Source organism: Camelina sativa, chromosome 9 (genome assembly GCF_030686135.1).
Source record: "Camelina sativa cultivar CO46 ecotype springtype chromosome 9, ASM3068613v1".
Lineage (NCBI taxonomy): Eukaryota > Viridiplantae > Streptophyta > Magnoliopsida > Brassicales > Brassicaceae > Camelina > Camelina sativa.
Genome location: NC_141888.1, coordinates 35,644,246 through 36,165,000, shown reverse-complemented (window position 1 = coordinate 36,165,000; position 520,755 = coordinate 35,644,246). Strand labels below are relative to the sequence as shown.

At 36.6% G+C, this 520,755-nt stretch overlaps 128 protein-coding genes, 7 long non-coding RNA genes, 8 other non-coding genes and 7 pseudogenes across 210 annotated transcripts; 73 read left to right on the top strand and 77 right to left on the bottom strand.

Annotated features, from left to right (window-relative positions):
- The first annotated feature begins 2,281 nt into the window (after positions 1-2,281).
- On the top strand, positions 2,282-4,139 carry LOC104713192 (BEL1-like homeodomain protein 11). The gene is made up of 4 exons (XM_010430262.3): positions 2,282-2,733; positions 3,094-3,479; positions 3,567-3,627; positions 3,725-4,139. The coding sequence occupies exons 1-4, from the start codon at positions 2,443-2,445 to the stop codon at positions 3,851-3,853; spliced, it is 867 nt and encodes a 288-aa protein (XP_010428564.1). The 5' UTR covers positions 2,282-2,442; the 3' UTR covers positions 3,854-4,139.
- On the bottom strand, positions 3,971-10,377 carry LOC104713193 (26S proteasome regulatory subunit S10B homolog B-like). Its single transcript, XM_087465911.1, has 9 exons — positions 10,257-10,377; positions 10,130-10,164; positions 9,465-9,725; positions 9,297-9,383; positions 9,124-9,210; positions 8,902-9,030; positions 8,608-8,799; positions 8,414-8,512; positions 3,971-4,045 (listed from the first exon to the last, which is right to left on the bottom strand). The coding sequence occupies exons 1-9, from the start codon at positions 10,375-10,377 to the stop codon at positions 3,971-3,973; spliced, it is 1,086 nt and encodes a 361-aa protein (XP_087322037.1).
- A 497-nt stretch (positions 10,378-10,874) lies between these two features.
- LOC104713191 (uncharacterized) lies at positions 10,875-13,081 on the bottom strand. Its single transcript, XM_010430261.3, has 5 exons — positions 12,608-13,081; positions 12,374-12,516; positions 11,987-12,258; positions 11,739-11,893; positions 10,875-11,639 (listed from the first exon to the last, which is right to left on the bottom strand). Exons 1-5 carry the CDS (start codon positions 12,858-12,860, stop codon positions 11,056-11,058), a joined length of 1,407 nt encoding a protein of 468 aa, XP_010428563.2. The 5' UTR covers positions 12,861-13,081; the 3' UTR covers positions 10,875-11,055.
- Positions 13,082-16,414: 3,333 nt separating this feature from the next.
- LOC104713190 (BEL1-like homeodomain protein 3) lies at positions 16,415-19,578 on the top strand. Its single transcript, XM_010430260.2, has 5 exons — positions 16,415-16,821; positions 17,340-18,175; positions 18,261-18,637; positions 18,720-18,780; positions 18,866-19,578. Exons 2-5 carry the CDS (start codon positions 17,396-17,398, stop codon positions 19,259-19,261), a joined length of 1,614 nt encoding a protein of 537 aa, XP_010428562.1. The 5' UTR covers positions 16,415-16,821; positions 17,340-17,395; the 3' UTR covers positions 19,262-19,578.
- Positions 19,579-19,737: 159 nt separating this feature from the next.
- LOC104713189 (uncharacterized) lies at positions 19,738-22,459 on the bottom strand. Of its 2 annotated transcripts, none has more exons than XM_010430257.3 (5): positions 22,174-22,459; positions 21,443-21,859; positions 21,215-21,246; positions 20,047-21,018; positions 19,738-19,959 (listed from the first exon to the last, which is right to left on the bottom strand). In XM_010430257.3, the coding sequence occupies exons 2-5, from the start codon at positions 21,798-21,800 to the stop codon at positions 19,933-19,935; spliced, it is 1,389 nt and encodes a 462-aa protein (XP_010428559.1). In that variant the 5' UTR covers positions 21,801-21,859; positions 22,174-22,459; the 3' UTR covers positions 19,738-19,932. The 2 variants fall into 2 exon arrangements, with proteins under 2 accessions (XP_010428559.1, XP_010428560.1); XM_010430258.3 differs by having other exon boundaries at positions 22,170-22,454.
- Positions 22,460-24,623: 2,164 nt separating this feature from the next.
- Positions 24,624-26,087, bottom strand: LOC104713188 (uncharacterized). Its single transcript, XR_755585.3, has 2 exons — positions 25,201-26,087; positions 24,624-25,042 (listed from the first exon to the last, which is right to left on the bottom strand). It is a non-coding gene; the product is annotated as an uncharacterized LOC104713188 (long non-coding RNA).
- A 1,863-nt stretch (positions 26,088-27,950) lies between these two features.
- On the bottom strand, positions 27,951-29,445 carry LOC104713187 (bZIP transcription factor 44). Its single transcript, XM_010430256.3, has one exon. It carries the CDS (start codon positions 28,741-28,743, stop codon positions 28,195-28,197), a length of 549 nt encoding a protein of 182 aa, XP_010428558.1. The 5' UTR covers positions 28,744-29,445; the 3' UTR covers positions 27,951-28,194.
- A 14,754-nt stretch (positions 29,446-44,199) lies between these two features.
- Positions 44,200-47,060, top strand: LOC104713186 (bifunctional nuclease 1). 2 transcript variants are annotated; one of them, XM_087463768.1, is made up of 11 exons: positions 44,200-44,543; positions 44,816-45,124; positions 45,217-45,387; positions 45,503-45,552; positions 45,644-45,700; positions 45,794-45,859; positions 45,972-46,046; positions 46,131-46,249; positions 46,349-46,440; positions 46,589-46,655; positions 46,730-47,060. In XM_087463768.1, exons 2-10 carry the CDS (start codon positions 44,824-44,826, stop codon positions 46,648-46,650), a joined length of 993 nt encoding a protein of 330 aa, XP_087319894.1. In that variant the 5' UTR covers positions 44,200-44,543; positions 44,816-44,823; the 3' UTR covers positions 46,651-46,655; positions 46,730-47,060. The 2 variants fall into 2 exon arrangements, with proteins under 2 accessions (XP_087319894.1, XP_019085013.2); XM_019229468.2 differs by having other exon boundaries at positions 44,241-44,543; positions 44,820-45,124.
- A 2,825-nt stretch (positions 47,061-49,885) lies between these two features.
- LOC104713185 (phosphatidylinositol/phosphatidylcholine transfer protein SFH5) lies at positions 49,886-53,335 on the top strand. The gene is made up of 13 exons (XM_010430252.2): positions 49,886-50,110; positions 50,298-50,610; positions 50,698-50,797; positions 50,880-51,146; positions 51,239-51,316; positions 51,420-51,521; positions 51,617-51,666; positions 51,751-51,850; positions 51,953-52,045; positions 52,130-52,243; positions 52,326-52,440; positions 52,516-52,889; positions 52,981-53,335. The coding sequence occupies exons 1-13, from the start codon at positions 50,077-50,079 to the stop codon at positions 53,077-53,079; spliced, it is 1,839 nt and encodes a 612-aa protein (XP_010428554.1). The 5' UTR covers positions 49,886-50,076; the 3' UTR covers positions 53,080-53,335.
- A 138-nt stretch (positions 53,336-53,473) lies between these two features.
- Positions 53,474-55,005, bottom strand: LOC104713184 (uncharacterized). Its single transcript, XM_010430250.3, has one exon. The coding sequence runs from the start codon at positions 54,545-54,547 to the stop codon at positions 53,702-53,704; it is 846 nt and encodes a 281-aa protein (XP_010428552.1). The 5' UTR covers positions 54,548-55,005; the 3' UTR covers positions 53,474-53,701.
- Positions 55,006-56,883: 1,878 nt separating this feature from the next.
- On the bottom strand, positions 56,884-57,695 carry LOC104713183 (large ribosomal subunit protein bL31c). Its single transcript, XM_010430249.3, has 2 exons — positions 57,544-57,695; positions 56,884-57,446 (listed from the first exon to the last, which is right to left on the bottom strand). The coding sequence occupies exons 1-2, from the start codon at positions 57,610-57,612 to the stop codon at positions 57,054-57,056; spliced, it is 462 nt and encodes a 153-aa protein (XP_010428551.1). The 5' UTR covers positions 57,613-57,695; the 3' UTR covers positions 56,884-57,053.
- Positions 57,696-57,767: 72 nt separating this feature from the next.
- Positions 57,768-60,710, top strand: LOC104713181 (zinc finger CCCH domain-containing protein 16). The gene is made up of 12 exons (XM_010430247.3): positions 57,768-57,958; positions 58,238-58,421; positions 58,541-58,644; positions 58,741-58,836; positions 58,937-59,030; positions 59,142-59,359; positions 59,467-59,559; positions 59,672-59,764; positions 59,871-59,956; positions 60,036-60,252; positions 60,359-60,431; positions 60,526-60,710. Exons 1-12 carry the CDS (start codon positions 57,921-57,923, stop codon positions 60,559-60,561), a joined length of 1,332 nt encoding a protein of 443 aa, XP_010428549.1. The 5' UTR covers positions 57,768-57,920; the 3' UTR covers positions 60,562-60,710.
- Positions 60,711-60,738: 28 nt separating this feature from the next.
- Positions 60,739-61,162, bottom strand: LOC104751406 (uncharacterized). The gene has a single exon (XM_010473339.3). It carries the CDS (start codon positions 61,160-61,162, stop codon positions 60,914-60,916), a length of 249 nt encoding a protein of 82 aa, XP_010471641.2. The 3' UTR covers positions 60,739-60,913.
- Positions 60,893-63,519, top strand: LOC104713180 (ornithine transcarbamylase, chloroplastic). Its single transcript, XM_087463767.1, has 5 exons — positions 60,893-61,577; positions 61,886-62,220; positions 62,448-62,579; positions 62,831-63,106; positions 63,203-63,519. The coding sequence occupies exons 1-5, from the start codon at positions 61,376-61,378 to the stop codon at positions 63,383-63,385; spliced, it is 1,128 nt and encodes a 375-aa protein (XP_087319893.1). The 5' UTR covers positions 60,893-61,375; the 3' UTR covers positions 63,386-63,519.
- Positions 63,520-63,794: 275 nt separating this feature from the next.
- LOC104713179 (auxilin-like protein 1) lies at positions 63,795-69,416 on the bottom strand. 2 transcript variants are annotated; one of them, XM_010430244.3, is made up of 8 exons: positions 68,762-69,416; positions 65,103-68,601; positions 64,963-65,014; positions 64,811-64,878; positions 64,663-64,728; positions 64,474-64,563; positions 64,207-64,383; positions 63,795-64,103 (listed from the first exon to the last, which is right to left on the bottom strand). In XM_010430244.3, the coding sequence occupies exons 1-8, from the start codon at positions 69,136-69,138 to the stop codon at positions 64,068-64,070; spliced, it is 4,365 nt and encodes a 1,454-aa protein (XP_010428546.2). In that variant the 5' UTR covers positions 69,139-69,416; the 3' UTR covers positions 63,795-64,067. The 2 variants fall into 2 exon arrangements, with proteins under 2 accessions (XP_010428546.2, XP_010428547.2); XM_010430245.3 differs by having other exon boundaries at positions 64,963-65,011.
- Positions 69,417-72,469: 3,053 nt separating this feature from the next.
- Positions 72,470-74,293, bottom strand: LOC104713178 (isoflavone reductase homolog P3). Its single transcript, XM_010430243.2, has 5 exons — positions 73,918-74,293; positions 73,701-73,835; positions 73,276-73,561; positions 72,977-73,180; positions 72,470-72,854 (listed from the first exon to the last, which is right to left on the bottom strand). The coding sequence occupies exons 1-5, from the start codon at positions 74,101-74,103 to the stop codon at positions 72,697-72,699; spliced, it is 969 nt and encodes a 322-aa protein (XP_010428545.1). The 5' UTR covers positions 74,104-74,293; the 3' UTR covers positions 72,470-72,696.
- A 902-nt stretch (positions 74,294-75,195) lies between these two features.
- Positions 75,196-76,768, bottom strand: LOC104713177 (isoflavone reductase homolog P3-like). Its single transcript, XM_010430242.3, has 5 exons — positions 76,510-76,768; positions 76,295-76,429; positions 75,891-76,176; positions 75,596-75,797; positions 75,196-75,480 (listed from the first exon to the last, which is right to left on the bottom strand). Exons 1-5 carry the CDS (start codon positions 76,693-76,695, stop codon positions 75,321-75,323), a joined length of 969 nt encoding a protein of 322 aa, XP_010428544.1. The 5' UTR covers positions 76,696-76,768; the 3' UTR covers positions 75,196-75,320.
- Positions 76,769-77,176: 408 nt separating this feature from the next.
- On the bottom strand, positions 77,177-78,995 carry LOC104713175 (isoflavone reductase homolog P3-like). The gene is made up of 5 exons (XM_010430238.3): positions 78,717-78,995; positions 78,492-78,626; positions 78,124-78,409; positions 77,840-78,043; positions 77,177-77,743 (listed from the first exon to the last, which is right to left on the bottom strand). The coding sequence occupies exons 1-5, from the start codon at positions 78,900-78,902 to the stop codon at positions 77,586-77,588; spliced, it is 969 nt and encodes a 322-aa protein (XP_010428540.1). The 5' UTR covers positions 78,903-78,995; the 3' UTR covers positions 77,177-77,585.
- Positions 78,996-79,039: 44 nt separating this feature from the next.
- Positions 79,040-80,804, bottom strand: LOC104713176 (isoflavone reductase homolog P3). The gene is made up of 6 exons (XM_010430241.3): positions 80,550-80,804; positions 80,324-80,458; positions 79,838-80,081; positions 79,555-79,758; positions 79,291-79,458; positions 79,040-79,073 (listed from the first exon to the last, which is right to left on the bottom strand). The coding sequence occupies exons 1-5, from the start codon at positions 80,724-80,726 to the stop codon at positions 79,292-79,294; spliced, it is 927 nt and encodes a 308-aa protein (XP_010428543.2). The 5' UTR covers positions 80,727-80,804; the 3' UTR covers positions 79,040-79,073; position 79,291.
- A 3,840-nt stretch (positions 80,805-84,644) lies between these two features.
- On the bottom strand, positions 84,645-86,515 carry LOC104713174 (isoflavone reductase homolog P3). Its single transcript, XM_010430237.3, has 5 exons — positions 86,073-86,515; positions 85,861-85,995; positions 85,462-85,705; positions 85,163-85,366; positions 84,645-85,061 (listed from the first exon to the last, which is right to left on the bottom strand). The coding sequence occupies exons 1-5, from the start codon at positions 86,256-86,258 to the stop codon at positions 84,895-84,897; spliced, it is 936 nt and encodes a 311-aa protein (XP_010428539.1). The 5' UTR covers positions 86,259-86,515; the 3' UTR covers positions 84,645-84,894.
- A 538-nt stretch (positions 86,516-87,053) lies between these two features.
- On the top strand, positions 87,054-89,444 carry LOC104713173 (glutathione S-transferase DHAR2). Its single transcript, XM_010430236.3, has 3 exons — positions 87,054-88,400; positions 88,539-88,629; positions 88,802-89,444. The coding sequence occupies exons 1-3, from the start codon at positions 88,343-88,345 to the stop codon at positions 89,292-89,294; spliced, it is 642 nt and encodes a 213-aa protein (XP_010428538.1). The 5' UTR covers positions 87,054-88,342; the 3' UTR covers positions 89,295-89,444.
- LOC147939207 (uncharacterized) lies at positions 89,421-89,866 on the bottom strand. Its single transcript, XR_015565049.1, has 2 exons — positions 89,731-89,866; positions 89,421-89,638 (listed from the first exon to the last, which is right to left on the bottom strand). It is a non-coding gene; the product is annotated as an uncharacterized LOC147939207 (long non-coding RNA).
- A 239-nt stretch (positions 89,867-90,105) lies between these two features.
- On the bottom strand, positions 90,106-91,986 carry LOC104713172 (uncharacterized). Its single transcript, XM_010430235.3, has one exon. The coding sequence runs from the start codon at positions 91,884-91,886 to the stop codon at positions 90,306-90,308; it is 1,581 nt and encodes a 526-aa protein (XP_010428537.1). The 5' UTR covers positions 91,887-91,986; the 3' UTR covers positions 90,106-90,305.
- A 2,110-nt stretch (positions 91,987-94,096) lies between these two features.
- Positions 94,097-95,568, top strand: LOC104713171 (protein RADIALIS-like 6). Its single transcript, XM_010430234.3, has 2 exons — positions 94,097-94,515; positions 95,318-95,568. Exons 1-2 carry the CDS (start codon positions 94,238-94,240, stop codon positions 95,340-95,342), a joined length of 303 nt encoding a protein of 100 aa, XP_010428536.1. The 5' UTR covers positions 94,097-94,237; the 3' UTR covers positions 95,343-95,568.
- A 3,446-nt stretch (positions 95,569-99,014) lies between these two features.
- Positions 99,015-100,764, bottom strand: LOC104713170 (zinc-finger homeodomain protein 5). Of its 2 annotated transcripts, none has more exons than XM_010430233.3 (3): positions 100,326-100,764; positions 100,214-100,246; positions 99,015-100,131 (listed from the first exon to the last, which is right to left on the bottom strand). In XM_010430233.3, the coding sequence occupies exon 3, from the start codon at positions 100,117-100,119 to the stop codon at positions 99,187-99,189; it is 933 nt and encodes a 310-aa protein (XP_010428535.2). In that variant the 5' UTR covers positions 100,120-100,131; positions 100,214-100,246; positions 100,326-100,764; the 3' UTR covers positions 99,015-99,186. The 2 variants fall into 2 exon arrangements, with proteins under 2 accessions (XP_010428535.2, XP_010428533.2); XM_010430231.3 differs by having other exon boundaries at positions 99,015-100,128; positions 100,326-100,733.
- A 4,341-nt stretch (positions 100,765-105,105) lies between these two features.
- On the bottom strand, positions 105,106-108,434 carry LOC104713169 (alkylbase DNA glycosidase-like protein mag2). Of its 3 annotated transcripts, none has more exons than XR_015567279.1 (3): positions 106,888-108,434; positions 105,878-106,055; positions 105,106-105,665 (listed from the first exon to the last, which is right to left on the bottom strand). XR_015567279.1 is itself a non-coding variant. In XM_087467711.1 (2 exons), the coding sequence occupies exons 1-2, from the start codon at positions 108,033-108,035 to the stop codon at positions 106,037-106,039; spliced, it is 1,167 nt and encodes a 388-aa protein (XP_087323837.1). In that variant the 5' UTR covers positions 108,036-108,434; the 3' UTR covers positions 105,700-106,036. The 3 variants fall into 3 exon arrangements, 1 of the variants encoding a protein (XP_087323837.1); XR_015567280.1 differs by having other exon boundaries at positions 105,106-105,660; XM_087467711.1 differs by lacking the exon at positions 105,106-105,665 and having other exon boundaries at positions 105,700-106,055.
- Positions 108,435-108,902: 468 nt separating this feature from the next.
- Positions 108,903-110,271, bottom strand: LOC109126253 (uncharacterized). Its single transcript, XR_002033274.2, has 6 exons — positions 110,132-110,271; positions 109,613-109,683; positions 109,445-109,505; positions 109,296-109,355; positions 109,127-109,189; positions 108,903-109,032 (listed from the first exon to the last, which is right to left on the bottom strand). It is a non-coding gene; the product is annotated as an uncharacterized LOC109126253 (long non-coding RNA).
- Positions 110,272-111,248: 977 nt separating this feature from the next.
- On the top strand, positions 111,249-115,529 carry LOC104713168 (sugar transporter ERD6-like 6). Its single transcript, XM_010430228.3, has 17 exons — positions 111,249-112,378; positions 112,632-112,694; positions 112,785-112,874; positions 112,978-113,037; positions 113,147-113,212; positions 113,293-113,358; positions 113,434-113,509; positions 113,599-113,663; positions 113,757-113,849; positions 113,932-114,012; positions 114,111-114,195; positions 114,278-114,387; positions 114,488-114,547; positions 114,643-114,708; positions 114,796-114,855; positions 114,962-115,076; positions 115,162-115,529. The coding sequence occupies exons 1-17, from the start codon at positions 112,184-112,186 to the stop codon at positions 115,272-115,274; spliced, it is 1,464 nt and encodes a 487-aa protein (XP_010428530.2). The 5' UTR covers positions 111,249-112,183; the 3' UTR covers positions 115,275-115,529.
- Positions 115,530-115,901: 372 nt separating this feature from the next.
- Positions 115,902-122,300, bottom strand: LOC104713165 (uncharacterized). 3 transcript variants are annotated; one of them, XM_010430227.3, is made up of 17 exons: positions 120,889-121,311; positions 120,420-120,500; positions 119,710-120,029; positions 119,544-119,621; positions 119,252-119,472; positions 118,933-119,025; positions 118,724-118,807; positions 118,287-118,403; positions 118,013-118,118; positions 117,814-117,930; positions 117,596-117,653; positions 117,318-117,394; positions 116,814-116,884; positions 116,617-116,680; positions 116,471-116,530; positions 116,303-116,365; positions 115,902-116,207 (listed from the first exon to the last, which is right to left on the bottom strand). In XM_010430227.3, exons 3-17 carry the CDS (start codon positions 119,998-120,000, stop codon positions 116,085-116,087), a joined length of 1,623 nt encoding a protein of 540 aa, XP_010428529.2. In that variant the 5' UTR covers positions 120,001-120,029; positions 120,420-120,500; positions 120,889-121,311; the 3' UTR covers positions 115,902-116,084. The 3 variants fall into 3 exon arrangements, with proteins under 3 accessions (XP_010428529.2, XP_010428528.2, XP_019085010.2); XM_010430226.3 differs by lacking the exon at positions 120,420-120,500 and having other exon boundaries at positions 120,889-122,300; XM_019229465.2 differs by lacking the exon at positions 120,889-121,311 and having other exon boundaries at positions 120,420-120,779.
- On the top strand, positions 121,440-124,478 carry LOC104713164 (S-adenosyl-L-methionine-dependent tRNA 4-demethylwyosine synthase). Its single transcript, XM_010430225.3, has 8 exons — positions 121,440-122,404; positions 122,492-122,607; positions 122,698-122,873; positions 123,070-123,260; positions 123,361-123,447; positions 123,541-123,698; positions 123,786-123,996; positions 124,076-124,478. The coding sequence occupies exons 1-8, from the start codon at positions 121,556-121,558 to the stop codon at positions 124,235-124,237; spliced, it is 1,950 nt and encodes a 649-aa protein (XP_010428527.2). The 5' UTR covers positions 121,440-121,555; the 3' UTR covers positions 124,238-124,478.
- Positions 124,479-124,986: 508 nt separating this feature from the next.
- LOC104713163 (uncharacterized) lies at positions 124,987-125,795 on the bottom strand. The gene has a single exon (XM_010430224.2). The coding sequence runs from the start codon at positions 125,494-125,496 to the stop codon at positions 125,095-125,097; it is 402 nt and encodes a 133-aa protein (XP_010428526.1). The 5' UTR covers positions 125,497-125,795; the 3' UTR covers positions 124,987-125,094.
- Positions 125,796-126,402: 607 nt separating this feature from the next.
- Positions 126,403-129,538, top strand: LOC104713162 (uncharacterized protein At1g01500). Of its 2 annotated transcripts, none has more exons than XM_010430222.2 (3): positions 126,403-126,904; positions 127,299-128,104; positions 129,015-129,538. In XM_010430222.2, exons 2-3 carry the CDS (start codon positions 127,373-127,375, stop codon positions 129,243-129,245), a joined length of 963 nt encoding a protein of 320 aa, XP_010428524.1. In that variant the 5' UTR covers positions 126,403-126,904; positions 127,299-127,372; the 3' UTR covers positions 129,246-129,538. The 2 variants fall into 2 exon arrangements, with proteins under 2 accessions (XP_010428524.1, XP_010428525.1); XM_010430223.3 differs by having other exon boundaries at positions 126,634-127,135.
- Positions 129,453-131,694, bottom strand: LOC104713161 (uncharacterized). The gene is made up of 6 exons (XM_010430221.3): positions 131,452-131,694; positions 130,883-130,995; positions 130,613-130,789; positions 130,434-130,532; positions 130,092-130,337; positions 129,453-129,982 (listed from the first exon to the last, which is right to left on the bottom strand). The coding sequence occupies exons 2-6, from the start codon at positions 130,949-130,951 to the stop codon at positions 129,680-129,682; spliced, it is 894 nt and encodes a 297-aa protein (XP_010428523.1). The 5' UTR covers positions 130,952-130,995; positions 131,452-131,694; the 3' UTR covers positions 129,453-129,679.
- Positions 131,695-131,903: 209 nt separating this feature from the next.
- Positions 131,904-133,198, bottom strand: LOC104713160 (uncharacterized). 2 transcript variants are annotated; one of them, XR_015565048.1, is made up of 3 exons: positions 133,121-133,181; positions 132,367-132,541; positions 131,904-132,285 (listed from the first exon to the last, which is right to left on the bottom strand). It is a non-coding gene; the product is annotated as an uncharacterized LOC104713160 (long non-coding RNA). The 2 variants fall into 2 exon arrangements; XR_015565047.1 differs by lacking the exon at positions 132,367-132,541 and having other exon boundaries at positions 133,121-133,198.
- Positions 132,744-132,830, bottom strand: LOC147939206 (small nucleolar RNA R16). The gene has a single exon (XR_015567706.1). It is a non-coding gene; the product is annotated as a small nucleolar RNA R16 (small nucleolar RNA).
- Positions 133,199-133,677: 479 nt separating the features above from the next.
- On the bottom strand, positions 133,678-135,815 carry LOC104713159 (uncharacterized). The gene is made up of 3 exons (XM_010430219.2): positions 135,300-135,815; positions 134,492-134,848; positions 133,678-134,338 (listed from the first exon to the last, which is right to left on the bottom strand). The coding sequence occupies exons 1-3, from the start codon at positions 135,642-135,644 to the stop codon at positions 133,850-133,852; spliced, it is 1,191 nt and encodes a 396-aa protein (XP_010428521.1). The 5' UTR covers positions 135,645-135,815; the 3' UTR covers positions 133,678-133,849.
- A 1,950-nt stretch (positions 135,816-137,765) lies between these two features.
- Positions 137,766-142,341, top strand: LOC104713155 (uncharacterized). 2 transcript variants are annotated; one of them, XM_010430215.3, is made up of 11 exons: positions 137,766-138,703; positions 138,790-138,844; positions 138,970-139,069; positions 139,165-139,378; positions 139,702-139,835; positions 140,193-140,787; positions 140,935-141,037; positions 141,148-141,200; positions 141,326-141,478; positions 141,576-141,839; positions 141,939-142,341. In XM_010430215.3, the coding sequence occupies exons 1-11, from the start codon at positions 137,957-137,959 to the stop codon at positions 141,948-141,950; spliced, it is 2,430 nt and encodes an 809-aa protein (XP_010428517.1). In that variant the 5' UTR covers positions 137,766-137,956; the 3' UTR covers positions 141,951-142,341. The 2 variants fall into 2 exon arrangements, with proteins under 2 accessions (XP_010428517.1, XP_087320770.1); XM_087464644.1 differs by lacking the exon at positions 141,939-142,341 and having other exon boundaries at positions 137,867-138,703; positions 141,576-141,860.
- Positions 142,342-142,660: 319 nt separating this feature from the next.
- On the top strand, positions 142,661-144,769 carry LOC104713156 (putative membrane protein At1g75140). The gene has a single exon (XM_087464646.1). The coding sequence runs from the start codon at positions 142,661-142,663 to the stop codon at positions 144,554-144,556; it is 1,896 nt and encodes a 631-aa protein (XP_087320772.1). The 3' UTR covers positions 144,557-144,769.
- A 41-nt stretch (positions 144,770-144,810) lies between these two features.
- Positions 144,811-146,855, top strand: LOC104713158 (cytochrome P450 734A1). The gene is made up of 4 exons (XM_087464647.1): positions 144,811-145,356; positions 145,490-145,734; positions 145,828-146,194; positions 146,284-146,855. Exons 1-4 carry the CDS (start codon positions 144,811-144,813, stop codon positions 146,701-146,703), a joined length of 1,578 nt encoding a protein of 525 aa, XP_087320773.1. The 3' UTR covers positions 146,704-146,855.
- A 10-nt stretch (positions 146,856-146,865) lies between these two features.
- LOC109126251 (uncharacterized) lies at positions 146,866-147,549 on the top strand. Its single transcript, XM_019229463.2, has 2 exons — positions 146,866-147,230; positions 147,335-147,549. The coding sequence occupies exons 1-2, from the start codon at positions 146,956-146,958 to the stop codon at positions 147,375-147,377; spliced, it is 318 nt and encodes a 105-aa protein (XP_019085008.1). The 5' UTR covers positions 146,866-146,955; the 3' UTR covers positions 147,378-147,549.
- On the top strand, positions 147,522-149,583 carry LOC104713153 (arabinosyltransferase RRA1). Its single transcript, XM_019229462.2, has 2 exons — positions 147,522-147,888; positions 148,339-149,583. Exons 1-2 carry the CDS (start codon positions 147,754-147,756, stop codon positions 149,416-149,418), a joined length of 1,215 nt encoding a protein of 404 aa, XP_019085007.1. The 5' UTR covers positions 147,522-147,753; the 3' UTR covers positions 149,419-149,583.
- An 89-nt stretch (positions 149,584-149,672) lies between these two features.
- Positions 149,673-152,737, top strand: LOC104713154 (J domain-containing protein required for chloroplast accumulation response 1). 2 transcript variants are annotated; one of them, XM_010430213.3, is made up of 9 exons: positions 149,673-150,362; positions 150,449-151,068; positions 151,159-151,553; positions 151,633-151,750; positions 151,834-151,883; positions 151,980-152,045; positions 152,134-152,211; positions 152,312-152,488; positions 152,602-152,737. In XM_010430213.3, the coding sequence occupies exons 1-9, from the start codon at positions 149,881-149,883 to the stop codon at positions 152,638-152,640; spliced, it is 2,025 nt and encodes a 674-aa protein (XP_010428515.1). In that variant the 5' UTR covers positions 149,673-149,880; the 3' UTR covers positions 152,641-152,737. The 2 variants fall into 2 exon arrangements, with proteins under 2 accessions (XP_010428515.1, XP_087320771.1); XM_087464645.1 differs by lacking the exon at positions 149,673-150,362 and having other exon boundaries at positions 150,678-150,816; positions 150,912-151,068.
- Positions 152,738-152,941: 204 nt separating this feature from the next.
- Positions 152,942-153,598, bottom strand: LOC147939205 (uncharacterized). Its single transcript, XM_087465909.1, has one exon. It carries the CDS (start codon positions 153,596-153,598, stop codon positions 152,942-152,944), a length of 657 nt encoding a protein of 218 aa, XP_087322035.1.
- A 1,910-nt stretch (positions 153,599-155,508) lies between these two features.
- Positions 155,509-157,649, top strand: LOC104713152 (uncharacterized). The gene is given in 5 exon segments (XM_010430211.3): positions 155,509-156,023; positions 156,662-156,803; positions 156,884-157,025; positions 157,116-157,379; positions 157,381-157,649. Coding segments are annotated over 5 exon segments (993 nt in total). The 5' UTR covers positions 155,509-155,635; the 3' UTR covers positions 157,438-157,649.
- Positions 157,616-159,582, bottom strand: LOC104713151 (protein BRASSINAZOLE-RESISTANT 1). Its single transcript, XM_010430210.3, has 2 exons — positions 159,034-159,582; positions 157,616-158,738 (listed from the first exon to the last, which is right to left on the bottom strand). Exons 1-2 carry the CDS (start codon positions 159,298-159,300, stop codon positions 157,986-157,988), a joined length of 1,020 nt encoding a protein of 339 aa, XP_010428512.1. The 5' UTR covers positions 159,301-159,582; the 3' UTR covers positions 157,616-157,985.
- Positions 159,583-161,480: 1,898 nt separating this feature from the next.
- On the bottom strand, positions 161,481-161,552 carry TRNAD-GUC (transfer RNA aspartic acid (anticodon GUC)). The gene has a single exon. It is a non-coding gene; the product is annotated as a tRNA-Asp (tRNA).
- Positions 161,553-163,006: 1,454 nt separating this feature from the next.
- Positions 163,007-165,509, top strand: LOC104713150 (uncharacterized). The gene is made up of 6 exons (XM_010430208.3): positions 163,007-163,562; positions 164,334-164,466; positions 164,668-164,807; positions 164,893-164,955; positions 165,051-165,119; positions 165,200-165,509. Exons 1-6 carry the CDS (start codon positions 163,326-163,328, stop codon positions 165,302-165,304), a joined length of 747 nt encoding a protein of 248 aa, XP_010428510.3. The 5' UTR covers positions 163,007-163,325; the 3' UTR covers positions 165,305-165,509.
- Positions 165,510-165,617: 108 nt separating this feature from the next.
- Positions 165,618-166,781, bottom strand: LOC104713144 (pathogenesis-related protein 5). The gene is made up of 2 exons (XM_010430204.2): positions 166,610-166,781; positions 165,618-166,482 (listed from the first exon to the last, which is right to left on the bottom strand). The coding sequence occupies exons 1-2, from the start codon at positions 166,659-166,661 to the stop codon at positions 165,794-165,796; spliced, it is 741 nt and encodes a 246-aa protein (XP_010428506.1). The 5' UTR covers positions 166,662-166,781; the 3' UTR covers positions 165,618-165,793.
- Positions 166,782-168,138: 1,357 nt separating this feature from the next.
- LOC104713145 (protein LURP-one-related 15-like) lies at positions 168,139-169,441 on the top strand. 2 transcript variants are annotated; one of them, XM_010430205.3, is made up of 3 exons: positions 168,139-168,668; positions 168,773-169,000; positions 169,220-169,441. In XM_010430205.3, the coding sequence occupies exons 1-3, from the start codon at positions 168,390-168,392 to the stop codon at positions 169,343-169,345; spliced, it is 633 nt and encodes a 210-aa protein (XP_010428507.1). In that variant the 5' UTR covers positions 168,139-168,389; the 3' UTR covers positions 169,346-169,441. The 2 variants fall into 2 exon arrangements, with proteins under 2 accessions (XP_010428507.1, XP_087319892.1); XM_087463766.1 differs by having other exon boundaries at positions 168,297-168,668; positions 168,773-169,084.
- Positions 169,442-171,230: 1,789 nt separating this feature from the next.
- On the bottom strand, positions 171,231-172,403 carry LOC147939204 (pathogenesis-related protein 5-like). Its single transcript, XM_087463765.1, has 2 exons — positions 172,303-172,403; positions 171,231-172,100 (listed from the first exon to the last, which is right to left on the bottom strand). The coding sequence occupies exons 1-2, from the start codon at positions 172,349-172,351 to the stop codon at positions 171,427-171,429; spliced, it is 723 nt and encodes a 240-aa protein (XP_087319891.1). The 5' UTR covers positions 172,352-172,403; the 3' UTR covers positions 171,231-171,426.
- A 5,574-nt stretch (positions 172,404-177,977) lies between these two features.
- On the bottom strand, positions 177,978-179,676 carry LOC104713146 (uncharacterized). Of its 7 annotated transcripts, none has more exons than XR_002033273.2 (4): positions 179,011-179,574; positions 178,860-178,927; positions 178,424-178,757; positions 177,978-178,318 (listed from the first exon to the last, which is right to left on the bottom strand). It is a non-coding gene; the product is annotated as an uncharacterized LOC104713146 (long non-coding RNA). The 7 variants fall into 7 exon arrangements; XR_015565044.1 differs by having other exon boundaries at positions 177,978-178,518; positions 178,653-178,757; positions 179,011-179,568; XR_015565045.1 differs by having other exon boundaries at positions 177,978-178,493; positions 178,653-178,757; positions 179,011-179,568.
- Positions 179,677-180,608: 932 nt separating this feature from the next.
- On the top strand, positions 180,609-182,412 carry LOC104713148 (protein LURP-one-related 15). Its single transcript, XM_010430206.3, has 3 exons — positions 180,609-181,075; positions 181,159-181,389; positions 182,058-182,412. The coding sequence occupies exons 1-3, from the start codon at positions 180,743-180,745 to the stop codon at positions 182,187-182,189; spliced, it is 696 nt and encodes a 231-aa protein (XP_010428508.1). The 5' UTR covers positions 180,609-180,742; the 3' UTR covers positions 182,190-182,412.
- Positions 182,413-183,316: 904 nt separating this feature from the next.
- LOC104713149 (pathogenesis-related protein 5) lies at positions 183,317-184,539 on the bottom strand. The gene is made up of 2 exons (XM_010430207.3): positions 184,420-184,539; positions 183,317-184,186 (listed from the first exon to the last, which is right to left on the bottom strand). Exons 1-2 carry the CDS (start codon positions 184,466-184,468, stop codon positions 183,513-183,515), a joined length of 723 nt encoding a protein of 240 aa, XP_010428509.2. The 5' UTR covers positions 184,469-184,539; the 3' UTR covers positions 183,317-183,512.
- Positions 184,540-188,619: 4,080 nt separating this feature from the next.
- Positions 188,620-190,959, bottom strand: LOC104713143 (pathogenesis-related protein 5). Of its 2 annotated transcripts, XM_087463764.1 has the most exons (3): positions 190,095-190,959; positions 189,678-189,871; positions 188,620-189,439 (listed from the first exon to the last, which is right to left on the bottom strand). In XM_087463764.1, exons 2-3 carry the CDS (start codon positions 189,724-189,726, stop codon positions 188,748-188,750), a joined length of 741 nt encoding a protein of 246 aa, XP_087319890.1. In that variant the 5' UTR covers positions 189,727-189,871; positions 190,095-190,959; the 3' UTR covers positions 188,620-188,747. The 2 variants fall into 2 exon arrangements, with proteins under 2 accessions (XP_087319890.1, XP_010428504.1); XM_010430202.2 differs by lacking the exon at positions 190,095-190,959 and having other exon boundaries at positions 189,678-189,911.
- On the bottom strand, positions 190,343-193,406 carry LOC104713142 (putative 1-acyl-sn-glycerol-3-phosphate acyltransferase 4). Of its 4 annotated transcripts, none has more exons than XM_010430201.3 (5): positions 193,032-193,406; positions 192,853-192,884; positions 191,656-192,259; positions 191,278-191,408; positions 190,343-191,009 (listed from the first exon to the last, which is right to left on the bottom strand). In XM_010430201.3, the coding sequence occupies exons 3-5, from the start codon at positions 192,222-192,224 to the stop codon at positions 190,570-190,572; spliced, it is 1,140 nt and encodes a 379-aa protein (XP_010428503.2). In that variant the 5' UTR covers positions 192,225-192,259; positions 192,853-192,884; positions 193,032-193,406; the 3' UTR covers positions 190,343-190,569. The 4 variants fall into 4 exon arrangements, with proteins under 4 accessions (XP_010428503.2, XP_087319889.1, XP_010428502.2 ...); XM_087463763.1 differs by having other exon boundaries at positions 192,853-192,953; positions 193,032-193,105; XM_010430200.3 differs by lacking the exon at positions 192,853-192,884.
- A 683-nt stretch (positions 193,407-194,089) lies between these two features.
- LOC104713140 (protein ACCUMULATION AND REPLICATION OF CHLOROPLASTS 3, chloroplastic) lies at positions 194,090-199,120 on the top strand. The gene is given in 16 exon segments (XM_087463762.1): positions 194,090-194,559; positions 194,733-194,791; positions 195,007-195,071; positions 195,323-195,457; positions 195,849-195,897; positions 196,007-196,119; positions 196,205-196,276; positions 196,420-196,530; positions 196,716-196,894; positions 197,000-197,313; positions 197,441-197,533; positions 197,536-197,774; positions 198,037-198,141; positions 198,248-198,385; positions 198,632-198,798; positions 198,913-199,120. Coding segments are annotated over 16 exon segments (2,220 nt in total). The 5' UTR covers positions 194,090-194,242; the 3' UTR covers positions 198,977-199,120.
- An 82-nt stretch (positions 199,121-199,202) lies between these two features.
- On the bottom strand, positions 199,203-200,581 carry LOC104713141 (fatty acid elongase 3-like). Its single transcript, XM_010430197.3, has 2 exons — positions 199,846-200,581; positions 199,203-199,738 (listed from the first exon to the last, which is right to left on the bottom strand). Exons 1-2 carry the CDS (start codon positions 200,386-200,388, stop codon positions 199,418-199,420), a joined length of 864 nt encoding a protein of 287 aa, XP_010428499.2. The 5' UTR covers positions 200,389-200,581; the 3' UTR covers positions 199,203-199,417.
- A 2,881-nt stretch (positions 200,582-203,462) lies between these two features.
- On the top strand, positions 203,463-204,408 carry LOC147939203 (uncharacterized). Its single transcript, XM_087467690.1, has 2 exons — positions 203,463-203,589; positions 203,747-204,408. The coding sequence occupies exon 2, from the start codon at positions 203,769-203,771 to the stop codon at positions 204,183-204,185; it is 417 nt and encodes a 138-aa protein (XP_087323816.1). The 5' UTR covers positions 203,463-203,589; positions 203,747-203,768; the 3' UTR covers positions 204,186-204,408.
- Positions 204,409-204,784: 376 nt separating this feature from the next.
- Positions 204,785-206,274, top strand: LOC104713137 (small ribosomal subunit protein uS9c). The gene is made up of 2 exons (XM_010430194.3): positions 204,785-205,252; positions 205,715-206,274. Exons 1-2 carry the CDS (start codon positions 204,911-204,913, stop codon positions 206,000-206,002), a joined length of 630 nt encoding a protein of 209 aa, XP_010428496.1. The 5' UTR covers positions 204,785-204,910; the 3' UTR covers positions 206,003-206,274.
- Positions 206,275-207,766: 1,492 nt separating this feature from the next.
- LOC104713136 (3-oxoacyl-[acyl-carrier-protein] synthase II, chloroplastic-like) lies at positions 207,767-213,489 on the top strand. Of its 2 annotated transcripts, XM_010430193.3 has the most exons (14): positions 207,767-209,922; positions 210,281-210,483; positions 210,597-210,800; positions 210,941-211,051; positions 211,138-211,233; positions 211,328-211,373; positions 211,462-211,541; positions 211,792-211,860; positions 212,002-212,086; positions 212,191-212,345; positions 212,427-212,507; positions 212,641-212,700; positions 212,804-212,973; positions 213,202-213,489. In XM_010430193.3, the coding sequence occupies exons 1-13, from the start codon at positions 209,568-209,570 to the stop codon at positions 212,918-212,920; spliced, it is 1,662 nt and encodes a 553-aa protein (XP_010428495.1). In that variant the 5' UTR covers positions 207,767-209,567; the 3' UTR covers positions 212,921-212,973; positions 213,202-213,489.
- A 181-nt stretch (positions 213,490-213,670) lies between these two features.
- On the bottom strand, positions 213,671-214,761 carry LOC104713135 (two-component response regulator ARR1). The gene is given in 4 exon segments (XM_010430192.3): positions 213,671-213,999; positions 214,094-214,217; positions 214,220-214,251; positions 214,540-214,761. Coding segments are annotated over 4 exon segments (546 nt in total). The 5' UTR covers positions 214,730-214,761; the 3' UTR covers positions 213,671-213,799.
- Positions 214,762-217,813: 3,052 nt separating this feature from the next.
- Positions 217,814-219,817, top strand: LOC104713134 (protein TIFY 10B). 2 transcript variants are annotated; one of them, XM_087463761.1, is made up of 6 exons: positions 217,910-218,316; positions 218,550-218,739; positions 218,835-219,118; positions 219,208-219,265; positions 219,356-219,485; positions 219,606-219,817. In XM_087463761.1, the coding sequence occupies exons 1-5, from the start codon at positions 218,172-218,174 to the stop codon at positions 219,438-219,440; spliced, it is 762 nt and encodes a 253-aa protein (XP_087319887.1). In that variant the 5' UTR covers positions 217,910-218,171; the 3' UTR covers positions 219,441-219,485; positions 219,606-219,817. The 2 variants fall into 2 exon arrangements, with proteins under 2 accessions (XP_010428492.1, XP_087319887.1); XM_010430190.3 differs by having other exon boundaries at positions 217,814-218,316; positions 219,356-219,817.
- A 1,335-nt stretch (positions 219,818-221,152) lies between these two features.
- On the bottom strand, positions 221,153-222,520 carry LOC104713133 (FCS-Like Zinc finger 13). The gene is made up of 2 exons (XM_010430189.3): positions 221,712-222,520; positions 221,153-221,544 (listed from the first exon to the last, which is right to left on the bottom strand). The coding sequence occupies exons 1-2, from the start codon at positions 222,224-222,226 to the stop codon at positions 221,397-221,399; spliced, it is 663 nt and encodes a 220-aa protein (XP_010428491.1). The 5' UTR covers positions 222,227-222,520; the 3' UTR covers positions 221,153-221,396.
- Positions 222,521-223,436: 916 nt separating this feature from the next.
- Positions 223,437-224,447, bottom strand: LOC104713132 (ethylene-responsive transcription factor ERF018 pseudogene; annotated as a pseudogene). The gene has a single exon (XR_015565042.1). The product of XR_015565042.1 is annotated as an ethylene-responsive transcription factor ERF018 pseudogene (transcript).
- LOC147939202 (uncharacterized) lies at positions 224,420-224,698 on the top strand (annotated as a pseudogene).
- A 2,028-nt stretch (positions 224,699-226,726) lies between these two features.
- On the top strand, positions 226,727-230,577 carry LOC104713131 (aminoaldehyde dehydrogenase ALDH10A8, chloroplastic). Its single transcript, XM_010430186.3, has 15 exons — positions 226,727-227,085; positions 227,283-227,425; positions 227,520-227,600; positions 227,691-227,839; positions 227,963-228,055; positions 228,143-228,266; positions 228,406-228,471; positions 228,572-228,638; positions 228,818-228,894; positions 229,105-229,218; positions 229,551-229,628; positions 229,707-229,858; positions 229,980-230,040; positions 230,133-230,239; positions 230,348-230,577. Exons 1-15 carry the CDS (start codon positions 226,974-226,976, stop codon positions 230,430-230,432), a joined length of 1,509 nt encoding a protein of 502 aa, XP_010428488.1. The 5' UTR covers positions 226,727-226,973; the 3' UTR covers positions 230,433-230,577.
- Positions 230,578-230,596: 19 nt separating this feature from the next.
- LOC104751360 (uncharacterized) lies at positions 230,597-234,154 on the top strand. The gene is made up of 15 exons (XM_087463759.1): positions 230,597-231,267; positions 231,493-231,590; positions 231,693-231,793; positions 231,882-231,960; positions 232,047-232,107; positions 232,197-232,243; positions 232,324-232,416; positions 232,497-232,587; positions 232,703-232,751; positions 232,838-232,951; positions 233,071-233,218; positions 233,315-233,407; positions 233,489-233,557; positions 233,676-233,718; positions 233,818-234,154. Exons 1-15 carry the CDS (start codon positions 231,207-231,209, stop codon positions 233,916-233,918), a joined length of 1,248 nt encoding a protein of 415 aa, XP_087319885.1. The 5' UTR covers positions 230,597-231,206; the 3' UTR covers positions 233,919-234,154.
- Positions 234,001-235,762, bottom strand: LOC104751361 (pentatricopeptide repeat-containing protein At1g74900, mitochondrial). Its single transcript, XM_087463758.1, has one exon. The coding sequence runs from the start codon at positions 235,760-235,762 to the stop codon at positions 234,317-234,319; it is 1,446 nt and encodes a 481-aa protein (XP_087319884.1). The 3' UTR covers positions 234,001-234,316.
- A 1,515-nt stretch (positions 235,763-237,277) lies between these two features.
- Positions 237,278-239,068, top strand: LOC104713127 (two-component response regulator ARR15-like). Of its 2 annotated transcripts, XM_010430183.3 has the most exons (6): positions 237,278-237,567; positions 237,693-237,830; positions 237,926-237,996; positions 238,243-238,320; positions 238,424-238,494; positions 238,597-239,068. In XM_010430183.3, exons 2-6 carry the CDS (start codon positions 237,707-237,709, stop codon positions 238,856-238,858), a joined length of 606 nt encoding a protein of 201 aa, XP_010428485.1. In that variant the 5' UTR covers positions 237,278-237,567; positions 237,693-237,706; the 3' UTR covers positions 238,859-239,068. The 2 variants fall into 2 exon arrangements, with proteins under 2 accessions (XP_010428485.1, XP_010428484.1); XM_010430182.3 differs by having other exon boundaries at positions 237,425-237,830.
- Positions 239,069-239,185: 117 nt separating this feature from the next.
- Positions 239,186-240,535, top strand: LOC104713126 (NAD(P)H-quinone oxidoreductase subunit O, chloroplastic). The gene is made up of 6 exons (XM_010430181.3): positions 239,186-239,614; positions 239,700-239,755; positions 239,847-239,912; positions 239,988-240,029; positions 240,111-240,170; positions 240,267-240,535. The coding sequence occupies exons 1-6, from the start codon at positions 239,389-239,391 to the stop codon at positions 240,294-240,296; spliced, it is 480 nt and encodes a 159-aa protein (XP_010428483.1). The 5' UTR covers positions 239,186-239,388; the 3' UTR covers positions 240,297-240,535.
- Positions 240,536-240,793: 258 nt separating this feature from the next.
- Positions 240,794-242,392, bottom strand: LOC104713125 (uncharacterized). The gene is made up of 3 exons (XM_010430180.3): positions 242,142-242,392; positions 241,897-241,963; positions 240,794-241,816 (listed from the first exon to the last, which is right to left on the bottom strand). The coding sequence occupies exons 1-3, from the start codon at positions 242,223-242,225 to the stop codon at positions 241,035-241,037; spliced, it is 933 nt and encodes a 310-aa protein (XP_010428482.1). The 5' UTR covers positions 242,226-242,392; the 3' UTR covers positions 240,794-241,034.
- Positions 242,393-243,958: 1,566 nt separating this feature from the next.
- On the bottom strand, positions 243,959-246,887 carry LOC104713124 (uncharacterized). Of its 3 annotated transcripts, none has more exons than XM_010430177.3 (4): positions 246,557-246,887; positions 246,149-246,325; positions 244,501-245,504; positions 243,959-244,244 (listed from the first exon to the last, which is right to left on the bottom strand). In XM_010430177.3, exons 1-3 carry the CDS (start codon positions 246,569-246,571, stop codon positions 244,518-244,520), a joined length of 1,179 nt encoding a protein of 392 aa, XP_010428479.1. In that variant the 5' UTR covers positions 246,572-246,887; the 3' UTR covers positions 243,959-244,244; positions 244,501-244,517. The 3 variants fall into 3 exon arrangements, with proteins under 3 accessions (XP_010428479.1, XP_010428480.1, XP_010428481.1); XM_010430178.2 differs by having other exon boundaries at positions 243,959-244,400; positions 246,557-246,723; XM_010430179.3 differs by lacking the exon at positions 243,959-244,244 and having other exon boundaries at positions 244,280-245,504; positions 245,966-246,325; positions 246,557-246,731.
- A 4,047-nt stretch (positions 246,888-250,934) lies between these two features.
- LOC104713123 (pentatricopeptide repeat-containing protein At1g74850, chloroplastic) lies at positions 250,935-254,761 on the top strand. The gene is made up of 4 exons (XM_010430175.3): positions 250,935-253,100; positions 253,396-253,710; positions 253,802-253,909; positions 254,008-254,761. Exons 1-4 carry the CDS (start codon positions 251,263-251,265, stop codon positions 254,339-254,341), a joined length of 2,595 nt encoding a protein of 864 aa, XP_010428477.1. The 5' UTR covers positions 250,935-251,262; the 3' UTR covers positions 254,342-254,761.
- A 561-nt stretch (positions 254,762-255,322) lies between these two features.
- LOC104715847 (replication protein A 70 kDa DNA-binding subunit E-like) lies at positions 255,323-259,516 on the top strand. 7 transcript variants are annotated; one of them, XM_087467086.1, is made up of 14 exons: positions 255,647-255,825; positions 256,459-256,504; positions 256,664-256,718; positions 257,028-257,140; positions 257,279-257,552; positions 257,630-257,735; positions 257,808-257,932; positions 258,035-258,116; positions 258,191-258,308; positions 258,387-258,547; positions 258,632-258,746; positions 258,818-258,988; positions 259,062-259,177; positions 259,263-259,516. In XM_087467086.1, exons 5-14 carry the CDS (start codon positions 257,357-257,359, stop codon positions 259,348-259,350), a joined length of 1,278 nt encoding a protein of 425 aa, XP_087323212.1. In that variant the 5' UTR covers positions 255,647-255,825; positions 256,459-256,504; positions 256,664-256,718; positions 257,028-257,140; positions 257,279-257,356; the 3' UTR covers positions 259,351-259,516. The 7 variants fall into 7 exon arrangements, with proteins under 7 accessions (XP_019085736.2, XP_087323214.1, XP_019085737.2 ...); XM_087467090.1 differs by having other exon boundaries at positions 257,012-257,140; XM_087467088.1 differs by lacking the exon at positions 256,664-256,718 and having other exon boundaries at positions 255,643-255,825.
- Positions 259,517-262,223: 2,707 nt separating this feature from the next.
- On the top strand, positions 262,224-268,128 carry LOC104715846 (uncharacterized). The gene is made up of 4 exons (XM_010433219.2): positions 262,224-262,335; positions 262,420-262,473; positions 262,812-264,380; positions 265,589-268,128. The coding sequence occupies exons 1-4, from the start codon at positions 262,224-262,226 to the stop codon at positions 268,126-268,128; spliced, it is 4,275 nt and encodes a 1,424-aa protein (XP_010431521.2).
- A 2,078-nt stretch (positions 268,129-270,206) lies between these two features.
- On the top strand, positions 270,207-271,799 carry LOC104713122 (transcription factor MYB1R1). Its single transcript, XM_010430174.3, has 3 exons — positions 270,207-270,674; positions 270,822-271,030; positions 271,183-271,799. The coding sequence occupies exons 1-3, from the start codon at positions 270,392-270,394 to the stop codon at positions 271,486-271,488; spliced, it is 798 nt and encodes a 265-aa protein (XP_010428476.1). The 5' UTR covers positions 270,207-270,391; the 3' UTR covers positions 271,489-271,799.
- Positions 271,800-273,008: 1,209 nt separating this feature from the next.
- LOC104713121 (putative myosin-binding protein 6) lies at positions 273,009-275,241 on the top strand. 2 transcript variants are annotated; one of them, XM_087463757.1, is made up of 3 exons: positions 273,009-273,153; positions 273,446-274,822; positions 274,926-275,241. In XM_087463757.1, the coding sequence occupies exons 2-3, from the start codon at positions 273,451-273,453 to the stop codon at positions 275,129-275,131; spliced, it is 1,578 nt and encodes a 525-aa protein (XP_087319883.1). In that variant the 5' UTR covers positions 273,009-273,153; positions 273,446-273,450; the 3' UTR covers positions 275,132-275,241. The 2 variants fall into 2 exon arrangements, with proteins under 2 accessions (XP_087319883.1, XP_010428475.1); XM_010430173.2 differs by lacking the exon at positions 273,009-273,153 and having other exon boundaries at positions 273,171-274,822.
- Positions 275,242-276,111: 870 nt separating this feature from the next.
- On the bottom strand, positions 276,112-280,289 carry LOC104713120 (putative boron transporter 5). Of its 2 annotated transcripts, none has more exons than XM_010430172.3 (14): positions 280,186-280,289; positions 279,466-279,621; positions 279,285-279,367; positions 278,952-279,144; positions 278,722-278,860; positions 278,462-278,627; positions 278,209-278,375; positions 277,957-278,130; positions 277,771-277,866; positions 277,575-277,691; positions 277,151-277,488; positions 276,779-277,058; positions 276,531-276,650; positions 276,112-276,432 (listed from the first exon to the last, which is right to left on the bottom strand). In XM_010430172.3, exons 2-14 carry the CDS (start codon positions 279,582-279,584, stop codon positions 276,373-276,375), a joined length of 2,052 nt encoding a protein of 683 aa, XP_010428474.1. In that variant the 5' UTR covers positions 279,585-279,621; positions 280,186-280,289; the 3' UTR covers positions 276,112-276,372. The 2 variants fall into 2 exon arrangements, with proteins under 2 accessions (XP_010428474.1, XP_019085885.1); XM_019230340.2 differs by having other exon boundaries at positions 280,155-280,230.
- A 4,582-nt stretch (positions 280,290-284,871) lies between these two features.
- Positions 284,872-288,504, top strand: LOC104713119 (hydroxyproline O-galactosyltransferase GALT5). Of its 2 annotated transcripts, none has more exons than XR_015565041.1 (7): positions 284,872-286,305; positions 286,432-286,664; positions 286,797-287,087; positions 287,240-287,391; positions 287,470-287,643; positions 287,806-287,913; positions 288,003-288,504. XR_015565041.1 is itself a non-coding variant. In XM_010430171.2 (7 exons), exons 1-7 carry the CDS (start codon positions 285,438-285,440, stop codon positions 288,213-288,215), a joined length of 2,016 nt encoding a protein of 671 aa, XP_010428473.1. In that variant the 5' UTR covers positions 284,872-285,437; the 3' UTR covers positions 288,216-288,504. The 2 variants fall into 2 exon arrangements, 1 of the variants encoding a protein (XP_010428473.1); XM_010430171.2 differs by having other exon boundaries at positions 287,240-287,368.
- A 252-nt stretch (positions 288,505-288,756) lies between these two features.
- On the bottom strand, positions 288,757-292,327 carry LOC104713118 (HIPL1 protein). 2 transcript variants are annotated; one of them, XR_015565040.1, is made up of 7 exons: positions 291,620-292,263; positions 291,344-291,501; positions 290,374-291,153; positions 290,072-290,289; positions 289,781-289,959; positions 289,438-289,679; positions 288,757-289,323 (listed from the first exon to the last, which is right to left on the bottom strand). XR_015565040.1 is itself a non-coding variant. In XM_010430170.3 (7 exons), exons 1-7 carry the CDS (start codon positions 291,705-291,707, stop codon positions 288,903-288,905), a joined length of 2,082 nt encoding a protein of 693 aa, XP_010428472.2. In that variant the 5' UTR covers positions 291,708-292,327; the 3' UTR covers positions 288,757-288,902. The 2 variants fall into 2 exon arrangements, 1 of the variants encoding a protein (XP_010428472.2); XM_010430170.3 differs by having other exon boundaries at positions 290,076-290,289; positions 291,620-292,327.
- Positions 292,328-292,491: 164 nt separating this feature from the next.
- On the bottom strand, positions 292,492-295,253 carry LOC104713117 (protein NUCLEAR FUSION DEFECTIVE 4). The gene is made up of 2 exons (XM_010430169.3): positions 294,645-295,253; positions 292,492-293,888 (listed from the first exon to the last, which is right to left on the bottom strand). Exons 1-2 carry the CDS (start codon positions 295,119-295,121, stop codon positions 292,764-292,766), a joined length of 1,602 nt encoding a protein of 533 aa, XP_010428471.1. The 5' UTR covers positions 295,122-295,253; the 3' UTR covers positions 292,492-292,763.
- An 885-nt stretch (positions 295,254-296,138) lies between these two features.
- LOC104713115 (zinc finger protein BRUTUS-like At1g74770) lies at positions 296,139-301,685 on the top strand. Its single transcript, XM_010430165.2, has 12 exons — positions 296,139-296,589; positions 296,778-296,996; positions 297,153-297,347; positions 297,453-297,811; positions 297,923-298,151; positions 298,238-299,964; positions 300,174-300,395; positions 300,476-300,610; positions 300,737-300,971; positions 301,071-301,130; positions 301,212-301,283; positions 301,410-301,685. Exons 1-12 carry the CDS (start codon positions 296,314-296,316, stop codon positions 301,509-301,511), a joined length of 3,831 nt encoding a protein of 1,276 aa, XP_010428467.1. The 5' UTR covers positions 296,139-296,313; the 3' UTR covers positions 301,512-301,685.
- Positions 301,644-305,592, bottom strand: LOC104713116 (Pentatricopeptide repeat (PPR) superfamily protein). 7 transcript variants are annotated; one of them, XM_087463754.1, is made up of 4 exons: positions 305,320-305,592; positions 302,621-304,457; positions 302,435-302,519; positions 301,644-302,334 (listed from the first exon to the last, which is right to left on the bottom strand). In XM_087463754.1, exons 2-3 carry the CDS (start codon positions 304,452-304,454, stop codon positions 302,470-302,472), a joined length of 1,884 nt encoding a protein of 627 aa, XP_087319880.1. In that variant the 5' UTR covers positions 304,455-304,457; positions 305,320-305,592; the 3' UTR covers positions 301,644-302,334; positions 302,435-302,469. The 7 variants fall into 7 exon arrangements, with proteins under 7 accessions (XP_087319880.1, XP_087319881.1, XP_087319878.1 ...); XM_087463755.1 differs by having other exon boundaries at positions 304,571-305,439; XM_087463752.1 differs by having other exon boundaries at positions 302,435-304,457.
- A 6,091-nt stretch (positions 305,593-311,683) lies between these two features.
- On the top strand, positions 311,684-314,651 carry LOC104713114 (calcium-dependent protein kinase 30-like). Of its 3 annotated transcripts, XM_010430163.3 has the most exons (7): positions 311,684-312,821; positions 312,949-313,092; positions 313,180-313,332; positions 313,435-313,550; positions 313,647-313,814; positions 313,891-314,121; positions 314,208-314,651. In XM_010430163.3, the coding sequence occupies exons 1-7, from the start codon at positions 312,176-312,178 to the stop codon at positions 314,379-314,381; spliced, it is 1,632 nt and encodes a 543-aa protein (XP_010428465.1). In that variant the 5' UTR covers positions 311,684-312,175; the 3' UTR covers positions 314,382-314,651. The 3 variants fall into 3 exon arrangements, with proteins under 3 accessions (XP_010428465.1, XP_087319875.1, XP_087319874.1); XM_087463749.1 differs by having other exon boundaries at positions 311,868-312,821; positions 313,435-313,814; XM_087463748.1 differs by having other exon boundaries at positions 312,019-312,821; positions 313,180-313,550.
- LOC104713112 (uncharacterized) lies at positions 314,642-315,687 on the bottom strand. Its single transcript, XM_010430162.3, has 2 exons — positions 315,544-315,687; positions 314,642-315,204 (listed from the first exon to the last, which is right to left on the bottom strand). Exons 1-2 carry the CDS (start codon positions 315,685-315,687, stop codon positions 314,761-314,763), a joined length of 588 nt encoding a protein of 195 aa, XP_010428464.1. The 3' UTR covers positions 314,642-314,760.
- A 132-nt stretch (positions 315,688-315,819) lies between these two features.
- LOC104713113 (uncharacterized) lies at positions 315,820-317,605 on the top strand. Its single transcript, XM_087463750.1, has 5 exons — positions 315,820-316,159; positions 316,289-316,565; positions 316,666-317,015; positions 317,129-317,236; positions 317,347-317,605. The coding sequence occupies exons 3-5, from the start codon at positions 316,689-316,691 to the stop codon at positions 317,452-317,454; spliced, it is 543 nt and encodes a 180-aa protein (XP_087319876.1). The 5' UTR covers positions 315,820-316,159; positions 316,289-316,565; positions 316,666-316,688; the 3' UTR covers positions 317,455-317,605.
- Positions 317,606-320,039: 2,434 nt separating this feature from the next.
- On the bottom strand, positions 320,040-323,689 carry LOC104713111 (protein QUIRKY). Its single transcript, XM_087463746.1, has one exon. The coding sequence runs from the start codon at positions 323,517-323,519 to the stop codon at positions 320,289-320,291; it is 3,231 nt and encodes a 1,076-aa protein (XP_087319872.1). The 5' UTR covers positions 323,520-323,689; the 3' UTR covers positions 320,040-320,288.
- Positions 323,690-325,803: 2,114 nt separating this feature from the next.
- Positions 325,804-330,225, bottom strand: LOC104713110 (isochorismate synthase 1, chloroplastic). Its single transcript, XM_010430160.2, has 13 exons — positions 329,884-330,225; positions 329,597-329,785; positions 328,091-328,477; positions 327,747-328,010; positions 327,588-327,662; positions 327,423-327,491; positions 327,193-327,311; positions 327,035-327,092; positions 326,826-326,936; positions 326,628-326,712; positions 326,424-326,521; positions 326,210-326,302; positions 325,804-326,112 (listed from the first exon to the last, which is right to left on the bottom strand). Exons 1-13 carry the CDS (start codon positions 330,136-330,138, stop codon positions 326,059-326,061), a joined length of 1,857 nt encoding a protein of 618 aa, XP_010428462.2. The 5' UTR covers positions 330,139-330,225; the 3' UTR covers positions 325,804-326,058.
- A 3,496-nt stretch (positions 330,226-333,721) lies between these two features.
- On the bottom strand, positions 333,722-335,569 carry LOC104713109 (tRNase Z TRZ1-like). 2 transcript variants are annotated; one of them, XR_015565007.1, is made up of 8 exons: positions 335,253-335,569; positions 334,926-335,088; positions 334,771-334,841; positions 334,584-334,679; positions 334,337-334,484; positions 334,173-334,241; positions 334,012-334,086; positions 333,722-333,911 (listed from the first exon to the last, which is right to left on the bottom strand). XR_015565007.1 is itself a non-coding variant. In XM_010430159.3 (8 exons), exons 1-8 carry the CDS (start codon positions 335,430-335,432, stop codon positions 333,837-333,839), a joined length of 843 nt encoding a protein of 280 aa, XP_010428461.2. In that variant the 5' UTR covers positions 335,433-335,569; the 3' UTR covers positions 333,722-333,836. The 2 variants fall into 2 exon arrangements, 1 of the variants encoding a protein (XP_010428461.2); XM_010430159.3 differs by having other exon boundaries at positions 334,371-334,484.
- Positions 335,570-335,770: 201 nt separating this feature from the next.
- On the top strand, positions 335,771-339,629 carry LOC104713108 (protein IQ-DOMAIN 31). The gene is made up of 7 exons (XM_010430158.3): positions 335,771-336,329; positions 336,878-336,979; positions 337,083-337,382; positions 337,483-337,686; positions 337,850-337,924; positions 338,065-339,133; positions 339,289-339,629. The coding sequence occupies exons 2-7, from the start codon at positions 336,899-336,901 to the stop codon at positions 339,318-339,320; spliced, it is 1,761 nt and encodes a 586-aa protein (XP_010428460.2). The 5' UTR covers positions 335,771-336,329; positions 336,878-336,898; the 3' UTR covers positions 339,321-339,629.
- A 30-nt stretch (positions 339,630-339,659) lies between these two features.
- Positions 339,660-341,546, bottom strand: LOC104713107 (putative arabinosyltransferase ARAD1). The gene is made up of 2 exons (XM_010430156.3): positions 340,406-341,546; positions 339,660-340,318 (listed from the first exon to the last, which is right to left on the bottom strand). The coding sequence occupies exons 1-2, from the start codon at positions 341,276-341,278 to the stop codon at positions 339,788-339,790; spliced, it is 1,404 nt and encodes a 467-aa protein (XP_010428458.2). The 5' UTR covers positions 341,279-341,546; the 3' UTR covers positions 339,660-339,787.
- A 5,738-nt stretch (positions 341,547-347,284) lies between these two features.
- Positions 347,285-347,893, top strand: LOC109126491 (uncharacterized). Its single transcript, XM_087465908.1, is given in 3 exon segments — positions 347,285-347,346; positions 347,471-347,579; positions 347,581-347,893. Coding segments are annotated over 3 exon segments (408 nt in total). The 3' UTR covers positions 347,818-347,893.
- LOC104713106 (gibberellin-regulated protein 6-like) lies at positions 347,855-348,695 on the bottom strand. Its single transcript, XM_010430155.3, has 3 exons — positions 348,489-348,695; positions 348,351-348,378; positions 347,855-348,247 (listed from the first exon to the last, which is right to left on the bottom strand). The coding sequence occupies exons 1-3, from the start codon at positions 348,582-348,584 to the stop codon at positions 348,066-348,068; spliced, it is 306 nt and encodes a 101-aa protein (XP_010428457.1). The 5' UTR covers positions 348,585-348,695; the 3' UTR covers positions 347,855-348,065.
- Positions 348,696-353,425: 4,730 nt separating this feature from the next.
- Positions 353,426-354,166, top strand: MIF1 (mini zinc finger 1). The gene has a single exon (XM_087463745.1). It carries the CDS (start codon positions 353,608-353,610, stop codon positions 353,911-353,913), a length of 306 nt encoding a protein of 101 aa, XP_087319871.1. The 5' UTR covers positions 353,426-353,607; the 3' UTR covers positions 353,914-354,166.
- A 4,189-nt stretch (positions 354,167-358,355) lies between these two features.
- On the bottom strand, positions 358,356-360,251 carry LOC104751331 (myb-related protein 306). Its single transcript, XM_010473253.2, is given in 4 exon segments — positions 358,356-358,609; positions 358,611-359,328; positions 359,510-359,639; positions 359,754-360,251. Coding segments are annotated over 4 exon segments (1,020 nt in total). The 5' UTR covers positions 359,887-360,251; the 3' UTR covers positions 358,356-358,570.
- Positions 360,252-366,132: 5,881 nt separating this feature from the next.
- LOC147939200 (uncharacterized) lies at positions 366,133-367,325 on the bottom strand. Its single transcript, XM_087463744.1, has 3 exons — positions 367,292-367,325; positions 366,842-367,004; positions 366,133-366,756 (listed from the first exon to the last, which is right to left on the bottom strand). Exons 1-3 carry the CDS (start codon positions 367,323-367,325, stop codon positions 366,291-366,293), a joined length of 663 nt encoding a protein of 220 aa, XP_087319870.1. The 3' UTR covers positions 366,133-366,290.
- A 17-nt stretch (positions 367,326-367,342) lies between these two features.
- On the bottom strand, positions 367,343-369,566 carry LOC104713102 (Tetratricopeptide repeat (TPR)-like superfamily protein). Its single transcript, XM_010430150.3, has 2 exons — positions 367,488-369,566; positions 367,343-367,372 (listed from the first exon to the last, which is right to left on the bottom strand). The coding sequence occupies exon 1, from the start codon at positions 369,545-369,547 to the stop codon at positions 367,613-367,615; it is 1,935 nt and encodes a 644-aa protein (XP_010428452.2). The 5' UTR covers positions 369,548-369,566; the 3' UTR covers positions 367,343-367,372; positions 367,488-367,612.
- A 465-nt stretch (positions 369,567-370,031) lies between these two features.
- On the top strand, positions 370,032-371,094 carry LOC104713101 (uncharacterized). Its single transcript, XR_015565780.1, has 4 exons — positions 370,032-370,149; positions 370,244-370,284; positions 370,352-370,444; positions 370,761-371,094. It is a non-coding gene; the product is annotated as an uncharacterized LOC104713101 (long non-coding RNA).
- A 311-nt stretch (positions 371,095-371,405) lies between these two features.
- Positions 371,406-372,134, bottom strand: LOC147939199 (uncharacterized). Its single transcript, XM_087465907.1, has 2 exons — positions 371,541-372,134; positions 371,406-371,414 (listed from the first exon to the last, which is right to left on the bottom strand). The coding sequence occupies exons 1-2, from the start codon at positions 372,132-372,134 to the stop codon at positions 371,406-371,408; spliced, it is 603 nt and encodes a 200-aa protein (XP_087322033.1).
- Positions 372,135-372,465: 331 nt separating this feature from the next.
- On the bottom strand, positions 372,466-373,260 carry LOC104715842 (uncharacterized). Its single transcript, XM_010433214.2, has one exon. It carries the CDS (start codon positions 373,258-373,260, stop codon positions 372,466-372,468), a length of 795 nt encoding a protein of 264 aa, XP_010431516.2.
- Positions 373,261-374,700: 1,440 nt separating this feature from the next.
- On the bottom strand, positions 374,701-374,781 carry TRNAL-CAG (transfer RNA leucine (anticodon CAG)). The gene has a single exon. It is a non-coding gene; the product is annotated as a tRNA-Leu (tRNA).
- A 64-nt stretch (positions 374,782-374,845) lies between these two features.
- Positions 374,846-377,815, top strand: OTP87 (pentatricopeptide (PPR) repeat-containing protein). The gene has a single exon (XM_087463742.1). It carries the CDS (start codon positions 374,908-374,910, stop codon positions 377,593-377,595), a length of 2,688 nt encoding a protein of 895 aa, XP_087319868.1. The 5' UTR covers positions 374,846-374,907; the 3' UTR covers positions 377,596-377,815.
- Positions 377,816-377,925: 110 nt separating this feature from the next.
- Positions 377,926-379,064, top strand: GSTU10 (glutathione S-transferase TAU 10). Its single transcript, XM_087463743.1, has 2 exons — positions 377,926-378,426; positions 378,508-379,064. Exons 1-2 carry the CDS (start codon positions 378,103-378,105, stop codon positions 378,880-378,882), a joined length of 699 nt encoding a protein of 232 aa, XP_087319869.1. The 5' UTR covers positions 377,926-378,102; the 3' UTR covers positions 378,883-379,064.
- Positions 379,049-382,292, bottom strand: LOC104713098 (uncharacterized). Its single transcript, XM_010430145.3, has one exon. It carries the CDS (start codon positions 382,012-382,014, stop codon positions 379,723-379,725), a length of 2,292 nt encoding a protein of 763 aa, XP_010428447.2. The 5' UTR covers positions 382,015-382,292; the 3' UTR covers positions 379,049-379,722.
- Positions 382,293-382,331: 39 nt separating this feature from the next.
- On the top strand, positions 382,332-382,412 carry TRNAL-AAG (transfer RNA leucine (anticodon AAG)). The gene has a single exon. It is a non-coding gene; the product is annotated as a tRNA-Leu (tRNA).
- Positions 382,413-382,693: 281 nt separating this feature from the next.
- On the top strand, positions 382,694-385,143 carry NRP1 (NAP1-related protein 1). Its single transcript, XM_010430144.3, has 10 exons — positions 382,694-382,988; positions 383,453-383,575; positions 383,660-383,710; positions 383,812-383,883; positions 383,987-384,100; positions 384,204-384,268; positions 384,414-384,477; positions 384,562-384,618; positions 384,698-384,745; positions 384,885-385,143. Exons 1-10 carry the CDS (start codon positions 382,860-382,862, stop codon positions 384,936-384,938), a joined length of 777 nt encoding a protein of 258 aa, XP_010428446.2. The 5' UTR covers positions 382,694-382,859; the 3' UTR covers positions 384,939-385,143.
- LOC104713094 (cytochrome P450 98A9 pseudogene) lies at positions 385,042-386,732 on the bottom strand (annotated as a pseudogene). The gene has a single exon (XR_015565039.1). The product of XR_015565039.1 is annotated as a cytochrome P450 98A9 pseudogene (transcript).
- Positions 386,733-387,683: 951 nt separating this feature from the next.
- LOC104713096 (cytochrome P450 98A8) lies at positions 387,684-389,459 on the bottom strand. The gene has a single exon (XM_019229460.2). It carries the CDS (start codon positions 389,304-389,306, stop codon positions 387,813-387,815), a length of 1,494 nt encoding a protein of 497 aa, XP_019085005.2. The 5' UTR covers positions 389,307-389,459; the 3' UTR covers positions 387,684-387,812.
- Positions 389,460-389,614: 155 nt separating this feature from the next.
- Positions 389,615-392,098, top strand: LOC104713092 (uncharacterized). Of its 4 annotated transcripts, none has more exons than XM_087463741.1 (10): positions 389,615-389,888; positions 390,369-390,535; positions 390,676-390,744; positions 390,841-390,881; positions 390,970-391,058; positions 391,151-391,264; positions 391,429-391,506; positions 391,573-391,638; positions 391,729-391,803; positions 391,870-392,098. In XM_087463741.1, exons 5-10 carry the CDS (start codon positions 390,993-390,995, stop codon positions 391,978-391,980), a joined length of 510 nt encoding a protein of 169 aa, XP_087319867.1. In that variant the 5' UTR covers positions 389,615-389,888; positions 390,369-390,535; positions 390,676-390,744; positions 390,841-390,881; positions 390,970-390,992; the 3' UTR covers positions 391,981-392,098. The 4 variants fall into 4 exon arrangements, with proteins under 4 accessions (XP_087319867.1, XP_087319866.1, XP_010428441.2 ...); XM_087463740.1 differs by having other exon boundaries at positions 391,726-391,803; XM_010430139.3 differs by having other exon boundaries at positions 389,620-389,888; positions 390,676-390,740.
- A 101-nt stretch (positions 392,099-392,199) lies between these two features.
- Positions 392,200-393,963, top strand: LOC104713091 (HVA22-like protein a). The gene is made up of 5 exons (XM_010430137.3): positions 392,200-392,794; positions 393,054-393,080; positions 393,191-393,313; positions 393,405-393,648; positions 393,734-393,963. Exons 1-5 carry the CDS (start codon positions 392,733-392,735, stop codon positions 393,806-393,808), a joined length of 531 nt encoding a protein of 176 aa, XP_010428439.1. The 5' UTR covers positions 392,200-392,732; the 3' UTR covers positions 393,809-393,963.
- Positions 393,964-394,216: 253 nt separating this feature from the next.
- LOC104713090 (F-box/kelch-repeat protein At1g74510) lies at positions 394,217-396,870 on the bottom strand. Its single transcript, XM_010430136.3, has 3 exons — positions 396,617-396,870; positions 396,377-396,459; positions 394,217-395,899 (listed from the first exon to the last, which is right to left on the bottom strand). Exons 1-3 carry the CDS (start codon positions 396,646-396,648, stop codon positions 394,551-394,553), a joined length of 1,464 nt encoding a protein of 487 aa, XP_010428438.2. The 5' UTR covers positions 396,649-396,870; the 3' UTR covers positions 394,217-394,550.
- An 8,166-nt stretch (positions 396,871-405,036) lies between these two features.
- Positions 405,037-405,739, top strand: LOC104713089 (transcription factor PRE3). The gene is made up of 3 exons (XM_010430135.3): positions 405,037-405,102; positions 405,194-405,339; positions 405,430-405,739. Exons 2-3 carry the CDS (start codon positions 405,208-405,210, stop codon positions 405,577-405,579), a joined length of 282 nt encoding a protein of 93 aa, XP_010428437.1. The 5' UTR covers positions 405,037-405,102; positions 405,194-405,207; the 3' UTR covers positions 405,580-405,739.
- A 1,617-nt stretch (positions 405,740-407,356) lies between these two features.
- On the top strand, positions 407,357-409,508 carry LOC147939198 (putative serine/threonine-protein kinase PBL3). Its single transcript, XM_087463738.1, has 5 exons — positions 407,357-407,761; positions 408,051-408,373; positions 408,468-408,603; positions 408,688-408,948; positions 409,058-409,508. Exons 1-5 carry the CDS (start codon positions 407,680-407,682, stop codon positions 409,432-409,434), a joined length of 1,179 nt encoding a protein of 392 aa, XP_087319864.1. The 5' UTR covers positions 407,357-407,679; the 3' UTR covers positions 409,435-409,508.
- A 529-nt stretch (positions 409,509-410,037) lies between these two features.
- LOC104702174 (protein RKD2-like) lies at positions 410,038-411,206 on the top strand. The gene is made up of 4 exons (XM_087465906.1): positions 410,038-410,108; positions 410,207-410,334; positions 410,419-410,792; positions 410,877-411,206. The coding sequence occupies exons 1-4, from the start codon at positions 410,038-410,040 to the stop codon at positions 411,204-411,206; spliced, it is 903 nt and encodes a 300-aa protein (XP_087322032.1).
- Positions 411,207-411,256: 50 nt separating this feature from the next.
- On the bottom strand, positions 411,257-413,363 carry LOC104702172 (geranylgeranyl diphosphate reductase, chloroplastic). Its single transcript, XM_010418001.3, has 3 exons — positions 412,275-413,363; positions 411,786-412,182; positions 411,257-411,693 (listed from the first exon to the last, which is right to left on the bottom strand). The coding sequence occupies exons 1-3, from the start codon at positions 412,977-412,979 to the stop codon at positions 411,389-411,391; spliced, it is 1,407 nt and encodes a 468-aa protein (XP_010416303.1). The 5' UTR covers positions 412,980-413,363; the 3' UTR covers positions 411,257-411,388.
- A 953-nt stretch (positions 413,364-414,316) lies between these two features.
- Positions 414,317-416,218, top strand: LOC104713085 (GDSL esterase/lipase At1g74460). The gene is made up of 5 exons (XM_010430130.2): positions 414,317-414,679; positions 414,777-414,907; positions 414,990-415,229; positions 415,338-415,587; positions 415,778-416,218. The coding sequence occupies exons 1-5, from the start codon at positions 414,454-414,456 to the stop codon at positions 416,029-416,031; spliced, it is 1,101 nt and encodes a 366-aa protein (XP_010428432.2). The 5' UTR covers positions 414,317-414,453; the 3' UTR covers positions 416,032-416,218.
- Positions 416,219-416,537: 319 nt separating this feature from the next.
- LOC109126240 (uncharacterized) lies at positions 416,538-417,261 on the bottom strand. The gene is made up of 3 exons (XM_019229458.2): positions 417,022-417,261; positions 416,883-416,944; positions 416,538-416,764 (listed from the first exon to the last, which is right to left on the bottom strand). Exons 1-3 carry the CDS (start codon positions 417,113-417,115, stop codon positions 416,636-416,638), a joined length of 285 nt encoding a protein of 94 aa, XP_019085003.1. The 5' UTR covers positions 417,116-417,261; the 3' UTR covers positions 416,538-416,635.
- Positions 417,262-417,376: 115 nt separating this feature from the next.
- On the bottom strand, positions 417,377-420,214 carry LOC104713083 (agamous-like MADS-box protein AGL65). Of its 6 annotated transcripts, none has more exons than XR_015565038.1 (12): positions 419,808-420,021; positions 419,373-419,558; positions 419,201-419,260; positions 419,096-419,114; positions 418,939-419,006; positions 418,813-418,834; positions 418,668-418,729; positions 418,470-418,566; positions 418,335-418,385; positions 418,131-418,178; positions 417,680-418,052; positions 417,377-417,606 (listed from the first exon to the last, which is right to left on the bottom strand). XR_015565038.1 is itself a non-coding variant. In XM_010430128.3 (12 exons), the coding sequence occupies exons 2-12, from the start codon at positions 419,555-419,557 to the stop codon at positions 417,595-417,597; spliced, it is 1,077 nt and encodes a 358-aa protein (XP_010428430.1). In that variant the 5' UTR covers position 419,558; positions 419,808-420,214; the 3' UTR covers positions 417,377-417,594. The 6 variants fall into 6 exon arrangements, 5 of the variants coding, with proteins under 5 accessions (XP_010428430.1, XP_010428431.1, XP_087319861.1 ...); XM_010430128.3 differs by having other exon boundaries at positions 418,131-418,258; positions 419,808-420,214; XM_010430129.3 differs by having other exon boundaries at positions 418,131-418,258; positions 418,819-418,834.
- Positions 420,215-420,224: 10 nt separating this feature from the next.
- LOC147939197 (small nucleolar RNA Z267) lies at positions 420,225-420,299 on the top strand. Its single transcript, XR_015567708.1, has one exon. It is a non-coding gene; the product is annotated as a small nucleolar RNA Z267 (small nucleolar RNA).
- Positions 420,300-420,417: 118 nt separating this feature from the next.
- Positions 420,418-420,512, top strand: LOC147939196 (small nucleolar RNA R44/J54/Z268 family). Its single transcript, XR_015567724.1, has one exon. It is a non-coding gene; the product is annotated as a small nucleolar RNA R44/J54/Z268 family (small nucleolar RNA).
- An 85-nt stretch (positions 420,513-420,597) lies between these two features.
- Positions 420,598-420,696, top strand: LOC147939195 (small nucleolar RNA snoR17). Its single transcript, XR_015567727.1, has one exon. It is a non-coding gene; the product is annotated as a small nucleolar RNA snoR17 (small nucleolar RNA).
- A 574-nt stretch (positions 420,697-421,270) lies between these two features.
- Positions 421,271-423,046, bottom strand: LOC104713082 (protein ROH1D). The gene has a single exon (XR_015565037.1). It is a non-coding gene; the product is annotated as a protein ROH1D (transcript).
- Positions 423,047-424,869: 1,823 nt separating this feature from the next.
- LOC104713081 (2-hydroxy-palmitic acid dioxygenase MPO1-like) lies at positions 424,870-426,343 on the top strand. The gene is made up of 4 exons (XM_010430126.3): positions 424,870-425,339; positions 425,721-425,783; positions 425,900-425,971; positions 426,072-426,343. The coding sequence occupies exons 1-4, from the start codon at positions 424,974-424,976 to the stop codon at positions 426,186-426,188; spliced, it is 618 nt and encodes a 205-aa protein (XP_010428428.1). The 5' UTR covers positions 424,870-424,973; the 3' UTR covers positions 426,189-426,343.
- Positions 426,344-428,583: 2,240 nt separating this feature from the next.
- Positions 428,584-430,948, bottom strand: LOC104713080 (transcription factor MYB34-like). Its single transcript, XM_010430125.2, has 3 exons — positions 430,518-430,948; positions 429,506-429,635; positions 428,584-429,379 (listed from the first exon to the last, which is right to left on the bottom strand). The coding sequence occupies exons 1-3, from the start codon at positions 430,648-430,650 to the stop codon at positions 428,806-428,808; spliced, it is 837 nt and encodes a 278-aa protein (XP_010428427.2). The 5' UTR covers positions 430,651-430,948; the 3' UTR covers positions 428,584-428,805.
- A 4,662-nt stretch (positions 430,949-435,610) lies between these two features.
- On the top strand, positions 435,611-437,994 carry LOC104713078 (fucosyltransferase 3-like). Its single transcript, XM_010430122.3, has 2 exons — positions 435,611-436,163; positions 436,529-437,994. Exons 1-2 carry the CDS (start codon positions 435,914-435,916, stop codon positions 437,824-437,826), a joined length of 1,548 nt encoding a protein of 515 aa, XP_010428424.1. The 5' UTR covers positions 435,611-435,913; the 3' UTR covers positions 437,827-437,994.
- Positions 436,599-440,390, bottom strand: LOC104713079 (NEP1-interacting protein-like 2). 3 transcript variants are annotated; one of them, XR_015565035.1, is made up of 6 exons: positions 440,053-440,390; positions 439,291-439,469; positions 438,853-438,936; positions 438,363-438,521; positions 438,091-438,277; positions 436,599-437,813 (listed from the first exon to the last, which is right to left on the bottom strand). XR_015565035.1 is itself a non-coding variant. In XM_010430124.2 (5 exons), exons 1-5 carry the CDS (start codon positions 440,171-440,173, stop codon positions 438,149-438,151), a joined length of 672 nt encoding a protein of 223 aa, XP_010428426.2. In that variant the 5' UTR covers positions 440,174-440,390; the 3' UTR covers positions 437,917-438,148. The 3 variants fall into 3 exon arrangements, 1 of the variants encoding a protein (XP_010428426.2); XR_015565036.1 differs by having other exon boundaries at positions 436,599-437,802; XM_010430124.2 differs by lacking the exon at positions 436,599-437,813 and having other exon boundaries at positions 437,917-438,277.
- A 49-nt stretch (positions 440,391-440,439) lies between these two features.
- LOC104715839 (putative pentatricopeptide repeat-containing protein At1g74400 pseudogene) lies at positions 440,440-441,878 on the bottom strand (annotated as a pseudogene).
- A 73-nt stretch (positions 441,879-441,951) lies between these two features.
- Positions 441,952-444,330, top strand: LOC104713077 (protein NEN3-like). Its single transcript, XM_010430121.3, has 6 exons — positions 441,952-442,254; positions 442,349-442,506; positions 442,629-442,675; positions 442,764-442,827; positions 443,038-443,747; positions 443,842-444,330. Exons 1-6 carry the CDS (start codon positions 441,966-441,968, stop codon positions 444,080-444,082), a joined length of 1,509 nt encoding a protein of 502 aa, XP_010428423.1. The 5' UTR covers positions 441,952-441,965; the 3' UTR covers positions 444,083-444,330.
- Positions 444,331-444,400: 70 nt separating this feature from the next.
- On the bottom strand, positions 444,401-446,409 carry LOC104713076 (putative xyloglucan 6-xylosyltransferase 5). The gene has a single exon (XM_010430119.3). The coding sequence runs from the start codon at positions 446,026-446,028 to the stop codon at positions 444,649-444,651; it is 1,380 nt and encodes a 459-aa protein (XP_010428421.2). The 5' UTR covers positions 446,029-446,409; the 3' UTR covers positions 444,401-444,648.
- Positions 446,410-446,532: 123 nt separating this feature from the next.
- Positions 446,533-447,805, top strand: LOC104713074 (uncharacterized). Its single transcript, XM_010430116.3, has 2 exons — positions 446,533-446,753; positions 446,865-447,805. Exon 2 carries the CDS (start codon positions 446,902-446,904, stop codon positions 447,691-447,693), a length of 792 nt encoding a protein of 263 aa, XP_010428418.1. The 5' UTR covers positions 446,533-446,753; positions 446,865-446,901; the 3' UTR covers positions 447,694-447,805.
- LOC104713075 (putative LRR receptor-like serine/threonine-protein kinase At1g74360) lies at positions 447,782-451,721 on the bottom strand. The gene is made up of 2 exons (XM_087463734.1): positions 451,348-451,721; positions 447,782-451,213 (listed from the first exon to the last, which is right to left on the bottom strand). Exons 1-2 carry the CDS (start codon positions 451,433-451,435, stop codon positions 447,984-447,986), a joined length of 3,318 nt encoding a protein of 1,105 aa, XP_087319860.1. The 5' UTR covers positions 451,436-451,721; the 3' UTR covers positions 447,782-447,983.
- A 2,439-nt stretch (positions 451,722-454,160) lies between these two features.
- Positions 454,161-457,793, top strand: LOC104713072 (dolichol-phosphate mannose synthase subunit 2). Of its 2 annotated transcripts, none has more exons than XM_019229455.2 (3): positions 454,161-454,297; positions 457,219-457,324; positions 457,460-457,793. In XM_019229455.2, the coding sequence occupies exons 2-3, from the start codon at positions 457,235-457,237 to the stop codon at positions 457,610-457,612; spliced, it is 243 nt and encodes an 80-aa protein (XP_019085000.1). In that variant the 5' UTR covers positions 454,161-454,297; positions 457,219-457,234; the 3' UTR covers positions 457,613-457,793. The 2 variants fall into 2 exon arrangements, with proteins under 2 accessions (XP_019085000.1, XP_010428416.2); XM_010430114.3 differs by lacking the exon at positions 454,161-454,297 and adding an exon at positions 456,953-457,096.
- Positions 454,308-456,861, top strand: LOC109124887 (nuclear intron maturase 4, mitochondrial pseudogene; annotated as a pseudogene). Its single transcript, XR_015565034.1, has one exon. The product of XR_015565034.1 is annotated as a nuclear intron maturase 4, mitochondrial pseudogene (transcript).
- A 410-nt stretch (positions 457,794-458,203) lies between the features above and the next one.
- Positions 458,204-462,885, top strand: LOC104713071 (protein IMPAIRED IN BABA-INDUCED STERILITY 1). Of its 2 annotated transcripts, XM_010430112.2 has the most exons (9): positions 458,204-459,355; positions 459,447-459,731; positions 459,839-460,162; positions 460,295-460,522; positions 460,652-460,749; positions 460,939-461,029; positions 461,127-461,669; positions 462,254-462,377; positions 462,577-462,885. In XM_010430112.2, exons 1-9 carry the CDS (start codon positions 458,984-458,986, stop codon positions 462,594-462,596), a joined length of 2,085 nt encoding a protein of 694 aa, XP_010428414.1. In that variant the 5' UTR covers positions 458,204-458,983; the 3' UTR covers positions 462,597-462,885. The 2 variants fall into 2 exon arrangements, with proteins under 2 accessions (XP_010428414.1, XP_087319857.1); XM_087463731.1 differs by lacking the exons at positions 462,254-462,377; positions 462,577-462,885 and having other exon boundaries at positions 458,210-459,355; positions 461,127-461,787.
- A 176-nt stretch (positions 462,886-463,061) lies between these two features.
- Positions 463,062-465,537, bottom strand: LOC104713069 (putative choline kinase 2). Of its 2 annotated transcripts, XM_010430111.3 has the most exons (8): positions 465,339-465,537; positions 464,616-465,007; positions 464,339-464,460; positions 464,046-464,241; positions 463,819-463,936; positions 463,680-463,727; positions 463,495-463,595; positions 463,062-463,405 (listed from the first exon to the last, which is right to left on the bottom strand). In XM_010430111.3, the coding sequence occupies exons 2-8, from the start codon at positions 464,973-464,975 to the stop codon at positions 463,298-463,300; spliced, it is 1,053 nt and encodes a 350-aa protein (XP_010428413.1). In that variant the 5' UTR covers positions 464,976-465,007; positions 465,339-465,537; the 3' UTR covers positions 463,062-463,297. The 2 variants fall into 2 exon arrangements, with proteins under 2 accessions (XP_010428413.1, XP_087319859.1); XM_087463733.1 differs by lacking the exon at positions 465,339-465,537 and having other exon boundaries at positions 464,616-464,972.
- A 313-nt stretch (positions 465,538-465,850) lies between these two features.
- Positions 465,851-469,640, top strand: LOC104713068 (chaperone protein ClpB1). The gene is made up of 6 exons (XM_010430110.3): positions 465,851-466,185; positions 466,287-467,460; positions 467,557-467,738; positions 467,862-468,487; positions 468,571-469,048; positions 469,153-469,640. Exons 2-6 carry the CDS (start codon positions 466,311-466,313, stop codon positions 469,450-469,452), a joined length of 2,736 nt encoding a protein of 911 aa, XP_010428412.2. The 5' UTR covers positions 465,851-466,185; positions 466,287-466,310; the 3' UTR covers positions 469,453-469,640.
- On the bottom strand, positions 469,570-471,109 carry LOC147939194 (uncharacterized). The gene is made up of 2 exons (XM_087463732.1): positions 470,538-471,109; positions 469,570-470,459 (listed from the first exon to the last, which is right to left on the bottom strand). The coding sequence occupies exons 1-2, from the start codon at positions 470,856-470,858 to the stop codon at positions 469,677-469,679; spliced, it is 1,104 nt and encodes a 367-aa protein (XP_087319858.1). The 5' UTR covers positions 470,859-471,109; the 3' UTR covers positions 469,570-469,676.
- On the bottom strand, positions 471,084-472,670 carry LOC104713066 (uncharacterized). The gene is made up of 2 exons (XM_010430108.3): positions 472,286-472,670; positions 471,084-472,137 (listed from the first exon to the last, which is right to left on the bottom strand). Exons 1-2 carry the CDS (start codon positions 472,604-472,606, stop codon positions 471,352-471,354), a joined length of 1,107 nt encoding a protein of 368 aa, XP_010428410.3. The 5' UTR covers positions 472,607-472,670; the 3' UTR covers positions 471,084-471,351.
- Positions 472,671-472,816: 146 nt separating this feature from the next.
- On the top strand, positions 472,817-474,209 carry LOC104702153 (large ribosomal subunit protein eL33y). The gene is made up of 4 exons (XM_010417976.3): positions 472,817-472,949; positions 473,206-473,241; positions 473,655-473,883; positions 473,994-474,209. The coding sequence occupies exons 1-4, from the start codon at positions 472,918-472,920 to the stop codon at positions 474,033-474,035; spliced, it is 339 nt and encodes a 112-aa protein (XP_010416278.2). The 5' UTR covers positions 472,817-472,917; the 3' UTR covers positions 474,036-474,209.
- Positions 474,210-474,625: 416 nt separating this feature from the next.
- Positions 474,626-479,767, top strand: LOC104713064 (putative phosphoribosylformylglycinamidine synthase, chloroplastic/mitochondrial). Its single transcript, XM_087463730.1, has 5 exons — positions 474,626-474,840; positions 475,120-475,540; positions 475,632-476,200; positions 476,304-478,680; positions 478,779-479,767. The coding sequence occupies exons 1-5, from the start codon at positions 474,799-474,801 to the stop codon at positions 479,591-479,593; spliced, it is 4,224 nt and encodes a 1,407-aa protein (XP_087319856.1). The 5' UTR covers positions 474,626-474,798; the 3' UTR covers positions 479,594-479,767.
- A 171-nt stretch (positions 479,768-479,938) lies between these two features.
- LOC104713061 (DNAJ protein JJJ1 homolog) lies at positions 479,939-482,465 on the bottom strand. Its single transcript, XM_010430104.3, has 3 exons — positions 480,480-482,465; positions 480,332-480,393; positions 479,939-480,231 (listed from the first exon to the last, which is right to left on the bottom strand). The coding sequence occupies exons 1-3, from the start codon at positions 482,271-482,273 to the stop codon at positions 480,174-480,176; spliced, it is 1,914 nt and encodes a 637-aa protein (XP_010428406.2). The 5' UTR covers positions 482,274-482,465; the 3' UTR covers positions 479,939-480,173.
- Positions 482,368-485,340, bottom strand: LOC104713063 (uncharacterized). The gene is made up of 9 exons (XM_010430105.3): positions 484,876-485,340; positions 484,510-484,625; positions 484,370-484,427; positions 483,984-484,133; positions 483,373-483,583; positions 483,217-483,262; positions 483,028-483,139; positions 482,873-482,945; positions 482,368-482,768 (listed from the first exon to the last, which is right to left on the bottom strand). The coding sequence occupies exons 1-9, from the start codon at positions 484,967-484,969 to the stop codon at positions 482,522-482,524; spliced, it is 1,107 nt and encodes a 368-aa protein (XP_010428407.2). The 5' UTR covers positions 484,970-485,340; the 3' UTR covers positions 482,368-482,521.
- A 23-nt stretch (positions 485,341-485,363) lies between these two features.
- Positions 485,364-487,890, bottom strand: LOC104713060 (glycine-rich RNA-binding protein 5, mitochondrial). The gene is made up of 5 exons (XM_010430103.3): positions 487,728-487,890; positions 487,007-487,142; positions 486,835-486,903; positions 486,606-486,709; positions 485,364-486,156 (listed from the first exon to the last, which is right to left on the bottom strand). The coding sequence occupies exons 2-5, from the start codon at positions 487,122-487,124 to the stop codon at positions 485,611-485,613; spliced, it is 837 nt and encodes a 278-aa protein (XP_010428405.1). The 5' UTR covers positions 487,125-487,142; positions 487,728-487,890; the 3' UTR covers positions 485,364-485,610.
- A 239-nt stretch (positions 487,891-488,129) lies between these two features.
- LOC104713058 (uncharacterized) lies at positions 488,130-489,645 on the top strand. Of its 2 annotated transcripts, XM_087463729.1 has the most exons (3): positions 488,130-488,189; positions 488,299-489,132; positions 489,226-489,645. In XM_087463729.1, the coding sequence occupies exons 2-3, from the start codon at positions 488,369-488,371 to the stop codon at positions 489,458-489,460; spliced, it is 999 nt and encodes a 332-aa protein (XP_087319855.1). In that variant the 5' UTR covers positions 488,130-488,189; positions 488,299-488,368; the 3' UTR covers positions 489,461-489,645. The 2 variants fall into 2 exon arrangements, with proteins under 2 accessions (XP_087319855.1, XP_019085311.2); XM_019229766.2 differs by lacking the exon at positions 488,130-488,189 and having other exon boundaries at positions 488,195-489,132.
- Positions 489,618-492,634, bottom strand: LOC104713059 (glycerophosphodiester phosphodiesterase GDPD5). 2 transcript variants are annotated; one of them, XM_087463728.1, is made up of 9 exons: positions 492,094-492,230; positions 491,937-492,040; positions 491,368-491,546; positions 491,078-491,261; positions 490,887-490,961; positions 490,671-490,780; positions 490,332-490,550; positions 490,083-490,238; positions 489,618-489,996 (listed from the first exon to the last, which is right to left on the bottom strand). In XM_087463728.1, the coding sequence occupies exons 2-9, from the start codon at positions 491,950-491,952 to the stop codon at positions 489,757-489,759; spliced, it is 1,179 nt and encodes a 392-aa protein (XP_087319854.1). In that variant the 5' UTR covers positions 491,953-492,040; positions 492,094-492,230; the 3' UTR covers positions 489,618-489,756. The 2 variants fall into 2 exon arrangements, with proteins under 2 accessions (XP_087319854.1, XP_010428404.2); XM_010430102.3 differs by having other exon boundaries at positions 491,937-492,634.
- A 994-nt stretch (positions 492,635-493,628) lies between these two features.
- LOC147939193 (uncharacterized) lies at positions 493,629-495,066 on the top strand. Its single transcript, XR_015565809.1, has 3 exons — positions 493,629-493,704; positions 493,783-493,968; positions 494,439-495,066. It is a non-coding gene; the product is annotated as an uncharacterized LOC147939193 (long non-coding RNA).
- Positions 495,067-498,585: 3,519 nt separating this feature from the next.
- Positions 498,586-502,758, top strand: LOC104702131 (receptor-like protein 15). The gene is made up of 5 exons (XM_087464018.1): positions 498,586-499,119; positions 499,507-499,662; positions 499,838-499,912; positions 500,320-500,397; positions 500,494-502,758. Exons 1-5 carry the CDS (start codon positions 498,735-498,737, stop codon positions 502,602-502,604), a joined length of 2,805 nt encoding a protein of 934 aa, XP_087320144.1. The 5' UTR covers positions 498,586-498,734; the 3' UTR covers positions 502,605-502,758.
- A 5,539-nt stretch (positions 502,759-508,297) lies between these two features.
- LOC104713057 (receptor-like protein 14 pseudogene) lies at positions 508,298-510,655 on the top strand (annotated as a pseudogene). The gene is made up of 2 exons (XR_015565326.1): positions 508,298-508,366; positions 508,466-510,655. The product of XR_015565326.1 is annotated as a receptor-like protein 14 pseudogene (transcript).
- An 897-nt stretch (positions 510,656-511,552) lies between these two features.
- Positions 511,553-515,448, top strand: LOC104713053 (receptor-like protein 15). The gene is made up of 5 exons (XM_019229452.2): positions 511,553-512,151; positions 512,417-512,572; positions 512,702-512,776; positions 512,899-512,973; positions 513,061-515,448. Exons 1-5 carry the CDS (start codon positions 511,779-511,781, stop codon positions 515,229-515,231), a joined length of 2,850 nt encoding a protein of 949 aa, XP_019084997.2. The 5' UTR covers positions 511,553-511,778; the 3' UTR covers positions 515,232-515,448.
- Positions 515,449-516,512: 1,064 nt separating this feature from the next.
- Positions 516,513-520,169, top strand: LOC104713055 (receptor-like protein 15; annotated as a pseudogene). The gene is made up of 6 exons (XR_015565959.1): positions 516,513-516,595; positions 516,735-517,053; positions 517,220-517,369; positions 517,487-517,561; positions 517,654-517,728; positions 517,821-520,169. The product of XR_015565959.1 is annotated as a receptor-like protein 15 (transcript).
- The last annotated feature ends 586 nt before the right edge of the window (positions 520,170-520,755 follow it).

Here is a 520,755-nt window from a genome sequence, read left to right as displayed (position 1 = left end):
CAAAATTGTCCAATTCTCCAAATATTTTGTGTTGCACTGTCCTATCTGTGATTATAAGTCTTGGATTCATATTTTTAATCATTAATAGTAATGTAATTAGTCTTTAGGGTTTAGGGTTTAGGATTTAGGGTATAGGGTTTGAAGTTGTAATTTGCGAGAGAATTGCTATGATTTTCTTAATTTGCGATGGATTTGCGACTAATATGCTATTTATCTAGCAAATCAGTCGCAAATTTGTCGCAACCTTGTATATTTAATTTATAAAAACCATCAAAATAATTTTAAAAGTTAACAAAATTAACTTTCAAGTATATTATAAGGTCTAATGTCTCATCATACTCTTTTCTATCATCTTTTTAATCATCAAAAAGTAATGTCTAATTATATTAAGTTTTGTAATATTAAAAAAAAATTTCCTCATTTTGCAATGGATTTGCTATGGCAATCGCAGTTCACTCGCAGATCGGTAGCAAATTTGCTATGGATTTTATTTTCGCAAATGCATCGCAAAATTGCGAGTGATTTGCGAGGAAGGTGACCTTCCCCGCGAGTTTGTCGTAAATACCTCGCAAATGAGCAGTGGATTTGCGACGACATGCTTCCTCGCAATTTTGCGAGAGATTTGCTATATATTTTTAATTTCTTGTATTTTCGTCGCAAATCCACCGCAAATTTGCGAGGGCTCTCCTCCGTCGCAACACGTCCTCGCAAAAGGCGTGTTTTCTTGTAGTGATGACCTATTTATGCAAACTCTTTTGTTAAGCAAAATAAATTAACGATAACAATTTATAATATAATAAGATAAATTAAATAGAAGCTATGAATGGGTCAAAAGTCGAAGACTCGAAGGCCCATTGGATGTGTTGTAGCAACTAGCAAGTAGATGTGAAACTAAGAAAAGCCAAAGCAATGTCTTCGAGATCTTTGCAGCGTGTTTTCAAGAAAAGCCTAATTAGCAGCTACTATCAACGAAAATACACATACTACTCTTTAAAGTATTACATGCTCCTTTGCCTTTATTGTTCTGAGTTCAGATTCAGACGCAGACAAAATCTCTGAATTTCCAATAAATAATAGCAATCATGAACCAGCTTCTCCCTTTTTTTAACATCGACATTAATACGGTAAAACTCTCATGAAGATTTTGAACTAACAAGTTTGTATATGAAATTTTTTAACATAACTTCAATATTTTGTTGTCAACTTTTAACTCCATTCTTAACATTTGAAGAATTATGGAGTTTGTTTTTACTTTGGTAGAAAAAATAAAAAAAGACTGTGGATATGTGAAATCAGAGTCGTTATGAAGATTAGTTATTCCCTAAGCACTAATGAGAATCATTGGCTCCACAAACAACTTTCAAGTTTATCCATTTTGATTATTATGTATATCATCTGGATTGTAGAAATATAATACCATAACTTAACTAATAACAAAAAGAAAAGCAAATAGATAAGGTGCATGTTGTTAACATTTATATTATACTTCCTTCAAGATTTTGAAAAATAATTCTTATAAAAAAAAGAAGTTAATACTTGTTGTTTGTTTGTGTGTGTCTTTTTCTCTTTTGGGGGTTTGAACTTCCCAACAAAGTTAGAAGCTCAAAAAGGGATTGTGGATGCTGAAACAAGATAAGAAGAAGCATTTATGCAAAAGCCTGTTGTTTGTTTGGTGCTCAGAGGAGAGGGACCATATTATATCCCTTTTCTTCTTCTTTTTTTTGACAAGGATATACAAAACCAAATTCTTTTGGACAGGTGTGTTACCTTAATTGTTTTTATTTTATTTGCCAATATTTTAAATACTAAGTGCTATTAGTAGGTGGAAGTGTAGGTAACTATGCATAGTGCTTTTGCTGCAGGATATGCAGCATCGGTGGCTCTTCTTACTCTATCTAGCTAGGTGCTTCTTGATTTCAAAATCTTCAGTGCTTTTCTTAAACACAATAATTGTTTCTAAACTTGGCTTTGACCATGGATTACCTCTAATAGTGTTTTTTCAACGTCAAAGAGTTTTTATGGGTTGCCACAAAAATATAGTTTACGAGGGGTCTAATCGAATAATGGTCTACCTCAGTAAACTCCACAGATTTCAACGAACAATTTCTTCATATTTCAAATTTGATAATTTATAAAAGCAATAAAGTCCACCGAATATATCATGTTACTCAATTATCAAAAAATGAAAAAATAAAATAATATAATGCTATTCGTTGAATTTTTGGAGGCACTCTCGTTTATACTGGTAACTAGCATTGGCTAGTATTTATGGGTTTCAAAAGCTAGCTTCGCTACAAGTCAACTTCCAATTTTTAATATAAAATACATTATGAAATTATGAATAATATATATATATATATATATTGATTGCTTCTTGGTTACTTATTTATTTATGTATGTCGAGCAAAAAGAGTAACAGAACATCTCCAAGTAGAAAAGAAGATGGAGTTTAGGGTAAGGCATGAGTGTTCATCTCTGCGTGGTACTTTGCTGGATTCAAGATATGCCAAGGCAGTGCAGTGCCTTGTAGAAGAAGTAATCGATATAGGTGGTAGAGATGTTGAGCTTTGCAACGACATCTTAATCCAACAGCTCTTTCCAGGAAGGAAAAGATCCGGTTTTAAATTGTCTTCCGAAATCAAATCCGAACTTTGCAGTTCAGGTTTCATGTCTTTGCCTGAGAATCATGAGATTCATATCAAAATCACGAAGCTTCTCAGTTTATTGCAACAGGTCAGTCACTCTAATCTTCCAAACAACTTTGAAAATAGTCTAAATTGGTTTATATATATTTAATTTAACAAAGCAGTGTATACTATTAAACCATGAACTCCAAAACTTACAGTCTAATAAGTAAATCTAAAGTCTAAAGACTAAACCTTAAACCCAAAAATTCTAAACCCTAAAGCATAAAACCTTAAATTTTGATGACAAAATCTAAACAACATGGTATATTTCTTAGTATTCATAGAGTTTAGGATTTTTTTGTCTTTTTGAATTAAGATGTTTTAAGATTGGTTTCCTAAATGTCCCATAATTATTTCCTCTGTTTTTGTTGTAACATTATTTTGGTTAACTCCGGTTTATGGACAGGTAGAAGAAAGATTTGACATGTACTGCAATCAATTGGAGCAAGTGATATCAGCATTTGAGGAAATAGCAGGAGAAGGATCATCCAAAGTATACACCGGTTTAGCTCTTCAAGCCATGACTCGACATTTCGGCAGTCTAGAAGAAGCAATAATCTCTCAGCTCAACTCTGTTCGTCGGAGATTCATCAACTCTCATCAAGATGTTCCCAAGATCATCAGCTCTGGCTTATCACAGCTCAGCTTGTTCGATGGGAACACTTCATCATCACTTCAGCGTCTTGGTTTGGTTCAAGGACCACAAAGACATGCTTGGAAACCCATCAGAGGCTTGCCAGAGACTTCCGTTGCTATTCTCCGAGCTTGGCTCTTTCAACATTTCTTGCATCCGTAAGTTTTCTTGTTGTTTAAGTAACTAACAGTGGATCGAAGTAAATGTTGGAGAAATAATATTTGATTGTTGTAATGTATAAACAGTTATCCGAATGAAGCAGAGAAGCTGGTGTTGGCGTCTCAAACAGGACTTTCCAAGAACCAAGTATACACTCCTCAGAATCTGCTCTTGCTTTTAAATTTTTTGGTATCATCCTGATTCTGATTGTCATTTTTGTTGTTGTTGATGATGATGATCAAAGGTATCGAACTGGTTTATAAATGCTCGAGTTAGACTCTGGAAACCGATGATAGAAGAGATGTATAGAGAGGAATTTGGGGATTCCTCAGATGAATCCATGCAAAGAGAAGCTAATGATGATTCAAACTGACTGAAACCATAGAAAAACAGAACAAAAGGTTCTCAGTCTAATTTAGATCTATGCTTCTTCTTTTGATGAATTTGTTAGTCATTATTATCTCTTTCCTTCTTTATGTTTCTCTATCTTTTATTCTTCCCCAAAATCAACAATAGTAAGTGCACTGGATTCAAGTTTCTTCGCTTCGCCTAGTTTTGTTACAGCCTTGTTGAGGCTAGAAACAACAATTAGAAGAATAAGTTTGTAAAATGAGATCTGGGCAGACTTTCGGTACAAATCGACTTAGAACTATGAAAAACAACGAACTGGACTTTTGTATTCACTTTTTCTATTGATTCGCTCTGAGCTTGATTACATGTCTTGTGTCCTTCACATTCATCTGCTATTTAAACTAAAATTCCTCGAAACCCTTCCTGAATGTCTCGCTGCAATCTCGGCTCCCCAATCCCGATTTCTTCTCCAGGTTGACTTCATCCTCCTGCTCGGGCTTTCCTCCATGGGCCCTTACTGGGCCTCTTTTCCTGGCCTGCGCGTACGCCCTAATGGGCTTATTTGGTGGGCATTATGATCGTCGAAACCCAACACCAACAATTGCCCCCCAGCCTTTTAACCTATTTTTGGGAGGGTTGAAAGGTGAATATCCAGAGAATCTTTCATGTCGTTTCGGTTTCGCGATCTTCCTCGGGGAAGGGGCAAAACATGCGGAGGCGACTCGTCGAGCTGTTCGTGAGGCCAAGGAGCGGATGTCCCAAGACTACCGGGCGGTGCTGGATTCAGTGAAGAGCAAGTGGGAGAGGAAGAAAGAGCAGACCGCGGTCGAGAGCGATCTCGCAGAGACCGAGTCCAACCTTCTTTTGATCAAGCAGATCGACGAGGGGAGGACATCAATTGCGGAGGAGGTGCAAGTTCTCGAGACGCAGCGGGCGGTCCTTGCGGTTAGGTCCAACTCCTTGGCGGTTTCGGACTTTTCGGTGAGCAAATTGGACCTTCCTCAGATCTCGGAAGACTCGGTCGCGCCCATGGAGGTTGATGTCGGAACCGGGGTCCCGCGTGGTTTGGACGAGCATGGGAGCAACGCGAGTGCCGCGAAGGATCCGGAGGCTGGGACCGGGGAAGAAGACGTTTGAGTTATGGCGTCTTTATTTTATTTATCGTTTTGAACTTGCGTTATTTGCCCGAAAGGGCTTTTAAATCTTTTGTTATGACTTGCCCGTGGGGTTTTAACCCAAGACTTTATTTCTTTTCGTTTTTTGGAATCAGCTGCCTGGGGAGGCATTCAAACCCTTGTTCTTTTCATATTGTCTTTGTTAACTGTTTCGGGTCGAAACGCGTGAGTTCTAATATGTACTCGGGGTATACGGAACTCTCCTAGGCCGGCTTCGGACAGCGGGAAATATTCCCCAGGCACTTAATTTGTGAACTCCGTAGAATTCACTAAAAATATGCTATTTGGGGATGAAGTCCTTTGAGGTTTTCCAAATTGGGTAGTGAAATCTTATTTGCTTTCACGTGAGGTCGTGGGATGCGGACCGTTAGCTAGAGCTGTGTTGACCTTGTTGTTTTTTTTTTGTTTTTGATGAAGTGTTCGAAAAAGCTTGAAACGGTTGCAAGACAGTGCGAAATTCGCATGTGCTGTTTGGTGTCGTAGGTACGTTTATTTGTAGGCAATTTCGTCGCGCCGTTAGAAAGAGTTATTGTTTGTTGATTTGGTATATTTGGTAACGGTGCACCAGGTCATGGTAAAATTCGCGTTTTATTTGGAAAGATTTTGCGGAGCGGATCGAGTTGGGAAGGTGGCTGCGCTCAGGATATTGAGCTACCTACGTACCCCGTAAGGGGATCAAGCCAGGTCGTAGTTCGATTATTATGGATACCTCTTAGAAGTATTTTTTGAGGTTCATGACATTCCAAGGCCGGAGCTCGGCTTTACCGTTGCTCTCGTCTACGAGGCGATATACGCCATTGCGAACGACCTCGGTGATACGGAAAGGTCCTTCCCATTTTGCCGGTGTTCTTTTCTTTTCTGTGATCGAACATTCGACGGAGTACTCGGTCCCCGACGGCGAAACGCCGAGGTCGGATCTTCGAGTTATAGAAGCGAGCGATGGCATTCTGGTAATTTTGAACTCGCACGTAGGCTTGTTCTCTCTTCTCGTCGATGACGTCGAGGTGATCGCGCAGCGCTTCGCTATTTTCCTCCTCATTCTCGGGGGAAACAGCTCGGCGAATACTGCCTATGGTAACTTCTGCCGGTATTACGGCCTCAATTCCGTAGGCTAAGGAGAACGCGGTCTCGCCCGTGCTGCCACGCGGCGTAGTTCGGGTGGCCCACAATACTCCGGGGAGCTGAGCGTCCCAGCCTGACTTCGCCGAGGTGTACTACTAAAACCATTTACGGTGCTTTTGATGACTTATGGATCTCGGCCAGAGCGGCCCGCTCCTCTTCTGCTCGGGCGAAATTAATCGACCTATGGAGTGCGTCGTCGAGCGACGGGGGTTGTCGAACGGTGAGCTCTTCGCGGAATTTCGAGGTGTACCATAAGCCATGCCGAAGGGCTGCCAGGGCAACCTCGTCGCTTAGGTTGGTTATCCTGGCTATGGTTGACTTGAAGCGATTGATGTAATCGCGGAGCGGTTCGTCTTTTTCTTGGACGAGAAGCCAAAGGTCTGATTCGGTCACCTTAGCTTGGAAAAAGACTGAATACTGCTTCAAAAATACCGAGGCGAGCTGATCGAAGCTGTCAATGGAGTTAGATTCCAAAGAGGCGAACCATTCCAACGCCGGTCCCACCAGGTTCTCGGCGAAGTAACGGCAGTAGCCGGCTTCACACTCGTCGTCGGTGAGATAAGCTTTTGTTATGGCTAATCTGAAAGCTCGGAGGTGCGCTCCTGGGTCCGTTATGCCCGCGTATTCGGGAAGGCGGAGCTTGCCCACGTCACAAAGGCGAACCTTCGCGATTCGGTCTGTGAACGGGGTACGCCTTGTTTCGGCGATCACGCGATCGATGTCTGGGGCTGCGCTTGTTGCCAGGTGCACCTTAGAGCGGATTTGGGCCATCTCGGCGCTTGCCTTAATCATGTACTCGGTTAGGAACTGCGCACTGAATGCGCCGCTACTCGGAGGTCCGGGAAGACCGAGATCCTCGGTCGTTATTCCTCGTGACGCCCCATTTCTGAGTTCTCCTGTCGGGACTGGATCCAGTCTCACCGAAGAGCCCTCCAGAGCCCCCGAGGTGCGGAGGACCTGCCCTGCTGACCTGACGTCCCCGGATGGGGGATGCTCGTCACGTCGCGAGCTCGCGTTACCATTTAAGACCGACGAGCTCGGAGCTCCGTTGCTCTCTGACGGCGCGAAAACGGGTAACGTTCTGATCCCGGGCGGGGTAACGTGGACCGCCTCAAAGTCGAGACGAGTCCGGGGAAGCGCTCTTTCCGTGGGATTGGTTAAAGCTGTTCCCGAAGAGTACGCGGAATCCCGATAGGGTCCGAGATTTGCGCGAGAAGCGAGCTCTTGTTCATGCCGCTCGATTCTGTTCATGAGGGCCCTATTTGTCGCATCTTGACTTTGGGTCTTATCGATCAGAACGGTGAGCATTCCGCGAATCTCGGACGGATCGTTGCTGACGGGGGTCCCGGAAGAGACCACCGGCGCATGGTGCTGTCCGGGTCGGTTCGTTCCGTTATTCTCTGAACGAGTCCATACTCGGGACTGATTCCTGTTTCCTGTCAAGATCGCGGGGGCCGTGGGAACAACCCCGACGGTAACCCCTGGGTTTGTACTACCGAGATTCTGAGTTTGGGCGGGTCTGTGATGAGTGAGACCCGAACCTCCCAAAATACTTTGGTTCGGTGCTTGACTGTCGTCAAGTGATGAGCCTGTCCCGGGTCTGACTAGATCTGTAACCTCGTTATCGGACTGGGCTGACGCGGGTGCACCCTGGGAAGGTGCACTGATGGAGGTGGATCCGTGGACTGCCGCTGGTGGAGCAGTCTCTGAGATGATTGTGTTAGCGGTGGATGGATCCATTTCGCTGGAGTTCAAAGCAGTCGATTTTTGAGAATAGAAAGACCTAACTCCCCACAGGCGGCGCCAAATTGTTGAGGCTAGAAACAACAATTAGAAGAATAAGTTTGTAAAATGAGATCTGGGCAGACTTTCGGTACAAATCGACTTAGAACTATGAAAAACAACGAACTGGACTTTTGTATTCACTTTTTCTATTGATTCGCTCTGAGCTTGATTACATGTCTTGTGTCCTTCACATTCATCTGCTATTTAAACTAAAATTCCTCGAAACCCTTCCTGAACGTCTCGCTGCAATCTCGGCTCCCCAATCCCGATTTCTTCTCCAGGTTGACTTCATCCTCCTGCTCGTGCTTTCCTCCATGGGCCCTTACTGGGCCTCTTTTCCTGACCTGCGCGTACGCCCTAATGGGCTTATTTGGTGGGCCTTATGATCGTCGAAACCCAACACCAACAAGCCTGAACAAAAAAGTGTTTTAGTTATGATCATAAAATGGGAAAGATTGCAACACATTATCAAAGATCACAATAAGCAGAAACTTACTTACCTTGATGAAATCATTGGGGAGAACGTAATCACGCTCTGCACGTAGAGCTAACATCCCTGCTTCAGTACATATGTTACGCATATCTGCTCCATTGAATCCCTACAAAAGAAAATTTTCCAAAAAAAAAAAAGTTCTGTTCTGTTTTGCACTTTTGCTTTACACAAACACAAGTCATGAATGTAAGTGAGTCAAACCTCAGATAATTTCACGATCTTATCGTAATCAATCTCTCCATGTTTAGTTATAGCAGAAGCATGAATCATGAGTGTTCTCATTCTAGAATCTCCATTAGGCAAAGGAACCTCTATCTTCTTATCGATTCTACCAGGTCGAAGAAGTGCAGGGTCAAGAACATCAGCTCTGTTTGTTGCCATTATAACTTTCACCTAATTAACAAAAGCCATGATAATTCATACATGATTTTTTTGCTGCGCATGCATTTTAAAACTACAAAGATGCAAGAAAAAAGAAGAGACAGAGACACAAACTTTATCAAGTTCATCAAATCCATCAAGTTGAGAAAGAAGCTCAATGAGAACACTAGTTTTTGCTCCTCCTTCTCTGGAGCCACGACGTCTACCAATAGCATCAATCTCATCCATAAAGATGATACAAGGCTTTAACCAGAAGAAAAGAACACAGCTTATATCATACGTAAGTAATACCAAAAATTTCACAACATGTATTAAGCAAAAAAATGAGAAATTTACTTGATGATTACGAGCATATCTAAACATCTCTCTCACTAACAATGAACTATCTCCCAAATATTTACTTACAAGCGCGCTAGAAACAACCTACAATGAACCCAAACTATCCTAAATTTTGGTATACGTTAAGGAAAAAAAAAACTAGCATTATTTGTATATGAACTCGATCTTACCGTCAGAAAAGTTGAATCCATGTTGCTAGCGACGGCTCTAGCTAACAATTTCTTTCCAGTTCCAGGAGGTCCATAAAGAAGTACTCCCTATTAACATAACTCAACACACTAAGTCTCTTTATAATTTTGCGGAAACTGAAATCAATCAAACAAGAAATCAATCCTAACCTTGGGAAGTTTTACACCAACTCGTTGAAAGAGTTCAGGATTTGTGAGAGGAAGTTCAACGTAATCTCTAAGATCTCTGATTTGTTTGGATAAACCACCAAGATCTGAGTAGCTAACATCTCCACGGTCTCGATGCACCATATTATCAACCAATGGATTAACCATAGGAGGGAGAATTCTCATTATCGTCAATGAATCTTTCTGATGAGTAACTCTAGTTCCAGAAACTAGCTTTGACTGATCCACTTTGTTACAGCAGTTCTGATAGGTTAAGGGTGCATGTGGCGTTCATGAGGAAGAAGGCAAGAACCAAAGGGAGAAGAGCTAGACAGTGGCAGAGTAAGTCTCAGATGGGAAGTGGCTAAGTGTGATAGAACCTCGTGGGGAAACAGAGGGTTCGAGAATAAATCATTAGTGGCTTTGTTGTGTCTCTTACCAAAGCGTTGTCGTTTTAAGAAATAAACTCTATCTTAGGGTATTAAACATTGTATCCCGATGAGGGTAAACTTTATGAAAGAAAATATCAATTATTACATCTTGCCTCTTTTCTCTATTCTCTCTAACCCTAATCCCCTCCTTCCTCTCTTATCTTCTCTTATCTTCTCTATTCTCACCTCTTAATCCATTTCTGGTGACGTCGTTAGGCTCGTACCTAACAAGTTCACAATGTAACGACCTCCACCGTCTCCTTTCACAAGAACTGAAGATTGAATTTGTGAAAGTGAATGACTTGGGGAAGAAGAAAAAACAAAATCAAGAAAAAGTGAGAGAGAGAGAGAGAGAGAGGTTTACATCGTTCTTTGTCTAGAGATTTCACAATTTCTCCACCTCTTTCCGCACGAGTAGTGGTAAGGTATTTGAGATCGTGTTCAGTTTCTTGAAACCTTTTCTTGCGATCTTCCAATGTCATCATCTCTAAATGAAGAAAGCAAAATGTCATCATGCATATTGTAAAACCCTAAAGATTAGACATGTGTATGGCAAAAAATTAGCTGAAAATTTAGGGTTTAGAAAGAATCTGGACGAAGATAGAGTAATATTTGGAGTAACTTGCGAAGTTCGACCTTCGACTTGTACGTCTTAATGGCGTCGCATCTCCTCGCTGACTCTTCTTCTCTGTCTTCCATGGAAGCGAACCTACAAAGCTTTGAAGTACTAAGCAATGTTTGGATACGAACGATTCTGAGATTTTTTATGCTTTTGTTTTCTTTCTCTCTGCTTAAACAATAAAGAATCTGTTCTGTTTATACTTCCCGTTTGATTTTTTTCACAACTGAAACATTCGTAACTTATATCTATTTAATCCCGCTATTTTATATATATTCTAGTTTTGACCCCATACGTTTTGGTTTTTTCAGTTTAATCCCTGGATACTTACACTTTAGTACTTTACTAATTCAGCAGCAAAGCTAATCTCAACCCGTATTCGTGGATATAAGAAAACATTGTAGTTTAATTCAGCAGCAAAGCTAATCTCAACTCGTATACACAAAAGAAAAGAAAAAACAATGCGGTAGTATTGTATATTTCTATGAACAGAATAAATAAGAGAGAGAGAGATCAAGAAACATTGTAGTTTAATGATCTCATCTCATCGTAAAGCATGAGCTTTTGCGTGTTGCAAGACTTCCCTGAGCACTGAAGCTATTCGATGTGACATATGATGTTCCAAAAACATCTCTTTTACTCTCTCATACCCATTTTTCCCCATTGTTAACCTTAACTCAACTTGCATTGCCAATTTCACTATGTTCTTGGCAAGAGGTGTCACGCCTTCTTTACCTGCATTATGTAACAGACCGGTCGTTCCGTTCAGTACAATTTCCATTGTACCTCCGGCTGCAGTACCAAGTACAGGTAGCTTAAAGGCCATGGCTTCGATTGTTATTCTCCCAAAGCATTCTCCTCTGGCTTGAGAATTCTGGACAAGAACGTCTATGGCTGCTATATACGGAGCTACGGTTAGAGTTTTGTTGACAAAGTGGACAAAGCTCTCAAGTTTCTTTTCTTGGACAAAGTGGCGTAGTTCAGTCTCGAACTTTGTCTGCCGGCTCATGTCGCTTCCTACAACTACTGCATGCATTGTTGGTACCTGAAGTTTCTTCTCTTTGATTGTTTCAAGACTTTCGTGGAAGGCTCGGAGAAACAGGTCTTGGCCTTTTCCTCGTGATAGACCTGAAAATAATAACAAACTCAAGTAAACTCTTACTCCTTATTAAATAGATGATACTCCTCAGGAAACTGAGAAAAGAAAGACATAAGAAGATGGCATACTATTAATAATGCCAAAGAGTAAGTCTTCATTCCGAACTCCAAGAGATTCTCGGACGTGCTCACGGAGAACTCTCTTGGCAACACTATCTTCAGCTACTTCCATCAATTCCTTGCTATTTCCTAGGTGCACCACATAAGTTTTGGGCATTTTAATCCTGTATTCCAACATTCATAGAACAGTGTTAAGCTACAAGAAGCAAAAAAAATAAGTGAATCCAACTGAGTTTACTGTATAGGAGGAAACGAACCCTAGGCGAGCCTGAGTTCTGTTTTTCCAGTACTCAGCAGTTGCGTGAGAATCAATCATTGCCCCTGCAACAAAAGGGAGGTGTTTGACCAAATCTGGATTGAAATAGTGTCCTCTCATCTCATGAATCCACCAAAGGATCTTAGGTAGAACTTTTACAACATTCTCCTTGAGAACAGCATCCAGCCATTTCCCAGCCACAGCAGTATTTAGTACAATCAAATCAGCCTTCAGAGCAGTATCTATGGCTTCCTGACCCTTTGCAGAGATCACCTGGAGTCAAGAAAGCTCACGTTAACACCAAAAACCCCCCCAAAGAACTACGAAGAAGCTCAAGACAACATTTTTACAACAAATTAAGCAGTCTAATGGTAGAAACTAAGAGAACCTGAACTCCACGATCCAACATCTTGTGCTCTAGACTGTAGATAACTTCATCTGCCTCAACTGGTTTCTGATTAGTGATCCAAACAACATCAGAACCAACTCCTCTTAACAAAAACGCCAATTCCATTAACAGCAAAGGTCCACCTTTTTGTCACACAAAACCAATCATCCCTTCAGAAAAAAAGTTGAAATTTTTCGAGAACCCAGATCAAAAATAGGAGAATCAAATCAGCACCTGAGAGTGATAACTCATGAGAAACTAACAAAACAAGCTTTGATTTCATGAAACCTAGAGGATTCGATTGAAACTTCGTGGCGCTGTTAACTTCATTCTTCTCCTTCACGAATTGGCCGCTATAGCTACAGGATTCGAAGCTAGATCTCACGAGGATTACACCAACTGTTGATACAGATACAAACAGTAAAACCACCATAGCCCATCTCTTCCTTTGCATTGTGACCCAAACGCTCGTCGACGCTTTCGCCATTGTTTTTTTTTGGTTCTCCGTTTAACTCACATCCCAGGGTTTTTCAACACTCTAGATCTTTGCAAATTTCTCGAAGATCAAAACTTTGAACATCAAAATAGAGACGAGAATGGGCACGAAATTGGATCTCTGAGTAGAAGAAGAACTGTTTCAACTCCGTTGATACTGAGAGAAGAACCTTGAAAGCAATTTTCTCTTTTAAAGGTTTGGCACTCCGTGACGTTTTGATCGAACATCTTGCCGTTTTTTAATAACCCTCTAGTTTACAAAGAGGTTTATTAAACCCGCTAGTTGCTGAAGAGGTTTTCGCTAGACTATGGCTGGCCTTATGGGATTTATTAGAAAAGGTAATTCGCAATTATATCCACTACTAACATTAGAAACTCCACTTTAGTTTGTATCCAAAAGCTAATAGAGGAGCTCATCTCATCCCACAGCCACAGAGCGTCACAACTCACAAGTGAGTACTGGTTATGTCACTTGTTTGTATCCAAAAGCTAATAGAGGAGCTCATCTCATCCCACAGCCACAGAGCGTCACAACTCACAAGTGAGTACTGGTTATGTCACAAGTGAGTACAGGTTATAGCCGTATGTTACGTCTAGTCATCTAACGTGGATGTATCAAGTGTTTGACGGTGAGAAGGTTTCATCCTTTGGGTAGCTAGGATTGGTCTTTTGGATAGTATAGAGTTTAAACTCTTTTTTGTAAATTTCAGGTTTCCTTAACTGAAACAGGGTATTGGTTTGAGATTTATGAAGATTTTTTAAGAGTTTAATAAAATCATTAAAAGTGAACAAATGAATGATTGTTGAAGATTGTTAGAGAGTTTTGTGGATTAGTTTTCTAAAATCTTGTAAAGTCTCCAAACAATCCCTGTATTTTTGTGATACTTTCCATGACTTTATTTTCTAAAGAAAGTTTTTAAAATCATGAACCAATAACATAATAATTGAACTCATTAACAATCCTAGATTCTTTTGTTTTAATTGAATAACACAAAACTTTTAATGACTTTATAAAAGTCTGAATCCAATAACCCAAATTTCTGAAGATTTTAAATGACTTTTTACAAATCACAAACTAATAACACTAAACTTTAACAGAGTTTAACAAAGTCTTGTTCTAATAACAACAGATTCTACATAACATCTAAAATCTTTAAAACTCTATTCAAATCTCAAACCAATACCCCCAACTAACTTAGCAACTGCTGTTTTTTGGGAAATGGTGGATAATGAATGTAATCTTGTATGACCGTTCCAACAAATAAGTAACATATATATAAAATCAGTTGATAAAAAAAAAAGTTTGTATCCATTAATAATGAGGTTTAATAGTGTTATTATTGTCTTGACGTTGTAATCTCATGCACTGCAAGGGAAATTATTGTGTGCTACGTACGTTGTTTTATGTATGTTTTGAAAATGTGTTTTCATCTGTTAACTATGGGATTAATTACTATTCAACGGTGAATATATAACCATATATACTACTAAACTCTTACGTTGATGTCAATTACATGTATTCTTCAAAATAAAATAACTCATAGTATGAACTATGAAGTTTCAAAAAAAAAAAAAAAAAAAAAAACTATGAAGTATTCATAAACCAAATTGCGATTATTTTTATATCATAACTAAACATATTGATTATTATTAGCTGTCATATAATGTAGGTGTACTAAATGTGGGAGAGAGCTTTTGTCCAAACCAAAGCTGTTGATTTCTTACTCGTTATTTTCCTCATTTAGCACTATATCATCATCACTCATCGTCGGTTCATCACCTTCTTACATCATAGTATTATAAAACTCATCATAATTCGCTTTAGAAATCCACATTCATTAAAACCTATTTTAGAAAGTTAAAAAATATTTCAACCTTTCATATATTTGGATTTACTCCCATATATTATTACACTCACCAGTCGTTTGCCAATTGTACATTAAAGAAAGAAAGAAAAATCCACTCATTAAACAAAAAAAAAATGAAGATAATTTGGTGTAACACATTGATTCTCATTGAAAGGTTTGTGTCGGCTGTTCCAATCTATAAACAAAACCAATACTCAACCAGAAATTAACAAAAAACAATAAAAGAATAAAAACAAAAAATTAAAACAAAATAGTAAAGAATAAACATTTATGAATAATGGACACAAATCCGTTAACGAACGTCGTCTACAAAACAAATTGGCGTCCAAGTCTTTTTGTTTTTTTTGGCCACTTTCACCAACCTCGCGTCCGACACAGCTACCTTATTTATTTCAATTCTTCATCATTTTTATTCAAATTCTACTTTTTCTATTATTTATTACACAACCTCCATAGATCCTCTTGGGACAAGGAATCGACCCATCATAAAGCTTCCATTTTATATTGTTTTATAAATTTATAAATAAAAACATCCATTTTTTTGGTTTATGAATAAATACATTGTTCCTCATGTCACATATACATAACCACTTGATGATTCAAGAAGATATATGTTTATTGGGTTAGTCAAATTATTAGATTTTTCGTTACAAGGAAGGAAATTGGGTAGTCAGTAGTCACCAACTGGTTGTTAAGGGTCCTTTAATCCCTCAATTAAGCAATTGAGCATACACAAACACTTCTTCCTCAAAGCAACACTTCTGGCAAATCAATTTCTCTTAGCTCTAGGGGTGGTTTTGCAAATTTTATAACTTCATTTTTAATATATTGTTTTGTTGACATTTCTAGTTATTTTATTTATTTGTGTGAATCATGTAAGAAAATAGAAAATTCTGAATTTATTTAGTTTCCTCTTTTGCACGTCACTTAATAAGAAATGTGTGCCCGATGTATTACGCGAACGATACACGTATGCCTGCCTTATTATAAAATAGTAGGAGAGCAACAAAAAATATGTTTATTTGTTGATTGATTTCAATTACATGTATTTAGAGACTTCATAGATTAGTTTATGAAGTAGTATCATAATCTCTCTCACGTAACACATGTTTCTCGTTGGCTTATAGCCAAGGATCCCTACCGCAATCATGTAAGAAGAAATAAAAACATATGTTTGGTTCATGACTAACCCATTGATTTTAATCGCACAACCACAACTAATTTGAGAGATGCTTTAGTTAAATTAATCTGTCATTAAGCTTTGGTGGAGAAATTTAATAGTAAAACAACTCGAACGGTTGCTTGAATTTGTTTCCAAGCTAGTATTAAACTTCACAACAACAAAAAAAAAAAAACATAGAATACGAAAAACTCAACTCTTGTTTATATTTTTTAAATGATACTATACTCTTTTTTAAAAAAATTTATAAGCACCAAGTCAAGTCAATGACAACACAGTATTCGTTCTGGTTCCAATAATATTCTCTTTTTATTTATTTATCAAATTAACTTGAAATTTAAATGCATATTTTATGAAAAATATTCTCTATTATCTTAATAACCCTATCAGAAAAATATATAAATGAATTTTCTGCTCACGCGTGCTGTTCTCTAAATGGTTGGCACAGAAAAAAAAAACTATTATATAAAATGATAATTTGATATAGAAGCTTCGGTTGGAATAAAAAAAACAAACAAAAATAAATTACTGGTAGAGATTGTCAAATTTTCTCCTCATATGTTTAATTATATATTTGTTAAACATTATTATATATTAATTATAAAATTTTAAAAAATCAGGGTTTGTTGTCGAGGTTCCAATGATAAGATGGTTTGGTTCTGTTCTTTGTGAGTTAAAGCACCAAAAAAAATTTGTTTATAATTTAATATATTGCAATTTATAATAATAAAAATCGTCTCTTGGGATTGGGTGGTGTCTTCTCTCTCTCTCTCTTTTTGTCTTCGACTGTTCGAAGTTCTTCTTCTTCTTCTTTCTTCTTCTCTCTTTTTATCTCTGTGTTCCCTGATTCAGTCACATCCACAATCTCTCTTTTTGTAGAGGCTTTTAAAACTTTATCATCTCAGGTTGTGATTTTTTTTTTCCTTTTTCTTTAAACTTTTTTTTATAATAACTCGATTGTTCTTAGTATTAGTTTCTTGATTATGATTGACTTGTTACTTGTACTGTGTTTCTTTTTTTAAAAAAAGATTTCCTTTTTAGAAATTTTTTATCATCATCATCCATCTTCTCTGTTAATTCTTATAACCAAGAAAAAGAAAAAGAGAACACTTTTTATATATATCTCATGGTTTCATCATCATCATCATGCTCTGTTTTTTTTTTTTTTTATGGTTGCGTCACTGATTGAAGTGGAAAGTTTCATCTGTACAAATAAAAAGATTAAATTTAGGGTTTTGATATCTTCTTTTACCTAGATTTAGGGATTTCTGGGGTTTCATTTGTTTCTTGAATTCATCAGTAATTGCGGCGTAAAAGAATATGATGTTTTAACCATTTCAAAGATTGTTCTTTTATTACTTATCTCTATCCACAATTCAAGTTTTTTAAACTTACACGTCTCTCTCTCTCTTCTCTCTTTCAGACAATCGGATGTAAACAACATTTTCTTCTTTTTTACATTACAAAACACACAAATCAATGGCTGTGTATTATCCAAACAGTGTCGGCATGCAATCTATGTATCATGAATCCATTTACCTCAACGAACAACAACAACAGCAACAACAACAAGCTACTTCTTCCTCTGCTGCATCTTTCTCCGAGATTGTCTCCGGAGATGTTCGACATAACAACGAGATGGTGTTTATCCCACCAACAACAAGCGACGTTGCCGTCAACGGGAACGTTACTGTGTCAAGTAACGATCTGAGTTTTCACGGTGGTGGTCTTTCTTTAAGCCTTGGTAATCAGATCCAGTCAGCTGTCTCTGTCTCTCCCTTTCAATACCATTACCAGAATCTTTCGAACCAACTGAACTACAATAATGCTTCTACTATGTCGCCGGATGAGAATGGGAAGAGCTTGAGTGGTCATCATCATCATCATCATCATCATCAACAACAACAGCATCACTCTGACCAAATGATACCTTCCTCTGGTTACAACAACAACAACAATGGTGTTGGATTCTACAACAATTACCGTTACGAGACATCAGGGTTTGTGAGTAGTGTTCTGAGATCTCGTTACCTTAAACCCACTCAGCAGTTGCTTGATGAAGTTGTTAGTGTCAGGAAAGAATTGAAATTGGGGAATAAGAAGATGAAGAACAACGATAAAGGTCAAGACTTTCAAAATGGGTCGAGTGATAACAACATTACAGAAGATGAGAAACCGCAACAGTCGCAGGAGTTATCTCCTTCAGAACGTCAGGAGTTACAGAACAAGAAGAGCAAGCTCTTAACAATGGTGGATGAGGTAAGAACAAATCATAATTTGAATACTTTTTATAAGTGAGTGAGAGTAGAATGTTTTTATAATTTTTTGATGATTGTTGTTGCAGGTAGATAAAAGGTATAACCAATACCACCATCAAATGGAAGCTTTAGCTTCGTCTTTCGAGATGGTAACAGGTCTTGGAGCAGCTAAGCCTTACACATCCGTCGCTCTGAATAGAATCTCTCGTCATTTCCGTTGCTTGCGGGACGCGATAAAAGAGCAGATTCAGGTAATCAGAGGGAAGCTTGGTGAGAGAGAGACTTCTGATGAACAAGGTGAGAGGATACCACGTCTTAGGTATTTAGATCAACGGTTGAGACAACAAAGAGCTTTACATCAACAGCTTGGAATGGTTAGACCAGCTTGGAGACCTCAAAGAGGCTTACCTGAAAACTCTGTCTCTATACTCCGCGCTTGGCTCTTTGAGCATTTCCTTCACCCGTACGTTGTTTGGTTATCAAAACACTTCTTACTATTTGTGCTTCTCTTAGCTTAAGTAATAACCATTTCAAGGTTTTTGTAGATATCCTAAGGAATCAGAGAAAATCATGCTTTCAAAGCAAACAGGACTATCGAAAAACCAGGTAACAGAGAAGGCGATGAGGTCTCACTTTTTTTTGTTGTTTGCTTTAAATTTGAATGGTCTTCTGATTCTTGACATTTTTCGAGGTTGCAAACTGGTTTATTAACGCGAGAGTTCGACTATGGAAACCGATGATCGAAGAGATGTATAAAGAAGAGTTTGGAGATTCAGAGTTAGAGACTAACTCTAATCAAGACAACAACAAAACGCAAGAAACTTCTCAGCTCAAACACGAAGAGTCTTCTTCACAACAACACAATCAGGGAAACATCAACAACAACAACATCGCATATACATCTCATGGAGAAGAGAATCTCGTGTTTGCAGATCCGAAACCAGACCGTGCTACCACTGGAGAGTACGACAGCTTGATGAACTATCATGGGTTTGGTATTGATGATTACAATCGCTACGTTGGCCTTGGAAACCAGCAAGATGCCAGATTCTCTAATCCCCATCAATTGCACGACTTTGTTGTCTGAAAAGCTTCAGTGCTTTTTCACAACCTTTACAGACTGGCAATGCCGGTTAATTGGGGGAGTATGATTCTTGAAGCGCAAGAAAAGTCGCTCTTCGCATTTTTATAGATAGGGGTTATATAAAATACACCTTATACGTATATCTGTAATATTTGTTGTGGCATATAAAAAAAAAAGATAGATTTTGTGAAAACTGTAGGTGTTAGTTTTCACATTTGTATACGAAACTGAGCCTTGTGTACACTTTGGTAAGCCAATATTGTAATGTTTTGTGTATACTCTTCATGGTGGTAAAAACAATACTTTCAAGTGTGAGCAAATCATAAGATTTGATATAATTCCATTATCGGTTGCAAAGAATTGGAGCAGATTTTGAGTTCCTCTGGAACTTTCGTAAACAACAAAACCTCGTGCTATGTAAAACTGGAGATGCCTGTTTTAAAATTAGGATCTTTGTAAATGGCTGGCAATTTCTCAAATCTCCCTAACATGACATGTTTGTTTCATTACTAAAAATTATCCCCACAGGTTACACTGAAACACACAAAACATCCAAAAAAAAAAACGTTAAAACACAGCTCTAAAGGCTAAAGCTGAAACTGATGCTTAATACTGTTTTTTACAAAGCTTTCCTAAATAACCCACATGCCTCTGATCCAGATCCAGGGGTTTCATCATAGCTGAGATGTCTGGTTAAGTCCCTGAAATATGTCTTATCCGTTATTACAAGGCTATCATTTCATTCACAATTCAGGTTTGAAAAGAATTCAGAGTGTATGGGTCTTTACCTCTATGCTTGGTGAAGAACGGTTATTACGATGTCTAGACCAAAACCCCTTCTTCAATGCAGAGTCTTTGGACGAGGGTTTACTCCACTTGGAGCTGATGGAAGCGAAGTGCCATTTCAAGAATGACTTATTAGACGAGCTCTTGCTACTGCAACTAGGTTCCAGCTTGAGAGCTTTGCCTTCTCGTTTCCCCATTTTCTCGAACACAAACTCATCACATTCACTCTCACCGTAACTATCTACCACACGGTTTTTACATCTTTTGTACTGCTTTGCCTTCGCTTCCGCCTCCGCTTTTAGAGCTTTCCTCGTTATTTTCGCAACCCGTTTCTCCCCAATCGTGCATATGGGACAGGCAGGATCGTACTTCTCTATTTCGGTAGTCATGGTCTCTAAGCACTCTGCATGGTAAACATGGCCGCAAGCAAGAACAGCAGCAATTGGGAGCTCGAAATTGGCAATAGAAGACCTCTCCGTTAGTAACTTTGAGCAAGCACCACAAGTCTGTTGATCAACAACGGAAGGGGAGAAGGAGAATCTGCTGCTACCACCACTTAGTTTCCGTCTGCCAGAGCCTAAGTGTTCGCTATCAAAAGACCATCTCTCCCTTTGAGAATACGCCACGAGCTCAGAAAAAGTGTTCATAGACCAGCCACCTTCAGAGGAAGCGTACTGGGATCCGGTGGCGAAGTCATTGCTACAGGTCGAAAGCACAAACGATGACCTTCCTTCTGAGACTGAGTAATTGTTATTTGGGGATTTCAATCCTAAAATTTGACTATCAGAAACCTGCCTAAACAACTGGTGCCCAGGTGAACGCCTAGCCCGTCTTGATGGTGTGGATTTAGGAGGAAGCAAACGAGAGTGAGCTGATGAAAGATCACCGACTGGATTGGGAAGAGAAGGTGTAGAGAACAAAGGTTTCGGTTGAGCTGACGGGACAACTCCAGGTGAGTCAATTAAATTCTTCACCTGAAACAGTGACGATCCAAAAAGAGGCTAAGAAACCCTGAAGGAAAAAAGATATTACTTCCTAAGTAGAAGAGAAGTCCAAGCACTCTTAACTTCAAATTGTAAGGAAGTAAAAGGTGCTTCAAGAGAAACACACAGGACAGAGAACAAACCAAAACTCGTAAGCTTAAACTAGAGTTCAAATCGATCATCTCACCTCAATGAGATCACTGCTTGCCAATGATGAACCTGCCGCACAGAAAAGAGTTAACATAAGACACAGCAAGAGTACATAAGCAAGCTTAATTCATTGCAGTAACGGCAAGATAAACATCCTACCTAAAAAATTCATCTGGCAACTACATATGCTTTTCAATATAACGAGATAGATTCTAGTCTAGATAAAGCTCCCAATACTAGTTGTTGTCTTATGGAATTAAATTACCTGAAGAAGGTGGAACCATAGAATTAGTACTCAAATCAGGAGTAGCTGATTTCTGAGAAGCAGGAGTGCCTAAATGTCCATCAGGAGGTGTACCTCCCTCCTCAGAAAGAGTACCTCTTTCAGATCCTAAAGACATCTTATCCATACTAATACCTCTACTCCCAACAAAAGAACTGTAATAAGGAGAACCCTCAATCTCATCAGCAACTCGTCTCCTATTGTCACGCCGGAAACTCCACTGTGGCGAACACGCTGAGTTACGATGAACAACAGATGCACTAGTCGCAGGTCCACCACCACCACTACTACTAGGTGGAACCTTTCTGTCTTTCACAGCTACACAACAAACTGAACCCATAATCCTTTTAACTTAAAACACACACAACAAACTTGTACAACAGCCACTTGTCTTCCTCCCTGCAGAAGCACACCAAGAAAACACACAATACAATAAGATCTGAAACTCTTATAACCAAAACAGAAGAAAAATTTGTTTCATGTTATCAAACAAAAGCGATCAATTCTAATGGACTCAGGACATGAAATGAAATGACTGAGTCAAAGAACAAGAAAACACGAATTTTTTAAAACAGAGAGATTGAGTGAACGAACACGAAAATATTAGAAATCAACCTAGAAATGCTAAGTCAATTCGTTGTAAATCACCAAGGGACAACAACGAAGGTTCTGGGCGGAATCAAAAAACACAAGAAAGGGGCATACGTACGTACACAGGAGATTAGATTAGATAGAGATAGAGATCCTCCGACGATGAAAATAAACGGCGGAGATTTAACCGTCGTTGATTTGATCGGCACAACCCCAAATCGATCTGAGAGAAAGAGAGAGAGAGAGAGGGGAAGCAGTTTTTGGTTTTTGTTTATTTGGGGGGTTTGGGGTGCGCGTCTGCGTTTTGCGTCTGGCAAGGAAGGAAGAAACACGCACGGGGAATTGTGCCACGTTCCTCTCTCTACCTTTTTTTTTTTTTTGCTTTTTCTTTATTTTATTTTGTAATTTAAAAAAAAAAAAACTTTTGCTTTTTCTTAAAGATTTTTGTCTATTTGGGAATCAACATATGAATGAATGATTTAAAATTTAAAAACATCATTAAGAAAAATAAATTATAATACTCCATAAAAGTTGGCTAATTCATATCCCTAAAGAGATAGACTTACCATTTAACTACCATTTTAAAAAGTTAATTAATCACCATTTCCAAATTAGTAAATTGATTTATATTTTTGGGTTTATAGTTATGTTGCATGGAAACTCTTTTTGAAGTGTGTTTCCCGTTTCCGAAACGTTTCGGAAACGGAAACTCGTGGAAACTCGGAAACAAGTCACAGAAACACGATTCCTACAAATCTCTGTTTGGAAACACGATGGAAACTCCGTTTCCGTTTTGGAAACATGACGGAAACTCTTTTTTATAATTTCAAAATTTAATAAATAAATAAATTGAAAATATAAGAATTCATGATACATATAATGATAAAAAAATATAATATAATTAGTAGCCTAAAATTTAAAATCCCTAAATATATAATGATGCTAGTCAAAAAATTTGATTTTGAATGTTTATTTTTTTTACAGATTTACTTTTAATTAAACTATTTAATATATGTTTTGAATTTGTGTTGTTTCAAAATTTTTTAATATGGTTTTTATGATTGGGGATTTATTATATCTCTATATATATATATGTATATACGTTTCCTACACGTTTCCATTACTTAATTTTTGAAAAAACCCGTTTTCCGTTTCCGAAATGTTTCGTTTCCGCGTTTCCATGCAACATAAATTTATACTATTGAAGTAAAGAAGATAGGTTTGGTGGCTTTCTGGGCCACGAGGAGGGAGGGAGTGCGCTCTACGTGTTACTGTTTCTCCATTAGCCGCAAAAGCCAAAAACTTTGATGCCCCTATATACTTATATTTATATATAAAGACTACTTTTTTTTTTGTCAATACTCAAATAAAAGTTTTGATGGCAATTATTTTACAACTTTGTTTACTCTCGTCTTACATCAAAGTAACATATTCGTTCACCCACTTCTCATCAGTTAGGCCATAAATTTAGTGACGACAAATTAAATAACATTAATCAATGTTATGTACTTTACAAGTATAAATGCCAAAACTTGTCAGCAGGCTTAGGTTAGAGTTAGACCCCGACTTTATTTTTCAAACTCACGCGCAAGACCGCACACCTCGTGCTTTTTTTACTTTGTTTAATGCTACTTACTACTGTATTAGGTTAATTTGTGAAATTTTTTACTTTTCTTCTGAATTAAAATCATAGTATAATTTTTTGTAAACAAATCCATATTTAAGGTATGAAATCACTAATCATACCTTGGCCCCATGGAAGAAAGAAGAAGTCCCAATCTAGGTGAGGTGACTTTTCTTTTGTTTCAAGAGATTTGATTAGTCATTAGTCATTAGTATTTAAATAATGGGCTTTCTTTGAGGGCCCATTACCAAACAAAAGCCTCGACCTAACCTCTTAATCACTCGACAACCTCTGCAGAGTGGTCAATAGCAGCTACAGTTCCCTCATTTGTTTATTTTTTTTCTTTTTTTGCACAATTTGGCCCATCCAAAAATTTATATATATATTTAGTTTAGATAATTCTTGAATGGAGCAAGTAGCTAAAGAATAGATTCTGGATCGATTATAAAAATAGTGGTTGAGAATCTGGAGATGAAGTAATATACTCCACATATATTATTGCCTTGGAAGTTATAGTGTTATTCTTACGCTAAGTCAGAGTCACGAGTACAACTTTTTTATTCCTTTTGAAACAGAGTATATTTTTTTGCATTACAAGCAAATAAGGACAAGATCACTAATCAATACACGGAAGATAGATTCATTGAACATATATATATATATGAGTTTTAAGATATTGGAAGAAAATGACTTTTGTTCATGAAATAATGTTTAATCATTTCATCCATGACCACCACTACTTACACCTATTTCTTGGTAGGCTTTGCAAAAAAGTTGATATGAAGCATTCTTTTTGGTGCGTGACGATCCCTTGAGAGTGATCTTTTTTTGTTTACTTTTCTCTTCGAATGTCATGATTATGAGTAAAGACTATCTAAGATCCATACCATTTGAGAATAGTCTAGTTAGTTGCATCTCTTTATGTGGGGTGTTAATAAATTTCGAAGATTTTTATGGCGATATTTTGCTTACATTATGTAACATGACTGAAGACTTTTCTCATACATTTGGTCAATGATCAATTGTAGTGCAATCTACACATTGTATGTACATATATAAAGCCAAATTAACCTTTTAGGTAAGGGGAAGAGTAGAAATTTGAAACCAAAATCTCAAAACTAATGTGTTTTGTTATTATCTTCACTGATCCACTAAAGGCTTCAATGTCATATAGTGAGGCGAAAACCGATCGACTAGTCATCAACTTTAGAATCATTTGAAGACGAGGCCTTGACAGATTCGAAGTGTTCATGGTTATGATCATGATCATGGTGTTGGTGGTGGTTTTGATTATCTTCATCTTCTTCACTGTCATTCATCGCCTGGTCGTTGTGCTCATAGAACAAAAATGAAAAAACTTTAGATATCTGCATAGGGAGACAAAATGATCAATTCTTGGCTGGTCAAGATAAAATGATCATATCACCAAGAAGAGTTAACAATAACATTAGAAAAACAGAACAAAATAATCTCCTTTAGAGAGAGAACAATATTTGTAAACCTAAATGATGTTAAGTTTACTTACTACGTGATTTGGTGATGAATGACAAGAGCTAGAGATTATAAACTGCAGTTCACAGCAGACAACTAACACAGATGGTTTATGAATAGAGTAATGGATTTAAAATCAGAGAATTATGAGAAGTCTCCAGGTGTGGGAAAACTCATAAAAGCCTACACATGAAGCAAATGTCTCACAAAAGAACGAGAAACAGAGAACAGAGTGTAGCCTAGATGGCTAGATGATTCAAAGGAAAATCCAATCCTAACTCAATTGTTTCGAGATGAGGTAAGCTGGTCGCGGAAGATGTTTTTAAGTTTTGTAATGTTTCCAACAAAACTTAAAAACGTAAAATAATCAAAGTTAACATAGATTAAAGAAACGAAAAGTTTTAAGTTTACATGAACTCTCTTATGATGAAATCATCTTTCTTTACTGTAAGTATGGAAGATCTCACTATGTTTACCAAAACACATAGATAAGCTACCAGATCGTTTAGTTTTGTGTTGCATAACATGAAAGCAATGACACAAAGAATGGAAAACACCTGGTTAGTAGCAAACCAATACACACTAGCTAAGAGTCTAAGACAACTAGAAACAGAGAACTTCAGGAAGCAAAAAAACGATCAGGCAGACCTTTTTTTTGTAAATTCTTAAGCAAGGAAACCGATATATAGAGACACTGAGAGTCTTCAGTAAAAAAATGAAACGTGTAAACAAATAAAATAATCTTCGACAGGATGCAAAAATCGATCAAGAAAACTAAAACCTAACGAAAAAATCGATCTAAGAAACTATCTAAGATCCATGCCTTAAACTGTTACGGAATCCATAGACTAAAATTAAACCTAACGAAAAAAAGAAAAACAACGAGATTTATTATTTCAAACCTTTGACTTTGAGGAAGATGAAATAATGGTCGCCAGCGAGAAGTAGTCAACAGCGTCTAATTTCGTTGGGCTCTTTTTTGTTTTTTTTCAAGGGTTAGTCGTAATAAACGACGTAGTTTGGCAAGCTACAGTGAAAAAGTTTGAAACGACGTCATTCCGGAAGAAAAACAAAAAAAACTCAGGTCAATTAAAATTTACTGCTAGTTAGACTTCATGATCAATGGAGACTGGAGAGCCCATCCCACACCTGCCAGTCTGCCACACCATAAAAATTGATTCGAAGAGTTTTTGTTTCTCCCGTTGTCTATTGGACTCAACATTGCTCGTAATGCATTGCTTGGATCTTAACTAAACACTTCAATCAATGTGTTTCCATTTCTCCTTTCTCACAGTTCTATATATACAACTTTTCTAATCAAAAGAGTTACAACTCTTTCTAATTATCAACTAGAGTTTATTTTTGGCCTTAAGTGCAATTGAAAATCTTACGGGTGAACAAATTACTCTTGTAACCTGTACGTAAGTGCTTTTGACCGGGAATTACGAACCTGTATATGTGATTCATGATAGATAGTGGTAACGCGAATATATATAATTGTAAATAAATGAAATACAAATTTAGGCCAGAAGATATATAATGAAGAAGCGAATGGTGCAACAATCTAAAGAATCGATTCCTAATCAAGCTTTCGTACGTGTATTATTTATTCGGATCAATTATAAATAAAAAGATGAAATCGATGACAACAAATTGTGGTGGAGACAGAGAAATATACGCCACATAATATTACCCTGAAGTATATAGCATTTATTCGTACGCTAAGTCACATACACGAACAGCTACTTGCCCCATTTGTTTATTCCTTTCACTGAGTCGTAGTTATATTTTATTTGCAATAAGCATATAAGGACAACATCACTAATCAGACAACACCAGTTATATGGATTCATTGAACATACATGAGTTGTTTTCAAGTATTGGAATTTTTTAATTTTCTTTTTCTTGTGTGTGTTTATGGTTTAATCATTTCGTCTGTGACCAACTTACGGCTATTTGCTTGGTAGATTTGTAAAAAGTTAATATTAAATATTGTTTTGGTGCCTGACGATCATTGAGGGTGATTTGTTTTGTCAAATTATCTAATCGAATGTCATCATTGTGACTAAACTCCGTAATTATTGCCACTGTAAACTTCGTTGAAACTCATTCATGGTAGCTAGCCTCCATCTAGGGGTTGATTTAAATCGATCTCGTTTTAAGGTTAGGAGATCATTGTTCGAGTTTTTCTACTGAAATGTTAATAATATATAATTGGAAGTTGTATATGTCTTCAATGACAAAAGTACTCGGTGTGCTTCACAACTCCAAAGATTAGTGTAGACTTTGGTTTGAGATTCCTCGATTGATAAGAAGAACGTATGGTATGAAAGTTACAGTTTGCATATAAATAAGATACAATCCTACATACATATGTACATTTAATTGATAGGAATTTGAGATGAAAGAATTGACATGTAGATATTTAAAGGAATAAAGAAACGAAATTATTGATATAGTGAAATCATGTGCCTCTCGTACGTAAGATTCTTGAAAAAGAGAAAACTCGAGTGACCCATGATAATAACTCATTTTTAGATGTAAGTACCAAAATGCATCATGATTTATCACATCGGACAATATAGTCTCCAACACAATAATCACAACAAACCATTTCTATATAGTATATCTTATAGGACCACCCATCTACAACAAAACCGTCCACGATCTTTCACATTTTTTTTTTTTGTTTTTCAATATTTTCGCTAATAGCCAAAAATCTCATCTTTCTAATAAGAGCAACAAATACTCCCAAATAAGGTATATAGGAAAACCCCCAAGGAAAAGACAAAACTATATTATTAAAAAAAAAATTATACCAAACTCACATCACCATCTTCATGACATCACATATCTTACACTGTCTATAAATTACAATCAGTTAAAACTCTAATTGAGCGTTACTTAATTAAAATCATCTTATAATATAAAAACAGAGCATCAACATAAGAAAGTTACATCTTTACCCCATGATAAGATTCGTCTAATCTCACGATGATAATGATATGAAATTTTTGATTACTACTACTTAGCAACAGTTGAAAACATCACCAGCAGTAGAAGCAGAAGCCATGATTGATTGATTATAAAACCCTAAATTCATATGATTCATCACTCCATCGTAAAATCCACCACCACCGACGTCGTTTAATCCCTGACCGGTCTCCATACCGAACCCTGAAGACGAAGACGATGCTTCGACGAAGTCCACGATCTCGTTAAGGGACTGGAGACGGTGGTTGAGCTCGAGAAGCTGAGCTCTGAGAATGTCGTTCTCCGCTTCGATAGTGACGTAGTGTTGCGTCGTGACGGCGATCCCGGCGACGAGCTGAGCGTTTTCTTTACGTAGATGAGTCACCTGAACAGTGAGATCGTCCAAATACTTCTGCTTCCTCATCCTCGACCTCCTAGCTGACTCTCTGTTCGACTGCTTCCTCTTCCGCTTCCTCTCGTCGATCAGATCTTGTTGTTGCCCGCGGAGATCAGACTCTGAACCGGAGTTTTGTAAACCGGTTATTGATATCGTCGACGAGCTATTTCCACTAGTCGACGACGCCATTTCAGTTTTATTATTCATATCACACGACACAAGAAAATCAATACACACAAAAAAAAAAAAAGACGCAGGACCCGAACGTTATTATGTAAATATATAGATATGAAAGAAGTATATAATATATAGTTTTATGTTATTATTATGGTTATAGAGAATATAGATATATAGATAAGAGGGCTAAAGGAGAGATGATTTATGAGAAAACATAGAACCAGTAGAGGAAGACAACGGAGAAAGATTGAACAAGATGGGTCCTGCGTCTAAGAGACGAGTCTATAGTTAAACCAGATCTAAGGATTTCACTAATCACCGGAGACATGAATGTTTGAACATCAAGATCCACTAGAGTTTTGCCACATCAAAAAAAAATATTATTATCAAAAACAAAACACACAGAAACTGATAATCAAAAATTAAAAAAAAAGAGAGAAGTTAAAAAGGTAGGAAGAAGAAATTGAGGAAGAGAACCAAAACAAAAACGCTAAAGAAGAGAGAAAGAGAGAGAGTAAGTGAGTGATTTGATTCGAGAGCGAAGGGGGAAGAGGTAAATTAAGGATTTGGGAGGGGATTATATAGAGTCTGATAAAAGGGTTAAGAGCATTTAACTAAAAAAAATAAAAAAAATAAATAAATAAAGAGAGAAAGTGAATATTAGAGAAAAAAAAAAGGAAAAGAAAATGGGAAGATGAAGAAGCATGTGAAGTGGGATTTTCCGAAACAGTCAAGTTACAGCTGTTTTGCAATATTTTTGTATTTTTATATTCATGTTTATGGGTTTGATTTTTATATTAATGATTCTGTATTCTATAACAACCAATGGCTATTTTTAGACATCTTGTATAGAAAGAAGGAAAGAATCTTGGGTATTCTATAGGTGAAAATATTTGTAATTTTTAAATTCTTTGAATTTCATTCTCTGATTTAAAGTAGTCTGTTTAATTTTTTTTTAGTCAAATGACGAATTTTTTAAAATTATACTCCTACTATTTTTTTTGGTAAGACAAAGGAAGACAAACCTCCCTAAAAAAGAAAAAAAAGTAAAATTACAAACAAATCCATCGCGAGATCGCCTCTCCACGCGCATCTTCCATCATGATAGAGAGAAGAGCCTCCGGACAGGTATCGAACAACTGTAAGCCTGATGGATGAGTAAAAGCATAGTTAGCTAAGCCGTCGGCAAGACGATTAGCCTCCCTATACACGTAAATAATCCGGACTGACCAGTCCTTTGATAACAAGTCATAGCACATACGTACTAGGAATGGCAAGGAATGAATATCAGGAATCCCCGCCGTTAGAAAACCAACCACCAATTCTGAATCAACTTCCAACTCCAACTTCCACCAAAATTATACTCCTACTATTTGTGTAACTAATGTAAAGTTTTTAGTAGAGAATCCTAGAGATTTAAAAAATAATAATAATAATTGAGACTTTTGATTATTGGTTTTCGTATTCTTTTAATACATGAGAATCACCGCCCAAAAGTACCAGAATTAACCGTTCAGCAACAGACACCTGGAGTATAAAGACAAAATTATGAAATGAGGAGGGTAGAGGTGTTATTTCTTCATTCATCTGTGGGTACTTTCGGTATTTAATGTTCTACCAAAATATTCCCAATCTCAATAATTCATTCAACCAAATTTAGACCGTCAATTAGTATTTTCAAAAAATATAGTATTAATCTTTGAATTAAGTACTTAATGTCATATAGTTTTGCGTATATTTCTTCAAGTTGCATAGAAACTATACAAAAAGAACAATAGAATGATACACTTTCCTACGATAAAAGGTTTCTGAGATTTAAAAACTCATCAAAGAGAACTTTCAATGTAACCTTCAAGCAGTGGTATATACCATCAATTACAGTACGTAAACTAATCATTATTATATACTTGGAAAATATAGTTATTAGGATTTTCGGTTTTGGTGATTTACCAAAATACTCACGTACCTTCGAAATCAGTCAAACATTTCGGCAAACAAAATAAATTCTTTACTTGCAAGTAAAAAATAAAATACTAATATAATAATATAATTCTACATATCGACAAAAAAAAAAAACCAAGTATTATGCCAGTATAATAAATTTTAATTAGTTTTTTATTTTATTTTTTTGGTATAAAATATCAATATTTTGTCAAAAAAATTCATAATAGCACAAATTAAAGTTTAAAACACATTTTTTTAAAAAACACATTCAAACTTTAATAATCTTTTATAAAAAAAGACTGATTAAAAATATCTAAACGGTAAAAACTGCAAAATAGTACTTAGAGAAAATAACACTAGTTTTATTTATTATGATATATAGTATTGTATGTGTATTCCTTTAAAATACCTACAAGTAATAATAATAAAGATTAAACAAGTTTTAAAAGAAAAAAATATTAACTACGTATTCTAAGACTTTTTTCCTCCCAAATATTAACTACGGCAAATCGTTTTTGAGAGGAAGAGAAAAAAAAAATGTTTTTTTCGTTTAGAAAAAAAACCTAAAACATTGTTATATTGAAACAAATTGTTTAGAGAAAAAAAAACAGGGCCAGCTTGTGATGGGCTCAAAATTTTATATGCTCAACACTAAATGAGCTCGAAAATTTTACTAATAAAAATACAGGGCTATGAGTCCGAAATATTAAAACGAACCGGGTAAACCTTGTAATTTTAAGCCTGTTTTAACAACCCTACTCGTGGCATATGAATGAAATCCGATTGACAAAAAAAAAAAATTATAGAATTATTATGTCATTGTGTGTTTATGAATCATTGGAGAAAGAAATAGCGAACTGATCATGCACAATATTGATGATTGGTATTAGTGTTTTGACAAATTATTTTGCTGATCGGATAAAAAAATTAGATTTAAACAATGTGTGTTTTACAATTATGTTAAGTATTTTTTATATTTTCACTAATATAATTTATAAATTTTTATGCAATTAAGATAAAAAAAACACTCACTTAAACTGCAAATTTATAGAAAATATTCTTTAAATATGTACAAGAAGAAAACTAGATATACATAAAGATTACAACTATATATATATATTCCCTCATTTTTATAAAAATATAGTTTAAAGATTATTTTGTATATTTTAAAACAAATTTTATTTTAAATTTTCACTTAGCTTCAAATCTATTGAAAAATCTCAAAAAATAATTTGAATTTATTAAGAATATAAAAAAATTGATATATTTTTCTGAATTGTTGTCAAAAAATATATTGTGAAAACAGAGCGAGTATCACTTTATTAAGTAACCTACAGCTTAATTAATTGAAAAGGTAATTATTTTAGATGGACCGTCAATTGTACGGACATCTCACGTGCGATACAAGAGTGCGTGCTTCTGTACACATGTGGACCCATGTTAAAACCTCTTAGATGGACGTAAGATCGACACGTGTCCTTATGTATTTTTTTTTTAATGTTAAACTTATTAAAATAATTTCTAATAGTGTCAACAATGTTGGTTCGAGCAAGCAAATAAGTGAGGTCTGACGATAATTAGGTATCCTATTGATCAAATTTGTCTCTGCATTCATTGGAATAGGTAACAAAAGTAATTTGTACTAAATGTCTTCTTCACACATTGTTTTGTCCTTTATTTTATTTATATTCTTCTTTTAACATTGTAACTGATGGTTCCAAGAACCATAATTTATTTTACATAATTTTCCTTATAATATTGAAGATAACAAAAATTAAACTATATCAAATTTATCATAAATCCGAAATAAGTTGAAGAAGGGAATAAAAACTGCGACATAGATTGGGGTATGCAAAGGATCCCCCACTATAAATGTCTATAAACCAAAATGGTTACCACTTACCAAAAAAAACAATAGTAATAGATTAATAGTCACCTCAATAATTTCCATTCAACATAGAAGGTGGTTGTTATATTAATTGCTTTTTACCAAGGAATATCACAAAAATAAAAAGTAATTTTAAAACTTTTTTTATTGTGTTACAGAAAAAATAATGTAGATATAGAACTTTATTTTAATGTTTATTAGCTCAGAAAAAAAAATATCAATAAAACTAGTTCATCATATCTAATTACATATATAGATCTTAATAAAATTTCAGGATTGCTTGCTTAACTAAGTTATAAAAAGGGGATCATATTGTCAGAAAATATAGTATGTACTTAGTAGCTATATTTTTGACCTAGTAATTCAATTAAAAAGGTGTAAATTCTATGCACGTTATAAACATCATATTGTTTAAATTAACGATCATCTTCTTTTTTTTTTTAGTTTCGCTTTGAATCTCATATATAAATACCAAAAGTTAACAAAGCTGATCAAAGTTGAGAGATTTAGTACTGCAAAGTTTGGTAAGTGGTGTGTGGTCAGTGGTGTGAAGTCTCTTTTTACCCAACGCAAAAGAGATACACAAGTTGCTTAGTGAAACATATACACAGATTGGGAAAAAAAAGTATTATAAAAGCAAAGCAAAGATACTGCGTTTTGTCAAAAACAGGTTTCTATATCAAAAGTGGAATCAAAGTGTAACAATTATTCTAGGGCTGTTACAAAATAAAACAATCCTTAGAGAGAGATAGATAGATAGAAGGTAAGAAAAAATAGAAAAATAGGTGTCTTGGAAAAGATTCTGAATCTGCCTAACACCCAAAGCACATGCCCTTATCTTTCTTCCTTAGCATTGATCTCTTACACTTTGCTTTATCCCTTTTTCTTTGCGAGCATTGTGGAGTTGTTTTATATTCAGACTACTTTTTATATGTACTACCTTGAAGCGAGGCAAGTAATTTATGATTTGTTTTGGTGAGCTAGCATTGCATATATAACGAACAACGAGTTTTGTTGTTCACCGAAGAGTGAATTGGTTAGATGTGAATATATATATTAGAAACAACATAACCGCTGAATTATTTCGGGATTACCAATAAATTATGAAAATGTGTATATCTCTTTATATTATATGATCTGAATAGATTATGGCCACACAGAACTCATAACTTTTTGGTCATACAAAGGGCAAAAAAAAACTCAGTGAATTGTGTAGTAAGCAGGTACGTTGAAATTAATAACAGAAATTATTTGCTTTTTAATTAATTGTGGAATCACTCGATCGAACTGGAAAACGAAAAGCCAAAAGAAGTTTTGCCAAATTATTTTATAGGTGGGTTCTGGTGACTAGTCAATTTGCATGAATGGACACTTTATCAATGTTATATATTAATATATAAAAAAGAAGTATGGAAACATTCAACAATTTGGTATGCAGGTACCATAGGAAAAATATTCTATTTTCAGTTAAATATGAGCATTTTCCACTTATTGGATTAGGTACTTAATTAGTGAAAGTCAGATTAATAATCAAATTTTATAATAACAGGAAGAAATATAATCCATATTCTACATAAATGTGTAAAATATATAAATAGAGGTGGTTTGTTCGTAACCCTAATTAAGCTCACTTAATGGAAACACACAGACACAGTTGCCTAATATCCGTTAAGCATCTCTTTCAAAGATGAGTGAGACCCTAAGGTTTTTGTTTTTCTAGTTTCCCTCACTCGTAATTCTTATATTTTTGTAAGTAATTAGACCCATATGCAATTGTCTCGACTACATACGGATATAATATATAAAGATATTAGCTGTGTCACTTAAGTTAAGATCTATCATCTTAGGGATTCCAAATTTGTTTAGCTAAGACTAGATTACTCTACTAACATCAAAAGTTTGAAAAGAAAGCCATTTCTCGTTACTAATCAATGAAGGAGAAAAGAGAAACTATAGGAAGACAATGAATCTTTGATGGTTGGCCAAGTAGGGTCGGACGAGATTAAAAGCAAACAATTGGGGTCAATTTCCTTATTTTTTTTAAAGCTAGCCTTTAAAAGCTGTATTATATCTTCTTTTTCTAATACAATGGGCATTTTCTTGAAGGTTTTTTTATTTTGTTATTGTTAAAATGTTCTTGAAGTTCATCTTCTTCTTGTTCGTCTGTTTTGTTTTTCCTTTTCAATTAACAGGTATCTTTCCTAATGTCTTATTTGCGAAATACTCTTTTTACAAAATTTGTAGTCATTCTTAAAGGTTGGTTCTCTCTCTAGGAGCTTCTTTAACAAAATGGAAACATTTATATGTATAACTGACTGGTTTATCTTAAAATACCTATAATTTGTTGGTTGTCCTAGAAACAAAGAAGAACATAACAACTGTTAGTTTTTTTTTTTTTTGTGTTTTTGATATACAAAACACACACATACATTATCAAATTTGAACTTAGATTAGCATACGTCGAAGAAAAATTATTAGGTGACAAGTTCTAGTCATTAAAATAGTTACTTTAGTCTATTTGCCTCACTTAATAACCATATGTTGACAACTATTTATTTTATCTCCATTAATTACAAGTCGCTATTGTTAAAAGTAATTCATCATCACTTTCACATGTGCTACAAAGATTTACTGAAAGTCAAAAAGAGAAGGTAATTAAATAGGACGGTGCTTCTATTGTTGAAATAAGAAGTGGTGGTTGTTATGTTTGTCAACAAAAGTGGGCTAGGACGGTGCTTCTATTGTTGAAATAAGAAGTGGTGGTTGTTATGTTTGTCAACAAAAGTGGGCTGCAAGCTTCCTATAAATAGAGAGAGATCAAGCGAGAGCAAATCATCCCATAGCATCCAATATAATAAAGAGAAGTTGCAATACTAAGCAACATATAAATAAGAGAGTGTGTGAGGTTTGGAAAAATAACGAGTGGTGTGAGATTTGAGTGTTTTTACTATAAGTTATAAACTTTGTATTGTGAGTGATTTACAAATAAATATAAGAGTGTTTTATTTAGTTGGCTTATATATTTGTGGTTAATTTATAAATTGTGTATTTACAAGATACCAATTATACTTTAACCCAATATTAAACCGATTAATTTCTCAACATTTGGTATCAGAGCGAAGTCGATCCGACCAACTCTAATATATATTTGTTTAGTTGTTATTTGGAAGCTTTTGGTAAAATCATGACGGATTTTACTACCTCTATTGAGAAGCTCAATAACAACAATTATGGGTCATGGAGTACTCGCATGAAGTTTTATTTGCTCGGACAAGATTTATGGGATATCGTTAACGGAGCTGAGACGACACCACCAAGAGAAGCAAGAAGCACAAATACAACTTCCGACACCTCAACCTCAACACCGGTACGACAAGATGCTGCACCTCAAAGACCAACGAGTGATCATGACGCCTTAAAGAAGTGGAAGGTCAAGGCTGGTAAAGCCATGTATGCTTTAACCGTGGCTGTAGAAGAAGATTTTCTACAACGGATTAAAGATGCCCGAACACCAAAAGAAGCTTGGGACATATTGACGGCAATCTTTGCGAAGAAGAATGACGCAAAATTACAAAGGCTTGAGAATGAGCTTTTGTCTATCTCCCAGAAGAATATGACCGTGAGTCAATATTTTTCAAAAGTGAAGTCTCTTTGTGATGAGATTTCTAAACTAGATCCTGAAAATTCTATTACTCAGACAAGAATGAAAAGAATTATCATTCATGGTCTGAAGCCAGAATACAAGAGTATTATTACGGCAACTCGGGGCTGGGCTACCGAGCCAACTTTAGCAGATCTAGAGAATTTGCTAATGAATGAGGAGGATCTAGATAAACCCACACTTAGCCGACCAACCAATGGTGAAGAGACAGCTTTATTCACCAATAAGAGAAATGACCAAGGTTATGGTTATGGTCGTGGTCGAGGACGTGGTCGAGGTCGCGGTCGAGGACGCGGACGTGGTACCGGGAGATTCAACGGACAAGAACGAGATGCTCAAGGAAACCATGAGAGAAGTTTCCAATCAGGGGGAGCTCGAGGAGCTCAAAATAATCAAGGTGGTCAGAATCGATGGCAACAAAATAATAATGAAAGTGATGCATGTTACCATTGTGGCAAGAAGGGACATTATGCAAGAAATTGTTGGTCAAAGAAAGTTGAAGGAAATGCTGCCACAAGTTCAAAGAATGAAGGACATGGAGAAGAAGATTGGGAGTTTGAAACTTCTTTCTTTGCGGAGGAAGTGGATCTTGATGATGGAAGAGAGGAAGACTCAATAAAAGAATTTGCACTCACCGCTGTATGCGATCACTCAGTCGACTACAAAAATGATTGGATCGTTGACTCTGGGTGTTCAAATCATATGACAGGAGATGTGTCAAAATTAGTGAACATCACAAAATACAATGGAGATCGTGTTATTATAACAGCTGATAACACACAATTGCCAATAGCCCATGTTGGTGAGACAAATCTACCACAAAAGAATGGACATGAAGAAATTCAACTTCGAAATGTTTACCATGTCCCAGGAATGAAGAAGAACCTGTTATCCGTACCCCAACTCACAAGTGCAGGCAACTACGTACTGTTTGGTCCAGAAGATGTGAAGGTGTATCGAGAATTAAAAATTATTGGCACACCGTTCATAGAAGGACCAAAAATGAGGGCTATTTATGTGATGTCAGCAGAAGAAGCCTATGTTGAAAAAACGAGGAGAAGTGACACTGGCGACTTGTGGCATGCACGACTCGGACATGTCAATTACAGCAAATTAAAGATTATGATGCAGAAGTCGATGTTGAAGGGACTCCCACAACTTGAGATGAACCATGAGATTGTGTGCGCAGGATGCCAATATGGTAAGGCACATCAATTGCCTTACAAGGATTCAAATTTTAAAGCTAAGGAGCCGTTGGAGCTGGTTCATTCAGATTTGCTGGGAAAAATCAAACAACCATCAACACGTGGTTATCAATATTTGATAACCTTTATTGATGATTTTTCAAGATACGTATGGGTTTATTTTCTAAAGCATAAAGATGAGGCTTTAGAAAAATTTAAAGAATTCAAGACCACAGTAGAACGTGAGCTCGGTAAAACGATCAAGTGCCTACGCACTGATAATGGAGGAGAATACACTTCAAACGAGTTTAACAACTACCTTAAGGAGGTTAATATTCGGAGACAACTCACTTGTGCAAAAACTCCACAGCAAAATGGAGTAGCCGAAAGAAAGAATCGCCACCTCGCAGAAATTTGTCGAAGTCTTCTGCACGCTAAGAACGTTGATACAAGATTTTGGGCAGAATGCATGAAGACGGGTGTTTATATCACCAATAGGCTGCCACAACCAAGATTGGAGTTTGTTTCACCATTTCAGAAGTTATATGATGTGAAACCAACGGTCAGTTACTTTCGAGTATTTGGATGTGTGTGCTATGTTTTTATTGCCGATGAAGATCGCAGTAAATTTGACAAGAAGGCCATTCGCTGCATTTTTGTGGGATACGACGAACAAAAGAAAGGCTGGAGATGTTGTGATCCCAATACAAACAAGATATATGTCTCACGAAATGTTGTATTCGATGAGGCATCTTCGTGGTGGGCAAACAAGGTAGCTTTACCAGATACGCATGAGTTGCAAGAAAAATTACAAACGAAGTTACAACTAGAATCGTCTCCTGGCAATGAAGACACAGAAGAACAGTTACCGTCACCTCAATCGAACGTTGGATCCAAGTCAAGAAGCCCTTGGAAAACAGGTGTTCATGAAACACCAAATGAAGTGGAGACCACTCAACAAGAAGAACAACAAGTGGAGCCAGTACAACCTCAACTACGAAGGTCTATAAGAGAAAGACGTAAAAATCCAAAGTACATAAATGCTGCGTATGCTGAAGTTAAAGAGCCAACTACATTCGAAGAAGCGTCAAGGAATCCAGAATGGAGAAAAGCTATGGAAGAAGAAATTTTGGCACTAAAACAAAATCAAACTTGGAATTTAGTGCCTAAACCGGAAGGTGTTAAACCAATATCCTGCAAATGGGTTTACAAGCTGAAAACTCTTCCAGACGGTACAATCGAACGATACAAGGCCCGATTAGTTGTACGTGGATTTTCTCAAGAGTATGGTATAGACTATGATGAGACATTTAGTCCAGTGGCAAAGATAACCACAGTTCGTGTGCTACTAGCACTAGCCGCAAGTAAGTCATGGAATTTATGGCAGATGGATGTGAAGAACGCTTTTCTAAATGGAGAACTTGATCGTGAAATTTATATTGATCAACCCCAAGGATTCGTAAATCACGAAAAACCAGAGTATGTGTGCAAATTAAAGAAGGCTTTGTATGGTTTAAAGCAGGCGCCTAGAGCATGGTACGGGAAGATTGCGGAGTTTTTAGTCCAAAGTGGTTATCATGTTGCCCCATCAGATTCGAGTCTGTTCGTGAAGATTCAAGGAGAAAAATTATCAATTATTCTTGTATATGTCGATGATATAATCATCACCGGAGATGACACGGGCGAGATTCAAAGGACAAGGGAAAACTTGTTTGTTCGATTTCAAATGAAAGAACTTGGTGAATTAAATCACTTCCTAGGATTGGAAGTTGAAAGAACAAAAGACGGCATATTTCTTGGTCAACAGAAATATGCAAGAGATCTCATTCAGAAGTTTGGGTTAGCTGAGTGTAAACCAATCACTACACCAATGGAGCCAAATTTGAAGTTGTGTGCCTATGATGGAAAAGACTTGGATGATACAACAATGTATCGACAAATCGTAGGTAGTCTTATCTATCTTACTCTTTCTAGACCCGACATAACTTTCGCTGTAGGCGTTGTTAGCAGGTTCATGCAGAAACCGAAGAAACCACACCTTGAAGCAGTTAAAAGAATCTTGAGATATATCAAAGGCACGATTGATTGGGGACTCCTTTACAAGAAAGGAGTACAAAGTAAGCTCAATGGTTATTGCGATGCTGACTATGCTGGAGATCATGACACTCGGAGGTCAACTACTGGATATGTATTTAACCTTGGTTCTGGAGCTATATCATGGTGCAGTAAGAGACAACCTACCGTTTCTCTTTCAACCACAGAAGCAGAATATAGAGCAGGAGCAATGGCAACACAAGAATGTGCTTGGTTGACTCAACTCATGAAAGATTTAAACCAACCGATAGAAGATGGAGTTCCATTACACTGTGACAACCTGTCAGCAGTTCGTTTAGCCGAAAATCCTGTTTTTCATGCTCGAACAAAACATGTGGAGGTACATTATCATTTCTTGCGAGAAAAGGTACTTCAAGGAGATATTGTCATGAAACCAATCAAGACACAAGATCAGGTTGCAGACATCTTTACAAAAAGCTTATCTGCATCTAAGGTTATCGGATTTCGAATGTTACTTGGAATGACTACACGCACAAGGAAAGTTGATAATGAGGGGGAGTGTTAAAAGTAATTCATCATCACTTTCACATGTGCTACAAAGATTTACTGAAAGTCAAAAAGAGAAGGTAATTAAATAGGACGGTGCTTCTATTGTTGAAATAAGAAGTGGTGGTTGTTATGTTTGTCAACAAAAGTGGGCTGCAAGCTTCCTATAAATAGAGAGAGATCAAGCGAGAGCAAATCATCCCATAGCATCCAATATAATAAAGAGAAGTTGCAATACTAAGCAACATATAAATAAGAGAGTGTGTGAGGTTTGGAAAAATAACGAGTGGTGTGAGATTTGAGTGTTTTTACTATAAGTTATAAACTTTGTATTGTGAGTGATTTACAAATAAATATAAGAGTGTTTTATTTAGTTGGCTTATATATTTGTGGTTAATTTATAAATTGTGTATTTACAAGATACCAATTATACTTTAACCCAATATTAAACCGATTAATTTCTCAACAGCTATAGTTTTTAATTCTCTAAAAAGAAAACCAGAAGATATTTTCAAACATATAGACACGTTGCACGATATATGCCTCACATATATACAACGACGTTACGAGATTAGTTGATATATTTTACAGTTTGCATATTATATTGGCCATTCATTGTAAAGAAACACATACATACGTAAACATTTTCTTTATACATATCACATCAAAACTGATGTTGCAACTTAGGGGTCGAGATTTCTTGTCTACCTTTGTACGGTCCCGGACTTTTCCTTCGGTACTAAGGCAAAAATGGCACATGCACATTCAAGCATGCATTAGTGAGTTTAACCGGAACGTGTTTACCATTGAGCATTTATACTTACAGCAGTAGTATAATTAGTATATACTGTATTAGTTAAAACCTATACTTACAGAGTATTATCGTATCAATCGAACTTTAGTAACACACGAATTTATGTAACTTAATTAATCAGCTAATTAGCACGACAGTGTTGAGAAAAACTAACTTCTTCAATCAGAGAAGTGATTGTATATATTGTTCCAATTTTACTAGGTATGAATTCGAATTCTAAACGAAGTCACTGCGGCCGATTTGTAATGTCCGTGATACTGATAAAATTCAAGACTTTGCTGACTAAACAAATAATATAAAATTATTCTTATATATGCGTACGCAATTACGTATTATCACACAATGGATTGGTAAATAACTTAAACATACATGCAAATGGAGGGCATATTCTTTTGCTTAAGAAAAATGCTATAGAATATGTGTTAATTTCATCAAGAAAACATAAATATATGTATGTGAATTCTAGAAGGATTCTCTTTAATTAAACCAAGACCAAAGAATACCTAAACGATAAACATAAAAATAATATAAGTATATAAAAAAGAATCTTGGAACAAGTTCCAGACACTAGCATCGACATGCATGATCTATCAAATCTGGGATATCAAAAAACCAGATTCGAAAAACACACGCATATGCACTCATACATACTACATATAGTAATATACCTAATTAGAGAGCAATATATATACAATTATACAATTGTGTAACATATTGGTGTCTCATAAACTTGAGCATGACCTTTCTGAATTCGTCGTCTCAGTTGTTATTACTTAAAAACACAACAACCTAATCGACGCGTATTAAATTTTGATAATTTTTGGAAGGAGATCACTTAATTAATAGCACAAAAATTAGTCAAAATAAAAGACGACGGGTACGTGATTTCAGGTTCATGCACTCCTACAAAGATATACTACTACTACTATTTAATAGTCGCTGAGACTGTTGGTGAAGTGCATGTATATATATTTACCAAATTCGTTGTTTAATTAAGCCTTCAATTAATGATATACTTAATTAGCTAGGTGTGCTAGCTAATGAACCAAGTAAAACCAAGTGTCTATCTATACTTCGGAGAAAAGATCTCTGATCATGTGAAGCGGATGTTTTACAAACTAATCAATAACATATTTGGTACTATGCTCTATGTAAAGTTTTTTTTTTTTTTTTTTTTTTTTAATTTATTTAATAAGTAAAGTGGTAAAAGGAAAGAAGAAAGAAAGAAAGAAAGAAAGAATGAAATAGTGGTAGGGTTAAGTCGGGAGAGAATGCTAAAGTCTTGAGAGTGAGTGAACGCGAGGCTTAGAGCAGCCGACATCGAATCTTTTTAAAAGTCGCAAAAAATATCAGAAACACCTTATCATATAGCTCATACATATATACGTGCATCTGATTATCTTTCTTATTTTTTAAAATATATATGAATCTTATACTACGATATATATATATATATATATATTTCAATTTAGTTTTTTTCTTCAAACGAAAAGAACTTGAAGCTTCCTCTTCAGATACATCTCGAACCATCAATTTTATAATAATAGATTATTATATGTTGGAGGGATCCACATATATAAGACAAATGAAAAATTATACATATATAGTCGGAAGTGTAAACCGTGTAATTAAGTTCGGTTAATACCCAAATATCACTCTTTTTTAAAAAAAACAATAAATCAAAAATATGTTTGTATGCTCGAATATGCTGTTCAGTGATTATATATATTTGACCAGTTCAGACGTTTGTGAATGCTCCATCTTTTGTCTGTTATAGAGGTCAACGCTTTGACTTATTACTGTAGTTGCTTTTTGAAATGTTGGGCTTCCCCTTCAAAGCCCATTGTTTTCTTAATGGTGTCCAATAAAAACGGGTTTGATTTTGATCGGTTGATCCGTTAACTTTTTGTTTTTGTTGTGTGTTTGTGGTGGTGGTTGTTAATTAATTAAATCAAAAAGTTAAAAACACTCGTTAGATGCTAGAAAAAACCATGGGTAATTATTGGGCCCTAATTATAGGCCAAATTTTGTTTAGGACCAAATAAACCCCAGAGAATCTTAGCCTTCTGTTAGTTTGTTTGTTTGTTTTTTCCTCCAGAATCGTAGCACTCTCATGTCAGTCTCAATGATCAAGCAATAATAATGGATATGCATTACAAGTAAAATACAAATGAGAATTCAGAAAAAAAAAAAAAAAAAAAATCCAAACATTGAGGAAGGGGGGGTTGGGGTGAGGATATTTTTGGGGCTGAGAAATTGGATAACGAAGGAACGCTCGTGAAGCCATTTACCTATCAATTTTTTTCGTTGGACCGATAAGGTATTTGGCAATGTCAAAGGGGCCATCACTGACACTGACCTCTTAGCTTACAAATTTGTAGTAGTAGTTTCAACTTGCTTATTTCACTTTCCTTGAATAAGACTTGCCTTTTCCGCTAATTGGCCAAATCAAATTTACTCAGAATTTGTTAATTGGTATTCTTTTTATATGATGTGCCCATTTCTTTTTTTTTGTTTCAACATAAACTATATTATTTTTTTGGTTTAGATATAAATGTAAATACTCTATTTTTAGTTAAGTATATCAGAAATATACTGTATAATTTTAGTTAGGACACTTTTTTTCTAGAAGATTAAAAAAAAAGAAAAGGCTAAAAAAAAGGGAGTCCATGTTTTATAACTACTACTAACCTTATCCAAAACCATCTCTGAGAGATACAAAGGGCGCATGTACACGTGGCATCCATCTAGGCGAATAATATTTCGTCTGCCGTCAAGTGATGACGTGTCGAGCTTTTACGTTGTCTTGTTCTCACGTCATCACGTTTAGCTTATTTGAATTCCCTTTTTTAACCCTTTCCCATTTCGGTTTTCCTAATTACAATATTACAATATTAGAATAGGTCTGGCTCAAGAAAAAAAAACAAAAAAAAAACAGGAATAGGTGAATGAGTTATTCCGTACCAATTTTATATGCTTTATGATTTTTTTATTATTAATCTATTATATAAGTTGTTGGTACATCTTTTGCTCAAATTAGACGTAATTGAAATTGACGGTGTCCTGATTTTAATAACAATGACCAAAGCACAATTATCATGTGTTTGTTGTATTTGGTCAAATAATAATTAAAGAATTTTTACATATCGATGCCTTCCTTAACTAGAAATGTCAAAGCATACATATTGTATCATTATTTTTCCCTTAATTATTTTAAAAACCTATATGAGATTTCCCATTTTTCATTTAGAAAATACTTTTTACAATTAACATTGACTAAACATAAATAAAAATTACCAGATTATATTTTAATCACAATTTAGTTTTATTAATAAATGAAAAAAGTAGGATGTTTTTGTTTTGGTAGACATCGCTAAATTTATTCAAAAAAGTTGGTCCATAAATAAAATACGAAATGGTTAGGCAAAATGAAACATCAAAATTTGGGGGAAAGGGGTAAAATCGACAATTAAAACAAAAACTGAGTCGATAAAGGTAACGGAGATTCTCTCACTCCTTTGATCTCTCAACTCCTCCTCCTCAAGTGAAGAATCATCTCTCTCTCTCTCTCTATCTATCTATCTATCTATCTTCTTCCGATTGATCCTCTCTTCTCTTTGGCTTCTTCGGAACTCTTCGATCCTCTTCTTGAATCGATCTGTTTAGAGTCGTCACTAATCTCTCTCGTGCGAGTGTTTATTACCATTCACGATCATCTGATCTTATCCGTTTCCACTTGTAAGTGATTCAATGATCTTCCTATTTATTTGATCATCGATATGTGTTTTTTTGGGGATATCTATGGTTAAACTCGATAAATAGATGATCTATATGATAAAACGCATTCCATTGTATAGAGATCACTGATTGATTTGACTTTTTTGTTTTTGGTAGTTTGTTTTGGAATCTGTTGTATGGATCAATGAGTTTGTAGAATTTTTCAGATTAGAGATTTGGTAATGTTTTTGATACTCTAGAATCTCGTGTGTTTGATGATTGTGTATTGAAAGGAAGGAAGATGAGGTCGCTTCAAGCACCAGTTGTATGCCCTACGATTCGTCCAAGACAAGTTGGTGGTGCATGTGCTTCACTTGTCAACTACACTGGTTTGAAACCTAGAAGCCAATTCTGGGGTAATCTTCGGAACAAAGGTGTCAAGTCTCATCAGGTTACCACAAAAACAATCACTCTTAGATTCTGCAACAACAGGAGTAGTATTAAGTGTGTTTTCAGCTCTCACTCTGATGGTACTGGAAGCACCGCTGAGAATTTTAATGAACATGATGAAGATTATGTCAAATCTAGTATTGTGGAAGCTGGTAAGCTAGTTAGTGGGATTATTTTCTTTGTCTGGTTTTGATTGAATTTGAGTTCCACCTTATTATTATAACTTTTGGTTTGAATGTTTTAGTTGAAGTAAGGAGTGGAGCAGATGGTTTCATGGTTAAGATGAGGGATGGTAGGCAACTACGATGTGTTCATAACAATCCTCATGGAGGGCATTTACCAGATTATGCTCCACACCCTGCTATTGTTTTGAAAATGGAAGATGGAACTGGTCTTCTCCTTCCCATTATCGTCTGTACGTGTATTAGCTTAGTTTTGATGATCTCAAAGTGTTTTTTTTTTTTTTTTTTTTATATCTCACTCTCAGAATGTTTTCAGTTTCTTATTTCGTTTTGTTTTTATTATTGCAGTGGAGATGCCTAGTGTGTTACTCATGGCAGCAATGACCAATGTCCAAATTGTATGCTTTTATCGTTCCTTGTCTTTTCTTTTTTTTGGATTAGTGAAGAGTGATTGAAGAGAGGTTTTATGGTGTTTACTTGTTGTTGCAGGCAAGACCTACCATGTATCAAGTGGTGAAGGAAATGGTGGACAAGATGGGTTACGAAGTATGTCTTATGGTTTCAGTTTGGCCTCATTTTTGTATTCTCCTCTAGTCCTGAACATATTGTTTCATGAAAAATGTCTCAACTTTTCTACAGGTTAGACTTGTTAGAGTCACCAAAAGAGTTCACGAGGCGTATTTTGCCCAGTTATACCTTTCTAAGGTTTGCAACTGGTTGACTTAATACAACTTTCATTCAGTCTTGGAAACTCAATATCTATTCATTGTCTTGTTTCATCTACTAATTAAGGCTGCTTTTCGGGAAAACATTGCAGGTGGGTAATGCCTCGGATTGTATCAGCTTCGACCTTCGGCCTTCAGATGCAATTAACATAGCTGTTAGATGCAAGGTACGACATAACTATGTTTATTTGTCATCTCAGCTAAATGTAAATACGTATTCATTGATATATATCGTGTTGATCCATCTATAGGTACCTATCCAAGTGAACAAGTACCTTGCATATAGTGATGGAATGAGAGTCATCGAGTCAGGAAAGCTATCAACACCGGCACCTGCTTCAGATGGTTTACTATTTATTGAACAAGACCGGTAAATCTTCATACACCTAAAGATCGGTCTAACATGATCACATCTTTTTGCTGTGAATTTGAGTGCCACAACTTAAAACTCCGTTTCAACTTTGTGCAGACCAAATGGTCAAGCTTGTCTTGATACGAAAGAGTTCAATATTTTGAGCAACATGATGCAAGCTGTTGATGAAGAGCGATATGATGAAGCCGGTATGCTTATTGTCTCTGTCTATATCCAAAATGTTGCAAATATCAGACTGGTATCATCACTTACTGGTCTGATTGGGGGCTCAGCATTGAGATTTAATCAGATCTATGTATAATAGATCACTTACACTGTTGGTTCTATGATTTGCAGCTGAGTGGAGAGACAAGCTTGGCCAGTTTCGGGCCAAACGTAACCTGAAGAAATACACGTGAGAGAGGTAAGGAGAAATGAACTAAAATCCATCTAAATGACAATATCGTTTCTCGATGCTTATGTTTCTCCTTGGGGCAGCTCGATCAAAAAATTATTGGCTGTGTACATAACAAGAAGAAAGTCATTGGTCGGAATCAAAGTGGAGGAAGGAAGAAGCCTGAAGTGTCGTCTCTGTATGATGGGAGATCGAAGAATGCTTCTGCACTTTACCCATTTCCCAAAAAGGAAAAAATGTATAATGTATGTAGTGTGATGTGTACATATCACTTGTTAATCTATGCATATTAAGGTCGCTAATTAATCATAAGTCTACTCTTGTGTTCGGCGTTGTTTGTTTTCGTGCTTCTTTCTTCTTTTTAGTTTTTATTTTTCTTCTCAATATTATAATACAATATATTATTTGTTGTTACTTGCGGTTGTGTCAATCTTATAAGCAAGTTAGTATTATTAGTTTATTTATGTCAATGGATTTTCTTGAAGTGACAGATGGTTAACAAAAGTTTGGAAGAAAAAGACAATTTAGGTGACATTGCCGACATATCTGCAGTGTCTGTTTTGTTTTTAGTCAATGTCTCTAGAACATATCTTGATATATTTTCTTACATCAGAACTCACTCAATGTTTTATTATGATATTTTTCACGTAAATTATCTATATATATTCGTACTAGTTTACAAATAAGTTTTCTTTAATTTTTTTTTATATACAAATAAATTACAAATAGTTTACAAATAAATTATCTATATATATTCGTACTATTTTGCGAAGACATGTGTTTTCCCAAAACCATTATAACAGTATACGTAGTAATAAATTGGTTTTCGTTGAGCTAAATTGTAATTTAACTAGTTTACAATTCTTCATCGATTGAATTTTAGGTGAATCGATAATGACGGGCAATTCACATTATGGTACTATTGAAATAGCTTTTGCTATGCGTTTCTTTTGTTTTAGATTTCTTTTTATTTAAAATTTTAAATAAAAATAGAATATTTGTCAATTGAAAAATGGAAAAAAATTAAATAGAAAAAACGAAAATCCATATCCATACAAATAAAATATCTCGCAACATTCGTTTCATAGGACAAATTAGTGTGACAAGCACTTGTCAAAAGTGGGCTCGCAAAATATAGAAAAAAATATTTATAATAAATTAATAAGCAATGTTTTATTGAAAAAGCCAAAAAACAAAAAAAAAATAAGAAATAAAGGAATTTTTTTTTTAAACTGTGACAGGTTCAAAACAGAAAATCATGTAAAGTGGTTTTCAATAATACTATATAAACAACTCATATATGAACGAACACCCAAAAAAATTATAGCAAGGTCATGTAATATTGGATATCAATTTTTTTTGGAAAAAAGAGTTAGTCAGCTCACAAACTATAACCACACATACCAACTTCAGAAATGTATACACAATTACATAAATTATATGTTTTGCATGACCACATATACCAACTATATGATGACATATGCTCAACATCACAACCATCTTATTCCGGTACACCGTTCATCAGAATCCAGTATTGACCAGCATTGACCGACGTTGATCGGCATTGACCGATATTGACCAATAAAAATATGTAAAATTTTTTTTTAAAATATTTAGAAACCAAAATAAAAAATTTAATTGAATTATTTAGAAATCATGTATGGTGTTTTATAACTAAAAACATATATGAATCCAAAATAAAGATATATTGTATATATATTCCATTCATTTAATCTTATAATAGTTACCTTTTTTTTTTTTTCAAAACTTAACTAAAATTGAAATAAAAATCATTTATAAGATATTAAAACTTAAATTCAAACCAGATAATCTTGTTGTAATAAATCAAATAAGAAAACTACTTATTTTAACATTATTAATTTAAAAACATCAATTTCTTACTTAATTTCTCTAAATATAAAATTAATATTATTTAATATTTTCGGCCACAAAAAATATTTCTACAACAAAATACTTAGAACCAAGCCCAATACATATCAAAATCATTATAGTTATTGAAAAATATTATACACTCATGGTAAAATAAAAATTTTAATATCTAAAAAAATTATTAATGATTTTTTATTTCAGTTTTATTAAGTTTTGCAATAGAAAAATATATTGCATATATGTTAATTCATCCAGTCTTATGATAGTTAGATTTTTTTTATTCTATTGCAATTAAAAATATCAACTTATTATTTGATTTATTTAAATACAATGTTTTTTGTTATTTAATAAAAGCAATATGTTTGATTGTAAACAACAAAAACACACAATATTGATTCTTAATATATAGAAGATAGAAGATCCAAAAAATTAATTTTGGAAAACAATATATTTGACTGTAGAAAAATAGTATATATATATATATGTTTATATATATATGTATTCAAAATAATTATTAATAAATTTTATTTAACTATTAGTTTAGCTTCAAAATTAAAATTATTAATTATAAGAATGAATATATTAAAGATGTAAACAAAATATTTAGTTATATAATATTGAATTTGTCTTAATTAAAAAAAATTATAAACTACTTGATATAGCAATTTATGTTTTTTTTTAATAGTATACACAAAAAAATAGAATATTTTTTGGGTCAATATTGGTCAATGCCGGAGTCAGTTAACCGGTGTACCGAAATTGTATGTTTATGGTGTTAACCACATGACGTCATATAGTTCATGCATATGGTCATGAAATACATATAGTTCGTGTAGTTGAGAGTACAATATTATACTTAGTATGTGAGACTATATGCTCCCTCATACTTCGTGTAGCTTGCCATCTTTTTCCAATTTTCAACTAGTTCACTAAATTTTAAGGACAAAAGAAAAAAATCAACTCGCTAACTTATACAATTTTAGATTTTGAATATGTTTAGGTCATTAGGTGACCTACTATGTATCATAGTTAGTAAGCAATTCTCTCATTATAATACATTTCAGAATAGTTCATTGTTAACGAATTTATATAACTAACAAAAACATTTTATAACGGTAATTGGCGCGCGCGGGAAATCATCTAGTTAATTTGTTTTTCCGAAAAATAAAAATAATTAATCAATATTTAAAATAAAATAGAACAGAGCAAAGCAAATACTATGTTTTTAAAGTCTTTAAAGAAGAAAAATGGAAAATAAAAAAATCACCGACGGTGTTAGCGTCTGCCGTTGGTGTTTTCCGGCCAACAACAGCAATTAATGTACCTCTCATAAGTCTAACGCAAAGTTTAAATAAAAATAAAATAAAAGAAGAATGACTTAAAAATATGAGGTTATAAAACCCCATCATCATCACTTTACTTGTCCCTCTTTACGTCTCTTTCAATTTCTCTCTGAAGAAAGAAGAATCGCTTCTCTCTCTCTCTCTCTCTCTCCCGATTTCGAATCCGCCAGTTCTCGTGGAGATCCCCTGATTCCCTCATGTCAGGCTCTCTTGATCGACTCGCGAGGCCTTGTGAGTTTAATTGATTTATTCACCTACCCCCCTTTCTCCGATCATCGTGGTTAAGATATATAGGTTTCGGATTGAGGATTTTAGGGAATTGAGTTTGAGAAACTGTAATTTGGATTGAGAATTTTGTGGATTTTTGTTGTTTATTTGAGATTTTGTTGTTGTTGTTGTTGTTGTGATTTTTGTTCAGGTTTTGAAGGGTGTTCGAGCAACGATGAGAGAAGAGAACGGAGGTCAGATTTCGAAGTTTCAGAGGATGAGAAGAAAACAAGAATCGGGAATTTCAATTTCAAAAAGAAAGCAGCGAAAGCTTCGAGCAAGCTCAGACACTCGCTTAAGAAGAAAAGTAGCAGTAGGAGGAGAAGCGGCGATCGTAATTTCTCTCTCACCATTGAAGACATTCACGATGTCGAGGAGCTCCGTGCTGTTGACGAGTTCCGTCATTTGCTCGTCTCTGAGAATTTGCTTCCTCCTACTCTTGATGATTATCACATTATGTTGAGGTCTGCTTTTTTATTCCCCTCTCTCACAATTCATGAATTGTTGTTGATGATGATGATGATGATTATGTTCAATTTGTTCACTGTTAGATTCTTGAAAGCTAGGAAGTTTGATATTGGGAAAACTAAGTTAATGTGGAGTAATATGATTCAATGGAGGAAAGATTTTGGCACAGACACAATTTTCGAGGTTATTTATATGGTTTTTTTTAATAATAATCTTAATATGCGTTTGAAATTCATGTGATGAGAGTTTGATTTTGTGTCAATAGGATTTTGAGTTTGAAGAGTTAGATGAAGTTCTGAGATACTACCCTCATGGTTATCATGGTGTTGACAAAGAAGGAAGACCTGTTTACATTGAAAGATTAGGACAAGTTAATCCAACTATGCTCATGCAAGTCACTACAGTTGAAAGATTCATTAGGTATCATGTTCGAGAGTTTGAGAAAACTATCAACATTAAGCTTCCAGCTTGCTGCATTGCTGCTAAGAGACACATTGACTCTAGCACAACAATTCTAGACGTCCAAGGCGTGGTAAGTAAAAGGACCGGATTCTTTTAATTTTCCCTAGTGTATTGTTTGTTTGATGTCCTGCATCTTATTACCTTTAATTATGTGTTTTGCAGGGATTCAAGAACTTTTCTAAACCTGCGAGGGATCTCATAATCCAGCTGCAAAAGATTGACAATGATAACTACCCTGAGGTATGAGCTTGTTGCTATTGATTTTGTAACCAAATGTGTGTTTTCATATTAGTTTAATTAAAGATAATGTGAGGTAACATTTCATATATGTGGCTATATGCAGACACTTCATCGTATGTTCATCATCAATGGTGGTTCTGGTTTTAAGCTAGTTTGGGCCACAGTGAAACAATTTCTTGATCCAAAAACAGTCACGAAGATTCATGTAAATTTACCCTTTTTATGCATATCCATCCACATTTCCACAAGTTATAATTATCTTCAATCGTATTCACTATTGTCGATGTGTTGTTGTAATAGGTTATTGGTAACAAGTACCAAAGCAAATTACTTGAGATGATTGATGCAAGGTAGAGACTTCTCAGTCCTCTTGTTTGGTTGACATGAGTCCAAAATATGATTTAGCTTCCTAACCACATTCGGAACTTTTTCAGCCAGCTGCCAGATTTTCTTGGTGGTACTTGCACCTGTGCCGATCGAGGTGGTTGTATGAGATCTGATAAAGGTCCCTGGAATGACCCAGAGATATTAAAGGTAAAAAATCGATTTGCCACAGCCTATTCTTTACTGTATTTTAGTTAAAGAGATTTACACAAATAGAGAATAATGTTACCTAACTGATCTCCCCACCTGTAGATGGTTCAAAGTGGTGGACCGCTCTGCAGGCATAATTCAGCTCTAAACAGTTTTTCTCGTATGTCTTCGAGCGAGAAGCCATCTTTTTCAGGGGTAAAGGTCTTCTGGACTTAGACGGGAAACTTGTTTTTAATAATATGTATCTGACAGTAACAATAATGTCCCCTTTGTCTTTAGATAAAAATGAGTGACACTTCCACAGCGGAATCAGGGTCTGAAGTGGAAGAGATGGCTTCTCCAAAAGTAAATAGAGGGATTCGTATTCCCAAGCTGACTCCTGTTTGTGAAGATGTAAGAGTTTTTTATTGTATACAAGCGAAAATCACAGTATGCATTTCAGATTACTTTAATTATTACCGGACCTTACTTTCAGATTAGGGCCAATGGTAGATCAAATCCTACTGATTCATCAGAGTATGATTCACCAATGGTGGACAAAGTTGTGGATGTTGCTTGGATGGCCCATGAAAAGCCAAAGGCCTCAGAAGGTAAAAGAGTGAAAGCTAAATACTATGATATGTAAATCAGAAATCAGAACAATGTAATGGAATATGTTGGTGCAGGTTCAGACTATACTCCCAGTTTTGGCAAAACAGGATTGGTTAGTCATATCTGGATGTGGCTAACCGCGTTCCTTGTAAACTTGCTTACGCTTATCGCAGCTGTGGCTCTGCCACAGAGTAAAAGACGCATTCAGTCTGAAACTTCAGTTCATGAAACAATCGCTAGAGAGTCTCTTCCCCCTTCACCGGCTTCTGCAACTACCACAGAGAGAAATGTGTTTTCTTCTGTTGTAAACCGACTAGGAGATCTTGAGAAACAGGTAGAAACACTGCACTCGAAGCGACATGAGATGCCTCCTGAGAAAGAGGAGTTGCTTAACACAGCTGTTTATCGTGTGGATGCACTTGAAGCAGAGCTCATCGCTACAAAAAAGGTAGTTTAAATTTCACTGAATTCCATGTTTCTTTCATTTATTGAGATAGAAGTATTTGTATATTAACTTGTATACTCTCCAAATGATTCAGGCTTTGCATGAGGCTTTAATGAGACAAGATGATCTTTTGGCGTACATAGACCGAGAAGAAGATGAGAAGTATCATAAGAAAAAGAAGGTGTGTTGGTGAAGAGAGCTTTGGGGTTTGGGTTATATACGAAATTACGAGAAGTGGTGATACGACTCTGCATTCTGAGTAGGTTGGTAATTTCGTATACACACCAATCCCTCCCTATATATAGAAGAGAACAATGTTTATATCCGGATTTAGGTCTCCTAAGCAAAGATTTGATTACTTTTGGGGGAAAATCAGAAAACTGTTTTTTTTTTTTTTGTTGATATTCAAAGTACATTTTTATTTATATATCAGTGACTATTTTCTCTCACTTCCGTCTCTGCTTTGCCTCCTATCGTATTTTTTTTTAATCGATATGATCATAATTTTCTCCATTTTTCTTGGTCTTATATGTTTATGAGTCATTATGAAAAATGCTGATGATTACAATGAGATAAAATATAATGTATTTATAAAGCAAAGAAAGATTGTAGTATTTCCGTATTTCAGCTTCATTGTGGTGCCTAGTAAAAGCATGATAAACCATCAAAGATGAAAAATTGAAAATAAAAGCTAGCGAATTCAGAAAAATAAAAAACCACCAGCATCATCTAATTTTAAAATTAACTAGGAAACTCATTTTGAGTTTTTTTTTTTACTTTTTTGACCCTATCTAACTCCAAGTCAGCTTTTTCGACTACCACGACACAGAGCCATAGCCATAGCCATCGCTAGTGGCAGTACTAGCAACGAGGTCATGTGATGACCTCGAACTTGAATATTGAACGACGTCGTTTTCGTGAATAAGGCTTCTCTTCGTCTCCATTATGAAGCTTTCTACCTTCAAACGAAACTCTTCACTGCTCAGCCTCTCCATCTCCACCTCCACCTCTTTCGCCGATTCCGTTCTCCGGTACTCTGTCACCGCCCCTGATTTCTTTTTCTTCGCCTCCGATTTCGTCCTCCTATAAATTCCCGTCGTCGTAACCGCCTTCTCCTCACTAGCCTCATCCACATCAACCTCCGGGAAATACGCCGGAACGATTTGCTTGCTCGATTCATCGTACTCCACCACATTCGCCGGAACGATCTCCTTCTTCGTCGTAACCGCCTCTTCAACCTCCGCCGTCGGAACAATTTGTTTGTTCGAGTCACCATCGACTTCCACCACTTTCTCGTCGGGGGCGGTTACGGTTACGGCGGGGGAAAAAGAGGTGTATTGCTCGTAGAGATCTGGTTCGTTATGACCACTACTACAACTACTCTTCTCGTCGTCGCTCTCGCCGGAGAGAAGGAAGATCAAAACGACGAGTAGGTTAGCGATGACGAAGGCGACTGTACGATCGGTTATCAAAGCCGATCCGAACCGGTAAATCAAACCGCCGACGGTTTGTAACAAAACCGCCACAGTCGAGAACCATAAGTAACAGAGAAAAGCTACGGCGGCTAAACGTAGCATGTCGCGGAAGCTTCTACGGTTGTTGTATCTCCTCATCGCTTCCGCTTTCTCCGCTTCAACGCCATGGTACTCAAACTGCTTCATCTTCTTTTTCTTAACTCACTCTGTTTTTTTTTTTTTTTTTTTTTTGTTCCGTGAAATTGAAACAGAGAGACAGAGTAAATGTTTTTGGTTTTGATCTGATGAATATTAATAGTATAGGTTTGAGAAAGTAAATTACGATTGAGATTTTTTTTTTTTGTAAAATGATTATATTCTGGGAAAATGAAAGGGGAAACTAAACGATTCAGTGATATTTTCCGGGAAAATTGAAACGGGAAAGTGAAGCGGTTGTTTTAGGAAGAGAGGAGATACACTACTGACACACCTCTGATACGATATAATAATAATACCATCGCAGCCGCAGCACTTGTCTTTTTATATGACTCTTTTTGCATTTTTCCCTTAATTTTTATATTGTTTGGGTTTTTTTACCTAATTATGTTTATTGTGGACACTCAACCAATAATGGTAGAGCAAAATACATAGTAATTGTTCTTTTTTGGTTTTTAGTATTAAAATGTACTGGTAGAAAAGAACCTAGAGAATGAATACTTTAATCTTCAACATTGTTTTGTTTTGTCTCCCTGTCAATGACAAGAAAACACTGATTAGTTTGATTACTACTACTAATTTTCCATAAATAATTAATTATAGCTATCGACACTATTTTCACTATATAGAAACTTGCACGAAGATAAAAATGTTAATAGTTCACTTATGCTATCTCGTTCGTATATACTGAATATATTTCAACTTACTATAAAATTAACAATGCCATCTGTAACGAAATATTCGACCGACTGGGCATTTTTGAGAAATTAAATAATAATGGTAATTGATTACATGGACAAAAGAAGGACTTAATCTTTGAAGAATACACGTGAAAGTCACGCGCCGACGCCGTCAAAGTAAAAGAAGAACATTATAACTTACAACACATTTACGAGGTTCATGGATCCCGAACAAAAGAAAAGAATCGGAGACAATGGTCGAGAACCACGTGAGATCATAAGATGAGTCACGTGCGACGGAGAAGAAAACTTCTTACGCATAGCCTATGCAAAATATTTGTATATTAAGTTGATACTACTAGCTTAATTCATAGTAATGATAGTATAAAATATAGGGGGAGCTAGTAGTGTTTATTGCAGACAAAAGCTGATTTGGCATATCGACAGAGCTGATCACTGTCCCCGAACAAACAAACGAATGCATTATTTCGACAAATTAACGCAACCAACGATTTGTATTGTGTTCCAACATTATTAAAAGTTTGTTTCATTTGGATTGTTCCAACATAACCAACAAACTAATTATAGATGCGGTTAGATATATCGTTTCACTAGCCCGAACAGAGTATCTTTCATCATTTTTATGCTAGGAAACAGCAGAACATTAGTTTATCCTCAAATACCTTCTTTTAGTGTGTGTGTGTGTGTGTATCTACCAGTTTTGAGCTTTAAGATAATTTACGTCTCCGGATCACACAACATTGTCAATTTAAAAGGGATCTACAACTTCAACATACGAATTACTAGTTACATAGTGTTTGTATATGAGCATAGTTTAGTTCCTGGTTAGGATTGATCCCACATTGTTTGACGTGAGCCACCTCCAATTTTATTAAGTCATTACAATTTTTGACTCGGTCTCAGTTTGATTTGGTCTCACTTTTCCCCTATAGGCTATAACGATGTAACTTGTAAGTACATCCCTTACCCAAACTGCTTAGAAACACACAATTTCATGGTGAGGTTAATTGGGCCGCTTCTTCCTTTCACACAGTTCTTAATATAACCGATTAAAAGCCCACGTGTTTTTCTTTCAAACTTGAATGAACTTAGTCACACCGATACAGTATTAGCAACACCCCTCAAAAGAGTAGTTGTGCAAATCTTCAAGTGCCAATATATGTCTTTTATATCCCCAAGTAAACCTTATTCCTAACCTACGGTATGGCCATACTCCAAGATTGTGCTCTGCTTACTATTAGTAAGACCACTGCATCACAGTACATGTTCTGCCTGATAACTTCAGCAGACACTTGCATAGACTATGACCCATGTTCAACAAGCCGTAAATCTAATTGAAAAAACGATCTCAAGCAACTAAATCAACACAACACTTACACATAAACACCGATTTGACACACTAGTCATAAAGTTCATGCCATAACTTTCCAACAAACTGTGGCAAAAGCCTCATCCTTTCTTTTATTTGCAAGAACACAAGAATCAAAGGATCATTTGCTATGTTTCTCTAGCCATCTAAAACTAATGTCAAACTCAAGAATCACAAGCTAAAAGCTTTTATCCTTCAGCTGTCCACTACTTGTAAGTTGTAACATTGCTCTGAGATCACTAAATCACACATAGAGATAGCAAAGTTCCAGATTTCATCCTCACTCTCGAATTACACATAAACAAGACATAAATCAAATTGCAATTCAGAAGAGCATTAACATAAACAATTTAACAGCCTAAGCAAGTATCAAATTCAAAGGCATAAGTTTTTTTTAACCAAAGAGAAACAAAAGTAACTTATCTCATCATTTCTTCTTGCCTTTGCCAGGACCTTTACCTTTCTTAGTAGGCATAACAATCTCACCTTTAAGAACAGGAATCTCCATAATCTCAGAAAGCCCAGCGAACCTCTTACGAAACTTCTCAACTTGATCAGCATCAACCATCAAAGCCGAGCGGTTCCCGAGGTAAAAAGGATGGTTACCTGACCAAACATCAACCACATACTCTTTCTTAGTTCCTCCAGTCGTCATCACCAGCTCTCCGTTACAGTAAACTTTGGCGTCTTCGTGGAACTCTGGATGCAAATCTTTCTTACGACATGTTATTTGAACCACCGGCGTATTGCTGCTGCTGCTGCTTCTCGCCGATTGTTTCCCTTTTCCTTTCCCGCCGCCAAACAATGCCGCCATAGCCGGCTAATTTTGAAAAAAAAACCCCAAAATAATAAATTTAGTGATTTTTGAGGGAAAGGAAGAAGAGGAAGAAGGATGAGGATCAATAATGGAGCTTTACCTTTCTCAATTCCATAGAAGGAACACATGGATTGATTTGAAGAAACGAGTTCGGGAGAGAAACCGCCATTTTCGCCTTCAGAGCTTACCTTACTACTCTTTTTCCTGGTGTAGAAGAAACGATTAAGTTAACGATGATGGATAAGAGAAAGATGAAGTTTTGTGGATTTACGTGTATGCCCCTGAATACCTCAATGTTATTAAGGGTAATAACGTAATTTACATAGGCCTTTTTTTTTTTTTTTTTTTCCTGGTGTTACTCTTCGTCGTCGATCTAACGCTTCCTTCTTCTTCTTTTTTTCTTAAAGAAGCAAAATCATATATACACTGCATATGGTAGTCATTCACACAGTTGAAGGTTTATAGAAGGCAGCGAGAATGAGAAAGGAACTCTGCAGAAACTTTCAGCGTGGCAGGTTAATTTCTCTTTTCATCTTCTTCTTCTTCATCTGTTCTAGGTTGTTTTGACTCAGTTTGGTGCTTGTGTGTTGTTGTTTATTTAGAGTTTTCGATTATAGAAAAATTAGGTTACTTGTTGTGTATTCTGGGGTTTTAATTTGTTGTGCGTGACGGAAGTAATGTGTATAATCGATGTTTCTTGACTTTGATCGTTACTAGTGGCGGTTCTTTTAAGTGTTAGTAGATACCTAATTTTTTGGATTCTCATTGTTTTCGTTGGGTGTTGTTTCTTGCAGTTGTAGGTATGGGGAAAATTGTAAATTTCTTCATCCACAACAGGCTAAACCAAATAATCCCTTTGGCTTTGGTTCACAACAACAACCACAACAACAACAGCAGCAGCAACAAAAGAGTTCTAACCCTTTTGGATTTGGTGTACAAAGTGGTGGTGGTGGTTCCAGCAGACCCAATCAGTTCCAGGTTTTTTCCTCTTTTAAGATGCAATTACCGTTCTTATTTATGGATGAGAAACAATGGTGCCTTTTCCTGCTGTTGAATGAATTGGTGGTGATATGATGATGCTTTTTTTGCAAACTCAGCCTTTCGAGAATACATGGTCACGGACGGGTTCTACACCTAATGCTGCTGGTGGTGCTTCTGCGCAGCAGACTGGTGGTAAACAGACGCAGTCTGCAGACCATAAGTGAGTATATGCTTCTTCTATATGTATATCATACAGTTTTGCCGTTTGTTTCTTTGGAAGTTTACTGATTCTGTCTTTGGTTACTATGCAAAAAAGATGCACAGATCCTGCTGCGTGTAAGCGGGTAATGCAAGATGATTTTAAGAATGAGAGACCTATGTGGAAACTCACATGCTATGGCCACTGGAAATAGTATGTGTATTGCTTCACATTTTGTTCAGTATCCTTGATCTTTATCCATTCTTTATAACGTGTCTGATCTTTTCTATCTTCTATTTTTGGTTTCTTCTAGTTTTCCATGTGACGTTACTGGTGATATCAGCTATGAAGAGCTACGTGCAATGGCATACGACGAAGCTAAACGAGGAATACCTCTACAGTCTATTGTGAGATTAACTTTTCTTATGTTTGTTTTACTTTACACTAGTTTCCCTTTCATACTCATGAGACATAAGTTGATTTTCTCTTTCCCTGACTTATAATGGTGCATTATATAGGTTGAGAGGGAGAGAAATTTGCAAAACTCCAAAATAGCTGAGTTTGAAAACTTTCTGCGGAATCCGTACAAAGGCTCTGTTACCGCCAACCAAAGCCCGTTTGCTTCACCCACTCCTAGTATATTCCCACCAACCAATCAGATCAATTCTTCTCCTCCAGCATTCTCTGGCTTTAATCAACAACCTGCATTCCCAAATACCAATGCTGGTGGACTCAGGTATCAACTTTTCTTGGATTTCTCCGTTTTTTCTTTTTTCATATATTCCAATAAGTTTGTGTTGCCTTCATAAATTAACTCTTGTTTTCCCTTGTTCCTTGACATAGTTCATCTGGACCTCTGAATGCCTTTGCAAGCTTCAGTCACCAGTCAAATAATCAACAAACTACATTTCCCAATACCAATGCTGGTGGAGTCAGGTACCAATTTTTGTGGGCTTTCTCCGTATTCCATATTCCTGACAAGTTTGTGTTACCTTTATAAAACTCTTTGTTTCCATATTTCTCTTTGGCCAACTACTCCTCTGCACAGTTCATCTGGACCTCCAAATCTCTTTGCAAGCTTTAATCAACAACCGAACAATCAACAAGCTGCATTCCCAAATACCAATGCTGGTGGAGTCAGGTATCAACTTTTGTGCGCTTTCTCCATTTTCAAATTCCAGTAAAGTGGTGCTTCCATAAACTCTCTGTTTCCATATTTCTCTCTGGCCAATGGTTCCTCTACATAGTTCATCTGGACCTTCGAATGCCTTTGCAAGCTTTAATAAACAACCAAATGCTTTCAGCGTCAATACACCTCAACCTGTTCCTTCAGGTACTACTTCAAGTGTTAAACTTTTCTCAGAGGCCACGACTCCCCATCATTTAAAACCTCTTTTGCAAATGATTTACAGGTCCCTCTGGTTTTCAAACCCAACCATCAGTAGCATTCAAACCAGCGTCATTTGGACCTGGACCCGGACTCGCCACAACTCCACAAAACAATAACATCTTTGGTCGACAAACTCCAACGCCGGCTCCCAACAATTCCCAGAACAATGCATTTAACTTCAATGTCCCTGTTGCATCTTTCACTGCTCCTTCTGTAGACACAACAAATACATCCTCCGGGTAAGTCCCCCATTCTAATTCCATGTTGTTGAACATGTCGACAAATCGATCATCGACAGCATACTATGATGTTTCATACGTTTCTAACTTGAATCATTTGCGGCAGAACTGAGCTGCAAATACAAGGTGATCCTGTTGATAGTAGTATATGGTTAAAGGAGAAATGGAATCCAGGGGAGGTAAATTGCTCAAAACTTTTTTAAGTTGATTACAAAATTTAATTGCCATAACTATATAATCTTTAAGGTTATTTTGTTGCTTTTTTGAATGCAGATTCCAGAACAAGCCCCGCCAGATGCCTTTGTTTAAACAAAATATGAAATGAGACATTGAATCAGTGTTGAAATAGTTAGTTTTACATATAGGCAAGCGTTGTAAACATGGCGCAGAAAACGCCTTGTGATCATTTTACATTTGTGTAAAGATTTTATGAACCAAGTTAGACCAGTTCAACTCCACCAATGTTAGTTTCTCCGCAACATCATAAATTTGAACTTTGTTTCAAAACAATAACTTCAAGGTATCAAACTATAAAAACCATATCTTTCTCACAAGTGACATCTTTTTTTTTTTTTGTTAAAGAAGTGACATCTTTAGCTTACATACCCAAAATTTTGAAAGCTTACTTAAATTTTTCTCATTACAAAAACTAACCAAAACGTCAAGCATCAATCTCCTTGGATTTCCTCTTCTTCTTTCTCTTCCTCTCTCCATCACTCTTCCTCTTCTTCGATTTTATATCCCTGTGGATGCTCTTTAATTCGGTGAAGGCACCGGAGGCTCGTCGTAGATACGCGCTTACGTCTCGAGAGGCGCCATTGTCGGAGGAAACGAATCCAGAGAGAAGCGTAGCTGCCTTAGACAGAGAGATTGGCTCTGAACAGTTAATTCTTCCGGTGACCGTCTTCATCGGAACAACAAGCTCGTAGAACAAACAAACGATGGTCGCGCCTCTAACTCAAATTAGGGCAAGTTACAAAAAAAAAAAAAAAACGTATTAGTAGAACTGAAATGGGCCTACACAAGGCCCAATAACAAAAATGCCACCGGAGGTGTCTAAAGGTCAAAAGATGTATGTAGTGACAGTCACAGAGACAGAAGAAGCTCTCTCGATTAAAAGACGATGGCGGCTATGGCTTCTCACGTTTCGACGGCTCGATCACCTTCTCTTTTCTTCTCCTCCTCCTCTTCATCCTCCTTCGTCCCCGGTACTGCTCTCCGCAGATTCTCCGCCGTTTCATTCGCTTCTCCGGCCCTCCCTCGCCTTCGTGTTTCCTGTCAAGCCTCCTCCGTCACTTCGCCTTCTTCTACTTCCGATGTCAAAGGTTTGGTTTTTAATGGTTCAATCCCCACCATTTCTTCATCATTCCTTATTTTTGGTTTTTGGTCTGAGGAAGATTTGCATGTTGGTATTAGGTTCTGATTTTATCATTCGAAAAATGAGATAATGTGACTCCTTTAATGGTCTCTGTTGATTGATTCACTACGCAAGTTTGATACTTTTTTTGCTGATTTCGTCTATAGATTCATATCCTCACGATTCTGAGATGTATCATAGCATAATGTCTTGATCATCTGGTGAAAATGATTAACTAAAAACCCTATTTTTGCTGCTTGTTTTGTGTGTTTGCAGGAAAGTCTGACCTGAAAGACTTTTTGGCGACTGATGATTTTGACACAGCGACCATAAAATTGATTTTAGACAAGGCTTCAGAGGTTAAGGCCCTTTTGAAATCAGGGGAGAGAAATTATCTACCTTTTAAAGGGAAGTCTATGTCTATGATCTTTGCAAAACCATCCATGAGGACTAGGGTTTCCTTTGAGACTGGTTTTTTCTTGCTTGGTGGCCATGCGGTGTATCTAGGTCCCAATGACATTCAGATGGGTAAGCGGGAGGAAACTCGTGATGTTGCTCGTGTTCTCTCACGCTATAATGACATCATTATGGCTCGTGTGTTTGCTCATCAGGTATGCTGGTGAGTTGTTTGATTGATTGATAAAAAATTTACAAGATGGAACATTAGAAGCATACATATGGCTTGTTCTAATTTCAGAAAGATAAATGCATTTGTATGTTTGTTTTGGTGTCTTGTTAGTGGCATTAGTATCCATTTTTCAACTGATATGCTTGAGTTTGCACTTCTTTCTAATCTCAGAAAGCTGAATGACCAAACTTAAATCCACTTCTATTGCAGGACATTCTTGATCTGGCTAACTATTCGAGTGTACCAGTTGTCAATGGTCTGACAGATCATAACCATCCTTGCCAAATCATGGCTGATGCCCTCACAATGATTGAGCATATTGGTCAAGTGGAAGGGACAAAGGTTAGTTAACTATTTCGCCTGCTGCTGTAGATGCAAGTTACATTTATACATACACCTTACTTATAACATGGGAAACTGAAACAAACCCAAGATTAGTGCATGAAATCTTGACATCCAAGATTATCTATGTCAAAGCACACAACTAGTGTAGACATGTATGATGATCTCATCGCATATTCTATATGTTGCATACATATAAACTCATATATAAAAAACGCGAAATATACTAACAATGATTCAATTAACTCCAGGTTGTGTATGTTGGAGATGGGAACAATATGGTACACTCATGGTTGGAATTGGCATCCGTTATTCCTTTTCATTTTGTCTGCGCTTGCCCAAAAGGGTTTGAACCAGACAAAGAAAGAGTTTTGAAGGCACAACAAGCTGGATTAAGTAAGATAGAGATCACCAATGATCCTAAAGAAGCTGTCATAGGAGCTGATGTTGTGTACTCAGACGTATGGGCCAGTATGGGGCAAAAGGATGAAGCCGAATCTCGCCGTAAAGCATTCCAGGGATTCCAGGTAACATATAAGTCATATCTGGCTTACTTTTGGTAAAATGTTTGGTCGCTTAGTAAAGTAAACTGATTCACGCTTACATGTTATGTTCAATTGCAGGTGGATGAAGCTCTAATGAAGTTAGCTGGACAGAAAGCCTATTTCATGCATTGTTTACCTGCAGAAAGAGGAGTCGAGGTGACCAATGGAGTCGTGGAGGCTCCTTATTCCATTGTCTTCCCACAGGCAGAGAATCGCATGCATGCCCAAAATGCTATAATGCTTCATTTGCTCGGCTTTTAAAACCCCCTGTTATCTTAGTTCTCTCATGCGGCTTGTTGGTGTACCACATTGACTTAATAATGTACTACTTATTAACTTGATGAATAATATTGTGGCTTATTTAGCTGAGAATATGAATAAGCCTATTTTTATCATTGTACGGCAGTTTCTTCAATTTCTTTTTCCTAATGGTGTTGGCTTAGCTCATTAGCTGTCCCAAATCAATCAAATGAATCAAGTCAGTGATTTGATCAATGATGAGAGAGAGAGAGAGAATGTCTTTGGTGAGTAGGTAAGTCCTACATTACATTATTAGTTACGTCATTCTCTTGGGAGGATGTCTATATAACATGAGACAAGGTTGTGTTGAAACTTGAAAGTAGAGAAAGATCTTAATGGTGGAGCTTAGTGGAGTCATTCCGACAATAGATTTTGGAAGAGGCTTCTGATAAGATTTTGAATCGGAAAATCCGTGAAGCGGGTGAGAGATGGTTTTTACATGAATGAGCTTCTTTTATATATAATGACCCATGGATGTAAATATTTATAACTGGTTATTACATCTCTAGATCTGTCTTCATCCCATACCATAGCAGCTTATCCTGTACTTTTTTTAACTTAGGTTCGGGCTGATTGGTTCTGATTTGCAGGGTGACTTCTGATAATAGGGTAAAGGAAGATCCAAAGTTTCACACCATCTTACTTATCGTTCGTCTGCACCAAATTTGTTCCATGCTTCCTGTAGGATCAGAAAGAAGCTGGTTAGAGACTGATTTGCAGATGGAGGTAACTCAATCAAGTGGAGTTGATTTTATATTGATAGGTTAGAGAGAGAGAGAAACCTTGAGAAGGTCAAAAACTTTCTCGCAAATGTACATCTGCTGTGTAGATGCGCCACGTTGTTGAAGCTTGTCAGGATGAACGTAAAGAGTTGCCTTTCGGTAGGCTTTTCTCACGGAAGCACTTAAAACAAGATCAGTGAGAGGAATCGGTTTCCATCCACTCTCTGCTCCAAGTATCTGCAAACCACAGAACAATCGATTAAGACTGATCATCTAATCCGTTAGACAGAGTTAAGAGCTATTGTACAAATGGAGAAAACAAATTACATATTGGAGTGTTGAGAGCAACGCCCGCAAGTTGTTTTCCTTTCCACTCGACCACCGTTTGACATCAGCATCAAGACCTTCCGCAAGTTTCTGCAATTTCAACCCGAGAAGAAGAAGGCTTAATACAACCAGCAAATTCAAAGATGACATTTAAAAAAAAAAAAAAAATCTGATCATATATGTGATTACATTTCTCTCTGCCTGCTCTTTCTGGACTTTAAGATCACGAAGTTTCTTCTCTGCAAGAGCCTCTGCCTGGAATGATGACAGCACAGAAACATGTTCTAAGCAGAGATAAGAGGATTATAAGAGACAGATGAACAGCTGGTGTACATACCGCGCGATCAGATGTTCTCTGGTGTCTCTCAGATCTAGCTTTACTTCTCTGGATTGGCTCACCTTTGGCTTCATCACGCAAATCAAATGAACAAGTCAGTATATTGGTCAAACATCTTGGAAACGACTATATATATATACACAGAGACATACCAGTCTGGTTCGAAGAATTGGAAGGACCTGAACTTTTGTTCTCTGTACCCTGCTAAAGAATTTCACAAATCAAAATATTACATGAGAGCTATGAATGATAAGTTGAAAGAAGAATAAGAAAATAGGTGTCAAAAACTCACAGAAGATGAGGAGCCTCGTCTTTCACCAGAAGAGCCTAATGACTTGCTGCCGCCATAACATTTTGTTTGAGAAGAAGCAGCCTTTCCAGACAATGCTTTTTCCAGTGCACGTTCTCTGGCCTCAGAGAGTGCTCTTTCTACAGCAGCACGCTCAGATCTGAGTTTAGCTTGCATTGTAGCCTTCTCAGCTGATGACAACTTATCATTTGCCTCAACAGAAGCCTTCTCTGATCTCCTTGGAACCTCAGAAGTCCCTTTACGGTGGGCTCCTGCCTTTGCTTTCTCTATTGCAGCTTTTCCTGCTCTTTCCTTAGCATCAGCAAACGCCCTTTCGCGGGCTTCACGAATAGCTCTTTCTACCATAACTCTCTCTTTCTCTCTTTCTCTTTCCTTCTCTCTTTCCTTCTCTTTCTCTCTTGTTTCATCTTTCTTTTTCAGATGTTCCTCAACCAGCTCTGCTTCGTTCTGTGAAGCATCAGAAGCAGCATCTCCCCCTTTTTCTATAGATGATCGACAACTCTCCTCTCCCTCATTTTCTTTCGTATTTCTATCTGTTGATGTGAAAGTATTTTTGTCTCCGTTGGGCAAACAACAGGAAGACTCAGCTGCCTCCACATTGCTTCTATCTGTTTCATTCTCTTGATACTCAAACCGGTGCTCTTGTTCAGTCTTATCTTCATCATTCTCTAGGCCAAAACTTGTTTTCATGTCATCATTTTCTTCTTTGGTTTCCTCCATTTCGTCAGGCTTACATTCTGCCTGACTTACTACTCCATCCTGCATTGATCTGTCATCATCCTCTGCAACACTCCAACCACTTCGTATTGAATCAGAATCTATGTCTTCAACGTGTTCTTCTGTGCTGCTGACAGCACTGGCTTTTTCAGGGAATTGATCACTGAGATCTTGCTCAACGCCAACCTCCTCAATGTATGAATCCCCTTGTCTCATTTCAAAAGATGACCTGCTGGTGTCAGTATCTACACTACCATCGATCTTAGTTTCTTCTGCTAGTTCATGCGTTTCCTCAAATTTCTCCCCAGATATATTTGAGTCTGTTTTACTGCAATCATCATATTCATGCATTTCAGCACGAGAATCTGCATGCTCCTTTATCTCATCAAGTTCAGCAAGTCGTTGAGCCCAGCCAGCTTCTTCAGATAATTCGTGTGCATCTTCCCCTTCTTGGTCGCTAGCCATTCTATTGGCCTCTAGCTCTTCTCCTATCAGTTCACGGACCAAAGACGTTTTACCTTGCAGCTCTACCTTACCATATGTTTCTTGCGTCGACTCTTCATTTTCTCTGGTATGTGCATAGGCTTCATAATCCTTTCTTACTGTCTCCACCTCATCCTGTTCATATCTATCTGTGCCAGTCATCTGGCAGTAAGAAGTCTCTGCAGTTTCGTTTCCGTTCTCATCTCCAGCTTTGTGATGGATATCAAGATGATCCTTTACTGATTCCACTAAGCAGTAAGTTTCATCTTCTCCCTTAATATCTGCTGGCTGAAACATCTGCCTAAACATTTGTTTAAGAACGGTCCAATTTTCTTGTAATCCTGAATCATTAGCTTGTCCAGATGTACTTTCTGTTTCCTCGCTAGCATCATGAATCCATACACCCTCCTCACGGAAGGATATTTCTGTGGTTTCATTCTCCAGACCTCCTAGCCACAAGGGCCTGTTGTTTTCCTTCGGGGCCTTGATCATATTATAGACGTCTTCAGAGGTCTTCCAAACTCCTCTTCGCCTGGGAACCTTGTGCATTGTCTCTTGCACCTCATCTGTGTTTCCTGGCTCAGAAATATGTTCTCTGTTAAAAGACACCATAGTTCCAACACTATCATCGGACTGCGTTTTACTGAAAATATGATCAGGTGTTGGGATCTCTTCCACTTCCTTCACATATGTTTTGGTATCATCAGTACCAACAAAAATCTCAAGTGGCTCAAAGATTCTCTCCTTCTCACCTTCCTGATCTAGAACAGTGTAAGTTGGGTCAGGATTTTCATGCAAATCTTCTACGCCCCACTTAGATCCACCTTCAGACTCACAAGCACTTTTAACTTGCGTTCCAATTTCTACCTCCATAGTCTGAGAAGTCCCTTCTGTGAAAGCACAGATTGTAGATTCAGACTTCTCTTCAATATTAGTTTCGGTCTTACTCTCAGGTTGTTGCGGGGTCTCTTCCACTTCCCTTGAATATGTTTCCATGACTGGAATACCAGCTAGCATCTCTTGTGAGTTATTTTCCTCACCTTGAACCATTTGAGCGAGGGTAGAACTATCCTCCTCAGTAACCTTTTGCTCATCCTTTTGTGAAACCTTGCTCCCCGTGAAGGTGAAGGCCTCTACAACACACTTTATTTTACTGCCAAGCTGTCCAAATGTATAGAAGGGATTCTCAGTCAGTGGTTGCACCTCTTGTTTCGTATCAGTTTCAGGTTTGGCTGGTGCAAAGTTTTCTGGCTCCTGCTGCTTACCGTTCATAACTGATTTGAATATCTCTCCAGGTGATACCCAGTGTTTGCGACCTCTTCTTGCTTGTTCCTCTTCTAGCTTAACCACATTGTGTTCTTCTAACTCTTCCAGCTTATGGTCTGAAGTTGATTTTAAAAGTCCTTCAGGAACTTCCCACAGCTTCCGTGCTCTTTTTGCATGCTGATCCCCCTCATTTGAAAATGATTGTTCAGATGAGTTCCCCGTCTCACCAAGAATCTGAGAATTGTTGTCTCTGCTTTCCTCTGTAATTTCTTCAACTTCTTTGTCCCCTTTAATCTCGATTTTAGGGTCATCACAAGATTTCGGTTTTGCACAACTGCGAAAGCCTGACTTATTCCTTCCCATCATTTGTTTTGCAATATTCATTCTTACTTGTGCCTCTTCTATAGCCTTCTTCAATGCTGCAGAAGACTCAGCGGCAGGCGAATTTGCATCTGTTTCAGCATCAAAGTATGGAGGTGAACTTGGAGGATCATCAGCATCTTCAGTTTGTAACCTTTTCGAAACCCCAGAGTAAGAACCCAAAAATCTTTCAGAAGATCCATTTTCACCATTCAATGAATGCTGCAAGCTTGAAACTGGTTTCACATCCGGATGTTCACCATTAGAATCGGTCTTGCACGTTAACTTATCACGCGTACTACATCCATTCCGAGCAAAGACGTTCTCGAAATCAACCTCAGTTTTAGAACCCCGCTTTCTAGAAACCTTGACTTCCTCACAACTCTCATTACATGTCTTCTTACTCTCAACTAGTGGAATAATAATAGGTGGTTTACTTTCAATCTTCTGCAACGGACTCGTACTCTCAACCTGCAGTTTAGTAAGCACCTGAGCCTCCTGAGTAACATTAGTAGTAGTCCTATCCTCATTGCGCGAGACCGCCTGGTGATTTGGTATATCAGAGTGCTTCATCCTAACCATTTCAGGTGAATTTTTCCCCTCGTTGCAAACAGGAACAACAACATCAGAAGCGTTTCCACTTTTCCTACGATTCCTACACATTGGCCAAAAAAAAAAAAGTTCTCACCAACAGAGATCTAACATCAAAGTGTTCCTCTATTCAATTCAACATGTCTCCAGCAAAAACCTCAAATCACACAATCATATAGCCTTTTAAAAAAATTGAAGAACCCTAAATATATTGAAAATTTTACCTTCTCTTATTGTCAGTAACGGCGGTTTTGTAACCGGAGTTGATGATCACTTCCTTGGGAGTAAGAGAGAAATCGCAACCACCAAAGCCAACACCACCACCAAAGACGGAAGAGTAATCGAGCTTAGAACTGCGAACATCGACCTTAACTTTACCAAGGTTGAGCTCCGGTACATCCAGAAACGGAATCGAAGAGGTAGAAGGACCCGAAGCTCTGAAAATCTCGCCGTAATCAACAAGAGGAGATTTCAAATTAGACGGAGAAGCAAAAACGCCGTCGTATGCAGCATTTGCACTAAAGCTAAGGCTGCTATGGCTACGATTATTAATCTTCCTGGAGAAAGTAGTAGCAGTAGCCGGAGGCTTGTCATACTCCATTTTATTTTGCGAAGAAGAGATGGAGAAAAAGGCTTTGTTAGGGTTTTGTATTGTTCGTCTTCTTCGTTGTTTATGATTTCTTATTCTCTAATCTCTTCCTAATTTGTCCTTCTCTCTGGTTTTTTGCAGACGAAAAAATCTGCAGAGCTTTAAGAGAGAGAAGAGAAGAGTGTGAGAGAGAGAGAGAGAGAGAGAGAGAGAGAGAGAGAGAGAGCTATGAGCTGTTTATTTTTTTATGCCGAGTTATTTGGGTTTTTTTTTTAGAAACAAATTATACTATTAACTAATTCGAAAAAGCGCGTGAGCAATAATAATAATAATAATAACTGTCTGTAATTAAATAATTTAAGAAACTACTAATCGCGAGATTAATTTTGCATTGGTAGTACTACTATAGACTATAGAGTATATAAAAGCAAAATTAACGTTAATGTGTGTTGGTCAAATCTCTTTCATTTTTATGCTCTTTGTCTTTTTTAGATTATTTATTGATGATACTTTAAGCATAGACCCTATAGTTTGTTTTCTAGTTCTTTTTTTTTTTTTTTTTTTTTTTGTCTTGGTGTGATTATTTTATTTAGTGAAGTGTATAAAGGAGTAAGATAAATTGTGTTGTCAAAATCAAAAGTATTTAACACGCCAATCTCCTTCGTCTTATTTAGTTCATGTACCTTAAAAATTGTATAAACGTTTGTTGACAAACAAAAAATGTATAAAATGCCTTTTTGACAAATTAAAAGAAAAAGAAAAATGTCTAATTGCGTTCTTAAACACATGGGACTTGGCCGATTACAAAAATATTCAAATGGCTCGACTTTTTTTTTTTTTTTACTATTTTATTGCTTTATCAAAAAAATTTAAATTATATTTTTCCGAAAGACAGTTATATCCAAGCTGTTATCAACAGTGTATAAAGGACGATGAAATAATGTAAGGGTATCTTCGGAATTTTGATTAGCAATAGTAAAAAGCTATGATTCTCTCTCGACTTGTCTGGGCGACCGTTATGCATTATTATGCCTCTTGTCAAAATTTTCACCATTTTTATTTTTTAAACTTTCAAACCTAAAAATAATGTCGTTTATATATAAATAAACTCAGACAAATGTAAAACCCAAAAAAAAAAAAAAAAAAAAAAAATCTAAGTGTCATAGATGCGAATATGTTAATAATTCAAACTTTGGAAACCGGTTTGAGCCATGAGCTATATCGAATAAAAAACCTTTTTTTTTTTATTTGAAGGATCAATCACTAATTATAAACTACATAATTGTAGTTCGAAGTCGTTTGTGATTACGTATTGATAAACTACTGTTTCGGTTCTTGAAATGAACCTTCACGATTGTAATTAAACCCAACACAGTTTCCGTGAGTTTAGTTTGATGATTCATTCATACGATGTTTTCATCATCAATTTGGTTTTATACATATATAGTAACCATGCAAGAAGAAAATAACAAGAGAATTAAGGGGTGGATAACAAGTGGCGCGCGCGTTACAAAAGTGTATGTTAAGCAGTTGTATATGTCTTTATCTCGAATGATAGATCACATGATTTTTTGATACAAGACATGGATTCTTGTCACAACAATTTCCCACATATCTTTTGTTTATACTCAAATTTTTTTTTATAGCAAAAACGAAAACAAAACCAAACAGTATATTGGTCATATGACTCATAATTCATGATTTTAATTTTAGCTTCTTCCCTTGGTGGTTTTTGGGATGTGGTCCAAAACTTTAGATGAATATATATATTTGAATTATATAGCTTACTGTATTTGAATTGAATGAATACAATAATAACATATGTATTTATATGCACACGTTTGGTAGAAATGTAATGATTCACAGCATTGTAGTTGCTGGCAATCACCAAGAGCCAGAGAAGTCATGCATTTTCCGACAAAATCCATATGTTAGTATATTACTACTATCAAAATAGTATGAACCCCCAAAATATAAAATACTACTAGTAAGGAAACATAAGTCACAGATCGAATAAAAACCAAAAACGCTTTGTCATTTCCAAGATCGTTCCTGATATCACCGCTCTGAGTTTTTTAAACATTAGAAAATCCTATTGAACCTTATATGTTTATTTTCTTGTTCCCTTGATAAAATATAGAGCGCAAAATAAAAGTTAGATTGTATACCTTAAAAAATCATCGACGACCAACAAAGAAATAAACTTTAAAAAAACATCAAAGAGACACTTTGTATATATATTAATGGTCCACAAGTTAGATGAAATAAAGTATTTAGTGATCGAACACTGATAACTGATCACCTAATGATACTATTATAGCTTATAAGTGGTAGTGACAGATATAGTTGTTGGTAATGCCTTTCTCTAAACCATGCATGATTTGTATTATAATTAGGACTCTGAAAATGACATCGTAACATGGAAAAAAAAAAGGTAATAAGATTCATGTGTATGATGTTGACCGTTTTGCTCATATATAAGTACAATTTCTAACACTTAAAATCCTCAAACGCCTAATTTTATGTTCAAAGAAAAGTCATGAAATGTAAGTATATCGGAAAGCCAAAATCAAACTAATACAAGTAAAACACTCACATTGTATCTTTACAATTCAGAGAGCATATTGACAATTCCACACAAGAAAATGTAACAAAAACTCAATAAATATAGTGGTAAGATTCTGCCCCTAAATGGGTTGTCCACATACTCTTTGATGAGTTTCGCTTAAGACAACTAAGAGTTGGCGACACACAAAAAAAATGATGGTAAGCTTTTGGGCAATTGAGATCTAACTATACAAATCTAGGTTCAGTTACTTTTATAGCTTTATAGAAGAAGAAGAAAAAAGTAAATCGATGGCTAGCCATACGATCGAGAATCTAATTATGTCAGTCAATGCACAAAAAAATGGAGCCCACGATACATACACATACTAGTGTCATTATTTTCGTCCCTTTGTAATAAATAAAATGTATTTCATGCTTTTTGATAGACCATGGCATCATGGAAACCTAATCTAACATGGCCTTTACAAGGTTTTATAAGCTTTAAAGTGGTTTCAGTTGCCTTTTTTTTTTTTTTTTGGCCAAAAGTAGTCTATGAGAGAATCTCTTAGCCATATGCTTTGCATATTCACGACCCAACCACATGCTTGCCTACTTCTGTATTCATTTATTTTTACTAGATAAAAATCACACATTGTCTCGGGCCCAGTAAGGACCCAAATTGAAAATCTCTAACTCACAAAGAAGGTTATAGCATAAGTTTAACGTTGTCGTATGATTTTAAACAATTCTGACTCTGAAACTCTTGATTTTTATATCATACTAATGGATGAAAGGATTTGTGGATTTCAAACAAGGTTGATGAATTGTACATTATTCAATTTTGAGTACAACATTTGCTTGGTTTCACAGAACTTTACATTTGGCTTTATTTAATCTCACGCGCACACTCACACACACACATTCTTAAACTATACACTACAAGAATCATTCATTCATTATTATCGTTACAACTATGTTACTTGCGTAATCGTAGCGGTGATTCAGTGCTTTTATGAAATCTTCTCAAGTGAATTGATTGAGATACTCATCGACAGTGGTGTACTTGACATCAGGGTAAAGCTCAGTGGCTTCCACACCGAACAAAGTATCTTTGGTGAAACTGGTCTGATCTCCCTTCACAAACACCGCGTGGTTTATCGACTTAAAAACATCGACGGGAACTGGAGATTACACACACACACACACACACACACACAAAAGAAAAAAAGGAAAAAATATCTTTTCATTCAGAAAATGGAAAAAAGTGATCAATTAAAAAACATAAGGATTTTGATTTCTATACCTTGGATGCTTTTAAGGATTTCTTCTTCGGATATGTGTGTCTTCTCAAGAGACTTGCCAATCTTTTTCTCCCACAAGGTTACCATTTCATTCATTGATAAAGTGTTCCTAGGTGATTTAATGTAAAGGGTCTTGTTCAGAGTCCTTGGATCATCCACTGTCCTGATTGTGTAAGCAGCAGTATCTTCCTCTTTGTTTATCACAACTGCAAAAACAATCTAAAACTTAGTTATATAATAAATCTTTTTTTTTTTTTTGGTTGAAAAATTCTACTTTCTATTACATTAAAAATTTCTCAACCTTTGGCATTTCCATCGCCTAAAATAGTAACTTTGTCTATCGGAGGAACATTTCCGTCGCCAAAAATGATGACTTTGTCTCTAGTAGGAGAAATTAGACCAGGCTCGAACTGAGCTAACGTACGCAAGTATAAACCGGCACAGCAATCGCTAACAACGTAAGTGTATGGTATTCCTTCAGCCTCTATGGCTTTCCTAATCTGTAACTTCCTTGCAAAAAATGATCTTGCCGGCTCAACCGCACTTGTCCTCTCCACGTCTGTCCCGAATTCAGCCGGCAAGAATCTCTGAAAACAACAATTACAAATCTTGTAGAACACTACGAGCAATGTGCTATATGATTTTTCTCATAACTATACATTTTAATTAGATCATATGCTAATAAGATTTCCATTTATAAGTAATGAGTTTGGAACAAATTAATACCTTGACGTTACCGGCTTCTTTAATGGCGGAAATGATCTTGGTTTGATCCAAGACTTGCTTGTGCCCGATGGTTGATATCACCACATCGACCTGTTTGATGGCCTTCACTAAGCTTTCATGATCATTCAACTCTCCCTGACCAAGTTAGATAACTAATTAAGGTTATGGTTATGTATTTGTATGTAACACATGTTAGAGAATGATAGTTCATGCATACGTGTAGTATTGTGACGCCGAGATCTTTGAAGCACTGGACGGTTTTGCCCTTGACAGGATCGGAGAGAGACGCTTCTCGGACAAGAGCGAACGTTGGGTTACCGGCTTTAGCGCTAGCTTCAACGATGAATTCTCCCATGTAACCAGTCCCTCCGATCACCAGAATCTTGCTTTTCTCCGTAGCCATGTTTCAAACGTGGTAGTGACTAATGAGTGCGTCTTATTTGAATAATGATGCTGTGGAATTTGCGTGAAGCACTTTGGCGTTGACACAGGACCATTTATGGACACTATTTAGTGGGTCGACTACGACAATACCCTCACCCAGCACCATTTGTTTTTCGATTACGACTCCCGACTTTACAAAAACAACGAATGTCGTCTTTAAAATCCTAAACCTATATATGTCTAATAAAAAATAATATCTCTTTCTTTGTCCCAACATCTTACGTTAGTCCCATCCATTTCTTCCACATCCTACGACTCCCTTCCTCACAATCTCACCAGAAGAACATAATGGGAAAAAAACATAGCGGGACAAAAGAACATAGTGGGAAAATATATAGTACTTCCGTAGTTTTGCGGTTTTAGACCAAAACTAATAATAATTTTGTAAAAAATTTTGATATTACGGGAAATAATAATGTCACAAATTTTACGGTGTTAGACGGAAAATGTAATCTGCCAACTTTTTTGATTTGTTTACCGAGAAATGTAATTCCACAGTTTTATTATTTTGGAGAAATTCGTAATTTTTTTTTTTGTTTTGAAGGCTAATGTTTTGCAAATTAGGTGAGATTATAAATTTTCAAAAACCGTGAATTATATATTTTTCTTTAACTGGAAAATTATGAACTTATTTTTTGTGAAAACCTCAAAACATATGGAATTACGTTTTTCCGTTGAAACCACCAAATTTTAAAATTATGAGAAAAAAACTCGATTTTTTTTGTGAAATTTCAAAGCAGAGGGACAATGGATGTTAAGGGAATGAGTTGGACCCACGTGAGATGTTGAGGTATATTTTTCTCTAATATTTTGTATCTTATAAGAGATAATAGGCTAAGAGTATTTTAGGTTTTTTAAAAAAGTTTTTTTTTTGTAAAATTTGCATATGAAACGGGTAACGTTTTTGTAGATTTCAAGCAAGCTTAGTTGAAGATGTACCCCTTTTTTTCTGGTCAAAGAAGTTGAAGATATACCTTACGTTCTAATTGACACAAGAGTGCAATATTAGCTTAGTTTCACAAAACTTCACATTTGGCTTAATTCAATCTCACACGCACACACACACACATTCTTAAATTATATAACTACAAGAATCATTCATAATTATTGTTACAACTATATGTTACTTGCGTTGCGTAATCGTAACGGTGAATTCAGTGCTTTAATGAAATCTTCTCAAGTGAATTGATTGAGATACTCATCGACAGTGGTGTACTTCACATCAGGGTAAAGCTCAGAGGCTTCCACACCGAACGAAGGCTCTATAGTGAAACGGGTCTGATCTCCCTTCACAAACATGGAGTGGTTTATCGACTTAAAAACATGGATGGGAACTGGACATTACGCAAAAAGAAGAAATCTTTTTATTTAGGAATGAAAAAAAAAAACGGATGATAAAGAATCTATAAACCTCTCCTTGTGAATCATGCTCGGATTAGAATTTCTAATCTTGGATGCTTTTAAGGATTCGTTCTTCTGATACGTGAGTCTTCTCAAGAGACTTGCCTATCTTTTTCTCCCACAAGGTTACCATTTCATTCATTGATAAAGTGTTCTTTGGAGGCTTAATGTAGAGTGTTTTGTTCAGAGTCCTTGGATCATCCACTGTCCTGATGGTGTAAGCAGCAGTATCTTCCTCTTTGTTGATCACAACTGCAAAATTCGATCCAAAACATGTTATATAAAAATCTTGTTTCTAAATTATATATACAGTACTTTCTGTTACATTATAAAATTCTTCTCAACCTTTGGCATTTCCATCGCCTAAAATGGTGACTTTATCTCTAGGAGGAACATTTTCGTCGCCAAAAATGATGACTTTGTCTCTAGTAGGAGAAATGAGACTAGGCTCGAACTGAGCTAACGTACGCAAGTATAAACCAGCACAGCAATTGCTAACAACGTAAGTGTATGGTATTTCTTCGGCCTCTATAGCTTTTCTGATCTGTACCTTCCCTGCAAAAAATGATTTTGCCGGCTCAACTACACTTGTCCTCTCCACGTCTATCCCAAACTCAGCCGGCAAGAATCTCTGAAAAACAACGATTACAAATCTAGTAATTATAAGAAACTATGTGCAATAAGATTTTTCTCATAACTATACATTTTCATTAGATATATATCAAATGCTAATCGAATCAAATACCGACCTTGACGTTACCGGCTTCTTTAATGGCGGAAATGATTTTGGTTTGATCTAAGACTTGCTTGTGCCCGATGGTTGATATTACCACATCGACCTGTTTGATGGCCTTCACTAAGCTTTCATGATCATTCAAATCCCCCTGACCAAGTTACATAATAAAGGTTTATGGTTATGAATTTTGTAAACATGTTAGAAAGTGATACTTTCATGCATAAGTACGTGTAGTATTGTGACACCGAGATCTTTGAACCACTGGACGGTTTTGCCCTTGACCGGATCAGAGAGAGAGGCTTCTCGGACAAGAGTGAATGTTGGGTTACCGGCTTTAGCGCTAGTTTCAACGATGAATTCTCCCATGTAACCAGTCCCTCCGATCACCAGAATCTTGCTTTTACCCGTAGCCATGTATCAAACGTGGTAATGACTAAATGAATGCGTAGGTATACTACTTGAATAAACGATGCTGTGGAATTTGAGTGAAGGCGTTGACTCACAGGGCCATTATTTTATAGACGGTATTTGGTGGGTTGATTTACGACAATACCCTCACTCAGCACACAATTTGTAATCCCACATGTTGAACGTGTTAATGCTCCTAAAATACAAATTATATACGAATTCTAGAACCGACCATATCCACAATATAGACCAAAGGGGGCGTGTCCCTGGCGACGAACACATCAAAACATTTACGTACATGCAGGTGAGTTTTTGAGATAATAAAATTAGGAAAGTTCTTAATTAAAAGACATCAATTTTTTTGGAAGAATAGTACAAAAAAATTCTTTTGTCTGAATAATATACCATTTCATAAATACTATGGATTAGTATCTTATTTCTAAAGCGTGTGTATGAAATCAGATGTTATGTTTTAAACGAGGTTCTATATCGGAAGAAAAGTTGGCGTTTTTATTGAGAATTGTCAAATCGTCAGGGTGATCTCTCTACGAGCACTCACAAAAGAAGAAGAAACACGGCAGTACGAAGAACTGAAATGACTTCCTTACTCTTCTCTACTTTATCTATATATGTCACAAAAGCTGACCACTTTTCTGGTGTAAACACCATCTTCACCAATTTGGAGCAATCCGTAACGAAATTGACATTAATCTTCTCTTCATCGGTTAGGCATTGCACCACCCACAATCAGTGGGTCCAGCTCGGAATGTAGTGACACAAACACACAAACATACACACAAACACACACACATCGATCATTCACGATTGGGAGAATCATTATTTATTGTTACAATTATGAAACTAGCGTCATCATTGAGGTGAGTATGGTAATATGCTCAGACTAATTCACTGAGATACTCATCGACAGTGGTGTACTTGATATCAGGGTAAAGCTGAGAGGCTTCCACACCGAATGAAGGCTCTATAGTGAAACTGGTCAGATCTCCCTTCACATATATGGAGTGGTTTATCGACTTAAACACATCGATGGGAACTGGAGAATACGCAAAGAGAAGATATCTTTTTATTTAGCAATGAATCTATAAACCTATCTCTCCTTGTGAATGATGCTCGGATTAGAATTTCTAACCTTGGATGCTTTTAAGAATTTGTTCTTCTGAGATGTGAGTCTTCTCGAGAGACTTGCCGATCTTTTTCTCCCACAAGGTTACCATATCATTCGTTGATAAAGTGTTCTTAGGAGGTTTAATGTAGAGTGTTTTGTTCAGAGTCCTTGGATCATCCACTGTCCTGATTGTGTAAGCAGCAATATCTTCCTCTTTGTTGATCACAACTGCAAAAACAATCTAAATTATATAAATATATATATTTTTTTTAAATTCTACTTTTCTATTACACTATATAATTCTCCACCTTTGGCACTTCCATCCCCTAAAATGGTGACTTTGTCTCTAGGAGGAACACTGTCTTCGCCAAAAATGATAACCTTGTCTCTGGTATGAGAAATGAGACTAGACTCGAACTGGACTAATGTGCGCAAGTAAAAACCAGCAGAGCAATTGCTAACAATATAAGTGTATGGTATTCTTTCAGCTTCTATGGCTTTCCTAATCTGTACCTTCCTTGCAAAAAATGACTTTGCCGGCTCAACGGCACTGGTCCTCTCCACGTCTACCCCAAACTCAGCCGGCAAGAATCTCTGGTAAACAACGATTACATATCTAGTAAGAGACTATCGGCAATTAATTAAACGAGGTTTGATGATGAATCAAAATTCCGACCTTAACGTTACCGGCTTCTTTGATTGCGGAAATGATCTTGGTTTGATCCAAGATTTGCTTGCTCCCTACGGCTGATATCACCACATCGACCTGTTTGATGGCCTTCACTAAGCTTTCATGATCATTCAAATCTCCCTGACCAAGTTACATAAATACATAACTAAGGTTATGGTTATGAACTTCATGAATTTGTATACATGTTAGAAAATGATAGTTCATGCATACGTGTAGTATTGTGACGCCGAGATCTTTGAAGCGTTGGACGGTTTTGCCCTTGACGGGATCGGAGAGAGATGCTTCTCGGACAAGAGCGAACGTTGGGTTACCGGCTTTAGCGCTAGCTTCAACGATGAATTCTCCCATGTAACCAGTTCCTCCGATCACCAGAATCTTGCTTTTCTCCGTCGTCATGTTTCAAAGTGGTAATGACTAATGAATGTCTACTATTTGAATAATGATGCTGTGGACTTGGCGTCGACAGGGCAATTATTTATGGACGGTATTTAGTGGGTTGATTACGACATTACCTCCTCACTCAATATCCCATGTGATGTGGTGAACAGTACTTTCGACTCTCATGTTCTGTTCGTAAAATACAAATTACATGAATTCTAGCACAAACGATATTCATTATTATATATATATAGGTGATATATCAAACCAATTAAATGCATACAAAGATATGTGAATTTGTGAAAAATAATATTATTGTGGTACAGCACTGTGACAACACATCACAAGAGTCATTTTTATTGATACAAACATGAAACTAGCGTCATGGTGGTAAGTTATGAAGTACCTCAAACAAAATAACTGAGATACTCATCAACACTTGTGTACTTGACATCAGGGTAAAGCTCAGAAGCTTCAAAACCGAACGAAGGCTCTATAGTGAAATTGGTCTGATCTCCCTTCACAAACACAGCGTGGTTTATAGACATAAGAACATTGATGGGATCCGGAGACTCTGCAAAAAACAGAAATATAACTTTTTATTCAGCTAATCAAAAAGGCATTACTAAAGAATCTAAAAAAAAAAACTCATAATTCTGATTTTCTAAACCTTGGATGCTTTTAAAGATTTGTTCCTCTGACAAGTAAGTCTTCTCAAGAGACTTGCCGATCTTTTTCTCCCACAAGCTGACTAATTCGTTCATGGATAAAGTGTTGTTAGGTGGATTAATGTAGAGGGTTTTATTCAGAGTCCTCGGATCATCCACGGTTTTGATCGTATAAGCAGCAATATCTTCCTCCTTGTTGAACACAGCTGCCAAGTATTCGACCGTGTTACGTACATTCAACTGTATAAAAAGCAGATTAATGTTTTGGATATATATGAAACTAACCTTTGGCATTTCCATCACCAAATATTTTGACTTTGTCTCTAGGAGGAGAAGTGAGACCAAACTCGAACTGAACCAATGTGGGCAAGTAGTAACCGGAAAGGTAATTGGTAACAATGTAAGTGTATGGTATCCCTTCCGCTTCAACTGCTCTCCTGGTCTGTAGTTTCCTTGCAAAAGTCGACTTCGCTGGCTCAACCGCATTAGACCTGTCCACGTCCATCCCAAACTCAGACGGCAAGAATCTCTGCATATAACGTCAAATCCAATATGAGACTATATCTTCAATTGAATGATTGTTTTTTCAAGAAAATGTATTATGCTGGTCTTAATTCGGTGGTGACAGGTCCAACAATACTAACACAAATCACTAGACTAATTGAATTATATTTATATGTCCACATCTATACCAAAAGAAGCTCTGTAAATCAACAAATCCATAGTACAAGAAACTATATATGTACGAATTCGATCTTATGCAGATCTGACCTTGACGTTACCGGCTTCTTTAATGGCGGAAATGATCTTGGTTTGATCCAAGATTTGCATGCTCCCAACGGTTGATATAACCACATCGGCCTGTTTAATGGCCTTCACTAAGCTCTCGTGATCGTTCAACTCCCCCTGATCCCAAGTTTGATATACATAATAACTAGGTTATGGGTTATTGGAATCTTTATGAAAGATATATATTAAAGGAATCAAGCGTACGTACGTGTAGTATTTTGACGCCGAGATCTTTAAATTTCTGGACGATTTTGCCCTTGACGGGATCGGAGAGAGTTGCTTCTCTAACAAGAGCCAACGTGGAGTGCTGTGCTTTCACGCTTGCTTCTACAATGAGTTGTCCGATGTGACCTGTCCCTCCGATCACCAGAATCTTTGACGCCATGTTTTAGTGTTTGAGACCTTTACGATAATGAGTTAATGACTGTGTGTAATGTTTTGAGTGCTAAATTGATTTGAGATGTGAGCCAAGGAACAGCAATTTATGGACTAGGTTCGTCAATTTCCGATAATACCCTTACCTGAGATTTTTATTTTCTTTATTTCTTGTTTTATCGCAAGTTCGCAACCACATTTGAAAATAGATTATGTAGCTCACGCTGTCACGCTTCAAAACCTTTGAGAATATAATATAACTTTTTTTCGTAAAAGATTTGATTTTGATATAAAAACTGATTTGAATTATAGAATATATTCTTAGTGGTTTACACGTGTTGATAATAGGTATGAATTACACAATTAACAAGTATGTATTGTGAAGAGTCACACATTAGGTCATATTTATCGGTAAAACAAAGGGCTGATTTTGGGCTTTTTTATATTAGAAAAAAATGAACAGTGTAAATAAGATCAGGCCTTCTGATCTTAAATAAAATCAGTTCTTCGGGGTGATCTAAGGCCACGTGTTTGAAAGAGATTGGTTGGAAATTTTATTGTCTTCGTATTATTTTCTTTCTCTTCATTCGGGTTTCCGCAAAAAATTTTTTTGTTCTCTCCGAAGAGACAAAACGGCGTTTCGCCGAGAGATTTCTTCCTCTCCGATTCCGGTGTGTTCCGACCAGTTCCGGTGATCTCTTCTTCTCCTCGTCTCCTCGTGTCCACCGATCTCGTCGTCTCCACCGTCTCCTCTGTCTCGCCAAGTCAACCGATCTCTTCGTCTCCTCGTCTTCTCTGTCTCCTCTGTCTCCTCCGGCTTTATAGACAAGGTAAGCTCCGGCAATTTAAACCTAATCTCATTTCTGAATTAGGTTTCGATTTAGGTTTTCAATTTTAGGGTTTCGATTTAGGGTTTTCAATTTTAGGGTTTCGATTTAGGGTTTTCAATTTTAGGGTTTCGATTTAGGGTTTTCAATTTTAGTGTTTCGATTTAGGGTTTTCAATTTTAGGGTTTCGATTTAGGTTTTCAATTTTAGTGTTTCGATTTAGGGTTTTCAATTTTAGGGTTTCGATTTAGGGTTTTCAATTTTAGGGTTTCGATTTTATGCCTTCGATTTTATGCATGTCGTGTGTTGTATTGAAACTGAGAATTAATAGATTTGTATGAGTGAATTATAATCGTTTTTTCCTCTACTTGAATTCAACTTTACACCCATAAACGTTAATCGATTTTGGCTTGTTTTCGGTTTGTTCATGAGGCATATAGGTGAGGCTAAGGAGGGCAAATTTATTCACAACAACAACATTCCTTACTCGCAAGTAAAAGGTAAGTCAAATGGTTTGTGTCTAAAAAATTGTTTTTCGTTTCTTTGTTTGTGAATAAATTGGTTTGATGTTTTAAAAGTAAACTTGTTTCAAAAAATGTTTTGAAAAATTGGTTTGATGTTTAGTTGTGATGGTAACGTTTGAAAAATGGTTTGATTTTTAGTTGTGATGGTAAACTGGTTTAAAAAAATGGTTTGATGTTTGGCCAAAGTCCCTTTTTCGTTCTCCCACACATCTCTAAACTTAAGTTGTGATGGTAACAAAACTGAATTTAGTTGTGTAGTAACTGATTATTAAGACATTTTCAGTGGTTGTAGTTGCCTTGAAAAGATTGTTTGCTTGGTTTTTGTGATGGTGTGATGGTCTATGCCCTTAAACTATAGTTCCGATACAGAAGATGAGGCTGAGACCTGTTACTATGAACCGCAACCATCAACCGAGATTGGACCAAGTCTGTCGAACCGTGATGCTCAACCCAAGGACGAAGTGATCCAGCTCAAGGACCAAGTGATCCAACTCAAGGACCAAGTGATCCAGCTCAGCGACCAAATGATCCAGCTCAAGGTACTTGTGATCCAGGTCAAAGATCAAGTGATCCAGCTGAATGACCGCGTGATCCAGCTGACAGACAAAGTGAACCAGCTCAAGTAGTTGTTGCTTTTGGAATTTTATGAACCCGTGATGTACTTGTTGTTGTTTCTTTTGGAATTTTATGAACCCGTGATGTTGGTTGTTGTTGTTTCTTTTGGACCCGTGATGTACTATGTCTTGAACCCGTGATGTTTGATCACTATATATGTATGAGAAGAGCACAAGGTTTCACAAGATCAAAAACAAACATTACTCTCAACAAAACAAACATTTCTTTCTTTCATCAAACACAAACATTTCCTTCTCTCAACAAACTCAAATATTTCTTTCTTTCCTCAAACACAAAAATTTCCTTCTCTCACCAAACTCAAATATTACTTTCTTTTTTTTAAAAACTATCATTTCCTTCTCACCCAAAACACAATATTTCTTTCTTTTCTTCATTGCCATGGCATCTTCTTCCAACAATTTTTACTACCATTATGACCCAAATAATGATAGTTTAAACCAATACTTTCAAGAGCAATTTAATAAACAATTTGAAGCTGTTGAAGAGGAAATTCCGGTGGAAAGGAAACCACGTGAATATATTGATAGAAAACGAGAAGAAGGGCATGAACGTTTGTGGAACGATTATTTTTCTAATAATCCGACTTACAATGCTCACCACTTCCAGCGACGGTTTCGAATGAACAAGCCGCTGTTCTTGCGTATAGTGAATCGTCTGAGTGAAGAAGTTCCATATTTTAAGCCAAAAAAGGATGCAACCTTCCGCAATGGTCTATCACCCCTACAACAATGTACTGCAGCAATTCGACTTTTAGCGTATGGGACTGCGACGGACTCGGTTGATGAATACATACGTCTTGCTGCTTGTACTGCTCGTAAATGTTTGGAACATTTTGTCGTCGGGATAGTTGACTTGTTTGGCACTGAATACCTACGCCGACCAACACAAGAGGATCTTCAAAGGCTACTATATTATGGAGAACAGAGGGGTTTTCCCGGGATGGTTGGTAGCATTGACTGTATGCACTGGCAGTGGAAAAATTGCCCAACCGCTTGGAAAGGAATGTATTCAAGAGGCACTGATAAGCCAACAATTGTTTTGGAGGCAGTAGCTTCACAAGATCTTTGGATATGGCATGCATTTTTTGGAGCTCAAGGTACTTGTAACGATTTAAATGTCCTTGATCAATCACCAGTATTTAATGACATTATTTACGGTCGAGCTCCCGAAGTTACGTACTATGTCAACGGAAATGAGTATAATTTGGCTTACTATCTGACGGATGGTATTTACCCGGAGTGGGCGACATTTGTTAAATCCATCCCACAACCACAACATCCGAAACATCGTTTATTTGCACAAAAACAAGAAGGTGCACGAAAAGATGTTGAGCGTGCATTTGGAGTCTTGCAATCTAGGTTCGCCATGATTAAAAATCCAACTCTTTTATGGTCAAAAGGTAAAATTGCATATATAATGAGAGCATGTCTCATACTGCATAATATGATTGTCGAAGATGAACGAGATTCATACACACTCTATGACGAACAAGAATTCCAACAAGAAGATGGAACTGGAACTACTCCGGATCTTACCTTTTCAGTAACTATGTCTACAAATCTTGAAGGTTTAGGTGATGACCATACATTAATTCGTGATAAACACGCATATCGCAAATTAAAGGAGGATTTGATTGAGAATATTTGGAATAAATTTGGTCATTTGTATTAATTATATAAAATGTTTGTCTTCTTTAATTAATTAAGTAATATGTTTGTTATTTTTTTAATTTTAATAAAAGTTTTATAAGTTTGCAATTAAAATATTATTTTATAAATTTTCAAAAATGTAATATGTTTAATAAAATTTTTAATAAACAATATATTATTATATAGTTTTGAACATTCTTAAATTATCTATTAAACATTAATCTTTGTATTTATTAAACATTTTTAAATTTCTAATAGAATATTATATTATTAAATCTTAAGATCTTATATCTGTTCTCCCAATAATTAACATCTTAACAAAAGTTCTTAAAACCTGATCTTACAATATTTTTACAATATTTCTCCCCTAAGATCACCCTCACCTGATCCCCCTATAAACATGCCCTTACACACATAGAAGGTAAAGCACTGTGTGACGAGTCACACACATACACACATCACAAGAATCACTTTTATTGATACAAACATGAAACTAGAGCATCGTGGTGGTAATTTAAGTGTTTAATCTTTTATGAACTTCCTCAAACAAAATAACTGAGATACTCATCAATACTTGTGTACTTGACATCAGGGTAAAGCTCAGAGGCTTCCACACCAAACGAAGCCTCTATGGCGAAATTGGTCTGGTCTCCTTTCACAAACACTGCGTGGTTTATCGACAACATAATATTGATGGGAACCGGAGACTCTGCCAAACAAAACAAAAACAAAAAAGTTTTGGTTCAGCTAATTAATAAAAAAAAAGGTATTCATAAATTAAAGAAACTAAAAACCTCATGGTTTCTAAACCTTGGATGCTTTTAAGGATTTGTTCGTCTGGGATGTGAGTCTTCTCAAGGGACTTGCCGATCTTTTTCTCCCACAACGTGACCATTTCGTTCATCGATAGAGTGTTGTTAGGAGGCTTAACGTATAGGATTTTGTTCAGAGTCTTCGGATCATCCACTGCCTTGATCGTGTAAGCAGCAATATCTTCCTCCTTGTTGATCACAGCTGCCAAGTAGTCGAGACCATATATATTAGCTAGATGCATGTATACAATATACTATATATAAAGCGCATTAAAATTTAGATTCTGAAAAAAGGACCTTTGGCATTTCCGTCGCCTAAAATGGTGACTTTGTCTCTAGGAGGAGAAGTGAGACCAGGCTCGAACTGAACCAATGTAGGTAGGAAGTAACCGGCAAAGCAACCGGCCACAGCGTAAGTGTATGGTATTCCTTCAGCTTCAACGGCTCTCCTGATCTGTATTTTCCCTGCAAAAGCTGATTTTGCGGGCTCAACCGCGCTGGTCCTGTCCACATCCACCCCAAACTCAGACGGCAAGAATCTCTGCACATAACGATATATATATGTACAAAATGAGTTTCTCAATGACTACACTTTTCATAAAGCGGGTTTAAATTCTGATAGAGCGACAACACTAACACAAACACAAAGACAAACCAATAGACTAATTAGAGATTATATTTATTATATACACCAACCTTGACGTTACCGGCTTCTTTAATGGCTGAAATGATCTTGGTTTGATCCAAGATTTGCATGCTTCCAACGGTTGATATAACCACATCGGCTTGTTTAATGGCCTTCACTAAACTCTCATGATCATTCAAATCTCCCTGACCACCAAAGTAACTAAGTTATGGTTATAAAGCATAGTAATAATTAAAGAATAAAGTTAGAGTTGAAGAATAACCTGTAGTATTGTGACGCCGAGGTCTTTGAAACTCTGAACGGTTTTGCCCTTGACGGGATCAGAGAGAGTTGCTTCTCGGACAAGAGCAAATGTGGTGTGGCCGGCTTTGACACTCGCTTCTACTAAGAATTTTCCGATGTAACCAGTTCCTCCGATCACCAGAATCTTGCTTTTCTCCGACGCCATTGTTTTAGTTTCAAAAGGAGGATGATGATGAGCGCGTGCGGTTTGAGTGGTAATAGAATGATTTGGAAATGTGAGTGAAGGAAATGGCTTTGGCAGCCAATTTATGGACCAGACCAGTGATTGATTGATTTACGATAATAGCCTTACCGAACCTTACTTCAATTCTAAGATATTTTTTATTTCTTGTTAATGTCTCCACATCAAAAACTCTAATTAAAATCGTATTAGTGACCACTATAATTCCCTCGATGCACCAAAAGAATACCATAAACCATACCGTTTTATAACCATTCAACTAACCCCCAACCCTTAGCCCCAATATGATATTTTAGCTTAAAGAACAAAAAATGATTTATAGTAGTGAGGTATGATATAAATATCTCATTATCATTAATTTGGTCAAAATATATAAATTATAATGATAATGTACAGAACCGGACTAAGCAAACTAAAGCTTAAAACCAAAAAGAGAAACAAATCAGACTGGTTTATACTTTATAGTAAACCAATTTACATATGGAATCTGGACACAATATTAGATCAAATTCACTGATTAATACATTCCAACATCATTTGTGTTGTATGACAAAAAAAAAGAAAAAAAACCAATTGGAGAAGGTTCGAAAAATATTGGAAAACACTGAACGTCACAGCCACTTCATCAGTGACGTCACAAAATTCCCATGAAATATAATTTTGAAAGATACTTTCTTTATTTCATAATTTTGCTTATATTTTTTTTTTTTTTTTTTTAATAAAACTTTATATTAATATTAATGGGCCTTCCCAAAAAATGGGCTTGGCCTTGAAAAATTACATGGTTTCAACAGTTACAAAAAGAGAGAAACGGAGGACGTTGCCGTCGCCGGAAAAAAAAAACGATCGGATCCTGCTGAATGACCTTGAGACAGAAGCTCGAACATGAACGTCGGTGGTTGCAGGATCCACGGCTTTGCGGCGGTCACACCAAATCGGAACCCTTGACAGAAGCAACCAAACTCTGTTTCGGATTCCTCATTGGTGAACCAACTGACCCGCTACAGATCCTCCGACATGCTCAATCAACCGATCTTAGGCTCCGCGAAGTCAGGTCCCATGCCTAGCAACCCGCTCACTCAGATCTAACACGCTTCCTCCAGCTCCGGCGACCACCGCAACCTCAAGGTAGATTTGCTTCAATCCGGTCTGGTGGACACAAAATCATGGCGTTTTACAGAGGATGATGGCTCAATCCATCCTCCATAACCCGGGACCCATGATAGCCCCTAAGGATGCCGAAACATCTAGGTTAACCACCGCAACGATGCAACATTTACCCTCCTGTCTTCCTCCGACTTCCGCCGCAACCACAGCTTCTATTGGAAGGGTGAACCAAGGGAAAGCTCTACCGCGAACAAACGCGGCTTGATCTAGAAGCTTCCCGACCTACCAAACCGAAGCCACAGCTGCATCAGAGGAAGAGAAAACCACGCCTCTGTTGCCGGAGATGCAAACCACCCACCACTGCCTTCCCCTTGTAGATTCAAGGCCTACAATGAAGAACCGCCCAACCTACCTGTCAAAGCCAAATCCGATCTGTAACGTGACGCCTCGGCTGGATGGAGAGAAGTCAGGATCCAGTGAGAGAAACACCAGATCTGACCCCCGGAGCTCACCAAAGAGAGACTACGGCTCTCACTTCTCACCGAAGCCAACGAACCCACCGGCGAATCCTAACACACAGAGTCTTCAGCCCCGATCTGCCGACTCCAGCCACGAATAAGAAGCCGTCCTTAAGCAATTCCTTCGAACCTTCACTAACAGACCCCTCTAACGAAGAGTCCGCTTGACGCGCCGGGACAACACCGGAAACCACCATCAAAAGAGAACCAGACCGGAGACGAAGGACCACCTCACAGAGGATGACGATGACAGAAGAAAAGCCTTCTTCGGTGCCGGAAGGGCAACTGGAGAGGCGGCGGTGCAAAAATTAGGTTTAGGTTTTTTAGAGAGAAGGAAGAGAGAAAGGGGAGGAGAATTTTGCTTATATTTCTCCGACTCGATTTGCGAAAAGTTTTCTGGAAAATAAAAAAAGTTTCGATTCGATGGCTCTCGATATCTGCGTGAAGGTTGCCGTCGGTGCTCCTGATGTTCTCGGAGACTGTATGTTTTCCCTCTCTCTCTATCCGTTGATCGATGATCAAGCTTTGATTTCACAAATTAGGGTTTTTGATTTCACAAAGCTTTGATCTTTGTGATTTTATTCGATGAAAGTTTCGATTTTTTAATTTGTTTCTTCAGGTCCGTTTAGCCAACGTGTTCTACTGACCCTTGAGGAGAAGAAGGCTCCCTACAAGCTCCATCTCATTAACGTCTCCGACAAACCCCAGTGGTATGTTCTATGCAATCTTATTAGCATAATACCCCAAGTCGAAATCAGAATAGGTTGGATCAAAGTTTTGATTTTTTTTAATGGGGGCACTTATTAGATTCTGTTTCCTCTGTAAATTTGTGGGCTTTTTGATAAATCTTAAGACTTTTGTGTGTGTGTGTGTGTGTTATAGGTTCTTAGACATTAGCCCAGAAGGTAAAGTTCCGGTTATGAAGCTTGACGGCAAATGGGTAGCTGATTCTGACGTTATCGTTGGGATTCTCGAGGAGAAATATCCAGAGCCTTCTCTCAAGACTCCTCCTGAATTTGCTTCTGTGGGATCCAAACTCTTTGGTGCTTTTGTGACTTTCTTGTTGAGCAAAGATGCTAATGATGGATCCGAGAAGGCCTTGGTTGATGAGTTAGAAGCCTTGGAGAATCATTTGAAGACACATCCTGGTCCTTTTGTAGCTGGAGAGAAAGTTACTGCGTTGGATTTGAGTTTAGCACCTAAGCTTTACCATCTTGTAATTGTTCTTGGTCATTACAAGAACTGGTCTGTCCCTGAGAGCTTGACTTATGTTCGTAACTACGCCGAGGCTTTGTTTGCTAGAGAGTCATTCGAGAAAACCAGGGCTGATAAAGAGTTTGTGGTTGCGGGTTGGGAATCTAAGGTGAACGGTTGATGTTGGATCCATGCTTCTCGAGTTATTGTTGCTTAGAACCTGTATTCTTCACCGAATAATGAAAATGCACGATTATGCGTGTTATTGTTCTTTAGAGTTTGTTATCTCCTATCAATAATGATGCAGTAGACAACCATTGTCTTTTTGATAGTGTATATCTCTTATTTGATTTGGGATTACAGAGCTATGTTCATTCTCTCGATTACAGTTTATACTTCCTACAAGGTGATAAAGCTGAGAAGCTTCCACTCCAAAGGAAGGCGTTATTGTAAAACAGGTTTGATCTATCTTCACAAAGATGGCATGATTCAAAGGCAATAGTATATCAAGTGGATGTGGAGACTCTGCAACATTGTTAAGTATTAGCCAACACATGACCTTGATTGTCCAGATAAGTAAGGTATTGTATAAAAGAGTGCTAAAGTAGCTCTCTCACCTGGGATTTTCTTGAGAAGTTGTTCCTTTGAAACGTAAGTCTTGTCCAAAGTTTTACCAATCTTGCTCTCCCACAATGCGACAATATCGTTCTGTGAAACAATGTTCTTTGGAGGATTGATGTACAGTATTAAGAGTTCTCATCAGGTCATCGATGGCTCTCATGGTGTATGCAGCAATGTTCAGAATAGTTTGCAATTCATTCAGACAAATCAGAAATTCGATCTAATCTTTCAATTACAGGTTTTGATTAGCTAGTTACCTTTAATGTTGCCATCGCCATAGATGGTGACTTTATTTCTAGGAGGAGAAGTGAGTCTGACTTTCACATTGACATTGTTCAAGAGTAGGTAAGAAATAGCCGTCTAAGCAGTTCTTTGATCACAACAAGTACTTTTACTTTTCCGGTAATGACTTAATTACATTATATTCTAATGTATTTCCAGAGGAAACCGATACAAATATTAAAACAACAACATTCGTATTCATACTCCAATTTGTGTTTTTTTTTCTTTTCAAACCAGTTAACAAGGAGCAAATAAAGCGTTTACACAATAAATTTCATATAAATTATTTTTAAGTGTTCTCTATATCTTTGTCTTTACAGGTAAACCGGCAACCATGTCTCCGGGGCTTCAAAGGATTCTCCGGTTCCGACTGACTTGACTCCGCGAGTAACCCTCTCAAGCACCTTCTTCTAACTCTCGGCTCATGCCTCAACTTCTCCGTTGCCTTTACCGTCTCTGGTTTCTTCTCCGCCACGCTCTCAGGGGGATTTATAATTTCTTTCTTCGTTTTCTCGAATTTTAAACTCATATGAACTCCTGGATCATTCTCACTCACTGAACTCTCGACTATAATCGAATTGTTGATCCCTTGTGTGTTGCCGTTTACGTATGCCCTAACCCTTGTTTCTTCTTCTTCGTCGTCTTCGTAGTCTTTAGGGTTTTTGCCTTTGAAGGGTTTCCTTCCTCCTTCGGTTTCCGTGGCTGTAGTGTTAGGGCTCTCGTCTGGATTACTTCTGTATCCACGGCGGATATGAACCTCACCGTCTTTCTTGTCTTTCTCAGAACCTATTCCCATTGTGGCTCCTCTGTTTTCGCCAGTGAGAGTATAGACATTCACGGATTTCTCATCGCCGTTGCTTTTTCCCCAAGTCAGCTTACTGATTCCATCTTTGATGTCTTCTTTGATCTTTCTCCCCATTGTAGATGATCCCTGCCCATTTGGAACTCTCGGATTCCCAAGATTACTCGTTGATGCGCCTTTGGTTTTCTGATGGTTGTCATCGGTGTGAAACTCTGTTTTGTTTTGCGTTTTTGTCTCTCTCTCAGGTAGATCGCTAGGTCCTCTCGTGGATTCTGATGCTGCTGCAATATGTTGTGTGGTTTTGCTTTGCGTTACATCTTCTCTACCTGCAGCTTGTAAAGCTCTCTTCGTTTCTTCTAACGCAAGTTTCTCGTTTTCTTTTCTCTTTTGTTGTCCTTTATCTGCTTCTGACTTCTCTCCACTGCCGTCATGAAGAACTTTCTTCGTTTCTTGTAACGGAAGTTTCTTGAATTTTTTTCTCTGCTGTTGTCCCTGATCTGCTGGTGACTTCTCTCCACTGCCTTCAGGAAGATCTTTCTTCTTTTCTTGCATCGCTTGTTTCCCTGCTTCTGTCTTCTTTCTCTGTTCCTGAGATGAATCTGTTTCTTTTCGTTCTATATGCTCTTCTGGACGAGCAATAGGAGGTTTCACTGTCACCGGATTTATACTCTCGCTAGCTACTTTTGCAGTCTCTCTCGATGGCTTCTCTTTCATCGTTACCTTTTGCTCATCCTTCCTCGGAGATTCCAGTTTCTTTGACGGCGAACCAGGTTGTTGGTTAGTCTGTTTAGCCAGCCGGGTTGGTGTGGCTGCACCACGAGAAGGAGACTGAGACGTAGGTAAAGAAGCTGTTATGCCCGCAACGTTGCTTCTAACCCTAGAAAGTGACGGAGACGCCTTGGGCTTTGTTTCTGGCTTTGACGGCGGAGCAATGCCTGCAGGACGAAAAGGAGGGCGTGAAGAAGGAGGAGGAGGAGTAGGTGGTGGTGATGGGGAAGAAGTCCCTGAAGAGAGACGAGAAGGAGAGTTGGAGGAGAAGAATGGAATGTAAAAACGGAAAGGAGGCATGATGATTGTAGAGAGATGTCAAAAAAGGCAAATATTAACGGGGTAAATGGTAAAGAGTAAGTATTTGATTCATTCATCTGTGTGTGTGTTTATTTGTATGTATGTGTATGAGTAGTTTTTGTGTCTCTAAAAGGAGAAAAGATAACTTTTCAGGTAGGTAAAGAAAAGTGATCGGTTTCTCCAGTGAAGTTATCTTTGGAATCTCTGTGTTCAATTGATGCTTTTGCACCTCAACAGAGAGCTTTATGAAGAAGCAAAGAACACAGGAAAAACTTAAAATGTGAAATTAGTTGTTTAGAAAAACAAAACAAAAATAGTCTTCTTGAAGCAGTAGTTTAAGTCATTGAACATAGATGGGAGCTTTTGTAGGAGTGTGTACAACAACAAACTCATAGTCGTATCGAATTTATGTTTTATTTTCCTTTGTAAATAAGAATGAGCAAAAAAAACATTATTTCTCTATTATGTTTATCCAATTTATCATCATTTCATTCATGTTTATATAATTAATTCATCATCTTATACGTTCTATTTAGACGCCTAATGTATTATGTACTCTGATAACCCAAGCAAGTGTAATTCTGATATATCAAGAACTTTTGCATTTCGTTTTCATAACATTTTTTAACGATTATGTATACACATATAATTGTTCTTTACTGTGACTCGAATCTACAAATAACCAATACTATCCTTTCAAAGACCTTCGACTCTAATCAACCAAATGAACAATACCAATGAAATTAGACAACTTTTTTCGTCGTTTTCATTAGACATAAAGTATTTACAACAGAAAATAGATTAGATTTGGATATAGGAATTTTATCACAAAAGGAAAAGATAATATCCCTTATGTTCTTATTCTTTGTAATTTTTCTAAGCTCGGTTATGTCCTTATTCTCTCTTTGCATCAAATTTTTGGTGGTTCTTATAAAAATGCTTGTCATTACAAATGGGTCTCTTCCATTACATCACACATAAAAGTCATTAGATTCAAGGTCCCGGAGAATATGTTTATCTATCATTTTGAAATGATAAACGAAAATGATTTTCTTTCACAAATATCCACCAACTTTGGTTAAGGAGATAATGAAGATGACATATCGAATCCTTTTTTTTGTTCCAGTCTCAAGCATTTTTTTTGCATTCGTTTCATTATCACTTAATGCTGGGAATATAACTTGGACTATCATTCAAACATCTTTTTATATGCTTTGGATTTTAAAATATGTATTTTGATATCTATAAGGCTAAAATGTAAGCAATTTATATTAACTAGTTCACTTTTTCTCCCACAAAATTAGCCACAAACCAAATAATGGTTTATCCTTATTAGTTATGATTATTTTTTGGACATACAACTGAACTTTTACAGAATACAATTCTTGGCATACCTTACCATTTTCTTATGGTTCAATATCAAAACCTTTTCAGATGTGCACTTTTCATTCCGATAATATTTAATTATACCAATCACCAAACAAAGTGGCTTCCATTAAGATATCGAAACTGTGAACTATACGTACGTACAAACCAAGTAGCTAGTGGCATTATTGTTGTAATCTTCTATCATATAAGCACATTAGGCCAAGTTCTTCAACTTACCAATTAACTTTAACCCTACGTTGTGAACCGGCCTGTTCTCGATATGATCAATCGGTTCCAACTTTTTGCTTAGACGTGCATTGTCCTAAAATAGCTACTAAATGTTACTAATTTGTAAGTGTTCTGCACCATATATCTACAATGTCATTCATGAACAGAAAAAAAAAACACAAAATATGAAAAACAAATTCAGAAATGTGAAAACAGATATTTAAAATTTATATTTTTTTAATACTAACTCAATTTGCAATGGTATTCCTAACTCAATTAGCTGTTTTGTGCATAATAACAGCCATTTACATGATTTACAAAAGTCAGTCGTAACGCCAAAATAATAATTTCTCATGTGTATTTTTCTGAAAATTACGGTTACGTGTTATCACACTTTTCATGTGGGAACTTTTAATAAAACATACTTTCTGTTTTTTGGGTCAAAAAGATATACTTAACTTTCAGAAAAATACATATGAGAAATTATTCTTTTGGCGTTACGACTGGCTTTTTGTAAATTATGTAAATGGTTGTTATTATGCATAAAACGTTTTTTATACTTACTTAATTAATGAAAAAGGAATATAAAATATAATTTAAAAACAAAAAAAAATCTCCCAACTTGCAGAATCTAGGAACTCTCTTTTTCTCCTCCTTATAAGGAACCCTTCCTTGCTATTCATTTTACATCAACTCTCATCACTCACTCTCTCTTTTATATATTTTTTCCTTTCCATCTCAAGTTGTAAAAATAAATGGCGTCAAACTCTAAAAGTTCAATCTCTTCATCATGGACGTTCGATCAGAACAAGATGTTCGAGAGGGCCTTGGCAATTTACGACAAGGACACACCCGACCGTTGGCACAATGTTGCAAAAGCTGTCGAAGGGAAATCTGTAGAGGAAGTGAAGCGTCACTATGACATTCTTGTTGAGGACCTCATCAACATCGAGACTGGTCGTGTCCCTTTGCCCAAATACAAGAACAAGACCTTCGACTCTAAATCCAGAGTCGTCAACGACTTAAACTCGAGGTATATAACGAAATATTAATATGAGATTCTCATAATTTTGATTTTGAGAAATTCTCTCGAAAACTTCTTCTTTATATTTGGTTTGAATGTGCTCTATCATCTATGTATATATGACTAGTTCGTGCAAAATATATTTCAATTATGAACTTTAGATTATGGATCCTATTGTTTCTTTGTTTTTTTTTTCTTTTTCTAAACGTCTTTTGTGTTTTCTTTTCTCTTGTGTTTACATCTGGATTTTTACTTCACTTTTTTTTTTTAATATGGTTTTGCTCAAACAATTTTTAGGTAATCATAATAAATGGAAAACGTACCTTTTGTGCTTATATTTTATAAAATAACTTTGAGTTTCTTAAGGCAACTTATATCCGATGTTTTTTATTTAATATAAAGGTAAATTAATTTTGTATTTTAAATAAACATATTATATAATATAAGCATAAAACAAATTAACACACTAGAGGGAAATGTTCACATGAAATCTAATCCTTTCTTTTACATCATTATCACATGCACATTGTCTTAATTATTTTTGAAGCACACAACATCATATCATGATAAGATACATGTACATAAATGGATAAATTGCTTATTTCTACTTCTGTCCATGGTCGGTGGTTGACATAGTGTTATTTATATAACAAGTTGTTATAATAGCAAAACTCGAGTTTAGAAACCTTTACTTAACGATATCTTCAAGTTGTTAATTGAATATCTCTATGTGATTGGAATCTAATCAACATGCTTGAATTATTAATTTATTAATTATGCCTTTATTTATGCTGTATTAACTCTTGTACAGGATGATGAAGAATTTGAAGATCTAAGTTTTTCACACCAGCGTGAAGGTCGAAGTTTATGCATCAACTTGTGAAGAAGACCTTGTAAAGATTCAGATGGATATGTGATTCTTTTGTCTTCTGATTAGTTATGTTTGTATTGGTCATTTTCTTTCCTATCTCTCTCTCTCTCTCTCTAATTTCTCTGTTCAGAACAGATCATAGTATTGTCTTAATTTGTGTTCTATTTTAATTGAAGAAATTATTGTCTTAATTTGTGTTCTATTTTAATTGAAGCAATCAAAACTTGGCTTATTATTATGTAAGGGAGGGTTATTGGTTTAGGATTTAGTATTGTCTTATTATTATGTAACTACTACAAATGGTGATATAATCCAACTAGAGAATATAATAAACCTTTTTAGAGCCGACAAGAATATTGTTTTGCCTAATTTAGGAAATGGGGAAGAGTGATTTATACAAAAAGCGTGCCGAAAGAAGAAAACCAATTAGTAGCTGGGAATTTGGCTTAATCAATCAATATACTGTACCTCATTACTAGTAATACTTCCTGACTGGTTCAAACGCAGCGATTGCGGTTGTGGAAAATTACGGAAACGAGCAATTTCAGTTTCAAGCGTTATTAAGCATTTTGAATAACTGGTTTAGCGTTTTAAAATAGGTACGTTTGCGGGAGTTTTACGACTGGTTGACCAACAGTTACAATAGCAGTTAAAACATAATAAATATAATATATAATTATAGAAATGTTTTAAAACACCAAAAACTTTATTAAACTTTATTTATAATTAAAAATCATTAAAAATACTAAAATAATTATTCATAAAGCAAATAAATTTCATATTGAAACATTTACTACTTTATGCATTTGGCTTTTCATCCAAAATTTAATCAAGTAATGTGATAAATGACAAAGCATATACTTTAGATTATAGATCTTCTCTACTAAATCTCACAAACTCAATAATTTCCTCACATTGAATTACAAGCCTAAAATAAATTAATTATGCAAGAGTTGTAAAGAGTCATTGGTGATTTGTTTTAATATTTTCACAAATAATATTATTTTCTCAAACTTCTGATATAATGTCATCTTTATTTAGATTTTTTGAAATTATGTGCAGTGTGCCAATAGTTTTACATCATGTTTTTTTGAGTTTTTGTTAATTGGAATCTTATTTTATTGTAATTGTTTATTTTCTAATCTCTTCAATTGTATTTGTACTTCATTTTTTCTTATTTTTAATGGGTACTATGGCTAGGTTGAAGATATAAGAAAAAAATATTTTAATCTTTTTAATTTGTTTTTTTTGTTTTTTAAAAAAATTTCCAACCGCAATTACGGAAAGTAGCTTTTAGATTCAGCCGTTGGGAACGGTTAGAAACGGTTGGGAGTGGTACAGAGCAGTTTGTGTGATTGACCCTAACCGCTAGCAACCACTAGCAAACACAAACGCAGCATTTGCGGAAATTAGAGGGAGAACCAATCAACACCTTAGTATAATTTTTCAGAATTAATCTATTAACTTAAAATGTAAAAAAAATATATGTATATATATATACAGTGCATATCCCCTCTTCGACTTGACTGATCATTGATAAAGCGATGACTGTTTAATTTAGTTTATCTAATTACTTTGCTGTCTCCTCCAAAAAAATATGTGGCTGCTATATATATCTAGTATAGAAATCATAAGTTTTCATTAAAAAAGGTGAAATGGAGATTTTTAATAATATGAGCTTAAATTAAAATCATAAATGAAAAGAATTTTCTTCTATAATCGTGAAAATTTAGTATTAAAATATCAATAAAAAGTACCTTAAGATATAGGCTCTGATTGGGAGAGACTTTTAAGACTTTTAAAATTAATTTAAAGTCTTAAAAGCCAAAATTTTACCAATCATGCTTTTATTGCTTAATTATTTTTAAAAGTCTTAAAAGTCTAACTGCCACTTTTTTAGTTTGTACGTACAAATTTTTAAAGTCACAAATGTGAGACTTTTTTTGCTGTAAAAAAAAAAAATAATAATAAAACTGTAGTTATTTTTCTCTTTCTTATTATCTATGATGATTAAAACATTCATATTCAATCTATGTATAATTTATCACAAATATATTATAATTTATTAAAAAATAGATTTTTTTATTTCTGTTATTTTGAGATCCATTTTTCAAAATTATTTTTGCATCAAAAACCATTATAACACATAATCAATTATGTCATATCTTTATATTTTTTAATTTGTTGAAAATATTTATCTATTCATTTTTTATGAGTTTTTGTATATTAATTTTAAAATTTTTATTTTCTAAATAAAAATCATTATGTTGCCACATAAATTTATTCTTAGCATATTTTATATTTATGAAAAACAATAGCCATTAAAGTTTTAACAGTTAAAATTGCTACAGCAAAAGTTTCTACAGCAAAATCTTTACAGTCAAAGCATCTACAGCCACAAGTAACAGCCGTTACCAATCAGGGCCATAATTTGTTTTTTTTTTTGACAAAAACAAGAAAATACATGAGCTTAAATAAATCACTCCAACAATACCAATGGGCTACTGGGCTGATGATTATTATTATAGTAAGGTCTTAAAACGTTGAACCAGCCCAACATATAATCAACACGGTGGCCGACTAAACACGAAACGATGTCGTTAGAGTGTCATACGGAAAAAGAAGGATCTTATACTTTTTGGTTATTGTACATTACAAGCATACTTTTAATATGGGAGAAGCTTTTAAGTATAAACTCTTTTGGCCCACTATCTTTTTCTCAAAGGAAGAAACATAAATTCGATGAGAATTAGATTTCATGAAATTAATATTTATCAACAGTTTCCCACACAAAATTGTCGCAAAAGAAACTCGAAGAAATATAATTTATAACCAATTATTACATATGGGTAGCTTAGATACATAGGTCGTGACGACACAGAAAAAAGAAGAAGATACATAGGTCGTGAGTTCTATAATTTTGGCCTCATCTATGAATTTTATAACAATGAGAATCTTCTCTCTTTTTTCTGTTTTTTTTTTTTTAGTTTTCAATTTTCTTTTCACATGTTTTTCTTTTTGGTACAAATTTGGAAGGTGACAGATCTACAGGAGACTCAAATCATATGGTTACAATTTTGGACATATTTCACATCAAACATTCAAAAAAAGTTCAACTTTGATCATAACGCTTGCGTATGCGTATAATTTATCATATATTTATAATATACATTTTTAAATCTTGGATCGTTACAATATAGCAAATTTTTTAATATTGGCATATAGATAAGCTTATCTACTAGATATAGTAGTTGTGCTTTAGCTTAATTACCTTTGTTGTATATCTGTTTCATTTTGTTAGCACTAAATGATGATTATATACAAGTAGAAACACTATACATTTAGAATGTTTGCATTTGACGTTTAGGTCGAAATGTTTATTTTTTTAAGTAAGACTTGTATATTAAAATGTTAGTTGTAATGTTGTATATGGGTATCTAAGTTTAGTACAACACAATTTTTGGTTGTGTTAAGCTTAAATGTAAAAAAAGACAGAAGCATAAACTAATACTAGTTCGTAACAGAAGCTGATTACAAGTACGATATTCGAAAAAGCCAAACAAAAATTGTAATAAAAAAAAAACACACACACACACAAAAAGAGACTAAAAGCAAAATCCAAATTAAAAACATTAACTAAGCAAACAAAAGATCCATTGATTGATCCAAAGATCGTACAACAAACTACAAAAACCTAGAAAAAACATTTAAAAAAAAAACACAACAACAACAACAAGAAAGAGATTAAAGTAAATGTCTTACATAATCACTGAAATTAAGATGATCAAATCATGATCTGTGTGAGTGATTTAGAGAGTAGTAGGAGTTGGTGGTTTCTTGGCATTGTTCTTGTTGTTATGCATCCAAACTTTGAAGACTTGTCTCTTAACTCCGATCTCACCGCAGAATCTTTTAAGCTCTTCTTCGTCTTGCTTGTTCATCCTCCACCCTAGCTTCTCCGCAAACTCCATCATCCTCTCCTTCTGCTCCGTCGTGAACTTTGTCCTGAACCGTTTCTTCGACGACGACATCGAATACGCCATCTGCCCCCCCGCCGCCGCACCTGCTCCCTCTCCGCTAGATTGTCCATACAGATTCAGATCCTCACTCGACGACTCAGCTCCTCCTCCTCCTCCGTAAGCTACGCTCATCGGCGTCACCATTCCTCCTCCTCCGGGAGGACTCATTCCATACTTGTGGTGATGAATCGGCTGATAATTCGGCGGCGGAGGAAGCATGAGTGGGTTAAGCATCATATTCTGCGGCGGAGGTCTTCTCCCTCCTCCTCCTCCGCCGTACTGGTTATGGTGGTGGTGGTGATGACGGTGGTGAGAGACTAAATCTGAGCTTCCGACACCGTCGATCTCCTTCCGGTGGAAATTACGGTGACAATCACAAGCAGCACATCTGAGAGCTTCGATAGTTCCTTCTTCACCGCTTGGCATGAACTCGCCGCATCCGTCGTGTACACTACCGCCGACGTTCGCCGCGTGGTTCTTCAGACACTCGCGGTACCGTACGGTGGATGATTTAACAGCGGCGGAGATGGAAAACGAAGAGGGAGACTTGGACTGGAGGTGATCTAGGGTTTGAGAGTTGCAAGAGACACGAGTGTTGTTGTTGTTGTTGTTACCATTGCAATTATCATCATTAGTACTAATGATGTTACTAATAACACCACCATTGTTATTGCCATTGTCATCTCTTCTTCTCTCTATCATTTCATGGCTTCTCATATCCATACTTTTTTTCTTCTTGGAGTTTAAAAATTAAAAATTAAGAACCAGAAAGGATTCAAATTAAAGAGATCAAAAAGAAAAGTTTTTTTTTTGTTACCAGTGAGCTCAGTGAAGTTTGTTAAATTTATGCCTGAAAAAGAACATATTAATGAAGTTACTAATAAGGAAAGAAATTAGAAAATTAAAGACAGTGAGATTCAGAGACTTACAGAGATGAGATAAGTACACGAGGAAAAAAACCCAACCAAGTTTCTTTTATTTTTGTTTCGCAGGAACCGTAGTAGAGATCGAGGACCTTAAACTCATTTAAAGCTCAGAGCTTTTTTTTTTTTTTTTTTTTTGCTTGTGAAGGGTTTTAATGGTGAGAGAGAGAGAGAGAGATTGGTTTGAGGAATTAAACTGTAAAAGGGAGGTTTATTTTAGGGCTAATTGGGGGGTTTTTTTAAGGGTGAAAGAAAGAAGAAACCATGTTTGATGTCTCAGTGCTCCCAACAAGCCAACCTTTGAGATCCGATTATAAGAGACAATTTGGTTGCTTGTGGTGAGGCCATGAGAAAAGAAAAGAGATAAGAGCTGAGCCCTTTGTGAGAGATGAGACTAATATCATATACCCTACTATATATTAAGTGTACTCTTTCTTTTTTATACGTCTTCCATTAACCTGTATTTTATCTCTATTTTAGCTTCTTCTTTTTCTTGGACATGCTGTTTTTATAATTTTTAATGATGAACAGAAATTTAGTTAATTTTGAGTTACTTCTCTTAATTTTTGTGTATTTACAAAAGGTTTAATTATCCTATAATTTTAGTGTATATCAGAATGTTATTTTGAGTTTTATAGAAAAAGCATCAGTATAATTAGCCTACAGTCGACGCTTATATCAAACTTATATAATCCTCCGTAAAATGGAAAAAAAAAAAAAAACATATAGAAAATAATAAAATGGGGAAAATACTATTTGTGTTGTAATGAATTAGGCTAATTAATTTACTTTATTTTCAACAAGAATAACTGAAATATTCTTAAGATCTGTGGAAACAGATTTACTTTAACTATTGAGTTCAATTTTATAGTTAATGTGTGTCTGTTTGGCCTGAAAGAGTGTGTTTTTTTGTTTTGTTTTTCTATATGAGAGTGTGTTCTGATTAATGTAGTTTTTTTTTTTTTGACTACTGTATATAGATATTAACATTGCATATACATAATACATATTCGTTGAGAATGAAATGAAACTATTTTATATTTTTTTGGAAGGAATTTGATTGTTCTATTCGAAACATATAATGGTTGAATAGTAACTTGAAGCTCAAAATTTCGTAATATGTGTCACTCGGCTCGCATGAAACTGATGCAATTATTGACATTCTATCTCTCGGGTTTTGTATGAGCTCATTTTTGACTGTGTACTGTGTACAGTACGTCATTAACGCGTTACTATCATATCGTATTTGTAAAAACGTACTACCTACTTGAAAATTGGAGGGAACAAAAAAAAAAATTGGGATGCTTTGTAAATGTTAAAAAAAAAAACCCCGAAATGGGATTAGACTGCTGCCTCTGTATATTCCAGCAGCTAATTTCCTTTAAGCATGGAGTAATAAACAATGTTAATAGTCAACCGATAATAATAATTAAATAAACTCTAATTAATTAGTGAAAACGTTGTAATTTGTGCCAACGGATCATACTGTTACTGTATGTAGTAGTACCTTGGTTATCGGATTATTACGTAGTCTTTTTTTTTTCTTTTTCTTTTTTACTCTCTATATACTGTATTGCTACTGTCATTTGTCACTATATATCAAAATTATCACTATTGAAGCGGTTGTTTTGTTGATAATACACTCTCTTATCCGTTTAACAAATTTTTGCCCACACAAAGTAATACATACACATACTGTTTCTAAAGAATATTTTCACATCTATTATGAAACTACAAACTGTGAACCAATAGTAAACTAGTAAATGTAATTATTTACAATCATTGCATCTTGAACTCTACAATTTATTAAAGTTAAGTAGATAAAATAAGAGAAACAAGATAGAAAATCAGTTTTTTTGTGAAACAGTAAAAATGGTAAAACATCAATCTTTCAATAACCAAATATGTATTTGAATGATAAGCTAGCTAAATTTTCTTACTTTATGATGTAATGCTGAATATACTTTAAAAAAAAAAAAAAAAAAAGAGGGGGTGAAATGAAAAGAAAAATTAGGCTTTTTATTGATGAGATGAGAGATATATAAGTGTGTGGGTTGCAGAGAAGGGCAGTGCAGAGAACAACCGACAAGGTCAAGTTGGAAGCCCAGCCACATGCCCTGCCACATTATGGACCCCATTCTCTCTCCCCTCTCTTCATTATTACATCTCTCTCTCTCCTTAATTTTCAAACCCTTAAACCCTAATTTGTCCAAACACCATTTCTTCTTACTCATGTCTTTTCTTCTTTTCTATATTCACTTTATTATTTATTTAGTCATCTTACCTATCTATGCTTCTTCTTTTTTTTTTTTTTTTAACTTTTCCCTTTAAATGTATAAATTTCATGTTTTTTTGTTAATTTTTTTTTTCAAGTTTAATACAACTTGCTACAAGTCTTCAAGATTAATAATACTCAAGAAAACCATCTATATTAACATGTGGACCATGTCACCTAGCATGGAGATGTTTCTCTGTTTGAAGCTTAATCTGAATATAGAGTAATGATATACTATCATCAATGTGCATCCATATTTTTTTTGAAATTTTTACTCATCATGCATTTGTTTCTCTTTTAATAGTCTCCTAATATATACATACATATATTATGAAAGAGAGTAATTTGATGAAATATATATATATATATATAGCTATATATATGCTGACAAATGTTTTGAATTAGTCACAAATTCACAATATACTTGTAGAACTATATTAGTTTTTAGTTGAGAATATATGGTATCCTAAACATTGATTAGGTAGTAATAATAGTCAATGATAAAATTATGGATCTCTTGCTTTTACACTTGTTTAGTCAGGAGTCAAAATATATATTTTACTATTAGTAAATATTTAACAAATGATCCATTCGAGTGGAATAATTTAGACACATATTAATTTCAGAAGATTAAAAAATAATACTAATACTGTACATATAAAAATGGTTGCAAAACCAAAAAAAAAAGTCAAATTAATTAATTTTGATAAAAACAAAAAAGTAATCGTCATAGCCTCTGCAGAATTTCCCATGGACAACCTGTCACACGATAATTACTTCTCTACCATAACATGTTTTGTCCCCTTTAGCATTATGACCTCATTCTCTCTCTCTCTAACCATTTCATTTTTGGCTTTGATTTACTCAATATCGAATCGAATTATATACTATATAATAAAACCCAAACTAATTCTGTACTAATTTCGAATTTTTGTTTGGCACCGTCTAACAAATATATTGTTTACTTAAAAAGCAGTTTTTGATTTCCTGGTTCTACCACTATTTTAGATGAGGTTTCTGCTAAATTGTGAATCATATTCTCAGGCTCTCAGCAAATCCATAAGAAATGGTAATAAATAAATGCAGCTATTTTCCAAATTAAAAAGTGTAATATATTGTTACTTCTCTTCTTTAAAAATAAATAAATTTAAATGTCAACAACGTAACCCTGGATTATCTATTGCAGAGAACGACCTCTACTATAGAATGGTAGTAAACTAGTAATCAGTGTTAAAGTAAAAAACATACGAACAGTATATTCCAAGATTATGAACATTGCTTTACATTTTCACTCAAAGAGTTTACCAATTTTAATGGTCTTGGAAACATCATCTGTTCTCTGACAAGCTTACCCCAAACAAGAATTTGAAGATCTATATTTGATACGATTTAGATCATCATGTCTCAACATTATGTAACATCAAAAATTCAACACTATAGACCTAATTACGCATTGGATTGGAACAGTGTACATATTCGACCTTTTTGACCTAGAAAACAAAATTAAAGTCAAATAAACAAATCATGCTTAATACGATTATCAATCTTATCATCAGATCCCATTAATTAATTAATTATTTCAATATTTATATTAGTTTATTATCGAAGTACGATGACTTTGGTAGTTTACTTTCGGGCTCGTGTCATTAAAAAGTTAAGGTACAACTCTATGTTTGTATACACAAACAATGATGCTATCTCTATCTAATCATAGGATTTGAGTCTATCTAATTATATTTGTATATAAATCATATTATCTCCTAATTGTCACTCATCACAATAGGATCCGCTAACAATGATCTTGTTTTGTCTCTTTGTTGCTTTGGGACGAGTAGACTTAAATCGGTGTATTACGATTTAAGAACACAACCATAAGTAAATTACTAATTACATTTACAGGGGAATTTTGGATATCCCTTTACTAAGAGATGCTTCCAGGTGAAGTTAAATCAAAAATAAAATTATAAATGAAACTTGACGTCAACAATGCATGGTTATATATTAATACACAAATTATGAACTAAACTTAAACCCAAAAAAAAAAAATGAATATGAACTAAAAAAAAAGGATTGTTAGGATATGAAATGTCTATATTCAGACAGAGAATCAAACCAAAAAAGTAAAACAAAGCAGTTTGAACTAGTAAGAACTGTAGAACCCAACATTGTCTGAATTTTCTCTCTCTACTCTCTCTCTCGCTCTCTATACTTTCTGCCACTCTCCACGCTTCCCCGCAGTAACCTTTTCCTTTTTTTTTCACTCTCTCTCTCTCTTCTCTTTTTTTTCGTTTTTTTTTTTAAATTTTCTTTGTATGTTTTCTTACACCTAAGTTTAGCTTCTAACTATAGTGTTGTTGTAGGGACATTTTGGGATTTGGAATTCGTAATCCCACCACCAGCATGGTTTTACTGAAAGTATTCAATTTTCCTGTCTGGTTCATCCAAACCGATCTCTGGTTAACTAAATGCATGTAAAAAGAGAGTTGTTGTTGCATAATGTGGTTATTTAAGTGATTAAAGTTCATGGAATATTCTTATGTAAAACCATTTAGATCGAATATTTATTTTGTATATACAAGAAAAAGTTAGCTGGAAAATGATATGAATGAAAAGGAAAGCAGTGATTTGTCCCTATCAGCTCTCTACTCTTTCTGAAAAACAAAACTTGAGGGTTTTGTGTTGCAACTTGTTTTGTAGCCAAAACCAGTACTTCCTCTTACCTCGCTGTTTCAGAACACTTGCTTTGTTGTTTTCTACAAAACCCTTATGAGTTTTTGTTTGGCTCTCAAGTCTCTCACCCTCCCCATGCTTCACTTTCTTTCTTACTAAAACAGAGCTTTAATTGTGTGGTGTAGAAAGACGGATCTGTGTCTCAGTTACAGTGACACGAGGCAACAAACCAACAGAAGTTTTTCATCAACTCCGTTGTCTTTAAACTCATAATAGAAGATCCCAAAACTGATGTGTATCATCGAAAGGCTTCGTCTTTTTTCTTCCATGTGGTTACTGTGTTTTGACAACTCAACGCAACAAGGACATAACCTCTGTCTTATGACTTTCTTGTGACTATTCTACATCAGCAAAAACCATGTGTTATAGATGAAATAACTCAAAAAATGGATTTTTGATTAGGAGACGTGGCCCTGTTTTAGAAATAGTAATGTGGCTCTGTTTTAAAATACGAATCAGGAGAGGCTCTAGAGGTTTCCTTAGAGAACGGTTCAAGTCTCCAACAAAAGAAAATCGATGAAAAAGTTCATTAGCTAAACTAAATCGTACATACTCTTCACTTGCTAATAAAGATTTCTGTTCCATAGCCTTTTTTATTCTTATTTCCTGGCTGCGGAAGCGGAAGAAAGACTTCTTCACCAGACAATAGCCAAAGACCACCGGCGGAATCCCTATCCCGCCATGAAAGACAATAATTATGGTCCCAAGTCAGCTACGTTTGGCCCCATGCCCTGTTAAAGAAGACAAACATACTGAAATTAGAAGAATATGATGTATAAACATCCTTGTAATTATTGTAACTAGTCCATAATTCGCAACCAAATTCAGCATTACCGAAAACAGTGACTTGGGTGAGAAAAGCTTCACCTATCATGCTATGAGTATTCATGGTTAATCCCATTGTAAGCAATTCATTCGACTAGTGTCATTTGCATTTTGCTTGGGGAAATATTAGAATTCCTAAAGTACCATTCTTCCATCTCAACTAGTTTTAGTAGGTATACAATATACACTGCCATAAATGTGATTAAGTTGAAACCTGCATATATCACTATACGGTGCATAGCCTAAGGCTGAGGACAAGACGAAGATAAGCGAACGAACTTGACATGAGAAATCTATCAATTATAATCAGAAGATTAAATAGGTCTATCCAGCCATGAAAACCAACCCTAAACCAATTCCCTGCATAGATGCCCTATTCTCAAACATTGTAAGCATTACAAAACTACGCATTTTCTTAGGTTTATGCTTGTACTCTCATAAAAGTGTTTTCTTTACAAACTAAAACCAATTTAACCTATCTCAACTATAAGTTTATGTTCCTGGACGTTTGACAGTGAAAGTAGAGCGTTAAAGCACTGAGATTTAACTTTAGGAGACAATAACCAAACACACACGTTAGTACTAACTCACAGCAAGTACAGTAAAAACGCAATCAATCCAATGCTCTCTTTATCTAAAGCACATACACCAAAATTCAAGCAAAGTAAAAAGTAGATGACAAGTATTGCATATTAAACACTGAGATACTACTAAGTTCGATAAAGTAACTGACTATACCCGATACTGAACACACTATTAAGAGGGTCCATAAGCTGAGGCTGTTGTTGCTGCTGCTGTTGTTGTTCTTGAATGTCTTCCAACTGTGGAAACGAAAGAGCAGCTCCGGCAGTCACAGTGGAAGCATTAGGAGGTCTACCTTTAGATTCAACAAGCCGCCACATGTACCATGACGCTACTGATCTATACGGACGCCATTTCTCGCAAAGCTGCTCCATTTGCGATGGACGAGGCAAACACGGCAAGTCGTAAAGCATCTGCACACCTTTCCTTACACCAAGATCATTAACTGGCAACACATCGGGTCTATGAAGAGAGTTTATCATAAACATATGAACCGACCATGACCCAATCCCATTCACCATCGTTAGCATCGTGAACAAAGACTTCTCATCCATGTTAACAATTGCAGAATCCGACAAGATCCCGTTTTGATATTTCCTAGCAAGATCGTGAAGGTAACTCGCTTTACGCCCTGAAACACCGATTTGACGAAGCCGTTGAGGTGTCAAAGGCAACACATTCTCCGGGACGACGCCGTTTTCACCTCCGCACATGTCAACGAAGCGTGTGTAGATTGAGTTCCCTGCCTTAGCTGCAAGCTGCTGATAGAGAATGCTTCTAATCAGAGCCAAGAACGGAGTATGAAAAGACTCGAACGTTGGTGGCGGGTGGATATCAATCAACGACGCGAGCAGAGGATCAACACTTTGGAGATGGTGAAGCGCTGTTTCAAGCTCGCCTTCACATGTCAGAGACCTCGCGTGGATCCTCGGCACGGTTATAGCGCGTGACTGTGATAATTTACTCTTCACGGGTTGTTTTGTAGCCGTCACGAGTGGCGGCGTCATCATCTGAGAAAGGTTATGCTCCGGCTCGATGTTACCGGAAGCGTCGTCGTCGGGTGAAAGCTTCCGGATTTTTCGAGGACGGAGTGGGATTTTGGAAGGTGGTGACGATACATTGCCTAATTCAGTGACCCGTGGTGCTTCAATGGTGGTTGATGAGACGATTGAGCCAGAGACTCCGGTGGATGAAGCGGAGTCGTCATCGTAGGTTTCCGGTGGGATCGGATTAGGGTTTTCGGGATTGGGTTGGTCGTGGAGATGAGTATGTGAAGATGGTTGAGAAGGTGAGTGTTCACCCATGTGGGGGAAATTGAGAATTGGAATTGATAAAAATTAGGGTTTTTTTTTGGGTCGCTGCAGAGACGGAAGAGAATCGACGAAAACCTAATCGGAGATTAATCACGGCTGAGTGAAGGGAAGCGGAATGTTGCGTTCTCGTGGCTTGCTTGAACGTTAAATTCTTATCTAACGCGCCTTTCATGAGAGTGGACATCACGCTCCGACGTCCTTTTATATGGGCTTCAAGTAATAAGCCCATACGTGCTTGCTTGGGTCTTTTAAATTGGGCTCAATAAACTCGACAGTTATTTACAAGAACTAGTCGTTGGATGTAATAATGTTTTCATATACAGTAAATTTGATATCTTTCGTTGGATGTAATAATGTTTTCATATACAGTAAAAGGAGGTTGAACTTTTACAGTAACTTTCGCATATTCCTCATTTCCCGTAAAAGTTCAATCACCTTTTCTAGTTCTGGAACTACAAGCATAGTTCTCCAGCCTGAAGAAATGAAAAAGATCAAGATGCAAGAAACTGGGGCAAACAAAGTGCACTTTTTAACAGTTTCTTCTAATAGCTATTTTCATCAACATGCAACTGCAACTAGCTATGTCAAACTGATATAAAAAAGAGTACTGACTAGTGAGATCATCAATAGGAAGTTTTTCAAACACTAAAATGCCTCTAAGAAATATGACCATTCAATACAAAACTCCAAAAGAGTTTTATCTCCAATAGAAAACATGTCCTTAGATTCACAAGCTTGTACCAAGTGAAATTGATATGAAAATAGGCAAGAGAAACTAAGAATGTTTATAGACACTAAGAATAAGCACCAAACCAGACCATTACTTGAATTTACTCTTCATTGCTATAGACGGCATTGGGATGAATCAGAGAGGAAGAAGGTGAAATTCATGGGACATGAAGTCTTCACTGGGTCTGTAATACTTGTCTGGTGAGTACAAGCGCATGTTTGAGACTTGGCTTGTGTACAGGCATGCAAATCTCTCCACCTGATTCGAAGAGAATGTGGTTTGGAAAATCAATACCTCATAAATGCAAAACACTAACCACCACATAAGAAAGCAATTTATAAACCTTATTTACCTGATGAGCAAATCGAGAACTCTGGTAGCCGGTTTTCATCAGTTGTCCCCAGACCTTGTGAAACTGCAATTTCCAAGACCCATACTAACATGAGAAGTCGTAACAGATTGTGTAACTGAAAACAAGCTGTTACACCAATACACACTCGGATTAATGAGGCTACATTTACCTTTTGGTGAGAGTCTCTTTGAGCTTGTTGATGACTCAGTCATACTTTATCTCTTTTAGACTGTTGAATTCCAAAAAACATGTTTGTGGACTTAGAATCACTCATCCAACTGTTGGAGATCCAGAACTTACAAAAAATCTCTATCTTACCTCCAAGTCCTTGAGCGCTGATAACATTTCCTCCTTATCATTCTCGCTAATATCGTCACACCTGAATGATATAAGTGGTTACGCAGATAAACTTAACAATTACGAATTATAATCTATGTATGTAACACGGCTTTCTTTGGACCAAGACCTAATTTAAAGAGCACTCACTTTAGGGACCAATTCAAGTGATGAATTTTGTCTTCAACCGAATCACGCTCATTTCTCATCAAAATAAGTTCCTGCACACCAAAATATTAAGAATAAGAATTAAAGTGGGCGAGACCAAAGAAAGCATACTGAATTGAAAGCTTAATGTATACTGACAAATATTAGGATCATTAGCAGTTTTTGATCCAATTTCGTCAAGGAAAATCCGAAGACTTTCCCCACATACAGAATTACAAATGTCAATGGAACTTCAAATATGCATGAAGCAGAAAATATTCAGTCTATGACACAACATTGAACGCAAACCAATGATGCTTACATGAACCTGGAATATACCGGCAGAATATGATAGATGATGTTGACCCAAAGGAACACAACATGGAAGACCTTGGTATTTCATATATGAATTGATCATTCAGTTTAACAAAAAGAGACTCCTACAACATTGATTTTTTCAGAAATTGATAGACCTCTTAGAATAATAACAGATATAAAGAGACTAAGAGAGTATTCAATCACCTTTCGCATATTCCTTAGTTCCCATAAAAGTTCAACCTCCTTTTCTAGTTCTGGAACTACAAGCATAGTTCTCCATCCTGAAGAAATGAAAAAGATCAAGATGCAAGAAACTGGCGCGAACAAAGTGCACTTTTTTAACAGTTTCTTCTAATAGCTATTTTCATCAACATGCAACTGCTACTAGCTTACTTACATACTAAGCTCGCCAGTCACAAGTTCTATATAGTAATGACGATGTAAGTATTTTACATGCGAGAAATGAGGAGGAAAGAAAAAAGCTTAATCAATTAGTATATGTAAAGTTGTGGTCAACGAAAAATAAAATTAGTGATGGATCGATCGAGACAGTAAGTAATATCAGATCCACAAAGACGTGTTAGGTGTGATATGAATATGATACGCTCACGTTCCTCTCGTTTTGCGTTTTCATTAATTTTCTTATGTTTGATCAAATGTTTGACAAAATCCATTTTTACAGACAGGGTATTATATTTGTCGAGAGGTAAACTACAAATCATATATAGACTAATAGACAATGTCAATAAATTGATCTTACGTAAACCGTGATTTATATATATATATATATATTGCAAATGGTACAAATATTATTGATGTATAATTGACTAGTGAATACGAAAGTTATGAATATTTACTATTTAGTTGACTTTTCTTCAGTATTCACTATTCACTATTCAATGATAGCATACAAGTCTCACTAATATTATAAATTTGTGATTTTTCAGCACGTTTTTTATAGATGACAACGATAGACACCTCATAAATCAAAATGAGATGAATATCCTATACAACTAACGCATGTATATATATACACCTTCGTAGATTTTTAATTTGATAAGAATAGTTTAGTTTTACATGTCTTTATGATCATGCTCTATAATTCGCAATATGGCCAAACCACCATATTTATAAATTAAAGTCTGACATCTAATCCCCTTAAAATGTCACGATAATGGATTCTTTTTTTATGTGAAAATAGGTTTTGATCTACAAAAGCTGGTTTGTTCAAAAAAAAAAAAAAAAAAAAAAAAAAAAAAAAATCTACAAAAGCTGGTAGCCGATAATCATCAAAGTGACCACAAACAAGTTCTTACTTCTTAAGTACGTAAGGGAAAGAAAAAAAGGATGGATTGAGAAAAATTTGAAGGGCGGAACGTTGAGATGTTTTTTACTCTTTGGACATCATCCAATTATGAGGGTTTTCAAGATTATGGTAAGTAAATCATTAGTCCATCATCCATCAGTTATGTACCATGAAACAATAAGATTATATTATAAGATCACTTTTTCTTCTAGGTCTTGTATACTTAATTAATTTGTTAATGATGTAAGTAAGATGTGGACGCCTTTATCCAAGAGAATAAATAAAGTTTCGTATTCTTAGTATTAAAATATTAAGCCGGCGTGTTTACAGAAATATTTCCACAAAATATTTTCTTATCATATCTAATTATTTGCCAACACATTTTCTTAATTTGCATAATCTTATTCTTATCTATAGTATTTATTTGCCAACACATTTCTCCAATATGCATAAATTTACTTAGATTTTTTTTTGTTGGGAAGAAAGTAAAATTTTTAGAAAATAATCCATTAATCCAAAGTTGGTAAAAAAAAAAAAGTCCACATAAAATCCATTCCAAAGAAATTTCTAAAAATGGTTAATAATGAGATGAGGCCTAAGGCTAACTGTGATCTAAAAAAAAAAACTGTCTGAAGCAGTCTTCTTTCTGGTTCTCTCCTCCAGCAATTAAACACTACATTACAGCCTTTTATAGACTCTTAACAAATTTGGGTTTTCTTAAATCCGTTCTTATCCAAGTCTCGTCATCAATTCCTAGATCCTCCAAATCGACAAAGAAAGTACAAAGACGGCTTTTTTATTTGGCATTCTCTCTGGTTTAGAAAATCTTGCATTGGACCTCTTCAGGGGTGGGGGAGACGAAAAGCTTGAAGCTTTTTTGAGATATAAGAAAGATTTTGATAGATTAGGGGGATTTGGGTGGGAGTTGTAGAACAGAGAATCAAAAAAAGATGAGTTTCAGGGATGATACGGAAGAGGGTAGGAATGATCTGCGGCGGCCGTTCATACACACAGGAAGCTGGTACAGGATGGGTTCGAGACAATCTAGTATGATGGGTTCCTCTCAAGTTATTCGTGACAGCTCTATCTCTGTTCTTGCTTGTGTTTTGATCGTTGCTCTTGGTCCTATTCAATTTGGATTCACTGTAAGCCAAAAGCAATATATATCCCAACCTCCTTTTTTTGTTTTCTTTTTGTAGAAAGGTGTGACTTTTTCATGATCTTGGGTTTTGTTTGATTTGTATGGAAATCTGGAGATTGAAAATATGATATTTGAAGTTCATATTTGGTGAACCGAGATGATTTATGATGTGTTTGGGAGCAAATTAGAGGACTATAATTGGATAATTTTCTGATTTGCTTATTAACTCTCTTCTGTTTTTTTAACCTTTTGATCAGTGTGGTTATTCTTCTCCAACTCAAGCTGCAATCACCAAGGATCTTGGTTTAACGGTGTCTGAGGTAATAGACCATTCTCTTTCTAGAGCTATCTGGTTTTTATCATCGCTTGTTGAGTTGTGTTTGACTTTGATCTCTTGCTCCATGTTTTAGTACTCTGTGTTTGGTTCTTTGTCCAATGTGGGTGCTATGGTTGGTGCAATTGCCAGTGGTCAGATCGCAGAATACATTGGACGAAAAGGGGTATAGTTTGTTTGCTGATTCCTGGATGGTTCTGTTTTCGATCCATTTTAATAAACTCTTCTTTCTTGCTTTTCTTAACCTCTTATTGTGCTTTCTTGGACAGTCTCTGATGATTGCTGCAATTCCCAATATTATTGGATGGCTTTGCATATCATTTGCAAAAGTGAGTTTTTGTTGTCCTTTAGTTTCTGTATGCTGCTTTCTCATTAAGTCAAGTGGCGATTTAAACTTGTTGGTTGCCCTTAACTATCTACATCATTCTGGTTTTGTAGGATACTTCTTTTCTTTACATGGGAAGACTTTTAGAAGGCTTTGGCGTTGGAATCATCTCTTACACTGTAATTCTGAACTCACCTAGTCGTTTGCTTATAGATTAACACGTTCCTGTATATTTACGCAACTCGTTTTGTGCTTTCAGGTACCTGTATATATCGCTGAGATAGCTCCACAGAATATGAGAGGAGGGTTGGGTTCTGTTAACCAGGTTTGACATGTTTAGCTGACTAACTAATCTATGAACCGACTCATTTATGCTAACATTAAATGGATGTTTCTGTAGCTATCTGTGACAATTGGAATAATGTTGGCCTATTTACTTGGCCTCTTTGTTCCATGGAGAATTCTTGCAGTTTTGGGTAATTCTCATTATACGAAGCCTGAGATTTGATTATGATTTATTGGTACTCTTCTAATCAGTTTTGTGCTTGTATTTGTTTCTTTGTAGGGATATTACCGTGCACTGTACTGATACCAGGTCTCTTTTTCATCCCTGAATCCCCTCGCTGGCTGGTAAGACTTACAAATGTTGCCTTATTTATCTATTTTAGTGCATATTTTGGCTTAACCACTTTAATGGGATGCTTTATTTCGTTAAAAATGTAGGCAAAAATGGGTATGACAGATGATTTTGAAACTTCATTACAAGTTCTTCGAGGATTCGAGACTGATATAACCGTTGAGGTTAATGAAATCAAGGTAATATTACCACTGAAAATGTTTTCTCTCAAAGTGTACATGTTCAAACGCTTATTTTTTAATCTCTTCTCCAAATCTGCAGAGATCTGTGGCATCATCTACAAAGCGAAATACAGTTCGGTTTGTGGATCTCAAGCGCAGGAGATATTATTTCCCACTTTTGGTACAAACATTAAATTATCTTTCCCTTGGAATATACTTTGTCTACCATAAGAAACATTATTTTAAAACTCCATTTTTGTGTGTGTGTGTGTTTAACAGGTTGGTATAGGGTTGCTTGTACTACAACAACTCGGTGGAATTAATGGCGTCCTATTCTATTCCAGTACAATATTTGAATCTGCAGGTAGAGCCGTGCTCTAAGAACACCTTATGCTTCTCAAATCATATTATTACTTAGTTTTACATTTTTTGTGTTTTCATTTCAGGAGTTACATCGAGTAATGCAGCAACATTTGGGGTCGGTGCTATCCAGGTAGTGGCGACTGCAATATCAACATGGTTGGTGGACAAAGCAGGTCGTCGGCTTCTGCTTACCGTGAGTATTAATTCATTAGTTTCATATCTCTCTAGAGAACATTTTTAAGCCATATCCAAGATTAAGTGATGAACTAATGCAAATGGAAAATGTTTTCTAGATCTCATCGATTGGGATGACGATTAGCCTTGCAATTGTTGCAGCTGCTTTCTACGCAAAGGTAGCTTTTTAAGTCATTAACTTTCGTAAACATCATTTCATATCCTGCAACAAACCCGAAGTTCGAATTTTGAAGTTTTACATCTCTTGTTTTAGGAATTTGTGTCTCCTGATTCAGACATGTACAGTTGGCTGAGCATCTTGTCAGTAGTTGGAGTGGTGGTAAGTTAGTTTGTTACTTGATATATAGTGAAACGTTTCTGATGCAATAAGCGATTATTTGCACCTTAACTCTGCTGATCATTACAGGCAATGGTTGTTGCTTTCTCATTGGGAATGGGACCAATTCCGTGGCTTATTATGTCTGAGGTACCGAGTTGGTTAGAAAGTTGGACTAAGTGTTGTCAAAACCGAAAAGTGAAAAAGTTACTAAACTCTTACCTGCTGCTGGCTTTGTTTGTTGTTTGATAAACAGATCCTTCCTGTAAACATAAAGGGTTTAGCTGGAAGTATTGCAACTCTAGCGAATTGGTTCTTTTCTTGGTTGATTACCATGACGGCAAACTTGCTCTTAGCCTGGAGCAGTGGAGGTTTCTCCCTCCACCCTTTTCTCTCTCTCATATGATTAGGGACAATAGAGCATTTTTGATATATTTTTCGGTTAATTTTGGACAGGAACTTTCACTCTTTACGGGTTGGTTTGTGCATTCACAGTGGTGTTTGTGACTCTATGGGTTCCGGAGACCAAAGGCAAAACGCTTGAAGAACTTCAAGCCTTGTTCAGATAGGCAAATTCAAACAAGTTATTCTTTGTCTCCCTCTCTCCTTCTCTACTTTGGTCAAGAACAAGAAACAAAGAAAATGTCGAGATTCTCCAGCTGTATTTATCGGGCTGAGGACGTTTCTAAGATTTGTTTGTTTGTTGTGTGTCAATAATCCACATTACCTTCTATCACATGTATATCAACACACCTTCAAGTATTTGTAATTTTGTTGAACTCTCCTCATAGAGTAGAGATTCTGCCATCAGAGAGAATTCTGAATATCAACATTGCCAAAAAAAAAAAGTTCCCAAGGTTTTTCTAATCAGTGGATGATGGATGATCTGGAAATTCTACTTAACAGCAGAGTAAGATGATACATTAAAACTGTACTGTTTACAACTTTTGTACCCAAAAGCATCTGAATTGGTACCACTAACATTACTTCTTCTTTTTTACCTTCACCCCCTAAACATGACTTCTTCCGAAGTTGTAAGATAAAGTTACACTATTCTTAGATTTCAAGGGAAAAAATTGTCAAACTGATAAAAATAGAGTACTGACTAGTGAGTAGTGACTACTTACTGAACGAAACAAATAATTGAATGAAATCAATTACTAAAAATTTAAGACTAGAGCAGTAAAAAAGCGAAATTGCTAGCCAGAGATTTGGTCCATTTATGATCAATAGGAAGTTTGGTAAACACTAAAATGCCACTAAGAAATATCCGACCATTCAATACAAAACTCCAAAAGAGTTTTATCTCCAATAGAAAACATGTCCTTAGATTCACAAACTTGGTTTACTCTCACTGCTATAGAGGGCATTGGGATGAATCACAGAGGAAGAATGTGAAATTCATGGGACATGAAGTCTTCACTGGGTCTGTAATACTTGTCTGGCGAGTACAAGCGCAGGTTTGAGACTTGGCTTGTGTACAGGCATGCGAATCTCTCCACCTGATTCGAAGAGAATGTGGTTTGGAAAATCAATCCCTCACAAATGCAAAACACAAACTGCCACATAAGAAAGCAATTTATAAAACCTTATTTACCTGATGAGCAAATCGAGAACTCTGGTAGCCGGTTTTCATCAGTTGCCCCCAGACCTTGTGAAACTGCAATTTCCAAGACCCATACTAACATGAGAAGTCGTAACAGATTGTGTAACTGAAACAAGCAGTTACACCAATACACAGTCGGATTAATGAGGCTACATTTACCTTTTGGTGAGAGTCTCTTTGAGCTTGTTGATGACTCAGTCGTACTTGATCTCTTTTAGACTGTTGAATTCCAAAAACATGTTTGTGGACTTAGAATCACTCATCCAACTGTTGGAGATCCGGGAATTATACAAATTCTATCTTACCTCCAACTCCTTGAGGGCTGATAACATTTCCTGCTTATCATTCTCATTGATATCGTCGTCACACCTGAATGATAGAATTGATAGAATTGGTTACGCAAAACAAGTTTTGTGTATAAGGACTTTAACAATTAAGAATTATAATCTATGTATGTAACACAGCTTTCTTTGGACCAAAACCTAATTTAAAGAGCACTCACTTTAGGGACCAATTCAAGTAATGAATTTTGTCTTCAACTGAATCACGCTCATTTCTCATCAAAATAAGTTCCTGCACACCAAAATATTAAGATTAAGAATTAAAGTGAGCGATACCAAATAAAACATACTGAATTGAAAGCTTAATGTATACTGACAAATATTAGGATCATTAGCAGTTTTTGATCAAATTTGGTCAAGGAAAATCCGGAGACTTTTCCCACATACAGAATTACAGATGTCAATGGAACTTCAAAAATGCATGAAGCAGATAATATTCAGTCTTATGACACAACATTGAACCCAAACCAATGATGCTTACATGAAACTGGAATATACCAGCGTTGACGCAAAGAAACACAAACATGGAAGACCTTGGTATTTCATATATGAATTGATCATTCAGTTTAACAAAAATAGACTCCTACAACATTGATTTTTTCAGAAATTGATAGACCTCTTAGAATAATAACAGATATAAAGAGACTAAGAGAGTATTCAATCACCTTTCGCATATTCCTCAGTTCCCATAAAAGTTCAACCTCCTTTTCTAGTTCTGGAACTACAAGCATAGTTCTCCAGCCTGAAGAAATGAAAAAGATCAAGATGCAAGAAACTGGCGCAAACAAAGTGCACTTTTTAACAGTTTCTTCTAAAAGCTATTTTCATACTAAGTTCAATTACAACATCATACATAGTTCAGTTAAACCCATGAAAGATTTGTTCAAGTTACTTCACAAAACAAAACATAAGAAATGTCTATAACTGGACAAGAAAACCTTACCAAGTACTTTTTTGCTGCGCAGGATATCACCGTATATATGATCACCAACATAAAGTACCTAACAAATGGAATAGCTGGATAAGTGACAAATGATGCATGACACAGTACATTCAGTCATACATTACTATAGGTTCTAAGATCTGTCCTTTCATAATACACTGATACTTCTAATCAAGAGCAAGCAAAAGTTTCTTTGAGAAGTAGTTAGTGCGCACAACCTGTGAACTTGACTCAATGGAGAGCAAACTGTGAAGATGCCCAACATTTCCACCTTGGAAAACTCGACAACCTTTATCTTTACTCTTCAGTAAAATTTTTGGTGAAGGATCTCCCACCTTTCAACAGATTCAGAAGGATCATTTTAATAAGCTGAGCATGTGAAAGACTGAATGACTATCACAATTCATTAAATCAAACCTGAGCCATAGGTGTTCCATTATCAGTATTAATAAGCATTCCAGAATGAGGTTCCACCTCAAAAAGGTTAGCACGGCTCTCTTCATGGAAGAAACCCGGTTTTGCACTTCACGAAAAGGTATCCAATTGAGAATTCAGATAGCAAACAAATGAAATGAGATAAAAATATCTCCAGTAACAAAATACATCAACCAATTCCTAACCACAACAACGATTATGATCACAAATATTTTGTTTAAAGCATTAGGTTAAGAGACTTGGTAACGAAAAAGACCTGCCAGTGATCACAACATCAAAATACTGGAGCCAATCAAAGTTGCAAGTATGAGGACCATGTACCGTGCGCCCTCCACAGAGAAAATTCATCACAATATTTGTGTAGTCCCACAAACTGCAAGAATGTTATTTGAAATTTTTTCTCTCAGCAATATGAAAGTAAATTGATCATATAGGAACAGGTGGGAACAAATCACCAATGTTAACGTTTATTTCTCAACAACAGGATATTCAATAATGTTTTTTCGTATCTACCTTAGTTCCATATTTCAAGTACAAGAGTGGGGAACAGGTTACAAAATGGTTGAAATTAATTAAGTCATACTTACTTAGAATTCTTAAATCTGAATCTACCTGAACAGCTACAAAAGCAATATCTGCATAAAATAACTGAAGGGGGAAACTTTGAAGTTTGTAGAATATCGTCAGCATTACCTATTGGTCACCAAGAATGTAGAACGTCCAGAATCTCGAATCATTTTCATTAGGGGTACTATCGTGGTATCCTCATTAATGTATCTGAAAAATTAGCACGTTAAGGAAAATATCATGGAAAACGAGAAAATAAATTTCCAACGAAGAGAAATGGCAGTCGTGCTCATCCAACTTACAAAAGACAGTGATGGACATACCATCAGCCTTACCTGTTAGGTTCTTTTGCTACCATCTGCTTTAAAGTTCCATCACGGTGGCATAAATCAACAGCAGCACGAACATCTTTATACATCCGAGCATAACTAAAAGAATATCATTGGAGGAGAAAATAAATCCGCGAAAAATACAAACAAATATAATATCAGGAGATTCTCAACCATAAGCACAAAAGTTAAAGGAGACAATTCATACCAAGTACAAGTTACAGAGTCTCAGTTAACAGAACTATAACCATTAGCAAAACATAAACTGTCCTAAAGGCTATTGAAGAATCTGAAAAATGTAATAAAATATGGGAAGCTGTCTTACTCCACGTCCTTGGGAATTTTTTCTGGGTTATAATCTTTAAAATCAACGAGTTGCGCAAACAGATAGGCTTCGGCCAATGAAAAGAGAGTATCTATGAGAGCGTAGTCGGGTTCATCAAAAGAATCTCGTACTAGGCTACTTCCGTAGATGTCAACTTTGGCATCCTTAGAGAGCTCCCTAAACCCATGGTAAGCTACTTTCACATATTTATGGCGGTCCATCTGCATGATCAACAGTCAATTAGAAAGATGCAACAATAATTATGAGAGTCGGATACAAGGTAATCAATCACCTTTAAGATGTTTCCCCTCTTTTTGTCTAGCACCAAGCCTCTAACCATGTAATTCCAATCAAATGTCCACTCTAGCAGCTGGATTTATTTACCACACCAAGTATAACACTATTAGCCAAACTTTTCTGCTGGTCACAACTTTAAAACAAGAAAGTGGTATACTAACCTCATTTGGATACCCCAAATCATATACCAATTTCCTGACGGTTCCATCATAAGCAAGAGACTCAAAGGTTTCAGACTTGTATTGGGCAAGAGTATAGTCCATATCAAAGCCTACGGCAATGATGTTTCTCATATTCAACGATCTGTTGCAGAAAATTTGTTTGCTTATATCGATTTTGTTTCCTCCTCCCGGGGAGGACCATTTATGAGGAACGTCACATCCATCCCTGGAACCCACAGTGTGAGACTGCAACACATTGTCACTAAGAGCACTCGGTTTCTGTTCTTCCATCGAACTGTTAAAACACAGCTGGCTTGTCCCTGAGAGGTTATCAAGTAAAGTAAACATCATTTTTTTCGTTTTTTCAAATGATGGATTATATAGATAGCATGTACGCAACACAAAGTACAATTAGCGTAGAGAATTGTACAAGCAATATCCAGCAAATAGATCATAAGAATATTTAAAATCACATCCCGGAAGAAGCAACTGGTTAGTCAGGAGAATCCACCAAGGCTAAAAATAGATATACACAGAAGAAGATGACGACACGTTTTTCTACGAGTGGATAAGTGATTTGGAATTAGTCAACACGAGTCATACAACCCTTAAAGCTGATCAGCATGAATGATCCCACTAGCTCACCAACAGAAAAAACAAACCCCCTAAGAATATATATACAAGAAAACCTAAACATATCTTCTTCTTACCTCGATCAAAAGACCAAAGCAGTGCACCACGTTAAAATCCTGATCCTAAAGTTTCTTCCCAAGGTATGCTCCAGGCAAGACCTAGAAATTGCAACTTCCACGATTAAAGATACCCTACTAATTACTAGCACACCTTACTTGCCGATCTACGATTCTTTCACTAATAAACAAACTCTGAATTTCCCAAAAACTAAGCTACTACCAGAATCAGCTATATGGAACAAAACTAAGTTAACCAACCAAGTGGAAGAATCTACAAAACGAAAATAGAAGTGTTTCTTTCGGCTACACTAAAATTCATTGCAAGATAGTGAAATCAGTCATAGCGACGTCATTACACATGCGATTAAGACGGTTAGCCTACCACGAAAACAAAGAAAACACAAACGTACACGAAACGGTTTACATCAATGGACCACAGATGATGAACAAACAAACAAACAAACAAACAAAAAGGAGGAAGACGAACCAGTGGTGGTGTGGAGAGATTCTCTTCGAGTAGGGAATTTTGCGGGGAAATGATGGAAACGGAAGCGAGGAGATAAGGTAGAGATACAGAGAGAAAGAGGAAGAGAGAGTTGGCGTTTGGAGAGACGCATGGTGGTTGTGCTGGTTAAGCTATTAAATAGGAGGAGGCATTGAGAATCGAATTCTGGAGAACGAATAATAGGTACACCTGGAAAACAACCACTACTTGGGAATGCCGTCGATAAAGTTGGATTCCAACTTAAACACCACTCCGACATTTACCGGAAATTCGCCGGCGAATATTCCCTCCGTTTTAATTGCATTTACTTTTTATTTAGAACTCTTCTCCTCACTCTCTCTCTCTCTCACTCGCCGGACCTAGGGAGGGAAACGAGGCGTTGCCGAAGAAGAAGAAGAGATTCCCAAAGAAGATTGCCACGTGGCGGTGGCTTATTAATAAATGCGTGTGGTTGTAGCTGTTTAGGGCTTTTTTATTTTCATGGGCTTTTTAACCTAATTTTAATGGGCTTAAAAGTCAAGCCCAGTTATTAAACCTCAGACTTCTAGTGCTCTCTTTTCCGTCTTCCCCATTTCACAGCTCTTTCTCTCTCACATCAACCGATCTTAGTTCGCGTGAACACTACGCGCCGCCGTAATAGTCGTCAGTCATGTCTGCGACTTCGTCCTTGCGTGCTCGGCTAGCTTTTGTTGCTCTACTCTCGGCGACGACTTTTTACTGTATCCACAAATATCGCCGCTTGAAGCGTCTGAAAAACCTCTCCTTAAACCCTAGCTCTACTACTTCGAAACCCAGCAGAGGAAAGATCTTCTTCATCTCCCAAACTGGTACAGCTAAAGCGTTAGCTCAGCGGCTTCACGAGCTCTGCGCATCTAATGACATAGCATTTGATCTCATCGATCCACGGAGCTACGAGCCTGAAGATCTCCCCAAAGAAACCCTAGTTTTATTCATCGCGTCGACTTGGGACGGTGGTAAGCCGCCTAAGAACGGAGAGTTTCTCGTGAACTGGCTTGGTGAGAGCGCCGAGGACTTCAGAGTTGGCTCGCTTCTCCTCTCCGATTGCAAATTCGGCGTATTCGGTGTCGGGAGCCGTGCGTATGGTGAATCTTATAACGCTGTGGCCAAGGAATTGTCGAGTCGGATGACAGGTTTGGGTGGACTCGAGATGATTCCGGTGGGAGAAGGTGACGTTGATGACGGAGAATTAGATAAATCATTTCAAGAATGGTGTGATGGAGTTATCAGGGTTCTGAAAGGAGGTTCTGCTCAAGAAACAAATGGGGTGTCGCAGCAGATTGATGCTGTTGAGAATGATCTTGAGTACTACGAGTCAACAGATGAGGAAGACGATGATGGTGATGACGGAGGTCTTGTTGATCTTGAAGATATTGCTGGAAAAGCTCCTTCAAAGAGAAATGGCTTAGTTAAAGTGGCTAAAGTTGATGGAAAGAAAGAAATGGTGACCCCTGTGATTAGAGCAAGCTTAACGAAACAGGTATTAGGGTTTGTGGTGTTTGAGCTTTGAAGCAGTGTTTACATTTTCTCGCATTTACTCGAATGAACATGGTTTTTACACTTGCAGGGCTATAAAATCATCGGTTCGCATAGCGGGGTTAAAATATGTAGATGGACCAAGTCACAACTTAGAGGCAGGGGAGGTTGCTACAAGCACTCCTTTTATGGCATTGAGAGTCACAGGTTTAATTGAAACTTCTGCTATTTTTCCCCCTAGTTGTATGGATGTAGGTCGTGATTCTTATGATAGAATATTCGTTTTGAATAAGCTAGGTGCATGGAGACAACACCTAGTTTGGCTTGTGCAAACAAATGTGTCTTTTGTTGGAGGCATCACACTAATCCTGTGGGGAAGAGCTGGCAGTGGAAGATGGATGAGCCTTCAGTGATTGTGAAAGGTGCTCTAGATCTTCATACAAAGATGATTAAGCAAATGAAAGGAGTTCCAGGTTAGTTTATATCTCTCAATATTTTGACCTTTATTACCTATGATCCCAAAAGCTTGCTAGGCAGATTTAGTATTGAGCTTAGGATACCTTTTGGAAGTTAGATGTGCTCTGGGTGTTTTTTTTATTTGATCATTTGTTTGCACTATTTATTTTGAATGTTAGATGCTGATGTTTATCGTCTGGCTATGTTCTTTAGGTGTAACTCCAGAGAAATTGGAAGAGGGTCTAAACCCAAGACATTGTGCGTTATCACTTGTTGGTGAGCCCATTATGTATCCGGAGATCAATGCCCTTGTAGATGAGCTACATGGAAGGCGCATTTCTACTTTTTTGGTTACTAATGCACAGTTCCCTGAAAAGATTTTGATGATGAAGCCTATCACGCAGGTATGTGATGTCTGTTTTGTACATTCATTTCCAGCTTTAAGAGCCATTCATGCACTTAACTGAACCAAATTGCCTAACTCATTATCTTTGACATGTACAGTTGTACGTAAGTGTAGATGCTGCCACCAAAGAGAGCTTGAAAGCTATTGACAGGCCTCTCTTTGCAGACTTCTGGGAACGGTTTATTGTGAGTATTTTTAATAGCCTCCTTTAATGAACCTTTCAAATCAGATGTGAATTAAGGTAAAGGTATATAATCTCTGCATCAATTGTTTTCCAGGACTCCTTGAAAGCTCTCCAGGAAAAGCAGCAGCGAACTGTCTACCGTTTAACACTTGTCAAAGGATGGAACACAGAGGAGCTAGATGCTTATTTTAACCTTTTCAGCATTGGGAAACCTGATTTCATTGAGATCAAAGGCGTCACATATTGTGGAACGTGAGTGTGTTCTACTTGTTATCATCTCCCTTACTCTCATGTTACACACATATCATACTTATGTTAATCTTCTGAAAACAAAACCAGATCTGCAACATCAAAGTTGACAATGGAGAATGTACCATGGCACGCAGATGTTAAAGCATTCTCAGAAGCTCTGTCTGTGAAGAGCAAAGGGGAGTACGAGGTTGCTTGCGAACACGCCCATTCTTGCTGTGTTCTTCTAGGGAGGACTGAAAAGTTCAAATTGAATGGAAAGTGGCACACTTGGATTGACTATGAAAAGTTCCACGATCTGGTTAGTTAACAAACCCGAAATATGATCATCTTGTAATTGGAATGCTATATAACGAACACTATTGAATGAATTCGCTTAGGTGGCTTCTGGAGAACCGTTCACCAGTACAGACTATATGGCTGAAACACCATCATGGGCGGTTTATGGAGCAGAGGAAGGTGGGTTTGATCCAGAGCAGTTGCGTTACAAGAAGGAAAGGCATCACCATCCTAAACCACAGGCACAGGCGGTTTTAGCTTAAGACTTTTAGTAAAGCTGAGCTATTTTGCTTTTTTGTTTTTGTCGCCATCATACTAAACCACAGGCGATCTTAGCTTTAAGACAGGAGCAAGCTAAAAGCTATTTTGCTAGGTCTAAAGCTTTTTGTTTTTTTGGTGTCATCTAACGGTGTTAACTCGTGGAAAAACGTTAAACTTTTTGAAATCATATCAAACAATGTTTTGTTATTTTGTAATCTGATAAGGTTTCAATGTTTTGGGAAATTTTTGAAAGATGATTTCGCTCGTAAAGCCTTGTGCCGGACCCAATAATTGTCTTGTGTACAAAATAGTTAGTTTACTACTATCAACGTGGCCACGTCAAGTCTCTTTCTCACCTCTGCTCTAGACGATTAATTTAGTTGGATGATTTAAATGGACCAATAACATATGTTTGGTCAAAAACGTAGCTTGCGTTGCGATTTAAATAATAGACAGGTTCTTCTCGCTAGCAATGCAATATCCATTAGTTTCTTAACTTATCCGTTCACCATGTGCGTTGGTTACCTTTTATCATTTATCATATAAAAATTCGAAAGGGACGTAGCCATCCATCAACGACGCAATCAATAAATTAAACACAAACCTACTACAACTATAAAAAAATAACCCTAACACATCTTTCTCATGGAAACAATTAATTTTAGTTTATATCTTCTTGACGTACCAAGATTAATATACTCAGATCGACAAAATTAGCTTCTTGTTTTTGGAATAATAGCATCCAAGAAAATTAGAAATCAATCGTCATCTCTTCCAGGGTTATAATTAATTTATAGCTCAGCAATAATCCAAAAACACATTGAAAAACAAAAACTCCATTGAAATGGTAATAAAAGATTTACCAACTCTTAACCGGGGTGTTTTTCCTCCTCGACCGTCTAGAAGACGGCTGTGGAACCACCACCTTCACCGTCGTCATCTCCGGCTTCTCCTCCTCCTCTAGTTCTTCATGTTTCAACTTTTGCTCTTCTTCCGCACTGCTACTACTACTCCTAACTTTCTTCTTCTGCTTCTCTCTGTTAATAAGTACCTCAGCTTCTTCGTCTTCGTCTTCGTCCTCATACTCTTCGTAATCCTCGTCTTCTTCGGATTCTTCCTTCTTGAAACCTTCCCGGTTCTCAAGATTCTTCCTTGGCCTTCCTCTTCGTCTCCTTGTTGTCTGAGACTCCGTGGGAGATGAAGCTTCAGCTACCGTCACTGACGACGGTTCCTTTGCTTTCTGAAACCTTCTCTTCCCCATCAGTTCACTTCTTTTTTTTTTTGTGAACAGAATAATATTTTACTTGAACAGCTTGTTTAGATTTTTTAATATCTCCAAGAAGAGCAATAAATTTTCTTTTATGTTTTACAGACAGAAACAAAACACAACAGTTCTTTAAAATCAAAAAGCCGCCCACTCTTTGGTGTTTTAGATATTAAAAAAAAAAACTAAAAAATATCAGAAGAAATTAAAAAAAAAAGTAGATTTCATTTTTGTCCGTTGGTTATCTCTTCTATATTATCCACCAATATAATACATGTATGACATATATATCCTTGAAATTAGGGTTCATGTACATATAGTCTACGTTCTATATATATTATGTATGTATAGAAGTAAATATTTTCTTTGCTTTGTTTTTACACTCTTTAAACAAGTATATATAATCTGATGAAGAAAAAAAAATACCAAAGCTTCCAAAGATTAACATTTTAAATCTAGTGATTAGCAAAAAATTCTTGCCAGTTGCCACCTTAATTATCACACTACCCGGTAGCTAGCTACAATTTGTGTGTGAGGTTTGAGTTCTTTAAAATAAAATAAAACTTTAATTTACAATAAACCCATAATCACATTCATTCATATATGATGATCTGTTTTTGTTTAATCCGATGGTAATTGAATATCTATAATCGATCATGTGAGAGGTTTCGAACCGTGACATTCTTTATAGTAAATACAACGAATGAGATAAAACTTAAATCAAAATTTTAATGTATGACTCACGAGTACGTTAACCTAAAAAACGGCACGACGTTCACTATACACTACGAAAGCTAAACGGGCCCTAAAATTTAAAAGGCCCAACAATCGCCGTTTTAAACAACCGAAACGAACATGCATGTCGTTTTTACACGAATACGACCGACGTGGTGTTGTTGTCTCGTAAACAGCGAATGAATGGTTTTGTTTGGTGGTAAAGGGATAAGATCACGTGACCGAGAGAAAGTCAGACTCATCTTCTTCTTCGTCTTCCTCCTCTTCCCGTCGTTGGATCTCTCTCTCTTTCTCTCTCTCATCTATCGAGTTCCCAATCCCATCCATCACTCTTTTCTCTGATTCTCAGTATTATAAAAAAAAAATTTCTTCTGTTTGTTCTTTTCGATAAAGACATAATTTTTTTTTTTTTCTTTTGGGTGGAAACATTATTTTGTGGTTACGTCGCCACGCGCTAGAGCTCGAAAAGCTATGATCTAGGGGGAGGAAGGATCTTCACAAATCCTACTTGGCCACAAAATTTTTTGCTATTTTTATTTTCTTAATAAAATTTCCCCTCCGTGATTATAATTTTGAGACAGACAGGAAGATTAATATTAAGCACAAGTTTTTTTTGGTAGCAAAATTAAGTGTGGTTAAGTTTTGTGGATGGTAACACATCTTCTTCTGGGTGAGCCTTTCTCTTTCTCTCCTTTCTTTTCTCCCGATTTTTCTAGGTTTTTTCACTTAATTTCGTTTCTTTTAAAGCTTGTTCCTTTGTTGTGATATTGAAAGATTACTTTTTTTTTTTTTTTCTTTCTAATTAGAACATTTTGTATGTTTTTTTCTTCTCAAGAGAGATTTTGTTCCTGCATCTGTTTGTTATTTTGACCATATCTCTCTCTCTCTCTGTTTTTGGCAAGTGAGTACAAAGTTTCAATCTTTTTTTACCTTTCTTCTCTTTCGTTTGCTTCTTCTTCTTGTTTACCTTGAAATCTTCCATTTTTGGAAAGATTGATTCTTTTTTCCAGTTTTGATTATTCTTTCCCCATTTGATTTCGTTTTTGTGATTCTTGTTTCTGCAGCAAATCCAAATCGACTGTGATGCAGATGTTTTCCGATTCAGTGAGAAATAGAGATTGATTTCTTTTTTTAAATCATGGTGGAGACTTATGAGACACGTAACAACTCTGAAGCATCTCATCAGATGGTCAGATATCAGAGTTATAACCATCACAATTCAAGAATACCATCGTCGTCGTTATCGTTATCATCGCCATTGCTTGATTTGAGAGTGTTTTACGTCAGAATCAGCAATTTTAAGGTGGATGCTTCGACACCTGAGGTTCTCACCATCACTCATATCCCACTGGATCTAGATTCAATCTTGGAGATTAACGGTGTTAGGATGAGCATGTACTCTGAAGGAGTCTCTTCTCAGCTAAGGAGAGATCGTGTTGATAAGAAATCTGAAGAAGCTACTTTTATTAGCACTGACAATATCAGGTTGTCTGGTAGTGTGAAGTTTGAAGTTTGTGATAAAGATGAGCTGGTTTTATCTGGAACGCTTGAGATGTCCGGTAGTAATGGTCTCACTGGTGAATCTAAGCATAGCGTGAAGCGGTGGAACATGAACTGTGAAGCTGAGATCACTGCAGGGTCTGGTTTCTTGAAGGAGAAACATATTGGTGGTGGTTCGGATTTGTCATCTCCGTTGCCAACTATTGAAGTCTATGTCACTGGTTGCTTCTCAGGAACACCCATCATCTTAACCAAGACTCTACAGCTTGGTTTCAGAAAGAAGCACAGTAGAGTGACTGCATTAGATTCTATTCCCGAGTATGATACCGGTGAGCCTCATAAAGGCAACTCATCTGAGCTTGATTATCAGGTAACTTTCAAGATTACTATAATGCTTACTAATAGTTTTCTATTGATTTGTGTCCAACTTCAACACATTGAATGCTTTGCCTAGTATATGAGTCTTCTTGGTCATGCTATCTATCATAAGCATTTTAAGATTTTCATGGTTTTGAGATTTCATAGTTTGAGACATGTTTCTTGGGTACTCTTAGGAAGATAATTTCTTTAGATATTGAAGTGGACCAACTTCGTTATAAATGATCATGTGAGGTATGGGACCTGCCACCTTTTACAAGTCATTAGATAGTTCTTTCCCTCTCTCTCTCTCTCTCTATCTCACTCGTTCACACACACTCTCTCTCTATCTCACTCGTTCACACACACTCTCTCCCCATTTGCCTCTTGTCTTGTGATCTTAATATCTGAACTCTTATCCTCTTGTCCGCTACAGTTAGTTCGTTAAACCCATTGATTGAAATATCGTGGTTTTCACATGTAATGCCACAATATATCGTCTTTAATTTGTGCATAGACTGATTCGGGAAACATGCTCTATTCAAGAGTCAAAGTCAGGATTAACTTATGCTTGGAGTTTTAATTTGAGGTTCTTGCAGTTGACATTGTTAATACCTTTTGGAGATAGTACTTCATACTCACCGTTAATTGAGATCTTGTGTTTAACGATAGTGCAATGTTAACTTTGACCTGGAAGTTATGCAGGTGTTGACACCCATATGAGATACATCTGAAAGAGTTTTTAAGATTGGAACAAAAATACCTTTGTTCTACAAATGATTTTGACCATTGTATTCTTTATTTGACCAGCTTGATGAATGTCTTTTACTTTATTTTCTTTTCAGACACGAACATGTTCTACATACATGGCTCTCTCTGTTGCTGAATTCATTGATTTAAGTATGGGACTTTTTTCTGTGCAGGTAACAGAATATGGAAGTTACAAACAAGAATATGAAGGAGAAGACGGCGACATGTATTGGAATAGAGAGTATGCAGATGGTGAAGATGGTGAGATGTCGTGGTTCAATGCTGGTGTGAGGGTTGGTGTGGGAATTGGTCTTGGTGTCTGTGTAGGTCTTGGCATTGGGGTTGGCCTTCTTGTGCGTACCTATCAATCAACCACCAGAAACTTCAGAAGGAGGATTATCTAGTTTCGTTCAAATTGCCTCGAGCTTCTCCTACTCTTTCTCTCTCTAACTCCAGTCCATAGCACATCACTTTTGACTGCAGAACTTTAAGCAATATATAGTCTAAGCTAATACTTCGTGTGTATTTTTTTTCTCTTTGTGCCTTGAAATTTTGAAAGAAATCATTCTCTTCTTGTGTTTGTTGAGTTTTCATACTGAAAGAAACAAAGCTTTTTGCTGGTAATGTGAATCTATTGTCTGCTTCTTCATGTAAATAAACGCTTATGAGTGTAAAAGATTTTTGGATTCACATACAATCCCTGCTATAGTTTACTCATACAAATCCTTTTTATTTGATCAACGTCATGTTTAAATTTTACAACCTCTCTTCTTAGCATCAAGATCACCAACAATTAATTTAGTCCCAGCTGAAACAATCATATTGCCTTCAAATCTGGTTAAGGGTTGGTTTGGTTTGGCTCAGGGGAAATCTCAGCTCCTCCAGAAAACCCATTGCTCGCATGCAGCTGGTTATTGTTACTGTGAACCAATCCCCAAAAGTTTGCAGTTTTGACATCGTCTTGGTTCATTTGCTTGGAGAATTCTTCATAGTTATACTGCAACAAAGCTTTCCCTCCAAATTCGGTTGGGAGGTTATCCTCGTCAAAAAATGAGCTCATAAGCTCCACGCTCTCCTGGTTCTTTGGGTAAACAAACTTCACCTTGACGAATGTCTTTGCATCCATAAAGTACTTCACAATCTGTGTGACAACACAAAAACAAAATGAAACTACCATCATATTCATGCACAAATACTTAATTAACCTATGTTTTGTCTAACTATGAGGTAGAAGCAGTGTTTTGTCTAACCTTCCAGAATGCCTCGAAGAGTCTTGGAGGATTATAGAGGAACGCTACAGCAAGTCTCTCAGGGTAGTGATTTTGCAGTATATTTATAGTTTCTCTTGCAGATTTAATAGGCACGCTGGTACTCATTGACCAGTTGGTGAAGTCAATAAGCCACGACATTTGTTCTTGATCCTCGGGCAGATTCAAAATAGCATTCTCAATGAGATACACCAGATGCTTCATCTGTTTGTCTAACGATTTTGTGTTCTGCAGAAGTTTTGAAATGAAAATGAATGGTTTTATCTAATGCCCTCAAGTAAAACTCAGTCTAAAACATTAACTAAGAAGATAAGCTTTAGAAACCTGCAAACCAGGTCTCAGTATAAGAACAGTTCTTCCATGCCTGTCATGGAATCCAGCTTTGTAAACTTTACCAGTCTCACCTTCACCTGAAACTTCATCCTAGTAAGAAAGCAAGTGTAAGTTTTGGTAAGACTTGTCGAAAAGATTAAGAAGACTAATAATAATAGATTGATACTTACCCATCGGATTTCCTCAGGTTTAAAGGTTGATCTCCATTTCAACGTCTCCTCAAGCATCTTCTTGGCTTTGCCAACATTCCAATTCCTAGCTTCCAGATATCTCTTCAGACATGCATCTGAACAATAGAGTGAGTTCCTTCCAGATAGCTCACCTAAGAGAGTCTTAAGCTCTTTGATCTGGATCATTAAGATCAGAATAAAATTACCACTGAGAAATCAAATAGGTAACTTAAGAGAACATCATCAAGCAAGGCCTGTAAAAGGTTTCACCTTTGCCTCTCTGAGAGCTGCCTCGTTATGCTCTTGTTCGGTTTGAGAAGAATTCTTCCAACGAAACATTTTGAATGGCACTTGTGTTCTAATATATCAAAATCTTTTTTAGTCTGTAAAAGTTACCAAAATGAAAAAGATCATAATACTGACGAAGGACGTTAGATCCAAAGAGAAGCAACATGCAATCCAAAAAGGTTCATGTGGGTGATTGAGCTGCATGTGACTGGAAATCACAGACAAAACATGACTCAACTACCTAGTGCTCCAACTTCTAACGAAAGCCCTAAGAAACACGAACTCAGAATCAAATAAAGGTTATCAATTCCCTAAAAGCAAAACAGATCGATCAATCAACGAAGATTTGGATAATTAGTTGTCAAAGATCCACCCAAATTCAGAACATTAGACAAAGAAATTTCTGATGAGCTCGCTAGGAAACTGAAATTGTATTCATCAGAGAATTGATTCTAGAGAAAACATATAATCCAATATAAAATCTCTTTGACATATCTATGAGATTCAGAAACACCAAAAGACGGAAACTTTAAAAGAGAAAAGGAGCGTACCTAAACAGAGAGCACCTTGTAATAAGAGAGAGGAAGAATGATTCTTTTCTTTTTGCAAGTGAGAGACAAGTCGTCGAGAGTTAGCTGAAGAAAGTTGTGTAACTGATAAAAAGAAAATGGAGAAGTGTAGAGGTGCGAGAAAGAAAAAATAAATGTTAAAAAAAAAAAAAAGACAATTCCACCAAACGCTTTACAGACAACAAGACATCAATATAAAAATATATTTTTAGTAAACTGAACGGTACGGTACGGCACGTGAGATTTATTTACGTATACCCTGATACGATGAAGACTGTCACGTGTCGACTACACATAGGAGACAAAATTCATCGGAGACCAAAGCCTCAATTAACATGTCTCTCAGGCCCAAATTCATACATTAAATGTAAGGGCTCAAAAAGTTTGAAAGGTTCAAAAAGTATATCTATATGTATTGACAGAAGAAGTAAAGAAATTATAAATTAAAATTTTATTTGATGCAAAGTAACGAAATCATTACATTCGATACAAGCACAACAAAAATGGAAACATTAAAAGAATCCGAGACCGTTTTGTCTTAAGCCTTCACCGGGATCTTAGTTGAAATACCACAGTCGAGCAAGGTCGAACACCAATTCCACTTGAAATTTCCAAGACGAATGATTTTAACAGGAACTTATTAATCAGCATGATTAAAAATAGAGATTGGGCCTTGTAATTGTTCGTAGTAAGCATAGACGATTCTTATTTCTTCCCATCAGATTCACCAGACAAGCTTAAGCATCATTCTGAAATATATTACATTACTCTATAAAACTCTGTTGGAAACGACACTAGCTCACAATTTCCACGTACCTGCAACATTCTACTATTTTAAAATCCAAATCAAGTTTGTGTTTACAGCTAAATTAACAAATATTTGCAAATCCAACCCACCAGATCCAAGTATAGTATTTCAGATATCCAGAAATTTTCAAAGAAAAACATATGATAATGGATAGAGTAAGCTCAGAAAGGTTGCACAATCATTTCAAAGATTTAAAAAATCTCATAAGTCCAGACATATATTAGAGCAACTTCATCATCGCAGGTTCGCAACCAAAAACCATCACTACAACAATAGATGTACAGAATTAATATCAAAGTAAAGATTATGATGGAACTCAGAGAAACTACATATAGTAGCGATGGCAGACAATCTACACGGCATCAATTCAGACCGCCCGTCTGCTAATATCTCATCATCGATCTTTTTTCAAAAACCCAAACCGAAAATTAATTTTGAAAACAATTATAATTAAAAGACTAATAATGATGGCATCAGATAATAAGCGGAGATGTTTTGTCAACACTGTTCATCAGTGGTTAAGCATAAAATAATCAATTCTTCATTTGCCATCAATCACAATTAAACCCTAATAAATAATTAAAAGATTGCAAAAATATAGGTCGATTCATTTGACGCCAAAGCTGCAGAATATAGCAATGGGTTGGTAAGATAACCTAATCAATATCAGCATCTGTTCTTAACTCCTCTTACCATACTTTTATTGTGATTTTTACCTCACTAAGCTAGAGGAGTAGGTTCATAAACACAGATGCTTTCCAAAACCTCAATCGAAAACTAAACTAAAAACAAAACAGATATCAATCAAACTAAACTAACAAGAACCTATCGATAATAAGATACCAGAGAAGCAGAAGATGATTACTGCGGCGGATGGAATAGAGAGATCGGTTGTCAATGTTTTGAGAATTTGAGAGATTTGTCTCTAATTTATATAGCGGAGATGTTTTTGGTTTTTCGGCAACCTAGGGTTTTGGTTTTATCGGGCTTACGTTGTCTTATTGGGCTGTTTAAATATTTGGGCCATTGTGGTATAGTCCATTGGTCTGATAAGATAACCGGAAAACAAAATTTTGCCTAATTGAAACAAAAAAGAGAAAATTACACAAGAACTATATATAGTTGAATGAATGAATGCCTGAATGGTGCCAAAAAAAACTTATCTCCTATTCTGACTATTCAGTCTATTCTCACCAAATTTTGAAGTTGAGGCCCTGCCTGACTTATGTACCATCGAGAGACTGAGGTCGGGGCTTCTGAACTACACAAGTAAGTAAGTCGCACACGCATTGGCATTATTAAGTTTGTTTCCTCCTGTATTATATTTACTTTGTTTTTTCTTGAATGTTGTATCCCAAAATTGGTAATTTGGTATGTTTGAAGGAAAAATATTGTGCAAGTGACCATTGAATTTTTTTTTTTTTTTTTTACTATGAAGATAGTACATTTACACCTTCTCGAATCTCCCACGTCAAAGTTACATATTTACTCATTTTGTCCCAAATCTGAGGTGTAGTATGTCATTAAGAAACCTATTTAACAAAATAAATAAACACATCTAAAAAAGAGAGACTAATGATGATCATTGTTTATATCCGACGGTGGCAAAAAGCTCTCCAAACACAAGCCACAAATATTAAAATCCACCTCCTCGATCCGCCATTTCTCCTCTATTCGTCTCCGGTGGTTAACAGCTCCACCGTAGCGATAAAGCGTTGTCACGGTTCGACCACCGTGAGCTATGTTGACTGCGTCAACGAATATGTAATCGTCGATGATTGACTCCATGCTTGTCTCCCAGAAAACGCCGTCGTTTTTTCCTCTGCCGGATTTTACTCTCACGAGCTTTGTGTCACCGAACTTTACGAGAAGCCCCGTCCGTTGGCTGAAGTAACCCCACACCGTGTGGTGGATCACCTCCGTGTTCTGTGAGCACTGAGCCTTTAGAATATCTGCCGGCGTCTCTAGCTTTAGGACGAAACAGTCTTCGCCGTTTACGGATTGTTCACCGATGCATACGGCGTCTAAGAACAGACTCGCCGTGCATCTCGGGTCTAGTCCCTGTTCACGTCATTTCACATGTGAAAATGTTATATTCATAGTACTTTGTACGTAACATACTTCGTATTTAATTTAATATGTTTTGGTTGATATTATCTACGTAGTATTGTAGTAATGTTTCAATACAAGGTGTTAGAGTTTGAGATGAGTTACCTGAAAAAAGCGGCGGAGAGGGCGAGGAGGGCCACGGTGAGCTTGAGAAGGTTGAGTGGAGGATTGGTTCCAAGCCACCTTGCCGTCACTACCGGCGCTAATCTTGAAACCGGAAACCACTAGCTCTAAAAACCAAAGATTTGGATTCTTCTGCCATAAAACAAAACCTCCAACCTCGAAACTGCCTTTTCCTAGCCGCACCGGCGCAGTCGTTCCTTCGTCCTCTCCGGCAACCATCTCGGATCCTTGCATCCTTACCTGCCCAACCGCGTACATGCTCTTCACTGCGTTCAAAGCTGCTGGTCCTCCGCACGCCGCCACGTACTGCTGCACTATGTATTTAGCCGTCGACGCTTCCTTCAAATATATCATTACTATTAACATTCCGCATTACACGAGGTAAAAAAATATTCGATTATAAAATCACTTTTTCATACGAGGTAAAAAAGAGCTATGAAATTTTTATCATGTTTTGAAATATTTATCCAAAACGAATTGAAGGTGAATAGAAGCTACACGTTTCATTTATGTACATTACATAAGCAAAAACGGAGTATTTTAAAAAATATTTGATTCGGTAAGAATAACCAACCACCGTTAAATATGAGACTCGAATCATGACCTTATCTCACGTTTGAAAATGTCTATTACACGAGTTTATATCGGTGATTTCAAACGAGAGCTAAACACAAAATCTTTGTAAAATCTATAAGTAAATGTAAAAATATAATCAAGAAGTACACACAAGAATTACGGGTCGAGAGAAATCCAAAAGACCAAAAATCAATAAAATTTAAGATATACGTACGATGGAAGTGTCATTAATGGGCCGGGAGAGACAGAACTCGAGTGGGACGTGAAAAGGAATAAGAGGACTTCCCACAATCTTCAACAACGCCACGAACTCGTTGTCTGATTTTGACTGCAAATGCATATTGACATTGCTCATCGACGACGAGGACGACGGCATTCTCATATCAGCCGCAACGGCGGTCACGACCGTGTGTGCTTTCATGAGATCGTGCATATTCCTCCACCGCCCCGCCGCGTTGCTTCCCATCTTCGCAAACATTTCTTCCGGCACCGGAACCTCTAACACCGTCTCTAACCCGTCTTCTCTGTCCAAATTCGGACAAAGCTTCCTCATTTTCATTTATAAAATATTTCTAAGTTTTTTTTTTGTTTGGTTTTTTCGAGATGATCCGAGAGAAAGAGGGGATTAGGGTTTTCCTCTTTCTCCGAAATTTTATTATGGGAGAGAAATCAATAGATTTGAGAGGATCATGAGGATTAACTAGGATTAAAAACTATTCTTGATTTATTTTTCTCAAATTTTCTGTTAGCCGGCTTTTATAACTAGGGTGCTCCTTGCTCGTAGCTATCGTGAGAACACGATTTCAGGAGGATCCATCTATTCTCTATCTCTTTGTGTATTTTTTTTATACATATAATCGTATACTGATATCTGATGTGACATATACACGAATTTACACTTAGATATTTCTATAAACGTTGACAATAGATGTATATTAATTAATATGCATACGAATATTTGGATACGTTACATTTGTGATCGTGTACTACACACATACGTGGAAGACTTATAGTACTCTGAGGAATCAGATCTAATATATACAATCGGAGTGGTTAGGAGCCTTTTCTTTATGCGTTATTAACTCTCTAGTTGTTTATTTAGCAAAAAAAAAAAAAACTCTCTAGTTGTTAATTCTATATTGTTATATTGTTATTTTTCTGATAATTTTATAGAAGTTTGGATTTGTATAATGCTATAAATCAAAACATATAATCGGCTAAGATGTGCTAGCTAGTTATATATCCTACTATATTAATTGAGAAGTACAAATATGAAACTAACCTTAAAATGTGTAAAAAATTACATTCAATTGCCATTAGAAAAATTTAATTAAATTTAATTAACTAATTTAAATAAATATAATTAATTAAAAATAAAAACACTCACAGATAAAATCTGAAAAAATCTAAATAATCTAAAAAAATATTTTTTTTCTCTAATAAATTATGGACGAAATTACTAATTATTAAAAAAAAAAAAAGTTATATAAACCAATCAGAATTTTAAAAACTAAGATTTTATATCCAAGTATACAATACAATTATTTTTAATAACTAAATTTAAAATTTTTGTTAAGATTTCAAATTATGATGCTCCTATCATATTTATTTTATTTTATTTACAAATTTTTTAGAATTTTCATATAATACTTATAATTAATAAAATGCATATTTTCTGCATATGTTATGATTTGAATTTTTTAAAACGAAGATATATAACTTAATGTATGAAAATGTGTGTTTTAATTTCCACATTGGCGGGTTGGTAAAACTAAATTTATATAGATGAAAATTAATAATTTTTATTTGCTCACAATTATAATATTAAAATTACTATTTTATATTTGACAAAATAATGATGCAAATACAACAAATAAACAATATAAACTGTAATAATACGTCAAAAATAAAATATTATAATATTCTAAAATAATTAGTATTCAAATAGACTAATAGATTTACATAACAATTAAAAATAAATATTATCTCAAACAAAATATTTTTTTAAAAAATAATATAATAATAATTTTTATTATTATTTTATAAATTTTTTAAAAAATGTTGACCCGTGCTTTAAGCACGGAATATATCCTAGTATGGTATTATTTCATCATGCATGTGAGTTCAAAGTTATTGTTTGTTCATCCAATGTAAATGATCCGGTTTATTTGAATCATATATGATTCTGTTGGTTAAATGCTTCAAAATGGGTTGATACATGAATCATAGTGGCATGTAAACACATTAGAAGATTTTTTTGGTTGTAAAATTGTAAATTTACGAAATAATTGAAGCATAATGTGGAATTACATTGGTGTAGCTAGGGGTTGGTCAAAGTTTAGCGATTTCAAATTAAACATGAGGTTCAAATTTTGAAAATGTACTGTTCTTTTTGTATAGTTTTGACAAACGTTCTCGCGATATCGTGCCTGTGCTACAATTAGTAAACAACTAAACATGTTTATCATAAAACATAACGTCAATAGAACCATTACTATTTGTTGTGTAACCGAGGAAAATTTTGGTATCACAAAAATGTTGACAATATAAATTATCTTCGTGGCATAGAAGAAGAACGTTTGAAAACTAAATTTTATAAACATTTTTTTTTTCAAATAGTCGCTAATTATTAATTAGTGATTTACGAGTTTATTATGATATTCAAATAATTGACTCCACCACCATGGGCGGAGAAAGCTCACTTTAATTTTTGCTAACTGGAAAATCGAGGCGCCAATATTCGAAATATTTGGCGCGTAAATCCTCGAGCGTTTTATTCCTTCTTCAACTTTTTTTGGCACTACTGATTCATTCTGCTTCAGAACCATTTGGGCAACCCTCTAATTTTGGCCAGAGATTACAATCAGTAAAATGAATAGCGACGAGCAGCTTTCTCCTATCGGAGAATCGAGTGTCCCAATTCCAAACAGGATGCTACGGCGGTTGAAGAAGGCTAATTCGATTTCCGATTTATGCCCTAGATCTGAAACCCCCGATTCCGCCGGCGAGGATCTGGGTATGCCTGGATTGCAATCTTCTAATGGTTTCGAGGAAGAAGAAGATGGGCTACAGTCTGATCTCGAGGGTTTGGGTGTGGAGGATGGAGTTACCGCGAGGAAGGTACTTGATTTTGATTCGGTGTCTGAGTTTAATCAGACGATTGAAGATCCGGGTGAGAAAGGCGAAGACGACGAAATCTCTGATCTGAAAACTAATGAGGAAATTAGGGTTTCGGAATCGACGGAAGCTGGTAAAGAGCGGCTTGAGTTTGACTCCCCAATCGAGGAATTGGGCGAGAAAGGTGAAGACGAGATCTGCGATTTGGAATCAGAAGAGGAAATTAGGGTTTCGGAATCGATGGAAGCTGGTAAAGAGCAACCCGAGTTTGATTCCGCTGTCGATGAATTGGAGGAGAAAGGTGAAGACGAGATCTGTGATTTGGAATCAGAAGAGGAAATTAAGGATTCGGAAACCAAGGATGCTGGAAAGAAGCGAGCAGCTCTGGAGACAAGTGATGGCGAGGGGAAGGAGAACAAGAGAGATAAGAAGAGGAACAAGAAGAGTGATGATTTTGATGAGCTGCCAATCTCTACTGCTTCCATGAACATGTCTAAGAAGGTTAACTCTCTATTTCTTAGTAGAGGTAACTTTGCAATTTTTTTTCCTGGGTTTAATTGGTGTCACTGTTCTTTGCTCGTCTGTAGGAAAGAAGAGAGTATCTTGATCAGCTTCGTGCAGAAAACCAGAGACTCTTGCGAGGTAGTATATGATAGTCTCAAAACACTTTTTTTCAGCAGTGTGTATTGCAACGTTTTGCAGTAAACTGACAATGGTCTTTGGCTTGGTGTTTTTGGTTTGTATTTGCTCTTTTTTTTTTATGATAGAAACTAGAGATGCTGCCTTTGAACCTGCCCCTCTTGTCAGAAAGCCGATATCATCTGTATTGGAGAAAATTCGAAGAAGAAAAGAGGAGATTTCAAAACAGTGAGTTTTTGATATATTTTCTAAACCACTTTCTCCACTATCATCTCTTTTTATTAGTAACAGTGTTTGTGTGTTATATTTTATGGTGTTGGCAGATTCCTTAGCAGGAAGAAATCTAAACCTATCGACATATGCGACGGCGATGATTTGGAGGAAGTTGTAGCCGAAGAAAATAATGAAGATATGAATTTAGAAAGTACAAGCAAGCAAAACCCTGGAGGACAGCATTGCTCGGAGGACTCTGCAGGTCCATCGGGGAACTTAGACAGTCCCTCTAACAAGAAAGTTGAAAGTAACCCTACTCATCAGGTGAGCCAACTCATGTGTAGATACTTCTTTGCACAATCAAGAAGTAGTTTTCTGTTCTGTTGATTTTATTATTGATTTTGAGTTCCAGTGATATTTGAATGTTTGAATGCTCGTCCGACCTAGTATTAGGTTCAAATATTTGAGGATTTACATTGTAGCTATATATACCTGCAATTCCATTGTATTCTGTTAACTCCACCTGCATAATAATTTGCGCAGCACATTTCGTTTCCAGGTTACAAATGCTAAGTTTATGCTGTGGTTCAGAGGCTAGTTCGTAATATTAAATATAAAGCTGACTCTCCCATTTTTTTTCTAATTAGGATCCATCCTTGTGTCCACAAACGATTGACTCTGGAGATGAACTTCTAGAGAAGACTTCAAGCCGACCTTTGGAAGAAGTAATGACACCTTCTGTAGTTGCCATGAACCTCAAACTCAATCCATCTCCTGACAAGTGAGTTTATCTTTTGATATGGTTACAAGTGGAAATATAATTAGCTAGAACATTGGCATGCTCGTTTATTTAATTTTGGCAAGCTATACATAATGCAGTCTTTACACGTTCATAATATTTTATGGACAAATGTTAGTTTCAGCACATGAATAGCTTGTGTTCTGTGCCATAATCAGAAAGGCCAGTTGTTTCTGTTAAGTTTAGTTATATTGTGTATACAGACTCTCTCAGTTTTTTTTTATCTTTTGTATCCATCCTTGTGTATTAGCTTGCTTTCTGTGCCATAATCAGAAAAGCCAGTTGTTTCTGTAGAGTTCAGTTATATTGTGTATACTTAGGCTTGCTTTCTCCCTGCAGATCTTCTAAAGTAGCAGAGCACATGAAGGAAAATTCTGATTCTGAGACCCATGATGAACCTGGTGACCCTGTTAGAAAATTTATTGATGAGGATGCTGAAGAGGAAGATGACAGCGACAATGATTTACTCCGATTTGAGGATGAGGATGATGACGAAGATGAAGAAGATGATGATCTCAGGGATATGATTGTCAGTCAATTTAAGGAAGATGCAACTGATAAAGATAGACGTAATGAACTGCATCAGAAGTGGCTCGAGCAACAAGATGCTGCAGGGACAGAGAAACTCTTACAGAAGCTACAACGTGGTTTGCAACAGGATGAAACATTATTGTCTGAAGAGGAAGATGAAGATGACGATGATGAAGAGAGGGCTGAAGATGCTGATGATGAAGAAGTGCAAAAACCTAACGTCAATGAAGATGAAAATGAAGATGAAGAAGATCCGAGTCATGCAAATTCCATGCGAATGACCATGAAGAAAATAAAGGAAATGATCCCTTTAATGTTCACAGATGAAGATGATGTTTATGTGTCATCTGACGATGAGGAAATGGAAAAGAAGCTCCTGCAACAGCGATTACTCAGGAAAATGGTAGGTGATCCCGGTTCAAAAGTTCTTCTGTATGCTCCATATTTTATCAGTTGATCCAACATACCTCTATATGGTTAAGACTGAAAAGCTTGTTTGATGTTAAGCTCGTGCTACCCCATGATTCTCGATCATTGTTGTTTTAAACAGGAGCTAAAGTCCAAGTCTTCACCATCTATTGGGGATGAAAACTCTGAGGAAATTCTTCGCCACATCAAGAAGCCTGAGATCAAGAAGAAAGCAAAAACTTCTTGTAAGATAACATGCAAATTTCTCCCTCTGTTTGTGTAATCATCGGCTGAGTTTATATATACACACTGCTGATTGCTTATAACTGTTCTATTTGAATTATTTTGTTTTCAGCTTATAAAGAGAGGGCACTCATGGGAATGAACAAAAACCCTGCGGCATCCAAGGTATAAAGCCTTCTTCAGTTACTTTCACAGACCAATGAAGTTCTTAGAGAAGTCACTCTTTAAGACTTATTAGAAACAGGACAAAGAATTGCAGCATCTTTACTCATGCCGTGAATCTTTTGCAGTCATCATTCTTGGGTAGACTTACAAAGAGTTCCATTTCAGAAGGATCTCGCAAGCGCGGTTTAAACGTTGTACGTGGCTACATATTCGAACGTGATGACAGTAACACCAAAAGCTCAAACTCAGTGCCAGAAGAACCTTCAGCTCCGGAGACGGTATAGTTCTAGTTCTCTCTCTCTCTCTATAATAACACACACCATCCCATAAAGATTTCTGGTACAGACATTAATCTCTTGTTCATTACAATCGCAGATTATTCAAGAAAAAAGCAGACCAAAAAGAGCTCCGGCAAAATTCACTGCCTCACAGTCACAAGAAAAATCAGCAACATTACAGACGACAACGGTGGTGGAGGAGACGAGCACGAGGCAACGAGCAACCTTGTACGAGATTCTAAAGATGTCTTCAAAGAAAACTTGCTTCAATTCACGCGAGACAGTGATAAGCAGCGACCACACTGAGTCTATATTTGCTGCTTTCAAATTGGATAAAAAACCAATTAAGGCCAATCCACAAGTAAACACCCTCTCCCTTTGATTAAATGTATTCTTGTGAAATCAATTCTCCATTTTTCCTTTTAACAGTTTTGTTTTTAATCTAACGAACTTTTAACAGGAGAAGAGATGAAACAACTTAAAACAAAAAGATAAAAGAGAACAGTGGCAATGTGTTTTGGAGGAATTCAGACATTGTTGTTGTGATGAAAAAGCACGTGTGGTGAACGTGATTCAAAGGTGCAGCTCTCTTTGTTGATGTGTGGCCACCGCCAAAAACGGCGTAGGACCGCGCGTTTTGGCATTTTCCTGATCAGATATCAGTCTCGATTCTCAAGTACATAGGTTGGTTGCTGTTAACTAAAGAGATTTTTGTGGGAGATAAGGTCGTCCATCGTAGTCATTCGAATCGACTAATTATTGAAATTTTGTTTTATATCCAATGTTATACGGTGCACTTGAAAGTGGATACCAGTTATTGAATAAACCCTTTCTCAAAAGGAAATCGCAAACAGTTTTTATCACATGTTGTTAATAATTTATACCGAATAAAATTATCTTAACCCTGTTGACCTTTTTGAGCTTCGCTGCTAAGACTGAAGAAGAAGACCAAGAGAGGGTTTCGGACACACAAAAAAAAAAAGAAAACGAAAAAAAATCGGACAATTTCTATTTTAGTTTTCTTACCTCAACGTTGTTTGACTTGCAAGAGAAAATCTCAGATAGATTCTGACCGGATAAATCTTCTTCTTTCCAGATCCGAATCATCCCTCTCCTATTAGAAGATCTACATAAAAATGGCGGTTACTTACTGATTTCAGAAGAAAAAAAAAGTACCCTTTAATGGCGGATTCTCTAAACGGCAAGTCCTTTTTCTTCTGCTTCTCCTTCTTTGTCTCGCTTAGTTTGCTTTTACTTTTGCCGTCTTTCTCGGATTCATCTTCTGTTGTCACCGCCACCGAGTCCGATCCGATTCTGTCCGAGAACTCAGATGCTTCTCCTGGAGTCGTCGTGACCAGCAGCGAATCCGATAGGCAAAGTGTTTCGTTGCATAGACTTGAGGAACTTGTTAGGAATCTTACGGAAGTAGTTGCTAGGTTAGATGCTAAGTTATCTGATGAAACTCTGATTAAGGTTAAGAAAGAGATGGAAGAAGAAGGGATTAATAGAGAGAAAGCCAAGGCTTTTTCCGTGACAAAGTACAGTCCTTTCTGGTCCGAGAGATTCGAATTCACATCAGCTGTGAAATTGAACTCCGACGCTACTTGTATCAACGTGTTGCCGTTTCGAGATTACGAAGGTTTAAGCAAGTATTTCGCAGTTGGTGATTCTAGTGGTAGGGTTTTTGTCTTCTTGAGAAATGGTGATGTTTTGGTTGAGTTTTTCACTACCTGCGATTCACCGATCACGGCGATGGTTTCTTACATGTCTGTGTACAAGAACGAGAGCTTTGTTGTGACGGGACACCAGAGCGGAGTCATCTTGTTGCATAGACTCCGCGAGGGCTCTATCGGGGAAGATTGGAGTTCTGCTGTGATGGAAAATGTTGGCAAGTTTGATGGCACGGAGGACGGTTTGGAAGTGACTCTATTGGAAGTGCATCATGTGGGTCGGGTTAGGTATATATTGGCGACGGATCTTAGCGGAAAGCTCACGGTTTTCTCTGAGAACAGAACGGTTTATGGCTCTGTTACCCCATCTTGTAGACCACTTGTGTTCTTGAAGCAGAGGCTGTTGTTTCTCACTGAGACTGGTGCTGGTTCATTGGACTTAAGAAGCATGAAGATCAAAGAATCCGAGTGTGAAGGTTTAAACCATTCCCTAGCGAGAAGTTATGTTTTTGATGCGTCGGAACGGTCTAAAGCTTACGGATTCACATCAGAAGGCGAGATCATTCACGTATTGCTCCTCGGAGACATCATGAACTTCAAATGTAGAGTGAGATCAAAGAAAAAAGTTCAAATGGAGGAGCCTGTTGCGTTACAAGCCATCAAAGGCTATCTACTTGTAGTCAACCAAGAGAAAGTCTTTGTATACAATGTATCGACTCAACACTACGTTCGAACCACAGGTCCTCGGCTTCTTTTCCCCGCTGCGTTGGAAGATATCAGATCAACGTTCTTGAGCCATCGAGAATCATCTAAAACCACTTATCACCAGAAGCTCGAAAAGGCAACAACTCCTTTGATAGCAAGCGACCGTGAAAAGCTGCTTGTGATGGGTTTAGGAGATGGATACGTCGCTACATACAAATCAAAGCTTCCGATCTCCAAAGCAGAGTTCAACACAATGCTTTGGAGCAGTCCTGTCTTCTTCTTCATACTCTTCTTATTTGGCGCTTGGCATTTTTTCGCCAAGAAGAAAGAATCTCTCACAGCTTGGGGACCTGACGATCCTTTCGCCTCCACGACAATGTCTCCTTCTACTACTACTACTACAACTGCACAAAACAGTTCCGTATTCGCTGAAACAATTAGGAGAAACGACGACCACATGGATCTTCGAAGAAGGTATGTTTCCCCATCTCGGTATCCTCCTGGAGCAGCAACAAGTGCTTACCGTTCAGTAGGCTCTAACGACCCGAACTCAAGAGCACCAGTGGAAACTCAAACTACTAACTACAGAACAACCGCACAGGAAATGAAGTATCGTGGTGGGTCAGGTCTTGATTCAAGTGGGTTTGGTAAAAGAAGAGAGAGCTTGTTTGGTAACAACAAAGCTTTAGACGACGAAACTTAAGCTCCTTATTCTCTTAACCGTCGCCGTTTTTTTTCATAGTTCGTTATGTTCTCTTTTTACCGGTCAACGCTTGATTTTTGTAATGTGTCAAACTCCGGCGAAGGAATAGTTTTTTTTACCGGTAGCTTCGTTTCTCCGGTCACACAAATCTTTTTGTAATCTTCTTGTGGATCTCAAGAATCAAAAATCAGATTAAAAAATTGTTTTTTTTTATTTGTCTTTTCGATATATTATAAAATTTCAAGATCCAATAAATGAAACTGAAGCAGAGAGGCTTGAAGATAGCTACTAAGTTAAGTCAACCAACTATGACAGTGTTCTTCATCATCGTCTTGGTCTTTTCCTTCTTTCTTGTCTTCAGATTCATCTACACTTATCTATGGGTTCCTTGGAGAATCCAATCTCACTTCAAGAAACAGAGCGTGACGGGTCCTCGTTACCGTGTTTTCACCGGAAACTCCGGCGAGGTGAGCCGGTTAACGGCAGAGGCGAAAGCAAAGCCGATTCCTTCCGGGAACAATCCTCATGAGTTCGTCCACCGTGTGGCGCCTCACTACCACGAGTGGTCACGTGCCTACGGGAAGACGTTTCTCTACTGGTTCGGGTCGAAACCGGTTGTGGCAACCTCGGATTCGAGTCTAATCAGGGAAGCTTTAACGACGGGTGGGTCGTTTGATCGAATCGGGCATAACCCTTTGTCTAAGCTGCTTTATGCTCAGGGTCTACCTGGTCTTAGAGGTGATCAATGGGCTTTCCATAGAAGAATCGCTAAACAAGCTTTTACAATGGAGAAACTCAAGGTATAATTAGAAACTAAGTTCTGTAATTCAGACAATGTAGTGCCAGTTTCTAGTTTAGTTTAGATGTTACCAAATCAGAAACTTGATTATATTATAGGATTTGTAGCTAAAGATGAGATCTTTGTTGTTATAGAGGTGGGTGCCACAAATGGTGACTAGTACTATGATGTTTTTGGAGAAATGGGAGGAGATGAGAAACGGAGAAGAAGAGATTGAGTTAGAGGTACACAAAGAGATGCACGATTTGTCTATAGATATGTTATCAAGAACAGCTTTTGGGAACAGTGTGGAGGAAGGGAAAGAAATCTTTGCGTTGCAGGAGCGTATGATGCGTCTTTTCTATCTGGTTAGGTCGAGCGTTTATATCCCCGGATTCAGGTAACAAGAACCCTTAATGCTTATATATTAGAGTTTAGAGAACAAGTTTGGAACAAGAACCTTAATGCTTATATTCGAATGTTGGATAATTAGATTCCTTCCTTCGAAGACTAATAAAGAGATATGGAGGACTGAGAAACAAATCCGTGGTTCTATACTGAAACTGATAGAAAGCAACAAAACAACAGCTGTTGAGAAATCAGGAACTATGCTTCAGGCTTTTATGTCATCTTACACGAATCAGAATGGTCAAGAAGAGAAACTTGGGATTGAAGAAGTGATAGATGAATGCAAAACCTTCTATTTTGCAGCTAAGGAAACAACTGGTAACCTTCTGACGTTTGTTTTAGTACTCTTAGCTATGAACCAAGAATGGCAAAACATTGCTCGTGAAGAAGTCATACGCGTCCTCGGACCAACCGGGTTTCCTACTCTAGACGTCTTACAAGACCTCAAGAGTGTACGTCTTTAAGCCCCAACTTAAGTATGGTTTCAAGAGACATTGATTCTTAGCACCAAATTCTTTTATTTTTTTGTCTTTGCTAACAGCTAAGTATGATAATCAACGAGACTCTCCGGCTCTACCCTCCAGCAATGACACTAAACCGTGACACTCTTAGGAGAGCTAAGCTCGGAAACCTTGACATTCCTGCAGGAACTCAAATCTATTTATCAGTGGTAGCGATGCACCACGACAAAGAAACATGGGGAAACGACGCAGAGGAGTTTAACCCGCGTAGGTTTGAAGATCCTAAAAAACAATCAGCTCTGCTTGTGCCGTTTGGGTTAGGGCCTAGGACTTGCGTGGGACAGAATCTTGCTGTGAATGAGACCAAAACTGTTCTGGCTACGATCTTGAAGCATTACAGTTTCAGGTTGTCACCAAGTTATGCTCATGCTCCTGTTTTGTTTGTGACCTTGCAGCCTCAAAACGGTGCTCATCTTCTCTTCACTAGGATTTCGAGTTAAAAAAAACTACCGAGATTGGTCGGTATTATAGTTTCCGGTTTGATCCGGTTTATGTGGGATTTAAATTTAATCATTTAATGTACTTCGGTTTGGTATTTCTTTTCGCCTTGAATGAAAAGGCTAAAGTGGTCAGAGCACACAATTATTATCAACCCATTATCTTCTTTCTCCAAACTCACAAGACTCAACGAAAACACGCACTCAAGGTGTTCGACAAAATTCCGCAGAGAGATTATAATAACACTATAGGAGATGCCACTAGAACCGATTAGGTTCTTGAGAACCAGCGTTGGCGTAATTGTTGGCGGGTTTGTGATCGTAAGCGCTGTTTCGTCAGCAGCTATAGGAGCATTTCGATATACAATTGAAGAGAAACGGAAGAAAACCGGATTGGTTTGTAGAGTTTGTCGTGGAAAAGGGTTTTACATATGCAAATTATGCAAAGGAAACGCAACGATTAGATGGTCACCGTTGTACGATCCAGTTTGTATCAATCCATGTCTTTGCCCTACTTGCGATGGTCAAAGGTTTTTTTTTTTTTATTACTGTTTCTTTTTTCTAATTCAGTATGTAGAGAGACTGTTCTTCTAGACTCAAAGTTTTGATTTTTTTTTTTTTTTTAACATTGCAGGATACAACGATGTCTCAACTGCTTAGGAAAGGAGTACTGTTAGATATCCATAAGGCTTTATGATTTGATCATCTTTGTCCTTTTGAAACCTCGAAAACAGTTTGGTTTTAATATCATTTTTAGTGTCGTTTGAGGTGAAAATGATAAATAAGTGGTACTGGTTTTCTAGAATCGTAATAAATGTGGTTGTGCTGAGTTAGGCAATTCTGCCTAAACCTCTCTACCTAGTTAGATGTTAGATGTTAGATGGACCATTCTTTCTCTTTCAGTATGTTAGCTGTTTATATGACCTTTGATCAACAGCAACGCCACTAGTCCAGTACAATCAAGACTAGACGATAAATAATAGATTAACTTGCACAACTAGGATTTGATCACAGAAGACAGAAAAGAGTCTTCTCTTTCTCTTCAAATTGGCAATGGCTGGTCGTAGAGACCGATTCCAACAATTCAGTGAACGTGGAATTGTGATCGCCATTCTTGTCGGAATTATTATCGGGTGCGTCTGCACTATCTTGTTACCAAATGATTTCTTCAACTCCGGATCATCAAAGGTAAATCTTATACTATTAAATCATGTACATTCATTTTTTTTTTTTTTAAATTCTGTGTTCCATAGCTCCAATTTTTGTGTTCTGAAGATGTCCTCTGAAGCTAGCATTTATAGCATTAAGTTGATTTCTATGGGGAATGCTGGAACTCCTTTTATGGTGTTGTGTTTGTTGGAAATTATAATTCAAAATGTTGGTGAATGAGGTTTGAATACTATAGCCGAATTTAGAACTATATTTGGCGGGAGATGGCTTTCAAGATTTGAGAATTGAACTCTCTTACTGAATTCGTTTGTTTTGAGGATTCATAATCTTCATCGATTTTGGAGAAAGAAGAATTACATATTGCATTTTTAATCATATCATCTTGGATCTTACTTAAAGACTGAAATCTGTGACATCAAGACCAAAGTTAAAATTGTGATCTCAACCTTTCTCTGTTCATCTTTTCAGGTTGGACCGGGTTCAGGTGAATCACCTGAGCAGGTCAAAATGTTGAAATCAGAATTTGCAATTATCTCCGAAAAGAATGCCGAGTTAAGCAAGCAGGTCAGAGAGCTAACAGAAAAGGTACTGTTGGCGGAAGAAGGAACAGTGATCAAGGCCGGGCCTTTTGGCACTGTCACGGGTCTGAGAACCAATCCGACTGTGGTTCCCGACGAGTCTGTTAACCCCAGATTAGCTAAGCTTTTAGAGAAAGTAGCTGTTAATAAAGAGATCATCGTGGTTCTTGCTAATTCAAATGTGAAACCAATGTTGGAGGTGCAGATTGCTAGCGTAAAAAGAGTGGGTATTCAAAACTACATGGTTGTCCCGTTGGATGATTCCATAGAAGGCTTCTGTAAATCGAATGAAGTTGCATATTACAAGAGAGATCCAGATAAAGCGGTGGATGACGTTGGGAAAAGCGGAAGTGGGTTGGCCGTATCTGGACTAAAATTCCGCGTCTTAAGGGAGTTCTTGCAGCTTGGTTATGGTGTTCTTCTATCAGATGTGGACATTGTATTCTTGCAGAACCCTTTTGGTCATCTGTACAGAGACTCTGATGTGGAGTCCATGAGCGATGGTCATGACAATAACACGGCCTATGGCTTCAACGATGTGTTCGATGACCCAACCATGGGACAGTCTCGGTATGTCTACACCGCAAGGATATGGGTTTTCAATTCCGGGTTTTTCTATCTAAGACCAACTCTTCCTTCAATCGAGCTACTTGATCGCGTGACAGATACACTATCCAAGTCAGGGGGATGGGACCAAGCAGTTTTCAATGAGCACCTCTTTTACCCTTCGCATCCCGGATACACTGGCTTACACGCTTCCAAGAGAGTCATGGATATATATGAGTTCATGAACAGTAGGTTCCTCTTCAAAACGGTGAGAAAGAATCAGGAACTGAAGAAGTTGAAGCCGGTGATTGTTCATGTGAATTACCATCGTGATAAACTCATCCGAATGCAAGCTGCAGTGGACTTCTACGTTAATGGCAAGCAAGATGCGCTTGATAGCTTCTCAGATGGTACTATTGAATAGATGCTTGTTAAGCAAGATATCCAAAAAAAATAAAACTAATCTTCAGATTCTACCTAAATACTTCTTCTTCGTCTGTAGTATGAATCTTGTGTATCCATCCTATAGCTGATTTCTCAACTCTACTGTTGACCACAGTTTCTTCTATACCCATAAAAGTCTTTATTATTTCCTGACCACACAAAAACAGAAAATTTATGAGAGAGACAAAAGATTGGGCAAGAAAGAGAGAGAGATGGAAGACAAAAGAGAGTAGGCAAAGAGTTTGGATTTATGTGTGTTTTATCCACAAAGAAGAGTCTTTTTAAGATTCTTCACTCTGTATGGTTTCAAATTAAATGAAACCCCACACTTACCTCTCTGTTTTGTCCTTTTTTTTTTTTTTTCTTTCTTTCTGTTTCTAAAGCCTTATTGAAACGTTTCAGCCTTAGTTTCCTCTCACAGAGCAATCTGCAATTTAGTGCTATGCAGACATTACAAAGCTCAGAAACAGTTCTTTTAGCCTCCTCCAACTCACCACCACTCGTGCTACGTAACCCCAGCGGCGTTAATGACGACGTTGACATCGATTTCGGTGACGTGTTCGGTGGTCCTCCCAAGAGACGCTCTAAAGTAGTTGTAGCTAATAATAACGAAGCCACGCGGCATAGCTTCAGCGAATCCGCTCTCCGGCGTCGTGACGTCATCTCCGACGTCGTCGGCGCTCTGGTTACTCAAGACGAGAAGCCTGTCTTCGGAGAAGAGACATCGGTCAGGCGTCGTTTCACCAGCGATGATTTCTTCGACGATATTTTCAGAGTGAATGAATCGTCGTCTTCTTCTTCTTCGCCGATGATGATGAAGAAGAAGGAGCGAGAACCGTTCGGGTCATCACTTCCGGGTTCTCGGATCCTTAGCCCGGCTCTCAAACCTGAATCTTCAGGAACTTCGTTTCCTGCTCAGTTCAGGTCTGTTTAATATTATAACACTAAGATTAGTTTCATAATCATATTTGATAATTTAGTTATAATTATCTTTTGACTTTGTTCATTAGTCTTCCTGCAAAAGCAACAGAGATTCCCACATTTGGTTCAGCTAGTACTCGTAGTTTAAGCAAGAACAAAGAAACTGTTTCGAGCTCTCCTTTGTCAAGAACTTCTAGCAAAGCCGATGTGGTCTCTACTGTTAAATTAGATTCAGATGGTTGTTGTGATGATACTCCAAGAGTTGTTGTTACTGGCAAAGGCAGGCAGTTTCATTTCTCTATCTACAAGTGGCCTAATAAAGGAGTTCCTGTTGTCATTTGGAGTAGTTCTAGATTGAGTTCTATGTCTAAAGCTGAGGAGACAACAACGCCGGTGACATTGAGTGATCCTCAATCTACTTCTTCTGTTGAGAAAGCGGGTAGAGTTGTTGAAGAAGGTGAAATTGGTTTATCTAGTTTGAATGAGGAAAAGAAACGTCCTGGTGTTCAGACAGAGGAAGTGAAAACAGAATTTGATTTGGTGTCTGAACAGGCCTTCTCTGGTGTGTCAACGGTGCGTGAAGCTACGGTGAAGCCTCTCCATTCAAATGATCCGATGTCTGAACAGGCCTTCTCTGGTGTGTCAAAAGCGTATGAAGCTACTGTGAAGCCTCTTCATTCTAATTTTAAGGATAATAATGAGAAGCAAGGTTGGTTTCAGCAGACATATATATGTTTGTTTCGTTTGGTTGGGTTAGCTTTCCTTTTGTGGACTTCATTTGGTTTCTTTGTCATTGCAGGTGAGGAAATAGTACAACAGAGAGAAGTGAGGAAAGGTAAAGGCAAAGCCAAGAGCACGCGAAGTTCTACTGAAGATTCAAGAACAAAGAAGAAACCACAAGGCATGAAAAGTTCCTCGGATAGCCCGATACCTGATAAATCCAGCTTCGCAAGTTCATCCGCATCAGCAGAAGTTGGCAAAGATGGAGCCAAAGGAAAAGTGAGTGACTTTGTTAAGATTTTCAGTCAAGGAGCTTCAGTTGGAGCAGGTGGGGAATCTCTTGGAAAAAGCTCTAGATGGAGGAGAGCTAAAGAAACTCCCAAGACTGATATTAATCATGACAGTGCTAATGCCAAGGAAACTGTAAACGTTCCTGACGAGCTAAAGAAATCGACTTCAGATATCCCTACTATGGTACTTAATCTGACAATCAAGATTTTGTTAGCTATTTGTTCCTTGGTTTGTGATGCCTTACCTATAAATATCATTGCAGAATCGGGATCAGAAGCCTCCACAAGCAACTCAGGAAAAGGTTTCAGATCAGGAGAGCCTGAAGAATAATAAGGCTCGTGGTGTTAATGAACAAGAAGAGCGTCAAGAACCAACCACAGGTAAGTTTTTTGGACTTATCCAACATTGTTATATCTACACAACCAAATAACATTTGAGCTAACCAATTTTTTATTTCTGTCAGCACATACATCCTCAGAGGATATAGATGAGCCCTTTCAAGTAAACTTTGATGTAATCTTAAGCGCCCTTCAACCTTGATGTTTTCAATCTAATAATGTGTATGTTTCTTTTCAATGATTGGCGTGGAACTTGTAATGTGATGTGTAGGTGGAGGATATAACACAAGATGAAAACCAAATGGAAGAAACCACTAGTAATGCTGAAGAAATCCAGGTAATAATACTATTGGAATTGCAAAGAGATACATTTTCGATCTCTTAACTCTAAAAACTAAAAGATAGCGGAATCCGAACCTCTGTAGAGCATTGATGCTAAAATTCGCAAGTGGTCAAGCGGAAAGAGCGGAAACATCCGGTCTCTTCTGTCCACGCTGCAATATGTAAGTATTTTTCTGATGATGTATAACAACACATAACACTGTTCGATGCTGTATTGCATTAGCCTATATGCATAAATAATGAATTCGGAAAAAATCACAGATTCTTTGGTCCGGGAGCGGGTGGAGGCCGGTTCCTCTAATGGATATGATAGAAGGAAACGCGGTTAGAAAATCGTACCAGAGGGCATTACTAATCCTTCATCCAGACAAACTACAACAAAAGGGTGCCTCTTCAAACCAAAAATACATGGCCGAGAAGGTTTTCGAGTTATTACAGGTTCTTGTTACTACTATATAACACTCTAATGTTTTCACGACAATTTTGCATGATCATTAAATCTAATAAGCAAGTCCTTTTTTTCTTTCTTTTGGTTTGATTCAATCATCTAGGAAGCATGGGACCACTTCAACACTCTCGGACCGGTTTAAAAGGAAAAATCTTTTTAAGTGTTTTAGTTCTTACAACCAAAGGCTATGTATGTACAGATACACGGTTCTGATGAATCAAAAGAAGATGTTAGCAGAATACAGAATTTTAGTTGTCACAGGTTTTACAGCAACACACCAATTATATCAGATATAGACTTATATAGTTATATCACATCACATAAAAGGCTTTAAAGAGAGGTTTAAGAAAGATGTAGACATAGTTAAAAGCCATATTTAGTTAATTGAGCTAATCCATATTTAAGAGGATGTAGAAGAACAAACATAGGTAACTCTAGTGTTTCTAAAGACACTTGCGGGCACATTGAGGGCAATTGGTGCCCTTGTCTTCCCACCAAAGAGGAAAGAAACAATGCTTGTGAAAAACATCCCCACAATTTAGCGCAATGCTATTACCGTGGGTCATGTCCTGATGATGACACAAGGTACATTCTACGATGTCAATCGGAGGTGCTGGAGCTAGTCCTTCTTTCCATACACTCATTCTCCAACCAGCAGCTTCACTCATAATGGAGAGTTCGACGAAAGCTTCAACAGCGGTGAGCTCAAATAGTTGTGGTGCTCTTCCTTGCAAACAGAAACCCTGAGACTCAGCATATTGACATATATTCTCCGCTAGATTCTCCAAATTCCAGTCTGGGTGCAGATTCCAATAATCTCCGAGTTCATCCGCAAGAAATATCATTCTAAAAGTATCGTAGAGATCTGACCTGGAACCAGGTAGCTCAAATTTCATTGGAAAGTCATATGTTCTCGTCACTTCCTTCTGCGCCAATAGCATGTCCGGGCCTATGAGTGGGCGGTAGACGGTTCTAGAGATGTGGGTGCCATAAATCTTTATATAACACAAGCCGTCGTCGTGTAGCAACGGATCAGAACGTTCTTCAAAACGAAGCGGATAAAACTCCACAATGTTGGTATGCTCCTTCCCGTCGTCCATGTTGAGCGGTTTCATGTAGAGAAATCTTACGTAAGATTTATGAAAGAGAGGTTTGTTTGGATCTCGAGATCGATTAGGGTTTCGTAATCGAATGACACCAATTTAGAGGGTTTGTGGAGTATATATATAGAGGGACTAGGTAGGGTTGAAACTTGAAAGGTACTCTATCTATAACGGGCTTTTTTTAATGGGCCCTAACGTAATGAATTCGGAAGTTTTCAATTCACAGATTCTTTGGCGGTTCATCTAATGAATATGATCGAAGGAAACACGGTTAGCAAATCGTACCAAAGGGCATTATTAATCATCCTTCATCTATACAAACTACAACAAAAGGGGTGCCTCTACAAACCAAAAATACATGGCTGAGAAACTTTTCGAGTTAATTACACGTTGTTGTTACTATAACTAATGTTTTATGACAATTACATAAAACCTTGCAGGATCATTAAATCTTATTCAAGTCCTTTTTTATTTTATTTGGTTTGGTTTGATTCAATCATTTAGGAAGCATGGGACCACTTCAACACTCTTGGACCGGTTTAAAAGGAAGACAACAAATCTTTAGTCTTTTAGTTTTTACACGAAGGCTATGTACAGTACAAGATACGGTTCTCTGAATCAAAAAGATGTTTGCAGAATGCAGAGATTTTAGTTGCCACAGGTTTTTTTACAGCAAAATTTGTTTGTTTGTTTGTTGAGAGATCTATCTATCTAATCATAAAAGGCTTTTAAATAAGGTTAAGTACGTACGGAGGAGATATAGATAATAGTTAAAGGAACTAGGCCATATAATTAATTGGGCTAATAAGCCCATTAAAGAGGGTTTAGTAGTTAGCCGTTAGAAGAAGGAAAAAAAGGCAATTGTGAGGTTTTGAGGTTGTGGTGGAGTTGGTGTTGTGTTGGCTTTTACGATTCTTTTTTTTTTTGGTTAACGGTAAGCTACTTTTTTAACTTCTACTTAAAGCTTTTGTTTGTATTCCCCATTATACCCTTCACTCACAAAACCACATACACACTTCACCAAATATAGACTCTGACTCTCTGCCCAACTCTAAATTATCTATCCACCCTCCATTAATCATATGAGGTTTCTTTGCCGTCACACAAGTAACAAAGTTTACCATACGTAGATAAAAGTGATACAAGTGTTATATGGATATGGGTCATTACACTTATCGCTAAAATTTGTTTTTTGAACTAGAACAATTAACTTAATATTGTATTAATAAAAAATTTGGACTAGAATGGAATTATACTAGTAATTGGTAAAATTCTGGTTTGTCCTGTATTTTCTTATTCCAGTTCTTGAGTAAATTTTTTTTTGTAAAAAGCATTAAAATAACATAAAGGAAGTAGGGGTCATGTAAAATTGGTTCATTGACAATCATTGTACTTCCCCCTCTTCGAGAAGCCAAAAGCTGTGTAATTGAGGGCACGAGCTACTGAAGCAGTTAACTTCGAGGTCGGGAGTAAAATAATGTAACAGTTGTTTCATTAATTTTACTGTGTATGTGTATATGTGTCAAAGTCATAAAAGCATGCGGAATTGAAGACTTTTGGTGCATTCTCCAAAAACATTCTTTAGGTTTTTAAACCCTCTAATTTTAAAGTAAATAATGTAGTCATTGTTTCGTTACATTTTTTTTACTGTATATATGGTTCAAAGTCATAAAAGCATTAAGACTTTGGTGGCAAACTTTAATCCTGAACTAATTTAGACAAAAGCGTAATTTTCACGACATTACTACATGTAATAACACCATTAGTAACGGTGTCCTTTTCTGAAACCAAAAGCATAAATTAACCGAACACGTAAGCAATATTCACCGGCTATAACCGGTTTACCTCCTTTCATTTTTTAATTTGTTACCGTTTCTTCTCTGTTTCGTTTTAAAACCTCTCCAAATAATAAGCTCTCTCATTCATACTCTGTTCCATCTCTCTCTCTCTCTCTGAGTCTGATCTTCATCTCACTTTCCGATTTTACCCTCACATTACCTTCAAATTCTCCATCTCCCTACCCCTTCTTACGAGATGTCTGTAGTCTCAAAGCTTCGTTCTCCGGTTAAACCAATGGCTGTTGAGTCTCGAGCTATCCTCTGTTCAACTGGGAACAGATTCAAGGTTACGAACACAGAGATTACAAAGAAGCCACCACAACAGACGCAATCTCCGGCGACGAAGAAGAAGAAGCCGGACTCGAGTTTCTCAGTTTCGACTGATGATTCATCTTCTTCCACTTCATCCTCGGAACGTTCAACGGTGAAGACGACGAACTCTGGGAAAATCATAACTCCGTCTAAACGGAACGGAGTAGTAACTACGAAGCTCAATGATGTCGTCGCCGTCGCCGTCGTTGAGGACATTTCTCCTAAAATTCCGGGACCGGTCAAGAGATGCCACTGGATCACACCTAATTCAGGTCTCTCTCTCTCTGACCACTTTATTTTTATTTTTTCCCTCTTTGCCTCATTTAACTTTAATTTAAATTTTACAATTTTTTTCTACTGTATCTATTTTTAATTTATAAAATGTAGAATTTCGTGAATAACGAGGAGATCATGTTTTAAAAGAAGAGGGAATAAAATGATTTTTTTTTTGTTTTGTTTTAATGTTGGAAATAAAATGTTCTTTTTGGTTTTAATGTTAGAAATAAAAAATGTTGTAACATTATACCAATGTAGAGAGACTTTGTTGTCCTTGTCGCACATTTAATGAATCTGCAAAGGAATTAAAAGATACTTACCCAACTTTTTCGTTTTGGCACCTCTAAAAAATATCTCTATCGACTTCACAAATGAAGAAGCCATGTGAATAATTGGCTTTTTTTTTTATGGTTTACGAAATGTAGTAGCATTTTTTTTTTTTTTTTGAATATGTGTTAAAAGTTTATAAAGGTGACAATCAGTTTTCATACATGTCAACAACATATTTATTGCACCCAGCAAACACTTGGTCTTGTAGTTGGGACATATAAGGACAAAAATCTTTCTTTAGATTGATTAGTACTACTATATAAGTTTTTTCGGTTTATTAATAATAATGGTGCTTGATGAACAGACCCGATCTACGTGTTGTTCCATGACGAGGAATGGGGTGTTCCAGTTCGTGACGACAATAAACTCTTCGAGCTACTTGTGTTCTCACAAGCATTGGCTGAGTTTAGCTGGCCTTCAATCCTTCACAAAAGAGAGGACTTTAGGTAAACTTAGGCCAGTGAATTTGACTATTTTGTGTTTTAATTTGGTGTATTAGTAAAAAGGTTTTGGTTTCGTTTTGCAGGAAGCTTTTTGAAGAATTTGATCCTTCAGCTATATCACAATTCACAGAGAAGAGGTTGACGTCTCTTAGAGTAAACGGGTGTCTAATTCTATCCGAGCAGAAGCTGCGAGCAATTGTAGAGAACGCGAAATCAGTTCTTAAGGTTTGGTTACTTTGTGTGTTCGATAAGAAATTGTGAATATTATGTGTTGAAAAATTATTTGAAACAGCTTTGGTCGTAATCTGAAAACAGGTCAAGCAAGAATATGGATCATTCAGCAATTATTGTTGGAGATTTGTGAACCACAAGCCATTAAGAAATGGCTATCGTTATGGTCGTCAAGTGCCGGTTAAGTCGCCAAAGGCAGAGTACATAAGCAAAGATATGATGCAGAGAGGGTTTCGCTGCGTTGGTCCTACTGTTATCTATTCCTTCTTGCAGGCCTCTGGCATTCTGAATGATCATCTCACTGCTTGTTTCAGATACCAAGAATGTAATGTTACTGAGAATGAACTGAAAGAAAAGCCTTGAGATGGCCACCAAACTGGATTTCCATTCTCCACGACTTGTTTGATCAGCAACAGGGGATTGGATAATTAAGAAGATGAGTGACCAGAGTTTGTAGCATTTGATTATGAAATGTAGCATTTGTAGCTAGCTCTGTTTATTGATTTGTGTTTTTCTTCTAGCTAGCTTTGTCTAACTAGTTTATTTGATGATACTTATGTGTTAGTGTTTGACAAACAGATTGATTGCAGAGAATAAAGAATTTAACATTTTGTAAAAGCATATGTTCTGCAAAGTTTGGATCTTTGATGCATAGACTTGAGACATGAGACTAAGCAATTTGACCGGACACAAAACAGGTTCAAGCCACTAATTCATGTGACATTTGTAAAGGGACAGAATCATACATCTTAAGATATTTTATCTACAAATAATGCTTTTGAAACCAAATTCATGAACTGAACAAACCACTCTTAACACTCCAAATGCTTCCATGGAGAAGGCTTTAAGCAGCATATATGGATAGTAAGTGAGGAACATATGAGATTTCCATAAGGTATCCAAATACCTGGAAGAAGAAACAATACGAGTTACTGCCCTAGTTTGTTCATATTGTCAACCACGAGCCTTGCCATTTCCAAGTGTAAGCTCAAGATCCTCCATACCAACATCATGTATCCTCTCTCCTTCCCACGGCTTAACTTGGCTATTCTCAAATTTAAACTCAGAGCATTGACCAATCTCTTGGAACGCAGCAGCAGCATTAGGAGACATCTGCTGATGAGGAGCGGGTTTCACAAGATTGAAAGTAGGAGAAGTTGGCACCATAGAGACAGAGAATGTAGGCTGCTGCTGTTGTTGTTGTTGTGCAAACTTCTGAAAGCTTATCCAATGACCAGAATCAACAGTAGAAGAGTCAGACTCATCACATTCAGGTATAGTAGCCTGTGTACGAAACTGGCGATGCGTAGGACTAGCAGGTGCAGAAACCGCATAGAAAGGATAGTTAAAAGACGCCATAGACTGCTTAGCAATAGCCATGGACTGCTGAGCGATAGAGTCCCAGTTGGGCAACGGTTTAGGATTATTCTTGGAAGTTGGAGATGAGACAGGTGGAGTAACGGGACAACTGTTTGAGATTCTGAGGGAAGGTAGAGAGGAAGGAATGCCACCGTTTCTGAGGAAAGGGAAGTATGTGGAGTTTGGCTCACCACGAGAGGGACTAGGGAAAGATGAGGAAGAAGGGCTGACTTGGTAAGACGGGATTGGACTTTGAAAAGCTGATGAAAGAGGGCTATGGTTCTGTGATGAGTAAGGAGTAGCTCGTGATGATGTACCAGCTATCTCACCAGGTAGAGGCTTGCATCCCTGTTGCTCCAACCACAAACAACAATAACAAACATCAGAATGGATCAAGTATCATAGATACAGATGCATACTAATAATAGCTCAAGATTTGGATCATCAGAGACACATCAATCTAAAATTAGAAAGATAACCATAGATCCATGTATAGACATGCTTGATTTGATAAGGTAACTAAAATGTAATTTTTCCTAATTTTGAATCTAAGAATCAAAAATCGAAGAATTCAGATTCAAACAAACTCCAACATTAAGAAACAAATAAGGCTCAGTCAGATCTGGAAAAAAATAAAAATCACCTTACGATAAGTAGTACCGTCTTCTTCAACAACCCAACCAGCTTCAGAACAAAGAGCTTTAAGGACCTCATTATTATCACAATGTTTAGGCAAATTATAATCGCCTTGAGCTCGAAGACCAGTGTATATCTTAGCAGCTACAGCTCTTCTCCGTCTCTCTCTCCTCCGATTATTCTCCCTCTCTCTCCACGACGGTTTCCTCCTCGCTGCTGCTGCAGCCGCCGCAGCTGCAGCTGCTGATGTCGACGTAGCACCGTCAGATGTCATCGGGAAAAAAAACACCACCGCCAAACCTCGAAATCTCCGTAGAGAGAGAGCTTTGGATGGGGGTAGGTGAAGAAGTGAAGATTTGTGTGAACACAGACTGAAGAAGAAGAAGATGAAGAAGAGAGGAGGAGTGAGAAGTTAGTGCTCACGAGGAATACGCTTTTCCCCTTCGCTGGAATCGAAGAAGAATCTCTCTCTCTCTCTCTCTTTTCTTTCTTTTTTTTTAACTTTGGTGTTAAAAAAAAAAGTTGAGTCGTCTGTATGTGTGTGTTCGAGTACGTTGAGGTTTACAGTAAGAATCACTGTTTTGTTATATCAATCGTCCACGTGTTATAGCGTAGTTTTTTAAGGGTGAGATTGAGTAAGGTGTATATAAGGATGTGTGTGATTCGGTGTAGAGGATAATGAGACAGTAGCGTGTGTGTATCGTCGTCGTAGCAGTACGTTATTGTTTTTTTTTTTTTTTTTTTTTGTGTGAGTGTAAAAAGAGAGTTATGACCAAATAATACAGAGAAGAAGAAAAGAGGAGACAGTGTGGGTCCCTTACTTGTGTGACCGAAAAACACACCATTTGATTGGTTCTCTTATTTTTTATTTTTATTTTTTCCATTATAGATATAAATCAATCATATAATAAGATGAAACATAATGATGTCTTTAATTAGATAGAGAATTACCACTTTTTCTTAGCCTACAAACGAATTTTGACTACTTTTGTCTTCATTAGTTGTAATTACCCATACATTTACTTTCTTAACCCTCTTCTTATTTATAATTTGGGTCGTATTTAGTACTTACTAGCGTATATGTTTATATGCATAAGTTTATTGGGAAAAATGTCAAAAAAATCCCCATCTTTCAAATTTGGAACGTTTTAATCACCAACTTTCAAGATGCCATTTTAATTACAAACTTTCCGTTGACTTGGCTATAAAACAGAGTAAATTGCATGTTATCTGCTACCGATTAGCATAAATAACCACATTTTTAATGTCAAAAACAACATCGTTTACCAAATTGAAGACACTAAATCCCCAAATCGATTCCAATTTCACAAATACATAACCCTAGAAAGTAGAAAGAAAACCCCAAATTCTCTCTACACCATCGATGGCACACCATATTCACCGATGCAACCAGATATGTCAAAGTTTGAGCTTAAACTCATCGGAATAGAGAGATTGCAGAAGATATTTGGGTATTATAGAGAGAAATTGAGGTTTTCTTTCTAAGATTAGGAATTTAATAAATGTCATGCCTAAAATGGCGAGGTCAACAAAACTTTGCTATTTTATGGTCAAGTCAACAAAAAGTTTGTGATTAAAATGACATCTTGAAAGTTGATGATTAAATCGTCCCAAATTTGAAAGTTGGGGATTTTTATGACATTTTTCTCGAAATTTATTTATAGTATCCACTATCCAGATTACTTATATAGTCCACCACTTGAAATTTGCTAAACTTTTTATAAAGTTAATTGCTGAGTCCATCGTTATATCTAGAATGATTTATTAGTTGTTTTATACTATCATTTATAACTACGCATATGTATAATTCATTGAAAAAGGGGTTTGACTGGGTTTGTCCCACAGCTAGGTCCGGCGGCATATTATATACTCCCTCCGTTTCAAAATATAAGATGTTTTGGAGAAGTTTTTTGTTTCATAATATAGAATGCTTTCAAATTTCAATGCAACTTTTAGATTAGTTTAATATTTTATATTATGCAGTATTGTTTATGATTGGTTGAACTTGTTAAAAGTAAAAACGTCTTAATCTGCGTGTTTTGCTTAAAACATCTTATATTTTGAAACGGAGGGAGTATAACTGATCTTACAACGAATGGAAATTGAGATTACACTTTACAAATGTTAATCAAAATTTTAAAATAGTCAAAAACATATATACTTCGTAGAAGCTACTTTTACCTATATGTATAAACTGTGACTTAAATCTTGAAATGTCAACTTTTTTGTCGTAATAAAGTTCAGAAAAACCAAAAAAAACAAAAAAAAGGAGAAGTATGACTAACTCAAGAGGGTACAGCTCTGACTCGCTAGACTGCTAGTAGTAGTATTTATAATATCTTTAGATTATGACGTTTTATCAGAATTCAGAAATCTCTTTGGGAACATTTGGAGTCAATCAGAGGGTTTCAAAAAATTTATGGAAAAAAAGAACGCCGTTGCCGGGGATCGAACCCGGGTCACCCGCGTGACAGGCGGGAATACTTACCACTATACTACAACGACTTTATTGTTTAGTTGATGAGAAGCATTATAATTATTATTAATAAATTAAATCTTAAAACCAGCATTGGTTTCCAGCATTCATAGAAATATGATTAGGGGTTTACTTTTTTTTTTCTCTCCTGGTTTCGGACTAACTAGTGACAATAGGCACCTTATGTGCTAAATTTGTCTATATCATTGTTTTACTTTTGTACATATCCATGACACTTTAGAACTATATGTGTTTAGCCGTGAAGTAGTAGTCATCAAAATCTACTAAAAATTGAAATGCCCACAGATACAAAATAGTTAGTGTATATAAAAAAAGAAAACACAATACAGTAGGTAGCTAATCATCAAAATCTACTTATAAAAAAAAAAGATATCCGATTGAAAACATGGACAAACTAATTGTCATACAGAAAGAAAACAAAATTACAAATAAGAAGCATGATAGTACGTCCTATATATCAAATGAAGGAGGCGTTGCTAAAAATTTGGATAAAACACCAATTTATGTGGGTGACGTTTACATTTTAGACTATTTAGTGTAATTGTAAACACCAATTTGCCTACAAAATTTTTTTAGTTATCTATGAATAAAGTCTTAAATATCTGAAATATGTTTTACTTTTTGGATTACATCCATGTTACACCTAGCTAACAACTCTTTTCTTCAAACTTGCTTTTTTTTTTTTTTTTTGTTAATTGTTAGTATCTTAAGAATCACACTCCATTAGAATTTGCGTTTTAGGTAAATGTTCTTCTTGTTTTTATATGAACATATTATACAATGAATGAAGTAATTAATAATAGAGAGAGTCCGTGTGTGGTGATTTCAAATTCAAAATAGTAACATGCGAGAGTAAAGGGGTAACACTGTAATTTACATGAATGCATGGACCCATTACTCCTGACTTTTTAAAATTATTTTGGAATAAAAAAACAGTCAACCAAAATTCAGGATTCACGTCGATCGCGTGTATACATTACACAAAAATTTAACAAGTATGGCCCTCGTTTTTCCTTTTTTATACTACTAAATCCTCTTTAAAACCCTGTGAAAAAGCACCAAAACTCAGATTCCAATACAAAATTAGTACCCAAAATGTTTTCTTTTAACCAAAGGGTACTCACTCAATCCATTGTTTTTTTTTTTTTTCCCATTTCATTGTTTAAAGTTAAATATATATATATATATAGACATGTACTAGTACAAGGAAAATAACCTTTTTTATGTTCGGATTTATTTATAATCAAAAAGAAAACAAAAATTTGATCTTTCAGCTCATAGATTTAACTATTCGAGAGTGTAAAAAGTAAAAAAAAAAATATTTGTAAAAGTGAGAAAGGTTTATTTGGTACCTATCGATGAAAGATAAAAAAAAACCGCTCAATTTCCACAGAGCAAAATGGTGGCAGTACAAAACCACACGTGGCGATTCATTATTGGTTAAGATAGGAAGGCGGTCGCTATCGTCCCTTCCCTTCCCTCCTCTGTATCATATCATCTTACTCTCTCTCTCTCTCTCTCTTACTCATCATCATACTATACTCTGCTTTTTTTCCTCTTTCTTCTCTCACTCTTACTCTGTCTCTTCTTAGCTCTTCTCTTCATCAGACCAAATAAAAATACAAAAAAAACCCTAATTTCTTAACTCGATTTCTCTCTTATCTCATCCTCTCCAAAAAAAAAAAAAATGCACGACCTTCTCTTTCTGAGATCGTGAAAAAAACTCGATTTTATTTTGTTTTATCTATAATAGAGAGGTAGAGAGGAAAAAAAAAACACAAATGCTGGAAACTGCACAGAACAACAACAACAACAACTCAAACAGCATCCTCAATGGAGGAAGTGGATTCTCTCAGCTACAGAGTTGCTTCGGCGATTGCAGTAGCGAAGAGGAACTATCTGTCTTGCCACGTCATACCAAAGTTGTCGTCACCGGAAACAACCGTACCAAATCTGTCCTCGTCGGTCTTCAAGGCGTCGTTAAAAAAGCCGTCGGTCTCGGTGGTTGGCATTGGCTGGTCAGCATATATTTTAGCTCTTTTTTTCCTTACCTGGGTTTTGTCTTATTTTCATCTTTGTCTGATATAAATCCAAAACCCAGCTCGAATCATTAGCTTAGTAATGCAACAAATCAATCGTAGCTTGATAAAAAAAACACCGATGGGATTGATTGTGCTAAAAAGATCATAACTTTAGTTTTATAAATTGCATCATAACGATCTGCACTTTTATATTTATTTTTCAACTTTATTTACTTTTCTCAATCAATTTGTTTTTTCTTGAAGAATCCTTCTTATCCTTTTTTTTTTTTTCTTCATCTTTGTGGGTTCAAGCTGTCTTTTTGATTTGTTTTACTTGTCACTAATTCTGATATATACACTTAAAAACTGATAGATTTTAGGGTTATTGTTCTTTCTTTTTCAGATGTGTCATTTTCATCCGCTGCCGAATTTTTCTTCCTTTTGTGTTTTGATGTTAACTTTTATTAGATTGATGTTCTCCGTCTCATTAGGCTGGCTGCCTATTTCATTATAAAATTTAGTGTCTCTGATCTTTTTGTTTTCTTCTTTTGATCATTACTAATTTCATCTTTTCTATAGTTTTATAATGAAATCAGTATCTTATAACAATTTCCTCATAGCCCAACGCATCTAATTTTTTTTTTACTAATTTGGATATCAAGTTCCACCAGTTGTTGTCTCCCCTACCATTCCCATTTCTCAAAAAAAAGTCCCAAACTTTACTAGTTTATTTTTTCAATCTAGTCCTCCCTTGCTTTTGGTTTTCAGGTTTTGACTAATGGGATTGAAGTGAAGTTGCAGAGGAATGCGCTTAGTGTTCTTGAACATCCTACAGGGAACGAAGTAGACAATGATCTTGAAGTCGAGCATAATACACAGTGGAACAATCCCTCTGATATGAGTAAGTTTGGTTCCTTGTCTCTGTCAATGAATTGTCCGAAACTCTTCAATAAATGTGGCATGTTGTTGGCAATGTTCTTCAACAATTTCCAGTTTTTTTGGTCTTTTGGAGCTTTCCTCTGTTTTGTTTTCTAGCATTCTAATAAAGGTTTAGGCTTTTGAATTGGTTCTTAACTCTATCATCTTCTGCTGTCTTTTGCAGCAACTGAGGAGACTTTGAAGCCTCTTAAGTCGAAGCAGAGAGGACACAGATCATCGCGGTTATCTCAAAAGCCAATCTTCAGGGCCGTATCTTGTGACTCACACTCAAAAAACTCGAGTTTAACACCTCGTGGGAACATTGTAATTCCTCGGACTTCTTCCACCTAGTGGGGTTTTCATTTTAATGTTTTTGGTTTACTGATTTGGGAATATGGCTTCTGCGCAGAAGGTTGATTTTACCAAATTGGATACGCCTGCATTACTGAGATATTGGCGACATTTTAACCTTGTGAGTTTATTAAATCAAATCTTATGTTACCAGTAATTGTGGAAGAGAGTTTTTGTTTCTGACAACAGGTGAGTGATTGATCTCATTTTGTGAAGGTGGATGCTCTTCCTAATCCAACAAGGGAGCAACTAATTGACATTGTTCAGAGACACTTCATGTCTCAGGTAACATAAAGCTGTGGTGATATGTTTATGAATTTGTCTTCTGATTTTTGACAAGGCTGAGACTTTTTCCTGGTTTACAGCAAATGGATGAGCTTCAGGTAATTGTGGGATTCGTTCAGACAGCGACAGGAATGAAGAAGGGTAGCAGGTCGAAACCAAAAGAACCCAGAAACAATGATCTTTAACTGCATCAGCTATAGGCTAACAAAATCTGTCAAAGGCTAGCGCGGGTCACATGTTTTTACCATTCCGTGGCTCTTAAAAGTTTTAAGTATAGTAGTTTTAACTCTGTCTATTGGGTGGGTTAACACTAGTTATCATTGCTCTCTCCATGTAAGTAAGTTCATCAAGAACCAATGACAGGAATCAAAAGAACCCCTTTAGTTGTCATTGCTCTGCTACATGTAAGTAAAGTCCATCAAGAACCAATGACAGGAATCAAAGAATCTCTCTAATTAAGCATCCATCTTTCGATATGAATGTGTTACGAGGTGTATAGGTAATGCAAAAAAAACAATACCATATATAAAATTCAAAAGAGATACAAATAAAAGCAACAATGCAAATGAGGTGAGTGTAACAACTGAATACTATAAAAATCATTAAAATGGAAGAATATGAATCAAAGTAAATAATAAGCAAAAGAAACGTGAGAACCCCAAATATAAACCGGGTTAAGACCGGGTGGGGCAGAAAGAGATCAAGTAGTTAGATCCAGAACAAGTGAAGGTGCTGGTAGCGTCGTCATAAGCGTAACTGTAAGCACCAGGGCAAGCGCTTTTAAACATGGCCGAGTAATGCGTCGGAGAACAAGTCTGCGGCGTCGCGTGAGCACCGGTGCAACAGAACTCCTCAGAATTAAACGCCGCACAAGCACTTTTACACGCCGCGATGATTCCGGTATGCGGATCCATGATCCGAAGCTCATTAGGGCAAACCGCATTGACATCGGCGACGCAGCCGGCGTAATGACAATCACCGGAGCCTCCTTGTGGTTTAATCCCCATCTCGACATTGTAACCATCGACGAGGCTCACGTCGTAGAAATCCTTGCCGCCATCGCCAACGAGTGTGAACTCAGCCAGAGTGACCGGAGGAACCCCACCTCCGTTGCATTTCAGAACACCGCCGCAGTCTCCGGTGACACAGTTACCGTGGCCTGAGGCGTCGAAGTTGCAGCCGGTACGAGCCCAGAAGCGACCTGACCATCCAGCAGGAGCCGTGAGCTGTACGGAAGCGCCTGGAGTCAAGGGAAAACCGCCGTCGCCGAGGGTGTTGTCGTTACCGGAGAGAATTCCCGGCCAGACGGTGTAGGGACAACTGTTCTGTAGTGTGAAGACGGTGGCGGAAACAGCAATGCCACCTGCGATTTCAAAACACAAAAACTGTTAAATCCGAAGATACAAAAAAAAAAAAAACACAAAATCGAATTGTGTTGTAAACATAGGAGAAACAAAAACAGAGAGTGTTTTTTTTTTGTTTGGTCTTACAAGTGATGAAGAAGACCAAGAAGAGAATCTGAATACTTGAGTAATTCGCCATTTTTGGTTTAATTTATCGAGTTGTGTCTTTTGTGTTTCTATGTGCGGGTGAATGATGATGATGATTGTGAATGTCAGTTACTCGCACCGATTCTCTATTTATAAGTGCTTTGGTTTTGTTAGCCCATGACCTTTGGCTTTGTGAAGTTTATTTGCGTTAAATGTGTTTTTATTGCGTCAATTTACTATAGTTCTTTCATTAATTTGGATGGGTAAAAGCAATGTTCAAGAAAGCGCTAGGCGGTATCTGGGCGGTGACCCAGCACCTAGCGCCTAGAACGCCTAATCGGGGCTTAGACGGTTTTTAGGCGGTTTAGGCGTTTACAACATCAAACATTATATATAAAAAATTATGTACAAATATATGTTAGAAAAATAAAAAATTAAAAATTATAAACAAAATTAAGAAAAATACATTTATTTAAGTTCTATTAACAACATATAAACATTTATAATTACGTATACTGATATAAAACTTAATAATTTAAATATATAGTTAAAAATCAAAAATAAATATTAAAATTTAATTAATGTAATTTTAAGCGGTTTAGGCGGTCATCTAGGCGTCTGTTGAGCGCCTAGCGCCTAGACGGCGTCTAGGCGGCCGCCTAGACCGCTTTCTTGAACACTGGATAAAAGAAAGAAAATATCGTGGGTCATAATTACGGATTCATGACAGTAGTGGTGAAAGAGCATGTTCAATTTTTTTTAAAAATTTAGAACAAACAAAAAATCAAAGAGACGTGAAGAGACCACACCGCACGTGTACCATTATCACACGTTCGTGTGAGGTTCCGTTAAAAAAAAAAAAACACAAGCCACAATTATCCCGCGCAAGTAGAAACGGTCGTCCATGATTCCATCACTCTCGTATTGCTTTGTTATTTTGTTTTGGACATTCTATTTTCATTCTTTTCTTTTATCTTCTTTTTTTTTTTGTAAATTTTCATGTACTTTTTTTTTGTTTTTCCGGTTGCTTCACTAGAATGATATCATGAGATTGGTCATTTGGTTTGCTGTGAAAGTGTAAAATTTGTTGTATATTCATGAAAATGGGCTAGCTCAGAAACACTTGTATTGGGAGAGACTTTGTTATAAGATAAGAGGTGATGAGAAGACTGACTTAAACAGACAAATCTCTTGTTCATAAATTGACTCAACTGTCGTCTACATGTAGGAGAAAACACTCTCTATGCCTTTATTTATACGTAACTGAAGTGAAAGATGGATTTCTTTGAACTTGTACATCATGAATTAATTAAGGACGCTTTCGTTCATGACTCAATTGTTTACTAACCAGAGTTCTATTTGTCCCTTAACTCAGTGTTACATTGTCCACAAGGTTTTGATCTATATATGTGACCATGATATATCGATCTATTTCCCTTTCTAAGAACCGTGCTAAAAACATATTTGACAATTCTTCAAGGAAATCTTGGAACTTTAAGAACCCTTGAGCTTATCTTCACGTCATAACCACACAAAATTTTATTTATCTTGGAACATTTTCGAAAGAGATTAAAGAAAAATATATACAAGATTAACTAAGAGGTTTATGCCCGTAGACTTATGTTTTTTAAAAGTCAACATATTCGCTCCAGATATTTTTTCTATAAATTGTAAGAACCTTAAACTTAGCTTCACCAAAAAAAAAAAAAGACATTTCAAAGCAAAGCAAAACAAAATAGAGAGAGTGTAGTACTATCCATTTTGGAGAAGAAAGAAAATAATGCAACAGCCCTATGTGTACGCTTACCCTCAAGGCGGTGGCTCTTCGGTTCCTTTGCCTCCACAAGCCGGAGTGATAGTAGATCCAAGGTACTGCTCTCCGCAAGTTTTAGATCTGGCGATCGTACGGAAGCTGATGAAGATAACGGACGGTAACTTCGTGATAACGAATGTGCACGGAAACCTGTTGTTCGAGGTGAAGGACCCGTTGTTTGCTCTTCACGACAAGAGGATCTTGCTGGATGCTTCTGGAGCTAAGGTCATGACTTTGAAAGGGAAGGTACAAATTAATAAAAAAAAACAGATTGAACGTACATTATATAACTTGGTATGTAATTATACAGCTAGGCTAGGCTTGGTTTATTAATACTATCATCATTGCAGATGGTGAGCATGCATGACAGGTGGCAAGTGTTTAGAGGAGGGAGTACCGAGCCTGGTGATCTGCTATACACGGTGAAACGATCGCATATGCTTCAGCTTAAGGCCAAACTTGATGTGTTTTTAGCTCACAACACAGAGGAGAAGAGATGTGATTTCAGAGTCAAAGGGACTTGGCACGAGCGTTCTTGTGTTGTCTACGCCGGCGAATCTGACACCATTGTTGCCCAAGTAAACAAACTCTCTTTCCTTCCTCCCATCAAATCCCCATGCATCTCACTTTGTTCTTAGAAAGACGGTATTTTACATGGACAGGTTTATATCATAGATTTTTTAAAAAGTATCTGATTAAGTTTTTATATAATACATTTAATAAGAAATTATTTTTGACTTCATAAATAAAAACACTTATTTATGATGTAATAAAAATGGTATGATTTTGAATGGCAGATGCACGAGAAGCACACGGTGCAAAGCGTTTTCTTGGGAAAGGACAATTTCTCCGTCACTGTTTATCCAAACGTTGATTATGCCTTTATTGCCTCTCTCATTGTCATTCTTGTAGAAATTGAATAAAATTCTTGTGTATAAATACGTTTGGAAAGCTATTCTTGTAAGACAACCAATTCTATATTTCTATACGTTTCCGACAAGTAAGTTAACGTTTGTAAAGCTATTTTTGTAAGACAACCAAAACTTGTCGACCAAGTAAATCATGAGTCGGTCTGGCCCAACAGACAATACGTAGCCCACTAACTAATAATTGCCCCCAATACCTCCTTTCAAATTGGAGTGTGAATGTTGAGAACGCCCAACTTGGACGTATTCAATCGAACCTTGCCCAATGCTTTTATTAATACATCCGCCAACGGAGCCGTTGTAGGCACATGAACTTTTGTAACCCATCCATCCTTAATAGCATCAAATCAATTTCTACATGGTGTATCTATTCACGGAAAAGTACTGGATGTACCGTGATGTGTGATCAGCGGTATAAGATCTAATTAAACTGTTGTGATTTGTAAGTATGAGATCTGTATAGATGTATTTCATTGTGATACGTGAGTAAGAGATTCAAATAGATGTGTCTGTTGTGATCCACGAGGATGAACACCGAATCAATGCTTATTGTTGTGATTCTCGAATATAAGAACTAAATAAATGCGTACGGAAGAGTGATTTGCTACTTGAACAAGTGAAAGCTCGAGTCCTAGGGTTTTAGATCATCATATCCGCCACGGGCCATCTAAATATGAACCCTAGAAAATGTGATATGACGACCATCACTGACAACTCACACAAAGAGCCGTGAGCCAAAGCTCTGGTTAAACCGCAGTTTTGAACTTCCTACATTCATTCTTTTAATTCTCTGGTAGAAATTCTAAACTAATTACATAAAATAATAAATTTTAATTCGGTAGACAAAATACAAAAAAAAAAAAGTAATAGAGATACTAGAAACTGTTCTTATTTGAAAATATATATCCATGACATACTCTAAAGACAAGTGTCTCCTCATTAATGGTTCAAATTTTTATGAAAATAAATTTTAATTAAGTTACTAAATAGTAGTATTAAAATTAAATAATGTCATATAAAATTTCTAAACGAATGGAGATGAATTTATCATTTGTTTTGGTGTGAAAGCGTAGATAAAACTAAACAGTGCATGTCGAATATTCGTATATTCATGAATGGGCTCATAAATAGTACAGATGACTTTGAAAATTATAAGGTGAGAATACTGACTTGAACATAGAATCAAGTTCATAAATTGACTTAACTGTGTGTCGAATAAAATAGTAAATGGCTCAATCAACACTTGACGTGACAATAGGTTTCCTTGAATACTTGTACATAACATTAAGGGCCCTTTCATTAATGGCTCGATGTTAACTATACCCAGAATTCTAGTATTATTTAGTCTTTTAACTCAAAAGTGACATCGTCCACACGGATTTGATCTATATATGCGGCCATGGCTTGTCAAACATTATTAATAGCTGTAAGATTTATAAGGTATCTTCAAGTGGGTTGATGAATTATGACAATATAAATGTATCCTCTTTTGGTTTTGGGTTTTCTCTAAGCCTTTCCCAAAAGGTAAAGAAAGTTCCAAGTTGGTTTCGAACAAAATTTAATTAACATGAACTCACTTGCACCTTCTCAGATTAGGAAATAAGATGACATGGAAACAAAACAAAAGAATGTTAAGATAACAGATGTTTATGCTTTAAGACGGTAACATCCTTTTGGGACACAAGTGGGTTCTCTGCTTTGTCGATCACCGACAAATTAAGTTTTGGTTCACATGGAAACTTCCTTTACCGACTGAATCAAACGTTGGAACACCTTTTTAATTTATTACAGTAAGATACAAGTCAAATAAATGTGAGTTTCAAGAGAAGATATATATATATATATATATATATAATGCAATTAATAAGGGAGATCAAAGAACTAAATTAATTATTCTTTGTTTTATTTCTTTAGTATGCAAATCAGATGACCTGTGTAACAACTGAATACACCTTAGTAAAAGCTTTAAAAAGGTGAAAGAAGATGATTTACAGTCATCATATTTTCTTATTTAGATTCCGTACATAACAAGCAATAGAAACGTGAGGGAGAAACCAGACTGGAGCTTTGTTTTTTTCTTATGGGCAGAAAGTGACTTCGTAGTTAGCTCCGGTACATGTGAAGGTACTTGTTTCGTCGTCATAAGCGTAGCTATAGGCGTCAGGGCAAGCCCTCTTAAAAATCCTCGAGAAGTCCGTGGGAGGACAAGTTTGTGGCGTACTGTAAGCTCCACGGCAACAATATTGATCGGTATTAAAATGTGCACATGCGCTCTTGCACGCCACGACATTGTTGCCAGGACCCATGACCTTAAGCTCGTTAGGGCAATTCGCGTTGAGGTCAGCGACACAGCCTGCGTACTTGCAATCTCCGGATCCTCCTGAAGGCCTTATCCCCAATTTAACATTGTAACCGTCGACAAGGCTCACGTCGTAGAAATCCTTGCCGCCATCGCCTACGAGGGTGAATTCAGCCAGACTTACGGGAGGAACTCCGCCGCCGTTACATCTTAGACCGCCGCAGTCTCCGGTGACGCATCTACCGTTGCCGGCGCCGTCAAAGCTGCAACCGGTACGAGCCCAGAACCGGCCTGACCATCCTGCTGGAGCCGTGAGCTGTCGGGAAGCACCTGGAGTCAGTTCAAATCCGCCGTCGCCAAGCTTGGGTCCTTTGCCCGCGAGAGTTCCGGCCCAGACGGTGGTAGGGCAATTGTTCTTAATAGTGAAGACGGTGGCGGAAACAGCAATGCCACCTGCAGTTTTCAAACACAAAACCAAAACATCAAAAATACGAAACTGACATTAAGTTGTGATCGAAGACGATGATCAACAAAAAAAAAAAAAAAAATCATCGAAACGAAAAAACAGGTGAAGAGTGTAATAACGTAAGGAGAAAGACATAACACATAAGTGAAACATAGAAAAACAAAGACAGAGTGTGTTTGATGTTGTTACTTGTGATGAAGACGAGGAAGAGAATGTTAAAACTGGAGATATTTGCCATTTTTTGTGTGCTCGTACGTATTTTTGTTGTGTTTATGTGCTGTGGATGATGATGAATGCTAAGACGATCCTCTATTTATAGATGCGGGTCTGAGCCTTCGAGGGGTAGGGATGTAATATTATCAATTTTAATCAATTAGAAATTTTTTGTTTCTTGATAGATATTTTTCTTTGGTTCTCTGAATTTTCTCCACTCTGAATTTTCTTTGCCTTAATTGTTTTTTTCTTTCACCAATTTACTGTAAGTTGGTAAAAAAAACATTGAGAAGTCCTAATTAAAGTTGGTAAAAAAACATTGAGAAGTCCTAATTAATTTAAGACTTGGTTTTTTGATGCACATGCACTACCCTAAGGATTAGTGACCAATGTGATGTTAAATGCTATATGTGATTTATGATCCGCAAGTATGAGACCCAAATAGATTTGTCTAATTGTGATCCACGAATATGAGATCTGATCCGTATAGTTATAGACATGTTTTTTGTTGTGATTTTTACAAAGTTTTAGATCCACAATGTGTTTGTTGTGATCCATGCACGAGTGTAAAACCGGAATATAATAGGATCATACTTATATCACCAACTAGAATTTGAACCGTAGAAATGTGATAGGCAAGGGTATGGGCAATGGAGAGATGCAATCATGCAAATCATGGGTGAGACATCAGACGATGATGACACGCGGTAACTCTTGAGATCAAATCAAACCATTGTTGACAAGTTCCGTTAAAAATCACGCTCAACGATTTTCCAACACGTGAGAAAATCTTTCATTAGAACAGCCATCACTTATATAGTTATATCTCGTTTTGAAGTTTCCATTTCATTCTATTTTTCACTGGTAGATTAATTTATTTTTTCAGTAAATTTAAACGTACCTCTGTTCCGTGAAATTGCACCGATAAATGTTAACTTTAAAAGTGTGGTTTTGGAGTTCTTTTTTTTTTTTTTGCACACAGAGGTTAACAATATTTCAGCATAATCTTTTATATCTTCTGATTAATATTAAACTGGAACTTCGTTTAAAAAATTTCTATATAAAAAAAGACATAAATTGATGAAATAAAATTCAAGTGATATATAAAACAATGAAGGCGAGGGATTTCTAGTATATAGGAAGACTTTGAAGATTATTACAAGTTGAGAAGCCCGAGTGCCTGACTTAAGACTTAGAGAAATGGGTTCATAAATCCGAACCAACTTTGGGTCCGAGGAAATCTTGCCGTGAGGGTGGGGGGCTGCTTACTTTGAATCCTTAATTTCATTTAATGAGTGAGTCAACGTTGTTAGGCATAAAAGCTGCCGTGTGGTTAAGATCATCAACGACGGCTTTTTTTCAAGCACAAAATTATGTCTTTTTCGAAGAATTACAGAAATGAGTTTTTGTATTTTTATTGGAATACAGTCTGCGTGTCTGTGTGTGTGTGACTGCGGAAAATATTCAGAACTCAGCTGATAGAGACAAAGAGTGATGTGGCTCTTCTTACTAATTAAGAAAGACATCGAACATGGTTCATAATCAAACATCTATTAGTCTCACTCAGAGTTAAATGGTTTTTATGCGGTTGTGATTCGTAGTACCTAAAATTTAATTAACATTAAGATATGGTTGCAAGATTTATAAAACAAGAAAATCTTATAGGTTTTTGAGTGGATTTATATGTTTATGATTGGATTTATATGCCAAGAGGCTTAATTACAACTTCATGCAAGTTCTTAAACCTATTATACAAGTACAGATGGTCTTATTTACCTTTAATTAAAGAAGGATATATATGAAAGGAAATGCAAACTTGGATGACATTTCAAGATGTTCTTGGTATATATTTTTGATTTTCCAACATCTTAATAATTATGACAGTCAAATTAAATTTATCCATAGACATTGTTAGATTTGGATTTGTCAAGTCTTTCCCAAACCAAAAAGGTAAAAAAATTTCAAAGTTGGCTCTGTCAAAATGATTTCACTTTTACCTAATCAGATAAGGATAAGGAGATAATAGAAAACAGGAGATGCTATGCTCAACCAGAAAAAAATGATCCAACTTAGCAGTGTAAGAGCGGCGAGCAACGGTCTTCTATATATCTACCTCTCTCTTATCAGCTGCAAAAAGAAGGTAAGAATCCTTAATGGGGAAAATAGATTCTACGCTTTGTTGATCACCGACAAAGTTTTGTTGTTACGTTCAATGAAACTTCCTTTACTGACTAAATCATTTTGACAATCAGGGGTTAGTTACCTGTTGTTGTTTCTAATTCAATGAACGCAAGAGTTTCGCAGTTCCAATACACCAAGTTTTGTTGCTCGATGATAGTTTCGGAATGATATATAGATTGCTAACAGTTGCATTTTGCAAGACACACAGTTTTACATTAAAAAATGCAACTAAGACACAAGTCAAATATAATGAACATATGAGTTCTTTATGCTTGTACATTCTTCGGGTTATTTATTTGTATGCAAAGAAAGAACTGTATGTAAAACAGAGTTATTTGTTTTTTAACTTCTTTACTAAAATCTCCTCTAAAACAACCAAAAGATGGTGAGAACTTGTAACAAGTAGCAAAAGATAGATATGTAGCTTCGACCAGCATATATACTTGGAAACAGTTATGTGAATTAGTGAATGAAACAGTGCTGTCCAAAATGTTACCATTGCAAAAGTTGCGATGCACTTGAGAACAGAGAGGTCTTCTTGATAGGGGAAATTCCTCTGAGCACTGAAATCACTGGATATGCATATGCCATTATAATTTTCGTTAAAACCATGAATGAGTGTGTTTGCAGAAATGTGGCACTGTATACATAAACTGTGAGTTAACGGTCCATTTCCAGTTAATGGGTCAGAGTTAGTATATGGGCCTCAATGTTTTGTTTCAGGCTTAGAAGAAGTCTAACTCGGTAGAACCTTCAAGACTGGTCAACACTCTGCTCGTGTCCCCTCACTTGGAGTGTACTGGTGTACTGAATCATGATGATGATAAGGTTTGTTACGCCTAGCTAGGTTTGATGAGTGAGATGTAAATTGCATACAAATTGCATATGTATTTGCAATTTGCAAACGATCTGCATTCTTTTGATTTAGATAAAAATCAAAGCAAAAATGCGAATGAGATGAGTGTGTGTAACAATAGAATACTGTACTTGGAAAAATCTTTAGAATGAGTTACGGCTAAAAACCAAACCCAAGAAGAAGGACAAGCTTCATGCTAAGGTTGTATGAACTGAAACCGTGCGGAGAGATAAGTATCATGAAGTTGCTGAGGTGGTGCTGCCACTGAAGAATGCAAAAACACATTTTTTCGATCCAGACCAAGTAACTTAGCACGAATGATGAGCTGTATCTCTTTGACCAAAATAGCTGCCGATTTTGCAGTGCTAGTGTGAAGTCTTGAATTTCTCTCTTTCCAAATGAAGTAAATAGCGGCTTGGAAAATCAGTTTATAGATTAGATTACATTGAACCTGGCATTAGACGTATGAGACCTAACCCATTGCACAATATCATCAAAAAGAGACGGAGGAGAGAGATTATGATCACGAAGAAAGCAGTCCACACTTCCTTGCTAAAAACACAGTCAAAGAAAAGGTGTTGTTTCGATTCCATAGCTGAGGAACAAAGGATACACTGACCTGGCACACTTAGACCCCAACTCCTAAGTCGATCCCTTGTTGTTAGTCTATCCCGAAGACACTGTCTTCTCTTCAATTTCTACTTTAACTCTTTCACCTACTGGTTTTTTTTCTCTTCAGTTCATCTTTTAGATCGGTATTGTATTTTAAATGTTGTCACATGGAGAAAAAAAAAGAAAAAAAAAAAAAATCTTTAGAATGGAAGGAGATGATTCATAGTCATCAATTCATCATCTTATTTCTCTTTCCGTACATAACAAGCAACCCAAATTTAAACCAGCGCTCCGGTTTAAGACTGGGTAGGGCAAAAAGTGATGAAGTAGTTAGATCCGGAAGCGTCGTCTTAAGCGTAACTGTAAGCACTAGGGCATGCGTTCTTGAACATCGTCGAGTAACGTCGGAGAACAAGTTTGCAGCGAACTAAACGCCGCGTAGGCGCTCTTACACGCAGCTATACCGTTACGTGTAATCTAGTCAGAGAACAAGTGTACGTTTGGTCTTTTACGTACACTAGGATAGTACCCGTGCTACACCGCGGGTTGTTTTTCTATATTTTTTTTTAATTATTTTTAAAATAATTTTTATATGATGTTCTATTGGTAATATTTTATTTTTAGGTTTTTGTTATTATTTGTTTCTCGTTATTTTTTATTTTATTATTGTAATGAAATTATAGACTAAAATTAATTTTGTTTTTTCTTGTATTATGATGCATTAAAGCACCATTATTAGTGTTAGCTTTCTCATCATAGCTCATAAAACCTATGAATTATTATAGCTAATCCTAAATTTCCAAATATAGCGACATGTATAGGAAGAAATTTAAACAGCCATTCCTTATATAGATAATGAACACAAATCACTGTTAAAAAGTAACAATTCTTGAAATATACTCTATATGCAACTGCAGCAAAAATAAACAAACAACTTGATTGATATCCGCGCTATGCAGCGGAATTGTTTTTTATTTATTTATTTTTGAATATTTTTATTTTTTATGTTTTTGAAAAAATAATTTTATATGTTGTTTGTAATAAAAAATTTGAGTAAACATAGTTTTTGATGGTGTTTATTGATAATGTTTTAGTTCTTAATGTCTAGCCAATGAAATAATGAAGAGAGGTTAGAATTTGTGTACTTTGGATTCACTCAGATCCTACGGTTTGAAAATACGCCATGTCAGCTATCTGAATGATCTCTTCCCATTAGCTCTCGTTTTATGTATATTTTTATTCCATTTAAATCTCTTTTTCTTAATTTAAAATATTTTAAAATACTATTATCAAAAGGAAATGTGTTATAATAATGAGAATATGATCATAATTTTTTTTTAACAAAGATTTCAATTTATAAGTATTTTTTACAAATAAAACCATAAAACACAATGTAAACTATTAATGAAAGAAGGCTTACAACTAAACAATTTTTATAATTAATTTGTATACTTGTAATATTATAATTATTCCTATTGTATGTTATTATAATTACAAAATAATTTTTAGTTTCATTTTATTTTGTTAATTTATAAATAATAAAATACGTCTTAATATTGAACTTTAAACCCTAAACCATGAAATCTTGAAACACATTTCACTATTTTTCAAATAACAAAGTAATATACAAAAAAAAAACATTTAAAACTTTTTACTTAAATTTTATTTACGAATTATGAACATATGAGGCATTTAATATATATATATATATTAATACATTAGTTTATTCCATTGTTACTTTATATATATATATATATATATATATGTCAAAGCTACAGAACTATCTTGGTTGTTGTTTTTTTTAACAATAGAAAATTTAAACATTTCATCAATCAATAGGATTTTAACAAATCCAAGTTATTCACTCTAAATTGACGAAGGAGAGAAAAATAGCCCATCAAATATGTAGTAAGGTATAGTGTATATTATACGATTAGTAAACTTCAAAGACTTGTTAATTTTAATGATTTTTTGGTTAAAGGCTAATTACGAATATGTAGTATTTTTCACAAGTGCCAATCATTCTTTTTACATAAATATTGATAAAATTTTATTTACAAAATAAAGATACCGAAGAAAATAACGACATTTTGAAAATATATACAAGAAAAAAAAATATTTATAGTATTATATAGTCAACGACATCTTGAGAATTTGGATTTTTTCCCTTCACTATGGCTGATCCAAAACTGCGGAAGTTCATCTGCAATATCTTCTTCCAAACCGTGCAACTTGGCAAAAGATATGCATTAGCTTACATTTCAATTCGTTAAGTAACCTCAGGAAATAAATAACATAAATTATTAATTTCACTTGTACATAAAACTGAAAATATGACTACACCTGCAAGTGTATAAAAAGAAAAATGTGTTAAGTTTGAATCTCAATAGCAAGTAGTAATGTAAAACTTTTTGTCAAACTTTTGTCAAAAAGAAATAGAAGTCTTACCATTTTGTCAAAAAGAAACAGAAGTCTTACCATTCACATATATCAACAGCAAAACTCGATCATCTAAACACTGAAATGGAACAAAATTGCTAAATCTAATCGAAACGAGGAATAAAGTAACCAAAACCAAAAAACAAATTAGTCCAAGCTGTTGTCAATGAAGTAGAGCTGCAAAAATTTCATATTACAAAAAGGGAAGACAAATAACTATAAAGAATTGGGAAATTACGCTGGCTTTGGCTTCAATAATCACCACTCTGAAGGAGTAATTTTGCAGCTTCATTGCAACCGGCCAACCGTCCTCGGCTGCCATGTGCAATGGAGTCTCACCATACTGAAGACAAATTATAGAACAGCAAAATAAGTGACAAAATCTAAAGCTCAAGAAAAGAAGAGTCAGGGGAGAACTTAAATCTAAAACAAACACCAGACTCACAGTATCCACTGCTTCCAACTTAAATTTATTATATACATGTTAGTTCTTCTAATAGGTGCAAAATTCAACTGCAAGAACAGTCAAAGACATATCAATTAGAAATCGGTTACACTGAATAAATCGACTCTTCACCAAAACCAAAATGTGATACCTGGTCACGTCTTTCTCTACCGACCAAACGATCCCGTTTTCCCTAGGCTCGGGCTCGGCGGCGGTATGCAGTTTATCAGAAATACACAATTATCATCAGAAAAATCAACTCAAAAAAGCATCAATCCAAAACCCAAATTGAAAGTAGAACTACTGAAACTGAAATCTTCCTCCAATAGAGCGAAACAACTAAACGGATCAAACCCAACATGATTTAAACACTAAATCACTGCAAATAACGAACACCCAAAATTATATTTTACCCTTCTGTGTGAATTTCGAGCTCACCAATTCGATTTGGATTGATGCATGTTACTCCTCACTATGAGAGGGTGTTGTAGATCGTCGATGAATCTGACTCAGAGGGATAATGACTGAGAGGGATTAACTGAGACTGAGAGGGATCGAAAATGAATGATAAGACAAACAAATTTGGGATCGAGTTTGAGGGGTTTCCAATCGAGTTTCAGAGAGATCGACGAGAGAAGAGATTAGCCAAAAAAAAAGGTTTAGATCTTTAGTTTAAAATCGTCACGAGTTACTAAGTAAAAGACAATTATGTGACTTGGCAAAGAAGAAGCTGATCTGTATTATTTGTTATAATTTTATTGGCTAATGATTTTAACTGATGTGTCAATACCAGGTTAAAAGTTAAGGCTGAGGTGTCAAGCCTTGGAGATAAACGCATTCTGTTTTTATAGTATTGATTGTCGAGTTTGACGGTTAAAAAAAAATATCGTGGGTCACAGTTACGGATTCGTAATTCGTGAATGATAAGCTGACAGTACGTAATAATGGTAAAAGAGCATGCCCAATTTAATGTTGTTTCGTTTAACTTAGAGAACTAAACAAAAAAAATCATCTGAAGAGACACATTCGTGTGAGGTTCCGTTAGAAAACAAACCCACATTAGTCCGAGCAAGTAGAAACGGTCTTCTCACTTTGAAGATAAGAGGTGAGAAGACTAATTTTTCTTTTTTTTGTTCGCAAGTGAGAAGACTGACTTAAACATACATTGACTTAGAGAAGTGAGAAAGAGTAGTTCTCTGAACTTGTACTAACTAAAGGGCCCTTTCATTAATGACTCGATGTTACTAACCAGAATTCTTTTTCTCTTTTAACTCATCAGAATTACATCGGCCACACTGTTTTGATGTATATTTGAGCCATGATCAATATATTTCCGTTTTAAGGTGCTATTACTTACTCCCTCTCATGTTCTTTATTAATCCAAATTCTAGAAAAAACAAAACAAGTTGGTACAAAAAACACATATTCTAGGTTTTCTATCCATCTTTTATTTGTTATTAATAATGAATTGTAGACTTTTAAAAAATTACAAGATATATACTGTTGGTTAATAATTAAAAAAATTGTTAATCATAAAAATAACACACTTATAATTAGAATTTTAATATGTTTTCTTAATATACATGTGTGAAAAAAATTGATTAACTAAATATTTGAGTAATCCAATTTTGATCAATTAAAAATTTGACATAATGCGCCGTTAGATTTTTTCTAGGAACCATGCAAAAAATATATTGAAAATTCTTCAAGGAATTATAAAGAACCTTAAACTTATGTTGACGGCATAATAACCAAACCAAATTATTCTTTTATCTTGAAATAATTTTGAAAGAAAAGAAAACTCTATACAATAAAGTTTCTTAGACTTAAAAGTCAACATATTCGATCCAGATATTTATTTTATAAATTAAGAACCTTAAACCATGCAGACCAGAAAAAAAAAACATTTCAAAGCAAAGCAAAACAAAAGAATGCAGCAGCCCAATGTGTACGCTTACCCACAAGGCGCTGGCGCTTCGGCTCCTTTGCCTCCACAACCACAAGCGGGAGTGATAGTGGATCCAAAGTACTGTTCTCCGCACCCAGTAGATCTGGCGATCGTGCGGAAGTTGATGAAGGTAAAGGACGGTAACTTCGCGATAACGAATGTGGACGGAAACCTGTTGTTCAAAGTGAAACCGCCGTTGTTTTGTCTTCACGACACTAGGAACTTGCTGGATGGTTCTGGAACTCAGGTCTTGACTTTGCAAAGGAAGGTACAAATTAAATTAAAAACTGACATAGCTAACGTACTTAACTTTTGATGTATACACAACTAATAAAGATTTGGTGATTACAGATGATGAGCAGGCATGAAAGGTGGCAAGTGTTTAGAGGAGGGAGTACTGATCAGGATGATCTGCTATACAGGGTGAAAAGATCGCCGATGCGTGAGCGAGAGGGCAGACTTGATGTGTTTTTGCCTCACAACAAAGACGAGAAGATATGTGATTTCAAAGTCAAAGCGAATAGGCACGAGCGTTGTTGTGTCGTCTACGCCGGCGAATCTGACGACGCCATTGTTGCCAAAGTAAACAAAACTATCTCTTTCCTTCCTTCCATCCCCTTCATCAATTCCTATATATGCATCTCACTTTGGTCTACTCTTTGAAGACGGTATTTTACATGAATGGGACAATATTTTTACTACAAGTCTTTAACAGAATATATTTTCTTTTATTTAAAACTGAATTTTTTTTTACTAAAGAAAATTTGAGCAAAACATAAGAAGAAAATCTTAAAAGAGCAAATGAAAAAAAAAAAAAATTATAACTATAGGCTTAAGTTTGAGACAATAAAAAACCAAATAGATGATATTATCAATTACCAATTATACCAAAAATATAACATTACAGACTGGTACTATTTATGATGGACTCGGTCCAATTGTGATGCGTAGTTGATTCGTGCCACGGTTTTTCGATAGTGATCAACAAACAAAAATCCATTTTCTATGAATTTATGTATATGGTATATATATATATATATATATATTTTTTTTTTTTTTTTTGTATATGGTATATTTTAGTATATGTAAAATAAACATATATATTTTTGTTTCACATCTGGAAATAAACATGTACTATACAGACTACACTATGTACTGGGAGTTTGCCAATTTTTTTAATTAATTGTTAAAACTTGAGAAATAAAAACATTTATTTATGATTAAAAAAATGGTATGGTTTTGAATGGCAGGTGCACGAGAACCACACGGTGCGGAGCGTTTTCTTGGGAAAGGACAGTTACTCTGTCACTGTTTATCCAAACGTTGATTATGCCTTCATTGTCTCTCTCGTTGTCATTTTTTCTGAGGCAGGACGCCTGTAGAAAATTTTAATTAATGAATTTTCTTTTTATTATGTTAATTTCTATGGTTTATCTTTTCCTTTATCGGGGTTTTTTTTTTTACTTTGCTTAATTTCCCTATTTCAAACTTATTTCCTTTTCTCTAGTTGGGATTTATCTTTATAAAAGAGGTCCTAGCTAAGGTCCTTTGTAAGATACACAATCTCATAATTCTTATTCTTAAGAAAATCATTTAGCTTTTCTATTGGATTCTAGAGTTTCTGGTGGATTCCAGAGAGAATTTATCTTTCACGTTCAACGCTTGTGAACTTGAGTTTGATCTAGGATTAGCGCTTGCTAAACCTAGGGTTATCCAACTGCGTCACTTGTAGAATCGAATGAATAATGTATTGAAATGGTTGTCTTACAAGAATACACAAGACTTAACTCCAAAATCCACGACAAGACTTGCCGACCAAGTCGGCTAGGTCCAATATACATACAATACAATACGTAGCCCACGAACTAATACAACTTCTTAATTATCTCCGATACTCCACTCAAGTTGGAGTGTGAATGTTGAGAAAGCCCAACTTGTATATTAACGTACTGAATTGAACCTTGCCCAGTGCCTTTGTTAAACATCCGGCCAACTGAGCCGTTGTAGATCACATGAACCGTACTATAGTAATCAAGCCATCAATTTCTAAATTCTTCGTCTATTAATTAATATATGTATAGGGTTTTCTCTAAGCCTTTCCCAAAAGGTAAAGAAAGTTCCAAGTTGGTTTCGAACAAAATTTAATTAACATGAACTCACTTGCACCTTATCAGATTAGGAAATAAGATAACATGGAAACAAAACAAAAGAATGTTAAGACAAGTAGACAACAGATGTTTATGCTTTACGACCATATGGTCTCTCTCTCTCTTATCAACTGCAAAAACACGGTAACATCCTTTTGGGACACAAGTGGGTTCTATGCTTTGTCGATCACCGACAAATTAAGTTTTGGTTCAGATGGAAACTTCCTTTACCAACTGAATCAAACGTTAGAACACCTTTTAATTTAATTTATTAAGATACAAGTCAAATAAATGTGAGTTTCAAGAGAAGAGTACGTATATCTATATACAATGCAAATAATAAGAGACTGTAGATCAAAGATGTAAATTAATTATTCTTTGTTTTATTTCTTTACTATGCAACTCAGATGAGTGTAACAACTGAATACACTTAATTAGTAAAAGCTTTAAAAAGGTGAAAGAAGATGATTCACAGTCATCATCTTTTCTTATTTAGATTCCGTACATAACAAGCAATAGAAACGTGAGGGAGAAACCAGAGTGGAGCTTTGTTTTTTCTTATGGGCAGAAAGTGACTTCGTAGTTAGCTCCGGAACATGTGAAGGTACTTGTTTCGTCGTCATAAGCGTAGCTATAGGCGTCAGGGCAAGCCCTCTTAAAAATCCTCGAGAAGTCCGTGGGAGGACAAGTTTGTGGCGTACTGTAAGCTCCACGGCAACAATATTGATCGGTATTAAAATGTGCACATGCGCTCTTGCACGCCACGACATTGTTGCCAGGACCCATGACCTTAAGCTCGTTAGGGCAATTCGCGTTGAGGTCAGCGACACAGCCTGCGTACTTGCAATCTCCGGATCCTCCTGAAGGCCTTATCCCCAACTTAACATTGTAACCGTCGACGAGGCTCACGTCGTAGAAATCCTTGCCGCCATCGCCTACGAGGGTGAATTCAGCCAGACTGACGGGAGGAACTCCGCCGCCGTTACATCTTAGACCGCCGCAGTCTCCGGTGACGCATCTACCGTTACCAGCGCCGTCAAAGCTGCAACCAGTACGAGCCCAGAACCGGCCTGACCATCCTGCTGGAGCCGTGAGCTGTCGGGAAGCACCTGGAGTCAGTTCAAATCCGCCGTCACCGAGCTTGGGTCCTTGGCCCGCGAGAGTTCCGGCCCAGACGGTGGTAGGGCAATTGTTCTTAATAGTGAAGACGGTGGCGGAAACAGCAATGCCACCTGCAGTTTTCAAACACAAAACCAAAACATCAAAAATACGAAACACTGTAGAGAATTATGGAGACAATATGCATGTTGTGATCGAAGTCGAAGACGATGAACAAAAACAAAGACAATTATTCTCCTTAAAAACAGATAAAAGAGGGGAAGAGTGTAATAAACGTAAGGAGAAAGATAAACACATAAGTGAAACATAGAAAAACAAAGAGAGAGAGCGTGTTTGATGTTGTTACTTGTGATGAACACGAGGAAGAGAATGTTAAAACTAGAGATATTCGCCATTTTTTTCTTTCTTTTCTTTTATCGTATTTTGTTGTGTTTATGTGTTGTGAATGATGATGATGAATGTTAATGGCACCGATCCTCTCTATTTATAGATGCGGGTTCGAGCCTTGGAGGGGTAGTGATGTAATGTTATCAATTAGAATTTTTGGTTTCTTGATAGATATTTTCTTTGGTTCTCTGAATTTTCTCCTCTCTGAAATTTCTTTGGCTGTCTGAATTTTCTTCGCCTTAATGGTTTTTTCTTCGTTAATTTACTACAAGCGGATGGAAAAACATTAATTGAGAAATCCTAATTTAATTAAGACTTGGTTTTGTGATGCACACTAAACCTTTCGAGTTCAGTGACCAGTGTGATGTTAAATGATATATGATCCCCAAATATATACGAGACCCAATTAGATGTGTCTAATTGTGATCCACAAATATGAGATCCGATCTAATTGTTGGTTGAGATCCATGCACGAGTTAATAGGTCATACTTTTCGTTGTTGTTATATCCTCCGTTACAAGACCCGAATAGATGCATACATAAGAGGGGATTAGCAGCTTACACCACCAAAGCTCGAATCCTAGGGTTTTATATCATATCAGCTACGAGCCATCTAGAATTGGAAACCTAGAAAATGTGATAGGCAAGGCAAGGATATGGGCAAAGGAGAGACACGCAAATCAACATGGCTGAGACATCATATGAGGGCACGCGGTTACTCTTGAGATCAAAGTATCAAACCATTGTTGACAAGTTAAAACAAGCCACGATTTCCAGCACGTGACAAACCATCTTTCATAAGAACAGCCATCACGTCTTCCCTTCCTATCTATTTGAAGTTCCGTATTCATTCTATTTTCCACTTGTAATTGTTTTTTTTTGGTTGTAATGTACCTTTTCCGCTAAGTTGTACCGAGAAATATTAATTTAATATGTTTAAAGTGTCGTTTTGGGGTTTTTCACACAGATATACAATATTTCTGCATAATCGTTTATACAGTATCTTCTAAAATAATTCGTTAGAAATCTATATAAAAAGGACAATTTGATGAACTAAATTCTTAGTGATAATAAAAAACGATGAAAGCTATGGTCTAGGGATTATAGTAGCGCGCGGAAGACTTTGAAGATTAATTACGAGTTGAGAAGACTGACTTGAGACTTAGAAACAGGTTCATAAATCGAACCAACTTTGGGTCCGAGGATATAGTAATTGGCTTTTGATTAAATCTTGCCGTGACTATGAGGGGGGGCTGTTGTGAACCCTTCATTTTCCGAGTGAGTCAACGTTGTTTGGCATAAAACCTGCCGTGTGGCTAAGATCATTGACGGCTTTTTTTTCCAGCACAAAATTACGTCTTTTTCGAAGAAATGCAGAAATTGGATTTGTATTTTTGTCTGAATACAAGCTGCTGTTTGTTGAGAAATCAGAAAGAGACAAAGGGTGATGGCCTCTTCTTACTAATTAAACAAGACATCGAACATGGTTCATAATCAAATACATCTATTAGTCTCACTCAGAGTTACATGGTCCACACGGTTTTATGCGGTTGTGGTGCGTAGTAGCTTAAACATTAATTAAATTTATACGTGCGCAAGTAATTCGTAAACCTATTATACAACTAAATAAATGGTAACTTTAATTACAAAAGGATATATATATACAAGGAAATGTAAACTAGGATATGTCAAGATATTCTTGGTATATTTCCATACCTTAAACAATTATGACAGTCAAATTAAATGTATCCATAGACATTGGGGTTTTCAAGTCTTTACCGTACCAAACCAAAAAGGTAAAGAAAGTTCAAAGTTGGTTATATCAAAACTAACGTGCTGATCTCACTTTTACATATTCAGATAAGGAGATAAGAGATGACATGTGAACAAACAAAAGGATGTAAAGAAAACAGGAAATGCTATGCTTTACCTGAAAATATGATCTAGCGTAGTAGTTTAAGAGCGGCTAGCAACGGTCTTCTATCTCTCTCTCTCGCTCACCTGTAAAAAGAAACCCTTATTGGGAAAAATGGATTCGATGCTTTGTTGATCACCGACAGAGTTTCTTTCAAATGGAAACTTCATTTACCGACTGAATCAGAATTCAGAAGTTTGAACACGTACCTTTTGACAATCAGGGTTAGTGTGACGACCTGTTGTTGTTTCTAACTCAATGAACGCAAGAAATTCAGAGTTCCGATGTACAAGTTACGTTCTGTTTCTCAATTGCAGTTTGGATTGATATATAGATATTGCTAACGATGGCATTTGCAAGACACAAACCGTTTTACACAACAAAATACGACTAATTAAGAAGACACACAAGTCACATGAATATATCAGTTTCCAGAGAGCAACATGGAGTATACTTCTTAACTTTAATATCTCAAAGGACTAACAATGAAAGAGGCAGCCCAGAGATCTTTATGCTTGTAAATTCTTAATGTTATTTTTTTGTATGCATGTAGCAGATATATTGGTTCCTTAATGATGAGGGGCGGAAGCTATTACAAGAGAGAGGAGATGGCGTTTAGACGGAGAAGACGTAGGCTGAGCAAAGGTAAAGTGTTGCTCTGTTTTGTGTTAGAAAAACAGAGTATCAAGAGATAGAAAACGATGGTGATGAGAAGATGTGAAGAAGAAAAGAGATAGAGTTGGGATCTCTTCCAGGAATTGATCTCAACAAGGGTTGTGCAAGTCCTCCTTGCAGGGCTCTAAGACAAGCTCTTTTGGGTAGTTAAAACTACCTCTTTTTGGTTTTTTTTCTTTTATCAAAATTAAAGCCAGTTATCCTACAATGGAGTCCACGATCTCTATATATAGAGAAGTAGATTAACATAAACGAAACCTAAAAGCAAAGAGAATATTCATCTCCCATAAAGAAATAGAAACCTAACATAAAGCCTAATTGGAAAATAAGTAAACACCAAAGCCGACACCACCGTAACTTGTTGGGCAAGAAACGCAACACCGAAGCCCAACAAGAGTGTAAATTATGCTGCATCACTTAACTTCTTTACTAGAATCTCCTCTAAAAAAAAAACAAATGGTCAAGGTCGGAACATATAATTACAAAGAAATAACATTAAGAATTTATAACAGCTATGTGAATAATGAGATAACTGTCAAAAATGTTACCATTGCAAAATTTGTGAAGCACTTGAGGACAGAGAGGTCTTCTTGATTGGGAGATTTACCCTGAGCACTGAAATCGGAATATTTAATCAGTTAATTGTGGTCATGATGTCCAACTTTAAATCACTGGACTTATATAAGATATGCAAGTCATCATAATGTCGTCAAAACAATAAATGTGCAGAAGATGTGGCAATGTATACACAAGTATTTTCATTAAAATTTCAAGAACCATAGCTGGCATCCAAAGAGTTATGTGGAACTTCTAAGAAAACGCCAAAACCCTTTGTTTTTGGTAGAAGTACGTGATAAATGTTGAAGACAACTTCAGCTGCAAACTTTAATTGCGTTCTCGTACATGAGTGTACGTACGTATATCAAGATAAGGGAAGTCTCAGAAATATGGAAACAAAATATGACTAAGAGCAGCATTCCATAGATCCGTGCATTACAACTTAGCAGGAAATGATCACTGGTTTAATTTTATTTGCAGAACAGAATGCTCAGTGGACAGTGGTGTTAAGTTTGAGACATTCTCTAGTTTACAGGAAATGAATGAGCTTGTTCAGGTTATTGTATGATTCGTTTAAATAGATAAAATTAATGAAAAAAAGGCTTGCAAGTGGAAACCAAAAGAAACCAGAGACACATATGGATCTTTAATTACATCAGCTCAATCTCCTTAAACAGAACTAACCATCCCGTGACATAAAATGTAGTTAGCTCTGTCTCTTTTGGGCGGGGACTAGATGTTATTGCTTTCTTATCTCTAAGTAAATCAAGAACCAATGACCTGAAACAAAGAAACCCTCTTATCTCTAGTAAAGCAGTTCAATCTTTATATTTAAAAGATATTTCAAATATCATACTTGTATGCTTATGTTTTACCCAAAACAATATTTGCATGTTTAGGCCATGTATATAGGTGTTGTATTGTAATCGATCGGAGTTCTTTTGAAATAGATAAAAATCAGATATATGCAAATGAGATGAGTGTGTGTATACTTGAAAAAACCTTAAAAACTGTAAAAGAATAGGATTCATATAGTCATCATCTTTACTTATTTCTCTTTCTATTTCCGTACATAACAAGCAAAAGAAACGTGTGAGAGAGAGAAACCCGTAAACCAAATTTAAACCGCGAGTTCCGGTTTAAGGCTGGGTAGGGCAAAAAGTGATCAAATAGTTAGATCCGGTACAAGTGAAAGTGCTCGAAGCGTCGTCGTAAGCGTAACTGTAAGCGCTAGGGCAAGCGTTCTTGAACATCGTCGAGTAATACGTCGGAGAACAAGTTTGCGGCGTCGAGTGAGCTCCGGTACAGCAAAATTCCGGCGAACTAAACGCCGCGCAGGCGCTCTTACACGCCGCGATACTTCCCGAACCCGGATCCATGATCCTTAGCTCGTTAGGGCAAATCTCGTTGATGTCGGAGACGCAGCCTGCGTATTTGCAGTTTCCGAATCCTCCCTGAGGTGTAATCCCCATCTTGACATTGTAACCGTCGACAAGGCTCACGTCGTAAAAATCCATGCCGGCATTGCTTGATCCGACGGTGAATTCGGCCAATGTAGCCGGAGGTTCTCCGCCGCCGATACATTTTAGAACGCCGCCGCAGTCTCCGGTGACGCAAGTGCCGCGGCCTGAGGCGTCGAAGTTGCAGCTGGTACGAGCCCAGAAGCGACCTGACCACCCCACAGGAGCCGTGAGCTGTACGGAAGCGCCTGGAGTCAGTTGAAAACCGCCGTCGCCGAGGGTGATGCTGTTGCCTGAGAGTGTTCCGGGCCAGACGGTGTAAGGGCAACTGTTTTGTAAAGTGAAGACGGTGGCGGAAACAGCAACGCCGCCTGCAATTTCAAAACTTGTTAAAAATACACGACCTAGAAAACTAAAAAGTTTTTTGATAATTATAATTCAATCGAGGGTGATGAACAAAAAGGTATAAGATCAAATCTAAAGGGAGCTAAAGAAACAGTATTGGAGTGTTATTATCCTTAGTAAAAAACAGAAGAAACAGAGGAGAATATAAAAACATAAGTGAAACAGAGGAGAAACAAAAACAGAGTATTGTTTTGATGTTCTTACTTGTGATGAATACGAAGAAGAGAATGTGAATACTGGAGACTTTCACCATTTTTTTTCTTTTCTGTGATGTGATGTGGATGAGGATTGACCTCTAGCACCGATCCTCTATTTATATAAGCGGTGGTCCGAGGTAGGGTTTATCATTTTCAATTAAATTATCTTTGTGCCAGCTTGTTAGCCCATCTTCTTTGGCACTGTAATATTTATTTGCCCTTGATGGTTTTTTTTTCTTGCCTTAATTAATTGAAAATGTCTCAAAATAAAGATGATGGTACATGGTATAGTTTCCACATTTTGCCTATGTGTGGTTAGATTTACACCCTAAGAGAAATGACATTGTTTTGTTTGTGTTTCTCAAATTTTTCCCAACCAAAAAAGTAAAGAAAGATCATGAAAGTTGGTTTGGTCAAAACTAACCTGATCTCACTTGCACCTGCTCACATAAGGAGATAAGGTGACATGTGTACAAGCATAGTAAGCATCGGCATAAAGAGAAAACAGGAGATGTTAAAGAGCGCGAGCTACCGTCTTCTCTCTCTCTCTCTCATCACCTGCAAAAAGAAGGTAAACAACCTTTTGGGACAAAGTGGGTTCTATGCTTTGTTGATCACCGACAAATTTTTGTTCAGATCCTTTACTGACTGAATCAGAAGTAAGAACATGTATTGACAATAAGGTTTTAATGACCTTGTTGATGTTTCCAACTCAATAAACACAAGGGTATCAGAGTTCCAACATATCAACTTTTCCTTACAACATAGAATACAATTGATAGGTAAACGGTATATCCAAGAACTAACAATGAAAAAGACATCCCAAAAATCTTTTCCTGCCTGTAAATTCTTGATATTATTTCTTTGTATACAAAGAAAGAATTGTATGTACAACAAAGTTAATGGCTTTTTACTTTTTTACAAGAATCTTCACTAAAAAGGCCAGGTGAGGGTCGAAGCTTGTAATAAGTAGCAAACGATAAATATGTGCCGCTTAGACCAGCATATACTTTGAAACAGCTATGTGAGTACAAGGTCAGATAGATGAATAGTACTGTCAAAGATATTACCACTGTGAAAGTTGCGATGCACTTCAGAAGAGAGAGTTCTTCTTCTGGTCTTTGATTTGGGAATTGTCCCTGAGCATTGAAATCGGATAGCAGTTTGTCCTTTGACTGAAATGAATCCATTAACCAAGCAGAAGCTTCTGCTTCGTTATCTGGAATCTCCTTTAGTAGAACTCGCCGAACGTGGATATGAACTTCTGAAGGATCCGTCCCGAATACATTGTCCATGAAAGATGGGCAGCGAGGCTTATATGCGATAGTCAAATCATATACTGCATTTAAAGAAGATGACGTAAGAACGGAGCAAGATTATAAATGCAGTATCATAGGCATCGATATAATAAACTTAAAATTAAAAACAATGCCTTGTTCAGTTACTTGTGGCCATGAGGTCCCACATGGGGTCATTGGAAACATAGAAAATATCATGCCATCACAATGTCGTCAAAGCAATAAATGTTGGCATAACATGTGGTTTCAGATACTACTATATACTAAGGAACATACACGACCATTTCATCAAAATTTCGTGGACCATACCTGCATCCAAAGAGCTATGAAGAACTTCTAAGCAAACGCCAAAACCCCTTGTTTTCGGTAAAAGTACGTTTGATAATGCTGGAAGACCAACTTCAGCTGCAAATTTTTGGCTTCTCTTGCATTTCTCTTCACTGCATATCAAAGTAAGGAAAGGTCTCAGAAATATGAAAGAAGATAGACTTAAGAAGAGCAGCAGTTCACACATTCATGCATTAGCAGGCAATTCCTGGAAATGAGGGTTACTCTACCAAGAAAACACTATAAGTTGGCTTCGAGGATACAGATTGATTACGAATTAACTTATGTATCTAGAGCAGTTGTAACTTGTTTGTTATGTAGGTTCATATGTAAAATCAGATAGGGAGCATAATATAGTACGTGAAATCGGTTCCTTCTGGGAATAGAGCAAGCCATAAGGGTTCTTGAGGATCCTTAAAAGATGAAAGCATTTGAAGCAAAACAGGTTCGTCGACCTCCCGCTTCCTCTCCACGGGTATAAACTCCAAAACATGAAAACCCCAGCCAAAAATAGGTAATCTCATCAAGCTGCTCTTAAGAACGTATTTGATGTAGCCAAGACACCCTTTTCTCAACGCAATATTCCACAAATACATCCAATCGACCTCTGTCCTGTGATTTGCAATAAGCAAAACACGTTTCTCAACAGGAATGCTGTCACCAGAGAACAGCACGGTTGTACCGTTAACCGTTTCAAACAGGTAAGGCCACAAAGCTAACCAGAGACCAAAGATTAACGAGACAACTCTCCTAGATTGATGCACACTCAGAAGCCGTAGACCTAGAGCAGCTACTGGTGAAAAGTAGAGCAGGAACATAAAAGCAGTAGACAGAAACACCAGAAGGATCATCAGACCCCTCAGAATCCTAAGCGGAGTCAAAGGACGGTTCTTTAAGTTATCAGAATTCAGATCCCCGCAAACTTCCATCCTTTTTTATTTCCAGATAAACCTCAAGAGACAAACTGCAGCAATGAGAATCAAATATTACTCAGTGCCACCTCAAGTTCCCCACAAAGTTTGAGTTTTTTTTGTTTTGGGTAATGAAAAAAACTAAGTTGCAGACAAGAGACTAGAAAACAAACGTAAGAGCCTATATATGCAAGTTGAGAACAACCATATCAAGTCTAAGCTAAACCATGTCTTTCACAACTGTGACCCATATAGATCCTTCCCCACCAATCAAGTACATAGTTTAGAGCTAAACAATACATCTAACAACGACTCGGAAGACATAAAGATTAGTAGAGATCCCTATAACCAACACATCCTCAAATATTTAAAAACCCCATTTTTTTTCTTTATTAGTATAAAAGTTACAAAAGGTATATTTTTTTCTTTGCAAATACGAATCTCAGGAACATGAATTAACCTCTAAAAGCAAAGAATTGCGTATCTAATGAGCTCAGTGGAGGATTACAACTTACAAAGCAAATAAAGATTAAAGATTCTTAATAGTTTAGTATCTAAAAAGCTGCATAATTTCGAATTCAATTGACTACAATCACCAATATTCCAAAACAAACACGCAGAAACCACGGGAAAAAAAAAAACATACCCAAATTGGGAAAAGACTTGTGAACACCGCAACTAATATTCAGATCCCCACGTGATATAACATCAAAGAGACAGAGCAAAGAGTCACACTTCTCACAGTATCTTTCACAAAGAAAGAAACAAAGAACAATCTTAAAGCACGAGGGGAACTCGACGAAGCAGATAGAGAGATTAGAGTACCTGGAAAGAAGTTTGTAAGAGCGGAGGAAGAAGTTGGCGAAGACAAAGAGAGGATAATTGTTAAATGGTGGAACAGAGGAATACGAATCTCACAAACGAAGCTTCAGAGAAACGATCCGGTCCGGGTCGGATCTAATTTTGAGACGGTGCAATGATCAGAGGTGGTAAGGTGCACTGTAACGTAGCGATGTGATTCGCTGTGGGGCGGAAAAGGTCAAAAAGCTGCAAATGCGAAGACAAAATCCACTAAGGGGTGACACTTGCGACCCGATAAAAATCTCCTGGCGTCCGTCGTTACACTTTGAAAACTCAAACGTGAAGCAAACTTATTAAATTAATATACTTTCTCACTTTATATTATTGGTTGTACCAAACAAGAATAAAATCAAGTTATATATAGTTTCTTTTACATTTAATTTGTACGATATATCGCTGGTTTTTTTTTCTCTTAAATTTTGGATCTGAAGTTCTTGTTTTATTATATGGGGACCAGATGTTTTTATTCAATTTTTATGTGACATTTTATTTTTAAAAATTTTAAGTTTATTTTCTTCTTTGAGATGTGGGGTTATTTAAAAACATTCGTGTCTTGGCAAAAAGACATATGACATATCAATCATCTATATAAAAATGCTGAAGAAAAAATCGTGTATGTGGTTCCAAAGTATGTTATTTTAGATTTGATTTTTCAAGTCGTATTTTATAAAAAAAATTAGATTTCTCTAGTGGTTAATATACATTGAGACTAAAAAGATATTTTCTTTCTTTATTAGTATAAAGAGAACATTTGATTATTAAGAGATAATTGACAGAAAAAGTAAACTATGTTAAAAGTGATAGTAGACCAAAATATGAGGATGTGGATTGATCGGTTCGAAAGTAATATTCGCCAACCGATTCGTCAACTTAATCTAGGGGTCCATTCTGACCCAAAAAAAAACTAGGAGGTCCATATTGTAAAATATTATAACATGAGGCTAAAACATAAATGAGTAGTAAATATGAGGGCTTATTCACAATTAACTAATCCACGGTGCCGGCCTGGATATTTTTTTCTCACTCTTCTTCTTCTTCATCAGAATTATCGGGAGGAGCTTCAGAGATGCTCTGCTTTGATTGTCTCTTTCGTCTGAATCTCATCATCTATCAATTCATGTGACCTAATTCCTTTGTGTATTCTACTAATAAAGTGGTTCCGTAGGAGCGGAGCAATGCCGATTTCTATGGAGCTTCCCGTTTTCTCTACTATCCGAGGAGTACCATTGTTCTCTCGTTTAGCTCTCGTTCCTGCTTTTGGCATTCCGTATTCGTCACTAGGTGCTACGGCGCGATTTAAATGTACGGCTCGAAAGGCGCGTCGGGATTGCGTGATGTGCTTGGTGAAGGATTCGGCTCCGTTGGAGACGTGCGAGAGAGGTGAACATGATGGAGCAGAGTTCATTGAGGTCGTTGTCATCGGTAGTCGCAAGGATTCTATCATTGATTCTTGCTTGGATTCTCCTTTTCCTTCTCTTCCTCTCCGATTTTGGTATATAGTTTAGTTGATTTTGTTATTCGTCTTATGATTCTGTTTTATCTACACTCCTAATAGTGTGTAGCTTTCGTCTACTGATGAAGCTTATCACTTGAATGGATTAAGTACGTTTCTGTGTATTGATGAAATTGACCAAATTTTTAACTGGAAAAATCCACTTTTTACAGGAGTATTAGCAAGGACAGCTCTGGAGATTTTGTGTTACAGCAGAGGCTCAATCACCAAGGTCCGCTTTTAGTACCTTAGATTGATTGGAGAAAAGTGTTTGGACATAAGTTGGGACAGGACTCTCTTTGCTATTCAATTAAAAACAAATTCAGTAACTAACTACTAGTTAGCTGTCTGTCTTACTGTGTTTCTATCAGCATATATCGAGCTAGTTGTTCAAGAAGATAAGAGGATATGCTTTTTTACCGATTACTTCTCTCTTTATGTTTACAGATAATGTTTCCAAGACCATGAATTCAGTTGAGCTGATACAATCACGTCCAAGGGCCTTCATCCTTGTTTGTACTTTTCTTGCCTATCATTGTTTCTGTTCTGTTTTCTGCTACAAAATCGTTTATGTATTCTACAGTGCCATTAGTAGAGTTACTTGTAGGACTCTAATCTTTTGTTATAACTGAACAAGATACACAGTGTGGAATTGATCATTAACAACCATGCTTCCTAGGTTTTCAAATTTTCCCAAAACTTTATTTTTGTGGAACAGTATTGGCCGAGCATCTGATTCTGCTTAAACTGTTCCCCTTGCCAGGTGGCTAGTGCTGGATATGGTTCTGACCAGGTTGAAGCTATTAATATTCTTAGTGCAGTAAGATCTGGGGGTAACTTAGCTGTTGCTGTGCTATTAAAGCCTTTCAGCTTTGAAGGCCGAAAGCGTCTAGAAGAGGTAGTTTTTAGTTGCTTCTAAAGTTGTACTTGTTGTGTGCCAAAAGAGCCCCTTTTGGAATTTCATTTTATTGTCGCAAAGTCTCGATAATTGGATTTGTGAGTCTTCAAAGTAATTAGTTCTGGGCTGTTAGTAGAACTTGTATACCTGAATTGATAGAGAAGAAAACTAGGTGGAGAACTTTCAAATGGCTTCATGTTTTTTCCAACAGTGCAACTTCCCAAATTTCCATCGCTATTTCTTATCAACATTTTTGTATTGTATACTATTTCATATAACAAGCTAAAAAGTAAAAACAGTCCATGAAATGCCATCCCTATCTACAAACCTACATTTAGTATCTCTAGTTGGAGTCTTTTCTCTTTTCTCTAATTTCCCAGGTTGTGTGCAGGTTAACGAATTGGCTAGAAAACTGCAGCAACACACCAATTTCTGTATAGGTACTTCTGTTAGTATTATGAAAAATTTCTGGCACAATAGTGTAAGAAAAACTACCTTTTGTTTTAGTATTTCTGCTGGCCATGAGCTGACTTTGATTTGGGCTTTTAGATATCGACATAGAGGTTTTACTACAGAAAGATTTGGTAACTTTGGATGAGGCACTGAGAAATGCAAACAATGCTGTTTCCATGGCAATAAATGCAGCTTCCGCTCTGATAAGTGTAAGCCTTTAAGGTTACTTTTCTGCTGCAGTTGTCTCTCATAGTATACTCATTTTTTGTCATTTTTGTTTATGGATTTATCCAGGGGATCCATGGAAACTTCATAGATGTGATGCATAAAGATATTAAAGAACTTGAAAGTGCAGAAGTTACAACAGTAAGTTTCTTGGACTTTTTCTTTTGGGTTTTGGTTCTAGAGATCTATATAGTCTTTCCTGTTCTTGAGATTTCTTTGGTCTGTATGGTGTAGTCACCCGTAGTTTGAGCTTGTCTTCAATCCTTCAACTCTCTTATGTCCAGATTCTAGAAAGCTATAAAGAGGCAAAGGTTGGTTTTGGAGTTGGTCACAACCTTAAGACTTCGATTTTACGAGCTATCTATGACTGCCCATTCTTTCGCCCTGGTACAAAGGTATTTATAAACAAACCGTTAGAACACATGGTATCCCTCTCCCGGAGGAGCAAGGATATTCGACATTTTTAATTGTTATTTTGGCATTTTTACTGGAAAAATATGCTCCTTGAAACTATTTTCTTACGAAATTACGTTATTGAAGTAACCTTTTTCATCTCAACCATGCTTTCTCTAACATGCAGGACCTAAACGCTATTATATGTATTGTGGCTAGTTCGGTACCTCTTCAGAAGAAGGACGTGAAAACAATTCTTCGTACTTTTCGTCAAACAATGGAGTACACTGGAGATATTATATTATCTACTGTTTATGAACCTGATCTGGAGCCTAAAGTGCGAGTCACAACGTTTTTTATTTTAAGGTGGGTATTCATCTTAAGCAACAGCTTACGCCTACAGTTTCAAGTAATTATATGGTTTCAGTTTATACCATATACCATTAATGCAAGTCTCATATGTCATTACAGTTCTTCAGAAGAAGAAACATCCAACAAAGGCAATATTTTTTCTGGTCTTGTTCCTTTTGTTTTAAATGTCTTTACGAGATATCGTTCACAGCTCCAGAAAGAAACAAATAGTGGACTTAGAGAGGTGCCAGTTTCAATAAAAGATATAGCAGACTCTACTGACGTAAAAGGTTCCAATCAGAGTGTTGAAGGATTCCAAATTGACTCTGAGGACCTCCTCGAAGATTCTGAGAACAGTGATAGTGAATACCCATTGAAAGAGAGGGAACCATCCAGAAACAGTCGATTGGATCCTGAAGATGAAAATATAGAAGGTACACAATTTGAAGACAACTTTTCGTTGCTGCTTATTTTTGTACGTAATATTGGTCAAGATTCTTCATTACGTGTTATTTACAGGATGCTTAAGTATTTTAAAGAATGGAAAGTCATCTTTTGTAGATTATGGTGCTATCCAGAGGGAGCCAATTGCTAATTGGAGTATGGATTCGGGATATCAGATTGAGCAGAAATTCGCAGCTGATTCTGGAGACACTCAGTGCTTAGCCTGGGTATTGTCAACCTTCCTGTTGGTGTGAGACCTTCAAAGAATTTGAACAGTAGTCTCAGTGTTGCCAGTCAACCCTCTAGGAAGGCTGATTCCAGAGATGAATCATTTTTCAACCCTAATGGCTCGACCAAAGAACCTAGTGAGACTGCATCTACCCTGCTAGCTGAGAAATATGCTGATTTTACAAAGCAAAGAAATCTATCCGCTCGAGCCTCTTCCATGCTGGTAAGTAGCAATGTAGCAGTCTTTGAGGTTAAGGTATCAAATCATCCTTTTACAAGTGGGTTGCTTTTTTCGAACAATAATGCATAGAGAGGCAAAAGTGGTCCCCTTGGTTCAATCTGTAACCATGATTTTGTTATCTAAGCTTGCTACCACAATCATAGTACATCTGTTAACAATTTCAGAGAGTAGTTAACTTGTTGAACATCGTCCACGTCTGATGTCAACTGACAGAATTTGACATTTTACTTTTTTTATCAATTAGGAAGCTGAACGAGATTCATCAAAAAGATGGAGTCCTATTCTGGAGATGCAGTACAGAGGAGGACTGTTCAAGGGAAGGTGCCAAGGAGGTCTTCCTGAAGGAAAGGTAACCCACATTTCATTGAAGCCAATTCATCAATGGACCCTTGTCTTATATGTTTGAGACAGGCTTCTTAGTTTATCCGAAAGTAATGGCTAAATTTTCCAACCAGGGTCGTCTGGTACTTGGAGATGGAAGCATATATGATGGGATGTGGCACAACGGTAAAAGATCTGGTCTCGGAACATTCTACTTCAAGAATGGAGATGTATTCCAAGGCACATGGAGAGAAGATTTCATACACGGAAAGGTGAAATAGTCTTTGAACTTTTTGAATTTGAATTAGCTTATTGACTATTTAGACTATACTTGTGCACAAACTGCTTAGTATCACCAAGTCCGTAAGACTTTCAAGCTTAGTACCATGTAAAACTCGTTTTCTACTTCCGCAATCTATCAATTAGGTGTGAGAAATGACGGGACTGGAGAAATGGTTTCTGTTGTGACGTAAAGATGTCTGATAAGACAGACAAAACTTGGTTTATTCGTCTTGCAGGGCTGGTTTTATTTCCACAAAGGTGATCGATGGTTTGCAAATTTCTGGAAAGGAAAAGCCAGCGGCGAAGGCCGGTTCTATTCAAAGTCGGGTGAGATATTCTTTGGACATTTCAAAGATGGATGGAGACACGGGCAGTTCCTCTGTATAGATGTGGATGGAACAAGGTCAGTAACTCATCAACAACTCTTCTCCTCTGTATCTTGATCAATAATCACAAAAACATCAATCCCAAGTTTCTTAGCCTCTATATTCATATTTGTTGATACCTTTTTCTACAGATACTCTGAAACTTGGGACGACGGTGTTCTTATTGACCGGAAACAAGTGGACGCCGGAGATTGATATCTTCCGGCGATGTTGTAATTGTGTAGTATACAGATCAACTTTTGTCCTTTTCTCAGACAAAACGTAACTCATATAAATTTATTCCGTTGACTTGGCTCCTTTTCTTTGATTAGGTATGAAAAAAGAAACGAATTTATATTATTACGAAGCTAACCTGACTTTTTCATTTTCCTTGCAACCTGAGAAAAGAGACGAATCTTGAAAAGATCAAACTAAGCTACTCTTTAGTATAATCCAAAAATATTTATATTTCTTTCGTTGGTAGATCAACACTAGAATAAATCCTAATCCTATCCCCCTGTTACCAGAATCATCATATGTAACAACACTAATTATCATACAACAAGCTCCAGCTTTTTTACATTTTGGTTGAAGCAGATTTTTTTCTATTCGATAATAGTATAACGTTTTCAATAATACAAAAATGATTGGTTTGTTTTATATACTTTTTGATGTGGTGGTGTGCTTAGCCTTGGTCGTCCTCATGGAACGCGTCTTGCAATAAAACTTCAAGTAGAGCAACGATATAACGGCGTTGAGAACGGAGTTAAACAGCCAAGCACCGATACCGTTACAACCGCCGCGTTTGACCAGGTGAATACATAAAACCCCCACGTGGCAAACCGTCATACACCCTAACAGAATGGCTTGACAGTTAACGACGAACGGGTAACACGCGCCGCGTAACCCGATCTCCGTCCAGAATCTGTAACCGTACACGACCGCGTACGATACGGTCGTCAATAGTATCGCTGCAACCTACACAAAACCAAAAAAACACGGTCCGATTTTAGAAAAATACCGGTGTTTAATTCCGGTTTAACGTGTGGTGAACCGAACAAAACCGGTTTAATTTAATTTTATACCTGAAATGATTGAGAATATTCGAGCCAGAGGAAGGAGATACAGAGAAGAGAAGACTGGTTGATAAGCTGGAAGAAGCTGAGCTTACGACGTCGTATCACGGAGAAGAAGGTGCGGAACAAGTGAAGGTAACGAGAGAGGTAGAACAGGTAAGACCAGAAAAACACGCGCCCCGAAGCGCGCGTTCCCACGGGAAAACAGAGGAACCATTGGAGAGCCGTGGTGCGAGTGCGCCGCCATAGCCAGCGCGTGTCTCGGATCTCTGCCGCGGCGGAGAGGAGGATACCGACGAAGATGACGGCGGAGATTATTGAAACGGTCAAGCTGTGAAGGGCCGGGATGAAACCGAGGGAGAATCCGCGGCGGCGGTGACAGAGTGGGAGGATTACGAGGAGGAGGAGGAGGTGGAGAGTGACGGCGGAGATGACGTAAAACGAGACGGCGGTGAAGAGAAAAGACCACGTGGCGGCGTATGATTGGGTTGGACTCCAACGGAAGTTAACGATCGTAGGATGCTCCGTTAACCAGTAAGTGATCACCGTCATTGGTGTTGATATCAGGAGTAGTTGTGTTGTGTAATGTGAAGAAGCAGTTGGGAGATGAGGTGGGAAAAATGAGAGGAAGAGAATGATAGATTCTTTAATGTGTGTTTGAGTGTTCTGTCTCTGTTTTATTCGGAACCGGCCTGTTCTATTTAAATACTACAACTATCTTTCCTCATTTTTTGTGTGTTATAAAATAAAATTGGATTACGACATTGAACATGTCACGGTCAAAGTTGACATGTTTAACAAGAAATGAAGGATTTTTTACTATAAGGTCTTAATTATGTCCATGATATAGTTTCATCATGTTATGTTATATTTTGATTCTCCATATCCCCTCTCTTTTCACGTAGAATATCGATTAATAAATAATTATTTCATATGTGACTTTTATATTTAGTTTTTTTTTCATATAAAATCTAATGTTGTTTGAGTTGAAGTCATTTTCATCTAATTCATGACAAATAAAAGCGTCTTAACTAAAAAACAAATCATTAATTTAGGTTAGATGTGTCAAAACGACACTACTTCATTGTCAAATCTAATTTCCTTTTAGATGATATAAACTTCATTATCTATAAAGACTGTGTTTAAAATTAAATTTACAATCGTGAAAACGTTCTGATAAAAAAAAAGATTCAGATCATCAAAATCCCAACGGTTTATCTGACTTTTTTGCCGTTGGTGCAAGTAGAATATGATACGATTGTATTATTATAAAGAGTTGCTTTGTACAAAATGAAAGTATAGCCGCAATGCGTACATGAAATAAATTACAATCCATCAAGATATAATATTCCTTCGAGAAGCCATATTGCATATATTTTTGGACTTCAGCGCAAATTATTATTTTCCTATAAAGATGTTAATCCACCACGTATGTATGGAGTTTGTTGGATCAAGTTCCATTTGGAACCTTCGTATAGTTCCAGTCAATTTGATTCGTTGTACTAAGTACTCGATAATATTATTAAATATACCTACGTCTAGAACGATATAAAACGATTAAGGTTCTTAGAGCATCTTTAATGGTGAGAAGGTGTCACCGTTACTCAAAGAAAAAAAAACTTAATATTTTAATATATGACTAATAAGTGATTGACATGTGTTAAAAAACACTGAAAATCGTTTCTTCCGCCGGTAACTGCAGCAACGATTCTTTACTTTCTCTCTCCTATTTATATTTTTTTATTTGTTTTTATTAAAAGAATTGGGGAGAAAGCAATGCCATTAATCATGGTCTTAGAATATTTGTAAAGACATACCTGAAGTCTTAACCCTTGACAATAAAAAAAAAAGCATTCAAACGTGTTTGATGGTTTCATCAGCTAATAAAAACAAGATTGAGTGAGTGGGGTTTTCTTTTCTGTATAAGTATTTTTTTTACACTACGAGTTTGATTAGTAACGTAGTGAAAACTGTACAGAAAAGCTGTAAGCTGAAGCTGTAAGCTTTTACGGAGTAGTGTAAAGCTGTAAGAAATAGTTGTACATGAAAACAGTACAAAAAAACTGAGAGTAAAGTTTTTAATAAAGTTTTTGATAAAGTTTTTATGATTGGTAAAAATTCAAAGCTGTACAACTTATAATACTTTGTTTGTGTTACCAATCACTGCATACAACGTGCATTTGCATTACTAATTACTGTTGTCAATGTATATATCCTCTATATAATAAAACGGAAGTACACAACCTTTTGTTTGTAGACTATATAATTTTTATAAGTTGGTTACAAAACAGGTTATATATTAAATATAGGTTGACTACAAAAAATTTATATATTAATTGGTCAATCTGTAGGCTATATATATGAATACACTTAAGAATATCCCAAAAAATCCTCTTAAAAAGAATATTCCAATGATTAATACAATTTCCAAAATAAAATCTTTAGTATCATATGTATTGTTACAAAATATATGTATTAGGCATAAAAATATATTGTTATGCGTAAAAATAAATAAAAGTTTGGTAATTTGTCACACTTAATCATGATTTCTGAGATCTTATTGTACAGTTGAAAATAAAATCTTACCTAAGCACGGATCATATTATAAAACTTTCACCAAACATGTTCAAAAATTAAAATAAAAACAAACAACAAACATAACTATTTTTCATACATAAAATTACAAAATTAACAATATAAAACTTACAAAATAATTGTTTTTTTCAAGCCATCATATTTAGCATATGATTTTATTGCATAGTATTTTATCCAAAAAAAACTTTTAAAAACAATCATATAAATTATATTTTATTTTAAAATTATAATATAAATTAAATAATTTTAATCCGTGCTCTAGCATGGATCCTAATCTAGTATATATATATATATATATATATATATATATATATCAGTAAGATCGTAAAGTTTATATATTAGCAATTATAATGTTGTTAATAGAAATTAATATATAATTTATAGCTAATCACAAAAGTTTAAAACGGCTTGATAAAACTTATAGCTGTAAAACAGATATAATAGGACTGATCTCTAAATTTATCATTATTTGATTCCTAAGGTATTTCTTTGGGTACAAGGTGACCAATGATCATCAACATCTAGAATCCAGGAAGGAACCGTCAAAATAATAAGTTATGCTACACTATCGTAGGATATTTTATGGATCGTTTAACTTTATAATTGGATAAGTATGAAAACAATTGCTACGTTGTGAAATAACCTAAACGTCGTCTTGACATTGTTTCAAGTAACAATAAAATTAAATTACATATTGACAACCTAGCTACACTTATTATGGTGTATTTGATCGACGGCTATGATGAATAATCTGTAATTCATTAATTAGTTTAGGGTAATAAAGTAAATTAGTTTTTTTTATATAACAACAAAAATACATTAAAATCATAAGCGATAATTTTAAAACCAATAATATTAGTCAAAAGTCAAAACTGACATTTTAATTTGATATGAATAAAAGGACATAAATCTAATTAAGTTTAATCTGGAAAAAAATTTCAAATAATCTTCTGAGAAAACCGAGGAAGCTTCGTCGGATATTAAGAAGTATATACTAACAACTTTTTTCTTATTATTTTTTTTTTGTTTGTTAATCCGTTTCTCTATTAACAACATTATTCCATTTTATTTTCTTCATTCACCGACTCTCTCGCTTCTCTCTTGGCTCCTCTCATTCTCTGCGATCTTACACCAAGAAGCCTCTCTTTCGTCACCGAGGTAAATCTTTCACACGCTGTAACTTTAGTTTCCACTACCGTAAAAATCGAATCTTTGTATTTTGGTGTATCTCTCTCTCTATCTCTATGTTTGATCAATTCTACACGAAACTGTTCAAGGAGGTTTAGGGTTTCATCTGATTTTGTCTTGTATATAGGAAGAAGATCTTATTAATCACCATGTCTTGTAACATCACCACCACGAACGAAGAAGATGCATCGAGCAACTTTGGATGCAATATCTGTCTTGAATTGGCTAGAGATCCGATCGTGACTCTATGTGGTCATTTGTTCTGTTGGCCTTGTCTCTACAAGTGGCTCCATTACCATTCCCAATCGAAACATTGCCCTGTTTGTAAAGCTTCCGTTAAGGAAGACAGTTTGGTTCCTTTGTATGGAATGGGCAAACCATCTTCTGACCCCAGATCCAAGCCATGTTGTGGTGTTTCTTCTGTCCCCAATCGTCCATCTGCGACTAGGATTGAAACAGCTCGTCCTCCTCTTGGACAAAGATATCATGGATCTAGTCTCTTTGGAGGGCATTCAGGGTTTGCTCCAATGCCAACTGGTACCCGGTTTTCAAACTTCTTGTTGTAATGCGCATGGAAAGTATCTTTGATGAATCCGAGTAGACGGTGTTCTGTTTTTTTTTTTTTTTTCTTGACAATGTTTTTGAAACTATTATTAGTCTACAAATTTTGCTACGTTCACAATGTTTTGAGCTTATAATGTTTGTGTCGTTCTTTGGTCTTAAGTTTTGCATCATCAGCTTGTAATATTGGATTCTTCAATCTTCTGATTAACGAGATGTCATTTGATAGTTCGTATGTTACATCTGCAGATTGATCAACATGAATGTTGGACCTTTGTAATTAGTTCCAAGGCCGAGCCCATTAGTGGTAGGCCCATTATCATTACTAATATTAATAGAAATTTTTTTTTTTTTTTTTTTAAAAAAACATGAATGCTGATTACATTACACTAGAAACCTAAATTTATCTTTGACATAAAAAAAAAAAAAACACTTGTAGTTATTATTAAACACACATGACATGACTGGTGGTTTAGCCAGAAAACAATAATGTACTGTGTGCTTAATCTCCTCCGATACACTTGTTAAGCCCACATTTGTGTGTTTCAATCTCTTGTTAAGCCCAATAAAGGATTAAATGGGCTCTAATGGGCCGATTCAGTCACTAGGAAGCGATAGGGACCGTGCCTTAATCTCATCTTCACCCTTTACCAGTTATCTTCTTCTTCCTTTGTTCGACGAACTCAGCTTCTTCACTTTGCTCGACGTTATCTTCTTCCGTTCAGCGACAATGGCGTCGATTTCGACCCTAGCTTCTTCTCTCTCTTCGCTCTCCTTCTCTTCCCAGGTTTCTCAGAGTCCTAACACCATATCCTTCCCCCGCGCGAATTCGGTGTTCGCATTACCGGCGAAATCAGCTCGCCGCGCTTCTCTCTCTATCACCGCCACGGTAGCTGCTCCTCCAGAGGAGGTTGAGGAGACATTGGAGCTGAAGAAGTATGTCAAATCGAGGCTCCCTGGAGGATTCGCTGCTCAAAAAATTATCGGCACTGGACGGCGTAAGTGCGCGATTGCTCGAGTTGTGCTTCAGGAAGGTACCGGGAAGGTTATCATAAACTATCGGGATGCCAAGGTATAATTTATGAATCTGTGTTCTTATATTGGGGTTTATGAATCTGAATTGACTGCTCTCATATTGGGGTTTATGTTCTTGAGAGATTTAAATTTTGAAGGTAGTGTGTGGTAGATTGAAGCGTTTAGTAGTATTAAGTTGCAGCATTTCATAGGATTTGAATTCTAGGCTGTTTAGATTGGGATAAGTGGCTGAGGAAGTGATCAAACTGTGTCTGTAGCAAGTTCTTTGTGATGTGGGAGTTGTATCATCACATTACATATTTTAAGTTGAAATTGGAAGAACAAAATAGTTCCTATGGTTGTGAATTCTACCTTGTTTAGACTAGGATAAGTGGCTGAAAGTAAAAGGATAACAAGGAGAGATTATGATAAAGTTAAAGAAGTTTGAACAAGATGTTTTGTGTATGTGAAAGATTTGAATCCATGTTGCTGATGAAGGTCATTGTGAAACCTTTTACAGGAGTACCTTCAGGGAAATCCACTATGGCTTCAGTATGTTAAAGTCCCACTAGTGACTTTAGGGTATGAGAACAGCTACGACATATTTGTGAAAGCCCATGGAGGTGGTCTTTCTGGTCAAGCACAAGCTATTACACTGGGAGTTGCACGTGCACTTCTTAAGGTTAGTGCAGACCACAGATCGCCTTTGAAGAAGGAAGGTTTGCTCACTAGAGATGCCAGAGTGGTTGAGAGAAAGAAGGCTGGGCTCAAGAAGGCCCGTAAAGCACCACAATTCTCCAAGCGTTAAGAGTTTTACTATATCACTGGATCAAACTCTTCCAGTGTTCTCCTTTGCCTCCATTCTTTTCTTTTAACTCTTCTTGTCTATGATGTTTGTTTTGTTTCATGTTCATCTTTATGTGTAGACGAACCAATGCAATCTCTGTTTTGTTTGAGTAGAAAGGGAAATTTGTATGCTTTTGAATCCAATGCACTTTATCAAGTGTGATCAGATTTCTATAACAATCGTAAAACTACATGTAATGTCAAAGTTTAGTAAAAGTAAAAAAGCTTTCATTATCTTTCTCCATCAGCCACTCACACAGGTTATATAAACCACTGGTTTAGTCTTAACCAAATTATGTATGGATCGACGCGTGTGATATTTTCTTGTACTGTTTGTTAAATCTTGACCGTTCGTATCCAGAGATTGATCAGATATTGACCGTTAGCTACCCACCCATGGGCACAGATTGCTTCTTTAAGAATCGAAGAAACTCTCTCTCACCGTTATTGTGTTCCTAGGGAGATATCTCTATTCTAGGGTTTGGTCTCTGAATTGCATCGATGGCTTTCTTATGTTTTATGTGAATTCCTCCTACACAACCACTGGTATATATATATGATGAGGAGGTTGATGGCCCGAACTCTTAGAATTATGGAATTACCAATATCAGTTAATGGACTGATCTAACTCCATAATTCTAGAAGTTTGGCCATCAACCTCCTTGTCTATATCGGAAAGTGTTTCTGATGGTAGTTAGTTCTTCACTAGATTTCTCATGTATAATTCTTAAAATACTCGAGTGACTGTTTGCACTCTCTTGCAGGCTTGTCTTCAGCACCTTTGTTGTCCAAAGAGTTCTTGTTAAGTTCGTCTTTGTGGTGATTTTTCATACATATTTATCTGTGTTTTTGTTACAGCCATTGCTTATCGTATTTATTTCCCATTGAGTCATGAGTCATCAGCATACTGTATATAGTGCAAAGCTGCTCATTGATGATGGGGCTGTCCTTCACTAATAACTTTCATTGATGTTTTGGCAAGAGTGGGAAAACTGTGATATAGTATCTTGTATAGTAGCTAGCACACAGGACACAGCCACGATCCCATCTGTGAACTTTGAGTTTATATTGAGTTTAGAGAGCAAGATGGTATCACTTCAAGACTAAGTCAACTAAAGTAAACTCTGGACTTAATATCCTTCTCAGAATATTAGTTTGTAATTCCGGGAAGTATTATTATGCTTCTTGATCCTTGTAGCTTCTATGTGATTTCTCTGTTTCCAGATTGAAGTTTTGTTATGGTCTGCGGCAGGACATTTCAACGGTATTTACAAAGTGGAAGATATGTATTGACTTTAGTTGCCTTCAAGGAATGGGTTTGATCGCCACTTTTTCGTGTTGTCTCGTCCTACGCCATTACTTGTCTACATGTTTCTGATGTCTCGAGCTCTTAATTTGTGTCTTTGCATAAGGTAACCGTTCATATATATAATATATATATGATATATCTTTTTACTAACTGGTTTTCTTTTTAGTTTGTACTTTAATGTTAGCCGGTAACTCCATTTTACTAGTGTCATATTTATTCAAACTACCTGTAATTTTATTTAGAATTCTTATCTTGGCATCACTAAAGAACTGATGACATCAACTAAGCTAATGATGTCTCATACCCCTTCCTGCAGTTATTGTCACACTTTAAAAGCTGGACCCGGGTGAGTTCTTCAAAAGTTTTCATGGGCACCCTTGTATTTGATAGCTGACTGAGGTTTATCTTTAATAAGGTGTTTTTCTCTAGCTTTGTTGTTTCTGTTGCTACAGAAAAGCTTGAGCCAGTAATAGTTTTTTTTTTTGTCACTTTAGTTGATGAGTTTTGAGGGACACATTTGAAATAGAGTTCAAGTTCGTGGGATGCAGATTTACAATGCTTTGGTGCCAAATCCTCCCTTGGAGAAACACAGTTGCGTCAGTGTGTCTCTATCTTTGTAACCCCTTGCTTTTTTGGATGTAACGCTTGCTTTGCGTTCCCTCCTCATCAGGAAATGACACGTGTGAGAAAGCAAATGTATGGGAGAGCGTAGATTAGGCTGGTTTAGCTGAGAATGGTGATGCGAGAATGGGATGTTAGGTATGAGAGAGCTTACCCACTTTGACTCTTTCCATGCATTTTCTCTTGCTCCCCTCTTTCCTGCTTCCTCTGGTTTTTTTTGTTTTTTTTTGTTTTGTTGTTGTTCCATTACCTTAACTTGAAAACAAAACACAAAATCCTCAACTCTAGGGGTTTGGTTCCAACTTCCAAATCAAACATAAACCAATATAGTATAATAACAACTTGGTTTGTTGCAATATATTAAGTTAGAGGCTGTAGAGCTTATTAGCTACTTGATGTGTAAGTGTGTTGTATATACTGTATGTTACTACGATCAGTAGGAAAAAAAAAAACAAATCACGTGTAACTTTAGATTACATGTAAACAAGTCAAAAAGAGACATTAATTGTGTATGAATGAATTAAATGAATGTTGAGAGGGGTCTATTTTTATTTATTACGTTCTATTCCTAATAGTCAGCTTTAACGTATCAAAATCAAATCCATCACTTTTATGATCAATGCTTTTTTTTTCTTTTCTGGATCTACTGATCTCTCTAGTAAGTAATATAGTACCGTCACATTTTTATAAAATTGTGCATAAAAAATTAGTAAAGGTGTGTCTCTCTATTGTATCATACTTCATACGTGTATATCTCTTCTCTCTGAGTAGTAAACAAACACAACGAGTTTGTCTTAGTTATAAGAGAGTAAATACTAACCGTTGAAAGGAGTGGGATGCTTTGCCATATCGCTATCTCCTACTGTAAACACTTCGCTCGCTGCCACAAAACATTAAAAAAAAAAAAAAAGTAAATAAAACAAAATAAAATAATGGTATTCCCAGTGTCCTCCTTCCTTCGATTAAACCGAGGTCGCCAAATCTCTCTGTATGCACTTTTGTGTAAATAAAATAAAATAAATTGTATCAACATAAAATAATGATTTTCTCTATAATTTATGATTGGATACAATACAAATATGTGTAAATGAATCACTATTTCATCATTCTAATGCACTCTTTTCAGTGTTTCTTTTTTTTTTTTCCTTTTTTTTTGATAAGATGGCATCAATTTTAACAATAAAAAAGGTTGCAAAAGTTCATTATAAATAAAAATAAATAAAAAATTTATTCTGGTCATCGATAATATTGAGATTTGAAGTGTCGATTGGTATAATTATTTTTGTGTATACCTGTGTAGAGTGTTTTGTTGTATTCTCATCTCTTTCTCTTCTCTCTCTCTCTCTCTCTCTGTCTCTGTTTGTTTTGGCGTCTCCACGCACGATTTTACGCATCGAAGGCTCTCTGCACGCCTCCTGAAAGAGAGAGAGAGAGAGAAGGAGAGAGAGATCATCACAGATCGATTCTCTCTTAAATCTCTCGTGAATCCCATTTCCCCTTCCGCTAGATTCTCTCTTCACTCATTTCTCGCTTTCTCTCCTTTTGTTCTCTCTTATCTCTCTCTCTCTTCGCTTCATTCACTTTTTTTTTCCTTGCTATGGTGGTGGGTGCGTCTTCTTGTTACGCATCTCCGTTATGCACTTGGTTCGTTGCTGCTTGCATGTCCGTCTCTCACGACGGCGGCGGAGATAGCCGCCAGGCTGCTGTTGCTCTTCAATCTGGTGGGCGGAGTCGGCGAAGGAGGCAGCTTACCAAATGCTCTGCCTCTGCCTCTCGATCCCCTTCCCCTCCTACCATTCAAGCTCTTGTCTCTTCTTGTTTGGATTTTGGTCCCTGTACTCACTACTCCAACTCCAACAACAATGCCTTGTCTTCTCTCTTTGGATCCAGTACTCTTTCTTTGAATCGACACCAGAGGAGATTGAATCGAGCTACTTCTTCTTCTTCTTCCGGTATTTACATTTCTCTTCCAATCTGGGTTTTTTTTTTTTTTTTTTTTTTTTTATGTTCCTTAGTTCGATGTTGCTATGGGGTTTAATGGTATTGGGCTAATGATGGAAGCAGCTCACATGTGAAAAGTTTGGATTTTTTATCTTCATTCCATGTGTTATTATGTTTCAAAAGAAGGCACTTTTTTTTGTGAGGTTAGGGGCTCTAGATGAGGAATGAGGGATACTTAACAAGTGGCGGTGAACTATATATAATATAAATTTTGAAGTTGCCTTTAGCTATTTTGTTTACCATACCATTGAGATGTGGTTTCTGTAATAGCTGATTTACCATCAACTGTAATGTCTTTGTGGTTTTTAGGTGGAGCCATGGCAGTGATGGAGATGGAAAAGGAAGCCATGGTTAACAAGAAACCACCTACGGAGCAGCGTCGGGTTGTAGTGACAGGCATGGGAGTTGAAACACCGTTAGGTCATGACCCACATACTTTTTATGAGAATTTGCTACAAGGCAACAGTGGTATTAGCCAGATTGAGAATTTTGATTGTTCTGAATTTCCTACGGTAAGCATTATTATATCAGGATCTCTCTTGGAAGCTTTATATTGTGTGAAGTTTCTCCATTTTTGCTAATGTTTTGTATTTGAATATCTTTTCCTTGTTTTACCTTTGTCAAGCGAATTGCGGGAGAGATCAAAAGCTTCTCGACTGAAGGATGGGTTGCTCCAAAACTTTCGAAAAGGATGGACAAGTTCATGCTCTATCTTCTCACAGCTGGCAAGAAAGCTTTGGCTGATGGTGGGGTAACTGAAGAAGTAATGGCAGAGTTTGACAAAACCAAATGTGGAGTTTTGATTGGCTCAGCAATGGGAGGGATGAAGGTACTTTCTTGATCCCGGGCTTGAATTTAAGGTTTTTGTTCTGTATCTGACTAACAAAAGAGTCACATGAATATTGAATCTATAAATTAGGGAGTCTGTTGCTTATTGTTGCATTTTCTAATAATCTAGTATTAGTACAGGTCTTTTACGATGCTATTGAAGCTCTGAGAATCTCATACAAGAAGATGAATCCTTTTTGTGTACCTTTTGCGACAACAAACATGGGTTCTGCTATGCTTGCTATGGATCTGGTCTGTTAAATTTCAAATGTTATATAATTTGATATGGTCGACCACCAGCAATTTCATACTGACTTTTCTTTGTGGTGATACATCAGGGATGGATGGGGCCAAACTATTCTATTTCAACTGCTTGTGCCACAAGCAACTTTTGCATTCTGAATTCAGCAAACCACATTATTAAAGGCGAAGCTGTAAGTATTCTCCATCCACTTGGTCATTCGACAGTTCGGTAGACTTCTTCTGGTTCTACTTATAGACTGTCTATCTTTCCACTAAACTTTTCAGGATGTAATGCTCTGTGGTGGTTCAGATGCAGTTATTATTCCAATAGGTGCTTACTCGTTCTCTTATATTACATTATCCCCTCTATTCTCCATATTTAAGCTACGTGAAATCTTATCGTATGTGTACCAATGCAGGGTTGGGAGGTTTTGTTGCATGCCGGGCTCTTTCACAAAGGAATAATGATCCCACAAAAGCTTCACGTCCTTGGGATAGTGTAATTTTTTTACAATTTCTTGTCTCGTCTTCTTTTTCTTTCTGTACATATGCTGTAGTATCCTTCTGTGGTTTTGTTTTAATCTTGATTGCCAATGGTGGATGCTAGAAACACTGTATCAAGTTTCTACCAACAGGAATTTCCCTTACATGTCTGTAATGTTGTAGTAGGAAAGATAATGAGAGGAAATGTGTGTATTATGTTTGGAGATTCTTCTTGTTTTGTTAACCTGGTCTTGTATGCTTATCAGAATCGAGATGGTTTTGTGATGGGAGAGGGAGCTGGAGTTCTACTTTTGGAAGAACTTGAGCATGCTAAGGTATATATCCATTTGTTCTTTTTGTCATTCCTTGTTTCCTATTATTTTATCACAAATTAAACTTATCTCCAAACCATTTTTTAACTCTTGTTATGGAACGAGTTGTAAGAACTTAAGTATTTTATTCTGCTTTTCTTTCAGAAAAGAGGAGCAACTATCTACGCAGAGTTCCTCGGTGGGAGTTTCACATGTGATGCGTATCACATGACCGAGCCTCACCCTGATGGTAGTTTCATTTCTCCCTCATATTAGTCTGCTAGTCAACTACAAATTTTAAATCTCTTTTTTTTCTATTAATTTTGTCATTATCCCATTTTTCTTATATCACAGGTGCTGGTGTCATCCTCTGTATCGAGAGAGCGTTAGCGAGTGCTGGAGTCTCAAGGGAACAGATAAATTACATAAATGCACATGCAACCTCAACACACGCTGGAGACCTTAGGGAGTACCAAGCTCTTGTTAACTGTTTTGGCCAAAATCCTGAGGTAGCTTCACTTCTCTGTTACAAAACTCCAAGGTGGCTTTTTGTGTGCTTTTCTTTAACTTGATCTTTCACGATGTGGCAGCTTAAAGTAAATTCCACAAAATCTATGATTGGACACTTGCTGGGAGCTGCTGGGGCCGTGGAGGCTGTTGCAACCATTCAGGTAACACATTTGATATTTGAGACATCAGTATATCTACAAGGAACGAAACGCTGTTGAAACCAAGTTTCATAACAGAGCGAAATTATGTGCAATCTTCGCATTTTTTATGTTAATGTTCTGTTGTTACCTACAGGCAATAAGGACCGGATGGGTTCATCCGAATATCAACCTCGAGAATCCAGACAGTGGAGTGGTATGTTAGTAATATTGTTGGCTTCTGTTATTCCATTCTGATCGTATGAGTTCAATACCTACACAAAGACTACCATTTAATGTTTTGAAATGAAATGGAACAGGATACAAAGCTGATGGTGGGTCCTAAGAAGGAGAGATTAAACATTAAAGCAGCATTGTCAAATTCTTTCGGGTTTGGTGGCCATAACTCGAGCATTATTTTCGCTCCTTACAAGTGAAGAACGAAGGCTGTTGCTTGTATTCCAAACCTGGTTGTATAACTTGCTGTAAGGTACATTACATACATTGTTCATTGATGCATCATCAAGTTTTGAGAGGATGCAAAAGGAAAATTTACTCCTTTGACCTTAACGTATTTATTACTCTGATTGAGATGGATCATTGACAAGAATGAATTGAAGTTTGTCGGTCCAGAAATTCATTTAATGATTTGGGATGACTAGGATTCTTTGTACTGTGTCTGTTATGAATATGAGTGATTGTTTTGATATGTGTGCAGTGTTTACAAGAACTTTCCCATGTTAAGCTAGTGTTACGTTGCGGGAATCAACAGAGTTTGTTCAACTACCAAGAGCTAAAGCTAAGTTTCTTAGGATCAAGATCTGATGAGCCAAAGACTTGGATAGGAGCAAAAGTTGCCAGAGATAGCAGAGTTTGGATTTCCATTAAAAAAAAAAACAAATCTTGTTCATCGTGATACCTTCTTATTGGGGAAATCTTTGTAGTCCTTCTTTTCTATTATTTTAACATACAATCTCAAAAAATGCCAAATCAATTCTCAGTTAAATTTAGTAACTCTTGACAGTTATGCCTTTGTTTATTGTACGTAACTAGAGAAACTAAAATATCTTTGAAATGTTACTTAAGACGGGAGATTGATCTGTTTTTAAGGTTTGAGTTTACAACTTTACATAACAAAGATAAATTTTTTTTAAAAAATTATGAGCTGTATCCACGCATAAAGGTTCTTTCGTCGCACTATCTTCCAATTATATTAAAATTTCCTTTACCCTTATTTTTTTCAATAAAATCATAATTTCAACCGCAACATTTCACTTGTTAACAAAATAGCCAAGCATTTTAGCTAAACTTATGCATTACCCTCCTCTGTGTTGCTGCTGCTGCTGCCTATCCCCTGTCTCCTCAATGCTCCCAGAATGTACGCTCCTCTTCCTCCGAACGACATGCTGCCATATATTCTTGAGTGCCTCCATTCGTACTGGTTTGATTAGGTAGTCAACGGCACCGTGCGTGACTCCTTTAAGAACAACGCTCTTTGAATCATCCACAGACATCACTGAGTGACATAATATCAGAAAACAAGATCAGTAATTGGATCCATAACTGTTCAAGAATCAACGAAAAGACTCAAAGGGAATAATGGAACGTACAGATAACAGGTAAGTCCTCCATCTCAAAACCAACATGTTCAAGGAGCTCGAAGCCGTCCATGCCAGGCATATGAACATCACTGATGACTATATCAAATCCATGTTTGTTCTTCCGGAGCAGAGAGACAATGCCATCTCTGCCCTGTTGCATTTCGTTACTACATGTCAGAGAAATAAAACTTAGCCAAGAGTGTTTCCATATCCAAAGAGTTAGTAAAAAAGAAAACAGATATTCAACACCAAAGAGAGACATAGCAAAGTTAGTCAACCACACCGATGTGAAAAACCATAATTATTACGAGAGAGAGAATGGACCACAAAAAAAAAATAAACCCCATCATTGGAGGAAGAGGAGGAGAGAGACCTCCTCATAGAACTATATCGTTAACACACACACACAAAACAAAACAAAAGGAGAAGATCTTGTTGTGTTTTTGGATACGAACCTTCGTAAAGACAAGTCATAAGCATCCTCTCTAAGATCATAAGACAAGTAGGGTCATCGTCAACTACAAGAACTCGAAGACCAGAGGGAAACATCTCAACGACGGTCTTACCACCGCCGCCGCCTTGTTTTCTACCGGAACTAGACCGACCAGCCGATCCGAGTCCTCTTCCGTGACTCGGATTCATCATATCTCTCTCCAACCCACACTAAGAAAAAGAATATATACCAAGAAAGAAAGAAAGCAAGAGGGGAACAATTATTCGATTTTTGAGTTAAATGACTAAATTAGCCCTGCTAAGTTACACGTGAAAGAAGAAAAGAGGAGTGAGGTGTGAGAGTGACGCAAGACGGTAAACCAAAATAGTAGAATTAAACACACGTTAAAAGTCTAAACCCAAATTTAAACATATGTTTTGAATAGTATAAATAAAGGTAACATGTGAAGTGAATTTAGTACAGTGGCTAAAGGTAAGTCTTTAATGCACAAGACACCATCACACCAGGGATCGAGTCCGGCTTTTTACGAATGTAGGGATTAGGCTAATGGATCGGTCTGTTGTGGCCCAATGGTTGACCAAAAAAAAAAAGGTAACATAGATAACATAATACCGAGTTAAATACACAAAGAGTAAAAAACGTTACTCCTTCCGTTTCAAAATATAAGATGTTTTAACTAAAGCACGCAGATTAAGAAATCTTTACTTTTATCAAGTTCAACCAATCAAAAATAATACTGCATAATATTAAAAACTAAACTAATCTAAAAGTTGCATAAAAACTTGAAAACATTTATATTATGAAACAAAACATTTTTCTAAAACATCTTATATTTTGAAATGGAGGGTGTATATCCTAAGAGATACAACATAGACAACTCAAACAACTAAATTAATCGCATATGAATCATTTAGGTATTTCCAACATAGACCTTAACATATTTATTACTCTGGTTGAGATGGATCATTGACAAGAATGAATTGAAGTTTGTCGGTCCATACATGCATTTAATGATTTGGGATGTACTTAGAATGATGATTTCTTTGTACAATGTCAGTGATGAAGATGAGTGATTGTTTTGATATGTGTGCAGTGTTTACAAGAACTTTCCCATGTTAAGCTAGTGTTACGTTGCGGGAATCAACAGAGTTTGTTCAACTACCAAGAGCTAAAGCTAAGTTTCTTATAATCAAGATTTGATGAGCCAAAGACTTGGACAGGAGCAAAAGTTGCCAGAGATAGCAGAGTTTGGATTTGCCATTAAAAAAAAACAAATCTTGTTCATCGTGATACCTTCTTCTTATTGGGAAATCTTTGTAGTCCTTCTTTTCTATCATTTTAACATACAATCTGAAAAAAAAACGCCAAATCAATTCTCAGTTAAATTTAGTAACTCTTGATAGTTATGCCTTTGTTTATTGTACGTATCTAGAGAAACTAAAATATCTTTGAAATGTTAAAAGTGTTTTCCATCAGCAGTAAAAACGATTTAATCAGCATGTAGAAGATAACCATGGTCCATGGATAGGGTACGTTTCTACAGTAAAAAATCAATGTAGACAACAATATATACCTCAAGATATCGTAACGTAAAGCTTTATGTTCTGTTCTTCTTGTGACCCCTCTTGCAATGTCGGTGACCATTAAGATCCCAACACTTGCCTGTTTCTTTTTTGGTTGCATTCTCTAAATAATATCCACACATTTTGATGTCTTTATGTACTTTTTGACTATAACTGTGATACATGCATGTCTCTTCCTCTGATTTTTTTTCCTTGGATCTGTTTTATGTCATCAAATAAGTTAGGTAGAATTATGGAACAGGTTTACCGATTCTTATTTAATGTGTTGGTGTTGGCGCTGATATCTACAAGTGTGATTCGTAGGTGAATGCGTTTGACAAAACCCCTAAGAAATGGGATATATAAAATTTTTATAAGAACGTTTTCAAAACACTTTAGAAACCATGATACGTGCATTATCTTGAAGTAGCTGTAATTAGTTAGGAAATACTACAATCTACGTCAACATCATCTCTGTTATAATGAATATATTATATAGAAAGAAAAAAAAAATATATGTATTTTGTAAATAGACATATATAGTTAAAAAGTAGTATGCAAATCAAATATGTTGTCACGTTACCATCACCTGAGGAATCTTTCTTCCCCTAACAACTAAGTAAGGCAGTAACCACCACCCATTTTTAACAAGCTTGACGCTCGTTTTTTCTAAATTTTTTGATTTAACGAATACTACAACTAAAATTAAGATTGTCTTTTTTCTTCAACAGTTTAGAGTCGTTGAAAAAAGAATTTAAATTCAAACCCTAAATCCTAAACCCTAAATCCTAAAACCGGATTTGACCTAAATTTTTAATATACAGAATCGGGTGAAACTGGATGTGGACGTTTTTTTTACAGCAAAATAAGTAAATAACATTTGCATGTCGATATTATAGAGGATGAATTGATGGAAACAGAGCAACCATGGTGTTAAAGTTCATTAGTTTGTTTCGAAGTTGATATATAATTTGTTGCATTCGCTTGGAAGATTACAAAGAAGGAATTGAAATCGTAAAATATTAGTATGTTTCTCAATAGTTCTGTGTAATTTCTTAATGTAAAACTTGACATAAAAATAATTAATAGTAACAAAGTTAGACATTAAATAAAACAAATCTAACTTATCGTTTTGTACCCTAACATACGCGTGGGACAATAATCAACGGCTATAGGTAAAAAAAGAGAAGAGACGAACCTGTTTTATATAAGTCGCGGCGTAGCTGATCATTGCCCAAGTGTGATGAGCGACAACAACAAGAAAAATTCTCTGAAAATGCGTGCAGGTAAGTTAAACACGTGTAAAGTTATAATTAGTGGAGGAGACGTGCTCTTCCCGCTTCTTTTAATACTAATATTTTTAACTACTGTACAAATATTAGTACCATTTTAATAAGGAAATAATTACAAAACGTGATTTATATATAGTTCCAAAAAAAAATGCAAATTGGAGTTTATTTATTTAAGATAAAAAGACCCAAACCGTGTGTTCCTTCCTTCTAACACCGTTAATATTCTTCTTTTTTTTTTTAACCCATAAATCACATTTTGTAATTATTTCCATAAACTAATTACAAATTAATAATTATGCCAAGAAATTCATTTTTTATTGATTTTTTTTTTGTTGCCTTGTTCATAGGGGTGAAATGGTGATTTCGTATGCAATGCCGTGGATTGGACATGAATGACGGTGATCTGAATTCTGAAACATACACACACATTCACTAGTCTGCCGTTTCCAACATTAAATAAAAACACGTGTTTTAAATGTCTTTATTTCTTTTTAGTTTAAAACTATTTTTCGTATCTGCAAACCCAGCGATGATGATAAAAAAGTAAAGTAATAAAAGAAGTCCCCATTCCCATTTCTTCTTCCTCGTGACAAACAAAAATTAAACAAACAAACGCACTTTGCAGCAGCACAAGAGATAAAAAAAAAAAAAAAAAAAAAAGAAGAACCCTAGTTTCTTTAATTAGATTCGTCAAATTGAATCAGAAGAAGAAGAAGAAGAAAGCAGGAAAGGCTAATTTTTTTCTGCTTCCCCGATTTCTCGATTTCGATTAATAAACGATGTCGAGTTCTGCCGAGTGTTGGGACTTCTCTGGTCGTAAACCAAGCTTTTCACAGACTTGTAGTCGATTGAGTCGTTATCTTAAGGAGAAGGGTACTTTTGGAGATCTCACCTTAGGCATGACATGCAAACCCGACCTCAATGGTATGATAATAAAGCTTTCCTTTTTTTAATTCTAGATCTGTTTTTATTACGAATCAAAAATTTGTGGAATTGAATTCGATTAAGAAGAACCTATTGTGTATTAGAATATGTGGAGATGTTTCTGTGTTTGGTTTGAATCACTTTAAGTAGTTTTGTTGTTATTAGAAAGGATTTTTGGTGAATCATCTTTTAATTTTTTGGATCAATTTTTTTTTTTTTGTTTTGTTTTAAAGGAGGAGGAGGTTTTGCTGCGTCACGTCAGCCTACGATGATGAATCTGTTCCCTTGTGAAGTTTCTGGAATGGATTCTTTGGCTGGTCAAGACATTAAACCCAAGGATATGTTTCCCAGACAATCAAGCTTTTCTTCTTCCTCTTCCTCTGGTACTAAAGAAGAAGTTCAGATGATCAAAGAAGAGACTAAGTATGTTTATTAGTGAAACGAATCATCTGATATATATAGATATATACTCAAAGCTAGGTTTTTCATCCTAACTTTGTTGGGTTTGTCATGAACAGATCTGTGAAGCTGGAGTCTCAATCTGCTCCATTGACTATATTCTACGGTGGTCGAGTTATGGTGTTTGATGATTTTTCTGCTGATAAAGCTAAAGAAGTCATTGATTTGGCTAACAAAGGAAGTGCCAAAAGCTTTACACATGAAGTGAACCAGATTGCTTATACTCAAAACTTTGCCAAGACTCAAACAGAGATTGCTGCTAGCACCAATCTAGCTGGGAGTCCTATCAAAACTGCAGCACAGCTAGAGCCTATCCAGCCCAACCCGTCCTCTTTAGCCTGCGGTAATATTTCTTGTCCTCTTTAGTTCAACAATCTTTGGGCTTGGTTTTAGCCATATTTGCCTAACTTGCTCACTTTTTGATATTTGTAGAACTCCCCATTGCTAGAAGAGCTTCACTTCATCGATTCCTAGAGAAGAGGAAGGATAGGTAAGCAAATATCTTGTAAACACATATCTTATGTTGTTATTCCATAGTTTGTTTTAAAGCAAAGTTTCTTACCGTTTAAACCTTTAACAGGATTACATCAAAGGCACCATACCAGATAGATGGGTCAGCTGAGGCGTCTTCCAAGCCTAACCCAGCTTGGCTTGGTTCGCGGTAATCTTTGAGACTGCTCAACCCAAAAGCTACTTGGAGATACCATCTCGTAAGATTCTTTTGATGATGCTCCATTGTTACAAAATACCAACCTGCTCGTCTGTTCATTTAATTTTTGTCTTCTATAAATCAGTTTTATACCTACTAGTTTTGTTTGTTCAATGCGCAGAAATCTCAGTATATTTGTAAGAAAGTAATCTTTATAGCGTTCAATGTTTTGTTTGCTTGTGGTGCTCAAGTTCAAGTTTTAAGCCATTGTCCTCTGCCGATCTCAACATTAGCTTGTAACTTTTGTAAGAAACATCAGTTATGTTTTTTTTTTTGTTGACGGCTGTAATATCATCTTTGATTAATCCAATTGTTCTGTTTTCCCTTATTAAACTAAAGCTTCCAGTTAAATAATTAATTAGCAAATAAAAACTCGTTTTCTTTTCGAAAATAGAAAAATAGCTTAAAATGAATGTCATGTGATCCCACCAAAAAAATGAATGTCGTATGAAACATTATAATTAGTAAAACATTATAATGGACTTGTTTAAACATAACTTTGCATTTCTACATCTTGATATCTATAAATTTGGTATTTTAGTTTCGTTGATTAAATAAAAACATGCACAAATTAGAGTATTTTGGTTAATGAGGAGTACAAGCTACTTGTGCTTTTCTTTCCTCCTAAAATACTACTTATAAATAAAATATCCCAAGTCCATTAAAGAAAGACTTCATAAAATATCCAATGAGAATGAGGTAGTGGAGTCAATCAGACCAGGCTTGGGTAGGCCACGGGAATTCTGACCCGGCGATAGCTATCTTTTTGTTCGGTCTTGATTGACTCTCCAACAATGTTTTCAACTTAACAAAACTACCCCAAAGCCTAGTCTTTTTATTTTTTTTTACAATCAAACCCTATATATTAATCCGATTATCATCGAAAAAGAGCCAATTAGATACCGACAAGTTAGGAAAAACAGTAACTTTATGCTCTTGAACCATGACCTCAAAGGCTAGTCCGAAGTTCATTATGACCTATATAGCTTAAATAACCTAAGATCTAATTATATCCTATTTGGAAAACCAAAATATTTTAGCTTAAAAAATAAATCGCCAACAAGACAACACGTAATAATTTGGATAGGACCGGGACTTTCATCTAAACAAAAAAAATGGTGGGGACTAAAGTTTCGATGAAATATCAGTTGGGGAAAAAAGAGGAGTTATATAATTATTTCTGACAACGGGACCTGATACAACAAGTTGCAATAACCAAGGGCCCCTACGTGTGCAATACATTGCACTAGGAATCCTAATCATTTAAAGCTTAATTATTGTGTTTCTTCAGCTCTTAATTTTAGTATTAAAACGTTGTTATGTTAGTTAGCATCGTCATTAAATGATAGTACGCCTTATCTATTTTCTGGAAGATATTTTGAGTTGGAACTTGGAAGCATGAATTTACTCAAGTTTGAAATGAAGAAGAAACTGAACCAAGAAGTATAATTGTAATTTTGAAACCTCTATAAATATCTTGATTGGTCAATTTTTTAACTTAAAAGACACAAGAAGTAATAAACCCATAGAAAAATTGTACTTTTGAACCAAAAAAAGTGTATATATAAACATGTGTCTCGCGCAATCTTACATTGTCAATTGATTTAAATATTTTTTTGGATTACATGGATTGAGAAGTTGGCATATATATACATACATAACTTGTTGTTTTACAAAATTATTTCTGGGAATTTTTATTGATGTATTTGATCCCGAGGACAAAAGCATATAAACATTAATCGGTATTATAAAATTAATCAAAAGCAAACTTCTATACAATGTGCTTTTAACCTAACCAAAAATTTCACTTTTTTTTTTTTTTGTTCTTTTTTAAGGTAAACGGAATGATGATCACATTTTTTTTATTTTTACTTTTAATCATCATATTCTCTTAGAATGATCGTGTTCTTCCCTAAAATACGAATATTCCGGTCTGCCCGGCGGTGTATGGAGAGCTCGCAAACTCCACATTTCTTGAAACTTTTTTACATTGCTCTTTTCGTTCGTCATTCATTATTTGAACTGATCTGCATTCAGCACTACAAAACCCCATCTCTCCTCTGCACACAACCCAATAATACAAAGATCAGTTTCTAGAAACACCCACCAATAATAATAAAAACTTGGCATATTTGGGGATCTACAATCTTGAGAGTTTGTCTCGATTGTAACAACAACAAAAAAAAAAACACAAGAAACAACGGTTTTTAATGCGATGGAAACTTACTTGTACATGTAAATGTCTTTGCCTTGAAGTTTCTTCTGACACAAGCAACAAGAACTCAGAAACTCTGTCGAAGAAGCCCTAAAACTCTGTCTTTTAATAACCGGTGGTTCATCTGCGATAACCATAGGCTTCTGCACCACTACGGGATACTCGTTTTCAAACAATTCAAACCCGTCATCGTCGTTGTAATACACTTTGGTCGGCCCGTTTGGGCTGGTGACGTAAGTGTATTCCTCATCGGACAGATCAATCTCCGGGCACCGGAATCTCCCTGAGTAACGAACCGGATCGTTCCGGTTAATCCCGATGCTGGTTTCCTCTAACGCAGCTACGATACCCAAACCGACACCACCGGAACCGAACCGTTTCGAGCTAACCGGTGATGGGAATTTCAAATCCAACGGACTTCTGGGACTGGCCGTGTAATCTTCAGGTTGGATAGCAGATCTGCTTCTTGGAACCAACATCTCAGAAAGTTTACGGATCATTAGATGAGGTCTCTTGCTTAGTATCATAATCAAGAACTTGACAAAAACAGAAAACAAAACTTAACAAGAAACTGAGAGGAAAGAAATAAAAGAAACAAAGAAGGCGAGGAGAGGGTTATAGGAAAGAATCTGAATGAAGAAGAAGAAGAAGGAGAAAGGTAGAGACTTTAGCCCACTGATTTCAATTTCACAAGTTTGGAATTTTGTGTGCTATGATTAATGATTGAAGTTTATAGACCGGCCCCCTCAATTTATTTATTTATCTCTATTATTTTTTTGTATTTTTTTTTTTTATTAATCGACATCATATATATTATACACAATTATTGAAATGAGCAGGCTCAGATATTTTATTTTATTTTTATGTAATGATTCCTTTCTTTTTTCCTTTTAATTATTTCATTGGAGTGTGGTAGGACCGTTTGGGACACATTGTTTTTTCATCAAAGATTCATATGTCCATTTCTGATATTTGTTTTTTTAGTATTGGGAATCCAAGACTTTTTCTCTAAGGAAAAAAATATATATACTGTGATGTATGTACCTGATATATTTTTTTATATGTAAATGTAAGTATGTAAATGTGTTATATATTTAATTCACTGCATTTTATATTAGTAGACCAATTCATCTATACTTGAAATGTGTATTGTTTTCTAGTATCATCTATTTAGCACCTAGTTTATTGGAGTCTGAAAACCAAACAGTGGTTTTACTTTTTTGATAGTGATTGTTTTTTTTTATTTAAGCCGAAAATTAGGTGGCAATTTGAAAATGATTGGAATCTTATCCCCAACTTTATTTATTTTCCCAGTTTAATCATATTTTCCAGATTATTTTCTACACTATAATTTTTTTTTTTATATTTTTTATTATTTTCAGAATTACGACCGTTTCTCGTCCTTTATTCCAATATAATTTTTCTTGACTTGTAAATTTCATCAATGCTGGGAAGATATTTTGTAAGTATATTTCATTTAACAAAAACCCATTGTATTTATTTAATATCTATCATCATTTTATTTAAGGCTTAGGGACCTACTACCACGAGCATCATCTTTTGAAAATGGGCTGATGAAAATGGTTAATGATATAGGCCCAATTATAAGAGTTTGGGCCGAATAATAAAATATCTTCCCAAACTCATCGTATATTCGTGTCTGAAGCATATTCTTCAGAATAACACGAAAAAAATAATCACGAAATTCACGAAAACGAAAGGACACAAATAAAAACATTTGTTACTAGAAGAATCTTATCCGATATATATTTTTTGCTGTAATATCAAAAGAATGAAAGAAAAAAAAAAAGTGAAGAAATTGAGATCCACATCAAATTCGGATCCGAAACGAAACAAGTTCCCGGGTCGTCATTGGAGCTCCGTGTTACAAAAAAATCTCCGGAGGTACTCCGTGACAACCCAAAAAATAAAAGAAGGTTCTTTTGGGAAAATTCAAAAATCCCAAAGAAGCAAAGATTGTTCTAATAAACTATCTCCTCCGTAGTCTTCGATTGGTAAAATCTCTGTAAAACGATCACCGGAGAAGTCGTCGGAGAAGTCATAAAACTCAGGAAACACCCCGAAATCCATCGGAAGCAAATCCAAAAACGAAAGATCATAGTCCACCGTCGATGTAGTAGTAGCGACAGATGCAGAGGTGGAAGGAGACTCAGGTCGGATCTCCTCGGATCCGAGCACTAAACCCGATTCTTCTTCTTCTTGATCTTGGGTAGTGGTGTTGTTGGCGAAACGAGCAGCCGCTTCTTGGATCTCAGGAGGGGTCAAAGACCTGCCTCCGGAGATAGAGGGTGGGTTATCAGGGAAATTGAAACCGGCGTCGCGGCCGCGGAGGCAAAACTGAGCGGCGTCGAAAGCACGGGCAGCTTTCTCGGGGGTGTCGTAAGAGCCTAACCAGATACGTTCTCTGCTGTGTGGGAGTCTGATCTCAGAAACCCATTTGCCCCATTTCCTCTTCCTCACTCCTTTGTATTTGGACTGCATCGCCGTGTTTCTCTTCTCTTCCTCTTCTTTCATCGCTTTCGCTTGCTTCACCATTGCAAAAACCCGGTTTTGTTCGAATTGGAGGATTATGTTCCGGTTTAAGGTTTGTTTATCTCCGAGTTGTTGTTGTGTTCAGTTGTGTATGTAGTTATTTCTGTTATGAATAAATGTTTGGTGTGATTTGGAAATTGCGGCTGTGTGGGGGATTTATATGAGCCATGAGGAGTGGGAAGTGAGAAGTGAGGAGGAAGAAGAAGATCAACGCTGACTGGCGCGTGAAGATGAGACACGTGGATGATTGTTTGGACTGGGTAACGCGGGAATAGTGATGACTGTTCTTCTGTCTTTGTCGTGTTCCTTGTTTTCCACGTGATTAAATTACTCCACTCTCTTTTTGTCTTTTTTTTTTCAAATATATCTGATGATTTTATTATCTATATTTGTTCAAGCACACGTTTAATTTTAAATACTGAAATTTTCGTGGTGACTTCACTTCTGTTTCTAGAAGTTCAAGATTCAGTACTTGGTTTATATTTCTGCTCATGATGATGCTTTCTTTGATGCGGACACTACTTAGCTATATATATAGAAGTCTCTATCTATTATTGGTTCTGACTTCTGATAGAAAACCTATATATATGATCAAAGAGTTCATCAAGAAGGAAGCACAAAGACTCTTCACTAAATAAAGGAGGACATTTTTCTAAATTCAAATGTTACGAGAGGATCAGCTTCTAGCTATCATTTGAAACTTAATTAGTATAATATCTTTTCTTTTTCAATAGGACGAGCAGCTAGCGCTGTAGGCTTATTGTAGCAGGGATCTCTTTTGCTTCATTGAGTTCCTTGATTCTTCTGTCTTCGCAATCATAAACTTCTTTATACACTTGACACTTCTCACGAGCAAAATTTAAGGCAGAAATCATCAATTTGTATGTACCAAATAAAATGAATTATTTTAAAGGGTTGAGTGGCAATATTTGTTTGTTACTTTATCTCTCTTTGTCAAAAAGAAGCAATATAATATGGGGTTTAAAATCCTGCTGATCTCACTAATTGATGACACTAATACAACACCATTAGTTTAAAAGTTGTTATCTACTTGAAAGCTTGCTAACAAAGAAAAATATAAAGTTGTTATCTAGACGTTTTTTTTGTGTGCTAATAATGATTTATATAAACTAAATAAAAATCTTCTGACTTAGAAAAATAGTAATGCTAACAAGGTATTAATTTATTGTGAAACTTAATTATTTTTTGTTAAACATTATAGTTTAAATCTAGAAATTGAATACTATGAATTACATCAAAGTCTAGATCTTATTATAATAAAAACATTATATTGTTAGTATCTGTGAATCAGTTAATTGGAATTAAAACAAAGTTTTTAAAAGCTAAAATAAGCTAAACTTGGTAGGTTGCTTAATTAACTGGGGAAAAAATGTCATTTAAACCATTAACTTTTAAATTTTGGCCATTTAAACTATGAACTTTGTTGTAGGCTATTTAAAACATCAACTTTTGTTTACTAGCTTTTTTAAACATGAACTTTCGTTGACCAAACCAATAAAGACATGACGTTAAATCCGATAATTGACCTACTAACAGACGTCACTATGCCGTTAATCACTCCATTACTGACAAAATGACGTCGTTTTAATGAAATTTTTAGTTCGAAAAAATGTCATTTAAACCATGAACTTTTAAATATAGACTATTTAAACCATGAACTTGTAAACGTATGTCATTTAAACCATGAAATTTGAAATTTATGTTATTTAAACCATAATACATGAAAAAGGTAATCAATCCTTCAAACTCTAGTGTAGTGTCCTAAAACAGGATGATCAATCCTGAAGCTCTAGTATAGTGTCCTAATAAATGAAAAAGACTCAAGACAAAAACAAAAAGACATAAAATACATGACAAAGATAATAAAAAATGATGAATTGATGTTATTTTTTCTCTTTCTCTGAATCGCATCATGACGCAGAGTCGAAGAAAGAAGAGAGAAACTAAACTAGGGTTAAACAGGTTAGCCGGTTAGGCTTATATACTTATGCGGTTTCTAATAAACCAATCAGTCTGATTATCCAAATCAATTGTGCCATACGGTTAGGCTTTTCTCTTCGGTTTGCTCCGATAACCAAAATTTTCAGGTTGTCTGGTTTTCACCGAACGCCCTGGGCGATTTCATAGTTTAAATGACATAAATTTGAAAGCTCAGGTTTTAAATGACATACATTTACAAGTTCATGGTTTAAATGACCTATTTTTAAAAGTTCATGGTTTAAATGATATTTTTTCAAACTAAAACTTTCATTAAAACGACGTCGTTTTGTCAGTAACAGAGTGATTAACGGCATAGTAACGTATGTTAGTAGATCAATTATCGGATTTAATGTCATGTATTTTTTGGCTTGGTCAACGAAACTTCATTTTTAAAAAAGCTAGTAAACAAAAGTTGATGTTTTAAATGATCTACAATAAAATTTATGGTTTAAATAGCCAAAATTTGAAAGTTCAAATGACATTTTTCCCTAGGAATATGTTGCTTGAATTTTAGTGTGACACCCATAAAAAGAAATTTTTTTTTTTTGATGTACCCAAAGCTAAAGGGGCTTTATAATTTTAAAGTGTGAGCAGAAAAAAAGAAGCGTTTCCGTCTTGATCCATCCTATTTACTAAAAGCCACTCAAAATCTTGAAGAGCGTTACACCAGCAACTTCGAGTTTCCATCGCCTGAGAACGAGAGAGATAGAGAGAGAGAGAATGGCGATTCCGATGCCAACTCGTCAGCTATTCATCGACGGTGAGTGGAGAGAGCCCATCTTGAAGAATCGAAGAATCCCGATCGTGAATCCGGCTACCGAAGAGGTCATTGGTAAAATCCCTTTTCCTTCCCTCTCACAATTAGATCCACCATCTTCCCAGTTCAAAAAAATCTGTACTTTTCTTTACTTCTTAGTTTAATGTGGAGTTTTTTTTTTTGCTTCTGGGAGCGTCTTTTAACTCTATCCATAGCCGTTATATTTTTTTTGTGGCTGAGAAATTGATGCAAGGATCTGTTGGATGAGTCAGGTGATATCCCTGCAGCTACATCGGAGGATGTGGATGTTGCAGTCAACGCTGCTCGAAGAGCTTTTTCAAGGAATAAAGGGAAAGATTGGGCTAAAGCACCAGGAGCTCTTCGTGCTAAGTATCTACGTGCTATTGCCGCTAAGGTATTCACTTGATGATGTTTTTTCAAGCCTCAGTTTTTTGTTCGGACATTTTTGTGTAATCAGTTTTTGATAAATCTGTATCTGATTTGTTTAGGTAAATGAAAGGAAGTCAGATCTGGCTAAGCTTGAGGCGCTTGATTGTGGTAAACCATTGGATGAAGCAGTCTGGGATATGGTACTGTTTCCTTCCTTTTTTTGTTTTATATAATGTTGGGTTCTTCTTTGTAGGTTTTAATCTTTGATGCGATTGTTTGATCTCCTGCAGGAAGACGTTGCTGGATGTTTTGAATTTTATGCTGACCTTGCTGAAGGATTAGATGCTAAGCAGAAAGCTCCGGTCTCGCTTCCCATGGAGACTTTTAAGAGTTATGTTCTGAAGCAACCTCTTGGTGTTGTGGGACTTATTACACCATGGTAACTACTGCTGCTTACCTTTTTGATGTTAAACTGTTTGAATGTCTATCGCACCACCTATTATAGTGTTTGTAAATCCCATCTGACCAGAAACTGACTCTCGGACCTCGTTTGTTGTTGAAGGAATTACCCCCTTTTGATGGCTGTTTGGAAGGTGGCTCCTTCACTTGCTGCAGGGTGCACTGCGGTTCTCAAGCCATCAGAGCTGGCATCCGTGTATGTAGTTGTGTATAATCGGTTTCGTTTGGCTTCTGTATTGGGTCCTTCTTCGAGCTCTGATTTGTGTCATGGTTGTAATTTCAGCACTTGTTTGGAGCTTGCTGATATTTGTCGAGAAGTTGGTCTTCCTCCTGGTGTCCTCAATGTTTTGACTGGTTTAGGTTCGGAAGCTGGTGCTCCTTTGTCATCACACCCTGGTGTGGACAAGGTATTGGTCTTTGAGACATACATTAAATACAAGTCCCCAAGTCAACACAATTGTCTAAAAAAGGCTACTGACTACACCATCATTTCAGTATAACGTCTATGGTTTTTAGAAGCTAAAAGGAAAGTTATGTTTTTGGCAGATTGCATTTACTGGAAGTTTTGCCACAGGAAGTAAGGTCATGGCAGCTGCTGCTCAGTTGGTGAAGGTAATTCAAAATCTCTGAAAATTCTGTTTTATATTTCTTCACTTCCCTTTTGTTTTATCAAAAAAATGTCAATTACACACCCGTCATGGCATTGTTGCAGCCTGTTTCTATGGAGCTTGGTGGGAAGAGCCCTCTCATTGTGTTCGATGACGTTGATCTTGATAAAGGTGAATGTCACAAAAAGTAACTTAGTGGATGTTAAGTTTTTCTTTATAAATCTTCGTCTTGTACATGTTATATTTGAGCTAGTACAAAGGTTTTGGTTGCTTATTTGCTGAGTATACATGTCTTGGATATGGTCTTAAAAAATGAACTCTGTGTATGTTTTGACGCCTGCAAATGATAGCTGCTGAATGGGCTCTCTTTGGTTGCTTCTGGACAAATGGTCAAATCTGCAGTGCGACTTCCCGCCTTCTTGTTCATGTAAGTGTCAATTTTCTTCTTGAATACTACATGATATTCCAAGTTATAAGGTAAGGTTTTGCGATGAAAATCAATGGCATTAATCAAATATCAATACTATGGGGTGGATATATGCCAACAGGGATAAATCACTGCTGGATACGATTGCAGATGCTTGTCTAATTATGTTGAATATGACCATGCCGCTAAATTTTATATTCTCTATTCTAGGAAAACATCGCAGCTGAATTTATAGAAAAGCTTGTGAAGTGGAGCAAGAACCTTAAAATTTCAGACCCCATGGAAGAAGGATGTAGGCTTGGTCCTGTCGTTAGCAAAGGACAGGTAAAAACCCAGTGATCGTTTTTCTGTCTTCCTATCTTTTGTCATTTTCCCATCAGATTGCTAAATATAAATGCATTACTTGAATGTGCAAAGAAAAGGAAATATAATTGATGAGAGTCTTATAACATGTTGAAATCTTTCATAGATTGAGTTCTGTACTATAGTGACTAACTTTTGTCCCTCTAATTCTGATTCGTTCAGTTTGTAGCAGCAGTCAAATCAAATCTAGCATATGATGTTTCATCAAGCTTGTCGTGTTCTTACTTTCATTGATGTGCGTCAACTTTTATGATCATGTAATCTGAATGAGCTGACAAATGTAAATATTACAGTACGAGAAGATATTGAAGTTTGTCTCAACGGCTAAGAGTGAAGGAGCAACGATCTTGCATGGTGGTTCCCGACCTGAGGTATTATATCTCCCTCTCCTACCTATTCCTGATGCTGTTTCTTCCAGGCTATGATGATGAACGTTCTATATCTCACAGCATCTAGGAAAGGGCTTCTTCATTGAACCAGCCATCATAACTGATGTAACCACTTCGATGCAAATATGGAGAGAAGAGGTTTTCGGGCCTGTTCTTTGCGTGAAAACATTTGCCACTGAGGACGAGGCAATTGAGCTAGCAAATGACTCCCAGTAAGATAACGTTTCTCCAGAAAGTGAAATCTGATCAAAGCCCAATCCGTTGCCTCTGGTGTTTTAATCTTTATCAATTAAGATCTTATGTGGCTGAAAATCATTCATTGATAAATGACAGTTACGGACTAGGAGCTGCAGTGATATCTAATGATACAGAAAGATGTGACCGTGTAAGCCAGGTAAGTGCTCATTTTCTCGAACCATGCTGTTTCCTTTAATACCTAGCAAGTGAAATAACAGTACCGTCTAATAATTGGTTCTACTTTGTTAGGCCTTTGAAGCTGGGATTGTGTGGATTAACTGCTCACAGCCTTGCTTTACTCAAGCCCCATGGGGTGGAGTCAAACGCAGTGGGTTTGGACGTGAACTTGGAGAATGGTACATCTCTTTTTTCTATGAAAAAGTTGTTAAAGACTTCATAATCTTGATGGCTTGTATGTACTGAACAACTCTTGGGTTTGGCTGGTTTCTTGTGTGCTTTTCCAGGGGACTTGATAACTACTTGAGTGTGAAGCAAGTGACTCTCTACACTTCAAACGATCCATGGGGATGGTACAAATCCCCCAACTAAGTAATGAATACATTGTCATGAAAATGGAAACCAAACCAAATGCTGTATGTATGTTCCATCTTTGTGCTTTTTATATTAACTCTTGTCAATTTTTAGTCCTGAAACTCGTATTGTAAAAACCTTGAATAAAGGATGCTTTGGTGTTGTTTGGTTGTTCTAAAAAGGCCAGCAATAAACGATGCACCATTTTTAGGATCTAGTGCAGCAATATCAAGAAGATGAACCAATTTATGTCACCTTCAAGTCACATCAAAGTTAAAAACTCACATGGCAATCAAATTCCAAATCAGACGATTTTTTTGCTTAGAAAAAGCATTTAATGAGATCCGATGATTATTGTAATATTTAATACTAGTAGTAAACTGTTTGGTCATCAATCTAAACAAATCTGAAAAAAAAGAAGAAGATAAAAAAGTGGTAAACAAGACAGGTCTCATCTCTCGCGCTTATCCTTAAAAGGAGTGTGGTGAATGGTGAGTGTGACTTGAAGGACCCATCACCGCAACATTACAGCTTCTTCTTAGATCTTGCTAACCACAATTTTTACTCGCGACGCTATCGATTAGATCTTCTCAAAAAAACTTCACCTTTTCTCAATTTTCTCCGACGAGATCTTCCCTCTCAAAAACTCATCCTTTTGTTCTGAATCTCTGATATTGCGGTGCCCATTATTCTGTTTTACGTAAAGTTTGGAATTTTCTTGTGTGTGTGAGAGAGAATTCGAAAGTATTTCGTGGGTTTGTTTGTTGAAAGATCTGCGAATTTTGATCAATAATGGGGAGCTCAATGGAGGAGAAAGTGGTGGCTGTGATCATGGTCGGTGGTCCAACCAAAGGTAACCGCTAAAAATGTTTGCTTTTTGCTCCTTTCTGATTCTACCTCAATAGCAAATGATTGTGAAATCTCGATTGATCTTAAAAAACGGTTTTGTTAGATTTGGATTGTGTTTGATCACATCCAATGCGTTTCTTTGTTGTTTCGTTCTTAAATTTCGTGTGTCTGTCTGAATGATTATGGTTCTGATTCTTGTTTCGATATATGTTCACTGAGTGATCCACAGGTACTCGGTTTCGACCATTGTCACTGAATATTCCAAAGCCTCTGTTTCCTATTGCGGGACAACCAATGGTGCATCATCCAATTTCAGCTTGTAAAAGAGTAAATCTCTTCACCCCATTTCAACAGTTTAGATCAATGGAGAATTGAGATAGAATGATGATGATGATGATGATGATGATACGAATCCCTTATTGTCTGCAGATTCCAAATTTAGCTCAAATATATCTTGTTGGCTTCTATGAGGAAAGGGAATTTGCACTTTATGTCTCAGCCATCTCTAATGAACTCAAAGTTCCTGTTAGGTTAATCTCTTCTCTGCATCAGATTCAGCTCAAGTATCATTGACTTAGTTTTATGTACCTCTGATCTTTGTTCTCTTGACTTTTTTAGATATCTCCGAGAAGACAAACCACATGGTTCAGCTGGTGGGCTGTATCACTTTAGAAATCTAATTATGGAGGATAGCCCGGTTAGTCAATCATTCTTCTGGCTATAACTGTTTATGGACTAAGTGTCTCTTCTCACATTTGAGTTCTTGTGTTTACGTTGTTGCAGTCTCATATATTCCTGCTTAACTGTGATGTTTGCTGCAGTTTCCCCTTGCCGGAAATGCTTGGTATGTTCTTCTTTTCTTAGACCGAATCTTGTTTGGACTCATATTTTGGTTTTAAAAGATCCTTCTTACTCTAGCTACTTAATCAACAGAGGCTCACAGGGGATATGGTGGAATCGGAACTCTTCTTGTGATCAAGGTTCGTGATTGCATATGATTAGTCTTGTTTTTGTTTTTTGCAGGGTTAATCAAATTTGCTTCTGCGTTTTGTTTCTTTAGGTCTCTCCTGAATCAGCCAGCCAATTTGGAGAATTGGTTGCAGATCCAGTTACTAATGAGCTGCTTCATTACACCGAGAAACCCGAAACTTTTGTATGTTCATATATCTGAGATGACTTAATCTCTATAGCATCTTAAAGATTTGATTCTGATGTTTTGTATTGGAAATACAGGTCAGTGATCGTATTAACTGCGGTGTTTATGTATTTACACCTGAAATTTTTAATGCCATAGGAGATGTTTCTACTCAGAGGAAAGATAGAGGTATAGCAGTAACAAAGATCTTACAACATAATTTGTGTTTTCTTGTCTTAGCTTCCATCTGTAAAGACTCTTCTCATCTGTTTCCTCTGTTTTTGTTCCCTTTTGTTTCTTGTAGCAACTCTAAAACGTGTTTCCAGCTTCGAAGCTCTTCAACCGGCAACAAGGTTAGTTGCTTGTCTCTTTGTCCATAACTGAAAAAATCCTTTGAATCATCTTCTTTGAATGATACGTTTTAACTTCATAAAAATAGGATCCCGACAGATTTTGTAAGACTAGATCAAGATATCCTTTCTCCTCTAGCTGGAAAGAAACAGCTATACACATATGAAACTATGGACTTCTGGGAGCAAATTAAATCTCCAGGGTATGCCTTGCCTTGTGTTTCCCTCATTTCTTTTAAGCTGCAAGGAGACAATATGTTTAGCAGCAGCTAAAACAGGGTACGTGTTTATGGCTCTGACTTATGGGTTGACTTTTCTACAGAATGTCACTGAGGTGTTCCGGACTCTATCTTTCCCAATTCCGCTTGACCTCTCCCCAACTGTTGGCTAGTGGTGATGGAACAAGTATTGCAATTGTAATTGGTGATGTTTACATACATCCTTCTGCAAAAGTACACCCAACTGCTAAGGTACTTACCTCTGATTCTGTCCCATAGGCCATATTTGATCGACGTTTTCTTATCCCACTTTTATCACAAAACATTCTGTTTCGTCTATTAACACAGATTGGTCCTAACGTCTCAATCTCTGCAAATGCTCGTGTTGGACCGGGTGTCAGGCTTATGAGCTGTATCATCCTTGACGATGTGGAGATCATGGTATGGCTTCTCTTATAAGAGACTAAAATAAATACAGGTAAAAGTTTTCTCGAGGTTGACTCTTCAGTGCTGTTTTCCCAGGAAAATGCTGTGGTGACTAATGCAATTGTTGGGTGGAAATCTTCTATTGGGAGATGGTCCCGCGTCCAGGCATGTTTCTCTCTTCCGCTTAGATTTTAAGAGTCTAACTCATACTTTTTGGACTTTGAAATGTTTCTGTGTGGTCTTTTACAATCTTGAACCTGAAGTTCGACTTTGTTGATCACAGGCTGAGGGAGTCTACAATACCAAACTCGGAGTTACAATTCTCGGTAAATTGTTTTTTCTTAATCCTCATTTTCTCCATTATTGCTCCTGTTTACACTCAGACAGCAGAATCAGAAAACTAACTTCAAACATAATGGTTTCAGGAGACTCGGTTTCAGTTGAAGACGAGGTTGTGGTGACCAGCAGTATTGTTCTTCCAAACAAGACACTCAATGTCAGTGTTCAAGACGAGATCATACTGTAACTGAAAAATGAAAACAACCCCACTGGGGACTGGGGAGCCACATCATCTCCCATCTGATTCAAAAATCACAGAAGCAAAAAAATTTGGGAATGATTTTACATGTATCATCATTTATTTACACCAAGAATTTTCCAACTTTGTATCAAATTCCATTATACTCACAGTCACAACTTTGTATCAACTTTGCACACTGAGTTTTTTTGCCCATGATAATAAAGCATTTGTGTAGTTTGGCATAGTAACACTTCATTGTTCTTGCTATATCCCATGACGCTCTTTGAACAATGGTACCAATGCCTTTCCTAGCCAATCTCCATCAAGTGTAATGCAGTGTATAGTACTGATTACTGTAAACATAGCACAAATCTTTCCCCTCTGAACAAAGCAGATAAGGAGATTCATAGCCTGAACTTCCGGAGAAGCCGGCTACCAGATTTACTCTGCAATCTCAAAATCTCCTTTGCAAAAGTCTGATTCCCAGTCAGAAGAAGCCCATTCAGAACTCGATTAAAAGTGAATTTCCGGGGTATAAATCCTCTCTCAACCATCTCAAGCAATAGTTTACCAGCGACCACCATATCTTCCGATCTTTTCCTCACAAACATCCCACTAATCAGTATGTTATAAGTATCCAGATTTGGCAAACAATCCCCACTCCCCATCTTCTCAAACAAACACAACGCTTTCTCGATCTCACTGCATTCTGAATAATAGCGTATCATCATATTGTATGTCTGGAAGTTTGGCTTACAGCCTTCATCTTCCATTCTCTGCATCAACTCCTCTCCACGACTGAACTTTCCAGAGTGAAACAACCCTCTTATCAACACATTATAAGTAGTCACATTCGGTTCATAACCCTTCCTCACCATCTCCTCAAACATCACAACCGCATTCTCAACGCTATCTTTCTTACACAAAACTTGAATCATAGCATTGTAAGTCGCAACAGAAGGAAGCACACCTTCTCTAATCATCTCATCGAAAACATTCCTCGCCCTGTTAATCTCCCCGGCGACACCAAACCCGTGAACAACAGTAGTATAAGTAACAACATCGATTTCACAATCCCGTTTCTTCATCTCCAAGAAAAATTCCCAAGCTTGTCTAATCTGACCAGATCGGAAAAAACCTTTGAGCATTGTGTTATAAGTAGTCAAATTAGGGTTTATCCCTCTCTCAACCATCTCTTTCAAAACTTCCAAAGCCTTAGGCGTACGTTTAATCAAACACCAACCATTAACAATCACATTGTAGGTAACCGTATCAGCACTAAACCTTCCCCTAAGAGCCCTAAACAACTCATAAGCTTTCTCAACGCGTTTGGATTTACACAACACATCGAGAATCGTATTGAAAGAAGCCAAATCCTGAAAACAACCATGCTCGTGCATATTTAGAAACAGCTTTACCGCTTTATCAGGTTTCCCGGCGGAAGCGTACCTCTCGGCGACGATTGCGAAGGTTTTGGGAGAAGGACCGATGCGGAGAGAGCGCATACGGTGAATGAGTGACCAGACGGTGGTGTGGAGGTGAAGACGGGCGGCGATGTCGATCGCGAGGTCGAAGGATGAAGCATCGTGGATGTAATTGCGGTGGTGAGTGTCGAGGAAGTGGAAGAATTGGAGAGCTTTAGGACCGTGGTTCCAGAGGCGTTTGAGGATAGAGTTCACGAGATGTGGAGTCCATGGTGTTGTTTTGATTGAGAGTGGAGATTGATCGTCGTCTAGCGTTTGGTGAGTTGTGGTGGGAGATGAGAGGATTAGTTTAGCTATGGCGGCGGAATCTGCCGGTGGTTGTTTCAGATTTACTCCGGCGGCCGAAGTATTAAAAAGACGTTTCATTTCATCGACTTGTTTCAATTTTTTTTTCCAGGTCTTATTAAAAGTGAATTTGTAGGGTTAATTTGGTGAAGTTGTATATTTTACCGCTAAATATAAATTGTAACGGTTTTAACTTATTGACATAATATATGGAACCTTTGTTACTGGGCTTAGGGTAGAGAGGCCTTGGAGGCTAATTGAAGAGACTATTTGGACCTTTCTTTGTGAATGGTGTCACGTTCTCATCCCGATGATCACTTGACCGTAAACCAAGTAGCGGAGTAGTATATAGGTCTGCGCGCTGGCATATTCGATTCGGTTCTGGATAAATCTGTTCGATTCTGAAATTTTCCGGTTTGAAAAATTTATGATTTATTTAGATGATTCGGATACGCTTCAGATTCCGGATATATAAGATCTATAACCAAACCTTTTTGTTTATAATGCCATTATTTAATGGATTCGTTATTGCTATTTTTTTTGTTACTAGATTTTAACCTGCGGGACTATATTTTTAAAAGTAAAATAAAAATATAATTGTTTTAGTAGATTAACTATATATACAACTAATGTTTTGTTAATTTTAAATGTATATACCTTATATCTATATATTATTTAGGTTTACTGGTTTAAAAATTTAGGTTTACCGGTTTAAATTGTTAAATTCGAAATATAACCCGTGGTATACTGAGTGCTATTTGTTTATTTTACATAATCGTAATTTAATAAACTCAATTAGATATGCTTAATATTCTCTAGATTAAACTTAATATAAAAAAAATTATGTGTAATCAGTTTTATTAAAAAATTAAAGAATATGCTAGGAATCACGCATTATTACTTTGTTTAGGAGATTTTTTTTTCAAGTTTAGGGAATGTTTTATTTATTTAATTAATTATCAAATTAGTATTTAATGTAAATATTAGTAATTCTGTTTTTTTTTGGAAAGTTGCAATTATGGGAGAATAATTGTTTACAAAAATCAGAAACCTTATCATAATTTAATAAATAGTAAATTATAAATTAAAAATATATTTAATTTCAATGGCATTATTGTAAATAGATTCCAACTCTAGGATTTATTTGCTAAATGTCTCCAAAAATGTATATATAGATAATTGTTTACAAAAATCAAAAACCTTATCATAATTTAATAAATAGTAAATTATAAATTATAAATATATTTAATGTCAATGGCATGATTATAAATAGATTCCAACTCTAAGATTTATTTGCTAAATATCTCAAAAAATGTATATATAGATGGTGGCTACCTAACACTATCTAAAGAAATGGAAGAATTTGAGAGTTAATAAAAGATAAATAGTGAAGTTTTGAATTCCTGCTATTTATTTCACTGGAACTTTTTGGATTGAGACACAGATACACACCTCATGAAGATTTTATAAGTTCTATGTAGATTTTGTGAATCTCCAAAAGTACATGTACATTTATGTACTCTCTTTATTTCAACATTAATGAATTGAATTTTTCCTTTTCAAAGAAAAAGAAAAAATGACAGTAACTTCTGTAGTAATTACTAATTACTGGTTATGAAAAGAAAGAAAGAAAGAACAGTAAATAGAGGAGAGTTGTCATTGTCAGAGAGAAAGAAAGAGCAGACAAAAGGATCGTAAAAATCAAAGTATAAGAAAGAATGGGTCCCTGAAAAGATTTTGACCGTGAAGACACAATATTACGTTTATCTGACAACACATGAAACACATCACTCATCTCTTTAGATTCTCTTCTTCCCCACAGCTAGCTCTCTCACAAGATCTTCACACACAACATCAATCAAGATCCGATCCCTTCAGATTCTCTTGTAATTAATCTCCCCTCTCTCTCTCTCTTATTTATGTAACTCTCCCCTTCTTCACATTGATTTCTGTGTTCTTTGACGTTCAAACTTTAAAACAAAACGCTTCCTCTGTTTTGCTGGTTTCAAAGAGAGAGAAAAAACAATGGCTCTCGGGGATTTATCTTCTTCTTCTTCTGCTTCCTCGGAGTTACATGTTCTTGCCGTTGATGATAGTTTCGTTGATCGTAAGGTTATTGAGAGATTGCTTAAGATCTCTGCTTGCAAAGGTACAGGAAAAAAAAAAGCCGTTTCGGTTTATATCTTCCTTCTTCTTTTGTTTGGTCTCTGATTCGTTTTGTGGGTTTGTTTTATATATATATAGTGACGACGGTTGAGAGTGGGACTAGGGCTCTTCAGTATCTTGGTTTAGATAAAGGATCTTCTGGTCTTAAGGTATTTTTATTCATATTCTTTCTCTGATAAAGTCTCTCTGTTTTCTCACATGAACAAACCCTAAAGATTGAAAAAACTTGATGTGCTGGTTTGGCTCCCAAGAAACCTAAGATTTAACTAATTAAAATAAAAAGTTTTAAACCTTTGCCTTTTTTTTTTATATAAAAAGGATGATTAAGGTTTTTTGTATTATAATTGAGGAACTGCTTTTTGATGACGTTTATGTGAAAAATTTTTGATAAACAGGATTTGAAGGTGAACTTGATAGTGACAGATTACTCTATGCCAGGATTAACGGGATATGAACTTCTCAAGAAGATTAAAGTAACTTTATATTTATGTCTGTCATTTATTAAAGCAACATTTGAATAAGCTTTTCTCGTGCTTTGCTTACACAGACTCTGCCTTATAATGTTTTTCTTAACAGGAGTCTTCAGCATTCAGAGAAATACCGGTAGTGATAATGTCGTCTGAAAACATACAACCTCGTATAGAACAGTAAGTCACTGTAGTTAATTTAGATACAAACTGAATCAATTATGAATCTTCTTAAGACTTGTAATCTGATTATGTGTCTATCCTCTTTTTTCTTTGTTGTAGATGTATGATAGAAGGAGCAGAGGATTTTTTGCTAAAACCGGTGAAATTAGCAGACGTGAAGCGGATAAAAGAACTTATAATGAGAGGTGGTGAAGCTAAAGAAGGATTTACCAAAAGCCCTAGTCCTAAGAGAATCCTACAAAACAACATTGATTCATCTCCATCATCTTCATCTTCATCAACATCGTCGTCTCAAGATGTTTCCTATCTCGATGACGACGACACTCCATCTTCCAAGAGGATGAAATTAGAACCTAGCTAGGGTTTTAAGCTTAATCTTTTCTCATTTTTTTCTTTGTTATCCTGTAATATACATTGAGCTAAGATGTTTGGGTAAATTCTTGTTTTGACATTTGCAATTCTAGATCCTGATGCTAAATCTCATCTCTCTGATTTTTTTGGTTAAAACAAAAGGAGATCAATGTAAAAATATGATTTTAACAATTTTTAAAGTTAAAACTAATTTTGCCCATATTGCTCCCCCTAATTGACTGCCAGATTAATTGTGTTATTTAATGTAGCAACTACTTAAAAAAATAAACGTAAAAAAGATTTGTATATGATCTTCCATGTGTCACTTCTGTGTATTATTCAAGATTCATATGAGGTTTTCAAACAAATAAATAATCCTACACTCCTAGTTGTAAAAGCAATAGGAAGCTTGTCTTCACTTACGTGTCATCTTATGATTGGTTCAATGATGTCTGTTTTAGACCGTTGAGACTTTGAGACCATTGCGGTCTTATCCCAAAACTCAGAAGAACACAGAAAATTTTCTTGGTGGTCTCTCTAATGGCATTTTCAGCGAATTTGTCTCAGCTTTCTTCTCTTTCTACCATCTCCTCTTCGTTGCCATTTTCTTCTAGTAGATTCCCTCTTCGATCTCTACCTCGATTCACAGTCAAAGCAGAAGCAGAGAAAGAGAAGAAACAGAGCACACAGGCCAAGTCCGATGGGGAAGCACCACCAGCTGCCACCAAAACGCCTAAAACTCTTCCCAAGAAACCGGTTTACTCGAGTCTGTTTCTTCACTTCTCTTTCAAACATGTTGAATCCAATAACATAATTTTGATAATTTTTGTTTGTGATGGATGAGAAAACAGTGAAGAAGGGCCAAATCGTTCGTGTGGACAAAGAGAAGTACCTCAACAGCATCAATGTACGATCGAGATCTTTCCTGGTTTTGTAGCTGATTCATTCAAATCTGTTTCTGAAACTTATTTTGTTTCGTCTGTTGAGATGATCCACAGTACTTATCAGTTGGACATCCTCCTTTCTACAAAGGACTTGATTACATCTACGAAGACCGCGGCGAGGTATAACTCGAATTCAATACCTTTTAGAAATGATCACAAGATGTTTCAAGATAAGGAGTATTTGAAATCTTGCAGGTACTTGACCTTCGTGTCTTTGAGACTGGGGAGTATGCACTGGTAAGTTTCCACACAAACTGTTTGTTCTGTTGCGTGAGCTAGAGAAGAGAGCTAATGGATTGTGAATTTTGGAGATTTTAGGTTGGATGGGTTGGTATCCCGACTGCACCAGCTTGGCTACCAACAGAGATGTTAATCAAGGTACTCAAAATTTCTCAGTACATAAACCATGAGTAACAGTCACTTCATTCATGTCAATTTATGATTGTTTTCTATGTTCTTCGATCCCCACTGCAGTCTGAGAAACTTGTTTACGAGCGAATGTAAAGTCCAGAAGCTTCCAAGAAGCCTCCTTTGGAAATTGGAATGAAACTGATACGAAGGTTGTCTGTTAAGCTGGAGATAAACGATACTTAACAATGCTGCCTATCATGATTATGTCTCCGAGTGTTTGAGAAATAATCAGTGTTACCTAACAAAAATGTTCTGGAATGTAAAGACATATGCTTATAGATTGAACCAACTATTATAAGAATGCAGCCTCAGTAGATGCATTCCTTAACGAATTCACACATTCTTTGTTATGATCCGCTCTAATCATCGCTACTTCAGCAACCATTCTTCCTAGTCAATGGTTCTCGCTTCCTTTATTAATATGTGTGTTTGTAAAGGCTCATCCACTTCCTTGGAAAAGTTTCTTTAGAGACTGAGAATTTAGAAAAAACGAAATGTACTTTTGTAAAGAGTTGTGGGTTGGCATCGTTATAGTGAGGATAAAAACATGATTACTTCATCCGCTTGTGAGATTTGTTTGTGGCATCATGAAGTCGAACTTTTCTGTGATAACATTGAAAAATGATCTGTTGTTGTATTGGATAAAACAGTAATCTTGGTCTTATGTGTGTATATATGATTCACAAACTTCAGTGAAAACTTATTTGCCGAGATGATGACAACACTCTAAGCATAACCACAAAATTGTTGTTTCTGATGAAACTGAAGGCAAAAATGTAGAAAAAAGTTTCATGGAACTCTTCAACTTCTTTCTCTCTGACTCTGAATCTCTCAAGCTCTGTCAAGTCCTCTAAACGATGGAGACAAGCGAATAGTGCCACGACCACGTTGCTGGAAGCCTACCTCTCCACTATTACTACTCGTCTGATCATAGTCCTTCCTGCAAGATGGACAACGAGCTTCGTTTTCACTGATCTTCTTGTGGCAGAAGAGACAAATCCGAAACCCACATGGACATGGTTTGAAACTTAAATCAGTTTCATCCATCACTTCAGAGCAAATAGGACATTCTTCATCATCATCATCACCTTCTTGCTTCCCAGAGTTATTAGAACTCTTCTTCATTTTACTGTTTCTGTGAAACATCTTCTTTTGAGGTGAAGAAGCTTCATGCTTGCACCTGTTATCTTTATGAAAGAGCTTCTTCTCAGGGGTAGACTTGTTGTTCCTCCTCCTCTGGCTTGTATTTGGAACTAGATCTTCTCCTTGCTCAAGCTTAAGGGTGTCGTCTTTATCATTCTCAAAGGAGTTCAACGCATCTCTAAACCCATCCCAGTTGTCATAAGCATCGTCAAAAACTTCCTCCTCTTCTTCAGTCATCTGCTTAGAACAACAGAAGCAATCTTCACTAACAACAGATGAACCTCCTTTGCTGCTCTTGAATAGTACACTCGTCGGACTACTACTAGCAGACGATGTCTTTACAAGATCATCATCATTGCTTCTTTCTTCATGATAGCCATCAATCCTCCAAGCTTTTTTATCAGTAAGTTTATTTAACAAAGATTGCAATCTACGGCCAATTTCTTCTTCATCTACATTTGCTTTTTTCCCTATTAAACCATTGATTCAAAAAACAACGTCATCATCATCATCATCAATCTAACACTCGAAAGTTTGAAACTTATCTTACATTGATAAATCCATTGCTTGCGACGATCATCAATCTTCCATTGCTTCAGTTTACAAATCCAATTCGCCTGCAACGTCACAAGATTCAATTCCATATTTCAGAAGAAAAAAAAACGTAATGTTACGATTAATCAACAACCCAAAAAAAAAAAACACGATTTCTACTGGGGATTTTGGATCGATCAGGCCATAGTATTGTAATCTATAATCCGATTACGTAAAAAAAGTTATCGAAGAAGAAGGAACCTTGCTGCGTTTCTTGGCGAAATCTCTAGAAATGGGAGAGCCATGAAAGAGGTTGTCAGAGTCTGTGATGGAATCAGCAACCATGATTATAATGAATCTTCAGAGCAACACACACAGAGAGAGTAATGTTGTCGCTCAGAAAAAGAAAAAAAAAAACCCTAATACTTAAATGCGGATTAAGAGAGAGAGAGAGATGGAGAAATCGGAAACTGCTCTGCTACGCTCCTTCTATTTCTCACTCTCCCAGAACCAAAAGCTTCTCTGTGTGTATGTATGTAATATATATGCGGTTATCTCGTTCGGGAATTTACCCCTGGTTTGACTCTGTATTTACAAGCAAAGCCATACCCTTGCTTATGGGAATACGACGTCGTTATTTGGAATGTTTTTTTTTTTTTTTGGTATTTGGTTGCTTTTTATGGTCTATTGTTCAAACTTGGACTACAAGGAAATATATACTGCATTTTTCCATAACAAGATTAAGAAAAAAGAGATGCATTTTCAATAATTTATTTTAGGCAAACTAAATTAGGGAAAAATGGATTTCTTTTGGATTACAAAATCAAACTATACATATATATATATATTACACATAATTTTTTTTCCCTAAATAAATCCATAATAAGGTGTATTCTTATATAGATTACAAATAATTTACACTTTTTAAAGATTTAAGAAAATTCTGCATCGATAATGTTATTTTTTTAAGAAAGCATGATCATAATCAACTATTAGTTATACTTCCTAAGCACAAAACAAACCTTGATCATCGTATAACGAGTTGTAATGCCTTTCCTGTCGGTAGCTTAACCATAAATCTGCACCGTTGCATTGCAAATATATAGAAGCACTTTATCCATCAGATGTCATATCCAATCAAAGTAGTGATAAAGGTGAAAAGAAGAAATTTAAAAAAATCTCACCACTCCTATACTGTCCCTCTCGCGGTAAGATTTGAATGATGGGAGCGCCTCTCACGGATGTCATCAACTAATAAATGTTTTATGAAATCTATCATTTGTAATCTATCTAAGAATATTCTGAATTATCTTAGAAAATATATCATGTTCCCTACAATATTTTTATTTATATGATCACAAAATTCTTTATATTTTCAACCAAAGAATTCAGCTAAAAGAATTGAAAGAATAAAAGGTCATCCTTAAGTCTTTACACACATCATCATCATTGCACAAGTAGTGATTGATAATTGATTCCTAGATACATTTCTAGAAGATTGTATGTTTTAGTTTTGTACATTTCTCATATAGTAGTGTGACATTGTTCAAAATTTTATCAAAAAACCAAAAGTGTGTCTGTCTTCTTTAGTTTTAGAAAAATGCAAATTAATTGTTTGATTTCAAAGAAATTGAACTCTTTTCAATGTTAATTTTTGAACTATTTGTTTTTATTTTTATATATATATTTTTTTTCTTTCTCTATGACGACATTCAATAATATTTTTTTAATATGATCATAAAATTTCTTATATTTTCAACCAAACAATTCAATATTTTATTTTTATATGATCATAAACTTTCTTATATTTTCAACCAAACAATTGAAAGAATAAATCATCCCAAGTCAAATTACTCTTTTACACATGTCATCATTCCATAGAAGGAATTGCTCTCTATTTAAGCCGGAAAATTATAGTGAAACAGTCTTTGAAAACAGAAGATTGAACAATTAGCTTGCAATTTATATAGAGATCGTAAACTCTTAACCCAAATTATTCATTTGATTGATTAAACTCCCCTTATTTAGTCCATGATCCATAGTCGCAAGTCCATGATTAAACCAAGTAACAAATACTCTTTTAGTAAGACTTCTTCGTTAGATCATTTATTTACATACTTTACGAAATACACTGATAGCTCATAATAGTCTTACACAACATCCAGGTGTAAGTCAGAATTTTGAAGTTTCCATCTATCCTTATCACATCAACTTTAGTTTGACTCAATATCATATCTAACTTGAATATTTGTATGTATATATATTAGACGAATTCTTTACTACTATAACCATTTTGCTGGTGCATCCTACTGGTTGACTTGTTCTTTCTGTTGCAAACCTTTCTTCTCCGAGAATGGGTACAAGCTGAGCTCAGGTAAATACAATAAAAGAAACAGAGAAACTCAGAATCTTGGACATCATATATTTATAAACCCGTCATCACGTTGGGCAAGAGTTTACACCCAAAATGTAACAAAAGGGCACTACTAGTGAAATCAGTTTTCAGACCAAATATTTTCACTGCAAGAAGGAAACATAGAACCTAGATTCTCACAAGTTTTCCAGAAACATTATAAACAACATGATATAGCGAGTTAGATGTATGATGATATTTACTAACCTTCCAAGTCACCTGTGCTAAGCGTAAACTACATCTCGAGATGATTCACTGGTAAAGCTAGGCTTCAGAGACTCCAAATAAACATCTTTTTCCCCAGTCTTCTGTTTCACGTTTCTGCTCTCCTCAAACGATGAAGTTCCTTGAAGATTGCTTAAAACCTCCTTCTTTCTCTTCCTCTGGAACGTGTACTTGATACACCGGTTTTTACTAACTGCCAAAACTGGAGTTTCTTCACAGAAAGGAGACGCCGAAACTTCCATATTCTCACAGCTCTCCTTTTCTTCCTTCTTTGCATCTGTTTTGCCAATCGTCAGAGGAGATGTTTTCAAGAACACGGGAGTACCATCATCCTTCTGAGGAGCGTTTGGAGACACTACTGGGGATTCTCCATTTCTAACAGAAGATATGGATTCAGTAGTAGCATCAGCAGCACAACCAGACATTTCTAAGGTCTCTACACTTTTACAAGAAGAAACTTTGTGAAGACAACCTCCATCATTCACATCTCCTACTTCTACAGAGGAAGACAGATCTCCATTGGCCATACTGCTATCAACTGCGTGGATTATCTGAGCGGATCCGTCAGCTTCCTTGCGTTTCGTCAGTATAGAAGGAAGAGAGTGGTCACATTGATCCTTGTTATTTTGATAAGAACACCGGTTAATACTATTAATACGAGCCAAAGATGGGACTTTTATCCCATTAGCCACCACCGATTCACTTTGTTCAACTGGGATGCAAGAAGCTACAGCTTCTGTGTTCTCATGACTGCAAGAAACCTCAGGTACTACAGAAACTGCTGCATCACGGTTTTTCAAACAGGGGTGTTCCTCGTGATCACTTATAAGATGTGTCTGACCATCTGTGAGTTTCTTGAGCTCATCTTGAAGTAGTCTCAACTCCGCCCTCAGCTCTCCTACAATATCTTCAGCTTCTTCAAGCTGAGCTTCCAGTTCGTCAACCTTCTGTTGCTGCTTCAGGGATAGTATCTCTGTCTCCTTGACCTACATAACCACAAAAAGGTTTTAAAAAATTTGAGCTGAGGAGCAAATGCAAAGACAGCCACAGAAGAAAGATATGGTACAATGGGGAAAGCTCATCATCAAGCAAAGCCAATACAGTCTCTAAGATGAAACAGCAATATCTCCACATTGAGCAACTTTTATACTTAAAAACTGCATAATGAAATGAGGGCATCGGCCAAGAAATATGTATAAGCCTCACTAACAAAAACTTGTAAAACTAGCTACTAAAATCTATCAGCTACCCTTGGTTACGCTCATTGGTTTTAGGTTTCATAAACAATGATCAATGGATGAAGAGAAAAGCTATATATGCTGAAAGTGTCAGGCTCAAAGGTGTATAAAGATGGGCCAAAGATTGAATTGGCGGAATATCTTCTAGGTACTTGAAACATCAATAGATTGAACAAACCAAACTCACAGTCACAGTCACAACACACAACCTTCACAATGCATGAAACCATGTAAGAAAATGCTCAAAAACTTGAATTTGAAAGCCATCTCATATACACCATGAAACCACAGGGCCATGAAGTTCATAGAAACATAATCAAATAAAACCAACAAGAAGTCAGAAACCAAATAAAGATGAAAAAATTGATCAAAGATAGTGATTGTTGTTGTACCTTGGAATCAAGCATCTGTTTAAGCCTAAGCAACGTACGAATAGCATCATCTCTAACCGTCACAAGTTCTTGCTGATACCTACGCGCCTTCTTTTCAGAAACCATAATACGCGCAGCAGCTTCCTTCGTCGTGTTCAGTATCGTATCAGCGTAAGCTCTCTTCAACGCCGCTAAGGCCTGTGTTAACAAACCCAAACCAACAAAAAAAAAAAAAAATCATCGCAAACCCCCCAAAAAAAGAAAAACAAGACAAAACCCACATCTTGAAACCAATCAAAATCAACGAAATCGGCAACAAGATAGAAGAAACAGAAGGCAAATTAAACGAAACAATTCGAAGAAAAATTCCGAAAAGAAGAGAGAACTCGTGAGCGACTGAGATTAAGGGGGTTCAAAAGGAAATTGTACCTCTGGGTCAGCCATGACCGCCGATAATGCGGTTGCAGAGAGAAGCGATTTTTGTATTTTTATTCCGACCAAGGTCGCGAACTCGCCAAGGAAGAAGGAAAAAGCTAAAAAGGGTTGTTGTTGTTTTCTTCTTCTTCTTCTTCTTCTTTCTTTGGTTTCCTTTTTGTTTTTCCTTGAAGGGTCTGTCTGTTAGGAACAGAAAAGGAGTTGACTATTTACTTATTTACCCTTAACAGCTCAATGTTATTTCTTTAATGCCACACACCCGTCACGTCTGCCTTCTTCGCACCTTCGAACGGCGGTATGGTTTCCCGTTTTTTGCGTCACCCGTAATTGGCTTTTGCTATCTATTTTCTTTTTAATACTCCCTCCGTTTCACAAAGAGTGTCATTTTGACACATCTTCTTTGTTACAAAAAAAATGTCATTTTATGTTTTCAATGCAGTTTTAAAGATTCAATTCTCTTTTTTATCCCTGTAATTTAAGCTAATTAATTAGAAAGAGAAAATTTTTAGTGCATTTATAAAGGGTAAAATAGAAATTTAGATAATTTTCTTAATTTGTGTGTATTATGTCAAAATGACACTCTTTGTGAAACAGAGAGAGTACATTTTTCGGTGATAAAATATAAATATTTATAAAAAATACACCTTTAATTTTTGTTTACTTCATTTAGACCACTCGACTATCATCGTACCTAATTGTAATTACTAAATTTTACAATAAGACATGTTATTGCTATGTAGTACTATGATTTACAATAAGACATGTCTAGGCCCATTAACCTATATTCTAGAATGTTTTAGACTTACTTCTTCTTTAAGTTTTACTTATTTCCTATATATTAATAGAGAAACACTTTTTTGAAAAATGTGATGTGTCGCTACCAGAGAGCTCAAGACACATTTAGCAATTAACCCTTAAATTTTCTACTTAATTACATTAACATGCCATTATATTTTAAAAAAACAATTAACTGAATAATAATTAGATATGTCATCAATTCTTACACAAATTTAAATATCACATATTAAAACTAATAAAATAATTACATATAATTTTAAATCAAAATATCACTAAAATTTACTTACAAATATACAAGTCAAAGTTATATTATTTTTAAGAAATCAATATTTTTATATTGATTTCTTAAAATAAATATAAAATATTGATTTTATAAAATATTGATTTCTTAAAATTAATATAAATGAAATATTCTAAAAAAGCTATAAAAAACATATAAAGTTAATACAAATAAAAAACATATAACTTATTAACAAAATCATATAAAAATGTTATTTTTATGTTAGTACTATTACCATATTAATTTAAATAACAAGCTTTCAATAGTTATTATAATTGATTATAAAAAGAAATATATTACCCCTAAATTATCTCCAACTCATTAAGGGAAACTTAATTTCCAATAAATATATATTTATATATATTCATAAATAAATATAAAAATGACAACAAATTAGGAGATATCATGATGTGTGATTATTTATAAATATCTAAGTATGTAAACTAATTAATCTTAACATTTAGTGTGATTATTCATTACAAATAGAAATATTGATAACCAAATAAAAATATACGTTTTAATTATACATTAATAAATGTGTTATTAAAAAGGAATGAGACAATAACCCTTATCATTATAAATAAACTTAGTACCCAAAAAAATCATAATATATTTAAAATGAGTGATTATTAGATTACGAAAAATTGTTATAGTTACTCGATTAACCATAAATATAAAAACTTGATTTTTAAAGCACACAAAAAATTATATATTTCCATAAATTGTAACATTTTATAAATATTTTATTTACCACGTTCACATAATTCACGGGTAAAATGTATTCTTACACGAATACGTTGATTTTGAAATTTTGTTAATTCTTTCATAATGGTTTTTTTTTGTGGTAAGAATCCGTTAATTATAGAAAATATTAACAAACCGACTAACTCAAAATATTTAAATAGTCTAATCACAAATATTAAATCAATAAATTAGATTATCTTTAGAAAATTTAGTTTAGAATCTGATTATTACTAACATATAATAAAATTAATTAATTAAACTATCGAGTAATTTAGTATATGTTGTTATGGTTACATAAGAAACATGCAAAATTGTTATGATTACAAAATAAAATATAAAAGATATGAATTTGATTTTTAAACCACACAAAAAACATGTTTGTTTTTTGTTGTAATAAATAGTAATATTTTATCAATACTTTATTTTATACATTTAAAGATTTCACGGGTGAAACATATTTTTTACACGAAAAACGCAGCTTTGAATAAATAAACAAAAAACTTCAGTTACACATTTTGTTTGACACAAACAAATATTGGTTCTAAAATAATAATTTTACTTATAATAATTTTTTGTAAATTGATTTATCCAGCACATGGTGCGGTTGTGTTACCTAGTTTTACTTATTCACCAAGTTGTATATCGATGGAATGAGTATGCAGAATTTCACCTCAAAATTTCTTTCTATAACACGTTATCTTTAAACCCTAACCGTCTATTAAAAAAGAAAAAAAAACCTATCTGCCGAGACGTTCGAGCAGCCATCACCATTCTTGATCCGAGACGTTTGAGCAGCCGTCAGTGTGTTCGGACTTCCTTCTTCTCCAACGTCACCAACTTCTCTCACTTTCTCCATCGAGGTAAACATTCCACAACTATTAATAGGAACATAATCGTATTTCCATTCGCATGTTCTAATCTTATATAAACAATTGGTTTTTGATCGATTATGGTTTTTGGTCAATAATTACGGCTAAGTCATGGAAGCTTTGCTATACTGTTATTTTCTGGATTAATTGTTTATTTATTGATAGTATTTGTATTACTTACATATTGTAGATTCATAATATAACTCGTATGTTCTTATATAATTCGTTTTCCAAATCAATTTTATAATACTAATAGATCGATTAGTACGAGTACGACTTTTATAATAATACATCAATTTTTTTTGTAATTAAAAACTTAGTTTTACTTTTACAGCATATTAGTTAAAGCACATAATAACAATACTACTCTCTGGGTATAACCACTTGTTCAATATTTTGAGTTGATTTTAATTTTTGTTCGTGTGTTACTCATGTGTTGTTACCATGTCGAATCTCTCATCAAGCTTTGATTTTGCTGCCCTTCATCTCTGTGGAGATAATTATTTGCATTGTCAAGTTTTGGTTGAAATCCAAAAGGCTAGATGATACGATCATCTAGGGAAACACAGAAAATGAGCAAAACAAGGTACAAGCAATGATATTGCTCCATCATTACCTCAACTTGATTATGGAAGATCCAGCGCTTCTTTGAAGTGATCTGAAAGAAAGTATCAACACCAAAAAATGGTGATTCTACCAAGAACCTGTAAGTTTTTATGACTATAAGTTTATAAGTGAGTACAACTTCACCTTACATCAAATACCTTCCATATTGGTCCACTATATAGTGAAAAGATGATAAGTTAGATAATACTTTCTCTACCTTCTATGTGAATAATGTGCTATTACAAACACAATACCGTGAGCTAGAAAGGGATTTACGAGGTATTTTTAGTTAATTTCATGTCTTCTGTAGCTGAGAAGCAAAACCAGTTGTTACTGAAAAATCACAGTTTGCATCCAAATATTTGACTATAATGGGCACTAATTCATACATAACAATTGGGTTTGCTCTAAATCATATATTATAATGTGGGTCGATTTAGTTGGATGCAAACTGTGATTGTTAACTATTAATTTTGCTCTGCAGCAATAAGAAGACACAAAATTAATTGGGAATACCTAGAAACCCTTTTTCACGCTATTGTGTTTGTAATAGCACATTATTTGTATGAAATGTAGAGAAAGTCTTCTCTAATTTATCCTCTTCCATGATCTTTTCACCACATAGTGCCAATTTGGAAACTATCTGATGCAAGGCGGAGTTATACTCACTTACAGATTTATAGTCTTGAAAACTTATCTGCGTTCAATTATATTGGACTCTTGATGAATCACCATTTTTTGGTGTTCATACCTTTCTTTCAGCTATATACTATCTTTTAGAATATCTCATCGTGGGATTAAACCAAACTTTAAAGTTTTAAATGATTTCGACCTACAAAATTCTTTTAAGAACATTGTCAAGTTTACAAACATATATTATCAATATATGAATTGTAACTTTGCATTTACTAGTATACTCAAAATTTATAGTGGAGCTTATCACATAGTCAGTCATACACCAATTACTTTTTCCTGCAATATTAGGCGCCAAAATTGTTCGACCGAAAAAATATCGACTTAACCAATTCAAACCGGGAAATATTCCGTAAATAGGAAAATAACCGGTTGGTTCCTCGTGACTGTTATCCACAATAAGAATCCACGTGTCTTCTTCTTCTTCAAGCCCCTCCACCTCTTCTTCCATTTTTCCGCCATTCCACCGAGCGAGCGAGAGAGAGAGAGAGAGAGAAAATCTCCACTCCGAAAATATCTTACCCACTCATCTAATTAGTTTTGCGTCTTCTTTCTAGAGCTTGGTGGCGACTTGACACTGAGGTGTCAATCTCTGATTCTAATTCAATTCAAATCGGATAGAGTTCGATTTCTCGTTTCGGTTACTGTGTGGTTGAGTAATTTTCCCGGAGGAGGATATTTCAATCCTTATGTGAACTGTAGTTGCCAATATGAATCTGGCAATTCCGAATCCCAACTCACACCACCTCTCTTTCCTTATCCAGAATTCGAGTTTCGTCGGTAACCGGAGATTCGCCGACGGAAACCGTCTCCGTTTCCTCTCAGGAGGAAACCGTAAACCATGCTCCTTCTCCTCCGGTAAAATCAAGGCGAAGACGAAGGATCTCGTTCTTGGAAACCCTTCCGTATCGGTTGAGAAAGGTAAGTACAGCTACGACGTCGAGTCCCTGATTAACAAACTCAGCAGCCTCCCACCACGCGGAAGCATCGCGAGGTGCTTAGACATATTCAAGAACAAGCTTTCCCTCAACGATTTCGCGCTCGTGTTCAAAGAGTTCGCTGGTCGTGGTGATTGGCAGAGGTCGCTTCGTCTCTTTAAGTATATGCAACGGCAGATATGGTGCAAACCTAATGAGCATATCTACACTATTATGATTTCTTTGCTTGGTAGGGAAGGTCTTCTAGATAAATGTCTTGAGGTATTCGATGAAATGCCTGGTCAAGGCGTGTCACGCAGCGTTTTCTCTTACACGGCTTTGATTAATGCTTATGGTCGAAATGGACGGTATGAGACTTCTCTTGAGCTTCTTGATAGGATGAAGAGTGAGAAGATATCGCCTAGTATATTGACTTATAACACGGTGATTAATGCGTGTGCTAGAGGTGGCTTAGATTGGGAGGGTTTATTAGGTTTGTTTGCAGAGATGAGACATGAAGGGATACAACCCGATATTGTGACTTATAACACTTTGCTTAGTGCTTGTGCTATTAGAGGTTTAGGTGATGAGGCTGAAATGGTTTTTAGGACTATGAATGAGGGTGGGATTGTTCCGGATCTTACTACTTATAGTCATCTCGTTGAGACTTTTGGGAAGTTGAGACGGCTGGAAAAAGTGTCTGATCTCCTTGGTGAGATGGCTTCAGGGGGCAGTTTGCCGGATATCACTTCTTATAACGTCTTGTTAGAGGCATATGCGAAATCAGGTTCTATTAAGGAGGCAATGGGGGTCTTCCATCAAATGCAGGCTGCAGGGTGTACGCCAAACGCTAATACATATAGTGTTTTGCTGAATTTGTTTGGACAGAGTGGGAGGTACGATGATGTTCGGCAGCTTTTTCTTGAGATGAAATCAAGCAATACGGATCCTGATGCTGCTACATACAACATTTTGATTGAGGTTTTTGGGGAAGGTGGGTATTTCAAGGAGGTGGTAACTTTGTTCCATGACATGGTGGAGGAGAATATTGAACCTGACATGGAGACATACGAGGGTATAATATTTGCTTGTGGGAAAGGAGGACTCCACGAAGATGCTAGGAAGATTTTACAATACATGACAGCTAACGATATCGTGCCAAGTTCTAAGGCCTACACTGGGGTTATTGAAGCATTTGGGCAGGCTGCTTTATATGAGGAAGCACTTGTTGCTTTTAATACCATGCATGAAGTAGGAAGCAATCCAAGTATTGAAACATACCACTCGCTGTTATATTCTTTCGCAAGGGGAGGACTGGTCATGGAGTCTGAGGCGATTTTGTCCAGGTTGGTGGATTCTGGTATTCCCAGGAACAGAGATACTTTCAATGCACAAATAGAAGCCTATAAACAAGGAGGCAAATTTGAAGAGGCTGTGAAGACATATGTAGATATGGAGAAGTCAAGATGTGATCCTGATGAAAGGACGCTTGAGGCTGTTTTAAGTGTGTATTCTTTTGCGCGACTTGTTGATGAGTGCAGGGAGCAGTTTGAGGAGATGAAAGCTTCTGATATACTGCCCAGTATCATGTGCTACTGTATGATGTTGGCTGTTTATGGAAAGACGGAGAGGTTAGTGCTTTATCCAGTAATACACTCTGTCTTATGTTTTCTTTTGCGTTGAGTTTTTATAGCTCGTACCTTACTAAGCCAAATGATGATTTATTCCATTGTCATAGCATTTTTACTCTTTCAGCTGCCTTGTGTTCTTACATGATCAGGGATGGGAGAGATATGCTAGTGTACTGTAGCACCCTTGCTAATTTTATTGCAACTAACTTCAGCTTTCTGGATAAGTCGTACTTCAAGCCATTTTTTATATATTACTTCCTTAGTTTTAATTACACTTCAATTTTTATGTTTTTAGGTGGGATGATGTCAATGAGTTAGTGGAAGAGATGCTTTCAAATAGAGTATCAAATATTCATCAAGTTATTGGGCAAATGATCAAGGGAGATTATGATGACGACTCAAATTGGCAGATAGTGGAGTATGTGCTGGACAAACTCAATTCAGAAGGATGTGGTTTGGGAATAAGGTTTTACAATGCACTTCTGGATGCTTTGTGGTGGCTGGGTCAGAAAGAGCGAGCTGCAAGGGTACTCAATGAGGCAACGAAACGTGGACTTTTCCCTGAGTTATTCCGGAAAAACAAACTCGTGTGGTCTGTGGATGTGCATAGGTAGCTTAAGAGCCCTACACTGGCTTTAGTTCAAATCTATGAAATGGTTGCTTACCACTCAATCTAATTCTTTGTTTTGAATGTTCTGCAGGATGTCAGAAGGTGGTATGTACACAGCACTATCGGTATGGCTAAATGATATGAATATTAAGCTTTTAAACGGAGAAGATCTTCCTCAACTAGCTGTTGTTGTTTCAGTGTAAGTATTTTGATGCTAACTAGCTCATTGCAGGGTGCTTCCAAGCTTTGCGTTTTCATGTCTTTTGCCTTTTTAACTCTTTCTTTTTAACGTCTCAGACGGGGACAGTTGGAGAAAACCTCTGCTGCAAGAGAATCTCCCATCGCAAAAGCTGCTTTCTCCTTCTTGCAGGATCATGTCTCGTCATCATTTTCCTTCACGGGATGGAATGGAGGTCGCATTATGTGCCAGCGATCTCAGCTCAAGCAGTTACTGTCAAAGATAGAGCCAACTTCAGAAGAGTCCGAAGATAAGAACCTAGTTGCTTTAACAAACTCGCCCGTTTTTGCTGCTGGAACAAGAACTTCTACAAACAAGGACACAAACCACAGCGGTAACCCTACGCAACGAAGAACGAAAGTGAAAAAGGAACTAGCAGGAAGCGCAGCTTAATCTGTGTGTGTGTAATTTCTGTTGCCAAGACCAGCAATCAAAGGCCTATTCTGTCTTCCTCCATGTAAGACTAGTCGGTGAAAAACTCTGCGTCTATGGTCTTTAATACTCATCCACCAGCACTCCCATTGTGGTGTCAAGCAGTAGTGTCAGCCTCTGTTAGACAGAAGAATCTGGTGAAGATGAGAAATGGTGATCTTAGTTTATATGCAGAAGCATAGCGTTATGAAGCGTCAAGTAAGTAGCCAACTAAGTGTTCTGATGAAATGGTTAGAATTAGACCAATGATTTTGCAGCCATAGATTTTGTTTTGTTTTTCATTCAACTGTCTTTGGGATAACTATGAAGCTAAATACTTGTGTAAGATTCGATGCTCTAGTTACAACTACAAGTACAGGATCTATCAATCAAGATTCCTCAGAGAAGCTCTAGTTTTTTGGTTGTGACCTAATGTGATGATCTACCATTCCACCCAATGGTCTGAAAATTAACTTTAGCACAACTACTCCACCCATAATAAAGAAAACACTTGTTGTGCAAGATTCCTTCTTCGGCCTGATTCATCTTTATTCTATCTCTCTCCCTCAGATTTGTGTTTGTTATCTGATTTAGGAAAGTCACAACAAACTTCTCATCCAAATTGGTAAAAGAAGAAGAAAAATAAAGGAGAAAGAAAGGCTCTTTCTCTCTAGTGCTTAACACATTACACTTTAGGACTCCACTTTGTATGCATAATAAAGGTAATGGTGGCTTTGCTTTCTAACCGATGCTAGTGCCTTTGTGTGTTTTTTGCTGTCTTCCAAAACTATTTACCAAATTATGTGTATACACCTTTTTTTTACAACTTTTACCTATAAATCTCTAAAATAATTATATAATAGGGAAGAATATAATAATTTATGTGATCACTTTGCTTATAGTAGAATCACATCCTAACATTTCTACAACTATATAAACGAGGTACCTCTACGATTCTCTGTTGAAACTGTATATAAGTTTAGTTTCCTGATATTGTAAGTTTTTTGAGTTGAAGTTCAAAGTTATAATTTCCAAAAAGGATTCACTTGTCTCCAAGATTTTTTAGTATCCCCTAATAATATACACAAAGATCGACAAGATAATAGTTCTTTTTTTCGAAAAAAGTACAAGGATAGAGCTGTAACTATCTAATATAATAAAGTAGGGTTACACCCTTTGAGGAGCTCCCTCCACCCGACACGTGGCACCTTTTCAATTTTTCGTTCGATAAAAATTTATCCGACATAACGGGCCGTATATCATGAATTTCGTAATGGGCTGGAGGTTGGTTAATGGGACTCAAATATTTCGAAACCCGTATCCGGCTTACTCTCTTTCCCGAATGTCTTACTTCCCCGACTGTCTCTCTTCACCTCCGGCGTATCGCCGTTTTCGATCTCCTCAATTTCTAAACAAAGAAGCCCAGATTCAAACATCAACTCCTCGTAATTCCAAGTTTTGTACGGGTAAGCTATGTTTCGAAGTCGCAACTCACCATAGAATTCTCCCGACCTTACTACTTTAATTAGGTTGTAAAGATAAACTTGTGTTTGGTATATGTGATGTAGGGTGTGGGATCCTCTTAAGTATGAATAATTAACCATTCGTCTTAGATTTATGGGTGTTTTTAATTGTCCGAGAAGGACCATTGAGATAGAGTCATAGGTCGTCCTAGCTTAGTACATCGAAATGAATTGTTATCCATTGTTCCGTATTTAGTTGACAGAGAAAGACCTACACCCGTTTTCCGCTGCTTCTGTATCATCACGATAGTGATCTTCTCCTCTTTTACTCTCCGGTATCACCCGTTGTTATATGTGTGATTTGTTTTACAGAAACTGTCTTATTTAGCACACTTTGGTATGGTTATTTTCCCAGTTGGAACCACCCTCAATGTTTGTCAAATAGAGCAAAAGCAAATAGAGATTTTAGGAAGCAAACCTATAATATTGTTCTGTTATTTTCTAATTCTCTTCTTCAAGTTATGGTCCCCTAAGAGTTATACCGTTTACAATTTTCTTATTTCCTTGGTGTCTAATTATCGTCTCTGCTATTTTACTAGCCACTTCTTATTGCTATTTCCTCCCATCTAACTGCAGGTTGCTGGGACTCGGTGGTTAGGAATATTTCAACACTGCAGGCCAGGTTGGTGAACTTTTAAATTTGAAATGCCCTTAGTTTTTGCCTCCCATTAAGATTAATTCCATCCTCTAACCACAAAATCCATCCCATATCTGTTTAATGCCATAAAAGGTAATTCCACACTGATTTTATGCCTTTACTTAATGCCTTTAATCATGTTAGGTCGCCTAGCCTCTCTGTTTTCCTCCATCCCATATTTGTTTACATGCCATAGAAGGTAATTCCACCCTGATTATATGCCTTTACTTAATTACCTACCTGATTTTTAGCCTTCTCTTTATTTCTTGTGATGCGTTACGTTTCTACCATAAGTTACTAATTACTTACCTCCCAATTTGAAGCCCTACCTTCTAACATATATATATATATATATATATATATATATATATATATATTTGCTTCCATACCTCATCAAAATAAAAACACAAACAACCCTACCTCCGACCTTTTTTAAAAAGAATGTCTTCGAAAGATTCTCCTTCAGATAGCCCAACTTTCACCTATCTCAAGCTCGATGAAATTTCAGAATCCCTAGACACACCTACCATAGTCATCCGTCTACTTCATTTCTGGGATGCCCGTGATTTCAAACGCAACAATCTTCTTCTGAGTGTGGAGTGTCTTCTTCTGGATGAGGAGGTTCTGTTTTTTTTTTCCAAATTAGGATCATTTTTGCCCTTTTATTTAATTCCTTAGTGTTTATTTCTAGATTCAGTTTGATTTCCCTCTTAATATCCTTCATGTTAATGTAAATCTAATCCAAACTCCTTATTTTAGGCTAATGTTATACAAGCATCTATCCACCCACGGCATCTTCACAAGTTTCGATCTACACTCAAACATGGCTGCCTCTTCATGATTACTAATTTCGATGTCAGGAAGCAACCAAATTCATACCGCCTCTCTGACCATGCGTACAAGATTTTACTCAATGATCACACCTCAATGGATGTTCTAGACCCTGACGAATACTCTATTCCCCTGGAGTATTTCTGCACTCGGAACTACAAGGACATCCAAAGTTTGGTGGGTAAAGGAGAGATGTTACCAGGTACAATGAAAATATATTTGATTTATATATGCTTTGTATACAACCTGCTAATATGTTGTTCACTCATTTCACCGTAGATATTGTAGCCCAAGTGTCATGTATTCGGAATGCCGATAAGGTCGACGAAACCACAACTCCACCGAAGACTACGTCGAACCTGATTCTTACGTGTGTATTTGACAGGTTGATTCCAAAGCTGCTCTATATACCTACCATTGCCTGCCTAGAGACTAACCACTGTTTTCTCATCTGTAGTGGTGACACCGCTTATGTCTCCGTCTGGGATAACCAAGCATCTAAGGTCCGTGAAGATGTTGCTCTCCTAAAAGAAGAGCCTATTGTAGTAATCGTCACTGGTGTGAATCCCAAAAACCTGCGTGGTATGTCTCTTTCCTTGCCTTTATTTGATACAAACTCTTAAATGTGATATACTCTTTCACCCTTAATTATTACTCACACTTTCCTTTGCAACAAAATCTAAGGTGACCTATATCTCAACGCCACTGCCTCGACCAGATTCTTTTGGAATGTTGAAAACAACATTACAGAGGAATTCCGTAAAAGGTAGTTTCATCTCTCAACCTATTTGGTACCCTCATCATATAAACTAACTATTGCATTTACCTTTTCATATGCAGCCCCTGTTACCAAAAAGATTTAATTCCCACCATTGAAAACCCAGCGCCCATGTCTGCTCCTGGCGACGTCCAAAGCATCTCTGAAATCCTTGCTTATGTTGATGAACAAAGCGGGAAGGTAATCCCACTTCCCATCATGTATCCTCCCTTTTCTTTGCCAAGAAAGTTGATTATTTGAATTAATTTTTTCTGCCAGGAGAAACTTTTCTGGTGTAAGGCAAAGGTTGTGGACTTGATTTTAAGCAGTGGGTGGTTCTTCATATCATGTACGACTTGCTTTAAGAAAATGGAAACTTCAGGTGATACACTCATATGTGGTGGGGCATGTGACTCTGATACGGCTATTGGTCGGCTTAGGTAATCAGTAGATTATTACACACGTGTTTTAGTACCTTCATATGTATCTGATATAACACTCTTTATGCATTTTACTACTTTCAGATATCGCATTGAAGTTGTTGTTGAAGATGAGTGCCAAACCTCTACTTTTGTACTCTTTGACGAACCGGCTAAGAAATTATTCAAATCAAGTGCATCTACCTTGGCTGCGAAAAATGTAAGGCAACTTCAATTTATTAGGGTTTCGTAGTCAGAACAGGAGACCTTAATCGTATATTTTCACTACAGAATGTAGCTCAGAATGATGCTTGTGGCCTCATAGTCCCCAAAGAAATCCAAAATTTAGTTGGCAGGAACTTTGTATTCTGCATTAAAGTGCGAGAATACAATTTCACAGCTAAGTACCAGAGTTTTGCTGTCGCCCAAATTGAGATACCTCCAGCAGTAGCAGTGAAGAAGGTATGATCTTATTTCTTCTCTGATAGCTAACTACCTTCTGTGGACCCAATTCAATAGTCTCAATATGTCACAGAGGCCTGCACCTCCAGGAAGTAGCAAAGGAAAAGCATCTGATTTAGTGCCATGTAATCCAAAAGGCGAGAAGGCCAGTGATGTCAGCCAGCAGTCGAAGAAGCATCGTCCTCTTAGGTGATTTTCTACATAATATATATGACTGCAAATTATATTTTGCGCTTAATCTCCTCCCTCACTTACTTTGCCCCCAAATGTCCAGGAAGAACAAAAATAAGGTTATTGGAGACACTGATGACGATACGGTGAGTAGCCGACAATCTGATCCTACCTTGGAAGATGATGTCTAGCACCCTTTCATTGAAGCATAATAAAAAATGGAACCAACGTCCCATTCTCTTTCAACAGCAGTTTATTTTCAACAATTTCAGCATTTGTTTCAAACTTTGTCCTTTCTTTTATCCACTTCTTTGAGATCTTTATTAGTACTTTTCGAATTCCTAAAATTTGGCTTCATATTTAAGGTTCCCAAAAACATAGCTGACCTCCAAATTGAAAACAACAAGTATGGTTTAAAATATTATAACACCATAATACAAATACAAAATTTTAATTAAGAACACCAAGTAATCAAGGTAAATGTAACCAAATAGACGACATAAGAACCACAGTCAAAACCTCTACTTGAAACCAACGCAAATAGACAAATGGGGATTCCAAAAACACACCGCATCACTACAATTGGCAAAGGATATATAAGCTGGGAGAACATTATACTATTATTAGATTAGAAAGGAAACATAACAATTGTAAGTATGGTTTTAAATATTATAACACCATAATACAAATACAAAAACAGAGAGAAACGAGAAGACATGGGAACATAACAATTGAGAACATGAGTATAAAAACTGGGAGAACGTTATACTGTTATTAGATAAAAAAAGGAAACACAACAATTGTAGTCTCTCATACAAGCATAAACCTCAACTTAGGACAAAACAACAACATTATTCAATGATTCCACGAGCCAAACATGCTTCTTCATATGTTCTGTAAACAACACCTTCAAACTCCTTCAAATCTTCATCACATGTAGGTCCTCTCACTACACCTAGAAGGATTCTTAAAAAAAATAGCTCCCCTCTGTTTCTCGGAACATGTCCAATCCTCCCTCTTTGAAAACCTCTTTTCCTGGGCATAAAACGCTTCTCTTTCCTGTTCCAAGTAAAACGGCCTGGTATCTCCTCATAGGTGAGCGTTCTCGCAAGTGGGTTGTCCCTATTCAACTTCAACCAAGCCGTGAACATAGATTCATCATTATCGTCATCACCATCAATGAAACACAGTTTCATCTCTGGTACATGAAAAGTCAGTGTAAGCTCAGAAACATGACCCATATTAGTTGACACCCCTTTTAGGACTAATTAAAATGAAACCGATATTGGAGGAATATATAGAGGCCTTACACAATCTATACTATTGAAACAATCTGTACTATTAAAACAAATATCCATACATTTACTACTCATTAATAAAATAAAGAGAGTATCTTTTAGTCAACAATAATGAAGGCTGATATCTCACATTGTGAAAAAACGTTTTCCTCTTGAAAGTCAAATCCTATATAGAACCCTTGAACACACCAAATGTAGACGTTGGTGGCTGCCAAACTATAGTACAAAGAAGACAATAATGACACGATTCATGTGAACAATTAAACCATCTCAATAATGACATTTAAGTACTATTATGTTACAAACAGACCAAAGGTTGGACAAATACTCACAACGGCAACAAGGAATTGAATACCAATATTAAAGCCCAAAATAAATAACAAATGAGGCAACCAAAATGAGAGTAATGCACTATGCACCAGTATAAAAACGAACAACCCAAACATGGAAAACACTTACAACTCACATAAAAAGAGAAGCAATGGAATATATACTATATGCAATGTACTCTGCTCTAATTCCAACTGAAACAAATCCTCGAAACAACCTCCATCTCAAACTCTCAAGACCACGTCGAGGAGAAATCGACATCACCTACACCATCCCGTTCACCAATGAGCAAATCCTACATCCCACTAACAATCATTTCAAAGAGATCACCAACTTCTACCTCACATTTCATGATATTGACGAAGCAACATCAGGTACTTTAACCAATATTTTGACAGACTTTATACACTCAACAATTGGATTACTAGGAGAGGGTACTACACAACAAATAGAAGTCTTTCTGGAGATTGAAGATAACAACCCAAATGCATCGAGAAGGCTAGATATGGAAGTGCTAATAGGGGAGCTGAAAATTACACAGACACAAGCGCCAGAAGAAGAAGATGGGGTATGTTCAATATGTCTTGAAGAACTACAGGGGGAAAGAACCATAAACACTCTACAATGCAATCACAAATATCATCATGAGTGTATTACAGATTGGTTACGTCGCATACCAACATGCCCAACTTGTAGAAGACAAATACTTTAAGCTTCTTAACAATTTCTAATGCAATAAATCATGTCGCTTAATTTTCCAATAAAACAGAACACTATACAAGTCAATATTTTGTCAATATTTGGTCACTATCTTACTAAAATCCCCTGTCCTTAAAAAGGACAAACTCTCTGTTGAGAAATCAAATCAAATACTCACTGAGTTTAGAAACCAATGACAATGAAAACATACAATCACAAAGCCAATGACAACCAAACGATCACCCTCTTCTATGGTAAGAGAAACTGAATGCATGATTAAATCCAAACACATTAACAAAACAGAGAAGAGCAATATTCGAATTGTAAAACCGTCCCAAGCAAATAAAAGTCAGCAGACCAAGTGACGCCCGCCTAATACTTGATATCAAATATACACAGGTAAACTCTTAAACGAATGACTTGCAAGAATTAAAGTCTAACCAAAACAGTTCCTAAAATGTAGCCTCCACATTTAACCCTACGACCATAATTAAGGAGATTTGAAATATGAAACAGTAATCAAATCTAATAAATACTCATAAGCCATGTTTTCCTCTGTTTAGGTCAGAGGCTATTACAAAATTTAAAGTAGTTTCAGCATACTTTCTTCTTAACTTCATTGTCCTAGAGCCCATACAATCCCATGTTTATAATTTCCAAACTAAAAAAAACAAAGGGAAAAAACAACATACGGAAAAGGAAGGAAAATGAAATCAAACACTCCCTCGGTCTCACCCATGGATGCTGAGAGAGCAAGAGAAGGAAGGAAAATCAGCATTGCCCAGAAAAAAACCAATAGACGCAAACTACAAACAAAAAGCAGTGCTACTTCCAGAACCCATAAAAAAGGTAGGCTTCATAATGACTACAAAATATGTTTCCATAGTTCCCACTTACGTAACTTGCTTTGTACCTGATCTATCTATGAATTAGGTAAACCACCAAAGAGAAATCATAAAGAAGACAAAACTCCAGCAGGCTCTACGAGTAAGACTCTATCACACAAAATCTCAATTAGCTAAAACAATGCCCTACTAATCTCCACGCCATTAAAACTCGCAAACACACTTGTCTTACAAATGCAGACACCAATGATATTAAAGAGGTGGATAATTTGAGATCAATTGGTGGGAAAACAACATATGGTAATCCTTAAGGAAAATCGGTATTTTCATACCCCAACTAAGGGGCTATGTTGAATTCCTACTCTAGCTTTAACAATGAGCAAATTCATACATTAACTTAAATAAAACAGAACATTTACCTGAGATAAGTTGCTCCATATTGCCCTGTGCTTTTTCCTGACGTACTTAGCTTCTAAACAGAATTAGGCCAGTCATCCGGCTCAAAACCACGGCCCCTCAAATCTCGAACAAAATCAGAAGAGGCATCAAAGCTAACAGGCAGGAAACGTCAGGCGGCCAAACCTGCAATCACAAATGGCCAGAAAAAAGGTCAGCTTAATTTCAATGTATGGAGTATGTCTACTTCTTCAAATAAACCACTCAATATTCTTACACATGCATCTCCAGCTAAAAGGCGCCGTCGCCAACCACCCTCATTCGATTTGGTTGATTGTCCACACTGCGGTGCACTGATGTGGCATGCTGAAAGCACAAAGAGAACCAAAGACAAAAGCAAATTAACCTTCTCCCTTTGTTGCCATGGTGGACGTGTGAAGTTACCAAAAGTGAAGGACACACCTGACTTTCTAGACGGACTGCTTAAAACATCTGCCAATTTCCGCCAGAATATAAGAGTGGCTAACTCGGCATTTGCATATACCTCTACGGGAGCCAAAGTAGACGAGTCTGTTAACAAGAATCCGAGACCATACACCTACAGAGTTCACGGCCAAAACTGCCATCGTCTTGGTTCTATGCTACCTGCAGCAGGCGAGGAAACAAAGTATTCTCAGATGTATATTTTTGACACTGCCAATGAAGTGAAGAACAGAGTAAATTCGGTCACCAGAACTGAATCATCGACTTCCCTTGATGAGAAAACCGTAACTGGATTGATGGAGATGCTTGATAGCACGAGTGTGCTCACAACAATTTATAGAGCTGCCAGAGATCGATACGAGCTTCAAAAACCAACAGAGTTGTCTATAAGATTGGTGGCCCAAAGGCATAGAGGGAAACAATATGATCTGCCTACCTCCGATGAAATAGCTGGACTTATTGTTGGTGATCTATCTTCCACAACAGGCTGTAGGGATGTCATCGTCCATCTTAAATCGGATAACCATCAAAGAATAACCGAGCTACACCCACTTTACATGGCTCTACAATACCCTCTATTGTTCCCATACGGCGAAGATGGTTACCACCCAGATATACCATACGCAACAACAACAGAGAAGGCTATCAAAAGGAAATGTGTGACCATGCTCGAGTTCTACGCTTATCAAATACAGACAAGACTATTAGAAGGTACCACTCTCGTCAGGTCTGGACGTCTACTCCATCAATACGCCGTAGACGCATATATGGCAATAGAACAAGAGAGGATGGGCTGGTACAGGCGAAACCAAAAAACCTTAAGGGCTGATGTTTACCACAACATCTGTGATGCAATTGACAGAGGGGACAGTGATGCAATGAAAGTGGGACGCCGAATAATCCTCCCTTCATCTTTCACCGGAGGCCCAAGATATATGGCTCAGAATTACCATGACGCGATGGCAATTTGTAGAACCTTTGGAAACCCAGACTTATTCATCACCATGACGGCGAACCCAAATTGGGAAGAAATCAAAGAACATCTTCAACGATCCGGTAACTTTACGGCCAACGACCGGCCAGATCTTGAATCCTGTGTTTTTAAGATGAAGTTAGAATCTCTCGTGGCTGATCTTTGGGAAGGGGAATTCTTCGGCGAGGCAAAATCAAGTAAGCACCTAAATCTAAAACAAATAGTCATTCACCCAAAAAAAAAATTATATATCCTTCAATGTCTCTCAATGAAGTGGTTTACATTTTTTGATATGTTAAAAATACCACCCCAAACCCAAAAAAAAAATTAAATCACAAAATTAATATGTTAAGATACTAAGAAAATTTAAAGAACTGGACAAATATCATTCCTGAAACAATAAAAAAGTCACAATTCATATATATGTAAACAAAGTTAAACAAACTTGATATATTAAGATACTTAAATAGTTTAAAATAATGAACAAATACCATTTATTTGACACTAAAAGAGTCACAAATTACATTTTGACTAATAACAAATTTGCCAACAATCAAATAATAAGAATCCTAATATATATGTGGGTTACAATGGCCCATAATTTACAGTTCATGACTTAAAAATACAATGATTTTAAACTAAGCTGCAGTTTTAAAACCAAAACGATATCATTTTTTAACATATGAAAGACTACATTCCTATTACTAATTAAATAAAATCTCTCTGCATTCCCTCTAATAGATGTTTGACAGAGGTATTAGAGTAATGGATTTTAAAAAGTTATAAGTTGAACAAACCCCAAACCCAATAAAAAAAATAGAAACACAAAATTAATATGTTAAGATACTAAGAATATTTAAAGAACTGGACAAATATTATTCCTGTAACAATTAAAAAGTCACAATTTATATATATCTAAACAAAGTTAAGATACTTAAATGGTTTAAAATAATGAACAAATACCATTTATTTGACACTAAAAGAGTCACAAATTACATTTTGACTAATAACAAAATTGCCAACAATCAAATAATAAGAATCCTAATATATATGTAGGTTACAATGGTCCATAATTTACAGTTCATGATTTAAAATACAATGATTTTAAACTAAGCTGCAGTTTTAAAACCAAAGCAATGTGATTTTATAACATCCAATGATTTTAAAAGACTACTACTTTTAAATGAAAGACTACATTCCTATTACAAATAAAATAAAATATCTCTGCATTTCCTCTAAGAGATGTTTGATAGAGGTTTTGCAGTATTGGATTAAACAAAGTTATACTATACTCCCTTCCTTATCCCTCAAGTAATATGTTAGACAAGCAGCAGGTTTGACAATCTATATACTCGTTAAATCTCATCTCCAAAAATTACTAAAGCTCCTCTTTATTGTATTGCAGTTGTATACACCATAGAGTTTCAGAAGCGGGGCTTGCCTCATGCGCATATCTTGGTCTGGCTACAAGATGATTTGAGGACTCCCACGAATACAGACATAGACAAAATAATTACCGCCGAGATCCCTGATGAGAGCAGCGACCCTGAAGGATATAAATTGGTTGAGCAGTTTATGACCCATGGACCATGTGGCAAAGATAACCCAAATCTATCATGCACTGAGAATGGGATATGCACCAGAGGTTTCCCAAAGCCATACACACGTCAAACAGAGTTCGATGATAAAGGTTTTGTCACCTACCGACGTCGGCATGATTCGAGGAACTACATTACTAAAGGGGGAACAAAGTTAGATAAGCGTTTTGTTGTCCCACATAATCTCGAATTGCTTAAGAAGTACAAGTGTCATATCAATGTGGAGTGGTGTTGCAAAACAGAGGCGATAAAGTATTTATTCAAATACGTGACCAAAGGAGTTGACAAGGCGACCATTGTTGTAGAGAAGACTAAAGGTTCTTCCGGAGGAGATGGTAGCAGCAACCCAAAAAATGAAGACGTAGACGAGATAAGAAAGTATCAAGAATGCCGTTATCTATCAGCATGTGAGGCGATGTGGCGTATCTTTGCCTTCGACATTCATTATAGCAAACCAGCCGTTCAACGCCTAACCTTGCATTTACGGGAGCAACAACCGGTGACGTATAGTGCAGAACAAAGTCTTGACAGTGTAATCGCACGCCCTGGGATTGACAGAACAATGTTCACAGAGTGGATGAAGATGAACGAAACAGACCCTTTCGCACGTACATTAACATATGCTCAATTCCCTCAATGGTATGTGTGGAATATAACCGCAAAAACGTGGACAAGAAGAAAGCAAGGTCACACCATCGGGAGGATTGTCAACATCCATCCAACAGTAGGTGAGCTGTACTACATGAGACTTCTTCTAGGCGTCGTCATAGGACCAACAAGTTATGATGACATATTAACTGTCGATGGAATAGTTTACGAAGACTTCAAAGGTGCATGCTTGGCCAGGGGTATGCTTGATGGTGATAAAGAATGGGTAGAAGCATTAGAAAAAACTCATCAGTGGGGTTTCCCATGCCAGCTGCGTAGTCTCTTTGAGACACTCTTGATCTACAGTTTTGTTAGTAGTCCACTGAATTTGTGGAACCACTGTTGGCGATATATGGCGGATGATATTGAGCACACGCAACAGAAGAAACTGAAACTGACGAAACTACACCTCAGGGAGGAGCAGCTAAAGAACTACACATTGCTAGAGATTGAGAAAATCTTGCAGCAACACGACAGAACACTATCAGATTTTCCCGATATGCCAATGCCAGACAATGAGATGATGAAAGAGCTCTGTAATTCATATCTTATGGAAGAGCAAGGTTACGACGAGGACGAACAACAACCAGATCATGATCTTCTATTTGGGACTTTGAATGACGAACAGAGATTGGTCTTCGATGGAGTGATGGACTCCGTTGAGAATGGAGAGGGAAGATTCTTCTTTCTTAATGGACCAGGGGGAACTGGGAAGACGTACGTATACAGAACATTAATAACAAAGTTAAGAGCAATGAAAAAGATTTTATTGCCCGTTGCATCTTCAGGCATTGCAGCTTTGCTTCTCCAAGGAGGCCGCACAGCCCACTCAAGATTCAAGATACCAATAACCCTACATGAACATTCTATGTGTGAAATCAAAAAAGGATCGATGCTTGCTGAGCTGATAAGAAAAACAGATTTGATCATTTGGGATGAGGCACCAATGACTCATCGTTTTGCATTTGAAGCGGTAGACAGATCAATGCGGGATCTTCTAGCGGAAGATGACCCCAAAGCAATGCATAAAATCTTTGGAGGGAAGACGGTATTACTAGGTGGTGATTTCCGTCAAATACTACCCGTTATACCAGGGGGCAGTCATCAAGACACAGTCTTAGCAACAATAAACAGATCATATCTGTGGGATTCATGTAAGTCCTATACCCTGACCAAGAATATGCGTCTGAAAGTGGAAGAGATCAAATTTGCTCAGTGGATTCTTCAAGTTGGGGATGGAACAGCGCCAAAAAGAAACAGAGAGAGAGAGAGCTACGAGGAGGTAGACGACATCAAAGTAAATAAAACACTCATTCTACAAAACGAGCACAAACATATTGCACAATTAGCAGATGATGTATACTCGGATTTTGAGTCCTCGTATCTAGACCAAGAGTACATTACAAGGAGGGCCATTCTAACACCAAAGAATGACACTGCTCACGAACTGAATATGTTTCTCCAAAACAAAATCCCAGACGACGCAAAGGAATATTTGAGCTCGGACAGTATTGAGAAGGATGGGGATTCTAACAAGTCAGATGAACTGCTATACCCTGCAGAATTTTTAAACTCACTCAAAATCTCAGGTTTGCCAGATCATTGTTTGAAACTAAAAGTCGGGTCTCCAGTCATGCTTATACGAAATTTGAATCAAAAAGAAGGACTCTACAATGGAACCAGGTTAAGAGTGACATGATTGGGGACCAGAGTCATTGAAGCAGAGATTTTAACTGGTACAGCAGTTCGAAACAAGGTGGTCATCCCAAGGATAATACTATCTCCACCTGATCAGAAGTGGCCATTCAAATTGAAAAGACGACAATTCCCTCTACGTTTGAGCTACGCAATGACTATTAATAAAAGTCAGGATCAAAGTCTGGAACAAGTAGGCTTATATTTGCCAAAACCCGTTTTCAGTCATGGACAGTTGTATGTGGTGCTATCACGAGTAACATCAGAAGGAGGGTTGAAGGTCCTTAACATGGAGGATGAGGCAACAAATACACTTAAAAACATTGTATACAAAGAAGTATTCAACGACGCCAGCACATATAGGTGACAGCAAGGTATTCTCTCAATTTCTAAGAAAGCTATGTTGTCATTGATCTCTGCTTCTTCTTTACTTATTTTTCACTCCAGTGAAACTTGAAATGCGTAGCCCTTCCGCATCTTCGGCCAGAAGATATTACCAAAGAGGACCTCACCAAGGCTGAAGATACGAACTCAAACGAGAGCCCCCACCTAATAACCAAAGACCTTGACACCTGGTATGTATCTTCTCTTCCCTTTTCCTTTTTATGGAGACTCTATTAGTTTGTCTAGGAAGCTATGACGGACATTGAATGCGGAAGACGAGAGTAAGGACATTCGCTTTCAACAACACCCACCAGCAAGAGAGAACAGGCATCCCAAATGAGACAAAGGTATCCTATATAACAATATAATGTACTTAGACTGAAATTCCGTAAATAGAAAATATATTCAGTACTAACGAAACCAATCCCTCTACCAGATAGTCACCTAAACGGAGGTCAAAAACTTCAAGATTGGAGAATAAAGACCATCAAATGTGGGGAATAAAATGCAATAGGAAACTATCCTTCCCATGGGGCAGACCCAACGTATCCTTATGCTCAATTTATTAAGACTACACTTTATATAATCTGTACATATACAAACGTATTGTTTTCCTTCGGGGAATACACAGTACTACATACTTGTCAAATACCACTTAATCTCGAAATGGAGAAAGAGATGAAAATGCAGAGAAATCTGGCCCAGGCCCCCCCCCCAGCTGTTTCCCCAAGGTTTTATTATATGATTTCTTTAAAGACAGCAACACTATCAAACTGATGTATCTCTATTCTGTAATACATTAATGTGTAAACCACGACGGAGGTATTTTCCGGCATGTTATAGTGGACGTTGAGAGGTCGGTCTCTCCCCAGATGTAGCGGTTGCGTCCGTGAACTGGGTAAACAAAGTTAGTTGTCTTCAAAACTCGCTAACCAAATAAAATCACCGCATATGTAACAAAATAGCCATATGACATAGAGTACAGCGACATATATCCCAAAAATAATTAAAAACGATTATTAGAAACCAAAATCCATATTAAGTGTAAATCAACTGAGAACAAAGGAACCTATTGGAATATAAAAGACAAACAACAATTGTTTGAAAAAAGTAAAATAGATCGCCACAATCAAATACCCAAAAAACAATAATAATATATCTAACCCACGCAACGCGTGGGATTTTACCTAGTATATTATAGAGTAGAGTACAGAATCATTTCAGAAGCTGACTATTTTTCTAAGAGCAAGTTGCATTCGCTTAGCGACATTGAGTTGACCAGATTTGTTTAATACATTATATAATAACCCTAAGATTTTTATCATTAAAAAAAAAACACATAAGATTTTAAAGGTAACGTTAAAGAAAATAAAAACGTCTATTTCATTTCATTTAAACCTTCTTTATAAAGTAATTTTTAGGTATTTTCTCAATTCGATTTTTTTGTCTTTTTACTTTTAAAGTTAACGAAAAGGTTATATAAACATTTAGGATAACATTTATATAACTCATAAAATTAACAAAAAAAAAATGGTAAAGAGAGATTACCTAATAAAATCACTCTAATCTAGTCAGCCAATGAAATAAAAAAAGTCTATCCAAAAGGAAAACTATGTAAAGAGACAGCCAGGTAATAAAACGAGAAAAGAACAGACGAATATAAACAAGACACGTGTGATACGACAGCATCACCAGTAGTTGCAACATGTAATAATTTAAGAAAGAAACCACGTGGCTTTTGGGCTTATAAATAAAAAAAACAGCCTTTCAGATCTCAAACTCACACCACTCCATCCATATTTACTATTGCTCTGTACTTTTTGTCTTTTTGATTCCTTATTAGAGAAGAGAAAGGCGCAAAGGGTAAAATCGGAAATAAAATTATGGCCGACGGTAGTACTACTAGCTCCTCGGAGTCAACCAACGTGTGCGGCGGTGTCGTGAGAAGAGAGATTATGCTGTTCGGCGTCAGGGTTGTGCTTGATCCGATGAGAAAGTGCGTGAGTTTGAACAACTTGTCTGAGTATGAGCAGACGGATGAGTCTCCAAAGATCGACGGCGAGGATAGAGAAGGACAAGATAAGAACAAAACCCTCGCCGGTTACGCCTCCGCTGATGAAGCTGTTCCGATGTCTTCTTCCAACGCCAAAAGCGAGAGGAAACGAGGTACTCTTGAGCTTCGATAAAGTTGATCACTTTGACACCTTTTTTCAATTTTAATAGTTTTATTCTGCTTGTGGCTTATTATGTGATTATGGGGTTTGTTTTCTTTTGGTGAAAGATGCTAAAGTTATTGTCTTTCTGATCTTTAAGGAGTACCATGGACTGAGGAAGAACACAAGTTGTTCTTGGTTGGGTTGCAGAGAGTAGGGAAAGGTGATTGGAAAGGAATCTCAAAAAACTTTGTCAAGAGCAGAACCTCTACTCAAGTAGCTAGTCATGCTCAGAAGTACTTCCTCCGCCGTAGCAATATCAACCGTCGCAGGCGAAGATCTAGCCTTTTTGACATGACTACTGACACGGTGATTCTCTATTCCTCTTGTTACTCTAAGCTAAGTTGTTAGATATTAGCTGAAAAATACTAGTACATTAGCAGCCTGGAAATAGAGAACCTTTGGTGATTGTTTTGTTAGTGAAAACTTTTAAGTATAACCAATTGGTCTTTGTTATTTAGGTTATGCCTATGGAAGATGATCAAGTGGTTATGCAGGAGAACACATCACAATCATCTTCTGTTATACCAGAAATCAACAACTTCTCTATACATCCAGTTATCAACAACTTCTCTGGTGGTAATAATAATGCATCAGGGAACCAACCATACGGACAGTTTGGTTCCTCGAATCTCATTGATTTGGTTCCATCAACTTTTCAAGCAAGGCCTGCACCGCTCTCTCTCAACCTCTCACTAGCTTCATCTAATCTGAACGAGCCATCTTCTTCAATGCATTCAGCTTTCAACACGATTGGAGTCGCTTAGAGCATATCCGAAAAGGTCTGCAAAAACACCAACCTGTTTGTTTCTTTGTTGTACAGATAGGTCTTGACTTTGTTATAAAAGATTCGGCAAATTTATGTATTTGGCTACAAAAATCTGTGGGGGAAAAGAATGAAATAATAAACAGAGCTTGGAGATAGGACTTTAAGTGTGTGTTTTTTAGGGTTCATGATCATCCTTTTTTTTTTTTTCCTTCCATGTGTGGAAGTTGTTGTAATACTCTCCAAGTTCATTCGTGTGGATCTATCAAAACTTTATATATATATATATATCATATTAACGTTATGTTTTCATTCATGATATCAACCATAAACACAGTTGTACTTTGCTTCTCATGTGGCTATCTCAATCATGTATGATTATTTATGGGGTTTTTATAATAATATCTGATTTCCTAGGATAAGATATTGTAAGTGTTTGTAGAATAATAATAATAATGTCATTATCTTTAATGATGCCAATAATGTCACATTTTATTGGTCACTTCCATTATAGTGGAGCTTTTTCTTTTCCAATCAAAATCCAGATTCTCTTTTTATACTTATATATTATTGTGGGATGATTAAGTACGGTTAAATTCGGGTTTTACCATTAGCTTCTAACTCAAAACCTATGTTGCATGGAAACTCTTTTTGAGGTGCGTTTCCTGTTTCCAAAACGTTTCGGAAACGGAAACTCGTGGAAACTCGGAAACAAGTTACAGAAACACGATTTCTAAAAATCTCTGTTTGGAAACACGATGGAAACTCCGTTTCCATTTTGGAAACTCGACAGAAACTCGTTTTTATAATTTCAAAATTTAATAAATAAATAAACTGAAAATATAAGAATTCATGATACATATAATGATAAAAAATATAATATAATTAGTAGCTTAAAAGTTAAAATCCCTAAATATATTGCAATGATGGTCAAAAAAATTGATTTTGAACGTTTATTTTTTTTACAGTTTTACTTTTAATTAAACTATTTAATATTTATGTTTTGAATTTGTGTTGTTTCAGATTTTTTTAATATAGTTTTTATGTTTGAGGATTCATTATATCTATATATATATATAGCTATACATATATCTACGTTTCCTACACGTTTTCATTATTTAATTTTTGAAAAAACCCGTTTCCCGTTTCCGAAACGTTTCGTTTCCGTGTATCCGTTTCCATTTCCATGCAACCTTGCTCAAAACCAATTGACAACGAATGAAGAGACCCAAACTCTTTATATATTATTCAAGTTTCTTCACATCTATCTGATGTAGGATCTTTTCTCTCTTGTATTACTTTTATATATGTGATCATCTTTATTTTGTCTAGGATTTAGTACATAGTTTTGTATAAATAGAAGACTTACTATTTATAAAAGTAATATAAAACATATATAAAAGTAAATACAAGATTTAGTAATATCTAGAAAATAGGAAAATATCCCGAATAGGTATACATTTACCTGTTTCGTAAGCAATAATCTTCCAATCAAAAGAACATGATCCCCATTCATTAATCAACCCAGCACACAACATTCACATATATGGCATGTCCTCTGTTTCCGTCGTGTATGGTTGTATTTACTTTCAGCGTCAACGACAAAGTTCTCCTCACGTCTAAGCGGGAAAAATTACAAGAATCATATTACATAGTTTATTTTTTGGTACATCTCTTTGCCTTGACATTATCTCTTAATTTGCCTTGACATTATTTCTAAATTTGCCAATTTTAGATCTGAGATTATCCTTTATTTTTGGGTACTTTCTCTCCTCAAAATTCCAGTTTAATCTAGTCTGTATTAGACTCACCAAACCCAGAAATAGGAACACAAATCACAAAAGATAAGAGAGAGAGAGATTATGATCTCTGTTTTTATTTGATTGTTAAACCAATTTGATTTCATATGTTTATACAATTGCTCTGTTTTTTCCTGTTCTTGTTTCTTCTTTTACAAGGCACCATGTCTAAACGTTCTTTTAAGAAGTTCGTGGAACAAGAACTCGGATCTCTTCCTCTTTTCGTCATCTACACTGTTCTTGAATGGAGCCTCATCGTTATCCTCTTCATCGATGGCCTTATCGCCTTTTTCTCAAACCAATTCGCCAAATTCTTCGAACTCAACATTCCTTGTCTTCTCTGCACCAGGATCGACCACATTCTCATCCCTAGAGACCCTATATCATATTACAACGAGTCAATCTGCGAATCTCACAAGAAGAAAGTCTCTTCTCTTGCTTATTGCCATGTCCATAAGAAGCTCTCTGAGATTAAACATATGTGTGAAGGATGTCTTCTCTCTTTCGCCACCGAGAAAGACTCTGACTGTGATACTTACAAGTCTCTCATTGGAATCTTACACAAAGATCTCGAGCTTCTCATTGACGATGAACGTGAACTTCCCTTGGCGTTCAAGAAAGATGACAATTTTGTTCAGACAACAAAAAATCTTGTGGATTACAAGATTAACAACAACAACCTTAAAAGTGATAGCTTGAAGGAACATTGTTCGTGTTGTGGAGAATTATTAAAATTGAAATCTGAGAAGTTGCCGAAGAACAACTCTTTCCTGGCTCCTGCTCCTTCACCTAGGGTTTCGTACAGTAAACAGTCTGAAAACGAACCTGAGTTTAAGGATATTGATATGGACAGAACACCGAGTTTTGTAAGAGGAGGTAACAAGTTTTTTGGGGTCCCTCTGTCTGATTCGGCGCAAAACAGTCCACGATGGTCCGTTCGGTCTCTTAAGAAACCCCTTTTGGATAAGCCAGAGAATGCTTCTTCGGACGCGGCAGATCAAAACGGTGAATCCATCCTTCATCAGCTCAAGAAAGAGGTTCGCTTGGACAAGAAGTCACTCATTGATTTGTATATGGAGTTAGATGAAGAGAGAAGTGCTTCAGCTGTTGCAGCCAACGAAGCGATGGCTATGATCACGAGGCTTCAAGCTGAGAAAGCCGCTGTTCAGATGGAGGCTTTGCAGTACCAAAGAATGATGGATGAACAAGCAGAGTATGACCAAGAAGCTTTGCAGTCTATGAGTAGTGAATTGGCGAAGAGGGAGGACGAAATGAAGGAGCTTGAAGCTGAGTTTGAGGCTTACAGAGAGAAATATGGATGTTTGTCAGATGAAGACGATGCACGAGAAGAGTTTCTTGAACAAAACGGCGATGCTAGTGCAGATACAACTAAACCAGTCTCGGATTGGGTGGTCTGTTCTTCAAATCAGGAGGAGAATGGCCAAAGCATCGATCAAAATGAGTCTACAAAATCACAAATGAAAGTGTCAGAGGAGTCTACCACAGAAAATGATGTCTCTGAACATGAACAAAGAGGTATGATTTTTTACTATGAGGTTTGATCACTCTGTGTTGTTTAAATCTGATCCCAAAAAAAAAACCCTTTCTTATCTTGTGTTGTTGTGATGAAATTGGTCAGGGAATGAAAGCAAAGAAGGGATTGTAAAAGAGCTTTCAGACATCACAGAGAGGCTAAGTGCTCTTCAATCAAATGGTGATTTGTTGAAACATATTGCTAATGTTTTGGATGTTAGTGAAGGAGAAGCAATTCTATTGCAGATATCTCAAAATTTGCACATGCTTCGTAGTTTTGTTGCTATGCCTTCAGAATCCATGGACTTGTAATACTCATCTTTTATTGTTTCTTAGAGAACAAGCAATCACCCACGCCTTGTCTTAACTCTAAAACATTTGTTTGATTCTTTCTCAATAAAAGTTTCAGTTTGCTCCATAAACCCAACCTTTTTATGTGGATCATACATGATTTGTTTCAAACGCAATTTTTTCCGTCCGTATATGTAGATGTGAATTTTTCCTTTAACATATTGCATTATGCTAACCATTTTGAATTTTATTGTCTTAAACATATTGCTAATTTCAATAAGGAGAAGCAATGAATTTAGATTTAATTTTGTATAAATGTTAGAATCAAGGAGTAAGGGTTTAATTTGTACCTAACTTGTTTCAGCCAATATCATAGCTCTAGCCACTGGTCTCAGTGAGTTGGGATTAATTTTGAACCTAACTTATTTAGCCTAGCCATATATGCTTTGCCTTATTATAGAAGCCATAAAAGAATTGCATACATTTGAACCCAACATTCATAAAAATTCAATCTTTCATGTGTTTCCCTTTAACCCATCTTATTCTTATCCATTCAAGCTATAGGGTCGATCCAAAAACACCCAATTTCCAACGCTATATATAACCCCTTACAAGACTTCTGTGTTGCTGATCTCGAAGCTTCCCCAACCAACAGTGGCTACCCCTGCAAGTCACAAGTCACCTCTGAAGACTTCTTTTTTTTATAGAAGCACCTATATACTTAAAACAATAATTTTAATAATATCGTGTTTGAGTTGCGTATTTTTATCATAATAATTTGTTTTAATTACTTCACTAACATATTAGCAATGAATCGCGGTTTCTATAACATAGTATTTATTTAACATTTTCAAATTTCAATTCCTCAACGGAGTTAAATAATTTGAATTTTGATAACCAATAGTTTTAAAATTTTGAATTTCTTGGTATATAAAAACGAAGTTATGATTCATAATATTGATAATCATTACGGGTGAAAAAAATATATTTCTATACTTATATGAATTATTAATCGAGCTTATTTATAAAACAAGACAAAAGGTTTTAAACCAACAGGTCCAACACAAAAGGTTGATGTAACTGAAATTACAACAAAACTGACATTTTGACAAACACATCCTCTTAGGTTTGTTTAGGAAAAATAAAAGCCATATATCATATGTGTTTTGACTTTTGATCTACAATACTATAAGGTTTTGCACATGACCACGATCATGATCTTCACTTTGCAAAAAATGGTCTTGATCGTTATTGTTGATAGATCACTCTCTCGGAGTGCACATGTCCCCATCCCCTACTTCAACTATCTCCTTGGGATAAATCTGTAGAATAACATAAGTCTATGAAATTCTTTTTACAAAGTTAAGATATCCTCAACTCAACGATCTATATATTCTATAAAAAAAAAAAAGAATTAAACCTGGTGGCCTTTGTCTTCGTTATGACCGAGCGTACGGACTTTGAGCTCCCCTCTGCTCGTCGTGAACTCGTCTAGAATCTCAGCATCGCACTCTTGGACGCCTCTCGTCGAGTTAGTGGACTTTTAAACAAGGTTATAAGTACTCGTCAGCACTAATTCGCCATATTAATTAATTTCAATATTTTGACAATACTCTAGATACCTTAAGGGACAAGAATGTAAATATTACATAGACATTACTGACATACCCTGAAAGACAGTTCAAGCGGGTTTCTAGGAGTTCCAGGGATCTCTTCATACTCTGCGGCATCGAGTTCTCGGAGATGGGCTGGTTTAAAGAGTTTGGGGAGAAGGTACTGTCTGATTGCTATCAAGAGGAAGAAAAGAACCGGAAACATGATTCCGGCCACAGGAATCCACGTCACTCCGTAGCACAGCCCAAAGTAGAATATCTGAAACAGTGTGAATGCAGCCATTGACTTGTACGGTACTTTCTCCACGAACGACGCATGCGCTCCCTCCAAGACCCTAACAACAATAATCACATGATTAGTCTTTTGAAGGAAATATGAAAAAAAAAAAAAAAAAAAAAAAAACAGAGTATTTTTCAGAGCACACACTTGAATCTCCTGCTTGGTGGGACAAAGAGAAGCACTACGCGCTCGAAGAACTGATTGTCTGGGAGGCTGTCAATGGCCATGTAAGCGAAATACCCCCAGAGAAGTGAAGTTGGTATGAGTTTAATAGCCGGTATAGCAAACACTGCACCTATCACTAGCAATGATTGCAACAGGTTGCTCACTCTCTGCTCGTTGACTCGTACAGGCAAGTATGCGTCAAGGTGCTTCTCTGGATCGAAACCACTCTCGTCGCTGCTATCTCCACCGTCGTCACTCTTCTTCATCACTGCCTCTTTCAGATCTTGCAGCTCATTTACCAGTGTTAAGCTTGTCTCAGCCTGTTGATTTAAAAATAAGAGCTTATATTTTGATAACCGGAAGATTGAATAATGATGAGTCTACTTCTAGTACTAGTGCTGCTTACAAGTGGACTTTTGTCCATTTCTATGAAGACTTGTTGCATATCCTCGTACACTTGTGAGGACGTTGCTCTCTGTCTGATGCTTTCTTTAGCTGTCATCACCATCTTCCTCCGCATTAACTGTATAGAAACCACCAGGTTTCATCAAGACCAGCTTAATCTGAATCTTGACTGTTCATTAACTGAATATTATCTAGACCTGTCTTCTGAGAACGGCAAGGCTTTTGGTGTGCATAGGAGACTGTGGGAGGACTCCGTTGGAAGGAGGCAGACCAAGCAATCCACAGATCAACACCTAAAAAACAACACAAGGTTTGGAGATTTCAACCAGAGAGAGTAAATGTGAGTGAGTTTCAGAGAAAGAAACAGAGGTTTGATTGATTACCATGAAACCTAACAAGAGAATGTCGTAGTGATACGCAGAAGGGTTCTTGAGGTTAAACTCCTTCTGCTGCGCGAGCTGCGAGACAACGCTGTGGTCAAAGAAGTAGAGACCTGCTATCATCAATGCTGGTATAAACGCCGCAAATATGTAGACCACAGAGACTTTCCCCATGTCCTGTACAGAACAAAAGAGGGATCTTAAAATAGGTTCGGATGATGAACCAAGATCTTAAAATATAGTTGTGTTTGTAACCTTGATGACAGTCCAATGGGTTAAAGAAACAGAGTCCCATGGAAGAGGACTAACAAGTCTTCTCGGGACACCAGAGGGTAGTTTTGATGGCGTACCAAAAGACATTGCTGTCCAAACCACAATCATCAATGGAACTCCATAGTCTGCAATGAAGCTTCGGCACCATCCTTCACAAAGATTCATATTTTTAAGGCCTTGTAGCTGTTCTTTACAAATAAAAGACCACTAAAAGAGGAGAATAAATCTCTCTTACCTGTTCCGTATCGCCAAGATCTTGCTTTTCTGCTCTTCAAAGCGGTGTAGACAAGGCCGACGGTGAAAATAAGACCGAGAAGTCCGTTTGTGTAGAGCCACTCAAACTGATACTTTTCGAGTTTCGAGTCTTCACCTTTTGGAATCCTAAATTCGCTCACCATTCCCTACCAATTTCATTTGAAACATATATAACAACTTTTGACCTATCATCAGCATGTAGAGGCTAGAGGTGGTTGAGCTTTTTGGGATTGATGATACCTTTATGGTTTGTTGAAGGAACAGAACGGCGATCAACATACCAAACAGCTCACCAGCGATCCTCGTGAACCGGTTGATGATATAAGCCACGTTGAATATCGCCATTAGGAACAGTAACAAAGCCGTCCACACACAAACCCTTCCATACAACAGCCAGCAAAACCATAACTTTACAGGAAAACATTTATTACAAAAAAAAAAGTAAGGATTTAGGGTTTTGGAGTAGTTACCAAGCAACCCAAGCTAAGTAGAGTTCTTTTCCCAATTCTGGTCTTCCTTTAGCGAAGTGGTACAAGTATTTGTACATCAGGACAGTTGGTTCTGCAACTCCAAGTATCAGCAATGGTTGTCCTCCCAATATTGAGTGCATCACTCCACATAACGCTGTTGAAGCTAACGTTTCCACTGTGCTCAATGATCCCTCTATAATTCTCCCAATTTTTTTAATTCAGATAACGCATAACTAAAAATAAGATCAAAACGTGCTTGTGCAACATGAAGACCCATCCATATAAACAGTGGGAGAAAAAAAAAAAAACAAATCGGACTTTGAGAAATTAAACCTGTGTCGTGGCTGAGTTGCTCGCCAAAGGCGATAACAGGAAGGGCAGAGGCGAAGAAAATATATGTTGTCGGTGCTAAAATCCTGCAAAAACATCACCAAACAAAATAAATCACGACGTATGTTCCTCTTTTATGACTCAAATGGTCAGAATATAATACTTGAGTGTGTTTTGAAGGTACCCGAAACCAGAACGGAGACCAGCGACCCAATCTTGCTTGTAACACAAGGCTCTTCCTCTGAGATCTCCTACGATACCTTGAAAAGGCTTCTTTGAGCCTTCCACTCTTCCTTCCTCCATACCCCAAACCACTTGAAGGCTCACCAAACTCGTTCTTCTGTTCAGATTTTATTAGCCTTATGTTAGGTCCACACAAAAAGTAAGCTACATAACATAGAATAAACTTCAGGAAAATTCATAGCTTTTTTTTTTTTTTTGGTTAATTAAATTTCATTTATGGGTACTTAAAAGCAGTAAAGCCAATTTTCTTTTTGCCTTCCATCTGAGAATAGGAAAAGGAGAGAGTGTTCTTTATCTATCTATCTCACACACAAATAGAGAAACATGACAATGCACAAAACAAGGAAATAAGTCATGAGAATTTTCTTTTTATGACGAGGATAAATCTGAAGTTGTAGATGTACCAAAAAAAGAATCTAATACTTTCAACTCAATTAAACTCCAGTGACAGTTATTAAGAATTTAAGATGCGTCGTCGTACATCTAATCTAGATCCACAACAAGGAAGATGAAACAATTAATTTTTTTTTTTAATAATAATAATATATATTAGGTTTTTGATATCGAAATTAGCAGTTTCATATTCTTGTGACATCAGATAAAAGAAAGACTTGACATGCAATAACATACAAAATGCGACGGAAGAGATAACGAGAATCACCGGAGAGCTGAAGTAATTGCTCTGTGTTGTATAGCTGCGATATGTATTGTAAGGCTTTGAACGAAGATACGATTTTATAAAAAGTAGAGTAAGGTCACACAGGCAACGGTCATTTGATAAAAAAAATATATACACGTCTTTTTTGGTGGTCCTACTGACACGTGTCACTATTCGAATGGTGGATTCTTACATATCGCCAAGTTGGTTTTTCCTAGGAAAAGATTTTTAATGGGCTCTTCTTCTTACATGTACTGTTGACAGCCGTGGAAACTAGAAACCAAAAAGTACTGTTTAATTGACAGCCGAAAGATATTTTTTTATTCAACCACAAATTAGAGTAATCTTGCTTTGTTTTTTTAGAAGGTTTCGCCAAAAAGTGTATCAGGTTGTGTTAAACATACTACGGGTCGGGTGGATAGTGTTACCTTCTTAATATGAAGTAATTAATAATACTAGTCAAAACTGAAAAAAAGAGAAGAAGATATACTAGAGAAGTGGGATATGAGAGCAAGGATTTGAAGTGGAGTTGAACATGTTTAAAACTTCCTCTTAATGATTCTAATTAATCTATTTTCTTTTTAGGTTTTTTATATATACTGTATTTTTTTATAAACAACATTTGGACTATTATTTTGATTTAGAAGTGTCATTATAGCGCATGACCATACTAATTTTTCGTTTATCTTTTTCATTTTATCGGATATTCGGCAAAGACATATTAAAAATTGATTATAGATGTATTATCTTTTTTTCTTTACATATTTCTATAATTTTAAGTTAATAGTATTCAATTATTTATCTTAAAGTTTACAATTTATCAATAAGAAAATTGCATTGAAAAGCTAGAAAATTTATCTTTTTAAGTAAATTTTTTTTTACAGAAAATATATTAATAAGAAATAAATGGAACATATATTTACTTTGACAATTTAAAAATTTATGAAACAGTTTTATTTATTATTATTTTATTTTTTGGTTAAAGGAAAACAGTTTTATTAGTTAAGTGATTTTGTTAAAGGAAGACAGTTTAATTAGTTAAGTGACTAATTAAAACATCAAAATTCTCCTTAAAGCTTGATCTGAATTACTTTGTATATATTATCAATATATCATAGTAAGGTAGAGAATGATCTACCACGTCGTCTCAAAATTTTCTATAATACCAGATACATTATTATATGGTGGTACAAATATCATGACATACACATAACTTTCGGTTTATTTTAAGATGAAGAGAAAACCACAGATCATCTACATTTCGATCTACAACTTATCATATAGATAATAAATTATTATGATCTGTACGAATGTCATAAACAATCAGAAAAATATTTTTTGGCAGATATATAATTTTGGGCTTATTTTAAGACGAAGAAATCATCTGTATTTTTTATTTTTGATCCGCAATACTATCATATGATAGGATATTCATATGCTATGGTTCCTATATCATATCATATTTGATATCATATCAGCCGCCAGCTATTGCTTATGCTTCTGTTCATCAAATCAATTGCCATTTTTCTTTCTGCTCATAAAAAGCTTAATCCTCTTTTGCTGTGTAACAGATTAATATATATCCACTGATTAATACGTCATATGTTTTTTTTTTGTAACATTTTTCTTTTCTTTCTAAAACTGTAGCCTAAGCTAATGGATTGTATTAGTGGTGTGGTTGTTGTGTGCATGAGTGCATCCAAATTTAAACCTGCAACAATCTTTTTCTTTTTAAAACATCTTCTGCTAGTAGCTTACATCATTAACTAAAATACAAATAGATATACACCAAGAATAAATAGTAATCAACATCTTCGATAAATATTGTTTTGCATTCTATAAAATTTAAGCAAACAATATTTCAAACTATAAGATTTGAATAATCCCAATAATTAAGTTGGATAATTAGATATGCACATGGGTGGTGGATCATATCATTTTTGAAAAAAAAGCAAACATGAATTATAGGAATTGACAAAAACAAATTATGAGAACAATGAAATCATTAAGTGAGATAATTACATGCACATGGGTTAGTAGTGGTAGATCATAATAAACAAACGCCGTACCGTGAGTATTGAAAAATGAAACAATGAGAAAATCCGATTTTGAAAAGGACTCTAGATTCAAAACGCCGTACGATGAGAGTATCATTTTATAATCGACGAATCATCGAGTCAAACACGCAAACATCAGAATCATATTGTATCTAACATACACTTTATATGATAACCGGAAAAATGTTATTAATATTATCTCAATCAGAAGGACAAAGTAAATCTTTAGACAAAAAATGTCGTTACCTAGGATAAAATTATGATTAGTTGAACGTGTGACGTAACTGCTGAATCCTCACTTCGTTGTCCAAATTTATTCCTGTAGAGGCCATTTCAACAAATATATTAAAATCTCAAGTTATAAAGGAATTAGTTTTTGATGTTATGTTATGACTTAATTATGAGACCATGTGTCAGTCAGTAGCATTGAATATAAGCCTTTATGCTTAACCATTTTCTTATTTCTTAATTACGAGCGTAACTACTATCGTTGTGACTCGTCTCCGCCAGTTCTTCTCGACGTTTTAGGTCATATATACTTTTCTAAAATCTTTTTTTTTTCTATAAATAAATGGATATTTTAAGTCACAGTATAAAATAGAAAATTGCTACACACTGCTCAAGTACTCAATCAATATGGGACATTCCTAATACAACTTCTTCATGTTTATGATAGACATTTAGGATTAGTTATAGAATTGGGCATTTTTTTTTCAAAATCTTATGGATTTAGGACTTATAGTCCGGACTTGCAGAAAGAGGTATTTTTATTCAGTAAAAATTACTAAATTGCCCATACTCAATAAACGCTCAACTATCGCTCTTTCTTCCTCTCTCGTTTTCTCTCTCCTCGCCGTGAGTCTGCTTTTTTCTTCTTCTGATCTTAAATCTCTTCTGATTTTTTCTGTTTTCTTTTCTTATGATTCTTAAATCTCTCTGAGATGGTGTTGTGGTGGAGAAATACAAACTAACGATGGTTTGTATTTCTGGTTATGAGGAGAGATCTGGGGAATGAGATGATAGCAATAATGAGATTGGTTACCTAAATTTGGTGTCAATTTTGATGATAAGATTGGAATGATTAAATCGATTAATATTTGTGAATGAATCCCTTGGGTTCTCTAGATAGTATCTCCTTAGGGTTTAGCTTTTTTATCCAAAGCAAAATAAATTGAATCCATTGAAATTATCTGATTGAATAGTGTGTTGGCAGTAAAGGTTTTTGTGTTTAGGAGGCCAAGGATTGGATTTTAAAGTGATAAAGATGGTGTTGATGGAGCACAATTGTGAGAATGAAGATGCACAATGGAGCCAAGCCATGGTTTTGGTCGGCAAACGAAGAAGAAGAAGAAGAAGATAGGGATATAAATGTCTTTTACTCTGAACCAAAAATACCTAAAACCGAGAGTCCGGACAATAGTACCTGATTTAAAAGATTTAGCCCAACAAATGCCTTAATCTGTAAATATCCCTAGACATTTATAATGTCAAGTTTAATTGTGGGATTACAAAGAACACGGCGGTCTTATATTTATAAGAAATCAAAAAAATATAGAGAGAAGTAGAAAACAATATTTTTTTAAGGTAGCTTCAGTTCAGATTTAGGTCTTTATTGGCTTTGATTGGTGACACAAAGAAAGCTTTACCACTTGTACAGCTTTGATTTTTTCCAATCACAAAAACTTTACCAAAATCATTATTAAAAATTTTACTCTCTGCTTTTCTGTACAGCTCTTTCTTACAGCTTTGCACTATTCCGTAAAAGCTTACAGCTTTAGTTTACAACTTTTTTGTACAGCTTTGGCTACGTTACCAATCAGACCCATTATATCCTGATTCCTGACTGTAATAACAAGAACTTCATAAAGGATGTATTATGTGTGTCTACTTCTGCAAGCCCATTGAAGATAGAGATGCATGGGTGAGAGAGAGCCCATACATGAAGAATTTTTAACAAGTCCAGCCTTCAAAATTTCCTAATGGCGCATCAACTTACCACGATAGTATTTATTTTTTTGGCTCAGGTAAAGTATTGAGACATCGGCTTATGTTACACAATACACATACTCACATGTGTCAACAACACATACACCAATTTTCGATTATTTAATATTTTTTCTGTGTAACACAATTGTGTTGTGTCCATCGAAACTCGAAAGATCTTTATTTGATTTATTTGTATTTTAGTATTATGAAGTAGCCCAGAGACCAAATAACCGGATCCGCCGGATATCCGGATCTGAATCTGGTATCCGATCCGAAAAAGCGGATATCCGCTAAAACGGATCCAGATCCGGATGTTAAATTTTTAAATTCGGTCGGATACGGATCGGATCCGGATAGTAAAAATAATTCGGACCGGATATCCGGATCTGCCACAATAATATATAAATACAATATTAATAAATAGTATTATATTTAATTAATTATATCTGTATATGTGTGTAAGGGAAGGAGGAAGAAACACGTATATATAGCACATAGTTGAGAAGATAAATTTTTGCCAATGTCGATGTGGGACTTTTCCACTCTCACTTCCTTTGTCATTTATCCCACATCGAGTAGAAACAAAAAAAACACTTCACTTTTTGTCTATAAATAGCTCCAAAACCTACTACTTTCTCTCAAAACTTGTTGGGTTTTCGATTTAAAGCCCATATAACAATTAAAACCGGATTTCGGATATCCGCCGGATAACCGAAATTTTAACGGTTAACCGTCAACCGGATATCCGGGATAACGGATCCGGATTCGGATAGTAGAATTGTGTATCCGCCGGAGCCGGATCCGGATTCGGATACCATAAAAAAGGCCGGATATCCGGCTCCGGCCCAGGCCTATTATGAAGATTTCAGAATTTATGATGATATTCTGCAGGACTATTATTTAACAAAAAAAAAGGAAAAAATAAATAAATACTAGTAAAAAAAGAAATATATTTCTACTAACATACGCCTCAAAAATTTCCACTTTAGCGTTGTTGTATCTCAAGAAGAATCAAGATCTCTTCTTCTTCTTCTTCTTCTTCAGCTCTCTCTTCAATCATCCTCTGCTTAAGTTTGCTCCCGTCCACAAAATTTACGAGCTTTCTACAATTTTCGAATCCCTCTTCATACAAAGTTAGGTTTTTTATAAAAAAAATTTCAATTCCTTTGCTTGGATCCTAAGAAAAAAAACAAAGGAAAGAAAGAAAGAGAAATGAAAAAACCCAAATTGTCAAAAGTGGAAAAAATCGACAAGATTGATCTCTTCTCCTCACTATGGAAGCAGAGATCGATTCGTGTGATAATGGCAATTGGGTTTCTCTATCTGCTCATCGTCACAGTAGAGATACCTCTCGTTTTCAAATCCTGGTCCAGCAGCTCCATCTCCATTGAATCTCTTTCTCGACTCGAGAGCGAGCCACAAGAGCCCCTAGTCGTCACAATCCCTAATCCTCCTTCATTGAAGCCAGTTTCGTACCCTAATTCGGACTCCTCCACCATTGTTAACCGGACGACGGACCTGAACAAGGTCCGTGAGCATCACCGTGGTCTTCTCTCAAGCTTGAGATTTGATTCGGAAACTTTCGACCCGAGTAGTAAAGACGGGTCAGTGGAGCTTCACAAGTCAGCCAAGGAAGCTTGGCAGCTAGGTCGAAAGCTATGGAAGGAGCTTGAATCAGGAAGGCTTGAGAAGCTAGTGGAGAAGCCAGAGAAGAACAAATCTGATTCATGTCCACATTCGGTTTCGTTAACCGGGTCGGAATTTATGAACCGGGAGAACAAACTGATGGAGCTGCCTTGTGGTTTGACGTTGGGTTCGCATATAACCTTAGTGGGAAGGCCGAGGAAAAGCCATCCCAAGGATGGTGATTGGTCTAAGTTGGTTTCTCAGTTTGTGATAGAGCTACAAGGTTTAAAGACTGTTGAAGGAGAGGATCCTCCTCGGATTCTGCATTTCAATCCCAGGCTTAAGGGAGATTGGAGCAAAAAGCCTGTGATTGAGCAGAACAGTTGCTATAGAATGCAATGGGGACCTGCACAACGATGCGAAGGGTGGAAGTCAAGAGATGAGGAAGAGACTGGTGAGGTCTATTCTTTTGTTTATTTGGTATTCGGTTTGTGATTTATTAGAAGCTTAGGGATATGATTATGTTGCAAGTTATGGTTTTTGTCACTTGTTGAGTAATACTTTAGTGTGGCTACTACAGTTGATAGTCATGTGAAGTGTGAGAAGTGGATCCGTGATGATGATAACTACTCAGAAGGGTCGAGAGCAAGGTGGTGGTTAAATAGACTTATAGGAAGGAGAAAAAGGGTTAAAGTAGAATGGCCGTTTCCTTTTGTAGAAGAGAAGCTGTTTGTTCTAACTCTTAGCGCTGGTTTAGAGGGTTACCATATCAATGTTGATGGAAAGCATGTTACATCTTTCCCTTATCGCACTGTGAGTATATATCCTTATCCTTTTCTACATGATTGTGTTCAGATAAATGGTTATCATGTAATACACTGTACACTGTTTTTGTTAATCCTTTCCTAATAGTTTCTCTTTTTTGTCTTTGTATTTGTATAATAGGGTTTCACCCTGGAGGATGCAACAGGGCTAACCGTAAACGGAGACATTGATGTTCATTCTGTTTTTGTTGCCTCTCTGCCAACATCACATCCTAGCTTTGCTCCCCAAAGGCATCTCGAGTTGTCAAAGAGATGGCAGGCCCCTGTAGTTCCCGATGGGCCTGTGGAGCTCTTTATCGGCATCCTTTCCGCAGGCAATCATTTCTCTGAGCGGATGGCCGTGAGGAAATCCTGGATGCAGCATGTTCTTATTACATCTGCAAAAGTTGTTGCTCGTTTCTTTGTGGCGCTGGTAAGTTGGACTTTACATTTTTCAGCAAGTCTTAAGTCATGAAAACAAATTTGATGAGAGTGTTCAACGAAATGCAACCGTGTTCAATAAAGGAGAGTTGGAGACAGTGGGGAACATTATTGTTTTTTTTTTCCATGATGTGCATATTACAGCATGGGAGAAAGGAGGTGAATGTGGAATTGAAGAAAGAAGCAGAATATTTTGGGGACATTGTACTTGTTCCTTACATGGATAGCTATGATCTTGTCGTGCTAAAAACTGTTGCCATATGTGAACACGGAGTGAGTTATCAGATTTTATATAGGTCGTGCTTCTGCAGAATCGTTCTTGATTTAGTGTTTCTGTGGAGTTGATTGTTGAGAATTGACTTTGATTGACGCAGGCTCTTGCATTCTCTGCAAAGAACATAATGAAGTGTGACGATGATACATTTGTGAAACTTGGCGCGGTGATTAATGAAGTGAAAAAGGTACCCGAAGGAAGAAGCCTGTACATTGGTAACATGAATTATTACCACAAACCTCTCCGTGGTGGTAAATGGGCAGTCACATACGAGGTAATCTTCTGCATCACACTCAATCTCTATATGCTGCATATTGCATGAAATAGTGTGACGATGTTAATTGTATGTTTATAAACTCTTCTTTAGTGTGTCAGTTCTTTGGAAACTTTTAAGATTTTCACTCATTATTCATGTACGTATTGGGGGTGATATCAGGAATGGCCAGAGGAGGACTACCCGCCCTACGCAAATGGACCTGGATATGTTCTATCTTCTGACATTGCGCGTTTCATTGTGGAAGAGTTTGAGAGACATAAATTACGGGTAAGCAGACGAGGGAATCAAACTAATTTGTACTTCTTTTCATTTCTCATTCTCTGGTGTTGAAAATGTCATTTGTTCACATACACCAGCTGTTCAAGATGGAGGACGTGAGTGTTGGAATGTGGGTTGAGCAGTTTAAGAACACAACAAACCCAGTGGATTACAGACACAGTCTGAGATTCTGTCAGTTTGGCTGTGTTGAGAACTACTACACAGCTCATTACCAGTCGCCGAGACAGATGATATGCTTATGGGATAAGCTCTTAAGACAGAACAAGCCCGAGTGTTGTAACATGAGATGATCTCTTGAGGAAACAGTTACGTTTTCTGAGATATATAACATGCCTTCAAGCTTGCTGTAGAAAGCCAGGGCAAATTAAGAAATCAATTTTGCAACCTCTTCACACAGACAGAGAGAGAAAGAGAGCCTGGACTTGATTCTGTTGGTCTGCAGCTTCAAGCCTTCTGATATGTTGAAGAAATGGGGACACGAGAACAGGGAGTAGGGAAGAAAACATAGAGAATCACTTTATTTTTATTTATATGTATAAACCCATTTCTTAATCTGAATGGAAATTTTTTTTATTTGTCTTTCGACTTCATAACACAACTGCGGAGCAAGAAACAGTTCGTGGCCTTAAAAGGATTCTTTATGACTGAACAATACATATTATAGCTCTGAGGTAACATTCAACAGTGAAACATAATCTACATACCTGAGGAATAAACGCTGTCGTTCCTTAAACGCTGTCGTTCCTTAAACGCTGTCATTTTTGAGTTTTGTGTCCCCTACAGATATTGCTCTGTTCTATGAATTGCTATTATGTACTGTATATCTAAGGATTTGTGAAGAAAATGTTTGTGTAAATATTATATCTTTGGTTTCATTCATCATACATGTATTCTCTCGAAAACATCCCGAACATACAATTCAATAACAAAACTCATAATAATACTTCAACACAAACAAGAAACAAATTTTGAAAAAACTAGTTTAATGAACCTAGCAGAATCAAAGACAGAGACACGAATAAAACCATCAAGCTTCTATGGAAACCATTCATATGCTTATAACAAGAAGACGATGATGAAGAAGGTGAACTTGAGGGACCGGGGTTTCTTCTAGCTGCTGTGGCGTTCTCCTTGGAGCAAGTCAAGTTACAACGGCTCGGCCTAACCACTCTATAGACACCGTTGCTTGTGAGCAAGTAGATGTCTTTGTTGTTATCTTCACCAAAGGAGAAGACATAGCCTAGAGATGGCCCTGAACTTCCCGGAGAATCACTGCATTTCATGGGTGAGTCGTCGGCGCAGCTGAAGGTTGTTCTGTTGCTCACAAAGTTCCCGCTATTAGCAGGTGTTTCAATCCCCGCCCACACGCCATTTCCATATAGATCAGCATACACGTACCTGCAGAAAACAAGAAAAAAACATTATTATTATTGCAAAATGTTTTGTAACTTTTATATAAATGTGAGAGCCACAAGAGAGAAGTGAGCAGAGGAGTCTATGTTGTTGGCTCACATTCCAGCTGTGCAAGGATCAGTCTCTGATCTATAGAAGTATCCTCCAGTGATTGAAGCTGATTTTCCACTTGAGTCAACTTCAGAGTGGTTGTAACCCATCACAGGAAGTATCGTGCTTACTGATTTAGCAGATGTGTTTCCTCCAGGGGATGACTCCGGATGGAAAATATTTGGGCCTTCGTAAACACGCCAACCGTAGTTTCCTCCTTTGGTAATGAGATCCACCTCTTCATATGTGTCCTATATTAACCGATAATATCGGTCCGATATACATATCAAGAACAATGGAAGACTGCAAAGAAAAAAACACAGACAAACTGATTGTTGAAACCAGCTATTACCTGTCCAACATCAGCACACATGAAGTAAGAAGGTCTAGAAGAATCAAAGCTGCATTTCCATGGGTTTCTCAATCCAACAGCCCATATTTCAGGTTCAAGATCTTTGTCTTCACGGAAAGGGTTGTCTTTTGGTATAGAGTAGTTTCCCCATAGACCCATTTTGGAGATCTCAGAAGCACCTGGAAACATTTATGGATCTTGGTAAATGACAAAGAACATTCATATAATACTGTGCGTTTGCATATACATGTTGCAGATTCAGCTACTACATAAACAAAAGGCAAAGTATACCCACTAGGAATGTTATCTACGTCAAGCCTCATGATCTTTCCTAGCAAAGATTTCTTGTTCTGTGAGAAATTATACGGGTCTGCGCCTCCGCCTCCATCTCCCATCATGAAGTATAGGTATCCATCTGGACCAAAGAGAATCTGTCCAGCATGATGAGATGTGAAAGGAAGTCCCATTGTGAAAATCCTCCTGACTTCTGTTGGCTTAGCGTTCTTCGCCTGAACAATGGGTAAAAAACTTAAAGCTCTATGACAAACAACAAAAGTTTTGGATGCTGAAAAGGGGACATGAAAAGTATATACCTTAGAAGGGTCTGGCGAGGTACCATTGGTTGTATACTCAGCTATAACGGTTTGGTATTGGCATGGTTGTGATCCACTGTCAGGAGTTATTTTGGAAGGATCACAGTTCACATCGGAGTTACATGAGCACCTTCCAGTACATCCCGGCCACTTGGACTTATCACAGTTGAAAGAAGCGAAGAACCGTCCATTTTGAGCAAACTTTGGATGAAAAGCCATTCCCATCATCCCAAACTCAGTATCAAAATGAATCTCATCAGTCAAATCCACAAACGGGCTAGATGGATCCACATCCAATACCCTGCCTGAATCCTGATCCGGTATACCAGCCAAGAATACTATTCCAGGTTGTGTAGAGAAGAAAGCACGGTTGGAGCCATCAGGGTGAGGAACCATGTTGAGGTAAGAACCGTTGCCGATTTTCTCAAGGCATAGACCAGAAGGTGGCTTGACAGGAGTAGTGTCATTAAGAGTAACAGGCTCACCGCCGAAGCAAACAGTTTCATTGGAGCTAGCTCCACCAAAGGCACTGCAGAAATCGGTTTTGGACTGCCACAGATCAGCAAGCTTGGAGGTATTGTTATTTGATGGCGCTCCAGCTCGGCCTTGCAATGAAGCAGCGAAAAGAGAACCCGATATGGAGACGTTTTGACATGTCTCCCATGTCTCAGAGCAAAAGTCCGTTGTGGAATTTGCTGAGCTGGTAGAGTTGCAGAGGAATGGAACAGACTGTTGATCTAAATTATCGCTGAATAAGTCCGATGAATAAGGATCGCATTTCTGTAACATCAGAATAAGAACTCAGAACACAATTCCTCTTATGCATATTCTTTTTCAAACAAAAACAGGACAATGGTTCCAAATTAATCAGGTAAAAAATGGTTACAGATTGAAGTAAATTATGTATTGAGTGTTGCAGAATGAGAAGTTTGAAGAATTTATCAGAGCTACAAGATAAGATTGTACTTACAGCACAAAGGATTGACTTTACAACAGAAGCACAACTCTTGTCGGAAATGTTCATAGCTTGGAATTGCTTATTCAAATTGGAATCTTCCATTGTATTGCAACATGTCTTTACTTTGTAAGGACAAAAGCTCAATGTCGAATTCACCTCCAATGGAGCTCCTGTTAAAAAAAAAAGAAACCACCACAAACAAAAAAAAGTTGAGAATTACATCAAATCAAAGAATAGCAGAACTAAAATAAAATCAGTAGGATAAAAAAAAAAAAAAAAATAACTCACTTGAATCGGAACAAAGAGGAAGAGCCAAGGAAGAAAGAGCGAAGCATGATGACAGGAGCAAACAGAAGAAGAACTGATGAAGCCTCATGGTGTCTCAGAAGAGACAAATCTTGAGGCTTATGGATAATGACAGTGGAAGAGAGAGAGAGAGAGAGAGAATCAAGAAAGAAGAAGAAAAGAACTCTCTTTTATATACATCTGATCTCTCAGGACAAGAAGACAAGAGAGATATGATTAAGAATCAAATAATAAAATTAGTTCGTTTGACTCTACAGACAGAATAAATGAAACTGCGATGGCGTTTACTGTCTTCCCATGACTACCAACAACCATATCCCCAGAAATCTCTCGTCTGATATAATAACAATTAATGAATATTGTTATCATGTTCATCTTTGAATTTTTCAACTTTCTCGTGTCAGAGAGTGAGATACGATGACAAAGTTTGTGTCTTTTTCTTTGCTTTGCTGCTAGCTTTTGATTTACAGCTCCTCTCTCATTCACGGGACTATCATCGTCTTCAGATTAGAAAGTCAAAGTAGTTGACTTCTTACCTCTGGGTTTTGGATTTCTAGGAACACTTATTGGGGTTCGAAAAAGTAGGTTTGAAGTTGGTAGAAAGAAAAAAAGCATTTGTCTTCTTCAAGTTCTCTTCCATTTAAGGCTACAAAACTACTTTTTATTCCAAAGTCATAACTTGTTTTTCCTACTAATAAAGTAATTACGTTGACGTTATAAACAGTATAATTGGAAAGGCATTGAATAGAGAGTGTTGGTGAATTGGTGATTGGTTTGTGGATTAGTATGAATAATGAATGAATGAATGACTGAGACTATGGCCTGCAGTATTATTTAAATGCATAGAGCATGGCTTATCAACAAATTTGAATTTTTATAAAATTACAACATTATTGGGGGATCTGAGATGTCTATACACTTCACAAAACTCACATTTGTGGAAGAAACTACAAAAAAAGAAAGAGAGACAAAGATCTCATCTTTCTTTCTTCCCATCTCTAAACACACACACACACACTTGATAAAAACATAACTTACAATTAACATATAGGTAAAGTATTTGATGTGTACCTCTGGGAAGCAGTATTTGTATAATTCTTTCTGAAGTATAGTATTCACAAGAACTCTATCGACGATGCAACCTCTTTATCAGGATCTGTCGGTATAGCGCCTTTGTCCTAAAGAACAGTACAATGGCGACCAGAAACCCGAAGAAGGCAACAGACGCCATTATAATAAATGACATCCTGAAGCAGTGAGAGCCATAACATGTGTTCCCTTCTCCAGAAGCAGTCTTGTCATAGATATAACCGATCAATCTTACAGAGAAGATATAGGAACCAATAGGACTAGCCACGGATATGGTGTTGAAGATGGTTCCCATGTGGCGGACCCCGAATAGTTCAGAGGTGATTGTAGGCATCAATGACCACTGTGAACCATAACAAACGCCAACTATAACAGAACCAACATAAAGGTTTCCTTGAAAACCAGAGGCTATGATTAGGTGGCCTATGGTCATCGTTCCAAGTGTTGCAGCCATTAGCAAAGGGCGTGGCCATCCTTTTTTGTGCAGCAACGCATCTGAGGCATAACCAGCTCCAAATCTACCAAGAAAGTTCCATATACTCCACAAGGAGACCAGTGAATTTATCTCAACAGATGAGTATCGAAGAGACTCGCCTATTTGCCGAATGTTGTTTATCGTCGAAAGTCCAGAGCCCATTCCACAAATCATGGCAAGAAACAACAACCAGAAGCTTAGACTTTTCATAGCTTGCAGAAGATTCAGGCTCTCATTCAGACCAGAATCCACTCTACTGTCGCCTTCAGAACTTTGGTTACCGGAGGTTGTTGCCTTTGGACTGCTTATGAGAGGGGAATAATCATGTGGTGCTGTTTTCTCCATGTTGTCTAGTTGTGCTCTTCTCGCAATAAGTAGAGGCAAGGCAAGCAAAACGAGTAGACAGACAAGTGTGACAACATTGGCCCATGATGACAAACTTAAGGTATTCTTCAATATGATTACGATCATAAGATAAGCTGCAATGATTAGAGATACAGCTGAAAGACCATTTAAATGCTTTTTATCATCGGTTACGCTTGTCTCATAGATCCTGACTAGAGGCATGACCAAGAGTGAGAGCACTGTTGGTGTTACTGCCAGTAGAAGAATGAAGCTCGCTGGGTCTCCAGCACACACTGTCTCGTACAGTTGAATTAATATCGCTCCGCTTAGACCAAGAAAACCCTGCAAAGAAAGAAGTAGAGATAAGCGTGAATGCTTCACCATGATCATAAACAAATTAAAACACCGTATCAACAGTGCAAACGCATATTCAAAACAGCTTGTAAGAAAAACTGACCAGTTTATGCAAATACCATGACCTTCTAAATAAAAATACATCACATTATCAAGTACACCAACTGTACTTCAATCAATCTCTGAAAGTTGTTCTATGGCATTTTAAACTAACTCTATCCACAACATAACCTTAATTCTGATAAATCAACTAGAAACATAAGCCAAAATTTCTACAAAACTCTGTCATAATCTAAGATACCAAACAAGATGGAATCAACAAAAAATCATCTTCTACATCCCACAAAATTTTCAGCTTGCATCAGTTCGCTCTCACAACCACTATACTATTTGCAGAAAAAAAAAAACCAAACTTGAAACAATGAATCAAAAGAAGTTACCAGAAAAGAACAAATATTTACCAAACAGTAGGTCCTACTACCCTTATGATACACAGTTTCGACTCTTTTATATATCAACGAGTGGATTCAAAATGTCCACGATTGCTTTCACGTCCAAGTACAAAGGACCAACCTTTTCAAACAGTTACCCCCCCAAGTGCCCCCATTTATACCCTACCAGGAACATAATAGTCGTATACGGATCATTTTAGGTCCCAAGGAAACTTAAAGCATGATCCAACAAATACAGATTCACTCAAGATACCGAAAAATTTAAAGACTACAGTAAAATAACAAAAACAACCTTCATAATGCCGACGGCTGTACCACCATAGTCAGCGAAATTCTCAACGGCACTAACGACATTAGCCGTATTGAAGAACGTTTGCGACTGAGCTGCTAAGAACATAAAGAGACACATCAAAGGCGCCGGCGGCTTCGAAATCAGTCCGGTGACGGAAGCCCAAATGAGAAAATAACCGGCGAAGCATTGAATTGCCCCAATAGCAAGCACAACCCAAGGCCCTCCTGCGCCTCCGGTTCCGCCTCCACGCCCACGTCGGCGATTTGAGGTAGCGTATGTATACAAAAGCCCGGAGAAAACCCCGGCGTTAGCTCCGATGTCCTTGAAGACGGAGACGGTGTCGAGAGTGGATTGATCATACGATTGAGTCGATTTCAAGACGGCGGAATAGATACTGAAGGTGTAGGAAGCGCCGCTTGTGCACTGTATCCATATACTAGCCGCCATAGCCACCCATTTCGTCCTCATCGCTTCCATCGCCGCCCAATTACTACCACCAGCTTTCTCGCCGGTAAAAACAAAAACAAAAAAAAACGGAGAAAGAAGCGAACACGATCACGAATTTGATTTTATTGGACCAACATTTTTTTATAGTGACATAATTAAACTTAAATGGGCTGATGATGTTGGGATGAGGCCCATATAGTAAATGATAATGTGGGCCTAATAAATAGAAATGTCACGTGGAGTCATTAGGAGAACAGACGACACGCACAAGACGGCTCGTGGAAGAGAGAAGACGGGAACGAACGAGATTAAAGAAACGGAGTCAACGTTGACTGGTCTAGGGGGATGGGGACAACTGTACGGCCGGCCAAGGTCATGCCATTTTTTTGCATTAACGTACGTGGAAATGGACCAATCTTTTTTTTTTTTATGTAATTAAATTACGAGGTCTGACTCAGCTAAATTTCCCGCAAATCACGAGATTACAAACATTAACAATACTTATTAAATAACAAATTCAATAGGATATTTGTCAGATCCTGCATTACATACAGTTAAACAACTACAATTAATGTTTTCCCCCTATAAATATTATGAGTAAGTTACGACGTTGGAGAAATAAACAAATCTTGAACAGTTGACAAGAAGCAAAAAAAAAAAATTGGTTAATGATGTTGAACAATTGTAAATGATAGTATGATACTATGATATATTATCTCCATTCGTGAGATAATTCTTCTTAAAGAAAACAAAAATCAGGATAGTATGTTTTATTTAAAATTTAAGGAAAGAAATATAGATTTTACGGATGAATTTTTCACAAATCTATACTTTTTTTTCTTTTGGTAGAGACAATGAAAATAAAACAGAAAACAAATCGTAGTAAAAAAGAGACAAAACAGATTTTTTTTTTTTTTTTTTTTTAAAGAACTTTAAATCCCGCCACAGTATGATAGTATAGTATAAGCTTCATTTGGTTGGTTTTATTACAGGTGCAACGTCTCGGTCACTTCCAATATAATAAAACCTTTAAAAAATCCCAACATTGATTTTAAAATGTGGGTAACTTGAGTGACGACTATGAAGATGATTCAGGCCTTACAAATCCTTCCTCTTAACTCATCAACTCGGTTCTTTCTTCTTTCCCTTTTTTTTTTCTTTTCTTTTTCTTCTCCTTCACTTCACGACAAGACCAACGCAAGTTTAGGTCTCACGGCGGTTGATGGGAGGTGGACAACTTCATTCCATTCCGCCAGAAAATGTTTCCGTTTCTTCTCCTGCGGTTACCGTCGGAAACACCAAGCTTTCCGATGCTCCAGTACTTTTCTTTGTTTACTGCCACAAAGCTTTCCGTGCTCAGCTGCTGGACCTCCGACGTTTAGCTACCGACGCCGCGGAAACTGATTCCTTTAGCCGCGAAGATCTAGCGGTGGAGTTACGCCGCAAGTTTGAGTTCTTGAAACTTATATATAAGTATCATAGCGCAGCTGAAGATGAGGTTAGGTTTCATCAACTTTACTCTGTTTCTAATTTCATATTTTACCCCTGCTTCATATGTCACAACTTGAATTCGAATATATATAGTCCTTTGATCTTGGTTAGTCCTTGTCCAATGTTTGTGAATCTTTAGTTATTGATGTCAAGAATCTGACTTATAGATTTGGAATGTTTTTTTACTGGCGGCAGGTTATATTTTTGGCGCTTGATGCACGAGTGAAGAACATAGTTTCTAATTATTCCCTTGAGCATGCTGGCACAGATGATCTCTTCACCTCAGTTTTTCATTGGCTACATGTTCTTGAAGAGGGCATAGGAACCAGAAGTGATGTACTTCGTCAAGTTTTATTATGCATAGGCACCATTCAGTCATCCATATGCCAACATATGCTTAAAGAAGAGCTTCAGGTATAATTAATTAATTAATTATGGTTATAGTATAAGCTTGCTATATTTCAACTCTGTTTTGACAAATACAGGAGCTTTTAATGGGAATAACATTTATTTCAGTCATAGAATAATAATTGGTTCAAGTTGAGACTTATAACTTCACGCTTCATACAGGTCTTTCCTTTGTTAATTGAGAAGTTCTCTTTCCGAGAGCAAACGTCACTTGTGTGGCAATTCATTTGTAGTGTTCCAGTAATGGTGTTGGAGGACTTTTTGCCATGGATGATGTCTTATCTCTCTCACGAGGAGAGAATTGAAACTGAGAATTGCATTAAAGATGTTGTCCCCACTGAAGACTCATTACAACAGGTATATATTTCCTTTTGCTAAGACATGTATGCTATATCATATAGCCTATATGTCTTCTTCCATATCTTCGTGATTCTGATAAAGATGATACAATTTTTTCTATAGGTCATATGCTCTTGGCTACTTGACAAGAGTCAATCTTGTTGTGGGATTCCTTCAGAGATCATGAAAGGAGTCCACTATGTAGATGTGTCTAAGAATATGAAGAAATCACCACTTCATGAGACACATGAGTCCAACGGATGTTTTCAACGCTTTTGGCAGTGGAGTAAAAAGTCCCTTTCTATTCCAAATGTAGGACACAGCCCGATTCATGGTCTTCATCTTTTCCAAAATGCAATCGAAAAGGATTTGAGAGACATTCAGGAAGGATTATGCCAAGCAAAATTCCCAAGCCTTCTTTTAGACCTTGATGCACTGATGGCTCGATTAAACTTCCTTGCTGATGTTCTTGTTTCTTATAGGTAATAGTTTCTTGGATATAACTTGATTTTTTCCACTTTTGGTACGGTGCCTACTCTCTTAGAACATGTTTTCTTTGTTTCTTACTTAGATAATGTTTTGTTTTGTTGCAGCAATGCATATAAAAAGTTCTTTCACCCGGTGTTAGAAGAAATGACAGATCACCGCTCTTCAACAGCCGTACAATTCACCATAGATGGTTGTCTCGAGAATTTTCAGAGATTGCTATACAAAAGTGCTGATGATAAATCAAGGACGGATCATTTTCTACTTCAGCTTCAGGATGAACTTGAGTCTCTTATAGTCCAAGTAACCAAGCAATTTTCCGTACAGAGAACAAAGGTAAAAAATTTATAATACTCTTCTAAAAACTTCATGCAAGTCTTATGAATATTGTATCCAACTTTTTTACTCTCATTGTTCACCAGGTATTCCCAATCATCACCAAGAATTGCAACCATGAAATGCAGAAGCAGCTCCTATACACAAGCATTCATGTCTTACCTCTTGGATTGCTAAAGTGTGTCATACTTTGGTTCTCTGCTCATCTATCAGAAGAAGAATCTCATTCCATTCTTCGTTTCTTAAGCTTGGAAGATTTTTCTTCCAAAAAATCATTTGCACGCCTCTTGTTGCAGTGGCTTCGCTTTGGCTACTCAGGCAAAACATCTGTTGAAAGTTTCTGGAAACAGTTGTCTGTAATGTTCAAAGTAAGATGCTCCTGCCAAAAGGAGAACACCGAAGAAGCATCTGGATCTGTTTCCGACCAAGCACAGCTGGAACCATGCAAAGGATCTAAAGATGATTTGCTTGTTTGTCCTTGGAAGAAAAATAAGTCTTCAGCCTGCTTACTGTCAGTGGATACAGGTGCTGGTGACATGTATGAGACGCCTTACTCTAGTCGAATGAATCAGCAAATGATTTTCTCAGGAAAGCATAAGCCTCCTCTCCATCTTCCAGAATTTTTTGGTGAGAAGAACATGGATGATCCCCTCATTATGGACGTTAAACCTATTGACCTCCTTTTCTTCTTCCACAAGGCAATGAAGATGGATTTGGACTACCTTGTTTGTGGATCAGCAAGATTGGCAACCGACTTTCGTTTCCTCAAGGAGTTTCACCAGCGATTCCATATGATAAAGTTCTTGTATCAGATACATTCTGATGCCGAGGATGAGATTGCGTTTCCAGCGTTGGAGGCCAAGGGACAACTAAAAAACATTAGTCACTCATTTAGCATTGATCATGAGCTAGAAACTAAACACTTTGATAAAGTTTCATTCATTCTGAATGAGATGTCAGAACTGAATATGTTGGTTTCTACTATCAATTCTGGTGCAGCGGACCGAAAAATGAAGTATGAGCGGTTATGTCTGAGTCTCCAAGAGATTTGCAAATCCATGCAAAAGCTATTGTCTGAGCATATCCAACATGAAGAAACTGAACTCTGGGGTCTGTTCAGGAACTGTTTCACTATTGAAGAGCAAGAAAAAATCATAGGGTGCATGCTTGGGAGATTTAGTGGGGAAATATTACAGGATATGATTCCCTGGTTAATGGAATCTTTGAACTCTGATGAACAGCTTGCAGCCATGTCCTTGTGGCGCCAAGCAACGAGGAAAACAATGTTTGTTGAATGGCTAACAGAATGGTACAACGGTCATGTTATACAAGATGAAGCAAGAGAAGCAAACAACAATCCATATGGGGATTCAGATCCACTTGAGATGCTCTGGAAATATCTCTATGAAGCAGGTGGGGATGAGGACATAAGGAGCATTGGCAGCTACCTTGTCGAACTCCCAGAGACAGACTTGACAGTTATTTTGAATGAGCCCCCTTCTAATAACAATGTAAAAATTGGAAACAAAGAGGAACAAGATCTTGAACGCTCAGAAAGTAAGAAGATGTGTTGTAGAGGATCTGAAAAGATGGGGGATAATAAAGAACAAAATGACATCAATTACGAGACAAGAGATCCTGCTCAGAATTTCCAAATGTCTCAGAAGGTTAGCAGGTTTGGTCAAGCCAAGAAATATGAACAACTGTTAACAATGAGTCAAGAAGAACTGGTGATTTTGATCAAGAAAATATCATGCGACTCTTCCCTGGATCCTCAGAAGAAATCCTACATCAAGCAGAGCTTATTAATGTGGTAAGCCATGTTACCTCTCTTTTGGTGTCATGTTGTAACTCATTTTTATAAGTCTGTTTAGTCTTATGCATATCTCTATTAACATAAATATGTTGTACTTTGGTGGTTAAATATACAAGATCATAGTCAAAATAGCTAAGATCATATTAAATTTGTCTTTCTTATATATATTTCGATCACTCACATATAAGGTCATGTAATTTTTTCAGTCGATGGAATATCTTACAACAGACATACAATATGGAACCATCCTCTCTCTCAAGCAACATGGAAACAGTTCCTGGTCAACATCCATCATATCGAGATCCTCACAGTATGATCTTCGGTTGCAATCACTACAAGAGGAACTGCAAGCTTCTTGCTCCTTGTTGCGACAAACTCTTCACATGTATACGATGTCATGATGAAGAGGCTGATCACTCGGTGGATAGGTAGTAACATCTTCTATTTTCAAGCATGGAACTTCGAAAATTTTGTTAAGCTTATTTGTTTCTCTTGAATTCTTATGTAGGAAACAAATAACAAAGATGATGTGCATGAAATGCCTCTTGATTCAGCCGATTGGTGCAAATTGCTCAAATACTTCGTGCAAGTCTTCAATGGGAAAATACTTCTGCAAAATATGCAAATTATATGACGATGAAAGGTACTTATTATCCTGTTTCACCTTAAAATTTTGCAACTATGAAATAAAATATAAGAACTTGTTATGCTAACTTTTTGGACCAAGTACTATCGGTTGAGGCTGACAGTCATTGGTTCTTTGTAACAGGAAAATTTATCACTGCCCTTACTGCAATCTCTGTCGAGTAGGGAAAGGATTGGGAATTGACTACTTCCATTGTATGAAATGCAATGCTTGCATGTCACGTACCTTAGTAGAGCACGTTTGCAGGGAAAAGTGCTTAGAAGATAACTGTCCGATTTGCCATGAGTACATTTTTACCTCCAACTCTCCAGTGAAGGCTCTTCCTTGCGGGCACTTGATGCACTCCACATGCTTTCAGGTACTTAACTCTTTCATAATATGCTTTTGGGTAACAATGATAAGATGAAACATGTTGCTAAGATTACCGAAGCTTTGGTGTATTTTATTATGGTCGTAGGAGTACACATGTTCACATTACACATGTCCTATTTGCAGCAAGTCGCTAGGAGATATGCAGGTCAGTTTTCAAACAATGTTTTGTTTTCCCAGTAGAAGTTTAGTAATACTCTCAAACTGAATCAAGAACCGTCCCACACAGGTCTATTTTAAAATGTTAGACGCACTGCTAGCAGAAGAGAAGATGCCTGATGAATACTCCAATAAAAGTCAGGTTTAGATCTCTCTCTTTCTCCATATTATTACATAGAACAGAGCATCTCTCTCTGTCTCTCTCCCTAGGTGAAATTTGAGTTGCAAGAATAAACTGAATGGTAACTGGTAAGATGCTTTGTTGCAGGTGATACTATGTAACGACTGTGGAAGAAGAGGAAATGTTCCTTACCATTGGCTCTACCACAAATGTACAACATGTGGCTCCTACAATTCAAGGCTCATTTAGATCTTTCTCCAGTTTTTCGATTTCTATTTGTATATTTAGCAATATATTTAGTACATTGCTGGTATTGGTAAGAAGTAATTTTTGTAACATTTGATGTTGTACACAAATAAAACATACAAAAACTATTGCGAATGTTAATAAATTAGGGTCGTATCACCCTCAAATATTGATTTATATGCTCCCACTACAACCAATTGCAAGAGGAGAAAGTGTTGACCTGAGGACAAAATCTGGAGATAAGTTCCAGTCATCACTAACCTTTAACTTATGATATTACAAAACCAAACCACTGAGATTCTGTCAGAGGCTCAAAAAACTCAAGAGGCCTTAAAAGAATAAAACAAACCACCTAATCTACAACTAGAGCAAATGCATTCTCTCAACATATGATTCAAGCAACCACTTCTTGAGAGGCTCTCCGCATCCTACAAAACAGCCTGAGTTCCCATTCTCAGTGAAAAACGGGAAGTTGAAGATGTTAAGCAATTCCTCAACTGCTTGTCTCACCATCGACGTGCCCGTGACTCTACTTCGTCTTCCCCAACCAGTTACTATATCAATCCGTGAAGGACAGTCACCTGAAACCAACATCTGCTTACGGAACCATGCAAGTGTCCTAGAAAGTGCGATGACTGCAGTTCCTTCCGACATTACATGGAGATTGATAAGCCAATAGCTGCAGCTTTTCTCCCTCAATGCATCTGGATACACATTCTTAATTGCAGCCACTTCCCACACCGAGCCAGCCTCTTCTTTAAGACCTGACTTGTGGAGAAAATCCACTACTGCGTCCATTAGTCCCCGCTTGCTCTCTCTGTCCTCACTGTGCATAAAATCAAGAAAGTTGCTAACATGATCACGCACATTTTGGCCATCAGGACCTGCAGGTGGCATTTTAAGGAGAAAGATGTGAGCCGGATGACCTGAGACTGCCATTAGCTCGCCACAAAATCCCATGTCAAAGTTTGAACGAGCATCTGTGCAACAACTCAATAGTAACGTGTATGTCTGCAAAGAAGGATGTAGACCAAGCGTCAGCATGCTTTGTAGTAAGTTATAGGCTTCAGACATCCTGTGAAGCCTAAGGAAAGTGCTGAGAAGGGAATTACAAGTGGGAACATTAGGTCGAAGACCGGCGTGAATCATTGCTTGATACCATTGCCAAGCTTTTTCCACATTGCCAGCTTTTCCCCACAAGTCCACCAAAAGACCATAAACCGGTTCATCAGGAACCCATTTCTTATGTTGCATCTCAGCGAAAACACCCTCTGCTTCCTCAAGAAATCCACAGTGGCCAAGCACCTCCATAACAATACTGTATGTCACTTTGTCTGGTTGAAACCCGGCGTTTTGCATGTCTCGGTAGAGCTTCAACGCAGTCTCATAATTCCTCGCCTTGGCATGCAAAGCTATCATGATGTTGAATGTGACCAAATTAGGGGTACAACCTTGACCAACCATTTCACAGAAGAGCCTATGGGCAGCAGGTAAATGGCCTGCTTTTCCAAGACAGTTTATTATAACACTGTAGGTGAAAGTATCAGGAGAAAGACCTGCTGCTTGCATTCTCTGGTACATGTCCATGGCAATGTCAAGAAATCCAGCTTTAGCGTGGATGTCTATCAGGGTACAGTAAGTTACTCGGTCAGGCTCACATCCAGCCTCTTGCATTTGATTAAAAACATTCATAGCTTCATTGAGATAATTAGCACGGCCATAGCTATGGATAAGTCGGTTATACGTAACAGTATTTGGCTGACATCCATCTCTAACCATCTCATCAAGAAGCTTGTTTATCTCACCAAATTGCTTTGCACGACCAAGATTACCTACCATAGTGGTATAAGTATGCCCGTCATGCTTAAACCCAGGTTGCCTTTTCAGCCAATAGAAGAAACCAAGCGCATTCACATAATTATCCATCTGCTTAAGAACTTGGTTTGCTTGGTATGCATCCATCCTGAAACCAAAATTGTGAAGAGCCTCTTCAGCAGCATGTCCCCATTTGAATCTCCGCAGTATACTAGAAACATTTTCGACAACATATCCAGGGTTACAATACTGCCTAGGTGTTGGAGCAGTCCCTGGAGCCACTCTCATCATTTCCTTTGAGGGTTTACAGAAACCTTCAACAGAAGATATCATCGTCCTGTCATCAGAAGAATGCACGTTATAGTCACAATCACCCGACGCATACCTGGTCGTATCAATATTGGATCTTTGTGGCATACTTTTCCTTTTTCCAGAGGCAGTGTTTGAGAGTAAATCATGAGATGCAAACGACTTCTCTGCAACGTCATTTGATACTTGCTTAGTACCTGGAGAGCTGTTTATAGGAACTCTGTCTGATGAATCTTTGGGAGCGGACCTAGGGTAGACTTTAGCAAGGTGCTCTCTTCTGATGACTTTCACATTTGACAACTTCACACTTGAAATAGGCCCGGTAGGATCAACCATACAGCTTTTAGGCAAACCAACGACTTCAGTTCCATCTGATAAAGGGATCTTATAATTTGCTATATCTGATAATAAACTTACAGTTCCAATACCAGCCTTGAATATCTGATCCCCAATAGGTGCCCCCACATCATTTTTAATAATAGCAGAAGCATGATTTACAGAATCTGCTTTCCCCGGCAAAGCAGGAGACGATACAAGCTGCGGAAGATGAGATGGACGGGTGAAATGCTCAACCGTCTTCGGGACCGCAAGTGGTTTACCAGCTTCTACTGGTAATATATTTCCGGCTAGTCCAGCTGCTAAGTTAGATGCTCTTTTACCAGTATGTACAACTTCAGTCCTAATTTGCTGGCGTTTTGAGACGCAACTTTCATCCTCAGGGGTTGTACAAGAGGTACCATCAGCTGCACTAGGTCTCGTTCCGCTAAGAAAAAAGGATCTTGCTGAACTGGAAAGATTACTAATGTGCTTTGCACGAATCATTGTCTGCAAAAAAAGAAATGAAGCACAAACTCTCAGAACAGGCTAATATAGATTTAAAGATCCAGCAAGTAAAGAAGAGTGTTCCCTTAAACTATCTTTGCAACCTATAACACTACCTGATATATCTCACCAGATTTAATGTCAGCGGATCCACCAACGCAGTAATTAAGGTTCTGACACTTTGTTCGTGTAACCAAACCATGAATTACAAAGCAAAATTAGATTTTATTAGACATCTAGCTCTTTTCTCCATAAAACAGTAAACACATTTTATCCCTTAAACGTTACAACAAACAGAGAAATTGTGTACATTACTCACTCAAAGTCTACCTTAATCTTGCATAATTATCAGATACATTAAACCATTTAACAAGTGGAAAAACTGAGCTTTTCAATTTTCTTTCAGGTTCTCCATAAAAGTATCATCCTTTTCACACACCAAGAATCCCAAAATTGCCAAAACTAGAATAAACTACAACAATGTCTATTGACAGAGCTGAAACAGACCATCCCCATTAGGCATTTTAAACCAGTTGCTCAAAAACATGTGCAGTGAAACCGAGCCTCGGTTAGAAACATTCAAATCTTGAAAAACATTGACCAACTCTAAAGAAACAGAGCTGAATTAGTGTGTCAAAAATTAGACATACAGTCAAAACGTTTTGAATACGTTTAATCTCAAAATTAACTCTCATCAAACTGAGAACAACCCAAGTTCCAAGCTCGATCGATATCACCGAAAAGCAATGGAAAGAAGAGGAGGAATCCAGAACTAAGCGGCATTTAGTACAAAGCGAAGCAAATTTTCGATTGGAAAAAAAAGTAAAGAGCATAAGCAGAGATCACACAGAGACTACGAAGTCACCTTCAAAACGGTGGTGTTTGACTTCCTCCGTCTGCTTCGTTTTCCCCAGACAACAAAAAAATAAATAAATCTTCAAGGGAAAATGAGAATGAAAACGAGAGAGAGAGATAGAAGAAGGCCAATTTTGCCTTCTCCCTCTGTGGCCGTCAAATATGGAAGCTTTAAAGTTTGTTTTGCTCTCCAAGCAAATTGGACACACACAAAGCTACAAAAGTTACGACCTTTGCAAAGGTCACGACTTTTTTTTTTTTTTTTTTTGTTGCTTTTTTCACTGAATTAAATAAAGAGATGTTTCCTTTTTAACCTACCTACCTTTTCAACTATACCCCTAAATCTTTGTATTTATTAAAATAACATCACCATAAATGTTTTTTTCCTATTATGAAACTTTGGCATCTCAAAATTATTAGTATATCTGATCGATTCGATTACCATCTTAAGTTTTCGGTGATTCTTTCAGATTGAATACTACTACATGATTATATTGAGATATTAACTTATTATTTAAATCGCTTTTCCTCGTTAACTTTTAATGAATGTGTTGTCTAATTTGTCACTTTTAAAAGTTAGTGGCTGATTTGTGAGAATAAAAAGAATCTTTGGATTTAATTTTAACTAAAAAAAGGCACATGTTGAATGAAAATTCTATTTTTACCTTTTTGGCTTTGAGCTAATGTTTGGGTTCTGTCCTCCTCAAGTTTTGCTTTTATGTGTTTATTTTTAAGAGGTTTAGAGATAGATTTTGGTGGCCGATGTGATTCGATCCTAACTAAAATTTCCGTGGCCTCTTTAATTCGATTTTGAAAACCTAAAAATTAAAATGCGTAAACATATAAGTTTTTGAAACGACGAATTCTAATAAGGTAGAGATATACTGATCACTGATATTGTAACATTTTTTCTTCTTTTCAAAGTACTTATCCGGGAATCAATGTCCCAAATGCCATATATCAAAGAAAAAAAAGGTTAGAATGCTATATTATGTTTATTTATTTTTTTTTTAATTTATTTAAATCAAAATGTTGGAAAAAGACCAAAAACACTTTAACCTAATACTCATTTATTTCTTTTCCCTTGAGTTTTCTCTCTCTCTCTTGCCGACAGTTCTGCAAAAAAACAAAAAGAGTGATTTTTTAATGTTTTTAGATTTCTCTTCTGATCGTTGTGTGTGTGCCGCCATAGCCAAAGGTTATTTCGGTTCTTGTTTAGTTGCAGCAGAGATGATGATTTGCGGCGGAGATGAGGATTTGCGGCAAAGGAAGCCATGGGGGAAGATCTGGGGGCATAAATGAGTTGGTGGTGAAGAGGGAAGATCTGGAGGCGTAAATGGACGGCGGAGATGAGGATTTGCGGCGGAGATGAGGATTTGCGGCAAAGGAAGCCACTACTCTCAAATCTCTTTTTTGTTTTGTTTTGTATTTTTTTTGTTATTGTTGTTGTATGGGTTATAAAAAATCAAATCAAATATCATTGTAAAAGCTTAGTTTTAGAGTTTGTATGATATGTATATCTTATATATTTATTTTAATCTTTTAAAATGTTTATCTCCATTTTCTATTTTATATTAACATCTTATAAGTCATTATTTTCATACTTCCTTACAATATTCACCACACAATAAGATCATAAAGTTGAAATGATCCATATGTAATTATCTATTATGTCTCTGGTTATCTCACATATTCATGTATCATTTCAAATAATTTATTAAGATCAATATAATATTTAAAGATCAATATAATTATCCATTTATCCATTTATAAAGACTATTTTGTTTTGTGATCCAATTGTTAAATCTGCAGAGATCAATATAATATATATATTTTTTTTTATGATTTGAGGTTTTTGAAAACAAAAAGAACATAATTAAACAATTGGTTTTTTGTGTCTTTAATCAAAATAAAAAATGATCCAAAAAACAAAACATATTCAACTGGAACTTAAATATAAAAATAAAATATAATTTTAAAAATATCATTTCACTAAATTTTCTAAAGATGAAACCATTAGTATGAAATCTAGCACTATAAATTAAATTGATGAGTGAAAACCAAAAAAAATATAAGTTATCCTTGGGATTTTAAAAATTATTGAGATTGAAGAATTCATATAATTTTATAAGAAAACTAATTTAGTTTGTCACTTAGAAAGTAATATTTTTTATTTTGAAATATTATGTGTAAGTGTTGAGTTTATATCAACAAACAACCAAATCATGTGAATTTTGATTCAGCCACTTGGTATTCCTTTTATTTTAGGTTATAAAAAATTAAAATATTTATTTATAATTAAAGACATGTAACTCCATTTAACTCAAATGTAACTCCTATCCAATAATTGTACATTAATTCATTCCTCCTACTAACTTATTATCTTTCAAGAGAAATTATTTTTGGTTAAATTTTAATATTTTTTATTTATTTTGGTTGGCTAAACTTATATTCATATTTTGGTTGGCTAAATTAATATATTTCTCATGTAAAATTGTTGTTTATAATATATATCTCATTTCAAAGTTTAAAGCAATATATCATATATATAAAAGTAAGGTTTTGGTCTCTCCTTATTGGTTGATTTTCATTTAATGTTTTCTAATTTTTTTTTATTTTTTATTTGCTTTCTAATTGCTTTAAATAATATTTAAGATCCAATAAACACAATACATTTAACTCACACATTAAAATAAAATTATAACTGAAAATAAAATAAATTATGCATTAGTCATATTCTACCACTCAATTCTATTCAAACACAATAAATTACTATTGTAAGTTTGTAACTCCATAGTTCTAAATGTAACTTCCATCATTTCTTATCATATAAATAAGTATTCTCTCAATCTATCATTCTCTCATATTGACATTCTTTTACTATCTCATTTTTCACATTCTCTCATTCTCTTCTACAATACCTCAAATCATTTTTCGTTTTTTTTTTGTTATTTTTGATTTCTTATTTTTGTTGTATGGGTTAAAAAAAAAAAAAATATCATTGTAAATTGTTAATGCTAAATTTTAATTTTAGAGACTACATGATATATATTTTACATTGTTCTTATTTTAAAAGATTTATCTCTTTTATCTAATTTGGATTATTATCTTATAAGTAATCATTCTCTCTTCCTCTCCCACCAATATCAAATGTTGTTATATCTCATATGTGTTGTAAGAGTTTGATTCTATATTTTAATTTAGAAAGTATTATATATATATAGATATTACATTGTTCTATTTTTTAAAGATTCATCTCCATTATCTAATTTGGATTACCATCTTATAGTAAACATTCTCTCCTCCTCTCCTACCAATATCAAATGTTGTTATATCTCATATGTGTTGTAACTTGTAAGAGTTTGATTCTATATTTTAATGTAGAAAGTATTATATATATTTAACATTGTTTTCAATTTTTATTTTATTTATATAAAAAATATTTCTTTTATATTTCTTGCCTTTATAATCTATTCATATTTATTTTTTAAATTTGAGTAGTTAAATTTAAATTCACATATGTTGGTTTTAACAAAATAATCAACTTTATTTGAGAATTAGATGTTCCTATTCATTTTTAAACGATCAATGTGTAACATATAAGCATTTTGTCTTGCAATCACAAGTTCCATTTCCATTGCTTAACTCCATAGTTAAACAATAATATATGTTGTCCTATTTGTAGGAATAACAACATACTTATTTAATTTATTTAAAAGAGCAGATGATTAAACGAAATAAACATTTCTCCAAATTTTATAATTCAATCAGTGAGTGTACTTATTACTTTGAAAAACTTTTACATTGAAGTTCATAAAATTATATAAGAAAACTAAAATACTATATAACTTCAAATTTGGAAGGAAACACTTGGTATTCCTTTTAAAAAAAGTCAAGACACATATAAAAATTTATTAATATTTAACTCACTTTAAAAACATTAAAGGTCATTTAACTCAAAAATAACTTCTATCCAATAATTTCATACATTACTCCCACAAATAAAAATATATATATATATATATATGTTCAAGATTGTATTTAAATATTATATTATTTTTTAGTTAGCTAAATTTATAGTCACATATATACAATATATATACATAAGAATTTATATTACTTATTAACACCATAATTCGACCCATTATTTGCTTAACTCAATATTGGTTTCAAAGCCAACTAAAGAAAAACAGAAACGATCTTATTGATATTAGACCAAAACATGGGCATACAAACATAATCACTTACACGGAAGATATTTAAAAAGATAACTTATTATTGCAACATCAACGTATGAAGGGTTTACATAAGCAGTTAATTAGAAAATCTATAATACAATAAATGTACTGGAACAATATCAGTCAGTGATAAGATTGGATCCTCAAAAGCAAGAAACAACTACTTCATAATTCATAAAAAGTAAGCGCCACAATTATACACATCTGAACGAAATGGTATAAACATATAGTGTATAAATAAAAGTGACGGCAAAACCCGTATATGCCTAACTAAAACGAAATAATACAAAAGAGAAAACGAAAAAGACAAAAAAAAAACAAGAAAGTGTCAACTACACCACAACCCACGCGTTGCGTGGAGAAGTATCTAGTGTATATAAAAATAGAGATTAAAAAGTATCACTCGATCAATGTCTCTATTCACTGGCTGCTTTTTTTTCTTGTTCTTTATTATAACAATAGAAACTATAGTGAATTTTACTCGTTTAAAATGAGGTTAACAATGAAATCACTATGGATGATAAGTTGATAACACAAACCATGCTGCCTGCAGCTCCATTCAAAGCCCAAAGGCATGGATTCTAACATTCATATTCTATTAATTAGATTATATTAATTATCCCAAAAAAGTGTATATAGTTATAGGTTTCTAGATAAGTTTATGCAAAAAAAAAAAAAGTGATGGGGGCTTCAATAGATCTCATAGTTGGCATGACAACGCCACATACACATGCAAATCTCAAACATCTGAGTTGAGCCCATCATTTCATACACAATCTCATGTTTTTTCCTCATCCAAGAAAAGTCCCTTTTTCTAATATTTTTATTTTTCCCCAATTGTTAGTTTCTTTTTAAATCAGTTGCCAGCTAAAAAGTTGCACAGGCTAAAACATGATCCATCATTTCCTCTCTTCTTTTTCTTCTTTTTTTTTGTTTTCACTTTTTTTGGTGTAAAAAATAATTTTGTAGATAGTAATAGTATACTACCCCAAATCACAATCATACTTCATTATCTTTTCATGGAATAACATAAAAATTAAAAATTAATACTAAACATAACAAAGTTCGATTAAGAAAGTGTAACAAAGTTTTGAAACGCATTTGGGGATTACATATCTAATATGTAGTATTTGGATTTTACAAAGACTCAGCTTATGTTGCATGACTTTCAACTGTTTGTTCACTCTCTTTTTGCCAATTGCAATAATTGTCGGTTGAAAGTATAACCGGGATATAAATTAAAGACCTTCTTTTTACCTACTAATATCAATTTTTGATGAGTGACACCAAAAAAAAAAAAAAAAGTATTTATATTTATAAGCACAAACAAGTTTCGTTTATACTTTATACGATGTGATGGAAAAAATGAGTTTCGGTTTTGAACTTTCATATTTGGTAGTATGATACAGAAAGATATGGTTTTGCCTAGATTGACATAGATATATGTTGTTTAGAAACTCGAAGAAATAAAGATGAAATGTATGTATTTTACCATTTACCGAATGTAAAACCTAGATAGCATGACGAATAATAACCCGACATGGCGACATACTTGTCAATTAATTTCCAATATAAATTGAAACACCTTATTAGATAGAGAAATCAATAAGACGTTCGCATTTGTTTGCATTTTTGTTGACTTGATCAATAATGGAATCTTCATATTTTTTTTTTTTACTTTTGATATCATATATCGTAGTATCATATATGTATAAAAAATATTCCACTAAACAAAGTCCGATAGTTAGCTGATTAGATTTGACAAAGTCTACACCTAATAATATCCTCTTATCTTTTAATTACAAATCTGAAATCTCATAGCTTTTGAAACTATCTTCACCAAATCTTTTAGCAGAAACTTTCAAATCGCTCATAACTACTAGAGAATTTTTTTCTTTTTTTTTTTAAACCCAATGCCAATTTTTATAAGAAGTTTGACAACCTACAATCACATATGGTAAGAAACCAATGTTTACACTGTTTTATTTAAGAATCTGAAGAAAAAAAAAATTATAGATTCAACTAAACGGGTAATTTAGGTAATGTTATAGATAAACGAGACAAGACAACTCTGACAAAATTACTCAAAACTTTTAAACCAAAATAAACATTGCTGACACCAACTCAAATGAAACCAAACGTCACACTTTTTGACAATGTCACCGTATCCACTTCTAATCTATCTCTATGCTACTCAACAACTTCATCAAACTCTCTCCCCCCTTCCACGTACCTTTTACATCTCAGCCCTTCCTTTCACCACCTCAACAAAATCTACGGCCATATATTATTTCCTATTACTTTATGTTTATAATTACTTACTCTCATTAGATTACACCATAGACGACAAATCTTGTTCTGCCACATTACTTTAAACCGCTAAATCATAGGTTAGACGCTAAATCATATACTTGTATGTAATTTTTTATTATTTGATTGATATAAATAACGATATTTTTTATATCATTTCTGATCAAATTGAAATTTATACGAAAAGGTCGAACCTTTCTTCTATGCAAACTCACCGGTTCGCCGGGAAAAAAAAAACACTGCGGCGTTACCGGAGTTAGCATTAACGAAGCTTCTTCAAAATACTCTTCTTTCTCTTGAGTTTTCAAAAACTCAGACATGGGTAATTGTATCGCCTGCGTCAAGTTTGACCCAGAAGACTCAAAACAAAACCAGAGGAAGAAGAAGAAGACTCCACGTGAACGGAAACGTAACTTATACGACGATCCCGATGGTTTAAGATCTCACGCTCCGTTACGTGTGATCCCTATGAGCCATCAATCTCAGATCAGCGACAAGTATATCCTAGGAAGAGAGCTCGGTCGGGGCGAGTTCGGAATCACATACCTCTGTACAGACCGAGAGACTCGTGAAGCCTTAGCTTGCAAATCAATCTCCAAGAGAAAGCTCCGTACCGCCATCGACGTGGAAGACGTCCGACGCGAGGTAACGATCATGTCGACTATTCCGGAACACCCTAACGTTGTGAAACTCAAGGCGACTTATGAGGACAACGAGAACGTTCATCTTGTGATGGAGCTTTGTGAAGGAGGTGAGCTTTTTGATCGGATCGTTGCTAGGGGACATTATACGGAGCGTGCGGCGGCTACTGTTGCGAGGACGATCGCTGAGGTTGTGAGGATGTGTCATATCAATGGTGTTATGCATAGAGATTTGAAGCCTGAGAATTTCTTGTTTGCTAACAAGAAGGAGAACTCTGCTCTTAAGGCCATTGATTTTGGCTTATCTGTGCTTTTCAAACCTGGTAATTTCCTTTAAAAAGGGGATTTTTTTTTTTTGCTAAATTTAGAATCTTTGATCTCCATTGAGCTAAAACGGTCTCACTGTTGAGTCTTTTTATGTAAAGATTGAATTTTGATGAATTTTTGCAGGAGAGAGGTTTACAGAGATTGTGGGCAGTCCTTATTATATGGCTCCAGAAGTGTTGAAGAGAAATTATGGACCAGAGGTTGATGTGTGGAGTGCTGGAGTTATTCTCTATATCTTGCTCTGTGGTGTTCCTCCGTTTTGGGCTGGTAAAAGAGCAGCTTTGATGATTTATATAATAGAACTTGTTTGTATATGCAAATTTAAGCTGAGTGGTTCAAGGTTTTTGATTGCAGAGACTGAACAAGGTGTGGCTCTTGCAATCTTAAGGGGAGTTCTTGATTTTAAGAGAGATCCTTGGTCACAGATATCAGAGAGTGCTAAGAGCCTTGTGAAGCAGATGTTGGAACCTGATCCCACTAAGCGTTTGACTGCTCAGCAAGTTCTTGGTAATGAAAATGATCTTGTTTCACTTGTGCTTTATTCATCTTCTTGTTTTGGATTTGAACTTGTTTCTGAAGTGAAGACGGTTACTGTTTATTTCTTTGCAGATCACCCTTGGATACAGAATGCTAAGAAAGCTCCAAATGTTCCTTTAGGGGATATTGTTAGGTCAAGGTTGAAGCAATTCTCTATGATGAATAGATTGAAAAAGAAAGCTCTGCGCGTAAGTGTTGCCTCTCAATATTTTTCAGATGAGTTTATACTTTTGTTTGGAGCTTTGATTGGTTTTACTTACTTACTCTCTTTTGTTGCTAACCAGGTAATCGCCGAGCACTTGTCTATCCAAGAAGTTGAAGTGATCAGAAATATGTTTACACTGATGGATGATGACAACGACGGTAAAATATCATACCTAGAACTCAGAGCTGGACTCAAGAAAGTTGGTTCACAACTGGGTGAAGCAGAGATCAAACTGTTGATGGAAGTGGTAAATTTTTTCTTGACCAAAAGATTAGGAAAAGCTCGTCTTCTCTGGTACTAACTTTTATGAATATTTGATGTAGGCTGATGTTAACGGAAATGGATGTCTAGACTATGGAGAGTTTGTAGCAGTGATAATTCACTTGCAGAAGATGGAGAATGATGAACATTTCAGACAAGCTTTTATGTTCTTTGACAAAGATGGAAGTGGATACATCGAATCTGAAGAACTACGGGAAGCTTTAACCGACGAGTTAGGTGAACCAGACAACAGCGTTATAATCGATATCATGCGCGAAGTTGACACTGACAAGGTCTTCCTTAAACTCTCTATACATAAATCTCCTTCTCCCTAAAAAGACTCTTCTTCTAGAAAGATTGTCAATGTTTGGTTTTGCAGGATGGACGAATAAACTACGATGAGTTTGTGGTGATGATGAAAGCTGGAACTGATTGGAGAAAGGCATCAAGACAATACTCGAGAGAGAGGTTTAAAAGCTTAAGCTTAAACTTGATGAAAGATGGTTCAATGCATCTACACGACGCACTCACTGGACAATCTATTGCAGTTTGATCTTTACACCTCGTTTATCACCAAAACAGAAGCAATCTGATATTCTGATCGCTGCTTTTTTACACGTTCAAGAAGGGTTTTTATCTCGGCTTTTTTTTTATTTCAGATGTAATTTTGGCTTACTTCACTTTGCTTCTAGAGATTCTTTTTATTAATGGTTTTGGCCTTTTGTAATTTGTGGGAGTAGTTAGGCTTTTTTCACTTGGGAATGAATGTATTTGTATGTAATATTGTTTGTTTAATTGTTATAAAGCTTTTCATTCTGACTTAGTTTTTGTTTATATTTCTCTCTCTGAACATTACAGTTATGATTTTAAGCAACTGACAAAACCAACTGGACAAAAGTTTTTAATATGTTTTGGTTTTACAAAAGAAAGAATCAGTCAGCTTCTTGAAGTCCATCCAAAACAACAGATCCAACCAACAAAACAACGCCTGTAAGGGCAAGAGCACCAGCCAAAACCGACTGAGCAACCACCAGAGTAGTTGAGTCATCCGGAATCAGCACAATGGCTACAATAGCAGCCGTCAAAGCCGGTAATGAGGCCGAGGCTAAGACCGCAGGAGATGTTCCGGCTAAATTCTCGAGGAGACTGAGAAGACCAAGCTCCTCTGCTTTGGAGAAGACTTTAAGCTTCTCAAGAGACGACAATGTGAGTCCCAACTCCTCTGCTTTTGAGAGAAGGCCAGATTTCTCAACTTTGCTCAGAACTTTCCGCTTCTCCAGCTTCTTGAAAACGTCGACGTTCACTTGCTCACTTCCTTCGAAGAACAATCCAGCTCCGTACCATTGTTTCTTCCATTTGGCATCATACTTGTTCACCTTTTTTTTAATTCAGTGATCACAGTTACACAAATTAAAATGGTTATATCAAAAATCTAAAACAATACTATACAGAGACTTCAAAAGATGTGATGTCTTTGTCTCATTAAGGAAATGTCACAATTTGGACCTAATTTACAAAGATATGTAGTAGATCAATTTCCATGAAACTACTAAAATGTTGTTTAGTATAAAGCCAGAGAAGAAGTACTCTAAGGATTACTCTCTAAATCTATCTTGAGAACCTTAAAAAAGATTCATACTTTATCAAGCTTTAATGGAAAGGGAGAAAGGTCTCAGAGCTTAAACAAAGGATGATGATGAACAGAGTGTAGTTACCTTTTTCTGGGGAGCCATAGAGACGACGGAGAAAGATGCTGCTGGTGATTTGCCAACGGTATAAGACCGGCGAAAGCGGGGAAGAACGGGATTAGAAAGAAATCGTGTTTGCAAGTGAGCCGACGGAGCGCCGACGACAGCCATTGGGAGGGAAGGAAGACTAAATCGAAGCGATGAAAAAAAAAAAGTTTCTTTTGGAGATTTTTTTCTGTGTTTTGGGCGTTCGGACACTATCTGCAAACTCTGGGAGACAGAGAAACTGCCACGTCAGATGATGTTTTTGTAATTTCAACCAATCATATTCCTCAGCGCTTTATCTCCGTTTCTTTCATTGTTTAGATCAAATCCAGACCGTGCGTTCTACTACTCCAGATCTTTTGAGACGCCCCCTACGTGTCATTGTAGCATTGGTCGGTAATAATTTTTTGTTTTTTTGTTTTTTTTCTTCCTTGGCAAAAAAAACAAACTGAATTAATCTTCCGAGTTTCGATTCATGAAGAGACATATTTTATACGGTATAAAAAAGGCCCCCATTCTTAACCCTATATATAGCCTTCAATCATATGGATTTCGAAACCCTAGGCGATCTAGAGTCGACATTCAACACCCTACTCAGGTAAATTTCTCGAACACTAATATAATATGAGCCCACAATAATCTGAAATTTTTGGTATTTACGATCGAAACGATTACGTACGGCCGTACTTGGCTCTTTTATTCTGATGTTTTATTTCTGTTCTTTCAGCGATTTGCTTAGTACATACATCGTAAAAAGTCTTGTACGATGAAGAAGGCTAAGAGCCGGGAGGTTTTTGCTGAAACAGGTGTCTTTTGGGACATCAGACGGTATCCGATACCCCTTGGCTTTGATGCTCGTCTGGTCCGTCCTTGTATCAAACACGTGTTGGAGAAACATGGCTACCGCCATCTTCGCTGTTGGCATACTAACAAACGTCCATGATGACATGACATCCTTCGAGATCTCTGTACATCTGGAATCCATCTTCGTTACGCTCCCTTCGGTTAGTATCTTTCTTTCTTTCTCTCTCACCCTCGTGCCCATTACTACAGCAGTGGATGGTGAAATAGAGAGTTTCATATCTTTTGTTTCTTCTGAATCAGGTTGCTCAAGTATTTTGTACTGTATGCATGAGTGGATTCGTAATAATCGACCCCCAAAAAACATTTTGGCCTTATGCGCTCCCGTAGCTTTCCCTACAGAGAGAGCAGATGATGCTGGATTCAATCTTTTCAGTCGGGTTAGATATTCTTCTCGTCGTAAAAATCCCGTCAGCTGGATGAGCATCCTCAAAACAACAGAAGAGTTAGGGGCACCTGAGGAGTATACTGACGAGTCTGCCAGCTGGGCTTGCTCAATATGCAAGCATCATTCTCGTGGTCTAGGCCTTGACAGTGGCCAAGGCTTTGACAGTTTCGCCAGCCATCTCTCTTCTGAAGAACATGAAAAAGGGGTAAATAAACAAACCAAACACACTTGTTGTGTTTTTTTGTTTCTGTCAATTTACCAATTTTTCCCTCTCTCACTTCTTCTACTTTTGTTTGCTTTCAATCTTTACCCAAACAGAGGTTGGTTTTCTCCCCTTTCGAGTCACCATCTAAATTTTCAGACGTAGCCAGGCAGGACGATAAGTATCCTCCCACCATTGTCAGGAAGCAAAGGAAGCAACCAAAGGCAAGTTTTAATATCTCTCTGTTTGTCGCCCAGATTTCTTAATTCTAACTTTTGTTTGCCTAAAAAATTTGACCCCTCCTAATCTGCTACAAAAACCTCTTTTTTTGAAGATGGCTACTCGGGATGAGTCTGCAACTAGACCTGGGCGATCGGATATTTCGGATTTAGAATTCGGATCGGATATTTTGGGTTCAGATTCGCTTATCCAAAGCATTTAAAAATCCAATTTTTGTATTCAAATATGTACTCTGATCCCTCTATTTCATAGTATACGATGTTTTAGATATTTTTTTTTTTTTGTTTCATAAAAAATCAAAATTATCTAAGAATTACAAGTACTTATTTGCCTAAATATACTTTAAAATAGTCATATCTACATATGTATAACAGAGTTTTGTTAGAAACTTAGAATACAAACAGTACGTCTAATAAATTATAGGGAAGTCAAATATATAATACACTTGCCTATAACAGTAAGGGTAACATCACTCAGATTTTGCTTATGTTTGCATAGCAAAGCAAAAGATACAACGGCTAGATCAATTCAACCTGCTCGAGATAAAGAAGAACTTATAGAAAAGAGGCAGAGAAGTAATTTGCCACATGGAAGGAAGCTTGCTTTACTATGCTGTAAAGTTCAGGGATATACAATACTTATAAGTGTGGGGGTGGTTCATTGAACTGGTCGATATTTGACTGCTGTGTAAAGTACAGCTGGGCGACTTCCTTGTGCATTTAGCCTTCTTAAATGTATTGGCAAATGTTAACGTCGTGCAAGTTGCTTGCTGTTAACAAGGATCATATCAGCCATCCCTACAATGATATAATCCCACAAATGATATAAGAACAATCGATTTCAGATGGATGTAAGTAAGAGGAATGAATGAAAACCAAACCTGTGCTGTTGTATGCTTGGCTGCAAGAGATTCGGGAAATGGTAAGCTATATATCCACCGAACACAGAGATACAAGAATTTTAATTTGAACATTGCTTAGAAACTGTGATTGTATATTGCTTAGAAATTTGAAAATCCTAATAGAACCCCAGATGAAAAAATGAGAGTCAAGAATCTAAAGTCTATGTAGCTATTCAGAGCAAACATCTTTATCCAAACTTGAAATATGTATGAAAAAGCTTCCGCTCTCTTGTGTATTTGTTTTCTCTAAACCAAGCAAAATCATCACTCACCGGAGAGAGTTTCCTCGAAGCATCTGGATTAGTCGTGGTGAGGTGAGAGGTGAAGAGATGAACTTTATGACTGTGTGACGCAAGCCAATCTTTCTCTGCTCCACCTGCATATACCATAAAGAAACAAAGTAGTGAAGAAAGATATATAGTCAGTATGTAGTGACAAACACAGAGAATATTAAACCCCTATATGTAATGAGAACTACAAAACCAAGAAGATGCTATACCGCATCAGCGATGAAACTACCTTAATTTACTTCATCATCTACCAGAGATCATAACAGATTACGCCGCCCAACATTACATACAATAAAAGATACTACATTTTATTTGGAAACATGAACAGTATCATCCATACAACTAACACTATTACACTAACAGAGTCAGTTTCCTATGATTTTCTAAAGGCCTTAAATAAAACAAAAGCAAGTCATGGGTAGTTCTGATTACTAAAAGTTAAATATACATTGAAACAAACATGACTAACCAAATGAACAAAGATTATGTAATTACACTAACCTCCAAAAGTGTTAGCACATATTACAACTGCAAAAGGTCCGTAAAACAGAGATGCAGCATTTAATATGGAGACAGGCATAGTAGTATTTGATAAACGTACTTGAACCATGAGAGCAGGACATAGATAACACTTTTGGAGAAAGTATCTAAAGAGAATTGTATGTACGCACACAAAAGTCAGCATGTTCAACTTACTTGTTCAAATCATCCTGAAATGAAATAAAATTCACTACTAATTTAGCTAATCAGCCTGAAAGTGACCATCCTATAATAAAAATGGCGTAATCAATGGCAGATTGCACACAAAACCCAATTATTCAACATTCTCTAATATGCTGCTATGCAACAGCTTCAACATAAGACCGATCTGCAAAGCTAACCAAACCTAACTTAGAGAACTCTAACAGTCTAGAGAGCATGAAATAACAGTTCACATATCTGATATCTCTAAGAAAACAAAGAAACATAGACAGAATAATCGGGTGTCTGGTTGAGTACCTTATGGGGTTGCAAAAACATCTAGCCAGCATACCGATTTCAGCCGGCTCGAAGTGCTATTCATATAAAACAAGAGAAGTCAGATCATCTCAGGAACTGGAGATGATCAACTTATAAAACAAATACAAACCTGCCTAGGATGGTGAGCAAGCAATCGATTTTCTATTTGAAGGCTATTTAAACCGGTTGGAGGAATACATTTGGGTAATATGAGATTATGAGTGATGTTCAAGGCCCACGCAAGTCGATACAGCACCTAAAATGGGAAATTGATTACTGGCCCGCCACCGTAAAAAGAAGAAAAGGAAATAGACAAAAAAAATGGGAAATTAGGAAAAAGGAAAATGGAAAAATAGATAAAGGAAATAGCTTAGATCAAAATCAGAGTCATCAGACAATATAGTTAACGATTTGAATTGTCAATTCAAAATGAGACCAATTAAAAAAAAAAAAAAAGATAACTGTTACAGTAGTTAATTGAGGAATTTAAATAAATCATTCCACATTACAGAGTTAACAGAGAGATCAGAGATACCAAAAGCAAATTAACTGGTCAAACTGTCAGTATGACTTCTTCTTTTTAGACCTTTTAAAATCTGAAATCTCTCTTGTTTGCTTCAAAATATTACAGTCAGAGTCAGGAGGTCTCAGTTCTCAAAGACATACCATCTGATTATAAATTCTGAATAATAAAATAACGAATCATTAACAATGTGATAAAAATCTTTAACCCCATAATGAATCTTTATTCTATTCTCCTCCTCAGCCCCATAAGAAAACTGTTGGGATACTCAAAAACATCTAACTTTTTTAGTAGTAAGTTTACTCTCTTCACTTCTTTCTCCTTTAGATGAGCCGATCTGACAAGCTTGGCAACCGCCGGAAAAAATTGAGACTCGCCGTTGGCATTGTGTCTCTGAACATCGGATGCCGAAGATAATAAAAACCTAGAGCCACTGCCACCATTTTCGCTGGGACCGCATACAGAACTATAGTGATCACCAAACAGATTGCTATGAAGAGCTTAGTTGCTCTCGGATCTCTCCAGCTAACCAACGCCTGAATCCGTTCCCCTTGCGCTGCAAAATCGCCTAGAATGGTCTGAACCCTTACCGCTAAGATCCTTAACCGGTCATACCTAGCTCGGATTACTTCTGGTCGCCTTGAGCTTGGTATGGTATCGAATTCTTCATCTAGCTCATCCGGATCAACAGTTTCGGCTTGTGATAAGCGGATATCCATACCAGCCGGTATCTTGGGTCTAAACCGGTAATACCAAACTCCAATCATCACCACGTACAAGAATCCAGTCGGGACTACTAAATCAGGATACCAAACAAGAACCAGATATAGAATATGGACTAGCACCGTTGTCACAGGATTCCTCCACCGCCGGATATTGTCCAACCATTTAGCTAAACCCACTGCCCAAGCTAAAACACCAACAATTCTATACCAATTTGCTTTGCTCTTTCTCATGCTCCACGCATGCGAATCTGCATCTAACATATATCGAACCACCTCAGGTCCCAATGGTGGTTCTGCTCTAGCCAACCAAGCTGCTACCATTTTTGTGGCGGCTCCTCTTAGTGCATCTTGTTGTGCTACACCTAGAGGCCTTATGTAGTGCATCCGAGGCAAAAGCGGCTGTCCATAAGCTGCGCAAACATCAGGCAGCAGCGACGGGCATGCGAACCTGACTGCCACTTCGATTTCACCCATTTTCTTCAGACCGCTAGGTAACAAGACCAGCAGAGGATATGAATTGGTGTACACTTTGTTGCTCTCTAATGTCGAGACCCTGATACGTATCTTCCCAATCCGAGTGTCGGGTCTATCATCAGAGGCGTCGGAGAACATTCTCCAATTGTCAAAGACTCCAACTGTTAGCACGGTGCAAGGATCATAAACCTGCCAAGTGTACTGCTCATGCCATCTCGGGTCGAAACTGTCTGTTATGGTTCGAGTCCTGACCCATTTCTTGCCGTACTTAGCAACACAATAAGAATCAGTGGAACCTTTCCCTCCATTTTTAGCCTTCATCGGCAACAACCCACGAGCTCCAAGAATCCCCAACTCAAGTATTCCAATAGGCGGTTTCCAGAGCTGCTTAGCTGTGGGACGGAAATCGCTGCACACATGCGCCGCCTCTTCAAGCACGTGATACCCACCTTCAAGACAGAGTCTTAGGCTAATCCTTCCACAATAAGGTCCACCTCCTCCTGGCCCTCCTCCACCTCCACCTTCTACTTCCAAACTGTGCCATTTAGACGGCACAAAACGTTCATCAATCCGCTGCTCGATGGAGCTCACTGGGATCATGGCGTGTCCTAAAAGCGTTGCTTCTTTAGTCGTCCTGTCTTCCACCATCAAAACCAAACAATCTTCCAACGGCTCTCCGGCTACGAAGATCATATCCTCATGCCAATGAAACGAACCACTATGATTATTCATTGAGCCTCGTCTTGTACGCGCAGACTGAAACCCTAGTTGAGCTTTCACACGGACCTCAGGCGCAGTCAATGGCGGAAGGTTAGGAGCAATGTGTAAATCCTGCGCTTCAAGAACCGTCACTCTCAAATACCAAAGCTTAGGGGATTGATACACCTTAGACCTCGTATGAGCTACATGCGGAGCGTCGGAGCTCCACGCCTCCGGAAAAGCTTCATCTACCTGAGTACCAATCCAAACAGAGAGCTGAATGTCACCAGAAACTCTCCCTGAATTCTGATCCGCAGCTGAGCCTTCAAGCCGATACCACTGAGGAGCAAGCGGACTATCCGGCGGGTCACGAACCGGAACTTCTGATAAATCAAAACAAACTCCTCCGAGAAAACTCTCCGACGAAGCATCCCAAGCAGAGATCTCAAGAGTCGCACCACCGGTCGCAGCAGAATCAGACCGGTTATGACCAAGAGCAAAAACCTGATTCCACTCCGGAGAATCAGCCGATTCGCCGGGCCGGTTAACGGCCGGTTTAGACCTGACGAAATGGTTCGACGTCCGTACCTTGACATACGCGCTCTCGTTAGGCGGTAAGCCACGCGCCTTCACAATCCGGACGAAGAGATACTGCATTGGCTCAACGAGATTGTAAGGATGATGATGATGAGTCTTCTTCTCCATCGTCGCCTCTCCTCCTCCTCCTCCAGTTTTGCTATTGATAACCCTAGGCGAGTAATCCCCATTCGGCGGCCTCTTCGTAACCCTAATTCTATCGCCGCCGGGAGGTCTACCTACCTGCATCTTCCTCACTTCCGGAGGATAATAATGTACTTCCCCCGTCGACGGAGGTGGCGGCGGAGACGGTGGCCGTTGAGGATGGTTATCGTTTGGACCTTGCATTACTTGTTGCGGTTGTGACTCTTCAACGATAACCATCGGAGGTTGCTGATGAGTCTCTGGATAGCTATGATGATTCTGAGCCGATTCGAAAACCCTACCTTCTTCAACCACGACCACATTAGGTTTCTCCGGTGGTAAATTCATCATCTGCTGCGGCGGAGGATGAAACTGTTGCTGTTGTTGATGATGTTGTTGCTCATCAGCATCTTGCTCCGGCGTAGGATGAAATTGTTGTTGCTGTTGCTGACCTCCGCCTCCACCGGGGATATCGTCGTCGGCGGCTTCGTCGTAATAGTAGATTTTGAGTCCAATCTCGCCGCGAATCCAGCTGAATACACTCTTCTTCTCCAAGGGGAAATACACAAGACCTTCTTCACCTCGTCGAGAGAACTGGCTCCCATAGATCTTAACCCTACCGAGAAAATGATTTTTCCGGCCACCACCGTTGCCGAATCTTTTGTCGTTGTAAACCTCTACATCGAGCTCGTCGTAGTCCATGTTTTTGGGATCCGAGACGGAGAAATCGAGCATCTCGTTCCAAACAGGGTTGAGGTCACGGAACTTGGTAGAGGTTCGTTTCTTCTGAGCATCGAAATCGACAACGACGTAAGCGCTAGAGCTTCCTTGGCCATCTTTAGGGAGGATATTGCGAGCTTCAACAACCTCGACGACGAGCTTACGCTGGATCCTCGAGGGAGGAGGAGGATCCGAGTGAAACGGCGTCGTGTTCATCGTAGTAGTCTTCTTCTCATATCTCGAGAATGTCTGAGTGAGAGAGAAAGAGAAAGATGGAGAGAGAGAGAGAGTGTTTTGGTTCTTTGTGTGACAGAGATTACGGTAATCGCGGAAGTGAGATAATAGAAAGTTTTTTTTTTTTTATTCGATGTGGGCTTTATTTATTTGAATCTATTCCTCTTTAAGAGCATTATTTCATTTTATTTACATGTTTTTAGTACTAATTAAAATTTTAGTTTCCTTAATGACCAAAAAAACAAAATCATATCTCCCATAGTTTTAAAACCTGCCAAAAATATATATTTAGCTAAAACTGTTTATGATACTAGTGTAGTAGATAATTAAAGAGGCCTAAGCATTGTGAATTTGTGATTACTAAAATATATAAAAGGAAGAGATGAATTGGTTAATTAAATATGTAGTGTTGTTAAAAAACATAATGTATAAACCTGAATTGAGGTGGAGGGCATAAAGGGGAAGGAATAATAAATGGGGGGGGGGGGGTGTTAGAGTGGAGATAATGGGGAAATCTGATTCCATTCTCTATCGCCAAGCTAACCTTCGTTTTATTCCTCACCTTTTACATGCTCTGCCCCATTCTTTTATTTTATTTTATTTTGTACTACTACTACTATTTATCTTATATTACATTTGTGTTTGTTTTTGACGTGTTGATTCTTCTTCATCTTACAAAAAGGGTACTTTTTAATGTTCCTATAGACCACTACATTAAAAGATTTTGCGAGTAAGGTTGTTGGAAGAAATAGTTATTTCAATAAAAGTAGTTTCTTAAACTAACTAAAGAAAATTATCGTGACGCTAACTATAAAGGAATATTAATATTTGCGTTACCATTTTGCATAAACACAATTTCAATTTGATTCGGTGTCAGTTATTTCGGTTCAGTTTTAAAAGACCGATTCAGTGAAGTGATATATTTTGGTCACAAAAAAAAAAACCATTCCTTTTTTAATTCACTCAAATTAAAAAAATAAAAGATTTTATTTTTAAAAATGGCTGGAATAGATTTTAAATTGATCCCAAATGTTCATAACCAAAATAATTTTAACATTTAGGATCAATTTAGAACCTATAACCAAAGTCGAAGCGAACAACAAAAATTGTTTGGTTATTTATTCTAGTCATTTAGAAAAAAAAATTAAATTTGAGTAAAAAAAAGAATGGTTTTTTTAAATGTCGACCATGTAAAGGTTAACACCGTCGTCTAGGTTTTAAATGATTCATGCCGCAGTTGTTAAATTTTTTCTCCATCTATTCAGTTAAAGTATATGCGACATGTAGTTATACAGATTTTGAAAGCTGTAGAATCCTGAAATCCAAAGATTTAGAAATTGTTTTAAGATAAATTTTTGATTTTGTTAAAAAATAGATTATTGAAGAAACTAAAACCAAAAACCATTTGAAAAACTACGACTACGTAGTGATTGAGCGATTGATAATTGATTCCTAGATACATTTCTAGAAGATTGTATGCTCTAGTTTTGTACATTTTTTGGATAGCAACACCACTTGGACTATCTTTAACTTTGATATGGGCTTTGATACAAGGTTAGGAACGGTCATGACATGACATGTATATATTCTATGGTTTCTCGAGATGTATATATTATATGGTTTCTGGAAATATTCAATAAATAATATGCATATAAACAAAGATTTTGATGTGACAAAAAAAATCTTGTTTGGCATGACTTCACACAACTTGTTAAAAAATTATAAAAAATATTGGAAGAATTTCCGTTAGAAACTGAAGACACACAAAAATGTTTTTTTTTACATATATGTATATCATTCTGATTTTTGTTTGGTGAAATGATTAGATTAATTAATTAATAATTGATATGTTGGAATAAAGGACTACCCACAACTCTATAATCAAATGAATGTAATCATTTTGTTAAATATATCGACTTGACTTTGTTAAGAGAAACAACAAAGTTACAAAATAGTTAAATGGGACATGAAAATGATATATACTACTTCAAACAGTATTGCACATTTTCAAATTCTTCGTTGTCACAAAAATGAAATTTCATTAAAGTCATAGTATTTTTTTTTTCTCACATATTCTTTTCTTTAAAGTTAACAATCATATATTTTTGGGCCTATATTTTTATATATGTATAAGTTATAACTAGCAACTTCTAATTTTTAACACCATAGTAGTATTATTTTGTCAACTATTTCTAACACATTATTATTACCTTTTATTTTTTTTTGTTTCTTCGATTTTGGGTATACGAAGATTTAGAAAAGAAAAGAAAAAAAACACATTTTCCATATTATCGAACATCAGCTTCCGACGAAAAACAATACACTATAGAAGCTCATTAACAATCATAAACGGCCTCACCTAGTTACAACCAATAAGAGCTCAGCCCATTAACAATCAGATAAAAGCAATTAATTATTCCTTTTATTTACAAGAGAGACAACATTGCTTTCTATTGTGAAAACCCCATCAATCATCATCCCCATACAAACAAACAATCAAATACGAATGTTACTCTTTTCTTCAATTAATCGCATGCAGAGCTGTTTTTGGTTCATATTCAATTGACTTGGTGAACTGCAAAAACAACAACAACAAAAAGAAGGAATATATTTAAGATTTTGGAAACAAAGACGTGTGATGATGTCAAATTTACATAAGAAAAACTCGGTACCTGAGATATCTTAAGATCAAGCTCATTCCACTCTGAAGATGGATCGCTTCCTGCTACTATCCCTGTCCCCGCATAGATTAACGCCCCAAGACCCTGTAAATAGAAATAGAACAGTTCAGCATTTGACAGTTGTATAGCAAAAACGCAATGATCAGTTTTGCTTTGATTTAGTTTAGTGCAAGTGTGCTTCTTTATATTGGGAGAGAGATCAAACCTTTTCGACTAGAGCTGATCTGATCCCCACTGCAAATTCACTCTCCTCTCCACCAAAAAACCCGACAGGTCCAGCATACATTCCTCTATCGAATGATTCTATAAGCAACAAAACATTTGTGTAAGCACCATTGTTAGTCTCTAAGGAAGCATAAGCATTTATAGTACTAGGAGATAGTTGAACCAAGGCAGATAGATAGTTTACCTATTTCCTTAATCAAAAGCCTAGCTTCTTCTGCTGGAAGCCCACAAACAGCTGGAGTTGGATGCAGAGCAGCCAAGATTTCAAACTGTAGATAGATATATAAGACAAAGAGTTAAACCTAATTCAAAGCAATGAAGAGAGTGGAGATAACATTCGCAACATAAAGATAGAAAATCATTCAAAGATTATTTATCTCACCTCATCATCTTCCCTCCTAAGTTTCCCTGCTAATTGAGAATATAGGTGCTGCACTCTTGCAAGCTTCCTCACAGTTTTTTGGGGCTTAACAACGACTCTGTCACAGATACCCTGTAAAAGGAGAAGGAAGGATTATAAGAAAACATATATCAAACGGGATATCCAAGAAAGCAAGGATTGAAGCTGCAGAACATCAAGATTGAACTTACGTTTAACTTTTCTCTTATATTCTCTCGCACAATAGAGAACTCAAGGTCGTCTTTCGGACTGCAACAGTTTAGCAAATCACATCAGTATACAGGAAATTTCAACGGAGACTGGAGAAATCGATTCTATAATTGTTCAAAGCACTAGAGTTAAAATTGACCTGGTTAGTAAGTCACGCTCAATCTCCATATCACGCGCCCTCGAAGCAGCTCTAGGTCTAGTTGCAGCCAAAGCTTCACTGCAGACACCTAATTGATTCCTTTGGAAAAGTCTCTCAGGCTGTTTCACAAAGATGTATGTCACAGGTTAGAAGGGAACAACAAAGGTGCACATCTTTGGTCCAGATAAATAAAATCAAATAATGTCTCCAACAGACTACTTGTAACCTACCGTGTTTCCAATAAAAGCTGGTGCACCTGGTGGTTGAAGACAGAACTGATATGCATCATGTCCTTCAGTCTGTCACACAATAATAATAAGAGTGAGATCCAAGTCTAAACATAGCTTTAATCTGAAAATTGACTACTATATAACATCACAGAGATAGAAACACACCTGCAACTGTGCTAACCAAGCAATGGGATCAATGTCAGTATCCGTAATTATCCTGCTGTTGCGAGCAAGCACAACCTGATTTCACGAGCCGAGAAAACATCAGTTAATCAACATAACTGTTTAAAGAATAGATACAAAACACAAGGTCTCTAAACTAACCTTGTTAAGAGAAGAGCTTTTCAGCTTGATCATCTCCAAAGCCTTCTCTACAGCAGGGAAATAAGCACCTTTGGTAGGAACATGATTCTTACTCAAAACAGAAACTCCAAGAGATTTGTTTCGTAACCTCATGACAACAGAAGAAACCTGAAGCATAGTCTCCTGAAGTGCTTCAATAGCATTTTCTAGTGTCCAAGAGAGTTCATCATCCCAAGCAACAGTTGCGGCCAACATTGAACTTCCCCCAAACTCATTAAACTCAACCTGTACGTGTACGTATATCAATCAGCCCCAGTCACACAAACTCATACTCCAAAAAAATTCATTCTCTAAAAAAAAATTACCTGAGGGACTGAAAAGTAAAAGGCACCAAAAGGTTCCCATTCGACAGCAATCTTTCCATTAGGATCAAAACGCATACCACCATAGGCACGAATCAGAGGTGACTTTGAAGACAAAAACCTTCGGATGGATCTCCAATCATCATGAGAGAAAGGATCAAGGTCACGGAAGAACACTGCAGACCCGATCCCAGCAACGCTAACAAGATTACGATCAGATGAAACAGATCCGTTCCCGTTCTTCCCGTTTCCGTCTCCGTTCTCTCTCGCTAGATCGAGGAGAAGATCGGGACGACCGACGTCACTGCGACGAGAGAAGAAACAACGAGGCAGAATCTCATTCTGGGCTTGAAGCCAATCAATTGCTCCGATTTGCTGGTCAATTGGTACCTGCAAACCCAAATCCAATTTTAGGGTTTTTTATCAGAATTGCGCGGGAAAATTCGACATTTAGATGAAAAAAAAAAGAAAAAGAAAAAAAAAACAACTTGTTAATGTGGGAGTGACTGTATGTGATCGCCGCCTTTACATCAAAGTGGAGCCTAGTTTTTTTCCTAATCATTACTCTTCTTTTTTTGGGCCATCAACGCAAAATCATGAGCACTAAACTAAAAGTTAACACTAAACTTAGCCAACTCCCAACTGTAATCAGATTTAAAAATTTAAGTTCGAAATATTTAATTAGATTACGATTGATAACCAGTCAATTAATCTTTCCTTAAAAAAATATTTTTATATTCTCAAAATGTTTTGATAAAATTGACTATTATTAAAAGAAAAATAAATTGGTCTACCTTAAATTGACTAAATGGAAAAAAGATTCATTTTAATGTCCTATTTAATACTTCGATTGACTAGCGGAATCTAGTACGACCCGATTCATAAAGAATTAATAACCATATCTTATTGGTTTCTTATATACTATATAGTGATACTTTATGATTTAAAATGTATGTGGTTGACAAACAAAATGATCAAAACAAAAGCAACAACAACGGATTTATGATAAATAGTGAGTACTACTGTTAAGACTTTTGTCAACCGACCCCAATTCTCTTCTTTTTAAAGATAAGGAAACCACTTTCATATGTGAATTATATGATCGTGTATTTTTTTTTCTTTTATTTTACAAGAAAGTTAAATTCTAAATGATTACGAGAAAAAAAGAGTTGATAAAGAACAGATTTTAAAAGTAGATTATACGAATCTGTGTTTTAAAAACAGTTCGTGTAGTACGATAAAATAAAAAAGTAGTAATATTTATTTAATTAACTAAATCATTAGGCATGTAAAAAAAAAAAAAATACACGTAAAAAAAAATGATTAGGCACAAACACAAAGATACGGTAAGCTGGGGGAAGGACGAAGCTAGCTAGGGGAAGCGATATCAAGACAGGCCAATGTAATAACACCACGTGGCGTGATCCCATTCTTTCACTTTGAAGCAAATCGGATTATGTCCTTTTACCAAAAACTAAAAAAACAGAGGGATGGGATTGTTAGTAGTACCTGTAAACGGACAACTCCGGAAGAAAACGGAGGAGGTTGCGATTTGAGTTCAGAGACGGCGGAGATAAGCTTGTCAGTGGCGGCTGCTGGAGATAAAACAGCAGTCATAGTTCTTGTCTCAACTGTACCAAGTGGTGTCTTGAAATCTCCCTCACAACCATTCATAGACATGGCACATGACTCGTACTTCTGTAATTTAATTGAGTTAAATTTTGTAACGTTCTCTTATATTAAAACAGATAAGAAACAAAACAAAAAAAAAAAAACAGAGAGAACAGGAAAAAAACCTTGCGGGAGAATCTAGTGAATGGAGTTGGAGAGTAATTATGATGAGAGATTGAAATAATGGAGCTGTGTTTTTTAGTGTTTGATGAGCCCAGAAAATGAGAAGACAATCGAAGCGACGCCATTGGAGAAATAAGTTCTTTGGTTGATTTTTTAACAAAATTTGCTTTGTTTTTGGGAGCAAAGAAGAGAGTAAATGGTAGAGAGATTGTTGTTTTGTGTTTTTGGGTTTTGAGTAGAGAGAATGGGATGATCATATAAATAGAGATGGGTTATACAATGGATTTGTAGCTGGGCCCCACTTAATTTTGAAGATTCAGTTCACCTTTCACATTTTTTAAATTTCTCAAGAATTTCTCTCCAGTAAACTACTTAGAAGTTTTTGTTTTTTTTTTTCTTTTTTTCTTTTTTTGTCAATCTCTACTTTTTCTTCAATTACGTAAAGAATATTTATACAGTTAGTCTAACATTTTATTTTTAATTATTCATTTAATCAGTTATTTAATTAATAGGTCTATTACTTATAAGATAAAACATATTAAAATATTATTAGCAACCAAATAGATAAATATTTTCTTTGAAAATTAATGTAGTTAATCGTTTGTGTTTTTTTTTTTTTGTTTTTCTTGTCAACCAAAGATCTTCATCTTCATGATCGTTTGTGTTAATGCATGTTATATTTTCCAAATTCAAAATAGTCAGAAATGAGGTAGTGTAAATTACATAAACCAAGTATCAATGACTTAGCTAATGACGCATGGACAACATTCTCAAGTGGATGGATGATTGGAATCTCTTTCAAGTCTTAACGCAAAACGGTTCTCTCTCGTGTCGGATGTTATATGAAATATGATGATAGGTTTCTCAACGCCATTAGTTCAAAAAAAAAAGTTTCTCAACGCCACTCCAGCCGGACGGAGGCTCACAATCCGGCCATATGGCCTTTTTGATATACCACACTATTTCTAATAGAAATTTTGATGATGAGACTATATATGATAATAAATATTAGTATAAACCATTATGCTACCAATAACTAGTTTAAGGTTTAACCAAAATAAATATTTAGCATAATGGTTTATTTTGATTATGTGATGGGTCCTTTTAATCAAGACAAAAAGTAAGTGAACTGACACCATGTGATGATGTTATTAATTGTACTTAGTTGCTCTTCTTAGAATCATACTAGACAAAATCCTTGTTCATCGTCGGTTTTTAACGATTAAAAAAAAAAAATCATTTGGATTTATACAAATATTGCAGGATTAAACTTTTATATGTGATTAAGGTGAACATGGATATCACTTTTCCTGAAATAGAACAATCCTTAAATATTACTTCATCCATATCAGTTTTAGTGATGTTTTCAATGAGGAAAAAATTGTATCAAATTTGTATAGATGTTTTCAATTTTTCAATGCAAAGTTAATTAGTGTTTTTTTGTTGACTGATTATATTTTGTGTATTATTTTATTATTGGTTGAATTTTGTTTAATTAATTAGATGATAAATGATGATTTAGTTTTTTAAAAAGCCAAACATTAAATATTTTTATTAATATTTATGAAAAATCTTAAACATCACTTCAATACAATGTATAATTTATAAGTAGTCATTGTGAAATATTGGTTTAAATTTACAAAACTTGTATTAGTGTCCGATGTAAACTATACATTAGGAAAAATCAATACCATTTGAAAAGAACTTCGGATATTTGCATTATTTGAGGAGTCAACTCCTTTGAGTATCTTCTTTGCTGGGAAACTCACTTTGGCTCTTCCACAATCATCGCCATTTACCGCTAGCCATTTACATTTTTCTTCATTACATTATGAGTCAAATACAATTAGACCAGAGTGGGAGAGTGGAGAGAGCTACAGCAATTTCCCCCAAAATTTCCCTGAAATAACCGAACACACACATTTTATTTCCATGTGTACATATGATGATTACGATGGCTCACCGGTTAATATTCGAGAAGACGATTATTCTTTGTTTTTAGATTTTTTGTCGGATTGAAACAAAGTGGTCAAAACGACATATCTTAAGACTTTAAAAGACTAGACTTAATTTAGAAGTCAAATTCTTATTTAATTTTCATCACGATCGAGCTATCTATTAGAAATTTTAGAATTTAAGAAGTCTTTCAAATAGTCCAGTCGAGTGAATCCATAATTCAACATGCGTTGTCTGACGTAGAACTGAATAAGCTGTAACTACACACGTTCCTAGAGATATTATAGTACGACTTTGAAATTTTAAAATGCTGGACGCGGTCACCATGAACATAATTTTATTGTTATTTGTGACTTTGAACGTGTATTGTAGTCTTGTAGATGCTAGGAGTACGAATTTTTCTGCATTATGTCCGAAATCTCAAATAGTATTATACTATGTAAATATGACTATCTGAGTGTACAGTGTACTGAACACTTTTGTTAACTAGAAAAATTAGTTTTGGTTAATTAAATAACTAGAAAAATGTTAGTTGAATTTAGATAACCTAGTGTACAATTTTATACAATTTTCACGTACTGACGCTAACAATTTAGCACTAACCATTCGAATTCTTAATTACGAACGATGTAATCCAGTAACAATTTTATTAAATTCTTGCATGAATATATATATTTTGTATGTGCCAAAGCATGGATTTCTTTTTCCTTTGTTTTGACAAGCATGCATAATTTATTGCTAGGAGTATATGAGTTTTGAGTTCTTACTTCTACGAAAGATAATTCTACTTGCAAAAATTATTCACATGTTTTAATCTTTAGTTGGATTGTTCAAATTCCAAAAATTCTATGATTAAAAACAAAATGGTTATTTTAAATGGAATACTTTTACATAAACAGACGATAAAATATCCAGAAAAATCAAACCATTATGTACGCAATAATATTCGTGTACATCCATATTTGTATGTTTTTTTTTTTTTTTTTTTTTTTTTATGCAACCATATTTGTATGTAAACATTGTTTTTCCGTTTGCCTCATTTGAACCAATCAAAACAATTTCAGATGTTGGACCCAAAAATTAAGGAAATTAAAATAACAACTTCTAAATGATAAAGGATAAACACATAAATCAAGAGTTAACAGAAAATTTGGAAATAGGGTTATATAATATAATTACTCTACGACTAAACCTATAATTCAAAATATTCATACTCCATTAAAGAAATCCAAACTTTTATATCTAGTATATATACTTGACAACTTAAGACGTAAGGCCAATTGACTTATATTACAAGGAGGAGAACGAGTAAAAAGGGTTGAACCCTAGACATGGTTAGACAACTTGGGACATAAGTAGTCCAATTAAACTAATACACAAGTTGTCTAAATCCCAAACATTTGATCGCTGGTCAGAATTAAAAATACAAAGAAATGGGTAATGCGATTGATTAGCTTACCTTACGCGGCAGTAGCTGCAAATCAGACCAACATTTTTTTTCAGAGACACGATCAATCATAATATCTTGCATTCATTTTATAAAAATGGTCTATTAAATTACCACATGCTATATTATATATATGTATTTATTTATAGATAATTGATTTTGTGATATATAAAAAAAAACATTAGTCCGCCAATCTGCAGGAAAAAAATTGCCAATCCCACAAGCCATCGTGGGCTTAATCTGTCTTATTCTTATACCCTGTTTTGAGACCTCTGGGCCTTCTTGTAGAAACATTGATTGTGAACTCAATGGTTGATCATGCACCTTACTTTGATTTACATAGCAATATTGTTGCAAAGAAACAATGAGATTTTCTTTGTATATCTGATTTTGTTGTAATAGGATGCACTCTGTATTTTCTACTTCCAATTCATCAGGATAGAAGAAATTTTAAATTTTCAACAAGAGAATACAACGTTTACATGTGCAATACAAAAACTTGGCCAACACAAACATAAGTGTGTAAAGCCTACAAAGAGTGACTGTTCTTGTTTAGAATCCTCGTGTTAGTGCAAACACACGTCCCTCTAGAGGTGGAGGCAATGCAGAAATGGCATCTTCGATTTCCTGTGAAAAATCGCAAAGATGACTAACCCCACTGCTACAAGGAAGAAAGTAACTACATTTCTACTGTTCCATAACCAGATTGGATAAAGAAAACACACACCTTCAGTGTATACCGAGCCGAAAAGTGGATCAGCAGGATTGCTTTGTTTTCAAACTTTTCAGCATGATTTACTATCTGCAGTTTGAAGAGCCAGAAGAAACTTTTATGAGCATCAAGAGACAGAGAGTAACAAGTGATTTCAAAGAAACGAAGACCCTGACCTCAGATAAATGGATATGTCCATAGTCTCTTGCATGCTCTACGGATACCGAATCATCAAGAAATGTGCTCTGCACAAGAGGAAATAGAGACAACACAGCTTCCCTTTAAAACAAAAGCCATGAAACTTGGACCAGGAAAAAGAATATCATTAAGAATCACGCACATTGTCCTAATTCATATCAGCAGCAAATATTCACCTCCATGACGAGAACCTTTGCCTTGAGAACATCATCATTGTTTTCATCAACTACAAAATCCGACGTTGTATCTCCCGTAAAAGCCACTTCAGGAGTTGTTATGCTGTTTGTTATCTACAATATCCAACATCATTAAAGAGGCTTATATATTGGAAAAACCATTGCAAAACTATTGACTTTGTGATAGACGGACATAAGAAATCAGAGGCAAACCTCAACACCTGAAGCCTTCAAGTTCTTAATTTCATTCCCAGATAAGCCAATATACTCCTGCTTGAGTTTATATTTAGTTGAATACACTACATAACCCTGCAAAAAGATCACACGAAAGCATACAATTCAACAAAGACACAAAACGCTAAGATATCCAAAAGGCTCAAGTGGTTTCAATGAAAGAAACCTGGCTTTGGATGACATGGTATGTCTTAAAGGCTTTGACTTTGAGATCTTTCCTTATAATAAACTCCTCCCCTACACACCAAGAAGTTCCCAATATTAAATGAAAAAAAAACTCAAAATCTTCAGCTGCAATGAATGATAGAAGGTTGAAATTACCTATGTCCAAGCCAACAAGATTGTGCTGTAGCTCTGAAGAATCTAACTTTCTGTGAACCTCAAACAAACTCTCAACAGTTTCTTTAATCGATTTGGGAACTATAATCGTTGGAGGCTTCATTTTGTACAAGCCTCTAGTCGCAACATACATTGGCAATCCACCCTACCATTACAACACTAACAGTTTAGCTTACAATTTCGAGAATGTGACACCATAACAGTAACAGAGCAATAGGCTCATGATAATGATAAAACACATGGTTGCTCAACAAGGGTTTATCAAAATGGCTCTCAAAATTAAAAGTCAAAAGAAAGTTCAAAACTTACGATGTGATCCATGTGAGAGTGAGAGATGAAGAGGAAGTCTTGTGAAATAGCGCGATGTGGGCAACGACCGATGTCGAAAGCTATCCGAAGAGATGGGAATATGATACACGTCTCGTGCCCTCCAATAGACAATCCCTCGATAGGGTAACCTTCGATTTGCATTGCTTCCTTCTTCTCCATCTCCACTGTCCCTTAGGGTTTATCGAATTTTTCCCTGTGCCTTCGTTCTTACCTCTGGTCAACAATTGAGCATAAAGTGTTCGATGAAATGTCTGACACAGTTTTTTTTTTTCTTCCATGCGCCGAAAAATATGATCAGATTTTCGTTTTGGACTGGGCTTAATTAGGCCCATTAACAAAGTGGTTTGATTCGCGCTCGTGGAAAGCAGTAATAAAACTGACACGTGCCCCACTGGCACAAAGTGATTAGTCTTTCGTATTCAACGACAGTGGAAGGGTACATAAGTAAATTTACGCGAATGCTTCAGATCAACGTAGCAGCATTCTTCTCACACTTGTTTTTGAAGTAATCTCGACGACGACGACGACGACGACGACTAATACAAACAAAATCTGAGCAATTTCAATTAAAATATCTCTAATGTTTTAGTATATATTTTTTTAATTAAGATGACTTTAATATTACCTTTTTATTTGTCTAATCTAATCACATTTAATGTTTTCACAGCTTTATTAATTAAAAATAAAAAAAGGATGGCTCTCCTCTCTTCTTTTATTTTTTTCCCACTTTCGAATTTTTCTGTTAGTTAAACTAAATTGTTCGGAGATGATCGAACGGCTAGAAATCAACGGCGTAAGATTAGAGTTATGGAGATGCGCTTTACTTTTTTTTTTTGGGGTTAAAATTAGAAATATATATAAAATGGACCCAAAAGAAAAACAAAAAATATATATATTTTCTCTTTCCTTCTGGTCACTGAAACAAACAACTATACGACCACCAGAGAGGAACAGTTTTCAGAGCATCAAGCAGCTCCGGGAAGAGAGAGAGAGAGACGCTAATGGGAGCATTCAATTAACAAAACACATCTCCTCTTCTGTTTTCTAATACTTACGGTATATATTCTTTTTTATTATCTTCTTTGTTTTGGTCTGAATCGGACTCGGATTTAAGAACAACAGATCCGGACGGTTAAACTCGAACTTGGAAACCCGACAATTTTTAGGACATTGTTCGAGTAGTGTCGGATTTTAGAGGGATCTCTCTGTTTAAGTTTTATTGTTTGACTCTGTCGGTGTTTTTTGTTTGTTTGTTGTTCATTTTTGGAAATATAGATTTTGAGTCCTTAGGGTTCTTCTGCTTACACTCTGAGTTCCAGATCTGGCTTTGTTGCACATCATTAATTTCAATCTCTGAGTTTTTTTTTTATTTAATTTATTTAAAAATGTCTAAATTTGTTAACTTATATGGGGTAATCATTAGTGTTCTTTCTTGATTCTTTCCATTTCGTTAATGATTAAGTTTTTTTTTAATCTTTTCAAAGCTTAATTATTAGAGTTGATTCTAAACAAAATGATGTTACTCTTCACCTAATTATTTATTGTTAATTGTCTTCGTTTTGATTATTTGGTAGTATTAATCATAAGCTTGGACAATGTTGTAGGTGTTTTGAGTTCCATACATCATGGGGAAGTCTACAAAGTGGTTAAAGAATGTATTGCTTGGAAAGAAAACATCTAAATCTAGTGGTTCGAAAGGAAAAGAGGTAATGGCTAATTGGCTATTATGTGTTTGATGATTGCTAGTCCCAGCTATCTTGCTTTACACATTTACATGGTTTTTGTTCTAACTATGGTTATAATGTGCAGATAGTTGTGAGTGGAAAAGAGGTAGTGGTTACTGCTAAGGTAGAAGAATCAGATGTGGTATCAGATCTTCCTTCTTTTGCAGTTCCAGCCACCAATACCGTTGATAGAAGCGGTGGTATCTTAGAGACACAAAATGTACAACCTGAAGAGATCTCAGATGATGAAATTGAGCTTCCTGAGGGAAAACCAACAGATTCTCAAATTGTTGCACCTGTTCAAGATGATTCACTATCTGATGCAGAGAAAATCCAACAAGAGATTGCAGCTACGTCTGTTCAGGCTGCGTTTAGAGGTTACTTGGTAATATTTTCAGCTGTTTTGGATTGTAGGCTTTGGTTCTTTTTGATTGCAGCTATTTGTTTTTTTTCTGTATATCCTGATCTGAGCTCATTGTGTGAAGGCTCGGCGTGCTTTTTGGGCACTCAAAGGCATAATAAGGCTACAAGCACTTATCCGTGGTCACCTGGTTAGGAGACAAGCTGTTGCAACTCTTTTCTCTGTCATGGGAATTGTCAGGTTGCAAGCATTTGCTCGAGGAAGAGAGATCAGGAAGTCTGACATTGGAGTTCAAGTTCTTAGGAAATGCAGTTTGCAGCTGCTTCAGGTAATGATACTTTTTGCTTCTTTGTAAGTTCAAGTTCCCTTGCTAATTGTGAACGGTGACCCTTAAAATACAAACTTAGTGCAGGATAATATTGTAGTTAGGATTGGTCGAGAAATATGTATATTCTCTTATCAAATTAGAACTGGATTTTTTTAATTATCAGGGGAACAAGCTTGCAACCCCTACAGATGCTTACTTTGGAATCAAGAAACTTACATCCAATGCTTTTGCTCTGAAGGTACGCTTCTCGCTAGAGCTATTTATTGTAATGAAATTAAGAGAAACAGATAAGGAGCTAAGTTTGTATACAATTTCTCGCTTGTGTTATAGAGTCTCTCTACTCTATTTAAAAATCTTGATGGCTAATTGTGTTTGCAGCTTCTCGCTTCATCACCAAAAGTGATACCTGTACACGCCTATGATTTATCCAATCCAAACTCAAACTTGATCTGGTTAGAGAACTGGTCAGCCTCATGCTTCTGGAAACCGGTTCCTCAACCGAAGAAAACAATAGGCAGAAAACTTCAGAACAAGCTTTTAGTCGAGGCTGAGTCTGCTAAACCCAAGAAGAGTGTCCGTAAAGTTCCTGCTGCAAGCTTGGAAAGTTCCTCAGTACAGACATCTTTTGAGTTTGAGAAACCCAAACGAAGTTTCCGGAAAGTTTCAAGCCAGTCAATAGAGCCACCCGCTGTTGAAGATCCTCAGATTGAACTTGAAAAAGTTAAACGTAGCTTGAGGAAGGTACATAATCCGGTAGTTGAGAGCTCTATCCAACCTCAACGATCCCCTCATAGGGAAGTAGAGAAGCCAAAGCTTGGCGTGGAGAAGATAACTGAGTCATCATATCCGCTGGTACATAAAACTGCAGAAGAACCTGTGAATGTATGTGACGAAAAGAAAAACCAAGAAATGCCTGAACAGCCTGAGGAGGAGGTAAATGTTCCTGAGGTGGAAGTACATACTCCTGCACCATTAGAAACCAATGAAGCACTTGATTCATCACTGGTCAACCAAATTGACAGCAACGAAAGAGCCATGGTGGAGGAAAAAGCCTCAATAAAGGATACCAAAGAAGAACGGTCTCCCAAACCAAAAAATAAAGAAAATTCAGCTGGGAAGGAGAACCAGAAATCCAGGAAGAAGGGTTCAGCTACTAGCAAGACCGAGCGGGAAGAGAGTAATGGGGACAGTCAGACTAGCCCATCAATCCCAAGCTATATGCAAGCAACTAAATCTGCAAAAGCAAAGCTGAGGCTACAAGGCTCACCAAAGTCTGCTGAGCAAGATGGAACTGAGAAAGCCACTGTTCCTAGACGTCATTCACTACCATCATCAGGCAATGGCAGGATCACCTCTAATTCCCCAAGAACAACGAGACTCACAAACTCAGGTGAGAAAACCGGGAATAAGAAGGAGAAACCTCTTCTGTCCTCCAGAGAAGGAAACGGTTAGTGCCAAAAACTAATACATGCTTAATGAGACCAAACTAAATTCTCCAAATCTCCCCGAGTGCTTTATCTGATGATGTTACTGAAAATCACTACAGAAACTTCACATTCTCTTACATCTAACTAACTCTCGACTCTGTTGTTGACTTTGCAGCCAAGACAACTCCAGCAGAACGGAAGAGGTGATAAATTGCTGCAGAAAGTTGAAGCCTTTATCGTTCTTGATTCATAGTAGGGACGTTACCCCAACACGAGAATGCAACCATCTATCTATTTAAAAGCTTAGATTATGAGTCTGTGATTGTGTGTGTGTTTATGTTGGCCAAGTGTTATCGTTGGCCCTACGTTTCTGCAAATGTGAGTGTTGTCCTGAGCTGATAATGTTGCTTCCACAAGGCTTTTGGATCTTCTTCTTTTTATTCTGGTTTTTTTTATCGTACATTACTTTGAAGATATTAAACTTTTTTTTTATATGAATCTGTGATTATTTTAGAATGGTATCCTTTCATCATTTACAACACACTCTTTTTGGATGAAGCCTTCTAAAGTTTAAGTTCTAAGGTTGCCCGCAGGCAAAACTACATCTCCCATTCAAGAAAACAATACAGACATGAAGAATGAAGAGAAAATGGGTTTTGTTCAACTAGTATTTTTCACCTTTCTGATCGGGTTTTATCAAAAATATCAGATCTACGGTACCGATTCTTTCTATGAACATCAAACTGAAGTGAAGAAAGCTTATGAGAAACAGCTGACCAAATCATATCCACAGAATCTCCAGGACGAGAAGGGAACCGATACTCGAAACATTCAACAACCTCTTTCAGTCTCTCCCACTTCTTCTTCCACTGATCCTCTCTAACCCCTCTGAGAAGATTCACCAAAACCCCTTTCTTTACAGCTTCAGAGGAATGCACAAACACTGAGAAACTCGAATAGTCTAGAGTATCTTCAAACGGAAGCTCAATCTGATCACTTATTATAACAGGAACACAATGACTCACGATGGCATCGAAAAGACGATTAGAGGAAGGAGTGTCACCAGCGATATTAAGACAAAACTTCGAGGAAGCCATTCCTTTACCAGTTTGTTTAGTCCCGTTCCCTCTTACAGTTCCAAACGCAAAGTGAACATCTTTCTCATCTTTAAGAAGGTTATACAGTTCTTGACGAATACTTCCACCCTAAGACACAAAAGGTTGAGATTATCTATACTCAGTAACAGAACTGATAAGACTTAGAGAAAAAAAAAAAAACTCAAAAACACTTACATCTTTTCTGTAGATTGCTCCTTGGAAATATGCCAATACAGGACGCTTCTCAAACGGAGCAGACTCATTGTTAGAGATAGTCTTAACAACGTGCAAGTAAGGAGCAATGATGTCTTTCTCAAGATTGGCAATCGCAGAAGGGTACCTTCCAAAATCCGAGAGAACAAACATTGCGGATCCAAGCAAGTTTCTTGCATAGAGCAAACTGTTTGGATGATGAGCTACAATCAAATGATCTTTCCCATCAAATCTTTTCCACTCATCTTGATTTTTCAAGAACTCAACTAATCTCTCCTGCAACAATCTATCAACACTAACGGTTTCATTCCCACGGAGCTTAGATTTCCGATTGTAACTCAACGAAGCAAAGAAGGGCACAAAAACAATGTCAGCTTCAACCGAGTTCTTCACTCTGATTACACTACATGGTCTATTGATTTCAGGTGTCTCTGAAGCTAATAGATCAAGTGTAAGCCAATACTCTACACTGTGTTGCCGATTTAACCCGCCAGGATAAGAAGGGACTGTACTAATGTTCTTGATATTTGGCCAAACCTCAGATCCTTTGCTGTGCCAATTCAATATCCCAAAGTGAAACTCAGAGGGAAGATCGTACATAAACACCTTCAACACATCTCGGTTTCGACCGCATTTTTTAGTATCGATTGAAGCCAAGTCGTGGTTCTTGATGTCTGTTCTTGGAAGAATCATCAGCTTGTGAACTAAACTTGAAGTGAAAGAAGAAGATTCGTTGTGTTGGAGGAAGAAGAGAGAAGAGACGATGAAGAGTAGCGTCGAGACAGTGATCGTGTAAAAGAGGAGTTTTGAAGAAAGCATACTCTTTTCCGACATTTCTTTGCGAACCTCAATCATCCAAACAAAAACCAAAGTGAGTTGGTTGAGTTTTATTTTCTTGTCGGCTAATTGATTTGCAGAAAAAAAGAAAAGGTTTCAGCTTTCGACCATCATCGATGAAGAGCAGAGACTTTGATGAATCTTTTCACTCTTCTCTTCTTGGGCTGATATAATTACTAAGAGAGATTTTGTAAGAATTTTAGAGAGGACTTTGGAGTTACAAGATTTGGTCTTTAGGATCTTCAGATTTCTCAAGTGATTGACTTTTATTTTATTTTTTTGGTGTATTTTTATTTATTAGAGAGTTATTATTTCATATATATCTTATTATATAAAGTTTGGTTTTGAAAGTTAGCTATTAACAAGATTTTGACGTGGCTCAAGTTATTAATCTCAGATTTTGACATGTGTAAGAATTAATATTTAATAAGAGAAATTTGATTAAAACAAAAGTAAAATATTTTGTTTAAAAAAATATTAATAATATAAAAAGATAATTATCAAAACTTACAGAATTTATAAAAAATAATACAAAATTTTTAAAATAATTATAAAATTCGAAATTATAATATTATTTACTTACTTTTAATTTTTAAGTTATTAATTCAACACAAAAAATATAGAAAAATAGATTAAAGAAAATATACAGTTAATTATTAATTCTAAATTTTGTAAATACTCACTTCTATATAAACATAAATCATCTTATATTTAAATAATTTGTTCAAAAACATTGCTTTCAACTTTGTTTAATTAAGAAATTTTTTTAAATGGAAAGGTAAATTTTTCTTACTTTTTTAAACTAAATTTTCTCCTACTTTCTCCTTTTCCAGTGGGAATAGGTAAGAATAATATTTTGACCTAAAAAAGATTAATATATGCGTCTTTTTTTCGTAATACTGTATTTTATAATATATTGTAGTATTTTTAGATTGTTTTATTTAATTTTTATTTTCATCTTTGAATTATTTGGGATATATTACCATGCTTATAATTTTTTATTATTTCTTTAATTATGCCAAATTAATTTTTTTCTAATTTCTCAACCTTGATTGGTTGGTCATAAACCTTTCTTATTTTTGCAAACATAATTGTTACCATTATTTTCACTCAATCCCAAATGGAGATAAAGAGTAAAAGCTCATCAACCTAATAAATTGATAAAATAAGTTAATCAAACACAAGCTTACAATAAACATAGATAGATAGATTAGAAAAACATAAATCGTTGTTGATAGATCCATAGGATTTCAAAGACTCTGATACCCTGGTTTGCGGAAAGGTTTAAAAAAATTGATATGACCACATATGTCACCAAAATACACTTATTTTTTGGGTCAAGTGTTCTGAAAGAACTTCATGATGGGTGACCTTCCTGGAAGTGATTGTCGGAACTGTGCGAGTGAGGACAAAACATAGGAAAAGATCATTTGTTGATTTGTAGGGTCGGTAAACAAGTTTTTAAAGCCTCCAAGGCGTAACAAACCTGCCATCAAATATGGGTGAGTCCACATGCCGAGAATAGATGTAAGGCCCACTTAGGAAGTTGGGCCATGGACTGAGAGTGGACATGGGCTCACTAAGAAAGGTGGCGGTTTAGGTGTTACAGAGACAGAGACTATATCATGGTGTGTGAAAGGCATTTCCACGAATACATTGGGAAATTTAACTGTAGTTACTATCAAAACATATTGTGACGTTAGAAAAAGGTTTTTACTTTCAATAGTTGTCGGAGCAAGCCATTTTGAAATAGCAAAAAGACATGAACATTTTCTCTCAACATAGGAGGAGGACAGAGCCGAGGTTCTCTCTATGGTGGAGAAGATTGGACACAAGGTTATCTCCCTAAGAAAGGGAGGTGGAGGAGGTTGGACGTAAGATTATCTTCCAAGGGAGGAAGGCGGAGCCAAGGTTCTCTCCATGGTGGAGCAGGTTGGACGCAATGTTCTATCCATAAGGGATGAGGACAGAGCCGAGGTTTTCTCCATGGCGGTCATGCATTATTGTGATGATACATTATTGATTAGTATATTATGTAATATATAAACACATTAATCCAACTATTTTTCTTTCACTTCTGCATAGTTACTATCACAAATACATTAAAAAATTTAACATTAGTTACTATCAAAAGATTTTGTAACGTTAGAAAAATGTTTTTACTTTCATTGGTTGTTGGAGCAAGCCATTTTGAGATAGCAAAAAGGCGTGAACATGTTCTCTCCACATAGAAGGAAGACATAGCCGGGTTCTCTCTATGGTGGAGAAGATTGGACACAATGTTATCTCTCCAAGGGAGGAAGGTGGAGGAGGTTGGACGCAAGGTTATCTCCCCAAGGGAGGAAGGCGGAACCAAGGTTCTCTCCATGGTGAAGGAGGTTGCACGCAAGGTTCTCTCCATAAGGGATGAGAGCGGAGCTGAGATTTTCTCCATGGTGGTCATACATTATTTTGATGATATATCATTGATTAGTATATTATGTAATATACTTTTTATTCAAAATGTTTTTTGAGCCAACAATTTTAGTAATTAAAAAACTATGCAGAAATAAAGTAAAATAGTTGGCTTAATGTATTCATATAGACATTTTCTAGGTGGTGATAAAGAATATATTTGTAACACAGAGTATATTTAGGTGTAAAAAAATACAGTTTTAATAGTAACATACATAAAAGATTTGTAAATGGATATAAATCAGTGTATTATAAAAAAATAAAATTTATAAATAATTAACAACAAATTTTAATATATATATATATATTTTTAAATTCAATTTAATTTATAAAACTTAAAACTCGCACATTGGACGGGTCGTCATCTAGTAAACTTAGAAAATAAACTATTTTGTCCCGAAAGAATTCAAAGTAAGAATCTTTAGGAAATATAATTATTCACAGCTAAAGCAAATTGAGCTTACGGAAAACATTATTTCATTAAAGTTATATCAATCCACCATGAGATACAACAGATAGGTAAATAGACTAGCTAGGAAAGCCATGATAGTCCAAGAAAGACAAACAAAAGCTTATAAATTATGCTTAAAACGAAGATGGTGATCATATATAATATAACACAACACAAGCATAAATTGGGATTTATCTTAGCTTTCCTCATCGGGATCGGAGTCTATGTCTCTTATGTTCCACTCTTGATCAGTAGCAAGACAATCAAAGAGTATCAAGACCAACGAAATCCATGGTATACCAACACAACAAAATAAGACGTTACATTCAACGGTCGCCGATAGTGAAAGCTCCACTAAAATGGCTTAAAAATTCGACAAATCTACCCAGAAACTTGTCGGATGGATAAAGTTTTTTTAGTACCACTTCGATTAAAGTACAAAGGATATAGAGCGGACTGAAGGTAAACCGCATACGAATGGAGCTGTCCCCGTAGAAATGCACAAAATTAAGGAGGAAAATAGTGTAGGCAATTTGGAAGTGCATGAATTGTGAGTACATTCTCCACCTCTGACTGTCAATGTCATCATGGCCACGAAAAATATTATTATCTCAAGCATTAGTTTCTTATATTATATTTTCATGACATAACAATTGGTTAAATGTAACGATTAAAATCAACGAATGACACTCACAAGCTCAGCATGATTCTTCTTTCGTTGCCCCTATAAACTCTTACAGATAAACTATCAGTATTCTTCCTCTCCCTTCCCTCCACATATACAATAACATTGGCATGAGATTACATATCATATATACATATTGGCATCACCTGGATTTGTTCTCGATTTATAGGTTTTTATAATAAATTTAGAAATCTAAAATATTTATTATTGAATGATTTGATTTAATGAAGTTCAAATAAATCTAGTTAAAGAAAAACCAAAGAAAAAAAAATTGCATAGATCTTCAAATAATAATTAGATAATATAAAGCTGGGGTTTCCAAAATTTTAGCTAATATGCAACTACCCTTACAAGGAAAGTATTTTATGTACTTTTGACGGGACTTTGGTGGGAGTCAGATGGCTTGAGTCTTGACGGCTGTTTGGTGGGAGTAAGATGGCTCGATGGGTTTTTTGTGGGAGTCAGATGGTTTGCTTGTAGAAGATGACATATTTTGAAGTTGTTGAGGATTGATTTTAATTTGTTTCTCTTTACTGAAATTAGGGTTTTAGGGGATTCGTGTATATGTATAGGAGGAGTGGAAACCATGCTGATAATCTTTGTTTCAATATAGCCACATATTTTTATCTGTCTTTCTTACATGACATTCAAGACCCTTGTCCTTATTATGTTTGGTTCTATTATTATTACCGAACGCAGTGACGCCCAAAGGCCACAAAATAATAAAAATTGTAAGATCACGTATATCTTTTTAGTTAGGTTATGTATATTTAGTTTGAAAATATATTTACGTTTTTTTAATTTTAAAAATCTGTGACATTTTGTTTGTTATTAATTCTTCTTATTTCATATTTGTTAATCTTTTATTTGTATTAATACAGTATTATATTATGTATTAGATGTTTGAAAATAAAACGAAAAACCACATAGAAATTAAAAACTTGTTTTAAAATATTATACGAGAATATTTTTTTAAAGAACTAACAAAATGTTAATGTGACAATAAAAAAGAAATGGTATGATATATGAGAGTCTATTCTATATGTTATTAAAACACATACGTAAAAATATATTACTTATGTTTTACTCATATTTTACATATGTTTTGCTTATTTTTTGTTAATATCTATTCAACATTTCAAAGAACAAAAAATAACTAATTTCTGTCATATATAAACAATTACATCTATAATTTATATTTATATAGAATTTAATGTAAACTATACTTAATGCATCAAACATTCAAATAATATATATATATATATAGATAATTTTATCATAATTATAAAATAATATAAATATATAAACAATTAAAAATATATATCATCTGGTAATCATACAGTAGTATATATTTCATTTTTAACGTTTTTAATAATAAAGAACATTTTTTTATTCGCCTTAAGCTTATACGAACCTATACAAGAGACTGACTGAACGTGCTTTTTACATTTTAAAAAGATCACCGCTCTACATAACGATCTTGACACGTTAATCTCTTCGCTTGTCCGATAATGAAACCACTGCACCCACTCTGTATGCTTCATACTATATATGCATCATATATTCCAAATTCATTTGTATATATCCACAAAAACCGATCGAGGACATCTTCTTTAACACTACTATTTTTTTCTTTCTCAACTTCTTTAAAACTACTGGTTCATTAGTTGTTACTTGTTAGTAATCGACTCATTTATTTTGTGTTATAAAACGTAATTCCATAAAACAGGCCCATATGAAGCCATATAGTACCAATAACAAATATTAGGCTTGCTTCACCAATATCATTGGTGGAGGATCAAGCCAAGCGATTTTGAGATTTTGGCACTTACTGAATCACCTAAATAAAAGAATAAATTTATAAGAGATTTTCTTATATCCATCAATGAAAATGCTTACAACAGCAAATGATAGATCTAGTAATTACACAAGCTTAATTATGAAATTTCAAATTCATCTTCGGTTAATGGATAAAGTGAAATTTTTATATTGAAATATGTATTAATTTACAATCAAAATCAGAATAAATAATTGAACACTTATATTGAAATCTGTATATATATAATTAAATTAATATATATTCAATATATACAAATTTGTATGTGATCAATAATAATTGGTGATCAATTTTTTTTTTTTCTGATTTTGAATGTAAATTAATACAAACATTTGTCAATGTAGAATAAATTGCTAAATCTATCATTTGCTGTTGTAAGTATTTTCATTGATGGATATAAGAAAATCTCATATAACTTTATTATTTTATTGATGTGATTCATTAAGTGCCAAAATGTGATTATTTGTCTAATCTTCCACATTTGCATTTATGGGTAGATAACATACCAATTTTTATTTCCTTCAATCACAAGTATTTTCATGTATATATACTAGCGATAGGAGTTGTGGTGAATGATGAATCGATCGAGATTACATCATGGCAAAGAGGGATTCTAGACTGAGGAAACACAGACGTGGATACCATGGAGTTCTAAGTTTGTAAGTGTTTTCGTTAGTCAATTCTTAATTTACTGTGTGTGTGTGTTTTTTTCTTTTCTTTTAATTTATTGTTATAATAATAATAAAACTTAATCGTATTTTAACTTTTTTTTGGTCACGATAGGATGGCGTCGAGATTATTTTCACCCATCATGCACATTTGGATAATCTCTTCACTTGTTCTAATGACTGCATGGAAGATTGATAATGGGTACACTAACGAAGGGTTAATTTTTCGCTCCAATCTACATCTTTGCCACTATAGCAGAAGTGGCAGCTAAAATCCTCAATCCATCCGACGAGAAGGTAGGGTACATAGCCGCAAGTCTCAGCCATCTTGTGGGAGGTTATGCCATCTTTATAATGAGCTTTAATTGTGGAAGGATTCCTCTTGTAATTGGTGTTCTATGCGCTATAATTGTCACGGGACTCTTTTCATATTCTTTTAATTTCTTTGTTCGAAATTGTTAAACCAACTCTTGGGATATTTGGTTTGTATTTCTTACAGTTTTTGTGAAAGGCTTTCTATTTAAGTTGCATTGAAAAAGGGCTATGACTTATAAAGGTCATAGAGATCAAAGTAGTAATTTGAGAGAAGGATGCTTAAGCTCCTCCGGTCAAAGCTCCTTTCGTGTGTATTGATTACAAACAAAAGAAATCAAACATGAAAGAAAACATAGAAGATTTTATATCAGGGTTTCTCTCTCAATGTGTTTTGTTTATGGACATTTTGGTCCACCTTGTTGAGTCTTCCAGTTGTTGTAACAAGGACACACTTGTTTGTTGCCGTACGTGCCTGGAGGGACACAGAGACATTTAGCACAACACTTTTGGCAGAAGAACATGCATGGCTTATGATACTTTGTGTTGCTACATCTCCTCGTGCATTCTCCTCCACATTCTGCAGTCGTCATATTCGAGTTTTTAATTTGCGCTCTTTTAAAGATTGAGATAAATGAGACTTTGAAAAAAGAAAGAAAAAAAAAACATTTTTTTTTACTTACGGTATGATTTCAGACTTCCGGGTCCATACTATTTTCGAAACAGAAAATGAAACGCAAATTTTAGGGTTTTTTCGCAATAAAAAGAATGGGAAAGGGAAAAAAATTGCTCAAATGAAGATTATGATAAAACTTACTTACCTTTTCTGGATGGTACTCGGCTTCTTTTGACGTCGTGAGAAAAATTAAAGAGAAGATAATTGTGAGACAGAGAAGAGAAGTTATGAGTTTAGCCATGGCTAGCTCTTGAGAGAGAGGCGATATGTATACGTAAGTGGAGCTCTTACTTTTAGTTTCACAAATCTGTGAATGTGTAACAACTAGTTTTGTCAGCTATTTATAGAAGGTATGTGTTAAGCGTTCTTGTTATCCCCATGACCCCATGTATAATAAGTTAATAAATAATAACGGCCCATATATATAGCTTTATATATATATATGTCTCTTGCCACTTCATTGTTTAAATCATTCACCAAAAAAAAAACCATAATCCGTCTATTAGTAAATATCTAAATTTATATAATACTCCTCTTAATTCGTTCAAGTTTGTGTTTACGCTAAAGACGAATAGACGAATTATGGAGTAAAACGTAAAAGTAAACGCACACGCAAACACAAACTTGAAACTCAGAAAGAATTAAAGACGAAAGCAGTAATTGGAGCCTTACTCTACATAAAAAGTAGTTTCTAGTTATCAATTATACTAATATACTTTATCATTTGAATATACTGTTTTAACGAGAATATATACTATAACCTTAAGTTTGAGTTATGACAGTGATCAGTGAGTAAAAAGACTACATGCAAAAATTACATGTGTCCAGAATCCAGATTCAAAGACAAGTTATATATGAATCATAAAACTCATATATCAATTTGTGAGAAAATTATAATGACCGGTCAATAATATCATTTGACATATAGTCGAGGTTTGGTACTACTCATTTTTTTCTACATTCGTCGTAATAGTGAAGAGAAATATGATCATGAGCAAGTTGATACAGTTAAGCCAAAAGAACAAAATGAAGGGTATAATGGTAAAAGAGACGAAGAGGCGGAGTAACATGGAGGAATAGTTTACAAATCCTTGCAAGTGATTGGGACCAACCAACAAACAAAGGGACCGATAAGAGCAATCTCGGCATGGATTCATGCCACTTTTTTCTCTTATCTTTTAGCAAGGGGATCAAAGAGAGCCGTTGGATGTAGAAGAGGAGCCACGTGTTAAGATCTCGGATGTGGATATAGAGATCATGCAAACTTAAGGTGGGATTGACTGAAGAATCGAGAGAGGGACAAAAGGGTAGAGGCAGTTTTCTTGCATGCATAAGTCCATGTGCACTCTCACATGGGAGGCATATCTATCTCTAATGCTTTCAACAAATATAACGACTTTTGTTCCATCTTTACATTTTTAATTTGGATATAATATTTTTTGTGTAGTATAACAACGTTTAGTCGCTTTTTTTTTTTGAATTTAACGTTTAGTAGCTTTTATATATGTAGAGTAGTGAGATGTTATCGTTATGTAAGTTGAAATTACCGCGAGTTTGATGAATCAGCGAGACGTAAATTTATGGTTGTTCAGTAAATTTGAAGACGTAGTATAAAGTATACAAAGTAATATATCAACGTCTGATTAATTTTTGTTCTAATTAACACTCTAATTAGTAACAAAATATATACTAGTTTTCTCTTTCATTTTATTATATATATGGTCTCTTCCAAGTAAAGTAGCTAGCATTTATATGTTTTAAAATTGGTTAACCTTAATGTTATTACTACACTGACAGTTGAAAGTAGTTGAAGTGAATCAGACAACTTCAAATTTGTATGTGTACCACTTGCTGTTTCCCCTTTAGTTAATTCTTCACCTTATTCTACCGTTCAATAGATAACCTCATGTTCTTTTTAGGCTTAACGTTTCTCTTTCACTAAAGAAACAAAAAAAATACTGCACACCCAAAAAAGAAGAAATTTTTTCAAAGGTATACAGTTAGTTTTACTTCGTTTTGTGTATTGATTCCTTATTATGAGAAAAAATTAGATGGACTGAAATGACATTGATTGCGATATTCATTGCAATTTCCAAATATTTCTTTACGATATGTGTACGAAATATTAGTAGACTGTAGACTACTATGTTTGGTTAAAAATGAAAGATTTTCAGAAATCTTCCTTGATATAAAAGCCTTTACGAAAGAAATGAAAACCTTTCCCTCGATAAGGTGTTTAGTGAATTTAGACAAGGCCCAAGACAAAGTGATCCAGGAACTTCATGGAACTTTATAGATACAATTCTGAGGAAGAAGACCGAAGTAATCGACATAATATAACACTAAAGCCCAATGAAAGAAGGATAAAACACAAGAGTGGCATTACTGTAATCAAATCAGAAAAAAACTTCTTAGTGGTTTGGTTAGTTTTGCCATTTTCATTTTTAATTCAGCAAGTGACAGACAGAGAGACACTGAAAAAAGTAGATTTGATGTTTAGCTTCCCAAATATGAATTAGTTTTTTTTTTTTTTTAAATAACCATTATGTGCCCTTTCTATTATGGGTCCTTATTATTCTTCAGATTTTTCATTGCTGCTATTTTTACTAAATATATGGATCATAATATTTTAACATGGGATTATTATAAGTAATTTACTAGTCTCACTCTTATCTTAATAAAAAATCTATGACGAAAAGACAACATATAGGAGACTTATTATATATTTTTTAAAAATAATAAATAAGCCGGTTTATGATTTGATTCTGTAATTCACGAGTAGGGCACGGTTGGTGAGAAACAAAAAAGAGTCCTTTCAATAATCTTTCCCTCACTCTTTAATCTTTATTCTTAATCGCATATTATATATGTTGCTCCGTTTTAAAAATATAAAACCAGACCTAATAATTCCACTTTTAGGTTTTTTTAGTTATTATTGAAAGTTAACTCTACAGTACGATCCTGACTAATAAGCGAGATAGCTAATAAGAAATATAACTAAAGTCGTCGTCAAAGATTTTATTAAGAACTCACTTTTTCATTTCATTTGACAATTCAACTTCGTGACATTCTTGCGTGATTTTCGGATTTTGATACCTTAATTATATTTTTATATAGTATTAATAGGCAATTATGACAATTTTTCTCAATATAATCGTTGTTGTATATATTTTTCATGGTCGATGTGGCAGCAGAGCAATCACTGGTTATAAACCCTATTCCATAGTTCTAGCGATATTTTCCCCGTCACTAAACGGTATCCTTTAATTGGTTGTATTAATAATAAAAATTACATTGCATTTTGCATCTAAAGTTGTAACCAATCAAAATTTGTGTACAATTCTAATTCATCATTTAGTCTTTCGATTATATTTTGTGTAGCAGTAGCACGAAACGCAATATAACACATTAACTAACTATTCGAATCTTTATATTTGATAATAAGTTACGATCGGCCATTCTATAATTATTTTTTTCCCTACATTATAAAAAGTTATTGTGGTCAGGCAAAAATCCTTGAGCCGTTTTTTTTTTTTTTTTTTTGGTAAGATCCTTGAGCCGTTTTCGTTGTAAAGTTATGTATCCTATAGAAAAAAATGACAAAAAAAAAATAAGATATAGCTTTAACTATTGAAATACTATGCATCTTTTGACCTGAATATGGAATTATATTTACTTACTTATGGCATGAAGTTGATTTTTAATACTTCTTTTTGGATTTACATATACTTAGAAACTTATTTCTTATAATTATGAGCGACGGAAATTAAAATGTGGGACGAAGCTCACCAGACTTTTGTATGTTAAGCGGGACCCCTGCTTTGTTGATTCACGTGTAAAGAAGTCAATTTGACTAATTAGTCAGTATTAAAATCCAATTAGAAAACATAATGCTGTCAATTCATTTGCTTTTTCTTTTGAAAAATGTCATCAGAATCTTATCGTTCTACGATTTTTTGTTTCGTATATATAGATAGATTAGATTAATTATGAGGCATGTTTGAAATATATATATATATATATATATATATATATATATATATAATCATTAAGACGTCGTTGTGACAAATTCAAAACTTTTAACATATTGGCTCTAACTAATGTGTTACATAGCGTCGTTGTTATTGTATTGCCAGTTGAGTTGAAAGATAACATAATGCATAATATAGAAAAGTTGCAACTATATATAGACTATATAAAGTTTGGAATAATTAATAATAAAGAAGTGATTAGAAATGAGATTGCATTCCAATTTTAACCTGTCATTGTCTCTTTGCTTGTGGGAGGAGAGGTCCGTTGGACTGAGTCGGATTCGCATTTAATTTATTTACTCATCAAATAAATATTTATTTCATTCTGTTCTATATAAACTAATCATCTGTATATATATAATGCAATGCACATGATCTTGAGTACTTGACGGTAAAATAAGGTTGGCTACTATACTGAACTTTTCTCCATTACTTTTTTTTTTTCCTTTAACAAAAAAAATTCCAATAAGTCTTTCATGTGTGGCCATTAAATTGTCTCTAAGAGTTCAGAGACTATCTTTGTTTCTCAAAATTTCATAGTCTTTCGCTATGTCACCCGTAAGTATATTATTACAGACACAACGAGTTGAAGACCATCTATATACACATAATGGAAGAGAATAATAAATTTATATACCCCTATGTCGCGTTTGAACATGACAATACGTGAAATAATGGAAGAGAATGAATATCGTTTTATCGACAGAGAGACAATATCCCCCATCTTTTTAAATAATTATACTGTAGATTTCACCACATACATCTTTATTTATTTCATACTAAATTATATCTTCACTAAATGATATACTAATATATAATAGTCTACATTTGATCAATTATTTCAACAGTTGATATAGTTTATCCGGTCTCAATAATCAGTTTTTAGTCGTATACATAAATATCAATTTTAAAGTACTATACATAGGGAGACGAACAAAAAAATATATCAATTATGTAAAAAAGTAGCCCATATTTTAAGCCACTTTGTCGACTCCGTAGGTATATATATAGATGATTAAAACCCCTAGGGTTAGAAATAAGAATACTATAACAGTCATAATGTAGCGATTTTTTTATATATAAAAAGGGGCACAAAGGACATTTACAAATCACAAGTAGACACCTTCTAGTCTTCTTCAGTTCGTTTTCATAAAGAGTCTTTCGTATGACCAAAGAGCCACTTGATCCAAATTGAAGGATAAAAACTAGCCTAGGGTTTCACAGTTGTTCATTATGAAGAAGAGACAGATGGTAATCAAGCAGAGATCAAGAAACTCCAACACATCTTCCTCTTGGACTACTACTTCTTCTTCTTCCTCTTCGTCGGCGATCAGTAACGTCCGTTACGTGGAGTGCCAGAAGAATCACGCTGCTAACATCGGAGGTTACGCCGTCGACGGTTGCCGTGAGTTCATGGCCGCTGGAGTTGAAGGAACCGTCGATGCTTTGAGATGCGCCGCTTGTGGTTGTCACCGGAATTTTCACCGGAAGGAAGTTGATACGGAGGTTGTTTGTGAGTATTCTCCACCTAACGCTTGATTTTTTTTTTTCACAGGATTTTTTCTTCTTTTTTTTTTTTTTTTTTTCCTTTGGTTTGGATTGATCGATTGATTTTTAAAGATGATTTATTTAGAGGATATTTGTATATGAATATTGATTGTGTATATCAACAGCTCACGTACCGCCCATCTATCTATATCTATATGTATTTCTAAAAATGGCTTGTTGGTTTGACATATTGTATACTTCTGTTGGTGTGATGTAAACAATAGTTTTTTTTTTTATTTCCAAACAATGAGCCAGCTTCACGATATAATGTTTGCGACCATTTTGCTGATTTAAATTATTGGATTGAAACTAGTTTTTTTTTTTTTTGGTTAATTTGGAGAGGGTGATTTTTATCACATCCAGGATATGATCATTACTATTACATCTCACGATATGTATTCTTTATATATTGACATTTTTTCGATCATCTGTATGAGATATACTATAATTTGTATTTTGAATAGGAGGCCTAAGCTTTGTTAAAACATTACAAGTGAATATAATCAGTCCAAAGCTCGAGTACAAGTTCCAATACATGTGTAGTCCTCGCTTTTCTTTTCTTTGAACATTAAACCTCTGATCGAAGCTTAAACATTTTTTTGTAGAATTTTATATATAAATTTCAGGTAATGTTAATAAACCTCACTAGGAATCGTCTTACGTTTTGACCAATACAAATGTTGTATTATTGACATGAAATGTAGAATCATACTTCCATTTGTGTGCATTCACTACCAGTAATAAGATTCAGTTGGAAATATGAGGATGTTGATAATACATAGCCGGATAAATCAGATATTTATCTCGAAGATTTATATATAGTTGAATCTCATTCCATTTTTCTTTTTTCTTTCTTGGTTGGCTTCTTGAATCTAATTCTACTTATCACATAAATCATATATATATATTGCGTGTGTATGAAAGCAAGAAATTTATTTGTATAATTATGTACGCGATTTCTTTAATACCTCAAACGGCCCACATATCGAATCATGTTTTCTTATCGTCTAGGTTAATGGTTTTGTGTCTACTTATTTTTAATATCTATATAGAATCAAAAAGAAGAGGAGGAAGCAACTACAATTAAATAAGTGTAAATCTATGGCCATGGGAAAAGATTTGGTTTTGTGATTAAAAAATGATGTATTGGCTGCTTTTGCCATCATCTAAGTGGGCACTCGAATTTGTTGGAAAAGACCACTGTAGTTTTGAATATTATTATTATTTGTTTTCAAAACGAAAAGAGAACTAGAGCATATTGTGAATCTCCAGAAGTTCTGAACTGTATTTCAGTTTTTAATATATTGAATTTGTGACACGTATATACTTAAATGTTTGCAAAATAGCTGTTTGCAAAATGTCTTGAGCAAATATTACTTTTCCACAACAAAGTTTCATGATCGATAAAAACATGCGATATTGCCAAATCATTTTCCCGTTCCGTCATTTACACAAATTTTTCCAATCATTTGCAATGTAAAGTAGTTAAATAATAAGATTTATTCGTTTATGTATATTAAAACTTCAAGCTCTTTCTTGTCGAGCGTAAATAAACGTGAATTGTATACAACTAAAATTAGTTAGAGAAGTAAAACATATGATCATAAAAAATTCAAGTTTTATTAAGCTATAAAAGTCGAACCATCTTTTCAATTAGGTGGCATGTAATTGTCGTGGAGAGCTTAAAGTTGATATCGGTGAAGGCCCATTAGAGCCAAATCAATCGACATTCAAAACCAATGATAATATATATTTTTTTTAAACAAGTCAAATTGGTTTTATTTGGGTGAACAAACTGCATTTTTTGTTGACGATTGGCTCTTTCGTAAGTGTTCAAGGTTTAGAAGACCCACCCACTAATTACTATGATTATTATCAAGGAATTCTTTTTGTTTTTCTTTGTTGTTTTTTTTTTTCCTTAGTAATAGAGCGTCGTGGAAAGCCCTAGGGTCCATTCAAAAGCTTAATTAAAATCCCATGGTTTATGACTTTTCTTTATATAAATTTCATCAAAACATGCACTTCATTCGAGGCTTTCTCGGAGTTCTAACGTAGTTCAACTTCATGGACACATTTTGTTGTGCAACTAAAAACTTAGAGGTGAAATAACCCTTTACTAAATGAATCACATAAAGAATTAAATATTTTAAGGGGGTCATGATATATAGTGGAATGACAAGGCAATTATATAATTTTTATAAGAAAGATAAAAAGATATCCCTGTTGAAGAAGAATAAAAAAAGGGACCAAAAATGAACAAAACACGTGGACCAAGACAGCGAACAGAAATCTTTGGCTTATCTAACAATGGAGAGATGGGTTTAAGAAAATGATTGAAAGTGAAGATGAGAGTTCATTTCCTTTGATACATGGGATCGATGTGATTTCCAAAGGCCCGCCTTCAAATCTCACATGCTTCTGTCCTTTTAATCCTCAATTCACACTCGTCTTCTTTCGTTTTTTTTTTCCATTTCGAAGAAATATATTCGAAACGTAGAAAATGATCAAAAGCATGCCGCTTGCGTATATGCGTATACATATATATACTCTTACTTACCTATATAAGAGTATAACTGTATAAGCCAATCGGTTGTTTATACAAACATTCCATTGATGATATTACTTGAAATCACTCAACTAATACTCTAGTTCATGTTTTGTGGTGAGTTTGATGAATTTTCTAATTAAATTCATTTGGTAACGTATAATTTTGATCTACATTTTCAAAATATTATTGTAGGTCACATCTGGTTTTCGATATGAAATTCCAACATTTTATGTTTTACATTATTAGAATATACAAAACAGAATGTTGCACGAAAAATTTATGATGAAATTTGTCATTATGTGTTAGGATGATTGTGCCTCATATTGTTTTTTTTTTTAATTGTTATCGACAGCTCACATAACCTCATAGATAAGTTATTCCGATCCAGAGAGATCAGTTACAGGGCAAAAACTAATTACAACTTTGCCTTAGTTGGTTCATTTAACATGTTATTTAAAATAATATAAACCTAGCTTTGGTTCGTTATAACAAACCTACAACAATACCACGTGCCACTGACGTGAACTTTAAAACCTCATACACTGTAAACAGTAAACCTCTTAATTACTACATCAGGTTAAAAACACTTATGAAACCCGTATTTTCTTTCAACTGCAAACAGCATACACTTGTTTATCCGATCAGAAACAAAAATTATTTAATGGAACTTTTGCATGAGATCACGCCAAAACGAAAGAACTTATGCATAGGTGTAGAGAGGCCCATTAGTTTAAATGGGCTTAAGAAACTGGGCTCTTTTCCGTTATTGACCAAGTCATGAATGACGTTGCCTTTATGGACCAGATCGTAAACAAACACGTACGTTGGACAACATGCTACAATTTATCTATGATTATAAGTTCGCCGATCGTTTAAATTCGATATTTGGGACTTGGGAGAAGTTTTTTTTTTTTTTTTTTTTTTCATTCATTTCAGAAGTCTATATAATAAAACAAAAGAGAATTAAGTCAAATGGCAATGATTCTAACCGATATTAATTAGGAAAACAGCATATAACTTTATGACAAAAACCATGCATAATTTACTACTTTCCTATGTTAATTACGTTAAAATTTTCAATTGGCAAACCAAACTTTATAATAAACGTCTCCCCGTGTTTTTAATTGGAACAGAATTACAATAACTGATTTACATTAATTGTGACATTGATAAGGTTAGCTACACAGCTACACTACATAACTAAAGATTAGTAGTACAGTATTAAGTTCTACTTTAAGTCATACTCAATTGTTGTTCGTTATCACCAATTCCTATTCTAGGAAGACCAAAAGAAGTCCTATTCTTTTATCTTTTCACGACTATACATGCGAATGATGCATGTTTGCTTATATTTAATGATGACTAGTCAACTTTGTAGGTAACATGATTTTAGAAAATCAATTGCAAGAAAAATTATGTGGTTTACGACTAAAATGTTTGTAGGTAAGATCAACCTAATCGTCATTAATGTTCGGAGTGACAGGCATCGCAATATAGAGTACCAATTTTTTCACTAAATAATACTGTACCATTCACATTTTGTAAATAATATATTAATAATTAAGACCCGTTAGTCCAAGTCGACATTTAATATTTTGTCTGATCACTAGAGTATATCTTAGGTTATTGATGATATCTTACAATTCAGTGATCAGGAAAAGAAACATTATATATATAGGCATTTTAAACAGTGTAGTGCTAATAGAAACCATACATATTAAATCTATGTGTCACATGTTTTTGTCAATGATACAACAAGCTTTTTTCAAACAGTTCATATAAAATAAATTAAGCATGGGTGCGGATTTGACCAGTGATATAATTATCACCATATCATCACTAATAAAAATGGCTAAATTATAAATCTTATCCTGAAAAATACAGATTGAAAACAAACAAACAGAAAAGCTTAGTTTATTATACAATACATTAAACTTTATCATATAACAGTATATATATAATATATCACAGTTTTTTCTTTAACGACTTGACAACAAGCAAGCCACACAGTAAAATAAATTATAACTAAAAATCATAGCGAACAGAGACAAAAGAAAGAAATAGAAGTAAACCTATACAGTTGTTTCATGTTTTATTTTCTTAGAACAAATCTGGACTGCTGTCATCATTATTTTTACCCCTCTAACGACACATCGATGATATTTTCTTGATTATTATTATCTTCACACTGGACCAAGCCTTGATCATCAAACAACCATTTCTCGATCAAAGACAACGACCCTTGACTATCAGTAGTAGCTTCAAGGTCTATGGTTGGCTTGCTCTCACCTTGGAACATGCTTGTCTCCGACATCAAATTCAGCTTCTCATCAACTGATCCAGATTCTGAGTTCGATGAGAACAAAGAGTGATGATCAAAAACTCCTTCTTCACCGGTACTGCTTGAGCTCTTGTTGATGGAACGTGATGATGTGTTGGGCCTTGAAGATGATGAGCTTGTCCATTTCTGAAGTAACTTAGAGATATTCTCTGTATTTGAGGCATAAGTAGTGGTGGAAGATTGATGATGAGGTTTTGGTGATTCCGGATCGAGAGGGATCAATGAAGATGGTTGGTCAAGTGATAAGGCTTTGAATAAGGCTTGTTTGGCCATGTTGATGTCTGTTTGAAGCTTTTTCTCCCACTGCCCTTTGTTGGTGGTCCTTTTGTTGTGATTACATCTATTGTTGTTGTTGTTATTACAAGATGCAGTATCTGTCGCCGCCATATTGGTTTTGTCTTCGTTGATGCCGTTTCGAAGCTTCATCGTCACGAGTTTCTTTTTTAAATGAGTGTTCCAAAAGTTCTTGATATCATTGTCGGTTCTCTGAGGTAGATATGATGCTATAGCTGCCCATCTGATTGTTATCCAATTAAATCAAAGATAACAAATAACAAAAGCACCAGTGATTATAAACGAATGTCAAATACTATCTTAATTATATTGTTAATTAGGAGAATAGGGGAGATGGACAAACACATATATTGGAGATCAACGTGTATATAAAAGAGGAATAAAAAAGTGGTGTATTCATGTACCTATTACCCAAAAGAGCTTGGAGGTGGATGATCATCTTCTCTTCAGATTGAGTGAAATTTCCTCGTCTGATCCCAGGACGAAGATAATTAGTCCATCTGAGTCTACAACTCTTGCTACACCTTAGCAAACCTGAAAAAACATACATGTATATAAGTTTTTATGTTCACATATGGAAGCTATTGAGGAATAGATATAAATATGAAGAAGAAAGAAGAAAGAAAGTGAAATTAGGAAGATCAAGACCAGTGTTTGTTGGAACAGATCTCCAGTTTCCAGGGCCGTGTTGTTGGACATAAGAGACCAAGATTATGTCTTCTTCGGGAGTCCATGGTCCTTTCTTCACCTCGATCTTTTCACAGCAAGGTGGTCTACCCATATTCACACACACGCACACACGTTCTTGATCGTCTCCTATATATGTTTTCCTTCTTTTTTTCTCTCCCTATATAGTGTACACGTCGAAATAGTACTCTCTGTGTGTGTGTGAGCTATAAAGTAACTAGTAAGACTCTAAGATTGGAATTTTGGTATAGTGTGTGAAAGCTAGATGGTAACTAGTTAGACTCTAAGATTGGATTTTTGCAACGAGGGGTTCTCACTTTCTTTCTTTGTTTTAATCTTTCTTTTTTTTTTTTTTTTGCTTGTTAGTATAGAGGTTTCACGAAAGACTTTGGATGTTGAAGAGAAGAAAGACAAGCGTCTAAGTCTTATGGAGTTATGGGTCGTTCTTTGGATCTATATGCATTGAAATAAAGGCATACACATATTTAAAACCGCAACGAGCACTAGCGCTTGAATGACAATTTTATCTCTTTTTTGTAGAATTTAATTGATTTTTGTCTTTTACCATATAAATATATGAAAACATTGGTTAAATTTTAAGTCTGACTCCTTAAAAACCGTTAAAAATGCCTATATATGAATTTTGAAGTTAACTGCAAGAAATAAATAAAAATAAATATATATTGATAGAAGAAATAATATTACTGTACGTGGCTACTGAATTCAAAAAAAGAAAGAAAAAGCCTTTGAGAAAAGGGAATTAAAAGAGACAGCAAAGAGCATTTACTCATTTTGTTTTGCTTTGTTCAACAAGTCAGCCCTTCTCTTCACGTACGTGGCAATACTAATCAAAGGGTTGGCACTGCAATTACGGGTATTTAGTATATACCGATTATGTAGGTGAGATTCTATATGCTTACTGTTGAGAAATCACAATCAGCCCTTCACTTCTCGTTTTCCTTCTTTAAAGTTTAGATCTTGACTCTAAAGATTCACTATAGAACAACATTAGACAAAATTAATTTTGGTTTTCGATACTGACACGAACCAAAAAAGTAATAACAATTCTAATTTAAACAGGAAAAAGAAGAAGAAAAAGAATAATGCATAATAGTTCATAAGTTCGGTGCCAAATTCAGACATCTTGTGCAAATGTTTCCCGCAGATTCTCCTTATCAAATTACAAAGATAACAAGTCATAATGTCTTAATAGCGTTTTAAACGACAGCTGTATCCATGATTCCATGTCGTAACAAAGATGAAGATGTTACATTAGTATGTACTTGATAAAATAATGTAAAGTTACGATTATTATCCTACCAAAACATTATTGCATGCGATGAATAACTTCATATTATACATTTGAAATAGCTTTAAGAAACCCTATCACATTATTCACGTACTTTTCACTTTAATTTAATTTTTGTTTAATGGGTAACTGGGTGTTTGCCTAAAGATTGGCATAATAACGTCCACGTATATATTCTTTTAAAAAAATTACATATAGAAAAATCTGATCCATGCACGTTAATTATTATAAGAAAAGAAAAACAAAAGGTCTAGTCTCCTTTCAAATGACATTTTCTAGTACTATTTTATTATTATTATTCTACGTTTTAAAATTTTTATTTAAAGAAAAAGAAAGATCAACCTTGACTAAAATCTAGTAAAACAATGTAAATTGTTGTCCTTAACTTTAAAAATAACAATATTTTAAAATATTTGGACGATTATACTAAAATTATTTATTAATTTTTTTTGCTAAGGCATTCATCAATCACGCCGATTCAAAAGAAGAAAAATAATAGCATATTGAATATACTAAAACAAATTCAAAACAAACACAAATTTATTACATCTCTAGCTAAACAATATTTCAAAACATTTTTAACGTTTAAATAGAAATGTCCAAAACTAAAAGGTATTTAACGTTATAGACTTTCGAGTTTCCAATTGAACTTCTGAATTATTTTTCTGCATCGTTCAAAATATGTTTTCCTATCGTCTGCTTCCCCATGAAAAGGTCGTTTCCCTCGCTTCAACCATTCACTTTTTACCCTATATATGCATATCATTTGATTTATGACGAAATAAATGCACGTTAAGTTAGATTGTTTCTTGTAAATTTTGGTAGTTGGAGTATCAAATCCTACAGCCACACGACATAAAAATCAATATTTAATTAGTTCACACTTGGGAGCTTGTGTTAACATCATAAACTTTATTCAAATAATTCATATCCACGGAAATATTCAAATATATAAGATATATATATATATATATTTTTTTGATCAACATATATAAGATATATATTAAGAGCAATATTCTTCTAACGAACGATAGCTACCAGTGGTAATACATAATATCGAGAAGTTGAAATATCGATTAATGTCCACCCCCAGTTCTTTAGAAATTTTACAGATCATATACCACAGGTACGTCGCGTCGTGTAATTGTCTAACTAGGAGTATTATTATTACGCCTAAACAACTGGGTATGATTTTGTGGCAAAGATTAAGAGTCATTAGTTAAGAGTTAAGACAAATATAATTAACAACTTACGAGAGCGGACTCATGAGTGGACGAACATGTTGATGAAACTTTTTAGTAGCAGATTCAATATGGAATCAAGTTAATGTGTGATCATGGCATGAGATGTGTTGTGCACACGTGGGAGGTCTAGATTAAATGTGTGATCAATGAAATGAAAACGATGGTTTATTATGCCCGTAATTTTAATCACCCAACTCTACTTTAATTATTACATTATCACCCTCCCATCAATTTGTATGTCGGTTGTTCTCACATAATAGCTCGAGCCTTCGAGAAAATAAAAAAGAATACGAGTCTACAAAACATATTTATATAATATACACATTTTTGATACAATATTGCAGGTATTCCACGTTGTTTTGATTGTTACTTTTCAAAAGTTGTTGGTTAATTAACAAAACAGGTTTGAGATAAAGTTGTAATTAATACGACAAACAATGAGAACGAAAACCTTAGTAATCAAGTTACATTATATTTATTTATAATGTAAAACAGGTCTGGATTTTTTTTTTCTTTTGTTTTACATTATATTTATTTATAATTGAACTATTAAATGCTATTTTAACAATACATGGACCACTTTTTTCTAAGGTGCAATTTAAATTTAATTTTTAACACTGAAAAAAACGTGTGTATGATCAATCCATTCTACTATATTAGCGAATGCAAAGCCCTAATGGTGCATGCAGGTAAACATATACTCCTTCCGTTTTTTATTACTTGTCATTCTAGAGATAAATTTTTGTTTTCCAATACTTGTTGTTTTAGATTTCCAATGCAAATGTTTGGTAAAATTTTTAATTCTATCCAACTTTATTAATGTTTTGACTAATAAAAAAATTAGAAAATATATTAAAAATAGATAAAACAGAAAATTTAATGGTTTTCTTAATCTGCGTACAACAACTTTAAACGACAAGTAATAAAAAATGGAGGGAGTATTTTTTATAACCGTCACATACAAACATTAGTTACGATAAACAATAAGATGTTTAAATTGATTCAAAACATCTGCATAGTCATTTTTGTAAGTGATGTATATAACTCATTTAAAGTATTATAATTTTTGTAATAATTACATAATTAACAAAACAACTCTGAAGTATGAAATATAAAATTTTTAAGAAAAAATAAATTAGAGAAAAAAAAACCCCTGCACGGACGTGGGCCGGGATCGATCATTTACACTATCTATAATCGATTAAAGAAAATAAAAGAGATGCGAAATGATCTCTTTGTTAAATAATTAACTATCATGAATAACAAAGCTGGTTATTAATTGCTACCTTCCTTATACTGGCTGGCTGTTTTATTTCACTAGCTTGTTTCATTGTCGACTAGTTGGTACCCACATGATAATTTAGTTTATTGATGTAACAGACATATTTACATTTATGTATCCCATTTTTGCGATCACCACCGATTCCATCAATCTTCAAAACCCAGTACTTACCAACATCGATCAAGGTTCGAAAATGTATTGTTTCTAAACTTCTACTTAAACTTGGATAAAGTTTAGTTGCGTCGTCTAGATTAGACCCCGGCATATACGGACGTACTGTCCGCAAGCAGCGAACGAAGACGTACGTAGTCAACGCATATCCAAAGAATTGTGTTGAAATCACCTTTTTTTTTTTTTCATTTGGACAAAATTTGATTGTCGAAGTGACGTGAAGATTTGATACCCATAACAACATGTCTAACCAAAAAAATTTGATACCCCGCCGGCCATAACTCGCTGCCTACCAAACTTTATATAAAAAATGTTTGACTAATATATATATTTTCATATGAATTACAAAGCATATAAAGAACCACACAACTTATTTATGTTAAAGTTGAGTCCAATTAAATACATATATTATATAATATTATTTACAGCCAAAATAACATCAAAATATGAATTCTGAAACAAGTCGTTATGTAAGTTATTTTTGTAGATATGGTAAACTCAAATGACGCATAAAATATGTGGTACGTAGTAACGTGAAATTTTGTTTTCGTTCTAACTTCTATGTTCTTCTACGTGGGTTATTCAATAAATGACAATTATTTTTTATTTTTACGTTGGGCCATTCTAAAAGGTACTATTTTTAATTAGTAGTAAGTCAAGTTTGTTAACTTCACAATCTTTTTGAAAACAAAACTTGGGCTCAAGTCTCCAATCGTGATATTGGAGATGGCATATAAAAATAAAAAAAAAAGAGAGATCACGGATGCGTTTATTTAATAATCTCATCTAGGCTTTATACAAAAACGTGAGCTTTTGACTTTTTGATATTGAAGCGCAATAGACTAAAAATTTCACCAACTGTACATGTATAAAACAAGAAAGAGAGATAAATGAATAGAAAAGGTAAGCGAACTTATTTTGTGGCTGAGGTCGGGTCGTTGAGAACAATTTTAGCCCCACATTGTTTATTTGTAGAAAGCTTCGAATATATTGCAAAGTGATATATTTGGGTCTGGTAAGTTATTGATACATTAAATTGTTAATGGCCCATTAACGCAATAAAATTGGGCCCAAAAATTTATTCAATATCACAATCACAATCACAATCATCATCAATCACAATCACATGATACAAATATTTTAACTCATACTAATGGACCATACTTTGTAATTTAGTGGGTTGTACTGGTACTAAATACTATGTCATAACCCAGATCCACATCTGCATATTATATGTTACTGATTAAACAAAAACATACTACCAAAATCTATCTAAACATATAACAATAAAAACAATTTATAGTGTGATGATAGATAAATTACTTGTATATAAATAATGAGCTTGAGAAAGAAAAAAACAAAGTTAAAGAAATTAAAATTTGGCCCGTTAAATAAAAGAAATGAGGCCCAAGAAGTCCCGGTCGGCTAAATGCATGGCATGTGACGAATCTACGTGGCACGTGGGAGAATGATCCCAACTAGCAGCTTTCTGAACTTTTTTTTTTTTTTTTTTTGTTTGTCTATGGAATGTTGTGTGGGCTTTCTGAACATGTGGTTGTGTAAATTTGAGTACATCAACATCAATTTGTATTTAGATGGATCATGGATACTTCTATTAGCATTTACATAAACTTTTAGATTAAAACGACGAAACATGATGGAATAATAAAAGTAAAAATAACTCAGCCGTTCACATTTGAAAACCATTCGTTATCAGCTATCACTGTTTCTGCACCAATAAAATCTAAAAGAAACTTATTTGGAGTTTGATGTGGGCTCTCCACATACGTGGTGCTGTTGGGCTTGGTTTCTCCTTACCGGATAGGAAAGAAAATGGTCCCTGCTGCCATGCTGGCCTATCGTGCTGTCTATGGTAGCTGGCTCCGATCAGTACTGGCGACGTTGAGTTCCTTTTCTCCCAGGCCAAGTAAACAGTAGATTGAAGGAGCAGCTTCTTGACGACCAGAACCGTGCAGCACGACGAACAGAGACTACTAAAACATGATTTAAGTTTTATAAAATCGAACAATTTACAATTGTTAATCAAAGTTATTAAGAGACGACAAAAAAAAAAAAAAAAATCAAAGTTATTAATAGCTTATTATTATTTATACTTTGTTTGAAATCTACAAATAGTATTACAATTTTGAGAAAGAAATTATAAAAATAAATTAGAAACAAAGAAAGAGATCATGGTCATATTAATAAAGATGATTTGCCATAATTTAGAAGTAGGTAAAGTTGGTGTTACTAGCTCAAATCATATTTGTTTGTCTCTATGAACAGTAAAGGAAACAAACCATGCTAGTCGAAACTTAAAGAGACCCGAACAGCTTATACAAAATTTCAAATATATGAAACTTAGAAAATTAGCAATATAAAGAGACTTTTTAACTGTAGAGATCTGCAAACAATGAAGTAACAATATTATGCGCCTGTGCAGTGTGCACACATTTTATGGGTCTGTCTGTATGCGTGAGCTTTTAATCTATCTAACATTTAGTAAAAGTCTCTTGCAAGAAGTTGTAGAGCTCTTGAGCAACAAGAGAAGGATACTCTTCTTGAGGCAAGAGTGCACCTTCAACCTCCACGAATTTGCTAACTCCTTTGGCTCCTCTTAATGCTTCCATTTCAGCTTTAGATCTCTTTGGGGCTCCTTTCGTTGACATCACCATAATCGGGAATTTTCCTTCCAAATCAGCAAACAGTTGAAGAAATTCCTCCCGGGATGAAACAGGGTCGAGTAAACCTGTCAGGAAAGCTGCAGGGACGTAGCGTGATCCCTTCTGCTTTGTTAACTCGTATCTGCTTTGGATTATGGCATCGGTCACGTTGGTCTGGTCTGCATAAACATGAGATTTGTACTGAGACTCGATAGACTTCTCGTTGCTTACCAACATGTTGTACATCATCCAACCAACTCCAGGTGCTCTCAGAGTTCCTCTTAGCATACCGTACCTGTTGAGACAAAAGCCGGGTCATCAAGAGAGGAAAGCTTTTATCTTCTTTTTATTTATTTATTTATGAAAAGATGTAAACGGACCTGGTCACCATGGAAGAATCACGGCCAAAGACAATAGGCAGGGGTCCAGCCCACGTAGGTGCGACAGCAGCAATAGCTGATGGTTTAAGTAGCCCACGTTGGGTAGCACGGAGTGCTAGTGTTGCTGCATGCCCTCCTCCGATGATTACCAGATCATCGTTACCTGTTTCAGTTTAACATGGATTATGTCACAATATTGCTTTTTCTCTTTAGTTCTTTGGGAAAGCGTTTCAGGAGGATAAATGGAAACCCGATTCAGGTGTATAAGCATTCAGACCCATGAAGAAGACTTAATTTCATAATGAGCTAAGAGTAAGGGACTCTAAACACGGCAAGGGCTCATGTACAACCAAAATTATTTACCAAAGTAAGTACTTGTAGCTTTTCACTCTTGTCACCATAATAATGCCAACACAAGCAGAAGAAGAGACGATTCAGTATCACACTAACCTGACTGGCTCATTGGGCTCTCAGGTGAGTTCATGAACCACCCAGACGTGCTTGGTCTTTCTCGTCAAAGTTTGGTAAAATCTGTTAGACATTTACAATAACAGTCCAAAATTATTTCCTTTATTACGTGTTCGGCCATGAAGAATGCAAAGTGACAATATAACCCCCCAAACCCAGCGCAATGTAAACCACAAACCTCGCAAATGAAGACCTATCTGAAAGTTTGTGTTGGTAGTGAAGTCTCCATTGATGAGGTCACTAGTTGAATCATCAAAACCACAAAATTATATGTCATTTGGTGTACAAATACATTCAGGACTTTTACCAGTAGTCACTGCATGAGCAAGAACCGTCCTTGAATGAATGGAAGCGATTTCTGTCTCTGACCACAATCTCTACTCCATAAACCTTTGACGTTAGTTTCATGACAGCGTGACAATCTCTGCAAATTCTAAGATTTTTCACTATCCTGATATTTGCTCCTTTGGGTAATCTAGCTAGAGCAAATGCAAGTGCAAGCTTCTCGCTGTGTTTACTCACTTGATCTTCCTTTTCTTCCTCTTCTACATCATATAAAGCACTTGCTAGCTCTGGTGCATACCCAGCTTCATTTCTAAGCCTCAAGATTATTTCTTTTAGCTTCTCGTGAGCCTCTATATCGATTCCCTTCTTTTTCTCCCCTGCAGTGAACTTGTACATGGTTTTGCCAACTTCAACAGAGCTCCAAGCAGTTATCTTCTTGATTCTCTGGACAATCATGGACTTTCTGATAGAAGCAACATCCTTCCATTTACCCGCAGTAGCATAAACATTCGACAAAAGAACAAGATCCCCTGAGTTATTTGGGTCAAGCTCATTAAGCCTTTGTTTTACTTGCTCTGCCGTTTCAATATTCCCATGACTACTGCAAGCCCCAAGAAGAGTCCTCCACACTATGGCTGTTGGCGGAATTGGCATTTGGCTTATAAAATCGTAAGCCTTTTGAAGTTTTCCAGATCGGCCATATAAATCAACCATGCAACCATAGTGTTCAATAGCTGGTTCTATATGGTAAACACTCTTCATCTTAGAGAAGTAATCTTCACCTTCTTTGATGAGTCCAGCATGGCTGCAAGCATACAAAAGTGAAACGAACGATACCCCATCTGGGGTAACACTAGACTCAATCATTTCACTGAAGAGACTAATAGCTTCTTCCCCGTGACCATACATAGCTAAGCCCGCTATCATTGATGTCCAAGATACAATACTACTCTTATCTTGCATACCTTCAAAGACTAACCAAGCCATTAGGACATCACCGCACCTAGAATACATATCAATAAGCGCATTGTTCACAGAAACTATCCAACTATACCCTGATTTCTCTACAAACCCGTGTATCGACTTCCCAAACTCAAATGCCCCGGATTGTGAACAGGCAGAGAGAACTCCAGTCAGACTTACCTCGTTTGGTCTCATCTCAGCTCGTTGCAACTCCCTGAAATACAAGAAAGCATCATTGAAACTCCCATTATGAGCAAAGCCAACAATCATAGTACTCCACGAGACATCATCTCTGTGAGGCATTTCCGAGAAGATCCGTTTAGCACTCTCAACCTCCCCAGCTTTAGTGTACCCAGCAAGCATCACGTTCCACGACGTGTGATTCTTTACCAGCATCTTATCAAAGATTTCCCTCGCTTTCGAAACATCACTCCCCCTGAAACAGGCAGTGATCACAGCGTTCCACGCAACCAAATTAGGTTGACGCATTTCGTCGAACACCTTGCGAGCAAACTCCACACACCCACATTCCCCATACATACCGATCAAAGTAGTACCAACAAACAAATGCGAATCAAGCCCATGCTTCAAAGCTTGACAATGCATCTGAAACCCAGTTCTTAAACACCTTAAATTCGCAGCCGCCTTCACAACAAACGCGAAGGAGAAGCTATCCGGAAAGACTAAACCTTTTCTTATCATCTCCACAAACACCGCTACGGAGTTACACGGGTCATCGGATTCAGAGTACCCTCGGACGAGAGTGTTGAACATGAACGCATCGGGTTCAGGAAAACAGAACAAAAGACGTCTAGCGTAAGGTAAAGCGTCGGGAATGGAAACCGCACATTGTAAGATAAGTTTTCCGGTGAAGTAAGAATCGGAATCGACGCCGGATTTTATAAAGAAGCCATGGATTTGAGTTAGAGCTCTTAAGCTCTTGCAGCTAGTAAGAAGAGATAGACAATGATGGTGCATTGCCGTAGACATCGGTCACACACTCACACTACACAACAAAAATTGGAATTTTTAAATATCAGAACTTAAATAGTATAATAATTAACCGAACCGAACCGAGATTTGATTGTTCGGTTTGGTTTCGGTTATGGACTATATATCGGTCCATAATATTTTTGGTTAATAATAACCGAATTATACCAAAACTAGACCGGTTTTACAGAAATCAGAACCGAATTTTGTATCGGTTATTTATCCAACATTTGAAAATAACATAATCCAGATAAATCTTCCAATGTATATCCTTTATACTATAAATCACAAGTCACTTGGCCAATAATTTTCTGCCACATCAGATATGTTTTCCTCAAAAAATTAATTAAAAAAAAACTATCGAAAGATAAAACAGTTTCTTTTTGTTCCTAAAAATACGATAGTTTTTATTTGTTCAATATCCTGATTTTCTTATCACCACGTTGACACGTTCACTAACAATAGCTTATCAAACAATATCAAAGTTCAAACTGTTTTTCATCTACTATTTAACTCACAATAACTCCATATTTTCTGACACTTCTTCTTTCTTATGTCATTTCTATTTTACTCTGTTCATTCACCGTTTTGTGAATTGCATGGTAATTAGGTCACCATTTGTTACGTTTCTAGATTTTCCTTACCTAACCTATGTTTTCTGTGACAATTTGCTAATATTTTGTAATTGTTTTGTAGGTTTGGCTCAGACACCGTTAAATTGGTACCCAAATCGATGGGTAAGCATATCAAACTCTGTTAATTTTGAGTGTTTCATGATGAATTTTAACAGTTTATTTTATTCAGGTTTTTGGAAACCATCAAACACAACAACACAAAGCTATGAGAAACTGGATCTCTTTATAAACTACATGAAGCCATTATTTTTCCGGGTTTTTGGTATTCATCATTTCTTGCTACTGCAGTTTTTTCCTTATGAAAGCAATAGCTTGAGTTATCCTAGGTTTCAGAATGCCTTGAACTTCTTTGTATTTTACTATTGTTTAGTCATTTAGTCTTAACACAATTTCTTCATTTTTATAATTAGACCTCGATTGATTTTTCCACATTACCCTTCCTACCACTCTTTCCATTTAAACGAAGAATACAAAATTCATTATTTTGGTTGTCGAGTAGTCATAATTAGTTAATCATATATGATGATTTTTTTTTTATTTTGGGGTTTAATTAGCGCCTTTTGTTATGTATTCTTCAGAACATATAAGAAAATATGGGTTTTCATACAGCTGGTCAGTACAGTAAAATACAAAAGTGGAGCATTAAGAAGCATGCATGTTACGAAAACAAGAAAGCTTATTGAAGAAACATTACGGAAGCTGAAGGAAGGACATGTATATTACTATAATTTATTGAAGGAAAAGCCTTTCAAGAGAATCTTAACACATACATAAAGCTCAAGTCTTCTCAACACAACAAAAGTTTATGTTATGACACACAAACTCTATGTGGTCAACCGTCAACGTTCATCTATTGTTTCAGACTTTTGTGATTTTCCCTTCCTCATTCTTTAAAAATCGTATTACATCTTAATTTCATGTCCTCTCTTTCTTTTTATTCCATATATTGCCAGAAGAGATGAAAAATTACATTGTATTATAGATGATCAGAAAACAAAAGAACTACAAAACATTATATATATTTTTTCGTATGTAATATGACACATACGAACTTAAGTAATACAAATAATATGTGAGGTAATTTCCGAACAATAATCTTCTGATATTTTCGATTGTGGATTTTAAATTTTGCATTTCATATACTCATTAACATTTATTTATTTAGGTTTTTTTTTTTATGTTTGTATATTGTACCCGTACTACGGGTTGGCATACTAGTGTTCTCATAAACCCTAAAAAAATATGTTGTTTTACAAATCAAAAATCCAAAGAAAAAATGAAAAAGAAGATGAAGAAGAGAATTGAAGCCGGCACAAGGGACAGTGTTTATTGATCTGTGACCACTGGTTGATACAAACTCCATGAAAGTCATGTTCACAAGGCAACTTCACGACGATTGATCCTTCAACGTAATCCTCCATGCAAATCACACATTCCGTCGAACCATTCAAGTTATGTCGGAGCAACTTGATCGCCGCTGGTGAATCATCATCCGCAGGAACAGAGCAATACCTCTCTGTCAACAGTTTGTCTGATTCTGTATCGATGTCATAAACTTTGTTTGTGATCTTACAGATCTTGACTTCAGTAACTCGTCTGCCTTTTGACAATACAGAGACAAGAGCTTCGTCGATCTCTCGAGTGATAGTGGAGCAGTCGTTGGCTAGGCCGAAGCGGCTCATGATATGGGAGATGCCGTTGCAGTTTAGGTAGAAAATAATGGGACAACTAGAGTACCAGACGGCGTTGTTTTGAGCGTATAGGGGCGTAAGGCCTGTTGTGTGATGGTCGATGGTTTGATCGGGAAGAGCGAGTGAGGAGGAGGTTGCTGTTTGCAGACGGATACTTCTGCCGATGACTTCGGCGCATGTTAGCTCGGCGTTGAGCGGCTCATAAATTACTTGCTTGGAAGAGGTAATTATAGTGTACGCAAACTCACTGGAATCATCCATCTTTGACCTCTCTCTTTTTGGGGAGGAGAAGAAGAGACATATGTGGTGGTTTTTATAGTTTTATGTTACAGTTTGGATGGTAATCTAGTTTTAAGAACTTTGGATAAGTATAAATTTTATTTAATCTCAACGAGATGATTACGTATTAATTTTTTTCAATTTATATTTGTAATTGTTTTTATCATTTTCATCTGTTTAATCTTAATCCGAATACGAATGAATTAGTAACTTGGTTTTCCCTTGTTATCAAAACTTGTGTTCACGAATCATAACAGCAGAAAACATAACTACGGTCCATAATCCAAACCAAATTAAATATTGTAACTAGTTTTCATAATTTTACAAACTGAACAACCGAACCAAAACAGAACTGAAATCCGGATTGAACACCTTTAGAAATTGGCGATCGACACAAGGGACACAGACGATTGAGTTGCAACCACTCGTAGATGCAAACTCCATGAAAGTCATGGTTACATGGCAATTTAGTCACTACTGATCCGTACGAAGAATAATGACTTTCCATGCAAATCACGCATTCTTGCTTCTCCTCCCTCATCAAATCCAAAACTATAGGTACATCCGACCTGTACCCCGGTGGATTGTAGCTCTCGAGCAACAACCTCTCTGCAGCTCTGTTGAATTTATAAACCTCAGTCCTGATCCTCCAAATCTTGATTTCAACCATTCCTCTGCCTCTCGATGGTGATGATTTAACAGCCTTGTCGATATCGCGCAAGATGGTGGAGCAACCGTTTTTGTTGACGCCGAAGCTGCTCATGATATCTGATATTCTGGTGTAGTCTAGTGAGTAGTAATTAGTAGTGCTCTTGCTTGGTCTGGAGATAATGGTGGCTTCGTTGGGACAATGACGAACGATACTGCCGACGACGGTTTGAATGTTTGTGGAGTTAGTGGGTTCGTTCAGTAGTGGAATAAAGCTGGTGTGATGTTCGATGGTTTGATCGGGTAGAGACACTAAAGGTTTTCTTTCGTCCATGAAGAGATGGATTTTTTTGCGGAGGACTTTAGTGCGGGTTAGCTCAGCGGTAAGCGGCCGAGAGGTTGAGTGCTGGCTTATAGAGACACTGTACTCAACACTGTTCTCAAAATTAGTGCAATCCATGGCTTTAGCTCTTTGTTGTATGGAGAGAGAATAATTAACGAGAAGATTTTTTTTTGTTTTTTGTTGTTGGAGAGATTTTGAGACGAGGCATCATCAGGCCTATGATGATGGTTTTATAGTGGAAAAAGCAAAATTATATTCCTATTCATGTTCCAACTAGGTTACTAGGAGTCTATGATATGAGTAATTGCACGAAATTGTCGTCCAATAGTATATTCGATTGGGTAAACGTAAAACCATAAAAATTTGCTTGATGGAAAAAAACCTTCCAAATCTTGCAAATATATGTGATTTGTTGTGATTATCTCTCCACCACGTCATACGTTTTTAATAGTTAAAACTAGGAATTTCCCGTGCTTAAAGCACGGGTTAACAATTTTTAAAAATTCATAATATAATAATTAAAATTATTGTTATATTTCTTTTAAAATTTTTTTTAAATAATATTTATTTTTAATTATTCTGTAAATCTATATATGTTTATTTGAATACTAATTATTTTAGAATATTATAGTATTTTATTTTTTGATGTATATTGCAGTTTTATATTGTTTCTTTGTTTCTTTATTTTAATATTATAATTATGAGCAAATAAAATTTATTAATTTATCAATTATGTAAATTTCGTTTTACCAACCCGCTAATTTTAAAAAGTAAGACAAACATTTTTTTCATAGATTGAGTAATATATCTTTGTTTTTAAAAATTCAAATCACAACATATGCAGAAAAAATTCTGCATATTTATTAATCATATAAATGAAAGTTTCAAACAATTTTTAAATAAAATAAATAAATAAAAAAGATGATAGGAGAATCATAATTTAAAATCTTAATAAAATCTTTGAAATCTAGTTATTAAAAATAATTTTATTGTCTACTACTCTACTTGGATATTAAATCTTAGTTTTGAAATTCTGATTGGTTTATATTTTTTTAAGAAAATATTTAGTAATTTTCGTCCAGAAGAATAATTTTTTTTATCAACTAATAATTATCTGTATTTTTTAAATAATTTAGCTGTTAATTTATTTATTTTTATTTTTTCAGGTACAAATTAATTTTGGTTTGAGTATATTTTTTAATTTTCTAGATTTTATTTTTATTTTTATCTGCAACGTGTTTTATCTTTAACTAATTATATTTAATTAATTAATCTTAATTAAACTTTTCTAATGGCAATTGAATGTAATTTTTTATATATTTTAAGGTTAGTTTCATATTTGTACTTCTCAATTAATATAGTAGGATATGAAATTCCTATTTTTTTTTGGGATTGATTCAGATTTCGACCCAAAAGCTATCCCATATAAAAAAACAGTATTAACAATTTTATTTGAAAAAAAACAAAAAAATTGTGTGTTATTCAAAATTTTTTTGTGTGCTTTTAAATAGATAGAGGAAAAAAAACAAATAGAGATAATAAAAAATCAAAAAGAAATGTCAAGAGTGGGATTTGAACCCACGCCCTTTCGGACCAGTACCTGAAACTGGCGCCTTAGACCAACTCGGCCATCTTGACTTTTTGTTGACTATAATGACTACTAACTATATAATAGTATTGTTTTATATCATATAATATTTATAAGCTCCGTTTTTGAAAGTTTCCTTCTTCATTCACTCCAGTATAGCGCTGATGAGCTAAATAATGAATTGTGTAGCGAAGGAGAGCTTAAACTCCTTAAAGATCTCTCCTTTATCATCTTCCTTAAGATTACTATCTTCCCTTACCAATTTCCAAAACCAGTTTTCACTTCCCAGCAAAGATTGTACTTCTTCTTCTTCTTTTAACCCTTTTCAATTCTTCAATGATCGATCAAATTCAAGGCTTTGTACCCTCAGAACAACTAAAGTTCTGCAAACCCATTTGCTTAGACGATATCTTTTACCTTTTGATGTGTTCCTTACCAAATCTTTGCTCAGTTGGTACTCAAACTCCGGTTCGATGGTTGACGCAGCTAAGTTGTTCGATACAATTCCTCAACCAGATGTTGTTTCTTGTAATATTATGATCTCTGGTTACAAACAGCATCGAATGTTTGAAGAATCATTGAGATTTTTCTCTAAGATTCATTCTTTAGGTTTTGAGGCTAATGAGATTAGTTATGGGTCTGTGATTTCGGCTTCTAGTGCTCTTCAGGCTCCTCTGTTCAGTGAGCTTGTGTGTTGTCATACTATAAAGATTGGTTATTTCTTGTATGAAGTTGTTCAATCGTCTTTGATAGATGCATTCTCGAAGAATCTCAGGTTTGAGGATGCTTTTAAGGTGTTCCGTGACACTTTATCTGCTAATGTGTATTGTTGGAACACTATCATAGCTGGGGCACTGAGAAACCAAAACTATGGTGCTGTATTTGATCTTTTCCATGAAATGTGTGTTGGGTTTCAGAGACCTGATAGCTATACATACTCCAGTGTTTTGGCTGCGTGTGCTTCCCTTGAGGAACTTATGTTTGGGAAAGCAGTTCAAGGTCGGGTGATTAAATGTGGAGCAGAAGATGTATTTGTTTGTACTGCAATTGTTGATTTATATGCCAAATCTGGGCATATGGCTGAAGCTAGGGAAGTGTTCTCCCTAATCCCCAACCCTAGTGTTGTCTCTTGGACAGTAATGCTGTCTGGTTACACAAAGAGTAATGATGCTATCTCTGCTCTTGAAATATTCAAGGAAATGAGACACTCATGCGTTGAGATCAACAGCTGCACTGTAACTAGTGTGATTTCTGCTTGTGGTAGACCTTCTATGTTCTGTGAAGCAAGCCAGGTACATGCTTGGGTCTTTCAGAGTGGTTTCTCTCTCGATTCCTCAGTGTCTGCCGCCTTGATCAGTATGTACTCAAAGAGTGGAGATATTGATCTCTCCGAGCGGGTGTTTGAGGATTTGGACGATTTTCAGAGGCAAAGTATAGTAAACGTAATGGTCACTTCATTTTCGCAAAATAAGAAGCCTAGTAAAGCAATAAGACTGTTTACTAGAATGCTTCAGGAAGGTTTGAGACCCGATGAGTTTAGTGTATGCAGTTTGATTAGTGTATTAGATTGTTTGAATTTAGGTAAGCAGGTTCACAGTTACACTCTTAAAAGTGGGTTAGTTCTTGATCTCACTGTTGGAAGTTCTCTTTTTACAATGTACTCCAAATGTGGTGGTTTGGAAGAATCATACAAATTATTCCAGGAGATACCTTTCAAAGACAATGCTTGCTGGGCTTCCATGATTTCTGGTTTCAATGAGTACGGTTATCTAAGAGAAGCTGTCGGACTATTCCGCGAGATGTTGGATGATGGAACAAGCCCTGATGAGAGCACTCTAGCTGCTGTTCTAACTGTGTGTTCTTCACTTCCTTCTCTGCCAAGAGGTAAAGAGATACATGGGTACACACTAAGAGCTGGAATCGACAATGGAATGCCTCTCGGTTCTGCGCTAGTAAACACGTATTCAAAATGTGGCTCACTAAAGTTGGCTAGACAGGTCTATGATAGGCTCCCAGAACTGGATCCAGTGTCATGTTCATCTTTAATTTCAGGATATTCACAACACGGGTTAATCCAGGATGGCTTTCTCTTATTTCGTGATATGGTCATGTCTGGTTTTACCATGGATTCCTTTGCAGTTTCATCCATTCTTAAAGCCACTGCTCTTTCAGACGAATCATCTCTGGGAGTTCAAGTTCATGCCTACATCACAAAAATTGGATTGTACACAGAACCTTCTGTAGGTAGCTCACTACTGACAATGTACTCGAAATTTGGAAGCATTGAGGACTGCTGTAAAGCATTCAGCCAGATCAATGGCCCAGATTTAATAGCATGGACAGCGCTGATTGCAAGTTTTGCTCAACATGGAAAGGCCACTGAAGCGTTGCAAGTGTACAATCTTATGAAGGAAAAAGGATTCAAGCCTGATAAAGTTACTTTTGTGGGAGTCTTGTCTGCTTGTAGTCACGGTGGTTTGGTCGAAGAAGGCTATTTTCATCTCAACTCGATGGTAAAAGAGTATGGTATCGACCCTGAGAACCGACATTATGTCTGCATGGTCGATGCTCTAGGGAGGTCAGGAAGACTTAGAGAAGCTGAGAGTTTTATCAACAGTATGCCTATAAAACCAGACGCCTTGGTCTGGGGAACATTGCTTGCTGCTTGCAAACTTTACGGGGATGTTGAACTTGGGAAGCGAGCTGCGAAAATGGCTATAGAATTAGAGCCATCAGACGCTGGAGCGTATATTTCACTCTCGAACATCCTTGCAGAGGTCGGTGAGTGGGACGAAGTGGAAGAAACTCGTAAGCTGATGAGAGGAATAGGTGTACAGAAGGAGCCAGGTCGGAGTTCTGTCTGATGTTAATGATGAAGGAAGAACTGAAAATAATTGGAGATTACTTGCATTGTAGAAGACAAGCCTTTTCGTATGTTCTCAAAACCATTTTTTATTTAATTATTTTTCTTAATGATATCTCTTTGAGATCATCATTCCAGAGAAACTAGTGGTTGTAAAGTAGTTGCTGATTTCCATTTTCTTGGGCGGCAATACAGTCAAAGATAATACAATATTTTATCTCTTTGGCTCTTTCCATCAATCGTGATTCCTGAAGATAAAGTGACATTCATGAAATAAACAAATCCTTAATGTATAATTGAACATTCAAAGTTCAAAGTTTTGACTTTGACTAAAAGATAAGATAATGCCCACAATATGCTTGATGAACAAGACAACAATATCCAAAGTAGACACTCTTGTCTTAAAACTCTATATAAGAATATGAAAAATGAAGCATAAATCATTATCCCCAACAAGATTTGATAAAAAAAAAAAGTGTAAGAAATAAAAGAACAGAGTTTTGAGAAAATGGAGGAGCAGAGGAGCAAAGTGACATTACATGGGATGTGGGTAAGCACATACTCAAAGAAGGTAGAAATCGCCCTTAAACTCAAAGGCATACTCTATGAGTATGTCGAAGAAGATCTTCAGAACAAGAGTGAATCGCTGATTCAACTCAACCCAGTGCACAAGAAGATTCCTGTTCTTGTCCATAATGGGAAACCAGTGGCTGAATCACTTGTGATTCTTGAATACATCGATGAGACGTTTAAGAACTCTCCTCGTTTCTTTCCAGAGGATCCTTATGAAAGAGCCCAGGTCAGGTTCTGGGTCAGCTACATCAACCAACAGGTGTGTTACCCAAATCTCTTATCCAAAATCAACCCCATACATTGATATGATAAGCAGACTAATGACTATTTCTTGTTGCAGGTGTTTGAGGTCATGGGTCAAGTCGTGTTTCAAGAGGGTGAAGCTCAAGCAAAGTCTGTAGAAGAGGCAAGAAAGAGAGTCCAAGTTCTTGAAGAGGGACTCAAGAAGCATTTCCCGAATAAAAATATCAGAGAGAATGATGATGTAGGGCTTTTGGAAATCACCATCATTGCTACTTTTGGAGCCCACAAAGCTTATCGTGAAGCACTTGGTGTAGAGATAATTGATCCAGTGAACACTCCGACTTTATACAACTGGATAGAACGTCTGCAAGATCTGACTGTGATGAAAGAAGTCGAAGTGCCTCGTGATAAGTTGGTGAACTTTCTCCAAAACTATAGACAAAAGCTTCTCCAGCAGGCTGCAAGTGCGTAATTAGATCAAGATGTTGGTCTAGTGATGAATCATCTAGATTCAATATTGTCTCAGAGGATAACAGATTGAGTGTTAGATTACCGTTTGAAGTAAGAAATAATTCCTTGAGACAGTTATTTATGGACTTGTGTAGCTACTAATGTATGATAATGAACTAAATAAAGCATTTTTGGTATATCCAATCTTTCTATAGCCACCTGAAACGCTTTCTTGTTATACTTTAGCGATAAATAAGTTGGTAACATCAATGATAACATTTCTAATCAAGATGTGACTTGATCGTTCTAAGATCTATTTCACAGATATTGTAAGCAACTAACCACACATAACAAAGAGGGTATAGTACTCAGGAAGCTCCAAATACCTCGTGCAACTTAGTGGCTAGGTCTTCCTTGTCTAGGGCTTCTTTCACACTGGTGCCAACAAATAACTGATTGAATATGAAGTTGAGAACGACTTAGAGCCAGCTCTTGTAGTGATTTTGGCCTGTGTTCAATTCTATCTTGAAGCATCACCAACAAAGGGAAAGAAGAAATGGAAGCAAACAGAACCACTTTCTTCGACTTTTCAGGAGTTGATAGTGCAACAGGACAAAACACAAGCTGCATCACTAGATAGCATTTTTAAAAGAACAGAGCAGCTCCAACATCTTTTTGTCTTGGATGAAAACTCACGGGGGTAGATTTGTACCCCAAAATGGCAATTCAATACAGATTTTAGCTGCTCAGATCAACGGTTAAGTTACCATCTTCTCCAGGAATGGCTCAACAAAGTGCTGAGATGCACGAACTTGAGCAGTTCTTTAAACAAACAGATCTGAGGTAAACTATTGCATCAGATTCACATGCCTACCACTGTGAAACCCTTTTTCTTGCGTAGCTTTTTATCTCTAAGGCCATCAAAAAGAAGTTCATAAGCATAATATGTAACACAGCTCTTCTTCAACAGATCCTCCAAGACAAGCTTAGGAGCAGCCACCTCCTTTTTGTCAGTATCAAAAATGGTGTTGACAGCCTCAGGGACCAGTCCTTTCTGGACCATCAGACGGATAATACCGGCAGCCTCATAAACTCTATCCTCCACACAAAGACAGTTTATTACTCGTCCAAGTGTTGTGAGCGATGGAACAAACCCATTTTCCATCATCTTCAGTAGAAACATGTATCCCAAATTGACATTTCCCGTTTTGCAAAAACCATCAACCATAAGCCGGTATGTGTATCCATCAGGAACAATACAACGATCAACCATCTCTTGGAATAGTTTTCCCGCCATAGTAACATTTAGCTTCTCAGTGAAAGCATGAATGATGATATTATATGTCGCCGTTGAACTCGAAACCTTATAAACCTCTTCCATCTTCCGAAATAGCGTGTATGCTCCATCCAAGTCTCCATTTTTGCAAAACCCATCGATCAACGTTCCAAACGTAACCGCATCTGGATTCACACTCTTGTTTTTCATTTCTGCCAGCAACACCAAGGCTTCATCTAGTTTTCGGTATCTGCAGAGACTCTCCAGAAGTATATTAAACGTGAATAAGTTGGGGGCACAACCTTTCTCCATCATCGTTTTATATGTTTCCATCACATCTTCATACTTTGAAGTTTTGCAGAGACCATTCAACAAAGAGTTGTAAGTGTACACGTCAGGATCAACGCCAGTGTCCAACATAACATCCAAGATCTCAAGTGCGTTTTCCATTTTCAACTGTGTAGAATAACCATGAATCAAAATGTTGAAAGTAAATATGTCAGGAAAGTACCCTTTGGAGATCATAACTTTAACAAGACCATCAGCATCAGAAACACATCCCATCTTGCATAGTCCATTTACAAGTATGTTAAAAGTCTGTACATCGGGAATCAAACCCTTTTCAGACATTTCACTCGCCAACTGAGCAGCCTCCAGAATTAAACCCTGGTTAGACAATCCTTTGATCAGTGTGTTGTAAAGAATAACTTTAGGCTTTATCCCTTTCCCTAAGGCCTCATTAAATAAAGCTAAAGCACGATTTGTATCACCTTCGTGGCACAATCCGTCAATTAAGGAGCGATATGTAAACTCGTCAGGCACAAACCCATTGAAGACAGCATTACCTAGAATCCTTTCAGCAAGTTGCACCATTCCACTTTTGCAATATCCAGCTATTAGTGTGTTATAAGTAAAACTATCAGGCTCAAGCCCTTCATTAACCATTTTGCCTAAGTAAGCCTCCGCCTCCTGAAACTTGGAATTCTTACATAAGCCACATATAAGATTGTTATACGTGACGACATCAGGTTTTGGCCCCTGCTCTATAAGACAACCTACCATACGAACAGCACCATCAAGCTCACCTTTCTGACAAAGCCCTTGAATGAAAAAATTATAAGTAAACAGATTCGGTAAAACACCTCTTTTGATAACTTTATCCAGTAGTTTTTCACACTCCTTAACATCTCCCTTCTTACAAAGAACATGTAGAAGCTTGTTAAACGTACTAACGCAAAGCGCAACACCCGATCCAAGCATCTTCCCAAACAACTCATACGCCTCATCCTTAAAACCCTCCTCATAAAACCCACCAACCACCGTACAATAAGCAACCACATTCATCTCACAGCCTTGAGAAGACATATTATTAAAAAGCCTCAAAGCAGCGTGAGGCCTACTCGTCTTACAAAAAGACTTCATCCTAATCGTAAACGAATACACATCAGGCGTAATCCCTCTGTCACGCATCCTCATATACACCTTGTGAGCTTGATCAAAGTAACCACTATCAACCAAAATACTCATAATAGCATTATAAGAGAAAACCGTAGGCTGACAATCATAAAAATCCATCCTTTCAAACACATTCACAGCTTCTTGAACTTTACCTTTCCTACCGTAGTTCTTCATTGCGCCAACATAAACACCTTCAAGGATATGGTTAGAAACATTAAGACGCATATCTACAAAAACCTCTTCCATGGCTTCGAATCTCCCATGAAGGCCAAGCTTTTCAATCACGCTGCGGTAAGTAGACAAAGTATGCTTGAAACCATCCTCTTTCTTCATCGAATTGAACATTTCCAAGGCTTTCATTGGATCCCTCTGACATTTTATAACTGCAGTTACATGTCTCGGAAGCAGAGGAGGACCCATTAAGAAGGAAAATAATCGTAATATAACCTAACCCCTAAAAATCTAGAAACTTTGATTTCGTTTCACAGAGACATTTAGCAAAGAAGACAGAAGAACCCTAGAATGAGAAAGATGATAAAATCGGAAAAGACAGATTCTTTATCACTGAGGAGAGGACCCGGAAAACAATTGCAATGGGATTGTGAAATTCACCGACTAAACTACAACGGCTACTATACGCCGGTACTGACTGGGTAGGACTAAATTGGGACTCCGGCGCAGAAGCGAGTGGAAAAGTTTGGTATAAATTATTTATTAACTTTTGTTAATACAAAAACGTTGATATGGCCGAGTTGGTCTAAGGCGCCAGATTAAGGTTCTGGTCCGAAAGGGCGTGGGTTCAAATCCCACTGTCAACATTCATTTTTATTTTTTATTTTTAATTTCTCTGTTAGAGCAATAATGTTTTACTTTTAAGTGGTCCAGAAGTAAATCATACAACACAAAAAGGGAAAAATTAAATGACATAATCCGCTTTTATTTATTCTAATAGGATAACTTAAAAAAGCAAGCGAAGTGGAAAATTTCTAAAATACCCTAAGGTTGGTTAAGAAATTGACTATTATACCCTTAGTAGCCTCAGGTGGCGCAATCTGATTGGTACACATAAACCCCTCAAAACCCTAAGTCCCTTTTTTTTGCCCACACTCTCACACTTCTTCAACCCCAACATAAAACTCCATCAAGAGGAACTAGGGTTTTAGCTGATTCTCTCTTTGCGACGGAAGACACAAAAAGAAGAGAGAAGGAACCAAAGAGGAGGAATCCTCTCTTTCTTTGGAATTAGGGTTTTTTTGAGAGTGAGAATGGTCGCTGATAAGAGCAAGAAGTCGAAAATTGAAGAGAAGGTCGAAGATGAGAACTTGGAGCTAATCGATAAAGAGCTTGTTCTCTCAATTGAGAAGCTTCAGGAGATTCAAGAAAACCTCGAGAAGGTTTTTATAAATATCTCTTCTTTCATTCATATCTTCGTTAATTTGCTCTAATTCTCCGGATTTGTCGCTTTTGTTTATGCTCTGTATCCTGGTTAAGTTTGAATGGATGGATTCCAATTCTAATTTTACAGCTTTTACTCAGATGTTTCTGTTGCTAACTAGGCATGAAAGTTCATATCTTTATTTATGGCTTTGTTGAATTTTACATGAAAGATTGGTCTTTTTTGTCTTGTTTGCTACAGATGCAAATTTAGAACGTTTTTGTGAGATTTATGTATTTAGTATCATGTGACTGCTCTCTGCAATTAGTAGCTTCTGTAATGCCTGTAGTGAAGTTAGTGGAAAGAGTACTATTTGAGAAGTTTAAGCTCAAACAGTTAGAATTAACATTAGCTCTAAAGTGTTCCTTTTTCTCCTTTTTTTTTTTTGTTTTCTCTGATGGTTTGTTACTTTGTTGGTTCTAGATTAACGAAAAGGCCAGTGATGAGGTCTTGGAAGTGGAGCAAAAATATAACGAGATACGGAAACCTGTCTATGACAAGCGTAACGAAATTATCCAGTCCATTCCAGACTTTTGGTTGACTGCTGTAAGTTGTATATCTTCTAGGTAGTTTCCAGTTACTGTTTATAACTTCTTCTACTCTTATTGACTGTCCACATGTTCGTTGTAGTTTTTGAGTCATCCAGCACTAGGTGATCTCTTGACTGAAGAAGACCAAAAGGTTTGAGCTTTCTTTTCAAAGATTATGATGTAGATAAAGTATCATTATATTCTGCAGTTACACCCATTATAACTCTTCATTTGGTTTCCCTGTTTTTACAGATTTTTAAGTACTTGAGCTCTCTGGAAGTGGAGGATGCCAAAGATGTGAAATCTGGATACTCTATAACTTTTGTATGTTTCTCTTTATCCATCTCAATTTACTACTCGTTTTTATTGTCTTTTCCTATTGATCTAAGAAGTTACTTGGTATTGTTAAATTGGGCATCAATCACAGAACTTCAGTTCCAACCCTTTCTTTGAGGATGCCAAACTTACGAAGACGTTTACCTTCTTTGAAGAAGGAACAACAAAAATCACAGCAACTCCTATCAAGTGGAAGGAGGGCAAGGTGAATATATATATATATTTCTGCTTGTGCAATATAAGAATTTTTTTTTACTTTATCTGTCTCTCTTCGGCTTTATTCTTAATGATGTTTCTCAATTATGCAGGGCTTGCCAAATGGAGTGAACCATGATGATAAGAAAGGAAACAAACGTGCATTGCCAGAGGAGAGGTATTGTTCTAGAGCCTATTAAATGATCATAGTCTTAGTGAAATTCTTGTGGTCATGGATAGATGACCACAAGATACAAAGTTTAACTCTTTCTTATTGGTAATTGCATATGATTTAACAATTTTCCTTTCAACTTTCTCTTCAGTTTCTTTACTTGGTTTACTGATGCTCAACATAAGGAAGATGCTGGGGATGAGATTCATGATGAGGTACAGGCTCCTCTACTTTCTGATTTGTTATAAGTTATAGACCGTTTTTATTATCTGCCCAATTTGAAACTCCTCTTGGAGCAGGTTGCTGATATTATCAAGGAAGATCTGTGGTCCAACCCTCTCACCTACTTCAACAATGTAATATATTCGTCAGTTAAGTTTCAGTCCTTTTTCTGTAGATGGAAAAAGTTGCTAAAGATATTTTTGATGTACGTAGGATGCTGATGAAGAGGATTTTGATGGAGATGATGATGGTGATGAAGAGGTAAAACAATCATTTCATCGCTCCTCAAAATACATTGATTAATTGAGTTTAAGTCTGGATTATTATTATGAGTCACATGGTTTGTTATTATACTACATCATTTAACCTGATAAATGTTTGAAAACTAAAATCTCTTCAGGGAGAAGAAGAAGACGATGACGACGATGAAGAGGAGGAAGACGGTGAGGAATGATGGGAGCCTAAGATAACACATTGCTGGCTTGCTTCTATAACAGATGTGTAAAGTTTGTGTTATGAGGTTCTCGATTTTAGCAATGATGAGACTAAGCTTTCTCTTTTGGAATATTTAGTTTATTTACTATATTAGCTACATTCTGTTTGTACGAACTCATCAGCCATGTCCTAAATCTTGCCATTGCTACATCTGTTTTATCTCAGTTGAGAATCTCTCTTATATTAGGTAGATTAATATGTATGATCTATTTCAGTGAAAAGTTATATAACTCTTGTGGCTGCCTGGCCGAAGCTAGAGCCTGCAATGGAGTCTTCATGTAACAAACTAATCCAGGCTTCTCAGTCATGTCGATGTGCTCAATAGGTGTAGAGAATCTCCATGAGAAACAATGCAGTAAATTACCTAGTGCTAACGTCATCATATTGAGGCTGAGTTGTGCGGCTGGACACACCCGTCTTCCTGATCCAAACGGAAGAACCCGAAAGTCTTGACCTTTGACATCTGTTTCCTCTACAAGAAACCGCTCTGGTCTAAACTCATCAGGGTTACTCCAGTTTGCTGGATCTCGACCAATGGCCTGCACGTTGACATAAACCGTGGCTCCCATAGGAACTCTGTACCCTCCTATCTGAACTGATTCGCTGGCCTTGTGTGGAAGCATCAATGGTGTTGGAGGGTGAAGCCGGAGAGCTTCTTTGAGTACGCATTGCAGATATGGCAGCTTCGGGATATCTGTATCAGACATTAACCGTTCGGATCCAACCGCGGAATCAAGCTCATTCTGCACCTTTTCTTGCACAGCCGGGCATCTTATCATCTCTGCCATTGCCCATTCAATAGTAATGGCAGTTGTGTCAGCACCTGCGGTTAACATGTTCCAGACCAGTCCCATCACAGTCTCCTCGGTAAGCTCATTCTTCTCTTTCAACGCTAGTAGACTCTGAACAAAACACTTCTCGTCTCGTCCTCCGTATTCTTTATCCATTACAGCTCGTCTAAACCAGTTTTTTCTCCGAGCCATGTGCTTCATGAACGCCTTGTCGCTAGTGAACCATGACGAAACCCGTTTAAGCCAAGTTGCGTAATCAAGCATCTTGGTTGCACCAGGCAAACGAGTCTCCCTATCAACAATCGATTTAAACTCTCTTGCTTCTTTTGGTTCGAACGTTTTGCCGATCACTAATCTTGAAACAATGTTCAAAGCAACCGAACCTAGATATGTCCTCAGCACCACAGGCTTCTGATCATCGCTCATCAAGTCGTTAAAAATCGACTTCACCACAGATCTTACTTCCATCTCTCTCATTGACCTGAAACACTCGATGCTTTTCAGTGAAAAGAGCTCGAGTGTAGATAGTTTCCTCATTTTCACATAATGTGCTCCATAATCAGACCAAATAAGATCGCTACCGTTTTGAGTCATTCTTGCTGTTCTGTGTCTGTTACAAAGCTGGTAGTCTTTGTCTCTCAACACTTGTTTAGCTAAGTCAGAGCTAGATACTACGACAGCTAGCTGTGACCCTAACCACACCGATATGATGGGGCCATAAGTCTGTGACCACTCGGAGAAAGACTGTGTCCATAGTGGTTTCAGTTGATTGAGGTTTCCCACTAGAAATTGCGGTGGTGGTCCCGGCGGTATGTTGGATCTACGACGTCGTAGATTTTGTATGACGGCCGCGATTACGATAGTGATTAGTGTAATCAGTAATAAATCCATGTTGCTTTGACAAAGTGAAAAAAATATTGTACTACAAGTTTGATACTTCCTCATAGAAAAGTGTTTTTTTATATACAAGAAATATTAAACCATTCATGAAGAACTTAGACTCATGGTTATCGAATAAGCTAATTAGACGGCACGTAAATTTGCATGAAATTGTCATGAATATGGTTCACTTTTGCTTTCCCACACTAATTGCATTTTTCTGTTCGATTGATAATTTTAGTAGAACTTTTGTTTGGTTTAACCCGGTTTGGAAGTTGTGGTGACGCACTTCATCTGATTAATTAGTGAACCAAGCTCGGTTAAAAGGAAGTGATTAGTAGTACATCTTCCTTTGTTGATGAAGACGATGACGTTGGTAAATCAATCGCCGAGAGAGAGAGATAGGGCTGTAAACTACTTTTCCGGTGGACTACGTACGGGGAAGGTATATAGGCATACTCATATTGACTATGTTGAACTTATAAAATCATTTCTGTGTGCTTTCTAATGTTGCACACCGTGTTCGATAAAATTGTTGAACTTTTGATTCAGAAACAGAGTATGAGAGAAAGAGTAAAGAACAGAACTTTTAATGCACTGAATTCTGAAACTTGATTGTATTACAGACTTTGTGTTGCAGGAAATAGAGACTCGATCTGTACTTATACAAGTGAAACATTGTGTTGTGCAATAAGAAACGACATGACTCTTCATAAGACACAACATACAAATCGTGACTCTTAACGTAGAAACTAACTTATACGAAGGTGACTTTATGTTATACAAAACTCAATTATCTCTAACAAAAATACCCCAACGAAGTAGTTTCAAATTTCTACGGGCACCTATTACTTGCTAGTCAAAGACTCAAGAGAGAAAGTAATCTTAATGCAGTCATTTTTATGTATAGGCAGTCGTTTTTTTTTTTCATCAAGATAACCAAATTGCTGGTATGCTTCTATTAGATAAATGTGTAATGATGTTTGTGTTTTTGAGGTTTTAGTTATGGCAATGCTTATCATGAGATTTTGATCTTTCTCCATGTGAATATATATATTCTCTTTTATTATCCATTTATATAATAGCTACATGTCTCTTAGGTTTGACAACATGATCATTTCCATTCATCTTATCTTGGTGTCTATGGTTATTAATTATCTGAGTTAATCTAAAGGTAAAGGTATAACTCTTGCTGCAGCTCTCGGCAAAGCTAGAGCCTGCAATGGAGTCCTCATGTTACAAAGCAATCCTGGATTCTCGCTCATGTCAATCATTTCTCCAGGAATAGGGGAACTCCATGAGAAGCAATGCAACAAATTTCCCATCACCAATGTCATCAAGTTCATGCTGAGCTGTGCTGCTGGACACATCCGTCTTCCTGATCCGAACGGAAGTACCCTGAAGTCTCGACCTTTCACATCGGTTTCCTCCTGAAGAAACCTCTCTGGTCTAAATTCATACGGGTCTCTCCAGTTTGCTGCGTCTCTCCCAATCGCCTGCACATTGACATAAACCGTGGCTCCTTTAGGGACCTTATAGCCACCTACCCAAACTGTTTCGCTTGCTTTGTGCGGAAGCATTAACGGTGTTGATGGGTGAAGCCTGAGAGCTTCTTTAACCACGCATTGCAGATATGGCAGTTTCGGAATATCTGATTCAGACATTAACCGTTCGGATCCAACCACGGAATCAAGTTCCTGTTGCGCCTTTTCTTGCACGGTAGGGCACTTGATCATCTCTGCCATAGCCCATTCGATAACAACCGCAGTTGTGTCAGCGCCCGCGGTTAACATGTTCCAGACTAGTCCCCCAACCGTCTCTTCGCTCAGCTCTTTCTGCTCTTTCAACACTAACAATTTCCGAACAAAACCCTTGTGGTCCTCTATTGCTACATCTTCTTCCACCATTATAGCTCCTCTAAACCACTTTGTTCTCCGATCCTTGTGCGCCAAGAATTCCTTATCGCTAATGAACCAAGACGAAACCCATTTGAGCCACCAGACGTGATCAAGAAGCGTCCCTGAGCCACTGAGAAGATGTTCTTTCTCAACGATCGATTTAAACTCTTTTCCTTCCTCAGACCCAAACTCTTTCCCGATCATTAGTCTTGAGATGGTGTTCAAAACAACCGCAGCTAGGTACTTCCTCACGACCAACGGTTTTCTTGCCTGGCCATCGGCTGAATTGCTCATTAAGTCCTTTAGAATCGACACAACCATCGATCTTGCTTCCATCTCTCTCAGCGACCTGAAATTCTCGATGCTTTTCAGAGAGAAGAGCTCGAGTGTACAAAGTTTCCTCAGTTTTACATAATGCGGACTGTAATCAGACCAAACAAGATCGGTACCGGTCTGAGTCATCCTCGCGATCCTGTGTCGGTTAGACAATTGATTGTCTTTGTCTCTCAAAACTTGTTTGGCTAAATCAGAGCTCGAGACCACAACCGTGAGCTGTGAACCTATCCACACTGATATGATGGGACCATAAGTCTCTGACCACTCCGAGAAAGAATGAGTCCAAAGTGGTTTCATTTGGTGGAGGTTACCAATCAGAAACTTTGGTTTTGGTCCAGGCGGTATGTTGGATCTCCACCATCGTTGATAAAGCATAATGGTGGCTACGAGGATAGGGAGTAACGAAATTAGATATAGAACCATTTTTTTGGCTTCCACAATGTGAAACAGTTATATGATATACATTTATTGTAACATCTTCTGCTTAAGTTTTTATACACAAACCGTAAAACATAGAAGAAAGCTTTTGAGATTTTACTTACGTAAGTTTAGAGAACACACAACTTTGGTATGCACAAGTAAAAGCCTTGATTTGGTCCCTTCATACACTCTCACACTTTTTGCATTTTCTGTTTACTTACAAAAAAAGGTTTTTAAAATTTTTTTATTTATTTATTGATATTTTGGGAATTTTTTGGATATAAATCTATTAATTAGTAAATTGTAAAAATAAATAATTGAGTAGCAAAAATTAAATGGAAAATAACCAAAAAAATAACACCGAACAGAGCTTGACGTTAATGGAGAGAGTCTGATGGAGAAAGAGTAATGGAGTTATCCCAAGAAACGAAACAAAAGGGGAAATGGCGACAGCGACGACGTCTGCAATTAGGACACCGAATTGGAGAATCGCTGTGTTATTATGGACAGTCTCTCTCACTATCTTCTACTCTCTTTTCCAAATGGGTCTTCGAAATTCTCCATCTTCTTCGTCATCTTCATCAGGTAAGTTCTTAAAGGTTGCTTATTTATCAATCACTCGAAATTAAGTACCTTTTTGTATATTCTGAGATTTCGATGGTGTGTTAAATTTTACTATCCCGATCCGATTTGATTAATTAGCTAAATTGTGTTTCTTTTAATGAATATTGGGTTTCGTAATTGGATCATCGATGTTGACATGCTAACAGAAGGATTCATCAGCACTGAGTGTAGTTAAGTGTTGCGTAAAGGACTAGTTTTTAATGTCTATGTATGTTTTTTTTTTTCCGAAGAAATGTCTCTGTTTTTGTACTCAAGGTTTTGAGCTTGCAATGGATCTTGAGCCGATCTATGTTTTGGATATGCTTGTTAGCCAACATCTTTAGTGGATCATATGCAGAACATAGTGCCTTTGTTAAGTGTTTTCTTTATCTGTATCAAGATTGTATCTAAAGCAAATGGGTTACCACCATTCATTGCAATAATAAGTCTGGTATGTTTCAGATTCCTTTGTCACCTATGTGGAGCAAAGCACAAGGCTTTATGATAAGATGGAACGGGATTTACAAGAAAATGGACCTGTCTTCCTTAAGCAAGGTGAAACGTCTCAGTCATTGTCACTTTCAGATCTCTTCACACTGAAAGATGGAGAAATATCACCTGTTCTGAAGGTAGTAGAATGCTACATCTCTACTTTTACTATTGTTAGAATGGAGTAGTGGCTCTGTATAGTGAAGTTTATAATTGATTTTTGTGATAGCTAAGTATCATGTATGATTGTATAAAATATTCAGTTTACTCATATATATAGGTTGCGAATCCCCCTGTGCGAGCTAATGTATTACATCTCAGCACAGAGTACTCTGTCCTAGTCTCGTGAGTGTGTAACTTTCCCCATCCCCATTCTCAATGCAAATTTATCCTGTTTTAAAAATGTTCTACTGCTCAAAAGGTGTCCTTTTGTGTTCTATTGCAGGAAAGCAGTAAAAGATGTGTTCAGTCCTTACTTTGAAAATAGTAAGCCTGCCGCTATTACCATAGATATGAATTATATATAATGCGGGTAATTGTATTGTCTTCTCTCTTACTTTGGTTTTTTGTTTAGCAATCTGGTTTCAGGACTCTAAGATGTACCACTTCAGCATGTTTCATGCATCGAATCACATTTTCTCTGTTCCAGCTACTGAAGATGAGGTTTGTTGTTTTTACTTTATCATTTATCTTAGTCCACTAGAATTCTTATTCTTGTGAAGATTCTAGTCTCTGAATCTCTTCTTCAAAATCAGGTTGAAGGAGAAGCAGCTGCTGTTAAAGTAGTTGCTAATAAGCTTTGCCCTTTGGAGATTGTCTTGGATAGAGTTCTATTAACCTCGACTGGTGTTCTTCTTGGATGTTGGAAGGTAATTTTGCGACTTTGACTTTGCCTCAAGAAATGCGTGTCAGATCTCCATCTTATTTTGATTATACCACTTTGGGAATTTCATCCTTAATGACAAAAACTATGCTAACAAGTTCTTTAGAATTGGCTGTTTGGGACTTATGCACCTGTTTCATGTTTCACCAGGTTAAGTCTGGAGATGATCCCATAACAATCCGCTCGAAACTGAGATCTGTTCTTCCACGTGCACCAGAGAAGCAACTTGTAATATCTATTTCATAAACTATATAATGAACGAAACCACTTGTCTGATCCTTGTGTTTGTTTCAGTACGATGCTGCAATTCTTCATACATCATTGGCAAGGCTGCTTGGTCCTCCAATATCCCCAACTAAGGCAAGTATCACACTTATGGTCGACAAACTAAAGAATCCATTGTTGCAAAGAATCCCCATGACTTAATTGGATGTTTCTTTATTGTAGCAGGCTGGTTCTGACGACCATCTCCAGATTCTCCATGAGTTGGTCACAAGACTAAACAACCAAATCCGAGGATTCAAGGTAAACTCACAACAAAATGAAGGTTTTTCTTGACCAAGAACTGAGTAAATCTCTCTGTTGATGCAGGCAATAGTATCAGAGCTGTGGTATGTAGAAGAGTTTGATCTTCTGGCGCTCGCATTGGGAGGAAGAATGAAGGTTCGATCATTCCCACTCGGCTGTGCAACAAAGAGCTAATATATAAACCGAATTGTAGTAATTAAGAAGCTTATGAAACATCACTAAGTTGAAAACCATCATGTCATGTTCATGTAAAATTTTCTTCCAATTTTTTAGTGAAAATATGTTACTCTAATCTAGTGTTCTTTTTAACTTCTTACATATATATATCAAAACAATATTTTCTTGGATTCACATTAAAAAATAAATAAATATATAAATACAATGTAAATCAATTTTCGATAGCCGACATAATTTTTTTTTTTTTTACATATAATTTTTTTTTATAAAAAAGAGCTATTATTTTCTGATGTCGGCTATAGAAAAACTTACAGAATCAAAGATAGGTAAATTAAATTTACCTTTTTCGCCAAAATTTCCAAATACATAACTAAAGATAGCTAATTTCCATTATTACCCAAAGAAAAAGATTACTACTTTTATATTTCGTGTCAACGTTTTAACTTTAAGCTAATTTCCATTTCCTTTTTTTTTTTTGTCTTTTTGGTAACAATTTTCCTAAAAGCTTTGAATTATTCCAAAAAGAAATTAATGGTTAGCTGCTTTTTTTTCCAATTCATATCGTTTTCACACTTTTTTTGTTATGACACCAAATTATAAAGTTAAAAGCTTTCAACAGGTCTACCACACAAATCATATTCGCTCGTTCTCTTTCTCTTTCTCAATCTAATCTCTCCAGTGACTGAGTTGTGTTTTTTAGTGGAAGAAGAATCTGATTCAAAGCCCCCAAAAAGATCAAAGCTTTGGTGATGGGATCTGGAGCTGGAAATTTCCTCAAGGTTCTTCTCAGGAACTTCGATGTTCTTGCTGGGTAATGTTAACTTTCTTCAATTTTGTCTCTAAATCAAGTTTCTCTTCTCTCTTTCTGCTTTTGCTCTACTTCACCATTAATGAAGTCACCTAAATCTCTTTAAAGTTCCTTCTTTTGCGGAATAGGTTCTATTTTTTTTGGACATAACCCTAGTTTAAGTTACGAAGTTGATTGGTTGATTCCTATAAAGTTTTAATCTTTTGCAATGTTAGGAGTGAAATTTAATCATAATCTCTGGTTTTGAATTTTTTTTTTGCAGGCCTGTGGTTAGTCTCGTTTATCCTCTGTAAGTTGAATCCAATATTTCCTCTGTTTTAGTTACATTGTTTTAAATATGTACTGCAGAAGCTTTGATCTAATGGTCTTTTTTGTTCTTTGAATGTTTCAATGGTTTAGATATGCTTCAGTCCAGGCGATTGAAACTCAGTCTCACGCTGATGACAAACAATGGCTAACATATTGGGTTCTTTATTCTCTACTTACACTCATCGAGCTCACGTTTGCCAAACTCATCGAGTGGTAAGAACTAGATGATGATTCAGACCCATTAACCATAACAAGAAACAAGTCAATCTTTTATCTGACAATGTTGTTATTGTTGTGTAATCAGGTTACCGATATGGTCATACATGAAGCTGATCTTGACTTGCTGGCTTGTTATTCCTTACTTCAGCGGCGCTGCTTATGTCTATGAGCATTTTGTGAGGCCTGTGTTTGTTAACCCACGGAGCATTAATATTTGGTATGTGCCAAAGAAGATGGATTTCTTCAGAAAACCAGACGACGTGTTAACAGCTGCTGAGAAGTACATTGCAGAGAATGGACCTGATGCTTTCGAGAAGATCTTAAGCCGGGTATGTGGTCTTGTTCCACTTGATCTCTTATTCTCATTTATAAAATTGTGATTCTTTATTTACTTATGTATCTCTTTTCTCACAGGCCGATAAATCAAGAAGATATAAGCATGAACATGAAAGTTATGAAACAATGTATGGTGAGGGTTATCAGTACTAAGAGACCTTGGAAAAGCTTTTTAAAATTTAGAATGTGTGAAGCAAGTTTCATGTCTTTGATGTTGTTTGTCTTGCGTTAGTTTTGTGGATCTCTGTCGTGTAAAAAAAAGCTGATCTTTATTCTCAAATTTGACTCTTAGAATCGAAATTTTCATATTCCTATGTTTTCTTTTAATATATTATCTATGCATGTTTCAAGCTTTCAACTAGCAACAATGTACTTAATTATGTTTTGCTATAATGAAGAATGAAGATATAAGAAATTTTTTAGAAACTTTTTAGTTTCAAATCTAACATCATTAAATCAGAAAGAATCAAAACTGCTTTGCCAAACTAAGTAAATGTTAACACTAGAAAGCTATGTCTTCCAGAAGAAAAGAGAAAAAAGAAGGAATGAGAAGATTGATTATTTCTGTACTCTATAAATCTTCCAAAATTTATTAAAGAAGAAGTTACAATGGAACCAAATTACAATATAAGATGTTGAGAGACAAGCCAAACATGGTGCTTGTTCAAATTTATTGGAAACTTTTTCAGTTCCAGTTTTATGCCTGAACAACAACAATAATCCCACAATGACAAAGAAGGAAACAGAGAGACTCTCTTTGACCCCCAATCATGAAAAGAAGAAGAAAAATCCCCAAACTGTTTGAAACCAAAACAAGAAAGAAAAAAAAGAAAAATCTCTAATAAAAGAAGTCAATAATAGCTTTGAAATGCCTCTCTCAAGTCTTCTTCTTTCATCAACATCCCATCACCGCACAGTTATACACAAAGTTTTCCGACGGCTTAGAAGCAAGAACTCTCCAATGCAGTTCTGCTCCTTCGCCTGGGACACAAGCATTGATCTCTATGAACCCTCCTCCTATTGCCCTAGGCCCTCCAACCACCACTAACTGATCCCCACATGCTCTAAACGCCATTCCCCAACCGTTCATCGAAGAAGCTCTCTCTGGCAAACTCCCCACTTTATTCCATACATTAAGCTTTTTGTCATATCTCCTAACCTCTTGCAGCGCGTAATTCGCAGCATAGAGCTCGTCTTTTACAACTGCTAGAAGCGGTGGCGCCGCTGAAGCAGCCGTTGCAGCAGCAGTCTCGTTCGCTTGATCTCCTCCACCTCCATTGCTTCTGTCAGGTAACATGTCAGGTATCAGTGTCCATGTCCTCTTCTTCAGATCATAGACTTCACCACACATCAGCATCTTCGAGTTTCCCTCTCCTATACCTCCGAGGCAATAAAAGTTCCCGTCCATGAACACGCTCTTACACATTTTCCTCGCCTTATTCATGCTTGGAAGTACCGTCCATTCCCCGGTCTCCGAGTTATAAAGCTCAGCTGAACTCAATATCTGACCACGAGGATCGCATCCTCCAGCTACAACAGCGATCTCGCCTAGACTAGCTGATCCAAACAAGCACCTCGGAACATTCATTTGCATACCTGATGTCCACGCATTGGTCAAGATACTATACCTGTAAATCACATGAGACATGATCTCTTTACCGAAAACAAGAAGCTCAGTGCCAACCGCAAGAGACTCTTTATCCGAACACATGAAACATTCGTTAAATGTCATCTTCGGTACACGTAACCAGCGGTCTCCATTTGGATCATAAGCTTCCCATTCCAAAAGCCTACAAGAAAAGTAAATCCAATGCTCCACAATACCCTTAGCCCGTCTCAGCCTATACAACTCACTATCCTTAATAAGCGAGCGGAAGGTTTTATTGGTCGAAGCAATGGACCCGAAATCAGACAAGGAGCAGTGAGCCAAACAGTTGAGAAGTGCGTTATGATCAAGCCGAGTTATCGGTGGACCACTTTGTTGACTCTGGTTAGACCTCTGGTAGGTTTTAGCAAGCTGAAGAATATCAGTAACCTTGTCAGATTCATCAACCCGTAACATTTTCTTAACAGAGCTTCCTCCTCTTTCGTCGATATCATCATCATCCAAGAACCGTTTCTTGAAAGAGAGCTGAAGCACACAGTGTGCGTTATAAATCCACTTGCTCTCTTCCTCACATGAAGATGGTAAATCTCTTGACACCAGATAACTCGGAGCCTCCAACATGATGATGATGGATGATGCTAAAGACAAAAGAAACAAACCAATTCTCATCTCAGAAACAATAAGATTTAAATCAAACCACACGCATTATGACATTTATTGACACAGTGAGTGTGATCTTTGTTCAAAAACATATCAATGAATGATCTCATCATCAATCAAAATCATCGCCGCCACGCTTAAGTAAGATTAAAAAGTACAATTCTTGAGATTAAGATTTTCTTCTAATTAAGCAAAAAAAAAAAAAAAAAGCCAATCATCATTAGACTCCTCTCTCCACAAAAACAGATTTTGGTTGGTGGAAATCGCAATTACGATCAGGATCATAAAAAAGATACAAACTTTCACAATCAGGAAACATGCAAAAGCTACCCAATTGGATCAATGGACAAAGCTGAGATTCAACAACACCCAATAAATAAATATATAAAATCACATATCATCGGATCTCAAATTCGAAAAAACTGAAACAAAGAGTTAAGTAAAATCAATCTCACCAGAGTTAATTATCGAAGAAGAAGAAGAAGAATAAATCCCAGATTCCTCGATAAGTTCGTCAAGCAGAGTCTGATTTAAAGATCTGAAATTTATAAGAAATCCAGACAAAAAAAAAGAACCCAACTTTAGATACCAACAAAAAAAATTCAGACAAGACTTTTTGTATTAAAAAAAAAAAAAAAAAAAAAAAAAAAAAAAAAAAAAAAACTGAAACAGAGTATGTGTGAAGCTCTCTCAACCTATGGATGATGATGATATTGCATCTTCGCATTCCGGGCTTCACATTTTTTGCTGAATTGGTAACATATTTGAGCTGTGATTTTGCATTTTTTATTTTTTTTTAATGTTTAATTTTTTATTTATGATTAAAGAAAGATGCACGAATGAACCAGTGGTGGATTTATATACATATAAAAATTGAAGAATGAATGAATAAAGCTGATGAATAATTTTTTTTATATATTCTTTATACTAATTTTTTTATAAGTATATTACTCGGATCGTATTCATGACGAGGAGAGAATAGTGGAAGGGTAGTTTCGGTATTTTATGTTAAAAGAGTCGACGGACAACGCCGTTTGCTACTTAACGGCTGATTCTTAAGCTCTTTTGCACGTGTTTCTGCTTCGGACAACTAAAGTCTTCTTTCTTTGCTCACGTTAATGTCTTTTGTTTTTGGATTTTAACCTAATCCAATTTGATTTTTTTTATACTACTTTATTTTCTTTAACATAAACAAACATCTTTTATCTTCTTTATAAAAAAACAATTGATATAAACCAGAAGTATGATGTGGATGGTTTATGCGTCTTGCAATTTGCAGTTAAAGAACATGTACACCAGAGTTGAAGTAACTTGTCAAATCGGCTTGTCTGAATGAAGAACCTATATATATGATTCCTAGTTGATTATGTTGAATTTTTCAAAAAATAGTAGTTTTACATTTGAGTCAAAACAACGATTCATCACTTTCGTAACTCTTAGATTGAAAATTTTCGAATAATAATTTCTATTAGTGTTGGGATACAAACCAAGTCCCACATCTGAAGTGTAAAGAGATTATCAAATATATAAAGGGTTAAGGTCAATCTACTAATTGTCAATTGGTTATTAGTTAGAAGCCCAAGATAAGCCCAAATTTAACATGGTATCAGAGCCAGGTTAAAATTCTGGTGGACCTAGAAAAGTGGATACAGACATGCCTCTTGTTAACCCGAGTAATAGGGGCCCAAGAAGGGGTTTATTATAGGTCCAAGTGGGATCGGTTCGAGATGGAGTTATCATCTCGAGGAGGCATGTTAATATCCCACATGTGGTACTTGGTTTGAAGGGGAGATTGTTGGGATACAAACCAAATCCCACATCTGAAGTGTAAAGAGATTATCATTAATATATAAAGGGTTAAAGTCAATCTACTAATTGCCAATTGGTTTTTAGTTAGAAGCCCAAGATAAACCCAAATTTAACAATTAGTAACAATTTTTTTTACGAGTTAGCTGCGGAATTGGGAAAGAAACATACTATAAAGAGTGTCCCTCCGATAATGTGGGAACAAAAAGGGATAAAAATTTTAGTAACAGAACAGTAGTCCATAGAATTTTGAAGAAAGTGATAGGAAAAACATATTGGATCGTCAACATGCATTTTATAAAGACATAAGGCATATAAATGTTTATAAGTTGCATTTCTGAAATTACAGAAATTTGAAATATCATTTTTTAGAAACCAAACGATCAAAGTTATTATGAAAATAAAACCTGAAGACGAGTAAAACAGAGAACGTAATTCAAAAGAAAAAGTTTCATACTGTATTAGTCGAATTTCAGTATTTGAGCGTAACCAATCAGGATTTTTTTTTTTTTTTTTTTTTTTTTGCGCTTAACCAATCAGGAGTTTCTTTTTTTGCTAAAAAGGCTTAACCAATCAGGAGTTTGGGATCAAAAGTTAAAAGGTCTTCAGGCCCATTTAGTTTGTAAATCCTAACCTGCTAACTTCCTATAGTAATGGGCCAGAATTGCTGTTAGTGTGGTTGTTGTAAATAAATAAAATAAAAAGTGTGAGTTATTTAATAATTTGATATAAACTAATTAACTATAGGTCTATAGCGCTTAACTCCTTTATTCTCTCTTTTTTTTTTTTAAATGTTCATCTTGTTTCTCCTGTAACCTAAAGTATTCTATAGATGTAGGTTGCAGTATAGAGCCATATATTGTATGTGGTTAACTGAGAATATTCTGTAACGTATAGCATCTTCATGATCTACTCTATGTTTATCAATATATCATTATCAAAAAGGATTATTATGCTATATTATTTGATGACCCACCACTTGTAATTTTAAATATGACTTAATAAGCTTAGGATATAGGAATAGGACCACACTTTTTCTGTTAAAAAATTATATCAATGCGCGACAAAACCTTCTTTTTTTTTTCCTTACTAGAACGAGAGATTATGGATACGCGACAATGGAGTGATGAGTATATATTTTACCACACACGAGTTAGTCTGTGTACATGGAACCTCCTCATGCAACTACTTTTCTTTCGTATCATGGGACCACGTAATAAAGTTTCTGACGCTAATTACAATCATTAAACATAATCGTGGGAGATTAATTATTGGATTAAGGTAATCACTTTAAAATTGCAAATTGTGAACGAAAAAGAACATTAGACGATGGTGGACGTTGTCTTCGTCTTATTATTAAAGTGCTGACAAACTTAGGTTTTAAGTACCAAGTTGTAACATAGAAACGAATCTGCATGACGTAGAGCGACCAAGTTTTGATTTGTGTTGTTTAGATCAGACACGTTAAAACCAGCAACTTACTGTCTTGGTTTTGGTTGTTTAATAAGAAAAAATATCATATGGTGACCGATTAGAATGTGCAAGAGGTATATCCTTTTAGGGAAAGTTTTATATTTCGAATCACAACGCATGATACCATAAAGTTATATCGTCAATATTTATAACATATTGCGTTTATATCTATATATATTTTGTACAGTGTAAGCTCACCATCCTAGCTAAGTTTAGGTAGCGGTTTCACCTCGATTGTTTATTTTTATTTGTGTAAATTCATTTGTTAGTTCTAATTTCTAAACGTAAAAAAAAAAAATTTCAAAAAAAAAATTTCTAAACGTAAATTCCATGCAAAAATATAAAAGATATATGTTTGTATAGCATTTGCGTCTGCATATAAAACTATCTTCAAATAAAAGTGGTTTTACGTTTTTTATACATACAAACTAGCAAAGATTATGAATATTGTGTGTGCAGCTAAAAACCTAAAAATATATCAAAACTTGCTGTATAGCACATTAGTTATGGCTGCATTAGCCAAATGAGATTAACTATACATCTAACCCACATTCTCAAACCTATGATATCGAATGACGATCCACAACAACACATCTCCTCAAAATATCTAGGATTGGATAATATAGACAGTAACACAAGTTCCACTAATACTCAAAAAAAAAAAAAACATTAAAAATGTTAAATACAAGACGTAAATAATGCTGAAATTCCTTCTCAATAGAATGAATTAACAGTGAAATTACCTTGTTTGTTCTGTCTTCTTCATCGTCAACGCATTGGAAGGAGAAAAGATGCTTTTGTGGGTTTGATTAATTTTCACGTGCAAAAACCAAAATTTATAGGCTTTTGGGACTCGTCCTAAGTCATAAAACTCATGATCGCATTCTATAAATGGATCGGAGTGTGCCCTTTCGACCTTCAAATTAAGTTCAAACTATTCGCCACATTACAGTTTAAATTATTGATCGATAAATAGTATAAAGAGCTAAAACATTATGCTGTTATAGGTGATTATTATTATGTTTTAAAATAATTTGATTTTAATAATATGTTATAAGTACGAGTAAACATATATATAGCTGGATCACGTTTTTCTAGCAATACTATGCGATTGAGCTTGTTTGGTCGGTGTCGTTGTGGAGAGAGAGACCACCTGAGCTAAAACTAAGGACTAAATGTAGATCGTAGTTTTATTTAAGCATCTTCAAATAATTTATATGTGATTCTAAATTTATAATCTAATAATATAGAGATCTAGATAGAACAATTAATCATCATATTTACTGATAAAATATATTTTTTTTCAACAAAAATGAATTATATTAATGAATTAGAAAAGTCATTACACAAATGTTTTGATAACCAAGAGGGTGGTGAAAAACATCCTGAGTAGAAAATATTAGAGTTACAACCAAATTTAGCTAAATAATGAGCAACATAGTTGCAGGTTCTTGGAGAATAAACAATATAGCACGATCGAAAGCAAGAAATTCAGTAATCAATATCTGATTTGCTCATCAGGTGGAGAGATTCGCATGCTGGTACACAAGCCAAGTCTCAAACCTGCGCTTGTACTCGCCAGACAAGTATTACAGACCCAGTGAAGAGTTTATGTCCCATGAATAATACATTCTTCCTTTGTGATTCATACCAATGCCCTCTATAGCAGTGAGAGTAAATCAAGTAATGGTCTGGTTTGGTGCTTATTCTTAGTGTCTATAAACATTCTTAGTTTCTCTTGCCTATTTTCATTTCAATTTCACTTGGTACAAGCTTGTTTTTCTAAGGACATGTTTTCTATTGGAGAGAAAACTCTTTTGGAGTTTTGTATTGAATGGTCGGATATTTGTTAGAGGCATTTTAGTGTTTAAAAAACTTCCTATTGATGATCTCACTAGTTAGTACTCTATTTCATCAGTTTTGACAATTTTTTTCCTTCGAATCTAAGAATAGACTTTATCATACAACTTCGAAACAAGTCATGTTTAGGGGGTGAAGGTAAAAAGAAAAAAGTAATGTTAGTGGTACCGATTCATGTGTTTGGGTACAAAAGTTGTACATAGTTCAGTTTAACGAATCTGCTTCCTTTGCTGTTATGTAGAATTTCTAGATCAAGTGTCATTAGTAGTTCAATTGACAGAGTATCTCATGTTAATCGTTAATAAGAGTGGTATTTAGAAAAATATAAAAATATTTAAATTTTTGTTCCAACAAAATGTATGGAACTAAACTTTAAATCTCTTTTTACCTTAAATCTTTTAGTTATTAAAAAAATAGACAGTTGGCCAAAAAAATGTATTAATGATACAGTAGAAAAATTATCCATCACTCATCAAATCTAAATCATATAATTAAATTTCCCTTTACCAAAATTTTGTAATTATATGATTTAAATCATATAATTAAATTTCCTTTTACCAAAATTAATTAGTTCCCAACTAATATAGTAGTAATTTCTAATGGCAATTAAATTTCTAATAGCAATTGAATGTAATTTTTTATATATTTTAAAGTTAGTTTCATATTTGTACTTCCCAACTAATATAGTAAGATACTTAATCTACCAAAAAATTTTGTTCTACTATACACTAATCATATAATTAATTAGTTCTACTAAACACTAATTACCAAAAAAGCACTAATTAAAAACAGAGGAGAGAACAAGACAAACTTGGAAGCAGCAAAACGAATAAAACAAACGGATTTGAAGTTCTTAAAAACTAAAAAACAAAGAAGACTGTAATAAGAATAGAATGCTCGTGAAATAAAGCTTAATCTTCGCTGTCGATTGATTAGCGATCATGTGCCGCGAGAGACACGCTGACCACAATTTAACACATCTGAGCTCTTTGTTTATTTTTGTTTTAAGATATTAAAACTCAAAGCAAATCTTATTTTCTATATTAAAAAACATACAATTAGATCTTATCTTTCTAATGTAATCACTTCTAAATATATCTATTGATTGCTTTGGTTGACCTTGTATATCTATTTTAAGCTCACCCGCTATTATAATTCATAGTCTCCTATTCAAACTTTTTATCTCTAGATATTCTTAGTTCTCTCGTCATGTTCATGTTCAATCCTATCCACGAGATATATCATATTTGTTGGATGATTTGATATAGAATTATCGAGAAGACTCTAACTTTTATTTTCATTATCTTTCTTATTAATTCCTGTGAACTAGTTTAAATTATCTTTTGGAAAACGTTTAAAAATATGCCTGATAGAACTAAACTAGTTTATAATTAATTCCTGTGAACTAGTTTATTTTAAAATGTCTTAAAAACTAAACTATGCTTGATCTTAATTGGCTCTCCTAGATGTAGAAGAACAAACTTGGTGAGAAGACCATTCATGTAAAGAATGGAAAACACGAAGAAGATAATAAATTCGTTTGGATGATCTTAATTGCTTACCATTAGAGACTACCAAAAACATTTGATGATCTTAGAAACGTTTTGATATAATTTTGATTATAGCTAATATATACCGTTACAAAATGATGGTGGTGGTAGGAGTACATTTTTATCAGTAACATTTTCTTTTAGTCGGCTAAATCTCTACTTCTTTTTTCACCAAAACATCTATATCGCCAGCTTTTTTTTCGTTTTACCATTTGAATCAGTGATAATGGAGTTGAGTTTGTACTATACAGCAGTACAAGGAAGTTCTTCTAGAAGATTTTACTGAAAAGGGTCGCTTCTTTTCAACATACAAAGAATTTGCATTTAATGAATCAAAAGTATATTGCATTGCCATATATTTCTCCAATGTATTAAAATCTGAGATTTTGTGTTTCGTCCTCCACAGCTCACTCTTCGAGTTTACATTTTTTTTCTTGTCGTGGTCTACTTCATCTTTATGAAACATAATTCCTTATTTTCTTGGCTTATTTTAACTACAAAAAATGTAGTTTTACTATACAAGAATTTGTATTTTTCAAGGCTCGGAACTAGAAGGATCTCAGAATTATCATAAACAACGCGTAAAAGTACAAAGTTGGTGACCTTTTTTCCCTGCAAACTTTTTGTTCTACTATAGTATAAAAGTTACAAAGAAAAAAAAAATGTGGTAGATATATGAATTATATGTAAAACTTTGTTAAAATTATTCTAGCATTTAGTTAAATGCTTTTAGTGAAGAGTTCAATACTTTTCTCTATTCTTGTTCATCATAATTATTTTCTGTTTTCTGTTTTCTGTCTTTTAATGAAACAATAATTTCAAAATTAATTAAATAGTATATTTATCTTAATTTAGGCCAATGAGTTTCTAAATAGGGGCCCTGCTGGATACGTTTTTTTTGTGGTGCAGCAGATTAGTGCATAACTAAATACTGTATAAACAATGAGCCGCTGATGAAGTGTTCAACGTCGGTCGGTGTAAGGGTACGTGCCTCCCGAAATGCCACGTGTGTGTTGTTGATCAAAGAACATGGGCGTGTGTGTGTGATCCCTTGACCAGTCAAATCACTCTTACTTTGGCACTTTCCTTTATACACACATTTGTATACGTAGACACATCATCATTTGTATAAGCTATTCAATTTGGGCATTCCTAATAATTCTGTGGGTATATGTTTTGAAACGTCGTAATTTATTGATGAGCTTTGTGTGTGTGTGTGTGTGTTTGGTTGATGAGCAACTCTTTTAAACAAGTGATTAGACATGTACTTAATATTTCGAAATTTGCTATGAATATATCTAATTTATCCATAGTTACAAAAAAAATATATATATGAGTTAAAAATATTTTAATAAGGTAGAACATTTTTTTCTTAGTTTGTATGAAAATATCAACACAAGAGTCTTATACAAAAATACTAAAGCAGAGGAAATTTGTTTATCTCTCCAGAAATACTTCTTTGATTTTCCTTTTGTTTAAAATGGCGTTTTAAATAGCAATGCCATTTAACTTTCAAAATTATAAAACTTAAAAGAGGTTACATGTGTGGACGCGGTAGAGCGAAATCCCAAACATCGATAATGTGAAATTTATATATTAATTGAAGTTGTGTTTCGAGGAATGGATATGCTTATTTTAGTTTTAAAGTATACTGTACTACTTTCTTCCTTGATAAACGCACAAAAAATCCATTTGAAATATACATATTTTTTTGTTTGTTAAAGAGTTCTTCATCTTCTTTAGTTCTTTTAATAAAACTCACTGTTTGACGAAAACAAAAAATAACAACATAACTGACCATAGAGGTAACAAAACTCAAAAAAAATAAAAGGAAAAAAAAAAGAAAAAGAAAAAACACTCTATCTACAACAAAAATGAAAAATACAATGTTACATGACGTCCATGTCTGTCCTATAAAATGAAGGAATATTTATTTTCACTAGCTACACTTCGTTGGAAGAATTTGTTGTAACTACGCTTAAGATATTACTATAACTTATTTTAGGCAGTAAGAATTTGTTGCTCAGAAAAAAAAGGTAGCAAGAATTTTAAACATACCTTTAGCAATCTGACATCGGAAGTATGAACCGTTAGGCGACTGTCAAACTCAAAATAATTGAGCTTAAAAACATATCAACAAAAGTTACGTTATAAGGTAGTAAATGTTTAGCAAGATTTGGCTAGATTCAACGATAATATTATACCCTAGCTAGCTAATTAGCTATCAAACTTAGATCTATAATAAAAATATGAGATTCTCTGAAGTCGTTCTATTATAACAAAAGTTGTCAGGAGGGGGCATATAATTCAATATTTGAAAAATAAGATTCGATATATATTATTTTCAAATTAAAAAATAATTAGGTAATTTTATTATAATTTTCATAAACAAATAATAAAAATGCCTACATAAATACAACCGTTACTTCACTTGTTTCCTTCATACTATCAACCCCTCTCTCTCTCTCCCATTTCCTTTTCCGGCATAACTTGTGAGTGACCCCTAAACTCCATAACTTGCTTCTTCGATAAAGTGTCCTTTGCTTCTATCTCTATTAGTCTTACTTCTTCCCTAATCAACAGTCACAAAAAAGAGAATGTCGGGACGAAGATCACGTTCGAGACAATCATCAGGAACTTCAAGGATCTCCGAAGATCAAATCAACGATCTCATTCTCAAGTTGCAGCAGCTTCTTCCTGAGCTCAGGGATAGTCGTCGCTCCGACAAGGTACGCTAACTAACTCAACTAGTTTTGTCTTAAGAATATGGTGTATATATATATATGGCATGAAAATGATAATATATAGTATATTAACAGGTTTCAGCAGCAAGGGTGTTACAAGATACGTGCAACTACATAAGGAATCTGCATAGAGAGGTCGATGATCTAAGTGAGAGGCTATCTGAGTTACTTGCAAACACAGACACTGCTCAAGCTGCGTTAATCAGAAGTTTACTTACCCAATAATTCCTATCTTTTTCTTCTTCTTCTTCTTATTTTTTTCTGTTTTTTTTTTTTTGTTTTCTATAATAATAATAATAGTTTGCGGATTTGTTTTTTCTATAGATGATGATGACCTTATAAACGTTTAATGATACGAGTTCGTCACCTCTCCTTCGGTCATAAATATTCGCGTGTTTCCTATATCAAACCTTCGCCCTTTTTTCGGTTATTTTGTTTGTTTCTTTTTTTTCTTCTAAATATCTATTCCGTTAGGGTTTTGTCACCACAAATACTTGGCTATTTTCATTCTCTAAGCTTTATTGGTTTTGTGTCTTTTAGTAATTTAAAACATGTCAGAACAAGATACCTGATACATAAAGAACGACGTACTTGTAAGTTGTAATTAAAATATGCCATTTAAGAATTTCATATTTCATACTGTCTCGATCTTGTGATAACTGATAAAAAGAAGCTTACAGATCCTAAGTAAATGGTAAAAGTTCTAATTGACACATTCAAAAAAAAGGAGCAATTAGGAGACATTCTTCTGAAATTTAAGAAACAAAAATGCCGAACAAATGATTTTTATTTATTCCCCAAATCTTCCAAGAACATATTCAAAATATAGTCCACTAGTTAGTTTGGTGTTCATGACCACATATAGAGTGTCGAAGAAAAAAGGAAGGAACCATTATGAATAATATGGGCTTTCAAAATGGCGAAAGAAGAATACAAAGTTTTTATTATTATTATTATCAAATGGGTGTATTAGTTATTATTACTTATTAGGAGACAGAGCCATCGATGAAAATGAGACTGTCATTTCCGCATATTATAACTTTGAAAGGAATAGGAAGATCATGTTTATGGGCAATAAAGTATGGGGTGAACTTGACGCTATGCACTCAAAAGAAGCTCAAAAGGCTGCAAATTTCAAGCCATGACCTAAGTTTTGTTTTTGTCACTTTTTATTTTATGTTTTTCAAAATTTTATTTTCTTCCCATCAAAGAGATGTTTTATATTTTATTTTGAAAATAGATTATTTGAGAGAATTTTGCTTTCTTATAACCACGAGATCTCGTGCCGCAAATTAAAACCCAAGACTAATGTGTTTACTAACGGTTGTGGTAATTAAGTTGGAAAATTATTGTCATTTAAATGATCAAAGATGATTAAAATATCCCTAAACAATTACGATTTTTATATGGTGAATCTTAAATAACTGAAAACTATAAATGATTTTCTTATTTAGATGATATAATCATCAATTTCAATAGATAAAGTAACACAACAACTACAATAACTATGGATCGGATTGGTTGTCATATTAGAGAAATGAGAAAATAATTACATATGAGAGGTCAGTCATTTTCTCGAATTTAAGGAAACTCACACGTACATTATTTCCACTATATATAATTGTATTATGCTCCTAGTTAGATCGATTGTTCTCTAGTTATTAAATTTCATAGCTATATAAACCTATAACAGTTATCCTAATCGATAAAATGATCATTGAAGATCGAGATTACTAAAAAATCAATTAGAGGTAACAAAATGACTCACATAATTTTTTTAAAGAAAAAAGTAATAAAAAAGTATTGTTAAAAAAAGAAAGAAAAAAATGAATAAATTAACAAGTTAATACTAAAAACGAAAATATAAAAAGGATTTAAATTAATTAAAACGAAAATTCATTGAAAGAGCGTGGGGGACACGAGAGTTGCACGTGATGTAAAGAAGTCAATAGGGTAATTAATACAATAGGGGTGTGTGTGACAGGGAAGTTAAATACAACACGGAAACTCGTTTCCTTTCTCTCTAATTTTAGTTTTTAGGTTTTTTTTTTTCTTTAAACAATTTTAGTTTTACAATATTCAACCTTCCTTTTGCTTTCTCTGATCTCTCAAAATTCCAAAAACCTTCGAAACCCAAACACATTTTTTTTTAACCTCACCACTCTCTCATTTACACGGTTCTTCCTTTTTTAGCCGCGGGGGAAGAATGTCGATGACAGAGGCTGCAGGGAGAAAGATCAATCCATAGATGATAGATTAGTGTTTAATTTTGTTTCCCATTACAATTATCTCTTTAGGGTTTTTAGATGATTTAGACCTCTATAAATGGGGAATTGCTTTGGATCTTCCTCAAAGAATGAGGATGTTAACATTGACGACTCCTCAGTGAACTCCAAACCCTTTTCACGTAAGCCCCTTTCTCATTCTCTGTTTGATCTACTTTTTTGATTCCAATACGGACAGCTGAGAGCTACATTGTCTTGGATTCTCGTAATATCTAGCTAGTTATTAATGCATGTTGATATGAGTCTTAGTCTTACTCCAAAACCTCTTAGGTTTTTTTTGTAGTGTTACTTGATTCATCTCTAATGGTCTAATTCCCCTGTTCTTATATTATAAACTGTGATGTTGATATATAATGTCCCCAACATTTCTGTTTATTATGAACTGTGATGTGGTATATTGTTGTGGTCCAGGAGCTGAGAGTGATACTGGAAGAAGCTCGAATCTGTCATATCCATGGAGTTTAAAGCCTCTGATTACAAGAAAATGTGAAGCTAACAGCACTCTACCTGCACCTCACGGAGAAGGAGACATCATGCATTCTCAATATCTGAAGTCATTTACCTTAGATGAGCTAATGAATGCTACAGGAAACTTCTGTCCAGACAGTCTAATTGGAGAAGGAGGGTTTGGTTTTGTGCACAAGGGTTGTGTTAATGGTGGACCTGGAATCGAAGTAGCGGTTGCTGTAAAGAAGCTTAAAACTGAAGGGTTTCAGGGACACAAGGAGTGGCTGGTAAGCTTCTTTTTTGAAATTACTTTATTATGATTTCCCTTGAGGCTATATATACCCTTTTAGAATCTTTACATGTGTTTGCTTTCTTCTTAAGAGGGAAGTGAATTATCTTGGAAGATTGCATCATCCAAATCTGGTGAAATTGATTGGATACTCCTTGGAAGACGAACAACGTCTTTTGGTTTACGAGTATATGCCTAATGGTAGTCTTGAAAATCATTTGTTTGAAAGTAAGTAAGAATTAAGTTAAATCCAACATTTATGTTTATGTTACTTTGCATTGTTCATGACCTGATGAATCTTGTTTATTCTAGGGGGTTCTAATGTGCTTTCTTGGTCACTGCGTATGAAAGTGGCGATTGGTGCTGCTAGAGGGCTTTGTTTTTTGCACGAAGCTAAGGATCAAGTCATTTACAGAGACTTCAAAGCAGCAAATATCCTTCTTGATTCAGGATTCAACCCAAAACTCTCAGACTTTGGGTTGGCCAAAGAAGGTCCAAAAGACAACCGTTCACATGTGACAACCCAAGTCATCGGTACAGAAGGTTACGCAGCTCCTGAATATCTAGCAACAGGTTTCTCTTTGTTTGATGGGTTTATTTGATATCCAATTTCAGTTAACAACGTCATAACATGAAAATTTCTAAAACACATTGATTGGTCTCTGCTTTTGGTCTCTGTCAGGTCATCTAACAACGAAATGTGACGTCTACAGCTTTGGTGTAGTCTTGCTAGAGATTCTATCTGGACGTAGAGCAATAGACAAAACCAAAGCTCGAGAAGAAGAGTACCTAGTGGAATGGGCGACACCTTACTTGCGGGACAAGCGAAAAGTGTTTAGGATAATGGACACGAAGCTTGTGGGTCAATACCCTCAGAAAGCAGCGTTTATGGTGTCTTTCTTGGCTTTACAATGTATTGGAGAGGTTAAAGTTAGACCATCGATGCCTGAGGTCTTGTCTCTTCTTGAGAAAGTTCCAATTCCAAGACATCGAAAGAGTAAAAGCAGAGGTTTTGCTACTAACTCTTCTTCCAAACGGTTTCTCAGACATCCTAATTAAGGACTCAAAAACTCTTTGGCTTTTTGATCATTTCTTTTGTGGAACTGGAATATAGAAACCTTGTTTTTTTGTTACTTCATTAATAATAACTTACGATAAATTATGAAATATAGAAAAGAAAAAAAACCTTGGCCATGATCTATAATTAAGTTTTTAACCATACGTTACATCTTGTAATCTTAACTGAGCACACCTCATTCAGTTAGTGGCTATTGATTATACACAATCATCATGATCATTGACATTGTTATGTGTAATGTATATAAGAACATGTATATACTAGTAACTATTTACTCGAAATGATTGCATGTCATATATGCATGGAGAGAGGAAAAAGAGAAGTCTAATCCAAACCAAAACTCCCCTATCAATATAACCACCACTACTAATTAACATTAATCATATCTCTCGTAACTCCAAAATTAACAGGACAATCAATTCGCCGTCAATACCCCTCAGTTTCATCATCACTAATTCTACTTTTATTCTCTCTCCATATCTTACTACTACTACTACTCTCTCATCTGAATGCATATATATAAATCTTTTCACCTTCATCGATTTTTACAACTCAGCTTCTCTCTCTCTCTCTCCCTCTCTACAATGGCTGATCACAAAACCAAAGAAGAGAAGTCATTCTCATTCCTAACTCATTCACCATCCTTTGATCAAAGGTCAATTATAGAAGCTTTTGTTTAGTTTAATTTACTAGTAGTGTTTTTGTTTACTTATAATTTAATTTCTCTGTTTTCTTTTTGGTAAACGCATGCAGCTCCTTAAGTTATCCTCTATTTGACTGGGAAGAAGATCTTCTTGCTCTCCACGAAAGCTCTGCCTCTCAATCTTTTCCTTTGACTACAACTTCTCTGTCATTACCTGATCTTGAACCTTTGTCTGATGGTATAATATTTAGCTTTAGAGCTATCATATACATATATATATGTATGTACGTTGAGGTCTCATGGGTATTGCTTTGTTCTGTAGATGTACTCAATTCATACAGCTCTGCATCATGGAACGAAACGGAGCATAACAGAGGAAATGGTGCTTCATTGGAAAACAAGACTAAACATGGAGCAGTGCAAGAGACGACTAAGAAGAGGAAACTTAACGAGAGACGCAGAGAGAATAGCGTGAGAATCATCAGCGATATTAGTACTACCTACACGACTTGTCCAGCTTCAAAGGCACTGTCAATGGAAACTGTCTCTCGCTATTTCTATATGCCTATAACTCAAGCTGCTATAGAGCTCAACGTTGGTTTAACTCTTCTGAAAAGAAGATGTCGTGAATTGGGTATCCGGAGATGGCCTCATCGCAAACTCATGAGCCTAAAAACTTTGATCCGTAACGTCAAGGTATGTAGAAACAAGACATTAAACTCAGTATTAATTATTTTTTGGATCAGTGAATTGAATATGTTTTTAATTCTCTGTGATTAGGAGCTGCAGAAGATGGAAGGCGAAGAGAATGCAGGGAAACTGCAGAACGCGTTGGAAATGCTGGAGAAGGAGAAAAGGACGATTGAGGAGTTACCAGATTTGGAGTTTGAGGACAAGACAAAAAGGCTGAGACAAGCTTGTTTCAAGGCTAACCACAAGAGGAAGAAGAGGAGAAGTCTCAAGTCCGATCAGGCTCATATAGCTTCGTGTTCAAGCAGCGGATCAGTCGCTAGTGATGAATCAGTTAATGATGCAGGAATGGAGGAGAGTGATGAAGAAGTGAAGTATCTCTTGTGTGGTTTCTCAAATGAGTTTAGTAGTGGTTTGTGATTCTGTTTTTTTTGGTGATTGTAAAGCCAAATGCTTTTTGACTAATTCAATAAACATAAAATATGATACTGAATATTACCACCTTGAAGAGCAACAACATTAGTGTACTGCAGATGCTACTAACAAAGAAACAAAAACAGAGAGATGGGAAGAAAAGGGATAGACCTCATCTTTTTGGGTTCTTAAACATTAAGCTTCTCAATCTCTCTCCTTAGAGCATTAGCCCTGACCAAACTCCCAATGGTGTTCACAGCCAACTTGATGTCTTCCAAAGGACTACCTGGGGCAACCCTCTTGTACAGATAACTATCAAATGTCATCTTCTGAACATACTCATCAGCACACATCTCCACAAACGCTTCTCTAGCAGGGTTCGATCTGTAAAACACTTTCTGCAACACATCAAGCACCCTGTACGTTGGCAAGTATGTCTTATCCCATTTCTCCAAGTATTTCCTCAAGTCCCCTTCATCAATCATCTTCTTACCTGTTGCCAAAACACACATATAAGACTTTAGTATTATTCACTAGACACTTAAAACTCAAGAACTCGAAAAAGGCAGTTTTGTTTTAACTTACCATTCTGTGAACCTTCAACAATGGCTTCAGCACACATCCTTCCACTCTTAGCAGCAAAGTAGATCCCTTCACCAGAGCATTTAGTCACATACCCTGCAGCATCACCAACAAGAGCCACTCTTTTCGAGAGCCTACGTGGTCTCGGGTGTTCAGGAATCGGATGAGCCTCAACACGGATGATCTTGCCTCCCAAAATCTTATCTTTAGCTCTGTTACGAGTAGCGAGCTGAAACTTCTTGATGTCACCTTTGTGAGTCACAGTCCCTGTTCCAACAGCTACATGGTCGCACTTAGGAAACACCCAACCATAGAAATCTGGAGACACGTCATCTCCAACATACATCTCAGCTAAATCCTCATAGTAAGTCATTTTGTCATCAGGAATCCTAATTCTCTCCTGAAAGATTCCAACTAAAACTCCATAAAAACATGATCTTTCAAAACTCCTAAACAGCTCTATTAAACTCAAAAGAAGGTAAGGGATTTGACCTGAAACGCAATAGCATAGTCGTAATCACCAGCATCAATAGATTTAGCAACCCTAGAGTTAGCTCCATCAGCACCAATGACAGCATCAACCTCCATTGTCTTCTTTGTTCCCGTAGATCCAGTTTTACCATCGTACTCAGTGTAATGCAGAGTGTAAGGCGAGTCCCAGTTCTCAGGATGATCCATCTTAAGGAAGAGACCATTAATAACAGTAGCACCATTCTTCTCAGCACGTTCTCTCAGGTACTGGTCAAGCACTTCTCTTCTCACCATACCAATGTACTCATGCTCCTTAAGCGTACGTCCAATGTCAACAGCGATGTTGGAAGGAGATATCATCTTCATCTTCGTCACTCTACGGTCAATGATGTCCAACGGCAAGTTGAACTCTCCGACCATACAGAGAGGTATGGCGCCACCGCAGGGCTTACAGTTGTCCATCTTACGCTCGATGAGAACCGTCTCGATACCTCCTTGAGCTAGAGTCTCCGCAGCTGCTCCGCCTGCAGGACCACCGCCGATGACGGCGACGCGGAGTTTACGGTTGGAAAGTTTGGGAGTGGATCTGGCTGCGGTAACACGGAGAGAGCTGCTACGTCGTTGAGGGAGAGAAAGTGATGACGGTACATGATGAGAGACGAAGTTGGTTTGCTCCGTTGATGATTGACGTAGTCCGGTGAAGGATTTGAGTGTAACCGTCGCCATTGTTCTTTAGAGAAAACAGCTTTGAGGAGTTCTGTGAACACACACACGCACTTGACTATGGAGTCTCTCTCTCTCTCTCCCTCTCTCTCGGCCTCTCGCTGCTTCAGCTCTGTTTTTGGTTAAATGTGTTTTTGTTTGAGTGGATTAGAAGATATTGTTGGAGATTTCCGAGGAATGTGTACCGTTGGATTGAGAAATGGACGGTGATGATGAGATGAGGATAAAGTTACGGGTTTGTGTTTTTTCTTTTTTGTGTAGATGTGGTGCCCATTCTGTGGACCAAGCGGCTGAGTTTTGGCCACGTAGGATAAGTTATGTGACTATTGTCTTTTTTGATCACTTATTTTTTATGGGCACAAGACATCCGTAGATTCTTTGGTTCGCACTTCGCACATATATGGTTCAATGGATATTTCAGTTTTTTTTTTTTTTTTTTTTTTTTCTTATTATGACCAAAGGATTTTGAATCAAAATTAATTTGTATGTCCGGGTTTAAAAACAGTGGCTTTTAAAAGGTACAATCAGACCAAATTAATGTCCAAATTGCGGGTTTACAATCTTAACCGGCCGGGTTAGTCTGGATTTTCAAAACACTTGTTGATCAAAGTATTAAAAAGGTCCCCCCCCCCTCCCAACCCCCCTCTCTGTTTTATACAAGTACATACTCTGTTTCAGTCAGAAATAGCCTTGTACTGTATACACTCTTCATTGTCCAACGGTCTCGACTCTCGAACGGTCACCTTTTGGTTATATTACCAGAATACCCCCACCCATTCAATCACCTTAATTTTATCCAGCCGCCCAACACACAAGTAGTCCATTGGGCTTGAAATTGGCCCATGATTAAAAATTCCAATCTTAGCCCATGAGAAAAAAAAAAAGAAAAAGAAATATTAGACAAACATTTTCCTTTCTTTGGCATGAATAGTGTTTTCATTAACAAATGATGCTGTTGATATTTTAGTAAACGTTAGCTAGAGTCACGAAAAAGCAAGTGAAGAATACATGCATGTGGAAAATCGTAAAGAGTCTTATAGAGGTTTTAGTTTGGTTAACACTACAAGGAAATATTCCGCATTAAGGTTAAATTGATTTCTAGTCTTACTCGATAAATGAGTTCATAACCCCCCAAACTTAATATTATTTACTGCAAGATTTTATAATTCCCTAAAATAACAAGATTTCAAGTTTACGGACAAGAAACGGTTACAACTTACGACACCAACACGAGGAAAGAGTAGTTGAAGTAGGTTTGAATCAAAACATAAAAACAAAAATAATTATTAAAGAAGAAAGAAAAACAAAATCAGTTGGTTCATCAACTCAAAATCTACCTTCACCTCTTTAGTCTCACATTACTCCTCCACCTTTCTTACTAATTTGTCCTATTTTTTCACCTCCAAAAACCCTTTAAAAACCCACCAAATTAACAAATCTTTTTCAATCAACAAATTAAACATTTTGAATAGGGGACATGAAGTTCTGCGCAATATTCGTGTTGTTCATCGTTCTTGGAATCAACGGCTACGATTGCAAGATAGTCCAGTTTATATTCGGAGATTCATTGTCTGATGTAGGCAACAATAAGAATCTACCAAGAAGTTTAGCGACAGCGAATCTGCCCTATTACGGGATTGATTTTGGCAATGGTTTGCCTAATGGAAGGTTCACCAATGGCCGCACTGTTTCAGACATTATAGGTAAGTCATGTATATGAACTTATAAATTAATCAATAATCATGGTATAGCATGTGAATTACATTTTAGTACAATCTTATAATTTTTTTTTGGTTTTAGGTGATAAAATTGGGTTGCCAAGACCAGTAGCCTTCTTGGATCCATCAATGAATGAAGATGTAATACTTGAAAATGGAGTGAACTATGCTTCAGGAGGTGGTGGAATCTTGAATGAAACTGGTGGTTATTTCGTAAGTCTCGTGAATAATGTTTTAATTTTCAAAATATATTAATAAGATTCAACATATAAACGATGTTTTTTTATTTGTGAAGATCCAAAGACTTTCCCTGTGGAAGCAAATAGAATTATTCCAAGGGACTCAAGATATAGTTGTGGCAAAGATAGGAAAAAAAGAGGCAGACAAGTTCTTCCAAGATGCTCGATACGTCGTCGCTCTAGGCAGCAATGACTTCATTAACAACTATTTGATGCCTGTGTATGGCGACTCTTGGAAGTACAATGATGTAACCTTCGTAGACTACTTAATGGAAACACTTGAATCTCAACTCAAGGTTAATTACTCTAAACAAATTCAACACTTTCACTTCAATTTTTGTTATCTTTCAGATATGAATCGACTGATACATATATATATTTGTGATATATATGTAATGTTATAGGTCTTGCATAGTTTAGGAGCGAGGAAGTTAATGGTGTTTGGGCTAGGACCAATGGGTTGTATCCCACTCCAAAGAGCTCTAAGCCTCGATGGCAACTGTCAAAACAAAGCGAGTAACCTTGCTAAGAGATTCAACAAAGCTGCCTCCACAATGCTCCTAGATCTCGAGTCCAAGCTTCCTAACTCAAGCTACAAGTTTGGTGAAGCTTATGACCTCGTCAACGACGTCATCACTAACCCTCAAAAATACGGTAACATACAAACTTTGATTAAGTCAAAAGAAACATTCATTTACGTTTTTCATTTAAAAACAAAATTCTATCAAAAGAATCATTTTCTACACACAAATTTACATAAATATTTTCTGGTTATAAAAATACAAAAAAAAAAAAGAACTCATCGGATTAACTTATTAATATGTTTGTGTGCAAAATATTATAGGGTTTGATAACTCGGATTCGCCGTGTTGCTCGTTCTACAAAATCAGGCCGGCGCTGACATGTATCCCGGCGTCAACATTGTGTAAAGACAGAAGTAAGTATGTGTTTTGGGACGAGTATCATCCCACCGATAAGGCCAACGAGCTCGTTGCTAATATACTCATCAAAAGGTTTGACTTCATGCGTGCCGATGACGGTACCTCCCAGGCTCCTTCTCCAGCGCCAGATATTGCTCCTTCTTCCGACACTAACTGATCCAATTGATGTCCAAGTTATATGTATATTGTTTGATCATGTTGTGGAGAGCTTCGTTTTCCTATATTCCATTTTAATCATGTGAAACAATAATGTTTTATTATATGTATATTGTTATTCATTCTGTTGTATCCGTTAATTTCCAGAATTTGTCTTATAATAGTAAAGATATTATCATGTTTGAGGAGGTGGTTGTGTGTCCTCCACTGTCTTCAGTGTCTCTCCACCAAATAAAACGAAAACAACGATTAAATAATCATGTGGAAAAAGATTACGTAAAAGATAATAAAAATGTTAACAAAAATGGCATATTTAAAACAGTGCAAGGGGGGAAAGCAGAGCAAAACCTTTTTGTGTATCAGTGGATGACCTAACCTGAGCTAAGTTAATGGTGGGACTTTTTATTTTAAAATGTCAAAAAATTTGAGTCTTAACCTTTTTACACATGGGTTTAAATGTTTAATAAAGTTTGAGTGTTATCAAATATTTGATATCTTCACATAGCCTTTTAGATTAAGATTCCATTGTCTTAAAACTTGATACATATCATATAAAAAGATTATTACAATATATTTAGAAGCTAGAATTAACAAGAAATTTGGAATTAGCATTCAGAACAGTGAGGAGTGTGGCGGTTGTTAGCACCTGATCCTGGATAATCGTTAATCTCTTCAACGTCCATCATCATCCTCCTTGTCCTTGTTCTTCTCTTAGGATCAGTTTCAGTGCGTCTCTATAAAAACATGAAACATCCAGACAAGAATTATCAAGAACAAGAATCAAAATAAAAAACAGACTTGATCTTTGCTCACATTGTTTGTGCGTCAGTGTGTGTGGAGTAGAATTCTTACCAGTTGGCTAATCTGATTAAACTCATGTCCTTTGGTTTCAAGGTCTGTTAACTTCTCAGTTCCTACATTAACCAAGAAATTAAAACAAGAACAAAAAACTTGAGGACTTGAGCAAATAGAAAGAGAGAGATATACACACTTGCAGTGATCAGAACAGGCTTCCATGAGATCATGAGGTAAAGAAGAGCTAAAACCAACAACATTTGAAAACGAAACACTTGTCTTCTTGCCATCTACACCTTCCCTTAAAAGACACAAGATATGTTCGGTTTCTTGCTCTGTTCTTAAAGTACAGCTTTGTCGAATTTATACCAGAGAAAACCCTGTGTGCTCTTCTTCTGGATCTATAGCATTATCGTGGAAGAAGATATCGATATTAAAGAAAAGAAGATTGTGCAAATTTTCTCATTTTCTTTACATCTCTACCGTTGATTGTGGAATTAAACCTTTTGAGTTGGAGACATCACAAGATGCTCATCAAATTAAAACACTTCTTTTTTTTAAGTACTAGTGTTGTATTATTTAATACACTGAGACACACACATAGATATACACAAATCTGCTGAATATCATGTACGTGTACACACATACGCAGACATGTACGCTATAGTATACATATACACACAAAGACTTGTATGTACATTGCTACAGTAACTCAAAACTAATCTTTGATCACAAGACAGAGATATTATTACTCATGACCTCTTCCGAGTCAATCTGATTGCTGCAAAATAAAGAAACATAAGATTAGTTTCTGGAATTTGACTGTGTCTAAAGCAATTTAACTGTGCACTAACCTGATTGTTATCAGAGTGGTCAAACACTGGGTTACTACAAGTTTGATGATGATCAGTAGCAGCAAACACTGGTTGATCAGGGGATTGGAAGCTGTTGCTAACAGGATACATAGAGAGATCTTGTTGGAAGTTAAACTCAAAACCTGATTGTAACTTCTTCTCTTCTTGCATACCAAATTGTGTAAGATATGAATACTCTTTGCCGAGTTGCAGACTCGAGCAGCTGTTTCCGTTTAGTTCGTTTAACACATTGCCTTCTTCTCTTAAGCGGTCAAATTGTTGTTCAAGGTTGCAATTCTGATCTTCTTGAATTCTAGACTCGCAGAAGCTTGAGTAAACCGGAAGTGATGCAGTTGCAGTATGTTCCATCTCACTGTAGATCATAAATATTTGAAATGAGTAGAACATACAGCTCCAAAGCATACCTTAAGTGAATTAACAGTTGACTCACCAATGAGGAAGAAAACTTGAGTCAGCAGGTATGATCATTTGTTGGTAACTGTAATCAGGAAGCCATGAGATTAAATGATTTTCTTGAATGCCATTTACTACCAAAGGTGATGATATCCCACTATGAAACTGCATTAGAAGGTTTGGTCTGGTTCAGGAATGTGAGAGAGAAGAGAGGGGGACAAGTGTCATAACTTACACTAACCTGTGTTGTTGTACATTCTACTAATAACAGTTGATTCTTTCTGAAATGTTCCTGCAAGGCAAAAGCTGCTTCCATTACTAACTCTTAACATTTTCATATATGTTTGTCATCAAGTCATATACTACCATTACATACCTTGTGAATCTGAACTCTTTCAATAGAATTTCCTAATGATACCCCTAAATGCTCCAGATGCTCGATGTTTTCAGTTCTAACAATATCTGTCCAACGGCTGAAAACACACACGACAGAAGAAGATTCAATATGAATCTATCACAATCTTAAAACAGTATTAAAAACGGTATTTAAAACAGTAAAGCTCCAAAGTTCCACCTCAGTCTCTTGTGACACTCCATAACCTGAGCTTGAAAAAACGCTACTTGGTTAGTCAGAACCTGTTCATGAAATGTTCAAATACAGTCTTTTAGCAGTCAAAAGTCACGAGCATATTCAGGAGAAACATTCGTTGATCCATCACCTTTACCTCAATAGTTTGATTCCTGCAGGATAAACCAAGGACCACAGTTCAAGTGTTTTACAAAGGGATAATAGTGACAAATAATTAACCGAACTTACGATTACATAGAACTTATCAATAAAGTACCTTGCACCTAAGAAGACCTCATTTATATTACCATCATGATCCAGTTTCATAAAAGTCTTCTTGAGGGACTATACAATAGGTCGATGTTTCAGCTCAATATGTTTCCCAAATCAATAACCAATATGAAAAAGGAAGTGAGATCCAATGAAGTCTGTACCTCAAGGCTCTCCAGTTTTCTGTTATGATCAAAAGAAAAGCTATCAGTTTTACAACACAACTACATCAAGATCAAAGTCTAAATGTGCTTGAGAGTTGCATATACCGTTTTGACCTTTCTTGAGGAGTCAACTGCGCAAACTTGGAAATAACATCTCCAATACATCTGCATAAACAAGAAACAAATGAATGAACTTGTCAAGATTCAGGTGAATTTCCCTCAGGCAAGATCAAAGAACAATGACATACATGATCCACTTGAGTATCCAATTATATACCTATGATGTCCATGTAACGCGGTAGGCCTTCCGGTAGGAGAAAACATAAGAAGAACAATATCAATATCACACAATACAGACAACTCTCTGGCTTTCTTCAAAATCCCACTTCGTCTCTTCGAGTATGTGTTTTGCCTGTTGCTACTGCTCTCTAACCGCTTTATCATCAGCTTAACCCTTCCCATTCTGCAAATCCAAACTTCATCACATCTAACACAGTTTCACATAAGACAAGACTCCCTAAATCCGAAATTGGCTTAACCCATCAAAAGAAAAATCTATCCTTTAAGACGAGATCAAAGAGAGCATTAATATATATAGGAAAGATAAAGTCTTTAAAACAAATAGAAACAGAGGATTAAGGATTTGTTCTCTTGGAAACAACAAACGAATTTAAAAGAACATGAACAAGCAGACTATAACCATTGGAACAACCTTCGATTTCGCAGGGAAAACTTTAAGACGTCGACCAACGGAACAGTGTGCTCTCTCTGCTCTGCGTAGAGGGAAGATAAGGAAGACTGTGTGTAATCAATGAGGCTGTCTTTTACTTTTACAATTTTATTCGGCCATTAGTTTGTATTATGGGCCAATTCATATTTTGACACAAGCCCAGTCAATATCTTTTGAGTTCCTTCTTTTTTACCCTAATTTTCGCCGCCTCTGCTTATCTATTTAAAGCCATTGTGATTCCTTGGAGACATATTAGAGCCACATCTCTTGAAACCCTAGTCTTGTATCTCTGTTTATTCTCTTTATCATTCGAGGGCGTTTTAAAAGATTCAATTTTTTTTTTTTTGTGTTGATGTTGTTTCTGTTTTATTGTTGCTGTTTGGTCTGATGCCTTGATTGATGTTGCCTGTGATGGTGTTAAATATACTTTGAGAGCTATGTCTCTAGGAAAACAAACCAACTCTGAGGCTATTTCGATCTTTTTTTTTTTGTTCTCTCTAGTAATGAGTTGAATTCGTTTGTGTTTACTTTAGGTTTACATTAGTTTATGTAGGTGTTGTTCTTGTTTGTTTTGTTTTAGAGGTTAAGTGTGAGTGCAGATGATGATAAAAAGACAGGGACATCAGATTCTCCTTTTGGAGAAATAGAATGATGAGTAAGTCTAGATGGGAATCTCTCTGATGCATTTGCCTAAACCTAACCTATTTTTTAAAAAGTGTTTTTGAATGTTTTGGTTATGCCGGTGATGTATATATGTGTTTTCATCAGATTTTTCAGTGATGAATTACATCACAGTTGTCACTACCTCTGAGGCATTATTTTCAAGGTTTTTTATTGTTTTTGTTTACCTACATTTAGAGAAAGCCTGATGATTGCATCTAAGAACGGAGATATGAATGGTTGTTTTGTTGTAGCCTAATGTTTGTATTGGGCTCCAAAACTTTTCCCAATGTAATCATCTTGCTTAACTGTATATGAAGGCCACCTCATCTGTATTCTGTTTCACATTTTGTAGCTTTGTTCTTGGTTTCTTTTTCTTTTTTTCTGCAGGAGGACGTATCCAGCTGAGGAGTTGAAGCTTCCCATTACGAAGATTTATAAATTATTGACCTTTTTCAGAATATAAAAGCATGTATAGTTTGTATCTGATACTTTCTGACTGTGTTTCTACATGTATAATAAAGGAAAAAGGATGCTCAGCTACACTTCGTGTATAGCTCAATACATGACCAAACATCTCAACTTTAAAAATGTATTGTCAACTACACCACCATCGAATATATTTAGTCAACGCCGGATTCTGATAAATAGTTTACCAAAATAAAATGATCATGATGTTGGGTGTAGCTCACTATCTTTTTTTCTATAATAAATGTTCGAAGAATTGCTACTATTCTATCTGTTCTTCAGTTTATAATCAAAAGAGGCAACATATTAACCAAATATGCAATAAAAAGCGAACTTTTAATTGGATTATAATTTCCGTTCCTTTTTGGAATGGAACCAAATACATAAAATTAACAATCTTTGGCAAGAAAATTTTACATAGCAAAAGATTGTAAAAATGAAGTTTTTCTCTATGAAACATTCAGACAATCAATTCCACAATTGATAAACAAACATAGTTTGAATTTGTCCAGATTTTATACTTGTACAAAAACCCCTTTCACTAAAACATCATTCTGAACCGTGATGCTTTCCGACAGAATCAAGACCTTCTGTTCTGCTCCTTACAATCCTATGAAACACTTCCCTCACTTTCTTTTCAAACGGATCCAAACCATTCTTCAAAGCTTGTTGAAGCTTCCCCAATTCCTCAACCCTCTCTCTCACTTCCATCTCTTTCTCATCAGACAAAGGAAACTGAACAACAGAATCAACCAAATCATTCATCAACCTTGAGCTCCTCTCAAACTGATGTATCTCTTTCAACAACCCACAAGTGTTCTTCCTCTCTCTCTTCTTCGATTCCTCAATGATCCTATCGTGCAACGACATCAAAGACCCTCCCCACGGGTAGTTCCTAGGAACATTGAAATGCACTTGCAAGCCTCTGTCTTGACAAGGAATCGCTGCCACAAGCGCCCACATCACAAACAACAAAATCGAAGTCATTGTATAAACAGGAACAACGAGACCATTAGTTGCAGTAACGTCACTAGCTCGAGGAGTAGCGAGATTGTTCCCAATAGCTTGTAACTGCTTTGAAGCTGACCATGATCTCGAAACGCTCCAAGAAAGCGATCTGAAATGCCCGATGGTTTTGTGGTGAAGATGTTGTTCCTTGTTCCTCCCAAACGAACGGTTACGATGCTGAGACGAAACAGAGCTCGAAGACGAATCTTTCTCATCAAGCATACCGATAGCTAACTCAATCAAAGTCTTCCTCGCACGACGAAACTGACCTTCACCGAGAGGTCTCTGGCTACTGCTTCCTCCACTTCCACCTCCACCACCGGTGTTGTTGTTAAAAGCACAGATTACGATCTCGATCAGCTTCTGCCATTGACGGATCTGTTCAACACCGTCACGGATCGCGTTACAGACATCGAGAGCTTTCACGCTTCTCTCGAAGTAATCAGAAACCAATCGATCCATCGGTGGTTTAGTAATCATCGAACGGTGGTTGATGAGGATGACACGAAACTCTTCTTGACAAGAGAGAAACGAATCAAGAAGCTTCCCGACCCATTCGAGAGACAAGAGATCTTCAGAACCAGAGGCATTGAGATTGATAAACCTCTCAGCGACTTTTCTCTGGAAAGAATCCAACTCCGCCTCCATCTCAGTCAACTCGCCGCGGGCCGAGTCAACAGAGTTCACAGCTGAGTCACGCCGTAGATTCAGTAATGACCTCCCGAATGATCTTTGGTATTCCGTCGCTGGCATCCTCAAAAAAAAAACAAAACCCAGATGATGATTGATGAAAAAATGTGAGATTGATGATAAATCAAAACAGAGAGAAAATTCTCATTCCCCTAAAAAAAAATAAAAATCGTTCCTTTTTTTTTGTGGGATTTTAGGACAGAGAGAGAGAGAGAGAGAGTGATGATAAAAATTAATAAAAACCATAATAAAGATCTCTTGGCTTTTTATATATCGAGAGACAATTTTTTGACCGCGTCTTTTTTTTTCTTTTTTTAATTTTCGATAAATATGGAAAAATGGGATTTATTTTTAAAAAGTTAGATAACATTCCAACAACGATAAAGATCTTTTTTGTCTATTTTGTTTATTTATAAATTTGGTTCTAATTATATAAAATTTACTCGTCCGAAACACGCAGCTAACACGTCAAGCGTATATAAACCCAAGTGTAGGAACATTACTATTATAAAGAAAAAATCTCAGCCGTTGGATGAAGAAGTGGGAAGACATAAACATATGGCTGTGAGTGTGAGAGACGAGGGACATGACAGCACGTGAAGAAACGGAGGCCACGTGGCGAGACGTGAGTTGGGGAAGTGTGACGGAGAAGGCGTCAATGTAACAGCTTAGTCTTAGTTGGCGCGTCATAGAGACTTGGTCCCGTTTTATTATTCCTCTTTCTAGAAACCTTAAGCCCAAGGACAATTTGCTGACTTGTTTTTATCTTATTCGCTAAAGACGAAAAACAAAAATCAAGGAGCAAGTCAATTTTAATTTTGAGCACTACTATTTCTTGGTTGATAATTTGTATATTTTATAACTATATAAAAAGCTTATTTGTTGTTAGTAGAATAGTAGACTATTACTAAATTACAAATGGATACATTAATAATTTAATATGATGTGTTTCAAAAGTTGAGAATCATGTTTGAACCGATCTTTTAAGTTTTTTGAACGATAGCATTTGCATTTTATATCTTTAATTAATTAATACAAGACGTAAGATGCACACTACACTAGTTAGACTCTAAAATACTAATATCATTTTAAAAATAAGCAAATTATGTAATACGTATAGGATATTCCTCTGTCTATTCTGTAAATCCCCAATATCTGGAAATCGTACCTAATTTGAATTATTAAGTCATACTACTACTATGAATCTTTTTTATATAGTACAAAAAAAGAGTGAATAATGATTATATATAAAAAAAAGTATAGCACGTGTGAATTACAAGTTTCAAGAGACATAGAACGATGGAAGTCGTCATTAAGGAAAATTATAAAACAAAGAATATGACAGACAAACTCTCCTTTGGGTTTTGACTATTTCTTGATATTTGCATCTAATCTTTTTGCCCGAGAAAAAAGTTCCAGAATTTAAATTAGAATATAAGTTTTCCACACTGATATGATCCGAACCAAATTATGTAAAGGTTGTAAGAAAATCTTTAATAAATTTTTATTTTTGTGTCGAACTAAGAAAGCATGCATCTTAATTTTGTAACTATATAACTACATATACATGCATGTATTAATAATGTCTATTTGTAAGTCGTGACCACCAAACACACTACGAATGAAAACGTATCCAAACTTTTAAAATATCACATTCCAACCTGATAGATGGGTGGGTAAATCGTATATTTTGGTCACAAAAAGATTGGTTTTAGATGAAATAAATTAAAAGACTAATCTTAGATCGAGATTAAAGGGCGTGGTCCAGGGTTTAGAAGGCAATGGTCACAAATCACAATATATGAAGTAGATAGCTGCATCCATCATCACTCGTTTATTTTAACACATCAAATCTATTGGTTTCGTAATGAATATATTGGTTGATGGGATCTGGATATGACGGCACTCGTACCAACCTTCGTCATTTATTTGTTCATAGTTGTTGCTTTTTTTTTTCATTACTAATCTCTAAAGGTAGAATGGTAACATGCATGATAATTGATAATTTTGTGTTTTGAAAGAGTTTTACTTACCACGTGATGAAATGCATACATATCTTATTGGTTTTACTATTTACCACGTGAAAATATCAACCGCAGTGCTGCTTATTTCACATGGTCAGCTCAACGATCACCTCCATAAAGCGTAAGTTAGTTAGTAATTGTATAGGCGCATTTTAGCGTATTCTGATGTGACGCAACTGCTAAAGTAAACGCCAGTAATCGGAAAAGTCTTCTCCTTTCGTCTTCTTCCGATCCTCCAAGAAAGTCTCACACGCAAGTTTTGAGAGAGAATAATATCATCAAAGAACACTAAAAAATCATGAGAAAACGAATCGGATTGCTCGATCTTGAGAAGCATTTCGCCTTCTACGGAGCTTATCACAGCAATCCAATCAACATCATAATCCACACTCTGTTCGTATGGCCAAACGTCTTCGCCACTCTCCTTTTCCTCTACTCCTCAACGCCACCGGCTCTAGATCACTCCCAATTAGGGTTCCTCAAATCGTTGACCTTTGACGGTGTCTTGCGCTTGGACATTGGGTTTACTCTCACTGTGATTTACTCTGTTTTTTACATCTGTCTGGATAAGAAATCTGGTGTTTTAGCAGCTCTGTTATGTTTCTCTTGTTGGATTGGATCCAGCTTCCTTGCAGCTCGACTTGGACATTCCTTAACCTTAAAGGTTAGCTCTTTTTTTTCTTCAGTTATCAGAAAAGGTTTCACCTTTGTAACGCATCTTTGTTTGTTTTTACTCTTGTCAGCACTTTTGCTCATATTGATTTATGATTGTGATGTTTCTGTCGAGTTCTTGTTTTCTCTGTTTGGTGTTCGTTCATGTATATGATGATGATGTAACGTCAGTGTCTCGCTTCCAAAACATTAATGATCATCTGTCTGGATATATAATGTGGTGGTCCTTTCAAGATTCTCATGATTAGAAAACCTCTAAATTCAACATGTCTGCATCATCACTTGTGTTCAAAAAACAAAGTTGCGTTTTTTTGCTTCTTTTTTTTTTGTATTATACGGGTTATATCTTTCGTAATCTGACTTGCTTTCTCAGGTTGGGATAGCTTCTCAGCTTTTATGTTGGATTGGTCAGTTCCTTGGTCACGGCTTGTTTGAGGTAATAATAAACTTACTTTATTTGTTTAGAAGAAAGAAAAAAAAAAAAGCATTTGTTATGATTCTCCTTTGCAGAAGAAACTTAACTAACTAAACAGAACTTAATTCTACTCCAAGAAACGAGCTCCTGCACTTTTAGACAACCTAGTCCAAGCTTTTCTAATGGGTCCTTTCTTCGTGTTGCTCGAGGTGTTAATGTCTTTTCTTCTTCTTTTTGTTATGTTCTTTCCTTTCACGGAAGTGATTAATCACAATGGATTTGAATGAAAAAAAAAAAAAAAAAAAACAGGTGTTGCAGTCTGTTTTTGGGTACGAGCCATACTCTGGGTTTAAAGCACGCGTCGACTCCAAGATCAAGAGTGAAATCAAAGAATGGAGAGAGAAGAAGCAGAAGAAGATCACTTAATTGTCATTCTGATTCGAAAACTGTTGCCTTCTCTTCATGATCATATGAAATCTCAAGCACACAAACATAAAAAGCTCCATGGACCAATTAACTTTTTGTTATATGAGCCTCAGGCCCAGCCCATTAACTAATGCAAAAGTCATTGCATAGATAAAGAATCTTCCATGTACAGAGTAGATTGAAATAGTGTCATTCGAGATAAGAAACAGATGGGATAGGAATAACAGATATAGATAACACAAGAATCGAGAGACTTGTCTGTCAGAATGGTACGAATAGAAAAAAAAAAACAAAACAAAAGGTTTCGATTTTGATTTTTGTATGACTTTCACTCAACTCTTTTGAACTGAACCACACACAGAAACAACAACAAAAGTTAAAGTAGTTAAAGTGAACACCTGAATAATAATTAAAAGAAAGAAAAAAAAAACTGAAAAAGTTTTAACCTTTTCCGTCTGTTTGTCACAAACTCACAAAGTAAACAAGTTAACAAACATTTGATGCATGTTTGGGTCTGAAATGAATCGAGGGAATAAAAAATTAGGACCCCATTATCACTGAAAAGGATGATGAGAATCAATTATTACAATGTCATCCATTTTGACCCCACGAAACCAAGAATCTTGTTAGGAAAAATAATAATAAAATTCAACTTAATAACAGATATATATATATATATATATATTTATATATATATTTGGATGTCTATATAAAAATAGAACCAATGTCATTGTTTTTTTAACTTAATTTCCTGAAACTGTATTATGATTAATTGATTATATAATAAGTCATATCTTTTATATGTGTAAAAAACGATCGTACGAAAAACTGTAATCCTTATAATGAAAAAAGTCCAAACTAAGAATGGACCAGCGACAATAAATTTTGCACATGCCTTAGGAAATACTCCCTCTGTATCAGAATACTTGATTTTCTAGAATTTTTTCTTGTATCACAAAGGATGATTTTCTGTATACTTTTATCAATTAATACTAAGAAATTACAAATTTCAAAAATCATTAAATGAGAATTTAAAAATTTGATGAAATACTATTAGTTAATAATTATAAAAATATGTTATTATAAATGAAGAATACATTTATTGCTAAACATTAAATATTTTTCTTAATTCATGTAAAAATTCTAGAACATCAAGTATTATGATACAGAGGGAGTATTCCGTAAATGAGCGCGTGACAAAAACTGTTTGTACTTGAAATTATTGTTATTAAATCTAATTCTAATTGGCACAACAAACCGTGCAAAAAAATTGCCACAAATAGGAACCAGAAGAAACATTATGAGGTGTATTCAAACCGTGATTTGGGAGAATTTGATGGGATTTAAGAAATTTAGAATTTTGATAGATTTTAAGGAAGTTCATATGATTTTCTGTAAAAAAATTTCAAATCCCACCTAAAACCATGAAATTTGGATTTCTGTATTTTGAACTAAACAAATCCTCCAGAATCCTAAAAATTATTAAAATCCTAATCTACAAAACTGTTTTGAATAACAGTGGATTTTAAAGTAGATTTTTAAATCATCAATTCAATAACAAAGGATTTTAATGGATTTTAAAGTAGATTTTTAAATCATCAGTTCAATAACAGTGAATTTTAATAGACTTTTTAAAATCCATGATTGAATAACATAGAATTTGTAAATTTCATACAAATCATTTAAAATGTCAAGTTGAATACACCCTATTTTACGATCAATAACTGAAACACGCGCGTGTCCCATGTGTAAACCACGTATAATTTGATTTTGTGCATAGCTGTCAACGGAGTAAAACACTTTTGTTATGATTGCTCATGTGACAAACAAATCTTGATATCTGGATTATCATTTGGGAATCTATATTGGATCCGTCCTTTAATAAAGTAAGTAACAAAGCTTAGTTGACATTGTTGATACTAATTAGAACATTGTTATATCACCATTGTCATGTTCTCGCATACGGATTTAAACTTAACAAAACAAAATTGTAGTATTAGAACTTTAATTATTTGTGCATATCCATATGCATTATGGATTCAAATCCGGTATAGTATATAAGAATCCAAGTTGCCTGAAGAATATTACAAACTAATTTATTAGTATAATAATTTACTGAACGAAAACGAAAGCAAAAGGTGTGAATGGCTAAATAACATTCTCTCATTACTTAGTTATTTAAAAGGTTTCTTCTATAGATGTCTGGTTTTTTTATGTTCTACTTAGATTGGTTTGATATCTGAAACTTTTTATAAAACACAAAATGATTTTAAGAAACTAAAGGAAACATGCCAGAATCATTACCATTACGTACGACAAAGCCTATAGGAACATAGTATTCGATAGGCTTTGTTTCACCAAAATGGCATGAAACCCTCACATATTTAGGCTCATAGGTGGAAAAAAAGTTAAAATAGGCTCATAGGCATGTGTTCGAGAGAACAGGAATCTCAGATCAAAGTAAGTTACAACAGTCAAAATTAAAGCTTTAAAAAAACATTGACTATGCATGTCATTTAAAGTACTAAAGGCAGTTGCTTTTTTTCAGACATCTCCACTGTCTCTGTCTCTCTCTCGTCACACTGAAGAAAGGTATTAATCAGACAAAATATGTGATTCAAAGGAGGAACAGGTCAAGCTGTTGAGTCTCATCGTAGAAATCAGACTCGTACAGAGTGTATTGATCAATTGTTGATGAGTAGTCATCAAAAGCCATGAAGCAAGGCGACGACGTCGTAGTAAGAGCAGCAGAGACATGATCACAAGGCAGTTCACGCATATTCAGCTTTTCATCAGTCTCCATGAAACAAGCAATCATTTCATCCTCTCCCATGCGTATCACCATCTTCTCTTCTTCTTCAATCTCGGCTTCTCTTGGTTGTTCAGACAATATCACAGTCTTCATCCTCTCGAGTCCGTGTCTTCTCGAGGAGATTCCAGTAGCGAGCTTGTTAAGAAGACGTGCTGAGCCAGTAGTAGAGGAAGAAGAGGAGGAAAAAGAAGAAGAACAAGGGCTCGGTATAGGAGACGACGTCGTTGAGGAGGAGGTGACATCGACCGTGGGGCTTTTTGGCTGATGGGTCATCGGATCGATCCCACTTTTAGCAAGTCTTTTTTTAAGACATGAGTTCCAATGGTTCTTTATGTCATTGTCTGTTCTGTTCGGCATTTGCTTAGCTATCGCTGCCCATCTTGTAATTTAAAAAAAATAAAAAAGAAGAAGACCATATTACTAAAATACTAACACAAGTTAATTACTACTAGTATTGATTTAGGGGGATTGGGTTGGTAGCATTTAATCACAATAATAATTTTACCTGTTACCAAGAAGAGCATGGTATTTAATGATTTCTTCTTCCTCCTGAGGAGTAAACTTGCCTCTTTTAATCCCTGGCCTCAAATAATTCAGCCATCTTAACCTACAACTCTTTCCACATCTTTGCAGACCTATTTTTTTATATAATGCATTTAAAATAAAAAATTTTATCAGATATTATTAACTCTAACATGGTAGCAAACAGAGAAGTTACAAAAACAAAAAAATTGAACCTTCTTTTCCATAAAATTAAAAAAAAAAAAAAAAGAGAGGAGTAAGCACACAATGAAATAAATTATCTGATACTGGCTCAAAAAGGATCATAATTTAAGAGATTTTACACACTTGTAAAAGATAATATATATAAATAATCAGAAGAAATAGGAACAAGGGAAAACACTTGGCTCTCATGGGTTTCCGTTTCACAGATTGCGTTTAGATATAATATCATCATTTCCATTTTCCACTCTGTCGAATCTGATCTATAGAAGGTTCTACAAATTTATGAAATATAATAGTCGGATAAAAATAATCTAGGACATTATTTTGTAATGCATACACAAATTTAACAATCAAAGGCTCGTAATTAATAAGATTATGATTGCAAAAACTATTTTCTGTAGATTTCATGTACTCTTTAATTTACTCCCCGGAAATAATACATATGTATATAATATAAATGTTCACAAAAACGATATATGGTTTTCTGTAATAAATCTCTTCAGAAGATAAATTATTGTGCATTAAAAAAAAAAGATTATTGTGCATATATATAAAAATCGAGAAAATTAGAACCAACCAAAAAGATAAAACATACTCAAAACAAAATCTACGGTCCAAGTCCGACAGAAACTGGGAATCTTACAAAGATCATCCTAACTATTTCAAAGCCCCTAACTTCCAAAGAGAAACAAACACTGACCGTACGTACACAATGTATTTAAGTAGCATAGTATATATAGAGACGACCGTACACAATGTATATGTAGCATGGTGTAAGTATAGATGCATACCGGCTCTTTTAGGCATTGAACCCCACTCGCCGAGACCATGTTCGTTGATGTAAGCCACAAGCTTCCGGTCTTCCTCCCCCGTCCACTCTCCTTTCCTCATCCCGTCAACGTCTAACCACGTCGTCCTCCCCATTGTTTTTGTTTGTTTTCTCTCTCTCGTGAACCACACGTATCACTTCTCCGGTCGATTTGAGTCTTCTTCTTCTTCCTTTTACTCAATCAGATTTGATGAGTCGTCTAAAGATAAGTGAATTGTTGTTAGTAATGATTTTTATATACTCTTCAGATTAGGAGACTTTTATTTATGTGAGGCTCTCTCTCACTCTCTCTCACTTATTTAGAAGTAGAATGGTCTTTTCCAAGAGTGTGGAATTATGGGTGTATATATATATAGTCCCTTCCATATTTTTATTTTTATTTTTATTCTTGATAAATTATTTCAACCGTTGGATTCTTATGTATGTGGACATCTTGATGGTGATATTTCCTTTTTCATTTCTTGATTCTTCTTTAATTTGTACGTTTTTTGTTGTTATTCTGAATATGCAATATGCATATTCCAAGAGGTTAAGTCACACATATATAGCGTATTCACATCACATGATACTAATGATCATTCCTTTTTTTTTTAATCTCTGTATTCGAACAATAATTATAAACATATTAACAATTTTTCCTGTTATGTGAACATCAGAGCAATAGTTGTTTATATAGTATTGTTTTGATTATTATATCGACTTCAAGTATTTACTGAATAAAGTACTTTTATTTATTTGAATGATACTGTGGGTTTAATTTGTGTCCTTCTCGTCCTACAACTTTCTCACTGTTTTAGGAATTATAAGCTAGTAATATATATTTGAAGCTTTTGATTGACCACAAAGAGTCAAAGACTAATATATATATATATATATATATTGTTTACTTAGCTAGAATTGTTACTTACGCTTGGATAATCCATCTTACAGCACGTCTAATTTAGTTTACACAAAACGTTTAGCACCATATATATATACTTTAGATTAAACGAATCGTTTGACATCTATAGCAACCTCAAGAAGCTCAAACAACCTAAGTATGACAAATGCTTTGGTCAAATAATTAATAAACCGCATACCAAAATTTATAGTACTCCGGTGTATAGATCAAATCTGTTCTCGTCATGATCCTTATCATGACCCAAGAGCGTGTGTGTTTAGTTTTTATAATAAACACCACATGTGTCAATTGTGGTTGATCTAGAATTCTAGATACTACTACTTGTTTGTTTGTTGTGATGAGAAATATACACCTCAATAGACAGACCAGTTCACATTGATGTCCTGAGAAACAACAGCCCTAAACAACTTATATTACATTTCGCTTTCTCTTTTTGTATGGTATTTTAATTGCTTAAGCACACGATTTGGAGGTAACGACTGTTGAAAAGGTGAACGTTATATGATACACGTTGGTGAATAACGAAGAAAGTGTACGTACTTTGGTAAGTGTGAAATCTGCAATTATGTGCAAGTATAAGTAGGACCTTAAATAGTAACAAATAATAAATGATTGAAAAACAGCATAATATTAACCTTTCTTTGTGGGGTTACGCGGAACTATATAAGTATTAAAGTTTAATATCTTGTTTTTTTTTTTTTTCCTAACAAATAAATTTATTACATTCACATTTACGAATTTACCTGAAAAATGATTCCTGTTTTGATGCATAAAGCAGAAAAAAAAAATATTTGAAAAGGGAAAATGGTCCATTCACTGTCAAATAACACTGTCCTCGTGTCGAGTCTTCATTTGTGAATATCTTTTCGCTTTGGTTTTGGTATATATTATATATTGACGTACGTAGCTCGTGGTCTCGTAGTTTTCATATTTTTCCAATACACACGTTGATATTATCTATGACTATGATTTTATTCTGATTTATTATGTTGATTTTCAAATGATTCCTCCTCTCTTTCCTTTAGACAAAAAACCAATAATGTTACTGAAAGTGGTGAATTGCTCTTTTACGAAAGCTACAAAACATATTAAGGTTGTGTGGTACCGTATCAGTTTTCCCAACTCGTCCCATAATTAACCCACCCACCCAATCCACGGTTTTTGGATATTCCGATTTATTATTTTCATGACTCTATAAAAGAAAATATATGGACAGTGAGACATCCTCCCATAGAGAATCTATCTTTTCAGAATTGTTATCTGCAAATTTGATGGGCTCCAAATGTTATTTGTTATACATCTTCCTCACTAACATTATCAGTGAGACAATTAGTATAACAATTTAAGCAGAAAGGTTTTTTTTTTAATTTATATCAGCATCATTTCATTACGCCTAATACGCCGTATCTTTTTGACTAAATAATGTGAACATGTCTTTCTCAAAAGTTTTTTTTTTTTTTTTTTTGCAATTCACACTTTGAAAGAAATGGTTATAGTAAAAATTAAAATTATCATGGAATAGTTTACAAATTGTTTGCACACAAAATTTTTTTGGATGTATCTTAGAAGTTAGAACCCAAGAACACAAGTTCGAAAGTTTAAACCGATACGCAGAGAACACAAGTTAGAAAACTAAAACTAAAAGAAGAGCTCTCAAACTCATCGGAAAAGTCGGAAGAAAACATTAAATATTAATTAAATTGTTTAAAAAATTAAAGAACTTGAAATATTTTCAAAACTTATTTTTGTTTTTTTATATTATAATCTATAATATGACATTGACTTTAGGGTAATAAAATTAATACGTTTTCCAAAAGACATGTTAAATATTAGAATTTTACGTAATAACGTAATAACTAAATCTATATAATTCATAGGGTGTTTCAATATAATTATTGTATATTTGATATCTCATGATGGGCCCTGCAACGGTTTCACTTCATGGGGACCTCTTGGGATGGTGTGGTCAGTGGTCACACACACAGAAAATCACACTCTAGTCTCTCTGCTACTGTGTGTAATATAGCTCTTGAATCCGCGTTCAAGAAAACGCGCATTTCTATTTGCCAAGAAATTTCACGTTTAAGTGGTTTTTAGATAATGGAATCATTCTAGCTCAATCGCGTCCCTGTCGTCGATTTTTTTTTTTTTTTTTTTTTTGTTTCTTTTGAAAAAATTGTCTTATCTTCATATCTTGTGATGTGTTAAACTTGTAATTTGTTGTTGTTGTTGTCGTTGTTGTTGTATATATGCAACTTATCTTTGCGAGTGACTCAACTATATGTGTTATATATACAACTTTTACATTAGCATCTACAACAACTTTAATTGCTACTATATATATATAGACGTCGATGATACTTATAGAGATAGGGAGAAGATTTATTTACACCTGCTCTTTTCCAAATAGACCATAGAAGCTGAGGTCCAAAATGTTGTTGGTTGATAGGAAAACCTCTCTAGCCTAATAATGATATTTGATGATAATATGAACTTGTATAGCGCTACAATTCCACTATGTAGGTGATCTAGGCAATATTTCCGACCCGAAGTCGTTGAACCGAACCCTACATAAGTTATGTAAAATTTGGTTTGATTTTAGTTTCTCCTCGAAAATTAATCGGTAGGGATTTGGATTTGATTCGGTAACCAGTTTTGGTTCGATTCCAAACCGGTTGGTTTCAATATGTCCTTATTTTACATAATCGAACTTTTGTTTGTTATAAAATTTGATTACATTCCGAATGGAGAACATCACACTAAAAGACCAAATTTAACACTTATGAACCAAATCAAGTTTTAACCCAAAAATTCAAACTGAGTTGATCGATTAACCAAATTTCCTAATGTCATCTATATCTACTAGCTAGCTACAACATAATCAAGTACCTAAATTTGAATTCGACATAATTGAAACAACATTTAAATCGTTAGAAATATCTTCTTTTGGTTAAAAATATATATATTCATTTTTGTATTCCCATTCAACGCCGCGTGATTGATCTATCGGAGTCTTAAAGATGATAAACACTCAAACAATTATATGTCAGGTTTGTAAATCCATCCATGTTTTCCCCTATTTCCACGTGCTTATATATATATATATATAAATAATTTGAATTCGTTTTGTTAAGTTTTTAAAATGATGTTGAAATTTCTCACACAGGACCATAACATTTACAACGATAAATATATAGTTTCTTGATATTTTCATTTAACAAAGAAAACAAAAATCTGAAAAGGGGAATTTAATTAAAAGCAGAAGCAGGAAGGATCATGTCCAAACGCGTAAGGTGGAACAGCGATAACTTATTACGCTTCAGTATTATTAATGCATGAGATTTTAGGTTTCCTTTTTCATCCTCTGTCGTCAGTGATATATTAAATGAGATTGTAATAGCCACTCGACTGTTAGGATATTTTGAACTAGAAATGGAGATATAATTAACGACTCAATATTTATACAATGTGAGTCAATGACATAAGTCAATTGATTTTTAGTTAAAAATCCACAATCGTATTCGTTCCTTCAGTCACACAACTATTTTTGTTTTTTGTGTGTTTTTAGAATTTTAGGTGATATTGTGATTTATAAAAATAGTAACTTCACTAACATAAAATTGATATAGATGAACATTATCGAAAAAAACTGTTAATAATGAATTAAGATCACATTAATTAAGAAAAATCACAGTCTTAATAGTCCATTTCCCAATCACTCCTCGACTAGCATATGTAACAAAATGAGTTTTCTCTTATTTAGAAAATAATATCTTGGTAATTGTTATTTGAGTATAAAATCAATGGATTAGTGAAGATGACACTCTTGAAATAAATGGATTTCTGTATAAATTGAAATCGAATAATTATACAAAGTTAAAAAGATGATAACGATAAGTTTGAGGCTATGGTACTGACTCTTGTGTGAGATCTTTCATATGGATTGTTCCCGAGCTTGTTTACATGTGGAGCAGCATGCATTATGGACGTACATCTATACCTTCAGTTTCAGGGCGGCCTTCACTCTCTAGTAAACAAAGTTTACTTTTTATTTTTCATCCAAAAATGTCGAAGCAAATACTTCATAAAATTTTGTGTTTCTGCCTAACTAAACTACTAAAGTAATAGGAACAAATGTAGGATTTTGATTGAAAAAAATCTGCATGACACATATATGAATCAAGAACATAATTCTACAATAAAAACACTAACTATGAAACGGATTATGTAAATTTTTTTTTTTAAATAGCACAAAGTTAAAACGGTAAAAATGTTTCGACCAAAAAAAGGTGTCGTTGTCGTTGTCTGAGCCACGTACTCACTCTGTTTCTCTCAAACAACATCACATGATGACTTCATCTCCCTTACACTAACTTCTTCACTCACCAAACTCTCTTTCTTCAATACCCGAGTTCTCCTTTTATGATCCGACCCGGTCTTCTCAATCACAACTTACGATGAAGCGGGGCAAGAAGAACCCGGATGCGGGTGACCCGTTATCCAACTCGGATACTCGAACCGGGTCTAGCGAAATGAATGCGACGAAACCAGGTTTGAGCTCGATGAAATCGATGGGTCTACTTCTTGCAGTTCTTATGGTTGCTTCGGTTATGTTTTCTCTGTCGGTGGTACTCAAAGACCCTCCTTCAGATGGTGTTGTGGAGGCTGACGCAGCTTCTAGGCTTCTTCAGATCAGATTGCACCCTGGTAAAATATTTGATTTTTCCTCTCTTTATTTTAAAGTGGATCAGCTCAAAAGTCCCCATCAGAAAAGTTACTATTTTTTTCTTATTTCTCCAAAATGGTTAGTTTTGTCAAATTAGGATAGTCATTTTTATGCTTCAATAAAGTTCAAACGATTTCTAGACATTTCCATGAAAAAGGTATAAAGCAAGCAAAATTGGTGGTATGTGTAGTTTAAGAACCATATATAAATTAGATGCATGTGTGTTTCCTTTTGCTATGTTTTAGCTACAATGTTAGTTGTTGACATGTTGTCTTCAAAAGATTCTACTTTTTATTCCATGTACTGTTGCATTAGTTACACTCATTGGTGGTTTTCTGATTTTCAGGCATCGATTCAGATGATGGATTAAGCGAAAAGAAGGAGCAGCTCGGCGACATTAATCTTGTTGCGTCTAGTTTTGATAAAGAATCATGCTTGAGTAGGTATGAAGCTAGTTTATATCGAAAGGAATCGCCTTTTAAGCAATCCTCTTACCTGGATTATAGATTACAAAGATACGAAGATCTTCATAGACGGTGTGGACCGTTCACTAGATCCTATAACTTAACTCTGGATAAACTCAACTCGGGCGATCAGTCTGATGGTGGAGACTCTGTTTGTAGATATGCGATATGGTTGAACTCTAATGGTGAACTTGGGAATAGGATGCTGAGTCTAGCTTCAGCTTTCCTTTATGCTCTCTTAACAAATCGGGTTTTACTTGTCGAACCAGGAGTTGACATGGCTGATCTTTTCTGCGAGCCATTTCCAAACACTTCTTGGTTTCTTCCCTTAGAGTTTCCACTCAAGAGCCGGTTCAATGAACAGTCTCTGCTTGCATATCGCCATGTTGATTCCAGTGACCAACAAAAGCTTTTCTTTTGCGAGGAAAGCCAAGTTTTGTTGGACGAACCCCCATGGCTGATCATGAAAGCAGATAGTTTCTTTCTCCCATCTCTCTTCTCAATCTCGTCATTCAAGCGGGAACTTGAAAAGCTCTTCCCGGAAAAAGAAACGGCGTTTTACTTCTTGGGTCAGTATCTCTTTCACCCAACTAATGTTGTCTGGGGTCTCATTACACGATACTATGGCACATATCTTGCTAGAGCTGATCAAAGAATAGGAATCTATATTGGGGTCTCTGAGTCTGGAAATGATCAGTTCCAGTATTTGGTAGATCAGATTCTAGCTTGTGGAACTAGATATAAGCTGCTTCCTGAAGTTGACAAACAGAGACATCTCCCTTCAAGCCAAGTTCTAAACCAAAAATCAAAGGCAGTGTTTGTCTCATCTTCTTCTCCAGGGTATTTTGAGAGTATCAGGGACATATATTGGGAAAACCCAACAGTGATGGGAGAGATCATCAGCGTTCAGAAGCTGAGTCACAAGGACTACCAAAAAACCTCGAGGAACATGGAGTATAAGAGAGCATGGGCTGAGATATACCTTCTGAGTTGTACTGGTGTGCTGGTGGTCACAAGCTCATGGTCCTCACTCATGGACGTGGCTCATGGCCTTGGAGGGTTGACGCCATGGGTATTGAACAAGACTGAGAACGGGACTGTCCATGAACCTTACTGTGTGAGAGCAAGGTCAATAGAGCCCTGTTCCCAAGCGACACTGTTCCAAAGCTGTAAAGATTAAAAGATGAAATAGAGTCTCTAGGGCTCTTCTTGTGCCTTTACTAGATCTTGTGAAGGATTTCAGAGTTTCTCAATAGACATGCAACGAATATTAGAATTAACTTAAATGTACTATTTCATGACTTGACAAGTTCTATATTCTTTCCAATACACTCTGTAAGTGTTCTTACTCACGTCTAAAGTAGTATACATTCAAAAGTAGAAAAACCTATGGATGAACCTCTATATGAAATGGGAAACAATATTAAAGGATTTTAAGACTTACAACAACATATAAGGATAATGTGTTTTTGCTATGTACACAGCTCGGAGACAATGGTGCTTTAACCTTTAACGGCCTGTCTGCAAATGGGGCACGAGCCGTGTCTGATGAGCCATTTATCAACACAAACCAGATGAAATATATGATCACATCTCGGTAAGCTTCGTGTGATTTCCCCTGTTTTGATGTCCTGTAAATGCAAAGGTGTAAGATGGACAAAGGGCCATGCTAAGAAGTGCAACAATTCATGTAAAAGCAATAGAAGCAGACGAAACCTGCAGACAAATTGTGCAGTGAGTGACCTGCCTCCTGACCATTTCGCTTGACATGATATAGCATGGTAGTTTCCTTAAAGAGTCACCCGATAAGCCTCTAGCTTCCATTTCACCATTAACATCATCCCGCTCTTCATAACTTACATCGGAAATTCTTAACTATAGAAAGTAGACAAAACTGCTTACATCAGTCTATCTCAATCGATTCAAACTAAAGGAGATTGCCTAACATCGAGTGAAACAGGAAGAAGTGGCATTTACAGATCTTGGATATGTAAAGAATCTAGCTATTCTTATATGGACTCAAGACACTAAAAGAAGTATGGGCCGACGTTGTTGGATAATAAGAGGCATCCTTCAAATACTTAAAAACTTGTTCACCAGCCATGTTCATATAGTAGCTATCAGCAGTGCTTTTTAGTGTTCTCTCAATAGTAGAATTTCAGAGAACAGTTTTAAGTATACACAAGAAGGTGAGCTAGAAAAGAACCTGCCAGTGGTGTGAATTTATCATTGTTGACATCAGTTGTTCATCTACTAGTCTTCCTCGAAAGAGTTGCTCTACAAAATCTGCCTGGATCCAAAACAAAATACCAAAGGCTCAGCTTACTCATATTTAACAGTCCCCCGGACTTCAAGGGTCGAGCTAAAAATCCTTTGTTAAATTGCCTCATGGCATCATTAACAAGGGAGTGCTTAGATTGAACAAACAATTAATAGGGACCAAACCAAGCCATCCTGTCATCCCATAATTCTGATGGCCCACAAGTAACATGTCAAGACTAAGTCATTATTTGTTTCACCAAACATCTTTTCTCTCATAACCCTTTCTCCATCTCGATCATAAAGTCAGTTGAAAAACTCCAAAAACCCTCTCCAACTTGACAAACGTGTAAGATTTTTTCAGAAGTTAGAATTAAAGACTAACCATAGATGATGGACCCCTTGATCCTGATAGCTCTAAATACCAGTACGCACGAGAAGCCTCCAACACTTCAACAGAGAGAATAGCTCCTGCAACAGCGCCAAGTGCAGCCCCACGGAGTACTCCATACTGGGCAGCTCTGCCTGCTACCGCACCAGTTACTGCTCCGGTGAAAGCTCCAGCTACAAGAGATTATTAATGAACAAGAATGGTTTTAACTAAACAATAAGAGCAAATAAATAACAAAGGGTTATAGGGATCATATAAAGATGAAACTTTTTTGTTCCAAACGTAGAGGCAACATCACTTTCCTAATCCCCAAACCCACGATTGGTCTACAAACTGAGAATGAAGGTCAGATCATTAGCGCTATTTAAAACACGTATGTTCATCAATACCCGGAGTTTTGACTAAATGGTCTCAACAAGACTGAGTCTCCTTGTTCATAAGAGGAACATTAATTTAAAAGTCGATGAATTTGGAGGACAGAACTAAGAAAGAGTAAGTCTTTAGATTCAACGACTCTATGCACATGCTCATTCCGTAATCTGTTCATCGCTATTTCAACCAAATTCCTCAGCAGGACAGAAAAAAATGTAACCTTTTCACAAAATTTTAGCAAGAGTTGACCAAAACTATAGAAACGAAGAACTTAGAATTTACAAGTAACAATCATTCGTCTTAGTCAAACTAAAATCTATGATCAGTCAAAATCAAATGCACAGACAAAAAAAAAAAAGGATAAAAATGGAAACTTTAACTTACCCATAGCGAAAACTCCAGTAAGAGCGCCGGAGAAAGCGCCGGCGATCAAGCGAGAAACTGTATCGATCGTTGAGTCGGCGGCTCGTTCAGCCTCCACGGCTGGTGAAAGGATCGCATCCATAGAGATGAAGAAGAAAAGAAGAAGAATTGGATAGAGAAAAAACCTTTAGGGTTTGATGAAATATTCAGAAAAAGGAGATACTTTGTTGTTGGTTGAGAAAATTTAAGATGTCAGCCATGGAAGTTGAGAGACAAGGCACCGCTCGTAAAAGCAACGAAGACGGAACTCAAAATTATTATTCCTTAATTTGGTCCTTTTTTTTGGGGGCCTCTTTGATAAAAGTGAAAACTTATACCATTTTTTATAGTTATCAATTTGGTCCCCCACTTTTTTTTTTATTGGCTGTTTCATTTAATGTGTTTCTTATTTCAATAATTGGAGTTAAAATTCTCAACTACAGAATCTAAACTTGTCATACAAGAAACTAAACACCTCAAAACCTCACTAATCTCTCCCATCATCATCAGCTTCTTATCATTGTCATTATGTCCTGAAACAAACTCGGTGATAATGCTTCCGAGTTCAATCCAGCTTTTACCAGGCACTCTTCTCTTCCTAACACGATCCCTCATCTTCCATTTCTCATCCCACATTCCTTTCGAAGCATATATATTCGACAGCGCAACATAATCTCCGACATGATCATGGTCTAACTCAAAGATCCGTCTTTGAACTTCTTCTCCTAGCTCAACGTTTCCGTGAAGACAGCAAGCGCTAAGAAGCGTTCTCCATATATCACAGCGTTTGGCTTTATCGGCATCTGATTTATGAACTCGTGAGCATCTTTCAAATGACCTGAACGACAAAACAAATCTACCATACACCCGAAATGAGCTTCTCTAGGTTTGAGATTGTAATCCTCAGTCATGCTCTTGAAATGTCGTTTTCCTTCTTCCACTAATCCACCGTGACTACAAGCCATCAAGACGCCGATGTAAGTCACATCATTTGGAGTAATTACAACGTCTTGGTTCTGATCAATCGTCTTCATTTTCTTGAAAAGTTCTAAAGATTCTTGAGCTTGACCGTTTAAAGCATACCCGAAGATCATAGATGTGTACGTAGTCACATCTTTTCTCATGGTTTCATCAAACAGTTTCCTCGCTTTCTCAACTTCTCCAGATTTCACGTACATGTTAAGAAGTGAGTTTCTCAGAGTTAAATCCATACCCAATCTTCGTTTTCTTTTAACACCGCACAAATAAATCCGTTCTCCCATCTGCACCGCACCTAAATCAGCACAAGCAGATAAAGCCACAGTCACAATCACTTCATCAAGTTCAATCTTTTCCTCTTCCATCCGTCGAAACAGCTCAATAGCTTCCACAGACCTCTCATTCTCATTGTAAGCTGAGATCATCGCTGTCCATAAGACAATGCTCTGTTTCTCAAGCGTTTCGTCGAACACTTGGCGTGCATCATCAACATCACCCGCCGCAGAGTAAAAACCAACTAGTGATGTTTGAATTTGAATCACTGTATTGAACCCTAGCTTCCTGACAATAGCATGGATCTGTCTACCGTCAAATGAGGAACCTTTCTGAGCTGACGAAGCTTTGATGGTAAACAAAACAGAGTAACTGTCGATAAAGCTTGGATTTTTCCTGAATCGATGCCGGAAATTTAAAAGGGCTTTGATTGGTTCCCCAGATTCAAGATAATGCTTCAAAGTGTGGTTAGATTTAAGCGATTTCGTATGGTAATGTAGAAGAAAGGAATCAAATTTGTTGATCACTCCACGCAAGATAAACCTCATCGTGTACATTTGCGTCTCTCAAGTTTAGATTTTTTTTAACCGTCGTTATAAAACCCAACAATTACATTATCTCATTAAGTCAAAGTTCTCAAAACAATGGCTTCGACTCTGGGCGGTGATGAGAGAAGCGAGATAGTGTTTTTCGATCTTGAGACGGCGGTTCCGACCAAACCGGGGATACCTTTTGCGATTTTGGAGTTTGGAGCTATCTTAGTTTGTCCGATGAAGCTAGTGGAGCTTCATAGTTACTCCACTTTGGTTCGACCCACCGATCTTTCTCTCATAGCCACGCTTACGAAGCGAAGAAGCGGTATTACGCGCGACGGAGTTCTCTCTGCACCTACCTTCTCTGAAATCGCTGATGAAGTCTACGACATTCTCCACGGTAAGTGTTTCTCTCTGCTTCTTTTTTTTTTTTTTTTTGTTTCTCTTATCTCTTATGCACGAAGCTACAAAGTATTGGTTTTGGTGTTCTGTAGGACGAGTTTGGGCGGGACATAACATAAAGAGATTTGATTGTGTAAGAATAAGAAACGCATTTGCAGAAATTGGTCTCTCTCCCCCGGAGCCGAAAGCTACCATTGATTCGCTTTCGTTGTTGTCTCAGAAGTTTGGGAAGAGAGCTGGTGACATGAAGGTCTCTCTTTTTTTTTTGTCTTCTCAATGATTAATATATCCAAGCCTACATAGCTTCCTTGTAACTTCGGAGATTCATCACTCATCAGAGTATCACATTTTAACTCTTTTTGAATAATGTAGATGGCATCGCTTGCTACATACTTCGGGCTAGGAGATCAAACTCACAGGTAAAAAGAGTAAACGATACCCCCTGAGCCTTTTAACGATTCACCAGTTGTTTCAATATGGGACTAAGACATGGATATGATTCACCAGGAGCTTAGATGATGTCCGGATGAATCTTGAAGTTGTCAAGTACTGTGCAACCGTCTTGTTTCTGGTATTGCTGTCTTCTCTCATTTATCTCTTGAATAATGATTAACTCTAACTTAAAGGATTAGATTAGAGAGGTTGAGACATATTTGACTTCTTTCTATTGTTTGCAAATGTTTTGTCATCTTCCTTTAAGACACAACTCTGCAAGCCGTGAACTTGGTCTGCAAGTATTTGTCATATCAATGAGTTTAAGTACTTGGTGTTTGCATTGCAGGAGTCCAGTGTTCCTGACATTCTTACAGACAGTAGCTGGTTTTCTCCAAGAAAAAGTCCGAGAACACGAAGTAAAGAGAAGTCACTGCCAAATGGAGTCAGAGAAAGCCCAACTTCTTCCTCCTCGAGCCCTAAATCTGATCCGAGTTCGTCTTCCGTTGATGCCACAACCGTTAAAAACCATCCCATCATTTCTCTTCTGACAGAATGCTCAGAAAGTGATACATCTAGTTGTGAAATAGATCCATCTGATATAACCACTCTAATAAGTAAACTACATATTGGAACTCCTCAGACAGATGCTGCGGACGAAGAGAAAACTGTTAGACAGCCGGGTGAATCAATCGATCCCAATACCAAAGATGAATCATTTTTGGGCGTTAATGAAGTGGCTGTTTCTAGCATCAGGGCAAGTCTTATCCCGTCTTATCGTGGGACTCTGAGAATGAAGCTATTTCACAACAACACCCCTCTACATCTCTGTTGGTATAGCTTGAAAATTTGGTTTGGAATAAGCCGGAAGTTTGTGGATCATGAAGGTCGTCCAAAGATGAATATTGTTGTCAACATACCTCCTGATTTAAGCAAGATTTTGGACGCATCCGATGCTGCTGCACATAACTTACTGATTGACTCAAGCACAGGCTCAGGTTGGAGGCCTACGGTTATGAGGAAAGAAGGCTTTGCCAAATATCCCACAGCCAGACTGCAGTAAGTACTCAACACTCTCTCTGACCTTTTACATACGAGAATTTATCCACCGGGGAGTCTCTAACCTTTGTCACCATTCTTATCTGGCTGACAGAATAAGCTCAGAATCCAACGGAGATGATACAAGATGTAGAACCCAGGTATACCAAAGAGAAGAACCTCTGGGAACCAATCAAAAGCTCGATTTCAGTAGCGATAATTTTGAAAAGCTTGAGTCAGCGCTACTTTCTGGTACCCTTGTTGATGCATTCTTCTCACTTGAGCCTTACGATTATCAGCAAATGGCAGGGATACGTCTAGCAGCCAGAAAGTTGGTAATCCACCAGAAAAAATGATCTAGCCAAAGAAATTCATGCCTCTGTCTCTTACTGGTCAGTCGGTGAGCACTTTTGGTCATTCCCATTTTGTAGCATGTAATATTAAGGAATATCTGAGTCTCTGCTAACTCGTGAGAGATTAGTTAGTAGCTAGGAAGAAGGACATTAGTATTTTAAGAATGATCTGTCTTGTACCGATCAATAGAGACACCACAATGTAACAGTCATCCTGATTACACAGTCTAATATTATTGATTCTTTAAACATCTTTTCCGAAGTTAGTACTTGCCAACGAATTTGAAGTGTCTGAAACTTGAATATAGCAGTCACGAGCAATAACAAAAGTATGAAATTTCTCCATATATTTGACTGAAGAAAACACAAAAACATCTATGGAAAAAAAGAATTTGCAGCTAAAGTATTCTTGCAAACAACAACAAAAAAGAAAAAAAAAAAGCAGAAGAAATAGTAAAATAGCAAGTACAGGCAAACAAATTTGCTTTGCATTTGTGAGTGTCATATATTTTTACCTATACGTGTCCACGATTTCATGAGAGCTGAGCCTATCCTCTCTTTCTTTTCCTCTAGTTCTGTAGTTTGGTTTCCACTTGTGTTCTGCGAATATCAAACTTGTCTACAAACTCCAAAGGAGTGACTGTCTCATTTCTGATCCTCTTAATCTTGGGGCTCAACAATCCCCTATGGCCAAACCCATACAGCTTGAGCACTTGATTGTCTGCAAAATTGAAGGCCCTCTCCATACTCTTCAAGCACCTCTCGACTGCATAATCAGCATAGCTACCACATGGTTTACATCCAACGAAATGTGTCACAAACGGCCATCTCTCATCACCCAATCCCGGGTGATACTTCTCTACCATCTCCTCATATCTATCAACCAAACCTTCCCAAAACCCGTGTAAATAGTATTGATTCTCCACAAACACTTTCTCCATCCATGTATCTTTCTGAGAAAGCAGAAGATAGATCAATGCTGACTGATCATCTGCCTCAAAAGCTGGTCTGCCTTTCAGATAAGCCGTCAATACCTTCCCAGCCTCGTCACGAATTGGCCCTTTAGGTCCCATAGGCGCCCAAGCATCTAACAAATCCAAAGACCACTGACAGTTCCTCAGCAGAAAACTACCAGTGTTCAAAGCAATCCAAGACTTCTGATCGAAGAGCAAGTCAGGATAACCGTGAATGACAAGATTATGCTTCTCATACCTAGCCAAAGGGATCTGAAAGAGTATGTCAGTGAACAAAGCATCACTATCCATCCACCAGATCCACTCAACTTCAGGATGAGAGAGCATCAACCTCCTAATCATGGGCAACTTAGCCCAGTAGCCAGCAAGTTCCTTATCCAAATGAGCCATGTTGTACACAATCTCAATGCCATGAAGCCTACAATAATCAATCTTGTTCTTAACAGATTTCAAAAGATAATGGTCACCAATGGGGTTATCACAAGGCTTGGGAGGAGAACCAGTTAAAAGCAAGATCCGAGCTCTGCCATTGACAGTACTAGGAAACTCAGGGTTCTGATTCAACCATACCTTACGTTGACTATCCCAATCAGTGATCTTAGGACCTAGAACATAAGTGGCATTGGGACTCATATCACCTTCCTGAGGCTCATCCAAGTCGGTTGGATCCGAATCAGATCGGATCTCAGCAAGAATCCGGTTAGTCTCCTCAATAATGTTCTGGTTAACCGCATCTGCGCTTGAGCTTCCGAGGTTACCAACACCGATTGTGCCACGTAAGACGAGGATTGTGACGAAACCACATAGAATCGTGATCTTGATGTTGTTAAACGTCTTCTGCATCTGCCTACCTCGAGGCAACAAACCACCACGACCACCACCACCTCTTCCTCCACCGTTCGCTACAGTCGTCGTCGGAAGTCCTCCGCCGCTTCCGGATGGTCTCTTATGCGCCGGTGACCCATCTTGACCCATGTCTCTCTCTCTCCCTACCTCACAACGTCTCTCTCTAGAATTCACTTACAGGTTTGCTACCATCAAAATCTGACCTTTTTTATGTTTTTGCTATGGAAACACAAGTCTGTGTAGGTTTCTTCTCTCTCTCTGTACTTAAATTAACGACGGATCTGAGAATAAAGATCAGATCTTTAGCATGATTCCGATCGGAGAGAGAGAGAGAGAGGGAAAGAGAAAAGATTTGACGATCTGAAGAACCCTAATTTAAAATTAGAATTAAACCCAATAATGCGGAAACATTGTCATTACTTTAAAACATATATTGTCGGAGAGCAATGCCTTCGTTCGATCCAGAAACTAGCCCAAGGAGCGAAGAAGATCTAACGCGTACAGCTCACTCACACCGACAAAATGTTTTTAATTTTTTTTACTTAAACCGGTTTCACAGTAAAATGTTAATGACCGAAGTAAACCGATGGTTCAATTCAATTTAACTTTGGCGATATTGAAACGGTGCGTTTCGTGGTTTAAAAACGAACAGCTATGGATAAGGTGAGGAGAGAGAGAGAGAGATTGATGGCGGCGGAAACCTCGAAAGGCGTTTCAGTGTCACCATGTTTCCCGACGCGTGTCCCTTTTTCAGCGAAACGACGCCGCTTTATAGTTTTTCTGTAATTACATATCTTCATCTCTTTTATGATCTGATAAAGTTTGTAACTTGAGACTTTTATCCTCTCGTAGTGGTATGTTTCCTTCTCTGTAACTTGTTTCTGTAACTCTGTTCATTGCTGTTTTTGTATGTTCCGTCTCTCAAATCTTTGTGGGTTGGATTGTGAATTTTATGTGTAATTTAGGTTCAAAGTGAGTATCTTTGTGGACGCCGTCATTGTTATGTGGAAATTAGCTTCAAAATCCATCAAAGGAGGCTTTAAATCACAGGGAGGAGAAGAAGCTGCCACGAAACCGACAAAAGCTCCTTGTGATACCTCTGGGGATGGAAGAAAGAGAACAAAAGAAGAGAGATTGGAGTGTCCCATTTGCTGGGAATCATTCAACGTCGTTGAGAATGTGCCTTATGTCTTATGGTGTGGTCATACTATCTGCAAGTATTGTCTTTTAGGCCTTCAACGTGCTGTTGTCATCAAATCCTCAGCTTTACCTTTCCAGCTTCCTTTCTTCGTTGCTTGCCCTTGGTGCAATGTTCTCTCTTTAAGGCTTGTTTGCAATGGAACCATCAGATTCCCTTCCAAGAACTTTTACCTTCTTTGGATGGTCGAAAGCGTCAATGGCTGCAGATCTCAATCGCGTACTGACGACAAGAGGGTAGCTTCAGGGCAGAGAGACGTGAGAAATAGGTGTGGTGGAGTGAGTGATACGGCCTCAGATGATGAACGGGTACTGGACAACAATCGCAGCTGGTGGAATGGTGTGACCAGAGGATACTTTAGAACTGGGAGACTCCATGACTCGGTATGTAAGTCTATGGCTCTTGTTGCTCATTTGCTTGGTAAGTTTCCTCTGGTAGTCATATTCCTGCTGATGGCTTTATATGCAATCCCTGTGAGCGCTGCAGTTCTTGGGCTCTATTTCTTTGTCACGTTTGCTTTGGCTGTCCCCTCGTTTATTGTCCTCTATTTTGCCTTCCCGAGCTTAAACTGGCTGATTAGAGAGATTGCAGCCTGATACATTGTACTGTTGTCACTTTGTTCCTGTATGTTTTGTGACTTGTAAGAAACATGAGATAGAGCCAAAGTTGTTTACACTCAATATAGAATAGAAGAAGAAATATTTCTTATTTCAGATTGTGTCTCTGTACATAGCGAACAAAACTACCTTTCTCTATCTCTCTCTCTGTTTGACAACAATGAGATTCTGTGTACAAGAAGAATCAGAAACAATGGAAACGAAAAATGGGAAGAAAGAAAACTCTGCTGTTCTGTATAAATCTGAAAGAAGAAAAGAAAGAAAGATTTTTACATTTCTCTGTAATCTGGTGAAGGTAAGCCATTGAAGAGCTCGGCTTTACCGGAAATCTTAACTAACATAGCTAGAACTTCTTTCATGTTTGGTCTTGCCTGAGGATTGTCAGCTGTACACTTCACACCAACCTTTAGTAGCTCAGTCAATTGCTCAGCTCCGTTCCCTGGTTTTGTCCCTGACAGGGTAAATGGCGAACCTTTGGCTGTCATGTTACCTGTCATTACCCGTCTTGCCCATTCTACCAAGCACTCTTCTCCTCCATCAACAGCTCTTCTACCTGTCGCGAGTTCCATGATCAATATTCCGTAGCTGTAAACATCTCCTCTTGTGGTCGCTTGCCAAGTTTGTCCATACTCAGGAGCTACATACCCAATTGTGCCTGCGATCACCGTGCTCACATGGCTATCTCCTGCATTTAAGAGTCTTGCTAGTCCAAAATCTGTCACCCTCGCATTTCCGTGTCTATCCAAAAGAACGTTGCTTGCTTTCACGTCTCTGTGAACGATGGATGGGTAACATTCGTGGTGCAAAAACACTAGTCCCCGTGCTACATCTGTAGCTATATCAACACGTTTCCTCCATGGAAGTTTTGTTTTGTCTGTGATGAGCTCCTCTAAGCTCCCGCCTCCCATGTATTCATGCACCAAGATTTTCTCTGACCCATCTAGGCACCATCCGTACAGCCTCACGAGGTTCGGATGTGCCCAATCACCAAATGCGTTGGCACTTAGAACTTCCATTTCAGCTCTGAACTCTTTCTCTGCTTCTGTGCCTTCTCTCTGCAGCTTCTTGACTGCAACTTCTCTGCCATCAGGTAATACGCCTCTGTAAACAGTTCCATATCCTCCCCTACCTACCACTCTCTCCTCGGAGAAGTTACTGGTTGCTTTCAGAATGTCAGCGTATGTGAATGTTGATTTGTCTAAGCGAATAACCTTGATTTTTCCTGATAGCCATGGCGATGATCCGCCTGAACTGGAAGTCACGTCATGTCTGGTTTTCGACCCATCTAAGAGATCAGTCTCCGCATCCCTTGAAGCCTTAGCAACCATGAGAATAATACCTGATACCACTAAACATGCAATAAACGCCAATGCAAGAGCCAAGGAAATCCAAATCAAAAGAAGAGTTCTTGGCCTGTTTCCTACGATTTGGTTGGAAATCTTCTTTGTGTTGTTCCCTGATTGGTTGAAGAAACTAGGAAACTCCAGCAGCGGATTCCCAAAAAAGGATTCTTTGTCAAAGGTTGCTACTTGTCCCGTTGTTGGTATTGAACCAGAAATGAAAGGGTTATATGACATGTTGAACTTGCTCAGCTCATTCAAGTCATTCAAACTCATTGGAAATTTTCCTGAGAAATTGTTGTAAGACAGATCAAGATTCTGCATGCACTTCAGATTTCCGATTTCTTGAGGAATCTCGCCTGAAAATTTGTTCCGGGTGAGGTTGAGGAATGAAAGAGGCAATTTTCCTATCTCTGAAGGCAGTTTCCCCTCAAACTCATTGAAACCCAAATGTAGTGTGCTTAGCTTGTCCATCTGAGAGATACTTGCAGGAATCTCACCTGAAAGCTTATTTCCACTGAGCTGAAGATAGGCTGAAATTTCAAGTGTGCGTACCGTGGAACCAGCAGTGCAGACAGGAAAAAGACCGTACCCTTTAAGAACATGGTCCCATAGGCTTCTGCAACTCTTTTTGGTAAGAATTGCGTATACAAAGTTGAAAGGAGGGAACTCTGCTGGAATCCATCTCCTCATCGCCAAGCATTCACCGGAACCAGCAATTATCTTGTCGTTGTCTTGCCTATTCACTTCAAACGTTGGAACAGGATTACTACCCATTTTAGTCAATTCAGGATGGAATCTACCAGAGAGCTGGTTGTTTGCCACGTTAAACCACAAAAGGCTCCTGCAGTTGCCAATCTCTCGGGGGATTTCTCCTGATAGAGAGTTATTTGCAAGCATTAGCCACAAAAGAGAGGTCAAATTTCCAAATGAAGCTGGTATTGAACCGGTCAGCTTGTTAAAGGAGAGATCGAGTGCTTGAAGCCCCGGCATGTTCCCATACTCCTGCGGTATGTTGCCACTGAAGTTATTATAAGCAAAGATCAAGAACTTCAAACTTTGGATCTGGGAAACTTCAGCAGGTAAATCTCCCGAGAAGTTGTTGTAGCCCAAATCTAGCCTTAAAAGATTAGGTAACTTGAGGATGTTGGAAGAACGGATGCCTCCAACGTATGAGTTCGCATGCAGGACCATATACTTTACTTGAGTGAATCTTCCAAATATTTCTTGAATGTCTCCTCCAAACTTGTTTCTGCTCAAATCCAGAAATATCAAGTTGGTCAAGTTTAGGAGAGTTTCCGGAATGTCTCGAGAGAATGTATTATTACCCAAGTACAAACCTCTGAGAGAGGATATGGAACCTATCTCAGCTGGAATTTTCCCTATGAACTTGTTTCCCCACAGATTCAGTACACTTAGATTCTGACACTTCGAAACTTGGCCTGGAAACTCCCCACCAAAACTGTTCCCAGATAAATCCAACACTTCCAAAATGCAGTTCCCCCTGAACATGGAAGCTGAGATATTCCCGGAGAGAAAGTTATCAGCAACTGAAAACTGGAGCGTCCTCCCAAAACCATCCCACACTTGTCCACTGAACCCATTGGAACTCAAGTCAACATACTTGAGATTCCTACACCCGTTGAAGATGTCATCGATTCTGCCAGTAAAGTTGTTTGTCGACAGATTTGCAACAACCAAGCTGTTGCAGAACAATGGGAAGCTAGACTGGATATCACCCGCAATCCTATTCACCGACAGATCAAGAACCTCAAGATTTGACAAACCAGGTAAGCTAAGCTTTCCTTTAATGATATTATGAGAAAGATTAAGATGCTTTAGGTTGTGACAACGGCTCAGGTCATCAGGAATCGACCCTTCGATAGTGTTCCTAGATAAATCGAGATACGTGAGCTGCGTTAACGCCGAGAAGTTCCCAAACAAAGTACCTGAGATGGTGGAATCACTTAGATTGATCCCTGTAACTCTACTTCCCGGAGGTGTACATATGATCCCAGGCCAGTTACACACATCTTGCTTCTCCCTTTTCCATTCTGTATAAACTCCTCTGTTCTGTGGGTTTCGTGATTCGAGATACGATCTCAGGCTTAACAAGGCTTCTCTATCGCTGTCCAGAGAATCTCCAGCCACTACTAAGGCTGCCATGGGAAACCAAAATAAAAAAAACGAAAACTTTCATATAGCTTATCGATGCCAAAACAGAGTAAAAACAAACAAAAAATGAAACTTGCGAGATTCCATAACAGAAATTGAGAAGAAGCAAAAGTCTCACCTGTGATGAAAACGAAGAGTAAGAAACAAACAAAGCGAAAAGACTCAGAATCATCATCAGCCATGAACACACGTGTCACAATAGTCATCGTCGTCTTCCTCCTCCTCCTGCTCCACTTCGTCTTCTTCGTGAGTCTGCTGCGTCTTTATCGTTGTTGGCGTCTTCGTCGTCCTCTTTGGTTGCGAGGTTACTGAACAAGGTGTGGGAATTATCGGAGAAGAAGAAGAAGAAGATGAATTTCATGGAAGTTCATGTGAAAATGGGATTAGAGAAGAAAAAAAGGGAAGTTGGAAAAAAACAAACAAACCAGCACGCACGTAGACTAAAAGCAACTGAAACCAAAAAAAAAAAAAAAGAAACTTTGAACATCACACAAAGATTTATTCCTATTTATTAGACTTTTCTTACAACCCAAAAAAAAAAAAATTTGATTACAAAAAGGTAAAATTGAATCACCATCATGTATATTATTATGCTAATTTTGACCCAAACAAAAAAAATAAAACGTATTTATTACGTTACCGCATTTGTTGAACATGTTGAAAATGTTTGAAACCAAAAATATTATATATCCTCAATGAAGTTGTTTAGAACAAAAACAATTTAATCGACTACATCAGTGTCATATGACTAAGCATACCTCTTTGTTCTCCATATTAGAAAGTTTACAAAAAAAAAAAAAAAAAAAAATTACATATATAATTTTTATTTTTGATTCACCATTAGCTTTTCTTTATAATTTTATTTTTTATTTTTGATTCACCATTAGCTTTTCTTTATAATCTTGTTGCGCACTCAAGAACAACATATCCTAGTGGGAACATTTTTACGCTAAATATCGAAAATGTGTGTTAAGTTTTAGAAATTTTTAATCTCGTGATTTGGTTGATTAATATCATAGTTAACTCAAGGGGAAAAAAGAATTAGGTGAGCAGTTGTGACATCTAAGTTGACCGGTTCAGAAGAGTTTGACTTCGTGTCAGAGTTGGTAAAGTTCATATAAAAGCTGTTCCTTAATGTAAATCTTTAATTACGTTTACACATGTATGTGTATGGTGAATGCGACTAACCGAGATTTGAAAGTAAGTTCTCTAAACTAATGTGTAGAATACAGTTAATAAAAATGTAAGTAAACAAATTTGAAAATTTCGGAATTAAGATATTTTTCTAAAATTGGTTAACATTAAAATACATGTATATGGTGGTGGGTCATATATATATGTGATTCATATGGACGGCAGTAGTTGACTTACTTAGGTGCTTTGACCAATGTTTTATTTTTTAAAATCATTGTTAATCATCAAATCTCTCATTTTATTCGTTTTTTGTTTTCCCGTTATTTATCTCTATTTTTTTTTCTGTCTCTGTCATAAGTCAAATGCGTGTATTATTATACCTTGATTAGTCTTAAGTATTCAATTAGTTGAATTGTATAAGGTACAGTATATAACACTTCGTGACAGACCATTGAATATTTTTTTTCAATTAGAAAATTCAGAGGCTTACTTTTCTCTTCCATTAACAGAACAATATAATTTTTTAAAATTATTTATTTTATGTGTAAAAGTAGTATTTTAAATCAGAAACAAATCAAACTATTCAAGCTGTTGATAGATGATGCAACAAGATTTAAAGATATATAAGCATCTAAGTTTAGTAGTCTATAAGTTTAAAAATCGACAAGTGTAATAGTCATGATTTATGTAGCTTAAAATATACAATTTGTAGCTGCAACTATTCTAATCATACGAGGATATTGTATCATTTCTCTACTGCCACATATGTTTCAAAATCATTATATTACTCTTCCAAATATATATTCATGTTGTGGCTTCTGACACTTGAACTCGTAATGATCTAAAGTCTGAAATTTTTCAAAGTGGTACCAATTTTAAAGTTTTGAATTCCCCACCAAATTGAAACGAGGAAAAAAAGAAAGAAAGTAAAATGGTCCAGTCAACACAAGGACATGTGAATGGTAATGAGCCAACATTATAATTGTTCATGCAAAAACAACTAAGGCGACCAAAATGTCATGTTTCTTTTGGTATGGTAAAAGTCCATGCCTCTTGAAAGCGACGTTGTTTGTGCCGCGCGTTCAGGTTTTTCTCTCCGTACCCATTTGCTGTTCGATGTTTCCATTGGTCAAATTCAACATTATCACACGACACCAATTAGTAGCATTGGATCCAATTAGAGAAAGTATGGTAATTACTAAATATCCCACCCACTCGAGCTAGTCTAATCTTTGTCAAATCGTGACATGATCGGAACCAAACCCGAGTTATTGAACCTTGAATATCCTTTTAAACAGTTAAAAGGTTTCGAGGGAACCTAGAAGCCTAGCTCAATATAAATATACAAGGAATATAAGCAAAGCATGAAGCATCTTTTTTCAAGCAAGCATGAAGCAAAGCATTTACACATATATCAGAAATTGTCAACTGGCAAACAATAGAACAACTGAACAAGTAGATGATGGAGAATTATATATTGATAAACAATAGAATAAGTAAATGAACTTTTAAAAGTCATTTTGTAATCCAGGTTTCAACGGTTGGAAAAACTGATCTCTCGTGTATTGATATACAATAGAACAAAGTAAATGGAAGATCATAGTAAATAAAACTGCCTCAATATGTCTCTTTATGAGATATATACTTAACTGGACTCGAATACAGTGAAATACAATTTTGTAGGTTTGAGTCTTTTGCTGAACAAACAGGTACGTCTGATATAGAAAAAAACCTCATGTTTAAAAGAGAAGTATTCTGTAAATAAAGGAGTTAAATGTAATTTTTAGAAATAACCAAATTTTAATGTTATTTCACAATTAGTCCTTCCTTCTTCTTCTTCTTCGTCTTCCCTGTCTCGAGTAATTTAGCTGTGCAAATTAAGTTTCTTCGATTTCTCTCTCAGACCAATCGTGCTTTCCTCCGAATCCTTAAACGTAAGTTTCTTTCATTTCTCTGTCGATTTCCAAATTTATGTCGAATTAAGCCAAAAAAAAAACCTGATTGTTCCCGTTGTATTGTAGAACCGTTAAGTCTGGATATAATCGCATAGTTTTTAGAATTTGGGAATCGGAAAATTTTGAACTTGATGTTTAGGAAACGGAACCTAGTTTTGGATTTGTTGCGCCGAGTTGATCGATGTGACTTAGAAACCCTAGTTTCACGGGGCTTATGGAGTCGCGCAGTTTCCACACTTCCCAGATCGGCTCTGCTTGCAACAGATAATGCTGACATTGGTAGTACTAAGCAAACTGGGATGTTTTCACTAGCTGGGGAATTAGCTTCTCTTGTAGAGGAATCTTCTCATGTTGATGATGATAATACCAAATCCACCACGAGTCGTATGGAACTAAAGCGATCTCTCGAACTCCGTTTGAAGAAACGAGTCAAGGAGCAGTTCATTGATGGGAAGTTTAGTGAGCTGTTGAAGAAGGTCATTGCGAGACCTGATACTCTTCGGGATGCTTATGATTGTATCAGGCTTAACTCCAATGTTTCTATATCAGAAAGAGATGGAAGTGTTGCGTTTGATTGTATTGCGGAAGAGCTCTCTAGTGGGGTGTTTGATGTTGCTTTCAATACTTTTTCGGTTACGGCTAGAGATAAAACAAAAGAGGTCCTTTTCTTGCCTAGTGTAGCTCTTAAAGTTGTTCAAGAGGCTATTAGAATAGTCCTGGAAGTCGTTTTTAGTCCTCATTTTTCTAAGATTTCACATAGTTGCCGAAGTGGAAGGGGACGTGCCTCTGCATTGAAGTACATTAGCAACAACATTTCTCATTCTGATTGGTGTTTCACTTTGAGCCTGAGCAAAAAACTTGATGTTTCTGTTTTCGAGGACTTGCTCTCTGTAATGGAGGAGAAAATTGAAGACAGTAGTTTAAGTTTCTTACTCCGTTCTATGTTTGAAGCCAAGGTGCTGAATCTTGAGTTTGGAGGATTTCCCAAGGGCCATGGTCTTCCACAAGAAGGGGTGTTGTCCCGTGTATTGATAAACATATATCTTGATCGGTTTGATCATGAATTTTATAGAATCTCAATGAGGCATGAAGCCCTTGATCTTGATTCAAAGACCGATGCAGATAGCCCAAGCTCAAAACTTCGTTCTTGGTTTAGGAGGCAGGCAGGAGAACGAGATTTGAAAAGTACTCCGGAGCAGGACAATGCTCTCAGAGTTTATTGTTGCAGATTTATGGATGAGATATTTTTCTCTGTGTCTGGTTCCAAGAAAGCTGCGGTTGATATCAGATCTGAAGCTATATGTTTCTTACGGAACTCACTGCATCTGGACATCACAGATGAAACAGACGCGTCACCATGTGAAGCGACCAGTGAGCTTCGTGTTATGGGTACCTTGGTTAGGAAAAATGTTAGGGAGAGTCCCACTGTCAAAGCTGTTCACAAGCTAAAGGAGAAGGTTAGGCTTTTTGCATTGCAGAAAGAAGAGGCCTGGACCTTAGGTACAGTCAGAATTGGGAAAAAATGGTTAGGACATGGACTGAAGAAGGTCAAAGAGTCAGAAATCAAAGGCTTGGCGGATCATAACTCTACCTTGAGTCAAATATCTTGCCACAGAAAGGCAGGCATGGAGACAGATCATTGGTATAAGGTCTTGCTTAGAATATGGATGGAGGACGTGCTAAGAACTTCTGCAGATAGAAGCGAGGAGTATATCTTGTCCAAGCATGTTATAGAACCTACTGTTCCTCAAGAACTAAGAGACGCGTTTTACAAGTTCCAAAGCTCTGCTGCGGCATATGTCTCTTCAGAGACGGCTAACGTGGAAGCGCTTTTGCCATGTCCGCGCTCTCATGATAAACCTGTTTTCTTTGGTGATGTTGTTGCTCCTACTAATGCTATAGGAAGGCGTCTTTATCGCTATGGATTAATAACAGCCAAGGGTTATGCACGTTCAAATTCTATGCTTATTTTGCAAGATACTGCCCAAATAATTGATTGGTTTTCCGGACTTGTTCGGCGGTGGGTGATTTGGTATGAAGGCTGTAGTAATTTTAATGAGATAAAAAATCTCATCGATAATCAGGTCAGAATGTCATGCATCCGTACTTTGGCAGCAAAATATCGAATACATGAAAATGAGATAGAGAAACGCCTTGATTTAGAACTGAGCACGATTCCCTCTGCTGAAGATATAGAACAGGATTTACATCAGGAGAAACTAGATTCTCCTGCTTTTGACAGGGATGAACATCTAACATACGGCCTTTCCAACAGTGGTTTGTGTTTATTGTCTTTAGCTCGATTAGTGAGCGAGTCAAGGCCTTGCAATTGCTTCGTAATTGGTTGCTCGATGGCTGCACCTGCTGTTTATACTCTACATGCAATGGAGAGACAGAAGTTTCCTGGTTGGAAAACTGGATTTTCTGTTTGTATTCCTTCTAGCTTAAATGGAAGGAGAATAGGGCTGTGCAAGCAACACCTCAAAGATCTATATATAGGTCAAATATCACTTCAAGCCATTGATTTTGGAGCTTGGAGATGATTACATTCTCTCATCTACAAGACTCCTGCAAGTTGTTAATATCTCTTCCTAGGTCAAGTCTGATTGGTTTTAGACAGTTTGTTGAGCTCTGTGTACTGATGTCTAGCAAATCTAAGGTCCGCTGATTATTGTTCTGCAACTGTTTTAGTTTTGAGAGGCCTTCTGCAGTAGCACAGTTTGCATACCCTCAGAATCTAAAACCATGGCATTAGCTGGTCTTATGGGCTTATTCTAGGTGAAATGGCTTTGGGTGGCTTTCGCAATATAACTTCCTTCACTTTTGATGGTGTTTTCCAATGCTTAGCTTCTTGAAACTTGTGTTTTTTTTTTGCTCACGGTTGATTCGCTGTGCTGCAGGTTTTGAACATCACAAATGGAATTAGCAGATCGAGCAGTCGGGCTGCTACTATCTTCGATCAGCTTATCCATATTCACATACTACACTTTCTGGGTCATCATCCTGGTAAGAGGCAACACCACATAATTCATCTCCCCTAAGTTCCTTAGAAAGACGTTGTCAGTTTGATGTACCATTGTCATATAATGTTTTGGATATTACAAGGAAAAGCTCACTGTGTTATAATATTCCTTTGTACAGCCATTTGTAGATAGTGATCACTTCATCCACAAGTACTTCTTGCCTCAAGACTATGCCATTCTCGTACCTGTCTTCGCCGGCATAACCCTTCTCTCTCTCCTTTCCGTATTCATCGGCATGGTCATGCTCAAATCAAAAAAGAAGAAGGCTTAAAATCAAACCTTTGGCTTTAGACAAACTTCTGATTATTTTCTAGAGTTGTGTGCCTACTTTGTTTTGGTCTTTGAGATGTTTAGTTCTGAAGTTAAAATGGTGTAGTTGAACCCGTCCGAGACTATGTCCTATTGTCTGAATACGTCACATACTATAAAATTCAAAGCTTTTTCCTTGGAAATTCTTATATTATTAATCTGACCGACTGATCATCATTAGAAACATTATGTTATGGTTTGATTTTAGGCTCCCTAACCCATTTACAGAAGATAATAATGATGTAGGTGAATGATGACGTTTTTCGAATAAAATTTTGACTATTGTATTTTTGTTTCTTCTTTTGTCTTTTGTGTTTTCTGCATATGGCAGTTACTGATCTATTCCCTTTTCTTTTCTGGTTTTGTCTTCTATAGATATAAAAAAATTAATTAAAATTGACTGATACGATACAAATTCATTTTGTTAGCCATACCTTTGGTGGAACTCACGAATCTTTGCAAGAAAAATATAGCATAAGTTTAGTGCTTAAATGTTGAGAAAAGAAAAAGAAATATAATGATAAATAGTAGTAGTAGTCATCATAATCTAAGAGCTGGCAAAGGCATTAGAGACACACACACACACACACACAAGTGAGTTCCTTCTTCTCTTTGCAATAATGATATGTCTTGTAATGAATTTTATTTTGACTTATCTTATGGAATTTAATCATAGATTTTTTAGCTTTATTAAAACCTCATTAGTCTAATGCTGTACTTACTTAGTGCTTATGGATAAATAATTTCAAGTCATCTTCGTACACTTTCAATTAATCAAATACTTCTTTTTTTTTTGGTCGACCAACAACGAAAAATCAAATACATACAATTCAAATTTCTTTTTTGTTGTTTCTTATTTTGGCCACACACGCTTTGAATTCGGTTTCTACCACATTTGTATAGTCCTATTCTTTATTTCAACAAAAAAGTTGTCATTAACTATTTGCTAAATTGAGTTTCAAAATTTTTGGAAGGTGTAGATTCGATTTCTTCAGACCAGAATCATAAATGCATGTTTTCTTCTTTTGAATTTTATTTTCCTATTAATTTAATTTTTTATATTTTATTTTAAAAATTGTATCGTCGGCTTACCGTAATTAAAAAAAAAAAAGAAAATAAAGAGAAAACATTCTTCTATCTATCTATCTAGCTGTTGTTGTTGTTGTTGTTCACATTATAACAATACGAAGTATCACTCGAATCCGGATCCGAATTACGACAAACGGATCTTTATCGTGACGGCGCCGGAGTTTTCGGAACTACACTCACTTCACTTGTGGTTGTTCTTGTTGTGAGGAGTTAATCGAGAATTCTGTTTTTTTTTTTTAAAAAAATGGGTTGCGTTAGCTCGAAGCAGACGGTCTCTGTGACGCCTGCGATAGATCACTCATTCAGAGAAAATGAAAACAACAATGAGTGTTCTGGATCGGGTCGAGAGGATCCGCCTATCCCGACGTTGAAGAAACTCGTCTCATGGAGGAGTAAGAGTGGGAAGAGGAGGAGTCAGAAGACCGGTAGTAGTGAGTTGGGTAACGAGTCTGGTCGGGGTAGTGACTCGCTGAGTTTCCGTCTCGGTAATTTCAGTAGATACCTTGAAGCTGAGCATGTCGCTGCTGGTTGGCCTGCTTGGTTAAGCAACGTTGCTGGTGAAGCTATTCATGGTTGGGTTCCCCTTCGATCCGACTCTTTCGAAAAGCTCGAAAAGGTTATAAATTTTTTTGACAATTCTGTTATGTGTTATGTCTATATTGTGAATGTAGTGTAATGAAGTTTTAGATTTTGGTTTTATTATGTAGATCGGACAAGGTACTTATAGCAGCGTGTTTCGTGCGGTGGAGAGTGAAACTGGGAGGATTGTTGCATTGAAGAAGGTGAGGTTTGACAATTTTGAGCCAGAGAGTGTTAAGTTTATGGCAAGAGAGATTTTGATACTTAGAAGACTTAACCATCCCAACATTATCAAACTGGAAGGTTTGATCACTTCGAAACTATCTTGCAACATACAACTTGTGTTCGAGTATATGGAGCATGATCTTACTGGTCTTCTTTCTTCCCCTGACATTAAATTTACCACCCCACAGGTTGGTTTGTATATATCATCATCGTCCATAATGTTGGTGGAGTTTTGTTTTTATGTATTTTGGTTGTGTGATCATTGATTTTTTTTTTTTTTTTTTGGCTCCTGTAGATTAAGTGTTACATGAAGCAATTGTTGTCTGGGCTAGATCATTGTCATTCACGAGGCGTGATGCATCGGGATATAAAGGGTTCAAATCTTTTGTTGAGTAATGAAGGTATACTAAAGGTGGCTGATTTTGGGTTAGCAAACTTTAGCAATTCTTCTGGACACAAGAAGAAACCTCTTACCAGTCGAGTTGTGACTCTTTGGTATCGTCCACCTGAACTTTTGCTTGGGGCAACGGACTATGGAGCATCTGTTGATATGTGGAGTGTTGGTTGTGTTTTCGCTGAGCTGCTTCTTGGGAAACCTATTCTCCGGGGAAGAACTGAGGTAAGCCATTTAACAATTCTGTCTTCTGTTATTTATAGATATTGGACCTTTTTGGTCATGGTCATGGATATCTTCTGTTTTACTTGGTGAAACATTTAACTCAGTGCTATTACGTGAATTGTTTTGGAGCAGGTTGAACAGCTGCACAAAATCTTCAAACTGTGTGGATCTCCACCAGAAGATTACTGGAAAAAGTCCAAACTTCCCCATGCAATGCTTTTCAAGCCTCAGCAAAACTATGATAGTTGTCTCCGGGAAACCTTGAAAGATTTGTCTGAGACTGAAATCAATCTGATTGAAACTCTTCTTTCTATAGATCCCCACAAACGTGGTACTGCCTCTAGTGCCCTTGTTTCTCAGGTAATCTTTTTTAGCTTGGATTAATGTATCAAGTGTGAAGACCTATATATATTTGATTTCCGTGGAAACAAACCACATTACTCTATATTGCTCATCGTTTACAAAGACATTGCCTTGTTTTTTTTCCAGTATTTTACCACAAAGCCTTTTGCTTGTTATCCCTCAAGCTTGCCAATATACCCACCTAGCAAGGAGATAGATTCAAAGCATCGGGATGAAGCAACAAGGTCAGAAATTTCTTTCATTACCTGATAGAGAACGTCATGCATGACCATATCATCTCACAAATTAAAGCTTACAACACAGAATCTACTGTTGGGACTTGGGAAATTATCCAGTCCACCATTTTGGTTGGCCATACACGTCAGGTCTTGGAAGCATTTGTAACATCCTATATGTCATGTCTAATTTTTCAGGAAAAAAATTAGCGGGAATGGGAGGCGTGGTACAGATGCGAGGAAGCCATCACGGAAGGCCCATTCATTCAATAAACTGGCACCAGTTGAGGTCCTTTCTACTTACTCACTTGTCTACATGTTATCGGTATCTTGAGAGTATAATTCCTCGTACAAGAAACTGACATGTCTCTCTTTTCTGGTTTCAGGACGCGCGACACCAAACTGAAACTTTTCAGAAACGAATTGGTCATTTAGTTCATAATTCGATTGGAAGTGACGTTAGGTTATGTGAGAAGCTGCAAAACCCATTAGATCACAAGAAAGACGAAGCTTCCCATATGAAGAATGCCTCACAAGGAGATGTACCTTTCTCAGGGCCGTTACAAGTCTCTAAATCAAACAGTTTTGCTTGGGCGAAACGAGAGAAAGATGACGTATGTGTTAGGGTACATAATCGATCTCTCTCAAGAGGTCACATTCCTAACTTGTCGGTACATTCCCCCGCCTTCAATGGGAAAAGTAATGTTGAATCTAAGATAAATAAGAATGAAAATGAGGCCAAGTGTGAGGACAAGACAGATTCTCGAGGCCAGGAGTCATATGAGATGGTGAAGCGTTCTATGTTGAAGCAGTGGAGACAACTTGAACGTCCAGATTCTTTTGGTGCATCTGGCGAGTATCACTCGCAGGAACTGTCATTGGGACTCTCTCAGAGAGATGAAATGGCAAGAAAGCTGGGTAATAATTTGGTATGTCTATAGATTATAGAAGCTCTAAAAGCACCCTTCTAGTTTATTTGATATCCAAATTCCATATAGAAGCTTGTTATATGCATTGGTTCTGTAGCAGTTTAGGGCTGTTGACAGACATAGTAGAGACTAAGTATGCTTTGTGCCTTACGTTCTTCAGGTGAAACTTAGAAATTTGCTACACTTTATCTTATGCTTTACTACTAGTGTCAAAATCGATTCTGTGTATCAGAAATAAAATGAACGTAATTCTAAACATATGATTTCTGCTGTAATAGTTTTATTTCTAAGTGATTTCGGAGGTTACAGGAACTATTTGATATATGCAACATACATATATAATACGGTGTAACTGGGATATACAGCTCAAAAGTAGGAAGAGAGGACCAGATTACCGTTTGTAGTCGGATCATGTTTCCTCAGCTGTTTAAGTTTTACTGTTTTTTCTCTCTCTCTCTCTCCACGCTTTTCACCTAAAGTTCAGAGGAGAGAGAAAAAGTAGGCATGATTTAGTTTGTCTCCTTTATGGGTTTAGTGACAAGCATGCTCAATGATGCTGATAACTTAAAGCCTCGACATGACAGGGTAATGGGGACAAGATCGAATTCTCAGGCCCTTTGTTGTCTCAATCTTATGGAGTTGATGAGCTTTTGGAACGTCATGAACGCCACATCCGCAAGCTAATTCGAAAACCGTGGTTCCAGAAAGGTAAGCGGTTTATATCCTTCATTGTCTCTCGGTTCTTCTCTTTTACAAATAGGACTTTTGCGGTTTTTCTTCGCTCAAATAGGCAAACTGGTAGAGCATAAAAGAATTTATACTTCTTGACAAATTCAGCCCTCCATGTCTTTTTATGTGTAAGAAAATCTGAAACATGAACAAGTGTGTTGTTCCTTTGAACTTGCAGATAAGAAACAGACAAAGTGACTGTAATCACAAATCTCACAAGGAAATGGAGAAAAGAGCTCCAAGAACTATTGAGAAATTACGTTTGGATCTTCAGGACCTGTGATTATCAAGCAAGATGTAGAAAAGGCCATATTAATTATTCTTTTGTTGTTAATTATGTATGATTTATTCTTAATTTATAACATGAAGGTATACTTTTTTGAGAGCCTTCACATATTTGATTCAGAGGTATAGAGCTCAGTTCCTAGAATACTATAAGCAGCATCTGTAGGCACATATATATATACAGCTTTATACTTTCTTTCAAGTCCACTTGTATAACAGGTTTATGTTCTAAGATATACAATTGTATATTGCAGAATGAGGACCATCTTCTTTTTTTCATGATTGTGATCTGTATAGTTACTGAGAAGTGGAACCAACTTGGAAATACTTAAAATACATCAGAGATGTACATACTTGAATAATTGCACATCTAAGACGGGAAAAAAAAAGTTGATTTAATTTGTGAGAACTACATTTCATCTGAAACAAATTCAACTGTTGATTATAAACTACTCACCGTTACATTTTGCCTTGTAAAGAGGTAAAACAGAAAACGTTACATTTTCTTTATTTCGGAGTTGGTAAAAATATCATTGTATGCAGCACTTTTTGTGCGTATATACATCTTTACCACCGTAAAAATACTTTTCTTCGGTTGGATCGTCCATAGAGATTTACTTGTGTTTGGAAGCCTCAAGGAGCCCTGGCTTTGTTAACCAATACTGCGCAAACCTTTGTCTTGCGTACTCCATGTAGTCGAAGTCGATTTCATTCACATGTTCCTGTCAAGTTTTCAAAATGAAGATCAAAATTAAGCATCTATAAGGAATCACAAAATGCAGGTATGATAGAAGATGACTGTAGAAATTACCGATATAATTCCCCATAAACCCCAAGTGAGATGACTAGCAAGTGTATATCTCTCAACATCTTCGAGGAGTTTTTTGACCATAGTATCGCTGGGCTCTTCACCTGGACTCACAAGAACGAATACAATAGAGAATTACGACTGTACATTGAATGATTTCTGAAGCTTATAGCAAGAAAGTGAATCACCTGAATAACTCATATATGTTTTCAGAAATCGTTGACGCTCCCCCACGCCTGTTTATTTAGTCACTCAAGATATTTATGTGAATGATCTTGTATCACTTCAAAAGATAAAAAAAAAATACGACTTCAGATTGACACTTACCAGGGTATTTACTATAATCCATGATGTGAGGTGTTTCAGTGTGGTAATCAGCAGCCATCTCGCAGAAGTGGTTGGCAATGTCAAAAGCCACAGGATTGTAGCATGAATATTCATAATCCTATTTTTTTTTATAAGACAAAAGTAATAAAGTATGAGTTTGGATCCATGTTCTAGTAATGCCATACAGAAAAAGGCGTAGCTGATTAAACAAACTTATGAAACCTTACAATGATGGTTATTGCTTTGGTCTCTTCATCCATCATTATGTTTCCATACTGTAAATCATTGTGGCAAAATCCAATATTTTCATCATTGTTAAAGAGAGATTTCTCAAGCAAATTAATTTCCGTCTCCATAACATCGAGACGAAAGGACTTAGCTTCTTCTGGTGAAGCCAGTCTCTTGCATGCAGTAAGCCAATTTCTGAAGTTACAGAAAGGAAAGTGGAGAAACAGATTCAGAAAGACCAAAATTTTTAATGATCTATTAGAGAAGCAGAGTAGATAACAATGAAAGGTACCGTAATCTGTCCCAAAGCAAAGCCTTCTTCACACCAGGCATTTCAAGACAGTGAAACTCCTTCATTCTAGTTGCTATTCGATCAGATATTGCCGGATCACGCAAGTCAGCAGCAGATAGGGTCTAAAAGTTCATAGTTTTAACAAAGAAAAAAATAATTTCAGTAAACTTAACATCCACAAGAGCTACCTAGGAATTAAAAGACCAGGGAAGTGCAACGATATGCTATAACTTAGGAACACAAGGCATTTCAAAGAGTAAGCTATAAAAATATGTACCCGTGCATGGAGGAACTCTTCGATACGGCCATTGCCAAACCGTCCTAACAACAATGGACCATGACCATGCTTTGACATGAACTCAAACGTCCTGATCTCATCCTCTCGGTCAAAGAAGATCTCAACACCTTCGCCATAAATCCTAACCACAACCTTACGCGAAGGACCTTTTTCCCTAGTTGGCCATTTGATCTGAAACACCTCATTGGTCATAGCACCTTTCAAAGGAATAACTTGGAGAGCCTTTGAATCAATCACATCTTCCCACTCTGATGCTATTGCTTGTAAAGCTTCCTTGACTTCACGAGGCAGACGATAATCTTTATTCTCAACGCTCTTTTCAGCAGCACCCATCGTCATTTGATTCCCACACACAGGTAGTTTAGTTTACACTGTACCAGATAAAAACAGATACTTTCAATAAAAATGTGATTTTTTTCAATCCAGGGGAAGCTCTAAGAGTCACAACACAGTGCCACCAAAATTAGGAGTTTTTATTATATATGATCAACTCAATGCAACAAATCCGCAGGCTCCTAAAAATTCTGAATTCCAATCTTGAAACTACAAGATCATATCCTGACTAATCTAGGTTAAGTTTCTACGATATAATGGGAACAAATAGGTTTTAATCAATCTTTAGACTTGGTTCCTCCACAGGAGGATCTACTTTGAGATTGACACAAACAAGACAAGGCTAGGTAAAAAAGGAAGAAAGCTTACGTTTTTATTAAAGACGATGGATACGAGAGCGAGCACGATTGGTCTGAGAGGGGAATGAAGAAGAGGGGCAAATTGAGAGAGATGATCACGGTTCACGGAGTTTGAGAGAGAGAGTGAGAATGTTAATGTTGCGCAGATCGAGGAAGAAGAAACAGAGGATAGGATCAAAACAAGATCTTGTGCAACAAAATAAAATAGCAGAGGAAATTGAAGGACTATTTTATCAAATAGCAGAAAATATTATTTTCAGAAATATTTTTATTTGGCTCCTTTAATTTATACAAGGCTCCTTTTTAAGTACATCTATTTTCAGAACGTCCAATTATAATTTCTTCTATTTGTGTTTGTTTCTCTCATATTACGTAAATCTATGGTTTTGCCATCGATTAGCAAAGCTTCAATTAGATTTTATAATTTTTTGTTTGCACAGCCAAAATAAGCCTAAAATTAATAAATGTTACAAAAGATGGAGAAAATTTAATTTAAGCGTTACAAAAAAAAAAAAAAATGCCACGATGTCAAATACTCCACGTGGCGTCGACCTGTCAGATCACAAAAAAGTGTAAATGACATTTGTTTCTCTCTCTCTCTCTCTCTCTTTCGGGAAGTCGCTCGTAGATTCTAGTACATTAGGGAAGACGATGGAACTTTGAGTTCTCTATCTTATTCCAGATGAATCTCCTTCCCTATACAAAAAGCTCTCTTGCCTCTTTGCTCTCTCACAACATTCACAAAGTTTCCAATCATCCGAAGAAAAAAATTTCAACTTTGACTATAAACACCACAAGATTCTATCTTACTTGGATCTCTGCAAAAAAGAAGAAGAAAAAGGAGAAGACTTTGTAAGGTAAATGGGCTAACACTATATTCATTGGTTCTTCTTCTTTCTGGGTTTTGTCGTTTGTGTATGAAATGTTACTGAGATTTAGGTTTTGTTTATTTTTTCAGTGATTACGAAAGGCTAATTCGAAGATGAATCCGGAGAAATTCACACACAAGACAAACGAGACGATTGCTACAGCTCATGAGTTAGCTGTGAATGCAGGACATGCTCAATTCACTCCTCTGCATTTAGCCGGTGCGTTGATCTCTGATCCCAGCGGTATATTCCCTCAAGCTATCTCTAGTGCTGGTGGCGACAACGCAGCACAGTCTGCTGAAAGAGTGATCAACCAAGCGTTGAAGAAGCTTCCTTCGCAGTCACCTCCACCTGATGACATCCCAGCGAGTTCTAGTCTCATCAAGGTTATACGACGTGCTCAAGCTGCTCAGAAGTCACGTGGTGACACTCATTTGGCTGTTGATCAGTTGATTATGGGACTTCTTGAAGATTCTCAGATAAGGGATTTGTTGAACGAGGTTGGTGTTGGAGCTGCGAGGATTAAGTCTGAGGTTGAGAAGCTTCGTGGGAAAGAAGGGAAGAAAGTGGAGAGTGCTTCAGGGGATACAAATTTTCAAGCTTTGAAGACTTATGGGAGAGATTTGGTTGAGCAAGCTGGGAAGCTTGATCCTGTCATTGGTCGGGATGAGGAGATTAGAAGAGTTGTGAGGATTCTTTCAAGGAGGACTAAGAACAATCCTGTGCTTATTGGTGAGCCAGGGGTTGGTAAAACAGCTGTGGTTGAAGGTTTAGCACAGAGGATTGTGAAGGGAGATGTGCCCAACAGTCTTACTGATGTGAGATTGATTTCTTTGGACATGGGTGCATTAGTTGCGGGTGCTAAGTACCGAGGAGAGTTTGAAGAAAGACTGAAAGCTGTTTTGAAAGAAGTTGAGGATGCTGAAGGCAAAGTGATTCTCTTTATTGATGAGATTCACTTGGTTCTTGGTGCTGGTAAAACTGAAGGCTCGATGGATGCAGCTAATCTGTTCAAGCCTATGTTAGCTAGAGGTCAGCTTCGATGCATTGGTGCTACAACGCTTGAGGAGTATAGGAAATATGTTGAGAAAGATGCTGCCTTTGAGAGGAGGTTCCAACAAGTCTATGTCGCTGAGCCAAGTGTGCCTGACACTATTAGTATCCTTAGAGGGCTCAAGGAGAAATATGAGGGACATCATGGTGTGCGGATCCAGGACAGAGCTCTTATTAATGCTGCTCAGCTCTCTGCTCGTTACATAACTGGTATGTTAAGATTCTTAATTATTGGCTGATGTTTGTTGTTTTGTATAGTTTTGTTCTTGGCATGACATTTTTTGTGGTCTTTGTGTGGTTAATTAGGTCGGCATTTACCTGATAAAGCGATTGATTTGGTTGATGAGGCTTGTGCAAATGTGAGAGTCCAGCTTGATAGTCAACCTGAAGAGATTGATAACCTCGAAAGGAAGAGGATGCAGCTGGAGATTGAACTTCATGCCTTGGAAAGGGAGAAAGACAAAGCCAGCAAAGCTCGACTTGTGGAGGTATGATTCTGTTGCTTGTTCAAAATTTAAGATGGTTGTGTTTGTTATGGAATAGTTACTTGTTGTCATCTTCTTTTTGGAAGAGTCCTTAATATAGTTTTTTCTCCAACTGTGAATTTTTAGGTGCGGAAAGAGCTTGATGATCTGAGAGACAAGCTTCAGCCTCTGACGATGAAGTACAAAAAGGAGAAAGAGAGAATTGATGAGATTCGAAGGCTTAAACGGAAAAGGGAAGACCTCATGTTTTCTCTGCAGGAGGCTGAACGAAGATATGATCTTGCAAGAGCTGCTGATCTGAGATATGGAGCAATCCAAGATGTGGAATCTGCGATTGCCCAACTTGAAGGAACTTCTTCTGAGGAGAACGTGATGCTCACAGAAAACGTAGGCCCTGAACACATTGCGGAGGTTGTGAGCCGTTGGACAGGGATTCCAGTTACGAGACTCGGCCAAGACGAGAAGGAGAGGTTGATTGGTCTTTCTGATAGGTTGCACCAAAGGGTTGTGGGACAAAATCAAGCGGTGGATGCTGTTTCTGAGGCAATATTGAGGTCAAGGGCAGGGCTTGGACGGCCGCAACAGCCAACTGGATCATTCCTATTCCTTGGTCCAACTGGTGTTGGCAAAACTGAGCTCGCGAAGGCTCTTGCTGAGCAGCTCTTTGATGATGAAAATCTCTTAGTCCGGATTGATATGTCGGAATATATGGAACAACACTCTGTCTCTCGCCTTATTGGGGCACCACCAGGGTAAGTAGCTAATCCTTTACGTTTCATAATGTTTGTGTTATGAAGTCTTGTCTTGCTTGCTCACATAATTACACTTTCTTCAGGTATGTTGGTCACGAGGAAGGTGGACAACTAACAGAGGCTGTTAGGAGGCGACCTTATTGTGTCATACTCTTTGATGAAGTGGAGAAAGCCCATGTTGCTGTCTTCAACACTCTGCTCCAAGTGTTGGATGACGGTCGATTGACAGATGGTCAAGGGAGGACGGTCGATTTCAGGAACTCGGTGATAATCATGACATCAAACCTTGGCGCAGAGCACCTTCTTGCAGGGCTAACTGGGAAAGTATCAATGGAAGTGGCTAGGGAATGTGTGATGCGGGAGGTGAGGAAACACTTCAGACCAGAGCTCTTGAACAGGCTTGATGAGATTGTGGTGTTCGATCCCCTTTCACATGACCAGTTGAGGAAAGTAGCCCGGTTCCAGATGAAAGACGTTGCTGTCCGGCTTGCTGAAAGAGGAGTTGCTTTGGCAGTCACTGACGCTGCTTTGGACTATATTTTGGCAGAGAGTTATGATCCGGTAAGTATCTTAACTTAATTGTAATCTCTATCATGCGTATCTCTTTGGTTGGTTTGTTCTGTTGACTGACTCTTGTGGTCACTGTCTTGTGTTGTATGGGTTAGGTTTATGGTGCTAGGCCTATAAGGAGGTGGATGGAGAAGAAGGTGGTGACACAACTGTCAAAGATGGTTGTGCGTGAGGAAATCGACGAAAACTCCACTGTTTACATAGATGCAGGCGCTGGTGGATCTGAACTTGTGTACCGGGTAGAAAGTGGAGGTCTAGTGGACGCTTCAACAGGGAAGAAGTCGGATGTGCTGATTCATATTGCTAATGGGACAAAGAGAAGTGATGCAGCTCAGGCAGTGAAGAAGATGAGGATTGAAGAAATAGATGATGATGAGGAGATGGTTGAGGATTAGAAGTCTTTCACCTTTAAGAGTCTCCAAATGTTTTTAAGTGAGCTTTTAGAGTCCGAAGAGAATGCTCTGTTTTGGTTTTGGTTATGGTTATTTTGGTAGACTACAATGGTGTGAAACTGTAAAAAGTGTATTTTTATTATGTTCTCGTAATGTAAAATAATCTATTACATAATCCGTTCTTCCCATAATCTTTTGGGTTTTGTTACACTTGGATCTCATCTTACTCAATTCTCTGCAGCGCTGGATAAGAGTGTCTTAACAATGTCATCAACCATACCTTTAGCATGGGGGAAGAAGTGGCCACTTCTCGGAACCTCATGATAGTGAAGCCAAGGAAGCTTATGTGCAACGTAACGTTGCAGTGTTACAGGCACTAGCATGTCCTCATCTCCTTGCCACAAATGCACAGAGCTTTCATTGTTCAAAAACGGATTCTCGAGTTCTATCGGATCAAACTCCCAATTTCCAAAACCAACAATCATGTCACGGTTAATACTCTCATGTATTCCTTGCTGCCTTACTTCTTCCAAATGCGGTTTCCTCGACGATCCATGCTTCAAAATGATATCTTTATCGGGCTGAGACAAGTTACCGCGATCTCGGTTCGCAACGCTGGAACCCGGGAACCAACCTTGTGTGTTCCACCAGTAAATAAGCCAAGGAGCATAGTGAGCAACACGCACAGCCCACTGGTCTCTCCTTGGTTGCAAGTTAAAACCTTGAGTTGAAACGTTTAAAGGCAAGTTCTTCCACCAATAGTTAACCACAGGAGCAACTAGTGTTACTCCAGCTAAACGGTGAGGGATGTACTTAAGGCAACCCCACGTCGCTTGTCCTCCCATTGAGTTACCGATCACGTAGAATCTTGATCCTAGACTCAACTGATCAGCAAGCTCTTCAACATCCAAAACCAAGCTCTTTGGTGTACGGTTTGGATCCGGATCGCTCTCTCCATAACCCGGTTTATCAAACGTAACCATATACACGCTAAGTTCTTTAACTAAACCCTGTAAAACAAAAAAATGAAATTGATCAAGAAACAGATATGAACACTAATTCCAGGAACTGGGGGATGAACTAAGTACCGGAGAGAGCAGAGTGACGAATACGGCGTCGTGTCTACAACTATCGGTTCCATGGATGAAGACGATTTTGTGGTTAGCTTTGTCTCTGGGAAGTCCATGTTCTTTGTAAGCCAGATACCTCCCGTCTCTCAGCTTTATCCGCGGCGCTGTGATCGGTGGACCACCTTGTGAGCCACATAGCTTCGGTTGTGGAGGTTTCAAGATTGACTGATAAGTAACCGCCAAGATTATACCAACGATGATGATCACGCTTGAGGAAAGAAGTAGACTGTTTCGTGGCCAAGGCTTTATTAAGCTTCTGCTTGATGTTCCAATCGCCATTTCACGATCAGGTTTATGTTACCATCAAGTAGATCAAGTTTTCATCACTCAACAACATTCATAGAAAATATGTTAGCTGTCAAATTAAATGCTACTACTAATTTGGCTATAGGTTACAACTGTCTTACACCCTGAGCTTTTTGGTGAGTGCCACTTGGTTGTAGCACAAGCATGTTTTTAGATAAATGATGTATAGAAAACTAAGCAAAGCAAGTAGACTATTAGTTAGGTGAATCCTCCATTCTCTTAACAAAAAGACCAAGACAAGTAGCTGAAAATATCAAAGTAAAAACTAAAACAGGATAAGCTTGAGAAGACAATTCATCAGGCTTAGTCGTTTTACAAAGTAAATTATGAGTAACTAAAATTATGATACTTAAAACATAACAGGTACATATAATAACTCCACTGTGTCCGTGTTTTTGTTGTTGTTGAGGTTTTCAAAACTTTTGGAAACTATGAAAAGGACCAATACAACCAGTAGACGGCTCTTTTACTTACTCTCTGCATCGGTGGTTAACAGCGTCTTGACAATGTCATCAACCACACCTTTATTGAAGTGAAAGAAGTGGCCGCTTCCCGGAACCTCATGGTAGTGAACCCATGGAAGTTTATGAGCAAGGTAACGCTGCAGCGTCACAGGCACTAACATGTCCTCATCTCCATGCCACAAATGCACAGAGCCTTCATTGTTCGAAAACGGATTCTCGAGTTCTATAGGATCAAATTCCCAGTCCCCAAATCCCACAACCATGTCACGGTTTATACTCTCATGTATTCCTTGCTGCCTTACTTCTGCTCCGTGCGGTTTCCTCGAAGAACCAAGCCTCGAAATAATATCTTTATCAGACTGTGACAAGAGACCATGATCTCTGTTCGCAATACTCGAACCAGGGAACCAAGTTTGTGTGTTCCACCAATAGATAAGCCAAGGAGCATAGTGAGCAACACGAACTGCACGTTGATCTCTCTTTTGTTGAAAGTTAAACCCTTCAGTGGAAACATTCAAAGGTAAGTTTCTCCACCAATAGTTAACAACAGGAGCAACTAGTGTCACTCCTGCTAATCGATGAGGAATGTATTTAAGACATCCCCATGCTGCTTGTCCTCCCATCGAGTACCCGATCACATAAAACTTCGATCCTAAACTCAGTTGATCAGCTAGCTCTTCAATATCCATAACAAGACTTTTCGGTGTTCGGTTCGGATCCGGATCACTCTGACAATAACCAGGTCTGTCGAACGAAACCATATATACACCTAGCTCCTCTACTAAATCCTACAACAATGTAATTTGATCAAGAAAGTACCAAAATGTATTAGATTACAGTCAAGAAATCAACAAACAACAATTTCTCAATACAACTTTTTCATTATTTCCTAATTCTAAGCTCATTACATGTGACATAGAGTAAATAAGTAAGTACCTGAGAGAGGAGAGTGGCGTAAATGGCGTCGTGTCTACAACAATCGGATCCATGGATAAAGACGACTTTGTTGCTAGCTTTTTCCCTTGGAAGTCCATGCTCTTTGTAAGCTAGATACCTCCCGTCTCGCAGCTTTATCCGCGGCGCTGTGATCGGTGGACCATCGTGTGAGCCACATAGCTTCGGCGGAGGTGGTTTCAACTTGGACTGATAAGTCAACGCAACGATTACCCCAACAATGATGATCACACAGGAGGAAAGAAGAAAACTCTTTGAAGACGAAGGCTTTAGTAAGCTTCTGCTTGATGAAACACTCGCCATTTCACGAGCAGGAAGACGATCGGAGACGGAGAGGCACGGCGGCAGTCCAACGGCGACGGTTCTTGAAAGAGAGTTGAAAAGTTCAAGAATTATTACTTCGTAATGGATAAAGTGAAAAGCCCATTTATGTTTATCTTACTTACTGGACCGAGGCTTAAGGCCCATATTATTATAAGCCCATATTAAATTAAAGTGAAGGGGAACAAGGGGGAGGAGCAATATATAAAACCTAAATGATGAATTAGGGTTTCTTCTTCGTTCTCCCCATCTTGAGTAGCAGCAGACTTCTTCGTTATTCGGCGGAATCGAAAATGGTGAAGGAACGCCAAGGAGAACGTGTCAGGTCTTTCTTCTTATTCTCTTTTTCTTCTTCTTCGAGTTTGATCTATCACAACCAAGCTCGTTTTCTCTAATGGTGTCATTTGAGATTTGCTCGTTTGTTCTGTTTTCCTCACTCAGCTTCTCTTGTATTGCCTTAGACTTGACTCTTCACTGTTTAGTAATTTATCTTATGGATTGTAATGGAACATTTTGCTCTCTCGTATATTGTACAATGATTGGAAAACTCTGATTTTTTTTCTTCGTCAAAATTTTTGCAGACTCTACGTGAGAGGAACCATCCTCGGATACAAAAGGTGACCCATTTCTTTATTCTCTTTAGTATTTGATTTGGCTTCAATAACATTTTATATAATGAACCTTGGTGAGTAGTTTATGCAAGTGAAATTCATAGAATCGTGTCCTATGTAAACAAAGATCCTAGTGTCCTGTTTTTGATCAAAGTAGTTTTCTTAGACATTTCACAGAATCAAAACTTTTGTTTGTGTGTTGTAGCATCTCCCCATTGAAATTTGAGACTCCTTGTCTAGTTAGCGGTCTACATTATCTTAGAAGACTTTACCGACATTTTTATTTTAGGGTATTGTCTGTATCATTCAGTCTATACTATGGAGTTGTTAACTGAGTTAAATAGTTCAATAGCATTCTGTACTACCGAGTCTAAACGATTAATACTGCTACTAGTCTTGACATATAATTGAATGTGCAGGTCCAAGTCTAACCAGTATCCAAACACATCGCTTGTCCAGATCGAAGGTGTCAACACCCAAGAGGAGGTGAACTGGTACAAGGGAAAGAGGATGGCTTACATTTACAAGGCTAAGACAAAGAAGAACGGTAGCCACTACCGTTGCATCTGGGGAAAAGTTGCCAGGCCTCACGGTAACAGTGGTGTTGTCCGCGCCAAATTCACATCGAACTTGCCTCCTAAGTCCATGGTACTTAAAACATATTCTCTAACCGTTCTGTCATTCTTTTTTGTGGAGAAGTGAAATCTTTTGCTTGGGGTTTTTTTTTAACTGGACATTCATTCCTTGTTTTCTTTCAGGGATCCAAGGTGAGAGTCTTCATGTATCCGAGTAACATATGAAGCAATGGAAACTTATATTTTAGCCCTCCTTGGTTTTGTTCACTAGTTTGTTATTTTGTATTTGATATTGAAAGCATTTCCTTTCTTTGTTTGAAGTGTTTTGGAGATTCTCTAAATAGACTTTGATCATGGATTTTGTTTTTGATCCCAAAATTAGCATCGTTTTCTCCCCCATTATATTGAGAGTTCAAACATATGAATCTTATGGTCTCATTTCTTAATTGTTCAATGGAATGTAATATAATCGGCGAAGTCCCATGACATCAATAGGCAATAATAAATACTAATAAGAAAGTTATTGGAAATTTTTAAATCACTAATTAAACTTTTTGGTTATCATCTCTTACAAACATTTTTTAATCCCAGAATTTTAGAATGTGCTATAGTCACAAAATCGAAAATCACTCAAAATAAACAAAAACATGAGAAACAATACAATATTGTCAAAAAAGGAAACAAAGAAGAAAAAAATTAAAGAACATGAGCAAGAAGTGGTACCTCCTAGAAACACTTGAAACCCGAGTTGATGTCGGCCCATTGGACCTTTATTGGGCTAAACTTTAAAAAAAGAATCAGAATTTTGTTCTCCTGTAAACAAAATAAATACCAACAAACCTAAGATTCGTTGAGATGACCAGACAAGAACTGTGTGTCGACTGCCGTACTCTCTCGGAGTCGGAGCTTCTGTCCCGTTAAGACAGCAGCAGAGCAAAAACCCTAAACCCCTTTTTTTCCTCACATTCTTTTGTTATTCTCTCTCGCGATGAATACCTCCCAAGCAACTCGTGCGGCTCTGTTCCTAAACGTAAGTATTCTCTTACTTATTCTTTTCAAGTGGTCCAAGTTTTGTAGCATCTATTGGTTGGTTGATCAACTTAATTACCCTCGTTCTACTGCTTATACTTATCGTGGATTGATTAGTAATAGTGATGATTTCGAACAGTAGTACTATGTTGAGAAGTTGAAGTTGTGTTGATGTTGTATTTGGAGAGAGTTATGCAACTTAGGACTCTAATCTCGTAGGGACTTTATCTTATTTGTCATCCGGACTGTTTTCGTTTTAACGAGTTACTGGTTTTTGCAGGGTTCAAATAGACAAGCGATGCTTTTGCAGCGGAGCTCAACAAGTCAATTGTGGGGTTCTGTTAGAACGAGAGCTTCGCAGCTGTCTCTGAATCGAGCAAAAGCTGTTAGCTTGAGATGTTCTGCTCAACCTAATAAGCCTAAAGCAGCTGTTTCTGCTGGTTCTTTTGTTTCTGCTGATGAGCTACCGAGCTTGGTTGAGAAGCCTGCTGCTGAGGTTATCCATTTCTATCGTGTGCCTTTGATTCAAGAAAGCGCAAATGCTCAACTCCTCAAGGCGGTTCAAACAAAAATCTCCAACCAGATTGTCAGTTTGACTACAGAACAATGTTTCAATATTGGGCTTGAATCGGAGTTAAAAGATGACAAGGTCTCGGTTCTTAAGTGGATTCTTCAAGAAACATTTGAGCCAGAAAATTTAGGTACTTTTTTGCTTCTCATGCTACTTTTTTTCTCTTTGGTTACATAATTCTTTGGGGGTTATCTGTTATTGATGATTGAGTTAAATTTCAGGTGCTGATAGCTTTCTTGAGAAGAAGAAGCAGGAAGGACTCCATGCTGTAATCATTGAAGTTGGTCCTAGATTGTCTTTTACAACAGCATGGTCCACCAATGCTGTTTCAATATGTAGAGCATGTGGGTTAAACGAGGTTACTCGCTTGGAAAGGTCGAGGAGGTACCTCTTGTTCAGCAAGGAGCCACTGTTGGAAAACCAAATAAAGGAATTTGCTGCGATGGTACATGACAGGATGACCGAGTGTGTGTACTCTCAAAAGCTGGTTTCATTTGAGACAAATGTTGTTCCAGAGGAAGTGAAGCTTGTGCCTGTGATGGAGAAAGGTCGGAAGGCGCTGGAAGAAATTAACCAGGAGATGGGTTTAGCCTTTGATGAGCAAGATTTACAGTATTATACTAGACTTTTCAGAGAGGACATCAAGCGTGATCCTACCAATGTGGAGCTATTTGATATCGCTCAATCCAACAGCGAGCACAGTCGACATTGGTTCTTTGCTGGCAACATGGTTATTGATGGAAAGCCTATGGATAAGTCTCTTATGCAGATTGTAAAGAGCACTTGGGAGGTAACAATAAAGGACTCCAGTCAAAAATTTCTCTCAATGTTCTTTAGTTTGAAACTTTTAGTTCAAATTAATTCACTCTTCTCTTTTGTGTTGGAATTTGCAGGAAAATCGAAATAATTCTGTGATTGGGTTTAAGGATAACTCTAGTGCTATTAGAGGCTTCCTGGTGAACCAGTTACGGCCTCTACTGCCTGGTTCTGTGTGCCTACTTGATGTCAGTGCACGTGATCTCGACATATTGTTTACTGCTGAGACCCATAATTTCCCTTGTGCTGTGGCTCCTTATCCTGGTGCTGAGACAGGTGCTGGAGGTCGAATCAGGGATACACATGCAACAGGAAGAGGTTCTTTTGTGGTTGCATCAACTTCTGGTTACTGTGTTGGTAACCTTAACATGGAAGGATCTTATGCTCCATGGGAAGACTCGTCTTTCCAATACCCATCGAACCTAGCCTCACCTCTACAGATACTCATCGACGCTAGTAATGGTGCATCTGACTATGGGAACAAATTCGGAGAGCCTATGATTCAGGGATATACCAGGACATTTGGAATGAGACTACCAAGTGGGGATAGACGAGAATGGTTGAAGCCAATTATGTTCAGTGCAGGGATTGGACAGATTGATCATACTCATATAACTAAAGGGGAGCCAGAGGTTGGGATGCTTGTTGTTAAGATTGGTGGACCTGCTTACCGTATTGGCATGGGAGGAGGAGCAGCTTCAAGTATGGTTAGTGGTCAGAATGATGCAGAGCTTGATTTCAATGCTGTGCAACGTGGAGATGCTGAGATGTCACAGAAGTTGTACCGTGTTGTCCGTGCTTGTATTGAGATGGGTGACAAGAATCCCATTATCAGCATACATGATCAAGGTGCTGGTGGAAACTGCAATGTTGTCAAAGAGATTATTTATCCACAGGGTGCAGAGATTGACATAAGAGCGGTTGTTGTTGGTGATCATACGATGTCAGTGTTGGAGATCTGGGGAGCAGAATATCAAGAGCAAGATGCGATTTTGGTGAAAGCTGAGAGCCGGGAGATTTTGGAATCGATCTGTAAGAGGGAAAGGCTTTCGATGGCTGTGATTGGAACAATTAATGGAGGAGGTCGCTGTACTTTAATTGACAGCACAGCTGCAGCGAAGTGCAGTAAAGAAGGGCTACCTCAACCTTCACCTGCTGTGGATCTTGAACTTGAGAAGGTTCTTGGTGATATGCCTAAGAAGACGTTTGAGTTCAACCGCATTGCTTATGCTCGGGAGCCACTGGATATTGCTCCTGGGATTACATTGATGGATTCTTTGAAAAGGGTTCTGCGATTACCATCAGTTTCTTCGAAGCGGTTCTTGACAACTAAAGTGGATAGATGTGTGACAGGTCTTGTTGCCCAGCAGCAAACAGTTGGACCATTGCAGATCACTCTTGCTGATGTTGCAGTTATTGCACAGACGTTCACAGATCTAACAGGTGGTGCATGTGCCATTGGCGAGCAACCAATCAAAGGCTTGCTTGATCCAAAAGCCATGGCTAGACTAGCTGTTGGAGAGGCTTTGACAAATCTGGTTTGGGCACAGGTCACTTCACTTTATGATGTTAAAGCCAGTGGTAACTGGATGTATGCTGCCAAGCTTGAAGGAGAAGGATCAGCGATGTACGATGCTGCAATTGCTCTATCTGAAGCGATGATCAAACTTGGCATTGCAATTGATGGTGGAAAAGACAGTCTTTCAATGGCAGCTCATGCGGATGGTGAGGTTGTTAAAGCTCCAGGAAACCTTGTGATTAGTGCGTATGTTACCTGTCGAGACATAACAAAGACAGTGACTCCGGATCTAAAGCTAGGAGATGATAATGGAATTCTCTTGCATGTTGATTTGGCTAAGGGAAAGCGGAGATTAGGTGGATCTGCACTGGCTCAGGTCTTCGGTCAGATTGGAAACGACTGTCCTGATCTTGATGATGTTTCATATCTGGAAAAGGTTTTTGAGGGCATTCAAGCTCTCATTGCTGAAAACTTGGTATCTGCTGGACACGACATCAGTGATGGTGGACTAGTAGTAGCAGCTTTGGAAATGGCTTTTGCTGGAAACAAAGGTATAAATCTCGACTTGGCTTCGAATGGAATTAGCCTTTTTGAGACTTTGTTCTCTGAAGAACTTGGTCTCGTGATGGAGGTTAGTAAGAAAAACCTAGACGCTGTGATGGAAAAACTCCGTGGTTTCTATGTTACTGCTGAGATCATTGGAAACGTCACTGATTCACCGTTGATAGAGGTAAAAGTGGATGGGATTACTCATTTGAGTGAGAAAACGTCATTCCTCAGAGACATGTGGGAAGACACCAGTTTCCAGTTGGAAAAGCTGCAACGATTGGCATCTTGTGTAGAGATGGAGAAGGAAGGTTTGAAGTTCAGGCATGAGCCTAATTGGAAACTCTCATTTACTCCTTCCTCGACCAACAGTAACTATATGTCTCAGGGTATGATCGCTCCAATGAGGTTTTTTTCTTTTTCTTTAGTCATATATAGTGCTTATTTTTACTGATGAAAACGTTTTGTTTATTGTCTATGCTCTCAGATGTTAAGCCAAAAGTAGCTGTGATCCGAGAGGAAGGCAGCAATGGAGACAGAGAAATGTCGGCTGCGTTTTATGCTGCTGGTTTTGAACCTTGGGATGTGACAGTGTCTGATCTTCTAGCCGGAGATATCACCCTTGATCAGTTCCGCGGTATTGTGTTTGTCGGAGGGTTCAGTTATGCAGATGTTCTTGACTCAGCCAAAGGATGGGCTGCTTCAATAAGGTTCAACGAGCCTGTATTGAGTCAATTTCAGGAGTTCTACAAAAGACCAGACACGTTCAGTCTTGGAATCTGCAATGGATGTCAGTTGATGGCTCTGTTAGGATGGGTTCCAGGTCCTCAACTTGGCGGGTCACTTGACACGTCGCAGCCAAGGTTTGTTCACAACGAATCAGGAAGGTTTGAGTGCAGGTTCACAAGCGTGACCATAAAGGACTCACCATCCATAATGCTGAAAGGAATGGAGGGAAGTACTTTAGGGGTTTGGGCGGCTCATGGAGAAGGGCGTGCTTATTTCCCGGACGAAGGAGTCTTGGACCATATGCTTCACTCAGATTTGGCACCATTGAGATACTGTGATGATGATGGGAACATGACCGAAGCTTACCCTTTTAACCTCAATGGTTCACCGTTGGGAATAGCAGCTATATGTTCACCTGATGGGAGACATTTGGCGATGATGCCTCATCCTGAACGTTGTTTCTTGATGTGGCAGTTTCCATGGTACCCAACAAGCTGGGACGTTGAGAAAGCTGGGCCGAGTCCGTGGTTGAAGATGTTCCAGAATGCTAGGGACTGGTGCTCTCAGCTTTAAAGTCATGTGTAGTGTTCTTATATCTGCAGGATTATATTGTACGTTTGGTGTTTTGCAGAGTTTTTGAAAGTTGTTGACAAGATCATGTGCTTTTTAGTGAGACTTGATGAATGCTTTTTTGTCCTCCACGCTGTATTCAAACTCTGGAAATTAAGCATGAATTATTCTCTTTAATCTCTGCTTACCCATTAAAAATAAAATCTTTTTACCCACCCCACGAGTCAATTTCTTTGAGAACAATGAGGCATACAAGAGCAGTTTGATGCCAAACATGGGGTTGACAGGTTGAATAGTTAAAACTATTGTTTAGTTATCAAAGAAAAAAATGCAATTCTCCAGCCAAGCTTTGATAGAATTCTTCTCTGCAAAATCATTGCTTCAAACATACAAGCAGTTGGTACACAAAGTTTGGTCATCAATTCGTTTGCACTACAACAATGTCAAAACGTAGCATATTTGCTATCTATCCCCCTTGTTCATTGTGTCCGTGTATAAATTTAATCAAAGAATGCAATTCTCCAACCAATCTTTGGTTCTTCTCTGCATAATCCTTAGATGCACTATAAAATGAGCAAATAGATCATCGGGATTTCACTGTTGCATGACCGCTATCAGCCAAATGCTTATGTAGTTTTGTTCTGCGCATGGTAGATAAATGGTGGGTCAACATTTGCATGATACAACACACTGCTGGAGAATAAGAGAAATGACGAAAGAAAAAATATCTAATGAACCAACCTCGACTCAAACTCCTCCCCACATTTATCGCATTCATTATTACTGTTTTTCTTCGTCGTGCCCTGCATTTTGATATATATATGAGTTCCAAGAATTATCACACCAAATATGTGATTTAGTGATGCTACAAGGGGGAGAAAGATTTTACCTTGGTTTTCATTCCTCTGGTGGATTTCTTTGACCTTGGAACCTTCTTGTAATCCTGCGCCTCCATGTCTCGATTTACATACGGAGTAGTATCATCAGCTTCACTGCTCTTTTCCGTTATTCCGCCATTGTTATTCTTATCCTTACCCTTCTTGCTTCTGCGCCTCCGTCCTGTGCTCTTCCTGTTATCATACTGCATTGAATCTGCATCATCCTTCTGAGCATCCTCAAAGGCTATGGAAGCTGAGTCCGTTGCATTCACATTTTCGTCTGGATCATCGTCATCTTCAGGTATCTGTACTTTGCTGGTATCATCTGCCATTTCTTTTCCAGCATCATGTTTATTTCTCTCCTCCTTCGCTTCTTTATTCTTACCTGTGCTTTTCTGGTTATCAAATTCGCTGAACTCTGCTGTGTCCCTCTCAATCTCGACTTCAACTTCATCTTCTTCTATTGATACAGCATTCTTTCGCTTATTCTTCTGCCCAGATACCATTTTCTTGAGTAGACTCATCTCGTCATCGACATCCTCATCCTCACTTTCACTAGATCCTTTCATATCCTCCTCCGCCCCAAAATACTCATCATCAGTTTCATCAGCTTCACCAGCAACTTCCTCCTCAACATCTTTTTCTTCCCCGTCAATATTAAACCCCTCCTGAAACTTCTCATGCAGCTGCTCTACACTTTCAGGTGGGTCCAATGGCCCATCAATCTCTTCCTCCTCTGTTTCCTCTTCATAATCAGTGAGTGACTCTCTCAACTCCGCCACTTTCTCTTTGTGCTTCTTCGACTGTTCATGGTTTTTCCACTGCTTCTCACTTTTGAACTTCTTGCTACAAACAATGCAATAGAGCTGCTCATTCTTCCTCTCTGCATCATCATCCTCCTCCTCTCCCAACACATTGAACCCTGCCCCTTCCTCCTCTCCCTCTTGAGCCTTTGCCCATTCAGGCTCCTCATAGTTCATAGCTCTCTCCAATCTCTCCTTCTCCATCTTCTTCTTTCTCTCCCTCTCTTCCTCCTTCTTCTTCTCCATCTCAGCATTCTTCTTCACCATCATGTCAATCACTCTCTTGTCCCTCTTCTTCACAAACTCTGCCAAACCCCTCACTGTATCATTATACTCTCTCTTAGCTTTCTTCCTCAGCTTCTTGTTCTCCTCCTCCATCAATCTTCTCGATTTCCGGTTAGGTCCAGCCACCACATCATACTGATCAACCCAGCAGAAATCCATAACAGTGCAAAAACCTAACCAGTAATTATAAAACGCCGTCACCTGAGCGTAAGGACTCTCTAGATTCCCCATAATCGGAGCTTCCTTCACAGAATCCATCCTCAAACCTAACGTTCTCGCGAACTTAATCTCGTTTAGGTAAACACTGTTGAACACATCGTAGTACACCTTGTAGAATCCTTTCCCTGTATCTGAATACCCGGAATACATAGTGGTGGAGAAGAAAGCGAATAGATCCGGAACAGAGCCCCCAGGCATTCCACCTGATTTCGAGCCACCGGCTGAGCCATGGTCTGCGAATAGAATCTGAGATCGGTGAGAATCATACCAGGCTCGTTCCTTGGGATCGGATAGAACCTCGTAAGCGTGTACGAGCTCTTGGAACTGGGCGGTGGCTTCAGCCTCAGATAACCCACCGGCTTTCATAAGCTTGTCCGGATGACGCTGTAGAGCTAATCGCCGATAAGAGGATCTAATCTCGTCCGGCGAAGATTCCTTGCTGATTCCGAGAACCTCGTAGTGGCATCGTTTCTCCGAGCGAGACGACGAAGACGCCATCTCCTTGTTTTTTTTTAGGGTTTAGACTATTTTGTCTTTAGTCTTATAATTAATTTCATTCTTTATCTTCAAGGGCTTAATATAAAACGGAAACTAAAGAAAAAGTATCTTATTAAAGAAAAGATCAGATTGTTGTTGTTAACAAGTAGTAGTATCTTAGAAGAGCAAACAAAACATTGAAGCCATTTTTACAGACAAGTTTCTGAATACTCCTCGCTCTTTCTTTATACTTGGAGAAAAGGATCTCACTAATTCTCACCAACTTCACGTACTGATGAAGAAGAAGATGTTTTCCTTTCTATGCTCAAATTTGAGACGACATTGTTGTTATTGTTACCTTTCTCTCTGAAATTATCTCTAAGGAATTCAACGGCCATGAAGGTGAGTGCTGAGGCTGGAATATACCACATGACCCTTGGGACACTTCCCCGGAAAAAACCCTCTGGACCTTCCTTCCTCCATATCTGTCCAACTGCATCCAGCCATCCCTTGTACCTAAAATTCAACCAGATTTCCAAGTTCAATCTAAATAAGTTCTTCAATCTACTTGGGATGCTATTTAGATGATCATTGGTATCTGTTAAGAACATGAGACATACTTGATTGTTGATCCTTGCACTTGCAGTCTTGTTTTTACAACATCGAGTGGAGTTGTCAGATACGCGCTTAGTCCTGGAGAGACATTAATTTGACATGGGTCAGTATGTTGGATGAGCTATTTGAAACGGATTCTTCTGATTTCATTCTAACGTACCACCAGCTAATCCTCCCAATACGAGACCCTCTATCGAACTGTTGACTCCATATTGTGGAAACTTTTTCTTTCCCTGATCTGTTAAATCCTTTAATGCTTCATAGAACACTACCTGAGAGGGAAAACCGAACGAACATGAGAACAAGGACCCTAAGATGAATGGAGGTAACACTTTCACTCTAGTCATACCATAAGACCAGCAAAAGGCACATCCCTCGCTAGTGTAGACCAGTATCTGCCAGCGGAAGAAGGAAAATAATTATCACATGGGTCTCTTGACACGATTGCAACAATTTGAATGATGTTTCCAATTTGCATCATATAGCCTCAACAAAAATTACATACCCAGCATAAAGTCCTTTAGGCCCTTGATCTTTCCATATTGAGCATCCAGCTTGGAACATACCAGTATAGTAACCATACATGTCACCTCTTGGTTTCACCGGAACACTGTTCCTCGAAATAAAAGAGCTCCAGGAGCTACTAGTGCCCTGAATTTGCATACGCTGCTTTATGACTTCACAAGGAACATATACGAAAGAACCAAGTGTATCACCTGAAACAGGGAAAGACTCATGAAGGGTATGAAAAACATACAGCCACAATATTTCATGATGATATTCACAACAAGACCAGTCAATGACATCTCATGATAGAGTAATAAAAATTGCACTTCTATATATTCTCAAGTAAGCAATCAGCAATTCTTGCAACCTTAATCTTGTGTGGTTTGGTGAAAACCTGGATATTATCTAATAAAGACCCACCATATCCGTAAGGTAGAATCATCACATTTCTGATATATGAATTTTCAGCCAGGTGGTATAAAGTTTCATTTCTGCTGCATGCTTGGCATTCTAAGTCAATTTGCAATTGAGTGGACATATGTATCCCTCCCATCTTTACAATTATTTCAATGATAAGATGACTGTGAGAGAGACAGTTAGATAACCTACCAACAGCTCCTGCTATAAAATGCGCCCAGTGCCCTGCTAAGCTGGGATGAGACTCTTCAATCCATTTCTTTGTGGACTCAATAAAGCCAAAGTAGGTTGCTCCAGTTGCAAGAGATCCAGTGACTCCAGGAGCAATGCCCCTATAAAAGCCTAAAATAAGGTCAGTAGCAATGTATTTAAACAAAAAATAAGAAGCATAGATAGTTTTCTGTTCCAAGTTTGCAGCACAAACAAGTAAAGCATAGACAGTCTGCTGCTTAGAACAATGACAAGTAGGACAGTAAATCACAGATAGGCATGCCTCAAGAATAGAAAAGGGGAATACATTTTTATATATTTCACAAAGAGAATGGAATATATAATACGATCATACTTGGATGATATACCTTTCAATCCATCACCAACCCAGACAGTCCGGAGCATTTGCGGAATGCTCTTTTGCCTCTGAAATCAACAACTAAACACGATTAGAGATGATGATACACTCCCAAAAAGGCCACTGAAAGTGATGTCTGGTTAATCATACCTGAGTTGCATTCATGATAATCTGACTTTGAAGTCTGGTTTTGAGAGTATCAACAGGATGCATCATCCCTTCTCCAAAAGCTCCAGCTAAACCTCCCCATAAGAACTCTCTCCAAACTACATCAACGATTCAATGTGTTGAAAATTAAACTAATTGACCAGACTTGCAACTATTGGATTCCGACGAGATTGAAAAATCAATGCCACTGAACATGATCAACAATCACCAGACGAAATCTCAACGTTTCCGCTAAAAAAAAACTCATGGTTTCAGCGTAATCATGATCATCAATCAAATCTACAACGATTTCCGCATCAACAAACCAAAGAGAACGATGATGGAGAAGAAGAGAGACTCGTCGCTTACCGAAAAATTGATCCGGCGTGGCTTTGATTTCGACGCTCTTACGATAACTCAAAGGAGGTTGCTCATGGCTCGAATCGGAGCTCTTCTTCGCCATTTCCGTTACTGAAGCTTCTCGAACCTTCCACGAGTTTGTTTGTTAGGGTTTATGAGGTTTTAATGAAAGCACAGTTGCGCTTCTCCCAAATTCGCCGTGACCGGCGACGAATACTAATTTGTGAACCGCAACGATTTACTGAAAAACAATTAAAAATATATTTTTTTAATATTTTCAGAAAAAAAAATCTTATGGGTAAAATTGTAATTTTCATCAGTTCATAACTCTTCTCCAAGAAATTAACCAACGAGAGCCGTAAACGACATAATCACTCTTCTTTTTTTTTTTTTTTTTTTTGGGAAAATCACTCTTCTTTGATTTTCAAGTTGCAAACCAGTGTAGATTGGATCGTCTTCAATTTTGAGAATCTTGTTAAATCATTCAATCAGTACTCTTTAGTAGAAGATCTTCAATTGTTATATAAGTTATTACAGTTTTTATTATTTGGCCTCAAATGTCAGAAAACAAGAAAACAAAACGCGACCAACAATAGAGGTTTCCTACATGATAAAACAACCACAAACGTCAAATGTAGATAGATATTAAGAAACTTCCATTAGTTTCAGAACATGACTGAACCCACAAAACAAAAGTTTCAGTAGTGATGCAAACGTAGGAAGGCTCAACATTGTAGAGAAAGACTAGGCTCTCTTAGCAACATCACCATCGTCAGTATGATCAAACCCATCTGGACCATTCTCTGTTTTACCGTTCTCTGCATCACCAAATTGATTGTCACTGCCACCAAATTGTTCATCTCCCCCTAAACCGCTTTCAAGCTGATGATCTGTATCGTTGCCTAATGGTTGGTTGCTGCCAAACTTTTCATCAAAGCCAGCATTAGTGGAGCTGCCTTGGGTAAAGTTGTCACTTCCACCAACACCACCTGCAACACCATATCCGCCCCCACTGCCAAAATTGCTTCCATAACCCCCACCAACGGCATTGCCACCATAAGGAGAGTTACCTCCATAACCACCAGCGTTTCCACCATAAGAAGGGTTCCCTCCGTAACCACCAGCATTACCTCCATAACCACCAGAAGCTCCCCCGTAACCACCGGCATTGCCTCCGTAACCAGCATCTGGAGCACCGTATCCACCACCAGGACCACCGAATCCCCTTCCTCCAAACCCACTTCCTCTTTCGGTTGCGTAATTCACCCTAATTCTTCGACCATGAAGGTCCTGTATGCAAGCCAAAAACAAAAAACAAAAAATGACCAATTGACAATGCTAAACAAAGAAGGTGCAGTTTCAACGTTTTCTGAATCATCTAGAGTCTAGACACAACCTTAATACAAAGCTTTTTTCTTTTGTAGCGAGATATACAATCCAGAAACAGAATGATATATTGCTCCACATTTCAGCTCTTTATTAAGAAAGAGCAAGTCACTGCTTAACGGATGAATTGCATTTCTAGCTAGATGATGACACCTATACTATCTATGTCGCCAACTTTTTGAAAGGACAAAAACTAAAGTGTTCTAGAAACATGAATCGTCAGGGCACAACGATTTTTGAAAATGGTAAAACTTACAGAACAAGAGACTGAGCCAGAAAAGGAAAAGAAATGACAAAGGAATAAGCCACACGACACTTGAGTATCAAAAGACGCTACAACATTTATTTGTTACCTGTCCATCCAATTGCATGGCATTACTAGCCTCCTCGCTTGAAGTAAATGTTACGAAAGCAAAACCCCTTGATCTGCCAGTTTCACGGTCCACAATAATTTTCGCTGCAATTAATAAAAATTAGTCAGCTGCCAAGAGTAAAACGACGAAAATTATTCAGAAGCAAGCAGGAGTTAAAACTTAAAAGGTTAGATCTTTGAAATAACGTAAAAGGAGATAGCTAGCTTACCATCAACAACTTCTCCATATTTGCTAAAAGCTTCTCTTAAGCCAAACTCATCAGTGCTGTAGGAGATACCTGAAGCAACATAGACAATTTTGAGACAAACAAGCAGAGAGAAACAGAAAAAAAAAAAAAAAGAGAGTACTCTCTCACACAACGGAAATAGAGATGTAATCACCTCCAACAAAGACTTTCGACGAAGACATGCAACGGATGGTCTGTAGCATTGAGCTAGAGGCAGTGACATGAGAGCTGGTCTGACTAAATATCCTTCCAACTTTACTTAAGAAAGCCATGTTGAGTAAACACGTATTCTGGAAGCAAACGAAAGAGCATTCACTTAATGGTTAGACAAACTAAGGACATACCAAAATATATATAGCATTTCCCAAAATCCAGAATCATAAGAGAAAACTCATGAATAAATACGTGAGACCCATCAATTCAATCGTCAATAAAAGTAAGAAAAAAGACTTCTTTCACAGAATAAAATCATGCACAATACAAGAAAATTACTAAAAAACTTCATGATCTGTTCTCTTGTTTTGCTATACGTATGAGACACAATATCAGATTACAAAATTTCTAATTCCAGCAACAATCATCAGTTCGAAGGTGAGAATTTCACAACAAGATTAACAAAATCATACAAAGGTCAAAGGTCAACTCACTAAACCTCATAAATCGCGTCAATTAGTAGTCAGAACCATGAAATGAATCACCAATAAACACATCTAAACTCGAAATCAAGCTTGCAGACGAGATTCGTAAACAAAAAATATCAACAAACAGAAAACAATCTAACTTCGGATCAAACAAATGAAGCATCAGAATAAACAACAAAAAAATCGAATCCATCCATAAAAGTAGAAGAATCGACGAGAGACAGTAAAACTCACTCTCTAGGGTTTAACGGAGATGATGATCTCTCTCTGGAAGCGTCTTTCAATTCTCGCCAGTAGTGAAAACCCTGAAACCAAATGTGTGTATACCAGAGAGGCTTATGGTAAAGCGTTTCGCTTATCCTGTCCGTTGATTTACTTTTCATTAATCTTGACCGTTGGTTCGGATTCACCAGCTGATTTGAGTTTTATTTTGACCCGGTTAATATAAACCAATCAAATTGATTCTAAACCGGAAACCGGATTAAAATGATCAAATCTTTTTCATCTTTACTTAGCAAATGGCGAAAAATAGTTTATTATTTTCAGTAAGCAAAAAAAAAAAAAAAAAACTCCTTGACGCGTGCATGTCCCTTTAAACTCTCAATTTCAAAATTCCAAAACCCAAAAAAAAACACCTTCTGTCATTTTCTAAAATTAAATCTCTTGTTGCTTGTGTTCATCGTCATCTTCTGAAACGTAAGGCTGACTAAACCTCTTCGTAAATTGTCATTAATGTTTTTTTTTTTTGTGTTTCTTATCTTTTGATGCATGAAACTGAAATCTATAATTCTTTGTTACGTTGCAGATTGAAAAAACATTGGCAAGAAAAATAGTTTAAAACCCAAGAAACAGATTCTTACGTCGTTGGATTTATCATGGAATCTCAAGAACAAAGTTTTTTTAACCCCACGAATCAAAACGTAGCATCTAAACCTGAGACAGAAGATCCAATCTCACGACTATCTTCTTCTTCTTCGTCGTCTTGTTCTTCCATAGAAGCCGAACCACGACCTGATGAGAATCTAAACAGCAACAACAACGTAGATCAATCTCCTCCGATACAAGTCATGGAGAGATCTACAGACAACACAACAACAACGACAACGACCTCGAGCCCTACTACACCTCCTTATAGAATCCCTTCACATGTATTCGCAAGAACAACCTCTACAGCTCCAGTTGAATGGAGCACTATGTCTAATGAATCTCTTTTCAGCATTCATATGGGCAACAATAGCTTCAACGGAGGAGATTATTTCAAATCGGGCGAGCTCACGTTTCCTCAGCCTCCTTCACCAATTACTCCTCCTTTGAATTCCCCTTCACCATCCCCTCCCCAAAACGCAAACCAAGGAGGAGCCGGGGGAGGAGGAGGAGGAGTGGTGGCTGAGGCCAAAACTCCGGTTGATATAGGCAAAAAAGCAGCTGAAACAGACAAAGCTTACCGCGCAAGTAAAGAAGACGAACAAAAAGCTGCAGCTAGTATAAGAGAGGTTATCATGGCTAATGAAGCTGCTAACAACAACAACAACAACAACAACAACAACAACAACAACAACAACAACAAAACGAATAAACTGGATCGTTCTGTTTCTCGTCGCACGGAAGATTTCAGCCTCAAGTCTTTCGCTTTTCCAGTGTAAGCAATCAAACTTATTACAATCATCTGTTTTCATGTCACCAAATAGAAATGTGTTTTTTTCTCATCTTTTTCTGGTTGCTCATTACGTAGATTGGGGAATGCAGACAAGGGAGGGCTGCAAGGTTCCACGCCTCAAAATAAGCAGAGGAAGCCTTCGCTGCCAGAGACACCAAAGATTTCAAATGATGCGGCTGGTGGAGATGAAGGGTTTAAGAAAGAGGAAGTTCCTAAATCAGTAGCTTCCAAAGCAGAAGCTGATCGTGCACCTAATCACAAACCCAAATGGCTGTCTTGCTTCCCTTGCTGCACAACCTTCTGCGTCTAAATGAAACATCTTTCTGAAGGAATTGAGTTTGATTTGTGTACTATCGTTTCAGTTTGATAGAGAATTCGTTTTCTTCTTCTACGTATTATAGAAGTTTGTTCCAAGATTAACAAAAATCGTTTTTAACCTTTGTGTCTTGTGAAGTAAACAATTACAGTTTGATAAGGTTGTGTCTTTTTTTCTTTGATTTTATCTTCAAGACTCCTCTGCTTCTTAACAATTGTGTTATCATTAAGAATTTATTCTACACAATTAATGGGAAACAATAGGTTTCTGATAGGTGTTGATGTGGAACTTCAAGCCTTTGCATAAGGGAGGACCAATGAGGCAATTTGACTCAGAAGCTGTCGTGGGGACTTGGAGGTATCAGGTAATGGAGATGTCCATTCTTGAAAGTTATGGAGACTGCCTGTGAAATCAGTGAAGAGTCCATCAACTCCAATCACATTGATCCAGTAGTCGTACTCCTTATATGGGTCTTGGCTAAAGTTAAAGTGTATGAATTCGTGTTCATTCCTGTACGTATATGGATGCACCTGAATTTGTAACACAAAGAGCATGGTCAAGAAGTTATTAGCATGTGTAAGTGACTCTCAGTCTCCAGATGAATCTTAAATCCTACCTGTAGATTATGTGTGTGAGCTCTTTTGACCAAATCTGTGGGGGCTATCATATAGTTGTTATTTACTGGAACAACTGTATCCTTCCATGGTCCGATCCCCACAACATATTGCTTGATGTAGTTAAAATACGCATCTGATGTGATTTCTGCGTATGTCTGCAAAGGCAAGAAGGAACATCAGTCACTTTTACTAGAAGCAAAAGAACTTTCAAGAATAAAAAAAAACAATATCAAGAGCAGAGCATTGACCTGGTTAGTGTCTTGTGTTGGCATGGTAACATCGTCTATTAGAAGGACTTTTGGCGAGTCTGTCAAATTTGATATGTACACGAGTGAACTTGGTGCAAACGACTGAATAAATAATGGTTTTTTCAACCACTTCTTGGACAAATATGAGCCTCCATACCCATACTTCTTAAGCGTCTCCACAACTTTATCCTCAAATCTCTTACCACCAGGCCATTTGACCTGCAAATATATAAAAGTGATAGAAGCAAACGGTTAAGGTTTCACCTTCAGGGGAGTGTGAGTCAATCTAAAGAATTTCAGCAAAGTAGGAGTCAATCTTGGAAGAGGATTGTGACTCACATGCTGGTTCATTAAAACAGGATTTTTGATCTCAGGATAAATCCCAACAACTCTTGGAGCATCCCGAGCAATGGCAATGAATTCTTCAAATGTAATGATAGGGTACTTTCCTGCAATACAACAAACAAGAGATGGTCGTGGTTAAATGCTCCCTATACCAAGCGAATTTATAATTTCTTTCAACAGCTAAATCTAGGAAAGAAAGAATTATCTAACCGTTATATTGCTGGTCTCGAAAAGCATATCTCTGTTTTGTACGGAGTGTCTTCAGTTCTTTGAGAGTAAAATCAACTACAAGCAATCAAAGAGGAACCGCTTGTTAGCAAATATCTAATTCAAATAAGTGAATGCTGAAGCAAATGAAACCATGAGCGAGCATCTGTTCAGGAAAATGAAAGGTAACTTACAAGGGAAAAAGCCAGTGACGTTGAATCCTTGCACCTCATATGTCTTTTTACGATCAGCAAACTCCTTGTGGGTAGCAACATTGGTTGTCTCGTCAAGGATAACATCATGGAAACATATAAGCACACCATCTTTGGATGATAAGATATCTGTTTCTATAAAGTCTGTACCCTCTTCAATTGCCCTCTATGAAAAAAAAAAAACAGAAAAGTGGTTTAGAGCAACAATACTCTAGGGAAGAAGATCCATTTCAAATAAGCAGAAGGAGAAATGGATCAAGAAAGGGTAATACCAAGTAAGAAGCTGCAGTTTCCTCAGGGATCTCTCCGTTGGAACCTCTGTGTGCGATGTTATAGGGACGTGAAGTCTGAAGTGGAAGCTTAACAGTTTGAGGTTCTTTACCAGGGAGTGGGTACAATGTCCTCCCAGCACACACAGTAAGTAGAGATAGCCAGATCAAGGGTAAGCATTCTGTAAGTAAGATAACCAATAACCAACCACTTTGTATTACAATTTTACTTATAGCAGAAACAAAAACCAAAAACAGATCAAAAAAAACCCAAACTTTTTTTTAACTTTGTAGTGGACTAGGAAACAAAGCCAATTAAATAGATAGATATGAGACCATATGAGAAATAAACAAATCCAGATTCTTTCTTTCTTCATCTCAACCTAACCTATTGGCTACTATTCAGTTTTATGGATGAGCAAGAATGTCAGAGGGTAAAAGATAATGTTTTGCAAACTGGCAAATCGGCAAATCGAATGCGATATAAGCAATCAATCAAGTTTACAGCCATACCCAGATGGAGAAAATTACAAACAAAAAGACAAAAGGTTGAAATTGACAAGGTAACTTACTTGTAAGAAGAACCATGACGAACTTCCTGGATCGATCGGGATAGCTTCGTTTGATCCGCTTTCTGTTTTTTTTGTTTTTTGTCTCTTATCCGACTCTATCGGTTCTTGTCCATTTACTTTATAAAGTCTGTTTTATAATCTCGATTTTATGTCACACTCTTTCTTACTCCATTGACCTCTCCCTGTCCCTGCGTTTGGCTTAGCCGTTCTTGGTGCGAATATATTTTCATATTCATATATCCTCCTTGTTTTCAATTCACATTCCCCCGAATATTCCATACTAGTTTTTGGTTTATAGAAAGACTTTTTAATTTCCAGATAAAATTATAAGTATGTACTATTTACTAAGCAACACCTCTCCTTGTCAAAAATTGCAAACAAAATCCTCTCGTCTCTTATATTCCCACAAAATTTGGCGATCCATTATCACTTTTTTTTGTTTCACTTTCATCCACAATGGCGTTTATTCGCTTCTACTCAATCTGCGTCTCGCCGGAATATACCTTTTTGACGCCCAATCGGTGTTTCCATCCCCCAGGTAGAACAAGTTGGGTGTACGACTGATCAATCTCTGTTCCCGGTTCATTCGAATTTCGAAAGTCCGGGTCGACCTAATTGATGGACCCGCTGTTTCATGAGGCGGATTTAGTTTTTTTTTTTGGGCGGAGGGGAAAAAAAAGTTACAAAACGGTGGCGTTTGGTGTTGGCGGTAATTCATCGTGTTATATTAAGCCAAGTCAGCAACACAGTTACTGTATTCGTGGAATTGATTCCATTAAACGACAGCGTTTGAAATCGGCACAAGCAAACCTCTCTGTTTCACAGTTTTGCTGTTCAACAGATTTCAAAGGTTTACATCTGTATTCTTCATTATATGTTTGCTAGCTAGTAAGCAATTTCATATGACTAAGGATACACATATCAAAAGATTGTGAGAATTTTCTACCAAAAGAATTTGGCTTTGTTTGGCAATGCGAGTCTTCTTATCATGTGATTCAAAGCAAACGATAGTGATCACTAACGCTACGCATGTCACACGATTTCTAGGTGTTTTTTCTTAACTGAGACTTTGATTTTGTAGATATACAACTATTTCCTTTGAAACATGATCACTAACTAAACCACGCATTATCACTTATCTGTGGAGAAAAGCTTGATGTGGTTTCTGAGAAACTGTAAGCTCGATTAACTCCACTCACAATGTTCATCGCCATAGTCATGGGAAACATTACTTGGAGCCTTGTAAGCTAAACGAGTAAACGAAACTAATCATACAAGCCCAAGTTTAAGATAGTCATCACCCACGATACGCATGTCACATGAGTATTAAGAGGGGGTATTGAACTTGTATTTTAAAAATTTTAGAGTGTTCTTAAAATTCTTTGTTATTCAACTTAGATTTATGTAAAATCTTTTAAAATCTTTTGTTATTCAACTTAGATTTATGTAAAATCATTTAAAATAACTTACAATCTCTTGTTATTTTATAAAACTGACTTAAAATCTACTGTTATTCAAAATTTCATAACTTTTTTATAAAATGCTACTTTACATTGATTCTACAAGACTTTTTTTGGATTTCTAGTTGAAAAATGTCTTCCTCAAAATCACAGCCTTTGAGGTAGAATTTGAAAGGATTTTAGAAAAAAAAAAATATATGTATATATATATATATATATATATATATATTTACTACTAGGAAATCAAAATTGAAGCAGAACCGACTCTTCCCCACTCATTTGCTCCAATCCCACCACCGATGAATGGGGTATTGTGTATTCCTCAATCCTCATCTCTGACTAGACTTCCTCTATCGTTTCTCTCTCGCCAATTGGAATGTTTACAGGTTCTCTCGGCAATTGGAATTGGGTCTTGGTCTCACGCTGATGTCAATAGGTGTTGAGTCTGATTCTGTTTCCAACAACGGTAGCTGCTCGGGCGAGTCAGAAGATCACAAGGACAAGACAACCAATCTTCCCCTCATTCTCAAGCAGGAGGTGATACCAGGTCCAGCTTATTCGCTACACAACAGGTCCAGCTTCTTCTCTCTTTTGATTCCTTGTTTTTGTTAATTCGTATTATCGTCCGTCTTCGGGATTTCGCCCAATTTCTCTAAATCTTCTTCTGGGTCAATTTTGTTTGCTGCCAAAAACTTAAAAGAGAAATCAGAAAGCTTATGTTGGTCGGTCCATTTCCTTTTTCCTGATTTCACCTTCTTTCGCTCTGTATTTGTAATTCCCCTTCCTCGCTTTGAGGCCTCTTCGCATGCTTTGCTCATTTCTTCTTTGGAAAAAAGTATCATTTCACTATTTTACTGGTCTTACCTTTCAAGTTTTGTCTTGTGGGTTCTTCTTGTATCTTCTTGTATCTTCTTCTGTCCATGTGTTTGTTGTAGCTTTTTAGGAGAATCATACAATAGGGGGGCTGTGTTGTAGTCTTAGAAAGAACAAGTATCTCATCTTATTATTATTGACTATTTTTGCTCATTTCTTGATACGTTAGGTGTTGTATTGATGTTCTTTGCGGAGATGTCTCCAGCAACTAAGTCTAAGTCAAAGGATAAAAAAATTGGGAAAGAAGCAGCTCACAAGGCATCACCAAAGCCTTCGCCTTCGCTTAATGGGAATACCAGTAGTATGGCAGCTAATGCTTATAATCCTCTTCTAGGAACATTTCAGGTTCTTGATTCTGTCTCCGTTGCTTCTTCTGACCCACTACTTCAGTATGGTCGTTTCCGCAGTATAGACCACGAGTCTGATGTGAATAATGGGGTTGAGTCTGATTCTGTTTCCAACAACGATAGCTGCTCGGGCGACTCGGAAGATCACAAGGAGAAGTTCACAACCAACCTCATTCTCAAGCAGGAGGTGATACCAGGTGTAGACAATGACAAGCGTGAGAAAGTTCGCCAAAAGAATGAGAGAAAACATCAACGCTAGGAGAGAAGGGCTCTGGAGTTGTATGACAAGTGTACCACATATCTCATGTCCAGAAAACTCGAAGCCCTTACACAACAGCTTGTCACTTTATAAAAAGTAGTCGTCTCTTTTTTTTTTTTTTTTTGGTAGGCCGTAGGGGATTAAATCCCCTACAATTTATTTAGAAAAAAAAAAAATTACAACGAAACAAAGCGTGGGATCGCAGTCCCATTAGAGTCTTCTAACAGAATGAAAGACAAATCTACCGGACAAACGTCCAAATAATGAAACCCAAGCGGTAAGGAAAACGCATAGTTAGCTAATCCATCTGCTAGACGATTAGCTTCTCTATGCACATGAGAAATTCGAACTGTCCAGTTCTTTACAAGAAAGCCATATCACAAACGCACTAGGAATGACAACAGATGAGAATTACTGATCCCTATCTGTAGAAAACCAACAACCACCTCAGAGTCCACCTCCAACTCAACACAGCTCATCTGACACTCCCAAGCCAGTACCAAACCGTAGTAAACCCCCCAAAGTTCTGCTAATGGTGCCGAACAAATACCAATATTCAAAGCAAACCCACGGCACCAATCCCCAGTAGTAGACCGCAAAACTCCTCCTGCAGTTGCTAACCCGGGGTTACCCCTAGACGCCCCATCGGTGTTAACTTTACACCACCCTTCCCTAGGACGGACCCATGCGATCAACCGCTCCACCCTACCAGGTCTTCTATCGCCCTTACTCGTCTCTAAATTTGCCTGGTAAACCTCCTTAGCATGTACATAAAGTAGTCGTCTCTTTTATGTACATAAAGTTTTTTTTGTGTGTTCCAAATCATTCTAAAATCACCTAAAATTTAATAATAAAATCTTACAGAATCACATTCATTTTCTTGTATTTTAAATATAAAAACCTTAAAAACTAATCAAATCTCCTAAAAACTCAATCAAATCTTTCAAAATTCTAAATTATTAAAATCCTACAAAATTCTACCAAATCCAAGTTCAATACCCCCTCTAAGAGTTTTCATTAATTGATTTTTTTTTTATTTATTTATTTATTTAATAAACAGAGTTTTATTATTAATGGGCCGTCCCTAACGGGCTTAGGCCTGCGGTTACAAAACGACAACAGTCACAAAACGGAGAATTTTTCGGCGAACAGAAACAGAAAAACAAGGTTGGTTCCAGGCGGTTAAACAGAGGCAAGGGATCATGCCTACTAGCACCGACGAAAGCAAGCCCCACCGTTTTGTGACTCCGCCGCCGGATCCGGTTGAATCCTATCGCACAACCTTCTCCAAGCGGCGATTCAAACCCACCACAAAGCTTTCAGAATAGGCCAATCCGTCGACTCTCCGCCACCCAATGAACATCGACTCCCCTACCTAGCAAATCGACGTACTCGGACCCAAGCCCTTGGACTCCGAATCTATGCAACCAGAGAAACTCTCCCGAGGCAAAAACGACTTCAATCCGGTCCGGTGGAAACAAAACATGGAGGTTAGAGAGAGGAGGTGGCTCAGATCAACCTCTCAACAACCATAACCCATGTAAGCCATCTAAGATCCTAAAAAAGGACATACAGTTAACCACCGAGACTTTCACCGGGAAACCCACCTATCCGTATGCGCCTTCCGCCGCTGCCGCAGCCACTAATCTTGACGGTTGAGCCGTGAAAGGCTTCTCTGCATATCCAATGGCGTTTTCAAACCAGGAGGAACCAGATCCGAAGCCCTTCGACCGCCGAGATAGGGCCACAGCCGTAACACATGCCGGAGAAACCACACCACTCCGGTGACGGAGAAGAAGTCTTACCTCTCTCTTGTTGCATCTTGAAACCCGAACCTTCACTGAAGCACATCCCAGCCTTACTTGACAAACAACAACAATCAACCGCAAAGCACCGCCTCGAGTGGAGTGAGCGAAGCCAAGTCCGATGCATGAGCATTTAACCATCACCGGAGATCCGAAAGAAACATCTCCAGTCCCTCACTTCTCTACCAAGCCAACGAACCCACCAGTGAGCCAGATCGACACCCGAAGTCTCGAGACCCAGATCTGCCAGATATAGTCCCAGAGTCGACGCCGTCCTCAAGCCTCTTCCTCGAGTCCTCACCAGCGATCACCACCACACGAGACTCCGCTTCACGCGCCGAGAAGCTCACCAGAAACCATCATCAAGAGAGACCCAAAACGAAAGCGAAGGATGGCTTTATAGAGGTGAAGCCGATGCCGGAAGGACAGAGAAACAGAAAGAAAGCCCTCTCCAGCGTCGGAAGGGCAAACCGAAGAGGCGAACGGCTTAGATCTAGGTTTGCTTTTAGAGAAAAGGGAGAGAAAAAGTTTTAGAGAGTGGCTGATCAAAACCGTTAAATTTTTTTCCATTAATTGATTCTTGGACTCTCTATTCATACATTTTGTATATTTTCTCGGGTGAACTTTGAATGTTTTCCACAGAATTTTGAACTCTCATAAACTTAAGAGAGATATGTGCAGTAAACTCACAGTCCCACATTGACTTTGAATTTCTTACGTTTGCTTTTTGTATCATATTTGAAAGAAAATCGGACAATTATTTATGTAATTAATTTACGCTTACTTATATTTAAGCTCATACATAGAATGATGTGTAGATAAAATCATGCATGTACTAAAAAATCATGATCCTGATTTTTGGATATTTCCATGTTGCTGAGCAAAAAGATTCTTCTCGGATAATTTTTCCATTTTTCTACAGAGGATGGAAAAGACCCTCGACTTGTCTGCCGACAAGGCGATATGCTTGTGTAATGATAAACAGCGTTATCACATGAGAACAGAAAGTCAATAATATATTGGCCCCTTTGCAAAATATAATTTATGTGGACTCAATCTTCTGTGTACTGTATACAAATATATACTATTACTTTTTCCAACAAAAAGATGGATAATGTTTTACAATTTGGATCCTTATAAAATATCAAGTATTTTTGTTAAAATGTTGTGGATCATGTATTATACAGTATATAATATCGTTGCGCCCTTACTGAGAACCAGGATTGATCACCATGGATTTAGGCACTGCTGAATACGACACACACTTGACACCCGCTAAACGAGTCTTATTATCATACGAGTCAAAGTAAAGACAATGATCACTCGCGCAGCGTGAGTAACGCTCCACATGTTTTATCTTCTAAAAATTATATTATCGGGTCATCTACTCGATAATATATCTCTTTTATCTTCTTTTGCTTTGTTGAAGCGTTTGCCAATAACGAGTAGATGACCCGATTAAACGAAGCCGTTTGATTTTGACTAAAACAATCCTAGCTCCAATCAAAGAGCCACCTCAGCAAGTCTGTAGGCTTTTTTCATCAAGTCTAGTTGTTGTTCATACATGTAACAAATAAAGCCAGCAGGTAAAAGAGAAAACGACTAAACGAAGGCATTATTTGATTATGACTAAAACAATCCTAGTTCCATTCAAAGAAAGCCACATCAGCGATTCTGTAGGCTTTTTCATCAAGTCTAGCTGTTTACATGTAACAAATAAAGCCAGGTCAAAGAAAAAAAACGATCTTCGCTCATGACACTTGCAATAAAATCATAATTCCAACGTGCCTTTCCTGTTTACCTTCACTTTTTTGCTTACAGCTAAGAGATTCCACATGAAATAAAGCTTGGTCTAAGTACATTTGATCAGCCTCACTACACGACTAGGACTTAAGACTTTGCAAATATACAATTATTCTCTTGTTTGAACTTTGGTGTTTTCACTGGGAATTTGAAATCCTTATAAACGTGGACGATATTTGGCATTGAACTCATTGTCACATATTACGAAAGTTTGAGTTTCTTATCTTTCGCTTTTCATATCATATTGCTATATGGAAGGGAAGATGTTTTGGGGAAAGTACTTGATATGGGTGATGTTACTGTTGGGGCAGATATGCGGATCCAAAAGCTGCATTAAAAAAGAAAGGAATGCTTTGTTCGAGCTCAAGAAATACATAATCTCACTTTCTGAAGAAGGAAAATCCAACGATCATCTCACTACTTGGACTAATGACACAAAGAGCGATTGCTGCATGTGGGAAGGCCTTAAGTGTGATCCTACTACCGGGCGGGTTATCCAGCTTTCCATCAGCCTACTGTACCTCAAATTCAAAGAGAGTGCTCTCCTAAACCTTTCTTTGCTGCATCCCTTTGAAGAAGTTCGAAGTCTAGACTTATCCGTGACTGAATTCAGTGGCTTGTTTGATGATGTGGAAGGTATACGGTATACCACGGTCTCTCCCAGGGTTTATTTTTCTTTTACCTCTTCTGGTCTCTGTTTGAAAACACTTTCCCCGGCATTGACAAGTTAGGCTTCTAATTAACCAAAAAGTTGATACCGTTTAAAATAAACGTACTTAGATTTTCACCTTCATCAAAAAGTTACAGATCTGTATTAAGTAACTTGCTGATATTGAAGTCTATGCCATGTAGCACGAAATTACATCCAATCACTTCATGCATTGCTTCCTTCCAAAATCCATACATTGCAACTCTCATAATCTTCATTTGCATGTACAACAAACAGAACTAAGATTATATTGAACTGATTAGAGTGAGCTATGTTATTTTCATATATTTTGTTAACAAGATTCTCGTTTGCAGGTTATAGAAGCCTAAGAAAATTAAGAAACCTCAAGACTCTAGATCTCTCTACAAATTATTTCAACAACAGCATATTTCCTTTCCTTAGTGCCGCAACATCACTCACAACTCTGTCTCTTAGGTCCAATTCCATGGATGGCTCTATTCCTGTTAAAGGTATATCTCTCCATCACTCCATGCTTATTGAATCTAATGATATATAGCTGGCCCATTCTTGATGATGTATCTTTTGCTAGCTAGATTGATGCAATTTAAAATTATTGTTATAACCTTTTTTTGTGTCATAAAATCAATTTGCGTCATTCTTATATTTGTTGGAATCCTTTTTCAGAACTTAGAGATTTGATGAACTTGGAAGTGCTAGACCTAAGTAAAAACAGATTTAACGGCTCCATACCAATACAAGGTTAGTTGTTCATAAAATTTAATTTTGTCTTTATTTTCGGAAGTGGGAATACGACTGCGAACATGTTTGGATTGGTTTATCAGTTTATGTATCACCCATGAGAGAGCATCATTGATAAGCACATGAGAGGCACATGTGAGGAGCTAAAAAAAAGGAATGAGAACAATGAAGAGTATAAATAGAGATAGAGTAGTATTGTAAACACTATCCTGTGTGATCATTTGTGTTGTTAGAGCTTTTGGCTCTGTTCTTAGGTGATGAGATTAGATAACTGTAACTCCAAGCTTATCAATTAGGGTTTGAGATTGTATTGTGGATTGAAAAGAGATAAGAAAGAAGAGTTCTTACCTTCAAACTTATCAATCATGCTCATATCTAAAGCTTTGTGTGATTTTGTCTTGTGGCAGAGTTCACTTACATGAGGAAGCTGAAAGCTTTGAGTCTAAGTGGCAATGAAGTTTCTGGATCAATTGATTGCAAGGCAAGTTTTCTCAAATAACTCAAAGTTTAACTGGATAAAGTTGTGGTTGATTCACGTTTAGTTAAGTGACTAAAACTTCTGCATTTGATTACCTTAGGAGTGTGCAAATTGAAACATATAGAAGAGCTCGATCTCAGTAAAAACAAACTTGTCGGTCAGTTTCCTTTATGCATAACTAGCTTGACTGGACTTCGAGTTCTTGATCTCTCGTCGAACAATTTGATTGGGAATGTACCATCTGCTCTCAGTAGCCTTAAGTCCCTTGAGTACTTATCGTTGTTTGATAACAACTTTGAAGGCTTCTTCTCACTTGGTTCGTTAACCAACCTCTCAAAGCTTAAGGTCTTAAAACTTGGCTCAACTTTCACTTCACTAGAGTTAGAAGAGTCTGACAGTTTTTGGAAGCCAAAATTTCAGTTGAGAGCTATTTCACTAGCAAGTTGCAATTTGGAGAAGGTACCTCATTTTCTCGAATACCAGAATGATTTGCGTCATGTTGATCTCTCTAACAACAAAATTGCTGGAAAGTTTCCTTCTTGGTTGTTGGAGAAGAATACAAAACTCAAGGTTTTGATTCTTCAGAATAATTCTTTTAGGAGCTTTCAGCTACCGCAATATGATCATAATCTCATTTTCCTGGATGTGTCACTTAATGAATTTGATCACCTCTTTCCTGAGAATATTGGGTGGATACTTCCTCATTTACAATATATGAATCTAGCAAAAAACGGTTTTCAAGGAAATCTGCCATCTTCTTTGGGTAACTTGAAAGATATTGAATTTCTGGATATATCTCACAACAATTTCCAAGGGGTGTTACCGAGAAGTTTCTTAGAGGGTTGTTATTCATTGCAAATCTTAAAGATGTCTCATAACAAACTAACCGGAGAGGTTTTCTTAGAATCAGCTAACTTTACTGGAAAAATTGGAAAAGGTTGGCAAAGCTCGAAATCATTGTATATGCTTGACATATCGAACAACAATCTCTCTGGTGTTATTCCAAGCTGGATTTGTGAACTTCCAAGTTTATATGCATTACTGCTTTCAAACAACTCGTTGGAAGGTGAAATACCTCTTTCGTTGTTCAACACAACCGATCTCAAGCTGCTGGACCTCTCTACAAACATGTTATCAGGTGGCATACCTTCACTTGTCAGTTCTAGATATCCAAAAGTGTTACTCTTGCAAGTCAATAATTTTTCAGGGGCTATTCCAGACACGTTGTTAGGGAATGTTAACATACTTGATCTAAGATATAATAGGTTTTCTGGGAATATTCCGGAGTTCATCAACACCCAAAACATCAATATTCTTCTTCTTCGAGGTAATCATTTAACAGGTCCTATTCCCCACCAGTTGTGTGGCCGAAGTTATATCCAACTTCTGGATCTTGCTAACAACAGACTGAATGGATCCATACCTTCATGTCTCGGCGATACATCATTTGGTTTCATGAAAGAAATTATCTTCGACATTAATTATGGTGCCGGCATTTTTTCCCTAGCAGGATCCGATATATATTTCAAATCTCTGATTGGGGAAGAACAGTTTCTGAAGCCATACGAAGTCTTCAACCAGATATTCAACCAGCTGAAAGTTGAGTTTGCAACAAAACACAGATATGATACCTACTTTGGTGGAAATCTCAAACTATTTTTTGGAATGGATCTATCAGAAAATGAATTCAGCGGTGAGATCCCAGTAGAGTTTGGACATCTTCTTAAACTAAAATCTCTCAATCTTTCTAACAACAAATTATCAGGTGTGATACCAAAGAGCTTTTCAGGCCTGAAGAACGTGGAAAGCCTTGATCTTTCTTTCAATAGATTACAAGGTCGAATCCCACCACAACTTACAGATCTTAGCAGCCTTGCTGTCTTCAATGTCTCATTCAACAACTTATCAGGAGTCATTCCAGAGGGAAGACAGTTTAATACCTTTGATACGGAAAGCTACTTAGGTAATACTTTTCTTTGTGGGCAAACAAACAAAATAAGTTGCAATGGTGATATTTTTCAAGAACCAGATAATGGAGTGGAAGCTGATGAATCCACCACAATCGACATGGAATCTTTCTACTGGATTCTTGCTGCAGCCTATGTGACAATACTTCTTGGGTTATTCGTATCACTCTCATTTGATTCTCCTTGGAGCAGAGTTTGGTTCTACAACGTTGATGTTTTCGTCCACAAGGTTAGGAAACTGTTGTGATAAATAAAACACTGCAGGTGCCTGTGATGTGCTTGTTTCATCCGCATATGTTGTTGTTGTTGTACTTCTCAAACTAGAAAACAGAACATAATTCATGTTTTTGGTTCCTCTGTACTGTCTTTTGTCTTTGAATAAAAGTAATGCGTCAAACATATCTTAGAGCTGCTTTGGTTGTTTCGTTCAATATATAATCTACAGTAGCACTTTAAATTTCTTCATGACACACTTCCATAGTAGGACGACCAGTCGTTCACCAGATCATTGTTGAATGAGAAGTCCCCCACGTTCAGATAATTCTCCCTGAAGGATTTCGAGAATGGACCGTTAAAATTTTTGACCAAAGATGTTGATTTTGTTTAAACCAAATTGGTGAATGTCTCTCTGCCCAATGGAGAACCCAGCAACAACAAAACTGGGGAAGTGTTTCTTTATTCCTGCTTGATCAGCTTCCACTGAAACTTCTAGAAAGCTTGCATGAACTAAGATCAACAACGGACTTTTGCATCACGTACGTGTCCAGTAAATGAAACGTACGTGTTCAGTTACCTACCTGCAACAGGGGATTTTGCCTTTGTTAGTTGTCTCTTCTCCTCTCGTCGATGGGCTCTTTACTCTATTTTAAAAATTTCAGTCATTTAGTGAAAATTATTTAACCACCTTTGTCCTTTTTAGTTAATATTATTTACAAAGTGGCCCCTCAGCGAAAATTGCAAACAAAACCTCCCTCTCCCTTTGCTCTCCCAAATAATATTATAGAGTTCCTCCTAAATTGCATCTTTCCCTTTATTAATGCCGCTACATCACTTACAACTCTTTTCCTTCGAAATATCTGTAAGGAAAGGCTTGTCTATTATTGAGAAGGATTTACAATATATATACATATGATCAGTAGGGTTTCACCATTACTATTTACACTTAAATCCTTTACATAAATAACTCTCCTATACGCCCCCTCAAGATGGAGGGAGTTTCTGCACTCCAATCTTGACATTAAGCTCACGAAATCGAGGACCCGGTAGAGGTTTAGTCAAAGCATCAGTCAGTTGATCATCTCCAGAAATGTGAGCAACACGTAGAACACCCGATTGAACAAGCTCGCGGACGAAGTGATAATCAATTGCAACATGTTTCATCGTTGTATGAAAAACCGGGTTTGCACAGAGATACGTAGCCCCAATGTTATCACAGTAAATGACCGGAGCAGTTGGTAACACAATACCCATTTCCTGAAGCAATGAACAAACCCAACGCAGTTCGGAAGCAGTATTGGCGACAGCTCTGTATTCAGCTTCAGTGGAAGAACGTGACACACTACGCTGTTTCTTGGAGGACCAGGAGATAGGACTGCCACCAAAGTATATAATGTAGGCATTAGTAGAAACATAGTTGGCTCGATCACGACCCCAATCAGCATCAGAAAACGCATGGACCGTGAGTGGCGCATCACGCCGAAGAAAGATACCAAGCAAACGAGTGCCATTGAGATAACGCAACACACGCTTGACTGCCTGCCAATGTGCATTCGTCGGTTTGTGCATAAATTGAGATAAACGATTTACCGAGAATGCAATATCAGGTCTCGTGAAAGCCAAGTATTGGAGACTGCCAACCACCATTCGATAATCTTTGGCATCTGCAAGCGGTGTACCTGATAGCACGGTAAGTGTCGAAGAGGAGGACATAGGCGTGGAGACTGGTTTGGACTCAAGCATATTCGTCTTGGCTAACAAGTCAGTTATGTATTTGCGTTGCATCAGATGCAGTCCTTTTGAAGTTCGCGTTGCCTCGATTCCTAAGAAATAACTCAATGGACCAAGATCTTTAAGAGAAAACCGTTGGGCCAAAGAGGCATGGAACGCCTTCACCAACGAAGTCGGACCTGTAATGATAATATCATCTACATAAACAAGAACATAAAGATAAGTATGACCTTGTTTGTAGATAAACAGAGAATTATCCGCTAACGACGTCTTGTAACCAGACTGTAAAAGAAATTGGCGAAGTTCTTGGTACCACGCCCTAGGAGCCTGTTTTAAACCATACAAGGCTTTCCTCAATCTACACACATGATGCGGTCTATCCTTATCTACAAAGCATGGAGGTTGAGAAACATAAACCTCCTCTTGCAGAGTACCCTGAAGGAATGCATTGTTAATATCCACTTGCTGAATTGCCCAATTACATTTCACCGCAACCTCAAGAACCATACGTATAGTAATAGATTTAATTACCGGACTGAACGTCTCAGAGTAATCAATGCCATATTGCTGATTGAAGCCGCGAGCGACGAGCCTGGCTTTGTACCGTTCAATAGACCCATCTGACCGATACTTCAAAGTAAAAATCCACTTACAACTGATGACATTCTGATTTGGCTTGGGAGCTTCCATATCCCATGAGTGTTCTCGGATTTGTGCTTTAATCTCTTCAGCCATTGCATTCCGCCAATTTGGATCTTTGAGAGCCTGGGCAACCGTTGTCGGGATGATAGGAAAGAGAGCAGCTGTGAGACAAAGTTTTGTTTTTGGTTTGGAAATATTATTCTTAGACCTTGTTTGCATCGGATGTAGATTGCGTTGCGGTGGTGGTGACTGAACTTGGTCCGAAGCCGTAGTACCAGTGGACGGCGAAGATGAGGAAGACGGTGATATCGGGATAGATTGTGAAGACGATGAGGAGGAATTTTCATCTGGGCCTCGTGATATTGGACTTGATAGTGCTGGGCTTAGAGGTGGACTCCTTATTGGGCTTTGTTGGGCCAAAGAAGTTGAATCATGGACACGTTTACTTCGTGTTTCATGATCAAGATCAGGCGAAGCTGTTGACGACGGTGAGTGAGATGTCGAGGACGAGGCAGGGTCCGACGATGACAGCGGAGACCTTGGCGGTGTAACGGTGACCGGCGGAGCTGACGAGTGAGAATCTGAACACGAAGGCATGGGAGGATGAGCGATCGGAGACGACACAGGTGCTAGCGGAATCACCGAGTTCCAGTGAGAAGAACCGGCATCGTTTGACGCCGTAGATACCCGAGAAACACCAGTTTGTGTAGCAGTGGCAAATGGGTAACACGTTTCATCAAACTGGACATGACGTGAGACATACACACGTTGAGTCTTGACGTCTAAGCACAAATATGCACTTTGGGTGAGAGAATACCCAAAGAAAACACACTGTGTGGACCGTGGCTCAAGCTTATTTTGACGATATGGGCGCAACCAAGGGTAACAGGCACACCCAAATATGCGAAGTTTGAGATAATTGGGACTCGTCTTGAAAAGCCGCATGTATGGAGAATCACCGTGAAGGACATCGGTGGGCATCCGATTGATCAAGTAGACTGCCGCCGCAAATGCATAAGGCCAATAAGAACTTGGGACTGACGCATGACTAAGCATTGTAAGTCCTGTCTCCACAACATGGCGATGCTTCCTTTCAGACACACCATTATGTTTAGGTGTATGCGGAGGCGTTGTAAAATGCGAGATACCATGGGTTGCCAAGAATGATCTCAAGGCAATAAACTCACCACCATTATCCGAGTAAAGAGTTCGGATTTTGGTTTGAAACCGATTCTCCACTAGAGCTTTAAAAGCTATAAAAACATCTTTGACTTGGGATTTTTGTTTGAGAGGATAGAGCCATGTGTATCTTGTAAAATGATCAACTAGAACCAGATAGTATTTGAAATTTTCAGTGGAAAGAATAGGAGCTGACCACACATCAGTATAGATATAGTCGAGAGGGTGAGTTGAAATAATAGTGTTTAAAGCAAAAGGAATCTTGTGACTTTTATTGATGAAACAATCTGAACAAGACAAATGAGTTTGTGTGGGTGAAGAGAGAGGTAAAGAAAATTTTGAAACACAAGATTTTAAAACTGAAAAGGAAGGGTGACCAAGTCGAAGATGCCAAGAGGAGAGATCGGTTTTTGGTGAGACTGAGGCTGCAAGAACATTGATCGAATTATGAAGAATCGGCCACTCATACAACCCATTTCTAGTTCTGCCTTGGAGTAACTTGACCCCCGTGTTCAGATCCTTCACCTGAAAATAAGCAGGGAAAAAGGCAACCGAAACGTTATTAGCATTACACAACCTATATACAGAGATAAGGTTCTTGCTAATATCCGGAACATATAACAAATCGGTTAAAGCAAGGTGACGAGAGGGTGTAGGAAGTAAACCAGAACCCGTATGTGCAATCTTAAGACCAGAACCATCGGCAATTGCAACCTCCTCGCCCCCGGTGTAGGGCTGATGAAGAGAGAGGTTAGCAAGATCAGAGGTCAAGTGATGTGTGGCACCACTGTCCATGATCCAGTTGGACGGATTGTACGGAGGAACGGCAACAAGATTGGCACGAGGTTGCCACGACATGTGCGGTGAATAGCCACTGTTGGAGGATTGGGAACCGGAGGACTGTAACTGGGAGCACCTCCGTGCACTATGGCCGAAGACACCACACAACTGACAACGACCTTGGTAGCCACGGCCTTGAGATCCACGAGGATATTGTTGTTGACCGCGAGAGGCATAACGGTTGGAGTGACGACCATTGTTGTGATTACCATTGTTTTTGTAAGAAGCAGCGTTTGCAGTGACTGGAACAGACAACGATACACTACCTTGGAAGAGAAGTTTCAACTCATAGTTGATTAATTTCTCATGCAACGCCGTTACGGATGGAGGAGTGTCACGGCCATCGATCTGATCAATCACAGGTTTGTAGTCTTCCGGAAGCCCAGCGAGAATATAATCAACCTGCTCTTCAGGTTCATAAGGTTTCCCAAGAAGAGCAAGTTGATCAAACCGATTGACAAAGCCCTGAACATATTCATCAACTGATCGAGAGCCCTTCTTCCAGGTACGGATTTGTTCACGGATCTGCTTGATGTGTCCCCAACTTGGGCGAGCATAGGTGGAGGAGAGGAGACTCTAGATCTGAGCAGAGGTAGCGGTTTGAGACAAGATAGGCTGGACTTCAACAGATATCGCACCTAGCAGAGAAGAATAAATGAGTTGATCTTGTCTCTCCCATAACGTGTAGTCAGGATTCACCGTAGTGGCACCATTCGTGGTGACAGTAGAGGCTGGAGCAGCAACAGAGCCGTCAAGATAACCAGCTAGGCCGTAACCAGCCAGCAGAGCCTTAACCTGACGATTCCACATCAGGAAATTGGAAGCAGTGAGTTTTGTCACGTTTGACATGTTGACGGTGTGAAGCGTGGTGGTGTTAGAAGAGTCAATGACATCAGAAGGAGAAGACGCCATTATAAGAGATGACAAAGAACAGAGAGAAGAACGAAGAAGAAGAGAGGAGGCGGCGAAAAAGAGAAAGAGAGAGCTAGGTCTTTGGATCCTATAGCTCTGATACCATGTAAGGAAATGCTTGTCTATTATTGAGAAGGATTTACAATATATATACATATGATCAGTAGGGTTTCACCATTACTATTTACACTTAAATCCTTTACATAAATAACTCTCCTATAATATCTACTTGGATGGCCTTTTTCCTTCTAAAGGTTTGTTTTTCCATTTGTAACGAGGTCCTTCCTTCTAAACCTACTTATCGATCATGATGTATATTTGGTTAGGCTGTTTGATTTTTGTATTGCAGTCTCTGTAACTTTTGTATGCCTTAATTTCAGTTCTTACCATTCTTATATTCTCTCTTCGACTCCCTTTCAGAACTTAAAAACTTGACAAACTTGGAACTGCTGGATCTGAGTCGTAACGGATATAACGGTTCCATGCAAGGTAGCATCTTCGTCAGTTTGTTCTACAGAGTAGTACTTTAACTGATTTAACTCCGTATACATAATTCAGTTGTTTTTGTGTCTCTTTGTCGTATGGCAGAGTTTACTCACCTGAAAAAAGCTAAAAGCTCTCGATCTAAGTGGCAGTGATTTTTCTAGTTCAATTGAATTGCAAGGCAAGCTACTGTTTTGTTAACTTTTAAACTCTTAAGAATAGAGATCAATATAGAACAAACTGACGTTGCAGCTTAGAGAAAATCCCTAATTTTCTCATCCACCAGAAAAATTTGCGTCTAGTTGATCTATCCAGCAATAGATTATCCAGAGACATTCCTACCTGGCTGTTGGAGAATAATCCAGAGCTTAAAGTCTTACAGTTGCAAAATAATTCATTCACTATCTTTCAGATTCCTACAATAGTGCATAAGTTGCAGGTCTTGGATTTATCATCAAATGATATCACCGGAGTGCTCCCTGATAACATTGGCCTTGTCCTTCCGAGGCTGTTACATATGAATGGCTCTGATAATGTGTTTCAAGGGAATCTTCCATTGTTCATGGGTGAGATGAAGAACATTGTATTCCTGGACTTGTCTTATAATAATTTATCTGGAGAGCTACCTAGAAGCTTATTCACAGGTTGTTTTTCACTAACAATCTTGCTGCTCTCTCACAACAGATTTAGTGGCCATATTCTTCCGATAGAAACTAGCCTAACTTTGTTGATCGTTTTGAGGATGAATAACAACTTATTCACAGAGGAGATCGAAGTTGGTTTGCTTACCTTGGTTAATTTGTCAATATTTGACGCATCAAACAATCGTCTCACAGGTGCTATCCCAAGTTCGATGCCCGACTCATCTCATCTAATTATGTTATTGCTATCAAACAATCTATTGGAAGGTACGTTGCCACCTTCTCTACTGGCCATTCATCATCTTAACTTTCTGGACCTCTCTGGAAACCTATTATCTGGAGACTTGCCGTCGTCAGATGTTAATTCTATGTACGGGTTAAAGTTATTCCTACATAACAACAGCTTCACGGGACCACTTCCGAGCACTTTGCTGGAAAAAACTAAGATACTTGATCTGCGGAATAATAAACTGTCTGGAAGTATCCCACAGTTTGTCAGTACCATGAACATGAGGATTTTTTTGTTGAGGGGTAACAACTTAACAGGATCTATTCCAAAGAAACTGTGTGATATGACCAGCATCAGACTTTTAGATCTTTCGAACAACAAGCTCAATGGCGTCATACCTTCATGCCTTTATAATCTATCAACTAAACTGGGAGAAGAGGAACCATTGAGTGGCTTCTCTGTGGGTATTGGTTTTGGAGATAGCCTTGAGATGGAATTTTACAAATCCACATTTTTGGTAGATAAGTTCATGCTATACTATGATTCTATATCTCTGAATGTTGAAATCGAATTTGCAGCGAAGCAAAGATATGACTCTTACGGCGGAGGAACACTTGATTATATGTATGGGTTGGATCTGTCAAGCAATGAATTAAGTGGTGCTATCCCTGCAGAGCTTGGAGATCTCTCGAAACTAAGAGCCCTGAATCTATCTCGCAATTTCTTGTCGAGTCGTATACCGAGTAGCTTCTCCAAACTGAAGGACATTGAGAGCCTTGATCTTTCTTATAACATGTTACATGGAAGCATTCCTCACCAACTAACCAACCTCTCTTCCCTTGCTGTCTTCAACGTCTCTTACAACAATTTATCCGGCATCATTCCTCAAGGAGGACAATTCAACACCTTCAACGAGAACAGCTACTTAGGAAATCCTCTTCTCTGTGGATCACAGACCGATAGAAGTTGTGAAACTAAGAAGAAGACAAAGGAAGCAGATAATGGAACAGAAGAAAGAGAAGATGATGAAGCTGCTATTGACATGTTGGTCTTCTATTGGACAACTGGTTCAACTTATGTGATTGCGTTGATAGGCATTCTTGTACTTATGTGCTTCGATTGTCCTTGGCGTCGAACATGGCTTCACGCAGTGGCGGAGGCACATAGAGTGTTATGGGTGCAATTGACACCAATCACATTTTAAAATTGTTCTAATTTACACCAAATTTCTAAATACATATCAGTTTGAACCCAACCAATTATGATTTTGAACCCATCAAACGATTTTTCTAGATCCGCCACTGGCTTCACGCTGTCAATGCTTTCATCACCTCTACAAAAAGTATGTTTTCTTGAAATCATGTCAGCTTAGTTCTTGATGTATTCCTTATTCAAGCAAAAAGCTTAAATACATTGTGTTTCTGTTACATGTGCTTTGGATTTTTGCCAGACATGGCTATCTGAATATATGTATGGACTGAATTTCCTTATGTATATAATTACGTACAATAGCAATAAAAAAAAGTTCTATTTGCTTTCTCTAACCAAAAAAGAAGCTTAGTCCTCAGTAAAATATGGTGATTGTATCAATATTCTAGTTGTTCTTCACATCCGTTATCTTCTTCTTTCCCGCAATACATCCTCGGCCCATAATCGAAATTTTTCTACGTGGACTTTGTAATTCTGTCGCCGACGTGGAGACGAGGAGAAGGGCATTCCCATCCCTCATACTGGTATTGGGTGTCAAAAAAGTTAAACAATAATATTTTAATTTTGAATTTAATTATTTAATTATTTTTTGTTTTTTCAACAAATCAAGAGATGACAGCTGTTGTCTTATTTGTTCTGGGCAGAGACACTCTTCACACATCTTTCTACCCTTTTCTTATTTTTTTATTTTTTTTATTTTTTTGATCCCATGTCAAAGATGTGCAATGGGAGTGCTCTAGAGTATATTAAAAAACTTTGGGACAAAACGACGACGCTTTCAATTTTTAGCTTTTTAAAGGCTTGTGATGTATGTAACCAACCTAAGAGAGCCACACATCATCAAACTCCATTGACCGTTAAGAATTTTCCTCAAGTTTAGTGGTTGTTCATCAGAATTCAAAGGTTATAAATTCATTCACTGTATAATTTCGTGGTGTTAAGCCTAGCAAAAAAGTCTTAAGTCTTTTCTAGCAATTCTTAATTTCCATAACTTAATTGTAATGGTTACTGGTTACTACAAATCAAGACCTTCATTAACTTGATTTGACTTATTAGGTGGTATATGGGACTTTACACCTCACATATATTGTGACTGTTTTCTACGAAGACCTTGACTCGTTCTATATCATACCAGTCAAAGTAAACGATAGTGATCACTCTGTTTAGGCATGCCACATGACTTTAAAGTGTTTTCATCAACAGAGATTTCCATTTGTTATAAAATTTAGATCTCATATCTTGTTGAATTCTTATAACCTTGGAAGTATTTGCATTGAACATCTAAATCTCAACCTTGCTTTGTCGAAGTTTATTTCATTTGCTTATTATCTTATCTGCAATGGAGGGGAAGCTTATCGTGGGAAAACACTTGATATGGGTGATGTTATTGTTGTTGGGACAACTACATGGATACAAAAGCTGTATTCATAAAGAAAGGAATGCTTTGTTGGAGCTCAAGAAATACTTCATCCCAATTAATGGATCCCACTCTGTTCTCACTACTTGGGTTAACGACACAACGAGCGATTGCTGTCATTGGGAAGGTGTCACGTGCAATCATACAAGCGGACGGGTTATCGGGCTTTCCATTGATTGGATGTTCAACGGAAAGAGTCATCTCCTAAATCTTTCTTTGTTGCATCCCTTTGAAGATATTCGAAGTCTGGACTTATCCGGATCCAGGCTCAATGGCTTGTTTGATGATGTGGAAGGTATACCAGAGTTTCTTTAGTGGTTAATTATAGCTTCTTCTTTTCTTTTCTTTTTTTTTTCCTGCGTTAGGGCTCTGCTTCTGTAAATGATTTAGATGGAACAATCTTAGTTTATTGTCTCTAATTCATGAAAGTTAATTATTTGTTTCTACAGTAACTTGCTGATGTTTTGTCGTCAGTTTTTGTCCTAAGTTGCATGTTGTTATCCACGTGCATTGAGTAACATCTGTCATCATTATATGCTTAGCATGATTTTATCTTGCAGGTTATAAAAGCCTAAGAAGATTAAGAAACCTGGAGATTCTGGATCTTTCTTTTAATAGATTCAACAACAGCATCTTTCCTTTTCTTAATGCCGCTACATCACTCACAACTCTGTTTCTACGGAGTAACGACATGGATGGCCTTTTTCATGTTAAAGGTGAGTTTTAACATATGTATCTATCATGCCCTATTAGTTGATGATGTATCTTTTGCTGAATTGTTTTAACTCTTATTATGTCATTAGTTCAGTTTGCATCATTCTTTTATTCCTTGACCTCCCTTTCAGAACTCAAAGATTTGAGAAACTTGAGACTCTTGGACCTAAGTGATAACATATTTAACGGCTTCATACCAGTAAGAGGTATGTCCATAAATACTTGCTTTTCTTTTCTAGGTTGCAAAATTTGGTTTGATTTAATAGACTCGCACGTACAATCATTAGGCTCATTTAATGATGCTTTCTTTTGTGTGGCTTCGTGGCAGACTTACCAGCCTTACGGAAGCTGAAAGCTCTAGATCTACATGGCAACCAGTTGACTGCAACTATGGGATTGCAAGGTAACAAATTATTTACTTTTGCATTGAGTCTAGTGATTAATTCACGTTTAGTTAATGTGAATAAAAGTTTTGCATTGATTACCTTAGGGATTTGCGAATTGAAAAATTTGGAAGAGCTCAATCTCAGTGACAATTATCTAGAAGGTCAGTTTCCTTTATGTATAACTAGATTGATTGCACTTCGAGTTCTTGATCTCTCATCGAACATATTGACCGGGAAACTACCATCAGCTCTCGGTAGCCTTAAATCCCTTGAGTACTTGTCGCTGGTTCATAATGACTTTGATGGCTTCTTTTCTCTTGGTTGGCTCGCCAACCTCTCAGAGCTTACGGTGCTCAAACTTTCTTCAAAATCCAACTCTCTTCAAGTAGAGTCAGATAAATTTTGGAAGCCAAAATCTCAGATGATTGCTCTTGTACTAAGATCTTGCAACTTAGAGAAGGTTCCTCATTTTCTCCTACACCAGACGGATTTGCGTCTAGTTGATCTTGCAGACAATAAAATTACTGAACGTTTTCCTTCTTGGTTGTTGGCGAACAATACGAAACTCGAAAGGTTGCTTCTACAGAATAATTCCTTTACAAGCTTTCAATTACCAAAATCTGCTCATAATCTGCGTTTCTTGGATGTGTCATTCAATCAGTTCAATCATCTCTTTCCAGATAACGTTGGGTGGATACTTTCTCATTTACAGTTTATGAATCTAGGGTATAATGGTTTTCAAGGAAATATACCATCTTCTCTAGGTAACATGAAGAGTATTGGACATCTTGATCTATCTCACAACAGTTTTCACGGGAAGCTACCAAGAAGTCTTATAAAGGGTTGTTATTCCTTGTCAAACTTGAAGCTATCACATAACAAACTAAGTGGTCAGATTTTCCCACTCCCAGGATCAACAAACTCCACTTTTCTATCTGTGTTGTCTTTGGATAACAATCAGTTTACAGGAGAGATTGGAAAAGGTTTGCGGACCTTGAAACAGTTGGATCTGCTTGACATTTCCTACAACAATCTCACAGGGGTTATACCAAGTTGGTTTGACGAACTTCCATACATAAGCGCACTGTCGTTTTCAAACAACTTGTTGGAAGGTGAAATACCTATTTCGTTGTTCAATATATCCGGCCTTCAACTACTAGACCTCTCTGCAAACAGATTATCTGGGGGCATACCTCCACACGTCAATTCCACAGATGGGCTAGTGTTACTCCTGCAAGACAATAATTTATCAGGGGTTATTCCAGACACATTGCTAGCAAATGTCAATATACTTGATCTGAGTAATAACAAATTGTCTGGAAATATTCCTGAGTTTGTCAACACCGAAACAATAAGAATTCTTCTTCTTCGAGGGAATAATTTGACAGGCCGTATACCTCGCCAGCTGTGTGCCGGCATTCAGCTTCTGGATCTTGCTAACAACAGACTAAATGGATCCATACCTTCATGTCTTAGCAATGCATCATTTGGTGTGGAAGTAGACTATCATGCTATTGATCTTCGTTCTACTGAAGCCTTGCATTTTTCTTATCTGAAAATGGACTACACAGAAAATATCGGTATATATGTCAAATATCTGCTTATGCTAGACCAGGTAATGAGCGACTACTATGAGGGAGGCACCCAGACAACTATTGAATTTGCAACGAAACACAGATATGATACTTACATGGGAGACAATCTCGGATTATTGTTTGGAATTGATCTCTCAGAAAATGAGTTAAGCAGTGATATCCCAACAGAGCTTGGACATCTTCTGAAACTACATGCTCTCAATCTATCTCACAACAACTTATCAGGACTGATACCAGAAAGCTTTTCAGGTCTTAAGAATGTGGAAAGTCTTGATCTTTCTTTCAACAGATTACAAGGCCGAATCCCATCACGATTAACAGATTTGAGCAACCTTGAAGTCTTCGATGTCTCATATAATAACTTGTCAGAAGTCATTCCACTCGGAAGACAATTTAACACCTTCGACACGCAAAGCTACTTAGGTAATCCTCTTCTTTGTGGGAAACCAACCAACACAAGCTGCGAGAGGAATAACGTTCAAGAACCAAATAATGGAGTGGAAGCTGCTGATGAATCCACCACAATCGACATGGAATCTTTCTACTGGAGTTCTGCTGCAGCCTATGTGACAATACTTCTTGGGTTACTCGTATCACTCTCTTTTGATTCTCCTTGGAGCAGAGTTTGGTTCTACAACGTTGATGTTTTCGTCCACAAGGTTAGGAATTTGTTGTGGTAAACTACTGCAAGCGCTAGATGCTTCTTATGTGTTTGTTTCATAGTCATGTCCATCTGTTGTCGTTCTTATGAAACCTCCTACTTTGTTTCACAAACTACAGCATGCCTTACGATTGGTTCTCGTGTACTCTGTCTTTGTACAAGTGTAATGTCTTAATCATATCTTGGAGCTTGTTTGCTGTTTAGTTCAATACATAATCTCTACTGTAATACAAAAAGATGCATGAAACAAACTATCTCAAAGTAGAGAAGAGCTCACAAGCGCCCAAAAATGAAACTAAGCATAGAGAATTTCCCATTAGTTCTCATAATTGTCTATAGATAATCTTTACATAATTCACAGTTTTTTTCCCACAGAGCAAGTTGAATTAAGCAAGTAATAGTGTAAAACGCTTATAAGCATGGAGGTATTTGGACTTATAATATTAAACTCACAATTCAATTGAGGGGAAGCCAGCTTATTATGGTTCAGTCCAATTTCTATGTGTAGGCTCAGATTCATGAATACAAAAGATTGGTTGGACAACAAGACATACCCGGTGGGAAGAAAGTTCACTTGGAACAAGAGAGAGACAAATATTAAGCCAAGAAAGAAAAAAATACAAAACGTCGTTGCTTTTAACAGTATCACCTAAAATTAAGCTTAAACGGCGGCACTCGTCTACCCTCTCCACAGGTATTGGTTTCTTCGTCTCACCATTATCTTCATCTCCCTCCGCTCTTTCTTTTCCTGATCATCTCCTTCGACTGCATGACATCGGAGCTCGACGAATCAGTAGTCTTCGTCTCCGAAATGTTGCTATTAAAAAAGATGCCGTTTTCAGAATCAACCCCTAGTTTTTTTTAGGCGCAACCAGTCCGAGAGAGCCACATCATCAACTCCGTGACCCCCCAGCGCAAGCACCTCTAGGTCTAGTCGTAATCCTAAGGTTAGCAGCACTAACTTAGTACTTACAAGTTGCACTGAACTATAATTTCTTGGCATTCTTAGTATAAAATTCTCTTGGGGAACATTTTAATTTTCTTATTTTTCTTAATAACTTTTCTATTAGTTTTTCTAAATCATCACTTTCATATGGATTGTAATTTGTTGGTATGCAATTAAAAGAAGAAACTAGAGAGTTAAAAACTAGAGTTAGAGAGTTAGATAGCCAAAGATAGTGTAGTTTGTCAAAAATAATAGTGCAAAGTAGAAAGTGATAGTCAGAGGAAATATTCATAAACGAGTTGAAAATTTTTACTCGTATTTTGTCTTTTTTTTGCTTTAATGATTGGTGAGAAGAAAACGTTTTCCCACTTCACTTCCACTATTTGGTTAACCAGTCACAACCATGATATAAAGCTTGGCCGAAGAAATAAACAATGGTAACCACACATCTTTTGTATGAGTTTCTCATTTGGTTTTTTTTATCTTTTTTTTTTTTCTAATCTTATTTTACAAATGAAAGGGGAGCTTATCTTGGGAATACACTTGATGATATGGGTAATGTTACTGTTGAGGCAGCTACATGGATACAAAAGCTGTATTGAGAATGAAAGGAATGCTTTGTTGGAGCTCAAGACATACCTGGTCTCAATTAGTGAAGAAGATGGATCCGAATATGTTCTCCCTACTTGGACTAATGACACAAAGAGCGATTGTTGTCGGTGGGAGGAAATTAAGTGCAATCGTACAAGCGGACGGGTGATCAGTATTTCCTTTGGTGGGCTGTACCTCGAAGAAAGTCCTCTCCTAAACCTTTCTTTGTTGCATCAGTTTGAAGAGGTCCGAATTCTGAACTTAACTGGGTACGGATTCAGTGGCTTGTTTGATGATGTGGAAGGTATTACTAGTCTTTCCCTAGTGGATTAGTTTTAACATTTTGCTTTGCATTGCCACTTTGATATTACAAAGCTTAGATATTTCTCTGTTTCTGCATTATCTCCGTTGAATAATATAAGAAATAAGTTATGTAATCACTCTATGCTGATCAATATTCTCGTCTGCAGGTTATAACAGCCTAAGGAGATTAAAAAAACTTGAGATTCTGGATTTCACGTTAAATGATTTCAACAGCAGCATCTTTCCTTTTCTTAACGCCGTAACATCGCTTACAACTCTTTTTCTACGGAATAACGTAATGGAAGGACCTTTACCTGGTAAAAAGTGTGTGTGTTTGCCATGTTGTAACTAGCAATACCTTAAATTAACTACTAGATGTATTTAAGTTCTTTATAGTTTTGATCATTCTTATATTCTCCCGGATTTCCTTTCAGAACTTCAAAATCTGACAAACTTGGAACTATTGGACCTTAGCAGTAACAAGTTTAATAGCTCCATATCAGTACAAGGTAGTTCAAAACCATTTTTATATTTAGTTTGTGTCCATAGATGATTGTCATTCTTGAGGTGTTTACCTTTGTATGGCTTTTTCTTGTGGCAGAGTTACCTGTCCTGACGAAGCTGAAAGTTCTAGACCTAAGTGGTAATGATTTATCTGGCTTAATGAATTTGCAAGGCAAGTTTTCTCAATTGTTTCACTTTCTGATAGAGAATTGTGGCAAAATCACTTAAAATAAGTGATTAAAATTGTGCATTTGATCATTGTAGGGATTTGTGAATCAAAGAACATGGAAGAGCTCGATCTCAGTAAAAACAAACTTGTAGGTCAGTTTCCTTTATGTTTGACTAGCTTGACTGGACTTAGAGTTCTGGATCTCTCATCAAACCAATTGACTGGGTTGGTCCCATCTGATCTTGGTAGACTTGAATCCCTTGAGTACTTATCTTTGTCTGATAACAACTTTGAAGGCCTCTTCTCATTTGGTTCGCTCACCAACCTCTCAGAGCTTAAGGTTTTCAAAATTTATTCAAAATCCAACTTACTTCAAGTGGTGTTTGAAAGTTCTTATAAACCAAAATTTCAGTTGAGTGTTATTGTACTACGATCTTGCAACTTGGAGAAGGTTCCTCATTTTCTCCTACACCAGACAGATTTGCGTCAAGTTGATCTCTCCGAAAATAAAATATCTGGCAAGTTTCCTTCATGGTTGTTGGAGAACAATAAGAAACTCGAGGTTTTGCTTCTACAGAAGAATTCTCTTACGATATTTCACCTACCGAAATCTTCTCATAATCTGCTTTTCCTGAATGTGTCAGTTAATGAATTCAGTCATCTGCTTCCAGAAAATATTGGGTGGATACTTCCTAGTTTACGGTATATGAATCTAGCTAATAATGGTTTTCAAGGGAAGCTGCCATCTTCTCTTGGAAACATGGAAGAGATCGAATATCTTGATCTATCTCACAATAGTTTCCATGGGAAGGTACCAAGAAGTGTTGCAAGGGGTTGTTATTCCATGACAGCCTTGAAGTTGTCACATAACAAACTAAGTGGAGAGATTTTTCCAGAAACAGTACACTTTACTGATATAACGACCTTGTCTATGGATAATAATTAGTTTACAGGAAAGATTGGGCAAGGGTTGCGGAGCTTGGAATACTTGAGTATGCTTGACATATCGAACAACAATCTCACAGGTGTTATTCCAAGTTGGTTTGATGAACTTCCATCCTTATCTGCACTAATGCTGTCAAATAACTTGTTGGAAGGTGAAATACCAGTTTCTTTGTTCAATATGTCTAGTCTTTGGATATTGGACCTTTCTGCAAACAGTTTAGTAGGGGACATACCTCCACATGTCAGTTCTAGAACTCTTATGGTGTTACTTCTACAAGATAATTATTTATCAGGGGTTATTCCAGACACGTTGATAGGAAATGTCAGTATACTTGATCTGAGAAATAGCAGGTTGTCCGGGAATATTCCAGATTTCATCAGCACCCAAATCATCAGTATTCTGCTTCTACGAGGGAATAATTTAACAGGCTGCATCCCCCAACAGGTGTGTGGCCTCAGAAGCATTCACCTTCTGGATCTTGCTAACAACAAATTGTATGGATCCATACCTTCATGTCTTAGCAACATATCATTTGGTTTGGGGAAAGAGGATACATTCTATGGTTATGATACTGGCGTTACTTCTACTTCCAAAGAAGATGACCGGATATATTTCAGATCTCTGCTTATGCTAGATCCGTTTAGTATGGAATACAAGGATGACACATAGACGAAAATTGAATTTGCAACAAAACACAGATATGGTGGAAATCTCAAATTATTATTTGGAATGGATTTCTCAGAAAATATGCTAAGTGGTAACATCCCGGTTGAGCTTGGAGGTCTTCTGGAACTACGAGCTCTCAATCTTTCCCACAACAACTTATCAGGAGTGATACCAGAGAGCTTCTCAGGTCTCAAGAATTTAGAAAGCCTTGATCTTTCCGTCAACAAGCTACATGGCCAGATCCCACAACAACTAACAGATCTGAGCAGCCTCGCTGTGTTCAAGGTCTCGTATAATAACTTATCAGGAGTCATTCCACATGAAAGACAGTTTAACACCTTCGATACACAAAGCTACTTAGGTAATCCTCTTCTCTGTGGACAACCAACCAACAAAAGCTGTGACAATGATAACATTCAAGAACCAGATAATGAAGTGGAAGCTGATGAATCTTTAATCGACATGATGTCTTTCTGTTGGAGTGTTGTTGCAGCCTATGTGACAATACTGCTTGGGGTACTCGCATCTCTCTCGTTTGATTCTCCTTGGAGAAGAACTTGGTTCTACATCGTTGATGCTTTCATCCACAAGGTTAGGAATTTGTTGTGGAAAAACACTGCAGGTGTTGGATGTTTCTTTATGTGCTAGTTTCATTGTTGTACCCATCTGCTGTTGTACTTCTCAAATGATCCTGCTTTGTGTCACAAAACTAGGAAAATGACTTATGTTTGGTTCATGGGTACTGTCTTTGTCTTTAAATAAAATGTAATGCCACAAACATATTTCTACTCAAACACAAGAAGTTGCATGAAGTCATCTTAAAATAGAAAAAGAGTGTACACTGACTGAAAAATAGAATATAGATACAGAGACTTCCTGTTAGACTCTTTCTTCCTTTAAGAATCTCAGAGATGTATCTATGATCGATGGTATGATCTGTTTTCTCACAGTGATCCAGTATAATCTTGGCAGGCTTCATCATGGCTAGAGTTTAATCGTCTGAGCTTTAGAAGTAAGTTCTCAACATTCTGAAGCTTTTTACGGTTTATCTCTGGAGAAAAGCTTCTGAGAAACTGTAAGCTGGATTCCACTGGCCGTCACAATGTTCATCGCCATAGGCATGGGAAACATTACTTGTCACATGATCAGTTCTGAGTCAAAAATGTAAGAAAACTGAACTGAACATTATGATATTCTTTTTTGTAAAAAAAACTTTCCCAAAGTAAACAAGCTACAGACAGATGTAAGAGTTTGAACTCTTGGTCATAGAACCTTAAAGTGACTTTGATCTTATAGTTCTTATCTATGCCCATATTCTCAGAGGTTGATGACCATGACGATTGAGGACATTCAGATAGAATCCGTTTGTTACTAGTTCAGTGTCTCTGTATATGGAGGCGTCAAGAACAGAAATATGA

What these genes read in the sequence shown, in the direction of transcription:
- LOC104713192 (XM_010430262.3), top strand. Translation starts at nt 2,443, where the DNA reads ATGGAGTTTAGGGTAAGGCATGAGTGTTCATCTCTGCGTGGTACTTTG. An exon ending in TTCTCAGTTTATTGCAACAG is followed by an intron (nt 2,734 to 3,093) that starts GTCAGTCACTCT and finishes GTTTATGGACAG; the next exon opens with GTAGAAGAAAGATTTGACAT. An exon ending in TTTCAACATTTCTTGCATCC is followed by an intron (nt 3,480 to 3,566) that starts GTAAGTTTTCTT and finishes ATGTATAAACAG; the next exon opens with TTATCCGAATGAAGCAGAGA.
- LOC104713193 (XM_087465911.1), bottom strand. Translation starts at nt 10,377, where the DNA reads ATGATGACATTGGAAGATCGCAAGAAAAGGTTTCAAGAAACTGAACAC. An exon ending in GATATGCTCGTAATCATCAA is followed by an intron (nt 9,031 to 9,123) that starts GTAAATTTCTCA and finishes TTCTGGTTAAAG; the next exon opens with CCTTGTATCATCTTTATGGA. An exon ending in AGATCGTGAAATTATCTGAG is followed by an intron (nt 8,513 to 8,607) that starts GTTTGACTCACT and finishes TTTCTTTTGTAG; the next exon opens with GGATTCAATGGAGCAGATAT.
- LOC104713191 (XM_010430261.3), bottom strand. Translation starts at nt 12,860, where the DNA reads ATGGCGAAAGCGTCGACGAGCGTTTGGGTCACAATGCAAAGGAAGAGA. An exon ending in TCATGAGTTATCACTCTCAG is followed by an intron (nt 12,517 to 12,607) that starts GTGCTGATTTGA and finishes TGTGACAAAAAG; the next exon opens with GTGGACCTTTGCTGTTAATG. An exon ending in TGTTGGATCGTGGAGTTCAG is followed by an intron (nt 12,259 to 12,373) that starts GTTCTCTTAGTT and finishes TCTTGACTCCAG; the next exon opens with GTGATCTCTGCAAAGGGTCA.
- LOC104713190 (XM_010430260.2), top strand. Translation starts at nt 17,396, where the DNA reads ATGGCTGTGTATTATCCAAACAGTGTCGGCATGCAATCTATGTATCAT. An exon ending in TCTTAACAATGGTGGATGAG is followed by an intron (nt 18,176 to 18,260) that starts GTAAGAACAAAT and finishes TTGTTGTTGCAG; the next exon opens with GTAGATAAAAGGTATAACCA. An exon ending in CAGGACTATCGAAAAACCAG is followed by an intron (nt 18,781 to 18,865) that starts GTAACAGAGAAG and finishes ACATTTTTCGAG; the next exon opens with GTTGCAAACTGGTTTATTAA.
- LOC104713189 (XM_010430257.3), bottom strand. Translation starts at nt 21,800, where the DNA reads ATGGGTTCAGTTTGTTGTGTAGCTGTGAAAGACAGAAAGGTTCCACCT. An exon ending in TATGGTTCCACCTTCTTCAG is followed by an intron (nt 21,247 to 21,442) that starts GTAATTTAATTC and finishes TCTGTGCGGCAG; the next exon opens with GTTCATCATTGGCAAGCAGT. An exon ending in GTTCTTCACCAAGCATAGAG is followed by an intron (nt 19,960 to 20,046) that starts GTAAAGACCCAT and finishes GACATATTTCAG; the next exon opens with GGACTTAACCAGACATCTCA.
- LOC104713187 (XM_010430256.3), bottom strand. Translation starts at nt 28,743, where the DNA reads ATGAATAATAAAACTGAAATGGCGTCGTCGACTAGTGGAAATAGCTCG.
- LOC104713186 (XM_087463768.1), top strand. Translation starts at nt 44,824, where the DNA reads ATGAGGTCGCTTCAAGCACCAGTTGTATGCCCTACGATTCGTCCAAGA. An exon ending in ATCTAGTATTGTGGAAGCTG is followed by an intron (nt 45,125 to 45,216) that starts GTAAGCTAGTTA and finishes TGAATGTTTTAG; the next exon opens with TTGAAGTAAGGAGTGGAGCA. An exon ending in AGAGCGATATGATGAAGCCG is followed by an intron (nt 46,441 to 46,588) that starts GTATGCTTATTG and finishes TATGATTTGCAG; the next exon opens with CTGAGTGGAGAGACAAGCTT.
- LOC104713185 (XM_010430252.2), top strand. Translation starts at nt 50,077, where the DNA reads ATGTCAGGCTCTCTTGATCGACTCGCGAGGCCTT. An exon ending in CTTGAGATGATTGATGCAAG is followed by an intron (nt 51,667 to 51,750) that starts GTAGAGACTTCT and finishes GAACTTTTTCAG; the next exon opens with CCAGCTGCCAGATTTTCTTG. An exon ending in AGCTCATCGCTACAAAAAAG is followed by an intron (nt 52,890 to 52,980) that starts GTAGTTTAAATT and finishes CAAATGATTCAG; the next exon opens with GCTTTGCATGAGGCTTTAAT.
- LOC104713184 (XM_010430250.3), bottom strand. Translation starts at nt 54,547, where the DNA reads ATGAAGCAGTTTGAGTACCATGGCGTTGAAGCGGAGAAAGCGGAAGCG.
- LOC104713183 (XM_010430249.3), bottom strand. Translation starts at nt 57,612, where the DNA reads ATGGCGGTTTCTCTCCCGAACTCGTTTCTTCAAATCAATCCATGTGTT. An exon ending in CTTCTATGGAATTGAGAAAG is followed by an intron (nt 57,447 to 57,543) that starts GTAAAGCTCCAT and finishes TTTCAAAATTAG; the next exon opens with CCGGCTATGGCGGCATTGTT.
- LOC104713181 (XM_010430247.3), top strand. Translation starts at nt 57,921, where the DNA reads ATGAGAAAGGAACTCTGCAGAAACTTTCAGCGTGGCAG. An exon ending in TGCTATGGCCACTGGAAATA is followed by an intron (nt 58,837 to 58,936) that starts GTATGTGTATTG and finishes GGTTTCTTCTAG; the next exon opens with TTTTCCATGTGACGTTACTG. An exon ending in ACCAATGCTGGTGGACTCAG is followed by an intron (nt 59,360 to 59,466) that starts GTATCAACTTTT and finishes TCCTTGACATAG; the next exon opens with TTCATCTGGACCTCTGAATG.
- LOC104751406 (XM_010473339.3), bottom strand. Translation starts at nt 61,162, where the DNA reads ATGAAGACGGTCACCGGAAGAATTAACTGTTCAGAGCCAATCTCTCTG.
- LOC104713180 (XM_087463767.1), top strand. Translation starts at nt 61,376, where the DNA reads ATGGCGGCTATGGCTTCTCACGTTTCGACGGCTCGATCACCTTCTCTT. An exon ending in TTCTACTTCCGATGTCAAAG is followed by an intron (nt 61,578 to 61,885) that starts GTTTGGTTTTTA and finishes GTGTGTTTGCAG; the next exon opens with GAAAGTCTGACCTGAAAGAC. An exon ending in AAGCATTCCAGGGATTCCAG is followed by an intron (nt 63,107 to 63,202) that starts GTAACATATAAG and finishes GTTCAATTGCAG; the next exon opens with GTGGATGAAGCTCTAATGAA.
- LOC104713179 (XM_010430244.3), bottom strand. Translation starts at nt 69,138, where the DNA reads ATGGAGTATGACAAGCCTCCGGCTACTGCTACTACTTTCTCCAGGAAG. An exon ending in AGAGAACATCTGATCGCGCG is followed by an intron (nt 64,729 to 64,810) that starts GTATGTACACCA and finishes TCATCATTCCAG; the next exon opens with GCAGAGGCTCTTGCAGAGAA. An exon ending in AAGAGCAGGCAGAGAGAAAT is followed by an intron (nt 64,564 to 64,662) that starts GTAATCACATAT and finishes TTGAAATTGCAG; the next exon opens with AAACTTGCGGAAGGTCTTGA.
- LOC104713178 (XM_010430243.2), bottom strand. Translation starts at nt 74,103, where the DNA reads ATGGCTACGGAGAAAAGCAAGATTCTGGTGATCGGAGGGACTGGTTAC. An exon ending in TCGGCGTCACAATACTACAC is followed by an intron (nt 73,836 to 73,917) that starts GTATGCATGAAC and finishes TAACTTGGTCAG; the next exon opens with GGAGAGTTGAATGATCATGA. An exon ending in AATCCTTAAAAGCATCCAAG is followed by an intron (nt 72,855 to 72,976) that starts GTATAGAAATCA and finishes TGTAATCTCCAG; the next exon opens with TTCCCGTCGATGTTTTTAAG.
- LOC104713177 (XM_010430242.3), bottom strand. Translation starts at nt 76,695, where the DNA reads ATGGCTACGGGTAAAAGCAAGATTCTGGTGATCGGAGGGACTGGTTAC. An exon ending in AAGAAGCCGGTAACGTCAAG is followed by an intron (nt 76,177 to 76,294) that starts GTCGGTATTTGA and finishes GTTGTTTTTCAG; the next exon opens with AGATTCTTGCCGGCTGAGTT. An exon ending in AGGCGATGGAAATGCCAAAG is followed by an intron (nt 75,798 to 75,890) that starts GTTGAGAAGAAT and finishes CGAATTTTGCAG; the next exon opens with TTGTGATCAACAAAGAGGAA.
- LOC104713175 (XM_010430238.3), bottom strand. Translation starts at nt 78,902, where the DNA reads ATGACGACGGAGAAAAGCAAGATTCTGGTGATCGGAGGAACTGGTTAC. An exon ending in TCGGCGTCACAATACTACAC is followed by an intron (nt 78,627 to 78,716) that starts GTATGCATGAAC and finishes TAACTTGGTCAG; the next exon opens with GGAGATTTGAATGATCATGA. An exon ending in AAGAAGCCGGTAACGTTAAG is followed by an intron (nt 78,410 to 78,491) that starts GTCGGAATTTTG and finishes GTTGTTTACCAG; the next exon opens with AGATTCTTGCCGGCTGAGTT.
- LOC104713176 (XM_010430241.3), bottom strand. Translation starts at nt 80,726, where the DNA reads ATGGCGTCAAAGATTCTGGTGATCGGAGGGACAGGTCACATCGGACAA. An exon ending in AAGAAGCCGGTAACGTCAAG is followed by an intron (nt 80,082 to 80,323) that starts GTCAGATCTGCA and finishes CGTTATATGCAG; the next exon opens with AGATTCTTGCCGTCTGAGTT. An exon ending in AATCTTTAAAAGCATCCAAG is followed by an intron (nt 79,459 to 79,554) that starts GTTTAGAAAATC and finishes TGTTTTTTGCAG; the next exon opens with AGTCTCCGGATCCCATCAAT.
- LOC104713174 (XM_010430237.3), bottom strand. Translation starts at nt 86,258, where the DNA reads ATGGCGTCGGAGAAAAGCAAGATTCTGGTGATCGGAGGAACTGGTTAC. An exon ending in AAGAAGCCGGTAACGTCAAG is followed by an intron (nt 85,706 to 85,860) that starts GTTGGTGTATAT and finishes CGTTATGTGCAG; the next exon opens with AGATTCTTGCCGTCTGAGTT. An exon ending in AGGCGACGGAAATGCCAAAG is followed by an intron (nt 85,367 to 85,461) that starts GTCCTTTTTTCA and finishes ACTACTTGGCAG; the next exon opens with CTGTGATCAACAAGGAGGAA.
- LOC104713173 (XM_010430236.3), top strand. Translation starts at nt 88,343, where the DNA reads ATGGCTCTCGATATCTGCGTGAAGGTTGCCGTCGGTGCTCCTGATGTT. An exon ending in TCCTGATGTTCTCGGAGACT is followed by an intron (nt 88,401 to 88,538) that starts GTATGTTTTCCC and finishes TTGTTTCTTCAG; the next exon opens with GTCCGTTTAGCCAACGTGTT. An exon ending in GTCTCCGACAAACCCCAGTG is followed by an intron (nt 88,630 to 88,801) that starts GTATGTTCTATG and finishes TGTGTGTTATAG; the next exon opens with GTTCTTAGACATTAGCCCAG.
- LOC104713172 (XM_010430235.3), bottom strand. Translation starts at nt 91,886, where the DNA reads ATGCCTCCTTTCCGTTTTTACATTCCATTCTTCTCCTCCAACTCTCCT.
- LOC104713171 (XM_010430234.3), top strand. Translation starts at nt 94,238, where the DNA reads ATGGCGTCAAACTCTAAAAGTTCAATCTCTTCATCATGGACGTTCGAT. An exon ending in GTCAACGACTTAAACTCGAG is followed by an intron (nt 94,516 to 95,317) that starts GTATATAACGAA and finishes ACTCTTGTACAG; the next exon opens with GATGATGAAGAATTTGAAGA.
- LOC104713170 (XM_010430233.3), bottom strand. Translation starts at nt 100,119, where the DNA reads ATGGATATGAGAAGCCATGAAATGATAGAGAGAAGAAGAGATGACAAT.
- LOC104713169 (XM_087467711.1), bottom strand. Translation starts at nt 108,035, where the DNA reads ATGGGTGAACACTCACCTTCTCAACCATCTTCACATACTCATCTCCAC.
- LOC104713168 (XM_010430228.3), top strand. Translation starts at nt 112,184, where the DNA reads ATGAGTTTCAGGGATGATACGGAAGAGGGTAGGAATGATCTGCGGCGG. An exon ending in TTGGAATCATCTCTTACACT is followed by an intron (nt 113,213 to 113,292) that starts GTAATTCTGAAC and finishes TTGTGCTTTCAG; the next exon opens with GTACCTGTATATATCGCTGA. An exon ending in GTCGTCGGCTTCTGCTTACC is followed by an intron (nt 114,388 to 114,487) that starts GTGAGTATTAAT and finishes AATGTTTTCTAG; the next exon opens with ATCTCATCGATTGGGATGAC.
- LOC104713165 (XM_010430226.3), bottom strand. Translation starts at nt 121,165, where the DNA reads ATGTCGGAGTGGTGTTTAAGTTGGAATCCAACTTTATCGACGGCATTC. An exon ending in ATTTGGGGTATCCAAATGAG is followed by an intron (nt 119,622 to 119,709) that starts GTTAGTATACCA and finishes AAATAAATCCAG; the next exon opens with CTGCTAGAGTGGACATTTGA. An exon ending in ACATTCTTGGTGACCAATAG is followed by an intron (nt 118,404 to 118,723) that starts GTAATGCTGACG and finishes ACATTCTTGCAG; the next exon opens with TTTGTGGGACTACACAAATA.
- LOC104713164 (XM_010430225.3), top strand. Translation starts at nt 121,556, where the DNA reads ATGTCTGCGACTTCGTCCTTGCGTGCTCGGCTAGCTTTTGTTGCTCTA. An exon ending in GGCGTCACATATTGTGGAAC is followed by an intron (nt 123,699 to 123,785) that starts GTGAGTGTGTTC and finishes AAACAAAACCAG; the next exon opens with ATCTGCAACATCAAAGTTGA. An exon ending in ATGAAAAGTTCCACGATCTG is followed by an intron (nt 123,997 to 124,075) that starts GTTAGTTAACAA and finishes GAATTCGCTTAG; the next exon opens with GTGGCTTCTGGAGAACCGTT.
- LOC104713163 (XM_010430224.2), bottom strand. Translation starts at nt 125,496, where the DNA reads ATGGGGAAGAGAAGGTTTCAGAAAGCAAAGGAACCGTCGTCAGTGACG.
- LOC104713162 (XM_010430222.2), top strand. Translation starts at nt 127,373, where the DNA reads ATGGTGGAGACTTATGAGACACGTAACAACTCTGAAGCATCTCATCAG. An exon ending in CATCTGAGCTTGATTATCAG is followed by an intron (nt 128,105 to 129,014) that starts GTAACTTTCAAG and finishes TTTTCTGTGCAG; the next exon opens with GTAACAGAATATGGAAGTTA.
- LOC104713161 (XM_010430221.3), bottom strand. Translation starts at nt 130,951, where the DNA reads ATGTTTCGTTGGAAGAATTCTTCTCAAACCGAACAAGAGCATAACGAG. An exon ending in TACTGAGACCTGGTTTGCAG is followed by an intron (nt 130,338 to 130,433) that starts GTTTCTAAAGCT and finishes AAACTTCTGCAG; the next exon opens with AACACAAAATCGTTAGACAA. An exon ending in TCTTCGAGGCATTCTGGAAG is followed by an intron (nt 129,983 to 130,091) that starts GTTAGACAAAAC and finishes GTTGTCACACAG; the next exon opens with ATTGTGAAGTACTTTATGGA.
- LOC104713159 (XM_010430219.2), bottom strand. Translation starts at nt 135,644, where the DNA reads ATGAAAATGAGGAAGCTTTGTCCGAATTTGGACAGAGAAGACGGGTTA. An exon ending in CCATTAATGACACTTCCATC is followed by an intron (nt 134,849 to 135,299) that starts GTACGTATATCT and finishes ATATATTTGAAG; the next exon opens with GAAGCGTCGACGGCTAAATA. An exon ending in CTCTCCGCCGCTTTTTTCAG is followed by an intron (nt 134,339 to 134,491) that starts GTAACTCATCTC and finishes TGACGTGAACAG; the next exon opens with GGACTAGACCCGAGATGCAC.
- LOC104713155 (XM_087464644.1), top strand. Translation starts at nt 137,957, where the DNA reads ATGAATAGCGACGAGCAGCTTTCTCCTATCGGAGAATCGAGTGTCCCA. An exon ending in CCATGAACATGTCTAAGAAG is followed by an intron (nt 138,704 to 138,789) that starts GTTAACTCTCTA and finishes GCTCGTCTGTAG; the next exon opens with GAAAGAAGAGAGTATCTTGA. An exon ending in AACCTTCAGCTCCGGAGACG is followed by an intron (nt 141,479 to 141,575) that starts GTATAGTTCTAG and finishes TTACAATCGCAG; the next exon opens with ATTATTCAAGAAAAAAGCAG.
- LOC104713156 (XM_087464646.1), top strand. Translation starts at nt 142,661, where the DNA reads ATGGCGGATTCTCTAAACGGCAAGTCCTTTTTCTTCTGCTTCTCCTTC.
- LOC104713158 (XM_087464647.1), top strand. Translation starts at nt 144,811, where the DNA reads ATGAAACTGAAGCAGAGAGGCTTGAAGATAGCTACTAAGTTAAGTCAA. An exon ending in GTTTATATCCCCGGATTCAG is followed by an intron (nt 145,735 to 145,827) that starts GTAACAAGAACC and finishes TTGGATAATTAG; the next exon opens with ATTCCTTCCTTCGAAGACTA. An exon ending in TCTTACAAGACCTCAAGAGT is followed by an intron (nt 146,195 to 146,283) that starts GTACGTCTTTAA and finishes CTTTGCTAACAG; the next exon opens with CTAAGTATGATAATCAACGA.
- LOC109126251 (XM_019229463.2), top strand. Translation starts at nt 146,956, where the DNA reads ATGCCACTAGAACCGATTAGGTTCTTGAGAACCAGCGTTGGCGTAATT. An exon ending in CCTACTTGCGATGGTCAAAG is followed by an intron (nt 147,231 to 147,334) that starts GTTTTTTTTTTT and finishes TTAACATTGCAG; the next exon opens with GATACAACGATGTCTCAACT.
- LOC104713153 (XM_019229462.2), top strand. Translation starts at nt 147,754, where the DNA reads ATGGCTGGTCGTAGAGACCGATTCCAACAATTCAGTGAACGTGGAATT. An exon ending in TCAACTCCGGATCATCAAAG is followed by an intron (nt 147,889 to 148,338) that starts GTAAATCTTATA and finishes TCATCTTTTCAG; the next exon opens with GTTGGACCGGGTTCAGGTGA.
- LOC104713154 (XM_010430213.3), top strand. Translation starts at nt 149,881, where the DNA reads ATGCAGACATTACAAAGCTCAGAAACAGTTCTTTTAGCCTCCTCCAAC. An exon ending in CTTCAGATATCCCTACTATG is followed by an intron (nt 151,554 to 151,632) that starts GTACTTAATCTG and finishes ATATCATTGCAG; the next exon opens with AATCGGGATCAGAAGCCTCC. An exon ending in TTCTGTCCACGCTGCAATAT is followed by an intron (nt 152,212 to 152,311) that starts GTAAGTATTTTT and finishes AAAAAATCACAG; the next exon opens with ATTCTTTGGTCCGGGAGCGG.
- LOC147939205 (XM_087465909.1), bottom strand. Translation starts at nt 153,598, where the DNA reads ATGGACGACGGGAAGGAGCATACCAACATTGTGGAGTTTTATCCGCTT.
- LOC104713151 (XM_010430210.3), bottom strand. Translation starts at nt 159,300, where the DNA reads ATGACATCTGACGGTGCTACGTCGACATCAGCAGCTGCAGCTGCGGCG. An exon ending in ACGGTACTACTTATCGTAAG is followed by an intron (nt 158,739 to 159,033) that starts GTGATTTTTATT and finishes TTGGAGCAACAG; the next exon opens with GGATGCAAGCCTCTACCTGG.
- LOC104713150 (XM_010430208.3), top strand. Translation starts at nt 163,326, where the DNA reads ATGCTGGAAACTGCACAGAACAACAACAACAACAACTCAAACAGCATC. An exon ending in TAACACCTCGTGGGAACATT is followed by an intron (nt 164,808 to 164,892) that starts GTAATTCCTCGG and finishes GCTTCTGCGCAG; the next exon opens with AAGGTTGATTTTACCAAATT. An exon ending in AGAGACACTTCATGTCTCAG is followed by an intron (nt 165,120 to 165,199) that starts GTAACATAAAGC and finishes CCTGGTTTACAG; the next exon opens with CAAATGGATGAGCTTCAGGT.
- LOC104713144 (XM_010430204.2), bottom strand. Translation starts at nt 166,661, where the DNA reads ATGGCGAATTACTCAAGTATTCAGATTCTCTTCTTGGTCTTCTTCATC. An exon ending in CTTGGTCTTCTTCATCACTT is followed by an intron (nt 166,483 to 166,609) that starts GTAAGACCAAAC and finishes TTGAAATCGCAG; the next exon opens with GTGGCATTGCTGTTTCCGCC.
- LOC104713145 (XM_010430205.3), top strand. Translation starts at nt 168,390, where the DNA reads ATGCAACAGCCCTATGTGTACGCTTACCCTCAAGGCGGTGGCTCTTCG. An exon ending in TCATGACTTTGAAAGGGAAG is followed by an intron (nt 168,669 to 168,772) that starts GTACAAATTAAT and finishes TCATCATTGCAG; the next exon opens with ATGGTGAGCATGCATGACAG. An exon ending in CTGACACCATTGTTGCCCAA is followed by an intron (nt 169,001 to 169,219) that starts GTAAACAAACTC and finishes TTTGAATGGCAG; the next exon opens with ATGCACGAGAAGCACACGGT.
- LOC147939204 (XM_087463765.1), bottom strand. Translation starts at nt 172,351, where the DNA reads ATGGCAAATATCTCCAGTTTTAACATTCTCTTCCTCGTCTTCATCACA. An exon ending in CTTCCTCGTCTTCATCACAA is followed by an intron (nt 172,101 to 172,302) that starts GTAACAACATCA and finishes TGAAAACTGCAG; the next exon opens with GTGGCATTGCTGTTTCCGCC.
- LOC104713148 (XM_010430206.3), top strand. Translation starts at nt 180,743, where the DNA reads ATGCAGACCAGAAAAAAAAAACATTTCAAAGCAAAGCAAAACAAAAGA. An exon ending in TCTTGACTTTGCAAAGGAAG is followed by an intron (nt 181,076 to 181,158) that starts GTACAAATTAAA and finishes TGGTGATTACAG; the next exon opens with ATGATGAGCAGGCATGAAAG. An exon ending in ACGACGCCATTGTTGCCAAA is followed by an intron (nt 181,390 to 182,057) that starts GTAAACAAAACT and finishes TTTGAATGGCAG; the next exon opens with GTGCACGAGAACCACACGGT.
- LOC104713149 (XM_010430207.3), bottom strand. Translation starts at nt 184,468, where the DNA reads ATGGCGAATATCTCTAGTTTTAACATTCTCTTCCTCGTGTTCATCACA. An exon ending in CTTCCTCGTGTTCATCACAA is followed by an intron (nt 184,187 to 184,419) that starts GTAACAACATCA and finishes TGAAAACTGCAG; the next exon opens with GTGGCATTGCTGTTTCCGCC.
- LOC104713143 (XM_087463764.1), bottom strand. Translation starts at nt 189,726, where the DNA reads ATGGTGAAAGTCTCCAGTATTCACATTCTCTTCTTCGTATTCATCACA. An exon ending in CTTCTTCGTATTCATCACAA is followed by an intron (nt 189,440 to 189,677) that starts GTAAGAACATCA and finishes TTGAAATTGCAG; the next exon opens with GCGGCGTTGCTGTTTCCGCC.
- LOC104713142 (XM_010430201.3), bottom strand. Translation starts at nt 192,224, where the DNA reads ATGGAAGTTTGCGGGGATCTGAATTCTGATAACTTAAAGAACCGTCCT. An exon ending in CCAGAAGGAACCGATTTCAC is followed by an intron (nt 191,409 to 191,655) that starts GTACTATATTAT and finishes TTTGATATGCAG; the next exon opens with TGAAGAGAAATGCAAGAGAA. An exon ending in TCATAGCTCTTTGGATGCAG is followed by an intron (nt 191,010 to 191,277) that starts GTATGGTCCACG and finishes CTTTAAATGCAG; the next exon opens with TATATGATTTGACTATCGCA.
- LOC104713141 (XM_010430197.3), bottom strand. Translation starts at nt 200,388, where the DNA reads ATGACGGTGATCACTTACTGGTTAACGGAGCATCCTACGATCGTTAAC. An exon ending in AATATTCTCAATCATTTCAG is followed by an intron (nt 199,739 to 199,845) that starts GTATAAAATTAA and finishes GGTTTTGTGTAG; the next exon opens with GTTGCAGCGATACTATTGAC.
- LOC147939203 (XM_087467690.1), top strand. Translation starts at nt 203,769, where the DNA reads ATGTCTTGTAACATCACCACCACGAACGAAGAAGATGCATCGAGCAAC.
- LOC104713137 (XM_010430194.3), top strand. Translation starts at nt 204,911, where the DNA reads ATGGCGTCGATTTCGACCCTAGCTTCTTCTCTCTCTTCGCTCTCCTTC. An exon ending in TAAACTATCGGGATGCCAAG is followed by an intron (nt 205,253 to 205,714) that starts GTATAATTTATG and finishes AACCTTTTACAG; the next exon opens with GAGTACCTTCAGGGAAATCC.
- LOC104713136 (XM_010430193.3), top strand. Translation starts at nt 209,568, where the DNA reads ATGGTGGTGGGTGCGTCTTCTTGTTACGCATCTCCGTTATGCACTTGG. An exon ending in GACCGAGCCTCACCCTGATG is followed by an intron (nt 212,087 to 212,190) that starts GTAGTTTCATTT and finishes CTTATATCACAG; the next exon opens with GTGCTGGTGTCATCCTCTGT. An exon ending in GTTTTGGCCAAAATCCTGAG is followed by an intron (nt 212,346 to 212,426) that starts GTAGCTTCACTT and finishes ACGATGTGGCAG; the next exon opens with CTTAAAGTAAATTCCACAAA.
- LOC104713134 (XM_010430190.3), top strand. Translation starts at nt 218,172, where the DNA reads ATGTCGAGTTCTGCCGAGTGTTGGGACTTCTCTGGTCGTAAACCAAGC. An exon ending in ATGCAAACCCGACCTCAATG is followed by an intron (nt 218,317 to 218,549) that starts GTATGATAATAA and finishes TTTGTTTTAAAG; the next exon opens with GAGGAGGAGGTTTTGCTGCG. An exon ending in ATGATCAAAGAAGAGACTAA is followed by an intron (nt 218,740 to 218,834) that starts GTATGTTTATTA and finishes TGTCATGAACAG; the next exon opens with ATCTGTGAAGCTGGAGTCTC.
- LOC104713133 (XM_010430189.3), bottom strand. Translation starts at nt 222,226, where the DNA reads ATGATACTAAGCAAGAGACCTCATCTAATGATCCGTAAACTTTCTGAG. An exon ending in AAAGACATTTACATGTACAA is followed by an intron (nt 221,545 to 221,711) that starts GTAAGTTTCCAT and finishes GGTTGTGTGCAG; the next exon opens with AGGAGAGATGGGGTTTTGTA.
- LOC104713131 (XM_010430186.3), top strand. Translation starts at nt 226,974, where the DNA reads ATGGCGATTCCGATGCCAACTCGTCAGCTATTCATCGACGGTGAGTGG. An exon ending in ATGGTGGTTCCCGACCTGAG is followed by an intron (nt 229,629 to 229,706) that starts GTATTATATCTC and finishes TATATCTCACAG; the next exon opens with CATCTAGGAAAGGGCTTCTT. An exon ending in GATGTGACCGTGTAAGCCAG is followed by an intron (nt 230,041 to 230,132) that starts GTAAGTGCTCAT and finishes CTACTTTGTTAG; the next exon opens with GCCTTTGAAGCTGGGATTGT.
- LOC104751360 (XM_087463759.1), top strand. Translation starts at nt 231,207, where the DNA reads ATGGGGAGCTCAATGGAGGAGAAAGTGGTGGCTGTGATCATGGTCGGT. An exon ending in TAATTATGGAGGATAGCCCG is followed by an intron (nt 231,961 to 232,046) that starts GTTAGTCAATCA and finishes ACGTTGTTGCAG; the next exon opens with TCTCATATATTCCTGCTTAA. An exon ending in ACTCGGAGTTACAATTCTCG is followed by an intron (nt 233,719 to 233,817) that starts GTAAATTGTTTT and finishes TAATGGTTTCAG; the next exon opens with GAGACTCGGTTTCAGTTGAA.
- LOC104751361 (XM_087463758.1), bottom strand. Translation starts at nt 235,762, where the DNA reads ATGAAACGTCTTTTTAATACTTCGGCCGCCGGAGTAAATCTGAAACAA.
- LOC104713127 (XM_010430183.3), top strand. Translation starts at nt 237,707, where the DNA reads ATGGCTCTCGGGGATTTATCTTCTTCTTCTTCTGCTTCCTCGGAGTTA. An exon ending in TAAGATCTCTGCTTGCAAAG is followed by an intron (nt 237,831 to 237,925) that starts GTACAGGAAAAA and finishes ATATATATATAG; the next exon opens with TGACGACGGTTGAGAGTGGG. An exon ending in ATACAACCTCGTATAGAACA is followed by an intron (nt 238,495 to 238,596) that starts GTAAGTCACTGT and finishes TCTTTGTTGTAG; the next exon opens with ATGTATGATAGAAGGAGCAG.
- LOC104713126 (XM_010430181.3), top strand. Translation starts at nt 239,389, where the DNA reads ATGGCATTTTCAGCGAATTTGTCTCAGCTTTCTTCTCTTTCTACCATC. An exon ending in AGTACCTCAACAGCATCAAT is followed by an intron (nt 239,756 to 239,846) that starts GTACGATCGAGA and finishes GATGATCCACAG; the next exon opens with TACTTATCAGTTGGACATCC. An exon ending in CAACAGAGATGTTAATCAAG is followed by an intron (nt 240,171 to 240,266) that starts GTACTCAAAATT and finishes TCCCCACTGCAG; the next exon opens with TCTGAGAAACTTGTTTACGA.
- LOC104713125 (XM_010430180.3), bottom strand. Translation starts at nt 242,225, where the DNA reads ATGGTTGCTGATTCCATCACAGACTCTGACAACCTCTTTCATGGCTCT. An exon ending in TCGCCAAGAAACGCAGCAAG is followed by an intron (nt 241,964 to 242,141) that starts GTTCCTTCTTCT and finishes GTGACGTTGCAG; the next exon opens with GCGAATTGGATTTGTAAACT. An exon ending in CAAGCAATGGATTTATCAAT is followed by an intron (nt 241,817 to 241,896) that starts GTAAGATAAGTT and finishes ATGGTTTAATAG; the next exon opens with GGAAAAAAGCAAATGTAGAT.
- LOC104713124 (XM_010430177.3), bottom strand. An exon ending in AACAGATGCTTGATTCCAAG is followed by an intron (nt 245,505 to 246,148) that starts GTACAACAACAA and finishes GTGGTTATGTAG; the next exon opens with GTCAAGGAGACAGAGATACT.
- LOC104713123 (XM_010430175.3), top strand. Translation starts at nt 251,263, where the DNA reads ATGAATCTGGCAATTCCGAATCCCAACTCACACCACCTCTCTTTCCTT. An exon ending in GTTTATGGAAAGACGGAGAG is followed by an intron (nt 253,101 to 253,395) that starts GTTAGTGCTTTA and finishes TTATGTTTTTAG; the next exon opens with GTGGGATGATGTCAATGAGT. An exon ending in CTAGCTGTTGTTGTTTCAGT is followed by an intron (nt 253,910 to 254,007) that starts GTAAGTATTTTG and finishes TTAACGTCTCAG; the next exon opens with ACGGGGACAGTTGGAGAAAA.
- LOC104715847 (XM_010433220.3), top strand. Translation starts at nt 256,961, where the DNA reads ATGTCTTCGAAAGATTCTCCTTCAGATAGCCCAACTTTCACCTATCTC. An exon ending in TAAAGGAGAGATGTTACCAG is followed by an intron (nt 257,553 to 257,629) that starts GTACAATGAAAA and finishes ATTTCACCGTAG; the next exon opens with ATATTGTAGCCCAAGTGTCA. An exon ending in GAATCCCAAAAACCTGCGTG is followed by an intron (nt 257,933 to 258,034) that starts GTATGTCTCTTT and finishes ACAAAATCTAAG; the next exon opens with GTGACCTATATCTCAACGCC.
- LOC104715846 (XM_010433219.2), top strand. Translation starts at nt 262,224, where the DNA reads ATGGATGCTGAGAGAGCAAGAGAAGGAAGGAAAATCAGCATTGCCCAG. An exon ending in TTCCAGAACCCATAAAAAAG is followed by an intron (nt 262,336 to 262,419) that starts GTAGGCTTCATA and finishes TCTATGAATTAG; the next exon opens with GTAAACCACCAAAGAGAAAT. An exon ending in CTTCGGCGAGGCAAAATCAA is followed by an intron (nt 264,381 to 265,588) that starts GTAAGCACCTAA and finishes ATTGTATTGCAG; the next exon opens with TTGTATACACCATAGAGTTT.
- LOC104713122 (XM_010430174.3), top strand. Translation starts at nt 270,392, where the DNA reads ATGGCCGACGGTAGTACTACTAGCTCCTCGGAGTCAACCAACGTGTGC. An exon ending in CAAAAGCGAGAGGAAACGAG is followed by an intron (nt 270,675 to 270,821) that starts GTACTCTTGAGC and finishes CTGATCTTTAAG; the next exon opens with GAGTACCATGGACTGAGGAA. An exon ending in TTGACATGACTACTGACACG is followed by an intron (nt 271,031 to 271,182) that starts GTGATTCTCTAT and finishes TTTGTTATTTAG; the next exon opens with GTTATGCCTATGGAAGATGA.
- LOC104713121 (XM_010430173.2), top strand. Translation starts at nt 273,394, where the DNA reads ATGTTTATACAATTGCTCTGTTTTTTCCTGTTCTTGTTTCTTCTTTTA. An exon ending in CTCTGAACATGAACAAAGAG is followed by an intron (nt 274,823 to 274,925) that starts GTATGATTTTTT and finishes GAAATTGGTCAG; the next exon opens with GGAATGAAAGCAAAGAAGGG.
- LOC104713120 (XM_010430172.3), bottom strand. Translation starts at nt 279,584, where the DNA reads ATGGAGGAAGGAAGAGTGGAAGGCTCAAAGAAGCCTTTTCAAGGTATC. An exon ending in CCCATTGGACTGTCATCAAG is followed by an intron (nt 278,131 to 278,208) that starts GTTACAAACACA and finishes TGTTCTGTACAG; the next exon opens with GACATGGGGAAAGTCTCTGT. An exon ending in TTCTCTTGTTAGGTTTCATG is followed by an intron (nt 277,867 to 277,956) that starts GTAATCAATCAA and finishes GTTGTTTTTTAG; the next exon opens with GTGTTGATCTGTGGATTGCT.
- LOC104713119 (XM_010430171.2), top strand. Translation starts at nt 285,438, where the DNA reads ATGAAAAAACCCAAATTGTCAAAAGTGGAAAAAATCGACAAGATTGAT. An exon ending in TTGCCATATGTGAACACGGA is followed by an intron (nt 287,369 to 287,469) that starts GTGAGTTATCAG and finishes TGATTGACGCAG; the next exon opens with GCTCTTGCATTCTCTGCAAA. An exon ending in AATGGGCAGTCACATACGAG is followed by an intron (nt 287,644 to 287,805) that starts GTAATCTTCTGC and finishes GGGTGATATCAG; the next exon opens with GAATGGCCAGAGGAGGACTA.
- LOC104713118 (XM_010430170.3), bottom strand. Translation starts at nt 291,707, where the DNA reads ATGAGGCTTCATCAGTTCTTCTTCTGTTTGCTCCTGTCATCATGCTTC. An exon ending in TGACGTAGATAACATTCCTA is followed by an intron (nt 289,960 to 290,075) that starts GTGGGTATACTT and finishes AAATGTTTCCAG; the next exon opens with GTGCTTCTGAGATCTCCAAA. An exon ending in TGTGTGCTGATGTTGGACAG is followed by an intron (nt 289,680 to 289,780) that starts GTAATAGCTGGT and finishes CGGTTAATATAG; the next exon opens with GACACATATGAAGAGGTGGA.
- LOC104713117 (XM_010430169.3), bottom strand. Translation starts at nt 295,121, where the DNA reads ATGGAAGCGATGAGGACGAAATGGGTGGCTATGGCGGCTAGTATATGG. An exon ending in CAGCCGTCGGCATTATGAAG is followed by an intron (nt 293,889 to 294,644) that starts GTTGTTTTTGTT and finishes CTTTCTTTGCAG; the next exon opens with GGTTTTCTTGGTCTAAGCGG.
- LOC104713115 (XM_010430165.2), top strand. Translation starts at nt 296,314, where the DNA reads ATGGGAGGTGGACAACTTCATTCCATTCCGCCAGAAAATGTTTCCGTT. An exon ending in TGCTTAAAGAAGAGCTTCAG is followed by an intron (nt 296,997 to 297,152) that starts GTATAATTAATT and finishes CGCTTCATACAG; the next exon opens with GTCTTTCCTTTGTTAATTGA. An exon ending in AATACTCCAATAAAAGTCAG is followed by an intron (nt 301,284 to 301,409) that starts GTTTAGATCTCT and finishes GCTTTGTTGCAG; the next exon opens with GTGATACTATGTAACGACTG.
- LOC104713116 (XM_087463751.1), bottom strand. Translation starts at nt 304,454, where the DNA reads ATGATTCGTGCAAAGCACATTAGTAATCTTTCCAGTTCAGCAAGATCC.
- LOC104713114 (XM_087463748.1), top strand. Translation starts at nt 312,176, where the DNA reads ATGGGTAATTGTATCGCCTGCGTCAAGTTTGACCCAGAAGACTCAAAA. An exon ending in ATCTGTGCTTTTCAAACCTG is followed by an intron (nt 312,822 to 312,948) that starts GTAATTTCCTTT and finishes GAATTTTTGCAG; the next exon opens with GAGAGAGGTTTACAGAGATT. An exon ending in TGAAAAAGAAAGCTCTGCGC is followed by an intron (nt 313,551 to 313,646) that starts GTAAGTGTTGCC and finishes GTTGCTAACCAG; the next exon opens with GTAATCGCCGAGCACTTGTC.
- LOC104713112 (XM_010430162.3), bottom strand. Translation starts at nt 315,687, where the DNA reads ATGGCTGTCGTCGGCGCTCCGTCGGCTCACTTGCAAACACGATTTCTT. An exon ending in CTATGGCTCCCCAGAAAAAG is followed by an intron (nt 315,205 to 315,543) that starts GTAACTACACTC and finishes ATTAAAAAAAAG; the next exon opens with GTGAACAAGTATGATGCCAA.
- LOC104713113 (XM_087463750.1), top strand. Translation starts at nt 316,689, where the DNA reads ATGCATGAGTGGATTCGTAATAATCGACCCCCAAAAAACATTTTGGCC. An exon ending in CTGAAGAACATGAAAAAGGG is followed by an intron (nt 317,016 to 317,128) that starts GTAAATAAACAA and finishes TTACCCAAACAG; the next exon opens with AGGTTGGTTTTCTCCCCTTT. An exon ending in AGCAAAGGAAGCAACCAAAG is followed by an intron (nt 317,237 to 317,346) that starts GCAAGTTTTAAT and finishes CTTTTTTTGAAG; the next exon opens with ATGGCTACTCGGGATGAGTC.
- LOC104713111 (XM_087463746.1), bottom strand. Translation starts at nt 323,519, where the DNA reads ATGAACACGACGCCGTTTCACTCGGATCCTCCTCCTCCCTCGAGGATC.
- LOC104713110 (XM_010430160.2), bottom strand. Translation starts at nt 330,138, where the DNA reads ATGATCATCCCATTCTCTCTACTCAAAACCCAAAAACACAAAACAACA. An exon ending in TCACTAGATTCTCCCGCAAG is followed by an intron (nt 329,786 to 329,883) that starts GTTTTTTTCCTG and finishes ATTAAATTACAG; the next exon opens with AAGTACGAGTCATGTGCCAT. An exon ending in TTAGGAGGGAAGATGATGAG is followed by an intron (nt 326,713 to 326,825) that starts GTGAGATAAATA and finishes ATCTATCTACAG; the next exon opens with TTTGAAATCTTGGCTGCTCT.
- LOC104713109 (XM_010430159.3), bottom strand. Translation starts at nt 335,432, where the DNA reads ATGGAGAAGAAGGAAGCAATGCAAATCGAAGGTTACCCTATCGAGGGA. An exon ending in GACATATCCATTTATCTGAG is followed by an intron (nt 334,087 to 334,172) that starts GTCAGGGTCTTC and finishes TTCAAACTGCAG; the next exon opens with ATAGTAAATCATGCTGAAAA. An exon ending in CGGCTCGGTATACACTGAAG is followed by an intron (nt 333,912 to 334,011) that starts GTGTGTGTTTTC and finishes GATTTTTCACAG; the next exon opens with GAAATCGAAGATGCCATTTC.
- LOC104713108 (XM_010430158.3), top strand. Translation starts at nt 336,899, where the DNA reads ATGGGGAAGTCTACAAAGTGGTTAAAGAATGTATTGCTTGGAAAGAAA. An exon ending in GCAGTTTGCAGCTGCTTCAG is followed by an intron (nt 337,687 to 337,849) that starts GTAATGATACTT and finishes TTTAATTATCAG; the next exon opens with GGGAACAAGCTTGCAACCCC. An exon ending in CCAATGCTTTTGCTCTGAAG is followed by an intron (nt 337,925 to 338,064) that starts GTACGCTTCTCG and finishes TTGTGTTTGCAG; the next exon opens with CTTCTCGCTTCATCACCAAA.
- LOC104713107 (XM_010430156.3), bottom strand. Translation starts at nt 341,278, where the DNA reads ATGATTGAGGTTCGCAAAGAAATGTCGGAAAAGAGTATGCTTTCTTCA. An exon ending in GAGCAATCTACAGAAAAGAT is followed by an intron (nt 340,319 to 340,405) that starts GTAAGTGTTTTT and finishes TTTGTGTCTTAG; the next exon opens with GGTGGAAGTATTCGTCAAGA.
- LOC104713106 (XM_010430155.3), bottom strand. Translation starts at nt 348,584, where the DNA reads ATGGCTAAACTCATAACTTCTCTTCTCTGTCTCACAATTATCTTCTCT. An exon ending in CCGAGTACCATCCAGAAAAG is followed by an intron (nt 348,379 to 348,488) that starts GTAAGTAAGTTT and finishes TTTCGAAAATAG; the next exon opens with TATGGACCCGGAAGTCTGAA. An exon ending in CGGAAGTCTGAAATCATACC is followed by an intron (nt 348,248 to 348,350) that starts GTAAGTAAAAAA and finishes TGACGACTGCAG; the next exon opens with AATGTGGAGGAGAATGCACG.
- MIF1 (XM_087463745.1), top strand. Translation starts at nt 353,608, where the DNA reads ATGAAGAAGAGACAGATGGTAATCAAGCAGAGATCAAGAAACTCCAAC.
- LOC147939200 (XM_087463744.1), bottom strand. Translation starts at nt 367,325, where the DNA reads ATGAACTCACCTGAGAGCCCAATGAGCCAGTCAG. An exon ending in GAGCCCAATGAGCCAGTCAG is followed by an intron (nt 367,005 to 367,291) that starts GTTAGTGTGATA and finishes AAACTGAAACAG; the next exon opens with GTAACGATGATCTGGTAATC. An exon ending in GATTCTTCCATGGTGACCAG is followed by an intron (nt 366,757 to 366,841) that starts GTCCGTTTACAT and finishes TTGTCTCAACAG; the next exon opens with GTACGGTATGCTAAGAGGAA.
- LOC104713102 (XM_010430150.3), bottom strand. Translation starts at nt 369,547, where the DNA reads ATGTCTACGGCAATGCACCATCATTGTCTATCTCTTCTTACTAGCTGC.
- LOC147939199 (XM_087465907.1), bottom strand. Translation starts at nt 372,134, where the DNA reads ATGGATGATTCCAGTGAGTTTGCGTACACTATAATTACCTCTTCCAAG.
- LOC104715842 (XM_010433214.2), bottom strand. Translation starts at nt 373,260, where the DNA reads ATGGATTGCACTAATTTTGAGAACAGTGTTGAGTACAGTGTCTCTATA.
- OTP87 (XM_087463742.1), top strand. Translation starts at nt 374,908, where the DNA reads ATGAATTGTGTAGCGAAGGAGAGCTTAAACTCCTTAAAGATCTCTCCT.
- GSTU10 (XM_087463743.1), top strand. Translation starts at nt 378,103, where the DNA reads ATGGAGGAGCAGAGGAGCAAAGTGACATTACATGGGATGTGGGTAAGC. An exon ending in TCAGCTACATCAACCAACAG is followed by an intron (nt 378,427 to 378,507) that starts GTGTGTTACCCA and finishes TTCTTGTTGCAG; the next exon opens with GTGTTTGAGGTCATGGGTCA.
- LOC104713098 (XM_010430145.3), bottom strand. Translation starts at nt 382,014, where the DNA reads ATGGGTCCTCCTCTGCTTCCGAGACATGTAACTGCAGTTATAAAATGT.
- NRP1 (XM_010430144.3), top strand. Translation starts at nt 382,860, where the DNA reads ATGGTCGCTGATAAGAGCAAGAAGTCGAAAATTGAAGAGAAGGTCGAA. An exon ending in TTCAAGAAAACCTCGAGAAG is followed by an intron (nt 382,989 to 383,452) that starts GTTTTTATAAAT and finishes TGTTGGTTCTAG; the next exon opens with ATTAACGAAAAGGCCAGTGA. An exon ending in CTGGATACTCTATAACTTTT is followed by an intron (nt 383,884 to 383,986) that starts GTATGTTTCTCT and finishes CATCAATCACAG; the next exon opens with AACTTCAGTTCCAACCCTTT.
- LOC104713096 (XM_019229460.2), bottom strand. Translation starts at nt 389,306, where the DNA reads ATGGTTCTATATCTAATTTCGTTACTCCCTATCCTCGTAGCCACCATT.
- LOC104713092 (XM_010430138.3), top strand. Translation starts at nt 389,747, where the DNA reads ATGGCGACAGCGACGACGTCTGCAATTAGGACACCGAATTGGAGAATC. An exon ending in AAATATCACCTGTTCTGAAG is followed by an intron (nt 390,536 to 390,675) that starts GTAGTAGAATGC and finishes TCATATATATAG; the next exon opens with GTTGCGAATCCCCCTGTGCG. An exon ending in GAGTACTCTGTCCTAGTCTC is followed by an intron (nt 390,741 to 390,840) that starts GTGAGTGTGTAA and finishes GTTCTATTGCAG; the next exon opens with GAAAGCAGTAAAAGATGTGT.
- LOC104713091 (XM_010430137.3), top strand. Translation starts at nt 392,733, where the DNA reads ATGGGATCTGGAGCTGGAAATTTCCTCAAGGTTCTTCTCAGGAACTTC. An exon ending in TTTGCCAAACTCATCGAGTG is followed by an intron (nt 393,314 to 393,404) that starts GTAAGAACTAGA and finishes TTGTGTAATCAG; the next exon opens with GTTACCGATATGGTCATACA. An exon ending in TCGAGAAGATCTTAAGCCGG is followed by an intron (nt 393,649 to 393,733) that starts GTATGTGGTCTT and finishes CTTTTCTCACAG; the next exon opens with GCCGATAAATCAAGAAGATA.
- LOC104713090 (XM_010430136.3), bottom strand. Translation starts at nt 396,648, where the DNA reads ATGCGAAGATGCAATATCATCATCATCCATAG. An exon ending in AATATCATCATCATCCATAG is followed by an intron (nt 396,460 to 396,616) that starts GTTGAGAGAGCT and finishes TATAAATTTCAG; the next exon opens with ATCTTTAAATCAGACTCTGC. An exon ending in TTCTTCGATAATTAACTCTG is followed by an intron (nt 395,900 to 396,376) that starts GTGAGATTGATT and finishes TTTTGTCTTTAG; the next exon opens with CATCATCCATCATCATCATG.
- LOC104713089 (XM_010430135.3), top strand. Translation starts at nt 405,208, where the DNA reads ATGTCGGGACGAAGATCACGTTCGAGACAATCATCAGGAACTTCAAGG. An exon ending in ATAGTCGTCGCTCCGACAAG is followed by an intron (nt 405,340 to 405,429) that starts GTACGCTAACTA and finishes GTATATTAACAG; the next exon opens with GTTTCAGCAGCAAGGGTGTT.
- LOC147939198 (XM_087463738.1), top strand. Translation starts at nt 407,680, where the DNA reads ATGGGGAATTGCTTTGGATCTTCCTCAAAGAATGAGGATGTTAACATT. An exon ending in AGGGACACAAGGAGTGGCTG is followed by an intron (nt 408,374 to 408,467) that starts GTAAGCTTCTTT and finishes TTTCTTCTTAAG; the next exon opens with AGGGAAGTGAATTATCTTGG. An exon ending in TCCTGAATATCTAGCAACAG is followed by an intron (nt 408,949 to 409,057) that starts GTTTCTCTTTGT and finishes GGTCTCTGTCAG; the next exon opens with GTCATCTAACAACGAAATGT.
- LOC104702174 (XM_087465906.1), top strand. Translation starts at nt 410,038, where the DNA reads ATGGCTGATCACAAAACCAAAGAAGAGAAGTCATTCTCATTCCTAACT. An exon ending in TCTTGAACCTTTGTCTGATG is followed by an intron (nt 410,335 to 410,418) that starts GTATAATATTTA and finishes TTTGTTCTGTAG; the next exon opens with ATGTACTCAATTCATACAGC. An exon ending in CTTTGATCCGTAACGTCAAG is followed by an intron (nt 410,793 to 410,876) that starts GTATGTAGAAAC and finishes CTCTGTGATTAG; the next exon opens with GAGCTGCAGAAGATGGAAGG.
- LOC104702172 (XM_010418001.3), bottom strand. Translation starts at nt 412,979, where the DNA reads ATGGCGACGGTTACACTCAAATCCTTCACCGGACTACGTCAATCATCA. An exon ending in ACTATGCTATTGCGTTTCAG is followed by an intron (nt 412,183 to 412,274) that starts GTCAAATCCCTT and finishes GGAATCTTTCAG; the next exon opens with GAGAGAATTAGGATTCCTGA. An exon ending in TGTTGAAGGTTCACAGAATG is followed by an intron (nt 411,694 to 411,785) that starts GTAAGTTAAAAC and finishes TTTTGGCAACAG; the next exon opens with GTAAGAAGATGATTGATGAA.
- LOC104713085 (XM_010430130.2), top strand. Translation starts at nt 414,454, where the DNA reads ATGAAGTTCTGCGCAATATTCGTGTTGTTCATCGTTCTTGGAATCAAC. An exon ending in ATGAAACTGGTGGTTATTTC is followed by an intron (nt 414,908 to 414,989) that starts GTAAGTCTCGTG and finishes TTATTTGTGAAG; the next exon opens with ATCCAAAGACTTTCCCTGTG. An exon ending in CACTAACCCTCAAAAATACG is followed by an intron (nt 415,588 to 415,777) that starts GTAACATACAAA and finishes AAAATATTATAG; the next exon opens with GGTTTGATAACTCGGATTCG.
- LOC109126240 (XM_019229458.2), bottom strand. Translation starts at nt 417,115, where the DNA reads ATGGCAAGAAGACAAGTGTTTCGTTTTCAAATGTTGTTGGTTTTAGCT. An exon ending in GCCTGTTCTGATCACTGCAA is followed by an intron (nt 416,945 to 417,021) that starts GTGTGTATATCT and finishes TGGTTAATGTAG; the next exon opens with GAACTGAGAAGTTAACAGAC. An exon ending in TTAATCAGATTAGCCAACTG is followed by an intron (nt 416,765 to 416,882) that starts GTAAGAATTCTA and finishes ATGTTTTTATAG; the next exon opens with AGACGCACTGAAACTGATCC.
- LOC104713083 (XM_010430128.3), bottom strand. Translation starts at nt 419,557, where the DNA reads ATGGGAAGGGTTAAGCTGATGATAAAGCGGTTAGAGAGCAGTAGCAAC. An exon ending in GAGTGTCACAAGAGACTGAG is followed by an intron (nt 418,567 to 418,667) that starts GTGGAACTTTGG and finishes GTGTGTTTTCAG; the next exon opens with CCGTTGGACAGATATTGTTA. An exon ending in TCAAGTTTTCTTCCTCATTG is followed by an intron (nt 418,053 to 418,130) that starts GTGAGTCAACTG and finishes TATGATCTACAG; the next exon opens with TGAGATGGAACATACTGCAA.
- LOC104713081 (XM_010430126.3), top strand. Translation starts at nt 424,974, where the DNA reads ATGAGAAAACGAATCGGATTGCTCGATCTTGAGAAGCATTTCGCCTTC. An exon ending in TTGGTCACGGCTTGTTTGAG is followed by an intron (nt 425,784 to 425,899) that starts GTAATAATAAAC and finishes TTCTACTCCAAG; the next exon opens with AAACGAGCTCCTGCACTTTT. An exon ending in CTTTCTTCGTGTTGCTCGAG is followed by an intron (nt 425,972 to 426,071) that starts GTGTTAATGTCT and finishes AAAAAAAAACAG; the next exon opens with GTGTTGCAGTCTGTTTTTGG.
- LOC104713080 (XM_010430125.2), bottom strand. Translation starts at nt 430,650, where the DNA reads ATGGGGAGGACGACGTGGTTAGACGTTGACGGGATGAGGAAAGGAGAG. An exon ending in TTCAATGCCTAAAAGAGCCG is followed by an intron (nt 429,636 to 430,517) that starts GTATGCATCTAT and finishes ATAAAAAAATAG; the next exon opens with GTCTGCAAAGATGTGGAAAG. An exon ending in CATGCTCTTCTTGGTAACAG is followed by an intron (nt 429,380 to 429,505) that starts GTAAAATTATTA and finishes TTAAATTACAAG; the next exon opens with ATGGGCAGCGATAGCTAAGC.
- LOC104713078 (XM_010430122.3), top strand. Translation starts at nt 435,914, where the DNA reads ATGAAGCGGGGCAAGAAGAACCCGGATGCGGGTGACCCGTTATCCAAC. An exon ending in TCAGATCAGATTGCACCCTG is followed by an intron (nt 436,164 to 436,528) that starts GTAAAATATTTG and finishes TCTGATTTTCAG; the next exon opens with GCATCGATTCAGATGATGGA.
- LOC104713079 (XM_010430124.2), bottom strand. Translation starts at nt 440,173, where the DNA reads ATGGATGCGATCCTTTCACCAGCCGTGGAGGCTGAACGAGCCGCCGAC. An exon ending in TAAATTCACACCACTGGCAG is followed by an intron (nt 438,522 to 438,852) that starts GTTCTTTTCTAG and finishes TACTTTCTATAG; the next exon opens with TTAAGAATTTCCGATGTAAG. An exon ending in ACTGCACAATTTGTCTGCAG is followed by an intron (nt 438,278 to 438,362) that starts GTTTCGTCTGCT and finishes TTGCATTTACAG; the next exon opens with GACATCAAAACAGGGGAAAT.
- LOC104713077 (XM_010430121.3), top strand. Translation starts at nt 441,966, where the DNA reads ATGGCTTCGACTCTGGGCGGTGATGAGAGAAGCGAGATAGTGTTTTTC. An exon ending in AGTCTACGACATTCTCCACG is followed by an intron (nt 442,255 to 442,348) that starts GTAAGTGTTTCT and finishes GGTGTTCTGTAG; the next exon opens with GACGAGTTTGGGCGGGACAT. An exon ending in TATCCCACAGCCAGACTGCA is followed by an intron (nt 443,748 to 443,841) that starts GTAAGTACTCAA and finishes TCTGGCTGACAG; the next exon opens with AATAAGCTCAGAATCCAACG.
- LOC104713076 (XM_010430119.3), bottom strand. Translation starts at nt 446,028, where the DNA reads ATGGGTCAAGATGGGTCACCGGCGCATAAGAGACCATCCGGAAGCGGC.
- LOC104713074 (XM_010430116.3), top strand. Translation starts at nt 446,902, where the DNA reads ATGTGGAAATTAGCTTCAAAATCCATCAAAGGAGGCTTTAAATCACAG.
- LOC104713075 (XM_087463734.1), bottom strand. Translation starts at nt 451,435, where the DNA reads ATGACTATTGTGACACGTGTGTTCATGGCTGATGATGATTCTGAGTCT. An exon ending in ACTCTTCGTTTTCATCACAG is followed by an intron (nt 451,214 to 451,347) that starts GTGAGACTTTTG and finishes TTCCCATGGCAG; the next exon opens with CCTTAGTAGTGGCTGGAGAT.
- LOC104713072 (XM_019229455.2), top strand. Translation starts at nt 457,235, where the DNA reads ATGGAATTAGCAGATCGAGCAGTCGGGCTGCTACTATCTTCGATCAGC. An exon ending in CTTTCTGGGTCATCATCCTG is followed by an intron (nt 457,325 to 457,459) that starts GTAAGAGGCAAC and finishes TCCTTTGTACAG; the next exon opens with CCATTTGTAGATAGTGATCA.
- LOC104713071 (XM_010430112.2), top strand. Translation starts at nt 458,984, where the DNA reads ATGGGTTGCGTTAGCTCGAAGCAGACGGTCTCTGTGACGCCTGCGATA. An exon ending in TTAAATTTACCACCCCACAG is followed by an intron (nt 459,732 to 459,838) that starts GTTGGTTTGTAT and finishes TGGCTCCTGTAG; the next exon opens with ATTAAGTGTTACATGAAGCA. An exon ending in AAAACCGTGGTTCCAGAAAG is followed by an intron (nt 462,378 to 462,576) that starts GTAAGCGGTTTA and finishes TTGAACTTGCAG; the next exon opens with ATAAGAAACAGACAAAGTGA.
- LOC104713069 (XM_010430111.3), bottom strand. Translation starts at nt 464,975, where the DNA reads ATGACGATGGGTGCTGCTGAAAAGAGCGTTGAGAATAAAGATTATCGT. An exon ending in CCAAAGCAATAACCATCATT is followed by an intron (nt 463,937 to 464,045) that starts GTAAGGTTTCAT and finishes AAAAAAAAATAG; the next exon opens with GATTATGAATATTCATGCTA. An exon ending in GGATTATAGTAAATACCCTG is followed by an intron (nt 463,728 to 463,818) that starts GTAAGTGTCAAT and finishes CTAAATAAACAG; the next exon opens with GCGTGGGGGAGCGTCAACGA.
- LOC104713068 (XM_010430110.3), top strand. Translation starts at nt 466,311, where the DNA reads ATGAATCCGGAGAAATTCACACACAAGACAAACGAGACGATTGCTACA. An exon ending in CTCTGCTCGTTACATAACTG is followed by an intron (nt 467,461 to 467,556) that starts GTATGTTAAGAT and finishes GTGGTTAATTAG; the next exon opens with GTCGGCATTTACCTGATAAA. An exon ending in CTTATTGGGGCACCACCAGG is followed by an intron (nt 468,488 to 468,570) that starts GTAAGTAGCTAA and finishes CACTTTCTTCAG; the next exon opens with GTATGTTGGTCACGAGGAAG.
- LOC147939194 (XM_087463732.1), bottom strand. Translation starts at nt 470,858, where the DNA reads ATGGCGATTGGAACATCAAGCAGAAGCTTAATAAAGCCTTGGCCACGA. An exon ending in TCGTCACTCTGCTCTCTCCG is followed by an intron (nt 470,460 to 470,537) that starts GTACTTAGTTCA and finishes TTTGTTTTACAG; the next exon opens with GGTTTAGTTAAAGAACTTAG.
- LOC104713066 (XM_010430108.3), bottom strand. Translation starts at nt 472,606, where the DNA reads ATGGCGAGTGTTTCATCAAGCAGAAGCTTACTAAAGCCTTCGTCTTCA. An exon ending in ACGCCACTCTCCTCTCTCAG is followed by an intron (nt 472,138 to 472,285) that starts GTACTTACTTAT and finishes ACATTGTTGTAG; the next exon opens with GATTTAGTAGAGGAGCTAGG.
- LOC104702153 (XM_010417976.3), top strand. Translation starts at nt 472,918, where the DNA reads ATGGTGAAGGAACGCCAAGGAGAACGTGTCAG. An exon ending in CGCCAAGGAGAACGTGTCAG is followed by an intron (nt 472,950 to 473,205) that starts GTCTTTCTTCTT and finishes AAATTTTTGCAG; the next exon opens with ACTCTACGTGAGAGGAACCA. An exon ending in ACCATCCTCGGATACAAAAG is followed by an intron (nt 473,242 to 473,654) that starts GTGACCCATTTC and finishes TTGAATGTGCAG; the next exon opens with GTCCAAGTCTAACCAGTATC.
- LOC104713064 (XM_087463730.1), top strand. Translation starts at nt 474,799, where the DNA reads ATGAATACCTCCCAAGCAACTCGTGCGGCTCTGTTCCTAAAC. An exon ending in GTGCGGCTCTGTTCCTAAAC is followed by an intron (nt 474,841 to 475,119) that starts GTAAGTATTCTC and finishes TGGTTTTTGCAG; the next exon opens with GGTTCAAATAGACAAGCGAT. An exon ending in ATTTGAGCCAGAAAATTTAG is followed by an intron (nt 475,541 to 475,631) that starts GTACTTTTTTGC and finishes GTTAAATTTCAG; the next exon opens with GTGCTGATAGCTTTCTTGAG.
- LOC104713061 (XM_010430104.3), bottom strand. Translation starts at nt 482,273, where the DNA reads ATGGCGTCTTCGTCGTCTCGCTCGGAGAAACGATGCCACTACGAGGTT. An exon ending in CCAGAGGAATGAAAACCAAG is followed by an intron (nt 480,394 to 480,479) that starts GTAAAATCTTTC and finishes ATCAAAATGCAG; the next exon opens with GGCACGACGAAGAAAAACAG. An exon ending in GGGGAGGAGTTTGAGTCGAG is followed by an intron (nt 480,232 to 480,331) that starts GTTGGTTCATTA and finishes TACCATGCGCAG; the next exon opens with AACAAAACTACATAAGCATT.
- LOC104713063 (XM_010430105.3), bottom strand. Translation starts at nt 484,969, where the DNA reads ATGGCGAAGAAGAGCTCCGATTCGAGCCATGAGCAACCTCCTTTGAGT. An exon ending in TGCCTTTTGCTGGTCTTATG is followed by an intron (nt 483,140 to 483,216) that starts GTATGACTAGAG and finishes TTTCCCTCTCAG; the next exon opens with GTAGTGTTCTATGAAGCATT. An exon ending in ATTGGGAGGATTAGCTGGTG is followed by an intron (nt 482,946 to 483,027) that starts GTACGTTAGAAT and finishes ATGTCTCTCCAG; the next exon opens with GACTAAGCGCGTATCTGACA.
- LOC104713060 (XM_010430103.3), bottom strand. Translation starts at nt 487,124, where the DNA reads ATGGCTTTCTTAAGTAAAGTTGGAAGGATATTTAGTCAGACCAGCTCT. An exon ending in ATATGGAGAAGTTGTTGATG is followed by an intron (nt 486,710 to 486,834) that starts GTAAGCTAGCTA and finishes TATTAATTGCAG; the next exon opens with CGAAAATTATTGTGGACCGT. An exon ending in CCATGCAATTGGATGGACAG is followed by an intron (nt 486,157 to 486,605) that starts GTAACAAATAAA and finishes GCTTGCATACAG; the next exon opens with GACCTTCATGGTCGAAGAAT.
- LOC104713058 (XM_087463729.1), top strand. Translation starts at nt 488,369, where the DNA reads ATGGAATCTCAAGAACAAAGTTTTTTTAACCCCACGAATCAAAACGTA. An exon ending in AAGTCTTTCGCTTTTCCAGT is followed by an intron (nt 489,133 to 489,225) that starts GTAAGCAATCAA and finishes CTCATTACGTAG; the next exon opens with ATTGGGGAATGCAGACAAGG.
- LOC104713059 (XM_010430102.3), bottom strand. An exon ending in CGTCACTGGCTTTTTCCCTT is followed by an intron (nt 490,962 to 491,077) that starts GTAAGTTACCTT and finishes GATTGCTTGTAG; the next exon opens with TTGATTTTACTCTCAAAGAA. An exon ending in CAACACAAGACACTAACCAG is followed by an intron (nt 490,239 to 490,331) that starts GTCAATGCTCTG and finishes TTGCCTTTGCAG; the next exon opens with ACATACGCAGAAATCACATC.
- LOC104702131 (XM_087464018.1), top strand. Translation starts at nt 498,735, where the DNA reads ATGGAAGGGAAGATGTTTTGGGGAAAGTACTTGATATGGGTGATGTTA. An exon ending in TGGCTCTATTCCTGTTAAAG is followed by an intron (nt 499,663 to 499,837) that starts GTATATCTCTCC and finishes ATCCTTTTTCAG; the next exon opens with AACTTAGAGATTTGATGAAC. An exon ending in CGGCTCCATACCAATACAAG is followed by an intron (nt 499,913 to 500,319) that starts GTTAGTTGTTCA and finishes GTCTTGTGGCAG; the next exon opens with AGTTCACTTACATGAGGAAG.
- LOC104713053 (XM_019229452.2), top strand. Translation starts at nt 511,779, where the DNA reads ATGGAGGGGAAGCTTATCGTGGGAAAACACTTGATATGGGTGATGTTA. An exon ending in CTTGTTTGATGATGTGGAAG is followed by an intron (nt 512,152 to 512,416) that starts GTATACCAGAGT and finishes TTTATCTTGCAG; the next exon opens with GTTATAAAAGCCTAAGAAGA. An exon ending in TGGCCTTTTTCATGTTAAAG is followed by an intron (nt 512,573 to 512,701) that starts GTGAGTTTTAAC and finishes CCTCCCTTTCAG; the next exon opens with AACTCAAAGATTTGAGAAAC.